This window comes from Hemicordylus capensis, chromosome 1 (assembly GCF_027244095.1).
Source record: "Hemicordylus capensis ecotype Gifberg chromosome 1, rHemCap1.1.pri, whole genome shotgun sequence".
Classification (NCBI taxonomy): Eukaryota; Metazoa; Chordata; class Lepidosauria; order Squamata; family Cordylidae; genus Hemicordylus; species Hemicordylus capensis.
Window position 1 is genome coordinate 171,560,874 of NC_069657.1, and position 576,716 is coordinate 172,137,589.

Genomic DNA, 576,716 nt, shown 5'->3' on the forward strand with positions numbered 1-576,716 from the left:
TTATAATGACTGACAGGTTCTGCCACTAGAATCCTATGCATGTTTTCTCAGAAATAAATCCCACTGTCTAATGGGACTTATTCTCCAGACAGGCTTTTTTTAAGGACTGCAGCCTCAACCTAGGACACCGTGATGCTTTCTATAACCTGCTGTTTCTCTGTACTAGCTCTAACTGCTGCCAAGTGATGCATCTGTCCTAAAGCATGGCTTTTGGTCCCTCTCCTCTCTTCTTGCATTATAGGTGCATTATAAACTCATACATAATAAAATTCTCAAAGCAGCTGATTCCCAATACTTAACCAAGTAGCAAGTCAGGTCAGTAAAACAAGGTGGGCCTCGGTGGGGGGGGGCATTATAGCTCAGAGGGAAGAGCATATGCTTTGCAAATGTCAGGTCCCAAGTTCAATTCCCACATCCCCACTTTAAAAGGATGGGAAAGGTCCAATGATGTAACTTTTTTATGCGTGTCAGACAGCAAATGCAATAGTATTGAACTTTGAAGAAGTGGATTTAGGCTCATGGTAAGATATATGTGCCCAGTTCAGAAAATACGAGACTGTACAAGTGTACAGATGTCTGTACATGTGTTTGTGTGAATAACTGTATCTGTGTTCATGTTATGATCCTGATTATAGACCCCTCAAATGCATGGCACAGATAGGAAATGTTCTGCTGTACCTATGTACGATATAATGTGAAAATGACTGTTCCTGTGTACATATCTGTATCTGTGTCACTGTACACTCATTGTACACATGCTGAACATAATGTATGAATGAGTCTTATAAAGTCACTTGATAACTTTTGGCAAGTCCTCCGCTAATTTGGCAAAGAGGCACATTTTAACGTGGTGATTCTCTTTATTGAGCAGAGGGGGAGTAACTGGCCCTATCCACCCCCAGCTCAGTACTTCCAGTGACTGTTGCTGGTGTCTATCATAAGTTTCTTTTAAGACTGAGCCCTTTGGGGACAGGGATCCATCTTATTTATTTATTATTTCACTGTGTAAACCTCCCTGAGTTATTTTTGGAAGGGTGGTATAGAAATCGGATAAATAAATACATACATACATACATACATAAGTCACTTTTGTTTTATTTATAAAATGGGAACAACAGGGGCCAACCTCACAATATTTTTGCAAGGACAAAGAATATTAAGATGGTAAGGCATATTAAAGGTGCCGGTATAAATGTATAAATAATACCTAATAGGTTAATTAAAATCCCATTTTTTAAACCGTTTGACAATTTGTTACAATAGTGCAGTGCTCATCTGAATGTCAGCAGCTCTTTCTGAATCAAGAGAGCACAGTTTTGGCTGGCTCATTCTCTTTTTACAAAGAAGAAAACCCTGGATTTTTCTATCCATCTATCAATATTTCTTCATTGCACTGCAAGAAAATTGCTGTGCCATGTCAAAATAGTCAGACAAATCTTGAAGAATATAGTACATTGCTGATGTCAAAAAGACATGAACTAACCTGGATCCTCATGTATAATACAGACTCATTTGCAACTGTTTTAACCAGAAATCTTTCCTCTAAATCAGAGTGAAACGTCCCAGTGTGCATTACTTCCTCTACCACTTTGCTGCGATTCTCCCACTGAGCTTCTCCTCTCATTATTTAAATCTTCTCTTTTTCTGACCTCTTTCCCTCTCTCTGGACTAGTTCAGATTCTTGTGCTCCTTTGAAAGTGAATATGGAATGAAATTCAAATACATTTGTTGTTGTTTTTAAACCCTCATCAACAGTCTTAAAAAGCGAAGATAAAAGTTAAAGGCAGCGAAGAACCTAGTATGGGGAAGTTGCTCTAAATCTGAACAATTCAGAATTTGCTACAAAGATTCTTCTGTGGCACACCTGAGCGTAAGGAAACGGATTGAAACTTTACCCCCGCCCCGCCCCACCCACTGCTTTTCAGGCACTGTATTTCACCTATAACAGGGCTAAATACAGCAGCCTCCATTCATCTAAAGAGTATGAAGGTCCAGATGGCAAGTACTGCATTGCACTGAAAACCACTGTAAAGTGGTCCATATCTGTGCCAGCCAGCACAAAGCTGTGCACTGCTGAGCCACTGGGTGGTCAGTGACATGATTTGGCCCTTTGGACTAAGGGCAGGGCTGCGATGGATTGTATACAGATTAGGCGAGTGCTTGCTTTGGAGTAAGCGTGGAAGAGAGACCCATTTAGTAACTCTGCTGGGGAAATGTGTTTGGCAAACTCTCCACATTGCTGTTCCTTCCTAACCTTATTCAACCTCAGCTGGGAACTCATCCAGACTCCCTCCAGGGGAAGGAACTGCCTGAGTGTCCTTTTTCACCTTCGGTTCATAATCCCCAGTCATGTGGAAGGCTCCGCTCTTGTTCCCTTGGATAAGATGCAGCTAGTGAAACAAACTCAGGCTAATGGCACAGTTCTATGTGACATCTTTGTAAGAAGGTTTGAGAACTGTGAACCACAAAAATAAAAAAAAATGTGTCTGAAGATGCATTGGTACATAGGAAACCTCCTTATAACAAGTCAGACAATTGGTCCTTCTGTGGGCTTTTCCAGACAATGGATGGATTCACCCAACTGCTGCCTGGTCTGGAAGTGGGGGAAATGTTGGTAAAATGCCCGGAGATGGAGCAGGTGATCCAAGTGGGCGTGACATCCAAACCCACCCATGTCTAGTTCCCAGCCTGCTTCCCCCAAGATTCTGAGGAAACATGTTGCCACTCCTTGTCAGTTTTAATGCTTCAGTAGGGATGTGTGAACTGTCTCAAAGTTGAGCCAGTTCTCCATTGAACTGGTCCAGCTTGAGGGCTCACCCTGGAGTCGGACCAGACTCGGTTCGGCTCAAGGTTGAGCCAACCCCTCTGGGCCAGCTCAGGGGTTCTAAAGTAAAAAACAAATAATGTTTTTAAATGCTCACTGCCGGGTCCAGTGGCCTTGGGGTGGGGTGGGGGGTTCAGCTGTGTGTGTGTGTCTCTGTGTGTGTGTTGCTGCTGTTTCCTTCTCCCCTCACTGGCCTCCCCCGTCTTCTAAGGACCATTTTGGCCCATATTTGGGCTGTTCCAGCCTGTTTGGGAGCTGTTCTGGTCCTTTCTCTGATGGTGATGGCCACTTTGGAAGCCAAAATGGGTAATGATCATGCAAATGGCCAGGACAGGAGTGTGGCAGCCTCCAAAATGGCCAACAACATTGGAGAAAGGGCTAGAACGGCATGAAAATGAGCCAAAATGACCCTTAGAAGACCCAGGGGAGGCAAGCGGGGGGTAGGGGGTGGGAGGGAAATGTTGGAAACCACCCTACCATGGCCATGGCAGCAGCCCCAAGGCTGCTGGACCTGGCAGTGAGTGGTTTGTTTGTTTTTAAAGTTGGGTTTTTTTAAAAAACTTTAATCCCCCCAAATCAGCTCAAATTCAAGTTGAGCCAGGGGCTTTGTTCAAGGGCACCAAACTGAACATGCCTGCTTTTGTTTGAGTCCAGGTCAGACTCAAACTGGGCAAACCAGTTTTGTGCACACCCCTTTGCTCCAGCCAGATGGGGAGCACCATCCTTTCACTATTTTTGGAGTGTCACCTGCTGGCCAGTGCTTACTCTTTTAGGGCCACTTGAAAGTCATTTGAAAACTGAAGGAGTGAAAGGACTGCCATCCATTTGGAAAGAGATATGTAATGGGTTGCTGTTGGGTTTGGTGCTGTTCATTCGAGATGTCAATGGAATGGTTGGTTCACATCATCAGTTTGCAGATATTATAATACCAGGAGGGACCATCAAAACATTAAATGAGAGATTAAGGCCTGATTGATTTGTTACTCTGGCAAGATGGTGGATGCTGAAGGGCTACTTTCCCATTAGGTGGGGCTCCACAGTGTCGAGGGGATACGTGCAATCACTGATTGTGCGGTTTGTTACATCACACCAGTGCCTGACTTTTATTGTAACTGCTCTTGCTTTTGTGGGAACAACAAACCACAAAGGTTATCCAAATTACATGACTGATTTGTGCATGTGATATGACTCCAGCGTGGCACCTCAGCTATAAACAAGTAGTTTTTCAGAGGCTGCTGTGTTGCCAAAATCTTGTATGAATGGGGCTTAGGGGTGCAATCTTAGGGGTGCAATTCAAATCAACATATTGATTTGAAAGAAAGTCCCTTTTCAATCATTGGGGGGGGCATTTCTGAATAAATCAGGCTTGGATGGAGGCTACAATAATTCAAACATCTCAATACACTGAAGAGCTTGGCAGAGAGAAGTGGTTCTGTGACAGCAGACAGACAGGCAGCAGGATTTCTAAGAAAGATTTAGACACTATCGTGGATTACAAGATAATCACCATGAGTCAACAGTGCGATTCAATGACACAAATGGGTAATGCCATTTTAGGGGGTGGTGACAGGAGAGACATTTCCAAGACCTAGGAAAGAGTAGCATGGCTCTCTAATCAGCACAGGTAAGAACACTTTTGGAGAGCAGTGTTCAGTCTGGGCACTATAATTCAAACAGATGTTGACAAGTTGGAATGAATTCAGGGCAAACCATGATAAGTTTAAAGAATGTCAAAGAAAATCCCCACACAGAAAAATGGAATAATAGATCTGTTGCTTAGACAAGAGAAGTGGTGATCAAAGAGAATATAGCAACAGTTTTCAAACAATTAAAAGGTTATCAGAAACAAGAAAGTAACAGCTGTTCAAAAGCTGATGCTACAATCTATTCATTTAAGGTGCCACAAGGCTCTTTTCTGCAACAGACAGAATATGGTTCCCCTTCTGGAATTCAGCATGTATGAAGACATGGGTACATGTCTTTAAATGGGGAAATGTCGCTTCACATGTACTGCATATATCCCCTAGAAGAAATGTATGCCCTATATTGTAGCAACTAAGTGTCTTGGTCTGCAGTTGCCCCTTCAGTTAACACTATGTGTCTGTCATGTGATCTTTCATCTGATTTTTGGCACATGTTGCTCAGGCAGGTGTTACAAGTCAGATGTGGCAATCAACTGTGTGAACTGGCCCAAAGGGCAGAATTCTCTTTTCAGCAAGCTTCTCAGTCATGGTGGCTCTCTGAACCTCTAGTTCCAGGTGGGGCTGTGGAGTTACCACCTCTTGCCTAGCAATTTTGGATGTGTTTTAATATGATGTCTCCACTGCAATGTAAATAATGTGAAGGAAGTTGCCTTCCAGCATAGCCTGTGGAAGGAATGAGCCCTACATACTGCATCCTCACCCCTTTTGCGCTGTATTTACCTGAACCCAAGACTAGTTTTCCACCTAGTTCTTTGATGTTAGAAATGGGGGGAGGGGTCTTCTCAAATTCAGAAGCCTCTTCCTTTTGGATAAATTCCGGTATGACCTGTATTGTTTCACTTGTATTGTTTAAAGGAGTCATCTTACATTCAGAGTTGTCTTCTTTTGTTGTAAATATGATATGTCTTCTCCCTTCTAGACATCAGGACACAATATTATTCCACCCACTGATGATGCGTCTTTCACAGTGATGAATCGAAAGTTTTCTGTTTCCTCTGAGATATGGCTCCTATTTGTTTTGCTGGAGAGTTTCTCACCCAGGTGGGCTTGCAGCACAGGCTTGATCCTCTCTTATTTCTAGTGCTTGTTCATAGGGACATAGGAAGCTGCCTTATACCGAGTCAGACCCTTGGTCCATCTAGCTCAGTGTTGTCTGCTACACAGACTGGTAGTGGCTTCTTCAAGGCTGCAGGCAGGAGTTTCTCTCAGCCCTGTCTTCTTAGAATTGTGAAGTAGGGAACTGGGAACCTTCTGCATGCAAGCATTCTTCCCAGACTGAGCCTGGCCTTATTTAAAGGAAAGGATCCTTTTCACTCTCGACTCACTATTTAAATTGGTCTTTGGCCCAAGACTTCCTGGCCAGATTCCTAGACAGAGTTCTGGCTGACAGTTGCCAGGAATGAGTGCCCCTAAGTCCATCTCTTTCACCACTAGTTGGTAGCCTACTCACTCCCTCTGGGTTGTTGTTGTTGTTTTTGAAGCTGTTTCACAGCTTCACCTGGGCCCCTTTTAGAACCCTATTACCTGGAGCCTTGGCAAATCCCTAATGCCACTGACCACCATCCTGCATATCAAACAAGAACCCCAAATCTTACAAGTTCCAATACTCCTTTGTAAGGAAGTTCAGAAAATCCTTCTCTATAGAATTTCACCTTGGATTCTGTGAATATGCTTCATTATAAATGCTTAGTGGAGTAAAACTAAAAACACTGGAATCTATCGTTCTTCTGCAGTGTTATTAAAGAATGAGCCCTTTCTCACAAGCAGTGAGAAAGGGCAAGAGGAGGGTTAGCGGGGAGGAAGCCCTAAAGAGATTGAGGGTGTCCTCTTTAGATGATCAAGGGTGCCCTCTTTGGCGGGAGGATCGCCCACCCAGACGACTACTGGCTACTGCCAGTAGCTTGGAGGACTGAGTTGCCGAGATGTGTCACCCCACGTCGCACTGCCCCCTGGAGCTCAAATAATGCACAGCATGAGTGCGCAATGCATTATGGGGATCCCCTCCCCTCCTTGAAGCTGCTGGGGATCTCTTGCTTGCTTCCTTTCTAACCTTGTTTTGGAGGGTGGCTCCCTAAACATGTTTGACGCCAAGGTGCCACCAGGATAGGGCCCAATCCCAGCGGGGCACACGTGCAGACAAAACTGACTGCCTTAGCCCAGTTTTGCCTATGCATGTGAATAGCTTCACTGAGGCAGTTTCTCCCCACAGGCGATCAGGCCTGCAGCCCTGGGCAGCTGGATCAGCCGCCCACACGACTACTGGCTCCACCACGGAGCCAGTGGGGAGTGCAGCGATCGAGGGCCACATGGCTCCTGGAAGTCCCAGGATGCCCCCATGGGAGTGCATGGGGCATTCTGGGGGGACCCCTGAGACTGGGAGGCAGCTTGTAGCCTCCCGGTCAGGGGTCTACTCATGTGCCACTGTGCGCCATGGTGGCACATGAGCAAAAAACCAAGGTTAACAGAGCATTTACTCCCTTAACCTCATTCAAGGGGAGGGAGATTTAGGTGGGCTAGCTGCCTTGGAACCACCGGGCCTGCCCACTAGGCTCCCTTGGCCCACTTTCTAGTGATTGTGGAAACAGGCTCATGGTACATTCCTTAAGCCTCAGTTATTCCTTAAGGCTCGCTGTGTTATTCCTTGTTTGTTGGAAGAAGTTTGGGGGGAGGGATGGGTGTGTGTCTGTGTTTGTTCTAAAAGTGCAGGTGTGCCACTATGAGAGAGAGAGAGAGAGAGAGAGAGAGAGAGAGGACGAGAACCAAATGTGAATACTTTTAAAGGTTTTCTACCTTTGCTCTTTTCTCCACAGAAAGATGTGGTCTTAAACAAAAATCCTTGACAAGCTTCTGGGAGCTTGGAAGCTGCAATTGAAACAAATATTGCATACCAGAATTTGGGGGGATAGCTTAAAAGTTCTGTGTGAACAAATGAGCAGAGCTGAGGAAGCTTTTCTCCAGCCAAATCCTACCTATGTCAACTCAGAAATAAGTCCCACTGAAATGGTACTTACTCCTAGGTAAAACTGCATAGCACGGCAGACTTAATTTCTAGGTTGGCAACATATTCCTGCTCTTCTTGTAATAGAAATATTTGTCCATTAACAGAGCAATCCCTACATTTTTCTTCAGAAGTAAGCACCATTTCATTTAATGGGGTTTACTCCCAGTTCAAATGCTGTGGTTCTGTGGGGCTGGGTTTTTCTACATTGTGTGCCTTCACATATGCACCTCTGCACCCCAAAATACACATAAATGACAATTACATGGGGGGGGGGACCAATTTGAATGTTCCACATTTTGGGGCAGTGAGGAAAGCATGTTTTCAGGGTTGTGGGCTTTAAACCAGCCTCCATATGAGTAGGGTTAAGACCTTCCAGGGCATGTCTACTTGTAAGTGAGTCTAAGTCCAAAGGCACTTACTACTAGGCAAATGTGTATGTCGGGGCCATGGCCTTAATTTCTAGGCAGTGATACACCTTGTCATTCTTCTGTCTAACAATTAAGCACTCCTTGACAGTGGGTGCCAATGGGAGGTTTTTTCCACGGGGAAAATATAAAATGTGAGGAGAGAATCAGGAGGGCCTGCACGCACTATTTATCTAAGAAAAATCAAGCAATAGTAGATGACATATATTAAGGCTGTTCACATGACCTAATGGCATGGGGCTGGGGTGGGGAGGGGGGTGGGCAGGATCACACAGTGGCGCAGCACCTGTATCCAGTCATCCATGACAAGAGCTTTATTAGGTCCAAGCCTGACACTAAACAGCAACACCACTGGCAATTTGGCAGGTTACTGTGATTGGAAGGAGATCCAGAAGAAGGGATATCCTACACATGCCTGATCTCCTGCTTCTCACCAGGCGTGTCCATCCTCTAACTCCGTATCTGATTGTAGATGGTCACCATAAGCTATCGGACTTCTCTGATGCAACTGGTAACTCTGTCCAGCAATGGATTCAGCTCCTCTTTTGCCTGGCCACAAAGATACCTGAGAGGCTGACCCTGTGCTAGGATGTGTGGCTTCTCCAAAAGAACCCAACACAAGTGTTCTTGTCTGCAGAATCAGTGGCAGATTCATCATAATGGGGTTGATGACATGAATCCAGCCACCTTTTAAGAAGCAGCTTTGTGCTACAGTCCAATAAACAGTCAGCTGTTGGTATAAACAGGATAAAACTGTCATGAATATGACTCATGCATGGACGCTCCCTTTGTAGGCAGGGAGAGAATGCAGTGAGTGGTCCAATAACTGAGCTCATTAAAGAGACAGTTCACTTCCCACAGGAGGCCAATCCAAATGGTTTTGACTTGCCTACTGGACACAGTTACCAGAAAGTATTTGGGATCTTTCTTGTGACTCTTTAAAACTGGCAGTGCCTGTACGAAAGGAATTGGTGCCCTCTTGCATAACATTGCTACTGCTGCTGCTCCATTATATGAGCCTGCTTTCACCTAACTGTGCTGAGTGAACTGCATAGACTTTAGACTGATGGAGAGAGGAATGAGAGACATTACAGTAAAGGAGGTAAGCTACCCAAGGAATATTAAAAAAAAAAAAAAAACCACCTGTGGCGCTTGATTTTCTATTGCTGGTTATAGTTTAGTCCCACTTGCGTCATTATGGAGAGTTGTTTTAATCTTGTAGAAGGAGAAGCACATTAATTCATAAGGCTCTAGTAGTGCTTCAGTAGACTGCAGTTAGCTATGGCCCAGATCTCATGTGGGATGCTAAATCTCTGTCTAGGATTTTTCACTTCATATTGAGTTTACATGATGGAACGTTCCTCCATTCAAAAACGTCCCTGCACACAGAAAGCAGGAACATGTCAAGGAAAAGATGTTAGAACGTTTTTGACATGGAGGAGATGTGTGTGGGGAGATGTGTTTGTTTTTATTTTGTTCTTGGTATAGAGAAATGTTCCATCATGTGAAACTGAATATATATATGAACCTATGAAACTGCCTTATAGTGAGTCAGACTTTTCGTCCATCAAGCTCATTATTGTCTACACTGGCTGGTAGTGGTTCTCCAGGATTTCAGACAAGAGTCTTTCCCAGCTCTATCTGGAAAAGTCAGGGATTTAACCTGGAACTTTTCTCAAGCAAACATATGCTTTACCACTGAGTTATGGCCCTTCTATCAAATTCTACACCCACAATGCAGAGAGGGTGCTAGAGCACCATCCTGATGCAGAAAGGCTACAATATTTGGGAATATTTAGTTTAGAAAAAAGCTAAATAAAGGAAGTCATGACAGCTCTCTCTCTCTCTCTCTCTCTCTCTCTCTCTCTCTCTCTCTCTTGCTAGCTCTGCAAACCGCTCTGGTAACTTTTGTTGAAAAGTGGTATATAAATATTTGTTGTTGTTGCTGTAGCTGTTTATAAAATTATGCATGGTGTACATTGAGTGGATAGAGAGAAGTTTCCTTTCCTTCCTCACAGCATTAGAACCATGGGCGATCCCATGAAACTGATTGTTAGGAAATTTAGGGAAGACAGAAAAAGGATTATTTTCACATAGCTCATAAGTAACCTATGGAATGTGTTGGCACAGGGTGTAGTGATAGCCACCAGCTTGGAAGGCTTGCAAAGGGGGTTAGACAAATGCGTGGAGGACAAGTCTATCCATGGCTACTATTTGATGGCTATAGGCTACTTCCAGGTTCAGAGGTCGGATACTTCTGCAGGGCGTAGATACAAATGATCAAGGAGAGACCAATGGCCCTGGGAGGGGCTGGGTAACAGCTTGCCCTTTGTTCTCCCCCTCATACCTTTCTGTAGAAGAAAGCAGTGTAGTGGGGGGCACCCTTACTCTCTGTCCCAGGGCCCACTCCAACCTTGCTACACCCCTGTGCTTCATTGCTTGTAGGGGACCAATGACAGGAAAGGGTTATGCCTTCATATCCTTATTGTGAGGCACTGTTGGAAACAGGATGTTGGACTACATAGGCCTTGGCACTTATCCAGCAAGCCTCTTCTCATGTTCCTATATACCACCTCAGTGAGAACTAGGCCCAGGCCGAGGCAAGTTCTGCTTCCTCCTTCCTTACCATTAATCTTTATGCTTTTGCATAAACATGGCATGAATGAACAAGTACAGTACAAATCTTTACTAATTTTGCTCAGAGGCATTCTTACCCCTGGACTTCGGGGCCAAAATCCAGGGCCTCTGCACCCCCTGGGGCCCCCCAAATCATCTTCAGTCTGTCCTGGGTGATGTGGTTTGTGCCCTCAAGAACCTATGTGTTAAAATGATGTTTAACTCACAGCAGGTGGGGGTGTGGGTGGGCAAAGGCCTTTAAGTCCAGCCTCCAAAATTACATGGGTGCACCTCTGATTTTGCCAGCAGAATATTTAGAACTAGCTGATCTGGCATCTGCACCCCAGTTCTCCCTGTCTCTCCTCTCCATCTTCATTCCCCGCTCTCCAGCACCAGTCTGTTCTCCTTTCTCCCTCTTCCCTTCAGCCCCACTCTGTTCTCCTTCCCCCCTCCCTCCAGCCGCAGTCCATGCTCCCTTCCTCCCCCTCCCAGTCCGCTTTCCATCCCTGCCTGCCAGCCTGGCTGGCCCTTTCCTTCCCCTCCCGCCAGCAGCAGTGGTTTTCTTCACTCGCTGGCATGGCCAATGGTTTCCCTCCCTGACCGCCAGCGGCAGTTTCCCTCGCTGGCCAGGCAAGTGCTTTACTTCCCTGCCAGCCTGGCAGGCACTTTCTTTCCTTCGCTGGCCGGCCTGGCTGGTGCTTTCCCTGCCTACTGCCCCCATCACCATTTTTTCGACCGGTACCCGTGGCTATCTGGCAGCTGCTCACAAACTCTCGTGAGTGCTGTCGCACATGGGATCAGCCACAGGTATGTCTTAGAGAAATAAATATAAAGAAGAGGTCAGCCCATGTCTACTTGTGCTGTGAAGTCCTTAACATCCTTCCATGTATATTATGTTTACTGAGCAGAAAGTCCTTCCTGTAAATAAGTGTATAGATCAGACTGAAACCTGATTCAAGGACAGCTGCTGATTTTATTCAGAGGGTCTTCAGTCATATTTTATGTGACTCCTGAAATTATCCAGCCTAACTTAATCCTTTCAAAGGTTGTCCTCACCCCACAGGGTCACTGGTACACTTGTGCTCAGGAAAATGTAGGAAATACTTTACTCACTTACCCTCAGACATCAGCTCCTCAGTTGCCCCCGGGCAGTTTTCTCCTGGGCGCTTTCCAGACTAGACCCTACAATGGGGTCAGGATCTATCTTGGAAGTGTGCTTCCACACTTACTGCATCATGACATCGCAGTCCCTATGTGGACAGCAAGGTGCCGTTTACATTTCCAATGCCTTGTTGCAAATGTAGTCGCTGCAATATAGAGTAAGGACGTTGTATATCCGGCATGAAAAGTTGCTGTTTTTTCGGGTTGTTAGTTGCTGCGAGACTGCTCCCCCTGCTGTTTACATTCCGAATGCGACTTGCCCAAATGGAGGCATTTTGCTGCTGTTCCAGCAGCTAGTCTGGAAAGCGCCCTACTGAAACATTTTTCCCTAGGTCAACTCTGCAGCAACCAACTCCATAACGGGATGACACCCTGCTTCCTCCCGTTTTTCCTTCCATTCAGAAAATCTGCTAGTTGATACTGCTGCCCTCTTCTGGCTAAGGACTACTCAGTCAGATTTATCTTAAAATGATACTGCAGTACTGAACATGAAATTAACACTGTCTGTTTTTGCAAGACTATGCATTTATTTGTGTATTTCGTTTACTATTTATTATTTTCAAAATTAAATGCTTGGCACTAAATGGAAGGGGGCAAAAAAAGAAGACAATCTATACTGATAGATTCTTTTAACAGAATTATTAGCAATTAGAATATTCTGCTTTTATGTTCCTTCCCTTTCCTCTGGTTTTCTCTGTCTTGCATTCCACTTAATCTGAATTCCTGTTTAACTAGGATAATTTTGCAGTGTTTTATCATTGTGCAGCTATGCATTCATAATGTGTTGAGTTGGAAAGGCATAAAAAACATCAGTGTGCAGAAAGCTATGAAAGGCGATGGTTGTACAATGTTCTGTATAGCATTTGAAAATTTTTAAAAAGAAAGAAAATGGAGAATTCTGATTGCACTAATTCCACTTTAAAAAAACCAAAAAACCACCAAGATCAGATAATTTGGAACTGGGAATTTCTGGGGAGAAATTCAAATGAGAATTTCAGAAACATTACTAGAATTAACATATTTTAGTCCTAGATGTTGGTAAAAGTATGCCAACATCAGTTCTTAACATTGTGTTTTGCACATCATAAGGGAAGGTTAGAGTTTTAAGGAACAGGTTCTGTAATGTCTCAGCAAAGGGGGTCAAAATATGGGGTGGAGTGTGTTGTATTCTATTCAGTATCTTTTGTTTTTTTGTTTAGAAGTTTGTCCCAGTGGGGATCTTGGAGAGAGTGTGGTGGGTGGAGTCAAAAAGGAAAAGGATGTGAAAGGAGAAGGAGAAAATGGAGTTGTTTCTGAATAAGCTCTTAGTTAAATCTATTGAAGATTACTTTATGTTTGTGAGAGAATCAGCTATAAAACAGGGTACATGTTCTATTGAAAGCAATGTAGCAAGTTTGAGTCATAGAATCATATTGCATTTGCATCTGGAGGCATGTCTGGATGCAGATATCATCCATCTACATTGCATTTTCCCCAATAGGATTTACAGATAAATAATATGTAACAACCTGAGAATAGACCTGGATGGGTACATAATCTTGCCATGCCATGCTGGTAGCCGCTAAAAGCAGAGCACATTTAGGAATGGGAGGAAGCATCAATCTCCTAAACCATGGGATGTTTTCCAATTTGTCTCTCCCCTCCATTCAAAGTGAGGAAAATTGTGAAGATTTTGCCTTCAGTGTTATTCCCCTGCTAACTGGGCAAAGAGGCACCTTTTAACGTGGTGATTCTCTTTATTTAGCAGGGGGAGGGTAACTGGCCCTCTCTACCCCCAGCACAGTACCTCCAGTGACTGTTGCTGGCGTCTATTTGATGTTTCTTTTTAGAGTGTGAGCCCTTTTGGGACAGGGATCCATCTTATTTATTTATTATTTCTCTGTGTAAACCACTCTGAGCCATTGATTGATTGATTTGATTTGATTTGATTTGTATACTGCCCTTCCAAAATGGCTCAGGGCAGTTTACAATTTTTCGAAAGGCGGCATAGAAATCGAATTTATAATAAATAATAATTATTATCATTATCATGGACCGTCTCTTCCGGTAGGAATGCTGTGACACATACTTTTCTAAAAGTTAGTTTAAGCCGCCTGTGGCCTTTACGCGGATGCGGGTCTTTATGGCAGAATTAAGAGGTAAGGGAAAGAGGTGTGGCAGCAGCACAGCAGAACCCTCCAACTAACAATAGGCTCCATATGGTTGAGAGGGCCTGGAAGGAATGGAGGCAGTGGAGGAGGAGTGGCGACAGTGCAGCTGGGTCTTCCTGGCCCTGGGTCTGCATGCTGCTCCCCCACTTCTATTTCCCATGAAGCACAATTTGCGCTGTGCATGGGGGCATTTTGGCCCCTTGCCCCCCCCGCCCCCAAGTGATTGCTCAGGCATGGGTGGCCAGGTTGGGCCTGCAGCGAGGCCATGGCCATATTTAACAGCCAGTGCAGATGCCATGGGGGCGAGGGGTGGCGGGAGGCACCTTTAAGTGGACATTAGAAGGTGCTTACCTCCCTGTATCACTGGCCATGAAAGCTCTTCCCAGCAGCAGCGGGGAATTGGCTCTGTCACTCAGCTGCAGCCACTCTTCCAAGCAGAATGCGCCCCAGCTTAGTGACAGAACTGATCCTTTGCCACTGCTGGGAAGAGCTTTCTGGACCAGCAATACAGGGAGGTAAAGTAAGGTAAAATGTGCCTTTGTGTCGGTGTTGACTCTGGCGCCCATAGAGCCCTGTGGTTTTCTTTTGGTAGAATATAGGAGGGGTTTCCCATTGTCATCTCCAGCGCAGTAGGAGATGATGCCTTTCAGCATCTTTCCTATATCGCTGCTGACCAATATAGGTGTTTCCCATAGTCTGGGAAACATATCAGCGGGGATTCAAACCGGCAACCTCATGCTTGCTAGGCAAGTCATTTCCCCGCTGTGCCATTAGGTGGCTTCTAATCTCTCTACTCCATACATAATTTCATACAACTCAATCATTTCTCCCATAGTCGCCTCTATTCCAAACTAAAGAGCCCCAGATGCAAACCTCTGGCTTGCTAAGCACCTTCCAATTTCCATTTAAAGGTGCCTCCCGCTGCCCCTGTGGCACCCACACCAGCTGCTAAATATGACCATGGCCTTGCCGCAAGCCCAACCTGGTCACCCCCGCAAGAGCAAATACCTTCAGGAGGGAGAGAGCGAGGGGCCAAAATGCCCCCACATGGAGTGCAAATGGCTATTCATGGGAAATGGAAGGGGGTGGTATACTTTAGGTGTGGCCTTTATGCCGATGCGGTGATTCTGATGTGATTTTTAAAAATCTCAGCCATTTTTCAATGGTGCAGCTTTTATGCCGATGCAGCCTTTCTACCAGAAAATACAGTAGTACATTTGATTGGCTATATGAGCCAGTGACATATTTATTCGTACTGAGTGGTCCCTAATTGGCTGGGATCATGCAATGATTAAAAAAACACCTTTTCAAATGATAAAAATATGTCAATGAAGCAGCAGATCAGGTTAGCACAAGTTGTGAATAGGGGCAAAATAATGAGGCGGGTCTCATGATCAGTGAGACCCGCTTTGAAAGGGTTTGCAGGGAGAGTGGGCTAAGCCCGCTCTCCCCACAGATGATCAGCAAGCCCTGCCTGGGTGGCCAGATCGGCTGCGCACATGACTGCCGGCTCCACCACAGAGCTGTCAGGGGTTTGGGAGTTTGGGGACCGTGTGGCCCCCAGAAGTTCTAGCATGCCCTGCGCGAGCATGCAGAGCATGCTGGAGAGACCCCAAGTTGAGAGGCTGCTTTTTAGCCTCCCGGAGGTGGTCTCCTCATGAGTTGCTGCAGCGTGGAGCTTTCCCCGGTTAGTGGAGCACTCACTTAGCTAACCTGGGCTAAGGCTTCTCAAGAGGGTTAGCCGCTTGTAAACCACGGGGCTCACCAGTGGTCATGAGAATAGCCTCATTGTGTGAATAATATGTGGGTTTGTATAACCTCCCAACAACAACTTTCAAACTGAAAATCAAAGTCCATAAACTATCAATTAAACATTTTCATTAATTTTCACATGTTGTTCTTGATTATATATTCATATATATACAGTCTGATTCTGTGCATGGGTAGTTAAACCACATGTTCAAAGAGTTTTTCTCTCAGATGAGTGAGGACTGTACCCTTACTTTGCAGACTAGCCACAGCGAGTCAACTGAAGTTATTTTGATGCAGAAATACATTTGGCCAGCAGAGGGAATAATACACCCCTTTTCTTGAGAAATATAAAATACAAAGTATTTTAAATATAAAGAATGCCTGATATGATTATTAATGTCACCATAGGGTGAATTCATACAATGATTTCTTACATTATGAAATGGCTTTTTCTGACTACCTCCCCGGAAATCCTTATAAAACAAGACTTGTAAATAGATTAATTGGCCAATGGTTCTTCATACCCCCATACAACTTCACCTCTGGTTTTCCCCCAGGTGTGTTTTGGATGAAAGTAAAGTGTTGGGCCATTTTTATAGAACAGGGGACCAAAATAATCACTTTCACAAGGTAATAACAAGCAAATCACTCAAAGATTAAACAAAAGAACCACACACAATCCAAACGATTAACAAACCTATAAGTTTGAAGGGGGAAAGTGCTGGAGACCGTCACTGGCTACTTCCAAACCCTGGGCACAGCTTAGAAGCTGTATATTTCTCCTTCAGGAAGGGTTTGCTGTCATGGCAGGCAACAAAGCATAGGTGTATCCAGGTGGCCATATAGATATATTGAAGAGGTTTAAGCATGAGCAATCATTGGTTCCTGCTGCTTTATTTCATTTATGCAATTTTTCTGTCTTTAAAATAGAGTCGAGGTACTGTACAATCAAATAAAAACAAGAAGTTCCGGTAAGAATTACTTCTCTTTCACCATAATTTTAATTATGGATAATTACCATCTTTAAATTCATGCACTTTTTGTTGTTAAGCACAAAATGCAATATGTACGGTAGCATAAAATAGTAGTCACCAGAGCCCTATATGTCATTATAAAACACACTGTTATATATTATACACATTGTTAAACACACTATAACTGTACCAAATTTGGGGCACTACAACTGTACTAAATTTGATCTAAATTGGTCCAGGCATTGCAAAGTTGATAGTGGGGAAGACACATATGGCTGCCATCTTGAAATGCATTCTGGGATTCACTCATGGGATATCAGGGTTTAAGGTCCTCTATAATTTTATACCATGTATACCAAGTTGGGTGTAAATTGGTTTGGTGGTTCAAACGTTAGCCCACTTCCACCTCAAAAGTTCACACATCCATCCTCTTGAATTGTAGTAGATGGCATAATTACAAAATATGCCACAGAGGTGTCCCTATGTGTCACTAAAACTATGAAATCTTGTCCAAAATGGTACAGGCATTGTGACGTTGTTGGCGGAGAGGACACACATGGATGGACACACGGAGAGACACATGTATAGCAGGGCAATCTCATAAGGCTACTTTCCATGAGGAAAGTAGGTTTAAAAGACACGATTGAAATTTCCCTATGGAGCACTACAACTACGCTCCAAGTCACACACAATGGGGCAGTGGCCTGGGCTTGGGATAGCTTGAGGGAGCTCTCCCCCTCTCATTTGAGGCAGCACTTGCTGCCTGACAGCATCTGTCCCTTTCTCTCCCTTGCTGGAGCCATGCTTCTCTTCAAGCCATGCCCTGCTGCAGGCATTGGCGGCCCTTTTTGTTGGTGGTCCGGGTTCTTTGAACCCATTCGCACAATGGTGGCTCTGCCCCTGAGGCGGGTGATAGTGCACTGCTCATGCTGCTGTGTGGGTTGGAAACACAAACCTGATGCAGTTGTGCAAAGAGCACTGTTGCACAAGTGTGTCAACTTTGTGTTTCTAAATGCACACAGCAGTGTGTGTGATGCCCTACTGCTTATTGCATTGTCCACTGCATTGTATGTGAGTCAGGAAAAGGTTTAAATGTGTGTGTTCGTGTGTGCACAAAAATATACACACACACCACCCACTGTTTCAACATGCCATATTCCCAGAACACAAAGCCTTTTTCTCAGTAACGTGTCAGTGTGCTGTCTTATATATATGTTTGTCCATCACTTATAGGTAGCTCCTTAGATAACAAGGATAAATGAACAGGCCTTGTTAGACAGGAAGTAATTCCCAGGACACAGTTGTGAAGGGAAGTGTGTCTTAGCTTAAGAAAAGACCTTGTAAATCAACTGTTTGGAGTAGAAGTTGCTGTAGTGGTTGTTAGAGTGGTTTGTTAGAGTTACATAATAACTGTAGTTTATGTCAAGGGACTGGAGAAGAGCGTTGAATTTAAGCAGGATTTCTATAGCTGAAAGGAGCAATTTATGTGGAAATGTGATAAGTGGTATGCTGCATTAGAAAAAAAATTGGCTACCAGTCAGTTGGATGCAGACTGTGGATTTCCAAGGTGATTTATAGGTTTAAAAAGGACTGCTGCCAAAGGTCAGCTGCATGGTGGAGCAAGGCCAGCTCCAGACTTTTGTGAGGCAACAGATTATCATTGGGCCACTATTGGCACTGCTGCCTTGGCACCTCCATGTCTTCCTCCTCTAACTACACTCCTTTCCTCTTTGGTGCCTCTCATCTGGCACTTTTCCTTCCTCTTCTAACCAAACCTTTCTTTTATAAAAGGCATTTGAATTAAAGCATGGCTTATCCAAAATGGCCTTATACTTTCTGACAATGCAACAAGGTCTCAATGCTTTTAAAATGAAGCCGAGTACTTTCTTTGGACCACCTTAATTACAGAAAAAGACTGAACTGAAAATAAATGGCATAATTTATATGCCCCATGGGTTAAAAAAAAAATAGTAATAATATTGTTGTGGTGTGGGTTTGTTTTTTAAAAAACGTTAAGTGGCATATATAACAGAAAGTTATGTTATACATGTAAACATATGTTGTATATATTAGGGATGTGCACAAATCAATTTTTTTGATTAGATTTGTGCTTGAATTGAATCACTCCTGATTTGTTTTGTGTCCGAATCTGTCCCCCCAAATCACCCCATATTTGATTTGGATTGGATTGGATTTGGATTGATTTGGACCACTTATAAAGGTCCTAGGAGCACCAAATTTGGGTGGTGGGTAGGTCCCCATGGGTGCCACCTACCACCCACATTTCAAGGCGGTGGGGCACTTGGTTGATTTTAAATTTTTGTTTTGTTTTTACTGATTTTGTATAATGGAGATTCGAAGTTGCCCTATTCTTAACATGGATCTCCAGCTTTAATTTTTTTAAAAAAATCTAAGCTCTATCTCTTGTAGAAGCAGAGTTATGGAGCAAAATGTGCGGTCACTATTTTTCAAGTGTTTGGATTCTTTGGTGTATAATAACTTCCTTGGTGTGTAATGAATCCTCATAGGAATTCATTATGAGGAAAGGATATTAGTCACCAAAGAGTCTAAACACTTGAAAACATTCCTAGAACATAAACTGAGTAACGCCCCACTGCCTTGAAGGTGGGAGGGGTGTGTACTTGGCACATGGCAGTTGACAGCAGGAGCTGTACAAAGACAGTCAAAATGAATAGAAGAAATGAAGATGTGTAATGAATCCTTATAGGGATTCATTGAGAAAAAGTTATTATATACCAAAGAATCAAAACACTTGAAAAATAGTGACCACACATTTTGCTTCATAACTCCACTTCTACAAGGGCTAGAGCTTAGCTTTTTTAAAAATTGAAAGCTGGGAATTTGGGGAAATTAATAGGAGGAATCAAAATCCCGAACTGATTCCAATCAAATCTGGCACGATTTGATTTGGACCCAAACCTAGCCAATGGATCACAGGGGTGATTTGTTCTGTCTCCAAATCACCCAAATCAGCTAGATTTGGGTACAAATTGATTTGTACCCAAATAGATTCTCACATACCTAATATATATTTTATGTTTGATACATGTGTTATATGAGGTTATATTATATGGTTATGCATTATATAACATATGTAACAGACATTTTATAATATTTACAATTTGGATGTAAGACATCAGCAGTAGGGGTGTGCAATTCGGATTTTCAGTGTTTTGATCCTGATCCAAATAGAAACAACCCCAATTTGTTTTTGGGTCCGAATCTGACCCATCCAAATCACCCCAGATTAGATTCGGATCCGAATTAATCTGAATCCAAATAGATTCAGATCAAAAATCTGGGCCCCAGGGCCAAAAGAATGGGGTGAGGTGGTAGTGCCTAATGGGTGGAGGCTACCACCCAAATTGCAAAGGAATTAGGCAGAGGGCTGATTTTTGGTGAATTGTTGAAGTTTATGCGTCTTTAATGTTTTCCCCCATAAGGTATAATGGAGGTGTATTGTTTCACATTGGGGGGAAAGGGGTGGCTTAGAGCAGTGTGGGGTTGTTGGTAGTGCCCAAGGGGGACAATGAAGCTACCAGAATTTTTTTCAAAGGATTTGGGCAGAGGACTGATTTTTGGTGATTTGTTGAAGTTTACACATCTTTAAGGTTTTTCCCCATAAGGTGTAATGGAGGTTTCAGCAGCCCCATAAGTGCACTGGGGTGGCCCAGAGCGAGTGGTGGTGTAGTGAACATAGGGTTCCAGACACCCCCATGGGTTTCTAACTCATGGGGTACAGGGTTCTGTTGTTTCTGAGGTGTTCTGAGTGTAGATTCTCTGGTAGCAAATGAGATTTTCAATACAAACCATGAATCCACTCTCATTTGCTACCAGAGATTCTACACTCAGAACACCTCAGAAACAACAGAACCCAGTACCCCATGGATTAGCAACCCATGGGGGTGGTTGGCACCCTCTGTTCACTACACTGCCACTCACTCTGGGTCACCCCAGTGCCCCCCAAGTGCAGTTATGGGGCTGCTGAAACCTCCATTACACCTTATGGGGAAAAACCTTAAAGACCCGTAAACTTCAACAAATCACCAAAAATCAGCCCTCTGCCCATATCCTTTGAAAAAATTCTGGTAGCTTTCTCCCCCATTGCCAGTCTGTGAAGACAATACTGAGCTAGATAGACCAATGGTCTGACTCAGTATATGGCAGCTTCCTATATTCCTATGTTCCTATGTACCATTATACCCAAAATGGAAATTTTGACCCCACATCTTTGCAGGTGGGGGTGGGGAATTAGTGCCATCCCATGTTCCAACTACCCGCCAACCCATAAGCAACCGGGTACTCAGTTTATATTTTAGGAATTTTTAGACTCTTCATTATGAGGAAAGGTTATTAGACACCAAAGAGCCTAAACACTTGAAAACAATCCTAGAACATAAATGGAGTAGTATCCCACTGCCTTGTGGGTGGGAGTGGGGTGTAGTTGGCAAATGGCAGTTGACAGTTGGCACTGTCAAAAAGACAGTCAAAATGAATAGAAGAATGAAAGTGTGTAATGAATCCTCATAGGGATTTATTGAGTGAAAGTATTATATACTTAGCTTTTTTTTTTTAATTGAAAGCTGGGAATCTTGGGGAATTATTGGGAGGGATCTGAATCTCAAATCAATTCAAATTGAATCAGGTGTGATTCGATTTGTACTAGAATCTAGCCAATGGACCACAGGGGTGATTTGTTTTGTCTCTGAATCACCCGAATCAGCTAGATTCGGGTACAAATCGATTTGTACCCAAATCAATTTGCACATCCCTAGTCAGTAGAAACAAACAAATAAATGCAATTCTTTCTCAGACTAGGACAATGGCACACATAGTACATCTTCCTGAAAAGGAACATAAGAAACTCTTTTCCAAAATAAAACCCTTGCATTTCTATCAATCTGAATAGGGAACAGAGAAAGTTTAGCTGGAAGAGTGTTAGATGAACCTACTGCACCTGATGAATGTCTGCTTGGACATTTATTGTAGTAGGTGGCATTCTAGGAAGCTCAGTGACTTGTACAGATGCACCAAGCAGAAATTCATTAGGGGCAGCAAGTGATTGAGGAAGCTGTACCTGTTGATTTTCTGCCTTTATGCATCCCTCTCCATTCCAATATTGAGCTGAAGGGAAAAGGGAAAGTTTGGTTTCCTGGAGCCTAATTTGTAAAGCCAACATAATATATGAAATTGTACAAAGTCTTTACAACTTACATGATACAGAAGTTTAGCTGATTAGTTTGACTTGTGATTTCCATGATTTTTGAAACACAAGTGAAAATTGTAAGCACCTCAACTTTAATCTTTCATAAACATTTACACACACACACACACACACACACACACACACACACACACACACACACACACAGTATTTAGAAGTGCTAGGTGCTGTACAGACTAGAAAAATGACATCGTCTTTGCCTTCTATAAATGCCATCCTTTCCCCCAGACACTTTGTATGCCAAGTTTCTTAAGCATTCTACATTGGGGGCTAGCACTATGACTTCATATGTTATCTGAGGTCTTCCGGATCAGATATCTTCTAGAGCAAACTAATTCTAGCAACTTGTGGGGGGTGCGATAACAGCTGTGAGGAAGGACATTCTCAGATCTTGCAGGTCATAGAAACTCTTCAGTGAGCTAGGAGACTGGCATACAGTGACAGTAACAGATGGAAATGTCAACTTTGAGTCAAATCTGTCTCTAACCTTTAGCCCTGCTATGCCAAAACGCATCCCACTTTGAGATGGAGGAGGGGAATTTAGAAGAGTACCAGTAGAGATTGAAGACCAGCTGTGCCTGCTTACTGTACTTACTTCACACACTGGAGTCCAGCTGGAGTATATAAACCAAACGAAAGCAAGACCAATATCCTAACGGAGGAAAGAAAGTGGAGAAGGCCCATCGGAAACATGGAGCCAATGGCAAAGGTGAAAAGGTAAGAACAATGTGAAGAACCATTATGATGTGTACAATAAGCTAATGACCACAGGAGCAAATATAACTTATGGATATAATGCTTTTAAAAGAAATTTCTGGGTCAAAGCTTGTTGATTTAAATTATGAATATGTGAGCAGTGCCATGTCGTTGATCCTCCTCCCCCCCTCCTCCCCCCCCCCTCCTCCTCATCCAAACAGTGCTACAGCGTTAACCAAACATGTTATATTGATGCACAATGTAGCCCTGCACAGATGCCATTGCTATGGTGATTATTGTTATTGATGTTATTATTGGCAGGACACTGCTCACAAACTTAAAATATCAATCAACAAGCTTCGCACCTATCCTTTCAACATTCCTCTGAGGAGGGCACTCTTTACTTCCATCATCTGACAGTCAGTGAATTGAGCTTTAGAGACGTTATTTTCACAGTGATACCCAATAGCTGGGTTTGTGCTCCATCTGGAGCACTATAGTTGTTGTATCCTGTGTTGGACCTTACAGACCTCTATATTTGAAATAACCCTTTCAAGGCTTTGTTATTGCCAGAATTTTACCCTGGGCACACAATTTGCTTCCATAACTGAACATGAAGACTGATTTTAAAAGAAGATTCTGGTCCTTAGAGCAACTTCGTTAAAAGAAATAGCTTGAAATTTCTGGTTAAACAATGGAAGGTTTCTATTGAGGTTAGGGTTTCTAGTGATCAGGGGTTAGGAGTTCTGAATATCTCTTTGCCCTTCTCCTTAATAGCAGAAGCCAGACTGATTACATAGAGGCCTTCCAGTAATCCAAGTTTAGGGTTTCTGTGTTGTGAATAGCCTCCTTGTCCATCTCCAGACTAGTGGAAGCAGACTAAGGTCCAAATGAAACATGAGAGTTTAGTCGTGCATATCATTCACACATTTAATCCCCACCACAAGCTAGAAGAGGCTGCAGGTTTTGATGGGGGTGAGGTTGGGGCTGCTTAACCCTTTCCCTCCTCACTTAAAACTGCATATTTTGATATGGAGAAAAGTCCTGTTTGGGCAGGAGATGCATTTGAATGTTATGTGTTGCGATTTGATTATGTGTCACAATGTTTCATGAGCCTCTGGGATCTGATGGGTTGAAACAAGCAAATAAAATGATGCTTATATAAAACCACAGCTCTGTGGTACAGCACATTCTTTGCATTCAGGAGCTGTCAGATTCAATCTGTAGGTTCTCCAGCTAGAAGAACCTCTATTATCATGGTTGGGAAATGCACCTGCCTTTGAGAAACATCTGCCTGTCAGAATAGACAGTAGACCAACCAATGGTTTGACTCATGACAATGCTGCTTCAATGCTGCTTCATATTCATAGCGAATAATGCCTTTATAGAAATCTATGGTGTGGCCACATTTGAGTATTGAGTACAGTTCTGGTCAGCGTATTTTAAGAAGGATATTGCTGAACTGGAAAAGGTCCAGAAGAGGGCAACCAAGATGATCAAGGACCTGGAGCACCTTCCTTAGGCAAGACTACAGCATCTGGGGCTCTTTAGTTTGGAAAAGAGGTGACTATGGAGAGAAATGATTGAGTTGTATGAAATTATGCATGGAGTAGAGAGATTAGAAGCCACCTAATGGCACAGCGGGGAAATGACTTGCCTAGCAAGCATGAGGTTGCCGGTTTGAATCCCCGCTGATATGTTTCCCATTCTATGGGAAACACCTATATCGGGCAGCAGCGATATAGGAAAGATGCTGAAAGGCATAATCTCAAACTGAGTAGGAGGAGGCAACAATAAACCCCTCCTGTATTCTACCAAAGAAAACCACATGACTCTGTGGTCACCAGGAGTTGACACTGACTCGACAGAACACTTTACCTTTAATGGCGCAGTGGAGACGAGCAGAAGGCTGTTGGTTCGAATGCCCAATTGGTGTGTTTCCCAGAATATGGGAAACTCCCATGTTGGACAGCAGCAATATCGGAAAGTGCTGAAAGACATCATCTCATACTGTGCAGGAGAAGGCAATGGTAAACCCCTCTTCTATTCTACCAAGAAAACCACGTGGCTCTGTGGTCACCAGGAGTTGACACTGACTCGATGGCACAACCTAGAAAGAGTAGACAGAGAGGACATTTTCTCCCTCTTTCACCACTCTAGAACCAGGGGCCATCCCATGAAACTGAAGGTTGGGAAATTTAGGACCGTGTCAACTGTTTCACACAGTACATAATTAATCTATGGAATTCTCTGCCATGGGATGTGGTGATGGTCACTAGCTTGGATGGCTTTAAAAAGAGCTTAGACAAGTTCATGGAGGACAGGTCTATCAATGGCTTCTAGTCTGGTGGCTATAGGCCATTTCCAGCCTCAGAGGCATAATGCCTCTAAATATCAGATGCAGGTGAACAACAGCAAGAGAGGGCATGCTCTCAGCTCTTGCCAATGGTTGCTCTCACATCTGGTGGGACACTGTGGGAAACTAGATATTGAACTAGATGGGCCATGGGCCTGATCCAATGGGCTTAGCATGGAAGGTGAAAGATAGATATGTGTGGTAAGTTTTGACTTTTGTGAATTCTCTTCTTAAAACTTATCCAGTGAGCTAGACTTCATGCCTGTATCTCTTTTGATTTCTGACATTTGTGCTTTGAGGGCAAGATGGAATAGAATTATCATACATGAATAAAATGTTCAAATATAGGATTGCAAGCAATTAACCAGTCTAAATGTCCTTCTTCAAACTCTGGCAAGGTAATCATGGTAGAACTGGCCATAAAACTTGTTTTATTGTTATCAACACAGGGTCCTCGAAAGAAATCCAGGCAAAATTGCTGATGGCTGTTTAAGGGTTGGAGTATTTTCCAATGGATTTTGTACCTTGAATTGTTCAAAGCTGCCTGCAGTTAGATCCATTGAGGAAGATGATGAATATGATGCCAGGTATGCCAGACAATATCACTACTTATATTGATAGGATGAGAATTGTGGGTTGGTTACACTGACCGTAGAGCTTTTGGCCATTGTGGCTGGGGATTGTGGGTGTTATGGTCCAACAACATCTGGGGAGTGGGGACCCATGGTTGTGAATCCCTGCAATAGAGGGATAAGCAGGTGATGGTTCCCATTGCTGAAGCATTATAACATCTTCTGCAGGACAGCAAAAGATGCAAGCTTTGAGAAAGAGATACTGATGAACCCACCAAACAATTCAGGTACTTTGGAAGCTTTAAAATTTCACTTCTTTTTCATCTTGTTGCTTCTTGGGAAAATGTCTCTATGACGGCAGGACAGAAGATGGTGGGAGTAATACTTGAGCTTCCCCAGCTGCAAAGTGGAATAAAGAACAGTTGTGGAATAAGGAAATGTATTACTTTTGCAGCCATTCCCACAGCATGCCTAGCAAGCTCCACTCCCTTGATACCTACCAGTTGTGATGGTCCCTCCCCATAAGATATTCTTGGAAGGCATCCATCAACATTTGGTGATGCCCACCCTTGCTCTTGCATGGAAGGCACAATGTGCCGAGATGGCAGAAACATCATGAAAAATATTCCATGCACAAGCACACTATTAGGAAGAGTCTCTGGTACTTCATAGGAACATAGGGACATAGAAAGATGTCACATATTGAGTGAAACCATAGGTCCATCTAGCTCAGTATTGTTTACACAGGTTGGCAGTGGCTTCTCCAAGGTTGCAGGCAGGAATCTCTCTGAGCCCTATCTTGGAGATCCCACAGAGGGAACTTGGAACCTCCTGCTCTTCCCAGAGTGGCTCCATCCCCTGAAAGGAATATCTTACAGTGCTCACACTTCTAGTCTCCCATTCACATGCAACCAAGGTGGACTCTGCTTAGCTAAGGGGACAAGTCATGCTTGCTACCACAAGACCAGCTCTCCTCTGCTACCACTTCAACCAGCATAGGCCTCAATATCCCAGTGATTAAAAGGAAAGCAACCAACAGCAACCACAAGTTGATGGAGTTCACTAGACCTGATCTGAATCTCTTCCAGTGCAAAGACCAAGGAAGGGTAAAAATGCCCTCCCCGTTTCCACTGAATTCTCAGACAATGAATGGGGGAATATTCAACCACTAGGGGGTGCAATTTATTCAAAATGGTAGTAGGTTTATCAATTAATGGGTGGCAGCAATGGCAGAGGGGTTCCCCTCCTGCCTCTTTTTACAATGTTACTGTCACTACTAGTAGCAACAGAATTCCTCTCAGTAGTTCCTTCATGGCAGCTGCCACTCTGTATCCCATAATGTCCTAGTTGCAGCATTGTTATAGGGCATTCAGACAAAAATGGCAGAGGAGGAAGCATTGCCATTCCACTAGAACAATCAGCCAACACCATAGCCTCATGGTTGGCAGGCCTGCATAGCAACATAGGAAGCTGCCTTATGCCAAGTCAGACCATTGGTCCATATCACTCTGTATTGTCTACACTGATTGGCTCTCCAAGGTTTCAGGCAGGAGTCTTTCCCAGCCCTACCTAGAGATGTCAGGGATTGAACTTGAGACCGTCTACATGCAAAGTAGATGCTCTATCACTGAGGTTCAATTCCTTGCAACTTTATCATCCCACTTTCAATCCCTTGCATCTCAAGGTAGTGCTGGGAAAGTCTCCTGCCTGAAACCTAGAAGAGCCACTGCCAGTCAGTGAAGACAATACTGAATTAGATGGACCAATGGCCTTGTGTTCCTATTAGGAGATTTCCCTGTCATGATCAATCTGCACCTGAAGTTCTCTATGCCATATGGTGACATCATTTCTCTCCAGTGATTAACAAACTCCAACATGGGTTTACTTCCCAAAGAGCACTGTATGACCCAGCTGATGAGAAGCCTTACCGTAGAGGAATATGCAAAAGCCTTCAAGTCATTTTTAGATCATTCAACTGAACACCAATGCATGGAACAGTTCAATCAGAAGGAGCTGCCAAGTATAGTAGCCGGGTGAGCAAGAGTTTCAAAATACTTTGGAGAAGTGCATGTTGAGATATGTTCAATTGTCTATGGGTTTGTATTTTCATATTCTTAGTTCTCTTCTAAAGGTCTGTTAAATTGACGTGTGCATACTACTAATCATGGAGTGCTTTTATCTTTCTTGTCATTTTATGTAGGGGTATGCACAAAACCGGTTTATCTGGTTTGGTTCAAGTCTGAACCAGACTCGAACTGGACGGCATGTTTGGTTTGGTCAGCCTGAACGAGGGGCCCAGCTCGGCTCAAATTCGAGCCAGTTCAGGGGTTCTAGAGTTTTTAAAAGTAATATTTTAAACTTACCACCAGGTTTGGCGTCAGCCTCGGTGGTTGCTGCAGTGGCCATGGGTGGTGGTGGTTGTTTCCAGCATTTCCGCCTCCCCCTGGTCTCCGAAGGGCCATTTTGGCCCATTTTGGGTCAGTTTTGGCCTTTTCTTAGGTGGCGATGGCCATTTGGGAGGCCGCCATGCACCCTGGCTAATTGCATGGCCCACTTATGACCCGGTTGGTTCCAGCCCGCTTGACAGAGGTCAGTTTTCAGTACATTAATTATTACACCAAAAATAATTAATAATATTAATGAAAACAGTGATTAGTTACTTGTGGATTTCCCCACCACTACCATCAAGGGACCCACAGTTTTAACCAAGGATAGTGGCCAGAAAATAGGCTCTGATCCTGCTCAGCCAGTGGGCACTTGGAGTGCATGGCAGCTCCAAACAAATGCCAAGCCCTCTTCTCTCCATAAATTGCTGTTGCTTTCAGGCTGCAATCCTAGGCAGACTTACTTGGGAGTAAGCCTTTCTAGGTACACTGTGGGATGCATTTTCAAGTAATCATGCATAGGATAGCATTGTATGGCAGTTTCTGGAGAGACAGAAGATGGAGAAGAGGGAATTGTCCATAAGAGTGACCCTCTTCCTTTTTGGGATGTGCTTTGCCCGTGTCTGGCTGCTGCCGCCACCACTGCTGCCGCCACTGCTGTTCCAACCCACTCCATCTATTGCTGCCTCTCTGGCTCACTCACTTGGCAGTCCATTGCTGCCACATCCATCTCATCTGGTCTCAAATGGCCAGCTGCACCACATTGCTGCTGCTCATCAGCGGGACAAGCCAAGAGCTCTTCATGGCTCCTGCTATTGCTACCTGGGGAGCAGCAAAAAAAGTCCCCGCAGGCCAGATCCCATCCCGGGCCTTATGTTGTGCAGGCCTGAATCTGTCGATTCAGAATGTTACAGCTCTGTCAAACATCACCAATATTTCTTAATTCAGCAAATTCATATTCAAAGTATGGATTTATTAACTGTGGAGATTTGATCTGGTGGCTCCAGTCCTGGAGTAGTAGAATATTTGATAACATTAAGAGTGCCAGGATTAATACCTTCCTTTCTTTGTTGTGAGCATTTCATATAATTAATGGGCAGAAATAAATGGAATATTCATCTTCTAGAAATATCCATAGAAGAAAAAGTTCGTATGTGTGGTACTTTTCTGTTAAACTACATTTTGAAATAGGCCATAGGCCTCATTAACATTTGCTATGAGTTGCCTATGTTGTTGCCAGGACTGAGAAATTGGTGCCTTTTCCATATTGGTGGAACACACCTAGTGGTACTCTGCTCAAAGTTCTGCACTCCCTTAGTAATGCAAAGTTAGTTACAACAGCATTCAGTTTAACAAAATAAATGGGGGAAAATCAATGTGTTAATACTGTATCATAAATGTTTATAATTTCAGTCTTGGAAATGGAAAATCCACTATCCATGTGCTAGGTGTGGGAAGTGGCACAGGTAAGGAATATAAATCTTAGAGCTGGCACAAGTGAAATATGGAATAATTTTGCTCTAAGAGTGTACTGCACATAGTTTTGACTTTCAGTACTTTGAAAACAAATACTGAAATACTGCTTTTGCTATAGCCAGATGTCCCTGGGCCTCCAAGGTCTGGAGGCCATCACTGCACCCCCCCGCCCACCTCTCAGGCCCCCCCCCGGCCCCCAGCGACATTCACCAGCTGGGAGTAGGTGAGGGGCTGTGCCACCCCTCTTCCCAGTGGTGGCCATGTCCCCTGCGTCAGCAAATGTGTGATGTTGACACAAGGAACATGGCCAGGGCACTCAGTAGTGGTGGCGGTGGCCACTGGTGGCAGCCTGTCCCAGGGCCGCTGATAAGCCACCTACATCCCTGCCCTTGCTACCCCTTGGAGTTATCCCTGGCTACTGTGCTCTTCAAATACCAGCCAGCAATCTGTCCACGAAGCAGGTTGGCCAGCTAGCATGCATAATCGTAGATTACAAAAAAATCATACATTACCAAAAAGAAAAAGAAAAAAGTATGACTGTAGGATAAGTTGATTGTTCACATCTAGAGAGGATGAGGAAATATGACTTCTCCATGCTAAACAATATAGAGGTTTGGGGTATAAAATACCACATGCCAAGAGAGTCATATCAAAGACAAATGCTCAATTTGCCTGCTCTGCCTTACCCACCAGATGCTGGTAGCATTTTTTGGTAGGGAATTTGCAGAAGCTTTAGACACTAATACTCTGCAGCAGGCAAGTGGCACTTGTTTGTGCCCTCTGAAGTTGCTTTGAGATATGATTGCAGAGTTCAGAGTTTTGAAGAAACTCTTGTCTCCAGCCAGTTCAGGGGAACTATGATTTACAAATGGTCAGGAGGAAGATCTGGGGTAGATATTTTGTTTGTATTTATTGCACAGGTGAACAAGATTTGAAAATGATTAGGATTATCCAGTCCAAGCATCCAGGAGTCCTTGTTAAAAATGATGTCATAGAGCCCAACCCACAACATATTCTGGCATACAAAGGTACAGCAATTCATTACTTCATACCCAAATACTGGAGCATATATTTAACTATTCATTCAATATGAAGGGCTCATATTGTCTATTTTTTAAAAAATGATCAGATGCAGTTAGGAATTCTTCTGATCTGAAGAATGTCTCATTCACATGGCACCAGTTGACATCCATGGAATATGAAAAGCAGTTGAAAGAGCAGAATATGCAAAAGAAATATGACTTCATACACCTGATCCAGGTAAATTAAGCATTGGTCATAGGACATCCTCTGGTTTTTAAACATAGTGTTTTACAATCTCATTGCATGTCATGTCTTTGATACCATTTCAAATCATAGCTTTTTTAGAATTAGTTTTAGAATACCGACTTTAAGGAGGTTTTCTAACAGTTTAGATACTGGATGAGAAAAATGGTTTCATCTTACTTTGCACTCTTTATGGCAAGGAATCTCTTGTGGTCATGTATCCCAACAGCAATCAAATCTAGTTCAGCTGGCTATGACCTACCTAAAGGGCTATTGTCAAGAGAGGCCTGGAGTGGCTATAAGCCTTGTTATAAAATTCTGCTAAATAAAATGCTAAGTTGGGTGGCTGAGTGGAGGGTTGTTTCCAGAAGCTGGTAGGCATGTTCTGGGCTTTCCTCTCCTAAGGCTAAAGAGGCTTAGAAAATAAGGACGTAAGGAGGACAAAAGGTGGAGTGGCCATGTTTCCACTCAATTTCTTGTAGGACAACCCATCCCGCTCTGCTGCCACCTGCTGGACATCTGCCCAACTTCTGTAAATCCTGTAACACCAGTCCAATGAAAATCATATAGCAGTAATTTTCAGGGAAAAAGTAGAAACAGCACCGTGTTTTGGTACCTCCTGCTTTGAAGGAAGACTATTACCCCAGCAATAATGCCTCCTCCCAGTGCTCCACTCTGGAAAATAAGCACTAGGAATTGTACTATTATCTCTGTAGGGGCATAACCGTGATTGGTCACAGAATGTTTTTTATGTGCAAGAGTCCTTCATTATGTTCATTATGAAATCTTACCAATCTGCTTAGTTTGTATGTGGCATTATGTCTTTTAGATGCTGTATCGTGTGGAGGATATTGCAAACACTATCATGTTTTTCCACAGCTGCCTCGATTGTTATGCTAAACTTCTGATTATAATTGTATCAGGTGAGGGGTTCTTTGTTTGTTCCTTCACAGAATTCTACTGCTTAAAAGGAGCTTCTACTATCCTGTTTTGAAGTGGCACTACTATCTCTTCAGTTGACAGATATTGTCAACTGAAGACAGAAGCTCTATTCAGACATTCTGATGTACATCCATACAGCTGTCTGTACACATGTGCATATGCCTGTGTGAGTGACTGTAAATAAATTCATTTCAAAAGTGAACCTGGGTACAGGCATCCAAATGCATGGTACAGATAGGAAATGTATTGCTGTATGTGTGTTCAACATAATGTGTGAATAACAGTCTGTGCATACAGAATACAGATGTGTTATGTGCACACAGTTAACACAGACTGTATGTGCATTGAACATAATGTGTCAATAGGGCCTGTGTATATGATTCATCTTACATGGCCCGGGTTTATACAGAACCTTAGGCAAAAAGCAGAGAATGAGGCTATTCACACAATGGGACAAAATTAGCTAGCCCGATTTCATCCCATCGTGTGAACCACCAGGCTCAGCTGTGAGCCCGGTGGTTCCTAAGCAGGTAACCCACCTAACTACCCCTGCCCTTAAACCAGGTTTGCGGAACAAGCACTCCACCAACCTGGTTTTAAAAATCGTGAGTAGCAGCAGCGCGGCTCCGTGCTGTGGCTGCTCACAAGGAGACCCCCAGAGGAGAGGCAAAAAGCTGCCTCTCAGCTCCAGGGGTCTCACCAGCATGCCCTGTGCGCTTGCGCAGGGCATGCTGGAGCTTCCGGGGAGCCAGCAGTTGTAATGGAGCCAGCAGTTGTGTGGGCGGCCGCTTCGGCCGCCCAGAGCAGACTGTCTGCTTCATGTGCTGGGAGAGCGGGCTAATCCCGCTCTCCCCACTCACCCTCCCCAGGTGGGTCTCATTGATCGTGAGACCCGCCTCAATATATACTTCCATTTGTGAAATAATGTTAGGACTGTATAATCTGGTTGTCTTCCTTCTTCTGATTCTGTTTACCATGGCTCTCTGATGATAGGCCTGTATCCAGTCTGGTGAGATGTCCCTTGACATACTAGGAACGGCTGGTTCAACTTACCTTTTCTCCCAAGTTGTGTTCATGATTAAGGCTCCACTTTTTGATGGGTTCACTGGAGGTACTAGTTCTGAAGTACCTTCTGTCTTGGGCATGGCAAGGAACACTGTCCCCTTCAAGCTTTCCATTTCAAGTGGCAAGCCAATGCACTTAGTCTGGTTACATTTACTTGTGGGTAGGTGTGTCCGTTTGTCATCTAGTGCCAAGCTGGAGTGCCTGTTCACAAGTAAATTGTTTTGACTGGCTGCTCATCACCCTCTTGCGTCTCTTATTGCTTCCCTGCTGCTCTTTTCGTCCTCATTTGCTTGGGTGGGCTGACTAAGGGCCTGACTGGAAGTGACCATTTTCATGTTAACTAGGAAGCACATATGTCTGATGGCTGTTTTCAAACTTCTTTGGTATTACCTCAAATAGCAGATGTAGTTTTGTTCAACTTTTCCATCAGTTTCTGGCTAGAAACCAGAATTTTACAGCTCAAGCCAAAGAGAGGTTGAAGGAAGTAGTCCTCCAATAGAGTAAGAGCCAAACTATATGTTACATTAAACAGGTAGTTTGGTACTGTGTGGCTCTCTCTCTCTCTCTCTCTCTCTCTCTCTCTCTCTCTCTCTCTCTATATATATATATATATGCAGTCATGAAGCTTCCTAATTAGGATCAAAAACCTAGGCTATGCAGAGCGAGGGGTATGTAATCCTTTCCTGCTAAGCTACAGTCCTGATGAAAATTGTGTCCCTGAAGCTGCTGTTAACCCTGGGAGGAGCTTCCACTGGTCTCAATGGAAGCATCTCTCCAGGAGCTTTTACAAACAGGGCTGTTATCCCGAATCTCCTCCAGAAGAGAGTGTGTGCGTTCACACACCAGCCAAACTTACCCTGAAGTCCATTCGAGATCCTTGGAAGTACTCCACACACAAATCAGTCTTTGAGGTCATTCACACAATCGAAAACTGTGTTCTACCCAGGTTTGGGAGCTCTGTGTGTTCCCAATTTTTGATTGTGTGGAAGCAAGGTTAGAGGAAAACCTGGGTAGAAGTGATTGTGTGGAAGCAAGGTAGGAGAAAAAGCTAGCCAGGTTTTCCTCTAACCTTGCTTCCACACAATCACTTCTACCCAGGTTTTCCTCTAACCTTGCTTCCACACAATCAAAAATTGGGAGTACACACAGCTCCCAAACCTGGGTAGAACACAGTTTTCGATTGTGTGAATGACCTCTTTGTGTTCTGAATTCTAGCGTATCTTGATGCATTTTCTGGGTTTTTAAAATGTTGGTTTTAAGAGAGTTTTTCTGAAAATGCCAAAGCAAATAGGGAGAGGCACTGACGTAGAATTATTGTGTTCCTATCCAAGGAGTGCTCTTTTGCTCTCAGTCCCCTCATTGGCTAGAACGAAAACAAGAGGCATGCAATGCGAATATGTTTCCAAAAGAAAACCTGAGCAGAGGATAGGGGCTGTTTCCCTCAGATGCCTTGAGTGTAATTCCAAGTGGCTTCACTCAACATTTACCCCGTAGCATGAAGCTATGTGTGAATAATTCCCAGGAGGCTTTTCAGACAGCAGGCTTTACTGCGGGTTTACTATGAGGCTTTACTGTGAGTTCGGGGCATAACAGATACTCTGATGCAAAAAGAGGATTTGTTTTTTTTACCACACACATAAATTGGGCTAAATTCCAATATGGAGGAAAAAACCCAAATTGTGTGTGAAGTGCTCTCTGAAATATCGTATGCACTTTGGGGTAAATCTGGCTGATATGTGAATGCACACCCACCCTCCCAAAGTAAAGTCGCAGTAAGTTTGCCGTCTGAAAAAACTCCGGGCACTAGCAGAGTTTTTAAGGGCATAATTTTCCAGAGCCTACAACGTAGCCTGGTTAAGTTCCCTTAATTTATCATGATGACATAGTAAAACTAAGAAATCTATATCCTGCATTCTAATAGGTCACAGTGGATGGACTTCTATATGGAAGAATTACAGAGACTGCCTTCCGCCAACTGACAGTGGCCATTACATCACAGCCGATGACGTCAAAGTTGTCTTGGAAGGAATGGGAGTTAAATACCAGGTGTATGATTTTCCTTCTGCTTGGGATATCACTGAATGCTTTGTTGATGGAGATCATATAGGGGGTCATATGCTGGACTTCCTGACTGGAACAAAAGACTTTATGAACACTGCACCTCTGGATCTTAAGCAGCGCCTCCGACATGCCCTGGGCCAGCCAGAGTGCAGCACCAAGAAAGATGGAAGGGTTTTTTTCAGAAATGATCTGAGCATGATTGTAGTCAGCTCCTAATAATAGTAGAGATTGTTTTCAATTGTGTTGACATAGGTGTAGAGCAAGCATATCTGTGGAAAATCAGTTGTGAAGTTGGGAGGAAACTTTTTCAGGACTGCAGAAAGGTGGAGGAGAAAGAAGGACTAAGTATGAAGCCTCATAGTCACTGAGAATGGAAAGCAAATGCATGAGCAGATCCTTTGAGGCTACCATAGGGTGAGTAACACTGGCTTAAACGCAGCCCTTGAGGCAAAGGAAAGAGTCACATCAGATAGCCTGATTTGCATTGATGGCATCTATAAAGTAGGGAAATAAATATACTAAGCTTGCAATCAAGTAAAAGACTAAAAGCTTATTATGTTAATGTAGAGGGAATCAGAAGTACATGCCTCACTTAATGAACTGCATGTAATTAAGCAAGTTGGATAGCTTCAGCATTGTGTGTACAACATCTTCGTGGTATGTGATTTCTGGTACTTTGTTCAACAAATATTTTGTCCTACAGCACATTGCTGTCTTTGGGCTTGCACAAAGCAACAGGGCATGGGTTTTGGATAAGAGGGGTTCCTTTGGACTGCCAGGTCCAGACCCTAAAAGTTCTTATAACTCACCTAATGAGTGCTCCACATGTTCACTCACTGTGCGTGGAGGAACTGAACCGGCTCCACTCTCCAGCCTCTGCATGTTGAGGCAAAGCTGAGGATGTGATTACTACACATGGACCAAGGTAACCCTGTAGAGCTTGCCATGGAATCGGAAACCCTGACAGAACAACTGTGCAGTGAGCTGCCGATCCAAGTCACAGGCGTGCTTGCTGCTTCCAAGGCACCACAAAGCTAGTTCCAACACTGGGACTGCTGTATGCCTACTAAGCAGAAATACAGTACTGGCGGTACTCCCATTCGGGAATGCAGGGAGTGCCATCGCTACTGGATGTACACACTCCTTAGTAGGCATGGAGCAGCCCTGCCAGGAGAATTGGCTGGGCATGCTTTAAAGTGCCTCAGAAGTAGTGAGCGTGCCTGTCACTTGGATTGCAGTATGGGGGCCAGGGTCCTCAAGTTTATGGAAGTTCAACATGCAGATTGCTGCATGAGTACAGAACTCCCATGCTCACTTAGGCCCAATGTGCAAAGGTCAGGGGTGGGTCCAGCTGGCACGATGAAATTGGGTGCCCAGCTGGCACAATTGTACTCCTTTCCCATGCACAGAATGAATGCATGGAGCATTTGTGAGCAAAGAGCAGAAGGCCTACCCAAAAGGGATTTTTTTTAACATTTCATTACACAACACTCCAGCAATGATGCCAGGCAGAATTTGCCTCCCATGCAGCTATTTTCAGGCCTGCACCGAGGAACTCTAAAGAGTTGACAATGCGCTTAATTTTCTCCTGTCACAGGGGTGCTTTGGTTCAAGGGCTTACTGTGTATCACTTCGAGCATACAGTGGATTAAGAACTGCAGATGAATGATGGAAAGTCTGTGCCACTTGGGAGGCAGATGATTACCGAACAGAGGAGTGCTGCCTTCCTATGGGATCTTAAAGACTGTGTGTGCGCATGAGCCCTAATGCAATGTGACAAGCCTGTCACTTTCCTTTTTGTATTTTCATACTGCGTCCTTCCTTTTTAAAAAATAAATCATTTCACACTGAGAGTTAATGTTTCCTCCTGTCATCCCCAACACATGGTACAGTTTTCATAGCAAAGAAGCTAGCTAGAACTGAGAAAACAGAACTTTTGGATAAAATTAAATTAAAAAGGAACATGCCAAGAGCAGCTGGTGCTTCCAAAAAGTTGAACTGTAGTTCCAAAAGAGCTACAAGGCCCACCCATTTCTATGGTATCTTTCCTCAGCTCCCCATGACGCCTCCTATTTTCTCTACCTATGGAATCGCTACTTATTTTCCATGATCCCTACATGGAATCTCCTGCTCAGAGTACGGATGTGCACAAAACCACTCTAGGGGAGGCTGGCGGGGTGGGGGTGGGGCGCCACCGCTGCCACAGTGGCCACCACTAGCACTCATAAGTAGTTATTTACTCCCCTCCCACCTGCCCTACCCTTAAGGAAGCCCCTCTGCCCCTCTCTTTACTGGTGAAGGGGAATCCTCACTGGATTCCCCTTTACCAGTACAGCTCCAAGCCAGCTGAACTGGGTCTGGCTCAACCAGGCACACAATCAAGCTGGCCCAGATTTGAGCTGAATCAGTGTAGATAACATGACTCAGAAGGACTAGGCAATGGAGATGGGATCTGTTCAAAAATATCCATGTGGTTAGCCTTATTTAGGGAGTCAGGGAGCCTTTTTCGGACTTTCAAGGGACTCCTGTGCATCCTTTTTGGCTTCCTAGGTAACTCCAAATGTCAGTGTTAAACACTGTCCTATTCCTGGACTGTTTCCTCTCAGACACAGGTCAGTCCATGCCAAGCACCTTAGTAGGGTGCTGAGAAAAGAAAAAGGTGTGTACCAGTAGTTCCATTTAAGGACCCTGTTCAGCATAGGTCCAACCATGTTCAGCATTAGGGATATGCATCGGACCAGTTCGGGGCCATGTTAGAGGCCTCCGAACTGGTCCGGATTGGGGCCGGTCTGGCGGTCTGGCAGGGGGCAGGGGATGTAGCTTTTAGGGCAGAGGGGTAGTACTTACCCCTCCCGCTGCTTTTCCCTCTCGGGCGCTCGACTTTTTAGCAAAGTTTTTGGGGCGGCAGCGTTCCTCCCTGCCTCCCCTGCCCCATCATTGCCTGGCAAAAGGAGACATTGAGTGACCCTCATGGCCCATCGCCGCCGTGCACACACGACACACATCACACATTGTGCAACATGTGACATGTGTGGCATGTGCATGCGGCGGCAGCAACAGGTGCATGCACGCCACAATGGGCGCATGCGTGCAATCAACTTCCCCTTCTGCCGGGCAATGACGGGGGCAGGGGCGGCAGGGAGGAACACTGCCGCCCTAAAAACTTTGCTAAAAAGTCAAACTCCAGAGGGGGGAAAGCGGCAGGAGGGGTAAGTACTACCCCCCCACCCTAAAAGCTACATACCCCCTCACCCCCAGTGCCGGATTGCGCCTTCGTGGTTCTGTGCACTTCCCTATTCAGCATGTTTTTTCTGTTTTTCATTTTATCTCTGCAAACATAGGAAGTCTGAGAAGGGACAAGATTAACAATTTAGAGCATGACATATCACTACGTTGTACCAAATATTGCATCAGAAGTGGTAATTTTTGCAAGGGGGATTTATTGGGGCAAAGTTGCGGGGGGTTGCTATTTGGTCTGCTGCTCAGACTCCAACTCTGCTTTCAGTTTATAACCTTGGGGAAGTCATTTTCTCCATCTAAACCAATACTGTGTTTCTAGCAGTGGTCAGATCTCAGATTATGACCTCTACTGCCTCTGAACTAGGGATGTGCAAGTTGTCTTGGTTCAAGCCAGACTCAATGTCTGGTTTAACCCCAAACCCCTCAGGTTGATGGGTTTGGGGTTGAACTAGACCGGCCTCGGACAATCCGAGTTTAAACCAAACTGGGTCTGGTTCAAATTGAGCCAGCTCAGAGCTCTACTGTGAAAGGGGAATCTGGGAAGGATTCCCCTTTACCAATAAAGGAGGAGGGAGCAGGGGGGCTCCCCTAGGAGTACAGCTGGCAGGAGGGGAGTAAATAACTACTAATGAGTGCTATTGGGGGCTGCGGCAGCTCCCACCCCACCCCCACCGGCCTCCCCCAAAGTAGGCTGAACTGGCAGTTTCTTTGGCTCAGTTTAGGGCTCTGTGCACACACAGGGACCATTTTCATGACTTCCGCGCATGCTCAGAGGTCATTTGAGTGACCACGTAATTTGCGTGATCATGCAAATGGCCTTTGCATACGCAGAGGCCAAAACCAGGCTGAAGAAGGTCCGAACTAGGCCTTCTGAGACATGTTCTCTACACTACATGCATTCCTGCAAGTAAAGACCAAATTGCCTAGTTTCTCCTGGATCTGTACAAATTTCCAGGAGTTTACAGATCTCTGGGATTCTCCCCAGGAGATTCCCGACATTCCTGCAAATCCCCATCTCTTGTATGGCTCCTATATAACACTCCATTTAATCATTATGTTTCCTTAAGCACTCCTATTGCCTTCCTCTGGGAAGTGTCAATGGGCAAACATTTGCAAGGGAGGCCAAGCCAGTTTCCTTTTTCTACCTATAAGTTTAACTATCAAAAACTTTAAGAGCAGAGCAGCTCTGAGGATTTGTTCTGGAAACTGCTATACCTCTCTTGCACTGCAGCTTCATTCTCAAATCCCAGTTTTACAACTCATCTTGCTTGGACAAGGTGACTATAGAGGGTGACCCATTTGGCCCTCGGGAGTCTATTATATTCTCCACCTCCTTTTCCATACTTATCCTGAGTATGCATGGTTAAGTATATGTGTGGAAATGTGCATAAAGTTCTAACCAGTCAGGCTAGAAGATTGAAGTCTATTTTCATGAGGATACTGGAAAGTGGGTGTTCCCTTTTCCATGGGGAGAAACTCCAACTCCTTCTGAGAATAAAAAGAGAATCCCTGAAGGGACTCTCTACCCAAAAGTCAACCAAAGAGTCACTGCTCATGATTAGTGGTACAGTGTAATAGGTTTTTTAAAATCAAGAATGTATTGTTTTTGATTTCACTCATAGACCACTCTCTCATGAGAGTGTGGACTATTGTCAAAGAGACTTGTTAGACATAGCCAAATGTAAATTGTAAAAATAGCCAGGGAGCAAGCTCCAATGGCTACAGTGAATGAATGACAGGCAATTCCTGGCCAGGGTTATTGCTCTGGTATCCCTTTAAACCCAAGCAACTTGGACTGCCTGAACCCCCTGGCCATGGGTTCCAGTTGTTTAAACTCCAAGAGATCAGACATGGCCATCCATTTCTCCCTAGGTCCCACAGGGATAGTCATATTTCCAGATTATTTCTCCCCAAAAGCAAAACTTCACATCCATCTACTTAACTCTGCCCCAAAGTTCACCCCTCACCTGGGAGGGAATGTCGCAGCCTTCCCTCAGGAGAATGAAGGCCCTTTCCTAGTCGACTTGGAAAAACCCTTTCCTAGTCCATTCACCCAAATCTGTTTGGGCTCCTGTTTCAAATAGGTCCCTTTTCAAGAGGTCCAGAAGAGGTCAATCTACTTCTTCTCCCAATCTTGGTCAAGCTTTACTCACTCCCCTCCCCACTCCCTTCTCCACTTCTTCAGGACCAAGAGCGATCAACTCCCCTCTTCAGTCTGGCCCATTTGTGTCTGTCTCCATCCTCCTCCATTTCCCACTTCGTCAACCAACCACAGTTTGTGTCTTCCCCCCTAAGTTGTTTAGATCTGTCTCTGCCCCTGTCTCTGTGTGAGTCTTTTTACTACCCCCATTCATGCTCGAGGTCTGGGTTTGTCCCTGTTCTGTCTCTCCGCTTTTCAACCCTCATCTGCTTCCCTTATCTCACTCTTTAGTACACATAGGTAACTAGGTGTCATGAGCTGTCTGCTCCCTGTGTTGCTGCTCTCTGTGACAGCCTGATATATCACAGCAGATGCCTAGGCCATTGAAGCCCTGGACAAGTCCTGCCCTAAGGGATCATTCATTGGCAATTCCTGCAACAGGAAATATAACAGGCTTCCTGGCAGAGGGAGGGCTTGCTTCAGTATCAAGGTCTACCGGGTCTGATGGTTATCTCCTGCTTACTTCTCCTGACCACTTGGTATGACCCCTGACCTGCTATGACTCTTGCTTCTTGTCTGATTCCTGATCTGGCACTGACCTCTGGTGTGGCCTCACCCTCCTGCCCACTCCTGGACCTCATCTCCTGCTTTTGCCCCTAGTTCTGCATTATGATGGACTCCCTGGCTTGACCTTCTTGCATGTGCCTGACTCTGGATTACTCTCTTGCCCTCCAGCCCCAGGTCATTGGCCTCTCCAGCACCTTGCTCCTGGCATTCCCAGTCCTGGCTCCTGGAACTACTTTCTCAGGAACTGCTGCCCACAGCCCAACCCTGACACTAGGTAGTAGAGCACACATACTAATTACTAGTTATTTATTTATTTATTTAGTTAGTTAGTTAGTTAGTTTAGTTATAATTTTATTGTGGCCTGCAACCAGTATTAAAAACATCCTTGGATTAAGACAAAATCTCAACACAATTATATATAAAATAGGTATAATAAAACAGCATGAGAAAAATGAGGAACAATTCTTAATATAGCACAAAGCCATGTGACTTTGTATGTTATTTCATTATTACGATCAGATAGCAACCAAGCAATATAGAACTCATCTGAACGTCCAGGAAATTTTCCTATCAGAAGCATTATTGGCTCTCTCTGTGAATCTTGATATAATTGGCAGTATAGAAACATATGCTCAATAGATTCAACCACATCAGCCCCAGAGAGAAATGTTCGTTCTCTATAGGGATTTTTAGCATATCTTTCTTCCAAAACTGAGGGGAGGGCATCAGACTTTGCTTGCACAAATGTTCTCCTATGTGATGGAGTTACAAGCGATATAAAGTAATTAGCCAAGCTACTCCCCTGATTCTGGTGCCAACTCTTGCAGTGTTCAGGAATCTGTGCTATATTGTTCTGTCTATCTATATCTATTAGTCATCGTTACTAGGTTGTATAGTGAACACATCAAAGAATCTACATAACAGAGGTTAAGTGTTAGTACCCAGACACGAGATCCTCTTGCGTGTTCTGTGACATGTGGAAATGCCCTGCATGTTCTATCCTGCCCAAGCCTTGTTTTGTGTTTAGTAATGTATTCAATAAAATTTGGATTTAAGCCCATGGTTGTCAATTTTCTGGAAAAATGACTGCTTTATAACTGTGCCTTGGATAACCAGAACTGAGCGCGACAGCATCCCCTTAACGACGACTTCTTCACAATGTATTCTTATTCTAATTCACAGTGAAGGGGGCGATTCACATGATTGCGATTCACAGGCAGGTGGGGAGGGTGCAGGGGAAGGCTGCTTTCACCTTACCATCCCCGCAGATGACCAAGGAGGTCCTATTCAGTGCACCTCCCCTGCGCCCACATGGGCAGCCCTGCTCCGTACAGCTCCATGAAGCACCCTTAACCTCGACTAAAAGCCGGGTTTGTTAAGGGGGCTAGGAGAGCGGAGAGCAGAGGAATCCAAGAGGCTCCTGCAACTTCTCATGACCAGTCTAACCCTGGGACAGCCCAGGCAAGGTTAGGCTGGTCATGAGAACAGCCTCAAGGTATGGCAATGCCCAGTAGTTTAGATGACTTTGAAAAAATAGACAGATTCATGGAGGATTTGCAACTATGACAGATGACAGCTAAATAGAGCTTCTATGTTCAGAGGCAACAAGACACCTCTGAATATTGAATGCTAGAGGCAGACAAAAGGGAAAGGCTATCACCTGTGTGGCTGGTTTCCCACCCTGTACTGAGCTTCCAGAGGCCTCTGGCAGACTGTCCCTGATCCTCCCCTGCCCCAAATCCATTTCCACCCATATCCGTCAGTAAACACTTGCTCTCTGTTATAACAGGTCAAACAGAACAGAAAGTGAAAGTGAAAAGAAAGGAAAGGCCAAGGGTGAAATCTAGTACTAAGCTAGATTATTTTATTTATTTATTTGATTTGATTTGATTTGATTTGATTTATTTGATTTATATACCACTCTTCTAAAATGGCTCAGGGTGTTTTACAACAGAATAAATACAAGTAAACCAGTTAACAATTAAAATCAAAATTATAAAAACAGAATAAAACCAATTAAAACATTCAAACAGCTAAAAACCCTGGAGAAACAGGGCAAACATTAAAACAGTTAAAACAAATTAAAAACCCTGAAAGGCCAGGCCAAACAGATGGGTTTTACGGGCTCTCTTGAAAGACAGTAAGGAATTAAGATTATGAATTTCTTCCGGGAGTGCATTCCACAGCCCGGGAGCAGCTAAAGAGAAGGCCCGCCTCTGAGTCGCCACCAAACGAACTGGTGGTAACTGGAGATGGACCTCCCCAGATGACCTTAATGTGCGGTGGGGATCATGTAAAAGAAGGCACTCTCTAAGATATCTTGGGCCCAAGCCATTCAGGGCTTTAAAGGTAATAACCAGCACTTTGTATTTTGCCCGGAAACATATCGGCAGCCAGTGTAACTGTTTCAAAACAGGCATCATATGGTCTCTCCGGGTTGCCCCAGAGACCAATCTGGCTGCATTCTGAACTAACTGAGGTTTCCGGACTACATACAAACGCAGCCTCACGTAGAGCGCATTGCAATAGTCAAGCTGGGAGGTTACCAGCTGATGCACCACTGTTTTGAGGTCATCCTCTTCAAGGGATGGGCGCAGCTGTCGAATAGCCGAACCTTATAGAAAGCACTCCTGGCCATGACCTCCACCTGAGATACCAGGGTGAGGCCTAGGTCCAAGAGTACTCCCAAGCTGTGCACCTGCTCCTTCTTAGGGAGTGTAACCCCATCCAGCAGAGGAAGATCTAACTCACCCCTCAGATTATGAGCCCCCACAATGAGCATCTCCATCTTGCTTTGATTCCGCTCCAATTTGTTATCCCTCATCCAGCCCATTACTGCCTGTAGGCAGGCATTTCGAGAATGACTCCCATTTCCTGAAGATGAAAAGGAGAAGTCGATTTGGGTGTCATCAGCATACTGATAACACCCAGCACCAAATCTCCTGATGACCTCACCCAGCAGTTTCATGTAGATATTAAAAAGCATTGGTGACAGAATGGAGCCCTGGAGGACTCCATATAATAGCTCCTGTTTTGAGGAGCAACTGTCACCAAGCTCCACCATCTGGAATCTACCCGAGTGATAGGAACAGAACCACTGCAAAGCACTGCCCCCTATCCCCAACTGCCCCAGGTGATCCAAAGGGATACCATGGTCGATGGTATCGAACGCCGCCAAGAGATCCAGAAGAACCACCAGCAGTCACACTCCCTCTGTTGATTCCCTGGTAAAGGTCATCCATCAGGCCGACGAAGGCTGTCTCAACCCCATAGCCAGCTCTAAAGCCAGTTTGAAATGGATCTAGATAATCGGTTTCCTCCAAGACTGCCTGGAGCTGGTCGGCTACCACCCTCTCAATCACCTTGCCCAACCAAGGGAGATGGGAGATTGGCCTGTAACTGTCCATCACTAAGGGATCCAGAGAAGGCTTCTTTAGGAGTGGTCTAATCAATCCCTCCTTCAAACAAGGGGGCACCCTACCCTCCCTCAGTGATGCGTTTATGATATTAACTAGGCCATCTCCAACAATCTCCCTGCTAGATAGAAGCAGCCAAGTCAGGCAAGGATCCAGAGAACAGGTGGTAGGTCTCACCACCCCAAACAGCTTGTCCACATTCTCAGGAGTCACAGATTGAAACTGATCCAATCTAATACTGCAAGAGGGGTTTCTGGACATCCCCTCCATAGACCACGCAAAAACAGTGGAGTCCAAGTCGGCCCGAATACAGGAGATCTTGTTTCCAAAGAACCCATTAAAGGCATCAAAGCAGAACGACCCCAGGGAATGATTTGAAGTAGAAGGAGCAGAAATCAAAATCCTTACACCCTGGGATAGCTCTGCTGAGTGCGAACCTGCAAGTGCAATGAGCGCAGACCAAAAGCTCATTTTTGCCACCCGCACCGCGACTGCATAACTCTTCAAATGGGTGACATGCTGTATCCTGTCAGATTCGAACCGAGTTCTCCTCCACTTGCACTCTAGTCGCCTACCCAACCGCTCCAGCCCCCGCAACTCCTCAGTATACCAAGGGGCCATTTTTGCAGCAGGTCAGAAGGGACGCTTAGGAGCAATCATGTCTACTGCCTTGATGAGTTCCCTGTTCCAGGTTCCCACCAGGGCATCGACAGAATCACCGGCCGCACCAGCGTCAAAATCCTCCAAGGACTTTTGAAATCCAAGTGGTTCCAGCAGCCTTTTTGGATGGACCATCCTAATAGGACCACCACCCCTGCAGGGGTGGATTGTGGCTGTGAGACCAACCTTAACCAGGTAGTGGTCCGTCCATGACAATGGGGAAACCACTGGATCCCTCACCCACGGAACACCCCCCTGATCCGAACAAAAGACCAAATCGAGTGTGTGGCCGGCAACATGAGTTGGTTCACAAACTAATTGGGATAGGCCCATAGTTGTCATGGCCTCTATGAACTCCTGAGCCGCACCAGACAAGCCAGTCCCAAAGTGGATATTGAAGTCCCCCAGCACTAAAGGTCTAGGAGACTCCAACACCAACTCCGCGACCAGCTCCATCAGCTCAGTTAGGGAGTCAGTTGGGCAGCGGGGTGGACGGTACACCAACAGAATCTCCAATCTATCCCTAGTTCCTAGCCCCCAAAATACTCACTCTATATATGTCAGCTGTCTCACAGGGGCCCTGAACGTAAGTGCTAGTGTCATGCTTGGTGGTTCTTGTGCACAGGATAGGGTTAACCAGTAAAGTAAAGCAAAGTTGTGCCATCAAGTTGTTGTCAACTCCTGGCGACCACAGAGCCATGTGGTTTTCTTGGGTAGAATACAGGAGGAGTTTACCATTGCCATCTCCTACGCAGTATGAGATTATGCCTTTCAGCATCTTCCTATATTGCTGCTGTTAACCTGTACCCAGAGCTTAATTCAGGAGTTCTTAACCTTTTTGCACCTACTGATCTCTCCCTCCATCCACCTCAGACCTTGTATTACCTATGGCTCCCCACCTCATATATTTTCATATTGCACCAGCAAAAAAATGGGAGGGGTGGGGTATGTACTTGGAATAGGTATTTTCAGTCAGGAAGCAAACTACATTCAGTGCAGCAAAGGTTTTACATGGACCACCTGGACCTGCATCATGGACCCAAGGCAAGGGTCCATGGACCCCAGGGTAAGGAGCCCAAGTTAGGAACCCCTGGCTTTAATGGACAGAAACACAGAGAGTATTAGAGATCTTGGCAAACATCTCCAGGTGAGATGGACTTTGTAAAAGCCTGCCCCACAATGAGCTGTTTAAAAGCCTATCCCCAATGAACCTTGAAACCCCAACAGTTCTTCGCAAGCCTGAGTTTGAAAAGGTTTGCTATCATCTCTTTCCCTGCCCCAGTGCACATTCTCCCTCACCCTCTACTTACTGTTTTGGTGGTGCGAATAGTTGTGTATAGGAAGACTCCCAGTCCCAAGATACCTTTCCTCTTGCTGCACTGATGGAGTCAATGAAGGGGGCAGGGAGGGTCCTCCTCACTCCCTATGCACTGCTGCTGTTGCTGCTGTGTTCCTTCCTCCGATGCACTGTGGAAAGTAATGGGGAGAATGAGGGGGTGGGGGAAGTGGGGCTAAACAGAGATTTGCCCTACTTCTGTGGCAGGAGAGCATGGGTGTTGGGTAAGTAGATTTAGTATCGGTCTTTGGCCAGAGGGCCATTTGGGGTGAGGGGGACCAAGGAACAGCCCTTCAGGGATTGGGTGACTGGGAGGGCTGGGAATGGCCCTAACCTGGGAGGGTGGCGTGACTCACTGGCTCAGAGCTTTGGTGGCTTGGGTTTGGGGTGGGTCAGGCTGCTTCCCTCTAAGCGGGGTGAAGCCTCGTGGTGAGAGGTCAGGACATGGCTCCTGACCGAATCAGTACCTGGCCCTTATCCCTGGTGTGGAATGGCCCTCACTAGGAAGTGGCCACCACATGGGAGGAGTACCTGTCCTCATAGGAACATAGGAAGCTGCCATATAGTGAGTCAGACCATTCATCTATCTAGCTCAGTATTGTCTTCACAGACTGGCAGTGACTTCTCCAAGGCTGCAGGCAGGAATCTCTCTCAGCCCTATCTTGGAGAAGCCAGGGAGGGAACTTGGAACCTTCTGCTCTTCCCAGAGCGGCTCTATCACCTGAGAGGAATATCTTACAGTGCTCACACTTCTAGTCTCCCATTCATATGCAACCAGGGTGGACCTTGCTTAGCTAAGGGGACAAGTCATTAGGGATGTGCACAAAACTGGTTCACCTGTTTCGGTTCAGATCCGAACCGGGTCCGAACCAGGAGGGAGTGGTTCGGTTTTGGTTTTGTTCATACCACCCCCTGGTTCGGTTCGGATCCGAACCTATTTGGACTGGTTTGGATGCCCAAAAATTGGTAGTATGGTAGCTGGAACCGATCCGTACCTGTCACCCAACCCCCAAAGCAATCAGACACTCGTACGATTTTTTATGAATTTTTGAAAATTATTTATATTTTTTCTCATAGGATATAATGGGACTCGAACCAGGCCATTATTCCTTATTGTGGAGCACCCATGGGTGCCAACAACCATGCAAACCCTGAAGCAATCAGACACCCCTATGGTTTTTTATGAATATTTGAAATATTTTTAATTATTTTTCTCATTGAGTAGAATGGGACAAGAACCAGTCCATATCCCCTATTGTGGAGCACCTAGGGGCACAAAAGCAGGGTGGGTGGTAGAAAGACAGGGGTTCCTAACACCCAAAAAATCCCAAGGCAATTGGACACTCCTCTGATTATTGGTGAATTATTAAAGTATTTTTGAATTCCTCATAGAGAATAATTAGGATTGCAGCAAATGTATAGCTTCACGTCGAGGGGAAAGGGATGTCGTAGAGTGGAGTGTGGTGGCTGGTAGTTCCTAGGGTGGGCAAGGAAGCTATCAGAATTACTTGAAAGGAATTGGGCAAAGGGGTGATTTTTAAGTGATTTTTGAAGTTTATGCATCTTTAAGGTTTTTCTCCATAAAGAAGCATGGAGGTGTCAGCAAATGTATAGCTTCACATCAGGGGCAAAGGGGTGGCCTAGAGCAGTGTGGGGTTGGTGGTAGTGCCAGGTAGGGGCAAGGAAGCTACCTGAATTTTTTCAAAGGATTTGGGCAGAGGGCTGATTTTTGGTTAATTGTTGAAATTTACGCGTCTTTTAGGTTTTTCCTCATAATAAGTTATAATGGAGCTTTTAGCAGCCCCATAAGTGCACTTTGGGGGGTGCTGGGGTGGTCCAGAGTGAGTGGTGGTGTAGTGCACATAGGGTGCCAACCACCCCCATGGGTTTCTAACCCATGGGGTACAGGGTTCTGTTGTTTCTGAGGTACTGAGTGTGGATTCTATGATAGCAAATGAGATTTTCAATGAGACACCATGAATCCACTCTAATATGCTATCATAGAATCCACCGCAGAAGAAACTTCTAAATGTAACTCTGTAATGGTCATTTTAGTACAAGGAGGAAACTGGCAGAGTGCAATTCAAGAGCTTTTTCAGTAGCTATTCAGTTCAGGGCTTTGCTGCAGCTGTGTGGAAGAGAATAGAATGGATTCAAGGAAGTTATATGTAGTCCTTCTTAGGAGATTTCTCCCTAATTTATGGGGTCCTGAGTTCTTTGTCCTGTAGGGGGAAGAACAGTTCTCCTAGTCCCTGCCCATTTATAATTTTCCCTGGTCCCTATACAACAACATCATTGAGAATGGGAGTGGTCCCAGCTCCATTGAAGGAAGCTATTATTTGATCTCTCCTAAAGAAACCCAGTCTGGACCCAGGGGATGTAAACAACTATATGCCTGTAGCCAATATTCCCTTCCTGGACAAAGTGCTTGAGCATGTAGTGGCTGACCAACTCCAGGCACTCTTGGAGAAAATGGACTATCTATATCCATTTCAGTCAGGCTTCAGGCCCAGCTTTGGAACAGAAACTGCGTTGGTTGCCCTGGGGGATGACCTATTCAGAGAAAGAGAGAGGGGGAGTGCAACTCTATTAATTCTCTTGGATCTCTTAGTGGCTTTCGATACCATTGACTGTGGTATCCTTTCAATACAATTGACCATGGTATCCTTTTGGATAGGCGGGCTGAGATGGGTGTGGGAGGCACTGTTTGGAGGTGGTTCCACTCCTACCTCGAGGCCCATTCCTAAAAGGCAGAGGCGTATCTATGGAAAACAGCGCCTAGGGCAAGCACTGAAATTGCGCCCCCTGTCCAAACATCTGTCACCCATCTTTCAGATAACTTTACCATAATATCAGCTGAAAAATACAAGTCTGAAGGTCACATACAAGTCAAATATCTGAATATGTGTACAGTGACTTATATTATATTAATTTTTTTATTTAAAAAATTACCTGTAGCCCCTTCGGGGGGCTTCCTAAAGGCCGTGGGGGGTCTGCAAAGTTTCCCCCTCCCCCCGCTGGCCTCTAGGGCCTCACAGGGGCCATTTGAGCATGTGCGATGGCTATATATATATATATATATATATATATATATATATATATATATATGGCCACTGAAAATAAAATGGCTGCCATGCATGCTGAAATGGCCTCTGAGGCCTGGCATAGCCTAGGGCAGGCATCCCCAAACTGCAGCCCCCAGATGTTGCTGAACTACAACTTCCAGCATACCCAGCCACAAAAAATTGTGTCTAGGGATGCTGGGAGTTGTAGTTCGGCAACATCTGGAGGGCCGCAGTTTGGGGAATGCCTGGCCTAGGGCCTCACAGAGGTCATTTGAGCATGCACGGTGGCCATTTTGTTTCCGAGAGCCATTTAATTTTTTTTGGTAATTTTAAAAAAATGGGGCCCCCTTCAAGTGGCGCCCGGGGCACGTGCCCTGCCTGCCCCACCCTAGATACGCCCCTGCTAAAAGGTGATGATGGGGGATTACTGCTTGACCCCTTGGCAGTTATGCTATGGGGTTCAGCAAGGTTCCATTCTTTCCCCTATGCTGTTTAACGTGGCTTGAGGAGTCATCAGTATGCAAATGGCACTCAGTAGTATCTCTCCTTTTCATCAGATGCAGGTGAGGTGGTGACTGTCCTGATTCGGTGCTGGGATGCAGTAATAGATTGGATGAGGGTGAAGAGACTCAATCCAGACAAGACAGAAGTACTGTTGGTTGGTGGTTCCTCTGCCCTGGTGATGTTAAGCCTGTTCTAGATGGGGTTGCACTCCCCCTGAAGGACAAGGTTTGGGGGTGCTCATCGATCCAGCACTGTTGCAAGAGGCTCAAGTGGTCTCTGTGGCTCGGAGCGCTTTTTATCAGCTTGGGCTGATACGCCAAAAGTGACTTTACCTGGACAGAGATAGCTTGGCCACAGTTACTCATGCTCTGGTAATCTTTTGCTTAGATTACTGCAATGTGTTGTATGTGGGGATGCCTATGAAAATGGCCCAGAAACTGCAGCTGGTGCAAAATAGGGCTGCAAGATTATTAATTGGGACTTGATATTTCAATCATATTACACCAGTGCTTCATCAGCTGCACTGGCTCCCGGTCGATTTCCGGGCCCAATTCAAAGTGCTGTTTTTCATCTTTAAAGTCCTAAATGGCTTGGGACCAAGTTACCTGAGAGAGTGCCTTGCCCTATATGTACCAAACTGGACCTTAAGATTTTCAGAGGCTGTCTGCTATTTTTTTCCTCCTGAGCATTCCAAACATTTATTTGTTTGATTATAGTCCATTCTTTCTGTCCCCCCACCCCCGCTTTCCTAAAAAACAAAACCAGGTGCACTGGCTAAAGCCAAGCACGTGGGATACATATAAGGCAGAGAGAAGGGGTTAAATTGTGGAAGTAGAAAATAAAATACATTTAGGCAGCTCTCAGAGGAGTCAAAACAATCAAAGTGGAACAGCCATGAAAGTATAAGGGGGAGCACAAAAAAATTAATACCATCAATATTTTACCTTAACTTGCTTTAATTATGAAATTCATTGCATTCTCCCTTTCTCTTGTTACCACATGCTGTGCCTGTGCCTGTAACATACACAGTGCTGAGACTTAATATAGCTTGCTTTCCCCACCAATAAACCAATATCCCTATTAAAACTACAATGCCAGCACCACAGAATTAGTGTGGCTGCTAGAGGGCTTTCCAACGCAACCCTTTTGATCATTTCCATTTCAAAGCTGTGTTTATCGGAAACATTACGCTTGCTGCAAGAGTTCCTGTTGCTGGATCTGAGCACTTCAGGCCTCTGTGGCTCAGGAGCAAAGTCTGGCCTATTCCAGGCTGTTGCCTTCCTCATCTCCAATATCCAGATATCCCTTTTGTTTGACTGCTATAAATTGTGAGTAAAAAATGTTCAAGTCCAATTAAATTTCCATACTGAATTTTCATAAATCTGCACATATGTGCATGTAAATAAAATAGGATGAAAGAAAAGAAACATGCTTTACTTTTAAAAAGAAAGATGATGCATATATGTGTTATAGCAGTTACCATTTGAGAAGAGGCAGATTTTTAGGCATGCGAAAGAAAGAGAAATGTATTGTCTACACTGATTGGAAGAAACTCTCTAAGGTTTCAGGCAGGAGTCTTTCCCAGCCTTACCTGGAGATGCTAGGGATTAACCTAGGACTTCCTGAATTCAAAGAAGATGCTCTACCACTGAGTTATAGCCCCATTCCCTAAGGGGAATATTTTACAGCAGACAGTGTTCACATGTGTCACCTGCCCAAACGAAAAACAAGGCAACCCCTGCGTAGCAAAGGGGACAGTTCAAACCCACTACAGCAAGACCAGCTTGACTGACAAGATTGGATAGTTCTAATGACACAAGTAATCCTGGCTTCTTTCTAACTGCAGTCATGAATATAATTTCTCTGAGACTCTTGTGGGCAGAGGGTTGGTGAGTGCACACTCCCAGGGTGTGGAGATCAGAGGTGCATCTAGGACATTTTGGAGCCTGGACCAAAAGGCCTTTGGAGGCCCCCCTTCTCTACAAATTAAGCATCATCATGCTTGGCTGGGAAACCACACCACCCTGGACAGACTAAAGAGGATTTGGGGGACTCTGGGGGCTGTGGAGGTCCTGGACTTCAACCCGGAAGTCCAAGGGTAAGAGCACCTCTGGTGGAGACATAGCATGGAAACAAGATTTGACGGTGGTCCAACATGATATCTGAACAGGTCTTGATCCTAAGTAGCTGGCTACACTTGACATTCACCATGTGAAAACCAGCCAGGATCTGACAGTTGACAGGTCTGAGGCTGCCTCCCAACAGGAGAGAAAAGCCAGAGGAATTGGCTTTGGAAGTCCTATTGACAGGCAGAGAGATACTGCCAGCTGCTGAACTTTTCCCTTCTGTTATCTCCAATTATCACACTCAGCCAGTCTTCCTTAGCAGTTGGGAGTGGGCAGAGCAGGGGCAATTAGAGAAGCTTCATTCACTTAGGCATAAAGACTGAAGCCTCGCTTGATCCGTGGAATAACTTTTAATCCAGTAATTGAAAACGTTATATCAAGATCTCAAGGTGAAATCTTATCAAAGCACAGTTGGGATGCTGGAGTGCATCAAATGAAGAAAGGATCCACAGCATCAGCAAGAAGCCACTAATAGTGCAACAGAGTAGACTGGGACATAGGAAGCTGCTGCAGTCTACTGAGTTGGAGCATTGGTCCACCTAGCTCAGTATTGTCTACTCTGACAGGCAGCAGCTCTGCAGGGCATCAGGCAGGAATTTTTCTCAGTCCCCCTGGAGATGCCAGGGATTGAACCTGGTCCTTTGGCATGCTGAGCAGATGGTCTATCACTGTGCTATGGCCCCATGGACTTTAGAAGACCAGTGTTCAAATCTCGCAAAGATTCAGGACAGGGGCCCTCACAATCACTTGTCTCGCGTCAACTAGGAACAAACATGAACAAATTCACAATTGTTGTGAAGCTCAATACACTGAAAGTTTTTAAGCATTTTGCAAAGGATACATGCTATATAAATTATAAATGTCAGTTGCAAATAATACCAATCAGACAGAATCCAGGGATTCTGAAATTTGGCCATTGAGACCTTGGGTTCTCAAAAGCCAAAGGCCACTGTGGCTGGGAATGATGGGAGTTGTAGTCAAGCAAAATTTGGGGGCCTAAGTTTGAGAACCCCTGGCCTAATCAAAAGCCCTTGTAGTCAAAATCCTCAGGAGGAATTGTTTGTTTGATACCTTTGGAACAGGGATAGCAGTGGCTGGTTTTGAACCTCACAGTACTGTTTACTTTTGTGACTCCTGCTAACTGAGCAAAGATACAAGTTTTAATGTGGTGATTCTCATATATTTGGTAGGGGGCGAGCAACTGTCCCTATCTAACCCCAGCACAAAGTCCTTCCAGTGGCTGTTGCTGGTGTCTACTTTCTGATTCTTTTTAGATTGGGAGCCCTCTGGGGACATGGGATCACCTTATTTATCTTATTTATGTATTGTTTATTTTTCTTTGTAAACCACTTTGATAAGATGATAGGTTTACCTAGGAAACTGTTTGCCACTAGAGACAAGCTAGATTGCCACAGCAACCTTGAAAAGCAGAATTCTGGAGAACAATCCATATGCCATCGAGAAGGGGTGTTGTAACTGTGATAGCAGTGGATTATTCTCACCTAGAAAGCAGAGGGTTAACCTCACCTTTTGCAAGTAAATAATTCCATAATGGAGGGAAATATTGCCTGGCAACCAGGAATATGTTAATGAGTTCTTGCATTCCAGCAGAGAGACTTCTTTTGATCCCAGGCTGATGTGGGCATTGGATCTTCACATGGGCATCCCAGCTTTTCCTTCCAGTGTGATTCATTTTTACTAAGCTGGCTTTTCTTATTATATGCAAGTTTATAGTGGCTTACATACAGTGCAATGACCCAATGACAACACTATGTTGCCTAAGTTTGCAAGATTTGAATTTAGAAAATGGACTAGACAAATACCATATTCATCTGAATCTAAGACAAAGTTTTCCCCAAGTTCTTTGATGTTAGAAATGAGGGAATGTGTCTTAAATTTGGGGCCCTCTTCTTCTTGGGCAAACACAAGTATAACTTGTATCTAACCTGTATTTTTTAGGGGGTGGTGGTGGTAATCTTAAATACAGAGTTTTCTTCTATTTGGGTAAATACATGGAATATGGAATATAAGCTCTTTGACAGCTGTCAACCATGATATCTTATTTGAATATCCATGTATAGGAGCAATATAGTTGTCAACACTAGATACCAAAGATGGGCATCACCTGACTTCCCTTCCCTGTTTAACTTTCAGAGGCACTCAACTGGCTTCTGTTAGATACTAAATACTGGACTAGATGGATTCTGCTCCAGTAAAGAAGTTCTTGTATTTTTATATTTTGATGGGTTCTGGCTCAGTCCTTTGACCATGTGCCACATGAAACCTGCTGAAAGGTTTTCACTTAGTTGAACAGATACAGAATGAATGATGAATTCTCTCTCCCTGCCAGACCCAGCCTGCAGACTATTCCTGCTGTAACTCCTTCTAGCAGCTAAATACTTTTACTTTGCAACATGCAGGATACACTGTAAAGGGTATAGCAGTCATCATTGACAGATTTGTAGCTGTAGTTAAAATAAGTTGCAGCCAGATATCATTCCAAAGTAGAAACTGTGTACAAGTTGAATGTTTATGATTTTAAGGAGAGGATACAAGAGAGAAAGGAGGCATCATATACTTCACTCTCTCATCTGTTGGGAGAGTTACAGTGCTATTTATGCTTTATATTCTTTCTGTCTTACATTTGGTGAACTGTCAAATCATGCAGTACTTCCACCTTAAGTGTTTCATTTTGCTGGGTGGTGTTTTGTTTTGTTTTGTTTTGTCGCCATTTAGAAATATGTGCCATAACTTGAACCTAAAATCCTGTACAATTCCTCATAAGAGGTCAATATTGTACAATCTGGAGACAGTGGGAAAGATCTGGAGGTACTAAGTGCCAAAGCGAGATGTAACTCTTTAGATCCTCTTATTAGTTAGGGGAATATAATTCTTTATTATATTTTCCCTTTATGTTTGTGGTGGGAAGGGTCGAGATTCTTGGATGGGAGATAACTGGCACCATCTGTGCTATAGAAGGCGTAAGTCCTGGCACATGCAGAACTCTGTATACAGTTTGCACCATGTCTTCCATGTTGAGGAAATGGAACAGGGAAATAAGAGTTAGGGGCAGGTGGGTTAGAAGACAGACCAGGGGAGTGTGCGCGCATGTGAGCAGCCAGGGATAAGAGACTGAATGGGTGATGAGAGAAGAGAGGGTGGGAGTGAGTGGGCAGAAGAGGCCCTTCAGTGAGGGGATATAACATTAGGGGGACCCAGAAAGACTGGGCTCCCCTGTAAAATAGACAATGGAAGCATCCCATCCAAGGCAGAAACTAGATTAGGGGGACATTATTTTTGTTAGGACTGTGGCATAAGGAGAAAGGGTTAAGTCTCCCTCCTATACTGTGGTCTCAGGCCAGATCAGCAAAACTGTGGCTGCTGTATACAAGGACAAAATAAATACTTAGGGTGAACTATGTAGCATATTTCCCCCCAAACCTGTCTACATGTGCTCACTCGGGGCAGGTCTTCTACAGCATAATGCTGAGCGAACACTGTTGTGCAACAGGACACCATTGTTTTCAGTGTTGCATTTGCACAACATTATGCTGGAAAGGAGCTGCCCTGGGCTGAGACCTGGTTGATGCTGTTTACACTGACACAGCAGTGTGGGCAGGGCTCCTACCACTTTTATTGTGTTGCACAGTATGTGAGTGGCAGCCACTGTCTTTTCTAGAATGACAGACTTGCTAATAGGTTAGCAAGGCAGAGTTTATCTTTGCAGGAGCCATACTAATTCTCCTTCAGCAAGGCTTGTTCTTCTATATGCCTAATAATTTTGTCTTTGCTTTCCACCAATTTGTCTGGAACAGCTGTTAGTTAACATCCCATAATTTTCTGGATCCCTTCTGGATCTCTTTTTGTGTATGAAAAAAAAATGGTGTTACTATTACTACTACTACTACTACTGCTGCTACTACTATTTATATACTGCTCTTCAACCAAAGTTCTCAAAGCCATTTACATAGATATAAATAAATACATAAGATGGCACCTTGTCCCCAAAGGGCTCACAATCTAAAAACACATATAGGTAGACACCAGCAACAGCCACTGGAGGGATGCTGAGCTGGGGTTGGATAGGGCCAGTTGCTTTCCCCTTGCTAAATAAAGAGAATCACCACTTTGAAAAAGATGCCTCTTTGCTCAGTTAGCAGGGGTTACATTGGCTAATTTCCAGTCCACTCAAAAGAAACTGGTTTTAGGTGAAAGTTATACATTTTTGTTAGAGGACCAGCTATGTTCTTTAAGAATTCTGTCTCCCTGGAAGGGTTATTATTCCTGATGTAATTTTAAAAGTTGTTATTGTTTGCTTTGATATTTTTCACCATATGCTTCTTTCTTTTCCTCCCTCCCTCCCTCCTCCCTCCCTCCCTTCTTACATTTATTTAGCCAGAGTTTGTGTTCCTCTTTGTTTCCTTTCTTCTGAAGGAATACAGCTTGCATTTTATAGCTTTCTTGACTCTCCTTAGTAGCCAAATAGATTGGGGGCCTACCTCATGCATTGCACCAAAAGGTATTCATGGAATTCTGCAAGGGAATTTGGGGCTAAGGGCACTCCCTTATATAACAGCAATTCCAGGAGGAGGAGACACCAAGTCATCCATGTCACCATTCATTTCTCAAGGTCACTGGCTAATATACAACAGCAGCTGCTACCATTTCCTTGTCCGGGTCCAGTTCCTGCTCTCCCCTCATCTTGGGTAGCAAGCAGCCAAAGCTATTTCAGCAAAAGCAGTTGAAGAACATGACTGAGATGCAGGAAAACTTCACATCTGAAATTGTCTATGAAAATTTGTGATAACTGGATCCCTGTGGAACAACTGTGAGCAATCCTTAAGAAGTGATAGGATACACTGTAATGGGATTTTCATCTCCTCTCTTCAGTTCTTGATATTCTGATAAAAACATCAGTATGACTCATGAGCAACTTCAGGGAAGAAATATATCTTCTGTCATCTTTACAAAGGTACCATCTCCGATTTCATTTCTATTTAAGAGCACTGATCTGAATCCCCCAAAATGTTTATTAACACATAGTTAGCATCCAATTATTAATCACACCTGAGACTAATTGAAACAGAGCTAGTTGCAACTAACTTAAAACGCACTGATATCAATGGGGCGAAGAGGACTAACTTTGTCCAGGTTGAAGCTAGTGCATTTATTTAGAATTTGTGTTATTTAGTTCACTGTTCTGTCCACCTACTCCTTCAAGAAGCTCAAAGCAGCTTCTGTTGGGCTCTCAGGCAACCTTCTATAATATCACAGACTAGCCTGAACCCACCCACCCCACCCAAGCTAACCTTCAGTCCTAAGTAAATATATATGATTTACTTCAGGTCAAATTTTAGCTTGTAGGAGGAAAATAGCTTGTAGGAAAATTTCAAAACAATTTTGAAATATATACCTGTTTCAAAGCAAATTGATCCAGTTATATAGGTAAAAGAAGACAAAGTTGCCAGATTCTAGATCAGAAAGCATCTCCTTTAAGGCTTCCACTATTCAAACAGGGAGGTGGAGCTCAAAGGTATTTAAGAGCTCAAGCTACTTCTGCTTGCTCTCTGCCTGATGAGCTTGACACTGGAGCTGTCCATGGTGCTGCAACCTGTATCATCCTACTGCTTGCTTCCAGACCTTGTGGGCTCTTGTCCATGGTAGAGGACAGGGCAGGATAAATACCACTTGCACCAGGTACAAAGGACAAATTGTTCCACCATTATAAAATACGTTCATTTGCACAACTGCCAACATTCAAACCTGAGCCTTCCATGTAGACAGCAATCTAAACTTGAATAAATAAAATGTTCAGTTGAATTGAAGCATGAGAACAGGATGTTACAAGCACAAGAGGTCCCTGTTTTCATGAGGTATTTGCTCTTCCCCTCCTCTACTAGCCTTGGAAGTACAGACTTTGGAAAAAAGTTGAATGCAGTTCTATAGAACAGTTCATGAGAAATAAAAGAATACTAGAATAAGCAGTTTTTTTTTCCATATAAGTTTTGCATCAATGCTGCTTTGGGATATGTACAAAGCTAGGGAAAAGTCATCAAGAGTTCATTTTGCTGGAAGTTTTAATTCTTTAGGGAAGGCAAAACCAATCTCTTCAGTATGACATTGGAAATGTTTCCCGCGAACATCTGGCAAATCTGTTTGTTTGTGTTATCCGCAGTTGCAGAACTATTATTTATTGTGTTGGTATTCTAATTTACATTTTAATTTTATGAGTGGATTGAGAATTCTTTAGAAGCTGCTGCAATGTCATTCTGCACAGCATAGAATAAGTAGCCCTGTGCCTCAGTGGAAGTTATATGAACAAAAAATACTTGAACTGAAGTCTAGCTCGACTCTCCTGTGAACATTCACAAATGCATTCCCTCACACTCTTGAAGGTGTACTTTTGCCAACTTCTGCTTAGATATGACTTTACGATCTGATCAGCTTTACAGGTCTGATTTTAAAGTCACCCTTGCTCAGGGAAATTACATTGGTGTCTGCTTCCTGAGTGAAGGTGGCTCACAAAACCTGGCATTTTGCATCTCTGTTTCTAGTTGTCAAAATAAATAAATTAGATGGGACAGCTTAATTAGAAACTAGACCTACATGTTTACCTAACCACTCTAAAACTAGGAATAGAAATTACTATACAGGTAGAATATTATTATTATTATTATTATTATTTATTTACAGTCAGACAGGTGTTATTGACTGGTTTGTTTTATCCAGAAATCGAGTCCTTCCCAAGGACCTGGGATGGCTGAATTTTATTGTCAATGTTGTTGCTTATTATAGATATCATTGCAAAATATAGGCTATTCCCAGTAAAGCTGCTTTTTGTAATTGGCTGATGGTGATTTCTGTGGCCCCTATGGTGTTGAGGTGCTCTTCAAGGTCTTTTGGAACTGCACCCAGGGCGCCAATTACCACTGGGATTATTTTGGTCTTTTTCTGCCACAGCCTTTCAATTTCAATTTGTAGATCTTTGCATTTGGTGATTTTTTCTATTTCTTTTTCTTCTATTCTGCTATCCCCTGGTATTGCTATGTTGATTATTTTCACTTGTTTTTCTTTCTTCTCGACTACAGTTATATCTGGTGTATTGTGTGGCAGATGTTTGTCTGTTTGTAGTCGGAAGTCCCATAATATTTTGACATCTTCATTTTCTTCAACTTTTTCAATTGTATGGTCCCACCATTTCTTGGCTACAGGTTATTTATTTATTTATTTATTTACACAGTCAGACAGATGTTATTGACTGGTTTGTTTTATCCAGACATCGAGTCCTTCTCAAGGACCTGGGATGGCTGAATTTTATCATCAATACTGTTGCTTATTATAGATATCATTGCAAAATATAGGCTATTCCCAGTAAAGCTGCTTTTTGTAATTGGCTGATGGTGATTTCTGTGGCCCCTATGGTGTTGAGGTGCTCTTCAAGGTCTTTTGGAACTGCACCCAGGGCGCCAATTACCACTGGGATTATTTTGGTCTTTTTCTGCCACAGCCTTTCAATTTCAATTTGTAGATCTTTGCATTTGGTGATTTTTTCGATTTCTTTTTCTTCTATTCTGCTATCCCCTGGTATTGCTATGTCAATTATTTTAACTTGTTTTTCTTTCTTCTCGACTACAGTTATATCTGGTGTATTGTGTGGCAGATGTTTCTCTGTTTGTAGTCGGAAGTCCCATAATATTTTTGCATCTTCGTTTTCGACAACTTTTTCAATTGTATGGTCCCACCAATTTTTGGCTACAGGTAGCTTGTACTTTTTGCAGATGTTCCAGTGTATCATCTCTGCTACCTTGTCATGCCTTTGTTTGTAGTCAGTCTGTGTGATCTTTTTACAACAGCTGATTAGGTGGTCCACGGTTTCATCTGCTTCTTTACAAAGGCGGCACTTGCTGTTTGTTGTTGACTTTTCGACTTTTGCTCTTATTGCATTTGTTCTTAGTGCCTGTTCTTGTGCAGCCAATATTAGACCCTCTGTTTCTTTCTTCAAGTTGCCATTCTTAAGCTATTGCCAGGTCTTGGTGATGTCTGATTTTCCACTTATATTGTGCAAATATTGACCATGCAGTGGCTTATTTTTCCATTTTTCTGCTCGGTTCTTGACTTATTCTTTCTTGTAGGCCTACTTTGTTTCATTGGTGTTTAATAGTTTCTCATTATTGACCATCTGAAGTGCATCTTCTTCACTGTCCTTAATATATTCTTCAAGGCCTCTTTTCTCCTCCTCTACTGTTTGATGGACTTGCAGCATTCCTCTTCCATTATTATTATTATTATTATTACTACTACTACATTTATATCCTGCTCTTCCTCCAAGGAGTCCAGAGTGGTGTACTACATACTTGAGTTTCTCCTCACAACAACCCTGTGAAGTAGGTTAGGCTGAGAGAGAAGTGACTGGCCCAGAGTCACCCAGCTAGTACTATGGATGAATGGGGATTTGAACTCGGGTCTCCCCGGTCCTAGTCCAGCACTCTAACCACTATACCACGCTCGCTCAGTGAATAGAGAAGCTGATGTATTTGGCTTAGGACTACACCAACTAACTATTCTCCAGTTTTGGTTTTCAGGCTGACAATAATTTCTATGGGGCAGTAAAACAACAGTCAAGGATTTGGCATGACTATTTACCATGTTTCAATCTTGTCTAGTTCCCTTGAAGATTGCTGCATTGGGCCAATTTTTTGCTTGTAAATGCTGTTTCTTTCTCCTTCCTGGATGACACACATGGGTAATCTTTGCCAGTCCAGGATCAGATAGTGAACAGGATGACATCATGGTGCTAAAGGGTTTTGTGTTTTTTTTTAAATTTAACACTCTAAAAATAGAATTAGAAATTACTATACAGGTAGAATAGAATTTATTATTTTTGTTTTGTTTGACACATTTTTGTACTGCCAAAACATGTTTCTCAAGGCAGTGTACTCATAGATTTAAAAAACCATAGAAAGCAAGGGGGCTTGCATACTATACCAGCATGGGAGCAGGGCATACAGGTATGCTTTCAGGAAAAATATGTGGGTATTATGTCCCAGTTTTGATAGTGCCTGACTAGGGCTCCTGTCTGCCCATTATCAGGACCCTGTGTGGCAAGTAAATGCAGATCAAGGGGATGTTTCACACCATTTGGGCCAGTGGGCCCCTGTTAGGGTGCGGCGATAAATGTTCTCACTATGAGACCAGGCTTTGTCCTAGAACACATTCCTGAACTTCTTGGGTCTTCAGCTTTCAAGAAGTGGGGGTTAATTCCCTCTGTCTCCTCTCTTCCCTGTGTTCTCCTTCTAGGCTTTCCTAGGGAAATCCCTCCCCCAGCAGGATTTAAATTTAAAAAACACTCTTGCAAAGTTGCTGCTCCCTCTGACTCACACAGCACAGCTAGGTCATATCCCCCCAATTGTGTCATCCCCATCTCTCTGGCAACAGAGCTGTGATGCCTGAGCCTCTGGCCTGGCTGTGGTTGCTCCATATATTGCACTGTCTGCAGATTTGCCACCCCTTGTGTCTGGTTGGTCATTGGGAGGCAGCTGCCCCACAGCCCCTGCTTCTCTTGAGGCCATGGCATCCACCCCCTGAGTTTAGGTGAGGATCCCAAACATCTCTATCCCCAAATGTACCCAACTCATAAACATTATGAATGGGAGGCACTGGTGACCAATGGTGGGGAGGGAGGTGGCAAAGAGAAGAAGCTATAATTGAATGAATTGACATCCAAAGTAGTTTTCATTCAGCTGTCCTTTCTGCTCAAAAAAAGCTATAGAAGAAGTTTGACCTCCAAGGGTAAGCACCCTTTGATTTGAAAGGTAGAAGAAGGCTTGTCTAGTTATTTTAAATGCTCTTTTCACACAGACACACCCTGCAGTGGAAATTATTGTGCTTGAGCAGTAGTAGGCCTCTTAAATTCCCTGCAGCTTTTTTCTTATATTGCTTTCATCTCTTTAAAATGGGAGAAAGAAGTCTCAGCTATCTTTGAAGAAGTAATCATTGTGTAATTATTCTATGAAATAATGATGAACATCAAGGGGTCATCCTATTGTATATACTAGAAAGTCCTTATTAGTGGCAGCATGCCATTTTCAGCTTTCTAGACTCCATTGTATTTTTAGGCCACGAAAAATTCTTTGCCTGAAATATTCTAAAGCCATTGTTAAATGGGGGAGCTTTGATTTTATTTCATAGAATTTAGAAATCATATTTAGACATCTTGGAGCTAAGAAGTGTGCTATTTTCCACACACACAGACACACATTCATGCTACAATACAGAAGGAGGGTTGTGCAGTATTAGATATAAACTTGATCTCAGCTTAAATAGTCAAATGTCCCATGATCTGCATCCCTTGCTTAAAGTGGGGAAAATTAGCTTCAAGTGGGTGCAGACCAGCCCACAGCTATTTTAAACTTAAAATATCTGGCATGTTGGTCATGGTGTGGACGCACTGGAAAGGACCAAAGAGAGCAGACAACTGAGCAATTTAAACCCAACACTTTTAGCAGCAAATTCTACCTAAAAGCCTGAGCTAATTTTCCCCATTTTAAGCAACGCTTAGTCACAAAGGGTACATTATGACATCTTTGTAATATCTGCTTTATTTGCAAATAACAGATGTGTGGCATTTGTGTAATACAGTATTTGCTTTATTTGCACATATACAAGTATATGCAAGATATACAAATATTCTGCACTTCACTGCAATTACTACAGCCCTGACTGTACTATGCCAGTATGGGTCCTTCAGCCACTACTCTTCTACAGTGGCCTGCTGTCACAGGTTCATGTGCACCCCATATGGGCTGGGATACTTTTGGATTAGGGGCAGATGTCATATTAGAAAGATGTCAGAACTATTTCATTGAAAGGAAACTGCATCTCAGTAACTACTCGTAGAACTTTCATCACATGGGGAAGCGAGGATCACACAACATTTGATTATTATACTTTAAGGTCATACACATGTCCTCTTACCTGGGCAGTGGGGACGGCAATCAGGGAGGTGGGCTCCTACCTGCCTTCCCGCAGTTGTTACTATTCCTTTAGCAAATGCATCTCTGCCTTTGGACCCCCAGACCCCAATGAAGACAGAACATACTTATGCTGGAGTAAATAAGGGCCACTTTATTAATGTACAGCAGTTAACAACCTTGCAACAAGGTCCCTAACTATTCAGAGAGGAGAGCTGGTCTTGTGGTAGCAAGCATGACTTGTCCCCTTAGCTAAGCAGGGTCCACCCTGGTTGCATATGAATGAGAGACTAGAAGTGTGAGCACTATAAAATATTCCACCTAGGGAATGGGGCTGCTCTGGGAAGAACAGAAGATTCCAAGTTCCCTCTGTGGGATCTCCAGGATAGGGCTGAGAGAGATTCCTGCCTGCAACCTTGTAGAAGCTGCTGCCAGTCTGTGAAGACAATACTGAGCTAGATAGACCAATGGTCTGATTCAGTATATGGCAGCTTTCTATGTTCCTATGACATTTTACCACATCCCCAATAACATTGTAGCCAATGATCACATGTTCCATTTCACATGAACTGGTAAGCATAGTGAACGTCAAGTGGTCATCATCAAAGGATAACTGAAACTGGGCCTTGATCCATCCCTCATAGGGTTTTGGAGTTCTATTGGCTGCTTTCAGTTCAAATTCTCTGTCTATTTCTAGCAGTTCTCCAAGCTTCCTTGGGAGTATTCCTCTGCCCACTGGCTAGACACTATGGACACTTGTGCCCCTGTATCCCACAAAGCTGGGGTCTGGTGAGGAAGACTAGAAGTGTGAGCACTGTAAGATATTCCTCTCAGGGGATAGAGCCACTCTGGGAAGAGCAGAAGGTTCCAAGTTCCCTCCCTGGCTTCTCCAAGATAGGGCTGAGAGAGATTCCTGCCTGCAACCTTGGAGAAGCCACTGCCAGTCTGTGAAGACAATACTGAGCTAGATAGACGAATGGTCTAACTCACTATATGGCAGCTTCCTATGTTCCTCTGAGGGCAGGTACTCCTCCCGTGTGGTGGCCACTTCCTAGTGAGGGCCATTCCAGGTACTTCCTAGTGAGGGCCATTCCAGGGTTAGGGGCCAGGTACTGATTCGGTCGGTAGCCATGTACTGACCTCTCACCACGAGGCTTCACCCCGCTTAGGGGAAGCAGCCTGACCCAACCCAAACCCAAGCCACAAAAGCCCAGAGCCGGTGAGTCGCGCCACCCTCCGAGTTAGGGCCATTCCCAGCCCTCCCAGTCACCCAATCCCTGAAGGGCTGTTCCTTGGTCCCCCTCACCCCAAATGGCCCTCTGGCCAAAGACCGATACTAAATCTACTTACCAAACACCCATGCTCTCCATGCACAGAAGTAGGGCAAAGCTCTGTTTAGCCCCACTTTCCCCACACACCCCCATTCTCCCCATTACTTTCCACAGTGCATCAGAGGAAGGAAGCAGCAGCAGCAGCAAGAACAGGAGCAGTGCATAAGGAGTGAGGAGGACCCTCCCTGCCCCCTTCATTGACTCCATCAGTGCAGCAAGAGGAAAGGTATCTTGGGACTGGGAGTCTTCCTATACACAACTATTCGCACCACCAAAACAGTAAGTAGAGGGTGAGGGAGAATGTGCACTGGGGCAGGGAAAGAGATGATAACAAACCTTTTCAAACTCAGGCTTGCGAAGAACTGTTGGGGTTTCAAGGTTCATTGGGGGTAGGCTTTTAAACAGCTCATTGTGGGGCAGGCTTTTACAAAGTCCATCTCACCTGGAGATGTTTGCCAAGATCTCTAATACTCTCTGTGTTTCTGTCCATTAAAGCCAGGGGTTCCTAACTTGGGCTCCTTACCCTGGGGTCCATGGACCCTTGCCTTGGGTCCATGATGCAGGTCCAGGTGGTCCATGTAAAACCTTTGCTGCACTGAATGTAGTTTGCTTCCTGACTGAAAATACCTATTCCAAGTACATACCCCACCCCTCCCATTTTTTTGCTGGTGCAATATGAAAATATATGAGGTGGGGAGCCATAGGTAATACAAGGTCTGAGGTGGATGGAGGGAGAGATCAGTAGGTGCAAAAAGGTTAAGAACTCCTGAATTAAGCTCTGGGTACAGGTTAACCCTATGTTGGGCAGCAGCAATATAGGAAGATGCTGAAAGGCATAATCTCATACTGCGTAGGAGATGGCAATGGTAAACTCCTCCTGTATTCTACCCAAGAAAACCACATGGCTCTGTGGTCGCCAGGAGTTGACACCAACTTGATGGCACAACTTTGCTTTACTTTACTGGTTAACCCTATCCTGTGCACAAGAACCACCAAGCATGACACTAGCACTTAAGTTCAGGGCCCCTGTGAGACAGCTGACATATATAGAGTGAGTATTTTGGGGGCTAGGAACTAGGGATAGATTGGAGATTCTGTTGGTGTACCGTCCACCCCGCTGCCCAACTGACTCCCTAACTGAGCTGACGGAGCTGGTCGCGGAGTTGGTGTTGGAGTCTCCTAGACTTTTAGTGCTGGGGGACTTCAATATCCACTTTGGGACTGGCTTGTCTGGTGTGGCTCAGGAGTTCATAGAGGCCATGACAACTATGGGCCTATCCCAATTAGTTTGTGAACCAACTCATGTTGCCGGCCACACACTCGATTTGGTCTTTTGTTCGGATCAGGGGGGTGTTCCGTGAGTGAGGTATCCAGTGGTTTCCCCATTGTCATGGATGGACCACTACCTGGTTAAGGTTGGTCTCACATCCGCAATCCACCCCTGCAGGGGTGGTGGACCTATTAGGATGGTCCGTCCGAAAAGGCTGCTAGACCCAGTGGGACTTCTAAAGGCCTTGGAGGATACTCACGCTGGTGCGGCCAGTGATTCTGTCGATGCCCTGGTGGGAACCTGGAACAGGTAACTCAACAGGGCAGTAGACATGATTGCTCCTAAGCGTCCCTTCCAACCTGCTGCAAAATGGCCCCTTGGTATACTGAGGAGTTGCGGGGGCTGAAGCGGTTGGGTAGGTGACTAGAGTGCAAGTGGAGGAGAACTCGGTTCGAATCTGACAGGATACAGCATGTCACCCATTTGAAGAGTTATGCGGTCGCAGTGCGTGCGGCAAAAAAAGAGCTTTTGGTCTGCGCGCATTGCAGCTACAGGTTCACGCTCAGCAGAGCTATCCCGGGTTGTGAGGATTTTGTTTTCTGCTCCTTCTACTTCAGATCAGTCCCTGGGGTCGTACTGCTGTGATGCCTTTAATGGGTTCTTTGCAAAAAAGATCTCCTGTATTCGAGCCGACTTGGACTCCACTGTTTTTGCGGGGTCTATGGAGGAGGTGTCCAGCAACCCCTCTTGCAGTATTAGATTGGATCAGTTTCAATCTGTGACTCCTGAGGATGTGGTCAAGCTGCTTGGGGTGGTGAGACCTACCACCTGTTCTCTGGATCCTTGCCTGACTTGGCTGCTTCTATCTAGCAGGGAGATTGTTGGAGATGGCCTAGTTAATATCATAAACGCATCACTGAGGGAGGGTAGGGTGCCCCCTTGTTTGAAGGTGGTATTAATTAGACCACTCCTAAAGAAGCCTTCTCTGGATCCCTTAGTGATGGACAGTTACAGGCCAATCTCCAATCTCCCTTGGTTGGGCAAGGTGATTGAAAGGGTGGTGGCCGACCAGCTCCAGGCAGTCTTGGAGGAAACTGATTATCTAGATCCATTTCAAACTGGCTTTAGAGCTGGCTATGGGGTTGAGGCAGCCTTGGTCAGCCTGATGGATGACCTCTACCGGGGAGTCGACAGAGGGAGTGTGACTCTGCTGGTTCTTCTGGATCTCTCGGCGGCGTTTGATACCATCGACCATGGTATCCTTCTGGATCGCATGGGGGAGTTGGGGATAGGGGGCAGTGCTTTGTAGTGGTTCCGTTCCTATCACTCGGGTAGATTCCAGATGGTGGAGCTTGGTGACAGTTGCTCCTCAAAACAGGAGCTGTTATATGGAGCCCTCCAGCACTCCATTCTGTCACCAATGCTTTTTAATATCTACATGAAACCGCTGGGTGAGGTCATCAGGAGATTTGATGCTGAGTGCTATCAGTATGTTGATGACACCCAAATCTACTTCTCCTTTTCATCTTCAGGAAATGGCACTCATTCTCTAAATGCCTGCCTACAGGCCTTAATGGGCTGGATGAGGGAGAACAAATTGAAGCTGAATCCAAGCAAGACGGAGGTGCTCATTGTGGGGGTTCAAAATCTGAGGGATGAGTTAGATCTTCCTTTGCTGGATGGGGTTACACTCCCCCAGAAGGAGCAGGTTTGCAGCTTGGGAGTACTCTTGGACCTAGGCCTCACCCTGGTATCTCAGGTGGAGGTCATGGCCAGGAGTGCTTTCTATAAGGTTCGGCTATTCGACAGCTGCGCCCATCCCTTGAAGAGGATGACCTCAAAACAATGGTGCATCAGCTGGTAACCTCCCAGCTTGACTACTGCAATGCACTCTACGTGGGGCTGCCTTTGTATGTAGTCTGGAAACTTCAGTTAGTTCAGAATGCGTCAGGCAGATTGGTCTCTGGGGCAACCTGGAGAGACCATTTTATGCCTGTTTTGAAACAGCTACGCTGGTTGCTGATATGTTTCCCGGCAAAATACAAAGTGCTGGTTATTACCTTTAAAGCCCTGAACGGCTTATGTCCGAAAGAGAGTGCCTTCTTTTACATGATCCCCACTGCACGTTAAAGTCATCTGAGGAGGTCCGTCTCCAGTCGCCACCAGTTCGTCTGGTGACGACGCAGAGGTGGGCCTTCTCTGTAGCTGCTCCTGGGCTATGGAATGCACTCCCAGCAGAAATTCGTAATTTGAGATCACTGCTGTCCTTCAAGAGAGCCCTTAAAATGTACTTATTTGGCCTGGCCTTCCAGAGGTTTAAATGAATAATTGTTTTAAACTGTTTTAAACTGTTGCCCTGATTTTCAGGGCTTTTAGCTGTTTTATTTGTTTTATTGTGTTTTAATAGTTTGATTTTAATTGTTAATTTGTTTTAATTATTTTTATCATGTTGTGAATCGCCCTGAGCCATTTTGGAAGGGCGGTATATAAACCTAATAAATAAATAAATAAATAAGTGTGTGCCATTCTTGGGGCAGCTGCTATCTTGATCTCCTACCCTGCCTCCAGGCAGAAGATTCATTGGTGTGCTCAGCCTCTCTGTATGGCTGCTCTGCTCTCATGCATGCCTCCTCTTTAATTTAACATGCTTCTGTATGCTTGATCAAGTGGTTCATGCTTACTCACAGCTTGATTTATAACAGCTCTTGTAACTCAGCCAAATCAAAGCCAGTTTTCTCTGTGGCAGGTATGTAAAAGAAAGCTTGATGGGAAGTGGCTATTATTTTTATAATGATTATAAATGTCCATGCTGTTGAAATTCACTCTTAGGCAGAAAGTAAGTTTGCAAAAAAGTTATCTTAAGGAACTTTACAGTGCTTGAAAACAAGGAGCATGAAATTTAATGGAAAAGTATGAGCCTTGACACTAATAGTTATAGCGCAACAATGTGTTTAATAGCACACCCCATTAAAAATACGGTGGCATGCTTCATGTTAGCTGAAAATCCATGCACCTTGAACATGATTTGATTATCTGCCTAAAATTAATTTATGAGAATTAAAGAATGCAAAAAAGAAGGGGGTTGGAATGTAAAAAAAGAGAACAGAACAATCTGCTTTTCTGTTAAATGAATATATATTTTAAACTAAAAAGGAAAATGATCTGTCATTCCAAATTCCAAACAGATACTTTAGAATTGCCATCCATTATGAACCATATCCAAAGAAAATTGAGTTAATTTTAAAAATAGTGGCTGACATGATGTGCAGCCTTACGGAGCCACTACGCTGAACTCTGAGGCTGCTGTGGACTCTTAAGGTAGCCCTGATTCTGGAGCAAATGGTTGTGCCAGGAAATTGCTACAATTTCTTCCATTAGTGGCAATAGGCGAAACTGTGGTAGCACTACTTGCACAATTCTCTGTTTTCTACAGAATTGGGGCTGCCTTATGAGCTCTGTAATACTGCAGATCATGTCAGCCAACAGCAATAATTTTAAAAGCCAAAAATTTATTGCTGGAAAGAAATTTCATAGCAGTTGGTAAATAAATATGTTTTTAAAAGTAGCAATGGGGTTGTTAAGTTAGGGGCATGTAGAAACAGGATATTGGCTTTGGCAACTCCTGTGTAAGAATTCAATGGAATTAAGTTTAAGAGAAAAGAAACACAATGACTGATGTCTTAACTAAGGAAGCCACCACATAATGGGAAGATGCATCCATATAGTGGAAGGCTTCCAGTGTCTCACAGTGTGGAACATGGAGGAATGGGTGTGTGTGTGTGTGTGATTTTCTCTGATCTCTGCTTCCTCCAAAAAAGCTCTGTGCCACTCAAAAATATGTCCCAAAACATTGCACAGCCACAGATGCATATGCTCAGGTGGCACAAGGCATTTTCAGAGGAAGCAAAGGTAGTAGAAAACCATCCTGCCCCTCCATGTGACATGCTGTGTAGCTATGAAAGTTCTCCACAACAAAGGGACATTTTCCTGGGGTGTGGATACTTTCTTAGTTAGGATCTAGCCAACATTCCTTTCCTCTTCAAAATGAACAGCAGATTGACATCTTCCTATCTTGATGTCTATTTTTAAATCCCTTGTTCTTTTTTGGTTTCTTTTGAAGTGGGAATGGTAACTGAATAAGTCCCTCAATTATCAATGACTCTGATGTAAGTGAAAGAAGCCAAGGCAATTGATTTCTTTATCATGGGAAACATTGCTATAATTCAGTGCTAAGCGTTCATTTATGCCTCACTGCTCTGAAGAGTACACACACACTAATTGCTATAGATGAATTAGCTGGTTGAAGAAATAAACATCCCACAAAAGATCACTTTCATCACTTCTAGGTACAATATTGCTTCTGATTTGGGAGTTCAAAGGATACAAGAAGATCCATCTAATACATTATTAACCCATAGAGAAAAACAAGCAGCATAAACTGCTTATGTTGTAAACCGTCCAGAGACGCAAGTTTTGGGTAGTATAAAAATATGTTAAATAAATAATTAATAAATAAACTTCATGCAGCAGGAACTGGGATTTTATTCTACATTGTGACACTTATTTACTTTACAGATTTGGTCACTTCACTTAACCTATTTGCACTTCACTCTGTGCAACACATGATAGTGGGCATGATTGCTCAGAAGTTCTGTGAGATTTATCTTTTAATAAAGGGCTTATCATTGGTTGGCATGATGTGCAGTTCTAATGTCTTCAGAGGAAACTGCTGCACTGCTGCAGCAGAGCTGAAAGCAGTGGCACTGCTATAGAGAATGGGCGGTAGCACTGCCAGCATTACCACATTTTTCTCCATTGTTGACAATGGGAAAAATATGATAATGCTGCCACCACCAGTTTTCTACAGTGGCACCACAGTTTCTGGCTCTGCTGCAGTGGTACCACATGTTCTTATGAACATGTTAGAATTGTGCATCATATTGGCGATTGTCACCACAATTACCGCCACAGTTTTCCATAGTTTTAAGCTTGTACAACCAGGAGGTCTAAAAACTTCAGGGCAAGATCTAATAAAAGTTTGGATTGTAAAGTGCCCAGAGCTATTAGACTGGGCAGTACTGAAATGTGACACATAAAATAACATAACATAAAAAATGAGGATTGAGCAATAAGTTCATAGAATGACACAGTGAATGAAATGTGATGATAGATTTAAAGTTTGCCAGTGCATACTATAACTCCTTGGAGGGCTCCATAGCAAATTTGGTATCCATAGGTGGTGTTCCTTTTTTCTGAGGACATTTCTCTGAAGCATGTCAGCTGAAAAAACAAAAATGGAGAAAAAAGAGGTGCATGCTGACATCAAGTACCCAATGGCAGATTACTGCATAGGCTCTGCCGCTACATAGCGGCATTTATAAAGGTAAAAGTCAGAAATAAGTTTCCCTCCCTGCCAAGCCCCCTTACTCTTGTCCCTGGGGCGGTAAATCTTTGGCTGCCTATGGGCGGCCAAAAGATTAATCTGCCCCTGCAAGTACCTGTGCTAAAAGGTACATGTCGTCCACACAGGACATTTGTGTGGATTTGCAAGAGACATTGGAAGACTCTGCCCTCACACACTCAACATTTGCCAAGTGGTGTGCTGAATTTAAGCTGTGTATAGCTTCATTGGAAGATAACCGCTGTGGATGGCCATTAAAAGCCCTTACTGAGGAAATCATTGCAAAAGTTCTTGTCATGAATGTGAAATCATTCTTGTCATGAATGATTTGGGATTGGCTATCAGATGTATTTCTGTTGGCATTTCATATAGCAGTACAGAATCAATTTTGAAGGAACATCTGAAGCTGAAAACGTTTCCGCAAGATGGGTGCCACAAATTTTGATGGATGAGCAAAAGGCAGATCAATTCCAAGATTCAACACAACTTCTAGAACAGTTCAGGTGAGATCCTTCAGAATTTGAGTTTTGATATGTTACAATGGGTTCACCATTTTTATCCCGAGACGAAACAGCAAAGCATGCTATGGAGATACACTTATTCACCACCTTTGGTGAAATTTTATGTTTCACAGTCAGCAGGCAAGGTCATTGTGTCCATTTTTTGGAGATGCACAAGGAATTTTGATAGACTATCTTCAACGTGGAGCAATGATCACTCATGACTATTGTGCACAGTTGATTTGGAAATTACTACAGACTATCAATAAACAGCATGGCAAACAGCGTGGTGTGATCTTCCATCATGAAAAAGTGCTTGCACACAGGTCCATTGTTGCAATGGCTGACCTCAATTGGTGGGGATCCAATTATTTCCACACCCTCCCTATCCCCCAGATTTGACCCCCAGTGACCTGTACCTCTTGAAGGAATACTTATGGGGAACCAAATTTTCCAACGATGATGTGATGAGTGCTGTGGTTGAGTGGTTTAGGAAGCAGGAGGAAAACTTTTTCTCTCTTGGAATCCATGCACTGGAGCACTGCTGGGAAAAGTGCATTGACCTTCAGAGGGACTATGTTGAATGTTTTTTAAAATAATCATTACTATTGCTGCTTTATTTCTATGTCATTCTACAAACCTATTGATTGACCTTCGTATTAAGGATGTAAAGTTGCATTTCAGTTCGAACATCAAACACATGAAATCAGGGAGATCAAATATGTTTAATATGGTTAGACTGTGCTCTTTCTTTTAAAAAGAAATACTGGAAAATTGAACCTTAAGAATCCAAGATGAAAGTACAAAACTATGAATAGTTAACAAGGCTGTCTTAAAGAAATGGGGTGGTGGCGGCGGGAGAATTAACTGCTAGGTTGTGATGCTTTGTGGTATCTGTGACTTTTGCTTAAAGAACATGTTATGCCAGCTCTGATCTTCATACAACTGAAAATCCTTTGCTGTGTGTGACATACCACATTTGAATCCCATTTTATATCTGTCTATTTCCCACATCTTTTTTCTTTTGGGGGGCTTGCTCCAGTGCTTGAATCACAGCAGGTGGGGATAGGTAGGTGCCCCTGACATTTGTGACAGATGCTTAGCTATTGTTTTCGGAAAGTGACAAGGGGGACATGATTTGACTAAAACTGGGAGGAGTGAAGTGATGAGTTTTCTTAAAGCCTTCCCCCAACCCTTTCCTCCATAATTTGAGCACTGCTTTGGAATTGCCTTCTATACTTCCCAAAAAGCAGTTCCACTATGAAACACCAGAGGCCAGCATTGTTCTGTTCATTAAAAAAGAAACCTTGGTTTATGGATCTAAAAGATGAAGAAATAGTAAGGATTCATTTTTGATTCATCTCACTACATAAGATGAGTGCGATCTGCTTGAGATCCATCATGTATTTTGCAGCTACAAGCATAGTTACTGTATAGCAAACTAGAAATGGGTAATAAAACAAGTTCACCTTCTTCAAAGGGAACCTAAGGAAAAGTTTGCATATGCCAATAACTTGACAAAAGCAGTGTCTTTGGTGTCTTTGTTTGTTTCTTGTTTGCTGTTTCCCCCCCCTAAGTATTTTGTCCTTCCTGAACCTACAATGCCGTGGTCACAAATGCAGGTGCACAAATGGAAAGAGGCTATTTCCAGACATTTCTGGCAGCACTCATAAAAATGCAGTGCTTATTGAAAAGGAGCTGAAAGACTGCTTTTGATGGCCTGATATCTCTAGGTATCAGGAACGGGTTGCTGAGTCCTTCCTTAAAATATTATTAAGGGGTCTAAAGCCCCCAGAGAGGGTCTTCTAGAGTAGGCCTTCCCAAGCAGCTGAGTCAAATAAGTTGCCTCATGCAGCAAATGGAGTTGCAGATTTGGAATCATACCTGCTGCTGTGATCCATTCTGCCTCCCCTTACTTGCTCACCTCTGCTGTGGCCAGCAGTGTCACAATGGCAGCAGCACCACTCTAGCCAGCTCAACTCTATGGGCGGCACACCTCTACATCAGCTCTATGGGCAGAGATCCCTTCTCCTTCCTCTGCCTTCTCTTCCATCTCCTCTTCTTCCTCCATGGCTGCTACTGCTGAGTACAGCAGCACTCTCGTGCATCACCAACCTAGCAGCAAAGAGCAAAGGCAGGACAGCAACAACGTGCTGCTGAGCTGTTGCATTCCTTTCTCAACTACTGAGTAGTCAGGAAAGGGGCTGGGGCAGGAGGGGTGTGCAAGAGTGGGTGTGTCAGAGGGCAACATTTGGTTCTCCAGGTCCCAGATTTCTTCAGCCACTCCTGACTTCCTACCCCATATTTCTTCTGAACAGCAGTAGGCAGGTGAAGAGGCCTATTCTGTACATGAAAATACTAGCGTCAGGGCTGGTCTGTCCACTAGGCAGACCTAGAAGTCAAGTAGGCGGGGCCCAGTTCTTAGCTGTTCTCTGGCTTGCTTTCCTCCCCCTCCTCAATACTCTTTGTCCCTGCCCCCTCCCTGCCCTCCTCCATTCTGTTATTGCTGTGGCTACTCAGATACTCCACCCTGTTTTCTCAAGTGCAGGTCCGCTAACAGGAGGTAGGTGGTGAGGGCGACGGTTGGCTTGTCTGTAATTGGGCCTGGTTGGTTGCAAAGGGAAGTTCCTCACAGCACCATTAAAAGCGCATCTCAGGGAGAGGGCCTGACGATTGCAGGGCCCGAATAGCTGAGAGGGGGAAGGGGTGGCAATAGAGGAAGGGAGGGCTCTGAGTGGGCTCTGAGTTCCTCAAGCCCCTCCCACTGTATCCCCAAACCAGGGCAAGCTGTCATTAGTTGGTCATCTGCATAAGCTGGTCATTGGACGTAACAAATGAGCAGCCTGACTAGCTCAAGTTAAAGCCAGCGCTCTGCACTTCTTGGCTGGTGTGTGTGTGTGTGTGTGTGCGCGCGCGCGCGCCAAAGTCAAATATTGCCAGGGCACTAAGAATCCTAGGGCTGGCCCTGCCTAGTGGAAGAGGAGGAGGAAGAGAAGCCGGCAGACATACTTAGTTGATTTTAAGGCTCTGCCTCTGGCCAATCCTAACAGGAAAAGATTGCTCCTACTACCTGCAAAGTCTCCGGTGAGGGGACAGCAGCAGCCAGCAATGGAGGATTTGGCTTTGGCAACATGGCTAGCACTGTATCTTTTGGCACACTGGCAAGCCAGAACACCCTCACCTTGGGATCTCTCTCAGCAGACAACAGGCTTTGGTGCCCAGAGCAGTGGGTTCTCCAGTTTTGGTTTGAGTGTAGTAGACGATGGATTTGGCTCATCTAATACACCTCTGGGTTTAGTGGCTGGAGGAGAAACATAGGAAGCTGCCATATACTAAGTCAGACCATTGGTCTATCTAGCTCAATATTGTCTTCATGGACTGGCAGCAGCTACTCCAAGGTTTCAGGCAGGAATCTCTCTCAACCCTATCTTGGAGAAGCCAAGGAGGGAACTTGAAACCTTCTGTTCTTCCCAGAGCAGCTCCATCCCCTGAGGGGAATATCTTACAGTGCTCACACTACTAGTCTCCCATTCATATGCAACCAGGGTGGCCCCTGCTTAGCTAAGGGACAAGTCATGCTTGTTACCAACTCTCCTCATGGAGGAGATGCCACACCATCTTGCCCTATGTTGGACTGACTGGAGCACCCCTGCATGGGGCGGAGAGATCCATTTTTGAGCCTATGTACTGTGACTTATATGTGAGTTATTTGTTCTCTGACTAGTAGGCTATTGTGGATTGTTTGTTCTCTGACTTTTTAGGGGGCATGAGGTGGTATACTGGAGCGGGGGGGGGGGAGAAACATGGATTTTAAGTGAGTGAGCCATAGGGACAAGTGTAGCTTAATTGTCCCTGGGTATCACCTGCCAGCTGCTGAGTCATTTGCTGTAATACTTCATTGGAGATGGTCACACTGCACATGTTGTGCCCAAGCACAGTGGATAAGCCAGCATCTCCTTTTTCTGATGTACTGGCTCCACAAGGCAGAGTAATCCATCCATCCATCCATCCAACAAACCATCAATCAATCTTTATTACGATTACAGACCGCCCAGAGATGAAAGTTTGGGTGGTATAGAAGTTAAATGAATGAATGAATGAATGAATGAATGAATGAATGACCAGCATGTATAGGGCAGAGTAAGGCATTATGGTCTGCTCCCTTCTCCTTCCAGGCCTTCATTTTGCATCATTTTGGTGAGCTTTACACACACCACAGACACACCACATTGTGGGAGCTGCTTCCTTGCGGTGTGATCACAAATCCTGTGTGTGGGAGGTCTCAGTTTAAATTTTTTTAAACAGTCTACCAAACAGAAGCAGAGGTTCTCAACATTTCATGACATCATCTTATTAACAACAAAAGTTGTGTTCTCACCAAAAAAAAAGCACATTCAGGTTTATTGCCATAAAGAAAAACAAGCCACATAGAAGCTAAGGCTGAAAGCTGCAAGATTAACTAATGCGATTAATGGATTAATTCTTTCAATGCAGATTACAAATGTGGATTTTTAATCAATAATGCCCACTAGGGAAGAATGTTTGCTGAAGGCACTGTGTTGTAAACAATTTATCCACATCTCTAGAGCATGGCAACGCATTGAAGAAACTATTTGGACCACTATATAATCTGTTTAGTTTGGTTCTCACTTACCCTAATCAATTATTCTGAGGGGGAAAGTCACCCATATTGATATACAGTAATATTTCCTTTTGACTGTTTAAGTGCTTAGGCTGTAGTCCATAGGCTATTTACTCCTAAACATTTCTATTTAATTAAATTTAAGATTTCAGTGTCGGTTAGTGAAAAGGGAGATAGCCAACTGATGAACACAATTTCTGAAATACATACGTACTTTATATGAACCATAGCCTGTTTCTGTGAGTTGGACTATATTCAGGTTCTTGGGAGCATCCATACCTTGCCATATCTTGTGATCATCTACGTTTGCTAGCTGAGAAAAGAAGCCTCTTTTAAAATGGCGGTTCTCATATATTTGCAAGGGGAGAGCAACTGTCCTGATTCAACCCAGCAGAGAATTTGCCATCTTCCTTGTGTTTCTCTTATTCTCTTTGGGACAAGGAACTACCTTCTCATTCCTAGGATTGGAACCAAAATTTCTCCAAGGTGAAATTCAAAAGAGAATGTTAGATTTCTTCCCAAGAAGAAACATCAAAAGGTTTCCTGAAAACATAACATAAGAACATAAGAACAGCCCTGCTGGATCAGGCCCATGGAGGCCCATCTAGTCCAGCATCCCATTTCGCACAGTGGCCCACCAGATGCTCCTGGAAGCCACAGGCAGGAGTTGAGGGCATGACATCTCTCCTGCTGTTACTCCCCTGCAACTGGTACCCAGAGGCACCCCGCCCCCGAGGCTTTTGCAACATCCCAACTCATTCCTTTTGCTTATGTAAACCACTTTAAGAACTTTTTTTTAAAAGCATAAAAACATTCTTAATAATAGTAATCATTATTCCCTGGTTTCTGCTACATATTGCCTGAGGAAGGACAGACCCATGAATTGGACTAAGCATAGCTAGGAATGTTGTAGAGTGGATTCAGGGGTGAGGAGGTGAAGCAAAATGGCAGGTGACCATTGATGAGTAGGTGTCACAGAACCTTCCACAATCTATATCATTCATCAAAAGGTGACAGAGATAGAAGAGTTGTGACAAAACAGGGGGCAGTCATTGGCTAAAATAGGGCAAAGTGTGATTGGGCGTTAGGGTTAAAAGCAGTGGTCCCTCTAAGAGGAATTCCCAGATATTGACTACAACTCCCAGAATCCCCAGCTGCAATGGCTTTTGTTTGGGGATTATGGGAGTGGTAGTCAACAACATCTGGGAAACCCTGTTAGATGGAACATTGGTTAAAAGTGTGACATACTTTTCAATAGCTGCAATTGCACAATTTTACATATTAGCACAAGAGCGCTCTTCTGCAGCACTGTGGCCATTAGATGCCCACAGCAGCATGGGCAACTAAAAACTGAACATGTTTCTCTACACAGAATGGTCGCCGCTTATTCCATTTAGAAAACATCTATACAGGAGGACAGGGGTTCCATTCTCAGCTGCAACCACGGAAACCACAAATATCTAGTCATTGGGGCTATATGAGGCCAGTCGTTGGGGCAAAGGGCAGCTGTGTCTCGGTTGGTGAGGAGCTGCATGGCCAGTGAGGGTGTTGGGTGGCATCAGTGCTTGGGTGGGGCTAGCAAGGGGAAGCAGGGTGCCTCACTGCTGTTTCCCACATGTGGCAAACAGCAACAAGCCAGCACAGAATATAAATCAGATCATGAGATGGTGACATATCATATGTGCTAAAGGATAGCCCTTTAAGGGAGATTGCAGTCACCCACTTGTAATTCCATCTAAATATTTCTTCTGCATCCCCAACCATTCAACCATGTTATAGATTGATTTGTTACAGACAGCAAAGTTCAGTTGTTATCTAAGAACCTTCAAATGCCTGTTTGACTCACAACACAGGAAGAATATCTAGAAATATAGAGCAAATATATATGCCTTTAGAACCAACAATTAAGTAGACATGAAGACAGCAGTGGAGGCCAGAAGTGGGCCTCCCATGAGGTGAGGTGATGCAATCACCAGAGGAGGCAGATTTCTGGGAAGCCACAGAGACAACAAAAGCCGCTGTCTCATTTGCCTCCCTCTGCTGCCACCCCAAGATGGTCCTCAGCTTATGCCACTGCTGTTTCTGCCTTCTCCTCCTCTTACTGTAGTGTGTACATGGGCTAATAATAAAAAGAAAGAAGCGGAAGTGATGAAAGCATGGTAGAGTACAAGAGGGGCTCTACAGTGTCCAGTACAATTGTCCTTTCCATAGTTCACATTAGATACTCTTTAAGTGCCTCCTGTACTATACTGCTCTTACATGATTTCCGTTTTTGCTTCCTTCCTTTCATCCTAGCCTTTCTACAGTATATGAGGAAGTAGGACGTTGCATGCTGAGTCTCTCAGTACCAAGTGCTGTTGCCTCAGAAGAGGAGGAGGAGGTGGGTGCAGATATTCATTTGTGTTGGCACATGAGCCTAGGGAAGCAGTGGTGGTTGTTGCTGCCACTGCAAACAAAACAAAAGGAGATATGTGAGGGCAGGGAGCAGTGTTTCCCCACCATCTCTGTGCAGAATGAGTTTTTTTCATCTCTGTGCAGAATTAGTTTTGTTCTGGGTGGCAATATCAAGGCAGTGTGTGTGCACATGTATTCAGAGTGGGGCCTTCCTGATTCAACCTGAGTGGGATCTAACATTAGCTGAGAGGACAACAAAAAAATGTGAGCACACATACATGTGCATGCCTTAGAGGGATCCCTGGCAGGGAGGCACCTAGGAAAGCAGCTCACTCTATCTATCTATTGGTAGCTCATGAGGCAAGGATGTGGCATGGGGCACCTAGGGAAGCAATGGCACCACATTAAAAAGAAGGTGGTTCATGGGTGGCATTGTGACATTTGGAACCTTGTTTGATGCTGAGGTCTTAGGCCACGCTTGCAGAAGCAGCATCTTCACTATCATGTTGTCTGCATACAAGTTAGAGAAGGAGAAATCAGCAAAATGATCTAAGCAGAGAAGCTGTTCTCATGTGCAAGTAAAACTGGGCTAGCGAAGCCAAGCCTGGTCTTGCCCATGCATGAGAACTCGTGGAATTGTGCCCAATCCCGGTGGTGCCTTGGCAGCAAACCTGCCAAGCCAGTGAGCACTCTATTTAACCCTATTTTTCTGGTTGTCTGCCAGCCTGTGGGGCTCCCAGCTGGCATTGGAGGGATCCCCCATAATGCACTGCATACCCACATGTTGCATTATGGGAGTTCCAGGGGTTGGGGTGATGCCTCCCAGCACCCCAACCCTCCATGCTGCCAGAGAAGGCAGCTGCACATCTGGGCGTATGATCTCTGCACCCAGACCAACAGAGAGGATCTTCTGTGGGGGAGATATGCTTTTTGAGACTTCCTCCCTTGCCCCTTCAAGCCCTTTGCTATGGATCATAAGAAAGGGCTTGAAGGAGCAATTACATGCAGGGCTACATCAACGGATGTAGTGCTGTAATACTGCAATAAGATTGGAGTTTTCCTGAACCCTAGCCTTGTTTCACATCCCAAAGGCAGCAGAGAGGAGGGTAGGGCACAATATTTGCTTTTCACTCCCCTCTCTACAAAAGCCATTTTTGCTGCATACTTGTGCATACTTACATAGGAGTCAGCCCTGTTGCATACAGTGAGCAACATCCAGACTAAGTTAGTCAGCGACTAAGTGCCATTGAAATCAATAGGATTTGTTAGTCATGACCACCTAGTTCCATTGATTTCAATGGTGCTAAGTCAGAACTAACTGGATGTTGCCCAGTAGGAGTGATTTCTGTCTACACATGCATGGGATTGCGTGACATACTTCCATTCTTAACCAAGCTGGTCAAATTCCCCTAGCCCCTGTCCAACTAAAGTGAGGCATGACTAAGTCCCATTGATATTCCAGTGAAACAAGTCAGTTGTGTGACCACCAGTGTAAATCCCATTGATCTTAATGGCACCTAGCCATGCTACACTTTAGCTAGACGGACTAATATCAATGCAAATGTGCCATTTTAAGTAGTTCGGGTCATGGCATTAGTAGTGCAATAAAAGCCTTTTTCCTAGCGTATGACTGTATTGTGCTGTTGGGCCTGTGAAAGGTTACTGGTCTCTCGGAAGCTGTGTGACATTGCAGTACTCAGTGGCATGCAGGGTAGGGATGTCTCTACTTTTTCTGCTGTACTGAAGAGAAACATCATTTAGAGGAGAGGAATACCATCGTTGAATGGCTAGATTAAATCAGTCTCAGCCCATTACTTTAAATAATCAATACCCATAAGTACCAGGCTGCCATCTCTCACTCCATCATGAAAGCTGGAAAGCTAAAGGAGGAGACGTGTAATTATAGACATTTTCAAGGTTCATTTTAAGGAAAATTAAAGATCTAACATTATGACACTTGACAGGTTGCTTCTTTCTATAGCACTGGCACATCCTACACAAAGGCAGACAGAGCCAGAGACCAGAAGCAGAGAAAGGCAATTTCACTGAATCTTTTAACTGCTACCTTCACTTTTCCAATAAACCTAACAGTGCATCTTATTGAAACTCCCATTAATTTTAATAGATCAGGATTGACACCAGAAAGCCTGGCTACAGATTACACTTCTACCTGAGGAATATTTACCTAAAGCTTTCATTCCCCTGTTAACATCATTGGCATGGCTTGTGCTAGGGAGGTACCAGACCTAACCTATGAAGAGCATTGTTTCGGAGCATGATGCTGTATTCATGCTATTTTCTGAAGAGATGCGAGTTTAAATTTGGGTTAAGATAAGAACTGTTGGGGGTTGAATAAGCTGTGCTCAAAGGGAAACTACTGAAATCCTCAAAGTTCTTTGCTCAGAAAATTATATCACCGTTCTCCTTCCTCTATTAGCAAATAGATCAAAGTAAAAGAAAAAGGACTAAATTAAAGTCATTTTAAGAAAGTTTCCCCCATAAATATCTTAGCCCAAGTCTTAGGCCCCCTATAGCTCATAAACTGCTAACACACACACACACACACACACACACACACACACACACACACACACACAGAAGAATACATAGGTTGTTGAGGTTTTAGAGAGATTTAGTTCAAGGTTTTAGTTTAAAATATTAGTTTAAGGTTTAAAGCACAGGCGTAACTATAGGGGGCAGGGGGGGCACGTGCCCCGGGCGCCACTTGGCAGGGGGCGCCAAAAAGTGCCCCCGCCGATTTGCCGGAAAAAAATGCTTTTTATTTTTATATTTATTTATTTATTTATTTATTTATTTTTGCAGAGCAGTCCCCCTCTCCCGGTCCCGGCGCGCCCCCCCCCATTGGCATTGCTCATCCAGCACTGGGCGCCGTGGCGTCTTCATAGTCCAAGTCTCTGACTCTAACTCCCCGGCGCGCCCCGCCGCCCCACCACCAGTCGCGCATGCGTCGAGAGGAGGACACGCACCAGAGCAAACTTCCTGAACAACTCCCTCTTCTGAACAACTTCCTGAACGCCTGAACCAGTTCCCCTTTTTGCTCATTCAAGTCCTTCCTCCCCTATAATCTAACCATGTTTTAACTGAAAAGGTTCAGGGAGGGGGAGATGGGGGGATGTGGAGCCTTGGGTTCCACATCCCCCCATCTCTCCCGTCCTGGACTTTTTCACTATGTAATGCAAGCTAATTTAATTATATGTCATCATCAAAATGGATTAGCTGTTTCAGCCCATCAGGAAAGTCTAAACCTCCACCGATTTAATTAACCAGACTGAAAATCAGATGAACAGAGAATGTTTTAATGAAAGGTGGTATATAAATTTAACAATAAGTAAAACTATCATTAGGAGCAATTAGCGATTACTTAAACATTGGTGCTGCCAAGCAATTTGTAAATAAAACTTGAAGCCCTTTGAAAATAAGCTGGAATTAATTGTAGGTTGGGCAGGGGGTGGAAGTATATACTTCTAAATATTTATTGTTAAATTTATATACCACCTTTCATTAAAAACAACCCCAAAGTGGTTTGGTTTTAGTCATGGATTTTAATTTTAATTGCTCTTTTTGTCAATGTGATGAAGATTAGTTAAATCTGAGTGGTCTTAGGCAACCAATGTTGCATCTGAAATGCCATTTCATTTTTTATTGTCATAAATACTCTCCAACCAATTTAAATAGCAAAGGTGTATATTATCGCTTTATTCAATTGCAGGGAATCTCAAAAAAGCAGGATTTGCAACTAAGGCAGTGCATATCTTCTCTAAAATGGCCCTTTTATAGTTTTTCTAACTTTGAAATCGTAACATAAAACAAAGCATAAATGCATAAATGCTTCCCCCTCCATTTGAAACCTTTTCTGGTGTAAATAGTGCGCGGTTTTGGAAAAGGGGAGTCTTTCTTTAACAGTGGGATAATAAGGAGTCTTTAGCACTATCACCCTAGTCCCTCGAATTACTTTGGAGTCCTTGGTTTTCATTTTGTTAAAATACAGTCACTCACAAGGGAAAATCAGGAACAGAACCAGGGCGTGAGGGAGGGGCATCATAATCATAATAATCATCATTGCATCATAATTCTGATGTTTGAGATACAAGCCAACTTCACAGGGTTGTTGTGAGGAAAAACCTAAGTATGTAGTGCATTTTGAATTTTTTGGTAATTTTTGTAATTTTTAAAATTTTTAAAATAAAAGTTTTCTGAAACATGTGTGTCAGTCAGATGTATGGGGGGGGGCGGAGGGGGGGGACACGGCGGGGGGGGGGGCACAATTTCAGTGCTTGCCCCGGGCACCGTTTTCCCTAGTTACACCTCTGGTTTAAAGACATTTACTTTGAATCCGTGCTCATGACATGAATTGGAGGGTAGGAGACATCAAATACAGCTATTAATGCACATGAGAACCTGTGGGAAGCCCTCCAACTCAGTCTGCTCAAATTTTGGGCAGCTGTACCTAAGTTTTTACCAAGACAGGATAAAAAGTGGAGTTGTCCTACCTTGGTGTTTGCTTGTTTGTCGGCACTTCCCTTTCTCTGCTGCTCTCAGCAGCCAGCTGCCATGTTTGTCATAGAGTGCTGCATCTAGAGGGGCCAAGCAGAAGAGAGCTGCTGGTACACTAAGGTCTGCCTCCCTTTTGTAAGCACAATGCATTCTAGGATACCTTCCTTGTTCCTGGAGGACCCATTCCCATATTCTAAAATGAAGATTCTGGCTGCATCACTCACGTGTGCGCTAGGTTTGCAGACTCATACAGAGGCTCTGCTCATCTGTGGGGACCAGGTTAGGGACCCTTTACCTCCTCAAACCACTCCCAGATTATTGTGTGGAAGAAGTTGGAGAAATTTAGTTCAATTTGACTTACAAAGGGAGAGTCTGGGATACAGTGAGGCTATTCTGATGATCAGGTGAAATCAGGCTAGGAAAGCCTAGCCCGATTTCGCCTGACCATGTGAGCCACCGGGCTCGCAGGCGAGCCCGGTAGCTTCCAGCCACTTAGCCCACCTAACTACCCCTCCCCTTAAACTGGGTTTGCCGAGCAAGTGCTCCGCAAATCCGGTTTTCCAAATCGTGAGTAGCGCCGTGGCTACTCATGAGTAGACCCCCCCAAGCTGCAAGGCTTAAAAGCTGCCTCCCGGCTCGGGGGTCTTTCCAGTATGCCCTGCGCACTTGCGCAGGGCATACTGGAGCTTCCAGGGGCTGTGCGGCCCTTGATCCTCCCAGCCCCCACCGGCTCCATCACACAGCCGGCAGTCATGTGGGAGGCTGCTGCGGCCATTCAGAGCAGATGTCTGTGAGGAGAGCAGGCTTAGCCCGCTCTCCTCGCAACCCCCCTAGAGGCTATTCTCACCGATTGTGAGAAGAGCCTCCGTGGCTGATATCCTGACTAATGAAGGACATGTGTAAGTAGGGCTTACAGGCACACAGGAGCACCCCTTGCACAATTCTCCCTGCCCTCCTACACTCATGCTGCTATGCAAGAGAGGCAAGAGTCTGGAGCACTCTCTGGGCTCTGAGAGTGCTTAGTAAGATCAGAAACACATTGCAGAGGGTCAGCAATGTGTTCCTGATCTCACCGTGTGCTTCTGGAGCACAGGGTGTGCTGTAGTCTCTTAGTCGTCTTGCCTTTTGTCTTATGTGCTTTCTTCACTTCCACCTGGAGTGCTGCATAGGCCAGCTGCATTCAGTTTCTATTATGTAGCATTTTGGCATCATGAGATATGATGCTAGCACAGCGATGCTACTGTCATGAAAGTTCATGAAGCTTGGAAAACAAATATTTTAATAAAAGAGATAAACAAATATTTTTTAAAAGCAGTGATGGCTGTGGTAATTGAAGCACTGAAAGCAATTTAAATCACACCCTTTGTTTTGAATTTGATTCGATTATATAAAACACAGCAAATTTTCCAAAGACACATACAGGAAAATACGTAGAGGTCCCAAAGAGTTCAATGGGATTTATTGCTTAGCAAGTATGCATAGCATTGTATTCAAAGAGTGTAATCATTTTATTCCATATTTGCAGTGAGTTTCATCTCCCATTTCTTCCCACCAAAGATGCCTAATAACTTTATTGCAATCTCTAGATTGTGTTTTTGCAGAGAGTTATAAACATGCTTTCTGAATAGCCACTAACTGATGAAGAAACCTTTATTGTCACCAGTGGTGTAGTTTGCTTCTAAAATTTGAGCATAACTACAGCTAAGTCTGTTCTGCCTCCTTGCCTTCTGAAACAGCATGCAGATTAGAAATAATGCCAGCCCATAATTTTCTACCATGCAAGGGGAAAAAATAGTACTGAGTCATGATTAATGGAGTGATTCACCACATTAAGATTATTTCTAGGGAACTACTGAAATACTAACTAACAAAGTTATACTTAAGGCCTGTGATCCAGAAAAAATTAGCCACACTGAAGTCCCACTGAAATTAATGGAATTTGATTTAATAGCAACTAACTTGTCCCATTGATTTCACTGGACTTTAATCCATATTAACTGCCTATGGATTATGACATTGTGGTTCTGTACATGCAACTTGTAATAGGAGTCAAAGACCTATCCAGACATTAAGTTGTATGTGCATTCAGCTCAGAGGTGTAGCTAGGGGAGAGGGGACCCGTGTTCATCCCTCTCCGTGGTGGTCCCTTGGTGTGAGGGAGATAATGAATAAAATAGGTAGGGGTGGAGCTGGGGGCCCAGGTTTTTTGTATCCATCCACTCAATTATAGTTACACCGCTGTTCAGCTGTCTGTACATACGTACATGCTTTTGTGTTATATTTCCATTTTTTACTTTTAATCTAAAGGAAATCTAGATATAAACCATCTAAGATACAGGCACAGATAGGAAGTGTATTGCTATACATCTTTGTGCACAAAGCTGTTCTTCCATACACAGTGCGCACGTGCATTGAATGTGCACGGAACATAATGTGTAGGGATGTGTGAGCCAGCTCGCTTCGAGCTGGGCTCAACGTCGAGCTGGCCTGGTTTGGGTGGTCTGAATTCAAACTGGACTGGGGGGTACTGGTCTGAGTTTGGACTGGACTTGCCCCCTATTCTAAGAACCAGCTTGAGGACCGGATTGGGTACACTTGTAAAGGGGAATCCTTGAGGATTCCCCTTTACAAGTAAAGGGGGCATCCTCAGTCCTAATGGTAAAAGTGTCAGGTCGGGGTGGGGGTAGCGCAACAAAGCAGCCTCCATCAGCCCCTGTACCTTTAGAGGAGGCCACAGCGGAGGTGGCAGAGGCAGCGGGGGCTCCTCCAAGCCACCCGCTGGTCTCACAAATGAAAGGCCGTGGCCTGGTTTGGGCCTCTGCGCACATGTAGAGGACATTTGCATCACCACACAAAATTGCGGGGTGACATAAATGGCCTCTGTGCATGTGCTGAAGTCATGAAAATGGCCTCTGTGGGCCGCAGCTGGCCCGGGCTGTCATTTGGGAGGCCAGCGGAGGTATGGAGGTCAATGGAGGCTTGAGACATAATTTCAGTGTCTATGAAAGCAATGTCTATCAAGACAATTTGCATTTGCTAACTTTAGTCACACTAGGCCCTGATAAACAGCTGTTTGGATGAAGCAGACTTCTGATTTTGTCACATATCACATCCATTTTTTTAAAGGTAAATTTGATGGCCGTTTGCTTTCAAAAGATGAAAAAAGCCAAAGGCAAATTTAAGAGGAGCCATCATGTATATTTTTTAATATGAGGCCCTCTTTTTGCTGAGAGCAGTGCATGCTGTTTTGCATTCTATGCATAGATTTCACTTGTGCCATCATAGTCAAAACAATTAGGTCATCTTCACCTGACTTTTGTTTTGAACTGGGAAGAGGGTGGATAATCCTTTAACTAAGGTCTGCAACAGTGCATTGAGCAGAGAAGGAAAACATCTTGAGTGGATACTCAAGCAGGTTTGAAGATATCTGGGACAGCGAAGTCAACTTTGAAAGCGTTTTCTAGCAAGGAGAGAGAGAGAGTGAGAGGGAGAGAGAGAGAGAGAGAGAGAGGCCAGATTCAGACAAAACACGAAACAGGAGGTCTGTTCACTTCTGGTTTTACTAGCTGAAGGTCTGGACCCAGGGAACTGGAGTTAAAAGAAAAGAAATTGGTTTTTTTAAAAAAAGTTCCCCTCCACTAACTCAATTCGTCACCATTGGTTTGTAGTGAGTTATGCTACTGTAAAGTGTATTTCGGCGGTGCCTTCATTATGTCTATGGCTCCTATTGCTTGCTCTTTGGGGTCTTTTGATTGTTGCTATTGCTACAGCTATTGCTCTCTGAAACAAAAACCTCTTCATGAAGCTATGTACCTTGACTTCATGTCAATGCTTCTGTTCTGATTTTTGTTAAATTACAAATAAGGTGACATTAGAGGAGAAACAAATCCCATCTTTTTCTACTTGTCTGAACTATCTTTGGATTAGCCTAGCCTAATACCACAGGCATCCATTTTGCTTGGAGAGGAAAAGCCTAAGGTGAGATAAAGTATATGTTCTCAGCAGGCACATATATCTCCTAATCAAAAGGGTCGTATACGTCTCAGTTTGGCCTCCAAACTTGGATTGATTACATGTTCCTAGTGCTTGTTTTCATCACTTCAGGATGTAGCTGTATGCTTGCTCTTTGGGCAGCAACTTCCATTCCCTGCTTATATATTCGCTCTTCCTCGGAAGAGGTCAGAGCAGGTTTCCAGGCAGTCTCCTGGTTGTGTACTGCCTCTTTAAGGGCAAGCCCAGAAAACGCCAGGATGAGATCATGTGAGAAAACTGTTTTGCACCTGAAGCCTGTGTGAGTGCTGGGACGGATATGATCTCCTCAGAGACCTAACCATCCTAGGCTCTGAGGGACCAGAAACTAAGGGCAGTGAGCAGATAAATTGTGGTATTGCTGTTTTCATCAATCTAAATTTATGTGCTGAGTTTTTCCAGTAAATTATTAACAATAAATAGTTGACTTATTTGATGAGGTCTGCTGTGTGCTGCTGTTCTGACATCTCTAATATTCCCATCTATGCTTAATATCCTATACTGTGCTCATAGCTAGACAACCTGCTTAACTTTAGAAGTGAATCTGTAACATAGGCCTTCAGATCATCCCTGAACCAGGCTACTATTAGAAGTGGATCTTCAGTGTTTTTCAACTTACACTTTCCAAACTCAATTCAAATTTCAGCATATTCTGCCCTTTTTAGCCCTGACTGAGGCACCAGAGATAAACTATGCCTCAGCAACCAATCCCTCTTTCGATAGATACAGTCAGGATTTTTCCTATGAAATAGAATAGATGGTCTAACTTGTAGAAGAGCAGCTTCACTGTTTATAGTGGTGGTCCTGTCCAAGCAAATTGAGCATATTGGTGAAGGATTCTGTATTAAATGACGTGCATTCACTTATGAAACATATACACGTAACATAGGAACATAGGAAGCTGCCTTCTACCGAGTCTGACCATTGGTCCATCCAGCTCAGTATTGTCTACACAGCAGCTTCTCCAAGGTTGCAGGCAGGAATCTCTCTCAGACCTATCTTGAAGATGCCAGAGAGAGAACCTGGAATCTTCTGCATGCAAGCAAGCAGATGCTCTGCCCACTGTGGGCAGATGCTCTGCCCACTGTGTATTCCTCCCCTAAGAGGAATATCTTACAGTGCTCATACAGGAAATCACTCATTCAAATGCAAACAGGGTGGACCCTGCTTAGCAAAGGGAACAATTCATGCTTGCTACCACAAGATCAACTCCACAACTCTATTTACATAACAAAAATATGCATGGCAATCATGAACCTCATGCTTCTATCATCCACTTGATGATAAAGGTGGACAAACTAAGGTCACACAGATAGTGCAGTCTGTTCAAAAATATTGTATATTAAATCAACAGCAGAAAGTCCATTTAACTTAGAAGAAAGCTTTAAAAATAATTTTATTTAGTTTTACATGGATATCCCACTTTTTCTCTGAGGAGCCCAGAACAGTGTGAATGGCTGTTTATTTCCACAACAACCCTGTGAGGCATTAGACTGAGAGAAGTGAGTGGCCCAGAGTCACCCAGTGAGATTCCTGACTGAGTGGGGATTTGAATGTGGATCTCCCCTGTGCTAGTTCAACACTCTAACCACTACACCACCCTGGCTTTCACCTATGGAGGTGAGACCTATCAAAAGCTACTAGCCATGATGAAATCTCCACTTTCAGAGGCAGTATACCTTTGTGTTCCAGATGCTGGGGTTAGAAACTAAGGGATGGCTATCTCCAGCATGCCCTGCTTGGCAGTTTCCAATGGCATGCTGTCTGCTGAAGACAGAATGCTGGAGGAAATGCATCTTGCAAGGCATTTCTTATGTTCATAATTAGCAAAGTCCTTAGATAAATGAAGTATAGGAATCAAGCTCTCACAGATTCTTTTCTTTCCAAATCATTTTAGGATTGCTTCCAGCTTTTTGTGGCTGCAGGTGTTCAGCACAACTTCAATTCAGACCAGAGCCCAACAGACGGAGGCATTTGTCTCCAGCAAAGAATAAAATATCATTGACAACAGGTAATACATCATAGAGTGAATGGGGAGGAGAGCAGCAGAGGATACTTATGAGATATTTGGATCCTCCTGTTTTACATGCATTCCTTGATTTGATCAAATTAAAACTCTGTAAAACAAAGCACTTTTAAAACTATTTTCTAAAACACTGTATCTATCGTTTTACCAGAATAAGGGCCAGACTAGACCTAGCTGGAACTCTTCATATCTTTTTCTGTTTAAAGAAGTAGCTATGGGAGGGGGAGTGGTTGAATCAGGGCAATAGTCCAGGGCAGGGAGTCCAGACCTTTCTTCCTGTTCCATAGCACTATTCCAAAGTGTCCCCTAAAGCTGCTCCAGAGGTGAAAATTGGTAGGCATATAAAATCTGTCTGTAAGTTTGCCCCTTAGGGGCGACTGAAAGTTGAAGAATTGGTGTAGGAGCAAAGAGTTAACCTCCTCCCCACACCATAGCCCAGACTCCAAACCAAGCCTATTCATATGTTATATTAAATGTGCATATACTCTGTGTACAGTGTCCAGGGCTGCTCAGCTTTGGCCCTCCAGCTGTTTTTGGATCACAACTCCTATAATCCCCAGCCACAGTGGCTAATAGACAAGGATTATGGGAGTTGTAGGCCAACTTCTGCAGGAGGGCTGAAGCTGAGCAGCCCTGGTACTGTATAAGATTGTTGATCTCTGTGCATGCACAATTATTCAAACATGAAGTTGTTCTCAAGACCATTGGTTTGGTGGTTAGGGCAAGTGTGTGTGTGTGTGTGTGTGTGTGTGTGTGTGTGTGTGTGTAGAGGCAGGGCTTTACTTACCTCCTCCCCTAAATGATCATCCTGCTGCTCAGAACAGCACAGGATGAAGACCCACACAATCTGTGCAGTGCAGATTGCTGGAGGCTGGAGAAATGAGTCTCAGCCTCCAGGTATCCCACAATGCACCATGCAATGGAATCCCCCATGAGTTGGGCACTCTAGGCTCTAGATTCTGAGTGCAGCCCGAGCACACAAATGACCCCATTAGACTCGGAACTTGTCTGTGACTGCAGTTTCTCTAAGTGCATATGATAATTTTTCTCTGTTGCTGTTAATGTTCTTGACCCATACCCAATAACATGGAGTTGGCCTTCCTGTCATTGACAGAGAGCTGCACCAAGCCCTTTGTTGAAAGTATCTACATGTAAAATAGAGCAATGACATATCTGGGTATGCCATTACTGGAGGTTGCACTAGGTGTTCAATCAGCTCATTCAATACCCGTTGGTGATGTTCTGTCCAAGTGATTGGTTGTTTGGAGGGTATAGGCCCTGAGATCCCTTGTCATCTTGCTATCTTTGTCCCTTTTTTAGTTGCTCTGTGAGAACCATTCATGTCAGATCCTAAAGGAGAATTTAACAAGTCATATAAACTTTTAGCTATTTGAGAAAAATATTGGATATATTCCCAATAGTAAGTAAGAAACCCTAGTAATTTGCTAAGTTCCCCCATGGGCTTTGGAACTTGTTCTGCCAGGGTTTGAACTGCCAGAGTGTCAGCAGGATCCATTCTGTAACCTCTAGCAGACACGATCATCACCACATAGCATACTTCTCTTTTAAAAAGATTGCACTTAGAAGCTTTGAGTTGGAAGCCATATTTCTGTAGCTGCTGTAACAACCTTGTCACGTTCTACAAGTGCTCCTCAAATGTGCCACTGTAAACTAGGACATCATCCCAGAATAGAATGCAAATGGCATCCCTATTTTTTCTAAGCTTTCTTCCATAGACCTCTGGAAGGATGCAGGTGCATTAGTCAATCCAAATGGGATCTGTGCCCTCTCATATAGTTCCCAGGAAGTGTTGAAAGCCATCAGGTGATGACTTTGTTCAGTGATATATCCTTAACTAGGTCCAAAAGAGAGAACCAAGTTTTGTCCCCTAATCTGCTAAGCACATCCTGAATTTGGGGGATAGGCTGCCTATCTGATATTGTTTTCCTGTTCAATTCCCAATAATCCACACAAAGATGGAGGCTCCCATCTTTTTTCCAAACACAGACTACTGGAAATGATTATGAAGTTCTTAATTTTGTAATGTATATTCTTTGTTAAGGAGGTTTGGGGATATTCCTTTACTGTTCTTTATATAATGGGTGTGGGCCTGAGATGTATGTCTTCTGAACTGGATGTTCGTCATGCAGATTGATATGCATTTTCACTGTGGGAATTTGTCCCAGGTCTCCCTCATCTCTGGAAAATGCTCTTGATACCTCTCTCAACATCTTTTGGGCCATTTCCTTCTGTAGGCCACAGAGATAACTTCGGTCCACAGCTGGTTCAAACAACATCTTCTCTTCTTCCCCCTTCATCTGAAGGGATTCAGACTTGGGGCTGTGCGTTTTGTATTTTTTTCTGTTTTGATTTGTACCAAATCCAAATCAACCCCATTTTGTATTTTGTCTGAAATTAAGCCTTCCGAATCACCCCAGTTTTGTTTTGTATCCAAATTAATCAGAATCAGAATCTGAATTAATTCAGATTTAAAAATGGGTCATGTGGTCAAAAGAGTGGGTGGGAGTTATAGTGCCCAATGAATGGAAGCTACCACAAAAAATTCAAAGGAATTGGGCAAACTGCTGATTTTTGGTTAATTTTTGAAGTTTGCATGTCTTTCAGATTTTCTCCATAAGGTATGATGTTGGTTTCAGGGAAAGTATAGATTCATGCGGGGTGGGGGGAAAGGGTGGCCCAGAGTGCAGTGTGGTTGGTGGTAGTGCCCAGTTGGTGCAAGGAAGCTGCCACAATTTTTTCAGAGGAATTGGGCAAAGGGCTGATTTTTAAAGAATTAATGAAGTTACGTGTCTTTCAGATTTTCCTTGTAGGGTATAATGGAGGTTTCTGTAGTCCCATAACTCCACTTGAGGGGCACTGGGGTGGCCGAGAGCAAGTGGCGGTATAGTGCACATAGGGTGCCTACCACCCACATAGGTTGCCAACCCATGAAGTTCAGGGTTTTGTTCTAGAGGTGTTCTGAGAGTAGATTCTCTGGTAGCATATGAAAGTGGATTCATGGTTTTTCATAAAAAATCTCATTTGCTACCAGAGAATCTAAACTCAACACCACAGAAACAACAAAGCCCAGTACCCCAATGGGTTAGCAATCCAGGGGAGTGGTTGGCACCCTCTGTGCACTACACCACCACTCACTTTGGGCCATCCCAGTGCCCCCCAGGTGGAGTTATGGGGCTGCTGAAACCTCCATTATTCCCTATGGGAAAAAATCTTAAAGATACGTAAACCTCAAAAATTCCTAAGAAATCAGCCCTTTGTCCTATTTGTAATCTGGGTGCACCAACCTTGGGGCACTGCCACCCAACCTACTGTTTTGCCCCTGAAGCCCCACATAAACAATTTGAAAGAGTGAAGAGAATGATGAACAACAAGGACACTTAATTTTTTGGCACAGTTATTTGAGAATTTTGCAGCGAGTGTAAGCCTGTCCCTGTGGCACTAGCACAGCAGCACAACCCATTTGTGGATTCAAGCAATCTTTCAATAAAAACTCCCCATGGAACAGTGACCACAGGTCATTTGAGATAGCAAGATAGACCAATGAGCCAGCGTGGTGTAGTGGTTACAGTGCTGGACTAGGACTGGGGAGACTCGAGTTCAAATCCCCATTCAGCCACGATACTAGCTGGGTAACTCTGGGCCAGTCACTTCTCTCAGCCTAACCTACTTCACAGGGTTGTTGTGAGGAGCAACCTAAGTATGTAGTACACCGCTCTGGGCTCCTTGGAGGAAGAGTGGAATAGAAAATGTAAAAAATAAAATAAAAATAAAATAAAACTGCCTTGGTACTATGGAACAGCTTTAAATGTTCATTTAAATGAAGTGGAGTGAGCCGTAGCCCAAACAAATCAGCCTACTGTTCAGAACTGTTGAGATTTATCATCACTGCATTTAAGAAAGTGCAAAACCATGGATCATGGTTACAAGAAATAGAGAAGAAACTAAGATTCCTGGGGAAGTTTGACAGATATTCCCCACCCCCCTCCTTTTGTCTCCCGTAGTCCCATGTGGATGACCTGTCCCTGCAATAGCAAAAGTTGTGAACCACTGGCTTAGACATCATGTCCCACCAAATTACATTGTGGCCTAAATTACATTAGACTGCTCAACTTGGGCAACAAAACTTAAGACACCACTATAACTCATAAAAATCAGAAGAAAAATAAAATAGCTCTTCAGAAGAGCCCTGAACAAGTCAAGAGATTCTTTCTAAACCTTTAGAAAGAAAAACCTGTGTAATTTCAGAACTTTCCTAACCAGCTTCTCAAAAAGCTTCTCCACACAATTTATACAATGGCTTTTAGCAAGAGCTTTGGAATTGCATTGAGCTCCCAAAGATATTTGGGTATTTCTGTCTGAAAATGCTGTCTTCCAAATCCCTTTGCAAGGTCAGTTTGCATTTCAATCACACTAAATACAACACATACTTAACTAAACCATTCAAGCTCAAAAGCTTTTTGCATATCTTATCTTCTGCTAATCACTCAGTGCCTCAGCTGGAGTGGAGAGAATCAGAGAAGTCAATTTGAATTGCGATGCTTTTCCAAAGAACAAAGCATTCTGTCTGAAACACAGTCATTTCGATTTGGAAACAAAAATCTCTGTTTTTTAATTCTTAATTTTGTTTTGGTTACAAAACCTCCGAAATTGCCATTTTCGGGCACAAAACATTTTGTACACTGGGGTTTCAGACTTGATATGGTGGAGACTTCCCAGTGGGGTTCATGCTCTTAAGAGTATATCACGTTTTGTAGGAAAACTAACTGAGATGTTTACTTGGCAGGGTGCTCCTTTCGGTATTTGGTCCAATGTTTCTTCAAAGTACAGGTCCTCAGGCCACAATGCAGTTGGGTCTGGTTCAAATATAGTAGTCAGGCTTTCCTGGTGAGGCTGTACAGGGGTCCAACATTTCACATATATTGTTTTTCCTTTAGGAATCCATACATCCCTTTTCCCTACCTTAAGGCCACATAATTGATCAGAATTGTTGCCTCTGAATTTACTAAGGTTTCTACTTTTCCGTTGTCAGCATATGGGAATACATGCTTCATTCTGCTGAGGAAACTGAATGTAGATGCTTTCCTGGTTGAGCTGAGGAGAGCTGGTCTTGTGGTAGCAAGCATGACTTGTCCCCTTAGCTAAGCAGGGTCCACCCTGTTTGCATATGAATGAGAGACTAGAAGTGTGAGCACTGTAAAATATTCCACCTAGGGAATGGGGCTGCTCTGGGAAGAACAGAAGATTTCAAGTTCCCTCTGTGGGATCTCCAAGATAGGGCTGAGAGAGATTCCTGCCTGCAACCTTGTAGAAGCTGCTGCCAGTCTGTGAAGACAATACTGAGCTAGATAGACCAATGGTCTGATTCAGTATATGGCAGCTTTCTATGTTCCTATGACATTTTACCACATCCCCAATAACATTGTAGCCAATGATCACATGTTCCATTTCACATGAACTGGTAAGCATAGTGAACGTCAAGTGGTCATCATATAAGGATAACTGAAACTGGGCCTTGATCCATCCCTCATAGGGTTTTGGAGTTCTATTGGCTGCTTTCAGTTCAAATTCTCTGTCCATTTCTAGCAGTTCTCCAAGCTTCCTTGGGAGTATTCCTCTGCCCACTGGCTAGACACCATGGACACTTGTGCCCCTGTATCCCACAGAGCTGGGGTCTGGTGAGGAAGCACCAAGATATAATACATCCCCCCCTCCAAGTGGGCCATTCTGGCTTTCTGCTTAGGGGTGAGATGACGTGCATAAGTAGCTTCTGCCACATCCTGCTGTGCAGACAGGGGCCAAGTGCTTGTTTTGATTCTGGGACCATGCTGTCTGGGTGGTCACTCCTGGTCCTGTTGGAGTGACCTTCTACTATTTCATGCCAGAGTTTTTTTCTGAGATAACCTCCTGGCACAACACCCTGACTGGGAGTGTTCTTCACTTCCACATTGGAAACAATGATTGCATGTGTCCCCTTGTCCAGTCTGTTGACAGATTCTGCAACCTCTTCTTTCATACTGGCTATTCGTGTCTCTTATATCCCCACAGTTTGCACATAGGTTTGCATTCTGAACATCTTGCTTTAAAGATTGACTACGGCTTTAACTTCTTTAATTTCTTCAAGGCTAGCTTTCAGTTCCTTCATTTCATTCGGCAAGGAATTGCTCTTTTCCTTGGGTGGTAATACTGTACTCCCCTCAGGCTCAGGTTCTAGATGTAGGTGTTGCACAGTTAGATCTTTTTCAAGTCTTCACATGGGCCCCACTTCCCCATTTTTGGTTCTTTTCTCATTCCTTAATGACAACCATGTTCAGGTTTTCAAATAAAAGGTTATCAGTGATATGACTGTCCTTTAAATTAGGTTGCATCAAGATCCAGATAATATCACTCTTAATTCCTGTTAGGAAGGAGTGGAGTAACATGTTCTGTACAAGGGCAGGATCATACTCTAAGTCAGAGTCTGCTTCCTGTGAGGCAAACAGAATTTCTGGTCTCAAATCCATTAGTCTGACTAGGAAATCCTGGGGTGTCTTGGGGTTTTTGCACTGCTTTTGACAAGAATAAACACAGCCCTGTTGCATCTTTTTTCTGGTGGTGGGATCATATAAAGTGCCTCAGTTTTGCTAGGCTGAAATCTCTTTTTCTTTCCAGATAGATTCTGAGGCTAAGTGCAGGGGAAGTCACCTTAATTACAGCTTCTATGATTTCTGTCTCACTCTATCCTTTTTGGATTTCACCCTCAATCTGATAGGCCAAGCTGGTGAAATTCAATCTGTCCATTTGCAGAGGTTTGCCTATCTGCCTAGTTATCTTAAAATCTTCCCTCTGTTTTGGTTCCACTCCTATAGGTGATTTTCTCTCCTTCAAAATTTCCTATCTCCTCCATTTTTTTTGAACCGGTCTAATAGTTTTACTTTCTCAAGATATTGCTTCTGTGGTCCTTTCTTTTTAGTTACAGTTCTGAACTCCTCAATCTGATCTTTCATTTTCAATAATGTGGATAGGCCCTCATCTTCTAATTCTCTTTGTTCAGCATTATTCAAATGTTGCACTACGTATTTGAGTAAAGCAAAATAGCTCTTAGTTGCAATCTTAGAATTATTTGGCCAAGAAACATCCAAGGAGTCCCACGCTTTTAAAAACTGCTCCTCCTGCAGTTGATACAAAAGACCTTACACCTTCATAAGCAGGCCTTCTAAATCATTATCAGCCATACTGCCTCTTGCCTGTGCAGTTCTTAACAAGGCCCCTCTTACTGTACTATGGTCTTCAGAAATTCTCCCTTGTAACACTCAGACCTCCAGAACTGGATAGGTTCGTATCATGGGGATGAAATCTGTTAAATTCACCCTCCTGACTGTTTCACCAAAATGTTACACCACAATCCAAGGAGGTTATTTAAAAAATCAAAGATTTATTGCTTCACAGATCAGCAGATACTTTTACAACCTATTTCCTCTTTGTCTAGGCCAAAATTATTCTGGTTCCCTCCTTTCCCCCAGAGTTCTACTAGGCTTTCCTTTTTAAAAGTGACAGTACTGTATTAACAATCAATACCAACAAAGCCTTAACCAGTTGCTTTCACATATACATAATGGCCACCTTCACACATAATGGCAAACCACAGGTCCAACAGACCTGCAGTTTTCCCCCATTCCCCCTGCTGCACTTCTAGATGATACTGATCTACAGTCTGGGATACTGCAAGGGGCGGGGAAGAATTGGCCGTGTGGGCTTCGTCCTTTGTATGAAGGAAAGCCACGATAGCCAATTAAGAAGGAGAGAGGGAACCTGAACCTCTGGCATCCTCTCCAAGGAAAGGACATGACATTGTAATGTTGCTTCCTTTCCCAGTGCAATGGTGGTTGCTGGGGAAAAAGGCAGCATTTTTAAAAGCTTCAGTATATGGCAGCTTCCTATGTTCCTATGTAAGGCAAGCATAGGAACATAGGAAGCTGCAATATACTAAGTCAGACCATTGGTCCATCTAGCTCAGTATTGTCTACACAGACTGGCAGTGGCTTCTCCAAAGGTTTCAGGCAGGAATCTCTCTCAGCCCTATCTTGGAGATGCAAGGAAGGGAACCTGGAACCTTCTGCTCTTCCCAGAGTGGCTCCATCCCCTGAGGGGAATATCTTATAGTGCTCACACATCAAGTCTCCTATTCATATGCGATCAGGGTGGACCGCACTTCACCAATGATCCAGTTGAAATGATACAATACAATATTGTATTGTATCAAATGGTTATTTATTGGTTATTTATTTATTGGACAATTTTTTCATTGGATCATATCCAATGAAAAATTATCTGATAAAACCTGTATCACATTGGTTCCAGTTATTGGCCCGATGCAATGCTTAGTTCTGTTTATGCTCCAGTTTCTGGCAATACTTCTTCATTCAGCCACCTTTTTGCTGGGTAGACGTTTGCTCAGCTTTTGCACTTTTGTTCAAGCTTTCATTTATTTCTGACACTACCATGGAAAGAAATATTTGTATGCATTATTTCCTCTAGCTTGGTCCCAAACATGGGGAGGGAGCAGGAGTGAAGCTAAATACAGAGTAAGAGATTTGTCAATAGGTGTGATAAGGTATGATTTTCCACAAGTAATGACTTTTTCTCCATGGAACTCCCTTTCCCACCAGACTGTGAAGCACTTCACAGTTTATTTCAGCATCTGCTGATAATAGATGCTACATGCAATGTTCACATGCTCATAAGAGCTTGTTGTCCTCTTATAAAATTTACCCCAGTCCTAGCCATGAACAGCAATAACATCAGATTTTGTAATGCTGCGGCTGTAAAGGTCCTTTGTTTCTAAAACTGAGCAACTCTTCTGCAGGTTCTCCTCCTCCTCTTTATTTAGCAGGGGGAGAGTAATTGGCCCTATCCACCCCCAACACAGTACCTCCAGTGATGTTGCTGGTATCTATCTTATGCTTCTTGTGAGCCCTTTGGAGGCAGGGATCCATCTTATTTATTTATTATTTCTCTGTGTAAACCACCCCGAGCCATTTTTGGAAGGGTGGTATAGAAATCCAATCCAATCCAATCAATCAATCAATCAATCAATCAATCAGTAGTCATTCTTTCATAAACTTATCAAAACAACTTTTTTTGGTCTAAAAAAAGGACCAGTTACTCAAAGCAGAACAAGTCATATTGCAACTCATCCATGAGTTGCATGAGGTTATTTTTTAAGTTAAGAGATTATTACATAACATGTCCATTTCAGTATGTTTATTTACAGTATTGTGAATAGGAATCAATGCACAATAATCATTAGCTGTAGTTTGGTTTGTGCTATGTGAAATTTCATTACTAATATTTTTCTGTTAATATATATCATGAAAGGGAATGGATTTCACTCTTCATCTGAGGATTCTTTAGCCTTTTTTATATCTGCTCTTTACTTTAATTTACTCTTAGTTCTTACTAGAAAAATGAATGTAATTTCTTTACATTATTGGTGCCAACAGACCAAAACACTTTCAGGCCCTTGATGCTTGAATATTTGGATTTCAAACATAGCATCAAAAGATATGATTTAAATAAAACTCAAAGCTTCTTATTGAAGTTATGACAATATAGAGTTTATTTGTGTGGCTTTCAACGTAGTTATTGGAATGCCCCTTTAAAGTCTGGCAGATTGTAAAAGTGACTGTTGCTCAATCATTTTGAGAAGTAACATGCTGCACTTTGAGAACAAAAGGGCAGAGCAGATGGACAATAGACTGCTACAATGCTCAGGGCATCACAATGTTGGTAGCCCAGGAGGTAACACAATCACACACTTTGCACCCTGAAGTGGCGTGCCATTATGAACATTACTACAAATAAACATGTTTGATTGCAGTGGTTGTATCCCTCTGTTCAGTAAACCTCTGCAAATTAATCAGGAATCATGATTTCATATGCTAAAACCCTAAATCTCCCCCCCCCACTGAATAGTATACTGATGTGGGACAGAAACACATCTCCAGAACAATAACATTCCCCTGCTTGTGGTGGTTTGGTTAATCAATTCATTGATCTAGGCCAAATTCATTGATCTAGGCCATTGATCTTTTGAATGGGGTTTTCATTACAAGAGAACTTCATTAATTGCAGATTTCATATCTGTGGTTTCGTGTATCCATGGTTGGGGAATTGGCACCCGGGGGGAAAGGCAACTGTTAATTTTCACATATCCGTGGGTCGGGGGGTGGCCAGAAATGACCTCAGAGGTCATTTCCAGCTGCTGTTTTTGAGATTGGGAGCCTCAAAATGGATTGTTTTGAAGAAAACCCTCCAGAAAAAAACTGTGTTTTTCAGCTGATTTTTTGCTATTGGGGGGCATTGCTGTGCTGCCTGGGACCCACGGATCATGGTAGGCCACTTCCCACACATTTTTAGGGATCTCCTCCCTTTTTTTAACATTGTCCTAACCTCTGGGAACCTAACCCCTGTGATCCCATTGCCTCAAAGCCTCCATATCCACGGTTTCCATATCCATGGTCATAGCGGAAAACAGAACCTCCACGATATGGAGGTTCTCCTGCACTTTTATTCCAGTCCTGGTATAGAGGCGGGACTAACAAACAGCCAGCAACAAGAGCACTGAAGGCAGACTGCACTTGCCTCTTTATAATCTATTATATTCATTCTCTAGGGTGTGCCTTGGAATGTGCGTCCCAGCGCCTAGCTGATTGGCTGGGCGGCGGATGCGCCTGATTGGCTGAGGCGCACCCAGGAGAATTGGTTGCCACGGCAGCGAGCCTGGCCGCGGAGGCCAGAGGTGGCGGCGGCCCAGCCCAGCCGCGGAGGCAAGGCCCGGGGGGGGGAGTGGGGGGGCAGAAGTGGCGGTAGGGAGGAGAGGTGGTTGGGCCTGGAAGTGGAGACTGGGGCAGAAGGTGGGGGGGAAGAGGTAACCGCAGCCCCAAAGAGCACACAGATGCTCTGTGCGGGGTTGGCTAGTAATACGTATTTCATTAAACCATTAATATTCCTGATTCAATTCCACTGTCTTGTCCTTGCATACCACGACTCTTTTCTCTAGATTGTACAGTGTTGTCAGTGGCAGCCACACAGCTTCTGTGTGACCCAATATCTTTCACCTATGTGCTGTTGTATTACAGAGCCCTTCATATTCACGTTACCCACGTTAAGCTCTGGTTTCATCCCAGTTGCTTCTCGGGCTATGGCATTGTTCATACATGCTTGTTCCTAACTGCAACATCACAGATCTAACAGTAGAGATTAAAAAATACATGTTAATGGTGGCAGTACGCATTCAGCAGTAAACCATTAAATGCTGAAAGATAAAGATATTGCACATATATGAATTGGCCCTAAGAAGAAAGAGAAAGGAGCAAAATACGCTTGGAATCCATGCCTTTTCTATTTTATAGCTTGAGACCCTGGCAACCTGACTCTGCTCACACTAAGACTATTCAACAACATAGATTTACTTGCTTTATTAGCTAAAATTACAATAATATTTAATAACCAGGTGAAAGCCCCTGCTGTGATGACTAAATTAAAGAAATCATTCCTGCTTTCTGTAAAAACATGGTCTCTGCTACTTCCCTCTTCTGCTTGTGTTCTGTGAAAGCACTTTCAAATCTTACAAAGAGATTGTGAAAGAAGCATGTGACTGGTATGTCTCTGCTTCTTGTTCCTAAAAAGGAACAACATCTGAAGTGAAACACAGATTCCAGGACAGAGCCACATGGCAGGAAAGCAAGCACAGCCAGCTTTTCTAGTCCATTCTACAATTTGAACTGTCCCTAGCACAAAACTAGATGCTGCCTTAAATATGTAGCTGCTGCTGGAGAGAAAAGCTCTGTGTTTGTTTAATTCCCTTCCATTACTAGTAGAACCTTCGAGTAGCACTTCCCATCCCTGTGTTCATTCACTACATGAAATAAGTTCTACTGGATTCTAAGTTCTACTAGATGGGGGAGGGGGAGCTGAGCATGCAGTTTCTGTTTCTGACAATAGACATGCATTTTTGTTTGGATACATATATGCTTGTGAATTCATTTATCTATTTATTTAACAGAATCAGACAGATTGAACCCTTTCTCATGATCCGTGAGAAGGGCTCGAAGAGGCAGGGAGGAAGCCTCGAAAAGCTTACCTCTCCCGCAGATTATACTTTCTTTGTTGACAAGAGGGTGGCTCGTTCACCCAGATGATTGCCAGCTTTTGCTGACACAGGGAGGTTTGGGGGCAGAGAGGCCATGGATACTCCCATAATGCACTGTGTGAGTGCACGGTGCATTATGGGGAGGTTTTTTTTAATGCCAGTCAGGAGGCTGTTGGCAGAGTCGTATCTAGGGAAAAAAGCACCTAGGGCAAGCACTGAAATTGTGCCCCTGTCCAAACATCTTATACCCATCTTTCAGATAAGTTTACCATAATATCAGCTCAAAAATACTCTCACTTTCAGGAGAAACAGGTTGTAAGCAACACACACATGCATACACACATACAACCACACATGTGGCACATATGTGCCAGTTGCCTTCCCAAGGAAACACAGCACATCCATGTGGGCATGCCTCCACAGAGCTAAGCAGTGAAAGCTCTCTTTAGCAAATCCTCTGCCACCTCAGCACACCTCATTACAGGTTGCTGCCTCCAAGCACACCTCATTACAGGTTGCTGCCTCCAAGAAATTCAGGGATGGCTTTTTTTCTGTCCAAACAGCTTTTGCCTTAAAGGGAGATGGTTGCAATGGGAAATCCTAGGGGCCCCAAACAATCTGAAATTATCCAGCAGCTTACAATAGGCCTGGATCCCGCAGCCTGATCAGGAAGAAGGTGGAAGTTGCAACTAGCCACAGAACAGCAAAACAGTGTGATATTCTGTTTGTTTGGGTTTTTTAAAAGCACCATACAAGTTAAAGGCAGGCACTTTCCAAGTCTGAAATCCCACAAACCTTATAATCAGATTGGCTGACAATATGCAGATAAAGATAGAGCTCTGTATAGAGAATTAAACAGCATGCGAGTGAATATTTCTATTTTATTCCTTCCCTCTCCCCTCTCCTTCCCTCTCCTTCAGTTTTGCTGGGTTACAAGGTATTAAACCAACACTGTCTTTTTAAGGGATGTTTTGTCCACTTACTTTTGTGCCATTTATATCTGTTTTTTAAATGCTCGGGTCCCTTGCCAACAACTTTGCATTCTTCTGACTCCCTAGATCTGGGAAAAATCTAGATTTGGGTCTTGCAGAGGCCATTTGAGCATGTGCGGTGGCCATTTTTGTTTTCAGCAGCCTTAAAAAAATTTTTTTTAATGGCCACCGCACATGCTTAAATGGTCCCTGTGGGGTCCTATGCCTTGCCAGGCCTCGCAGAGGCCTTCTGAGCAGGTGCGGTGACCTCCAAAATGGCCACCTCACTGATCTATGTAGGCCCAAACAAGCCTGAAAATTAGCCCGACACAGGCTATGACAGTGACCTAAGAGGCTGGTGGGTGGAAGGGGAACCTTTGCAGACACCCCGCCCGCCCCCATGGCCCTTAGGAAGCCCCCTGAAGGGCTACAGGTTAAACAAAAATAATTTTTAAAAATCCATGAATTGGGGAGGGGGGGCAGCATGGCACTGGCACCCCCCCCAGTGGCACCTAGGACACGTGCCCTGGCTGCCCCCCTAGTTTCGCCTATGGCTGCTGTTGCGTGGGTGCTGTGTAGAGCCACGTGGCACTGACACACGCTCAGTTAGCCTGGGCAAATGGCACATTTGCACCCTTAACCCAGGCTAACAGCCACATCTAAATTACCTCACAGGGTTGTTGTGAGGATACAAATAAGCTTGTAAATTGTGCTGGTCGGTAATCATAATAAAGGAATTGAATGAATAAGCTTGTACACAACTCTGAGCTCCTTGGAGGAAGAGCGGGATATAAATGTAAAAAATAAAATAATGAAATAAACACATCTTCCTTCTGAGTTTGTTGCCATGGCAACACTGGGAGCCACATGGCTCCCAGCGGCTCTCACACACAGGGCTCCTCTAACTTGGTTTTGCCTGTGTGTGAGAACAGCCTCATTATCTCAGTTCTCAGGAATGTCCCATTCATCATCCCAGGTGTGTTTTGAATGAACATAGGAACAGAGAGCTGATACTCATGTTACCTGACGGCCAATTCTCATTAAGGTCATAAACTGGAAAAGTTTGCTTTTCTCCATATAGAAAAGTAAATGTGAGGGAGGGGGATTTTAGTCTAGAATTCATCATATTTTCTTATGTGCATGATTTGTCTGTTTAAGGACTCAGGCATGTAAGGCTGTACCTGCAGTCTGTGGCACACAGGTCTACGATCTTAATGAGAAATAGGTCTAAGTGGCTTGGTACCATGTTTACTCACACATGTGTACATGTGTGTGCACCTATATGTGAATTGCCCAGGGACCTTTTTGTATGGGGCAGTATATAAACGTACAAAACAAAACAAAACAAAACAAAATAAAAAATGTATATGCTTTGGGGCCACCCTAGGAGAATTTATTCAAAACCGAATTTGCAACTGTGAATAACAAGGACCTCAGACTGCACAGAGACAATGGCAATATTAGGGTACCCCAAAGGAGCAACAGATTCAAATACAGGGCTTCTGAAAAAAAGAAATAAAGTTTACTTGCGAAAGTGCAGAGGTACAATGTAAAATGTGGTAGTAATATAAACTATATGAGAACTCAACCCTCTGTATACGGCTTAATTCTACAGGTCAACTTTCAAGGAAGATACCCATAAATAGGGGAGTTAGACAGGGTTGCATCTTAGCTCCCTTCCTATTCAACTTTTATGTGAACAGTTTAATCCAGCAGCTGCAAGGTTCGGACATACATGCACTTAAACTGGAAGACAAACATCTCCCTATACTCATGTATGCAGATGATGCTGTAATTCTATCACAAACTAGAATAGGTTTAAAAAGAGCTTTGGGTGTTTTAGTAAGCCATTGCAAGAAGGAACAATTAGTAATAAATTATTCTAAGACAAAAATTCTTCGCTTTAGTTCTAAACATCAGAATTTTAACTGGTCAATTGAAGATCACAATGTAGACCAAGTAAAGCAAATCAAATACCTTGGGATAGTGTTTCAATTCAATGGCTATAAAACGGGCCATATTAGATCGGTAGTTGATACGGCCAAACGCAGTATTATAGCCATTCTGAAATTCTTCTGGTCCCAAGGAGGGAACTACATTCCTGCTGCCATTAAACTTTATAAGGCCAAAGTGATTCCCCAACTCCTTTACGGGACACAATTGGGACCGTACACCAACTTTAAAGATTTGGAAAAAATTCAAACCAGTTTTTTAAGAACTTTATTTGGTGTACCCAACTGTGTTTCCAATTCGGTGATACGCATGGAGGCAGGCATACTGAAATTGGAAACCAGGGCTTGGCTCCTAAGGATATTTTATTGGCTTAAACTTCATCTGCATCCGTCAGGGCTAATTCCAAAGCTTCTTGCGGCTGAGCCTCGGGCATCTTGGTCTAACAAAACGATAGATAAACTTTGCCAATGCGGCCTATCACCCACTCTATTATTAGAGAGCGGTGAGAACACAGCCCGCAGTCTAGTACGACAGAGATTGGTCGATATAGACATCCAGGAAGAGAAGTCTTGTTTACCATCTTTTTATAAACAAGTATATGCTAAGACAGATCTTGTTCCAGCAACGTATTTATTTATGATCACTTTGAGTAAATTTAGATGGGCCTTCACCAGGGCTAGGTTCAATGCTTTCCCATTCGCAATGCTGTATGGGAAGTATTTGAAGCTATTATATGAAGAACGGAAATGCCCCTGTGGAGAGGCGATTGAAACCATGGCCCACATACTTTTGAAGTGCTCAATATATCAAAACTTGAGATCTCAATTAATCAGCCCACTGTTAAATGATATGAGGGAACAACCTGAGGATCTTGTTGTTGAATATTTATTAGCAGATAATGATGCAACTATTTCATACGTTGTGGCTAAATTCTGTTATCTGGTCACCAGATTAAGAACTCCAAAAGAATAGAATGCAACTTTGGGTTCCTTACTGTTAATTTTAAATTATGCCTATACACTTACGCCTTACCAATGCCGTTATTTTATTTTTACGTGTAATTATTATTAATCAAAAGCTGCTAGCCATTTATGTGTAACTGACTTTCTATTAATATTTTTCCTTTTAATTATGTAAAGATTTTTATTTCTTTTTTGGTCAAAGACCGTAAATAAAGTATGATGATTGTGGTAGTAAGTAGTTTGGCTTTCAATAGCCACCTGAAGATTGACAGTGATTCCCGGAGATTCCATGCCTACATTGGAGGGCTGGCAACCCCAAATACAACATAGGAAGCTGCCTTATACCAAGTCAGACCATTTATCCGTCAATCCACCAAGATTTCAAGCAAGAGTCTTTCCCAGCACTACCAGGTGATGCCAAGGATTGAACCTGAGACTTTCTGCATGCAAAGATATGCTCTGCCACTGAGCTATGCTCCCAGCACAGATGGCTTGACAATGGTTGTGAATGTGATTTGTATTTCAGGGCAAATAAATGTGAGATATGGAGCAACGCTTTCATTAAAAGTATATACTAATGCATTTGGGAGAAAATGAAATCAGAATTGTGAGCTTTTCTCAGCCCTGGGAGGCGCTCAGGGGTCAGCAAGTTGCCCATATGCAGACACTAAGCGGGGCCTCATCATGTTACCATTCATTGAGGTTTGGGAAGGATGTCCAAAGCAGTTGGAATGAGGAAGCAGGGAAGATAGAAGAGGTGGCCCCACTCAGTGATGACCACTATTTTCATGAACATACAGTATGTGTCCTATGCAAAACAACTAAACAAAATTTGTGTTTTTGTGGTTACAGGTTCATATGCTAGCATTTTGGAGAAGAATAGAAATGCAACTATTAAATAAACATACAGTATTTGATAATGACTATTTTTGAAACCGCCCCCCCCCCTTAATGGCATAAGTTGAAATAAGAGAGAAGCTTATGCTGTGCAGTCTGTAAAATGCTAGGGAAAGCTGGTAAAGGGTCTCTCTGACTGACATACAGAACAAGGATACACCTGTGCAACGAGTGAGCAGCATAACAGAACTTCTCAACTAATGGTACTAGAGTAGTGGGAAACAACAATATGCCCCCAACAGGGGCGTAGCTATAATTGAGCGAAAGGGTTCAAAGAACATGGGCCCTCAGCTCCTGAGGGCCCTCCAGCTCCACTCCTTCCTATTTTCTTCATTATCTCCCTCACTCTGGGGGGGCCGCAAGAGAAAGGGATGAACACGGGCCCCCTCTCCCCTAGCTATGCCCCCAAGGACTGCACAACCCTCAAGGCCATATTTTCGGATGGCACAGGGGATTTCCTGGGAAAGGGATACATTGCTGCTTCCTCACTGAACCAGTGTGGCTAGTTGGGAACTTCTATTAGGCTGCTCACTTGCTGAACCTTGCTCTGTATGTCAGCCGCTGTATTTGAAAAGAAATATAAATAAGTAGTCTGTCTGCCTATTTAGTTCACCAACAATCCAAACAATTCACAAGGTACTTGACCTGTACAGTTGTCATTTGAAATGATCGGAATTTGTTTAAGAGTGCATTTGCAGCCCTTAGAATTTCATGTAACCTCCAATTTCAACCATATAATTTCAGTATATGCACAGGAGAAGGGCTCTAAAGGTTGTGCTCCACACTGGGAAGACCACTGAACAGGTGAATTTGTATACTATGTTGTCCTTTCAGCATTATGGGGATTTATTTATTTTTAACCATTTTAAAATACAGATCCTCTTTCATAACTTGACAGATGTGTGAGTGTGTGAGTGCGTGGACAAGCATGCAAACCAGAGGCTTATCTAGGGAAAATAGCGCCTAGGGCAAGCACTGAAATTGTGCCCCCTGTCCAAACATCTGACATCCATCTTTCAGATAACTTTATCATAATATCAGCTGAAAAATACAAGTCAAGCTCGTTAATCTTTTAATATTTCAAAAAACTATTTAGCAGTGGACGTAGCCAGACCAAAAAATGCTGGAAAACTACAAATTTAAGTATGCTGGAGCTCATGAAATACCCAAATACTATGTGGATGTATACTTGGAAAACTAAACAGAAGTGCCTGTCCAATTCTCTACTATGCATTGTAGCATCACTATTACATACGTTTTAAAAATAAATGGAGAATTTGACTTTTCCCAGATACTCTAAAAATAATTAAAGGATATGCAGAGTAAACTGTGTCACTGCTTGGAATATATTCTAGTATTTCAGAAAGACAGTTAAAATGAGAGAAAGAGAGCAAGAAACTCCCAGTGGGCCCTAATACTAAGGATTTAACACTGATTCAAAGACAAACTCACCATTAATAGCCATATTAATAAGACATCACATTTAACTCACTTATCACAAGAAGCAAGGTAAAAGCAAATGAATAGAATCCTAGCTCATAAGCTTCAGCTCAGTATTCACAAGCCCTGATTCTCTGTATATAGTGCCAAACTAAATATGTGTACAGTGACTTATATTAAATTAAAAATTTTTTTTTTACCTGTAGCCCCTTCAGGGGGCTTCCTAAAGGGTGTGTGGGGGGAGGGTCTGCAGAGATTTCCCCTACCCCCAATGGCCTCTTAATTCACCGCCACAGCCTGTCCCGGGCTGATTTTTGGGCCTACAAAGATCAGTGTGGTGGCCATTTTGGAGGCCATCACACATGCTCAAATGGCCTCTGCGAGGCCTGGCAAGGCCTAGGGCCTCACAGGGGCCATTTGAGCATGTGTGGTGGTCATTTTTTAAATTAAAGGTTTGTTTTTTTTAAAGGCTGCCAAAAACAAAATGGCCACCATGCATGCTCAAATGGCCTCTGCAAGGGCCTCACAGAGGCCATTTCAGCTTGCACAGTGGCCATTTTGTTTTCAGCAGCAATTTAAATTTTTTTATTTATTTTAAAAATGACGCCCCCCTTCAAGTGGCGCCTGGGGAATGTGCCCTGCCTGCCCCATCATAGATACGCCCCTGATGCAAACACAGGGATGGGGGGAACCTGTTAATTTAAGCAATTTGGACAAAAACAACCTGCCTGTTTTCTAGCAATGGCAGTTCAGTTCCACTGTTACCCAACAAAATCTTGTTGTCAAGCTCAGCTACCATTTTTTTGACCAAGTATCCTATCTTAATTTTTTCATCAAACTGTTTAAGGCAGGTATTTAGGGAATAGGCAAGATTATTTTTACTTTGGGGTACACTGAATTAATATAATGATATAATATAATATCATTGTGATTCTTATGTATTAACTAGTGTTTCATGCATTTATATGGTAATTTTAAATTGATTGACATTTTTGTCAATAGGCCAGTTCAGATGATACAGCCCCTGGCATACACATTAAGGAAGTGGCAAGTCAAAAGTGCACCCATTGGGACATCCTCTGCAAATGTCCCATTCCTTTATCACATGGAGGGACAGTTTACTTGCTTAAATAAATTTGTGGAGCATATGTATAGCGACCATGTGTATAGGTTCCAGAACAGGTCTCCCACATGATAAAAGGACGCATTGGGAGGGCATACAGGTTGTGATATTTAGCTGAGCCCTATTGAACTGGCTAGATGTATCTTTTGATGTGAATGGAGAAAATCCACATCCGGGGCCAACAATTTATTTATTTATTTATTTATTTATTTATTGTACATTTTTATATCCCGCTCTTCCTCCAAGGAGCCAAGAGCAGTGTACTACTTACTTAAGTTTCTCTTCACAACAACCCTATGAAGTAGGTTAGGGTGAGAGAGAAGTGACTGGCCCAGAGTCACCCAGCAAGTATCATGGCTGAATGGGGATTTGAACTTGGGTCTCCCCGGTCCTAGTCCACCATTCTAACCACTACATCACGCTGGCTCTTTTATATATTTTATATATATTTGTCACATTTGCCTGGCTGCCCATAAGCAGAGCTTGATCAGGGCTTATTTTAACTGATTTGTGTTCATAAAAAAGGAAAGGTATACATTTTGGGGGGATTCAATAACATAAAGATCTTCACTTAAGAAAAGAGGCATCTGGCAGACTTGGAAGGTTATGCTGGAAGTGATCCTGAGTGTGCAAGAGTCTTAATGGCTTGATCTTTAAGAGATTTCCAGCGCATTCCTGTAGCTGCTTAAAAATGCTAATGTTCTCAACATATTTCTGCTTAGACAGCAGAACTTTACAAGGTTACATAACATTCTGTTAAGTAAGGAAGAACATTCTGTTTTAAATTAAATGGCTGCAGCTGAATTCTCTTTATATACAATAATACAGGTCATTCTGGTAAGAACTAATCTGTCTAATTTCCTTTCACTATAATCTTAATAGATGATTATGAACTTCTGCCTCAAACATTCATGTGTCCACCATCTTGAATTGAGATGGATGACATCATCACAAACTATGCCATTAAGGTGCCCCTCTGTGTCCCTACAACATTACCAAATTTGGTTTGTAGTTGGTCCTGGCACTGGAAAGTTGATAGAGGGACACACACACAGCTGGATGATCTCATAAGCATACTAAATTTGGTCCAAACCAGTTCTCACTTGTGCCTCAAATGTCTGTGCATCCACCATTTTGAATTGGGGTGGATGACTTCATCAGAAACTACACCACTGAGGTGTCCCTATGTGTCCCTAAAGCTGTAGCAAATATGATTCAAATTGGTTAGGCAGTCCACAAGCTAGCCCACCTGCGCCTCAAACATTCATGCATCCGCCATCTTGAATTGGGGTCAGTCTAAACTGGCCATGTTTACAAATTATTTTGCTAAGCAGTCTCCTGTCTTTTAGGGAATGTTGAAGAGATTCATGCCCCTGGACATCTGAAACATTTTAAATTACATTATGTACCTGTTCTAATTACTAAGTATTGGTCTATGACCGCAATAAAGGACTGACTGACTGACTGTTCTAACACACACGACAGAGTTTTGAGCCTTTCCTGATTTCAAATAGTGAAACAATGAAAGCAATGACATCATTACTAACTATGCCATTGCGGCTTCCCTATGTAGCCCTACAGCTATTGCAAATTTGGTTCAAATCGGCTAGGTGGTGCACAAGTTAATCCACTTGCTCAAACATTCACATGGCCACTATCTTGAATTGGGGTGGATGACATAATACAAACTATGCCATTGAAATGTCCCTGGTGTTCCTACCACATTACTAAATTTGGTTCAAATTGGTCTAGGGATTGCAAAGTTGATAGACACACACACACACACACACAGCTGGGGGATCTCATAAATTGACTTGCTTTAAGGAAAGCAGGTTAATAAAAGGTGCCTGTTTCAGATTACACTAGTGAAAATAAAGGCAGAATTTTGCTCTCTTAAGCTTTCATTCTCATGAATGAGAATGAAATCACCTCTCCGTAGGAATTGCTCTCTCTCCCTTTTGGAGCAGGAAGACTCTGTTTGCCAAGTTTTGTGGGTGGAGATTCGGCTTGTAAAATGTACTGATCTAACAACAGAATCCATTTCCTGCAAACTGTTTCAACATTCCAACAGTTCATTAAGGCAGCTTCTTTTGCTTGTAAGTACTAATGTTTTCCAACTTAAATCCCTTTTTGAAGTCTTAAAAAGAAAAAGATAACATAATCTGTGTTTAACTTTTTTTAGCCAACAGAAACTAACAGGAAATAAGACTGAAACTTTGTTTCTTGCTGCAATCTGTGTAAAGTTACTTCAGTCTGGTTTGTTTTGAAACTGGATTTAACCCACAGTGCTTGCTTATGGACATGTGGTTAATTAAAGATCTAAATCTGTTATGGGGAAGCAAGCATTTTCATTTATTTCTACTGGTGCAAATCCAGCTTGAAAAGTGCTAGGCCTTGAATATATCCCTATGTGTGGAGAAAGTAAGGAAGGAAAGGCACTGTGTCAAATGTATACATTAAATTGCTGCAACTAGTTTTTGTGCAGCGGCCTAGTTGTGTGCATGCTAACTCACATGTTAGCTTCGGTAACTTCTGCAGTACTAACTCCATAGTAAATGTGCATAGGATTGAGCCTTTGTAATGGATAGTGGCATAGCTTTAATTATTTCTTTATTTGAAATCAGGAAAGGTTCAAAACTCTCGTGTTTCCCAACAACTAGATCCTGTGATTTAAAATGTTTCAGATGTCCAGGGGCTTGAATCTCGTCAACGTTCTCTAAAAGACAGGAGACTGCTTAGCAAAACAATTTGTAAACATGGTTAGTACCAGTCTCATTGCAAGGAGGTATGCTTTGTATTTCAAAACCCATTGCTATTCAGATGTTTTACTGTGCTTTTATTCATACCAAGATGGTAAAACATATAATTGGGTTCTCTTCCCATTACCTCTGATTTTGCCTAGGATTTTCTGTGCTGTTGATCTAGTGAACAAACCAGCAAGTTATACAGGTTGGATGCCTGTATCATTTTTGATGTGCTCATGGAAATCATATGGACCACTTCACCATGTCATTTCTGCAGCTAAGTGTTCCCTGTGTATTAATCCATGGTGGAAGGCACAGACAGGCCAAAGGACAATTTGTACAGTGACCACCAAACTAAAAGCTGCCCAAAGGTGATGAATAGCAGGCTTAAACCTCCTGTTTTTGCTGCCTGCATGGGACTGAAGAAAGAAGGGGATAGTCAGTTCATAATACTGGGCTTTAGCTTATGTTTGGCTTGGAGGGCTGTAATCTGTGTGGGCCTTCCCAAAGACAATTGTACTCAGAAGGTAGTGTGTGAATGAGCAGTAATTGTAAACAGAGATATTTTGCAGCAACTTCTGTGATAGCAGCACTACTTTTTCCACTCTGATCTTGGGAATTGCTGAATTGTACCTGCATATTATATGGTTTATTGCATGTAGATCAGCATGTGCTATGTAGTGCAGATCTGATCAACGCATATGAAGTGAAAAATAACTGTGTAAATTAGTTCCATGTGCACATTTATACATTCCACATGTCACTGGTGTGTACAAAATAAATACCAAGTGGCTAGTTGGTAGTAATTTTCATTCTGTTAGCTGAGGCAAGGTGAAGGGCCATGGGGCATCAAGTGAAGCACCCTATCTCTCCCCCCCCCTTGCAAGAGTAATTCACCGGCCTGCTACCACGTCCACCTTGTTGCCCCCACCTTCCTGTGTGTTCCCCCTCCCTGATGAGCCCCACCCAGAGCTGATGCTGATCACACCCCAACATTCTCACAGGCCCTGCCCCTCTTCACCAGCCAAGATGCTGCAGTCTTTCCTCACCTTCTGGCATGCTGTACCTTCCGGGTGACCTACACGATTGTTTTCAGCTTTGAACAGCACCATCTCACTGGCCTCTTGTCACTGCTATTCCAGCACCAGTGATTGCTCTTTTTCTTCTGTAACTTCAGCACTAGGTTTGGTGCTGAAGTGATAGCAGGATAGGGCACAACCGCTGGAGCAGTAAACAGAGGTGTGGGTTGCCTGGAGGGCACCACACACTGTATGGTCAGGGGAAGAGGCGTGGTGTCTGGTCTGGTGAGGCAGAGTGTGGGGCCAGGGAGGAATGTGGGACATCAGCACTGGCTCTGGATGAAGGGGTGGGCCGGTAAGAGAGGCAGGGTGGCACATTGCCTTCACTTCTATAAGTGCAAGGCAACAAGCTGATCCTGTAGCTGAGTCAATTGAAAATTAATTTAGATTGATGACATAGCCACAATTAGTTATGAGGACACAATAAATAGACAAGATTCCTTCTCAGTCTAGTAGCCTCTTTAAAAGAAATGATTTCTATTTATTGACCATTTTAAATTGATCTACAAGGGAGCTGACGTAGTTTGGACCCACTTTTGAACAACTCCCATACAATAAGACTCACTTTAGTCATCTCAAAGCATTACTATACTGAGCACTTGCGGCAGGAGGCCTGGGGCCTGCTTGGGCCAGTAGGGAGGAGGTAGAAATCCCCAGATATTCTGGAAAGGTCATGAAAGCCCTGGCCTGGGCTGGGGGTAGTGGGCGTGGCAGCAAAGTCATCCGCTCCTAGGAGCTTTATACTATGTTTGTGGGCCAGGTTCATTCATAGATATGCAACATGGATTCTAAACAGAATCTGATTACTTTGACTGGGAGACGGTAGCGGTGGCAAGCAGGCTGCTTGTGCCTTCTTTCCTGATCTAATGTTTCCAACCTTGGTTCTCTAGTCATCACTTAGTCATCGTTTAGTTTGGATGCCATTCCAGATATCCAAATCCTTATGTGGAACTACCTACACTTTTTATGGGTTCAGAAATAGGATATAAATGGGTGCTATTAGTTACAATTCTTCTGTGTATGGTTTGACAGGAATCCTGGACATGGACAGGTGGAATGCAGTTTATTTAATAATATGTAAATAAGTAGTTCTTAGGATACCTTGAGGGCTGCCATCTTGAACCAACATGGTGTAGCAGCAAAAAAGAAAATACTCCTGTCAGGATTCCCTAGGACCTCTTTCCATGTGGTGTGAATTTGGCTTGTATTGGACTGTAAGCTCAAATGTTATTAGAGGGGGATACATGGACATATGTGGACATGGTATCTCATAAGCCCTTTTCCATTCAGAAGGTAGGAAAGAAATGGTGGCTATTATCTCATTTGAACCTTAGCCAGCCTTAGTAATTGTCTGGGCTTCAATGATGTTCTAGAATGTTCACTAAAATGCTAACTTCTCGGCCTGAATGTGCTGTTGAGTAGAGCATTAAGTGGAAGGCTCACAACATATTGAAATAGTAACATGTGTGAACTGGAGGTAGGTAAGCTGAGGTCTGAGAAGCTGAGTAGAAAGTGGGCCCAGAAGGAAGGACACAATGAGCCGGGTCTCACGATCCGTGAGACCCGGTTTCTTTAGGTGAGCGGGGAGAGCAGGCTAAGCCCGCTCTCCCTCCTCACGAGCGGAGAGGGAGCCCTGGGTGGCCGGATAGGCCGCCCACACAATTTCCGGCTCCGAGACGGAGCCGGTGGGAGCTGAGGAGCTCGGGCTGCTGTGCGGCCCCCGCAAGCCACAGTATGCCCTGCGTGAGCGCGCAGGGCATACTGGGGAGATCCCCAAGCTGGGAGGTAGCTTTTTGCCTCCCGGCTGAGGGTCTACTTGTGAGTAGGCGCGGCGCGAAGGCGCGGCTACTCACGATTGTTAAAAGCAGGTTGGCGGAGCACTCGCTCCGCCAACCTGCTTTTTACCAGGGGTTCCAGAGCGGGTTACCCGCTCTAGAACCACCAGGCTCGCAGCCGAGCCCGGTGGTTCTGACGATTAACAAAAATCGGGCTAGGCTCTCCTAGCTCAATTTTAGTTAATCATGAGAATAGCCCCACTATCATAGAGGACCTAGGAATATGAAAGGCTGCATTGTGTCTACAGAAAGTCAGGAGAGAAATTCTGGGTAGGTTGAGAAGGGAAGCTGAAAAATGGCCAAATCTCAAGGAAGCAGATTGCAGTGTGCAGTGCATTGAAAAGTATAGCTGTGAGGAAATGGTAGTGGGAGAGGTAGAAAGCTGAAAGAAAGAGGGACGTAGGAAGCATGATAGACTAGTTAAAATGATGATCCCCAATCAGATATGGAACTGGAGAATACCACAGAGTTAAAAGTTGTTGTTTGTTGGCAGAGACTAGAGTAAACAGACAACAAAGCAACTAGTGGGCAAATTGGATTTCACATATTGATTTAAGCAAGCCACTCAAGTGTATGGCTTCATGTCCCTTGTTTGTTAAAAACTTAACAAATACTCAAATTTTATGGGTGCGGAGTATACAATATTTAAAATAAGGAATAAAAGTTTAACTAGGAAAACTTTAACATGTTTGTGCCAGCATATTTAGAACCAAGACCCTACTTTTTAAAATCTAACTGAAGTAATCCCTACACCCCACTGTCCTCTAATTTAAGGAGAGGGAAATCAATTTAAAAATAAAATGGAATTCTAGCTAGGCAAAAAGCCCATGCTTGAAGTCACCTTGGAGATTCAGCAGAAGTAGTCACAGATATTATTTCTGATATAAATCACTGATTGCTCAAATTTATGCTTACAAAGGAAACTAACTCCACAGCTTTGTTCTGACTGAAAAGCAGCCATTTGCTGCAGTCAAGGTCTCAGTACAAAGTCTGATAAAAATGCCGATACGCAGCTTCAGCAAGTGCTTTCTCATTATACTGTCTTACGTAATACAGCAACAGCCTGAGACCTATGCTTTTCTAAGGAGTTGTCGGTGACGTGGGAGAACTACTGACTCTGTGCTTTATTTTTCATTAGCTTTCTCTCCCCTCTCCCACCCCCAAACTAGAGCAAAAAATAATTCTGGTTTTTTCTCCCCCTGCATGTTCCCCCCGCCCCCTAAGTGGGTTGAGAAACAGCCATGACCATGAGAAGTTTGTTCTCTGACCAGAGCCAGTATGTTGAATCTTTTCGTCTCTTCCTCGAGAATTCAACGGAGCATCAGTGCATGCTGGAATTTTTTGAGAGGAAACTGCCAGACATATTAACAAGGTAAAAGCGTCAAGATCTTATCAAAAGGATATACCTTTGGCACACTGGCATACATGATAAGTGTGTGTGTGTGTGTCTGTGTGTGTGTGTGTGTGTGTGTGTGCGCGCTAAAGCCAGTCCTTTGCAAGAGCAGCTGGAAAGTTATGGACTACTATTTCTCTGCATTTTCCTTTCCTCTTTAGATCTTTGATAGTGCTTTGCTTCAGACATTCCAGAAGAAAGCTGTTCTTCCTGATAAGAAACTTCTATCTGCGTTGTTTCGTCAAATATTAATATTGTTGAATTGAAGAAATACTAGCACATACAAACATTCTGAACAGAAATGGCATTGTTTAATATTGTTAAGACTTTATGAATGATTTGATAACATTATAATTACTAATCCATTGACTGTACCCTATATACAAAATGTATTTACTATACCTATACATTTATGGACTTCTTTCCTTTGCATTACATTTTTTAAAAATCACATTAAACCCCCTATTGCCAGTACGTTGGCCTAAACTGTCACAAAAACAGTTTAGTGGTGTGCACGGAACCACGTCTCTGTGGTCTGGTGCCAGGGGGTGGTTCTTTAAGGGTGGGGGGGTGCTCTTACCCCTCCCGCCACTTTCCTCCCACCAGCGCTCCTTTAAAAAAAAAAAGTCTTGGGTGCATACCTCCCTGCCCCCCCTGCCCCCGTTTTTGGCTGGAAGTGGCCGGAAGTACCGCACACACATGCATCTATCACACAGACGTGCCCGCACGATGCATGCACGCATGCACGGTACTTCCGGTAACTTCCAGCTGAAAATGGGGGCAGGGGCTGCAGGGAGGTACACTGCCGCCCCAAGACTTTTTTAAAAAAGGAATGCCGGTGGGGGGAAAGCGGCGGGAGGGGTAAGTGCACCCCCACCCTTAAAGAACCACGCCCCTGGCTCTGAACCTTTGAACTGTGCCACATTCAAACTGGTTCAGAGGCCTCTACAATGGCCTCTGGACCGGTTCGTGCACATCCCTAAAACAGTTTACCCAACTAGGGACATGCATTAATTTAATAATAATAATAATAATAATAATAATAATAATAATAATTTATTTGATTTCTATAATGAGATGAAAGAATGGGGTACACTGAATTAATACATACTTTGGGGTGCATTGAATTAATTTCCCCCCTTTTCCTTTATTGCAATAATGTTTACAGTATATAAACATATCAAGGATGATGTCAATACAGGTACATATAACGAAAAGAAAAAGAATCCCTTAATACAGTTTGAAATGATAGGATATAACCAACGCAGGAGAAAAAGAGGAAAAAATGGATTTAAAAAAAAAAACAAACACCCCAAAACCCACCTTCTTATTGGGCTTATTTTTCATAAGCACAAACAGTTCGTTGAAGTTCGACCAAATAGCTAAGAATTCTTCTTTACCTTGGTGATGAAAAAAAACCCAGTTCAAATGCAGACAAGGAACACATATCAGTAATCCAAAGTTGTAATTCAGGAGTAAATTTGTCTTACTGGTGTATTATAATTCTCTTGGCAATACCCCAAGTGTGAAGAGTTCTTGATGTAGTGCTAAATTCCTTATGCTAGAATTTAGCAAGACATGAACGTCTTTAATAGACAGTGATAGCTGCAATGACATCTTGTGAATTTCAGAACAAAACGGTGCAATAACTGGACAGGAACAAACCATATGTGTAAGTGTACCCGCGTACAAATTACATCTCCAACACATAGCAGTCGGCACCCATCCCTTATTAAACGTTCTCAGAAGTGTCCAATAAAAATGAAATAAATGTTTCTGCTGCATTAGCTGCAGTTTAAGATCTAAAAAGGCATGTTTCATTGCCTTCAATGAGACCCGCCATTGATTTAATAAAACAGGGTATTTAAGATTATTATTCCACAAATCTTAGATATAATCAATATTGATCTTATCAATGTCTTTAAGTTTTTGATAGAGTGAGCCTACAGGCTTAGGTACATTTAATAAATGTCCCAAATCTAATAATGAAGATGAAAATTCAGAAGCTGCAATTGCATGAGGAACAAAGAGCCATGACAATAAATGTTTTAGCGGGATAAACTGTCAGTTAGCATTTGAAGGAATATCAAATTCAGCTCTCAGAGTGTCAAAGGATTTAACAGCAGCTTCAGAAGATATCAGTTGATCTCATGTGATGACATTGCAAAAGATCCAGTTGGCCTAATAAAAAGGCTTATGAGCAATCTTTAAACTGGGATTTAGTCACAATGTAAGTTTTTTTTCATGCTGAAACGGTTCAAAGCCATGTCTAGAACCCAGGATTCTCCACATATGCCTTGCCAGTTTAACTACCGGTAATGACTGCGATCCACGAACCAATGTGAACTGAGCACCTGGCAAGATTTCAATGGGGTGAAATAATGATTCTTTGTGACCAAGGGACTCAGCAGCTGAAGCCTGGGACTCATTATTCCAGCCTAGGATAAAATAAATGCCCAGTGGTAAGCCTGAAAATGTGGGAAATTAAATCCGCCTTCTTCAATAGGTAATTGAAGTTTGTGGAGTATCTGGGTGGGCATCCTTGCATAAGAAGTCAGTTAATGATTTATAAACTTGCTTAAAAAAAGATGAAGGTATAAGAATTGGATAATTTCTTAAGACACACACACACACACATGCCCACCTTGGTGTTAACTTCATCTTAAGTGCATTCATTTTGCCTCAAATACTCAAAGGGATCATAGCCTACCGATTGAAGTCTTTTTTATATGAATCAAAAATTTGGAAAAATTTAAATTTACTAATTGAGAATTTTTCCAGAAGATTACTATATACAAACAAACAAACAAAAAACTTCTGGGCACCACCTAAAACTCCATAGCCTACACTCATCAAGAAAATATATAAAGCTCAAAGGCATCAAATCTGATTTACCCCAATTTATAGAATAACCAGATAAATTGCCACTGCAACAGCTGTTGCAAAAAGCTATCTATGTCTGCATCAATATTAGATGCATTATTATACAGGGTGGAATAAAGCTCAAGAAACTGCTGATTTATTAATTCAGGGTCTGTATAAACATTTGAGTATTGCAAAATAGAAGTTATAATGTTTTGCTGTTTTAACTGCTTCAATCTGGAAGCTAAGTTTACTAGATTCCCCCCGCCCTCCTTCGCCCCATTCCCAGCATATTTGCCTGGTACAATTCAACAGAAATTCAGTTTCTAAGGCATATAACTTATTAAATTCATATTTACCCATAAGTAAAGTTCTATTTAACTCAGATGAAGGATGTAATGCATTCAAGGTTAATAAGTTTTTTACTTTACTTGCTGCTCAAGAGATAATGAGGCTATTCCAATGATCTACAGAAAGCTGGCTAAGCTCCCTTAGCACGCTTTCCGTGGTTCGTGGGAACCACCAGGCTCGCAGGTGAACCTGGTGCTCCCAAAGTGGCTAGCCCACCTACAGCACCCTCCCCTTAAATGAGGTTAATGGAGCGAGCACTCCATTAACCCCATTTCATTTCTCGTGTGTTGCCGCGTTGCGCGGCAACACACGAGTAAGCCCCCAGCCAGGAGGCTGTAAACAGCCTCCCAGGCTCGGGGGTCTCTCCAGGATGCCCTGCGTGCTCGTGCAGGGCATCCTGGAACTTCTGGGGGCTGTGCGGCCCCCGATCCCTACAGCCCCACCGGCTCCATGATGGAGCTGGCAGCTAGGGATGTGCACGGTCCGGAGAAGTCCGGACCGGCACCGAAGGGGGGCCTTGTTTTTAGGGCGGGGAGGGCTTGCTTAGCCCTCCCGCCTCCTTGCCCCCGCCAGCGCCCGTATTTAACATTATAGGGGCGCTGGAAACCAGCCGCCCCCCCCCCGCCGCCGCCGCGAAATCACTCTTAAAAACATCCAGCCCTCCCTCCCTCCCAGCTAGCTGCCCGCCCGCCCCCCCACCCACCCACCCACCCAGTCGCTCACCCGGTCGGTAGATACTAAGCGAGAGGAGCTCCGGCACAGAGCTCCTCTCGCTAGGAAGGCCTCTGGGAGAATGGTGGCTTGCGCGCGCGCGCATGCGCGCGCCGCAAACCACGCCGTTCTCCGGAGGCCCGGTCTACCCGCCGGGAAAGGGCCGGGTAGACCGGGCCTCCGATCGCTGGGTAGACCGGGCCTCCGGCGATCGGAGGCCCGGTCTACACAGCAATCGGAGGCCCGGTCTACCCGGCCCTTTCCCGGCGGGTAGACCGGGCCTCCGGAGAACGGCGTGGTTTGCGGCGCGCGCATGCGCGCGCGCGCAAGCCACCATTCTCCCAGAGGCCTTCCTAGCGAGAGGAGCTCTGTGCCGGAGCTCCTCTCGCTTAGTATCTACCGACCGGGTGAGCGACTTAAATCGCTCACCGACCGGGTGAGCGATTTAACCTATAATGTTAAATACGGGCGCTGGCGGGGGCAAGGAGGCGGGAGGGCTAAGCAAGCCCTCCCCGCCCTTAAAGATATACCCCCCACCCGGACCCGGACCAGCCCAGTCCGAACCGGTCCGGCAGTTCGGCCATTCTTTGGAATGGCCGCCGGACCGGTTCGGGCACACCACTACTGGCAGCCATGTGGGCAGCTGATTCAGCCACCCAGCTACAAGCAGTTGCTTGTCTGCAGGGAAACCAGGCTCTTCTCACGGATCACCGGGCTCTTCACCATCTGAGATCTTTGTTGCCTTTTTGGGTGTGTGTGTGTGAAGAATAAGCAATGTTCTGGCCCTGCAAAAATGCTTAAAAAATATCCCAAACCAAGGATGATGATGTCATGGAGCCCCTGTTAAAATGTAAAAACTCTCCCATCTCCTGTTCCATTTGTCTAGTAAATTGAGGTCCATTCAGCAGGGATATATTCATATATCACCTAAATGAGGTATTAGGGCAACTTTCCAAACAAACAACCATCTTAACTGGGGTATCATCTAAGATTGCTATGACATCAGTATTGAATGTCTGAGCTTGGGAAACCAAAGAACGAGATAATACAGCCTAAATCGTTTTTTTTTATAGATAGGAGAAAGAAAAGTATATTCTTGTTGGTAAGGATCGAGAAGACATCATATTTTTATGAGATTAAATTATGACATATAAGCCTTAAGTGTAGTATGGGTTCGAGAGTGTGATCTAGATAGGGCGGTGTGGGAGAGGATGCTATGGTCAAGAAGGGGATCAAGAGTCTGATTCAGATCTCCAGCAATAATCAGATGATCAAAAGTCAAGGTATGTAAATGTGCAAAACAACTGCTTATTAATTCTTTAGAATCCATAACTGGACCACACAAATTCATTAATGCCAAGTGTTGACCACCCACACAAGCAACGAGTTTAAGAAAATAACCTTCACCATCTATTATTTCCTGTTGCACAATAAGTTTAGAGGATTTATGAAATAAAATAGCCATGCTCCTTGTCCTTGTAGAATTGCTACTTGCATAGCCTTTTCCCACCCATGACCATTGCAGGATGGATTTCTCAACTAACAAAATATGGGTTTCTGGGAAAAAGGCAACCTCAGAAGCCATTTTTCCTAACTTGGCCAACACGTTATGAATCTTTGTGGCCTGGTGTAATTCGTGGACCAACTAACCAGAGAAACCACCATGCTCAGTTGAAGGTTGTTATTTTACAAGAGATTCCATCTTAGTAGAAGGAATATATTACAGTTTCTAGAAATGAACATCATTTCTGAATACGTACTGACCTCTTGACTGTTCTAAAATATACTATTTTCCCCTTAGTTTAGGTAATGGGAAATCTACAATCAGTGTTCTGAGTGTTGGTGGTGGTACAGGTGAGCAAGAATATGCAGATATGCATTAAAATGTTGAATACAAATTATATTTTCTGTATATTACGGTTTATAATTCATATAGTTTATCTCTTTCTCAGTTTTTCAATGAGAAATTAGGAACTAACTACTGTTAAGATTACTGGAAACAGGATATGAAGAAAGGAATGGAGGGAAAACAGATTCTAGAAAGAAATGACATGCAACCCAATCCTGTGCAGAATTGGGTACTCCTGGAACCACTAAAATCAATATATTCTGCATAATTAATTCTACATAAAATTGGGTGGGTAGGAAAAGGCAGATGACTTTGATTGCCTCTGAAAAATACAGACAATTGATTTTCAGAGCAAAATATCAGATTCTGCATTTCATCTCCCTTCACACAAATACCTAGTCCCCTTTAGCTCATGCTTAGTTTAAATATCAAAAGAAACTTTTTCACATGGCCAAATTTTGAAACCCTTTGTATAGGTTTCAAGACAGAGGTGCTTATTGTAAGAAGTTCCAGCTCTGGAGATGTGATCGATCTTTGTACCCTGGATGGAGTTTCACTCCTCCAAAAGGATCAGGTTCGACAATTGGGAAGTACTTCTTGACCCATGCCTCTCTCTTGGATCGAGGCTACAGCCAGGAATGCCTTCTATAGCTCTGGCTGATACACCAACTGCAGCCATTTCTGGGTGAAAATGACCTCAAATCAGCAGTGCAAATGCTGGTAGCCTATAGACTTGACTACTGCAATACACTCCACATAGGGCTGCCTTTGTACATAATCTGGAGACTCTAGTATAAAATTCAGCAGCCAGGTTAGTCCTGGGAACAAATCAAAAAGACCATATTACTCATTTTAAAAATGTTGCACTGGTTGCCAGTAAGTTTCCAGGCAAAATATAAGTGCTGGTAATTACCTATAATGCCTAAAATGGCTTAGGCCTAGGGTACTTAAGAGAGTGTCTCCTTCTGTATAGACCCCAACACTTATTAAGATAATCTGGAAAGGTCCATCTACAGATGCTGCTGGCTTGGTGGCTATCATTTGGACCTTTTCAATACCACGTGAGCTTTGGAATGTGCTTCCCACCGAGATGTGGGGTCTGACTTCCTTAGGAACATAGGAAGCTGCTTTCTACTGAGTCAGACCACTGATCCATCTAGCTCAGTATTGTCTACACAGATGGGCAGCAGCTTCTGCAAGGCAGGAGTCTCTATCTTGGAGATTCCAGGGAGGGAACTTGGAACCTTCTGCATACAAGCATGCAGGTGCTCTTCCCAGAGCAGCCCCATCCCCAAAGGGGAACATCTTACTTACAGTGCTCACACATGTAGTCTCCTATTCAAATCCAAGCCAGGGATGTGTGTTCGACATCAAACCGGTTCTGTTGGATGGCTCGATATTGGACTGAACCCTGCCCCCAGTTTCGTTTGATATTGAACTGAAACCCTCGGCCTGTTGGGGGGGGGGCGTGTTCTAAGTTTTTTAAAATATATATATTTTAAAAGAAAAATAATTTGCTGCTTCTGCTTCAGGGGCTTCTCTGAGGCCGCAGGATGTGTGTTTCTGTGTCCAAAGGTTCCCCCTCCCACTGCTGGCCTCTGTTACTATCCAAATTGCTCGGTTCGGGCAGTCTTAGGCCCATTCCAGTCCTGCCTTTTGTGGCATCGGCCATTTTGGAGACCATCATGCATGCCCAATGGGCCTCTGCGTGGTTGAGTCATGACCTAGGCCATGCAGACGCCCATTGGGCATGTGTGGTGGCCTCCAAAATGGCCACTGCCATAGAAGGCAGGACCGGAATGGGCTGAAGACTGCCCAACCCATGCAATTTGGATAGTAATTGAGGCCGATGCGGGGGGGAGGGGAACCCTGGAAAAAAAACCCACACTCAGAAAAGTCCCCAGAAGCAGCGACAGAGTTATTTTACTAATTTTTTAAAAAATTGTTAACCCCACTGAACCCAAACCGAACGGAGGAGGGTTTTCGGTTGCACAAAACTGAACATGCCCAGTCCATTTCGAGTCTGGTCTGGACTTGAATCAAACCAGACAACCTGGTTTTGTGCAAACCCCTAGGGCAGACCCCGCTTAGCAAAGGAAACATTTCATACTCACTACCACAAGACCAGCTTTCCTCCCATCATCTTGAAGGCACACTTGTTTGGCTGTACTTAATTGTTCATTTAATCTTTAATTCTGTTTTTAAGAAGTTCATTTTAAGAGTTTTAAACTTTTACTTTATTGTAAATTGCTGTTTATTTGTACACCACCTGCAGACTAAGCATATAGGCAATATGCAAATGTATTGACGATTAAAATAAAGAGGAATATCTGGACTTCTAACCCTGAAAGCCTCTCCCACTGCAAAAGAGCACCAGTACTATTACTGCAATTTTTAAATTAGTTAAATCGATAGTTCAGTCTGTTGTGTAGCTAATTCATTAATTACACCCACATCTGTCTGTCTGTCTATCTATCTATCTATCTATTCGCATTTCTAGCCTGCCCTATACCCAAAGGTCTCAGAGCGGGTTACAATAAAACCAATATAAAACATAATTAAAATTCAACATCATAAAATCAAAAATACAGTAAACAAAAATACAGTGCCTGAGAGAGGAAGAACCACTTCATCTCTAGTCAAAGGTTAGGGTAAGGAGGTGCATCTTTACCATTCTCCTGAATGTGCACAATGTTGGAGCTTGGCACACCTCACAGGGGAGGGCATTCCATAACCTAGGGGCCACCGCAGAGAAGTTGATAAGTTGATATTTTAGTTGATAAGGGCAAAAGGTATGTAGGCAAGAGCCAGAAAGCAATGATCCATTTAACCTAGCATTCTGACAGCCAGATACCACAGTCACACAAACCAGCATTATGGCAACATTAATCTACTGTGCTATAACTGGTTGCCTGGAGGCCATCTATGAGTAGCTTAGTCAACTGACAAGACAGGTGAATCAGCAGTTCCACAGAGTCAGAGGAGCCCCATTTGGGCTGATAGCTGCAGTACCGTCCTTTTGCCACCTGTAGTGGTAGTGCTGTACTGCAGCAAAGATCAGGCCAGCAGGTCACCCTGCCGTGGCTGCACAGGTAGCATGGCACCTGGGCCCCCCTAACCAGAACCAATCTTGCTTTGAGAACTTAGTGCTCAAAGACAGTATTGTAAGTTCACCATAATGTAGCAGAAGTAGAGCTGCTGTGAATACAAAGGTTGTGTATAATAATAATAATAATAATAATAATAATTATAATTATTATAATTATTATTATTATTATTAAATAAATAAATAAATACTATAATATCCCCCAGTGAGGCACTACCTTGGCATGGTTGTGGGGCTTGCGTGCTCTGAGGAAGGTGAGAGCTATGCCAGAGGACCAACCATACTGGACAGGTCTCACCAGAGGAGCCATACAAAGAGTGCCTCTCCCATCAACAATATGGTGAGACGTAACTTTAATAAATCTACACCGGATCAGTTGTCACCTGGGTCAACAAGGACCACGCCAGGTGCTGGAGTTCCTGGACATATGGTGGCAAGTGGGCTACAGGACTCAGGATCTTCAGTTGAGCAACCAGGGCTGGAGACTGCAAGGTTACTGGAAGAAATGTCACTTAACCAGAAAAAATATACGAAAAACGCCAACAAGGAAATAATGATCTGCTATTACAAGTCTAGTCCAACTAGAAGAGGTTATTTTAAAAGAATGTACCAAATTTGGAAAGAGAAGCATCCAGATACAGAAATAACAGAACAAAGGCTAGCAGACCAGAGAAGATTCATAATAAGAAATAAAGTATTCACAGGAGTTGAGCTGGAAGAACTGCAAAGAGCAACACAGGCTCCAGATATGGAAGAAGAATTGCCACCAACTGAAGAAGTTGTTCAGGTGCAGGTGGAGGAGGTGTTGGAAATAGAGGATGCCACTGTTGCTGAACTGTTTCAAAATCAAAACCAGGCAACCTCCCCTTTGCCTTCACCTTAAAAACCTGAATTCCATTTAACAGAAAAGCAATAAGAACTAAAGCAAAAATTAACGGAGCACATGAACGAAACAACCACCAGGGTTCGACTTCCAGCTCTAAAAACAGTTGCCAAAAAACAACTTGCTCAGTCATTAAAAGATGTCAGTGCTGCACTTGCAGAAATAACAACCAAGAATTTGCAAGAAACAAACCAACTAATGTACAGTGCAGCAACAATAACAACAACACAAGAGCTCGGATATAAGATCAGTGGACCTGTAAAAAAAAGAAAGTAGTACATCACCTAAATGGAAGATTAGATTAGAAAATAAAATCTCCAGGCTTAGATCAGATGCTAGTAAATTGAAAGATATGAAAGACAAGAAGCTGAAGAATGAAAACACCAAACAGAATCTCATCCAAGAATACCACGTAGATTCAAGAAAAATTAGAGAAGTCCTGGAAATAATAAAGCTACAAATAACAACAGTGTCAAAGAAGATTAGCAGATACGAAGCCAGAATTACACAACACAGGCAAAATCTCCAATTCCAGTTGAATCAGAGACGTTTCTACCAAAGCATAGAAGGAGAAACCGCAAGAAACTTAGAAACACCAAATAAAGAAGAAACAGTGCAATTCTGGGGGAAATTATGGGACAATCCAATAGATTATAATAAAAAAGCAGGCTGGGTGAAAGAGGTCGAAAAATGTAACCAACAAATGCAAGATCTAATAATAACACCAGAATTAATAAGTGAAAGAGCAAAGAATTTTAAAAATTGGACTGCACCAGGTGACGATGAACTGCATGGCTTTTGGCTGAAACACCTAACAAGCCTTCATAAACAACTATCAAAACAGTTCAATCACATTTTGCAAGGAGGTGATATTGAACAATGGCTAACAACTTGGAAAACTCATCTCATCATGAAAGATCCAGCAAAAGGTGCAGTTCCAAGTAATTACAGACCAATAACCTGCCTGCCAACCATGTTCAAATTATTAACTGGAATAATAGCAGATGAAGTGATGCAACACTTATTAACTAGCAAACAGCTTCCAGAACAGAAAGGAAATTGTCCGAACAACAGAGGCACAAAAGACCAGCTGCTGATTGACAAAATGATTTTAGAAAATTGCAAGAGAAGAAAAAGAAATCTAAGTGTTGCATGGACTGACTACAAAAAAGCCTTTGACTCATTGCCTCACTCATGGATACTAAAATGTTTAGAAACAACTGGTGTCAGCAAAAACATTCAGATATTTATAAAAAAAGCAATGAGCATGTGGATTAAACTGTTAACAATCAATGGCAAGACACTTGGACATGTTAGCATTAGAAGAAGCATTTTCCAAGGGGACTCACTATCCCCTCTGTTGTTTGTAATCGTCATGACTCCACTTTCAGAAATACTAAACAGGCCTCGGATACCAAACATCTAAAAACATCAAGTAAAATCAACCATCTGCTGTACATGGACAATCTGAAGTTTTATGGAAAGTCCCAGTCAGAAATTGAATCACTGCTAAACACTTTCCGTATATTCAGTAGCGATATAGCAATGGAGTTTGGACTAGACAAGTGTGTTGCATTAATAATGAACAGAGGAAAAATAAGAAAAACAGAAGGAATAGAACTGCCCAGTGGAAGCAACATCAAGAACCTGGAAGAGAAAGAACCTTACAAATACTTGGGCATTCTCCAGGCTGATAACATCGCACACACTGAAGTTAAAAAAAAAAGGGAAGTGAATACATCCGGAGAGTTAGAAAAATCCTAACATCCAAACTCGATGGCAGGAACACCATACAAGCCATAAACACCTGGGCTATACCTGTTATCAGATACACTGCAGGAATAATAGACTGGACCCAGGCAGAGCTAGAGACTCTAGATCGTAAGACCAGCAAAATCATGACCATCAATCATGCTCTGCACCCCTGCAGTGATGTAGATAGGCTATACCTCCCTCGCAGCTCAGGTGGAAGAGGAATGCTGCAAGTCCATCAAACAGTAGAGGAGGAGAAAAGAGGCCTTGAAGAATATATCAAGGACAGTGAAGAAGATGCACTTCAAATGGTCAATAATGCGAAACTATTCAACACCAATGAAACAAAGCAGGCCTACAAGAAAGAACAAGTCAAGAACCGAGCAGAAAAATTGAAAAATAAGCCACTGCATGGTTAATATTTGCACAATATAAGTGGAAAATCAGACATCATCAAGACCTGGCAATGGCTTAAGAATGGCAACTTGAAGAAAGAAACAGAGAGTTTAATACTGGCTGCACAAGAACAGGCACTAAGAACAAATGCAATAAGAGCAAAAGTCGAAAAGTCAACAATGAACAGCAAGTACCGCCTTTGTAAAGAAGCAGATGAAACCGTGGACCACCTAATCAACTGTTGTAAAAAGATCGCACAGACTGACTACAAACAAAGGCATGACAAGGTAGCAGGGATGATACACTAGAACATCTGCAAAAAATGCAAGCTACCTGTAGCCAAAAATTAGTGGGACCATACAATTGAAAAAGTTGTCGAAAATGAAGACAACTACAAACAGACAAACATCTGCCACACAATCCACCAGATAGAACTGTAGTCAAGAAGAAATAAAAACAAGTCAAAATAATCGACATAGCAATACCAGGGGATAGCAGAATAGAAGAAAAGAAATAGAAAAAATCACAAAATTGAAAGGCTGTGGCAGAAAAAGACCAAAATAATCCCAGTGGTAATTGGCACCCTAGGTGCAATTCCAAAACAACTTGAAGAGCACCTCAGCACCATAGGGGCCACAAAAATCACCATCAGCCAATGACAAAAAGCAGGTTTACTGGGAACAGCCTATATTCTGCGACGATATCTATAACAACAGCAACAACAATGACAATAAAATTCAGCCATCCCAGGTCCTTGGGAAGGACTCGATGTCTGGATAAAACAAACCAGTCAATAACACCTGTCTGACTGTAAATAATAATAATAATAATAATAATAATAATAATAATAATAATTTAAAAAAATCAATTTGTTCTCTGGGCGCCTCACAACAGAGGATTAATACATACAATAAAAACACATAACACATTAAATCATAACAGACAAAAAAGGTGAAAATAAAATGCAATAACCCCTGCTAACTGAGCAAAGAGGCATCTTATTAAAGTGGTGATTCTCTTTATTTAGCAGGGGGAGAACAACTGGCCCTATCCAACCCCTGCACAGCATCCCTCCAGTGGCTGTTGCTGGTGTCAACCTTTTGTTTCTTTTAGATTGTGACCCCTTTGGGACAGGGGACCATCTTACTTATGTATTATTTATTTTTTATATGTAAACCACTTTGAGAACTTTGGTTGAATAAATATCCGTAGTAATAGTAGTAGTAGCAGAATACAAAGCAACATTTTAAAACTCATTTTAAAATTAGTTAAAAATCAGATAAATTTGAAAAGCTGAATTTAAAAACCGGAATTTTAAACCAGCATGGATGAACAAAAAGGTATTTACCTGGAACATAGGCAGCTGCCATATAGTGAGTCAGATCATTGGTCTATCTAGCTCAATATTGTCTTCACAGACTGGCAGAGGCATCTCCAAGGTTGGAGGCAGGAATCTCTCTCGGCCCTATCTTGGAGAAGCCAGGGAGGGAACTTGAAACCTTCTGCTTTTCCCAGAGCGGCTCCAGTCTCTGAGGGGAATATCTTACAGTGCTCATACATCAAGTCTCCCATTCAAATGTAACCAGGATGGACCCTGCTTAGCTAAGGGGACAAGTCATGCTTGCTACCACAAGACCAGCTCTCCTCTCCTGGCATCTAAAAGAACAAAGTCATGAAGTCAGGAGAACCTCACTGGGGAAGCTATTCCATAAATGGGGCTCGAACTCTGAAAAGGCCCTCTCCCTGTTAGCCACCTGCCTCACCTCATTTGGCAGGGGTACTCGGAGGACAGCCTCTGAAGAAGATCTTAAGATGCAGGTGGGGACATATGGGGCAAGCCACTCTCTAAGGTAACCTGGTCCCATACCATTTAGGGCTTTAAAGGTTAAAACCAGCAGTTTGGATTGTGCCTGGAAATGGACTGCGAGCCAGTGCAGCTGATGAAGTGCTGGCATAATATAATCAAAACGTCCAGTCCCAGTTAATAATCCTGCAACCCATTTTTGTACCAGCTGCAGTTTCTGGACCATGAGTAACTGTGACCAAGCTATCTAAGGTCTCTGTTGGCATATCAGCCAAAGCTAACAAAAGGCCCTCCAAGCCACAGAGGCCATTTGAGCCTCTAGTGACAATGCTGGATCAGTGGGTACCCCCAGACTGTGAACCTGGTCCTGGTGTATTTGCCTGTCGTGCCAGTTAGCCACTATTCTCCATTAATTGAATGAATCCTCTAAAAACTTCGCTACTAAACATCAGTCTTCAGCTGTTTGTCACTCTTGGCTCTTGGTAGCAAGCATGATGTGGGAAACCAATGAAAGCAGAATGCTATTATAAGTAAAATTAGGAATGTAGACAGTCTGACTATAAGTAGCAATAACTAATAGTGAGAAAGTGTTATGCCATTCTACCCAGAAAGTGTGCCTTGTTTATACCCTGTATTTTATTCATGTTGCTGTACCCTTCTCCAATCAGAAAAGGCATTTACTGTGCTATAAAATAGCAAATGTGCTATAAACAATCCATTTCCTTGAAAAGTTTAATTGGAAACTTAATGGTGAACATAGCGATAGGCTTTTAAAGGTAATTGTATTGGAGAGCTTAAATAATTCCTATAGTTTAAATTGCGAGTTGTTGATAATGCAGGCTTCCACATATCCAGCTCTCAAATGCCCCAAAGCACTTGTTTGCATATAAACAACTAACTGAACTCAATTAAGGTCGTAGATTAAGCTACAAATCAAAGGGGTTTTGTGGGGAGCAGTATTTTAAAAATAACATTAAGGTGGATTGGTTCCTTATGAAGGCATAAACATTATTAACAGTGCCACATGTGGAAATGTGAATTCCTTTCCTTTCCTTTTTATTCTAAATGCACAGAGAGGGTTTTGTGTGAGCACCTTTTTGTTGTTGTTGGAGGACATCCACACAAAAACATGGTATAAAAACAAGTGTCTAACTATCAATTTCATATTCCCAGATTTGACTATAACTGAGTTTGAACAAGTTGAATCAACTTGTTCCTATATTTTAGATAAAAACTAATTTAATAGAGAAAAACTAAAATTATTTATGTTACATCTAAAATTCAGTTTTGCATTCTTTTTAATTAATAGTCTACTGGATATTCCCACAAACAACAACATGTAAAAAGAAAAGAACATACAGAGTATAGTTCCTTCATCTTTAATATTTTTCTATAACCCTCCCCCACTCCATTTTTTTAAAAAGAAAAGAGTTAAAACCAAACCAAAAATCACCCCACCACACACACCAAAACACCCCACCACTGCTCTGTGTTAAGTATGTAGTGGCTACTGTGCCTTATATGAGGTGGAACTTATAAGCTGGGAAATACGTTCATGTTTATATTAGGTAAACCCCAATTTATTTTAATTGGTTTAGCTTTTCCTGGAAAAACAATTATTCATTTCTACATGCTTCTGCTTCACTCACTCACGGGCATGAAACTTGGGTTGTATGTTTTTTTCCAGATTGTTTTTTTTGTCCGAATCCAAAACACCCCCATTTTGTTCTTTGTTCAAAATTGCAAAATCTGAATCTAAATTGCTTTGGATTTTAAAAAATGGCCCCGGGGCAAAACAAGTGGGTGGGGGGTGGTAGTGCCCAATGGGTGGAAGCTACCACCCAAATTTCAGAGGAATTGGGCAAAGGGCTGATTTTTGGTGAATTGTTGAAGTTTAAGATTTTCCCCATAGGGAATAATGGAGGTTTCAGCAAAAACACAGCTTCACATTGGGGAGGGGAAGGGGGTTGGCCCAGAGCAGAGTAGGGTGGGTGGTAGCGCCCAGTGGGGGCAAGGAAGCTGCCAGAATTATTTCAAATGAATTTGGCAGAGGGCTGATTTTTAAAGATTTAATGGAGTTTACGCATCTTTAAGGTTTTCCCCCCATAGGGAATGATGGAGGTTTCAGCAGCCCCATAACTGCACTTGGGGGGCACTGGGGTAGAGCACATAGGGTGCCAACCACCCCCATGGGTTGCTAATCCATGGGGTACTGGGTTCTGTTGTTTCTGAGATGTTTTGAGTGTAGATTCAGATTCTCTTGTAGCATATGAGAGTGGATTCATGGTTTGTCATTGAAAATCTCATATGCTACCAGAGAATCTACAGGCTGGGCTCAGGCTGGCAACAAGGTAGGCATAGGCAGTGGCATGGCATCTCTCAAGGGGGTGAAACAAATTCTTCTGGAACAAAAAAGCAAGGCAGCAGATAAATTCATTCCCAGGCTGGCATGCAGTAGCCATAGCAGGCTGGGCTCAGGCTGGCAACAAGGCAGGCAGGAATAGGCAATGGCATGGCATCGTCATGGCAACTTGAGACATGCCATGCAATGCAAACTAGTTCTCTCTCTCTATCTTCAATGAGGCAGAAAAGTAGAATGGTGAATGAGTAACTAACTTGTGAATGAATTAAAAACCCCTCCTTGAACTCCTCCCACACTTGCCCCTTCTTCGACCCTTCCCCTGGCCAATGTGGGGTCAATAAAGAGTGGCAAGAGGCAAAAGAGCCAATGGTGAACAAGAAGGGAATCATCAGCAGGTCAGCCCATGCTTTAGGTCACCGATCAGAAGGCTGGAAGGGCAGGAAATTCAATGAGATGTCAAACACAAAATGGAGACTGACTCGGAGATCATCACAAAATGGAGGTCCGAAACAACAAAATGTTTTGTACCCGAAATGTTTCGCACATCCCTACATGAAACTCCCAGGCCAAACCATGAAAGATAGAAACATGCTGTTTTCACAGGTAGCTTCCACTTGTCAAGACTACCAGAAAATTAGAAAACCCTGGGGAAATTGATTAATTTGCCAGAAAATGTGAAAAAAAACCTCCCTTTGGAAAAACTCTTCTGCACATCAACTAGCAATGAGTGAAGGGAGAGTACATGGTCATTTTGTGGCGCAGGAGACAAGCTTACAAACTGCAAGCCCATTTTACACGTGTGTGTGTGTGTGTGTGTGTGTGTGTGTGTGTGTGTGTGTGTGTGTGTTTGATGTGCAAGCTGGCTCAACTTCAAGCTTGTTCAGGTTGAGTTGAACTGGCTCGAGAATCACTGGTAAAGGGCAATTGCGTGGCCACACCAATGGCCTTTGTGCATGCATAAAGGCCATTTTTTTAACTTCTATGCAAGCGTAGAAGCCCGAATCAGGCACAAAATGGGCCCCAAAAGGCCCTGAATGCTCCAGCGAGAATGGGGCGAGCCCCTGCCACCACCCCTGCTCACCCCAGAGGCCACTGCAGCTGCAGCCGGCTGTTTAACTTTTAGAACTGTTTTCAGTTGTAATGTTGGTGACATCTGCCATCGGATGACATTACCATACTATTACCACCATTCTGCTAATAGTATGCATCTCTTCAATAAAACTATAAAACTTCTTTCAGCCTTGTGACAAGCAGAGGGGTTACACTTGTTTCAGTATTATGCCACTGTTTGTTTCATAAGTTGTGCCAATCATTCATATATATATATATGTCTCTCCTCACTTTCTCTTACTGTGTCCTAGGCGAAATTGATCTTCAAATGCTTGCAAAATTACAGGCTAAATATCCTGGAGTTTCCATTCATAATGATGTGATAGAACCATGTGCTGAACAACTCATTCAGTACAAAGGTATTGTTTACATTGCAGCTGTGCTTTGTTGTGCTTTGTGTTATCTTTTTTTTAAAGGTGAAAATGAGACAATTTGCAAGTTTGAGGATTTCTTCTTTTCAGCTATATTTCTAAATGTAAGCAGTGTACCATTTTTATTCCATATTCCATCTGGAATATGACACTTTTCTGCAATACAACAGGTACTTGTATCAAATTCATATGCAATGTTTTCATCTCACGGGCAGTTTCCTCATAAGAATGCAGGTCAGTTTGCCAGAGAGATTTTGCTCTTGTCTCTCCATCATCTGAGGAAGGCTCAGTAGGGGGATATTGCTTTATACGAGGGTCTTTGGGACCCTCGTATAAAGCAATAATTTAATTATTGTGCCTGAAATATTTAATTATTGTGCCTGAAAATTATTGTGCCTGAAATATTTGGGATGCAGTTTTATGCCTTGTCAGATTAGCTACTGGCCTTGATTTATATGTGTGTGCACTTTTTGTTTGCCTCCTTCTGTAGCATGTGGTACACTTCATTTATTTATCAGATTTCAGTGGGAATTAGTCACAACTAACTTCATCTGGATCCTGTCCATGGTGTACATGTATGGGGTGGAGAGCCAGTCTTGCAGTAGTGAGCATGAAATGTCTCCTTTGCCAAGCAGGGTTTACCTTGGTTTGCATTTAGATGGGTGACTTACATGTGAGCACTGCCTGCTGTAAAATATTCCCCTTAGGGGATGGGGCTGTAGCTCAGTGGTAGAGAATCTGCTTGCCTGCAGAAGGATACACATTCAGTCCCTGCCACCTCAAGGCAGGGCTGGGAAAGACTCCTGCTTGAAACCTTGGAGAACCGCTTGCTAGTCAGTGTAGACAATACTGAGCTAGATGGACCAAAGGTCTGACTCAGTAGAAAGCAGCTTCATATATTCCTGTGTCTTTCAGTACGGAAGTGCTGTCCACATAGGAAAATAATCATTTGTGAAAGAGCTCTCAGCCTGAGGGTGCATCTGAATGTAGAAACATAGGAAGCTACCATATATTGAGTCAGACCATTGGTCTATCTAGCTCAATATTGTCTACACAGACAATAAGGGGAATATCTTACAGTGCTCACATGTAGTCTCCCATTCAAATGCAACCAGGGTGGACCCTGCTTAGCTAAGGGGACATGTCATGCTTGCTACCACAAGACTAGATCTCCTCATTTCAAATAGTTGAAGTCTACTTCACTTTTACTGCCAGCAACAAACACCATTTATGAACTCTTTTCACTTCTACTCCAGTAGGGATTAAGCAATTGTTCTCCTTGGATTTCCCTCCATGATGAGAATCATGTGGCATCTATAGTTATCCCAACTTCCCTTGCAATGGAATTGTGGTGAATGTTCCTTAACAAAGATGATGCTACTTACCCAGGATAACAGGAAGGTTATTTTTAGACTGCACCTTCAGCTGTAAAATTCATCAGCACTTCTTATTAGTGCTTAGCCAAAGAGTTTGTGGGTGTCATTTCATGACACATTTCACTCTCCACAGGAAGAGCCTCTTCAGTTTAGGAGCCTCTTCCTCCAAGAGGAGGGGGAGGCATAACAGGTCCTGTTGAGGATCACCACATTTTTCACATGGGGTAGTTTGCCTTTTGATAGCTCCCTCCAAAAAAAGCAATTTTTGTACCCTCCAAAAGCAATCTAAAACTCAATCCCACAAAAATGTGGCCCAGCACTTGTTCCTATGAAGCTCAATAAGACAAGAATTTGCCAGATATAAACTATATTGAACTGGGTTTCTTGACCTTCTGTTGAAACCAAAGGGGGACAATTTTATATCCACCTATAAGCAGGTACAGATTTGTACACAGGTACAGTTATTCCCATGTTATGTTGAACATAGCTACAACAGTACACAAAATGAAGCCCTATTCAGACATTATGTTGTATACAAATGTCTGTATACATGTGTACATGTTTTTGTGTGAATGACTGTACCTGTGTTCATTTGCAATGTGAACCTGGGTACAGGCTCCTCAATGCATAGTACAGATAGAAATGTACTGCTATACCTGTGTTCAACATACCATGTTAATAACTATACTCGTGTACAGATCTGTACATGTGTACGCAGGTACACAGTACACTTGTACGGGCATTACACATAATGTGTGAATAGAACTTTCTTCTTTGTATCATGCCTTTGAGGGGCCTGTGCCTAGGTTCACTTTTGAAATGAATGCAGGTACAGTCATTCACACAAAAACATCTGTGCATGTACAGATAGCTGTACACTGATACAACATAATGTCTGGATGGGGCTCTAGTGAAGCAGGCAGATTTCTATGTAAGAAAATAGCTACATGCCACATGGGCCTGGGAAATAGTGTCTTGTGAGTTTTCAAAACTCCTTTGGTATCTACACCAGCTACCCCAGTTCTGATGTTTGACATAGCAAAACCACATTGACATGCATTAGCTTTCTTTGCCTGCTCTTCCTTTTCCTGATGTCTCCTCACAGACTGTCTAGTGATTAAATAGAAGCAGACTGAGCCAGATTATTTTCAATGGTGATATGGATTACTGCTCAATGATGTCTGAGTTTAAAATAGCAAATTAGATTTGAACTGTGGTCGTAGAGGCTAGAGACTGTGATAAATGGAAAGGAACTGAGGAACAGCTGCAACAGCATTCAGAAGTGGTCGCCCATGTCCAATAGGGAATGCAAAGGAAGGGAGATAAGCATGAGTGGAACATTTCTCATCTATTTCACAGGGATGTATCATAATCAGTGCCTGAGAAAAGTCACTTTGATTTGCTCTGTAAGTCGGAGCATTAACAAAGCATGGTATTCTGAATGCTTAGTGCATGCAAAGGTGTTACGAACTACTGGAGGATTTCATGCTGATGTAAGTGTACTCAAAACAGTGGAGTCACAGCACACAGTAGGATTAAAGAAGTGGCGAGTCCACCCATTCCTGCCCCACCCCCGCAAATGAATACTAGCTTGTTGAAAGTAAGCAGCATATCAATTATGTGACCCATGCTAACTGAGCAAACAGGTCACTTTTAAAGTGGTGATTCTTTTATTAGGGATGTGTGAACAGGTTTGACGTTCAACGCGTTCAACATCGAACCTGTTTGGTTTGAAGGTTCGGGGTCGAACCAAACCATCGCCTCTTAGATCTGACCCCGGACCGAACACCACCGACTGTTTGGGGGTTCACGGACCTCCCCCCACTATTTTTTTTAACTTTACCCCCTTCAGGTACGTTGTTGGAGGTGCCGGGGGTGGGGTCCGCAGAGGTTCCCCCTCCTCCCGCCAGCCTTCCTTACAGCCCAAACCGGCCTGATCAGCTGGCTCCTCGGCCCATTCGGGCCTTCCACCTCTGGTGCGGCAGCCATTTTGGAGGCTGCCATGCCTGTGCAATTGGCCTCTGCATGGCCTGGGTTGAAGAACTGGCTGAACGGGCCAGTTTGGGCTGCAAGGAAGGCTAGCATCGGGAGGGGGAAACTCTGCGGACCCCACCGCCACCTTCAATAACTCCAATAACTAAGGGGGTAAGGTAAAAAAAAAATTGTATTTTTCAAAGAAAAGAAAAGAAAGTTCCCCAACCCCACCCCCCCACCCCGATTGGACCAAACCGGGAGGGGGGTTGAAGGGGTGCCAGACTAAACTGGCTCGGCCTGGTTCGAGTACAGTTCAGACTCAAACTGAACCGGGCCAGTCGGCTACGTGCACACCCCTATCTTTTATATCTTGCAGGGGGAGAGTAACTGTCCATGTCCAGCACAGCATCTCTTCAGTGTCATTGTATTTCTTTTTAGATTATGAGTGTCCTTACATTTTGTTACTTTTTTTTGAAATGTTGTAAGCCTTTTTGGGACAGGGAGCTGTTTTTATCTATCTGTCTAAACTAGTTTGACAACATTTGTTGAAAATAGGGATGTGCTAATTGGTTTGGGTAGACATGGATTTTTACTTGAATCCAGCTGATTTGGGTGATTTGGAGACAAAACCAATCGCCCCTGTGGTCCATTGGCTAGATTCGAGTCCAAATCGAATCATGACAGATTCGTTTTGAATTGATTCAAGATTCTGATTCCTCCTATTAATTCCCCCAGATTCCCAGCTTGCGTGTATGTCTGTGTGTGTGTAAACTCTAGCCCATGTAGAAGTGGAGTTATGGAGCAAAATGTGTGGTCACTATTTTTCAAGTGTATGGATTCTTTGGTGTACAATAACTTTTCCTGTATGAATCCCTATGAGGATTCATTACACACCTTCATTTATCCTATTCATTTTGACTGTCATTGGAGAGTGCCAACTATCAACTGTCATGTGTACTCTACTCAGCAGAACTACTCAGTATGTTCTAGAAATTTTTTCAAGTGTTTAGACTCTTTGGTGTCTAATAACCTTTCCTCATAATGAATCCCTATGATGATTCATTACACACCAAAGAATCTAAACATCTAAAAAAATTCCTAAAATATAAACTAAATACCCAGTGTCTTGTGGGCTGGGGTGTAGTTAGCACATGGGATGCCACTAATTCCCCACCCCCACCCACAAAGCAGTGGGCTCCAAATGAACAGAAGAAATGAAGGTGTGTAATGAAGACACCTAATAATCTAAACACCTCAAAATTCCTAAAAAATAAAAATAAACCTGAGTACACCAGTGTGCATGTGTGTGCTTGACACATGGCAGTTGACAGTTGGCATTGTCCAAAGACAGTCAAAATGAACAGAAGAAATGAAGGCGTATAATGAATCCCCATAGGGATTCATTATGAGGAAAAGTTATTAGACACCAAAGAATCTAAACACTACAATATTCCTAAAAAATAAAATGAGTACCCCACTACCTTGCCGAGGTGTGTGTGTGTGTGTGTGTGTGTGTGTGTGTGTGTGTGTGAGGGTGACTTCAAATCCCAATTATTTCCTATGGTGGAAATATACACAATCAGTAAAAATTAAAGAAAAATCATAAAAAATCAACCAAGTGCCCCTTTGCTTTGAAATTTGGTTGATAGGTGGCACCAATGGGATTCTATACACCACACACATTTGGTGCGCCTGGGACCTTTATAAGTGGTCCAAATCAAATCAAATCCAAATCAAATCTGGGACAGATGTGATTCAGGGACAGATTCGGACACAAAACAAACCAGGGGTGTCAGAGTTCCATCCTGACGCCCCTCTCAATTCTAGGGAGGTGATTTGTTTGCATTGTTCTATGACAGTTTAGTTTCCAGGTTCTGGGAATTCATTCAGCTTTTACTTTTCCTCACTGCCACCATATAAATTCTTCTAACCCTGCATTTGGTACTCAACACATTTGGCTGCATAGCCTCGCAAGAGCAGTATAGGCATATATGTTCAGGATATAAAATGAAACAAAACTTGAGATAAAAATTAAAACAAGAATAAATGTATTATTTACTGATTAGAATAAAGATCTCTGCAAAGCAGGGCACACAAGCTTCTCTACCAAGTTACTAGGTACTTCAGCTGTTCTGGATAAAATCTAACATATAGGAAGGTAAAATAACAGGGACAGAATTAAACTTGGGTTTGTAAACTTAGTGAATTCCTCCAGACCTTCTTGTCTGTTACTAGGAGCTGCTCAGAACACTGCTGGTTCTCCAGCCTCCACACATTCACCCTTCAAGTTCCACACAGCCCCTCTGAACAATCTGTTCAGAACACACACCCCAAACTCTCAACCCCCAGCTCAAAACACCTCCTACTCCCACACAACTAAATCCAACTCTCTCTCTCTCTCTTCTCTGTCTCAGTTGCCTTTTTTAAAATCCCTCCCCCTCTGAACCTTCTGTGCCTGGTTACTAGGGTCACCCACACACACTCATGCACTCACTCACCAGGTCCTATATACGTTCCACCACAAGGGTTGATTCAATTCGGGCACAAATCAAATTGAAAAAATTGATTTGTGCACATCCCTAGTTGAAAAGTGTAGTAGTATGTGTAGTAGTAATAGTGGTAGTAACAGCTTTCAGGTAGATATTCTGCACCTGGAAATCAGGGGAGCATTACCTGTGGCTGCTGTGCTCCCTATCTTTCTATGTTTGTGAATTGTAATGGTTAGTGTGTGAAACTAGAGGCACAGGCTCAAATGGCAATTCATCCATGAAGCAAACTGGGTGACTGTAGGCCGGTCACCTTCTTTCTGCCTCATAGGGATATTGTAAGGATCAAATAGGACTGAGGATAAATTAGTTGGTGCTGAAATTTCTAAAAATTGAAATTCAAAGAGAATTTCAGGGTTCTTTCCAAGGAGAAATATCTCAGAGATTTCTCAGTCAGTTTCTTCACATCCCCCCAGGAACCATGAGATTTGGTTATGAACAGTAGATAAACTTCCTCTGGATTTTCCTCCAGTAGATCAATACCCAATTTAATCACGTACAGAAATACCTTAGGCATAATCCAACCAGTGTTAAATACTTTACAGATCCATTGGTTCCAATAGATTAATCACATTCTTAAATTTCTCCGATTAAACCAAACATTTTTAACTTTCGCTAGATTGGGCTCTTTATGTGTAGATTTTAGTGTATTTTAAACTACTGACTTAAGGCATTTCTTCTGGCTCACTACTGAGATGCTGTCCTTCCTCTATTCATTTTAAATTTAAAATATGCAGTGAAGTTCAAGTTTTAGATCTATAACAAAAAGTATATAGAGGAGCAAAGTTTTCGAAAGAAGGGAAATCTTGCTTGTAGACACCAAGATCTTCAAGAGAAGACAGAACTGGAGACAGATTCTGAAATTGCCATATGGCTGATGCAGCAAAAAGTGCTCCCTTCACATCTTGGTTTGTTCAGTTAAAGTGAGGGAATCCACACAGAATTGATAAAGGGAGCTGACAACTCAGAATTGGTCCCACCAATGACACCGGTGTCATATTTTTTAAATATATAGCTTTCAACTGCTTTAAAATTTGAAATGGAAATGTATTCCATATTTGCAACTGAGATAAACTGTGATGCTCTCCTCATATTTTAGAGCGTGTAGCAAAGACATCAAAGCTCGAGAACATAAAGTTCACTTGGCACAAAGAGACAGCATCGGAATATGAAAGTCGAATGAAGGCAAGCAAAGAAGTCAGGAAATGGGACTTCATCCATATGATTCAGGTAAAGACTAAAGGTAAAAATTCAAAGCATGGAAGTTGTATCTGGGTACAGCATCCTTGGGGCAAGCCCCACTTCTCACGCCAAAGCACTTCTTGCCAATGCCCTCCATACCAACATGTTCCTAATCACAGGGGAAATCTGCCCCCAAGTGCTGTGTGTGTCTGAGAAGACAAATGCTATACTCTGGAAAAGACTCTTCCTTGATAGGGAACTACACGGGGAAAGAAGCAACCCACACCTTTCTGTTCCCTTTGTACTTCTTTTCATGATTTCCACTTTCACTTTTCTCATGCAACATTCTAGTGCCAGGTGAAAAAGAGCCCTTCCATGAGTAGAAGATGCTGTACATGAATGGAAGGGCACTTTTGGATTCAATGCAAGGAGTTCTGCGATGCCATAGCTAATGTGCTTGTGTTCTCTCTCTCTCTCTCTCTCTCTCTCTCTCTCTCTCTCTCTCTCTCTCTCTCTCTCTCTCTCTCTCTCTCTCTCTCTCACACACACACACACACACACACACACACACACACACACACTTTCATTGGAGGAAATCATAGGGCCAAATGGCCATCAAAAGTTAAAAATGCTTGGTTCAATCAGTTGTAGGGGGTTGGAGTAGGTCTATGGCATTCAAGTACTTCCATATGTAAAAGGTAACAGCCTAAGGCTTTCTGAAAGCGTTGATGCTACACCTGGATATAGGATCCATGAAAGCATGCCAGCAAGTTCCACCCCCACATAGATATGCTCCTTTGCCCTGCTCCCACCCTGTCTGTGGGTACAAGGATTTTCTCTTATACAGAGCCTCCTTGAACTGTTTTTAGTGTCATTCTTCTGAAAGTCCTTCTGTATAGTGAGGCAACTGTTGATATCTGCTAGTGACTGACTTGAAAGGATCTGAAAGATGCTGGGGACTGTTCCCCCCATTATTAAATAATGTTTGCAACCCTTGCTTGAAACCCTTGCTTGAAATAATGTATGCAACCCTTGTTTGAACCCTTGCAGTCCAAAGCTGCCATTGATATTAGCTAGTGTTCCTGGAGTGAGGAGTCAGTGATAACATTCTTGTGGCTTTTGAGTGAGAGGGTGAAGATAATTTCTAGATAAATTACACATTTGTTTGGAATATCAAAAAGATAAAGAACTCCAATCTGGAGGATTCTGTATTGACTGCAGTGAACGAGACATGTCTGTGCATGCATCCATATTCACATCAGAGGGTCCCCCTTATTGTAGTACATTAGGAAACAAACCAGGGGCTTAACAAGGTTGGAGTAGGCCCAGAGACAAAATTTTAAAATGGGCCCTGCCTGTCACTGCCTTCCTCTAATTTTTTTTTTTAAATATTCAAAGAAGCTCAGGTGGGCGTTGGGTGGGGAAGACATGTCTCTGCCCCCCCCCACCGAGGCAGGGGCCCCTGAGACAATGGTCTCCCCATGCCCTATTATAGTTATGCCCCTGAAACAAATACTGGAACTCCTGTATACAGAAGAAAGTATTGAACTTGAGTAAAATATACTTAATAACTTGATTGTGGCCAAGGCCGGCTCCAGGGGTCAGTTGAGCATTGGCCTGTTATTCCAGGATTATCAAAGGGCACATAGCTGACTCCTGAAGCCAATATGGAGACTGCTAGGAGATGGGGACAGCAGTAGTGTAAGTCAGCGCTGCTGCCTCCACTGCCACCGCCACCTTTTCCTGGCACCCTCTCCATCACAAATGGGGATAGACATTGCCTTCTGTCCCCAATGGGCTTTCTCACAGAGGTCCTTGGAAGAAGCCTTCTGGCCAATAGGGAGAGGGGGAAAGGAGGCTCTGTTGCTGAGTCACTTAGTGGTGGCTCATCCCCATCAGTGCATAAGCAGATGCAGCATCACAAAAGCTTGAAGGAAAAGCTGTTGCAACCACCGCTTTCATGGAGGAGGAGAAACACACCCACAGAGGAGGAGGGAGTCCACCAGAGGTTGATGCTGATTCCAAATCCTCATGCCTGTCTGCCTGCTCTAAATCTTGCCCTGAAGAGCCCCCTGGCACTCACATGCCTGCAGGGCCCTGCCAATGTGAAGCTGACTCTGATTGTGGCATGTTGATAACCGCAGCCCACTTCATCAGGTGCAAGTGAGAAGAGAGCAAGGAAGGAGCACTAGTCTGGAAAGGCAAAGGCTTAATGGACATGCCTTATTTTCTATTCTTCTCTGCCACATCGTGCTGCCCAGTAGAGGGCTTATAGAGACAACCAACCTACCACATGGTAGGATTGTTTAACACAAGGTGGCATGGTTGTATTACTGTGAACATAAATGCAAATGTTTTCTGTGATGCATTCTTATAAGTGGTTCACACTGAGGTCTTTATCCCGTGTTAAGGCTTCCCTACATCTCCACGTGGTAAGATTGTTGGCTATATTCACCCACAGTTTAAAGAAGTTAGTAGAATGAAAATTATCTAAGCGAGCGCTGCGGCTCAGTGGGATGGGGTCACAGTTTAGTGGTGGAACACATGCATTCCATGCAGAAGGTCTTGGGTGAAATTCCTGGTTAATTTCTCAACTAGAGCTGGGAAACACTCCCCCCACACCACCCCGCCACTTGAAATCCTGGAGGGCTGATGCCAGTCAGTGAAGACAATAATGACTTAGATGGGTCAATGTTTGACTCAGTAAAAGCAAGCTTCATATATTCATACAACAGGAGACTAGGGATGTGCACGAACCGGTTCGAAGGCCATTCTAAAAGCCTCTGAACCGGTTCGAACACGGCACCAGCTTGAAGTTTGAAGCCGGCGGGGGTGCCTCTTTAAAGGTGGGGGAGGGTGCACTTACCCCTCCCGCCCCTTTCCCCCCACCAGCGCTCAGTTTTTTGCAAAGTCCATGGGGTGGTAGCGTACCTCCCTGCTGCCCCTTCCTCTGTTCTTGGATGGAAGTGGCCAGAAGTACCGGGCACATGTGCACCCATCACGTGCACAGTGTCGTGTGCACACAGTACTGCCCGTACTCTCTGGACAAGTAGGAATAGTTCATTGCTTGAAAGTTTGTGGTAAAACCACTGACACACATGCATATTTAGATTGTTCTTGTTTTTACCCCAAATGGGAGAATTAATAGAAATGTTCTGTGAACCATAGACTTCACATTAAAATGATACTTGTTTTTTCCAGATGCTGTACTATACAAATGATGTTCCTGGTACCATTAGATTCTTTCATAGCCTCTTAGAACCTGGGGCTAAACTCCTCATTATTCTTGTATCAGGTAAGTTCTGCTGCATAAATCCTCCACACATTCATTACTGAACTTGTGCATGTGTGAGCTTGTCGGTGAAGGTGTCTGCTTTAATCATGAGGTAACATTCATATTCATTATTTTAAATGTTTGCTTACTGTTACCCAGCCCTCAACACAATAAACCTAATCAGACATTAAGCTATGCACATGGTGGGTGGTTGGGGGAGGAGGGAGACAGGCTTTCACCTTCCTTCCCCCCAGACGATCCTTTGGCAGGTCTTCGGCATGCTGGTGTGCAGACAGATGATCCATGCTGCTCTGTGCATTGGGGGAATCCTGCAGGAGTCAGGTGGTCTAGGCGTTGGGTGCTCTGCTCATACACGACCCTAGTGCCAAGGTTAAAGGAACCTCAGCTAGAGGCCGGGGTACAAAGTAGGGTTAGGCAGGTGGGCAGCGTCAGGATCCGCACAGATTCCGGTGCTGCACACAAGCAGCCTAACCCAGGCTGGGCTGCCCTGGGTTACTTACTTTCAATCCATCCTGTGGAGAACAGCACCAGGATGCCTGCCCTCCCCACCCATCTGGTATGCTATCTTCACAACTGCCATCCAAGGGGAGGCAGAAGATGCAAACCTTGCCTCTGTATGTGAAATCCAATGTATACAGGATAAAATTGCATGGTGGACTTCCTTCACCAAATCTGGAAATCAGATGCAGGATTTTAGCTTCTGCATGTTGGATTTCAGCCTTTACATGTCAATGACTTATGCTTGTGCTGTCCATTCTGGACGTGTAAGGACAGTGAAGTCAGGGATGGTGTGCCAGACTTTCCCACAAGGAACCTACCCTTTGAGAACCACTACATTGTGGATTGGTTGCTGCTTCTTATAAAAAGCTCAGAATGGTGCCACTAGGCAAAGCGGTGTCTTTATATGTGGCAAGAGTCAGGCTATGCTGCAGTCCCTAGTCTTTTATGTCCACAGACCTCACCCTGGAAGAGGCATTTGCTATGAGGGAATGAGTGAAGGTCCTTGGTTTTGTGCATGTAAGAGAATGTGTCTTGAGCGGTATGTGTTCCTCGGCAATATAAAGTGCACTATATAAACATCAGGATAATTTACAAAGTGATGAAATGGCTTCATGAAGTTCATAACACACAACCTTAGATGTTTCATTAGTTTCATAGCATTCTTAACTTTTTTACACATACAAATGTCACGCCCAATGCTACAAACAGAGTATGCACTAAATCTAAACTCTGCTCATGCAGGGAACCCAATTGCCTTTTATGAACCTATTAAGCTGCTGCAGATTTTCAGAATCTCACATACTGTAACACCTGACTGCAGGTGGCATTAAGCAAAGTGCGACAATGGAGCTCTGTTGTGCTATTTGGCTGGCTCATTTTCCCTGTTTACTCCCCATTTTGTTTAATATTGTCATACTGTGTAAAAATCCCATCTTAGTTTGTTATTTTACACCTGAATAAGAAAGTTGTGATCATGTCAATTGCAAAACTGGGAAGCAGAAGAAATGTTTTTTATACACTTGGTTGAATCCAAGACAACACAGGAAATCAAACACCACACACACAGCAGGATTAGTGCTTAATGTAAATCTTATGGGTACAATGCACCAAAGTCCCACTGATTTCAAGGAAGTGCTAAAATCTCTCAGTTAAAATCAATTTACCCTGCAGGTGCTTAACCTTAGCTGTTTTGTGCCCTAAACGTTGTTGTCGTGGTCGTTGTCGTCATCATAGTAGTAGCCACCTAATGGCACAGTGGGGAAATGACTTGATTACCAAGCCAGAGTTTGCCGGTTCGGATCCCCACTGGTATGTTTCCCAGACTATGGGAAATACCTCTATCGGGCAGCATCGATACAGGAAGATGCTGAAAGGCATCATCTCATACTGCGCGGGAGATGGCAATGGCAAACCCCTCTTGTATTCTACCAAAGACAAACACAGGGCTCTGTGGTCGCCAGGAGTTGACACCGACTCAATGACATACTTTACTACTACTACTACCCGTAGTAGTAGTTGTTATTTTCCTCGAAATAATACCCATGATATGGTTTTAGATGGTATGACTGCTTACCTAATTTTAATTTAAAAAAATTAAATTACTATTTGATCTCAATTCGATCAAATCTGAGAAATCTGACCTTTGAGGGTTTTTTTTTTTTTTGAGGTTTTTAATGTTTTGCACCTGTTTCTGTTGCAGACAGATGTATAAGCTGCAATTAGAATGTCTGTTGTTCATGAAGGAAGAGGAACAGTTACAAAGGGCGCCTTCAGAAAACGGACGGCAGCTCAGTTGAAGCTGAACTCCTCACAACCTCTCTCAACTCCAAGAGCACGTGTTGTGCCCTTCCATCCCCGTGGAAGTTCCTACTTCCTTTCTAGGTTAGGGTATGCCAAGATTGTGACATCTAACCTGCCAATCCTGGCTTATCCTAACCTATCCTAACCTAGAAAGGAAACAGGAACTTGCAGGGGGATGGAAGGTGGGAGAGCGTACTCCCAGGGCTGAGGGAGGCCATGCAGAGCTTTGCTTCAAATGAAGTTCCATGCAATGTCTGAACTGCTCAAAGATATGAACAGAAATGTAGCTATTGTGGGTTGGGAAGCTACTTCAGTGAAAATGGAGCACCAGTCACTGCTGTACCTGCAGTGTAACAGACCTGTACAACTCTTGGAAAATACTTAATTCTGCTATGATCAAACAATTCAAGTGCAAATAGTAAAATGATAATTATTCCTAACTTCATCTTACTGGCTGACGTTCTGAGCAGTATTAGACGTATGTAACAGGAGCTGTGTAGTACTCGGGGTCATATTTCTGAAGTCAAAGGGTACATTTGGAGGGAGGAGAGAGCAACTAAAATAGCTACTCTCTCCCCCTCCATGCACATTTGCCTGCTCAGCAACACACTGCACTGAGCTCCATTGTAGAGACTTCTTCAGACTCTTCCAACTCTGCTTGGCGTATCAGCCATTGTTTCTGTTCTACACTCTTCTGGACTATCTCATGGCCAGTGCACACCATAAAAGCTAGTGATGTGCAAGCTTCACTCGGCTTGATTTGAAACTGGCCAGATTAAATTATTAGTTTGTAAACTTTTATCAATTTATTACACAAAATATAATTAAATAACTAATATAAATGAGAGATTATTTAAACACAAATCTAAAATAATTATTGTAATTTGACCCCCATCCCATACTTGCCCCTGTCATGCTCCTGATGATGTCGCCACTTTGGCCCCTCCTTTCCCTAGTTCATTTGCCAAAGCAAGGGGCAGATGGAGAAGGCTCACAGCAACTGTAAACCTCACAGTTGAGGCTTGGGCACTACAGTAAGTGTGCTTAACTGCCATGCCCACTGGTGTCAGGAAGCATAGGAATGTAAAACCTCAATCCTGTCTTCAAATGTTCTCCACACCTCATTTCCCTGGATAATTTTGGGAAAGGTTGGGGTGTTCATGGAACTGGCTGGTTGGTTCAAGTCCAAACTGGACCTGAACCAGACTGAGCCAGTTCGGTCTGGCAACCCCTCAAACCCCTCTGGTTCGGTTCAGTCCGGGGGAATTTATAAATGGTTTTCTTTTTAATTTAAACCTACCCCATCCAGAAGGGTTCTCTGAAGCGGCAGGTGTGTATGTGTGGAAGTTCCCCCTCCCCGGCTAACCTTCCCTCCTTCAAAAATGGCCCTGTTCAGCCATGTTTCATGCCCTGGCCTTACAGAGGCCCATTGAATGGCAGTCTCCAAAACGGCCGCATCACTGGTGGGGGAAGGCCCAAACGGGCTGAAGAATGGCTAAATGGGGCTGTTTTTGACGAAGGGAAGGCTGGGGGGGGGCTGCCTTGGAGAAACCCTCCAGGAGGGGGTAAGTTTGATTTTTTTAAAAAAAATAAATCATTTGAACAGTCCGAGGGGGATTCGGTCCGGGGTCAAGCCAAACCGGAGGTGGTTCAGCTCAACTCCAAGCCTTTGAACCAAACTGCTTCAGCTTTGAACCGGCTTGGTTCCGAACCTGTTTGCACATCCCTAGTGAAGGGGTGGTGGGTGACAGGTTCACCCTGGCTTGCATTTGAATGAGAGACTACCTGTGAGCACTGTAAGATAGTCCCCTTAGGGGATGGGGCTGCTCTGGGAAGAGCACCTGCATGCTTGTATGCAGAAGCTTCCAAGCTCTCTCCCTGGCATCTCCCTGGCAAGACAGGGCTGAGAGAGACTCCTGCCTGCAGCCTTGGAGAAGCTGCTGCCAGTCAGTGTATACAGTCCTGACCTAGATGGACCAATGGCCTGACTCACTATATGGCAACTTCCTATGTTCCTATGACAGTTTATGGCCCAAAGAACAGCAATAATGAAGAAAGGAGATAGGAATTAAGGTAGAACTATGGTGTGAGGAGGAAAGAGAGGCTATCAAGGAAATCACAGAGTTAAATGGAAGAGACAGCTGAGACCATAAAACCACTAGACCAGGCGAAACAGGAATGAAACCGAAGAAGCCATTTTTGAAATAATCCTCCCCCATAACAGTGTCCACAGTCCACCAACACATATGCTATGAAAGTCCTGTTGCTTTTCTGCAGCTCTTATTCGTTTCAGTGAAGCTTTTCTAGGTAGGAGTTCCCAGTGGATTGCCCTCAATGTAATTTCCCCTACATAACAAATAGTGCAGTTTAATGAGAAACTGGGGGTAGAGGCTAAAAAGAACAGAGCGGATAAAGAATATGGTCACTGCATGAAGGTTTCAGATCCTCCCACATTCTGCTTGTCAACAAGACCAGGGCAGCTATGAAGAGTTATGTAGCCTGTTTTTTTAAAAAATAAAGGTAATAACCTCCCCACACATTCAGTTCACAACAAAGTCTTGAAAAACAAAAATAGCACCATATGTTGCATCTACAGGGAGTGATTATAATAATGTGCCAGTCAGGTAGTGTATAATTGCTCCGTTCAGAAATGGCGTCGAGTCACAGAACACTGACACCAGCACATTTCCTGCAATTAGTGCTCTGCATTCATTTTCTGCCAGGTGGAGAGAGGAAAAAATACACAAATTTGTTGTGCGGCATCAATTCTAAGCTGCCAGAATGTTTACGTTTCAGAAAGAAACTGTTTAAAGATATACTGCTTTCCAAAGAGGCAGGCAAATGGCTTTATTAGCAATGGGGATTTGCAGTCATACCTCTCAGCAAGCCCTCATTAGCCTTGAATTTATTGCTTTCCTACCCAATGGGACTGGTGGCTTTGGCCTTTTATAAATGATTCACATCAGAAATGCTGAATCATGCCACCAAGGGTACCAAAGAAATGGATTAGTCTGGTTTCGTGTCCCACTGTGCTTTTGCTAACCATTTTTCTCTGCAGGGCCTTATCTGTGTACCTTATGCTAGTCTTCAGTAGATTTCTACAAGGATAACTTTCTTGTCACTGTGGAATGCAATCTGACTGGCCTAAGGTTACCAAATGTTCCTTAAATTTCGAGACATCCCTTCTTCCAGAACATTAGATGCACAGAACATAATAGATGTTCCTTATCTAGGAACCCTGTCGCTTCATAAAACCCCGCAGTGGCAGAACAGACAACCAAAGCTCTGTGATGCCGTGGGATGCCTCGGCTTGGCCTGCTTTAAATCAGCGTAATTGTTTGTTGGTCTCTGGCAGTTCAGCCTCTAAGATAGGCAATGGGCATTTACAGATTTACAGATATTGGTCTAGCTAGAGTAACTCATCTCTTTCAATTAAATCTAATTGAATAGAATAGGAAGAAACAAGTATAGACCTGCAACAAAATGTTGCACTTTATCCCTAGTGTGTATGTGTTACTTGAGCCTGTGGCTGAGAATGGGGGGGGGGGGACACACAACATTAGCAACAAAGATAATTCCTACTCTAGCTTGGGTCTATGTCATTTGCAAATTTTATTTTGTTTTTATTTCTGGGATTAGTGGTGGGGAGGGGAGGGGCGGGCTGGCGCTCAGTCCCAGCTCCTTTTCAGCCAGCGCGGGTTAATGGTTCGGGAGTCAGGTTAATGTTCTCATCAATATTTGCTGAGGTTGTAGGAGAGAAAGATAATGTGGAATAGGTTATAGCTAATGGTGAGTGTTGTTGGTTTATTGTGTGTCGTGTGCATGCACATCTAATATGATCAGCAAATTAATATATTCAATGGGCAACTTCCCTCTCTGTTTCTCAGGAGAATTCTCTCCCTCTCCCTCCCACTCCCCCCCCCCTCTCTCTCTCTCTCTCACACACACACACACACACACACACACACTTTTATGTGGTTGGGGCAGTGTGTGTTAATCCCACACACCAAGAATGTAAGTGTGTCAGACCGCTTAACCCTCAGAAGTACAAACTAAAAGCTTCACCTTTCCCTTCAGAAGCGGGAGGGGTTATGACTGTCTTGAGGGAGTATTCTTCAAGCTGAGACATTTCCTACTTTTTTTGTTCAAGATCCCTTCCTCCTCTTGGCACTGAGTTCCATTAGCTCAGCCCACCTGCTTGTCTGTTAACTGCACTCTGACTCCATGAAATTTCATCCCATTATTTATTTATTATTTATTTTATTATTTAATTTATATAATGCCTGACTCCAAAGGCTCTAGGTGGTTTACAAAAACTAACACAATAAAAATAGAATAAAACCAACTATTAAACAATTAAACTTTTAAACATTCAACGATTACAGCAATTAAAAATTTAAAACATTCAGAGATTATTAAAAGCCTGGCTAAAAAGTGTGTCTTAAGGGCTCTTTTAAAGGCTGGTAAAGATGTTAAGCCATGAATGTCTATAGGGAACACATTCCACAGCCTAGGAGCGACTACAGAGAAGGGCCGCTCAGGAGTCACCACCAGACGAGCTGGCAGTATACAGAGACCGACCTCTCTTGATGATCTTAATGTGCAGTGGGGACCAGGCAGAAGAAGGCAGTTTCCCAGATAACCCGGTCCTAAGCCATTGACTTAGTCCGAAATTTTTCACATGGGGTTTTAAAAGCCCTTTAACTCGCATCTCCTCCAGAATGGAGGGGGTGCGTTCACATATCAGCCAGATTTATTCATAAGTCCCTGCCAGTTATCAGGAGCAATTCACACACAATTCGGGTTTTTCACTGCACGTTAGAGCATAGCCCGATTTATATCCGGGGTAAATAAACTCCACTATTTGTGTTGGTTTTGGGGGACAACTTCGAGTTCTCAGTAAAGCCTCCGAGTAAACTCGCAGTAAAGCCTGCTGTGTGTAAAAATCCATGGGGATAGTTTTGGATGGTGGCCCTCCTAGGGTTTCCCCCCTTCAGAGTTTTTGGAACACCAGCATATTTGAAGGTTGCCCTGAGTCTGCTGGTACCTGCTACTCACCCTCAGGCACTCTGGTTATGCATCCATAAGGATCATAACAATTGCCACTATTTTGGGAATAGCAAATAGGTTAGTTGTGACTAAAGTTATAATCTTAGTCAGACATAACTTGGGAGGACATCCTATTGAACATCCCGGTGAGTCTAACTTGCTAGTAATGAAGGATCAGGCTGCATGTACTATTCTAGTGATTTAATGGAATTTAGCCATAAATAATTTTTGACTGCGCTCAATAAGTACAGTGGCACATGTAGCTGATCTCTGTTGTTAAAACTCGTAGGTGACTCTACACATGCATCAGCTTCTTTACTCTTGCATTTATTTATTTATTTATTTATTTTATTCAATTTATATACCTCCCTTCCTAAAGTGGCTCAGGGCAATTTACATTAAAATTCAAAAAACCACATAATAATAAAACAATTAAAAATTTAAAAGCATTAAACCAGATCAAAATTAAAAATTAGAAATATATATCATTAAAAGTCAGGCTAAAAAGATGGGTCTTTAAGGCTCTTCTGACGGCCTCCAAGGAAGATAATCTTCTTATATCCATGAGGAGCACATTCCACAACCCAGGGGTGACAACTAAGAAGGCCTGACCCCAGGTCGCTACCAGATGAACTGGTGGCACCTAAAGACGGAACCCTTCTGATGATCTCAATGATCAATGGGTATCTTGTAGAGTAAGGTACTCTCTCAGGTAACCCAGAACTAATCCATTCACAGCTTTAAAGATCATAACCAGCACTTTGTATCTTGCCCAGAAACATATCTTACCCAGAGATGTAGGTTTTGGGTGGTATAGAAATTTGGTAAATAAATAAATATCGGCAGTCAGTGCAACTGTTTAAGAACAGGCATAATGTGGTCTCTTCAGGATACTCTGGAGACCTGGCTGCCACATTTTGACCTAACTGAAGTTTCTAAACTACATACAAAGTAGCCCTACATAGAGTGCCTTGCAGTAGTCCAATCTGGAGGATACCAGCTGGTGTACCACTGCTTTCAGGTCATTCTCCTCAAGGAATGGGCAGAGTTGTCCAATCAATCGAAGCTGGTAAAAAGCGCTCCTGGCAACAGCCTCAGCTTGAGGCACCAGGATAAGACCCGGGTCCAAGAGCACTCCCAAGCTACAAACCTGTTCTTTCTCGGGGAGTATAACCTCATCCAGATCAAGAGGTTCTATCCCCTGTTGCAGATTACGACCCCCCCGAATAAGCATCTCCATCTTTCTTGGATTCAGCTTCATTTTATTATCTCCCATCCAGCCCAATACTGCTTCTAGGCAGGCATTTATGGGGCTAATGCCAGTTCCTGATATTGATTAGGGATGTGCGAACCGGTTCGAACTCAAACCAGTTCGAATTCGAACCAGGGTGGTCCGATGGTTCAAATTTGAACCAAACGAGCCATCAGGTTCGAGCTGCAGGTTCGAATTCGAACCAAACTGAGGGTAGTTCGATTCGAACCAGTTTGAACTGGTTTGAACCAGTTCGGACCTCAAAAATGGGTGGGGTGGTAGCTGGAACCCATGGGTACCTACCTTCCAAACCCCAAAGCAATTGGACACTCGTACGATTTTTTAGGTTAGCAATGAGAGTGGATTCATGGTTTGTCATTGAAAATCTAATATGCTACCAAAGAATCTACACTCAGAACACTTCAGAAACAACAAAACCCAGGACCCCATGGGTTAGAAACCTATGGGGGTGGTTAGCACCCTCTGTGCACTAGACCACCACTCACTCTGGGCCACCCCAGCACCCCACAAGTGGCTTTAAGGTTTTTCTCCATAGGGAAGAATGGAGGTTTCAGCAGCCCCATAACTGCACTTATGGGGGTGCTGGGGTGGCCCAGAGCGAGGTTGCTAACCCATGGGGTACTGGGTTTTGTTGTTTCTGAAATGTTCTGAGTGTAGATTCTTTGGTAGCATATTAGATTTTCAATGACAAACCATGAATCTACTCTCATTGCTAACCTTAAAGACACATAAACTTCAAAAGTCACTTAAAAATCAGCCCTTTGCCCAATTCTTTTCTAATAATTCTGATAGCTTCCTTGCCCCCCCGGGCACTACCACCCACCACACTCTGCTCTAGGCCACCCCTTTGCTGCCGACGTGAAGCTATACATTTGCTGACACTTCAATGCTTCTTTATGGAGAAAAACCTTAAAGTTGCATAAACTTCAAAAATCACTTAAAAACCAGCCTTTTGCCCAATTCCTTTCAAATAATTCTGATAGCTTCCTTGATCACCTTGGGAACTAACACCCACCACACTCTGCTCTAGAACACCCCTTTCCCACCGCTGTGAAGCTATACATTTGCTGCAATCCTCATTATACCCTATGAGGAATTCCAAAACAATTTTAAAATTCACCAATAATCAGAGGAGTGTCCGATTGCCTCAAAGCTTTGTGGGTGGTAGGCACCCCTGGGTGTTTACCACCCACCCCACTAGTTGCCTAGTGGGTCCCTAGGTGCTCCACAATAGGGGTTATGGGCTGGTTCAGGTCCCATTATACCCTGTGTGAAAAATAATTGAAAACTTTTCAAATATTCATAAAAATCATAGGGGTGTCCGATTACTTCAGGGTTTGCGTGGTTGCTGGCACCCATGGGTGTTCCACAATAGGGAATAATGGGCTGGTTTGAGTTCCATTTAACCCTATGAGAAAAAATAAAAATATTTTTCAAAAATTCATAAAAAATCATACGAGTGTCCGATTGCTTTGGGGTTTGGTTGGCAGGTACCCCTGGGTGCCAGCTACCACCCTACCAATTTTTCAAGGTCTGAACCAGTTTGAAACGGTTGAAATTTGAACCAAACCAGGGGGAGGTTCGAGCAAAACCAAAACCAAACCACCCCCTCCTGGTTCGAACCTGGTTCGAATTTGAACCTAACCAGGCAAACCAGTTTTGTGCACATCCCTAATATTGATAACAAGGAGAAATGATTTGGCTGTCATCAGCATATTGATAACACCCAGCATCAAATCCCCTAATGACCACACCTAGCGGATTCGTGTAGATATTAAAAAGCATTGGTGACCGAATGGATCCTTGATGGACTCCATATAGTTGCTACCATTTGGAAAGCAAATGTATCACCATCTGAAATCTACACTAGACACAGGAGTGAAAGCACGGTAAAACCATGCCTCCTGTCCCCAAATTCCTCAGGCAATTGATAGTATTGAAAGATGGTATCAAAAGGTTGATGGTATAGAAAGCCACTGAGAGATCCAAAAGAACCAGTAGTCATGCTCCCTCAGTCAATTTCCTGGTGAAGGTCATCTGTCAGGCCAACCAAGGCCATCTCAACCCTATAGCTTGCCCTAAAGTCAGTTTGAAATGGATCTAGAGCAGTGTTCCCTCTAACAGGGATTTCCAGATGTTCACTACAACTCCCAGCATCCCCAGCTGCAATGGCCTTTGGCTGGGCATTATTGGAGTTCTAGTCAACAACAACTGGGAATTTCTGTTAGAGAGAATACTGGTCTAGATAATCAGTTTCCTTCAAGACCTCTTGGGGCTGGTCAGCCACCATCCTCTCAATCATCTTACCCAACCTTGGGAGGTTGGAGACTGGCCTTTTATTATCCATACTGACCTATTATTGGCCATACCGCTCCAAGCATCTTGTCCACATCTTCAGGAGTCACAAACTGGAACTGATCCAATCTAATATTGCAAGAGGCGTTGCTGGACATCTCCCTAACTGGCTCTGCATAAAAATAGGATTCCAGATCAGTCTGAATGTGAGAGATTTTATCTGCAAATAACACATTGAATGTGTCACAGTGAGACATTGTTTCCAGAAACAGATTTGAAACAGAAGGGGCTTGAGTTAAACCCCTTTCAATCGGAACTGCTTTGCTGGATGATAACTTGCAGATACAATATGCCCAGAATAAAATTGCCTCCTTGCTGCACGTGTCACCACATCATAGGCCCTCAAAAGGGCTGTATGCTGTGTCTTATCGAATTCAAGATGGGTCCTCCTCCATTTGCACTCCAGTCATCTACCTTGCCGCTTTAGCTCCCATAGCTCTTTTGTATACCATGGAGGGGCGGAGACAAGATGGCCACTGGTTAAGAGCTTTATTCACGAGTTCCTGCCCAGACCTGGGCTTCCCCTCCCTCCTGAGCATGCCTTCCAGGGGCTTGCCTCCCCCCAGGGGGAAGAAAAGATCTCGCAACAGCCCTGCCAACAAGAGTCCGGCCAACAACAGTGAAGGATGCATTGGAAAGAAGAAACAAACTAAGCTCGACTCCTTCCTCTCCCCATCAGAGGCAACAGCGGGAGATGCATATGCGGTGAGTACCAAGAATAGATTTCTGGCCCTGGGCACAGAGGCCCGTCCCCCAGACAAAGAGGCCTCTGCATGCAAGCTGGCTATTAAACAAAGTGCACCCACGCTGTCTCGGAGGGCTGCTCTTAGAAGCTCCCCAGATTGGAGAGATAGGGGCCTGATACTTACCAGCTACGCATCCTGCCCCTCATCTGATCCAATCACCAAACCACTCAGCAACCTCTGCATTATCTCAGCAGAAAGTTTGATAGCCATTCTCGGCTGGATAAATATCATTACTGATAAACCGGACAGTCTGAGGCAGGCTTTTGACCAATTTATAGCGCAGGAATATCAAGGGGTTAAAAACTCTTTGGAGCGTGCCGTCACTAACCTCCGACCAGCCCATCCCTTTACCTCTGTCTCCACTTCTTCACGTAAGATGACACAAGGCTTCTTGGGAAATAATAGCCAAACAAACTTCCAGCTTGTGCTTCAAAACAATAAGTGTGTCCTAGAAATTCCTTGCAGTGCTCATCACAGATGGACAAACCACAAGGATATTACTCGCTCTCTGTCCTACTTGTCAAACATGCAACCAGAAAACATTGACTTAATCTCTGACTTTTTTCTGCCTGCTAACCCACACTTCAGAAGGCTATTTCTTAGGGGTGTGCAATTTGGGAATTCGGTGATTTGGTTCGGGACCCAAACTGAATCACCCCTGTTCTGTTTTGTGCCCGAATATGGGCCACCCGAATCACCCTTTATTCGGTTCGGATTTGGATTGAATCCGAATCCGAATCTGAATCGATTCAGGGGGTAAAAAAGGGGCCAAGGGGCAAAATTTTTGGGTGGGGTGGTAGTGCCCAATGGGTGGAGTCTACCACCCCAATTTCAGGGGAATTGGGCAAAGGGCTGATTTTTGGGGAATTTTTGAAATTTTAGTGACTTTGGGGCAGTTTGGGGGCATAGCATGGGATCTGGGCAAAAAGAGTGGGGTGGCGTGGTAGTGCCTAATGGGTGAAGGCTACCACCCCAATTTCAGGGGGATTGGGCAAAGGGCTGATTTTTGGGGAATTTCTGAAGTTTTCATGTCTTTGGGGCAGATTGGGGCAGAAAGTGGGGTCTGGGGCAGAATAGTGGGGTGGGGTGGTAGTGCCTAATGGGTGGAGGCTACCATCCCAATTTCAGGGGGATTGGACAAAGGGCTGATTTTTTGAGAATTTTTGAAGTTTTAGTGACTTTGGGGCAGTTTGGGGGCAGAAAGTGGATCTGCCCCAAAAGAGTGGGATGGGGTGGTAGTGCCTAATGGGTGAAGGATACCACCCCAATTTCAGGGGGATTGGGCAGAGGGCTGATTTTTTGGGAATATTTGAAGTTTTGGTGTCTTTGGGGCAGATTGGGGGCAGAAAGTGGATCTGCCCCAAAGGAGTGGGGTGGGCTGGTAGATAGTGCCTAATGGGTGGAGGCTACCACCCGTCCCCAATTTCAGTGATTGGGCAGAGGGGTGAATTTTGGTGAATTCTGAGGTTTGTCTTCATAAGGTGAAGTGTGCGAAATTGATTACTTCCTCATATTCATAGTAATTGAGAGTGTGAAAAAGTGAAAGTGGGGTCATGAGAGTGGTCTAATTGAAAAAAATCTCATTTGCTATGATAGAATGAGAATTCACACCTCAGAAAAAACTTCTGAGGTGTGAATTCTCATTCTATCATAGCAAATGAGATTTTTTTTCAATTAGACCACTCTCATGACCCCACTTTCACTTTTTCACACTTACTATGAATAAATATCAATAGCCTTCAAGAACCCTCTTTCACACCTGCAATCCTCCCAAGTCATGAAGTGGGCAAGGAACCTCCATCAGGGACCACTTCCTTGCAAGAACTGCGCCCTGGAATGCTATTTGCCAGTGATCCACACTTCGACAAGGTCACTGCGCTGTTGATCTCAGGCAACCCGTATGTGACAGCCACCTTAGGGGAGGGTCTCTAAACCCCTCCCCCATCATCTCCACAACCCGAGCAGCCACAGATGAGGCTCCCTCAGGCCAGTCATCACCCCAGAAGCAAAAACAGGTACATGCATCCCTGGAAGTAGGCCTATTGTCAGATGTAGGGGCCCCTGCATGGCCCCCATTGATCCAGTACCTCTCTGTAACCGAAGAGGACTCCAGTACACAAGGCATGGGTCCAGGAACACTCTCTGATAGCAACCTCCTCTCTGACACCTCTACCATGCTAACTGTGCCACAGGGACCACCAACCCAACCAGTAGAGACTTCTTGCCAGGGAGAACCGACGCTCATAGAGGTGGGTGCCTGGGAACTTGTAAGTGCTCCACCTACTATCTCCCCTCAGGACTTGTGCCTCCCACACCAATCTTGTGTGGATCTGTCAACATTGCAGTATCCCCCCCACACAACCACTACTTTACAGCCCTACACAATGACATCCAGTAGACCAGCATTAAGTCAGCCGTTTATAGTGGAACGTGGCTGGCTGGAATTCCTCTGTCACAGACTCCACCTTCAGAGACTATCTCACTTGCCACAATATTATCCTGATCCAGGAATCATGGACAACCAGGGAAATATTACTCAATGGATTTCATGCATATACAGTTGGAGCCATACCTGGGGCAAGCCGTGGCAGATACAAAGGCGGCCTGGGTGTACTTGTTGCTACCTCTCTTCGCGCATCCTCAAAATTGCTTCCATCACTCAAGCAATAGACTATGGCAGTTTTGATTCAATTCAGCAGCTGCAAACTGCTGATAATTAATATTTATCTCCACCCGCAACGGAGGAAGCTACAGGTCAGATCAATGTGGACTGAACTTGAAAGTTATGTAGCAGATCTCCTCCTTTCCACTCCTAATGCATATGTGGTGATGGGTGGCGATTTAAATGCTAGGCTGGGTCCTGATGACCATACTTTATACACACAACAGAGGGCTTACCGACCCAGCCCCGAGGCAGACGGGCTCCCGCTTATCTGCCTTTCAAAGGACAAAAGGTCAAATTATGCGCGTCTCTGCCTGAGTTTAATGACCACCAGACTTAACCATGAGCCCCTGGTGGCGCAGTGGTAAAACTGCCGCCCAGTAACCAGAAGGTTACAAGTTCGATCCTGACCAGGGGCTCAAGGTTGACTCAGCCTTCTATCCTTCTGAGGTCGGTAAAATGAGTACCCAGAATGTTGGGGGCAATATGCTAAATCATTGTAAACCGCTTAGAGAGCTCCAGCTTAGAGCGGTATATAAATGTAAGTGCTATTGCTATTGCTATTGCTATCGCTAAACTCTTCATTTTGAATGGCTCGCTTGAAAATGACCATCCTGAAGAGTTCACCTATCTGGCCAGCTCCAGAATGAGCCTGATTGATTACTTTATCACCTCAGGGAACCTGCTCACCAGAGCGATTTGAGGTTACCCCCAAATTTGGCAGTGATCATCTCCCCATCTCGCTCCTTCTAAAGACTTTCATTCATCAGTCCCATATAGAGAATCATTACAATCCCACCATATACTTTCTGGATACATATCCGTGCTGGAGGAACATACTGCTGTGCTAAATGGTCTCCACAACTGGACCAGGCGCTGAGCAAGCTACTTGCCTCTGACCACCTGAAGGGTATTCAAGCAACCCTACTAACTAGCGACCCTACTTGTGTACCTTTGGAGTCCTACAATGCCCTAGTCCAGGAATTGCAACAGCTCCTCTCTCATAAGAACTGCAAGCCACATGCACAGCATCAACAAGCCTCCAAGCACTGGTTTGATAAGGACTGCATTAATGCCAAAAAAGCCCTTGCCAATACCTATCCAGCCTATAAAGCCAATTCTGGACTGTTGACCACACAGAATCTCCTTCAGCAGAAAAGACAAACTTCTGCTGGCTCATAAAAAAAGAGACACCATGAAAGATGCCTGCACGAGTCTCATTCAGGCCGTTAGATCCAAAGAATCTGCCATGTTCTGGCATCTTACTAAGCACTCCCCCAGCCATGATCCAAATTACTTGGACTGTCATATTCATCCAGGGATCTGAGAGGAATATTTCCACGACCTATACAAAGACCCTGCTGCTGTCTGCAGAAGCTCCACCTGTGCCATTGAGGATACTACAGCATGGGCTCCAGTGTCAACTTCAGAGATCCACAGCCTAGTCGCCCAATTAAAATTGGGGAAGGCTCCAGGTGAGGACCTTATTCCACCGGAGGCTATTAAGAATAATCTGGACTGGTGGGCCCCTATCTTGGCTTCGCATTTCACTTATATTGACACAAATGGCCAAATTCCCAAGGACGGGGCGGGGTTAGCGGTTATTGTCCCTAGGGCAAGCAGGGCAAGCAGGATGACCCTGCCAATTACAGACCCATCAGTTTGCTCAATACCATTAGCAAACTTTATGCAAGTCACCTATATGGGATTGGCTGGAACAGGAAAATCTTCTAGCTGAGAAACAAGTGGGCTTCAGGGAAGGGTGCTCCACCATCGATCAGTGCCTAGTTCAAGAGCCCCTTATCGGGAAATATTCCTCCTGCAGGGTGAGCTCTCTTTATGCCGCCTTCATTGATCTCAGTGCAGCATTCGACTCCATCTCACGTATCAAATTATGGGAGAAGTTGGAAGCCTTCTCCACTGAGCGGCACCTGTTATATCTTCTTTGAACCCTGTATGTAGACACATCACTCAAGGTGAGATGTATCCCCCAAGGCCACCTCACAGGAGCTGTACCAACTCAGAAGGGTATAAAACAAGGATGTATCTTGGCCCCATTCCTCTTCAATTTCTACATTAACTCTATGGTGGGCCAGCTCAGCAACCCAGACTTCCACCCTCCAAAGCTCACTGGGAGACACATTGCTAACCTGTTATATATGGATGATGATGATGATGATGATTACATTTATATCCTGCTCTTCCTCCAAGGAGCCCAGAGCGGTGTACTACATACTTGAGTTTCTCTTTCACAACAACCCTGTGAAGTAGGTTAGGCTGAGAGAGAAGTGACTGGCCCAGAGTCACCCAGCTAGTTTTTTTTAATGGCTGAATGGGGATTTGAACTCGGGTCTCCCCGGTCCTGGTCCAGCACTCTAACCACTACACCATGCTGGCTGGAAGATGCAGCCATCTTCTCAAGGACTCCCATTGGCCTTAGAAGAGCACTGAGGGCCCTGACATTGCACTGCAGGAGGATTGCCTGGAAATCAACTTTCACAAAACTAAAATTATGGCCTTCGTTAGGAGACCCAAGATCCACTCTTGGTGGATTGAGGTACACATGATTGAGCAAGTTGCACATTTTAAATACTTGGGAGTCGTTTTTCATTCTGGCGGCTCTAGGAAAGCTCATGGAGAACACATGGCTTTAAATGCCCAGAGAAGCTCCTCTGCCATTCTCAAATTCCTGTGGACAAGAGGAGACCATTATGTATCTGCTCTTGAACTGTTCACAGCCAAGTCAATAGCTCAGCTTCTCTATGGTGCTCAATTGGGCCCTTTTCCCAACATTGCGACTCTTGAACTTGTACAATCCAAATTCCAGAGGGCAGCGCTCCAAGTACCGAGATGTGTCTCCAATGCCACTCTGTGCCTGGAGCCAGGCCTGATCAAGTTGGAGACTAGGGCGTGGGTGGCCATTCTCTGTTATTGGCTCAGACTATCCTACTGCCCAATTGGTCTTCCTCCCATAACCCTACATGATGATTATCAATCTAACTGGATCCAGACAATTGAGACCAAAAAAATTGAGACCTACTTTGGGCCTTTCCCCCTTGACCTTGCTCAACATGGGCCATGATCAGGCAAAAGCAACCATCAAGCAGCACATTATAGACATTGAGCGCCAAACTGATCTCAGCAGACTTCCAAAATTTCATATCAGTGACGGGCTTAGATATTCTGCCTCCCCAGCAGCATACCTCACCCATCTGGAGGTTCCAAACCACAGAAGGCCATTCACTTTGGCTCACTGCCATGACCTTCCTCAGCAGTGCTAGAAGGCCATTATAGAAGGACTCCACTTGCAGAGCGATTATGCCCCTGTGGCTTAGGGCAGATCAAAACTACTGAGCATGTTCTCCTATACTGCTCATTCTATAGAGACATACATGCTTCTCTCATTCTTCCAATGCTAAGCAAGTATCCAGGTCATCCGAGCCAATTCTACAGCTCCTTGCTACTCTCTAACTCTAAGCCTGCCATCACATATAGCATTGCCAGGTACTGTGAGGCTGTGATCAGCATTTGTCGGCGGATGATGGGCAGTGAGTCCTTTCAACTTGACTCCCAGTGACTCTGGGTAGGCCTGCAATTGCTCTTGCACTTCCCTTTTAGTGCTCCTCATAACCCTCAATCCAGCTATTTTCTAGTTTTATTACCCAGGAACCTTATTGCAACTTTATCCCCCCACCCCTTTATGCTTTTTATGCATTTTTATGACTTTTACTATTTCTTAGGTGTGATTCTGTTTCTTTTTTAAGTCCTTTTAGTACCATTTTATACGTAATCACTTTTATCTGCTCTCACTTTAACTTGCAATCACCCATACTCTGTATCATTTTATTGCATTCTTGCTACTCTCTTATATGCTTTTTAAATGATGCCTTTATGATGCTTGGTCATAGAAATGTTACTTTTATTCCTGATTTATGCTTGTAGCATGCATTAGGCTTTTAATATCTACTGTCACTTTGGATTTAAAAGGTAATCTGTAATTAATTACCCCTCCTACTTTATGCTGGTCTATGACCATAATAAAGACTGATGATGATGATGATGATGGATACCATGGAGCTAATTTAGAAGCAGGTCAGAGAGGACACGTAGGAGTGATCGTATCTACTGCCCTGGTGAGTTCCCTGTGCTAGGTATCCACCCGGACATTGACAGAATCACCAGCAGAACCAACTCCAAAACCTTCCAAGGCCCTTTGGAATCCTACTGGATCCAACAACTTTCTTGGGTGGACCTTTCTATTAGGTCCACCACTCCTGCAGGGGTCAGACGTGACTGTGAAAGTGGTTAAGTAAATGTCCTTCTCCTTTAGCATTATGGGAATTGTTTTTAGCAGAGCATCACTATTTACATTTTAACACCTTTGGAATCTATTTACCAGTAACCATTACAAAGAATCATGGCGTTAATGTCAGAATAAAATTTTTAAAAACCAATATAAAAAAGTAAACATGTAACTAAAATATTCCTTAGTTGCTATGTGAAAAAGAATGCACTTTGGCAATAATGTGAGAATACCCCAGAATCTCAGGACTCAGGAACCAACCTCTCTCCCCCAGCAACCCAGATGACTTTGTTCATGCTTATATCAGACAGCTGACTGGTATTAGTAAGAGTCTCCTGCTCACAGGTATGACTGGAGATGTCTTGATGAGATATTGGGGAAGAAGCCAACTCTAAGGGCCTGTTTACATAATCACTTATCCTGAAACTGTATCTCCTGCACTTACTTCAACCTCTGATTTGATTGCGCATTCAAAGGATGAATCAAATCCTGAAGAGGGTTAAAATAAAGTCAATAACCTCTGGAAAAATCAAAGTCTCTTGACTAGAGCTGAACTGAGAAAGCGGGTACTTTTTGCAAAAGCTCCCCCACCCTACCCACACACACAATGAAAAGTGTGGTCCCTTCTGTGATTTCTGAGAGGGGTTCAATAACAGGAGTAAGGGTCTGGGTGAGAAGGGAATGCTTCCTCCCATTGCTGAAGCCAAGTGATGCTCCGTGACTTCCCATACAAATGTGATTTCATTGCCTACCCTTACAGCACAGTATGGCAAGTCAAGGAGTGCATTCCCATCTCCCAGGTGCTACTATTCATATACCACTTTTCAACATCAAGTTCATAAAGTGGGAGGCATAGCAAAAGGAATGAGGGAAAGAATTAAAACAGAGTTCCTTGTCTGTAAGAGTCTCATACAAATACACACACAGAGAGAGAGAGACACTCACATGCAAACAGGATTTTGAAATGGCTAGACATTGCCCTGGGAGAAATGAGGAGCCTGGAATTAATTTTTCTCATTATTGAAGAGCCACACACAAGCATATATGCACATATGTACAACTTTACTAAAAATGTTAAAGGTGTTGAGAAACAGTTGCAAAAATGTTCCACGGTTTGAGGCCTTGGATGTCATACCTGACTTCAGTGATGTCATGAGACAATAAGCACACTCAGCAGCTGTACAGATCTATGTACTCTTTCCTCTTCTTTTTTTGGAACAAAAAATTATGTTGCCCCCAATACTGTTTGGTGTGTGCTGAAAAATCTGTGATGCTGGCTTAACCAGAGACTTCAGCAGAACACCAAAGACCTTTTTAACTCTAGCAGTGATAGTGCTATTGTACCTCGTCCACTGCTCTGAAAATGTTTTGCTTGTACACAGCAGTAGTTGCATTTGATACTCCAGCTATGACTCTTTGGGAACAACAAGGACCTTGTTACCACTATCCATGCTCTAGAGGTTTCATGGATTGTATGATTGCCAGGTTGGCAAGCTCAAAGGACTGGTTTTTACCTTTAATTCTCCAGCTGTATCTTAAGTTTATGGTAAAGAAGTATTTGTGTCCTCTAATGGTACATAAGACTCAGAACCTATATGCAATGAAATCTCTCTCCTCAACAGGAAATGGCTAGAACCAATCCTTTGGGTTTGTCCATTTCATTAGCATTTATATGAAAAAGGAACTCCAACATCATAGTAAATGGCTAATAAATAATAATAATAAATGCATAAGCATTGGGGCATTTTTACACACACACACACACACACACACACACACACACACACACACACACTATAAGAGGGAATCAGCTTAGGACTCAGTGCTGTTCTTTTCCCTCCCTGCCTGGCTGGCTATTGGCTGTGCACATGTCAATATTCTATGCAGTACTGCTACAGTAACCCACCTAATGGTGCAGCGGGGAAATGACTTGATTAGCAAGCCAGCGTTTGCTGTTTCGAATCTCCACTGGTATGTTTCCCAGACTATGAAGTGGTTCCCACGATCAGTGGGAGCCACCTAGGGATGGTGAGCGGGCGTAGCCCACTCTCCCCGCAGACAAGCAGACAGTCTGCTCCGGGCAGCCACAGCAGCTGCCCACATGACTGCTGGCTCTGTCATGGAGCCGGCGGGGGCTGGGGAGTTAGGGGGCTGCACGGCCCCTGGAAGCTCCAGCATGCCCCGCGCAAGCGCACAGGGCATGCTAGAGAGACCCGTGAGCCGGGAGGTTGCTTTTCAGCCTCCCAGTTGGGGGTCTCCTAATAAATAGCTGCAGTGAGGAGTCGCGCTGCAGCAACTCACGAGCAGAAAAACCGGGTTTGCGGAGTGCTCGCTCCGCAAACCTGGTTTAACTGCCGCGCTACTTAAGCAGGTGACCTGCTTAAGAACCACCGGGCTCACAGCCGAGCCGATGGTTCTCACGATGGGAGGAAATCGGGCTAGCCTCTGCTAGCCCGATTTCCTCCCATTGTGTGAATAGCCTCTCTGTTTCCCAGACTATGGGAAGCACCTATATCAGGCAGCAGTGATATAGGAAGATGCTGAAAGGCATCATCTCTCTCTTTTTTTTTTTAAGATTTTTTTATGAGAAAGAGATAAAAACATGATTGCAGCAAGAATTTCCAAACAGTAGAAGTTGCATGTAATATGTAATATTACAAATATTCTGATTTGTTTTTAAAGAAAGAAGACCTCTTCAATCCTATTGCAAATCCTCCCAAGTAACACAAATGAAAAGGGCATAGTACAATTCAGTAGTATATGTGCCCTCAAAAACAAGCGGTTTCTAGGGTTAACAAACGGAATTAGGTTTCTAGGGTTAACAAACGGAAGCAAGAAGATAGGTGCTTCCCTTGTGTATAAGCATTACAATTCCATAATTTAAAAGAATGGTTTCTGGATATATATATATAACAGCCCCAAAGGAAATGTTATAAGAATTATAAAAGATTTGCAGATAATTCTAAAATATCTAAGGCCAGATTTCAAATAGCATTTACTAAGCTATCTCTATCCTGATTAAGAATATATTTTACTATTCCTTATTAAAATATATGTGAAAGCTTTGGTATCTGAATATCATGTTCACTAACTATATCAGTGCTGAAAATGGATAAAATCTCAATGAAAAACTAACACTGAGGTCTGGTCTCTGATTATAACGAGATGGCTTGAACTCCAAAATGTAATACAGCATTATTTAACAAAAGAAATACGACAGTCTATCTACACCACAACTCAAAGAAAACATCCTCTAACTATGTTCAATTCTTTCGTCCTATAAGATAACGATCAGACCTTTTTACTCAAGGAAATTTTCATTGTCCAAAAACTATAGACTGTTGATAAGAAAAACTCAGTCATTGTCCAGTTTAGTGCAAACCAATTTACTTCAGAGAAAGTCTATGTCCCCAATCTTCCAGAATGACCTCAAGCCCAAAAAGCTTTGGCTTGAGGTCTATGACCTCAAGCCAAAGCTTATATATATATATATATTTAAATCTATATTTAAAATCTTCCTCTATATTTAACCTCCAAGATAAGAATCTGCTCTTTCCACTGAAAGCAGCTTTGTCCAACTGTGATATTTAAAGGAATGTGAAGGAAGTGTGCAGGGATATTCAAATCTCTGACTCACAGTTGAATTGCCATCTTTACTGCTTGAAAGGCATCATCTCATACTGCATGGGAGGAGGTAAACCCCTCCTCTGTTCTACCAGACAGACTCCTTTTTGCCAAGAGTCAACACCGACTTGACGGCACACTTTATACTGTATATATGGACACACTGCTACAGTATATATAGACATGGCTGAGAGCAGGCCAGGGAGGTGGAGGGCTCTACTGAGTTATATTACAATCAGTCCCTTGTTCTAGGACATCGCATAGCTCCCATAATGGTCGACACTACCCTTGGAGTGGTCATTTGTATCTTGTAAAAAACATGGTTCAGGATTTGGGGCTTGTTTTTAAAGCAATATGTCTGAAACATCGTCAATAGGCACAAACGGTTCTTTAAGAGATTTCCATATCATTTGTTTGACAGGTTCCAGTGGCTGGGCCAGACTCTGGAAGAAATATGGTGCTCGTTTACCTCTTAATGATCTTTGCTTGTACATTACATCTGCCGACATTGAAGAGATACTTGACGGGTCTGGACTGAAGTATCAGTCCTTTGAGCTTCAATCTGATATGGATATAACAGATTGCTTTACTGAAGGAAATAAAAGGGGAGAGTTACTACTTGATTTTTTGACAGAAACCTGTAATTTTAATAAAACAGCCCCTCTTGACCTAAAAAATGAACTTATTGAAGACCTTAAAAAACTTGAATACAGTGAGAAGAAAGGTGGAAGATATTTTTTTAATAACAACCTTAGTGCAATAGTGATTGAATCCTAAATATGTTGTGGATTTTTCATAACATTTTTCAAAGCTAATTATTAAACTGAATGTTTTAAAACTTTAAAAACATTTTCAGTATTTTATTAATTGTGAAGTATGTGAGATTAGGGGCAAAAATGTGTAACACAACTAAGAAACCATTTTCTGCTGCTGCAACAACTGCTTAGAAATATTGTTATATATTAATAGTAATACACATGCTAATATTTGTTAATTGATTAGCAAGGATGAAATTCTGAGTTGCAGGTCATTGTATTGTAGTGGTTCTATAGTTAGAGATTGTGCTGAGATCATTAATAAAATAAATCACAGATCTGGGTTCTTCTGATTGGTGGAAAAGACACAACCTTTGAAAGATTAAACCTTATGAAGAAAATGTTCAGAAACATTTTTAAATTAATAAGTTGTCCTAGTAAGAATTAATCAGCCTACTTTCCTTTCACTGTCTCTACAACTGGACTAAATTTGGTTCAAATCGAGGCTCACAAGTTAGATCTCTTGCACCTCAAATGTTCATGCATCCACCATATTGGATCAGGGTGGATGACATCATCAAAAACTATACCATTGAGGTGTCCCTGTGTGTCACACATTACAACTGTTTCAAATTTGTTTCAAATGAGTTAGACGGTCCTCAAGTTAGTGCAATTGCGCCTCAGAAGTTCACACATCCCCCATCTTGGATCGGGGTGGCTGACATCATCACAAACTACACCACTGGGGCATCCCTATGTGTCCATTCAGCTGTAGCAAATTTGGTTCAAATTGGTTACTGTCCACAAGTTAGTGCACTTGTGCCTCAAAAGTTTGTGTCCACCATCTTGAATTGGGGTGGATGACATTGTCACAATCTTCACCATTGAGGTGTCCCTATGTGTCCCTACAGCTGTAGCAAATTTGGTTCAAATTGGTTAAGCGGTTCACAAGTTAGCCCACTTGTGCCTCCAAAGTGTTTGCATCTGCCATCTTGGATTGGGGTGGATGGCATCATCAAAAACTATGCTGTTGAGGTGTCCCTGTGTGTCACTCAGTACAACTGTACGCAATTTAGTTTAAATCAATTAGACAGCCCACAAATTAGCCAGCTTGTGCTTTGTTTGTTCACGTGACCACCATCTTGAATTGGAGTGGATGACATCATCACACACCAAACCATTTGGGCATCCCTATGTGTCCCTACAGCTGTAGCAAATTTGGCTCAAATCGGTTAAGTGGTTCAAAAGTTAGTCCACTTGCACCTCAAAGGTTTATGTGTCTGGCATCTTGGATTGGGGTAGATGACATCATCACAAACTATGCCATTGAGGTGTCCCTATGTGTCCCTACAGCTGTATCAAATTTGGTTCAAATTCGTTAAGCGGTTCACAACTTAGCTCACTTGTGCATGAAATGTTTATGCGTACGCCATCTTGGATCGGGTAGATGGCATCATCACAAATTATGCTGTTGAGGTGTACCTCTGTGTCACTCACTGCAACTGTACTCAATTTGGTTTAAATTTGTTACACAGTCCACAAATTAGCCCACTTGCACCTCGGATGTTTACGTGGCTGCCATCTTGAATGGAGTGGATGACACTATCACACACCATGCCATTTGGGCACCCCTGTGTGTGTACTGTAGCAAATTTGGTTCAAATCGTTTAAGCAGTTCACAAGTTAGCCTACTTGCGCCTCAAAGGTTTACGTGTCCGCCATCTTGGATCAGGGTGTATGGCATCATCACAAGGTACGCCGTTGAGGTCTTCCTATGTGTCCCTACAACTGCACCCAATTTGGTTCATATTGGTCCAGGCATTACGAAGTTGATGGGGGGTGGGGACACACGGACACACACACAGAATGCTAGTTGATCTCATAAGCCTACTGGAAAGTAGGCTAAAAAGTACCTAGTATCTGCCTTACTTGTCCTTCAATGGACATATTTCCAAGCTCAAGTTAATGCTGTTCATACAGTACTTCTTAAATTCTTTTGCTGACATTCTAATGCTGCGTGTGTGCTTCCTAAAAACAGCATCAACCCAGTGCTACGTCACCTTAAGTGGCGCAGTGGGGAAATGCTTGACTAACAAGCAGAAGGTTGCAGGTTCGAATCCCCACTTACATGTTTCCCAGAAACACCTATATTGGGCAGCAGTGATACAGGAAGATGCTGAAAGGCATAATCTCATACTGCTCAGGAGGAGGCAATGGTAAAGCCCTCGGGTATTCTACCAAAGAAAACCACAGGGCTCTGTGGGCACCAGGAGTCAAAATCGACTTGATGGCACACTTTACCCAGTACTAGCCCCCACACTTCCAAAGTGTGGGCACTCTTGCGCAAGTGCATGACTATTTTTGGCACTCTCCTGTTCATGCCCCTTAGGACAGGTTTCTGCTGTAACAGAACAATTCTGAAGTGTAGAGAGAAGGCCAAACATAATCATTAGGGATGTGCGAATCGGTTCGAATTCAAACTGGTTTGAATTCAAACCGGGGGGGTTCAAAGGTTCGAATTTGAACCAAACCAGCCATCAGGTTCAAGCTGCAGGTTCAAATTTGTACCAAATGGGGTGGTTCAATTCAAACCAGTTTGAACTGTTTCAAACTGGTTTGAAACTCCAAAAGTGGGTGGGGTGGTAGCTGGCACCGATGGGTACCTACCACACAAACCCCAAAGCAATTGGATATTCGTACGATTTTTTAATGAATTTTTTATTTTTATTTTTATTTTTTTCTCATAGGGTATAATGGGACTCGTACCAGCCCATTATTCCTTATTGTGGAGCATCCATGGGTGCCAACAACCACCCAAACCCCAAAGCAATCAGACACTCCTACGATTTTTTTTAATGAATATTTGAAATATTCTTAATTATTTTTCTTATAGGGTATAATGGGTGGATGGTAGGCACTCAGGGGTGCCACCTGTTATCAACTTTTGAAACCTTGAGTACAACCGATTACATCCCTATCATTGCTCCCAACTATCGGAATACAGATAACTACAAGAGCTGTTATTGTGGATGTGAGCGGATTTGGAGCCACATATTGATGCCAACTTCTGGCTGTTAGGGTTTTTTTGCTTCCACCAGACTTGGGGCTCTTAGTGGGAGTTTACTATTTACTATCTGTTTATGTGCATTGTATTCATTCATTCATACATGCTGTTTGTAGATGTTTACCTGGCTGGTTTTGTGTATAGCATATTTCAGTCATACACTTTTTGCATATATACTGGTTTGGGGTATATTCTATATCATGTTTAGTATGTTTATTGATTAAATCTTATTTCCATCTTATTTCTATTTAATTGCCTATTAGATCATTCTGTTCACGGTTTGTTTTTGTTTTTCTCCTTGTGGTACCGTGGATCTCCCCCCTTCTTTTTTTAGAAAGAATCCAGCAAATTATAGACCTATAAGTCTATTAAACATTATTAGTAAATTATATGCGAAACACCTTTGTATGAAATTATGTCAGTGGCTGGATCAGGAGGCAGGATTTAGAAACCATCGTTCAGCTATGGATCATGGTTTTATATTACACTATCTGATAGATAAACATGTACGCCAATTGAAGTCTCCTTTATATGCTGCCTTTGTCGATTTTAAGATGGCATTTGACTCGAACTCCGGAGATTTACTCTGGGCGAAATTATTCTCACTCTCAATAGACAAGAGACTTCTCTTGTCAACTTATAAATTATATCAAAACACTTCTGTTGAGTGAGACTTAACTCAAGTGGCCATCTTTAAAAAGTAATCCAATCATCGAAAGGAGTAAGACAAGGGTGTGTTCTTTTACCCATCTTGTTTAATATTTATATCAATGATTTGATTAAAAGAATGCAGCAACTTGACATCCATGCTCCTAAATTGGTTGACAGGAAATTACCTATATTAATGTATGCTGATGATGCTGTAATTCTTGCACAGTTGAGAGTTGGTCTAAGAGCTTTGGCAGATTTAGTTAGTAATTGCCAAACTGAATATTAGAAATTGGAATTATATTGGAAATTAACCATTCTAAATTATATTAACCATTCCAAATTATATTGGAAATTAACCATTCTGAAACAAAAATAGTGTGATTCAGCTCCAAATGAACTTTAGATGGGTAATGAATGGTCAGCAGACAAGAACAACAGACCCAATATAAATATCTGTGTGTGACTTTCCGTTATAATGGCTCCCTATCTTCACATATTAGGATGACCGCTGATTCTGCCAAGCATTCCTTGTCTGCTATTTTGAGATTTTTTTCACTTGCAGGGTGGTTTTCATATACCAGCTGCCATCAAATTATTTGTAGTGCAACCAATTGCGCAGATGTTGTATAGGGCTCAATTAGACCTGTTTAAAGATTGTATGATCCTTGAAAGGATTTAAACGTCCTTTCTAAGATCTTTATTTGGTGCATCTAGAAGTACACCTAATTCAGTGATTCGCCAAGAAGCAGGTCTAATTAAAATTGAAGCAAGGGTCTGGATGTCAGCTATTAATTACTGGCTAAAAATTCACCTTAATCCAATGGGATTTATACTTATGTTCCTATCGATTGACCCACAACCTAGATGGTCGCTTACCATTCTGGAGAAACTTACCACCATGGGCTTAAATCCTCTTGCTCTACTAGAATTAGGATTTGTTGGTGCAAAGAAGGCAGTATGTCAAAGAATTGAAAATATTGAACTGCAAGCTGAAAGGGCTCTTTTGCCTAATTATTATTCATCGCTAAAAACGAGAGAAGGGTTTGTCCCGGCTGGTTATTTTTATTCTATATCCGTTAATAAATATACGTGGGCCTTTTCGAGAGCGCACTTTAATGCGATTCCTTCAGCTCTTTTAGTAGGGAGATATCAGCACCTCCCTGTTCAAGATAGAAAGTGCCCTTGTGGTGATATAGAAACTAGAGATCATATTTTGCTCCACACTGTGAGTTTTATCATGAGGTTAGACAACGATTGATCTCCCCATTGATACACAGCAGGGGGTGGGGGTCATCTGATGAGGCTCTTGTAAAATTTCTTTTGTTGGATTTGGATGAAGTAGTATCTTATGTTACAGCTAAATTTTGTTATATCTTTATTAGTTGCAGAAGATCTATGCACTTATAAATTATATGTTTTATTGTTCATTAGGTTTTATGCTGTATGTCTTAGTCCATGACTGTAAATTTAATAAAGAAAGAATAAAGAAAGAAATCCAAACTACTTCTGAACTGGACTGGGAGAAATTCTGGTCTCAGCAGACTTGTGGAGCACTACAATGCAAGTTTCTTAGCTAGAAGCTCTTTTAGTTAGAATTGATAGCTTGACTAGTTAGACAACAGATCCTCTGAAAATGTGCAAATACTCCCAGCACTGAATAACCCATAGCTTGCCTCCATTTGCCTAGGATTAGATGCATGGCTCTCAAGTCAGATGGCACAGGTTTCAGATAGGCTCGGGTCCTGTCGTCTTGCATTTACAAATTAAGCTTTGGTCATAACTATGCAGAGGACTAGAGGTCTTTGGGTTAAGGTTGGTCATGTGGTTGCTTTTCATCTCTCTATTTAGCCCTGTACTCAGGTGGGAAGTGTAAAAAAGGGAGAGGCAGAAGTCTCCCATTTCACTGTCTCACAGTATTGTCTTGTACATGATCAAGATTTGAAAGTTTTATTTTGCCTATAATCTAAGATAATTCCAAAGGGAACTTTTTAGACAGGATGATGGCTTCTCTATAGTCACCTGATTCACTAATGGGGTATAGTTAACACTATGGCTCATCTACTCCATTCCTCAAAATGAAACATAAATTGTTCAGATCAGGTGTGTAGCAAAAATGTGATTTAAGATGATCCCTTGGCAGTGACATTCAGTTTTCACACAGGCAAAATGGCATTAGTGCTTCATGTCAGATTCCCAAATGTCGGAAGGAGCAGATTAATGTATGAGCCAATATACATGATTCTGACTGATCTTAAACGTACACTCTGCATTTTGCCTTAAACACCTTAAACATATTGTATTTTGTGTTGTAGTGCTCTTAATGACCACAATAAGCAATTTTAGTGCTAAAATTTAAAAATGCATGTTTTCAGTAGGCTTTACTGTGCTTTCTGTTGGATTCCACAATGATGAATGTGACTGAAACTAACCTTTCAGCTAGGGATGTACAAAAGGTTTCAATGTCAAAGTGTTTTGACACTGTTTCAACAGGCGGTTTTGAGTGTTTTGAGCTCAAAACAAAACACCCTCTAAATAAAGGGCCTGTTTCGAGCTTAGAACAACAACAAACAATAATATACTTTATTTGTTAGCCGCCCCATAACAACTTGTGCGCTCGCGCTCTCTCACTCACTCTCTCTCTCTCTCTCTCACACACACACATTCTAAAAACTGCCTATGACTTCTATGTATCACAATCTCCAAGCACTCTTTTAAGCTCTCACCACTGAAGATTAACTGCTCATACAGGGAAACATCCACAGCCATTAAAAGCTAACAACATTTTTCGTCAAATTCCAGACACTAAATAGGCATCACTTTAAGGCAAAAATCACTCATTCAAAGAAATCAAGATGTGGCAAACCCATAACACCAACATACCTTACAATCCCCAGTCACCTTAACTACCACAATCTCTTATACACTCCATAAGTATACAACATGACAGAAATTGCTGTGTCTGTGATCCATAGACTGTTAGCACACTCTTGTAGTTCAAGCAAACTGGGTGACCCTTACAAATGAGCTAGGGCAGGGGTTCTGGGCCTTGAGTCCCCAGGTCATCTCCAAAATGGCCAAGGCTAGGGATGACAGGAGTTGTGTCTCCATCTCCATCTACTTCTATTTCACAGCCGCCGCCCCACCACAATGCCTCAACAGCTTTCTCTCAATACCAACTCCACTTGTTTGAGAATCCTTAACCCTGTCATATTAAACTGTATGTATTGTGGCTGTCTTGCTGCTATATAATTACAACCAGCAAACTGAACAGATTAATGGATTGACATCTCAGATGCTATCATCACTTAAAAAAAGAAAAAGAAACCTGCAACACCCGCTTTGGACTGGTAGACTGGGGAGGGTTTCCCTCCTTTCCTTCCCTTATTTTCAGGGGGAAAGATATAATTAAGCTGAAGGGCAGAGCCTTCATTTTTAATAAAAGTACAAATGTTCAAATGAAAAGGATCAATATCTAATTTTACATCTTCAGTTGCATGATGTGCCAAAATTACCTTAAATATTTGTTATGGATGGAACAGCATTCCACCAATTTAGGCTTCTTTTCTTTTTTCTTTTCTTTCCCCCCAGTCTGGAGAATGTTAACATAAATTGTGGCATAAATCTTTGCCTTGTAGAGTAGCAGAAGGCGCATATAAAAACCCATATCTTTACTGCACATATTTCCCATTAACCATAATCTATTAGTAATTGAAGTTCATTACCAATTCTTGTAGGCTTTATTGCTATCATGCTGCATGACATACTGAACCTGGCTTGCATAACAAGAAGTCCTTGCTGGGAAATATCCTATTAACAATGACAGTGCATTTGTCATTGTGATAATAAACCCAAGAGCTGCCTGTAGATTATAAATTATTGTGGTGCCATTTGCAACGCTGTAGTTTAAAGTTTTTGTCAGCCCCTCCGCTTTAAAGCCCCTATTTTTCAGTGAGTTATAACTCAACCGTAAAAATCTGCAGCCTGCTAAAGTTTGGCTACAAGGTCTTGGCCCACGAGGCATTTAAAGAAAGAATCAATGAAAGGCTAGGTTCACTCCCACTTAAATTATACAAATAGGAGCCTAGTAATTTGAATTGGAAGCTGTTTCCTTTGTTTTTGTGTAACTCCTAATTCATTCTATTTTACAACACTGCATTTATTGGAGCCACTCACATAACTGGGTGGGCAGGGGAGCGGGCGGGCAGTGGGGAAGGCTGAGCAAATCTGACCTCCCCCGCCCCCAATGATCCATTAAACATTATTGGGAGCACGGACTGAGCTCCTAGATCTGCTGCTGTGCCAGGTAGCATGGCACTCTGGAGGGGACGACACATTTTGGCCTCCAGGGCGCTATCCAGGTTAGTCGTTCAACGGCAGCAAAATGATTCTGTTCAGGCAAATCGCTTTCAAAACGTAAACAGCAGGGGGAGCAGTCTTGCGAAAACTAATAGCCAAAAAAACAGCAACTTTTTTTACATCGGATATACAACGTTATAGCACTATATTGCAGCAATTAAATTCGAAACAAGGCATTGGAAATATGATCAGCACCCTGCTGTCAGCGTAGGGACTGCAGTGTCACAACAGAGAAAGTGTGGAAGTACACTTCTGAGATTGGTCGTGACTCCATTGCAGGGTGTAATCTGGAAAGCCCCCAGGTACCCCACAATGCACCACGAGTGTGTTGCATTGGGGGATTCCCCCAGGAGATGGGCACTGTAGGTGCCTACCTCTGTGTCTCCTTGGGTTGAATGCAGACCAAAGAGTCACACAATCCCAGAACCTGGGTTAGTGGCATGCTGTTACTGTTAACCCAGGCTAACAGCTGGGCTAAAAAGCTCTAGACGCCCATCTCTGTGTGCAGCCCAAAGGGACACACAATCCCAGAGTGTAGGGTAATAGTGCATTGGCGCCATTAACCCAGGCTAAAAAGCCATGCTAGGCAGTGCGGCCCTGCTGGGATCAGGCCAGATCCCAGCGGTTCTCATACACAGCCTAACTCAGGCTGGGCTTCCATGTGAGAACAGCCGCATTGCATAGGTGAGAGCTGCTACTGTATCATAGTGGCCAACACAAATGCAATGTTTTTCATGTTGTAACCATTTTTAAGCAGTTGATAGTGGGCCAAAATACTGTGCACTCCCTCCCTTCTCTCATTTGAATTTCCTCAGATGGCCTTAAATATATTTTTAATTATGTTTGTATTGTCATTAACCATGGTAAATGCTAACCTGATTCACTCTAAATCAGAGTTAACAAACCTATTTCAAATCAAAGCCAGGGTAAGATTAAAACCTGGTTAGCATTGCTAAGATTGGTGATAATGTGATCTATAGCTATAGTCATGACTCTCCAGGGAAGGGCAGAGGGGTGACTGAGAGGAGAAGTTCCTACAGCCCCTTCTTGATCAAAGAACTATGGTTAAGAGATTAGAAGCACTGGGCACCTTTGGACAGTTTTGACCCCAAACCTGAACTTGAAACTTAGGTTTGCATTGAGTTTCACCGCCGAAACTTCAGGTTTGAAGGCGGCATTGTGTCATCCTGATTCTGTCGTCATGTCCTCTGGCTTGTGCAATTTTTGTGCTAGGGAGCTCCTACCTCTCTCCTACTCTATTGGCTGCTGCAGCTTTCCTTAATGCGAAGGAGGATGCCCATGCAACCGGTTCCTCCTTCTTTGCTTTCTCCCAGACTACAGATCATGATCATCTGGGAGCACACCAGGGGAATTAATTTTTTTTATCTATCAAATTTGTACACTGACCCAAACTTTTGTCTCTGGGTAGTTAACAATAGCATAAAACCAGTTTAAAACATATACAAAAAACTTAAAACAATTTAAAAATTTAAAAATAAACCAGAGATTGGAATGGAGGCAAACCTTTGGACTTCTGGTTTATGAATGTGCACGAACCAGTTTGGAGGCTCTTTTATGGACTTCCAAACCAGTTTGAAAGTCTGGCAGTTTGGCTGGTTGGAAGGTGGGAGGGATAGTTTTAAGGCTCTTACCACCACCACCCCGCATTCCCCCGCCAGCACTATGCTTTAAAACAGTCCAGCAGGGTGGCAGTGTACCTCCTTGACACCCTGGTGTGTGGCGGACCTGAAGTATTTGCAAGTGCCTGGTGCGTGTGCGTACATCGCCCTCATGAGCACACGGTGTCTTCATGTACATGCACATCATGTGCACACATGTGCATCAGGTATTTTCAGGTACTTCTGGTCCGCCATGCACCAAGACAGCAAGGAGGTACTCTGCCTCCCCATGGAACTGTTCTGCCAGCGAACAGGAAAGTATGTGTGTGTGTGGGGGGGGGATGAATTCCCTCCCTGGTCCTTAAAGCTATTCCTCCCACGTTCAAACCGGCAGTCGCTAGTTTTGTGCACATCCCTACCATGGTTTCCTGTTATGTCCGAAAGTGGCCAAAATGTCTACAGTAGCCCTAAAAGGCCAAGGTCACGTCCAGCAATACCCAGATTCAGAATTTGCCTCCATTATGAACTAAATGGGTAGGTTTAAGCCAACACCTCTCAGCCTCAGAATCACCACTGCCCCATCGGCAAAATAAAGATAACAATTTGAACTACTTTGCAGGGTTGTTGAAGGGATTGCTCACAAAATGTATGTGAAGTGAACAAAATACTCTCTAAATTGTTATATAGACGCTTAGTTTCTAGGTGCAAGAAAATCTGAACCCATTATAATTATCACGTGACATCTAAAAAAAAGTCAAAGAGTGTTATTTCTGGAAGACTGGAGAGATAGGAAGATTGCAGATATAGGAAGATTGCAGAGAGACTGGAAGAAGAGGAGATAAATGAAATATGTATTACTATTTATTTTCACTTCCTCAGAATGCAAGCCCCTCCTCCTCACCTAGAGCAACTTCTCCTCCAATCATATTACCATCAACAGAAGCCAAAAGAAGGACACTAACAACATGAGCAAAATACAGACAATATTAATTAATATTAATATATTAATATTAACAATATTAAAACAACAACATTTATTTCTCAAGTCATATCTATATTTGAAGGAGGAATTAAAAGGAAGACCAACACAATGTCAAATGGATTTTAAACAGGTCACAGTTTTATGGAAAGGACATCAACACAATTGGTTCAAGGTGGTCAAAGCAGATCATTGTCATCAGGAAGCACCATCATTATATATTTTAAAAGGTGGAATAGCCAACATCATCATAAGACAGCCAGAGGCCAAGCTTAATTTAATTTATTGCTTCCTAGCCAAGTAAGAACATGTGGATTTTTGCCAAAATAATTTCCCCCTGCTAACAACAATAAAATACAGGGAATTTTACTCAGCCCCACCAGAATCTGGGATGGATGGACGTGTGTCTAATTCCTTGAAAGTTTACCTTGAGAGCTCCTTAGACATTCAAGAAATTTATAGATATGCCAGGAATGAGAATCCCCCAAGAGACACTATGACAAAGCTTAAAAATAGAAGGACCAAAGAAGCAAGCCTTCTTGATCAAAGAAATTTCCCTTTGGAACATGGAAGTAAGGAGATGGAAGGTCTACCAGATTCTCCAGTTGAGATTTTGAAGAAACACCAAGAGTTAAGGTTTTTAACTGACATTCTTCAGGAAAGAAGAATTAAATATAGATTGGTGGTGCCTTTTTGGCTGGAAGTCTTTTTGGAAGAGTGCAGATGTACATGTCCCTGGATGCAAAATGCCCGCTAGAATTTTTAATGGTACCAGACAGGATGAAGATTAACCAGAAGATAAGAAATGAGATCAATCTTTCCTTTTTAAAGGAGAAGAACCGAAGAGAGAAAAAAGATGTTATTTGTTGTTAATACAGGGCATTGTTGGAGATTTACAATACTGAGGTTTTAAATTCAGCGGCAAGTTAAAATTAATAGCCTTAATTTATCTCAATATATCTTAATATAAATGATAATAGTTTTTCCAATTGCTGATGAGGTAGTCCAAGATATAGCAAATTTTGAATATAAAAAATTATGAGAGTGTGCTTCGATGGCCAGTGATACAGTTTACTTGTGATATAGCTTAGCTGGATCATCTGCATCTTTTATAGCTTTACACAGTCTGCAGGGTCATTACCTATATCTGAAATTTGGATATTAGTAATAATGATGCTTGATTTGTATTATTCATAATTTTATGCTTGTCTTTAACTCTGTAATGTGGTAAGCTTGGTGATAGGGTGGGAGAGGGTTTTTTTTGGATGGTTATCTGTAATATTCTATATATAATCTTAGTAAGTTGGAAGCTCAAGAGATGTAACCATGCCTTTTCTTTTTCTATTCTCTTCTTATTCTTTAAATAAAAAAGTTTAATTTAAAAAAAAATTCCTTGAGTGTTACTTTTGGCTCATCAGGAATTCCAAACCACCACAAGTCTCAGATGTCGGATGTTGACACCAGACTGCCGAATCACATATTTAGGCCTGACTTCCATTTCAGTCTCACTTTCACCTCTCCCAGTGCTGCATAAGCTCACAGTATATGCAACGTCACAATGGAATAAAGACTCCACTCCTAAACCTCTTCATGGCCAACACAGATCAGATGTATTTGTTAAGAAGTAAAACATCTCCAGCAGGCAAAGTTCAATTACTGATGAATAAAATTCCTTCCCAGTCCTGCAAGGAAAAAACAGACGGTAAAGGCACATCCGGTCAGGTTTAAGGGTGGCAATGAGGTGGGCAGCAAAAATTACATTGGCAAAGAGGGAAGGAAACAGTTCACAGGAGCTTATCTAGGGCTTGGAGATCTAAGCCCTATTCACATATTATGTTCAGGGCACATACCATAGTACGCTATCTACCCTGCATTTGAATAGGCCTCTACCCAGGTCCACTTCCAAAATGAACACATGCATAATCACACACAGAAAACCAGGCACACACAACTTAATGTCTGAATTGGGGCCAGTACAGATAATATCACCCCAGCACATGAAACTAGAGGAGAGATCATGCTGAGAACATGTGATGTCTGCAGAGAATGTCCCAAAACACTCTTGGTGCATTCCTTTATTGTTTGTGTGGGGCTATTATTCTCCATTGCCCCTCTACACATGCTCCAAATACATACTTCTGATTCAGATTAACGGCACCCTCACATGATAAAGGGGTGTCATAAGCACATGTTGGGATGCCCTCTGTTGACGTCATGACAGGAGTTCTCTTGCACGATACCTTGTCTAACCACATTTGCCAGGATGATATCATCAGAACCAGCCATTGGGCTCCACTCTTTGAGAATTCCAAGTAGTTAAGAAAGGAAGCACAGCTTGACCAATCAGAGGAATAAGTGACATTCAAATCTGGCACCAAAATCTCTCTACTCACAACGGTTCCCTTCTCAACAAATCTCTGCCCAACCACTCAACGGCATGAGAAATTAATTATTACTTCCTTTTTGAACATTATTGTTACTGGTAATTTTCATTTTGATGTTTTTGTTCTGATATTATATAAACTATTTTCCTTTTTATGCAGAACAATTTAAAAGCCACCAAAATGAATCTTTCTTCAGTCACCCACTCCCCTGCTTTATACATAGACGTTTGTAAGGAATTTCCTGACCAGCTGTAGCTAAACTATTTCTTCGGTTTATGTCTATAAAGTGCACTCAGTCTTAAAATACAGCAGATGTTTTCACTGGTTACATAATATATTTTGCAGCACATAACAGAAGAATCTTGAATATATGTAGCATTTCTCATCTTCAATTGTCCCCGAACGCCTCACAGTCTTTAAATGTGAAAACTACTTCACCTACCACTGAGGTGCTGCAATCTCGGGGGTGGAATCTAACAGATGTTTAATGGCACCCAGCACCATTACCCAACAATTTATGACAGGAAATGGAATGGAAAACTGTAGCTGAAACTGAGAAAGAGGCTGTAATTAGTTAGAGAGTTTAGCCTGCCACTTGGAGCTAATACGCTAGGAAAAAAACATTCACAGAACTCTTGTAGCTTAAAGTGGTCATGTTATTAAGCACACCATCTCCCAAAATGCCTTCTGCACAGTCATTTGATTGGCTAAGAATTTTGCACGGTGCAAGTGAGCACAGGATAGGGGCTGACATACCATACAATCTTTCCATTCACCTTGTAATATGGCCTAAGTGCCACTGTGCAGGAGTGTAATTTACACCATCACAAAAGCTGCACTACTGGAGTTGTGCAAGAATATGGCCACTGGAAATAGTGGCCATAGTATTGCACAACTCTGGAACACAATTTCTGCTATAGTGCAAATTGTGCTCTTGTGCAACTGCACAAATACAACGTGATGAGGTGAACATAGTTGCACAGTATGTTAGCCAGGGTCAAAAAGATGGATGGAGAATATCAGCGGCTGTAGATTCTTTTGTCACTGAAGCTCTAAGTCAGGTTCAGCCAGCACGGACATACGTAATTCACCTGTATGGTTGTTCTCTCTAATGTTGTAGGAGGACCATAGTCTGTTACCTCATTCACAGAGAAATTTGGAAAGACTAATCTGCTGCAGTCCTTGTGCTGGGTTAAGATCCTGCAGTAGAGGGCTGGGCCAAGAGGATATGTGCACCCATAGCATTTATGAATACATATAGGTAGGAAATCATAGAGATTGAGAGATGCTGCAATTTTCATCTTCGATTGTATCACTCAGGGCTAAACAAGATGAAATGGAGGCAAACTTGTGGCCATTTAAGCAAATGGGACTCTGGAACGCATTTCATAATGAAATTAGAGTTTCCCCTTCTCTGAATTATTTTAAGAAGGACCTAAAAACATACCTGTTTGGTCAGGCTTTTAGTTTATAGTTTTAAAGCTTCGGTTTTAGAGGTTTTATTATATTTTAAATTGTTTTAATTATGTTAATATTTTAATTAGTTTTATATTGTGAACCACCCAGGGACTTTTTTGTATGGGGCAGTATAGAAATGTACTAAATACATGAATGAATGCATAAATAAATAAATGCAATATTGCACCTTTGTCATTAAAACTGCTTTCTGACTTGTATGCCTGAGGACAAAAACTAGATATATATTTTATTTTTATTTATTTATCAAATTTGTATCCCACCCCAAACTTACATCTCTGGGCAGCAAGAGATCCATGACTAGATATGATGCTGATTTTTAAAAGACTAAAAGCAGCCACTGAGGGCCTTGATTCAGGTCAGGGTTATAGCTCTGGGCTGACAGGGGTTTAACCCTTTCTCCATGCTATTTTCCTGAGCTCATACTCCACCTCCCCAGAGCTGATATTTGCCCTGTAAAGCAAAGCTGACAGGCACCCATATTTTAGGGGCTCAGGCACACTTTCAAATCTGATCCACACCCAGCCTATCAAGCTGCCTTGCCCTGAGTAGAATTAATCTAACCCATAGCGTCTGCTCATGTGACTCTACAAAAAGTCTCAAGAAGAAATTTTAAACAGCTTTGCTGAAATGATTTTACCTAGGGAGGCCAGTGAGTGAAACAAAGTAGGGGCTCTGTCAGATACTTTGGGAAGATAGATTTAGGTCAATGGCTGTGGGCAATGGCCCTACCACCATTTCAAATTAAGGAATTGCAGCAATGGTATTTCATGTAGGCTCCACAAAAAATGAGCTGGAAAGGGTACAGAAAGGTGAAATTATTGTATCCCTGTTCTTTATGTGAGAACAGTAGTATATGGCACACTTCCCATAATGCTAACAACTCACTAGGAGGTCTAATGTATAAAATTTAGATTGGTGAAGAAAACGTATGTGTACACTGCCTCTGGTTTCTAGTCCATCTGGGCCTATGACTGTGCAGTAGGGATATGCACGAGCCGGTCCGGAGCCCAAACCGGTACGGAGGCCATGTTAGAGGCCTCTGAACTGGTTCGAACATGGCCCGGTCCGATGGTCTGGTGCTGGTAGGGGGTGGTTGCACACTTGTTACTTCTGGTATTTCTAGCTAACAATGGGGGCAGGGGCTGCAGGAGGAATGCTGCCGCCCCAAAATCATTTCAAAAAAAGGGAGCAGGGGGGGGAAGCAGCGGAAGGGGTAAATACAACCCCCCCTCCCCTTAAAGAGAGACCCCCACCGGCACTGAACTGCACTTCCGCGGTTCCGTGCACATCACTACTGTTCAGGTCCCTAAGGAGATCATCTAGGCCACCACACATTCATACAGGCTTCTGCTGCATAGCTGAAAATGTTCTCTGATCCCCGGGGGCTTCTGAGATTGCTTTTTAAAGAGGCATTACACAACAGAAATAAGAAGAAATCACATGTGTCCATCATGTGCAACCACACAATAATCTCCCATTGCTCCTTGATGAGCAGGAAGCATTTGGAGACACGTTGGCTAATGTGTAGTTTTAAGAGATGCTGCCTTCCAGTGGAGAACATGGGTGAGAGAGGCCCTGTCACCCCATTGCTCAGCATTAGATGGGCCTAATGAGAGAAGAAACATTATTTGCTTAGACTTAAAAATGTTCCCAAACATGCCACAGTAAACTGAGCAGCTTATATTAAAAACGAATGCCTTGGGCATGTCTATGAGTTTTACATTATCAGAGAGCTTCCCTAATATGATTTTAATTGAAAGGGTTTGTGGATAAGCATTATCACTTCACACATCATTCACTCATGTATAGCGTGTGTGTGTGTATGTATATACACACACACACACACACACACACACACAATTTTACGCATTATGTGTCTGATGTAGAAAGCAAGAAATTTATTCACTGCTATTTACGCTATGCATGGAAACAACTGTATGTCTGATGTTTCTGGTGCTTTATGGAAACCATCCAAAGAAATAAATGCATCTCACATTTGGGTATTCTGGACCATTGTCTATGAAATAAGTGCAAATCAAGCAGTTCATGATTACTTTCAATGTAGGGCAATGACCAGGCAGAGGAAGCTGATGAAGTAGTCCATGATGTGAAACCACCAATGGCTACAGCGTGGCGATCACGGAGGATGTGCAATTCCCACCCTTATCTTGACTTGCAGCACTGGGTGGCAGCAGTGAGGGTGCTGGAGCCAGCATTATATAAGTGAACACTTGTCAACTGTATCAGCATCCTGGATGATGAAGGAGAGCTGGTCTTGTGGTAGTAAGCATGAATTGTCTCTTGTGCTAAGCAGGGTCTGCCTTGGTTTGCATTTGGATGGGAGACTACATGTGAACACTGTAAGACATTCCCCTTAGGGGATAGGGCCATAGATAAGTGGAAGAGCATCTGCATGTCTGCATGCAGAAGGTCCCAGGTTCACTTCCTGGCATCCCCAGATGAGGCTGAGAGAGACTCCTGCCTGAAACCTTGAAGAACTGCTTCTAGTCAGTGTAAACAATACTGTGTTCACTGGATCAATGGTCTAACCTGGTATAGGGAAGTTTCCTATTATAGTATGAGACCAAGCCTCTCTGGGACACCTATGGAGTCCACAACCATACTGGTTGCAACATTTCCTGTCTCCACCACCAGAAATTAAGCGGATACCACCCCCACTTCCCTTGATAACCACAGAGTGGCTACTAGCTATTTTAGCTAGCAAATCAGCTCAGCAGCTGCCTCTCTGGCCAGGAGGGTTTTACTAAGTCTACTTGGTTCGAAGACTAGAATCTTTTCGTGATTATAGAAACCTATGGCACTTATTTATGCTGTTAGAACTGAAAGGCTAGCATACTAAATGTGCTTTAGGTAATGAGGGCTCTGAAGGGCACTGGTGCTTCTGGATGGAAAATATAAGAAGCATACCGTGCCAATGTTCCATCATCCCCATTGTCTCACCATTTTATTCTATGCACAATGGAAGGTAAACATTTCACTGATGATATACAAGACTTGTTCTTATGAGTATTTAACATGTGACTACATTGCTGAAGGCTGGGGTTTTGAATCATACTCATTCACACATAGAACAGTTGAGTCCCATTCATTGTGCTGTTAAAGAGTAAAGAACATCAAGAAACTGAACTAACACAAACCTGTTGGAAGTGAAGGACTTTGCGCTGTTTCTTGTCTCAAAGACAGTGTAAGACAGACTAGTGAGTCAGAGGGCTACAGGGTCAAGACACTGGTCATCCCTTCTCTGCTGCTCTGACACTATCCCTTTGGAATGTAGATTGCTACTCTTAGGGACTAACTTCCTTCCTTCCTACTTTGCACTTCCTCTTCCTCTCTCCCTTTTTCTTCCTGTTCCTTCTACCTTGCAACATGCAAGCTCCTCTCCCTACACCATGTGTGCAGAGATGCAGAATCCATCTGCATCCAGCTAGATAGATAGATTAGAGATTCTAACTCCTCGTTTTCCTATCTAGAATGGAGTTCTCTAATAAATACCACTTATATTGATTTGAAACTATGAACTGGCTCCAAGTTACTTTACTCTCAGCATACACACATGCCTGACTAAATTCCGCTGTGTTGTGCTTCTGTGCACTCTGCTATAATGAAAAAGGGTTTATCTTACCAGAGAAAATTCCCAACAAAACCAAGACAACTAGACAAGAACTTAACCACATACTGAGCCAGGTCTCACAATCAGTGAGACCCGATTTGGGAAGGAAAGCGGGGAGAGCGGGATAAGCCAGCTCTCCCCGCACATGAGCAGGGTGGGAGCCCTGGGCGGCTAGATTGGCCGCCCACACGATTGCCGGCTCCGTGATGGAGCCGGCAGGGGCTGAGGAGTTTGGGGGCTGCATGGACCCCGGAAGCTCCAGTATGCCCTGTTCAAGCGCGCAGGGCATACTGGGAGGCGGCTTTTTGCCTCCCCCTGGGAGTCTACTTATAAGTAGCCATGGCGCGGAGCTGCGCTGTGGCTACTCATGATCAGAAAAACCAGGTTTGCGGAGCGCTTGCTCCGCAAACCCGGTTTAAGGGGTGGGGTACTTAGGCAGGTTAACCGCCGGGAGGCACAGTGGCTCCCACAACCATCCGAAATCAGGCTAGGCTCCCCTAGCCCCATTTTGGATAGTTGTGGGAATAGCCTCAATGTCTGGATATACAATAGGCTATAAAAAGTGAGACATCTCTTCCATTGGATGCTGTGGGGCAGATCTAATCTTAAAATACAAATTTCTAATCTTTAAGATTCTAATATAATCTTAAAACACAAATGCCAGCATATTTAATCTAATTTCTATTTAGGATTGTGTATAGCTGAGCCATTACTTCCTTTACTATATTGCTAAAGAGGCATTACGTTCAGGCAATATGTAAGGTTGTCTCAGTGGGGCTGCATGGGTAATATGTTGTTGTTGTGAGCATCCCAGATCAAAACATTAGCTTTTTAAGAAATAAAAATAAAAATAGCTTGACTTTGTGACAGAAGACAGCCTCCTCCTCCTCCTCCTCCTCCTCCTCCTCCTCCTCCTTCCTGGTCGATCTGTTACTGTTCATCCTGTTTGTTCTCTTCACCCGTTTAATGTTCTCTTTGAAAACTGTACTGATTTACAATGTGGTGGTGAGGGTGATATAGTTTTTGTTACTTAAGAGACACAGCGGGGGAAAGCTTGAGTAACAATCAGAAGGTTGCTGGTTTGAATTCCTGCTGGTACTATATCAGGCAGCAGCGATATAGGAAGATGCTGTAAGGTATCATCTCATATTGCACGGGAGGAGGCCATGGTAAACCCTTCTGTATTCTACCAAAGAAAACCACAGGGTTCTGTGGACGCCAGGAGTTGAAATCGACTTGATGGCACACTTTACTTTACTAATGCAAATTATGAAGGAGTCAGGCAGAGTACAGATAAGTCAAACCAAGTCACTTGCATCTTTGCTCATACCACAAACAACAGTGTGTCTTGCAGCTACTACACTACACTACACTACACTACACTATGTTGCAGAGTAATTACTTATCCTCTATAAGTAATTGAACAAGAACCCAACTTTAACTGGGAAACAAGGGTTTGATATTTATTACTAATTAAACACAGGCTAAGAAAACTGTGAGGTGCGTCTCACAATCAGTGAGACCCGCTTTTGCCGGTTTCGTGGGGAGAGCAGGCTAAGCCCGCTCTCCCCGCAGACAAGCAGGCAGGAGCCCTGGGCAGCTGGATCGGCTGCACACACGACTGCCGGCTCCGTGATGGAGCCAGCAGGGGATGGGGAGTTCAGGGGCCATGCGGCCCCCGGAAGCTCCAATATGCCCTGCGCAAGTGCGCAGGGCATATTGGGGAGACCCCAAGCCGGGAGCCTACTCATGTGTAGCTGCAGCGCGGAGCCACATCACGGCTACTCACAATTAAAAAAAACGGGTTTGCAGAGTGCTCACTCCGCAAACCCGGTTTAAGGCGCTGGCTACTTGAGCGGGTTACCCGCTCAAGAACCACCGGGCTCGCAGCCAAGCCTGGTGGTTCATACAATTGTAGGAAATCGGGCTAGCGGAGGCTAGCCCGATTTTCTACAATCGTTTGAATGGCCTCAATATATAGTCTAACAGTCTCCTATGCAGAGAGAGGGAGAACCCCTCAGTTTGAATTCAAGGCAACAAGTGAAGAGCAGACAAACAAACACTGTGACTCCACCCCCAAGCCAGTACATCCAAACAGAGAAGCAGGCCCCATACAAATAACTGAGAAATGTCTATGGAAAAATCCCACCATGCCATGTCATATTGCTATGTCAGTCTAATCTCTACCAGGCTCTACTTCTCTACTGGAAGTGACTCCCACAAATACCACAGCTATAGGTCAAATTTGTCTACATGTTAGAATACTCAGGAGAGAGTGAAATATTGAAGCAACAAAACAAAGAGACTCAGATGCTGTGACTTTCAGAAATAAACCATTTCTGTTCAAATGGCTTATTGATGTGTGAGGTAATTCATCACAGATCATTTTAGATTTCCAGGCCAACTACCATAAAAGCTCACATGAAACCAACTACAGTCTATTGAGATCCCATCTGCACACACCAACCCTTCCAATATTTGCTTAATTACCCCACCATGCATTGTTGAGCCAGTTACAGCATTCCTGAAAAATCTATAAATACATCGATGCACTCTAAAGATAGACTGTGCAAGACCTCAAAATATAAACCTCAGAAGAAACTATAATCTAAGTTAGAAGCTACCTTCATTTTGTAGCAGCATTTCCCAAAAACAAATCAATGTGTTTCAGGGCTTATTGTTTGTTTTTCTTTAAAAGAAAAATCAATACACCTGCACTTATTAGAGAGATTGTGAAGTGATACAATGTGATCATGTCTCCATGATGTCTGGGGCCTTCTTAAAACCCTAAGCAGTTCTGCTTTTACTTACCCAGATATAATGTTTTGAGGCTTAAGAATACATTGACTTCCATGGTGGTTCAAACTAAGGTCCTTCAGATGCCAGTCAGATATAGCTGAAAGCTCAGACGTGAGGCATGAATGTGATGGCTCTCCCTTGCCATTTACCCCCAGGCATCTGATACTCAGGGGGTCTACTGCTTCTAAACATGGACACTAAATTTAGCTGATCATGACTTAGGAATATAACATCTAACATGTGGGTCCTTTCAGCAAAACCCGTGTGGATTTTCACTTCAAGTATAACAAGTAATCTTGTAGAAGCTTCATTTCAAAAGCAGTTTGAGGGAATGTTACCTTACACGAGGCCTCCTGCATCTTGATAGCCCAGCACAATATATAACATATTTGATTTAATTCCTTCTGTACTAGGGAACCGTTCCCTTGTTTAAAGTTTGCAGCAGGCAGTTGCAGAAAAACCACAAAGTATGATGGTGCAGAAATGGAGAATTCCTAAGTGCTTCAGCTGCTCTTTCCTTTGGGTGTATTTACACAAATATCTTTTTTACGTGGTAATTGCTATTGTCACATGATAGCCTTTTGAAATGTCCATCTTGTGTTGGCTCTTGCCATTTCAGATTTTTTTTCCTCATATCAAGAGGGATAAAAATTCACACAAGTTTAGCTTATCATCATGTCAACATTTTCTGAATCTATCCACTGAATCTATTCCTTTTCATATTGCTTGCTTGAAGTAGATGTCACAGGGAAAATGTAATTAGTTTTGATGACAGAGCTTAATTAACACCTTGTTGGGAGTAGGTTTGTAAAGAAAGACATCCAAAAGACTGATTTAGGCAGTTAATTTTTACTACCAAGAGTCAAACTAGACTTTAATTCCAGGTAAACCACAGAACGAGTGACCCATCTACCCAAATATCAGCTAGTTATGGTAGCTTAACAATAATAAATATTAATATATTTAATAATATAGTTAATAAACTCATGATTTTTTTCCCTGTCTCCTCAGCCTGTGGGGTTGGGGGGAGTCATATCGTTAAGCTTCTGGTGGCTAGCCACCAAAATACATAGCTGGTTGGCCTGTGTTCCATCCTGTAGGTCAAATGCGCAGACCTGCAGTAAATACTTTTAAGGCATCAGCATATAGGAAAATGTGAATGGAAAACCCCATTGCAATGGTCTTCACATGTTATAATACTTGATTTGGGCTTATTTTAAAAATAAGAGAGACTGAAGAATAGCTTTTTCCCAGGTGAACCTACCAAGTTACAGTGGTCTGAGGCCCTTCTCTTGGTACAGTCACAGGAAGATATTAGGTGAGTCATGACTGAGGACTTTTCAGCTGTGCCTCCTTATTGTATCTGTGAAATGCCCTCTCCAGGGATACATACCTGTTGCCACATGTAATGGCTTTTAGGTGCCAGCTGAATATTCTTTTATATATTCAAGGCTCTAAACATGTTTGGAGAAGGACTGTAGTTCAGTGGAAGAGTTTCACATGCAAAAGATCCCAGCTACAATCCCTGATGTCTTCAGGTAAAAGTAAAGTAAAGCATGCCATCAAATTGGTGTCAACTCCTGGTGATCACAGAACCCAGTGGTTGTCTTTGGTAGAATACAGGAGGGGTTTACCATTGCCATCTCCCACACAGAATGAGATGAGGCCTTTCAGCATCTTCCTATATCACTGCTGCCCAATATAGGTGTTTCCCATAGTCTGGGAAACAGTTCAGGGCCACAAGGCATAACTGTGTGGGGAGAGGGGAAATGTTTGGAAAGGGAAAATAAAAGTTAGTTTCTGTTTCATTTCAACATGGTGTCCCGGTTCTTTTTCTTTCTACATTTCCCAGCCCTGCCTGACAACTTCAGGTAGGGTTTGGAAATCCTATTTCCCCTCTCCCCACACAGTGCTGCCTAGTGACCCTGAACTATATATAACTACTACTATATCCTGCTTCTAAGAAGATGGGATAACATCTCCATACTACCCCTCTGTCCATTAAATGAAAATACAATATTGTAAAATCCTGTGAAGCCAAAGTAGACTACCTGAAACCTCAGCTTCCTGTCAGGGATTATCCTGCCCTATTGACAGTTAGCCACTAAACCCGAGTAACTATGCTGTGAGCTTCCAGGTGTTTTGAGGTCTCTAAGAAAACCTCGAGGTTGTCTCTTCCTATCTGGATACCTCCTCACAGGGGAAGGGGCAGAAGCATCAGCCAGGGATTTGTCCTGGGTAGTCTTTTCTGCAGGTTGTGCTTCTGTTGTGGCCTCCTGTTTGAAATCATTCTGCAGGAGAGTCTGTTGGTCTTTTGTGTAGGATGTCTGGAGGACCTTAGCTTTGGCTGTCTCCAGGGTGAGATTCTGATCATTCTATAGTGTCTCTGATAAGTGGCTGCCTTTAAACCCTTACACCAATCTGTCCCTGATGTGTTGTTCACTCATTGCTCCATATCCATAATGTTGGATCAGGACATATAGAGCTGTGATAAAATCAGATATAGATTCCCCAGGCTCCTGCTTGCATGCATGAAAGCAGGCCTGTTCACAAATAATATTACAATGGGCTAAGGAGTGGTTGTCCAGTTCCCCTTTTACTATGTTGAATTGTTTCATCTTTGCACCTGTGAGTCCCCTAGAAATGATTGTGTTCTCTGCAGCTGGGCCCATAGTATACAAAAGGGTATTATTCACTTGTTTCTCCTCAGGTTGTATATCCAGGCCAGAGAAGGCAAACCTCTGAAATCTATTTATCCAAAGAGGCCAGGTTTCTGGATTCTTGAAATCAAATTCTGCAAGTGGGTGGGGTTACTTGGAAGCAGAATGGAGTGGCCATGACTGCAGCGCAGAATAGCAGAAGCTGGATTGCACTCACTAGGGATGCACTCGAACCATGTTTTGAGCACTGGTTCAGCACAGGGAGGGGAGCAGGGAGCAGGAGCTTTAAGAAAGAGAAGAGCAGGTCCTTACCTGCTCTCCGCCGCCCCATGCAGCTTCCTGCTGGGGTGGCATTTGGCCCATGAATCCCCATATGGCGCCAGCATGCACATGGCATCCGTGCACACACAGGGACAATTTGCATGGTCAGCATGGTGTTGCTGACCATGCAAATGGCACCCACGCATGTGCAGATAACATGGGCATGCTGGCGTCATGTGGGGATTCTTGTGCTGAGCACCGCCCCAGATGGAAGCTGCATGGGGCGGCGGGGACTGGGTAACTAGCTGACATCCAGACTGACACTGTGCTGATGCATCAGTGTTTTCTGTTGCACTATGGAGGAGGGGAGTTTTTGATTATCTTCCCTTCCTTTCCCTTGCCTCTGCAGTCCCCTGTGCATTCTGAAACAGTGTCCCTGAGGATCATGCAGGCAACTGCAGAGGGAAAGGGAGATCATCAGAAATCTTCCCTCCTCTATTGTGTGATAGAAAAAGCTGGTGCATTGGCACAGCAGAAGTCTGAACATTAGCCATTGTAACAGCGACTTCAATAAAGTCCAGACCTGAATGCTTACTCTATTTCAAGACTGCAAATAGTGAACGTACTAGTCAAATAACTTTTGGTCTGCCATTTTATCCCTTTAATTAAAACTGGAATAGGCCATGCATAGCTTGGTAAACACCTTCTGGGTCCAGTTTTTACTAATGGACTTATGGCTCAGCTGCTATACGCCATATGGCCAGTTTTCAGACCGTTGTGCTGCTGTATATGTAAATCCATAGGAAAGTTCAAAGTGAATGGCATAGGCTGAACAAAGGAAGACAGGATGAGAAAGAGTTAACATGGTTAGTCAGACCATTTGCTGTTGGATGCCATCCTCGTTTTGGCCTGGGTGAACTTGTTTCAGCTGCTTTGTTTGCTCTATGCAGAGCAGCCAAAACAAGTCTATACAAGCTAAACAGCTGAGAACAGATGAAAATAGAGCTAATAATACAGTCATTAGGAAGGGAGCCAAGGCAGAAATTGCAGATGTCCAGTATGAAAACAAAAGTTTGTGGCGGGTGGTGGTGGTGGTTAAGTTAAATTGAAAGATACAGATTGTACACTGGGAAACAAATCTAATGTAGTTATTCTGGGTGGATACTGTTTATCTTCCATTTACACTAGTTTTAGTAATCGGGCAAAAAGTGATCCCATAAAAGAAAAGACAAAGATATTGTTATAGATGATAAGTGATGCAGATTAATAGGCACATTGCTGGCTTATAGTTCATAATGGCCAATGGATATTTTATCCAGGGGAGGTAATTGTTAGTAGATGGTTTCCTAACAGTTGGGCAATCTGTGTGTTTCAATGGTGTACCCATCAAAGTTTGGGGAGGATACCACTGCCCCTCACTAGCAGAGGACAGGGGGAAGAGACGAGCCTGTGTGTGAGAGAGAATCAGCAGCTGGTAGTTAGTTTAGGGGACAGACAAGCAGATGGACAGTGCAAAGCAAAATCACTACTCAACCACCATTTTAACCTGTTGTCATATTGTTTGTCAAAAATTTGGACAATAAAATTGTTGGAGGTGGAGTCCCAGTGCATTGACCTTTTGCACCAACTATCCTAATGACCACTAGGGGCATTGGGAGCAGAGGTAGCTAGTGAGAGTCTCTTTGCCTGTCCCTGCTTTCCTCTGCTCTATGACCCCTGCCTTGACTCTTCAGGTACTTCTTGTAGTGAGTCAGTCCTCTTCCTTTCCTCCTAGAGAAAAGGAGGAAACATCTCTCTTTCTCCCCACCTATTCATTGAAGCTATTCCCACGACCAGTAGAAAGCAGGCTAGCTCACATTCTACTGATCATGGGAACCACCGGGCTCGTGGACGAGCCTGGTGGTTCCAAGGTGGGTAGCCCACCTAATTCCCCTCCCCTTAAATGAGGTTAATGGAGCAAGCTCATTTTTTGGCCCGTGTGCCAAGTAGACCCTCATGTGCATAAGTAGACCCCCAACTGGGAGCCTGCAGCCAGCCTTGCAGCCTCAGGGGTCTCTCCACTTCTGGAGGCTGGGTGGCCTCAATCCCCACAGCCCCCACCGGTGCCGTGATGGAGCCAGCAGTCGTGTGAGTGGCTGATCCAGCCGCCCTTGGCTTGGAGGCTGCACGTGTGCAGGGAGAGCAAGCTAAGCCCACTCTCCCTGCACAAACCCTCCTGGCACTTCACACATGTCATGTGAAGCACCTCATTATGTAGCTGATAGATAGGATATGTCTTTCCTATTCCAAATGTATTTCACTCATAAACCTATTTAGTTTCGACTCTACAGTGTTCCTCATGTGTGTTACTTAAATAGCTGCAACAACTAAACTCGGTACTCTGTAACTGGAGTTGTAGCTTCCTTGGTGCTTTGCTAAATAATCACCAACCCCAACAAAAATGACTTTTCAGGAGCCCATGTAGTGTGAAGTAGCCTTGACCTAAAGCATGTAGATTTTGCTTACATGAAAGTATGCAGAGTTGAGGGTGTGTTGAGGTGTTTGTTGTTTTCAACTCTAAAGTTAAGAACAACTGCTTTGCACAGAAAGAAGTAAGGGTGGCAATAGTTAACAACAAGCTTTGTGTAAAAATACCCAGTAGTTTAGTGTCTTTCATCTTAACTGTGTTTTTCCATAATAAAACACGATATGGAAAATGAGGCTAAGCTATGCTTTAGATATATTGACTAGAAAGCTTTATCGCAGCTTCTGTTTCTTTCAGATTTCTCAGGTGAATTCCATAAAGTCCATGGGGAGCCTAAGGCTTCAATTTTTTTTTTGAGGGGGGGAATCTAATTTCTTAATCACATGTTCTGAATAATTATGATTCCCCTCAATTTCATTTGCCACTAGGGAAATACACTCTAAGCTTGTTTCTAGCATCTGCCTTCCTTAATTCCTTGTGTACACTAAAGCACAGAATTTATCTAACATTTTAGAAATGTCTATTTTTGAAATGATTTTTGCTTGCCTTGCCGTGTGTTAGCTGGGAGAAAGCCTCCGGCATTTTTTATTTGTTAAAGTGACAGTCTCACCTAGATGCCATTTCTGTGATTATTTTAATAATAAAATGTTACTGGAGTTTATATACAGATCTAAATTGAACTAAAAATATATGGGGAACTAGTTTGAACAGTATTTATTGGGAGAAAGAAATGAAATCCTGGTTGCCAACTGATCAGAAAAAATCCAGCCTCCCATGTGCTTGATCTGTGGTTTGATCTACAGAAATCCTCCAGTGCAAATGCAACCTGTGTGGCCATCCTGAGTCCTTTTTGTCCCTGTGTATTTGCTACGTTGTCCTGAGACAGGGTTCATGTCTTGATCTTGGAAGGCCTTTTAGCCAGATTTTGTATGGTTACTGTTTTTAATCATGTCCTCATTTTCAGGGTCATTCTGGTTCATGGCCCTAGGGCTGGAAATTCTCCGCTAATTATTTACAGCTTAGTAGCCCAAGTCTGCTGCTGAATGCTCCACCTCACCAGCTGGTCTCTACATAGTCCCCATGGAGGGGTTGAAATAAAGTGAATGAGAAGCCAAAAGAGTATGTGGTGTGAAGGACAGGACTTAGAGATGAGAAATGAAAATCAGCAGGGAGCTTTTTAAAACATCTGCATCTTGACTATGTGGCCAGTTGAGTTGTGCATTAGGTAAGCATCACAGAACCCATCCTAGATGCAGACTGAAACTATAGTTAGGATTTAAACTCTATTAGTGAATGAATACTGCACTGCATACCAAAGCAACAGTTAGTCCAAAATAAACTAGCTGGGCCGGGTGCAGAACATCTGTGCCTCCGGCTGGCCCACCCACCACTGCTGTTCCCCCCATCACACTGGCACACCCAGCTTTCTGGCCAACCGGCCGCTCCACACACCCCCACTTATGCCCCTCCCCATGCTTTCTGGCGGGCTAGTTGGCCCGCTTCCTCTCTCCCCCACCCTGTGCTTTCTGGCTCGCAGGCTGGCCGGAAAGCTGGCCTGCTACCTCCTCCTGCCTCCTTCTCCCAACGGCTGGCCTGGCCCACCGCCGCCGCCTCCTGTTCCTGGCTGCTGGCCTGGCCCGGCCTGCTGGCACCTCCATCATCTCCCTGTCCTTGGCGGCTGGCCCAGCCCACCGCCACCATTGTCTCCCTGTCCCCGTCGCTATCTCCCAGGTAACTGCTCTTGCGAGAGCTGCCACACATGGGATTAGCAGCAGGTATTATTATCTGTTCCTGGCTGTGTTTTCACATTTGTCCATTTGGATATTTCCACAGCTTTGGTTCTGGTGGTGGTTGCTGCTTCCCTTAGTAGAAAGAGGGAAGATGGAGAAGAAATGAACAAGAAAGCAAAGGCAAGAGGACACAAGGAAGAATGCAGAAAACAGAGAGAACGGTGCTGTCACCCTGCCTGTTGCACCCTCCTTATCAAAATCAAGGTACCAAAGGCCTCTGCTAGTTTTTGCCTCCTGTGTGACAAAGCAAATGGAAGGCAGGCAGAGCAGGAAGTTCATACAGCTAAGCTCTCGATTGACTTCATCCGACATAATGCTTTTTAATCACTCTTTGAACAAAAGATTTAGTTCTAATCCTCCTTTTGCTCAATTTGCTGCTCCTCATTTATATGAGATCTTGTATTTGTTTAATTCCCCCTGCATATTTTTTCTCCAAAATGGTTTGCATAAGAAGCAAATTGCTAATATCTTCAGACAAATGAATTTCAAGGGCTATAGTCTTTTCAGAGCCACCCTCTCTCTCTCCCAAGGTTTCTTTTTGAAGCACGGCAGCCAAAATACATCTAATTCTTTTTTCGGTGTGTAATCTTGCATTCTCTTGCTGTGCTCTTATTGCCTTCATTGCACCAAAGTGCTGTTATTGTGCATTTTGCTAACAAAAAGCATATGATAATTAAAGCTAGTTTGAATGAGAATGGAGTCTGCCAGCCCTTTCAATTATCCTTTAAATATGCACAATAAATGTGCATTTTGCCATAAACTGCACTCTAAGCTTATCCCAAATCCACAGGCTGTACAGATCGAGCTGGCTGGGGGTTGCATTCCTATCTCCAAGATTGCAAAGCAACCTCTATTAAACAGCTCAAAAATAGGTTTTTGGATCATGTACCAGGGGCTAGGATAGGCAGGCCCTAAAAATGGTTGTCCAAATTCTAATTAGACATTACACCTTTGTGTGTGATTTTTTAACTGAAATGATGCATAGTACATCCCTTATTCAGCAGTCAAAAAAATCTGCTGGTCACAAATGGTGCTCACTTCCAACTTGCCCTCCATGCAACCACACTATTCCCTTTGTCTTTGAGACCCAACTCAATATGGGAAGGATCAAGTGCCTGGCACCTGCAAAGATGCCCCATATTGTCCTGCTCCTGTACTGCCTTATGAAGGCAGTGTGGGTTCATGGAGGGCAAGTTGGAAGTGAGCCCAGTTTGTGAAATTGCTCTGTAAGAAACAAGCAGATGATTGCAAAAACAGTGAATACAATTTTTAAAAATATATTAACAACACTGACTACTCAGCAATATCCTGGTGCAAATATGGGACTGGATTTCTTTGGGTTGTTGCAGTTTTTCTTAATGCATGAATGGCGTCAGACACCAGCCAGGTTGAGGATGGGTTGAGGGTCCCTCCTTCCTGATGTGGGGGTGGGTGGGTGGGATACTCAGGACATGGATAACTTAAAATGGTGCTACTTCGGAGAACAACTGTTGCGGTTGCCCACCATCACCTGGTAAGCTAAGGCTCAATGGGTTAGGAATGTGCAAACTGGTTCGACCTGGCCCAGGCTCTTCTTCAGGAGGCCGGAGAGGGTTTGGAGGAGCCCCTGCTGCCTTTGCTGCCACTTCAGCCACCAATGTCTCTTCTGCCACCTGCACCGTCCCCACCACCTGCAAAGAGAAGGTACTAAGTGCCCTTTCTCTTCCCCCACCCCAGTATAGGGAATGCCCCTTTACTTGTAAAGGGGAATCATCACTGGAACTAGCCCATGAACCAGTTCAGCCCAGTTCGCTGGCTGAATTGGGCCTGGTTCAGCCAGACCCAGAACCAGATCAGGTCTGTTCGAATTCAGTCTGAATTCAAATCGAACCAGCTAAACTGGTTCCATGCACATCCCTAGACGAAAGGGGAGCTGGTCTTGTGGTAGCAAGCATGACTTGTCCCCTTAGCTAAGCAGGGTCCACCCTGGTTGCATCTGAATGGGAGACTTGATGTGTGAGCACTGTGAGATATTCCCCTTAGGGGATAGAGCTGCTCTGCGAAGAGCACCAAGGTTCCAAGTTCCCTCCCTGGAATCTCCAAGATAGGGCTGAGAGAGATTCCTGCCTGCAACTTTGGAGAAGCTGCTGCCAGTCTGTGTAAACTGAGCTAGAGGGACCTATGGTCTGACTCAGTATATGGCAACTTCCTATGTTCCTACATTCCCTACAATGGCTAGGTGTATAAGGCAACACTGGGCAGTAGTATTCACCTTTCCTCTGTAATGGAACCTAGTTGCCCAGAAAATATAAAAGGGGAACATTTGTTTTCTTGGCACTTGGAGGGCATACAGACCCAGATCCACCCTGACAGTGTGCAGCCACCCTAGAAAACTGAAAAAGGACTCAGTGGAGTGTATCCATCTGCTCCCTTTTACCTTTCCCCAGAGGGTTGGCACTATGGGGAGCAGTGTGCATATAGGAAACCCAGTGCAGGACTTTGCCCTAGAGCCTCCAGGATCCAGGCACTGCCCCGTCTCTTAATCTAATTGTTAAATTGAGTGTTTTCCATGGCATAGTGTGGCCCCTCTGCCGTACCTCTTATTTCCAGCAATATTAATGGCAGTCAAAGAGCTAAGCTTGTGATTTTATTCATTTTAGATCTTGGGCTATGTGGGGGTTGTATTAAGTTCAACCAGACATTAATGTCACTGCAGGCATAATAGCTAACTATCTCTGAACGTGGCAGGAGGAATTTGTGATCTGGGTGGGAGGGGCTGGGGAAGGCATGGTGCAGTCCTGCAACTTTAATCCTGGCACAACATTCAGGAATATTACCTTTTTTGAGCATGTGAATGTCTTCTTTGTGTGGCTCTGTCCTTGTGGTTCTCTCACAACATCCTTCCTGGTCTCCAGGCAGGCTGCTGCCCATGTCTCTGTCCAGTAGGATTAAGATTTGTTTTTTAAAAAAATGTTTTTGAGGTATATTACAGATCAAAAAGTAGAATTGCTATTTGCAGGCCCCAAACCATGGACAGAAATTCTGCAGTGGTTTGGAATAGAGTGAACACTGCCATTGTGACCATACTGTGATGAACCTTGAAGAAGAGAATTCAAAGAGATGGGCTAAGAACCTTGGGGTAAAATGTGTGCTACATTTCTGCATTTTGCACTTGGCATATCATTCAAAAGAAACCAGAAGTTGTATGGCATTAAATAATGCTAGGATATATTTTATGCTGCATTTTTCTAACATGCCTTACTAAGGTTGCAAACCTCAAACATTAGGGAGCAAGTCTCATTGAACTCAATGAGACTTCTTTCTGAATAAATATGCTTAGAATTGTTCTGAGGATGCCAGAGATGTTATCAGGCTATAACAGTTCATAGGTGCGTAGATGGCTAAGGCTTCTGGGATCATGGATGGTGGCCACAGTGGCGGCAAAGGCTGCTGGTTGGCTGGCTGGCAGTGGCAGAGGTGGCGACAGGCAAGCAGACGAGTGGGGCCCATCCTTAACTCCTGCACCAGGTCCACTTCCAAACTTGCTGTTCTCCTGACCCATGGAGACCTCTGTATTAACCAAATATTTGATTTCGAGTTGCATACTCTTAGCAGCTGACAATGAAGATCTAGGGGCATGGGGGATTTAGGAATAAATATGTTTTCCTCTGATAATCCCAAGCAAAATGGCTGTTTATGGTTCCCATCCATTAAACATTTTACTTCTTTTCTTCAAATCACTGGGTAAGCTAGTCATGACTAAGCACTATTGAAATAAATGAGACATGATTAATTTAAGTCCCATTAATTTCAAAGGGGCTTAGTCATGACTGGCTTAGTCATGACTGTCTTAGTTTGGATCCTGCTCATTATGCCTATATAAGTCTAGCAAAAATGTTCTTTGTTTTTTGAAGAAAGCTTCTTTTCATTATTGACACCTATATATATATATATTATAAATTAAGCTACACTTAATTAAACTTTCAGTACACATGAATTCAGTTAGGGCTCCTGATGATGAAAATTGTGCAAACCATCAAAACACCATGTAGGCACATTTACTCTTTAAAGTGAAAAACTGTTGGTTCACTTAAATGTAAATGAAAATTAGTCTGGGGAATTCTATGAAGCATAATCTCTTAATTAAGCAATTTCAAGAAACGGGATGAAATGAAATTACTATTATAGAGTCCACTGCTGCATGCGGTCTGATAAATGCTGTCAAATCTAGGGTAACCCATTAAATATATGCAGGCACCTCACTTTCCATTTGAACTGGTTAAAGAAATGCCCTTAAACCATGTGAAGGAGGCGACGCCAGACAAGTAGATTCAAATTATATCTAGATTAATTGAGAAAATTGGAACATGGTCTTCTCCAAATAACAGACAGAGAGCCCCAGGCAGTTTAGATGTTCAAAAATTAAACTTACAACTGGCTTACATCTGGCAATGATCCTGTGCACTAAATCCATTTGGCTGGCCAGATGGCCTGAGACTTGAAGCTTTTTAATCTCACACACAAAGCACTTTGGGCTGAGGGGAGAAAAATAAATACAGCATTGTGACAAAAAGCTCTCTTTATTGGTTTTGGAGCTATAGGTGCTAGGAAAAAATGTGGGCAAAAATAATGTTGTTTTCACCACTTATTTTCCAAGCACGGCATATTCTGCCATTGTCCCCTCTCAAGCTTATTTATCACTGTAGAAAGGCAAGATTACTTATCAGAGAAGCAGGATGCAAGAGAACTGCGTTATTTGCAGGCCTGTCCTCAGTTGGAAGTTGCAAATGCTTAAAGTTTTGTATTTCTGTGATTCTCCCTTTACTCCATTACATTAGCCATACATATCCGCTGCTCAAGGATGGTGCTTCTGAGCTGAAGCACCCCTGTCTGATTCAGGATCCACCTTTCTCTCTTTTTCTTTTTCTAGTAATTGCCAAAAAGAAAAAGAAATACAGCTGATGTCGACCCCCTAGGCAGCATTTTTCTGGCACCTCCTTGAATATTTGAAAAAACTTCAATCTATGCCCCCACTTCCTTTCTTTAGGCTTGACATACTGAGTGCCTTCATTCAGACTTGCTTCACTTTATTTTGTGTTCTGGTTGCTCAAGTGGCTTTGTAAATCTCCTCTGAATACTTTCCCAATTGTCAACAACCTTCAACAACCTCCTTGAACTGTGGTTCACAAAACTGAAGACAGCACTCAAAATGAGTGTTGAACAGAGCAGCATTAATTTGTCCCTGTACTTCTATGAGTGCGGCCTAAAATTATACTAGCATTTGGTGCCATTGCACTCTATTTTTCATTCATGTTTCATTTGTTCTCCACTGCAACCTGTAAATCTTTTTTGGAAGTGTTGCTGTGTAGCCATTTATCCTCCATCGCATAAATGGTGCCTTTGGTTCTTATGTGTGCATTTATCCTTGTTGACTTTTATTTTGTTTCTATCTTCCTAGCTCTTCTTGTCCTGAACTTTAGCCAGCCCAGTCCTCAAACGTATTTGTAGTATCTACCAATTTAGTGTATAGTATAAGAAGTATTTATCACTTGTGTTCATCTTGAAAAGCTTTTCAAGTCCACATAAAAAGGCCTGATTGTTATGAGGGGTGCTTTTTACCCCCTTTTGGTGTGGTTATAGGACAGTTCCCCAAGGAATGTCACCACCACAGGTTTAAAAGTCCAAATTAAAATATATTTTCTTGAGTACAATGAAGAGATTTGACTAGCGCTAATGAGGGGTTTTCCATGTGACTTGGACACTCTGATGGGCATGTGTCCAGGCTTAATATTTTACCCCTGCTTATGAATATGAATATATAGTTTATGGCTATGATAGAAAGGGACAGGAAAGGGAGGCAGAGGTCATCTGTCTGTTGAGTGGAGAAAGTCAGCTGAAGAACAGGTAAAAGTTCCAGTGGATGAAGAGAGGGCAGAGAGGAGAAGACTCCAAGAAAACCTAGGAAGAAGCTGGTCATAGGAACATAGGAAGCTGCCATATACTGAGTCAGACCCTAGGTCCATCTAGCTCAGTATTGTCTACACAGACTGGCAGCGGCTTCTCCAAGGTTGCAGGCAGGAGTCTCTCTTGGCCCTATCTTGGAGATGCCAGGGAGGGAATTTGGAATCTAGATGCTCTTCCCAGAGCATCTCCATCCCCTGAGGGGAATCTCTTACAGTGCTCACACTTCTAGTCTCCCATTCATATGCAACCAGGGCAGACCCTGCTTAGCTAAGGGGACAAGTCATGCTTGCTACCACAAGACCATCAGACAAATCTGAGGGTAGGGAGGAGAGCATCCCAAGATACTGCTTTTCAACTGAAGTTCATGAAGTGGTTTATATAGATTGATGCAGGAGAGAACCCTGTAGAAAGAACCAGCAGAAAGATCGGGTCCTACAGAAGGCGGCCCTGGAAGAGTTTGTGGAACAAGAGAGAGAGAAACCAGTTTAAAGGACCAGAGGTGGAGAGGAAGGACAGTCCAGAGGAGAGGAGAGGAGAGGAGAGAAGAGAGAAAGAGAGAGGCTGGTCCCAAGAACTGGAGGCAAAAGAGGACAGATGGGAGGACAAGCAAGCTGCTTGTAGGCAACAGGGGGTGGGGGAGAAATGGCTTTCCTAACTGTGGGGGTGAGTGGCTGCAGCTCTCCAGTGAAAGATGAACTGAGTGGTTGGACTTATACAAGTGTTTGAAGGCTGCTGTGAACCAAGAAGTTTTGCTGGGTCTAGTGGCAAAGAAGGGAAGGAAGAAAGAGAGCTGCGTCTGTGTGTGCTCCTTATAATTAGTGGGGACACCCAAGGGATGTCCCTGGCTGGTGGATTCAGCTAGAAGCTCTCTTCCTTGGGCTTTGCCCTGGGCTCTGGCTCCCCATGGGAGAGCATTTTAGATCTAATAAAACTCCTAGCCTAGCCTGAGAAGTCAGAAGCATACACACATGCACACATCCATAGGGAAGGGAAGGGGGTATTGGGGAAGGAAAGAAGAAAATGCCTGCGAGGAGAGGAAAGACGGGTTCTCCTTGCACAACCTGTCCGACATGAAGGAAGATGAAGCTGGGTTATCTGTGATGGTTGGGGTGTGGTGATGGAAAAAGCAGAGGGGTAATAACTTTCTGGGATAAATCCCAGAGGCTGTGCCATTTGGGGCTTTTTGGCCAGCTGTTTTATAGGGTGAAAGATGCTCCGCATAGTAAATGCTACTGGCTAAATGTAACTAACAAAATGCTAACTCATCTGGGTTAATGGTGACCTATGGAAGCCTCTAGCTGAGAACAATGGGTTTCAAGGTTAGTGATTACTAAATTATGGGATTTCCTGAGGATAGAGGCAGAATGTTGACTTAAAGGATTTTGACTTGTTGATCATCAGGATTTAGTTAACCAGGGAGAGGTGTCTGAGAGTGCAAGTGTCTAGGTCAGAAGGTCAACTGAATAATTAAGTAAAAAGGTGAGCCCTAGCTGCCTTGTCGTTAGGTCTTCAGGATGGCCAAAATTCCCATGGGGAAAACTGGTTTGAAGTACTGGGGTGCCCAGACTGGGCTGCCCTAAGATGGAGAGTTACTGTTAGGTTCCTTGCTTAGCTGGTCTACCTAGGAGGCTTCTGGCTGCAGTGGTAAGCACTGTCTCATTCCTGGACCATCTCAAGCACAGTCAAAGCCAGACTGAGCACCTCTGTAGGGGTGCCAACAGGGTGTGTGTGTGTGTGTGTGTGTGTGTGTGTGTGTGTGTGTGTGTGCGGGTGGGGGGGCAATTTTGGACCTCCTAACAAGATTGTCTGATACAGCCTATTGCTTGGAGGGGTGCAGGTACATGGTGAAGCCTACTCCACATCTGCCACCCAACACGCTTGTGCAGGAGCACATGTTATAAAAAGGTTTTCATGTGCAACATGAAACAACTGAAAAAGGTTTTCATGTGCAACATAACCTATAAAGCCCTAAACAGCTTTGGCCCTGGGTATTTGAGAGAACGTCTTCTTCACCATGAACCCCACCGCCCATTGAGATCATCAGGAGAGGTCCGTCTGCATTTGCCACCGGCTCGTCTGGTGACTACTCAGGGATGGGCCTTCTCCGTTGCTGCCCCTAGTCTTTGGAATGTGCTCCCTAGTGAAATAAGAGCCTCTCCATCTCTGGCAATTTTAAAAAAGTCTTTAAAGACATATCTGTTCACCCAGGCTTTTAACTGATATTGTTTTAATAGTTTTAATGTTGTTTCTAGAATATTGTGGTTTTTTAAAATTAAATTGTTGTGTTTTAAATTTCTTATTTTTGTTTTTAACAAATGTTTTACCTTTTACCTTTGTTTTTATCTTGTTGTAAACTGCCCAGAGACGTAGGTTTTGGGCGGTATAAAAATATGTTAAATAAATAAACAAACAAACAAACAAACATAAATATGATAAATAAATAAATTCCAAAGACCATAGGCCAAAAACTGCACAGTCAATCTCCCAGAAAAAGGCCACACAATTATATCTAAGTATTTTGGATTATACGTACACATAGCCCATAGATATATGGGAAGGCATAAGTAAAGCACGTGTGTGAGCTGAGAGGGAGCAGACTTGCTCCCCATTATGTGATGGACTAGATCAAGGGAAAAGAATCCTCCAATTTAAGCAACACCCTGCTTTGATTCAGGTCCTCTTAATAAATCTTCTTAAAAGAACCTTGTTATCCTATATAAAAACGTAAGAATGGCCCTGTAGGATCAGGCTCAAGACCTATCTAGTCCAGCATCCTGTTTCACACAGTGGCACACCAGATTCCTCTGAGAAGCCCACAGGCAAGACTTGGGCTTTCTCATTTTAGAGAAATTTCTCCTTCTGAAGTCCAACACATTTTTATTGTATTCCCTTGGCAATGTGCCACTTGCATATTGGTGCAGTGTGTTAGCAGTATGCTTATGACACCCAAATCTATTTATCCATGTCAGCTTCATAAGGCAATGACATAACTTCCCTAAATGCCTGCCTCAAGTCAGTAATGGGCTGGATGAGGGATAACACACTGAGACTCAATCCAAACAAGATGGAGGTGCTCATTGTAGGAAGTTGCAGTTTGGGAAGTGCGGTAGATCTGCCTGTTCTTGATCTGCCTGTTCTTGATAGGGTTACACTCCCCCAGAAGGAACAGGTTCACAGTTTGGGAGTACTTCTGGACCCAACACTCTCTCTGAGATTTCAGGTGGAGGTGGTGGTCAGGAGTACTTTCTATTAGCTTTGGCTGATTCACCAACTGCACCCTTTCCTGGAAGCGAGTGAGCTTAAGACAGTGGTGCACATGCTGGCAACCTCCAGGCTTGACTACTGCAATACATTCTATGTGGGTCTTCCTTTGTACGTAGTCTGGAAACTGCAATTTGACACAGAATGCTGCTGCTAGATTGGTCTCTGGGATGTCTTGAAGAGACCATATCACTCCAGTTTTAAAAGAACTACACTGGCTACCAATAGGTTCCCAGGCAAATTACAAAGTGCTGGTTATTACCTGTAAAGCCCTTAATGGTTCAATCAATATCTTTATTACAATTCTTGACCAGATTTCAGCAAAATAATACAAAGTTGACATTCAATGCAGTTGGTACAGTCTGTCAGATATCACAGTTGCCTTTATGTAGAGGAAGTTTACCCAGTCAGGGACATTCTTACCTAACTAATGCCATCGCCATTGCTTTACGAATCTTGTATGCAATGGGACAAAATCTAGCAACACAAGAAGTAACAAACACAGCCTTATCTGCAAGAAGATAGGTTACATAAAAGTCCATTGGTCTTCCCTGAAGGTTCTCTAAAAGAGACAAAATCAATTTGTTAGGTGGAATGCTGTAAAATTTACAGCAAAGTAAAATATGAGCCAAATTATCAACTTCATCTGAACCACAGGAACACTTGCTCAGGTGATAGGGTATCTTTTTATATCTCCCCTCCAAGCTGATGGAAAAGCATTATAACAAGCTAAGGTGAAGACTTTCCGATGGACTGGACATGTCAGATTATAAAGAAAGCTTACTGGAGCTAAAATTGAGGTGACTTAATACAGTTAGGGAGTTTGCTTCTCTCTTCTTGTGATTCAATATCTAGAAGACATTGTTCGAGAATTCTGTTGGCTTGATCTAACCCCATAGCAATTAGAGATTCAGAAGAGAGTCTAACCATCTGGAGTTTTCCCATTACCTTAGATAACCACTTAGACTGGGTCTGATCCTCCAGAACTAGGTGGGGGGCAATCCACTTGGTTGAAATTTTAGCTTTAGCCAATATTTGAAGCATGCCAACCACACTCTGGTCTCCACCTTATTCACCCCAGCCTCCAGCCTCATGGCTGAGTTGGATACACTTTTTGGCATTTGAAGAAGCGTCCTTAGAAATTTAGTTTGGACAACCACTGTGAGGGTAAAGTTTGAATATGGATCCAATTGAGCGCCAGAGAGCAGCTGGATCATTGATTTGGCTTGAAACAGCCAAATAATAGCTGCTGGGAAAAATTGTCTCCTTTTGGAGTGATAGAACCTTGAAATCACAGTAGCACTTCTCTGTGCTGTTTGTGTTATATATTCTAAGTGCGCTTTCCTCCCCCTGGAAGCGTGAAACACCACCCCCCAAGCACTTAAAACATGGTCTTCTAAACAGAACTGAGAAAGTGCCTTTAGTGCTCTCCTAAGGCTGATGGGTATCAAAGATAAAATCACTGCATCATCAGCCTTAAGAAGTATAGAGGTCTGCCTAGAGAGCGAGAAATACATACATACATACATACATACATACATACATACTTGCTGTCTTAGGGATGGTGCATGTCTACCCTATTCAGATATTTAACGAGTGAGTTAATATAGAAGTTGAATAACAGGACAGGGGGCTAAAACACATCCTTGCTTAACACCAGTGCCTGTAGGAATTGAGTTTGATAAATCACCGTTGGGATTGTGTCTTACACACAGAGATGGATTGCTGTATAATTTATGCATCAAAAATAACAAACGTTTGTCAGTTGAGGATGTACTAAGCTTTGACCATAACAGATCACTTGGGATAGAGGCAAAAGCAAATATGAAATCAATAAAGGCAGCATATAATAAAGAACCAGATTTACTGCCACATTTTCCCACAAGGTGTTGGAGTACTAGGTTTTGATCTACTACAGAGTGGCCAGCTCAAAAGCCTTTCTCGGTTGAATCCTGTTCCAGCCAATCTTGAAGCTTCAATTGTAGGTGTTTATCATAAGGTTAGCTGAGAATGCTCAATAGACTTATAGGCCTATAGTTTCCTGGGTCATCCTCCCCCCCGCTTTAAAAATAGGGACAGTTATAGCAAGACCCCAATCTTCAGGTATTTCAACAGTTCTGTCTATGGGTGTGAAAAGGGATGCCAGAACAGGGGCCTACCAATCAACATTGGTCTTTATTAGCTCAGCAGGTATGTTGTCACATCCTGGGGCCTTGCCTGATTTCAGTTGGGTTATAAATCCAATAACCTCCTGAATGGCGACAGCTGGCCAGTTAGGCTAGATCAATTTACTAAAGTATGAAGACTCCGCAATTCTAGTCTGGCTTCCAAACAACTTTAAAAACTGCCCTTCCCATGCCTCTGCCAGGATAAGGTGGCCCGCTCTGTCAGTAGCCCTGTTTGTGTGTTCAGCAGTCAGTTGCCAGAAGGTGACATGGTCCCTGTTCTGAACTGAATCAATTATTTGGTGCCATAAATCTTTTAGCGCATTGTTCTTTTTGACTTTTAATAGAAACGTATTTTCTTCAGCAATAGCCGTGAATGGTCCTAGGTCTAGCCTATAACGTTTAAAGCAGTCTATTAACAACTTTTATGCTTTAATACAGTCCTGATCAAACCATGCTTGAGATCTCCTGTGTTGTTGGTCAGTATGTTTTTGAATCAGCAGTTTAGGCTGCAAGGGTTGTATCAGGGAGTTGTATGAAGCAATTTTAGAATTAGATACGTCAAAGTACTGGTTCTTAGTTCTTCCACCTTATCCAACTTAAGCATTGCTTCCAGTTCAGATTTTAATTGTTCTGAGAGTGGATTCTTTGGTGCAAAATGATAGTGGATTCTATGGTCATTCATCATTTTGCACCAAAGATGATAAATGAACATCATCTTTGGTGCAAAATGATGAACGACTCGAGAATCCACTCTTAGAACAACTCAAAAATTGAAAGGGTAAGGGCCGAAAACCCGCCAAAGAGTGGCCAAACCGGTCGAGGGGGTCATTTTGAAAGCCAGCGGGGGGGGGGAGGGGGAACCTCCACAGAAACCACCACCCCCCGCCGACGCCTTCAGGAACTCCTCCAAGGGGAGTAAAAGTTCAATAATAATTTTTTTTTAACAAAATGAAGCTTGCAAACACTGCCCCCCCCGGACCAAACCAAACCCAGGGGGCGTTCAAGAGGGTGCCGGACCAAACTGGCCCAGTTGGATTCAAGGTGGTCCAGCCTCGAACTGAACTGGGTCAGCTAGTTCTGTGCACATCCCTAATCCTAATCTGGAGGGCAGCATTGAAAATGTGCATATAATTTAAGGTCATTTGCACCTAACCTAGCATTTAAGTCTCTGCCCATAACTACATGGGATGAAGGTAAAGGATTTAACAAGTAACTAACATACTTTTCAAACTCCTGCCAGAGATTCTTGATTTGAGGGTTCAATCATAATGGAGGCAAATATGCATTTATAAGAAGAAAGTGGGTTTGATTCATTATTAAATGAACTGCCGCAGCCTAGCTCTGAAAAGGGGAAAGCTTCTCGATTCTCACATGTAAGTTGGTGGAAATTACAACTGCTACACCTCCCCGGGGTCTACCCTTCCTGATTCTTGGGAGGGCAGGGAGTGAAATAGAATGATATTTGTTGAATATTACATCCTCCAAACACCAGGTATCCTGTAAAAAAATTATATCAAATATTAGCACTTTTGCTTTTAAGGCCTGCAGTGTTCCAGGAGACCAGGGAGATCTTATTGGGGCCTGATGATTGTCAGACAGGGGTGCCAGATGTCAGATCAGCCACTTGAATTACAGGTGCTCCCAACTTAGAAGTTTCATGGAATGAAGTATCCTCAGCGTAATTCTGTGTATGCTGCAGCAAGGCACATCCATTATTTACAGGGGTCAGACTGTACGTCTCCAGGGTTATATGAGCTCATCTGCCCCGCGTGGCGATCACATTCTCATGTCTGGAAAAATCCGTCAAATCATTGTCTGCATCCTCTTGCCAGGCCTTGGCCACTTGGACAATATCTTCTTCAGCTGTCAGGTTGGACACGATTGGCTCTAGGGTCATATCCAGGGACTCATTACTCTCTTCAGGAAGAGGTGAGACAGAATAGACTGATGGCTTCTCCAGAACCCTTAAGAACTCCTCATCTAACTGTATCCTAGTGCACTCCCGGCTGGGGCTTCTTGGGGGAACTAACCTTAGTTAACCCCCGTCCAGTGTAGAACTCAGCAGCTGTTGAATTTATCATATTTTTAAGGGAGAGGAGAGTTTCTTTCAGCTCTTTTATGCCATCATTGAAGCACTGTTCTAATTGTGGTGGATTCAAGGAAGGGTTAACTTCCATAGCTTCCAGAGGCTGAGACTTTCTGCACTTATCAGGAAGATGTGACTTATTTCCCTTATGCTGCTCAGCCAAGGACATTGTCATAGGAACCTTCTCTTGCAAGCCAGTTAAACCGGCCACAGCTTTCCCTCTTATGGGTTTTCTCCATCTGTGTAATACAGGGCAACAGGATTGCTCAGAAAGGACATGGGACACAGATCTCAAAGTTCCCAAGCAGGGGTCTTAACTTATTACCATGGAACGGATTGTAGCTTGTGAAAAACAGAGGAGAACCCTTTTCAGACCAGAGACATTTGGGAGCCAGTCTATGGAAACAAGTTCTATTCATCTTAATTGGCATCGGAGAAGTTGAGATGGGAAACCACAGCATGATATGCATGCCATCTGTAGTGATTCATCCAAGATGGGGTGATCTGTAGCATCACCTGCCTTAGCTGCAAAACCCAGGAGGGAGCACTGAAAGTAACTCCCCCTCCGCCTGAACAGGTTTCCAATTTATGTCCAGCTATGCGGGGTTTACTGCAGCCAAACTCCTCCCTCCTAGCCTTATTTTCACAATTTGTTCTCATCTGCCCATAACTTCCAACAAATTCATCAAAGGCCCCCTTTAGTTCATCAACTTTATAGGAAACTGTTTCAATTTTCCTCAGCAGTAAATCCAAAGTCTTAGTTGTCTGAAAAGAACATTCTGCAAGGGGGTCAAAACATTCCAAATGGGTGGGTATCCTGGCATCATTGGTATCCACAGTTTTAAGCCCCAGGTCATCCTGCTGGAATTCAGCAATTTTCTCAGAAGTGTACTTACTCGAATCTGATAAAACAGAGTCTGCTCATGGTACTTCTGTCTCCAAGGCTGCAAAGCTGTTTTCCACTGGGACATTAATAATTAGCCTCTCAGTTTCACTCGTAGATAATAGTTCATCTATTCTGTGTTGTTTTAATGCTTTCTCAGTGGTGGGATGCCGATTGGATTTGTTTTTCTTTGGAGTCGGTAGGCTCGTAACTCACCTGCACATTTTGTTAGCCATCTCTTCTTCAAACAGTTCTCCCACAGGCAGTGTTACTTAGCACCAGCGAAAAAAAAAGGAGGAATGGAGCAATCAGCCCAAATAGATCTGAAGAAGCATTCCAGGAAACTTAAAATACTGTCGAACTAGACCAGGCTTCCCCAAACTGCGGCCCTCCAGATGTTGCTGAACTACAACTCCCAGCATCCCTAGACACAATTTTATGTGGCTGGGTATGCTGGGAGTTGTAGTTCAGCAACATCTGGAGGGCCGCAGTTTGAGGAAGCCTGAACTAGACAAACTGGATGCACTAATAAACTAAGCAGACCACGAGTTGTAAAAATTTATAAACAAAAACAATGCAGTATCCATAAATTTTAAAAGGGAAGCCTCAGGTATTCTCTAACAAGCTGTTCAGAGAGTGCCTTATTCGTTATGAACCCCACTACCTATTAAGATCTTCAGAGGAGTTTCATCTGAGGGTGCTGCCAGCTTGTCTGGTGATGACCCAAAGGAGAGCCTTCTCTGTAGTTCTCCCAGAGCTGTGGAATGCACTTCCTGCTGAGATTAGAACTTCTCCATCTCTGTTGGCTTTTTGAAAACAACTAAGGACACATCTCTTCTGCCAAGCTTCTTAGCTTTCTGGTGGGTTGTGTTTTTTGGTGTGTGTGTGCTTTCTGGTAGTTTTTATGGCTATTTTAATTTGATATTTTTATATGTTTTAATTGTTACAATTTCTTGGTTTGTTTTATTGCTGTAAATCGCCTAGAGACTACGGTGGGTGGTATACTAATATGTCAAATAAATGAATGAATGAATAAATAAATAAATAAATAAATAAGCAAGCAAGCTTAATTTGATCATGCTATTGTGATCACTGTTCCTCAGTAGTTCTACAACTCTGACATCTTGCACCAGATTCTGGTCACCACTCAGGATTAAGTCCAAGGTTGTGTTCTTTCTCTTTGGATCCATGACCAACTGTTCTAAGGCAGTCATTTAGCATGTCTAGAAATTTGGCCTCTCTGTCAATACCCACATGTGAATTTGCCCAGTCTATGTGAGGGTAATTGAAGGCATCCATTATTACAGCTCTGTCTTCTCCAAACCCAGTTCAGTCTCAGCATTTTGATCTGGAGGTTGATAGTAAAACCCAAGTAATACATTTCCTTTCAGCCTTCATATTGTCATCCATAATAATTCTGTGGAAGACTCCGGTCCTCCTAGGTTTTCTAGCTTGTTGGAGTCTATCCCTTCTTTAATATACAGTTCTACTCCACCCCCAATCCTCCTCTCACTGTCCTTTCTGAAGGAATAACAGGGATAACAGGAATAATAGTGTCCTTCTGGTTCTCACCATTCCACCAGGTTTCGGTTATGCCCACTTTAGCTACCATTAGCAACCAAGCATTCCAGCTTGCCCATCTTGGCTCGGAGGCTTCTAGCATTGGTATATATAAACCCCTATACACCAAGACTCTTACCTGTCATTGGTGTATGCTATCTCCCTTACCATCATTTGACCTTTTTGACCAGTTGTCATGTGTTTCCATCTGTTCTACTCCTGGTTCTACTCTGTTCCCTTCTGTTTTATCTGAAATGTTTGCAGCCCCACACCTTAGGGATTTTGCTTGCCAAACCAAATACTACCCAGTTCCTGTTGGCAATCCCACAGGTCAGTGTTCTCTCTAACAGGGATTCCCAGATGTTGTTGAATATAACTCCCATAATCCCCAACCAAAGGCCATTGCAGCTGGGGATGCTGGGAGCTGTAGTGAACAACATCTGGGAATCCCTGTTAGAGGGAACAGTGCACCAGGTGTTATTTTAAAAGCTGCTCTGCAACCTTTTTGATTCTAAGCACCAGCTGTCTGGTTCCATCTTGGTTCAAGTGGAGCCCATCTATTCTGTACAGGCTTTGCTTGCCCCCAAAATGTATCCCAGTGCTGAACAAACCTAAATTTCTCCTCCTGGCACCACCATCTCAACCACTCATTGAAACCCCTCAGCTCCACCTGTCTCGCTGGCCCTGCAACAGGTAGCACTTCAGAGGACACTGCCCTGGGAGTCCTGGACTTCAATATGCTACCTAACTGCCTAAATTTGGCTCCAGGGCATCCAGACTTCATTTCCCAACATTGTTGGTGCCGATGTGTGCCATGGCCACCAACTCCTCTCCAGCACTGCCTAACAGTCTATCAAGATGCTGCATGACATGTGGTATAATAGGCAAGAACAAATGACCTAGTCATGCAAAAGTCATCCATCAGAAACTGACCTGCCATATTATTTTGGGGTATAGATCACTCCATTTTGATTGTCTTTACAGGGCTATTTATTTATTTATTTATTTATTTAGTATTTACCACATTTTTATACCACCTTTCTGCCTTGACAAAGGCACCCAAAGCAATATTACAATATTAGAAGAAGCAGATTACAGAAGAGTAATAAAATGGGCCAGGCTGATGGTCTTTCCAGAAGCTGAGGACAAGTGCTCCCTGGCCTGGGTGTCTCCTTTCATGCCTTCCTCTCAGGGCATACTGGTCTTTCAGTACTCCTGGGAAGGAGGGGGCTATTCATGTTATGTTATGTTGTACATGTGTACATATGTCTGTACACATGCATACATTTTTGTGTGAATTAGTGTACACCCATTCATTTAAAAAGCAGCATGGGAAATAGACCTCAAAATATATTAATATTATTATTTTTACATTTATATCCCTCTCTTCCTCGAAGGAGCCCAGAGGGGTGTACTACATACTTGAGTTTCTCTTTCACAACAACCCTGTGAAGTAGGTTAGGCTGAGAGAGAAGTGACGGGCCCATAGTCACCCAGCTAGTTTCATGGTTGAATGGGGATTTGAACTCGGGTCTCCCTGGTCCTAGTCCAGCACTCTAACCACTACACCACACTGGCTCTCTATAGAGGGCAGATCATGGATACTGCTGTACACATGATGAATAGAATACAATCTGTAAATAATCTGTACATATATACAATTCGTACATCCATACAGATCAATAGTTGTGCATAAACTGCACAGAGTGCATGTGTGCTGCATGTAATGTGTGAATGTGGCTACTATTTCTTTGAAAAGCTTTTTTAAAAAGTTGACTCAGGGTGTGAGAAGTCAAGATTTGGGCACATCTTGGAGCATACATAAGACAGCTTTGCTACACCAAAATTGCCTAGAAAACTTCAAGCTGTCAAAATTCCTGCCCCTTATTTTAGAAACACACCCCAAATTCAGTTCTCTTTCCTCCTTTTTCTGTTATGATGAGAAATTGGAGTTAATTCCTTTCAGTTTTACCCAATTTTTCAGGAGGAGCTGCAGAAAGGGACAGCACTTCAGATAAAGTTGCAGCAGAGTGGATATATATGTCTAGGCTGCAATCCACAAAGGCAAAGATGGGCCAAATTCAGATGACACAGGAAACTGGAGATACCTTCACCTCCAGTTTCTGAAGCCGCACATCCAAATTCAGCAAACCAGAGTTAAAGGTGAAAAGGGACCTGAGGTTCTCCTCTCCAAACTCCACTCTGAACCTTCGGTCTGAGTGGAGTTTTGCTGCCCTTAACTCTGGTTTTGCAGTGGTAGCATTATATTTGAACTCTGGAACTTCAGTATGGGCCCTATGGGAACAGAGCTGAGGGATTAAGCTCCTCCCTCACTCCGGCTCAATTGGATGTGCAGACTGTGCAGCCTACACAGCCAGCTGCCCCACCTCTCTGCAGTCTCTCTCCCTGTCATCTGAATGTGGATGGGAGAGCAGTGGGAGGGGGCATGGAACCGCGGGTTCCTTGGACCTGTGGTTCCACATTATGTCTGAACTGGGCCAAAAGAAAGAAGGCAGCCAGCAAAGGAGAAAGTGGATTGCAGCAGACTTGCCAGTCCAGTGTGAGGAAATTATCACAGGAAGAAATTCTCTTTGGGCCAAAGTTCTTTGTGCCAAGACTCCTTGGGACTATAAAGATGTTCAGTATGGTCACAATCAATTTGGGGGGGGGGTGCCCTTCTAGGGTTAATCTTCTTTCTCTTTCTCTGAAGTCCACAAATCACATATCCTGGGGTAGTCTCAATAAGGTTCCAGGAGTGTCTGGTAAAAATGACTTGTTCCAAATGGTAGCCTTGGAAGTTCTTTAGGTACTTGCCCACTTTGAAGGTTTGCCTTTTAAAACTTGATTTTGCCCGTGGTTACAATTACTGTGGCACCATTTCAGGATCAGTGGGGGGGGGGGGAGGCAAAAATACTTGGGTGGGGGAAAAGATTCATAGCAAGGTTTAAAGGCCTGCTCTTGACTATATATACAATATTTAAATGCAAAATTTAAAAATCAAATTAAAAAGTCAAGATATTGTAAGGCCCTCTGCTGTAGTCACTTTTAAAAACCTCATAATAACTAAAGAGATAAGTGTTCCAGAGGACTAACTACACTTGCCCCCTCCCTAAGTGGCCCCCTTGAAATTGATTGCTTGCTGAAGCCAATGCTAAAGATAGATTAATGGAGTTGGACTGCATCCTATAGTCCATCAACTTCTGCGGTGGCACAAAAATATGGGCCACGTGCAGGCCCTTGTCCTCAGCACAAATCAAATGAATGAAGGCTATGGTGCATTGTGGACTGTGCCAAATGCACTTAATTATATTAGCATTCTATTTATTCCACTGATGGCATTATGCCAGATCAATTTGGGCACAATTGTCTGAGATCCAGAAAACAAGATTATCCATTAATCTACGCCACAATGTCTGAAATATTGGTATGGACTTCATATGTGCCAGTACTGTATTCTGTTGGATTTACAACTGTGGGGAAGCTTTTATTAGAATGCTAAATGTGATGGAATGCTTGCTTGCTGGTGACATTTTTTGGCATAGATGTTCAGTGATTATCCTCTTTTTATGATGTCACAGTAAAGTAGAATTTAACTATCTGTCCAGGCTAGTGTCATAGAAGCAAGCAGATAGTTTGACAGGAATTAAGTGGCTCAGTCTGCACCAAGTGACGATGCGTTTTAACTGACTGGGCCAGCAGCATTGTAGGATCTAGTAGCTCCCTCTGTATCCTTTCCTGCTAGGGTAGAGCCCATGGTCTCACCTTTCGTCCATTTGTGGTGGTGGTGGTGCTGTAGAGTTCAGGCAAGCAATTGCCTTTACTTATAATTTACCATGGCAGTACAGGGAGTAAGGCACTTAGTCCCACCTCTAGAGCTCCTGATACAAAATGTTCAGTGCTTCATGGTGCTCAATACAAATTCTTTCTCCATAGCTATGTAATGTGAAAATATAATGGCTGACATACAGGCAAGGAAGCAGTAAGAGGAGCAGGCTAACAGCATTTGCCAACCAACTGCAATATTGTACTGGGAAAGTGGCAATCTTTGACAATCTCCCCTTCCCAGGAAGCCCTCAGGGACATAGTTTCCCTGCACAGCTCTCAGGGACATATGTGCAGCCTCCAGCCTATTATGAGGGGGCACAGAGGGCTCCTTAGGGAAGGGAGGTTGTCAAAAATTTCCCCTTCCCTGATGCACTAATGCAGTTAGTTGGGAAGTGTTGTTAGCCTGCTGCTCTCTCAACACATTGGTGCTTCCTTGCTCTGTATGTCAGCCATTGCTCATGAATATTGATGTGGGGAGTAGTGTTGCTAGAATAATTAATGATTTCTATAGGTACAAAGTTTTATACATTTAATCACCTTCATCCTCTCAACAAACCTGCCAGTAAAATAATTATTGCCCTCATTTTGCTGATGAAGAACTGCAGGAGACGGGGAGAGGGAGGGGAGGAGAGATGCTCTATACAGACCATGGGGTTGCACATGTTTTGTGTGAATGACTGCATAGGTGTTCATTAAAAAAATGAAACTGTATACAGGCCCTCTCAAATGCAGTGGACAGATACAAAAGGGCTGGTTCGCATGATCAAAAGAACGTTGGAGGGATGTCAAGGTAAGATTGATGAGCCTTGCATGCTCCTGAAAACCAACAAGGTGGGAACAGAAAAGGCTGGGAGGAAGAAGGGAAAGTGATTGTGTGTGAGGCAGAATCATTGTTTGGTGGTGTGGGAAGCAGACATCAGTAATTTAACTTTTGATGTTAGCTGGAGGAAGTGTGCTTCCCGTGCCATTAAACTATGATTCCTGCTTGCATACTATAACTTTCTGGTCCTCCTCCCAGTCTTTTCTCCTCCCACATGATTGGTTTTTAACAGGGTGCAGGACTCAGCAATCTTAGATTGACACCCTTCCAACATTCTTTTGCTCACGAGAACTAGCCTATTGTGTACTGATGTACATGTACGTTGAATATTTAAATAACTGTAAGTGCATACCAATCTGTAAGTGCATAGACTGCACAGATTGTACATATATTGGACATAACGTGTGAATAGGGCTAAAAACAAAGAGAAAATGACAACCGCCATAAAAAGATGGTTGCACCCATATTTTTAAGCAGTTGCTATTTTCCCCCACATTGTCCCAGACTGACAGTGGCCACCAGAAGGCAGTTGCACAAAAGATCTCTTCTGCCCACCCTGGCAACAAAAAGTCTAAAGAAGAAAAAACAAAAATATTAAAATAAAAACACCAATGAAAATAAATATAACAAAGGGAAAAGCTTTGTAAATGAGTACCAAACTGAAACCAATTAACAAATCAGTACCAAAACAAAGTAAACCTTCACTAATGTAAATGACTGGTGTACTGAAAATGTGTGTGTGGGGGGCATCTTCAACAGCTACTCAGAGGTGTTCTTACCCCCAGACCTGAGGGCCCTGGTCCATGGCCTCCAAGGTCCAGGGGCCCCTCCAAAGACTGGGGTGCCTCCTGCCGCCACTCCGCACCCACTCCACCACTGCCCTGCTGCTGCCCCCCGCCGCACCAAACTCTTGTGTAATTTTCTGTAATTTTAGCTGCCATGTGTGTGGGGTGGTGGTGGTGAGCTGAGCATGTCTCCGCCCACCATGGCAGCAGCGGGTAGAGCAGCCACTGGGCATGTCCATCTGGCCCAGCTGTCCTCGAAAATTTGCGAGGTATGTTTGCACAGTTCAAGTATATCGTTGCAAGCCCGTGATGTCAGGGGCTTGTGACAATATATTTGAACTGCACAGGTGGGACTCGCAGTTTTCCAGGACCACTGGGCCAGACAGACAAGTCCAGAAGCCGCTCTGCCCACCACCACCATGGTGGGGGGAGGCATGCTCAGCTCACCCCCCCCACACACACACGGCAGCTAAAATTACAGAAAAGTCATGGTTTGGTGTGGCTGGGCCTCGCGGCAAGGGGAGGCCTCATGGTTGTGGAGGGAGGGGCTCTTAGTGGTGGCGGCAGTGGTGGTCCGGGCACCAAAACCAGCTAGGTGTTCCACTGTACCCACTCCTAACTACAGTTAGAACAATCCACAGTTTTCTGAATTAGGACATAATGGAAAATTGTGATTAGTTCAAAAATAAAAACAGAAGCTTTCCATCTTCTCTCATATATGAAGAAAGAAGTAGAGAGAGAGCCTGTAAGCTGAATGCTCCCTGTGGCTCATTCCTGTTGCACAAACTATGGTTTGGTATTATATCTGAAATGAGCCCATGAGTGCATGTGTGAGAATTGACTGTAGCCCAGTTCAGCACTAGATCAAATTGGTTCCCATTCACTATTTCATTCGTATAAAAAGTTAACAATCAGTGGAAAGACATCTAGAAGTGCAATCACAATACGAATGTTCCATGCAAGGTTAGGCCCTTTATTCCACTGATTTAAAATTTCACCTTCCTCAAGCTCCATTGATTGACTGAGTCCCTAGAGACTTAAATTCCATGTACTCTAGTGAGTGAGATTTAAGAATGTGCTTGATTTCCTCATTGAAATCAATGGAACTTAAAACAAATGTATTCAAAATTAGGATTATGCCCAACATTTTTCAAGAGTAGCAAATACGTTAGGTATCACATCACATACTGTACATACGGGGTGTTATAATCTATATGTAGTGAGGCTCTTCTCATGAGAAGCCTAACCCAGGATAGGGAGCCCAACCTGGGTTCCTCTGCTTGTGTGGAGTACCAGGATTGCTCTTGATCCTGGTGCTCCTGCCCTGTCCAACTCAACTTTCAGCCCTGGCCTTTAGCCAGGGTTGTGTGTATGCTCTGACTACATGCAGCCCGAGCATACATAGAGATGGGCAGCAAGAGTGCCCAGCTGAGGGAGGATCCCTCAATGCATTGAACTTCTGTCACAGTGCATTGAGGTAAGCCAGGGGACTTCTTCCTCCATCTCCCTGCTCTGCCACTAGCCATGGCACAGATCATGTGTTGGGTGAGTGGCAGGGATGAACTAGGCAGGGAGACTGTGAACGGGCAGACAGGCATAAGCCTGTTTCCCCACCAGCCCTCCGCCTCGCCGGCATTTTAGGTTGTGTGCCCAACCATATCTTTTAGACTAATCAGAAACACTTTTTCTTCTAGTTCCTAAAACAAAACAATGTAATATGTATTTTATATAGCTGGGCTGTATACCAGCAAATTTCAGCTCAGCTAGTCATACACATTCTGCAAATGGCACCCAAATTAGAGCATGACAACAAACAAAAAACACAGATGCTAAAAATCATTTCTGACTTTAAATTTTATTTCTCACAATTATGCTGTTTAAAGTACCAACATGCTCATCTGAGAGTCTTGAATAGCTCAAAACAAACTTCAGCCAAATGAGGTTCTGGTTGATCAGAGAACCAGTCAGTTGTATTAAAAAGCTGTGGATTTTGTCGTCCTCAACCTTTTGAGCAATCAATGGAACACCATCTGGACAGGCAGAGTCTTTAGAATACAAATCCTTTAAAGGTTTCTGGAACTGCTCTCCCTTTGAGCAGAAACTATATGAATGTGCACTTTGACCCTAACATTTTCCAACCTTCTATATCTCTCATTCTGTATTCACTGGGTTCTATCCAAAGAACGTTAGTCACAGCTAAGTCCCATTGGAATTAATGGGACATAAGTTAACTGAAAATAACTTGTGTCAATGATTCCAATGGTGCTTAATCATGACTCACATTGTTTGGATACAACCCACTGTTTTTATTCAGTGATGAGTGCATTGGGAAGCGAGGACAGGGGTTGCCAAAATAAATAATCTCAAATATGAGGATCCAGCACCAGCTTCTTAGGCTCAATTTAGAGCACAACCTAATTAATTCCCTGTAACATATTGGATGGGAACATATAAATTGCATCATTCATGGGAAGGAAAAGGTGCTCCCTAACTGGTTAGCTCAAGTGCCTTTTCTCCTGGTGGGGCTCACATTTATACCTCCCAGGGAGGAAGACAACCAGACAGAAGTGGTTTTAGGGCCAAAATGCAGACAAAGGCAGGATTTACCACCTATTCTTGCACACATTTTGTCTGTGGAACCCATTGCAGTTGGACATTAATGGCTGAAAACATTACTGACTTCAGGAAAGACAATGGAAGTAAGTGTATAGTGAACAGCAGCCTGTCTTGTCTTGGTCTCTTGCAGGGGCCCCAAGGTGAGGCAAGAAAAGGCTGATTTGCAAGACCTCAGAGAGTGCCAGGGAGCAAGTTGAGCCATCAGGAGTCCCAGCTCCAGCTGAGCCCTTTTATGTCTCCTGGCCTTGATTGCTTCTCTCAGGCTCCGTGCCTTGGTTGCTGAGTGTGAATCTATGAAAGGACAGTTCCCAGGTCTGGAACTGAGCACTCCACAGTAGTATTTCAGCCACTCCTTACTTGATGCGTTCCCTGTGCCAGAGAGAGGGAACTGAAGGGCGAGATGTGCCTGATATGTTCAGTTCCAACTGCTTGGATGAGTTCAGATCGGTGGGGGGACAATTTCTGGGGATCCAGGTTTGGGTGCTTGGGGTTTCCTCTTGCCTAATCCATCTTCTCTGCTGGGGCCTAGGTCTGCACCTCGAAAGCAGCTCAAAAAGCTGGCAGTGACACTGGGGCCTGGATCCTCTTCATTGAGATCTAAGACCTGGCTGTCACATGTGGTCAGAGCCATGGCACAGCCATATTCAGAAGGATCAGTCTAAAAAACAGTTTGCAGTGTCATTTTCCCTCTTCAGGAGAGCAATCTCAAGCCTTCCTCAGAACTGAACTCCTGAGGAGAAATGCTTTACACACTGCTCCAGGAACTGTAGTGGCTGAAAAAGTGTTGCTGTCACAGCAACATTAGCTGCCAGCCATACTAACTTTTCTTTTTTTAAAAAATTAAATTTTTATTTATTTTAACAATAATCATTCACAACACGTTAAACAAATATGGACTTCCCCGCTCACACCTCCTCATGAATCACCAACTATATAATTAACCCTTGCTATAATAATAATTCAAAACATAGATTTAAACCTTACAAACACAATTTTGATCTACTCAACCTGCTAATATTACTAAATTTCAAACCCTGTTGTAAAATCAATATTAGGAAAATAGTTCTTTAAATACAATAAGAATGGTTTCTTTAAAACATTCTAAATTTTGATCTCTTATCAGTACTGTAAGTTTTGCCACCTCCTCATATTCCAAAATTTTTATCAGCCAATCTTCTTTTGAAGGCAGTTCATTGCTCTTCCATTTCTGTGCATATATTATTCTGGCTGCCGTGGTAGCGTACATAAAGAATGTTAAATTAGTTGTAGAAAACACTCCTCAGCCATACTAACTTTTCTGTCCAGTTATGAATGTACATTTGTCTGAGGATGGGTGGTATAGGAGAAAGTGATGGTGTGCATTGGGCCTAAAGATGCCCCTGAATGTTAGAAAAATAGACATTTGTAGTGAAGAGAATGCAGAGGTGCCATTTCAGATTTCTGTAAAATGGGGGACAGCCTATAGATTTGCATGTGGAGGCAAGATTTACAGCAAGATTCAAATATATTTGGATATATTTGAGATGAAATTGCAAAAAACTTTTATTGTGGTTATTTTTATACCTCCTAGGAACCACAAATATAAGTATGAAACAAAAAGAAGTGACTATTGCTCTCTTTGCCCTCCCTAATTTTTTAAAATTTTTATTTAATCATTTAAAAAATAAATATCCAGCCCTTCAGTTCAGCAACTCCTGGGATAGGATAAGAAAAGCATTTTCTATCTATCTATCTATCTATCTATCTATCTATCTATCTATCTATCTATCTATCTATCTATCTACCTACCTACCTACCTACCTACCTATCTATCTAATATTAGTAAGAAAGGCAGTAAGGAACAGTAAAACACAGCGACACTGAGATAGATCTAACAACAGGACAAGTCAGGTTTTTAGCTGGCACTGGGAAGATATGTATTTGAGCACCAAGTGAGCCTCCCTGGAGAGCACAGGCAAGACTCTCCAATGGAGAAGGTCCCTTTCTGGTTGTAGACTGCCTAACCTCCAAGGGCAAGACTCTCAGAGGTTTTCAGAAAATGAAGGTCCATGTGGATCACATGGGTGGAGCCATGCTTTCAGATACCTGGCTCCAACCAAAGCTGTATGGGTCTTCAAGGGCAACACCATGATTTGAATTGTCCTTGACTGGCAAAATTCAGACTGGCAGCCACTTAAGTTGTTTAAGAACTGGTGAGATATGTTTCATTTGGCTAGTCCTGGTCAACAGTCTAGCACCCATGTTGCAACTGGTTGCAGTTTCCAAGAAGCTTTCAAAGGCAGCTCCACCTAATGCCTTGTAGTAATCTAATCTGGATCAAAAGCATATGAACAATGACAAGGAGGAGTTGTGGCTCATGCTTACCTAGTGGAAGGTGCACAAGGGCAGTGTCAGGGGTCAGTCAAGTCAGGCACTGGCTTGAGAGTCCACAGACAACCCCAGTGTTCAGAAGATGTCTCACTCCAAATTTCCAGATGATCTCATCCAGTGATTTCATATAGATGTTAAAGAGCATAGGTGTCAAAACAGAGCTCTGTGGGACACTATAACACAAGTGCCATGGGGCAGACCACTAGTTTCCCAGAACAACCTCTGGGTCATCTAGGTAGCAATGAAATCATGAAGCACAGTTGCTTTATCATCCCAGAAAGCCTGTGCAGAAGCGCATACCATAGCTGAGGATATCAAAAGCTGCAGATGAATTAGCAGAGTTGCAGTCCCTCTGTCATTTATCAGGGCAATGCAGGCTGCTTTACTTCTGAACTCGCCAGACATCAAATTGAAATGGATCTATGGTAAGTAATCAATGTCATCCAAGAATGTCTGTGTCCAAGACTCTCTCTCAGTGTCACCTAAGAATGTTCATCCACCTGCTTGTCCAAAAAGCTATCTGTGGATAGCAATAGCAATAGCACTTACATTTATATACCGCTCTATAGCCGGAGCTCTCTAAGCGGTTTACAATGATTTAGCATATTGCCCCCAACATTCTGGATACTCATTTTACTGACCTCGGGAGGATGGAAGGCTGAGTTAACCTTGAGCCCCTGGTCAGGATCGAACTTGTAACCTTCTGGTTACAGGGCGGCAGTTTTACCACTGCGCCACCAGGGGCTCCAGTTCTGAACAGGATGCTCCAGTTCTGAATTTCCTGCACTGAGCAGGGGTTTGGACTCACTGGCCTACAAGATTCCTTCTGCGATTCTATGAAAGAGACTATTTGCAATTGTCCAATAGTTGGAACAATCTTCAGGATTCCAGAAGGGTTCCTTTCTCTTGAAATAAAGTAATGCTCCATTTCCAGCATCATCTTCTGCACCTCAATACTTTTTCTATAGCATCCTGTATTCACTTCTGGTGGGCTCAAGAGATATAACATGGGCTAGCTTATGTTTTAATAAGAATATAGAGCCTATAATAGAATGCCTACCATGCCAGCCAGCTTTTTCTTAAGGGATTATGTTTTTCTGAAGTGTTTCTAATATTTAGAAATAGGAAGTTCTTTTTCACACAGAGAAATTTAGGATTGACAATAAGAAGTCCTTTTTCACACAGTGCATAATTAAACTATGGAATTTTTTGCCATGGGATGTGTGATGGCCATCAGCTTGGATGGATTTAAAAGGTGCTTAGGCAAATTCGGGGAGGACAGGTCTATGGCAACTAGTCTGGTGGTTGCGGGCCACCTCCAGCCTCAGAGGCACGATGCCTCTCAATACCAGTTGTAGGGGAGCAACTGTGAGGGCATGCCCTCACTAGGGATGTGCATGAACTGGTTAGGAGGACTGGCATTTGGACCGGTTCAGCAGTGGGGGGGGGGTTTACCTTTAAGAAGTGGAGGTGGTGCCCTTACCCCCTCCCCATCCACTGCATTCCCCCCACCTGCGCTGCCACCGAAACCACTGGTGTGGGGCTGCTGAGTACCTCTTTGCAGCCCTGGTCAACATAAATCCAGAAGTGCCCATGTGCTGGTGATGCCACCAAAACCGCTGGCACGGGGCTGCTGCATACCTCCTTGCAGCCCTGGTCAGCATAAAACTGGAAGTGCCCAATGTGCATGCGTGTGCATGTGTGTTGGGCACTTCGGGTTTTACACTGATTGGGGCTGCAAAGAGGTACGCAGCAGCCCCACACCAACAGTTCTGGTGGCAGCACTGGTGGGGAAAATGGAGGGGGGGTAAGTGCACCCTCCCCCCTTAAAGGTAACTCCCCCCACCGCTGAACCATACAATCGATGGTTCGTGCATATCTCTAGCCCTCACCTCTTGCCTGTGAGCTTCCCAGAGGCATCCAGTGTACCACTGTATGAAACAGGGTGCTGGACTAGATAGGCCTTGGACCTGATCCAGCAGGGTTGTTCTTATGTTCTTATGATATTACAGCCAGAACTGAGCAACTTATCTTTGTGTGTGTGTGTGTGTGTATAAATATATTTACAAAACTGTGTTGGAAATTTGTTGCACAAATCCTCTCTCCTCATCCCATCCAAGTTGGTTCTCTTGGGATTTTTGTTATTGTTGTTGTTCTTTTCCCAGATGGTAATTCTATGAGTAGTGGACAATCTCAGATTTCTCCTGAAGAAATTGTTTCCTAATATGCTTTCCTCTGGCACTGCCTTTTCTATTACAGTTTCCCACGTTGATGGAATAAGCTGCTTTTGTTGATTAAGCTTTCTGAATCCCATAGGCAGTTTAAATCCTATCAGAAGGATCATCTTTTGAGATGTGCTTTTAATGTTCCTTAACCCTGTTTTCACAGCATTTTTCATTGTTCATCTTAATAGGTCTGGCAAAGTTCTTCATATTTTTTCTTCCTTATCCAAATTGTTCTTCATATTTGCAATCCTTGACACACTTACTTGGGAGTAAATCCCACTGAACACAGTGAGCCATAATTTGGAGGAAAAGACATAGGATCAGCCTGCATGACTCATAACTAACAACAAATGCAATTCAGGTTTACAGTAAACTCTTATCTCCTTGTTATCCATCCATTCTGCATGTGATTCCTGGAAATTATACCTGTAGATACAGTATAATTGTGATTCAAAAAGACAACTTAAACAAGATAGATATTTCGTCTGGGCTCTATTTATTATTCCTGTTTTCATTTCTTCCCCCTTTGCGAAACCTCTAGACCCCAAATCTAATTTGTTTCTCTCCCTGTAGCTTAAAATGTTGCATTTCTCTTAACTCTCAATGTTCTTTACTCTTGTTGCATGAACATTCACTCTCAGAGACAAAAGTGGCAAAGAATTTGCTGAACCTTTCCCCAAAACATATCTTGTATTCATCCCTGGTAGCCAAAGTGGATATGTGGTGGTAGATAAAGAGGCTGTTCTTACGACCAGCCTAACCCAGTCTGGGGCAGCCCACCCTGGCTTAGACTAGTTGTGAGAAGTGGCAGGATCTTCATGGATCCCTCTGCTTCCTACCCACCTAACCCTCCTAAATAACCGGGTGTGGCTATTAGCTGATGTTAAGGGTGTGTTCGACCCTTAACCCAGCTGCCAGGTCTCAGGTATCAGAGACGAGCAGATAGAGCAGCTGTCTGATGGGAAATTCCCCAATGCAATGCGTGTGCCACGCAGCACATTGTGGGATGCCCAGAGACTGGAACAACAAGTTCTGGCCCCAGATCCCTCTGCCCTGCTCCATGCTTCATGGAGCTTCATGGAACTTCATGGAGCAGGGCTGTCCATGCTCCATGTGGGAGCATGGAGCACCTTCACCTTGCTCATCTGTGAGGAAGGGAAGGTTTACCTTAACTTCCCTAACCCTACCCACCCATGTACTCTGATGATCATGAAAATCACATTATGTTTCTTGTCATGTGCCCACATCATTCATATGCAGCAGAGGATGGAAGTCTTATTGTAACATGAAAGGAACTCATAGAGATTGACAATGAGCCCCCCCTCCTCTGTCTTAACTCCCCTCCCTTTTGGGCTCATTTCATGTATTGGGCAATGATGGTTCCATCACAACAGGTCTAAGATGCAAACATACCAGCCAGATTGGCTATTTATTTCCTAGGATATGTCAGCCAAACAATACTGGTTGGTTCCAGAGATGTGCAGATGGAGCCCTGCCTGTGCAATGAGGATTTCCTCAAGGATTAGGAATAATGGGAGAGGTGCCACTTCAGAGTGGATGCAATTCATAGTCACCATGGAGCATCTCTAAACTCAGTAACAGTATGGACATGGATTAGAATTGGACTGAATCAGTGCAGGTATTCCACTCTTGGATCAGTGGGGCACTGCGTGATATGTAGCACTGATGTCTAGCAATCCTTAGAGCCACTGGCCCAGTTTAAGTAAACAGTTTCATCACTTCAGCTTTTATAACAACTCCATTTGATAAAACATAGTATATGCATATAAGTCTGAGTTTAAACAAAACAAAACAAAAATTCCTAGGTAAGATGAAAAAAAGGTGGTTCAGCAAAACGGGGGTTGGGGTGGGGTGGGTAATAATATTTTCAACACATCTGAAGTGGAATTTCTGTATAGTTGAAGTGCTAAGCAGCCAGAGCCTTATTTGTTGGTTCATGGGTTAGTTAGACCTGTACAATATCGGTTCTGGAATTCCAGAAATGGTCCAATATCAGCCATTTCAGAGTATATTGGAGATCATTCTGGTCCAAAATAGAAAGCCTATTTGGACTGGAATTATCCATTATCATTTCGGGGATTTCTGGAGCATTTTTCGGAAATTATCAGCATTCCAGATCTCTAAATGGCAGTGGAAATACAAATAGAGTCCAACCCCCACCTCGCAAACCATTTGCAGCTGAGGCAAAAAAGTCATTTCCTGCCATCTATCTGCCAGCCCACCTGCCTGGCCATGCATTTATTACTTTATTTAGCTGATTATTGACTTACAAATTAAAAAAACAAAATGGTCAGACCATTTACACTGTGATTCCTAGATGTGACATGACTTTTCTTCCACAATTCTCAGATACAAGTACAATTTCCCGTCTATTTTATTATAAATAAATTAATAATAATAATAATAATAATAATATTTTTTAAATAACAAAGATGGCTGGATTCACTTGTAATTAAATACACATGGTCCTGCCATCCTTACCTACTTGTGTGCCAAATTTCAGAACTCCTTAGTTTTTGTTGTTGTTGTTTGGCTTTTTCTTTTTAACTTCCTTTATAGATTTCTATGGGGATTTTTGCTGAAAATTATTAAATTCTTCCAAAAGAATTATGAGAATTCCTAGACGGGAATTATGAAAAGTCCAAAAGACCTGAAGCCAATATCTATGGTTCCTGATCGAATTGGATCTGGATCTGATTTGGAATTTGCTACCATGCACAGACCTAGAAAATAGCACTACTTTACAGCTTATCAACAAGGATGTGCATGGAACAGATTTTGCATTTTGTTTTGAGCTTAAAATGAAACACAAAGTGGCCAAAATGTTTTTGACAAAACAGCGGTCCAACTGGCTGTTTCAACAAAACAATTCGAAACGTTTTGAGTGTTTCAGCCATGGGGAATAATGAGGAAACTCAAAACACCCCATTGTTCCCCATGGATAGCTCCTAGAGACACTGAAGTGGGCTGTGTGGTAGGGCATGATGGGTATTACCTATCAACCAACCAACCCACAAAAGAAATGGGCAAGCAGGCAATTTTTAAAACAATTTTTTAACCTTTCCCACAACCCCCCCCATAGGTATGGGGTTTGGGGAAAGGTTTTAAAAAATCATCTGCTTGCCCATTTCTTTTGTGATTGGATGGTAGGTAGCACACATCAGGCCCTACCACACAACTCACTTTGGTGTCCATAGGAGTTACCCATGGGTAACAATGGGGTGTTTTTCAAGTTCCCCCATTGTTCCCTATGGCTAGAGCAAACTGCACTCACAGAGTGCAATGCATTTTGGAACCCTCCCTTGAAAAACACAGCAGAAGTAAACATTAAAAGGGAATCTGTCCGTCGCAACATAAAACACACATTTCAAACACAGTCCAATAATGGCCAAAAAAGAATCACTGGCCCAGAATCCTCTGCTAGCCACAGTGCCTGCACTGCAGTAACATCATTGGCATAAGTTGGTCTCTCACACACAATTATGACTCCTTATGTTCCTAGCATTGCAACAGCTACCACAGTCATTTTGACTGAGTACACCTTGCAATGCAGATTGCAGAGCAGACCAGAGCAGTGATTTAAGCACAAGTTTGTCTCAAGGCCAGACATGGAGCTCATCACAGTAATCACCAAGAAATATAAGAGAGAGAGAGAGAGAGCACTCTGCCACTGTCCAGTTCTTCCCACAACACTATCTCGCTAACAAAACAAACCAGAACTCAAGGAAGGCAGACACCCAAGTTCTGCCTTTGTCATTCCAGCAAAACCAGATAGTTATAGTAGCAATAGCAACACATATTATACTCAGTGCTGAGAAAAGAAAACCACAGCATCAAACCTACCTACCACCTCCTCTGATATACCTGTTTCAAGAGAGGCATAAGGCCCTTTAATTTTTTTTTTAATTGATTGTTGTTGGTATTTCTGTTGTTCACCACCTAGAGTCTTTGGAGGAGGCGGTATATAAGAAGTTTAAAGAAAGAAAGAAAGAAAGAAAGAAAGGAAGGAAGGAAGGAAGGAAGAAAGGAAGGAAGGAAGGTGGGCTCTCTCTGCCTCCTAGTCCCTTTGAATACATTTTGAAATTCCCTCCTTTTGTATTCCCCTCTCCCTCCAACCAATGGAGGCACAGTTCCTCATGACAACACTTGATTTATATGATAACAAGCCAGCCCAGAAGCAAGGAGATTGCCAGTCAACTGGAAACCAGTGTCAGAAAAACAATCATCAAGGGAAAAGCAAGCCTCCAAAATGGCACTTGAAATGTCAAAATGTTTCAGTTGAAACAGGCACCCTTTCTTAAAGGGCAGTTTGTTTCAAGCTTGAAACATTTGAAGCAGCTCATTTCAGGTCGAAACGTTTCACTGTCAAAATGTTCTGCACATCCCTACAACTAGAATAAAATATATTCAGCATTTTAAAATGTTCTATAAAATGACAAATATTATATTTTGCATTTTTATGACATTCAAAATACTAAAACCAAGACATAGTTGTAGAAACACAGGACACAGACAGACAACATGTAATAGCTAATAGCACAATGCAGATCATCAAGCTATCAGGAAGAGGATAGAGGCAATGACATGTGTGTATGCTTATACAATAAGTTCTTCATCATATGAACTCCAGTAATCTACAAAGGACTTCCACATATGCTAAATAGATGGTCCAATCTAGCCAAAGCTGAGCACTTTTAAGGCCTATTGATTTCAATGGAAGGTATTTATGAACATGTTTATCCATGCTATTGAAATTTATGGTCTATAAAAACACTAATCTTGGGCTAGATTGAGATCAATACCTTTGAAAGCCTTGCCACAGGCAAAGATAATGTTAGTTTAACAATACTATCATGCTCCGAAGTGTGATTTAAAAACATGTCATTCCTCAACTTAGTAAAATAAGTTATTCAACAACTAAACAGCAATAACTTTGAATGAATAACCAAATAATTTTGAAAGTAAGTTCATCCGTTTGGAAGAGGAAAAACTAAATTAAAATCAGCAATCCCCCCCCCAAGAATTTTTTTTAAAAAATATAGGATCTCTCCTAAGCTAAGTGAACGTTTGGCAACAAACTGAGCCCTTCATTTTCTCTCTCTCTCTCTTAAACAGAAGTAAGAAGATGACAACTGAGGAGCTGGAAGCACAGCTTGCTCATCCAAAAATCTGGGAAAAGGTGACTATCTTTCCAATACCAAATATGGCCATACTACAAGCCACCTAATGGCGCAGCAGAAGGTTGCTGATTTGAATCCCCGCTGGTACTATATCAGGCAGCAGCAATATAGGAAGATGCTGAAAGGCATCATCTCATACTGTATGGGAGGAGGCCATAGTAAACCCCTCCTACCAAAAGAAAACCACAGGGCTCTGTGGGCATCAAAAGCTGAAATCAACTTGACGGCGCACTTTACTTCACATGGTTACAAAATCCACATTATATGATGAAATACATGCCAAACCAACTTAAACATGATCTTTCACATAATGAAATCTATTTGCCTAGTTCAGGTCATATCCATCTTCAGGGAGGACTGAGAAAGACCCCTGAGTCACTAGCAATCAGCATAGACTACTGACCTAAATGGACCAATGGTAGGACACAATGGCCCCATTTGCAGGTAACACAAAACTGCAGTTAAATGGGACAGAGGTTGTAATTCCTCTACATCTGAATGCAAGAAACCACAGTTTTGCGGCAAAGTGACTTGTGGTTTCCCTCACCAAACTCCAATTTGAACCTTCAGTTTGTAGTGAGTTTTGCCACCCCAGCCTGAGTTTTGGGGGCGGCAATGTCATGTCCAAATGCAGATGCTGCCATAACAGCAGTTTCATGTTGTTTCTGGACCCAAAATCATAGAGAGGGCTGCCCAGATCCACCCAGGAACATGCCCGCTCCATACCTGCCCAGCTTCTTGATGGCTGCCTCTCTGAGCACTCTCTCTGCCCCCTGTTTCTGAGCTACTCAAGCCATTGCCCAGCAACAGGGACACCACCATGTCTTATCCCAAGCTTCTAAGCTTGTCAAATGGAAAAGTTGCATGAGGGGATCCCCTCTTCCCACTGTGTCCCTTGTTCCCCCCTCCTGACAATCAAGAGAGAAGGGGGACAGGATGGCAAGATGGGCACTATGTGCTTTGCTCTCCAAAAATGGATCAATAAAGAAGTATTTCACCAGCACATGCAGTCACAGTGGCACCATAAACTGAGCAACCCAATTACATCACTGGGAAGATAACATATTGCAGGCCAGCGATACCTGGGATTGGGTCTAAAAGGCAGTGCTGCCCGGGAATAAAGTTGGGGAAGGGGGCCCAGGCCCACATGCGATCCCTAGGCTTATTCATGAGAATAACCATCCAGCAGGAGCAGCATTTGCTTCCACTGTGATGATGATGGATGCTGCTCCATACTGGACCACTCTTTCATGAGAGTGAAAGGTCATGGGGATACCCATTCACAACTCATGAGAAGAACTGTCCAGGGGGACAGGGGGATCGGGCAGAATCTCTAATATTGTGTGATAGCTCTTCTCCCACGGACCACTCTCTCGCAAGAGTGTTGGACCATGGAGATACGCATGCAGGCTGGACAGAAGATGCTGCCCAGCCTGGTTGCTCGACACAAGCAAGCCACGGTGATGGGTAGCCCAGCAACACCTCTCCCTGTCTTGGCGACTGCAGTAAAAAAGCAGTCCAAGCAGGCCCTCTACCAGTCCTGCCACCCATTGGAACATACACATCTTTATTTTTGCCCGGAACGGTGACCCTGCTCTCCTGGAGTAGCTGATAATTGGAGCTCCCCTCTCTTGTGATTCCCAGGCAATCTGCACATGCCACAACACAGGTCCAATTCCAGGAAATTTGAACAAGAGTAAAGATCTATTCCCTGTCCTAGTGTTTCCATCATCTGCCCACCCAGGACCACCCAGACACATGGTGCTGCAAATTCCCCTTTGGATACATGAAAGGATTGCCTGTAGAGGAGTGGGTTGCTGTGTAAAAGTTCAATTATTAACCAGAGAAAAGGGGGGGGGCACAAGTGAGGGCCCCCTTTATTTAGCTGGCTACCTCATAAGAATACAGTCCGATGGAGAACCAAAGGTCTTGGAGCCTCAGGACTTCCCCAGTGGACAGGTCCTCTCATGAGAGGGCTAATCCCTGGGTGGCAAGCTGACACAGAGGCAGGAATGTGTTTTGGTGTCCCTGGACTGTTTTGCCAGAGTTGGCCATCAGAAGAGCATCCTTGGTCACAGTGCACCAGAACCCAGGATCCTTCGCCTGCCCTCATATACATATCCCCACCTAGGAAGTGGGCATGATACCTTCCCGGAGTAACAGAAAAATATTGCACCTCAGCATCTCCCCATTGCCAGCAATTGTGCTTGTGAAAGACAGTTTTGATGTGGGGCTCTTACAAGCACAGTGGTGCAATTGCTGTCAGAAGAAGGGTTTGCATGCCACTTAAAAGGATTTAAATGCCCTTTCCCTGCTGAGGGTGGGTGGTCTATTCAATCAAAAAAGGCACAGTTAAGCTCGGCACCCTACTTTGAAAGATTGTGGATAATGGCTGCTGCCCTGCTGACATTCTGATGCCTTGTCCACAGGTTGGTGATGGTGGCACTACAGAGCTTGCTGGGTTGTGGCCTCAATGGATATGGAAGAGGGAGTGACCTAGAAACCAGAGGATGCCTGGCTGCGGTTGGACCAACATTGGTGATGCAATTTTCGGTTACAAAAATTAACTGTGGGTTCAACAAACTCCGGTTTCATGTTACGTGCAAATGAGGCAGTTTCATATATTCATTTATGTCCATATTATTATGTAAAGAGAATTCACAGTTATGGAAACGAGGCTTAAGTGCTGCATGAGTGTTGCATACTAGGTCTTTTTGTCTTTCAAATTCTGTCATTATACTATATTATATTATCTGTATGTATACATCCCAATGGATTTTGGCATGGACTTTGACTTTGATTCGATGCATGCAAGACTGAAATACTTAATGCAAGCTGACATCTGCACATGGGGCAATGGCTGGTTGATTCCAAGATCAAGGGCAGGACTAACAGATGGACCTTGAGCAAAGATAGTTAATGAATTCCCTTAGTAAGATATTTAGTGAACATTTTGAAGTTTAGGTATTGAACTGTTCTAGTTTTAGTTACATATTCATCTCCCATTCAGAACCAACAGATAGGGATGTGCAAACTGGCTCAGGTTTGAGCTGGTTTGCTATTGAACCTGGCCAGTTTGAGGGCTTGCCCTCAGCAACCCCTTGAGCCGAACCAGACCCGGTTCAGTTTGAACTCGAGCTGAACCCCGCTGGTGGGTCTGGAGTTCTAATGAGAATTTTTTAAAGAAACTCACCACCTCTGGGGGGCGCTGCCAGTTCCCTCGACCTCCACCCCGATCTCAATTCAGCCCGGTTTGGGCCATTTTCGGCTGTCTTCAGCTCATTCTGGACCTTTTTGTGCTGGCAGCGCCCATTTTGGAGGCCACCGTGGATGCGCACTGGCCATCTGCATGGCTGGGACCAGGCCACACAGATGGCCAGTGCACATGCACGGCAGCCTCCAAAACGGGTGCTGCCAGCACAAAAAGAAAGGGCTGCCAGAAAGGGCTGAAGACAGCCAAAAATGGCTAGGATTGAACTAAAATGAGACCTGGGGGGGAGGCCAGTGGGGGAGGGGAGCTGCTGGAGACCCCCCTTCCTGCGGTTGTGGCTGTGGTCCTCAGAGGCAGTGATTTTTTTTTTAAAGAACCCTAAAAAAAAGAATCCCCCCCCCATTAGAATGCCCAGTCTGGCTCGAATTTGAACTGAACTGGTGGGTCTGTTTGTGGTGGGGGAGGCCAAACCCAAACATGCCTGGTTCTGTTTGAGTCCAATTTGGACTTCAACTGAACCTGGCATACCGGTTCCATGCACGGGGTACCCCTACCAACTGAACCATATTGGAAGTGTACTGCCTTATATGCATTGTACATAATGTGTGGTAACTACACATGAATACAGATCTGTACATCCATACCCTGTACACAGATTTTATGTGTGCTGAACATGTCATGTGACTTGGGCTAAAGGCCCTATGTGATTTTGTTTGTTTTTAACTATGGTCAGACATGAAATTTATTTCATTACAGACAATATTAACATTTCAGGTAGGGGTGCTCACAGAAGGAAAGCTTTAGGAACAACTTACTTAAAGTTTATAGTGGGTGAGGAAAGATATTTTTGGTGGGATGGAAATTAAAGAATTTGATTATTTGATTTGGAAGGGAGGAGTTCAGTAAAATGAGGGGGAACTCCTCAAATGCTTAGATGGCATCTGCACTCCTAATTCTAACTGATATTTTGCATTACATTTTCAGCAAATAAAGCTAATTGCTGAAGTTGAAAGGTAATTGTTGAAGTTAAGGTAATTGTTGAATTGTTGGAAGGTAATTATTGAAGGTAGTCAGTATCAGCTGATCCAGAAATTATTGTGATCCAAATTAGCCTTTCCCTTTGGAACACTGGAAAGCAACATCCTATCCTGTATGGCGGCAATGCCACTGAAATAAATGGGACGTGTTCTCTGAGGGTAGTCACCTATACACACTTCTAACCACGTTTTTAATCAGTAAAAACCATGATTTTCATCACTTTATTTTGGCCTGTGCCATGGCATCCTTGTATGGTATCCAAGCTGACTTGCACAGTAAAAAACAAAGCTTTAGATATGTTAATAAAGATGAAATAATCTTTCAGTGACTGTGACAAATTTAAATGATCAATCTTTGAGTTTTGAGTTTTTAATTTCCTGCCTCAGCCTGACAAATGTTGTAGTGGCTCAGTTAGGGCAGCACGGTTAAAAACAGTGAACCAAAGTCTTTGCCATTCTTCCTTTGTTCCACTCTCCTCTCCAAAGGAATGCTATTCACTTTGGATGTGTGCTACAGTGAGTGGTGCTTTTAAAGGGGAAATAAAGTGCCACTCCATCATGACATGGTGCCAAGGTCTGCAGTGCAGCCTGCATCTTCTCTTGTGACCAAATGCACCCACAAATGTATAAATGGTGTAATAAAAAAAGAGAATGCTTTCTTTTTAGGAAAAAGATATATAAATGGAACATTTAGATAAGAATTCTCTTACTTGATCAATGAGAAGTACGGCATTTGAGAAATGCCTTGAGCTAAAAGCACCTAGAACTGGCAGCCGTTATCAACAGGACAATGGTGTAGGTGAATTAGTCTCATCTAGTAGGCAGTGCTGGCCTAAACATGTTTGCACCCAAGCGAAAGGTCAAAATGGCATCCCCATCCATGCTCTGGATGGAACAACTCTTATTTAACACCACAAAGAAGTGAATGTTAGAGGGAGGGAAATCACACACACATGCACTCACACACGCACGCACATGCATGCATACGAAGCCCCCCACTCCCCTATTATCTGCTGCCCAACCACTTTACATGGCTTCATGGGGCACGACCTTCCCATACTGCAGGCTATTCGGTTGTTTTCTCATTAACTGGGACTTGAGCAAGCATTTGTTATTTAAGAGTTGAGTTCCTTCTGTAACTCTTTTTGGGGAAGGAAATAATAGTTTCAAAAATTAAACAAGGCAACATACAGGACTTCTTTCTTTAGCACATTCCCTGTTTGTTCAGCTTTGTCTTTGTGATCCAGTGATCTAGCCTGGTGTATGCAAGCCTTTCTCCTTGTTGGTGAAGGTGGTAGGCTTTTAGAGCTTCATCTGCCATTGCTGGCAACAGAACCTTTTTGTGCATGCCCCAGGCTCTGGAGCATTGCCTTTGGCACAAAGGCTGACTATGAGGCACTCCACACAAGCAGTGCGGAGAGCCGTAAGGGGTTTCTCAGGGACCCACTCTCCCCACAGACGATCAGGCAGCTAGCCTGATCCAGCCGCCCACATGATTACTGGCTCTGTCATGGAGCTGGTTGGGGTGGTGGGGATCGGGGGCCTCCTGGCCCCTGGAACTCCCAGAATGCCCCCTGTGAGTGCACGGGGCATTCTGGGGAGCCCCCTGATGTGAGGAGGCTTGTTGTTGCTTCCCCATCAGGGGTCTCCTCATGAGTTGCCACAGCGCAGAGCCGTGGCATGGTGAAATACAATCCGGTAAACGGGGTTAGCGGATCACAAGCTCCTCTAACTTCATTTAAGGGAAAGCCATTCCGTGGGCTTGCTGCTGGGACTGCACGGCTCCCGTTGCAGCACACGACCCGTAGAAACCAGGCTGGGCTCCCTTAGCCTGGTTTCTGCAGGTCATGCGAATATCCTCTATGTCTATAAATGGAAGCCCTAAAAAAAAAAAATTAAAAAAAAATGAGTGACTGGACCCACAGGAATGAGGATAAGTATCCATACCTTCAGGTTGCTATTATGCACCCCAGCTGGTGGCACACAAGGTGTTAATATTCAGCACTTGGCATTCTCCGAGAAGATTTAGAACATCCCTCTGGAAAGTATATTTCCATTGATGTTCAGATAAGCCTGTGTATTTGAGACATGTTATCAAGGTTAATTAGAAAAATTATCTCATTGAAACAAAAAAAAAAATCAGGTATGTCAAATCTTTCTTCTTGAAACATGCTAATCTTCTCTGGCTCTGTTTCAAGTGTGACTGTGATCCATCAAAGTCACTTCCTTAGCCTTCCCCAGAGAGCATCAGAAGTTTAGCCAAGCTTGGCAATCTTCGTTGTGCCTGCTGTACTAAAGGAAAACAGGGATTTAAGGAAGTCCCAACAGCAGTGTGAAATAGAGAATAAGGCTTGTTCACAAAAAATGGGAGTGGGAGGAATAATAATGAGTATTTCATGCTAATTTGTAAATCTATTGTAGCAGGTTTGTGCTGGTTAACTCTCTGCTGACTATGTTGGAATAAGCAAACTTTGCAGTACTCAAAAAGGCACAATACAGCCACAGCTAAGCATCGTAGGTCCCATTTGTTGGCACTCGTGTTTAATTTCTTTTTATATGTATATAAATCTTCAGTATGGTGTGTTTTTTAATTGTCCATTGCCTCTAAACCAGGCTGACAGTCATCAAAAAAGAGCAGGAGGTGGGAGATGGGGATGAGGAAGAACACCTGAAACAGATTTGGTTGGATGAGAACCAAAGTATTTGGCTAGTCAGACAGCATTTTATTTCCACAATTTTCTTGAGGAAAAAGCTTTGTATGGTCACTATCTGGATGGATACTGCAAAGCAGCTTAGGAACTTGGTGGGGGAATCCAAAAGTCAGTCTCTCTCTCTCTCTCTCTCTCTCTCTCTCTCTCATTATTTAAAATGGACTTTGTGTTGTTATACCTCAGTTTTCTATTTCCTGATTTCTGGACCTAAGAGTACCGAACACCCCATAGAAACAGAGATTGGTGCTGAGCTAATAGCTCTTCTCAATACCACTGATATCAATGAAAGAGTTAAGTACATAGGAACATAGGAAGCTGCCATATACTGACTCAGACCCTTGGTCCATCTAGCTCAGTATTGTCTACACTGACTGGCAGCGGCTTCTCCAAGGTTGCAGGCAGGAATCTCTCTCAGCTCTATCTTGGAGCAATCAGAGAGGGAACTTGAAACCTAGATGCTCTTCCCAGAGCTGCTCCATCCCTTAAGGGGAATATCTTACAGTACTCACACATCAGGTCTCCCATTCAGATGCAACCAGGGCAGACCCTGCTTAGCTAAGGGGACAAGCCATGCTTGCTACCACAAGACCAGCTCTCCTCTCCATACAATTTTACAATTTTACATTTACATTTTTTTGAAATCTCACTCTTCTTCCCTGGAGCCCAGGGTTATGTTTATCCTATAAGTATCCTATAGTTATGTTTATTCTCACAACAACCCTGTGAGGTAGGCTAGGCTGAGAGATATGTGACTGACTCAGAGTCATCCAGTGAGTTTCATGGCTAAATGGGCATTTGAACTTGGGTCTCCCTGGTCCTAGTCCAACACTCTAACCACTACACCACACTGGCTTACGTATGTGCTTAACCCTCCCTGAAATCTATGGAACTTAAAGGTTATCTGTGGGTGAATTGTGCCTCATGCTACTTTGAATTTGGCACCCATGAGTGCCTCAGTCTCTAGTCAGCAACTAGTTTTGCTGGAGGGCCACTGGCAAGTGAACACAGGGAACTTGCCAAAGAGGTTCCATTACCACAAAGGTTATTTATCCATTTCCCACTTTTTGCTCTTAGTTATGTAACTGAGAGGGCCAAATGGCCTCAGTCTGAGGGTTGTCAGGTGCTGAACTGTAGCTTAAGTTCTGAACTGTAGCTTAAGTGTGCTTTAGAGTTCTTCACATCATGTTGCAGCCATGTTTGAAAATAACATCTGCACACTTCAGAACAGTCAGAAGAGCTACCTCCCCTGCTAACTTGGCAAAGAGACACTTTTTAACGTGGTGATTCTCTTTTATTTAGCGGGGGAAGAGTAACTGGCCCTATCCATCCCCAGCACAGTACCCCTCCAGTGACTGTTGCTGGTGTCTATCTTATGTTTCTTTTTAGATTGTGAGCCCTTTGGGGACAGGGAGCCATCTTATTTATTTATTATTTCTCTGTGTAACCGCCCTGAGCCATTTATGAAGGGCGGTATAGAAATTGAATTCTTGATGATGATGATGATGATGATGATGATGGAAAAGAGGTATTATGTGTGTCATTGTTGCTATTTCCCTGCATTGCAGCAGGTAGGTGATTATCCTACAATTCAGACATTATCTGTGGTGTAACCCAGGTTACACCTCTTTAGAAATCTTGCATAGATTTCTTATATCCATTGGGTACATCTACTTGCTTGCTTACTCATTTTAAGTGCAGCCATCTCCTCCAGCATGAAAGGAGCTTCATCTGACCCCTGGTACCACAAGCTGAAGTGTCAGTGTGATGACATATGGTATAGGCCGGGTTTACGTGTAGCACTGAACTCCCAGAGCTGCCAGAGCCCCAGGAATGTGTGTGAGCCCTCCTTCCAGTCTCGGAAAGGATATGCCAAGTAGGGCTGTGCAGAACCAGTCCAAATTGAACCAGCCCGGTTCAACTGGTTCAAGCTTGAATTGAACTGGGCCCAGTTTGGATCGAATTGGTTTGGCCCAGTTTGGGATGCTTGTAAAGGGGAATCCAGTAAGGATTCCCCCTTACAAGCAAAAGGGATCCTGCCTTAGTGCTAAAAACGGTTTGAAGGGGTGGACAGGGGGCAAGCAAGAGTCACCTTACCCGCAGTGGAGCAGCATAGCAACACTCCTCTAGGCCCCACTGGCACTCATTCCCAGCAGCAGGGTCCGAAGGGGCCCAGTTTCGGCCATGAATGCAGAGCCCAATCCCTGCCAGCCTACACTGCTGGGAGGGAGTGCTGGCGGGGCCTAGAGGAGCCACCGGGGAGCTGGCAGGCAGCCACTACATCATGCTGCTGCACCACACTGCCACGGATAAGGTGACCTCTCACCCATCCCCCCCACCCCTTCAGCCCTTTTTTAGCATTATGGAGGGATCCCCTTTGCTTAGAAAGGGGAATTCTTGCCGGATTCCCCTTTACAAGCATCTCAAACTGGCCCGAACCTGTTCGACCTGGTTCAAATGCACTACCTGAACTGTCAGCCGGTTCTAACGAACTGGTTTGTGAACGGTTCCATGCACACCCCTAATGCCAAGATTGAGGAAGTCCTATCTTGACCTAGTCTACTCTACTTGTGGTACGGAACCCGAGATCTGTAACTAAGATTTGCATTGAGGGACAGATGTTAATTCCATGCCACAAGTAGGGTAGAATATGCCAAAATTGGTGGGTACATACAACACACCCAATCTCAGCATATCCTTCCTGAGACCAGAAGCAGAGCTCGCATGCATTCCCGAGGTTCCAGCAGTGAAGCTGATCCTGAGGTTCAGTGCTATTGGTGAGCTGGCCCATAGACTGGAGTTCTGCAAACTATCACAATCATGGGGTTTTTTTGTGTACAGCATTCAGCATTCCAAATATATGATTGGTGGTCATGTCATAATGACAGTCACATCACAACTGCAGCTCCTGTTACTTATGGGCAATGCACAGCCATAAGCACCCTGGCAACGGCTGTGTCACTCATTTCTGAGTTTGGCTAAGCAAATGTTTCTAAGGAGAGTAAGAAGAAGCTTGAATTATTTGGTCTCTTTCCTCCTCTCAGCATTCTTAAACCTGATATTAACATTAGCTTTGACATCTAAAGGTGTTTATTTGATATACAGAAATTACTGTTTAATGCCCCTTAACTCCCCTGGAAACATGAATGGGAAAGGATGAGTTTTTTTCACTTTCCAATACATGGTTATAGGTGAAGTATGTGGGGGTGTTAATTCACATTAGTGATTGCAAGTACAGGTTTGGAGCATGTTGGGTTTCTTGCATTAATTAATGAGAAATCCAAGGATACAATAACACTTCAGTTTTTACTTTTCCCCACATAAAAATGCATACAAACTTCATATGCACATGACCTTACCTTGTAGGCTTCGCTTGCTGAGACAAATACCTTCTGAGCTGGCTGCTTTGAGGATACATTTCCTAGTCCCTAGCTATCCCTCCCATCACTCACAAGTGTTGACCTTTTGACTTCCACGTAGAAAGAGAGGATTTGCACTCTCTGTTTCCTTCAAGAGAAATAAAGTGAGGATTATGTCTGTAGCTCTTGTTTTCTATAGATTTGGTCTGTTCGATGGATCCTGTCCTCTGTGTGATCTCTGACTACTGAAGCAGAGCACCTCATGGATGCTAGTGAACTGAACTCTGAAGTGCCATCTTGAGATCAAAAAGCAACAAAACTGTCATCTGCTCAAATCTATTTTTATATTTTGCTAGAGGGAGCCATCATAAATAAAGAGGAGGGGGGGAAATTACTTATGTGGCCTCTTTTTTTATTTTTCCCCACCTCGATCATTCCTTCTCAGATGTCACCTGTCCTCTTGCAGTGATCCTAGAGAAGCAGGAGTGAAAACAAATCACATAACTCTACGATGCATGGAATGAAAATGCCATTTTAGCCCACAGTTTCTACTAAAATTGCCAGTTTGCAACAAGGAAAGGAGAGAAAGAATCAGCAATGTCACTGCTGCTAAGGGTAACATAAAGAAAATAAATTGTAGGCATCTTTCATACCGTTATGCTGCATTTGGAAGCAAAATGTGTCCTTTGTATTCACGCTGATTTCCACGTTAAGGAGGATATGCATCTATCATAGCTGAAATATCTAAGCTCACCAGAACCTTTCCTGTTTTCATCCTTGCAAGCAATAGTTCGGGGACATGGGGAATACTATTATCTCCATCACACCAGTGAAGATGTAAGACTTAGCAAGAGATCAGCTAATTTCCCCGAGGCTATACAGCAGATTTTCTCGCCCTTTTTATGCCTTGGACGTAGAGATACCACAACAGCTTGAGTGCAGCACACCTACAGTTTATTTAACTCTCTCTCTCTCTCTCTCTCTGCATGTGTGTGTGTAAATTGTACATAGAAACGGAATATTATGGTTGCTCATTTTTGTCTCTATTCTTTTCTTTACAGCTCAACAAAATACTTGTGTGGGAGAGTTTCAACAGTTGTTTGCAACAAAATGCAACAAAAATGACAGAAGCTCTAATGTGCCAACATATGACCTTGTATGTGTGTCAAGGAATTGAACAGACTTATGAAAAGGTATATTGTCCCTTGGTTACATTCCAGTGTGACAAAGAGACAGCAGGACAGTGCACAAAATTTAGAAAAACCCTGGTTCTCCTTGCCTGTTCACTTTCATCATAATGGAATGAGGAAGTTTGGGGTTTGTTATAGGAAAATTGCTGAGGGAAGAGGGAAAGACAACTCCTTCAGGCATTTTCTGCCTGTGGCCATTGTTTTCTAAATCTGCTGATGCTTTGGTTCCATTTTATTTTATGTATTCAGTAGAGCTTCTTCATTGCACAGATCAAGGCAACCAGGAACAGCATAGTGAACATGATGGCATTACGGCATCATGTAGCCAATCAGATTTGGTGTTGTGATGTTATGTATGTATTTATTTAATCTCTTTATATCCTGCCTTCGTGCCTGGCAAAAGGCATCAAACGTGGCTGCATTAAGACACAATCAAAATACAATAAGTTTCAGTTTTTTTAAAAAATGGAATGGTGACTGATATGAGGTCAATAATATAAAATGTCCACTTTTCCAGACCTCAGATCTTACCTGGGCTGCTGCTGTTCAGCTGCTGATCTTCTGATGTTCCCTGTCACGCAAATGGCCGCACAGATCCGTGGTGGCCCAAAAAATGATCGCTGCACACACAAACAGGGTTGAAACAGCCCCCAAATGGGCTGAACCAGGGAGACTCAGGGAGAGGCTAGTGGAGGGAGGGGAGCCGCTGTAGACCCCCACTACAGCCACAGCAGGACCCCGCAAGGCCTCTGGGGCCCTCGGCAGTGGTAAGTCAATGGAGGGAAGTAAGAAATTGGGTCCCCCAGGGATCTGTACTGGGACCAGTGCTTTTTAATTTATTCATAAATGATCCAGAAGTAGGGGTAAGCAGCAAGGTGGCCAAATTTGCAGATGATACCAAACCCTTTGGGTAGTGAAATCCAAAATGGATTGTGAGGAGCTCCAAAAGGATCTCTCCAAACTGGGAGAGTGGGCGACAGAATGGCAAGTGCACTTCAATGTTGGCAAGTGTAAAGTGATGCACATTGGGACGAAAAAACCCAACTTCAGGTATACATTGATGGGATCTGAGCTGTCGGTGACTGGTCAAGAGAGGGATCTTGGGGTCGTGGTGGACAGCTCGTTGAAAGTGTCAACTCAACGTGTGGCAGCTGTGAAAAAGGCCAATTCCATGCTAGGGATCATTAGGAAGGGGATTGAAAATAAAACTGCTAATATTATAATGCCCTTATACAAAACTATGGTGCGGCCACACTTGGAGTACTGCATACAGTTCTGGCCACCATGCCTAAAGAAGGACATTGTAGAACTGAAAAAGGTGCAGAAGAGGGCAACCAAGATGATCAGGGGCCTAAAGCACCTTTCTTATGAGGCAAGACTACAACACCTGGGACTTTTTAGTTTAGAAAAAAGACGACTGCGGGGAGACATGATAGAGGTCTATAAAATCATGCATGGTGTGGAGAAAGTGGATAGGGAGAAATTCTTCTCACTCACATAACACTAGAACCAGGGGTCATCCCATGAAATTGATTGCCAGGAAACCTAGGACCAACAAATTATTATTGTTGTTGTTGTTGTTGTTGTTACATTTTATATCCCGCTCTTCCTCCAAGGAGCCCAGAGTGGTGTATTACATACTTAGGTTTCTCTTCACAACAACCCTGTGAAGTAGGTTAGGCTGAGAGCTAGTATCATGGCTGAATGGGGAGTTGAACTCGGGTCTCCCCGGTCCTAATCCAGCACTCTAACCACTACACCACGCTGGCTGGTGTAGGGAGTACTTTTTCACACAATGCATAATCAGCTTGTGGAATTCTCTGCCACAAGATGTGGTAACAGCCAACAACCTGGGTGCCTTTAAGAGGGTTTTGGATAAGTTCATGGAGCAGATGTCTATTAATGGCTACTATACGTAGGGCTATAGGCCACATCCAGCCTCAAAGGCAGGATACCTCTGAGTACTAGTTGCAGGGGAGTAAAAGCAGGAGAGATGGCATGCCCTCAACACCTGCCTGTAGGCTTCCAGCGGCATCTGGTGGGCCACTGTGTGAAACAGGTTGCTGGACTAGATGGGCCTTGGGCCTGATCCAGCAAAGCTGTTCTTATGTAAGTCAAACTTTTTTTTAAAAATACACTCCACAATCTAGTGATACCTGGCACTCCCCCAACCGGGCCTGAACTGGTTGGAATTCAAACCGAACTGGGGGCACAATTGGGGGTGGGGGGTGGGAACCGAACACATACCTAGTCTGATATTAATCCAGTTCAGATTAAAACTGAACAGGGCAAACTGGTTTTGTGCAAATTCCTAGTCAATGGCTCTTCCTGGTGGTGTCTTGGAGGGGATAATGATGGAAAATGGAAAAGGAGAGAATTACATTATTATTATTATTATTATTATTATTATTTATTGTTGTTGTTTGCACAGTCAGACAGGTGTTATTGACTGGTTTGTTTTATACAGACATCAAGTCCTTCCCAAGGACCTGGGATGGCTGAATTTTATCATCAATGTTGTTGCTGTTATTATAGATATTGTTGCAGAATATAGGCTGTTCCCAGCAAAGTTGCTTTTTGTAATTGGCTGATGGTGATTTCTGAGGCCCCTATGGTGTTGAAGTGCTCTTCAAGTTGTTTTGGAATTGCAGCTAGGGCACCAATTACCACTGGGAATATTTTGGTCTTCTTCTGCCACAGCCTTTCAATTTCAATTTGTAGATCTTTGTATTTGGTGATTTTTTCTATTTTCTGCTATCCCCTGGTATTGCTATGTCGATTATTTTAATTTGTTTTTCTTTCTTCTTGGCTACAGTAATGCCTGGTGTATTGTGTGGCAGATGTTTGTCTGTTTGTAGTCGGAAGTCCCATAATATTTTTGCATCTTCATTTTCTTCAACTTTTTCAATTTTATGGTCCCACCAATTTTTGGCTACAGGTAGCTTGTATTTTTTGCAGATGTTCCAGTGTATCATCCCTGCTACCTTGTCATGCCTTTGTTTGTAGTCAGTCTGTGCAATCTTTTTACAACAGCTGATTAGGTGGTCCACGGTTTCATCTGTTTCTTTACAAAGGCGGCACTTGCTGTTTGTTGTGGGTTTTTCGACTTTTGCTCTTAATTGCATTTGTTCTTAGTGCCTGTTCTTGCGCAGCCAGTATGAAACCCTCTGTTTCTTTCTTCAAGTTGCCATTCTTAAGCCATTGCTAGGTCTTGGTGATGTCTGATTTTCTAGTTATATTGTGCAAATATTGACCATGCAGTGGCTTATTTTTCAATTTTTCTGCTCGGTTCTTGACTTGTTCTTTCTTGTAGGCCTGCTTTGTTTCATTGGGGTTGAATAGTTTCACATTATTGACCATTTGAAGTGCATCTTCTTCACTGTCCTTGATATATTCTTCAAGGCCTCTTTTCTCCTCCTCTACTGTTTGATGGACTTGCAGCATTCCTCTTCCACCTGAGGTGCGAGGGAGGTAGAGCCTATCGACATCACTGCGGGGGTGCAGAGCATGATTGATGGTCATGATTTTCCTGGTCTTATGATCTAGTGTCTCTAGCTCTGCCTGGGTCCAGTCTATTATTCCTGCAGTGTATCTGATAACAGGTATATCCCAGGTGTTTATGGCTTGTATGGTCATTGAGTATGGATTTGAGGATTTTTCTAACTCTCCTGATGTATTCACTTCCCATTTTTCTTTTAACTCCAGCGTGTGCGATGTTATCAGCCTGGAGAATGCCCAAGTATTTGTAATGTTCTTTCTCTTCCAGGTTCTTGATGTTGCTTCCACTGGGCAGTTCTATTCCTTCTGTTTTTGTTGTTTTTCCTCTGTTCATTATTAATGCAGCACACTTGTCTAGTCCAAACTCCATTGCTATATTGCTACTGAATATACGGACAGTGTTTAGCAGTGATTCGATTTCTGATTGAGACTTTTCATACAACTTCAAATCGTCCATGTAGAGCAGATGGTTTATTTTACTTGATATTTTAGATGTTTTGTATCCAAGGCCTGTTTCCACTAACTTGGCAAAGAGGCACCTTTTAACATGGTGACTCTCTTTATTTAGCAGGGGGAGAGTAACTGGCCCTATTTAGCCCCAGCATAGTACTTCCAGTGACTGTTGCTGGTGTCTGTCATGTTTCTTTCTAGATTTTGAGCCCTTTGGGGACAGGGATCCATCTTTCTTATTTATTTATTTATTCATTCATTCATTCATTCATTCATTCATTCATTCATTCATTTATTATTTCTCTGTTTAAACTGCCCTAAGCCATTTTTGGAAGGGTGGTATAGAAACCAAATAAATATAATATAAATATATATATATAATATAATATATGGTGATTACAAACAACTGAGGGGATAGTGAGTCCCTTTGGAAAATACTTCTTCTAATTCTAACCTGTCCAAGTGTCTTGCCATTGATGGTTAACTGTGTACTTCACATACTCATTGCTTTTTAAAAATAAATATATGGAATGTTTTTGCTGACACCAGTTGTTTCTAAACATTTTAATATCCATGTATGAGGCAATTAGTCGAAGGCTTTCTTGTAGTCAATCCATGCAACACTTTTGTTTGTTTTTCTTCTCTTGCAATTTTCTAAAATCATTTTGTCAATCTGCAGCTGGTCTTTTGTGCCTCTGGTGTTCGGACAATATCCTTTCTGTTCAACTGGAAGCTGCTTATTAGTTAATAAGTGTTGCATTACTTCAACTGCTATTATTCCAGTTAATAATTTGAGCATGGTTGGCAGGCAGGTTATCGGTCTATAATTACTTGGAAGTGCACCTTTTGCTGGGTCTTTCATGATGAGATGAGTTTTCCCAGTTGTTAGCCATTGTTCAATATCACCTCCTTGTAAAACATGATTGAACTTTTTTGATAGTTGTTATGGAGGCTTGTTAGGTGTTTAAGCCAAAAGCCATGCAGTTGATCATCGCCTGGTGCAGTCCATTTTTTAGTTTTCTTTGCTCTTTCACTTATTACTTCTGGTGTTATTATTAGATCTTGCATTTGTTGGTTACATTTTTCGACCTCTTTCACCCAGCCTGCTTTTTTATTATAGTCTATTGGATTGTCCCATAGTTTTCCCCAGAATTGCACTGTTTCTTCTTTATTTGGTTTTTCTACATTTCTTGCAGTTTCTCCTTCTATGCTTTGGTAGAAACGTCTCTGATTCAACTGGAATTGGAGATTCTGCCTGTGTTGTGTAATTCTAGCTTCATATCTGCTAATCTTCTTTGACACTGCTGTAATTTGCTGCTTTATTATTTCCAGGACTTCTCTAATTTTCCTTCAATCAAACAGTATTTTGGATCAGATCGTTTGGTGTTTTCATTCTTCAGCTTCTTGACTTTCATATCTTTCCATTTACTAGCATCCAATCTAAGCCTGGCGATTTTATTTTCTAATCTAATCTTCCATTTAGGTGATGTACTACATTCTTTTTTTTACAGGTCCACTGGTCTTATATCTGAGCTCTTGTGTTGTTATTGTTGCTGCACTGTACATTAGTTGGTTTGTTTCTCACAAATTATTGGTTGTTATTTCTGCAAGTGCAGCATTTGCATCTTTTAATGCCTGAGCAAGTTGTTTTTTGGCAACTGTTGTTATTATTATTATTATTGGCAACTGTTGTTGTTGTTATTTACATTTCTAAACCACCCCATCCTGCGGCTCTGAAAAGTACAACAACTTTTTAAAAAGACATATAACCCACAATTCAAACACAATGCTAAAAACAATATTAAAACAATTCAAAAATGATTAAAACTATTTAAAACCAATCAAAATACTTTTAACAACAACACTTGACAAGCCTTGGAAGGCCAGGCCAAATAAATAAGTTTTTAGGGCTCCCTTAAAGGCCAACAGTGAGCCTAAACTGTGGATATCTGCTGAAAGTGCATTCCATAGACCAGGAGCAGCTACAGAAAAGGCCTGGTTTCGAGTTGCCGCCAGACGTACCGGTGGTAACTGGAGACGGACCTCTCCAGATGACCTCAACGAGCGATGGCGATCATACCAAAGAAGGCACTCTCTATGGTAACCTGGACCCAAGCCATTCAGAGCTTTAAAGGTAATAACCAGCACTTTGTATTTCACCCGGAAACATATCGGCAGCCAGTGCAGCTGTTTTAAGACAGGCATAATATGGTATCTCCGGGTTACCCCAGAGACCAATCTAGCTGCTGCATTTTGAACTAATGGAAATTCCCAAACTATGTACAAAGGAAGCCCCATGTAGAGCTCACTGCAGTAGTTGAGCCAGGAGGTTATCAGCTGATGCACCACTGTTTTGAGACACAGCTGTCGAATCAGCCAAAGCTGATAGAAAGCGCTCCTGGCCATAGCCTCCACCAGAGATACCATGGTGAGGTCTGGATCCAAGAGCACTCCCAAGCTGCATACCTGTTCCTTCGGGGGGAGTGTAATCCCATCCAGCACAGGAAAATCTAACTCATCCCTTAAATTCCAATCCTCCACAATGAGCACCTCTGTCTTGCTTGGATTCATCTTCAATTTGTTATCCCTCATCCAGCCCATTACTGCCTGTAGGCAGGCATTTAGGGAGTGAATGCCATTTCCTGATGATGAAGATGATGATGATAAGGAGAAATAGATTTGGGTGTCAGCATACTGATAACACCCTGCACCAAATCTCCTTATGACCTCACCCAGTGGTTTCATGGATAGGGTTTCAACTCTATCTACCCTCATGTCATGGCTCAGACTTTGGAATCAGAAGACTCAGAGCAGGAAGACTCGCCTGCTAGTGAGCCACAGCAGCAAGATTTGGCAGAGAGACCAGACTCGGGACCTGGGGATTCTCAACAGCTGCCAGACTTGAATTCTGATGTGGAAGAGCCTGGGATTCCACCTATAGTGAGACGAAGTATCAAGAGGCAGGCTCAGAGGGACTCATGCAGGTGCAGGAGATAACAGGGAAGAAAGCCAAACTGCTGACTCAGGGAAGCCTGATTGGTTCCTGGTTCTGTTGAGCCTTATATATTCAACAGTCTCTCATGGCTGAGTTGCTGTTTGCAACTTCGCTGGCAGCAGATACTGTGCTCTTGGAATTATATCTTTTCCGTGTTCCAGTTTGTCTTGTCTGTACTTCCCTGTATTGTTCCCTTAATTCCTTGTTCTGTGTCCTTCGCTTGTTTCATTCTTTGTTTTGTCTTTTCTTCCACTTATTACTCAGTTATTGTTAGAGTGGGGTACCTAGTTTCAGTTCAGGGGACTTAATTCATTTACTGTTTTCTTTGTGCGCCTTTTATTTTCCTTCATCCAGTTCCGTTGCTGCTTTCTGTTTACACTCTCTCCGGGGGTTGTAAATCCTGTACGGATGGCTGGGCTATCAGTTCACGACACCCCAGCACAGTACCTCCAGTGACCGTTGCTGGTGTCTATCTTATGATTCTTTTAGATTATTAGCCCCTTGGGGACAGGGATCCATCTTATTTATTTATTATTTCTCTGGGTAAACCATCCTGAGCCATTTTTGGAAGGGCGGTATAGAAATCAAATAAATAAATTAAAAAAAAATAATGTAAATATTAAAAAGCATTGGTGACAGAATGGAGCCCTGAAGGAATGGAGCCCTGAAATGGGTCTAGATAATCGGTTTCCTCCAAAACCGCCTGGAGCTGGTTAGCCACCACTCTCTCAATCACCTTACCCAACCATGGGAGATTGGAGACCGGCATATAACTATCCATCACTGAGGGATCTAGGGAAGGCTTCTTAAGAAGTGGTCTAATAATTGCCTCCTTCAAACAAGGAGACATCCTACCCTCCCTCAGTGATGAGTTAATGATATTAACTAAGCCATCCCCAACAATCTCCCTGCTTGTCACCAACAATGATCCTTGTTTGGTCATTGGCAGCAAGAATATCACTTCTGATTCAGGTCTAGTTATGCAACAATAAGGGTAGAATGTGGATGAACTTCTCAATTTGCAGTGGGCCCCTGTGTGGCCTGGGTCATGACCCAGACATGCAGGGCCCATTGTGTGTGCACAGTATATTCCAAAATGGCCACTGCGACAGGGGAAAGGCCCGGAAAGGGCAAAAGACCGTCCAAACTGGCTGCTTTTTGGCAAAACAGAGGCTGGTGGGGGGAGGGGGAACCTCCGTGGAAACACCCCTGCCACATGGTCTTGGAGAAACCCTCCAGAGGGGGTAAGTACAAAAATTAAAAAGAAAAGATTAATTTTTAAAAAATATTTGTGGCTCCATCCCTACTTCATTCATTATCTTCCTCACTCCAAGGGGCCACCGGGGGGGGGAGGTGAACACGGGCCACCCTAGCTATGCCCCTGCTCAACAGCTTGTTTAAAGGAGGAACTCTGTCTTCCTCTTCAGTAATGGGCTGTTCTTGTGTGCCTGCCTTCCTTGTCTCTGTGGCACCAACTACCTCCCTCCCATGGACCCCAGAGGAGGCAAGGGAATAAATGTTCCTCATGTGCATAGACACTGCTTCCTGAAGTGTGTGTTCAAAAACTAATTTGCAATAAGAGCCTCTCTCTTCAGTCAGAATGTGTTTGTTTTGTAATGCGATGATTTTCATTGTCCCTGAAGAACAGTTAACAAGATGTCAATTAATCATGCAAATGAGAAGGAACAGATATTGAGTTGATTATGCTACCTGGAGCTAAACTATGTGACTGCCAGCTGTTAGTTCTTTCTGTAAGGCATGCCTCTTTGAAGCCTTTGCAACCTCTGACCGCATAATGTGCCCCATAGCAAATTGTACACATGCTGGCATCTCTTTAGGGAGGGCGACAGAGGGAGAAGAAACATTTTAGTCCTTCTCCCATCTTTATTCCTTGCTATTTTCATAAAGATAAGAGGGCACTCTATGGTTCCAACCCTGAAGGCTGACATGGCGCCAGAGATTGTCAGTGCTGTGGCAGAAGTCAGAACTGGAGTGCTTCTTCAACCCCGACCTCTTTCTACAGCCACTTCTCTAGGGCAAGTAGAAAGGGGGCATAGTAAATCACCATCTTTTCCATGCAGAAAGTGTCAGGTTGTATCTATATACAGGCTCTCAGGTAATAGATTCAATCTCTTGTTAAAAGGTTTCAGGCAGCAGCGTTGGGTCTCCATCTGAGACCTTGGGAAATGGCTGTCAGTCAGAGTAGACCACACTGTGCTAGATGACCCAACACTCTGGCTTCATATCAGGCAGTTCCATGTGTTCTACGATGGGAAAGCCTGCAAGGCTGACAGTTTTGCCCTGCAAAAGTGGCATTTTTTAACAGTCCACGGTCCAAATGAACTTGGACTGCCTCAGAGATCCTTCTGATAGACTCTAGTGCCCCAAATTTGGCCTTTGTCCCCAGACCCCAGCCCAAGAAGACACGGAGACATAATTATGGGTGAAAGGGCCACTATTTTATTAAACACTACAGACAAAGTGAACTGGAAAATCAGGTGATTAATCACCCCACTAAAACAGTGCGGGCCCCTAGGTATGTGCAAGGATCCAAAGCCCTGCCCATAGCCTGAATGGGCGACACACACTGACTCAGGAAAAAAGGCAGGTGCACCCAGCCTAATTCCTTCAAAGCCAACCACCCCCTTTGCAGGAGGTGATCTGGATACTTCAAGGTCTTCATCCACCCCGGACCGCACAGCCCAAAGGTTGGTGAAGTCCTGAAGCTGGTTTCCTGGCAATCATTCTCCCCGTGCCGCACAGGCCACAAAGGAGCGATTAACCAATCAACCTTTAAATACCCAAGGGTGCTCACCGAATTCTAACCTCATTTTACCCCTCAGCCCGCACTGTCACTGCCACACAGGGAGGTTAGCCCACGCTTGACCTCCCTGCCCCATAACCCTCCAGAAATTCAGCAAGCCCCCTCTGAATATTGCGCAGGTACAAATCACAACCAGACTCAGACAGGTGCACACCGTCAGGTCGGAACAACTCAGGGAAACGTGCAGCTATGCCTGGCTGCTGCAGCACCTCCCCACCGATGGCCCTCACCAGCTTACCTATAGCCGCCGAAGCCTTACGCCGGGCCCTCTCTATGCCCAGTCCCCTAGAAACCCCCCGCCATACTCTGCGCTGGAGCCAATTAACCCAAAGAATGCGGACCCCGGGAATCCACTCCCGCAACACTGCTAAATCAGAGGAGGCCTGCCGAATAATGGAGAGGCCAGTTCGCCGGCCCAAATCGTTCTCGCCCAAATGCAGTATAATAACGTGGGGAGCAGGAAAGCTAACTAGGTGGTTCCTAACTGCGGGAAGCAGCTGAACCCACAGCATGCCCCGCATGCCCAACCAATATACAGAGGCCCTCCTGCCGAAGCCCAACTGAGTGCCCCACTGGGAGGTGCTGGTCTGCTTGAAGGCCCAGAAGACCAGCGAATGGCCACATACCAGGACCCGGACCGGAGCCGCCGCTCTACCAGCACCTGCCGGGAAAAAACACAGAATAGCAAAACCAGGGAACGTTGGCCGCTGTCAGCGCACATAACACCTGACTGCCACGGACCTCCAACGCCCAATCTGCCGGACAACATCCTCACTCATGCCCATCTGGGTAGCGGTAGTGGCTGCCCAATCCGAAAAGAGTGTAGGGTGAGCCCACCCATTGGAATCCCGGCTACCCACAGGGCCTTCCGGACTACCGCTAGAAATTGATACTGTGTTAGCGGGGTCCCATTCTCATGAAAAAACAAACACCCTTCTGGGCATAGCCTCAACCCTGTATAGAGCCGCAAGGCAGCCACCGGGCAGAGCACTGAACTGGCAGCCTCCGCTAACTGAACCAACTGACCCCTGCCCTTCTGATCCACCTTGGAGCGGCAAAGGAACAGCCAAGCCTCCCCAGCCGCAAAGGATAGGTCAGAAAACTGCAGGCAGCAGTCCCGGGGGGACCCACCGCTGCGTGGTAACAGCTCACAGGGGCAAAAAGCGCCAAAGAAGGCGACCAGAAGGGCCACTCGAAAGAGGGAAGTCTCCCAAGGGCTAGAACAGCAGCCGGCCAAGTGACCTAGCATGGAAGCCATCATGTCCAGAGTAATAGGACGCCTACTATCACCCGCTGCCGGACGTCCCCTAGCCCATCCTTCAAGCATGCGCCGGACCCAAGGATCCGCGTAGGAATCCCCGACCCCCCTCACCTGAGCCTCGAAGGCCAAGGCAGACAGATAACCCCCTAAAGTGGACACAAGGTGACCCGCCCTGTGGAGTGATACTAAAAACTGCTGCAAGTGACCCACAGGGACCGGCCAAACCTCTGCCAAACCTTCAGACTTCCGGAATTGGGAAAAGGCCTCTATCTTAGCCGCATAGCTGGCCCTGGTACTGGGCGCCAGAGACGCTGCTATGACCTGCTGGGCCTCCAGCTGCCAAGCTGCCACAGAAAGGCTGGCATGGGATCCGGGAGCACCGCTGCCTCGGGAGCTAGCGCCCTGAATCTGTCTACCTGGAAACGAGACAGAGCGTCAGCGATCTCATTCCTGACCCCCGGGACATGGCGGGCCTGGAACAGGATATTGGCCCGTAGGCATTGGAGCACCAGAGACCGCACCAGACCCATGACCCTACAGGAATGTGAAGTTTGGGCATTGATAACATGGACAACCGCCAGGTTATCACACCAGAACCGAACGGAAGAATTTGAGAACGCGCCCGCCCAGATGTGAACCGCCACAACAATGGGGAACAACTCGAGGAAAGTCAAGTCCCTAACTACCCCCCATTCGACCCACTCCAAAGGCCAATGGGCGGCACACCAACGCCCCCGAAAGTAGACCCCAAACCCGGCCCCTCCGGCTGCTTCCGAGTGTACCTGTAAGTCGGCCTCCAAGAGCTGCTCGGTCCTCCAGAAGGCGGTTCCATTGAAGTCCAGCAGAAAGGACTCCCACAGGGCTAAATCAGCCCTAACCCCCTCTGTGATTCACACCCTGTGATGGGGGGCCCGGAGGCCCACCATAAGATCACAGAGGCGTCGCAGAAAAGCCCTCCCGGGAGCAACCACCCTACAGGCAAAATTAAGGTGCCCAGCTACCACCTGCAATTCCCTCAAAGAAGCCTTGCGGGCACGCCCCAAGGTTCTGACCAGGTCCAACAGGACCTCCAGCTTGCCAAGCAGCAACCTAGAACAACCAGCCACCGTATCTAGTTCGATACCTAGGAAAGATAGCCGCGTGGCTGGGCCCTCCGTCTTGTCATGTGCCAAGGGCACGCCGAGTTCAGCCGCCAACTCCATAAAGGAGCTCAGTAAGTGGCGGCATTACCCAGAGTTGCCCCTCCCCACAAAAAGAAAGTCATCTAACTAATTAACCATGGATACTAGACCCGCCCTCCGCCGCACTGCCCACTCCAAAAAGGTGCTAAAAGCCTCGAAGGCCGCGCAAGAGATGGAGCAACCCATCGGCAATGCCCGATCAAAATAAAATTGACCAGCAAAGGCAAAGCCCAGGAGCTCAAAATCAGCTGGATGGATGGGCAGCAGGCAGAAGGCGGACTCAATATCACACTTAGCCAAAAGAGCTCCCACCCCTTTACTCCTAACCACCCGAACCGCCTCATCAAAGGATGTGTAGCGCACAGAGCACAAAGTGTCTGGGATGCCGTCATTGACAGACGACCCCCTGGGGTGGGAGAGGTGGTGAATCAGCCGGAATTCACCAGGTGCCTTCTTGGGCACCACCCCCAACGGCAACACGCACAAACCGGGAAAAGGAGGGCTCCTGAATGGGCCCATAACCCTACCCGCTGTAACCTCCTTGGTAATTTTCTTAAGAACCACTTTCTCCTGTCCTATGACTGACAGAAGGTTGCGGGTTCTAAGCAAACCCCACCGGGAGGAGGACGGGATCCTAAACCCATCCTTAAAACCATAAAACAAATAAGAAGCAGCAGACCTATCGGGGTAGTCCCGCAACAGGCAGCACAATGCTTCAAGCCTGATGGGGCTGAGCCCCTTTACCCACAGGGGGTGGGGGAGGACCACCCTTCTTGTTGCCTCCGGGCCGGAACTTACCTCCAGAACCAGCGAAACGGGCCCGCGGGCACCCCGAACTGGGATGTTTTGCCCCACAGAGGCCACACGCATACCTATAACGGCAGGGGGACCTGGAGCACCTACCATTCGAGTTATATTCCCAGCAGACCAAGTAGGGTTGAACCCAATGCTGGCCTGCTCCTGGCAAGGGCACTGCCCTGACCGGCTTGGACAACAAGTGCCCACTATCGGACCTATCCCCTTCCACTGGGCGTGCTGGGGACATTATCACAAGCCACAACTCCTGAAGAGGGGCATCCCATGGCAAAGAGGGATCAAGGGTGGCCCGCATACGAAAACTTTCGTCGTAACAGATCCAAGAGGATCCCGCAAAATCAGAGACAGCCCTATGTATAATATCCATATATTTTAGGAGGGCGGGGCCCCGGGCCGGCTGCGCCTGTACTATAACTCCCATATAAATGGTGAAACCGGACAACCAGTTACTCCATGTCTTTTCCACCGGCTTATGCTTAGTTGCCTGATGTTCCTTACAGGACTCCCCCTCCTTATGTTTTACTTCGGGTTCCCGGAACAGTAGGATGAAAATGTCCACATACTCTCCTTTGAGGATCTTCTCCTTGGTAGCCGGGAGCAAGTGATCCCCCAGTGGAAGCCCCATCCCACCATAGGGGGCGTGCTGCATAGTTGGCAGGATGCCCCTAGGATAAAACCCGGCACCACTTTGATCAGGGGCCGGAGCAGGACTCCCACCCGCAGGAGGAGAAAAAGGAACTCCAACAGGCTTGTTACCTACCCAAACTTGCTCAGCCAAGCCCTGAAGACCCATAGCAGTCCCCAGAATGGGGAGAGGAAAACCCAACCCCCACGATTGTGTGTAAGGGGACCAGTACGAGTCTGGTCCCCAGCCCCCCATGGCAGGCATCGGCCAGGGAACTGAAGGCCACTGGCCGGTGCCGCCGGGGGGAGTAGGTGCTGCTGGGTCACCTGGGGCCACAGGGAGAGACGGATCCAGAGGAGGCTGATCAGCTGGTACAACAGGCTGTGGGAAAGCCGGAGAAGGCAGCGTCGGAACCGCGTCGGGAGGCAACATAGGTACAGGCTGTCCAGGACCTGGTGCATCCGGCGAAGGCGTAGATGGACCACTTGGTTCCACGGGGGGGGGGGGGGGGTCAGGGCTGGCAGGGATCCCACCTTTCTCCAAGGCCTCCAACCTGCTAGAGAGAGACTTTAATAATTGGCTTCTAGCAGACCCGCGTGTCCAGCGAGGAACCTTAGGAGGCTGTACACCCCCACCGCCCGATGGGCCAGCACCCTTATCCGATGGTGCGGATCTAGCTTTCTCCAAGGCCTCCATTCTCCCTATCAAAGTCCTAATGAGACCCATTTCATCCTCATCCTCATCCGAGGAGCATGGCAGGGGAGGAGCAGGCCTCTTGGGCTGCCTAACAGGCTGGCCGCCCTTCTTTTCTTTGGCCTTTTTAGGCATGACTCCCCAAGCAAGAATAATCAAGCAGAAAATAAACCACCCAGAAGCAGGGGAAAAACGAACGCTCAGCCAAACACAAGGCAGAGGCAAACCACCAACCCAGGCCTACCAGAAACCCCTTTGAGACAGTACACCACAAAACCCACCAGAACCAGAGCCCTGATTCCCTTTGCCCACTAGCACCCCAGAAAGCGCAAACCAAATCCCACAACCAGCTAAGGCCAACAACCCACAAACAACCAGTCCAACAGAAAGACTAAGGGCCAGGAAAAACAGGGGGGGGGAGGGAGCGTGGAGAAGAGGGCGGGATAGGCCGCGCCGGCCAGAGGGCGACCACCTCAAAAGGCGGGGCCCACCCGCAACCTGCGGGACTGGGGAGAGACAAACCAGGAGGGCTAAAGCCCCGAGAGAAGCCCCATGCCACCGAAAACCAAGAGGGCGAAAAAACTGGGACCGCTGGGCGCCGCCGCCGCCAACTCAGGAGACGCTGTCCCCCGTGAATGCCTCCCAATTGTGCCACACGCCCGACCCATGCGAAACCGTCCACCACCCCAGTAAGAAGGAGCTCGCTGAAAGAGCTCCTTCCTTCAAGAGAGCCGAAACCGGACTGAGTGTTTGGGGCGTGGATCGGCCGATTGCGGCCGAAACCACGCCCCGAATTCAAGAACAGCCAATCGGGCTGCTTCTTGGGCCTCATGAGGAGAGGGCTGGGACAAATTCCCTCCCCTCCGCATGAGGCAAAGGGGAGGGGGATTCTGCAATGCACATTTCTATATTAAAGTGCTTTTCCAGCTTTTATTTTGTTGAACATACTCATTGTTTTCCCCCAGCACACTAGCCCGAGCTAGTGATTATTAAGACGGCTATGCCAGTGTTTGGGGAGTTTTCACAGTTTTGTTGTTATGAAATGGCTTTAATTGCTGTTGTCTGGACCTCTCGTGTTCAGTTCCCAGGTGACTGTCTTAATTTATTCCCTTTCATTCCCAGTGACAACTCAGTGTTTTGTGTGCATGTTTGAAAGCTCCCTCGTCCACATTGCCTCACAGCTGGCGTTACCTCCAGTCAAGCAAAGAGAACCATACAAAATGTCACAAGTGGAGCAGGGCATGGTTTTGCTGAAAGCTGCAGGGCAAGCAGGGAAGTCAAAGGACCACAGTGGACTTGTAAATGCTGATCCAAAGATTCTTGTTTGTCCAGTGGGTGGCACATTACTTGAGTAGATTGTGGAATCTGTTCCAAATTCCATAATTCCTCTCTGGATTTGGGGTGATATGGAATGGATCCATTTTTGGCTCAGTCAAAAGTTGTCAGAGATGAACTATTTGTTCCAGTAATCTACACTATAAACTGATTTGTATCCCTTTGTTTTTATGATTGAATATGGCACATTAAGATGATTACAGAATGTGACATTTCATCACTATGGAAACTCACAAAAGCCTTACAGTGATGCTAGAGTGAAACTACATGTTTTGCACAGCACTGTGATGCTGCTCATAAAGGGCATGCATGTGCCAGCATTTCCCACTTTCCCCTATGACAGAAAGCATTATTTACCCCACATCATGTTGCCTGACCACTTGTGACATCATTGGCTGCAACATGTAGTGAGAAGAAAAATACATGGTGTGATCCACAGCATAACATAAGTGATCCTGCACATAAGAGAGGGAGGGGAGAACTTGAGATAGAAATGAAATTTCCAGCAACATCCCCCATGGCATGATCTCTGTCATTACATATCCAATGTAAGTCTCCACTGTCTCCCCACTTTTGACATGGTTTCTTGCTTAGACAAATTATTCCCCAAAGACAGAACTCAGAGGAAGAGATGTCATTCTGTCCTATGACATAGCAATAGCAAAGTACCATAGATATTATGCTAAACATATTTGCCCCAAATGCTACTTAAAACCCCTACTCAATAACCTTTAGAGATTAAACAAATAAAATCTAAGTAAAGACCGACGTCAGAGGTGGGCAGATCTGAGGCTTCCAAAACCACCTCCTCTTTTGCCAGAGTCTTGGGAGCTACAAGCACAAAACAGCAACTTGGAGAGTTGCACAAAATGGCAGCTTGTACACACATTTGCAGAATGTGAAATTCTAACATCAAAGCCCTTCAAGTCCAGGAGAATTTTGCTGCAGCACTGCAAGATAGCATGCTTTGTGGGGGAAGAAAATGGAGAGAAATGAATGGGAGAAAAAGTAAAAGCAACCCTGAGCATCCAAAGAGCAAAGCGCTTAGAAATGCTGCCATCCCCAATTCAGCCACCCAATCAGATCTGCAGTGCTAGCTGGAAGGGAAGAGAAAAAGAATCAAGCCCCAGTGCCTGGAGAGCTACTTCAGATATGCCCAGGAGCTCTCAAGCTACCAAATGATTGCCCCTGACCAAAGTAATGTGGACCAACACATTACACGCAAACGCATGTAAGAGAGCACTACAGCTGTGTCTTTTAGGGCAAAGTATTTCTGAGAGTGGAAAACCTGGAGAAGAGCTAGGAAAAGGGAGTGCTTAATCCTTCTAATGGCACAGTGACTTCTAATGGCTCTAATGAAATACAATAAAATAATAAATAAAATAATGTGAGCACTGTAAGATATTCCCCTCAGGGGCTGGAGCTGCTCTGGGAAGAGCAGAAGGTTTCAAGTTCCCTCCCTGGCTTTTCCAAGATAGGGCTGAGAGAGATTCCTGCCTGCAACCTTGGAGTAGCTGCTGCCAGTCCATGAAGACAATACTGAGCTAGATAGACCAATGGTCTGACTCAGTATATGGCAGCTTCCTATGTTCCAATGTTCCACAGTGGGAAATGACTTGACTAGCAAGCCAGAAATTGCTGGTTCAAATCCCCGCTGGTTTGGTATGTTTCCCAGACTATGGGAAACACCTATATCAGGCAGCAGCGATATAGGAAGATGCTGAAAGGCATCATCTCATACTGTGTGGGAGATGACAATGGTAAACCCCTCCTGTATTCTACCAAAGACAGCCACAGGGCTCAGTGGTCTCCAGGAGTCGACACCGACTCGATGGCACACTTTACCGTTACTTTAATCCTTCTCCTATCTGGCATTTTTCTGATGCACTTTCATGTCAAAACCACTTTTTCTGTCACAGGGTTGTAGATTCACCACCCTTTTGAAATTTGCATCTGGAATTTGGCAGGTGGAGAAGAAAGCAGTTTGGGGAAGGAATTACAGAAGACAGGGGAGGGATTAAGCATCCTCTGTTTTGGAGTTAAATATAACTCCATCACAGTTCTTAGAAAGCATGTTAAATCATGGCTTTTTAACCAGGTTTTTATATGATTGTCTCTACTGCTGCTTTTTTGTATTTTGTACAGTTCGTATGCTTGTATTTTAAATATTTTTAAGTCAGATTTGTTTTTATATTTTAGCATAATATTTTAATTGTGTCATTTTTATAGTCTTTTAAAAAAAAATTGTGTGAACTGCCTTGGGATTGTTTTAATGAAAGGCGGTATACAAAATTAACAATAAATAAACAAATACAATATATTGCTTCATGCATACAGGCTTCTTGCATGAATGGAAATAGATTCTGTGTGCAGAACAAATTTGAATCCAAGCCTCCATTTCCTCTAACTTCTCTGCTCCATATTTGTCCTTCCCAAAGCTTCTTTGCCCTACGCAGAATTGCTGTCTCATTTGTCACACACATTTGCAAGGGAAGTGAAGTTCTGACTTCAGTGCTTCTTTCGATCAAGATAGATCTCACAGCAATGCTATCTCTCCATCACTAGCGTAAGAAAGAACATGAAGTATGTTGAATAGATCCAGACATTTCTCCCTTTTCAACACTTTTTGGCATTATGTGAACTTGCAGCCATGATCTCTCCTCTCCCTAGTTCTTCAATTACTAGGTAGGGGAGAGGTTCCTGCCCCCTTACTTTGTAGTATCTCACCAACTTTTATTTTTAAAAGGCTGTAAGCAAGACAATAATTTGGCTAAAGTTGAGAGAGTGTGTGTGTGGCTTATGGATTTAATTATCACAACTCCCTTTCACCCTATAATTCAAGCACTGCTCTACCTAAATTATCAATATATTTTTAAATGGAATGGGGGGAGGGATCCCGGAGTTTTATTGCAATAATGGGAGCTTTGCTCACAGAATGAAAATGTATTCCATTCATGGAGTGAAAACTCTGGATTCAATTTTTTACTGTCTCCTTTCCCCATGTGACAAAGCCTTGAAAGAAACCATGAGCCTCATGAAAGACCATACTTATGAGACACTAACCCTCTTGTCTTCTTTGCCAATCATCAACCCTAAAAGCCTACATTTCTAATTCCACACCCATGGCTGCTCACCTCCATTGTAAGCTCTTGGGTGGAGGAAAACCACAGCAATGACAACTAGCCATCTTTCACATTCTTGAGGCTCAGCTTCAGCAATGAAAATGGCTCCCTTTCCTTCCAAACCATTTGTGAACATTTCAAAACACAAACCCTAAAGTATCATCCCAGAAGTTCTTGTTTCTCTTGGCATTGCTCTGTCCTATAGTCTGCCTTGAGTTCTGAACATTACATGTTGAACTCTGCTTACAACTAACTGGAAAGCCCTAACACAGAAAGATTTAGGGCCGGTTCTCATGATCAAAGCTGCCAGTGAATGTCAGGTGTCAGAGAGAGGAGGATGCACATGTGTTCCCAATTCCTGGTTGTCTGTGTGGAGAAAATGTCCAGTAAATGATTATGTGTGAGGGGTCAATTGTGCTTGGTCAGTGTGGGCAACTGAATTGGCAATCTTAGATCTGAAGTTGGGTGGCTAATGATGATTGCCTTGCCAAACAAGCACAACTGATCCCTCACACACGATAACTTCCTGGCCACTTTCACCATGCAGATTACATCGAAGAGCACAGGCCTCCCTCCACAGCCTGACATTCAGTGGCAGCTTTGATCATGAGAACTGGCCCTCTGATTGGAGAAACAAGTACAGCTTATCCAAGAACTGTCTCTCAATCAATCAATCAATCAATCAATCATCTTTATTACGGTCCAAGACCAGCATAAGATGAAAGAGTAGAGCATGAATCAAAGGCAAATTATGGAACATTAGAGTCATATTACTTTAAAACTGCTACTCTGATATTATGAAGGATACTGTAAAACTACTACACCTTAAAATAGAGAAAAGAAAGGAGGCAAAACTGTAAAATCAATAAAATTATAGTCATAATTGTAAGCATCTATGTTTAAAAGGATAAGAACAGAAAATATATAAAATATGTATAAAGTGAAGTGGCTAAAATAATATATGTAAAATAGGATAGCAAATTGGGAGGTCTAAGTGGGAGAACTGTCTCTAGTTTCTGGCCCTAGAACTGTTCAGGCCCCTAAGGACCCTGCAGAAGATCAACCATTTACCAGATACATGAAGTGAAACTGATTTCTCCAGTTCTCTCACATGACATGTCTTCACCTGAGGCCTGCTGGGTTGCACTTTGGAGAAGCAGTGCACAACAGGCCTATTATAATTTATTGTATTATTATTTTTTAACATAAATCAGCTTGAGCACCATTTGATAGTGGGAAAGAATATCCACTAAAGTAATATTAAGATGACAATATCTCAAATTTGAAATTAATTCAGTGTTTAAAGAGTGTAATCTTGTGCTTAATTAACCATGTGTAAATTTAAAAAAAAAATCAGTGGGATTTACACCTGACTAACTGTGTGCAGAACTGCAACCTAAATTTGGAAAATGTGTTGAAAAGTAAGTTCTATGAGATTAAAATTTCAGCTGTATAGCAAATAAAGTGCCATATATTGTATTTTCTAAGGATACTAGACAGTTACCTCGCACCTTTAATGCTCTGTAATAAGAGAAAATGAAGTCCTTACTTGAAATCCTGTAGCATACATTTCTATTATGCACTCCTTATTTAGAAAATAAATGAGTCCTCATTGAATATCTGCTAGTACCTTTATACTGGTAATTAAAATAAGACCTAATTTCACGCACAATTGACAGTGCATAAGGAACTTTCCTAATATCCAAAACAGCACAGAGTTTTATGAAGCTCCATATGTATTTATGATTGTTTAAGATTTTGGTTATAATGAAACTCCTTTAAGGATCAGAACAGCACATTTTCATTTGCATAAAGACAATAAAAACTCTTGCAGAAGCTATTTCCTCTTCTATAAAAAGTGAGAACATAGCACCTTTGTGGCACAGACATCTGTTACTTTAGCAGATGCCACCATGTAAACTCAATCAAGCAATACTATTCACCAATCAGAGACTACCCAAATGGCATCTGAAGCGAAAGTCCAGTAGGTGGCTGAGAGTCCAGAGAAGAACTTCAGAATTGGGGACCTTTCTTCAAAGTTTCATTATGCTCTTTTTGACAGTTGCTTTTTCCTACTTAAACTCTTCGATTCTATTTTTTGAACTGGCATTGTGCCTTACTTCCTTTTTCAAGAGTAATGCTTTATGGCAAAAGGTCTCAATGGAATATTTTATAGTGTTTCAGCACTATAGAAAATTCCTTTAACTTATGTGTATATCTACACTAGCTATAAGTGCCCTAGTGTTGCTTGGGCAACCCAGTGTTGCTTTTTGTTTTGTGGCTATACCCGCTGTATATCTGCCTATCTGTCTGTGCAGCGTGGTTGTTGGGGGTTCCAGGGTACCAAATTTACTCTTAGGGACCTAGGAAATCACTTTGCAAAGTGTGGTCCCAATAGCTCAGTTGCTTGGGCAATTCGGCACTGCTCTTTGTTTTGTGGCTATACCCGCTGTATATCCACCTTTCTGTCTGTCTGGGGTGGTTGTCAGGTACCCTATGTCACTGGTAGGGTCCCAGGAAGTCACTGTGCAAAGTTTGGTCCCAATAGCTCATAGGGTGTGGGAATGCATAGAGAACAGACAGACAAACATCTATCTGTCTATCTATCTGTCTATCTATCTATCTATCTATCTATTTATTTATGGATATCCACCTGTCTGTCTGAGCTGTTTTGGAAGGGCAGTATATAAATCAAATAGATAGATATAGATATGCTACTTGGATAAGAACATATATAGATATACACATATGTTCACATGTGTGGCAAAATGAGGCCTAGACCTCTTGGGTTTCTGTAAATAAGCCCCTGAATTGTAAAGTGTTGAACGGTTCTACACATGAAGTTAGCCTAACCTACACCATTTTGCTTCTGTAACCATGCTTACATGAAACTGTTAGAATAGTTTATTGCACCCAAAAGCAGGCTGTGGGGCTAGGTCTGAGCTATGTAGGTCACTAGAAGGGGATTTCTGTGTAAACCACAGATGAACAGTCTGCTGACAGGTGCAATTGCTTCAGCCTGAAAACCGCAAGGAAAGGAAAAAGAGGTTGGGGCCCTTGCAAATCTATGAAATGTATATGATAATGTATAGGAAAACAGAACAAGCTTGAAACAGCCAATAAAGTTACTTTGCTGGGGGGAAGGAATAGCCTTATATGGGGAGGGGGGAAATGGGTGAGCTTGTTTACTCAGGGGTATAAGAATGTGTGTGACCCTTTTTGCCATGCGCCACTCCCTGCCTGCATGCATAGAGTGAGTCGGCCAGTTGCTTTGCTCAGCTGAATAAAGAAACTGAAAAGGATCTCCCTCTCGTCTCCTGTTAATTGGCAAGTATCTCACGGGGGGCGGGAGCCTGCCTTACCCGGATTAGCTGGGAAAGGGACCCCGAAAAGGGACCCCAACAGTGTATTAATATTCCCAAACCTCTTATTTTTGTAAATATACCTTGTATTAAGAATGAATTATATATTGCATTAATATTCCTAAAACCTCTGCATTATTGTAAATAGGATTTCAGTGCTTGCAACTGAAAGGATTTCTATGCATGGCGAAGGTGCAGGGTCAAAAGTAGGGGTGTGTAATTTGGATTTTCTGTGTTTTGATTTGTAACCGAATCGAAACAGCCCTGATTCGATTTGGTTCTGAATCTGACCCATCCAAATCACCCCAAATTCGATTCGGATCCAAATCGCGGCTGATCCGAATCGAATCGATTCGGGTTTTGCATCTGTCCTATTAATTTCCCCAGATTCCCAGCTTTCATTTAAAAAAAGAATCTAAGCTCTAGCCCTTATAGAAGTGGAGTTATGGAGCAAAATGTGTGGTCACTATTTTTTAAGTGTTCGGATTCTTTGGTGTATAATAACTTTCACTCAATGAATCCTTATGAGGATTCATTACACACCTTCATTTCTTCTATTCATTTTGACTGTCTTTTAGACAGTGCCAATTGTCAACTGCCATGTTCCAACTACACCCCACTCCCACCCACAAGGCAGTGACGTACTACTCAGTTTAAGTTAAGTGCCTAATGGGTGGAGGCTACCACCCAAATTGCAGGGGGATTGGGCAAAGGGCTAGTTTTTGGTGAATAGTTGAAGGTTTAGTGTCTTTGAGGCAGATTTGGGGCATAAAGTGGGATGTGGGGTGGAAGAGTGTGGTGAGGTGGTAGTGCCTAATGGGTGGAGGCTACCACCCAAATTGCAGAGGGATTGGGCAAAGGGCTGGTTTTTGGTGAAGTTTACTCATCTTTAAGGTTTTTCCCTATAAGGTATAATGGAGGTTTCAGCAGCCCCATAAGTACACTTGGAGGGTGCTGGGGTGGCCCAGAGTGAGTGGTGGTGTAGTGCACATAGGGTGCCAGCCACTCCCATGGGGTTGCTAACCCATGGGGTACAGGGTTCTGTTGTTTCTGAGGTGTTCTGAGTGTAGATTCTATGGTAGCAAATGAGAGTGGATTCATGGTTTGTATTAAAAATCTCATTTGCTACCAGAGAATCTACACTCAGAACACCTCAGAAACAACAGAACCCTGAACCCCATGAGCTAGAAACCCATGGGGGTGGCTGGCACCCTCTGTTCACTACACTACCACTCACTCTGGGACACCCCAGCAACCCCCCAACGTAATTATGGGGCTGCTGAAACCTACATGATTTCCTATGGAAAACTTCAACAATTCACCAAAAACCAGCCCTTTGCCCAATTCCTCTGCAATTTGGGTGGTAGCCTCTACCCATTAGGCACTTAACTTAAACTGAATAGTACCTCACTGCCTTGTGGGTGGGAGTGTAGTGTAGTTGGCACATGGCAGTTGACAACTGGCACTGTCTAAAAGACAGTCAAAATGAATAGAAGAAATGAAGATGTGTAATGAATCCTCATAAGGATTCATTGAGTGAAAGTTATTATACACCAAAGAATCCGAACACTTGAAAAATAGTGGCCACACATTTTGCTCCATAACTCCACCTCTATAAGGGCTAGAGCTTAGCTTTTTTTAAAAAAAATGAAAGCTGGGAATCTGGGGAAATTAATAGGACAGATCCAAAACCCGAATCGATTCGAATCGAATGAGCCGTAATTCGATTTGTACCTGAATCTAGCCAATGGACACAGGGGTGATTTGTTTTGTCTCCGAATCACCCGAATTGTATCCGAATCGATTCGCACATCCCTAGTCAAAAGTTCATGCTTATTTTTCTGTAGTTGGACAACTGATTTTTGGAGGGAAAAAATATTTTTTTTAAATTGAGGGAATTTTTGTTTCTTCTGATTGGCTGGGCTGAGAAACTGTTGGGGCAAAAATGAGAGAGAGAGAGAGAGAGAGAGAGAGAGAGAGAGAGAGAGAGAGTCTGATGGAGAGAGGCATAGCTGGAGGTTGCAGAAGAATGTCAGAGGGAGTCCAGAGGAGTCCAAGAGAGCAGTCCAGAGGAGTCAAGAGTGAGCAGTCAGCAAGGGGAAAAATCTGTCTGCAGTGGAGTTGGTACATCTGCAGACGAGAAGTTGTGAGAGAAGCCTAGCTGAAATCACTGGAAGAAAAGGAAGAACCAGGCTGGACTGAGCCCCAGACCTGTGAAGTAACCAGAACAAAAGACTGCCCAGCAAGCCAGAATCTGAAGGAAGAAAATACACGGTACTCTGGGTAGGGACCAGTATAGAGCCAGGTACTTATTGTGTTTTTCCAGCTTTCTATTTTCCCCTGACCTGCTCTGTTTTGTGTTTGTATTTTTTGCTGTAAAAGAAATGTTTTAATTGAACTGATCCCCCCACCAAACGTAAAATTTCTTGTTATATAAAAATTAGAGGCTTGTTGATTTTTCCCCCCACCCCACGCCTATAAAGACTTTCCACACTCCTAGTGTTTTGGGTTTGGGTAATTTTTGAAGGGCTGCTGCAGTGGACTCAGCCACACAAAAAGTCTTCTTGGTGGAAGTGCCAAAAGGTTAGGAGGAACAGAGAGCTGATCCCCCACATGTGGTGACAAGCGGTGAAATGGATAGCCATTCCTCCACACGTGGTGGTTGAAGTGGGACAGAAAACTATTCCTCCACACACAGGTGAGATAGAAGGTTGTTCCTCCACAGCATGGAAGCAACATATGTTGTTTTTTTTAAAACCACATATGTAGACATACACATGTTGCTTCCATGAGAGTTAGTTGTGCCTAACTCAAGACATAGGCAGGGGCAGATCTAGCAGGAAATTAAAAGGGGTGTCACAGGAAAAAAAACATTATTTTTTTCATATTAAATGTATATGAATAGTTTTTTCATTTATATCTATACACACACACACAAATATTTAATTCTCCTAGATGTTTTTCATTGCTAATCCCATGCGTGGCAGCTCTTGAGAGAGTTTGTAAGTGAGCTGATGATTAGTAATAATTTGCAGCGGGGGATGCTGGGAGTTGTAGTTCAGCAACATCTGGAGGAACCCAGCTTGGGAACCACTGATTAGCCTGTCAGAATCACATGCAGGCACTGTTTTTATGAAAAGAGAGCTCTGGGTGGGCACTGCATCCACTGCCATCATAGCAACTGAAATAACAGAGCTTCAGTACCCATGAAGAGGTACCTAGCCATACATACATACCCCCACATACTCCTAGCCTGCCCAGAAGCCCAGTAGCAGCACTGCACATTTCCAGAGGTGATCGCATGGGGGCTGTCAGAAGGGCATAACTTGCATTAAGCCCCTTAGCATGTGAGAATTGTTTGTTATAGATAGTCTTTTGTCTCCCTCCTGTCCTTTGATTTTCCTAGAGATATGAAACAGATTAAATGGTACAGCCAGGGATACCAAACCAAGGTGCTATGTCTCACCCCTGAGCAGAGTCTACAAAGTCCACAGCTGATAAGCCCTTTTCTGAAGTTAGCTTACACTTCTAAATCAGCATGAAAGGCATTAAGAAAAACTATTATAGGAATATAATGGATGGCAACGGAGTTTTATATGCTACACCTTGAAGTAAGCAGTAGGATTTTCAATCACTTGATAACCTTGAAACTGCTAAAGTATCAAATTGCTATCATGAATATTGTGCAGGAAGAGAAATAACTCAGAAAGCTGCCTCTGGGAATAACAATCCAGAAGAGCACTACATTTTTTATGGAGAAAATACTAGACTGGAGACATAGTCACACAGAAAGGTAAATCTACATGAATGAGCTTAAACAAACATTGCTACATTTTAAAGGTGAAAATCAGGTATTAGCTCTGTTTTCAAGCTTTTCCACTGGGAAAATGTCATGTTGCCAGTAATGTGTCATCTTAGAGAAACAATTCACCTTTTTATACATAAAAATAAAAGGGCTATAAGGGAGTCCCTGACCATTTTGTAATATATTTTGCAGTATGAATAATGAATATAAATAAGAAAACATAGACTCAAATAGGGGCATTTTGGAGGATATCCAAAATATGCAGATATCTAGAAAACTGGGAGACTTAATCTGTTGTGAGGCTATATGTGGAATGTATTATTAATTCAGAAAACTACAGATATTTGTAGAATGCATATGACTTCAAAGCAAAAGAATGGTGTTCCAGTTTGTTAAACTGGTGGTAATATTGTAGTGGAGGATTTCTGTTTTACTACAAAACTCCAAATGAAAAAAGTTAATAAAAGTGTACAGGTGTACATAAAATTAGTGGCTGCTCTCTGGCCAAAGTTGAGGTTGGAATGTTCACAAGCAATCTGAAGTTCCTAAACAGAGAGAAGGAATGGTTTTGTTGAGGCTGGAAAATTTAGGTGCTCAGAAGCGATTTCTAGGACTGAACATTTTTCTGTATTGCTGCCACTACGCACAAGCTGACAATAGTGTTTCAAGATCTTCTGAAACATTTGTATGGAGTGCTGAAGTGCTTTGCTTGGGTATGACCCTGCCCAGCTTGCTACTACTTGAGCTTCTACCTCTGAATTGGTGCATTAGTTAGGTATAAATGTCCCTAGTCTCAGTTAAATTAATATTATAATGGAGAAATCAGTTCCATTGGAGAGTACAACACATAGCTCATAGGCCTTACAGTGTCTACTCTGCCCTAAAGTCTGGTAGTACATTACATTCCTTTACATTCCAGTTCAATGACTGGCAACCTAGAAAATGAGGGATAAAGGAATAAAAGATGAAAGCCTCTTGTTTTACTAGGGATCCAAGCCACTGGGGCCTGTTAGGGCTGGTGGTTTGTGTTGGGAATTCTCTCTGGTAAGAGAAACCCTTTTTCATTATAGCAGAGTGCACAGAGGCACAACACAGCGGAATTTATTTATTTATTTACATTTATATCCCGCTCTTCCTCCAAGGAGCCCAGAGCGGTGTACTACATACTTGAGTTTCTCCTCACAACAACCCTGTGAAGTAGGTTAGGCTGAGAGAGAAGTGACTGGCCCAGAGTCACCCAGCTAGTATCATGGCTGAATGGGGATTTGAACTCAGGTCTCCCCGGTCCTGTTCCAGCACTGTAACCACTACACCACGCTGGCTGCGTGTATGCATGCGTGTATGCTGAGAGTAAAGTAACTTGGAGCCAGTTCATAGTTTCAAATCAATATAAGTGGCATTTATTAGAGAACTCCATTCTAGATTGGAAAGTGAGGAGACAGAATCTCTAATCTATCTATCTATCTATCTATCTATCTATCTATCTATCTGGATGCAGATGGATTCTGCATCTCTGCACACATGGTGCAGGGGAGAGGAGCTTGCATGTTGCAAGGTAGAAGGCGGGGAGAAGAAGGGAAGAGGAAGTGGCAGGAAGGAAGTCCCTGAGATTAGCAATCTACATATCAAAGGGATAGTGTCAGAGCAGTAGAGAAGGGATGACCAGTGTCTTGGCCCTGTAGCCCTCTGACTCACTAGTCTGTCCTCCTATGTCACTGAGACAAGAGACAGCGCATAGTCCTTCACTTCCAACAGTTTGTAGGCAGAAACAGCACACAAGGAGTTAAGGAATGGCCAGTCTGAAAGCAACTTGGCTTTCTCTCATGCAGTGAATTGTTCAGACTGAGGAACCCAAGTCTGGGGCTTTCTAGAGTCAGGTGGAATACCCCTGGATTCCTTGAGTCACCTGACAAATGCTGAACTGGAAGAGTCAGTACTTCCCAGTGGCCCATTTTGAAATCCCCAGCACCTTACAAAGAAACGGATTTCTAACAGAGGCCTAGAACTATTACATAACCAAGGTTTAGATTATGGGGTTTTCATCGCAAACATTTGCCATTTATTAACCTTAGATGCCAGTGCCTGATTTTATTCCAGCTGATATAATTTCACGAAATGTAAAATAGATCAGCATCAGCCTCTAAAGAGTTCTTATGACTGTATTTCTGTTATGTGATAAAAGGTCCACCGACTTAATAGGAAACGTGGGCTGTGTTCTACACAACACAGTGCTGCAGTCCTGTGACTTTTTCAGGTTCCACAGCCTACTGAGATCGCTTGACAGCCATGTGAAAACTCAATGTCTGAAGTGATTCATCATTGTGTCAGGTTGTCCTGCTCTTTGTCGCAATGACTGACAATAGGGGGAACTTGGAAATAATACAAAGATTCTATGTTCACTGATAGTGCCTGCATTGTGATTATAGAAGAAAGCAAAGAGAATGTGAAGTGAATCTTAATGGGTTTGCCCCCGCTTCTTGTGGAATGATACCGTAGTGGTGACTAAGTTTTTCGGTTTTTTCCTTGAAAAAGTGAAATGAAAATATAGTTTCTCTGTTATGCTAAAGAGATGGAAATATTAAACTATAAAGCTAAAGATGCTCAAATTGGCTAATTTCTCTTGGTATGGCCAATCCTTGCTAAATGCTATAATGTTTAATGGCATTTTATTAGCACTAGAAACATTTTACAGAAATGTCTGTTCTGGTGCTAAAGTGCAGACCCTATCTGCATGCCCTATCTGGAGGTGCCCAACAACTCCTCTTATGTGATTCAACAATGGGTTTCAGTTTGTGATTCCTGAGAATGTGGACAAGCTGCTTGGAGTGGTGAGGCCTACCACTTGTTCTCTTGACCCTTGTCCAACATAGCTTGTTCGATCTAGCAGGCAGGTTGTTGTAAACAGCCTGGTGGAAATCATAAATGCTTCTCTGAGGGAGGGCAGGATGCCTCCTTGTCTTAAGGAGGCAATCATTAGACCTCTTCTAAAGAAGCCTGCATTAGATCCCTTAGAGTTGAGCAATTATAGGTCTGTTTCCAACCTCCCATGGCTGGGCAAGGTAATTGAGAGGGTGGTGGCCTCTCAGCTCCAAGTGGTCTTGGAGGAAACTGATTATCTCGACCCATTTCAAACTGGTTTTGGGGTGGGCTATGGGGTGGAGACTGCTTTGGTCAGCCTGATGGATGATCTCCAATTGGCAATTGAAAAAGGAAGCATGACTCTGTTGGTCCTTTTGGATCTCTCAGCGGCTTTTGATACTATCGACCATAGTATCCTTCTGGAACGTCTGAGGGGGTTGGGGATGGGAGGCACTGTTTTACGGTGGTTCTGCTCCTACCTCTTGGATAGATTCCAGATGGTGTCAAATGGAGAGTGTTGCTCTTCAAAATCTGAGCTTAAGTTTGGTGTTCCTCAGGGCTCCGTACTTTCTCCAATGCTTTGTAACATCTACATGAAACCACTGGCAAAGATCACCAGGGGATTTGGAGCTGGGTGTTACCAGTACGCTGATGACACCCAGATCTACTTCTCCATGTCAGCGTCTTCAGGAGCTGGCATATCCTCCCTAAATGCCTGCCTGGAAGCAGTAATGGGCTGGATGAGGGAGAATAAACTGAAGCTGAATCCAAATAAGATGGAGGTACTTATTGTGCGGGGTCAGCACTCTATAGACGATTTTGATCTGCCTGTTCTAGTTGGGGTCACACTTCCCCAAAAGGAACAGGTTCACAGTCTGGGAGTACTTCTGGATTCACATCTTTACCTGGTTTCTCAGCATGAGGCGGTGGCCAGGGGAGCTTTCTATCAGCTCTGGCTGATACGCCAGCTGCGCCCATTTCTCGAGATCAGTGACCTCAAAACTGTGGTACATTTGTTGGTAATCTCCAGAATGGACTTTTGTAATGCGCTCTATGTGGGGCTGCCTTTGTACGTAGTCAGGAAACTTCAGTTCGTTCAGAACTAAGCAGCCAGGTTGATCTCTGGGTCATCTCGCAGAGACCATGTTACTCCTTTACTGATGGAGTTACACTGGCTGCCAATAGGTTCCCAGACAAAATACAAAGTGCTAGATATAACTTACAAAGCCCTAAACGGCTTAGGCCCTGGGTATCTAACAGAGCGTCTTCTTCATTATGAGCCCCACCACCCATTGGGGTCATCTGAAGAAGTCCGTCTCCAGTTACCGCCAATTTGTTTGGTGGCTACACGGAGAAGGGCCTTCTCGGTCGCTGCCCCGAGATTTTGGAATGTGCTCCCTGCTGAGATACGATACTCCCCAACACTGGCAATTTTTTAAAAAACACCTGAAAACCCATCTTTTCACTCAAGCTCGGTTACCAAACATCTAAAACATCAAGTCAAATCAACCATCTGCTGTACATGGACGACCTGAAGTTGTATGCAAAGTCCCAGTCAGAAATCGAATCACTACTAAACACTGTCCGTATATTCAGTAGCGATATAGCAATGGAGTTTGGACTAGACAAGTGTGCTGCATTAATAATGAACAATGAATAATGAATCTATTGTATTGTCCCATAATTTCCCCCAGAATTGCACTGTTTCTTCTTTATTTGGTGTTTCTACGCTTCTTGCAGTTTCTCCTTATATGCTTTGGTAGAAACGTCTCTGATTCGACTGGAATTGGAGATTCTGCCTGTGTTGTGTAATTCTAGCTTCGTATCTGCTAATCTTCTTTGACAGTGCTGTAATTTGCTGCTTTATTATTTCCAGGACTTCTCTAATTCTCCTTGAATCTAGGTGGTATTTTTGGATCAGATACTGTTTGGTGTTTTCGTTCTTCAGCTTCTTGTCTTTCATATCTTTCAATTTACTAGCATCTGATCTAAGCCTGGAGATTTTATTTTCTAATCTAATCTTCCATTTAGGTGATGTACTGCTTTCTTTTTTTACAGGTCCACTGATCTTATATCTGAGCTCTTGTGTTGTTATTGTTGCTGCACTGTACATTAGTTGGTTTGTTTCTTGCAAATTCTTGGTTGTTATTTCTGCAATTGCAGCATTGACATCTTTTAATGCCTGAGCAAGTTGTTTTTTGGCAACTGTTTTTAGAGCTGGAAATCAAACCCTGGTGATTGTTTGGTTCATGTGCTCAGTTATTTTTTGCTTTAGTCACCAGGACCTGGCAATGGCTTAAGAATGGTTACTTGAAGAAAGAATACTGGCTGCGCAAGAACAGGCACTAAGAACAAATGCAATAAGAGCCAAAGTCGAAAAACCCACAACAAACAGCAAGTGCCGCCTTTGTAAAGAAGCAGATGAAACCGTGGACCACCTAAGCAGCTGTTGTAAAAAGATCGCACAGACTGACTACAAACAAAGGCATGACAAGGTAGCAGGGATGATACATTGGAACATCTGCAAAAAATACAAGCTACCTGTAGCCAAAAATTGGTGGGACCATAAAATTGAAAAAGTGGTAGAAAATGAAGATGTAAAAATATTATGGGACTTCCGACTACAAACAGACAAACATCTGCCACACAAGCCAGCCGATCGCAGCCTCTCTAGGCTGCGCGGCTTATTTGCCCTCAGCCCCACCTCCGGGAGCACGTGGCACCGGGAGCTTGCTCCCATTGGCCCGGCTCCGCCTCGGAGGCGGGGCTAGCAGCAGCGAGCTGACAGTAGGCTTTTAAGCCTCGGTGAGCAGCGTGGTGGCCGTGCCGGGCCCAGGCCGCCTGTAGTAGAGGGCTTGGGGGGGGGGCGGCCAGAGAGGCTGTTAAGCCCTCTGGGGAGCAGCCAGCAAAGGGCGACCCAGTAGGCTTTTAAGGCACTGTCGGCGGGTCCCGGAACGGGCTAGGCCTTAGGCTTCCGGCCTTTGGGGCCTCTCCACACCGGGGCTGTTAGGCTGCGGGATGCCTGGGCGGACCAATATCGAGTAGGGGCCTTTAGCCTTCGCCAGGCCCACGGCCCACCATTGTGAGGGGGTGGTGGATTGCCGGGCCCTGAAAGTGGGTGGGCCATCATTAACCCGAGTATCTGGCGGGTTTTTTTGGTGGGATCTTGCGGATCCGTTTGGCCCAGGCCCCGTTGGGCCTTTCTATTAAGAGTGGCCTTCTTCCCTGCCGGGCGTAAGCCCCATCTGGGGCCTTGCAGTGGCCTAGGCCTTCCTGCTGCGAGCTGGGGCCCATTCCTTCCTCGCCTCTTTCTATTAAGAGTGGCCTTCTTCCTTGTTGAGTGGCCTTTTTTTTTCTTTGTTGTTGGGCCCGCAGGCCTTCCCCGCCAGGCCTAAGCCCCAGTTGGGGCCTTGCAGTGGCCTAGGCCTTCCTGCTGTGAGTTGGGGCAGGCTTCGGGGGCCCACAGGCCTTCCCTGCTAGCGCAGGCCCCATTCAGGCCTTACGCCGCCTGGGGTCATTCAATTCTGCACTTGAGGGCAGGTTACAGGCACATAGGCTTCCGCCTTGTGACATGGGCCCTAAAAAAGCCCCGGTTAAAAAGGGCGGGAAGGTCCCAGCCAAGAAGGGTGGCAAGCCAATGCTGCCAGCTAAGAGGCCTAATGTACCTATTGAATCCTCCGACGATGAGGGCGATTTGGAACTGGGTGCCATCAAGGCGCTTATAGCGCAGCTGCAGGCCCTTGAGAGGCAGCGTGCCACTCCAGGGGGTGATGATTCGGGTGGGGGACCTTCGGGGGTGCCCCCACAGTCAAAAAAGTCAACCAGAGCAGAAAAGAAGGCAAAACTAATGCAGGGCTTTGCTGAACGTTTAGCAGCTTTGGAGGCAGCTGCAGGACCTGCTCATGAGGAACCAGCTGGGATCAGGCCACAACCGGTGGACTCAGGACCGGGCGACAGCGAGGACCGTGAGGACGGCAGGGACAACAATGGTGAGTCCCCGCAGGTGGCCTGGCCTTGGGGTTTGCTCTTTAGCACCCCCTACGGACCATATGGTTGGTTCCCAGGGCCAGTTAACTGGGCGTCCCCGCACACCACCTCTAATCAGGTCTGGCATGGTGGGAGCACCGCCTTGCCTGCCCAGTGGCCAACGGTGCAGTTCAGCTCCGCCTGGCACACTGGAGATGGGCCCATACCCTTGGGAGACCACCTCCTGCCAGCGGTTAAGGAACGGATCTGGAAAGGAGAGTGCATTGATGTGTTTCAATTGCTCTTCAAGGAACCAGAGCCGCTGGAGAAGGATGGGTCCCAAGGGAAGGACCAGGAGAGGACAAAGCGGAAGCCCATTGAGCATAATTGGGCCGATTGGGTTTCAGGGTACACAATCTACATGGGCGTGCTGATGCAGAAATATCCCAAGAGGGGCCCCATGCTCGTCAAGTATTTTGATATTATCCACAGAGCCTTCATGGACTTTGCGGGTAATGCCTGGGAGCGCTACGACCAGGCGTTCTGCGAGTGCACCTCCAACAATGCGTGTATATCCTGGGAAAGGCAACACCCAGGGTTATGGCTTCAGATCATGACACCTGCAAGGCCCTTGGTTGGCGAGCGCGCCGACAGCGGGCACCTCATTTCCAAGACCCCAGCAGCGTCAGCAGCTTCGGCCGCAGGCGCACAGGGGCTTCAAGGTCCCCTGGTGTGCTGGGAGTTTAACAAGAACGGGAAGTGTGCCCGCTCCCCGTGCAAGTACCGGCATGACTGTGGCTTCTGTGGCGGGCGGCACGCCGGTCTCTACTGCCAGCGGGGAAAAGGGGGATACCAAAGCCCGGGAGGGGGAAAGGGTCCAGCAGCTGTTGCTGGAAAAGGGCCCCAGTCCAATTAAAATCCCGGTGCTCAGGAGGCTGCTGCGTGACTACCTGAACAGGGAGCGTGCACGCTATATTGAGGACGGTTTTGTGGAGGGATTTAGAATTCCATGCCAATCCAGGCAGGTCCATAGCTTTGCACGCAACTTAAAATCGGTTAGGGGAATGGAACACATAGTAGCAAAAAAGATTGCCAAGGAGGTGTCACTGGGTAGGGTGCTGGGGCCCTTTAACAGGCTGCCACTGCCAACCTTGCGGGTATCCCCTTTGGGCGTGGTCCCTAAAAAGGCGCCAGGTGAGTATAGGCTTATCCACCACCTGTCCTACCCAAGGGGCGACTCGGTCAACGATGGGATACCGGCGGACCTCTGCTCCATCCGGTATACATCATTTGACAAGGCTGTGGCCATGAGCAGGGGCTGTGGGCTGCAGGCCCTGATGGCAAAGTGCGACATTGAATCCGCCTTCCGCCTGCTGCCCCTGCACCCTGATGACTTTGACCTATTGGGCTTCGCATTTAAAGGGGGATTTTACATCGACAGAGCCCTCCCCATGGGGTGCTCGGTCTCCTGCGTGGCCTTCGAGGCTTTCAGCTCTATGCTGGAATGGGCACTATGCCAGAGGGCGGGGCTCAGCTCCTCCGCTCACTATTTAGATGACTTTATTTTTGGAGGAAGCGAGGGCTCTGGCCAATGCCTACACTTACTGCACTCATTCAGGGCATTCTGCGGCGATCTGGGGGTGCCTCTGGTGAAGGACAAGACGGAGGGCCCGACCACAAAGCTTACATTTCTGGGGATAGAGCTGGACACGGTGGGGCAGCTTTCACGCCTTCCCGAGGACAAGCTCTGTACCATGAGGGAATTGCTCAGGGAATGTAGAGGGGCTAGGAAGGTAATGCTACACAAATTGCAATCACTGGTGGGCCACCTGAACTTCGCCTGCAGAGTGGTGGCCCCTGGTCGCCCCTTTCTAAGGCGCATGTGTGATGCCATGGTGGGGTGTAATCGGCCCCACTTCCTCATCAGGGTGTCTGCCGCCATGAGAGAAGATATGGGGCTCTGGCTCAGGTTCTTGGAGTCTTTTAATGGGGTGTCATTCTGGCGTTCTTCCCAGCTACTCGAGGCTGACTTCCAGGTGCAGTCCGACGCCCCCGGTGGCCTTGGCTTCGGCCTGTACCTGAGAGGGTGCTGGTGCGCAGAGCGGTGGCCGGGCGGTTGGGCGGAACGGGGAATCACAAGGGATCTCACCTTCCTTGAACTCTTCCCCATGGTGGTGGTGGCGCACGTTTGGGCCGAGTCCTTCAGGGACTCGGTCGTGCATTTCTGGTGCAATAATTTGGCCATGGTGCAGATTATTAATAGCCAGACTTCCAAGTCCCAGAGGGTGATGGGGCTGGTGTGGGCCCTGGTTTTGACATGCCTTCGCCATAACACGCTCTTCACTGCCCAGCATGTTCCTGGGGTACAGAACGATGTGGCAGATGCCCTGTCTCGCTTCCAGATGCAGCGCTTCCGGAGGCTCGCGCCCGGAGCCGCCATGGAGCCCGAGCAGGTGCCCGAATGGTTATGGAACCTTGGGATGTAGAGGCATTTAGGGCCATCCAAGCCTCCATAGCGCCCAGGACACGGGTCGCCTACGACAAAAGGGTCAGGGCCTTTCTGCAGTTTAGAGCTCAGGTAGGATTGGTCCATGTGTGGCCAGTGCCGCCGGAACAGCTAATGCAATACCTGGTGCACCTCCGGGCCCAGGGGCTGGCGGTGAGCACCATGGCCGGCCATTTAGCAGCGCTGGCTTTCTTTGTGAAATCGATGGGCCTCCCCGACCATTCCAGGGACTTCAGGGTCCAGCGCATGCTGGAAGGCTGGGTGAGGGAGACGTAGGCCGGTCTGGACCGACGTAGGCCGATCACCCCAGAGGCACTGCAGCTGGCACTGCAGCAACTAACCGGGGTTTGTGCGTCCCCTTATGAGGAGATCCTGTTCCGGGCGGCAGCCTTGGTCGCTTTCTTTGGGGCCTTTAGGGTCAGAGAGATGTTCATCAGAAGCAGGCGCGGCCCTACAGGTAGGGTACTTCAATTTAGTGACCTCACCGTGGGTGCTTCCTGGGTAGTGTTACACCTTTGGTTCTCAAAAACAGATCAGAGGGGCAGGGGGCAGAGGGTTGTGCTGCATGCCGCAGGCGACCCGGGCTTGTGCCCAGTCTGTGCGCTGGAGGCCTACGTGGAGGCCAGGGGCTCAGCTATGGGGTGCCTCTTTGTCCATGCTAATGGGTGACATGTGACCCAATTCCAGTTTTGGGCGGTGATGAGGAGGGCTTTTGTGGCGGCAGGGGTGCCCACCCAGGACCTGGCCCCCCACTCCTTTCGGATCGGGGAGGCCTCCATAGCTGCGCGCATGGGTTACTCGGGCCCTGAAATCCGGCAGCTGGGCAGGTGTCGGTCTGCGGCTTACCACCGATACATGCGGTAGGTGGGCGAATAAGGACCGCTCCTCCCCCCCAACCCCCCCGAACTGTTTATGTGTGCCACTCATCACGCTTTCTCCCCTTGCGCAGGGCCTCAGTCGACTGGACCGAGGGCGGCCGGGCAGCGCGCCAGAGTCCTCATATTGGGCCATTCCTTCGTTTTCTGGGTGCGGAAGTGGGCGCAGAGCGCCGACCCTGGAACCCAGCTTGGTTTGGGGTGTTGGGCCACTGTGGAGTGGCTTGGCCGGCAGGGCATGCGGAGGGCCCAGTTCCTACCGATGCTGCGCGAGTTCCTGGAGGGGATCCTGTCCCGGATGTCCTGCTGCTGCATTTTGGAGGCAACGACCTGGCGGACCAGTCTGGCATTTCGCTCTCAGGACAATTTGTCCTGGACCTGGCGGTCGTCCTCTCCTGGTGCCTGGGGCTGGTAATCATCTGGTCTGACATCACCCAGCGGAGAGTCTGGAGGGGGGCAGTGAAGTAGAACAAGGTAGATAGGGCTAGGCGTGGGGTGAACATGGCCGTGGCATGCTTCATAGCCACAAAAGGGGGGGTGCATTCCGCACGATGACATTGTGTTCTCGCTCCCCCAGTTGTTCAGGGGTGATGGCGTGCACTTGTCCCCCCTGGGTTTGAGGTATTTTTAGACGATCTGCGGCTGGGGTTGGCAACGGTGCTGTTGGGCCTGTGGGGTGGCAGAGCATTAAGCTAGGCTGATGCCCGCTGTGGCGGGCACAGTGCGGAGGTGAACGGCTAATGTGGTGCGGCACCTTAGGTAAGCTTTGGCTGTAAGGTGGAGGGGCGGATCCCTTGAGGCTTTACAGATCAGGGATGCTGCCTTGCTCCTGCCTCTCTGCAACCGACACCCTTCCATATGGCTAGACAGCGTCGGACAGGTGGCGTTAATTGCAGAGACCTGACCTTAGGTTGGCAACGAAGGGCGCCCCCTTCTGGAAGGTGGGCCGCCTGGAGCCAAGGTGTCTGCACCATTGAGATTCTAGGGCGGGGGCGGCCGTGTGGTGGGCCGCCCCAGTCGGGTCCGCACTGTTTGCTGCTGTGAATGCCAACCCCAGCTGCCGTGCCTCTGCAGGCACTGTTTAAAACTTGTACCCCTAATAAAGTGGCCAATTCCTCCATAATGCTTTCTGTGTCCGTGTCTCCTTGCGTCTGGGTGCAATACACCAGATATAACTGTAGTCGAGAAGAAAGAAAAACAAGTCAAAAAAATCGACATAGCAATACCAGGGGATAGCAGAATAGAAGAAAAAGAAATGGAAAAAATCACCAAATATAAAGATCTTCAAATTGAAATGGTAAGGCTGTGGCAGAAAAAGACCCAAATAATCCCAGTGGTAATTGGCGCCCTGGCTGCAGTTCCAAAAGACCTTGAAGAGCACCTCAACACCATAGGGCCACAGAAATCACCACCAGCCAATTACAAAAAGCAGCTTTACTGGGAACAGCCTATATTCTACGACAATATCTATAACAATTGGCAATAAAATTCAGCCATCCCAGGTCCTTGGGAATGACTCGATGTCTGGATAAAACAAACCAGTCAATAACACCTGTCTGACTGTGTACACAAGAAATAATAATAATATGAGTATATGGGTGGTGACTGGTGAGGGAGAATTCATATTGAGATGTTATGAAGATGGGGTAAAACATTTATTTATAATCAAATCAGATTTCTTTATTTCGGTCAGCGACCAGCATGAGATTAAAACAAATATAGAAGAGAAAACAATCAAACTTCTACTACAAACAATAAAACTAAATAAATTTTTAAAAGTCCTCCTGAACTTAGCTCAAGGTACTGAAAGTGGACCCACCAGAACTACTAAAAATACATAACTAAGAATAAAAGGCGACAGCAGAATTTCATACTTATGAGATTATTACATACAGATAAAAATTTAAACAGTTGCCTTCCCGACTCCTGAATCTGAGAGGGGTTAAACAATTCAGGAGCTCGGGAAAGTTTTGTTGTTAGATTTACTGATGATATACAAGTGATCTCAATACCTGTGTGCCCACCTGCACACTGTAGCTGCAAAAGTTGCTCTGGCCTTAATTCCATCACCTTTCCCCCCATTATTAAGCTCTTACACAAACAGAGGGCTGCGCTATAAAATTTAGCTACCTGTCTGGTGGTGCTGGAATTACTTCCTTCCAACAGCCTGCCAATCATCTGAGGAGAATCAAGACCTGAGCATTTATCCATCAAAGGGTAAATGAGATCCCGACGCAGGTCTCTATAGAACAAACATTCCAACAGCACATGGGTAACCGTTTCCACTTGACTCTCCCCACATGGGCAGAGCCTCTCCCCATAGTGAGTCTCTATATATCTGCCCTCTAAGAGGGATGAAGGCAGGGCATTGCATCTTGTCAGAGCAAAAACTCATCTAAGTGGGGGCACTTCCAAGATAGTGAGATAGGATGCTGGGGCCAAACTATACCTGACTGATTCCTGGCTCTGAAAGTCAGGTGCCCTCGCTATATCCGTTTGTCCCTCAGTATCCTCTATTCTCTGTTTAATGAGCTTCCTAGCTTTCTCCAAACTTTGCGTAAGCAAGGCAGACTGATCAAGGCCCAAGGCGGTCATCTTTTGGTTCAGAGCACACTTCCAGGTCGATTGATAGGAATCCTCTAATACTAAGTGGCTCAGCCCTGTGTCCGAGAAAAAACCCTCAGCCAATAAAACAGCACCATTTGCCAGCATCTGGCCTGGTTAGAGTGTTGGACTAGGACTGGGAAGACCTGAGTTTGAATCCCCATTCAACCATGAAACTCGCTGGGTGACTCTAGGCCAGTCATGTAGCTCTCAGCCTAACCTAACCCACAGGGTTGTTGTGAGGCTCAAAATAACCATATACATTGTTCTGAGCTCCTCAAAGGAAGAGCGGGATATAAATGTAAACAACAACAACAACTCTAATGAGACCCGCCTCCAATCTGAGCCTCACATTAGAGGTGCACTTGGGAATCTGAAATATTGCTCTCTAGAATTTAGACTGCACCACTTCTAGGGGGCACAAATCTGTGTAAGTACCCAATTGGGCACCATACAGTAACTGTGCCAATGATTTCTCTTGAAAAAGTTTTAAGACCACAGGGATAAAATGCCCTTCCATGGTTCTATAGAACCGCAAAATAGCTCAGGCACTATTTTGGGCAGTCTGGGCCACATAAGAGGCATGGGCCTGTCTTGAACCCGATGAATGAACAGCTACCCCCAAGTATACAGAATTTTGGACCTGCTCTATTCTTTGTCCATCGATCTTCCATACCCGTCTCTTAGGTCTCCTAGCAAAAGAGAGCACCATCATTTTCTGATAATTAATACTCAACCGTTCTCTCTTACAATAAACAGCCAATGCCCCCAAGGCCCTTCTTAGACCAACCGAGGTTCTAGCCAGAATGGCCACGTCATCTGTGTCATCCGTTATGAACCCCACCGCCCATTGAGATCATCAGGAGAGCTCTGTCTGCATTTGCCACCAGCTCGTCTGGTGGCCACTCAGGGACGGGCCTTCTCCGTTGCTGCCCCAAGGCTTTGGAATGCACTCCCTAGTGAAATAAAAGCCTCCCCATCTCTGACAGCTTTAAAAAGGTCTTTAAAGATGCATCTGTTCACCCAGGCTTTTATCTGATACTGTTTTGATTGTTTTTAATGTTGTTTTAGAGCATTGTTTTTTAAAAAAATTTAAATTGTTGTGTTTTAAATTTCTTGTTTTTGTTTTTAACTAATGTTTTAATGTTGTTTTTATCTATTGTAAAGAGACATACGTTTTGGGCGGTATAAAAATATGTAAAATACATACATACATACAGCAACACAGGATACTTCTACCATCTAGCTTGGGAGGATGGAAATCACTGCTGTCAAGATAGGTTACCATATCATCGACAAAAAAGTTAAAAAGCAAGGGTGCCAGCACACATCCTTGTCAGACCCCCTTTCCAATTGGAATAGCTCTGGTTAATCCTCCCTGTGGATTGCACCTAACCTTCATGGTTGGAGATATGTGTAAGGCTCTAATTGTTAGAGCTAACAAAGAGCTAAGAGTCGCTGATCAATGGAGGAGGCTCTCAATTTATCCCAAAGCCGATCCTGTGGGATTGAGTCAAAGGCAAACCTAAGATCTACAAAGACAACATGCAAGGATTGAGCATATTTCTGTGCTAGATGATGAACAAAACAATGGTCAACAGTTGACCTCCCTTCTCTGAACCCTGCTTGCTCTTCTGCAAGAATGTTGTCCTGTTCCATCCAGTCCCTCAACTTCCAATAAAGGTGTTTAGCGTAAAGTTTGCTAACTGTACTCAGAAGACTGATCAGCCTATAACTGCCTGGCTCACTTCTGCACCCCTTCTTATAGATAGGCACAATGATGGACAAGCCCCAGTCTTTCAGTAGATTTATTTATATGTTTGCATCACAGTTGGGTAACACGGGTAATTAAACCCTGCATATGTTAACAGGAAACAAAACCCCTAAAAGAGCACCCTGCATACCTGGAGGCATCAATACTTATGCTACCTTTGCACAAAATGGGGAATAGACCCACTGTTTGCCCCCATTCCCCCTTCTGTGCTCCCAGATGATCTCGATCTGGAGTCTGGGAGCCTCAAAGTGGGGAAGAACTGGCTGTGCAGGCTTCCGTATTCTCATGAAGGATAGCTGTGGCGTCCAAGCAGTATGTGGTGATGGCCACTAGCTTGGATGGCTTTAAAAGGGGCTTAGACAAAATCATGGAGGGCTGGTCTATCAATGGCTACTAGTCTGGTGGCTATAGGCCACCTCCAGGCTCAAAGGCAAGCTGCCTCTCAATACCAGTTGCAGGAGAACAACAGCAAGAAAGATGGCATGCCCTCATATCTTGCCTGTGGGCTTCTCAGAGGAATCTGGTGGGCCACTGTGTGAAACAGGATGCTGGACTAGATAGGCCTTGAGCCTGACCTAGCAGGGCTGTTCTTATGTTCTTATGAGAAGCTTCCTATCCTCAACTCTGGTTAGAAACAGTGGCAGCCTGCAGACGACATGACACTGCTTTCTAACCAGAGTTATCACCTGTGAAACTGAAGAGCACAAAGGGGGCAAATTCAGGTTTGTGACTGGAAACCTCAGATCACTTTTCAAATGGAACTGTGGGTTCCCAAATTCGGATGACCAGAAACCCAAACCTCTGGCATGGTTGCCTGAGGTTTTGGTTGATGTCCGAAGGCGGTCTGTCACTGCTTTTGGAAAATACTCAGGGTTGGTCTTTTAATTTAATTTTGCTTCAGAAAAAATCAGGAAGAGCTAAGGCCAGGGTGTGTGTGTGGGGGGGGGGTAGGCTTGAGGTTTTAGGGTGCTTAAGATGAGGTGCAAATGTCATCTTCACCCTCTGCAGTGGACTGCATCTCACCCCCACACAACTAGAAATGCTTACTGCTCAACCCCCCCTCCCCTGCCTGACCAGGGAGTACACATCCTCCCTCCACCCCCCCGCTTTAGCGAGCACTTCTTCCCTCAATCTCTCCACCTCACTTCTCCTCCTACAAAGGGGTACCCTGCACAAGTTCCACCCACCCACCATTGTCATTGCTGATGCTGCTACTATTGCTGTCACCAGCTCCTCCTCTTCCACTCTTTCCAGAAGAGGAAGTGGAGAATGGTAGAGAAACACTCAAGCTTACCACTTTGGTTTCCTCCACTAACTTCTCCAGAAAGGAAAGAAAGTGGAGGCAAGGGATGAGCTGCTGCCGTAGCAGCACTGGTGATTGGTGCTCATGTGAAGTCCATCACAGCAGGACTGGGGGCAGGTAGAAAGGGTGGTAGCATCATGGCAGCACTGCTCACTGCCCTCCTGTGCCTGCCTGAGACAACTGTTTCACCTGGCCTTGTGGAAGGGCCAGCCCTGCTCAAAGCTTGCACAGCATAGACACCACTGTGAAGACATTCACATTTGGAATGTGCCCCTTGAATTCTGCTATAGGAAACCAATGAAGAGCTGGTATGAGGCACCTGGAGCCAGAGCCATTTTCTGTGCAAGTCCAGCATGGAGTGGACTAAAGTCCCTTTTAAACTGACCTCAGTGAGAGTGCTAGAGAGCACCTGGTTTAGAACAGGGCTGCACAACTTCAACCTTCCAGCAGATGTTGAACTACAACTGCCTTAATCTCTGACTATTGGCCACTGTGGCTGCGGATGGTGGGAGTTGTAGTCCAAAAAGAGCTGGAGGGCAAAGTTGTGCAGCCCTTCAGGATATTGTTCTATAAAACACTCCATATCTTCAATGGTTTTGTTTTTTTTTTGCTTTTAAATTTTTTTATTGGTATTTACAATACCTTAACAATCCCATTACATCTAATTAAGTAAATGTAGACTTACCGCTCATCAATCTGCGCGATTCATTAACTATACAAGTCAACCATTGCTATAGTAATTCAAAACATATATCCTACACATTGCAAACTCGATTTTACTCTACCCAACCTGCTATTATTACTAAATTTCAAACCCTGCTGAAAGGTCCATATTAGAAAAATAGTTCTTTAAGTAGAGTAAGAATGGTTTCCAGTCTTCTTTAAAAGATTCCAAGTTTTCATCCCTTATCAGTACTGTAAGTTTTGCCATCTCAGCATATTCCAAAATTTTTATCAACCAATCTTCTTTTGAGGGCATTTCATTATCCTTCTACGCATATACTATTCTGGCCACCGTGGTTGCGTACATAAAAAATGTTCAGTTTCTCCTTGAAAACTCTCCTTGCGTTATTCCCAGCAGGAAGGATTCTGGCCTCTTAGGAAATGTCATTTAAAAAAATTTCTTCAACTCATTATATATCATATCCTAAAAGGCCTTTGCCTTCCCGCAAGACCACCACATATGAAAAAAAAGTTCCTTCAAAACCCTCCATATCTTCAATGTTACAGTAAGATACCTGATAAACACACAGCCTTTCAAAAGGAAAATGTTGCACAAAAGAGATATAGATAGATAGATAGATAGATAGATAGATAGGCTATATTCTTAATTTCAGAATTCCTAATTCTTAAACTATATTTTGTGTGTGTGTGTGTGTGTGTGTGCATGCGCACGCATGCACGTGCCTGCACATGTGTGTGCAAGCATACTGGGAGAAGGGGGAGCCAAAATGGATGAATTAGAGTCCCTTGTATAAAGAAAAAAAATATAGTGGGTATATCAGAATCCTGTAGAACAGTAAAAATCCACAGAATATTGTTATCCCTAGATATAAATCCTATAGAACAGACAGGGAGACTCATACTGGAGATGCTGTTGCACTGTGTGTCATAGCTTCCACTATTTATCTCACCAGCAATGGATTTAATTCCCAAACCCCTGTGTACAGAAATTCCAGGCAAAAAAGATAACAGAGCAATAATAGGAGCATATTATTGATCACCTAACCAAATCTGGACAATGACCTTGCAATTGAAAAATAAAGCAGGGATTCAGCAAATGTAAAAATGAAGTCACAATAGCCAACTTCAACAACATCCAACATTACCTGGGTCTAGAGATGTGCACAGAACCAGTTTGCCCAGTTCAGTTTGAATCTGAACCGGATTCAAACTGGACCAGGTATGTTTGGTTCTGGCACCCCTGAACCAGGGCCTGGCTCAGTTTGAATTAGAACCAGTTTGGGGTCGGTTTGGAGGTGTTAGTGGGCATAATGTTTCTAAGTCATACTCACCGCCGCCTGGTTTGGCAGCCCGAGGGGGTGCTGCTGTGACCTCAGGAGGATCTGCAGTGGCTTCCCCTCCCCCGCTGCCCTCCCCCAGTATCCAAAGGGCCATTTGTATCTATTTGGGGGCTGTTTCAGCCCTTTGAGAGTTTGCAGTGACCATTTTTTATGCCACCATGAATCCACACTGGCCATTTGCATGCCCAGGTCATGACATGGCCATGCAAATGTTCAGTTCACACGTGTGGCAGCCTAAAACAAGGCTGCCGTGTACTCTCAAAGGGCCGAAATGCCCCCCAAATGGCCTGAACTGGTGCTTTGGAGACTAGGGCAGGCTGGGGGGGGTAGGGGAAGCCACTGTAGGCCCTCCTGAGGCCGCAGGAGACCCCCTGAGGTCACTGAACCCAGTGAATATGGCTTAAAAAAATATGCCCACTAACACCCCCAAACCAGCCCAGGAAGTTTGGCTCGACCTTGAGCCAAACTGGGCCAGTTCAAGCCTGAGCTGCTTGAGCTCCAACTGGCTTGCACATCCCTACTTGGGTCATTAAAAAGAGAGAAAATCATTTATTTTGCTTTAGTGGCTAGTTATCGCAAGAGGAGAGATTATACTTGATTTTTCTAAGCAAGCAAGGGACAACATTTAGTTCAATAATAAATGTTACAAACAACTAGGTCATGTATATGACCACTGTGTTCAGAGCTGGGGAGGTACGGTAGGAAGGCAGGGTAATTCCTGCCTTCCCCCACATGAGCAACGCTACCGCCCTGCTTCCACCAGTGCTTCCAGATGAGCACAGCTGCAGAGTTAAGGAGGCCATACAAGATAACATGTGATCATCTAGTGGTTAGTGCTGTAGCTGGTAGGTGGAACTTCTGCAGATCCTGAATTGTAACAATAAACAGCAGCTGTGTTTTGAGGCCTGTGTGATTCCTCCATTTTTCATGCTACCAACACAGTCTTTTCATTAATATTTTAAATAATTAATTTTAATGCAATAATTAATTTGCTAAAAGTTAACCTTTGCCCCCTCACACCAAGTCATGGTTGGTGCTCACTGGGGCATTTGAGTTGTGCACCTTTGATCTAAATCAACTGATTGTTAATAGGTTTATGATAAATAAAATGAAATACACCACACCACGCATAATTAACTTACGGAATTCATTGCCAGAGTACAGTGTGAAGGTCACTAGCACAGGTCAGTAGCTTTAAACAGGTTTAGATAAATGCATGAAGCATACATTTATTAATAGTTAGTAGCTGAAAAGTGGAAGCTCTGTTTCAAAGGCAAGACTTACTAGGGATGGGGGACAAACAGCAAGGGTGGCTCTTTATGAACATCCCAGGATTGTTTGGCAGGTTGCTGGAGAAAGAATTAGATGGCTTCTGGTCTTATCCAGGAAGGAAATTCCTCTAGTCAGCCTGGAATCTCCAGCTTCATTTTATGTGGTCGCCCTTTAAGGTCGTCCACACAACCTTGTTATCTGGGGCAGGAAGGAATGGTGGGGAAGACTGAATCACACCTACCTTCGCCCTAGACAATCCAGCCGTTCTCTTCAGAGGCACTGCTTGCTTGCCCACATGAGCCACGCTGCTGTGAGTGCTGCAGCCATCTGGAGGCAGAAACACAGCCCGACCTCCAGAAATCCCACAATGCACTGCATGAGGAGCATGGTGCATTGGGTGGTTTCCCCGCTGCCAGGTGTTCTAGGAACCCAGCTTTGTGGCTGCTCGGACTAAAATACACACTTGCACCATTCTTCTAGCTCAATAAATGCCTGAGCACAAAACTTGGGCTGCCTGGCAGGGCAGCGCCAGAATTGGGTCCAATCCTGGCACTGTACCACATTCTCTCTCAAATCAAGTTCTTCTTGAATCTCAACATAATAGAATTGTAGTGAGTTGCTATTTTTTAATAGCCAGGCTGAGAGGGAAAAACATCCATCAGACAATCTATCCTCACTCCAGAAGTGGAGTATGGCAGGAAAAAAGAACCCCTAATATTTATATTACAGCTGAAGTTTATATGTATATATGATTCTTTGTGGTTTTTTTAAAAAAGGCAATGGAGGGAGAAATGAGAAAATCAAACAAAATGAAGTAAGAGATGAGACCGTAAAGAGCCCTAACACCATCTCTTATCGCAAGATGCTAGGGACTGGGAGACATAGAGTTAGACATCCTAGGTCCAATGTAGGCAATGATGTCCTGCACAAGCAATAGTAATGAAGAAAAAGCAGTCAGCTTAGAGACTAATAGTCACCATAGGTTTTGCTGAGGATGCTCAGCTGAAACATTCCAAACTACAGGACTGATATCTGGGCTATATCTTCTGACATACTCTGGTTGGCATCAAGATTAGTGAAAAGAGAAGCATCAAGGCTGCTGAAAGTTTACGCTAATGCAGCACCAGCAATCATGCAGGAGAGGTGAATTTCGACAACCTCCCTGTCCCCTGGAAGTGCTCTGTGCCACATGAAAATATTCTCTGAAGGTCATGCAGCCCTCAGGGACATATTTTCAGATGGTACTGAGCACTTCCATGGGAAGGCCACTGGTGCTGCTCAGTCAGGAACTTAGCCATACCACCTACAATTTGTTCATCTGGATGTCAGCCTCTGAATCATTCAAAAGGCCATGGTTTGTTTGGTAAGCATCTGTATCAGTGGTTCCCAAACTGGGAGCCTCCAGATGTTGCTGAACTACAGCTCCCATCATCTCCAGATACAATAAATTGTAGCTGGGGCTGATGGGAGTTATAGTTCAGCAACATCTGAAGGTTCTCAGTTTGGGAACCACTGGTCTATATCATCAGTTTCAGTTTAATTTTGTGTTCTACTTTGCGTACTATACATAATGGTGAACTGAAACTTTCACATGGTCTGCTATGATGTTTTGTCTGTTTTATCAAATTTATTCATTCATTTTCAAACTCAACTTTAGATATGAGTTTAATCATGTCAGGAGTTCTTCGCACAAGAAATGCAAGCGTCTTCAATTTGAAGAGGTCAGTATTAAAGTCTTTCATAAAAGGGGCCATGAATTATTTATTCCCAGTTTTTACCTGAAGCTAAACTCACAGATTTTCATATCAGTTACTCAGAGATCTACTCAGGTTAGGTAACCTAGCAGCAGATCAATGCATCTTGTACATAAAACACAAGACATTTTGTGGGGTCTCCCTGAAAAGTAATCTCTTCCATCCTAATTGATCACTCAGGATGAGCATCAAATTATTGAGCTCCGTCTTTCCTATTCTTATTTCTTACATTACATAAGATTCAACAAACAATGCTGTGACATCCCAGTATCAAATGTGAGCTTTTCTTAACAAGGAGAGATGCTTATGGAGAAAGATGTGGCAAAGATATTTATATGTGTATCATTCAAGTGGAAGCCATGTGTAAAAGAGCCATCACTACAGATGGATCTAACATATGACTTCACATCATCTCATAAGCTATATTTAGTTGAGGGTCCCGGTGGTCTGCCATCTAAGTTGCTGATCAGGTTCATTCATGCACAGCTGCAGCAGTTTTAGATATTGCCAGACGATTCACTGAGCCCACAGATAATACTTTTCAGCATGGAAGTAGTACAAATGTGTGGCTTATCAACTGAGTTATAAGTCATGAAATGGTCATGTCTCCATGGGAGCAGCCCCCACCACAAGGGCCCCATTACCTTGGAGCAGGGAGAGCAGTGGCGACCACTCTGATGCCATGCATGAGCTCAATGACAGCAAAGACCCAGCTGGGCAATGTAAGCAGGGGCTGCCAGCAGGTACAAGGTGAGGCGGGGCAGTGGTGCATCACCAGTCACCTTGTGAGGACACAGACCAGGAGGTGCCTCACAGTGAAGTGCGGAAACTCCACTCAGACCTGGGGCAGCATGGAGAGGGAGGAAGGGATCTGGAGAAGGGGGTGGACTGGGGGAAAAGGGCCATCTGGATTAATAAATTAATAAACCCCTGCTAACTTGGCTAAGAGGCACCTTTTAACATGGTGATTCTCTTTATTAAGAGTGGGAGAGTAACTGGCCCTATCCACCTCCAGCACATTACCTCCAGTGACTGTTGCTGGTGTCTATCTGATGTTTCTTTTTAGATTGTGAGCCATTTTTATTTATCATTTCTCTGTGTAAACTGCCCTGAGCCATTTTTGGAAGGGTGGCATAGAAATCAATCAATCAATCAATCAATCAATCAATCAATCAATCAATCAAATAAATAAATAAATGCAGAGGTAATGGGAAGGGCAGAGCCTAGTTGGGCACATGGGTTGCTCCATAACCCATTAAGAACATATGAACAGCCCTGGTGGATCAGGCCAAAGGCCTATTTAGTTCAGTATCCTGTTTTACACAGTGGCCCATCAGATGCCCCTGGGAAACCCACAGGCAAGAGGTGAGGGCGTGATCTCTCTCTTGCTGTTGCTCCCCTACACTAGTATTGAGAGGCATTGTGACTCTGAGGCTGGAGGTGGCCTATAGCCACCAACCTAATAGCTATTGATAGACCTGTCCTCCATGAATTTTTCTGAGTCTTTTTGAAAGCCATCTGAATAGGTGGCCAACACCATATCCCATGGCATAGAATTCCATAGATCAATTCTGTGCTGTAAGAAAAAAGTACGTCCTCTTGTTAGTCCTAATTTTCCCAACCGACCTTCAATTCCATGGGATGACCTCTGGTTCTAGTGTTGTGTGAGATGGAGAAAAATGTATCTTTGTCCACTCTCTCTACCCCATGCATAATTTTATACATTTCTATCATGTCTCCCCATAGTCGCCTCTTTTCCAAACTAAAGAGCCCCAGATGCTGTAGTCTTGCCTCATAAGGAAGGTGCTCCAGGCTCCTGATCATCTTGGTTGCCTCTTCTGCAATATCCTTCTTAAGGTATGGTTGACCAGAACTGTATGCAGTACTCCAAATTTCTTCTCAAAAATGGGGGATTAACTCCAGATATAGCCACACCATTGATTTGAATAATGGCATTATAATATTAGCATTTTTATTTTCAATCCCCTTCCTAATGATCCCTCGCATGGAATTTGCCTTTTTTAAAAAAAAATCACTGCCATGGACTAACACTTTCAGCCATCACAACCCCAAGATCTCTTTCCTGGTCAGTCACTGACAGCTCAGATCCCATCAGTGTATATGTGAAGTTGGGTTTTTTGTTTTTGTTTTTGCCTCAATATGCATCACTTTACCCTTGCTTACATTGAACTGCATTTGCCATTTTGTTGCCCTCCCCCAGTTTGGCGAGATCTTTTTGGAGCACCTCACAATCTGTTGTGGATTTTACTACCCTAAATAGTTTAATGTCATCTGCAAATTTGGCCACTTTGCTGCTTTCTGCAATTTCTAGATCATTTATGAACAAGTTATATAGCACTGATCCCAGTACAGATCCCTGGGGGACCCCAATTCTTACTTCCCTCCATTGTGAAAACTGTCCATTTATTCCTGCCCTCTGTTTCCTGTCCTTCAACCAGTTACCAATCCACACCTGAACCTTTCCATTATCTCATGACTGCTAAATTTACTCAAGAGCCTTTGGTGGGGAACTTTGTCAAAAGCTTTTTTGAAGTCCAAGTATATTATGTCAACCAGATTATCTTTATGTCTGTTGACACTCTCAAAGAACTCCAAAAGGCTAGTGAGGCAAGGCATGCCCTTGCAGAAGCCATTCTGGTTCTCCTTCAGCAAGGCCTGTTCTTATATATGATTAACAATTTTGTCCTTAAGTATGTGTTCCATCAATTTACCTGGCACAGAAGTTAAGCTAACTGGCCTGTAGTTTCCCGGATCCCTGTGGACCCCTTTTTGAAAGCTGGAATTGCATTAGCTACTTTCCAATCCTCTGGTACTACAGAGTCTGATTGTAGGGACAAGTTACATTTTTTTCCCAGGAGATCAGGAATTTCACATTTGAGTTCCTTCAGAACTCTTGGGTGGGTGACATCTGGCCCTGGATATTTGTTAATTTTTAGTTTTTCAAGACACTTTAGGACATCCTCCCTCATCACCTCAAATTGGCCCAGTTCTTCAGCCTCTTAACCTGAGAAGTTCAGTTCCAGAGAGCGTCTCTGTAGCTTCTCCTGGGCACTCCCAGCAAATATCCATAATTTTGGCTCATTGTTGGCCTTTAAGAGAGCCCTAAATAAATTATTGTTTGGCCTGGCCTTCCAAGGTTTTAAATTGTTTTTAAGTATTTTAAAAGCACACAGGCAAAGCTTGTTTAAATTGTTTTAAAGTATTTTTTAAAAACACAGGCAAAGCTGTGTTTTATCAGTCTCTAGATTGGGTTGGGGAGAGTATCAATTATAAGAATGTGATTTAAACAGAGGAATATTGAACACTGAGGCTGATGTGTTTATGTCAAAATGTCTGTTTTAACGTTTTTTCTAATGTTTTTATTCTATTTTATGCAATAAAGAAGGTCTGAAGAGGAACATAGAGGTAGAATCATCATGTGTGTTGCATCACCTGTATACCAGTTAATTCAAAGTATTTTAATTGGTTTTAGATGGTTCTGAATTGTTTTAAAATTGTTTTATATTGTTTTAAGCATTGTGTTTTTAATGGTGTTTGGTTTTATGTTTTTTAAACGTGTGCACAACCCAGAGCCTTCGGATAGGGCAGTCTAGAAATGTAATAAAGAAACAAACAAATAAAATGTAGAAGCCAAATATTATAAAGGCACAGAAGTTTGATGTTTACTCCAGAGTAAGTCTGGATCTGAAACGCCCCCTGTGAAAATGGAAAGATCCATTTTTAAATGCAGGTGCCAGGGGAGGGGGAGATTCTCCATTCAGGCTGCAGTCCAAAAAGCCCTTGCATTGCCATCACTCTAAACTGAGGAAGCACAAGGGTTGACAAGCTACTGCATCTATGGAACTTCTGCCTGGACATTTCCATAGTAGGTGACAATTTGGGAAAACAATTTTGGGATGACAATTTGAGGTAAGCGACCATTTGGGGAAGCACTATGCTTTGCAGAGATGCATCAGACAGATATTTATCAGGTGCACTCTATCAAGTGGTCATGGAAGCTTCACTGGATGAATTTTCTGCCTGGATCCTTCCCCAGCACAATGCTGAGATGACGGACCAAAGGCAAAGTCTGTACTTATGGAGCATAATTTGTAAAAACAGCATAGTGTACAATGCCTTCTTGCTTACCTGGTGTGGAAGATAAGGTGACTGACCTTAACCCTCTTTTTTAACCAAAGGGTTTTTAAAAATACTTTTATTTACAAGTATGGAAATCATTACTCCTAGCCAAATGTCCCTTGAAAACATAATATGTGGATATAGTTTAGCTCATTCTAACAGTCAACTTAGCTGAGTGTGCTGTCAATTAAAATAAATTCGTTTAATTCCACCTTGGGTTTGTCATCTTCTAATGAGGTGAAATATGCTTCACATTGAATAGATCATGCACATCTTCTTGGAGTATAGAATTTACAGTGACCTTTGGATTCAGTGCAAATACCAACCTCTGTTCTTCATTATGAGGTAATTGGTGCATTCTGTGTTGTCCAGCAGAACCAGAACAAAGTATCAGGATTACCAAATAATGCTTCCTATGTCCTTCCATTAAAAAATAAATCAGGTCATTTGTTGAAAAGAATGTTCAGCCTTTGATTAATTTATGCTTTACAAATGCCCTTTGGTATATGCCAGGGATAGAGCCTGACATGCTGTTTTGTTTCATTTAACTCTCCACAGCTGAAAACTGTGGGGATCAGGATACAAGGGTGGTATTGAAATCTTTGCAATAGAAATAAAACACTATCCAGGCCCCATCTCTTGATCTGTAAGCTGTCCTTTCTGTTGTTATTTTGAACATATGGACCTGCCCACCATTGCCAGAGGGCACCTAATGGAAAGATCTAGTGAGGCTGTTCTCATGACCCAACCTGGGGCAGCCCAGCCCTGGGTTAGGCTGGTTGTGAGAAGTGGTGGGATCTAGGGATGTGCACGGAACCGGCAGGGATGGGGTGGCTCAAAGGCGGGGGGAATACCCTTAAAGGTGGGGGTGGGTGCTCTTACTCCTCCTGCTCCATTTCCCCTCCCGGCGCTGCACTTTAAAAGAATGCATACTTGCCTGCCATCCTGTTGCCTCATTGGACTGGAAGTGATCGGAAATAGCAGGCGTGCGTACGCACATCTAGTGTGCACTCACGTTGCACTCATCTGCGTGCATGTCGGGTCTGTGCACATGTTGAGTTCATCCGCGTGCACGTCATGTTCACCCACGCACACTGGGTACTTCCAGTCCAACAAGGTAACGGGGCGGCAGAGAGGTACGCTGCCGCCCTGCTGGACCCTTTTAAAGTGCAGTTCCGGTGGGGGAAATGTGGCAGGAGGGGTAAGAGCTGCCTCCCCCACCCTTAAATGTACCCCCCACCCTTAAATGTATCCCCCCACCTTTGAACTGGCCAAACCACCAGTCTTTTGAAAGTGTTTGGAGGCCCGTAAAAGGGCCTCTGAACAGGTTTATGCACATTCCTCATGAGGATGGCCTCAATGGCTTGTCTGCCGGTTGGACTTGACTCCGATCAATTTGCATATAAGAAGAAGAGATCCACGGAGGATGCTGTGGCTATGGCCCTACACACCGTCCTGACCCACCTGGAGAAACAAGGGAGCTATGCAAGATTGCTTTTTGTTGACTTTAGCTCTGCATTTAATACTATTCTTCCATATAGATTGGTGCCCAAATTATTAGATCTGGGGCTTCCACAGTGTTTATGTAGGTGGATATTAGACTTTTTATCAGATCGTTCTCAATGGGTTAGGATGGGTTCCCATGTCTCGGCGGATCTCAGTATAAATACGGGGACGCCGCAGGGGTGCGTGTTGAGCCCACTTTTGTACACGCTTTACACATATGACTGTGTTCCCAACTACCCCAGCAATAAGATCATTAAGTTTGCAGATGACACAACTGTGATTGGTCTGATTACTGCTGGAGAAGGGGAGTCGGCCCACAGGAAGGAAGTGGAGCGGCTAACAGAGTGGTGTGGGGAGAATAACTTATTCCTCAATTTAAAAAAAAACAAAGGAGATCATTGTGGATTTTAGGAAATGCAATTCGAACATTCAGCCACTCATTATTGAAGGGATTTGTGTGGAACGGGTTTCGGTGTTTAGATTTCTGGGAATGGAGTTGAGAGATGATCTGACATGGGGAGCAAACACCAAAGATTTTGTGAAGAGAGCACAGCGGAGATTATACTTCTTGAGGGCTCTCAGGAAGAATAGTCTTTCAAATAAGATACTGCTGATGTTCTACCGCTGTACCATAGAGAGTGTGTTAACCTATGGAATCTGTGTGTGGTTTGGGAGTTGCACAGTCAGGGAAAAAGCATTGCTGTCCAAGTTTGTTAAGACTGCGGAGAGAATAATTGGGTGTACTCTTCCCACTTTAGACCAAATTTATGCCACCAGGAGTTTTAACAAAGCGGTAGAGATAGTGCAGGATCCCACGCACCCTGGAAACGATCTCTTTCAGCTTCTGCCTTCGAGAAGGAGGTACAGGGTCATAAAAGCCATAGTTTCTATCCGAAAGTGGTGTTAGCTCTGAACGCAGCAAAATGCAGTTTCTGATGGGGTTTTTGTTTTTAGTTTTTTAGAGTTTTTTAGAGCAAAGGGTATATGGGGGGGGGTGTATATTGGGATATATTTAGTTATTTCTTGTTAGGTCCTGTAGAGGTTGCTGTAGATTCTTTCAATCTCGTTGTTCTGTACAGGACAATGACAATAAAGATTTATCGTATCGTAATGTGATACTCAGCAGAAAATTAAGCATAATTCAAAGACATCAATAAACACACAATGAAACCAGAATGAAAGATAAACAGCAATCAGCACAGCCCCATATCCACAGGAGCACCAAATAAAAACCACTGAAATATAATCAGCAGTCATTCACCACCAAAAGCCTTCCAGAACAATCACATCTTGTGATTTGGTGACAACAATCACCAAATGGTAAAACATCAACAGTGATGAGACCATATAAATCTCGTTTGGGAAGGCATTCCAAGCCAATGACACCATGACTGGTCTACTCCTTACAGCCACTCACCATGCCTCAGTAAAACAGAATAGGAGGACCTCTGATACTATGTGAGTGTACATCCTCTTAAGAGGATGTCAGATGACATCAAAGGTAGAAGGCAGGATAAAATGTATTGCTGTGCAGTCATTTCATGTAGATGTGAATAGGAGATCAACCTTCCAACTAACATTTCAGTTCAGACTAGTGTTCCAATAGCAGGGGCTTGTCTACACTATGCTCTACATTGCTAGATAGCCTTCCACATGAAGTACCTGATGCTTAGATATTACTGTTATCATGAATAGTAAATGTGGATGAGTAGTGGTGACAAAAACCGCCCTGAGCCTTTTGGAAGTGCGGTATAAAAGTTTAAATAAATAAATAAATAAATAGTAGCAGTATTAATGAAAACTATTGGCAACCAGTATGAATGGAAGCATCAGTACAATATAGAAATTGTGCTAATGAGTGGTAGTAATGCCTCCCTAGGTGATCCTGGGCTAGCCACAGCCTAACTACTTCATGGGGTTGTTGTGAGGATGAAATGAAAGTGGGAAGGCCCATAGACAGTGCCCTCTATCCATAGAGGAAAGGAAGGGTGATAATGGTCATTATAACAATAATATAATGTCATTAATCTAATACAGTGGTTTGCAAACTGAACTAACGTACTAGTTTAAATGTGATACATTGAGCATATGGAACTCACCGGGTGCCTCTGGGCCAGTCATGTATCTCTCAGCCTTACCTACCTCACAGGGTTGTTGTGAGGATAAAAATAAGCATGTACACTGCTCTTGAGTTCCTCAGAGGAAGAGCAGGATATAAATCTAAATGAAATGAAACGAACCCCACAGGGTTCTGCTCTGCATGCCCAATGATATATTTAAATCCAGGCTTAAGAGAGGAAAAAGAGAAAGAAGAGTATAAGAAAAAGGAGATGGAAATTGCAAAGCATAGATGCAATCATCTCATACTTCATATATATAAGTAGCAAGTCTGTTCATCGCTTTGCTCCATCTCAAGGCTCCGACAATAATTCAGCCAATCTACTCCAACGAGGTAAGGTATCATTCAAAAGCCCATGGCTTACAAGCAGTTGTTGTGAAGTTTAATTTAAGAAAACCTGCTCCCGGCCTTGGAATTCATATGCTAAGGCCTCCCTAGTCCCTTGCTTTATATTTGTGAAAGACTAGTCCAAATCGTACGCACACACACATGCGAGTGCGTGCACACACACACACACGCACACACACACACACACACACACACCACATACTATGTACAGATATTTTCTTTGGAAATTTTAGTTATACTAGTGCACAGCTTAAGAAAATTAAAAGCCTCAGGCTAGAGAAGGATGGAGTATAACAGGAATGCTTAGGAACTGTTTCTATGCTTGATTTGTTTTACAGTGCTTTTGGTCTTTAGTTTTGATTGGATTGTTTTACTGAAACATGAAGGGCATTTAGTTAGAAGGCAGGAAAGTGAACAGAATACATTCCCAACAATATGCCCAACAGCTAAACCTGAATGTCAGAAGTAAATTATAACAACTTACATTCATGATGACAATACATTATAATTCATAGGCTGGCAAAACGTATCAAGGTTTCCTTGGGATTCTGCGAAAGCACTTCTTTTAAAATTTATTTCTTAGGCGAATGCTCTATTTATGAGAGAGAGAGAGAGAGAGAGAGAGAGAGAGGGAGAGAGAGAGAGAATCAATTAATAGCAGTTAGTATTTCACCAGACAAATGCAGGCATAGATATTAAATATGGATGAAATGAAACTGAATAGATATTATGTAAATATCTATTAGATAAATTACCCCTTAAGAATGGCAACTGTCTCTATGAAACCTGTACTTTATTCTAAACCTGTACTTTATTAACCCCATGTTTATGTACAGAAGGAAACTGGAACCATGCCCACTGGGGGAGTAGCAAGGTTGGAGTGGATCCAGAGACAAGTCTATGTGTATATATATGTGCCACCATAGAACATCATCCTAAATTATTTTTTTAAAGGTTTTGTAAATTGTGGACGATGCAAGTCATTTCATGGTACTAGAGAAAGACATGCTGTTCTGGTAGCTCCAGGTCTTAACACTCACATCAATTTCGGAGAATGAATACAGCTGAAGGAAGACCAGGCGGGTGTGCAGCTTGGGGAGTCAGTCATGTGACTTGCCTCTGGGAGCCCCCCAAGGCAGTAGGCCACCAGACAACTGTCTCCCCTTGCCCTATTATAATTACACCCCTGATGCCCACTGCTTACACCGCTGGTGTTCACACATTCAGTATTTTTGAGAAAACGGTGGTACCCATGCACATCACAAGTACAGGAATCCTGGATGATCAGCTTTCCATTACCATAGTGTACATAGGTAGTAGTCCACTTTCTCAAGAATGCTCCAAGGTTGTGCATGATGGGTACATTAGCAATAGGGACCTGCTTCTCCCTCCCCTTGGTTGACAAACATAAGAAGCTTTACATGAGCACAGGGCTGTAGATGTTGCAGATAAATTACTTATCCTCTATAAGTAATTGTAGAGGAAGCAACTCTAACTGAAAAACAAGAGTTTGTATTACTAACAAAAAAAGGGCTAAGAAAACAATAAACAGACTAGCAGTCTCTTATTCAGAGAGAGGAAGAACCTCTCAATTTCTTATTCAGGACAGCTAGCAAGAAGCAGTCAAACAAACTGTGACTCTACCCCCAAGCCAGTACATAGACACATTCAAACAGAAAAGTGTGCCCCACACAAAGAACTGAGCCAATGTCCATGGCAAAATCCCAACAATAGACACTGAGGTTATTCTCATGAGTAAGCAAAATCAGACTGGGCTTCCTTAGCCAGGGATGTGTGAAATGATTTGGGTACAAAATGACTTGTATCTGAATCTGGCTAATTCAGATGATTTGTAGACAAAACAAAACACCCCTGTACTCAATTGTCCAGATTTGGGTACCAAACAAATTACCCCTGATCGGGATTTGAAAAATTTGGAGATTTGGACCTCCATTTTGTGGACAAAGTGGATTGGGTGGTAGTGCCCAATGGATGGAAGCTACCACCCAAATTTCAAAGAAATTGGGCAAAGGGGTGATTTTTAAAAGAATTTTTGAAGTTGGTGCTTCCTTAAGCTTTTTCTCATAGGGAATAATGAGGAGTTCCTCAACCATATAGCTCCAAATGGGGGGCACCAGGGTGACCTAGAGTGGGTTTCAGTGCGTGGTAGTGCCCAATGGGTGCAAGGAAGCTACAACCCAGATTTCAAAGAAATTGGGCAAAGGGGTTATTTTTAAAGAATTTTGAGATTGGCATGTCTTTGGGGCAGATTTGGGGCAGAAAGGGGGTTTCAGGGGCAGAAGAGTGGGTCAGGTGGTAGTGCCCCAATGGGTGCCTGCTACCATCCAGATTTCAAATAAATTGGTGAAAGGGGTGATTTTTAAAGAATTTCTGAATTTCACATGTCTTTAAGCTTCCCCCATAGGGAACAATGGGGATTTCAGCAGTCCCATAACTCCACTTGCGGGGGGCAGCAGGGTGGCCCAGAGCAAGTGGTGGTGTAGTTCACATAGGGTGCCAGCCACCCCCAAACCCACAAGCCCACGGGGCACTGGGTTTTGTTGTTTCTGAGGTGTTGTGGGAGTAGGTTCTCTGGTAGCAAATGAGAGTGGTTTCAATGACCGAGCCCACTCTTTTGGTCCCAGGACCCTTTTTAAAAATCTGAATCAATACAGATTTAGATTTTGAAAATTCTGATACAAATAGAATCTGGGGTGATTTGGGGTGTGTGTGTGTGTGTGTGTGTGTGTGAGAGAGAGAGAGAGAGAGAGAGAGAGAGAGAGAGAGAGAGAGAGAGAGAGAGAGAGAGAGAGAGATTCAGACCCAAAACAAATTGGGGGTGTTTCAATTAGGGTACAAATAAGTTCATGCACACCCCTAGCCTTAGCCCAGCTTTGCTCGCTCGTGGGAACCACCAGAGTTGCAGGCAAGCCTGGGAGCTCCATGGCAGCAAGCCCACCTAAATACTCTCCCCCTTAAATGAGGTTAACGGAGTGAGTGCTCCATTAACCGCATCTCTGCAATTGTGTGTCTGTCACAGCTGTTCACAGCTGTGGTAGGCACACTCGGAGAGGGGAGAGGGGATCACAGGGATGCACTGTGCACTCACACGGTTCATTACTGGGGCTCCAGTGGGGGGGGGCATGCGGTGGTGCTTTCCTTCGCCCAACCCCCGGAGCTGCCAGGCGAGCTGCAGCCAGGCTCGGGAGTGCCAGAGCCAAGCTGCCACTTGTCTGGGCAGGCAATCTGCCCGCCCGAGGACGGGTAAGTGTCTGTGGGAAGAGTGGGTCAAACCCACTCTCCCTGCTGAGCCCCTTTGGGCTCTTCACACTGATTGTGTGAAGAACCCTACTATCTACTATACCTTAAGGCTCTTCTCATGAGCAGCCTAACCCAGGCTAGGGCAGCCCATCCTAGGCTGCTTGTGTGCAGCACTGGGATCTGCACAGATCCTATGCTGCCTGCCCACCTGACTGTACGTTCTACCATGGCCTGTAGCCAAGGTTAAAGGCGTAAACGCACCCTTAACCCCAGTCGCGCAGAGAGAATTGCAGCTTCAGAATCTAATCCTAATTTACTCTGAAGTAAGCTACCAATTTCAATGGGTATTACTTCCATTACATATATTATAGTAACTGCAGTAGGGAAATGCTTGACTAACAAGCAGAAGATTGCTGGTTCGAATCCCCGCTGGTACTATATCAGGCAGCAGTGATATAGAAAGTTGCTGAAAGGCATCATCTCCTACTGCACGGGAGGAGGCAATGTATTCTACCAAATGTATTCTACCCTCCTGTATTCTACCAAAGAAAACCACAGGACTCTATGGGCAATAGGAGTCAAAATCGAATCGATGGTGCAGCACTTTATGATAACTGCAACCTTAGACATATAGGCTGCATTTGGACATAACACAAAACTGGAGTTAAGCGAGGCAGAGGTTGGAACTCTGTTATGTCCAAATTCGTGCAACTGCAGTTTTGAGCTCAAAGCGACCTGTGGTTTGTCTCGTTAAACTCTAATTTGAACCTTTGGTTTGCTCTAAGGTTCACTGCCGAAACCGGAGGCTTTGCCACCGCAGTGTTATGTCCTAATGGGGACAGCACAATTACAGCAGTTCTATGCAGTTTCTGAACTGCAATCATGGAGATGGCAGTGCAGAACCACCCAGGATCGCACTTGCTCTATGCCCGTGGCACTTCTCGCTGGCCGCCTCTCTGAGCACTCGCCCCACCCCACCTGTCTCCAATCCAACAAAGCAGTTGCCAGGCAACAGGGACTCTGCCACATCTCAGCCCAATCTTGGCAGCCTGTCAAAAGGCAAAGTCACACATAGGCATTCCTTCTTCCCAATGTGTCCCTTGTTCATAACTCCTAGAAAGAAGGCAAGGCAGGCAAGTCTGAGGTTCATTCAAGGTCATCCTCACAATGAATAATTTTTGGCAGCTACACGAGATTTTTCTTCGCGTGACATGACAGAGAAAGGGGGTGGGAAGACAGGACGTGCAGTAAGTGCGTTGCTCCCCCCAAATGAAGTGGCAATAATGTATGTTCACAAGCACAAGCACTCCAAGTGGCTACATAAACAGGGTTCCCCATTAGAGCACCAGGACTGAAACATATAACAGGGCAGGGATACCCGGGGTCAGGTTTAAAAGGCAGCCCCAACCAAGGATTCTCAAATGTCCAAGGTCTATTTTTGTACAGTGATGTTGGGGAAGGGGGGAAAGCCCAGCCCCTTCTCCTGGGAGTACCTGTGTGGTCCCTAGGCTTACTCATGAGAAGGGCCGGGCACCAGGATCAACATTGTCCCAGTGAAAGGGGTGATTTGTCATATGCAGTGATGATAGATGCTTATCCTGTGTGGACTGCTCAGGAGAGTATAAGGCCATGAGGATACCCCCTCACAATTCATGAGAAGAATCATCTGTCGGGACATAGGTGTTGGGCAGAATTACTAATAATGTGTAACAACAATCCAACTTCTTCAACGTGGTCTCTGTCTTTTACACCAATGGGCTATGTCCCTGCGCAGAGACCTTGTTGGAATCTAAGAAGCTCAATTCTCCTGCTTTGAGCAGGAATCCTGCCCCCAGCTGCTATATGAGGCTGTGCCACTCCTCATCCCCTCAGTCTTTCATCATCTGTGCTTCAGTCAACATTGTGGAATCTGCAGCTCAGCAACGAGTAAGATTTGTATCTATCCCTTGTTGTTTTCTTCCTGCTTTCTTATTTTTCACGTAGTTGCATTTTTTATTCTTGGTGGTGGTGGGGGTTTAACGGAGTTTTCCCTTTCTTTGAGCTCCGATCTCGGCTGGTACGGTGGCTGGTGGCTGGCCTACGGCATTTGTGCCGGGCACGACGAACTTCAAGAAATGTGTTTGTTGTGGATCCCCCGATACTCATACCGAGTGTCTCTTGTGCCTGGGGGAATCCCACATTGTCGAGACCTGTCTTCATTGACAGAGGTTTGCAAAGCAGGCTCGCAAGAATAGGGCTTCTCACTTGCATGCAGCCTTGTGGGTCTTGGCTCTCCGTTCTTTGGAAGTCTTATAGTTGAAGAGGTCCCGACCCCCGCACCTCCATGCTACCAGGGGAAGCGTTTGGGCATATGGGATCATATGCCCTGACCCTTCCAGAATCGGCAGCTGGATCATCTGTGGGGAAGGCGAGCTTCTGCTACCTTCCCCGCTGCCCACCTTGAAGCCCTCTCACATGATCATGAGAAAGGTCTCTGTATTTGCTAGATAAAAGTAGTGTTTTTCATTTGCCATGGGGAAGTGCTTGGATTACTCTGTGGATTACAGTTATTTTCAACTTGGAAAACTCACATTCAACCTGCAAAGAAGTCAATACAATGATCAAATAAATGTTTAACCATCACAAATATTTTTAGCAATTGTTTTGAATAGGCCAGCTAGCCAAGAAAGGGCTCTCTCTCTCTCTCTCTCTCTCTCTCTCTCTCAATGTAATCAAGGACCTATCTTCCATTAGTGATGTTTGTCTGTGATGTTTACACATTCCTCCTTTTTATGCAGTGGTGCAACAAGTCAAGTTATGTTACTTCTCTTACTTTTGTTATGAATTATTTACTTTCTTAAATGCACCAGAGACTCCTCTTTAGCTTTTTCCAGTCAATCCCTGTAATGAAGTTTGTCTTATTGCTATCCATTTCACTGTAGTTTCTATATAAGGTATCATCTATTTTGAAGAAGGGTCTCTTTCCCTCTATAATCAAGTTTTGACAAAGATTACATAGCCAGAGAATGAAAGAAAATGATAGAATTTAGCATTTGGAGATGATAGAATACCTGCTAGACTGCTTAGCTCCTACCTCCTACAGAATATATTGTACAAAATCATGTTCTAGAAATGAAAGGAATTCTTATCTCTTGTTAGAGATAATTGTTTTGTGTTTTTTAACGGAGCATATACTTTTGTCATGCGTATCCCATATATTCTTGAAATCTTTCCACCTCCATACTTTCACTGGTATAGCCATATGAGTAGCTGTACTGTTCAAAGTTTGACCATTCTTGTCTTCTAGTGCCCCAGATATGTGACAAATCTATGAATGGGATATCTTGAGAGCTCACCTAATCTGCTGCAGTTCTGAAATCTTGATGGAGAAATGGGTTGAGTGATCACTTTGTTTTGTTTTTAATCATATATTTTACTACATATTTTCCCTCGATGTTACTTTTCTTCTGCTATTCCTCACTTTGTCCTCCCTATCTTTCTCCCCACTAGAAGAAAATCAAGTTGCTCCCAAAAGACCCTGCTTATGACCCTTCACATCCACTGACCCTGACTGCTGAGCTTGACCCAGCACTGAGAAAACAATGAACTCATCACAATAGGAAAAACCAAAAGTGTGATCATAATCACAGCATCCAGGGAGATAGGGGGAAGCAATGTGCCCTTAAGGGGTGTGTGAGCTGGCTCATTTGAGCTGGGCTGGATGTCTAGCTGGCCTGGTTCCACCAGTTCGGGGTCAAAACTAACCAGGCCTGGTTCGAACCAAGTTGGCTTAAAGCTCTACTGGTAGAGAGGAATCCTTTGGAAGGTGTTCACAATGAAGCAGTTCACACAAGCAGCCCTACGCTGGTTTGGGCAGCCCTACCTGGCTTGCTTGTGTGAAGTGCTGGGATTGTGGTCGATCCTGGTGCTACTTCACTGGGTAGCCTAGGAATTTCCCCTAGGCTTTTACCTGGGTAAAAGGGCACCGGCATGCCCTTTTACCCAGGTCCCCAGCACCCCACGGAGACACAGAGCCAGGGTGTGATTGGTATTGGAGGTAAGGCTACCTGTTTGACATACAGTGCACTCCACAGACCTGTTCTCCAGTCAGAACATAAGACACTCTGGTACCTTCAACAACAAACCTCTTTTGTATCTCCTGACATGAGGAAAACACTAAATCCTGAAGAAGAAGTTCAATACGCATTGACAGAGAAAGACCCCACCCACACAGGCTTCAACAGGAAAAGGAAACTTATCCATGAAAGCTTTCTTTAATACCTATGTATCTTAAATACCTATCATATCATCTTAAATATCTATCTTATTAAATACCTAGATAGGTATCTTAAATACCTCTCTATCATCCCAGAAATGACTTCATAAGAATCAAAGCCATTTTCTGTGTGCAAAGGCCCTGAATTTTGGAAAGTCTGCCTTAGTAGTTTCCATTCTTTTCAGTTAACTGCCTGGGATCTCTGCCCAAATTGGAAATTGGGAGGTTTAATGGATGTCAAAATTTATACATAGTGGTTTGAAGTAGAAATTAATTGGTAGGGCTCATCCTCATTCAGAGAGAATCTCTCTCTAGAAAACAAGGATGCCACTTAATTCAGCATACAAGAGGCCGAAAATGGATCCGCTCAGATGAAGTGCTCTTATAGAACAGTGATGGGCGCTTAATGGTGCCGCCAGTGCTTTTGGCTCAGAATATTAATGGTTCATATTTTGCTTTGATGAGTATAATATCCACATGAAATTTGGGAGTAGGGGAGCCAGACAAGGTCAGCCAAACCTCGAAGTGTATTTAGAGCATGACAAACTTTCCTATGTGTACTGGCCAGAAATCAATCCCTGTATGAAGCAGAGACTTGCAAACTGTAGCTTTTATTATTTTGTTCCATTGGTGAGCTGCCAGGTTATTGAAGTGAAATGAAAGCCCTCTGAAGCCCAGTTTGTGCATAGCAGATGATGTATATAGTTGGCACGAAGCCACTTTATCATGAATACCCAGTTTTGTTTTTGTTTTGAAAAAGAGAGATGGGTTTAGAATACCTTTATTTACTTACTCTTGATTAGAAAAAAGATCTGTTAATTGTTACAACTAAACTTTCCAGTCAGCTAGAAAAGTGAGAAGCACTTCTTAAAATAACTCCTCTTCATTATGCCTCCAGACCATACAAAGTGGTTTCTGTGGATTTCTGTTATACCTTCCTCTTTATAGTGTAACTTGAATCATCTGGTCAAAGCTATTTGTCCTACCAGCCAGGTGCGGATTAAGCTTTTTGCTGCCTATAGGCAGCCCAGGATCTGCCACCCTTCTCTGAAGGGAGGGGCGACCACAGCAGCTGTGGGGAGAGGGGGCGAGGGGGAATGTTCCCCCTTTTACCATTTTAAAAAATGCTGCTGCACGGCAGGATGGGGGCAGTGAGCTCAGCAAGAGCTTCTTCCAGGTCTCCTCCTGCCTCCCAAATGACTGGACGGGCCAGTCTACAGGCCGTTTGGGGCCTCTCTGTGCACGCATGCATGCGGAGAAAGGCCCCAAATGGGTTGCAGACTGGCCCATGCAGTCTTATGGGAGGCAGGAAGGAGCTCTCGCTGCCCCCATCGCATCACGCAGTGGCATTTTCTAAATGTAAATGGGGAACTTCCCCTTTTTGCATAGCTGCTGCACTGCCACTGCCACCCCCAGAGAAGGGTGGCAAAATTTGCTGCCCCTCAAATTTTGCTGCTGCAGGCAAGTGCCTACTTTGCCTATCCATCAATCTGCCCCTGCTACCAGCATCTTCCATGGTATACCTGCTCTTTGCCTGTGGTACTGCAATCTATACTACAAAACTTATGGCTCAGGACTGCAAAATAAACAAGAGATTTGGCCCTTACACTTTCCAAGACAGTACAAGTGTTTTGTTTGTTTGTTTGTTTGTTTGTTTGTTTTTAGAGTAATGAGACCAATTCAGAAATGCCTTCACTGTGCTTACTCCAATTTATCTTTCTTTTCCAGGGTTCAACTGTGAAAAATAATTCCACAAATTAGAAAAAGCCAGCTGCGGATGGTGCTTATTGGCTAGTGCCTGCAATATTGCCAAAGATCTTCTCCTCAATCCCAAGAGCAGTTTTGTACTTTTAGAAAAGTATTCCTAGTTTTTAATTATACTGGCACAGTCATACCAGTATAGTTAAGATAAGGAGCATTTTCAACATTCCGGCATTATAATTCCTAAGCATTCTAATTTTTAGAAAGTCAAAGGTATCCACCCAATCTCACATCAACCAGGGCAGAGGAGACACTGGGGCGATTCTCACGATCAACAAAAATTGGGCTAGCAGAGGCTAGCCTGATTTTTGTTGCCCGTAAGAACCACCGGGCTTGCAGACGAGCCCGGTGGTTCTTGAGCGGGTAACCCGCTCGAGAACCCCTGCTAAAAAGCAGGTTTGCAGAGCGAGCACTCCAGCAAACCTGCCTTTTAGGATTGTGAGTAGCCACTGTGTGCCTTCGTGCTGCGCCTACTCATGAGTAGACCCCTGACCAGGAGGCAAAAAGCCGCCTCCCAGCTCCGGGGGTCTCCCCAGTATGCCCTGCGCACTTCCACAGGGCATACTGGGGCTTGCAGGGGCCGCATGGCCCCCCGCTCCCCCCACCCCCTGCCGACTCCGTCACAGAGCTGGCCATCGTGTGGGCGGCCAATCCGGCTGTCCAGGGCTCCCTACCTGCTCGTGAGCAGGGAGAGTGGGCTTAGCCCACTCTTCCCGCTCACTGCCCCAAACTGATCGTGAGACCCGGTCCACTACCTTTCTGAATTTGGTGAAAATCCATTGAAAAATGGCTGAGATACAGCAGTTTAAGTTTTTAACTACTCTTTTTAAAAGAGTGTGGTGGGGAGTGCACAGATCGAATGGTTTGAGGTGTGGTCTGAATTTGGACTGGTCCACAGTCCGGTTTGGCCAAATGCTGAACCTGTCTGGTGGTTTGAGGTGGCACCGGGGGAGGCGGGCCGCAAGCAGCAGTCTCCATCACTCACCTCCATGCATCACAGAGGCCATGTGATTGAGAGAGCCATGGAGCCACACTGCCACACACAGGTTGCTGAGGAGAGTGCTGCCACAGCAGGAAGCCACCTGGAGCAGCGATCATGCTGGTAAGGACCTGTAGCTTTACTTTTAAAAGCAAAAGTGCTGCTCACCACCCACTCTGCGCTGCCTCGAATGGTTGGACTGGTTCAAGGTTTGGCCGAGCTGGGCCCGACTGGTTCGCCGTACCATGGACTGGTCTGAATTCTGACCGCACCTTGAACTGCAGTCCATGCACACCCCTAAAAGAGAGGCTTCAAAGGGTTGGCAATGTTTATTCACCACAATATATATATTTAATTATTTGATGTCCTTTTAGCATTCCCTGCAAAATTCAGGTCCATATGGGACTAGTGCCTTTTGCTGGTTCGAAAAAAATACCATCTAGTGATTTTTGCACAAGTACTGTTTGAAAACCCCACAATAACAGGGAAAATAACTCAGGGAAAGTTAGCTAACAGCATAATTGAGTTTAAAGGTAAAGTGTGCCATCAAGTTGATTTCAACTCTTGGCCTGCACAGAGCCCTGTGGTTGTCTTTGGTAGAATACAGGAGGGTTTTACCACTTTCTCTTCCCGTGCAGTATGAGATGATGCCTTTCAGCATCTTCCTATATCGCTGCTGCCCAATATAGGTGTTTCCCATAGTCTGGGAAACAGTTCAAGGCCACTAGGCGTCATTGTGTGGGAAGAGGGGAAATGTTTGGAAAGGGAAAATAAAAGTTAGTTTCTGTTTCATTTCAACATGGTGTCCCAGCTCTTTTTATTTCTACATTTTCCCAGCCCTACCTGACATCTCCCAGCAGGGCCTGTTCTTCTATTTTCTTCACAATTTTATCCTTGAGAATACTTTCCATCAATTTGCCTGGAACAGACATTAAGCTAACAGGCCTGTAATTTCCCGGATCCTACCCCCACCCCTGGATCCCTTTTTGAAAATTGGTGTACATCGGCCCCTTTCATCCTCCAATACAGAGCCTGATTGTAGGGATAAGTTATATATTTTTGCAAAGAGGTTGGAAATCTCACATTTGAGTTCTTTAAGGATGCTTGGGTTTCTAGCAAGTGATTTCCTGGTTCTGAACATAGGTGCCTGATAAGGACAGTCTATGAACACACTGGCACTTGTATAGATAAACAACCATCCTTCCCCCTCCTTTTCCTTCCATAGGCATTGTTTTCTTCCTCTGCCCATTAAAGGGAGGAAGCAGAGGCCCTCAGCAAAACTTGGAATAAACTACTAGAAAGTAATTCCATTTATTCCACTGGAGCTTACTTCTGAGGTAACACATATAGGAATTAGGACCAGCAGAGATCCTAGGCAAGAATGTGGGTTCTCTTTTTTTCCTTCCTCCCAGCCCCTCAGCAAAGCATAGAAAGGGGGAACCTCATTTATTTCTCTGGGGCTTACTTCTGAGTAAAAAATGTATAGCATTGGGATAAAGGACCCCATGGTATTAAGTTCCAAAGGATGAACTTCCTTATGAAGCAAGGCTACAACACCTGGGGATTTTTAGTTTAGAAAAAATATGATTGATAGAGGTCTATAAAATCATGCACGGTGTGGATAGAGAGAAATTATTTTCCCTCTAACAGATCACTAGAACCAGGAGTCATCCCATGAAATTGATTGCCAAGAAATTTAGGAGCTTTCTAATATATAACTTTCTATATAGGAGCCACAGCTATAAAAATAAATATTTCCAAAATAAAGCCCACCTTCACATGGAAACAGGATTAGGAAAGCTGTGGTATACATATATTTCCCCTTGGTTTAAATAAGAAGACATAATCTCATTCTTTCTCTTCCATGTTTCCATCCCCTCCCCCCCCTCCACTACATGGTATAAAAAGTAATTCAGATGTTGATCACATGTAAAGTTAGTAGAAGCATAAAAGGCTCACACTTCTTCACTTTTCTCTCAGAAAGGGAGGTATCAGGCCTGCCAATGGGTAATCCTACCCTGACCACATCCGATGGAAGAATGCTGAATGTATTTGCCATGAAAGAATTTGCCATGGAAGAATGCTGAATGAATTTGCCTGGCCCAGCACCCTCAAAGAAAGACAGCTCTGCATCACTGAAGCTACCAATCTCAAGGGATTTCTTCAGCAAAAAAATTCAACATTTTGGGCTACACTGAGGCCACCCCCTTACTTCATTTCACAGTGAAATGTGAGAGAGATTCAAAAACACAGACTCTATACCCCCCAGAGCAGGCATCTCCGAACTGCAGCCCTCCAGATGTTGCTGAACTACAACTTCCACCATACCCAGCCATAAAAAATTGTGTCTAGGGATGCTGGGAGTTGTAGTTCAGCAACATCTGGAGGGCCACAATTTGGGGATGCTTGCCCCAGAGCTTCACGGCCCTAACTCTCAGTTGTGAACAATTACGAAGGTGGATTGAACTGCCAGTCATGCCATTTAATTATAGTTTTCTGCGGTGCATCCCAGAAATCCACTCAGTGATTGGCCACTGAGTGGGAAGCATTACAAAGAGGCTAACCCCCCTCACCAAAAAAATACAAACAAAAGCCTTGATGTCATGGGTCTCCTAATAATATGAGGGGAATATTATGGAAGATGTATGTGAAAGGCAGTTGTGAGGTTAGGCACCTGCTCTGCTCCGCAATCAGTACAGCATCATCAGTAGATAATGGTTATTTGATCAGAGGTGCTGCTATGTGCTGGCCTTAGCATTAAAGCATGGTATAGCTTATAATTTGGCCTGAAATGCAAATAGATGCTCCCAGGGGCACTTCTGGAAAACAGTTGAGGAACACTGAATAAATATGCCAGTGCAAGTTGGCACAAGGGCAGAGCTTTGTTTCAAGGTAAATACTTTTACACAAAGAAAGAGAAGTCTTTGTAAAACCTTTGCTGAAGCCCCTCTTAACCAGTGCCTAGAAGGTGTTAAAACACAGATAGAACACTGCTATTTGTCTTCTTGGTTATTACCAGCTGTCCTACTATTTGACTCTTCATCTATCTAATGAAGGTCACGATGTCCTGAATTTATATCTTCAGTCGTTGAAGCCGAACAACCTCACTTTTTAAAAGTTCCCCCAAGGGAACTTTTCAGCAACTGAATGTTGCTGCGAGGTTTGGCAAATACACACTTCCCTGTGCTGTTATTTACACTGGAACAGGATCGCAGAGCCAGTATAGCAGCTGTATCTATTATTACTGATTGTCCTTTTCCATCTTTAGGGCTATCAACTAAGCATGGAAGTTGAATAATTCTGTGGCTGATCAACAAGATGTTTTCCCATGTTATTCATTATTAATAATATACAATACTCTAGCATGTGTAATAGTACTCACTAAAGCCATATTAAACTTCATCCTGGTAAATCCTAAATCATTTTCATCGCCTACAAATGAAAGCAATCTCTGCAGGTAATTTTGAATTTTTACTGCATTTAAGTGGCATCCTCTAATCTATGGTGATGAATATACTGGGGGAAGAATTTTACGATATTACTTTTTCTTTGGTTATCCCATTACATTCTCTCATTAACACTTGAAAACATTCATTCATCCCCCCCGCCCCCGTAGTATGGTTTCCACTTGTGGTAACCACTTTCAGAGCAATAACTGTGGTTGTTGTTTTTGCTGCTGCAGACTTAAGGTTGTTTTTGCTGTTACAGACTTAGTGATTGTTCACACAATCATTTGAATCTAGGTTGAAAGTCAGTAACTGGCATTAGTGTGATTGTGTGAACCCACTCCAAGCTGGGACACTCAGAGACACACTAACGGGGCTATGCAGCACTGCTCAGGAGCTAAACCAGCCCCCCCAGATCTGACGTCAGACACAGGGGGGCATGTTGGGGCTGCAAGTCTTGGCCCCTGAGGGGCAGCGGCCTGGGTTCTTTGAACCCGGTCGCCCAATGGTGGCTATGCCCCTGATCATGCTAATGTCTGTTACTGATTCTGATACTAAATTCAAATAATCGTGTGAATTAAGCCTAAGAATCTTGTGGCACTTTAAAATATTAAATATATATATTACTTCTTTTGTGAATTGTCACTATGCTTCTCTTCTTTAACTAGAATTGCCACATAGCATTGCATAGCCATCTGCCCTTACTGTTTACAATGTTTTGCTTTCTCTTTATTTGTACCCATGAATACATATGTGCAACTGAGGAAAACACACAGTGAATCTGATGAAACAGACTTGTCCACATGTATGGACAAAATGTAAGCCGAAATAAATGTGTACGTTTTTAAGATGTCACATGGCCCTTGTTTTCACACATGGTATGTATGTCTGAATCCTTCCACTATTCAGAATGTTTATAGAAAAAATGGTTAAACCCACTGAAATATGTGGTCCCAAAGTACCATATTTATTTATTTTAAAATTATCTCCCACTGTTTGCCAGAAAAAAGTCAAGTTGGTTACGTACAATTTTAAAGTAAAAGTTTAACATGTTATTTAAAACTGTCTAGAACAAAAAAAAATCAACATAAAATGACATTATAATTGGTAGCATAGCAATTCCCTAAATAGCGGCTCATGCCACAGTCCTGGTGAAAGACAAATGTCTTCAAAATGTCCCCAAGAACTGGGAGTGCCAGGCTTTCATAGGCAGTGAATTCTACCAATGAGATGTCACCACAGAAAATGTCTGTGATGCCTATTGTTATTAGCCCACTTTCACCCTATCCTTACCATGCCTGTGAACCTCTCTCTCTCTCTCTCTCTCTCTCTCTCTGCAGGTAGCACTAGGGTGGGTGCTTGCAGAGGCGTAACTAGGGAAAACGGCACCCGGGGCAAGCACTGAAATGGTGCCCCCCCCACCGCGCCCACCGCCCCCCCAACATACTACATTATACTTAGGTTTTTCCTCACAAGGGCCCGCTGCCGCCACCAAGCCAGACCACTGACTGGCCGCCAGGCGCCAGCAAAGCAATGGGGGGAGGCGCAGGCACCGCGGAAGGGACCACTCGTGGGGAAGGGGGCACCGACGCGCTCCCTTGACTGCTGCAGCGCTGCTGCACTGAGCAGGAAACATTTGTATTAACAAAAAATTTTTAAAAAAATTTAAAAATTTGGTCATGGCGGCGCCCCCCCACGTGACCAGAAAAGATGGCGCCCGGGGCACGTGCCCCCCCCGCCCCCCCTATAGTTACGCCTCTGGGTGCTTGTCTCCCATATCCCCAACCAACCCTCAGTGACTCCATGTACCATGTATATTAGTCATGCTCTGAAGAAGCACAAGTAATTTGCATATGTAAAGAGGTGGGCTGGATAGGGATATGAGAGGTGTGCAAAGACATAAGATAATGCATTCAGGATCCAGACTAAGTTATTCATTACAGCACACCACTGAAATAAATGAGTAATTTCCTGTTAATTTTAAAGGAATTTAGTCATAATTAACTTTGTCGGGGTCTGTCCAGTGATGCCTTGTGCTGCCTGTGTGTGTGTTAGTGCATGTACAGGTGGAGGATGGAGGAAATATGATTCTATGGAGCCCTTTGGGAATCCTCTGTGCATGGGTTTTGTACCTGCAGTGGACTGGGCCCTATATTTATAGCTACGTTCAGAACATCCAAAACTTCCTCAATCCTTTATGAACCCTGTAAAAACAAAATATAGGCCATTTGGCAATGGAATAGCTAATGTACTCTGAAAAACTGACATGCCAGGGGCAGACAGAATACCAGGTAATATTGCAGAAAGGTCTAATTGCTTGCCAATGTTTCTCTCACATCAAGGAGGAAAAACAACACTGGTGTATTCCTGAATATGGCATAAAACACAAGTTAAAACGGTACACTTAGAATAGTCAATCAATTCCTCCTGTGAAAGTGTAAAAGGGTTGTTGAGACAAAAAGAGAGAATCAAAATACACAGATGCTATTGTAACAGATGCTAGTAAAGCATGACTCTTTCTCTTCCAAGATCTCCATTTGTATCCTGTTCTCTGCCAAGGTTTTCTTCAAATGCATTTTTCTTTCAAAAAATGGTAGTGGGTGCATGACATATCTCAGCTGATTTAACCAGGGAGTCTAGAAACCTGGGCAGAATTCTTCATCAAGCATGAAAGCCAAACCAAAGAAATTATAGCCAAAATCAGGTTAACCGATCCACTTCCTCTGCTAAAATTAATCTAAAGCCCTAGTCACTCCCAAAAACTTGTAGATTGATTTGGAGAAAGGCTCGAACCAGCACTTCTTACCTGCTGCCCTGCCCATTTTCCAGTCTACAATACCTTTTCCTCTTCTACTCTTGGTCTCCTGCTGTTTTCTGGGTTTGTGAAGCAAGCCATACCAGTCAGTTACAAAAGTCCTCCACAGTGAGCCCTCAAATAGGGACTGCCCACTTCTTCCTTTTCTTTCAGCCCTGAGTCCTCTTCCTGCTAACTGCTAACTAGGGATGTGCATTTCGTTTTGGATACAAAAGGTTTTGTGCACAAAACAGGCCATTTTGGCTGTTTTGTAGCCAAAACAAAACACCCAATGCTCAAAACAGAACATTTTGTAGCCAAATCAAACATCCCTGTTTCGGATACAAAACATTTTGTTGTTTCGAAACTCCATTTTGAAATCATGAAAAGTCTTTCTCCTTCAGTCTCCATTTTGAGTTTTGACATCTGTTTGAATTTCCAGTCCTTCCAGCCTGCAGATTGGCCAGCGAAAGAATGGGCTGATCTGCTGGCAATAGGCTCCTTATTCCTTTTAAGGAAATTTAAGGGTAAAATTTACCCTCATTGGCCAGTGGGGCAGTGTGCATTTACCCTCATTGGCCAGTGGGGCAGTGTGCATTTCACTGTTGTTGTTTCACACTGTTGTGTGTAGACAGGGGCATAGCTAGGGGAGAGGAGGCCTGTGTTCATCTCTCTCTTTAGCAGCCCCCCGAGTGTGGGAGATAATGAGGAAAATAGGGAGAGGTGGAGCTCGGGGGCCTTCAGGAGCTGGGGCCCATGTTCTTTGAACCCTTTTGCTCAATTATAGCTACGCCCCTGTGTGTAGATCAATTGCATTTCTGGTGGGGGTGTGTGTGTGTAGATGTGCATGACCTTTGGAAATCTGCCTGGTTCTTTGCAAAGCTCTGCTGTTGTTGATGTGTGATGTTGATGTTATTTGGGGTGGATTCAGGGCAGAAAGGGGGCTTTGGGGGCAGAAGAGTGGGTCAGGTGGTAGCGCCCCAATGGGTGCCTGCTGCCACCCAGATTCCAAAGGAATAGGAAAAAGGGCTGATTTTTAAAAGAATTTCTGAAGTTTACATGTCTTTGGGGCAGATTTGGGGCAGAAAGGGGGTCTGAGAGGCAAAACAGTGGGTTGGATTGCCCCAAGGGGTGCCTGCCACAACCCAGATTCCAAAGCAATAGGGCAAAGGGCTGATTTCTTAGGAATTGTTGGAGTTTATGCATCTTTAAGGTTTTTCCCCATAGGGAATAATGGAGGTTTCAGCAGACCCATAACTCCACCTGAGGGGGCACTGGGGTGGCCAGGAGTGAGTGGTGGTGTAGTGCTCATAGGGTGCCAACCACCCCGATGGGTTGCTAACCCATGGGGTGCTGGGTTCTGTTGTTTCTGAGGTGTTCTGAGTGTAGATTCTCTGGTAGCATATGAGATTTTCAACAACAAATATGAGATTTTTCAACAACATTCTCATATGCTACCACAGAATCTACATTCAAAACATCTCAGAAACAACATAACCCAGTAAGTACCCCATGGGTTAGCAAACCATGGGGGTGGTTGGCTCCCTCTATGCTCTACACTACCACTCTCTCTGGGCCACCCTGGTGCCCCCCAAGTGCAGTTATGGGGCTGCTGAAACCTCCATCATTCCCTATGGGGAAGAACTTTAAAGATTTGTAAACATTAAATCTTTACAAATCAGCCCTCTGCCCAGTTCCCTTGAAATAATTCTGGCAGCTTCCTTACCCCCACTGGGCACTACCACCCACCCAACTCTGCTCTGGGTCACCCCTTTCCCCCCAACATGAAGCTATCCTTTTGCTGAAACCTCCATTATTCCCTATGAGAAAACTCTTAAAATTCTAAAATTCACCAAAAATCCGACCTTTGCCCAGTTCCTCTGAAATGTGGGTGGTAGCTTCTGCCCATTGGGCACTACCACATCAACCGACTAGTTTTGCCCTGGGGCCATTTTTTAAAATCCAAAACATTTCGGATTCGGATTTTGCAATTTCAAACAAAGAACAAAATTGGGGTGTTTCGGATGGGCTGATTTCGAACAAAGAACAAAGTGGGGGTGTTTCAGATTCTGGCCAAAAACAAAACAGGAAAACAAAACAAAATGCACAACCCTACTACTAATCCTGCTCACTGAGCAAAAAGGCACCTTTTAAAAGTGGTGATTCTCTTTATTGAGCAGGGGGAAGAGACTTTCCCTATCCATCCCAAGCACAGATTCCCTCCAGTGGCTGTTGCTGGTGTCTATCTTATGTTTCCTTTTTAGATTGTGAGCGCTTTGGGGTTCTTTCTTTCTTTCTTTCTTTCTTTCTTTCTTTCTTTGTAAACCAATTTGCGAACTTTGGTTGGAAAGGCGTATATAGATATTCATTGTATTTGTATTTGTATTCTTCAGATACTTCATAACTATTGTTCTATCACACAAGAGAAATTTCAATATTATTTTTGAAAATGTGAACATGTGTTAGAGCAGGTAAATTGTGCCGAAAATGGCATCTGCATGCTTTAAAATAGGGATGTGCGAAACGTTTCTCCTTGAGAAGACCATGGGTGATCTCCAGGCCACTCTGACCACTGGGGATGCAATCGCCCTGGCAGGTTGGCTGAGGACTGGGGTAATGGAACAGCTCACGACACCCTTGGGTGCATCTGCATGGCATGTCCTGGCATGCATCTGTGACCCAAGGATGAAGGGCAGAGCTGTCACCCCTGACCAGCTACCCAGGTGAAGGGACCACCTGGTCGAGCATGTCAGGCTTACATAGAAGAGGCTAGGTGCAGATGAACAACCAGGAGGAGGGGGCTGGTGCACAGCCTAGCAGTGCACAATCCACCCCCAGCAGCACTGCCACCACTACCACTTCTTCCCAGTGCAGCAGTGTGGTTTCTCTGGCAGTGGCACCAACAGAGCGGCCAGTGCCACCTCCATGTTCCGCCACCAGGTGGTTCACAGAGGGCTTCTTTGGTGCCTTGCCAGGGGGACAGAAGGAACCTGCTTCTCCCTGCAGATGTGCTGAGCAGTCTGTTCTGTTCTACCTGCAGGAGCCGACAGAAGGCCAGGAGACGGAGCTGTGCCAGTTTGGGGCAACACGTCGCCATGTCTGGCTGGACTTGGCAGTCGTTGCTGGCTGGTTCCTCTCATGCCCTCCAACCAGTGTCTTGAGCGAGAGGTTGTTCTCCATGGCCAGGGACGTGGTGATGCCTCTGTGCTCATGTCCAGATGCTGAGTTGGTCGAAGGCCAACCTTCTTGAATGCCAACCTCCTGCTGCTGTGCTACCCCGAGCTGGCCGTAGAAGGTGAGTGACTCATGGTCACCCCTCTATGCATCAAAACAAAAAAATCAATTTGTGCACATCCCTGCTGTAAAGATCTGTATGCAAAAGGAATTTGAAATTATCTCTACCTCTGTTTGTTACATAATTCATTGGCCTTCAAAGAGATCGGAGAAATATCAAAGACGGATATGAGTAGAAGAAACTCTGTTCTAAGCGAAGCGCTATGAAGCACTATTATCTTTTTTTTTTTTAAAGAAAAAACTACTCTAATGAAATTTAACATCCCACTTATGTTTCTGTATATTTTTATTACATCAGCTCTAAAGAACAACGTATTTAGCTTTTTTAAAAAAAGTTTCAAATCTGATTTATCTATGAGACACACTTCACAACACAAACCAATTTTGCTGTGGTAATACCATGTCAATATTTTCTGACAGAAGACAAATGTAGTTATTATTTTGCCATTTCTTACCTTTGTAAAAGTTTAGAATTTTACAAAATGACTCTTCTTTACATGTCAAAATGGTAAGTTGGTGGAGAGGGGGGGAAAACTAAAGCCATTTTTATAGTGTGGGACAATGATAGATTCTGTGGTAAGGTTAAAAATTATTTGGCATGATATTGACATTTTTTAAAAATGAAAAATAAACAGTATTTGCACTAGATAAATGTATTTTTCATATAAAAATGGAGAAGGGTAACATACAAACAGGCATATTAAATGGAATTCTTATTTTTAATGGTTCTGATATGTGATATATGGGAGAGGTACTGATATTATGCCGTCTAGAAGTGTTTTATATAGCAGGTGTGTGGAACTGAATACCACTTTCCATATTGGTGGTATTCTACATTCAAAAGTATAGCTCATCTGAAGTATTGCTTTTCATGCTCTTGTATTAAATAACCTTTGTTTATTTATTAGACAAATAAATTCTTTCTGATGATAATTAGACAGAATTTAGAAGGGATCAGGAATTGATAACTGAAAGGATCAGTGTTTCAATAATTAAGGGCTTAGCTCAATGATAGAGAATCTGCTTTGCATGCAGAAGGTCCCAGGTTCAATCCCTGGCATCTCCAGGTAGAGCAGGCATCCCCAAACTGCGGTCCTCCAGATGTTGCTGAACTACAACTCCCAGCATCCCTAGACACAATTTTTTGTGGCTGGGTATGCTGGAAGTTGTAGTTCAGCAACATCTGGAGGGCCGCAGTTTGGGGATGCCTGAGGTAGAGTCTCCAGGACTCCTGCCTGAAACCTTCGAGCGGAGGTGATCTTTCCCACAGATCTTGGTGATCTGGCCCATGGCCTCCTGCCTCTGGGGGCCCTCCAAATGCTCTGGAGGGTCTCCACAGAGGCCTGCTGCCACCCCACCCCCGCCCCTCCACTGCCCTGCGCCCATGGGAAAGATCACCTCTGTGTAAGCGCAGGGGGCAGTCAGCAGCTCCCTCCATGGACAGCCACCCCCCAGGCCCTCCTAGGGAAAGGGAAAGGGAAAGGGAAAGGGAATCAATTCAATAAAAGTGAACTTTGCTGTGACGCTAATTCACACAAGCATGCATGTGCACTGGATACCACTCTCTGCATGAGTTTCCTCTTCAGAACAGTCTGCTGTTTTGAAGGGAAAGTCCTGTCTGTGGTGCTTGATCTGCGTCTGCCTGTAGTTTCAGGCTTAAATTTACTCAGCAGCAGCAGTCGCATGTGGGGCTGCAGTTAGGATCAGGATTGCAACACGGAGGTTTGGGGTATTTCAGTCCTTTACCTCCTTGCTGTTGTCCTGTAGAAAAGCATGCCTCCCCCGGTTGCTATTTAATCCCCAAAGGGAACTAGCAACTTCAAGAGAGGCTGTTTTCGGTGGAAGAAGAATTCGGAGGTAAAGGGTTAAATACCTCCCACCTCTGCATTGTGGTCCCATTCCCAAAAGTCTTGTGCAGCTGCTACTCATGAGTAAACTTAAGCCACTACATGCTGAAGCGTTGGATGTCATGTTTAGCTGGCCTTTAAGAAACAAGGAATCCGAAGCTCTCCAGGATAAATCATGATTTTTTAAAAGGAGCTTTAAAAAGAGCAAAACAGCATCTTGTGGTGCCTAAAGATTATTGTGACATACATTTCGGAGAACTTCTGGAGCCCTCTTCTTTACACAGACCTAGTCCACCATGACAGTTTATACCACAAGCAATCTGTTCAGGATTTGAGGTGTCACACAAGACTCTGCTTTGATTTTTGCTGTAACAACAAATTTGCTAGAATTTAGCAAGCACATAGATCTGGAACAGAAAATAACCAGCAAGGAAAGGAGTGGCCTACAGTATGGAAAAAGGAAGGTTATCACTGAAAAGCAGAGGGCGGGAGAGGGGGCTTGTGACGGTGGCAGCAGGAGGGAGGCGCTGAAGCCCTTCAGGTCCAGGCTCCAAAATGACCTAGGTGTGCCACTGCCTTGGAGAACTGCTGCCAGTCAGTGTAGACAATACTAAGCAGCATGGATGAATGGCCTGACTTGGTGGCTTCCTATGTTCCCATAACTGTTTTAAAGTTCTTCCAGAATGTCTAGCTATTTACATATCTGGAAGTTCTATTTTTTTCAAACCTATTTTAGATTACTGTTCCAGAATGACAGAAACCAATCCAGTTAGCCCCAGCTGCTGATGTGATGTGATATGTTAGCCCTGCATGGATAGCTCTAACATTGATCAAAGCAGCTTTGACTAAACAGTACATTGAGACTTTCTCATGGCCCAATTCCATGCCAACAAGATGACTACAAGCCTCACTTTGCAGTGGGAGAAATACTAGCATGTATATCCCCTGCTCCAAAAATACTTCAGGGACAATAAGTGGCAGATTATTTTAAAAATGTACTCCGCTGAAGAACAAAGAGCCTCATTGACTTTCTGTTGTGACAGGGCTTGCATTTAATAACACTACACTGAATAATTCATTTAGGTATATAGCACTCCTCTCTATTTTGAATGATATTATTGCAATTACCATTTTCCTAAAAACATGTTTTGTGGTAAGAATGCCCGCTTAAATGAATAGAACCAGGCAACTTTAGGAATGCGTAGTAATTTCAGGAGTAAAGAACATATCACAGACATTAAGTCCCACTGAAATCAACAACAGGATTTACATCCATGCAACAGTCACTAACCTCAGCTCTATGTATTTCTTAGTTCTTGCTGCAATCATTCATAGCACCAAACATCAAAACTGTTAAATGGCTTGGTGTAAGTGTGTGTGCCAAAAGCAGGCTGCTGTACTTTGGCACAAGCTACTCAGTGGCAAAAAAGAAGGCAAAAACCTGGAGTGCATTCACCGTTCTCTTGCAGTTACACAAGGTGCTCCCCTGGCTCCCACTGCCTGACATTTGTAACACACACACACACACACACACTTTAACATATGCATGCTTCTAATGGATCACATTTTGTGTTCAGATCACAATCAAACACACTCAAGCACTGCTACAGGGTTTTATATGGAATCATTACTTTCTGTAAAATAATCTGCATTTGCAGCAAGTTAACTCCATTGCGAACATTGCTGGAGTTCATTTTCTTCATTCCCCCTCTCCCCACCTTTTCCCATTGTTACCCAGAAGCCTATTCTCTGTGAAACATGAAGCAATTAATTCCCCCTGCCAAACACAAGAGCAAAGTAACGCTTTTTCAAATATCAGATCAGTCCAATTTCATTTAGACTTAAATGATTTTTCTGGTCCCTCTTCATGTAGATACCTTTGCAGTCAATTAGCATTGTCACTTTTAATCTGTACTATTCCAGTGTTGGTCATTTCCAATTAGGAGCTTATTAACTAGATTCTTGTGGTCAGACATAACCTTGTGCAATGTGATATCAGAGAAGAGAAAGCCAGCAGTCATTATGCAGCTGACATTTACTGAAAGGTTAGATATTACAGATAACCTTAATCACAAATTACATTGCACATCAGCAAATGAGCTCATAACTTTACATTTCCACCCAAACAGTAAAGCCATGGTTCTAACAGTTTTAGGCTATTGCACAATTAAAATTAACTACCTATGCTTTTGTTTCTTAATTAAAATGTTTCCTGAATTTATTGCATTCCTGTCAAGATCTATGGACTCCAGAGAGTGGTAAGGACAGGGAAGCACATGAACACACCACACACACACAACGTGCAGACTTGAAAATGTCATTGCGGAGGAGTCAAAGAAAAGCTTTGGATCCTTTTCCTACCCATTTGTATTGCTTTTAAATTCCTTGTTGCATCTGCAAGAGGCTAAAGCACTCAATGAAAACGCTGTTTAATCTGCAAACAAAGACATCCGTTTAACACGAAACCACAGTAGCACACATTCAGACATAACGGAGTTACAACCTCTGCCCCCTTTAACTGCGGTTTTGTGTTACGTGTGAATACAACTGTTGAGGTGGTGTTGGCAGTTATTGAAACAATGTCTTTGTTTGCCCCCCTACAGTTGCCCAGCAAAAGGGACGCTGCCACATCCTAGCCCAAGCTTGTCAGCCTATCAAATGGCAAAACCACACAGGGGCATTTCCTCTTCCCACTCTGCCCCTTGCTCCCCACTCCTGGCAAGCAGGCGAGAAAGGGGATGGGATGACAAGAAAGGCACTAAGTGCTGGATCTCTGAGGTTTGGCATCGGCATGAACACGGATGTTGCCAGAACTGCAGTTATGTTCAATTTCTGGAGCTGTAATCATAGAGATGGCAGCGTAGACTGGCCAGGATTGCATCCTCTCCATTAACCTCCGGTTTCACGTTACATGTGAATGCGGCCTCTAAATCAGACTATTGAAGCAAAGAAAGCCAGGAAGAAACAACGGGGGCGGGGGTGTTCTATGAAAGGATTATGAGTTCATCTTTGTTACTGAAAACAACTTCCTGCCTAGCATGTGCTCAGAAGTGACTTATTCTTTTATTCTAGGAATGTTTTCCCCATTGAGCAACTCTTGCACTTGGCTGTGATTGGTGGATGTCAGTGGTCAAGTACATTATCAAAGTAGATCCCACAAGCCTGGAGGCTGCCTACCCCATTGATATCATCTATGTACCTTGGAGATCTTCTATTTCAAGCAATAGAAAGGGGTGGGCAGGTGAGAAAAATGACACAGCACCAACAAATTGAAGGCAAAAAGAGGGGGAGAACTTCCAGGATGCTGATGAATTTTCTCAATATGTTTGAGAACATGTTGAGAAAATTCCCCCTTTTTTGGCTTTGTACCTTCTATTTCAAACATTTGGTCCATCTTTTGTCTCTTGCTGTCTCAGGAACTCACCAGGCTGATTCCAACATCAGGTGGAACCTTGGTTAAAGCCTGGCTCTGTGCAACATCCCTGAGCTCAGGAGCACACAACTCCCCACTTCCCATGTCTTTGTGAGTGTCTGTTTCCAATAGAAGTTAAAATAAATGGGGTTCATGACCCAAGCACTGATCTTGGCTTATTCCGACCTACTTGCGTGAAACAAACGGTGATCTGTAACTCATTTAAAACCTTGTTTCAGGTTGTGGTTAATTTCAAGTAAATGGGTTAGAATAAACCAAGATTGGTCAGTTTGGAAATCACAATGGATCTTGGTTTATTTTAAATTAAAGAAGTAGATGCCCACCAGGGCATGGGAGGAAGAAATTTTGTGCAGAGATGTTGGGCACAGCCAGGTTGTAACTGAGGTTCTGCATTATTCCAAAGCAACCCAGTGCAACCCAACATCCCATCCCTTCTTTCAACTGTTGAAACTTCATTTGAAAGCCTGCTTCTTCATCTAAGCTTTTGACCTCTGATCTCTGACTCTCCTTCTCCTTTCCTGACATCTTTTGTCTTTTTAGACTGTAAACATGCAGGTGAGATTTGTTCCTTTTAAGGAAATCATTCATTGTATAGAGCATACTTCCTGAAGCAGATTATTATTAGAATTATTCAGTTGCCCCCAAAAATGTTGGAAATGTGGACACTGTGAAGGAACTTTTTTTCATATGGGGTGGTCTTGCAGGAAGGCAAAGGCCTTTTGGGATAAGATATATTATGAGTTGAAGAAAATTTTTTAAATTACATTTCTTAAGATGCCAGAATCCTTCCTGCTGGGAATAACGCAAGGAGAGTTTTCCAGAAGAAACTTAACATTTTTTATGTACACAACCACGGCGGCCAGAATAGTATATGTGCAGAAATGGAAGGACAAGGAAATGATCTCAAAAGAAGATTGGTTGATAAAAATTTTGGAATATGCTGAGATGGCAAAACTTACAGTACTGATAAGGGATGAAAACTTGGAATCTTTTAAAGAAGACTGGAAACCATTCTTATACTTAAAGAACTATTTTTCTAATATGGACCTTTTAGCAGGGTTTGAAATTTAGTAATAATAGCAGGTTGGGTAGAGCAAAATCAAGTTTGCAATGTGTAGGATATATGTTTTGAATTACTATAGCAATGGTTGGTTGACTTGTATAGTTAATGAATCGCGCAGACTGATGAGCGGGAAGTCTACATTTACTTAATTAGATGTAATGGGATTGTTAAGATATTGTAAAAACCAATAAAAATTTTAAAAACAGAATTATTCAGTTGCCTTAGCTGGCATAACAGCATGCAATGTGCCTGTGGTGTGACAAGACACTTCACTGTCAAGAGATAGTTCTTTGCCTCTCGATAAAGGGAGAAATTAGACTTGCTTGTGTGTCTGCCAGGAAATGTTGGCCAGTTTAAATCTTGTAGTGTTAACTGCAGTGGTGTGTGCAGCTGATCTGCTAGACTTTCATTAAAGACAACATCGAGGTCAATGTGAATTAGCGATAATAAATGCTTTCCAAAGCTCATTGAAAAGAGAGAGAAAGATTTTTTAAATGGAGCAGTAAAAAACAGAACTACCGGAGACAATCAGGCCAAAGTTAAGCACTATGAAGACCCCTTGATTTCAGGGTGCAACTAAGTGTGACAGTGGGATTGGATCTCCCATCCCTTTAAAAAAGTGTAATGGGTGATGGGGATGGATCTGGCCAGGACCACAGTGCTGGGGAAAGAGGTTCATTCCCCTATGAACTTTGCCTCCTGAAACTGCTATTTGTCATACGGGACAAAACACACAGGTACCAGGGCTCTATCCTCCCTCTGCCCACAGCTTTACTCTTTACAGTCTTTCAGACACCTTTTTCTACAGCCAACATCTAATACCAGAAGCGATCTTAGCTTTGAAAAAGAACTTTGGGAGAACACATTGTGGTGAGGTACTTGGGGGATGGGGAAAAGACTTGGGGGCTTTTCACATACATGTTGCTTTTCCTATTAAAATCTCTCTCTCTCTCTCTCTCTCTCTCTCTCTCTCTCTCTCTCTCTCTCTCTCTCTCTCTCTCTCCATGATTGGGGTAGATATCCAGGTTTAAACCCAGGGATCTGCCACAATCACATCTACGTTGAGCCTCATCAACACTTTAAATCAAATTAGGAGCTACAGCTCCTATTGGGAGCTTGCTAAGCACCGTAACCATCAAAGCAATTAAAAAGCTTGCACAGAAGGTAATTAAAAGGCTTACTGGTTCTTGCTATTAGACTGACATTTTAAATGCTACTTGATGTTTTATCTAGCCAATAACCTATTTCCCTAGTCTTCCCAAGAAATACAACCAGCATCAGTAATCTATCAAAGTCTATAGGTACCTCAATCAGTATTCTGATCAGCGCTGGTTATTCCAGCCCTTCCAAAAGCAAGTCTTATTCATTAATGGCAGTTATCTTAATAGTGTCTACAACACAATAAACAAACTTTTGAAATAAAGATTTACTGTGGTATGTATTGTTCTATGGACTCAAAGAAAAATCCTGTTTTCTGTTGGATGACAGCATAGCTGGGTAAAGGAACATTTATTCTACCCAATTTGCTTGTACAGGATTCAGAAATCAGAGCTCCTAGAGAAGCTTTAACAGGCTTCCAAGAAACACATACTAACCCTTCCTTGAAGCTATTCACATGATTGCGCAAAACTGAGCTGGGCTCCCTTATCCCAGTTTAGAGCAATCATGAGAACCACCGGGCTCGCGGGTGAGCCTGGTGGTTCTCTGGTGGCTAGCCCGCCTAACTACCCCTTACTGTAAATGAAGTTAACGGAGCAAACACTCCATTAACCTTGTTTATTTGATTGTGTGTCAGACGCGCCTGCTTGCAGCTGCAGCTGACACACTGGGTGGGGGAGGAGGGGGGACCCAAGAAAGGCACCACACACTCGCATGGTGACTTCCTGGGGTTTGGGGGGCTGGGGTGCTGCACGGTGGCGCTCCCCTTCCCCCGACCCCTGGAGCTGCTGACAGAGCTGTGGTCTGGCACGGGAGTTCCAAACTGGAATAGCCGCTCATCTGGGCGGCCGATCTGGCCGCTCAGCAACGAGTGACTGTTCATGTGCCACTCTCCCCGCATAAACGCCGTCTGACGCTTCACACCAATCGTGTGAAGTCAGATAAGTCTGAGGGTCATGCAAGAGATGATGCATCAGTGAATCCTATGCTTGAGATTATCCATGGCTTTTTTCAATACAATGTAGTCTGGATATATTTTCCTGATGAAAACCACCTCCTAGGCTACTATGTAACACAAATGTCAACTGGTCATGATTTTCATTGGGAAAATGTCATAGGGGGGAAAATGTTAGCAACACCCCTGCCATGCTGTGTACTAATTGGTGCTGCCTCACTCAGCCTTGCCCTCAATTGGAGAGAGAGTTGGTCCTGTGGTAGCAAGCGTGACTTGTCCCCTTAGCTAAGCAGGGTCTGCCCTAATTGCATATGAATGGGAGACTAGAAGATATTCCCCTCAGGGGATGGAGCCACTCTGGGAAGAGCTTTTGGTTCCAAGTTCCTTCCCTGGCAGCATCTACAAGATAGGGCTGAAAGAGGCTCCTGCCTGCAACCTTGGAGAAGCTGCTGCCAGTTGGTGTAGACAATATTGAGCAAGATGGACCAATGGTCTGACTCAATATATGGCAGCTTCTTATGTCCCTATGTTCCTAATTGCTGGATTTGATTTAAACCCAGATATGGAGAATCCCGGGCATGTTAAACATCCTGTTTGACCCTGAGAATGTCTCCTTTGGTGACAGTTTGCAAAGCTTTGGAGATATGGTGCTCACCAGAGATATCTCCTGCATATTCAACTGAACTGAAATGAGCAAGCTTGTGCAAGTGCAACTCCTGATGGATGCTCTGGCATTTTGTGAATGAGCACAGACCCTTGCTCCCTTTCTTCAGTGTGCCTGTGGTGGCCTAATGCTATTGGTAGGAACATGAGAATGACAGTCATGGTTTGGGTAGGTCTGGATCACTAATGAAAATGGTGAATGTGAGTATTGCTCCATTTCCCCACTCCATTTGGGAATGGAAAGCTTGGCTGTGTAGTCAAGTATGCAGACTGCTGCTGCTCTGCTCATGAAGCATCCCCATGCATAACACTTCTGCACTCAGCACTGGTCTCCCAAAACAGGTGATCAGCACTGTCAGCATATAACAGTGACTTCCATTTCAGTGAGGGATGGGAGCCTCCATAAACACTGGTGCATTTGCAAGTCTCTGTATCTGGACATCTTTGGAGAGCCAGATGCACTGAGGATATGATTCCACTGGTTCTGTCAGGGAGTAATAACTATCAGCTATCTTCTCCATGTGGGCAAGACTGTGCCTGAGACAGTGCTTGAAGGGTTTTTTCTTTTCTTCTTCTCTTCTTCAGAGTGAGAGTGCTGGCCAGTGTTCCCTCTATCAGGGATTCCCAGAAGTTGTTGACTACAGCTCCCAGAACCCCAGCTGCAATGGCTTTTGCTTGATTATGGCAGTTGTAGTCAATGACACTTGGGAATCCCTGTTAGAGGGAACACTGGTGCTAGCCAGTCAAGATGACTTGGCCAAGCATGCCAAGGCATCTGGAAAAGGAGAAAAACATGACATCACCATTCATGGGGAAATCACACCAGGAATTCTAGGGTGGAATTCAGATTGAATAGTTTTGGTAAACCACCACATTGGACTGTTTCTATGGCACCAGCAAGGATCAAGTATGGTCCTTGTACATGCTTCATCTTTAGTCCCAGACTGATTAAAGGTTCTTCTCCTTCAACTACTTTTAATAAGGCAGCTAGTGTTTATGTGCTGTTTTCAGTGTCCTTCCATGGCTCTTCAGTGTCATTGGCTTCAATCATTGTGAATGAACAAGACAGCTAAGGCAATTTCAATTTGCCAGTAAAAGCCGGGGGCGGGGAATCCTCCTAGCTCTAAAATGAAACTGCTGACAACAGAGAGCAATGAGCCCCATTCTTTCAAAATGCCAAAGCTGAACAGTACGTTTTTGAAATGGCAGCAAAACCTGACAGGTCAGTAACAAGGCACTCCTATGTTTCTGGTGTGACCATACGATCTCCACTTGTCTGGAGCTTCAGCCCATCACCCTCCCCTGGACTATTTTTATCCAGCTAACTGGGATATCCATCTTATCTCATTAAACCAAGTACCTATTTCATAATGTGTCTTAATCTTGTTAAATGGCTTTCTAATGCTTCAAAAATGTGCCACAAAAGATCATGGTTGCATAAACTTAGTGGAAATAAATAGTTATTGTTACCAATAACATTCATGCTGGGTAGGCATACACTAATTAAAGTTAACCACTTTTAATTTCTGCTTATTTCAGTGGAAGAATAAAGTTAATTCTTCCACTGAAATTGATGGAACTTTAAAAGTGCATAACTTTGGCTGGGTTGTAGGGATGTGCACAAAATGGGTTTTGTGTTTTGTTTTGAGCACTCTTAACAACAGCACACTTAGCAGCAAGCATAGCCAGAAGATCAACTAGAGCAACTTTCTCCTTTGGGCTCCCACCTCCCTCCCCCCAGCCAAAGGGGGCACAGTTGCCCATGACAACACTTGATTTGTATAACAAGCCAACCAAGAAGCAAGCAGATCACAAGCCAATCATGAGACAGTGCCAGAAAACCAATCAGTAAGGGGAAAACAGGCCTCCAAAATGGTGCTTGAAACATTGAATGTTTCAGCTCTAAATGGGATTGTTTTGTTCCATGCTCAAAACAGGCCCTTTATTTAAAGGGCATGTTGTTTTGAGCTTGAGGCACTTGAAACAGCCCATTTGGGGTTGAAACGTTTCAATGTCAAAACGTTTTGCACATGCCTACTGGAGTGTGCTTACCATGAATTTGTGCTTTGTTGTTTAGCTGCTTATGATAACCCATGTGTAACCAGTAGTAGTGAGCTGATGTATTTTAACCATGTGCAAATGTAGAATGGTAATGTCCCAGGGTACATCAGTCACTAATCCATTATCATTTGTTTCTCTAATGTTAAGGGCACTCTACCAAGAAAAGCTTAGGAGCAATGTTCTCATCCATGGGATGGTGAATTATAACAATGGGAGCATCCACTGGTTGGACAGGAGCAAGTGCCTTCATTTAGAGCACCAACAATACCAGTTTGGCTCTTAAATGAGATATTAAGCTGTTCAGCTTTATCAGTGTACAATCTCCAGATTAGAGATATAAATTATACCGATATATACCTATGGATGGAGGTTTGGAACTAGCTGGAGATTAGATGAGCTGGAGATGCCAAAGCAGATGTTTGATTTTAATGTAGGTGGTATATTTTAATGGAGCAACTAATCTTAAAAATCAAGCAGTATAGGTTGTCCAAGGAAACATACCAAGTTACCTAACTTATGAATTAGAGACAGAAGCTAAGGACAAGAATCCATGACTTTATGGGCACAGATTGACATGGGCTGAATCTCCCTTGCTTCCTCCTAATTTCTTCTCAAAACTGTAAATACTTTTTTAAAGGGCACTATAAATCTCTGTCAAGGCTAAGATACAGAATCTGTTTTCAGTACCAAGGCTGAGCCTTGGGATATGTGAAGTAATAATAAAGAAATTGCCTTTGAGCATGTGCAAAGTGCATTTCCCTCACTACTGAGCTCCTGCCACCTACTGAGCTCCTGCCACCTGTCCCATACATTCTTAATATTAAGAATGTATGGACAATGCAGGTTTCTAGGACAATGCAGGTTTGATTTCCAGCACCTTTCTCTTTAGAAACTGAGCATTGGCCAATTAAAGTAACAATCCCTGGTAAATCATCCCTGAATCATTTGGAAAAGTGGAGTGAAACTCTGTTAAGAGTGGTGCTTAAACACACCTTGGGATAACAAGGTTTGATGGTGGTCAAGACAAGATCGCCTTCCCCTTAATTGTCTTTTGCGAGGCCGCACTGGTTTCTTTTTAAGAAACCATTTTGTTGACTCTGCCAAGATTGGTGCAAGCTTGACAGATGCAATTTACCTTCACCCAAGCTGTACTGGTTTATCCTTGTCAGCTGGTATCTAGCAAATTGATTCTCTTTAACTCTTTCACTCCTGACCCTTGGAGGAAGGTCATATGTCTGCTCAGTTGGCTCTGTTGTGCACTAGCTCCTTGCAAATATAGTCTACTCACATGAGCAGTGTAATGTTGGAGAAGGCAATTCTGATATGAGCGGAAAGTAGCTTCCTACTTCCTCCACTAACATTCTGCAGCTCATTTGCAAGAGCAGCCAAATGCACACAAGACTGGGCCCGCTGAGAGAACATACAAGCTGTTCTATGGGTCAAGAGTGAAAAAATTAAACAGAAAATTATTAAAGGTGCATGAGCTCTCGATTTGCCCAAAGAAACATGCCTGCCCTCACTGGGCTGAAACAACAGTGTAATTCCCTTATCCTGCCTTCCCCTGTTTAAAACATATTCCTTGTGTCTTATTGTACAGAACATATTTCAAAATAATAAAAATGCTATTAAAAACCCAATTCAAATACAAAAGATAAAAACAGCAGTCTAAAAACAGATACAAGCTTCACTGGATCTAACAAGGCAGCAAACCAAAAGCCAGATAAAAATAACTGTGTGTGTTTGTGAGAGAGAGAGAGGGAGAGAGGGAGAGAGAGGGAGAGAGAGAAATATATTATATTATATTATATTATATTATATTATATTATATTATATTATATTAATTACATTATAGCAATTATATTAATATGTATATGTATATACACAAATGCATATTCTATTGTGCGTGTGTGTGTGTATGAGTAATATAAAGAGCACAGCTATAGTTTAAAATAATGAGGTTTTAAAAGAAAATTTGAGTGGTTTCTTACTACCTTATTTATTAAAATGTTTAAGGTGAATAGGAATTTTTTTTTCTGGGTCCTCTTGAAAATGGAATAAATATCACCAAATTAATTTCATATATTAATGTCAAGTGGATAGCAATGAGTGATTTCCCATATCTCTGCGGGCTGGAGCTATTTATTAAAAATCTCGAAGGTGAAGGGTATAGTTTCTCTAGCTGAGAAACTAGAAGAATTAGACATTCTTCACGAGAGATAGCATTCAATCAACTAAAAGAATATCTACCAATGGAAATATTTTTTAAATCAATTTTTTGATGATAGCTTGATATTTAGGAAATAATAAACCCAGTCAGCAAGGGTGATCTGAAAGGGGAGACAGGGTTTCCACATATAGGTAACACCAACATATGTTCAAAACGCTGCTGCAAGCAGCCGAGAGGGAAGTCACATGGACCAGTGATTTCCCTCTTCATTGCCTGCAGCAGCTTTTTGGTTCACATGTGGTTCTGACCCTGTCCTGAGAAAGGGCTATAGGTCAGTGGCAGATCACCTTCTCTGCACCAGAACGTTCTGAGTATGCTGCCTGAATCTCAGTTAGAAGGCTCTTAGAGAGCAGGTGCAAGGAAAGACCTCTGCCTATGACCGTGGAGCAGCACCAGCTTGCTGCAGTTTGCCACTTGAGGCAAAATGGCAGCAAGTCACCTACGCCCCCTTCATTGGCCTTGCCCCCCCAGGTGGGAGCTGGTACTGACACCACACCACACCCCTCCTCATTCACCAGCCCTCCCCACCTCACCAACCCAGACTCTAGCTCTCTTCACCCTTGTCCAAGCTGGAGGTGACAGTAGAAAGAGAGGGAGCGAGACCTGCTGTAGCAACCAATGCTGCTGGAAGCGCAATCCATGCTGCTTTGCACTGATGTGCAACAGCAAATGGCAGCATGTCCCCAAAGCTGAGGCCAGGTGCAAGGGCAAAGGGGGCAGTGCCTGGGCCACTGAGGTGGGGAGTTGACTGTAGAGGAAGGTGGGGCCAGAGAGGAAATCTGAGCAAGGAGCTGAAGCTAGGGCAGGCTATCCACACTTGCAGCCCAGTGGCACACTCACCACCTGAGGCTATCACCTCATGATAAAGGCCTTGCCCTGGAGAATGGCTTCTCCAGGGCAAGCACAGAATTCTGAGACAGATGGACTCAATAGCCTGACTCTGTACTGTATACGCGGATTCAGATGTTTATAGGAGTAAAACAGCACAATGCATGATTATTGTCATGGGGAGTTCATACACAACACATTCTTCAATGGTGTGATACCAACAGATGAGGCATTTTTGTGTCTGAAGACAAGAGGGGTTTTTATGGGGAAATAGTATATAAATATTCTTAATAATTATTATAACTGGGGTGGAGGAAGAAGAGTGATGATAGTGGCTATAACCTCTTGTATGATGAGACCCAGAATAACTTACTGGCCAGCATAACTGCACATGGTTCTAGTATATTTGGATTTTGTTTTGTCCAACCTCCAGCCAGGAAAGATCTTCAAAATCCAGACTTAAGCATTATCCCTACTGTTGCAGAGTAATTACTTATCTTCTATAAGTAATTGAATAAGATGACAACTTTAACTGAGAAACAAGAGTTTGATATTTATTACTAACTAAACATAGGCTAAAAACAATAATCAGACTAACCGTCTCTGATGCAGAGAGAGGGAGAACCTCTCTGTTTGAATTCAAGGCAACAAGTAAGGATCAGACAGACAAACCGTGACTTCACGCTCAAGCCAGTACATAGAGACTTTCCCATAGAGAAGCATGCCCCATACAAATAACAGACTATGGCAAAATCCCAACACCTACCCCATCAAAATGTAGGTTTTGATGACAAAATGGATGAATATTAAGAGGCGAGGGGGAAGTGAAGAGGGGCTACCAGTCACAGATTTCTCCTTTTGTTGGTTTGGATCCTTTTAAACTCTTTTGTTTGTAAAACTACAATGAGAGTGGCAGTACTATAAGAGAGGTTTCATAGCACAGGACCCCCAAACCCAAAGCTAGCAGTAGACCTCTTTATGACCAGGGAGAACTTCCTGTGCTTGGTAGCTGAAAACATTTCTCTAGTGAACTATGAACTAGTTCCGGTGATAGGTCCACCGTGTGCACGTCTTCCTTCTCCACCAGGTGTACCATTCTATGAATACATAAACACACATGGTGTGGTTCATTTGTCTACCCCTAATGTGCAAACCCCAGTGCAGTTATATGGGAGTACAATGGGATGATGCATTGGTTGGAAGAAGCCATGCATTCACAAGCGTCACCCCACATGATTCCTGCTCAAACTCTATGGCTGTGATCTACAAGCCTTTTGACATCAGCACATTTGCATTTTATTTCACTCACTAACTGAACTAGCTTATGTAAAAGTGATCTGCATAAGTGGTTTGTAGATTATATAGTGTGGAGTACATTTTAATAAAGAAGACCATAAGCTCTTTCGGTTGGGGATCTGCCTATTTTGCCTGTGTAAGGTACTATCTATCCTGATGGTGCATGACATACATATACAAAAATTATTATTTTCTTTATTTTAAAACTGTTTTAGTGATATGCACTTCCTACTTCTCCCTTTTTGTTTGACCTGTCCACTCCTGAAGTTCAGCTAGGAACAGTCTCTCCCTCTCTCTCTCTTTCTTTTATTGTCATTGCTCAACAAACTGTACAGAGAATCAGTACTGTATTTATCTCTACAAACATGTACTCTTCCATAGTCATTTTGCAGTTCTCAATCTAGTCAGTGTCAAGGTATTTAATATGATCCATTCTTCATAGAGAATAGTAGTCCCATTTGCCTCTTGGAGATTGATGGCACTGCGTGACATCAATCCGAAAAGCTCTGATGCGGGCCATGGACCTCAACCAAAAGTACTATCAATCTCTCTGTGCTGCACTCTCTCCAGGTCTTAAATCAGGCTGGTTGATATCTCTCCAGTTTCTATATTCCTGCATCAGCAGTCTGCCTAAACACGGCCATCAGTCACTACCACTCTTCCAGCAGTGGTTACTGTTTCAGGTTTACTGTCTGCATTACTATGCTATTATTATTACCATTATCGTTCCTTTGATTTGGGCTGTACTAGAACCAAAAATGTGCAAGACAATATTTAAATGCAAAGGGAGACAGTGATCCTGCTACAAAGGAGGAACAAGGTAGTAGAGATGGACAAGCAGCCTTGCATTTGTTCCAAAAACTATTTGCACCCATTTCGTGTTTAAATGCTCCTTAAATGTTAAAGTTGAACACTAGAAAAATGTTAAAGGGACTCTATGACTGTTCTGGTTAAGACTCAAAGGAAATAAACAGTGCTGGTATCTGTGGTGGGCATCATTGGGCCCCCAGAAACTGAGGGCCCATGGACCACTGCTGATACTGAGACCACCTCTGTGCTCATAGCCTTCATATGGTAATGGTAGTAGAACACTTCTTTGAGAGCTCACCCAGGTAGGAGGGGATCCATGGAGGGCAGTTTGCTAAGAGCCCCCTGTTGTGAACCAAGCCTGATTTGTATACTAGATAGGCTCCGGAGCCAGCATATGAAATTAGGCTGGTTTCACCAGTGTTACAAAGTGACCAGTACTTTATATGGTGACCATGTATAGTCTGGGCATGAAGGTAGAAAGAAGACCCAAAATACTTCCAAATAATTCAGTGGGCTTTATTATAGAAAGTTGCTTATCAGGATCAAATTCAAACAGGTCATCCAAATCAAACATGCTTCTGATTCAAGGTGTAGTGCAATGTGCCTAGCTATCATATGTGTGTGCAATCAATAATTACAGCTGTCTAATAAATCCTACTAAAACATTTAGAGAGAAACAGAGAGAGAAGAGGAAAGGGGGGCTTAGGAAAGGGGGTGGCAGTGATTAGTAGTAGGGAGGAGGGAAGTGGGGGAGCAGGCTGGGCTGTGCGTTGAATAGGCACCTCACCAGGTTCACGAAGAAGTCTTCAAAGGATTTGTTCATTGCTGGGGCTTGAGAGTGATGCAGGCTTCAGCTGGAAAAAGGCTGGTGCTGGATTTCACAGACAGAGTCAGCCCTTGACTCTTCGCCCCGCGGCAAGAATCACAGAGTAGCCTCTCGTCTGCAGGTTCCAAGTCTCTGCTAGCTGCACAGCTAGACAGCGGCACTTGGGATACACACATGAGCACAGATCTGCTGTTTAGGCAAAGCTTGCTAGCTCTCTGTTTGGGGAGCTCAATTCTTATAGTTGTTTCTTCCTTTTGATCTCCATAGAGTCTATTCAAAATATCATCCTCCTTCCTGGATCACAAAAGGTGTTAATTGCTGTTACCCTCTGGATATTGTCCTTTAATTATTAATATTAGTTCAGGGTATTAGCTCAGTCCAGGGTGATCTGGATTCCATCTTCTGTTAACTGTCGTTGGGCAGAGCATTGGTATTGTTCTATTGACATTCCCAAAGCAAATCTTCATCTTTGAGCTTGCAAATGGGCCTCTTCTTTTGTCCCCAGATTTTTCTGCCGCCTGGTCTCTTCCCCCCCCCACCCCGCCTGAGTGTTAAAAGGTTTTAGCAAAGAAGAATCAAAGCTATAGGTGTGAGACAGCAATTACATCATTTTCTTTTGTGTACATCTACCCAGGGTGGAATTCTAAAGACAGCAATCAGGTGTAACAATGCTTCTAATTCTACTTAGCAAATACCTCTCAGAGAGAGACAGGATTATCCCCTTTGGGCAAAGCAGAGCAATTGTCAATGATTAACATAGACTTTTTGTAAGAGGGAATGCGATCTCAGCTCTTAGTTTCCCCCAAAGATATTACCTGAAAGCAAGCTCAGGCAACTTTTAGGAGTAATCATTTTACTCAATTTGAATTCCTATTGCAAGGAGTTCAGTAGTACTGGCAAAGATCAGAGCTCAACCTGGCCCGCTGGGCTATGTTTTACTGTTTATTTGTTTATTTCGGCCCAAAGCCAGCATATTAAAAAAACAAAACACAACAGCAAGAATAAATACATAAAATAGATTAAATACATTTAACATAAAATGGATAAAACATTAATGGCTCCCGATACCACACATATAGTCAATTCCATTCAAATAAGCCCATCAATCTAAAGTGCACAGCCCAGCATCTTGTGCCTCCATCATTCTAAATCGAATCTTACTTGCTATAAATAAGAATTTTGCTACCCTCCTGTAAACATACTCTGACTTGGCAGCAACCAAAGAAAGAACCTTGTCCCTACCAGAGGAACAATTAGAATTGAGATGAATTAACAGTGGGGAAAGAGAAGCTTTCCCCTTAATTCAATATAAAATCTACACCTCGCTGGGCTATGAGTTCTGATTCAACATGAATGAGCTGGGCATCAACATATCCAGATTGTGAGTGTGTGTAAATCTTCCTGCCATACCGCTGTAAAGGCATTCCATAGTGACAGCATTTGGATATGTGTGAGACAGGAAACCAAGCCTGGCCATTGTCTCTCGATAACCCATTTCACAAACATTGAGAAACAATGCTGGACTGCCTCTTTCATCACAGAGCAATTACCATCTGTCCAGAGGCAATTCATGAGACCTGGGTCAGTTAATCTGAATCAGGCATTTAGTTGATTCCTTAATAAAATGGAATCAGACACAGGCCTGGATTCTACATAATTCTGGTTTGGTAACCCTGGGTTCAATGTTGGAGTCAGGGTGTCCACAACACCCCTGAAACCTGGGGACAAATGTTGGTTCCTCTCCATGGCTGCTTCCCTGTCTGCTGCCACTACTGCCTCTTCCTCCTGTTCCTTCTCCAAAGGGGGGAAAAATCACCTTGGAAAAGGGGTGGTGTTCTGGCCAAAAGAGAGCCTCAACAAGGGAGGGTGGAGGGAGGGGAAGAGAAAGAGAAAGAGAGAGAGAGAGAGAGAATGGGGAAGATAGACCCAGAACTTACTAAGGCAGTTCACACAATTGTTAATTCAGTAGGACAAGCATCCTACCCAGCTTACGGAGCTAAGCACACTCCTGATTTTCAGTCGTGTGCGAGCAAACAGCTAGGTAGGAGGAGGAGTGATAATCTGTGAGACAGGAACTGGGTAGGATGGCTTTTCCTCCTACCTTGTTAAAGTGCTGGGGACAAATGCTGGGTAGGATGATGCTAACCTACCTAGATCCCATCTCACAGAGGTTCACTCCCCACTCCTCCTACCTAGTTGTTTGCTAGCAGACCATAGAAAATTGAGAGCACCCACAGCTCCCAAAGTTGGATAGGACATTTATCCTACCCAATTAACAGTTGTGTGAACCACCTTACTTTAGGTTAGATAATGAATGATTGCATTACCTGTTCAATTACTGGCATCACACTTACAAACACTGACAGAGAAGAAAGCACATTGCAGAAATTGCTCAGACAGCAAGCAGAAAGCTCCTATGCTGTCTACCTCTAATTCTGTTTGCAGCTATACAGGGCAATAGCTATTGTGGGTTCCTATGACAAAAATTCACTCATGCAAAGTTTTTGGCTGCCAAATTTTGCAACCCAAATGCAATTTCAAAATTCCAAAAATTTACTGGATTCTTGAAATTTACTGTAGCTTTATTGCCAAGACACATGGATAAATCATTGTGTTAGAACTTCAGCCCATTTATTCTAGGGAGTGGAAACTATTAAAAGACAAATAGGAATGAACAATAACTAATGTTTATTAATGTTTATTCAGTTATTCAGACATTTTGTTCAATACACATAATATGCTTCCTGTCTTACACTGCAATTGAAGGCACCTGTACCCAGGTTCACTTTAAATACATGCATGCACAGTCATTCACATAACACGTGTACATGTGTACAGATGCCCTGTATGTGTGTACGGCATAATGTCTGAATAGGACTTGTACCATCATGGAACAATGCTTATTCAAAGGTCTTTGCTATTTCTTCTGTTTTGTGGAACCCATATTCCTTGATGGCATTCCTTACCTCATTTTGGCATTCCTTACTTCATGGCATTCCTTAACTCATTTTTGACCATTTCTTTCCATTTTGGTCTTCAACCAATTACAACATGGACAAAACATAGATATACTTCTTTGGGTTCCCCCACCCTATCTGTTAAAGAAACCTAGGTATATTCTTGGGAAAATGCTGAGAAAAAACACCAAGGATGGTATCTGTATTCCCTAGCAAAATACCAGACAGTCACGACAATGATGTAAGATTGTGTGAACCAGTTTCAGCTGGTCCATTGGTCACCTATACAATTTTATCACTGGGTTAAATCATTTGTTGTCAATGTAATCTCTGAACTTGTGTTAGCTGATACTTCAGAATAACATTAATTCCCTTAGAAATGATTTGCTTTTGCTAGTATGTAATGCAAGAGATGTCTAGTGGGGTGTTTTTTAATCTGCCCTGCTTATAGAAGTGTTTGCCTTAATTTAATATCTTATATTGGTTATTGTGATGTCCTGCTGCTTTTGAAAACAGCTCTCTAGTAACAAAATATGTGAAAAAGATGTTGAGCCACTCAGGAAAGTTAGAGGAGATGTTGGTGGCAGGTCAATGATCCGTATCAAGAAGAATAGAACCACTCCCTTGTGTATAAGATACCTAATGTAAGCTGATGATTAAACTCTCCATCATTCTTGCCAAATGTGAATGTAAAGTCCTTAACAGTCTGGGAAATGTCAAGTCACCTTTCCTACTGATAACTTGGTGATGGTAATTTATGAGCTATATCTTTCATTAATACGCCCACTATGTAAGGTCTTTAATTTTAATCTCATGCTAATTTCAGTATTCCATGGAGCTTCTCCTGTGTCCAAAGAGAAGTAGAAAAATGTTGTGCAGTATCTTGATGTAGAATTTAAGCAAGACTTTGATCAGAAGAAAAGCCTAGTTGAATTCACACAGCTTATTTGGCGACATTATTCCTATGGCCTCCCTAACACCAGAAGCAAAGAAACTGAAACTGAAAGGTAGAATGAGATGGTAGCATAAAATAAGAACACACACACACACACACACACACACACACACACGTAGGTGCTCAGGGGGAAACATTTATTCCAATAAACTGAAAAGCATAAGGAACCCAAAGCACTTTTATTTTGAATTCACAAGGCAGGTCAAGACTGTATTCCATTTGGTTTGAAGTGCAGCAAGAGTGTTGATTTTGCCATGAAGATGCCAAACGGGCAGCTGATCGTGGCTGCCCAATCAGTTTTGTGGCAAAAATAACACTTTAGGCAATACAGCTATTACTTATGTGAAAGAAAATAATGATGAGTAAGGCAGCCCTTGAAGAAGTCTCAGTTATTTTATGTATTTATTTAGAAACTCAGATCTCACGTTATCACCCCAAGAGGCTTTCTCTTAGGGGAAGAAATTGCATTGAACATTGGAGGGAGGCTGTTTTTCTCTGAAGTAACTTTTGCTTAAAATTTTCTCTGTCACCTTTTGCAAGGGCAAGTTCACAACAACAAAAAAGGATCAAACTTTCTTCCAATCACATAAGCGTTTCTTACTTGCGTCAGTCTGTAAATACATTTTATTTTGTGACCTAATTTATTCCTCCTTCATTTTTTTATGCAGACAGAAGCTATTTTTCATGCAAAAAAGACCTGATTTAACTTTCACTGGTCATCTTGCATGACTATAAAAGAAACCTGTATGAATCTTATGGTAAGCCCAAAATAAGGATATAAAAATCTGAAATACAATTCACTTAGATTGCCGTTTAGTAGAAGCACATGACACTTTATCAGTTGTGTAAGTCCTTCTAAGTAAATTATGTTGCAATGATGATGCCATTAATCATACCTCTGGCACTTTGCTACAGCAAGAGGTATCTTACATCTACTCAGTCCTCAGAAGAAAGAAAGTAAATGTGATCATTTATCCTCTGCTTTTTAAAAAAGGAAGTAAGTTAATTATTTGTAATTCAAAAGCACTTGGAAAAATAGCATAGTAACTTACATCACATAATTCATAATTACATCACATTCTGTGTATCGGCAGTAGGATATTCATACTATCATTTACAAAGATAAATGTGTGTGTATATCAAGACCTAAAGAAGAAATATCATCTGGAATTGATGGAAAATATAAGAAACAATGCCAAATTAAGTGTATAAGGCATCTCATAATATTTGACCATGAGTAGTGGCCAAGCTGAGATAGGAAACATAGAACACAAAATAAATTGAATTTATATAAATATGATGTGGCTATTTAGACAACAGTCTTGAAAAAAATTTAAGGTTCAGCATAGCTTAATTCAGGCCTGCTCAACTTCCCCCATCCCAGCTGTTTTTGGACTACAACTCCCATAATCCCCAGCCACAGTGGCCAATAGCCATGGATTGTTGGAGTTCTAGGCCAACATCTGCAGGAGGGCCAAAGTTGAACAGCCCTGGCTTAAAGATTAGTCCAGCAAAGGAGATCTCAATGTTTTGCTTTCAATGTCTGACTCAATGTTACAATCAACACTAAATATCAAGATATGCATCATGGCAAGTAGCTAATATGTCTTCCAACTATACTATGTGTCAGCCTGGCTCATAAATGGTTTAGATGTACCATATAAAAAGATTACAAGGCTGACTCTGAAAGAAGAATATTTATAGTTGCTTGTTGGCTTTCTTGACTTTCTTTTGGAGAGGCTCTGATACATTCATACAAAGGAGCATTGTATGAATGTATGTATGAACTATGTAGGTCTGAATCAATTCTCTTTCAGGTCAGGAAAAGAATAATCAAGGAAACTGAGATTTACAGCAAACTTTCAAATTCAACAAACAATTGATTATTACAGTCTACAGCTGGACTCAAGGGGAGATTCATTTATGCAAGAAGCAACATGTGTGGTGTACATAATGTACCTTTAAGGGGTTAGTGGTGTACAAGTCCAGTTTCCCTCTGATATTCTGTGGGAGCAGTTCAATTAGTTAATGAGGACATTCACACATTCAAAAACTGTGTCCTACCTGGGTTTGGGAGCTGCGTCTGCTCTCAATTTTCTGTTGTGTGAAAGCAAGGTAGGAGGAAAAACTGGGTAGCTTTTCCTCCTACCTTGCTTCCACACAATCACTTCTACCCAGCTTTTCCTCCTAACTTGTTTCCAAATAATCTGAAAATTGGGAGCACACTCAGCTCCCAAACCCGGTTAAAAGAGTTTTTAATTGGGTGAATGACCTCAGTGTGTTATGTGTAGTAAACTGTGGTGAAGAATTATTTGTATCTATCTGTATGTTGGTTAGACCTTTATCAAACTTGTTTTAATAAAAGAAAGCTGGTTCATCCATTGTCTTGTATGATCTGTTGTAGAGGGGAGTTCCTTTTGGAGCTGGAGACCTGAAGAAGTATTCTACTGCTGGCATCCCCATGGAAAGTGTGAATATTATGCAGTGTCAAAAGTCACATCTTGGTCATCAGTAGGGAATCAGCGATGTGCACAAATCATGATTCTCCCCCCCCAGCTGCCCCCATGCGATGCTGAGATGCACGTGGCCACCATGTGGTGGCCACGTGCATGCTGGCATTGTGTGTGGGGCAGCTGGGGAAGAGTGCCACCAGAGCGCATAGATAGCTGGGATGAATGCAGCCAATTCAGGAAGTGGTAGCGAGCAGCTGGGGAGCAGGTATGCACCTGCTCTCCTTCATTTTAAAAGTGCAGGGAAGTGTTACAGATCACCCTTCGAATTGCAATTTGTGCACATACCAAGTATTCAGCAGCCTGTAAAGGGAGTGCAGCTCTCACTCTTAGCTCTACAATGTAGCATTTTAAGCCTCTCACAGGATTGTCTTTTTTACTTATCTTTTCTTGGGGAGGGGAATGGAGACATATGTTCTTCTCATCATTCATACCATTAAAGAGATGAATAAAAACGATAGGCTCACCTATTCACATAGCATTAAATTGGTGGACGGAGAACACATAGTGGACATGATTAACTAGAAGTGCTGAATACAGATGGATTAATAGACATTAGCCCATGTTAGGCAGTCACCACCTGCAAGTTGCTTTAACTCAGTCCACATGGTAGCTGTCATTCAATAATAACCCAGTCATGTGAAGTGGTTCACTGTAAAGCTCAAGAGGTTTGCTCTACCTTACAGCAAATGTCAAAAAGAAAAGAGAGGTTTGTGCGGGTATGGAGAAAATCACCCTAGCCACATATAAGGAGACTTAACACGTGATAACAATTGCCACATTGAATATTTTAAAGGGACCACATAAGATCTCTGTAAAGTCCTGAACCTAAAAAAGAATCCACAAATCTCTCCTTTTCTTACACTGGTCTTGTGGTAGCAAGCATGACTTGTCACCATAGCGAAGCAGGGTCTGCCCTGGTTGCATCTGAATGAGAGACTTGATGTGTGAACACTGCAAGATATTCCCCTCAGGGGATGAAGCCGCTCTGGGAAGAGCAGAAGGTTTCAAATTCCCTCCCTGGCTTCTCCAAGATAGGGCTGAGAGAGATTCCTGTCTTCAACCTTGGAGAAGCCGCTGCCAGTCTGTGAAAACAATACTGAGCTAGATAGACCAATGGTCTGACTCAGTGTATGGCAGTTTCCTATGTTCCTAATGACAAATTTGTGCAGAAAGTAGTGTGCTTTGTGTTGGAAGTTAAGGACTATGTGCTGTGTCTTGTTTCAAAGACAGTGGAGGACACACTAGTGAGTCAGAGGGCTAGAGGGTCAAGACATTGGTCATCCCTTCTCTACTGCTCTGACACTATCCCTTTGAAATGCAGATTGGTACTCTTAGGGATTAACTTCCTCCCTCTCTTCTCTTCCTGTTCCTACTACCTTGCAACATGGCAAGCTCCTCTCCCTGTAGCATGTGTGCAGAGAAGATGCAGAATCCATCTGCATCCAGCTAGATAGATAGATTAGAGATCCTAACTCCTCACATTCCTATCTAGAATGGCTAATAAATGCCTTATATATTGATTTGAAACTATGAATTGGCTCCAAGTTACTTTACTCTCAGCATACACGCATGCCTAAGTAAATTCCGCAGTGTTGTGCCTCTGTGCACTCTGCTATAATGAAAAAGCGATTCTTTCACCACAGAGAATTCCCAACAGGTTATGAGAGCCCAGTATTTTGAGCTGTGTGTACTGAAACTAGAGAGTTCGGTTTGTTCCAGGAGATGCAGTGAGATCTCTTCACTTTGAATTGCTAATCTACAGCAACTGCCTTTTCTTGGAGCTCAGTGAGGATGGCTACTTAACTAGAGGGAAAGCTCAGGCTGACTATCCTGAACGCAGACAATTATTTGGAATGGAAAACCCAACTGAGGCTTGTACTGAGAGCAGAAGGACTCCAGAAAGTAACCGAGGAAGACCCCCACCACCACCTGCAGTTGGAACTACAGCTGCTGAGAAGACTGCTAAAGAAACATGGGTGCTCAAAGATGCTCAAGTTCAAGCCCTGATCGCTGCTTCTGTGAGTAAAACTATCTTACTGCTATGTGTGATCTTGAGACCTCAAAGAAAATGCTAAGCAAGCTAGATTCCTTGCATATGAAAAAGGGGTGGGCATACACCTATAACTTGAGAAATAAAATGCAGGATCTCCTGTATAAAGACAGGGACTGTTTTGCCATGCATGTAGCACTGCTGGAAGATTTCTTTTTTCAATTATTTATTTATTTATTTAGCACATTTTTATACCGCCCTAATCCAAGGTCTCAATTTAAAGCTGCAGGGGAGGAATTTACAGAGAGCCAGAAGCTGGAAGCTCTGTTCCTATAATCGGCCAATTGGAAGTCTACACCACTCTAAGCTTTGAGAAAGCAGTGGAAATGATATCTTCTGAGGCAAACAGAAAAAAGGTTTTGAATTCTTGCTATGACAAGTAACTTTGCTCTTAAAGCAACAATTGGTCACTCCAGAGGAAACCCAAGGTGGGAAGGGAATGATGCAAGAGGAAACCGCATGGGTTCCCCACATTTGCATACAAAGAGGTCTGGCTTCATTGCCAAGGAAACTCAGTTCAGAGAGGGAGGTCCTGAAATGAGGCCAACTGGGACTAATGCCTTTAGATGTTTTCTGTGTAACCAATTTGGCCACAAGGTGGCGAACTGTCCCAAGAATCAGAAAAAGATAGCTGACTTTACAGAAAGATATTCAAATAAGAATTTCAATGTGTGCCTGATGCAAAGCGATGAAAAGTTTATGTTAAACAGTGGTTCTTCGGTCCATATCTCAAATATACTGAATTGTTTGATATTCTTGAAGAGACTGTTCATTTGGGCAATAATACTATAATTAAAGCAAAGAAGAAAGGCAAAGGAATTTTGTATTGCAAGTTATTGAATGGATCAGTTAAACCATTTTTTCTGAGAGATGTTTTGTATATCCCTGACTTCTCAAGCTCCTTGCTTTCAATATCCAAGCTAGAGAAACAAGGCTGTGAACTGTATATTAAAAATGGACAATGTGTTGTTACCCAGAATGGAGAAGTTTGCCTTGTAGGCTCTAAATTCAAAGGCCTATACAGTGTGCAGGAGCAACCTGTATCAAAGACAGACAGAGAAAGACCAGCCCGGTCCAAACCTGAGGCATACCAGCCTAATGAAGTGAACTTTGCTAAGTCATGCCCGCATGAAAACTGCTTGCAACAGTGGCATAGACTCCTGGGACACAGGAGCTATGAGTCAATCCAGAACATGAAGAAAAAGGGAATAGCTAATGGCATTGATTTTGTACCATGTAACATTGTGACTAACTGTGTTTGTTGTCTTGAGTCCAAAGCAGAGTGAAAGGAAGACCAGAAGACCCCTGGAGCTAATACACAGCGATATATCTGGACCACTACCAGCGACCATAGGTAATCATAAATATTTCTTAACAATCACAGATGATTTCTCATGATACACACATATGTTTCTACTAAAGGAGAAATCACAGATGCTCAAGAAACTCCAGGACTACGTGGCCATGGCAAGCAACAAATTTGGGTGGAAACCAAAGATCCTGCGCACAGACAATGGAGGAGAATATATGTCCAGCGCCACATGGCAGTTCCTGAGAGAACATGGAATCGTGCATCAAACCAAGGTAGCTTCCAACCCATCGCAGAATGAAGTGTCAGAAAACAGAAACCTTCTGCACATGGTAAGATGCATGCTTGCTGACGCACACCTCCCACAGAACCTCTGGGGAGAAGGCATCATGACTGCTACATACATACAAAACAGAATGCGCACAAAGCCTATAGGAACAACACCATATGAACTTTGGCATGGTCATAAGCCGTCCATGACGCATCTGCGTCTAGGTGGCCAGATTTGGCTTTTTAAAAGCCAAATTCTGGCTTACGGCCCATTTGACCCACGAGTATACCCCTTAGGTTCTGGCAACTCTGATCTGCGTGTCTTTGGAAGCACAACTTACTCATACATCCCAAAGGAAAAAAGGACTAAGTTAGGGGCTAGGGCCACAAAAGGGATTTTTGTAGGCTACTCTGCACAATCCAAAGGCTACAGAATTCTGGATCCTGACACCAACAAGATAACCATAAGCAGATCAGTGTATTTTGATGAGAATGAAAGAGCTACATCTTCAGAGGGGGCATACACCGAAACAAGCAACCATACCAAAAACCCTGATGACTGGATTATGCTTCCTGATCTCAGAGGAATTGAGGAGGAGGAGACAGTAGATCCAGATCCAACCATAATCAACACAGAGACCCCCAGCGATCCACCAGATGCACCTGAGGTAATGGGAGAGACCACAGAGGGTGAGGTGAGGCGATCAACGCGCTCAAACAGAGGTGTTCCAGCCCCAAGACTGTCCTATCTCACAAGAACGGCGGAACAACCAGAACCTTCATCATGGGAGGAAATATCCCAGCTACCACAACCAGAAACCCAGAAGTGGAAACAAGCTGCAATTGAAGAGCTTGATGCTCTACAGAAAAACAAAATCTGGACTCTTACTAAGTTACCTCAAGGAACTTCCAACCCATCGCAGAATGAAGTGTCAGAGAACAGAAACCTTCTACACATGGTAAGATGCATGCTTGCTGACGCACACCTACCACAGAACCTCTGGGGAGAAGGCATCATGACTGCTACATACATACAAAACAGAATGCGCACAAAGCCTATAGGAACAACACCATATGAACTTTGGCATGGTCATAAGCCGTCCATGACGCATCTGCGTCTAGGTGGCCAGATTTGGCTTTTTAAAAGCCAAATTCTGGCTTACGGCCCATTTGACCCACGAGTATACCCCTTAGGTTCTGGCAACTCTGATCTGCATGTCTTTGGAAGCACAGCTTACTCATACATTCCAAAGGAATAAAGGACTAAGTTAGGGGCTAGGGCCACAAAAGGGATTTTTGTAGGCTACTCAGCGCAATCCAAAGGCTACAGAATTCTGGATCCTGACACCAACAAGATAACCATAAGCAGATCAATGTATTTTGATGAGAATGAAAGAGCTACATCTTCAGAGGGGGCCTACACCGAAGCAAGCAACCATACCAAACACCCTGATGACTGGATTATGCTTCCTGATCTCAGTGGAATTGAGGAGGAGGAGACAGCAGATCCAGATCCAACCACAATCGACACAGAGACCCCCAGCGATCCACCAGATGCACCTGAGGTAATGGGAGAGACCACAGAGGGTGAGGCGAGGCAATCAATGTTGGAAGTTAAAGGACTTTGAGCTGTCTCTTTGTCTCAGACAGTGGAGGACAGACTAGTAAATCAGAGGGCTAGAAGGTCAAGACATTGGTCATCATTTCTCCACTGCTCTGATGCTATCCCTTTGATATGTAGATTGCTACTCTTAGGGATCAACTTCCTCTTCCTCTCTCTCTCTTCCTGCCTGCCCATCTACCTTGCAACATGGCAAGCCTCTCTCCCTGCACCATGTGTGCAGAGAAGATGCAGAATCCATCTGCATCCAGCTAGATAGATAGATTAGAGATCGTAACTCCTCACTTTCCTATCTAGAATGGAGTTCCTTAATAAATGCCTTTTATATTGATCTGAAACTATGAATTGGCTCCAAGTTACTTTACTCTCAGCATACATGCATGCCTAACTAAATCCACTGTGTTGTGCCTCTGTGCACTCTGCTATAATGAGAAAGGGATTCTCTCACCACAGAGAATTTCCAACAATCAACGTGCTCAAACAGAGGTGTTCCAGCCCCAAGACTGTCCTACCTCACAAGAACAGCGGAACAACCAGAACCTTCATCATGGGAGGAAATATCCCAGCTACCACAACCAGAAGCCCAGAAGTGGAAACAAGCTTCAATTGAAGAGCTTGACGCTCTACAGAAAAACAAAACCTGGACTCTTACTAAGTTACCTCAAGGAAGGAAAGTTATAGGCTGAAAAAGGGTTTTCAAACTCAAACATAATGCTGATGGTGAGATTCAGTGCTACAAAGCCAGATTAGTAGCAAAAGGATATTCACAGACATATGGAGAAGATTATGATGAAACCTTTGCACCAGTGGTTAAACATACCACAGTAAGGACTTTGTTAAGTATTGCTGCTAGCAAAGGAATGCATGTTGAACACCTAGACGTGAAAACTGCATTCTTGCATGGTGAACTAGAAGATGACATTTACATGCAATAACCACCAGGTTTCTTAGAGAAAGGCAAAGAGGACTATGTATGCAAACTGCAAAAGAGCATTTACGGTTTAAAACAGGCTGCCAGAGCATGGAACATAAAACTAAATGATATGCTGCTTCAAGCAAACTTCTAAAGAAGTGAAGCGGATCCCTGCCTGTACACGAGATGCAGAGATGGCAAATGGACTTACGTTTTGGCGTATGTTGATGATTTGATTCTTGTCTATGAAAATCCAGATGACAGCAAGGAAATAATGCATCATCTGAACAGAGATGTGGAAGTCAAGTGACTTGGCAACATTGCACACTACTTGGGCATTCAAGTACAAAGAGAGAAAGATGGAAGTTTCCTCATCAACCAAGAACAGAAAATTAAAGACTTGTTAAGCCTGCTCAGCCTGGAAAATGCGAATCCTACACCAACTCCAATGGAAATGAACTACATAAAGCAAGAAGATCAAACTGAGCCACTATCTGACAACCATAGGTATCGTGAAGCATTGAGTAAGCTTCTATACATTAGTACACTCACTAGGTCAGATATTAGTACAGCAGTTGGCTTACTTTGCAGAAAGACTGCATCACCAACAGTCAAAGACTGGAATGCAATTAAGAGACTTGTTAGGTACCTAAAGGGTACTGCACACTTTAAGCTCAAGCTACCAGCTAACAGTCAACCAAAATTAGAAGCATACGTAGATGCAGACTGGGGTGGAGACCTAACAGAAAGGAAATCCACCAGCGGTCACATAATTTTCTATGGAGATGGAGCTATAAGCTGATCAAGCACCAAGCAAGACATAACAGCATCATCAACCACTGAAGCAGAATATGTATCAGCTGCACAGGGCTGTCACAAGATACAATGGCTGTGTCAGCTACTGAAAGATCTAGATATAGATGTGCCACAGCCCATACCAGTGTATGAAGACAACCAAAGCTGCATTCAACTCTCCAAACAAGATGTAAAGAGGCGTACCAAGCATATTGACGTGAAGTTCCATGTAGTGAGAAGTCTGCAAAAGGATGGACTAATCAAGCTGATCTACTGCCCAACAAATGAAATACTTGCAGATATACTCAATAAGCCACTACCAAGACCCCGCTTTGAAAAGCTGAGAGAGAAAATTAATCTTGTGAACTGAGTCACGAGACATCGAGAGGGGGTGTTGGAAGTTAAGGACTATGCACTGTGTCTTGTCACAAAGACAGTGGAGGACAGACTAGTGAGTCAGAGGGCTAGAGGGTCAAGACATTGGCCATCCCTTCTCTACTGCTCTGACACTATCCCTTTGAAATGCAGATTGGTACTCTTAGGGATTAATTTCCTCACTCTCTTCTCTTCTTGTTCCTGCTACCTTGCAACATGGCAAGCTCCTCTCCCTGCAGCATGTGTGCAGAGAAGATGCAGAATCCATCTGCATCCAGCTAGATAGATAGATTAGAGATCCTAACTCCTCACTTTCCTATCTAGAACGGAGTTCTCTAATAAATGCCTTATATATTGATTTGAAACTATGAATTGGCTCCAAGTTACTATACTCTCAGCACACACGCATGCCTAACTAAATTCCGTTGTGTTGTGCCTCTGCACTCTGCTATAATGAAAAACAGATTCTCTCACCACAGAGAATTCCCAACACTTTGAAGAGGTGTCATCACAATCTAGCATTCTGCAGCCTTAGTTTGGTGCTTTAGTGCAAAACTGAAATTGAAAGAAGTCGACAAGGCAGGTGCCTGCTGACAAAACCAAAACCTAGAAGGCTGTGCACACAAGCAGCCCTACCCATGTTAGGGCTGCTTGTGTGCAATGCTGTGTTCGAGGTCCGATATTGTTCTATTCTTCAATCCTTGTCTTCTTGGTTCCATGTAATATTCTAATTTTCTGAGATTGTGGATTTGGGGTTTTCATGAGCTGTACGCCATGATCATCACAATTATAACAAATTAAGGCTTGACTTATCTTGCTTTGCATGTAATGCGTCTGTCTCATATATCAGTTTCACCTTTTAATTTGCATTACTGAAATTAATGGACTTTTGCACGATATTCTAATTTTCCGAGTTTCACCTGTATATTGTGAAGCTGGGGTGCTGTTTCCTCACCTAATGCAATGCATAAAAGCAGAGACAGGACTTTGCCCAATTACCAGTATTTCTAAGAGAAACATACATTAAAATGTTACAAATATTCATAATGATAAGAACTGCTCTCAAGTATACCGAAAGTCTCTCCAGGTGACAGATGATAGTACACTGAAAATGTAGTGAGGAATGGTCACTTGTCTGAATTCTGTATATTGAAAAGTGATATTCAGGGTGCAGCATCACTTTACACCTTAAAAGAAAATTGAAAACAGTCAGCTCTGCCTTTGAATCTATGCCATGCCTTGCTAGAGGGAAGTATAATTGCTGGTTAGAGAGAAGTAAACCATGAAACAGTGAACTCAGCTTTACACTGAGCTATCAGAGCAAAAGAAGCAACATTTCTGCTGTGGCTTTGCTTGACCACCTCCACTACTGGCAACGATGTTTTAACAAGAATCGCAATCACTACTAACACAATAAAAATGTCATCCATCTAAGAACCTTGAAAGAAATTACCAAGTACAGCAGGGTAATGCTTTAATAAAACTACTATTTATGCAGTAATTGGAGTCAAGCAATTTAGGAACATTGGCTGATTGAAAAGTATTCAAAATAGTTGCTTTTAACTGAAATTATAAGGACCCTAACCTTTCCTTTTAATTTCAGTGGGATTACTTTGAGCAGTTTTCCTCATCATGTCAGCCAGCATAGAAGTATAGCTAATACTAGTGCATGTGGGTTTCTATGAGCGATGGGTGAGCTGCTACCTCCTTGCTTTATTATAGGTTCAGTTTTTTTGTGAGCTGTCATGGAGAATTCTCAGAAAGCTTTGGCATCTTCCAGATGTTCAGAAAAATCTCAGAAGGACCAATCCTGGTCAAGGTCAGACCTAGCTCTCTCCAATGGTCCTCCATATTTTCCAAAACCTACCATGGCAGGAGCGTAGCAGCAGTGAGGTTTGGTGTGGAGGGTTTTGCAATAAGAACTCATCTTTAAGGCCTGGATACTGCTGGTTTTTTTCATGGTGACATGGGCGGTGGCATGCAGTTGGAATTTTTTACTGGCTCCCATCACTGTTGCTAGCTTTCTCCCACCTACTTCTCTCCCTCTGAAGCTGCCTGTCCACCTTCCTCAGAAGTGAGAATTCTCTAACATTGTTCTTAGCACCGCAGTAACTTCTTCTGGCCACTAGAGGCATAATGAGATGTTAATAGTAGGGGTGTGTGAGCCGGCTCAGAATTGCAGTCAAACTGGCTTGGCTCCAATAAATAAATAAATTGATTGATTGATTGATTGATTGATTGATTGATTGATTGAACCAGAGGGGAGCTGGTCCAAGAGTGAGTTGAACCAAGCCCCGGCTTGAAAACTCGCCTTGCAAGCCAGCTTGAGGGTTCAACGGGTATACTTGTAAAGGGAAATCTGACAAGGATTCCCCTTTACAAGTAAAGGTCTAAAGGGAGGGGGGCATGAGGAAAAGGGTAGTTTTAGTCTGTCTTTTACCTTTAAAAACAAGCTGCTGGCAGTGGTGGGGACTACGGATGCGGCAGGGACAGTGGTGGCAGTGAGGATGGTGGAAGTGGTGGCAAGGGCTCCATGTGATTTGACACGTGGTGATGCAAATGGCCTCTGCACATGCAGAGATAATTTCATGTCAGCCAGCATAGAAGTATATCTAGCAGTGACAGCATAGAGGTCACTGTAATGGCAGCCGCAAACGCGCAGAGGCCTGAAATGGGCTGCAACTCAGGATTTGAGCTGAAGTGGGTGAAAGTCTGACTCGCACATCCCTAGGTAATAGGTCTGTCTTGGTCATTTACAAGTCAGTTAGAACTGTTCAGTTGTTGGAGGAGTATAGTACCTGTTTGGGTATGTTGTTCAATGTCTCTTTCTCTCTTAGTATGTGATGTTTTTGTTTCTTAATAAAAATCTTTATTTGTTTTTTGAACTAAACCTACTGTCTCCAGAAAATCTTTTGGGCTGAACCACTTTACCACCAGAGCATACTCTGCTGTTTGAGGGCTTTAATATTTCTCCTCAAAGCCCTCCCTCAACACCTCTTTCTGCCCTTGTCGCTGCTGGCAAAGAGTGATGCATGGGCTGATGTCATTACTTAGCACATGTCACTGGGCAGTGATGTTATTCGCTCTTATTACCATCAGCAAAGAACTGGTACATTGGTTAATGATGACATCACCAACGGTGCATTACCAGGTGGTGACATCAGCCCTTGTGCTGGCTCTTTGCCAGTGGCATGAGGTCAGAGGGAGGGAGGTGAGTGGATGACTGTAGAGGTAGGCAAAGACTGTAGAGGTAGGCAAAATTGTGTTTGCTGCACACAGTTACCCAATGGTAGATCTGCCCCATCAGAACACATTCAGAATTCTGCTGCCACCCATGCCAGGGTTTGTTTGTTTGTTTGTTTGTTTGTTTGTTGAAATTATATTCCACCCAATTCCAAAATCTCCCGGCAGTGTACAGAATCAAAACACAATATAAAATATAAAACATTTCAAATTCATAAAAAGATAAAGATCATAATAGATAAAAACACATTAAAATTTAAACATTTTAATGTGTATGTCCTGGTAGTTGATACTACACCAACAAGAAATTATGAGCTGGACCTAGAATTTGTGGAGTTTTGAGTCCAATTTATAATTCATCACTATTTTCTGTCTTGGACAGGGCATGTTCAATCTACCCAGCCCTTGTTCTGAATTTTTTCTCCGTTTCTTGTTCTGACCTGTTCAGAACACGGTCATTTGGTACATTCCTTTGTCACTTTTATTTTAACCTTTAGCATGTCAATTGCAGATCTCAGGCCGGCAATACTGATTTGCTTGTATAGTGCCATCCGGAAATTGAGATGTGCATTGTATCCTGCTGGAAAATGAGGCATTTGGATTTTCTTTGACCTGGGATAGCTTCTGTGTCAAGTTGTTCTGTCTAGCAATGCCGCTTTCAAAATCTTTCATTTTTTCAGAGACCTGAATACATTTCAAATGCTAACATTGTGCCATGTACTAACCACAAACCAAGAACCAAGCTAGACAAAATGCAAGACTTGTGCGGCATAGTCTCCTGGCATATTTGCAAAGCTGGGAAAATGTCATATTTTTTCCTGTATCTTATCTATGCTGACCCTGAATTTGGGCTCACAGAGTTGTTAAATGGTTGAAAGTGAAACCCAGAGATGCTTCAGATTATAGTGCATCACATGAACTAATCAAGGTATTCAACATTTCTTTTCCCATGTGTATGGATGTGCAGAATATTTTGAGCTTAAAACCTTCCAATCTCAGAAACAACAAAACCCAGTGCCCCATGGGCTTGTCGTTTTGTGGGTGACTGTCACCCTGTGTGCACTACACCACACCACACTCTGGGCCACCCATGCCCTCAACTCCTGCCTGTGGGCTTCCAGTGGCATCTGGTGGGCCACTGTGTGAAACAGGATGCTGGACTAGATGGGCCTTGGGCCTGATCCAGCAGGGTTGTTCTTATGTTCATATGTTCTTTATGAACTGCAGAGAGAGAGTGAGAGAGTCATTCACGGATTTCAAGTTTTTAAAAAGTGGTTGAGGGTTAAAGTGGCTCCTGGAACTGAAAAAGATGAGGACCATTGATTTATGGAAGAGAAGTCCTTACTCTGGTACAAACAGGGTGCTCACTTCACAAGAGCATGTGACCCTTTAAAGAGGAAAAAATACTGTTCTCTGTCAGTTCTCTGCAGCTTAAACGCTGATGGTTTCCCCAATATTGGCTGTATTATATATAGAAAATTACTTTTGTGTGGGGTAGAGGTTCTGCCAGCACTCTTGCCTTTGCAGAGCCAATTATACTGCTAGGCTGTCATTAAATGAAAGTCAAAAAGAATTCCAGTAGTGTAGATGTAACTATGTGAGCAATGAAAACCTTTTTTAAGAGTTCTCTGGCCACTGCTGCAATAGCATCTGTGAAATTTTATATTTGCAGTACATACTCTATTACTGGATTTCTGTCTTGTTTGTCAAATTTAAATGGCCTTGTTGCTGTCTACCATTCCAAACCCTTAACAGTCATGCACTTACAGTACTTACATTTTGTCTCTATAAAGGCCAAATTCCAGATTTTGTTTCTTGATAGTTTAGGGGGGAAATCAAGATTCTCCCAAGAATGTAATTCTTCTTCTTTACTTATTGCTCTTGATAAAATACAAACATACTTGCAAACCTTTAAAGCCCTGAATAACAAAGAAACCAGAATCAATAATCTAGAAACTCTGTCTTACCATGACTTATTTAGGATGGTCAGGGAATTTTACATATGAATATATCAACCCCACAGGTTGTTTGGTATCAAACTATTTTTGTGTGCATAGACTGTGCATGAATCAGCATAAATATGCCAAATTATAAGGCATCTCCAAAAATTCACTTTAAAGTAGGAAAAACTGTTGAAGAAAGTAACTGCTGTAATTGGAAAGCAACTGTTGAAGAGACTGTTCAAGGATTTATTACTTCTTTGATTGCCTGTGAACATGAAAAGAATGAAACAGGCAATGAAAGAAGTAATGCTCAATCTTTGAACAGTCTCCATTCACAAAAGCTATTTGTATAGGTCTCATTACTTTATCATTTTTCACATGCTCACTTCAACACAGGTATAGGAGGAACTGGGTTTGTCCCCACATGATTGCCTCAATTATGTATATTTAGCAGATGTTAAGGAGCCTCTGTGTGTACTAATTGTAAGTACACATGGAACTTTTGCATAGCAAAATGGCATCCAACCACGTGGGTGGTGCATATATGCATAAGCTGTATTCACAAAAGCTCTTTCGCACCTTCCTCCAAACACATATATGGAATGGAAGTTGGGTCCATAGGATATATGGGTATATTCCGATTCCCCCTGTGTGCATGTACAGATAAACATGTACTTTTGCAATGTATTGAAGTAAGCACAAGTAAGCACTAGTTCAGACAACTAGTGTACAGTGTATTAGCACTCCCTGCCCCATAAATGTTCAGCCCAGTTTAACTGACCCAATGTGCAAAGCATATCAGTTCTGTACATATCACTGTAAAAAAGTAAAGTGTGCCTCAAGTTGGTGTCAACTCCTGGCGACCACAGAGCCCTGTGGTTGTCTTTGGTAGAATACAGGAGGGATTGCCCATTGCCATCTCCTGCACAGTATGAGATGATGTTTTTTAGCATCTTCCTATATCACTGCGGAGAGGAGAGCTGGTCTTGTGGTTGCAAGCATGACGTGTCCCCATAGTTAAGCAGGGTCCACCCTGGTTGCATTGACCTCACACTTGATGTGTGAGCACCGCAAGGTATTCCCCTCAGGGGATGGAGCCACTCTGGGAAGAGCAGAAGGTTCCAAGTTCCCTCCCTGGCTTCTCCACGATAGGGCTGAGAGAGATTCCTGCCTGCAACCTTGGAGAAGCCACTGCCAGTCTATGAAGACAATAGGGAGCTTGATAGACCAATGGTCTGACTTAGTACAGGGCAGCTTCCAATGTTCCTATGTTCCTGCTGCTGCCCAATATAGGTGTTTACTATAGTCTTGGAAATATACCAGTGGGGATTCTAACCAGCAACCTGGCTTGCTAGTCAGGTCCTTTCCCCACTGCACACTGAGAACCCTGCAAAAAGCAGCATCTCCTGTTCTGGAGCCCAGTTAGGGTTGAAACAAAAATTTCAAAAGTGTGCAGAGAATTTCATGGTTTCTCAAAGGTGGTTGGAGAATATATTCTCCAATATTTGTGCCAAGGACCATACTGTTATTGGCTACTGTGCAGGCTTTGCTTTGCTCACATATCACTGTCTGGTTGTGATCCATATATTTTAACTTGGATTGACACTTCTAGTCATAATTTCATCTGTCACTCTGGCCATGGACTCCTTCTACTGGTGTGGGCCATGTTTGCCCCATGCTCTCCATACCTCCCCAGTTCTATATGTCATGGCCTCATTATACACACACTCGTATGGAGAGTTCATTTCCATTTTCTTGATATATTTGCAGCAGGAGTGTGTGAGTGAGATGGTTGTATGTTATTGTCATATTTACATATATCATTCATGTTCATGGTAACTTCCTGAATAACTTAGGCAGTGTGGGAATTGCTTTGGTGTGATGGAGATATTGAACTGATAAGTTCAAAAGGGGAGGATTGTGGGAAATGGCTTTGCTCGCTTGACCAAACTGAAGCCATTTTGTTCGCTTGCTGCTAGAACTGTATGAGCAGAAATGCTTTGCAAGAAAAAAGACAATCAGCTTAGCTGGCAAGCAGAAAATAGCTAAGCTTGGGGTTTCAGCTAGAAACAGATTACGGGAAATGGTCTATGGAGATTTGAATGATGCTTTTGCAGACAATGACGGCAGATTGATGTGAAGACCACGTTTTCTTCCACAGCAGCATAGACAGGCCACTGGTCCCAAGCACCAGTGGCCTGTCTAAAGCAGAAAATGGGAAAAATAATAGAGGCAGGGGAGGAACAGACAAGAGGAGAGAAGGAAGAAAGTGGGCAACGAGTATAACACATGCTTAAATTTGGGTAACAGTTTGGACAAGGCTTAAGGGGAAAGACTAAGGAAAAATAATTTGGGAAGGGATTTCTAGGAAGCAAGACAGATGGCACTGTTACATACTGAGAAAGGCAGCTCCACATGTGCAACAGCAAGGGAGAATGTGCAGAGATGGACTCTTTGCTCAATGGGGCTGTGTATTCATATAGTATTCTATCTAGTGGGGAATACTCAAATATTTAGAGTGCTGCATGACCACAGTGAAAAGAAAGATTCTCATTATGGAATTGGGAATAAATGGCTAGCAATGATGTCTGCAATCACCTTTCTGACCATGAAAGGCCTCCTGCCATGCAGTGTGAACTATGTGGCTGTACCAAAGCATGGTGAGGACTAATGGTGCCACATTTGTGCAAGGACAGTTGTGTGCAATCCATTGTTAGGGCAAGGTAGGATTGGGCCTTAAGTCTTTAATCACCTCTCAGCATAATCAGACATATCTGTTGGATAGATTTCCTATTTCTCCACAAAGCTCAGGACAATGCATGTGGTTCTCATTTCCCCATTTCATTTTTGCCCTTGGTTGTGGCCTGTTCATGAGTTACTGCTGTACATTCTTTTTACCAAGAAAATGTGTTCCTTTTGGCTATAATGAAAATAAATTTTACCAACACGTTAAATATATGTGGCAGGATGATTTTTGCCCCTCCCTTAGATTTTGAGTTCAGATTAGGAAGAGCACCAAATAACATAGCATTTTTCCTGAATGGAATTTAAGTTTTTTATTGCTTGGCTCAACATTATTGACACAATACTGAAAACATTAAGCATACCTAATTCCCTTTGGAATCAATGGGATTTAAACATTTATATCATGTGGTATTTGATTAGCATTATATACACTGTATATATTGTCTGGAATGGGGCCGATAAATTACTTTTAAATTATTTAATCAATAATTTTATTTAAAATCAGCAGAAAATTTGAAATACACCGCAGTTAGTTCATATTAAAGTACAGCCAAATAAAATTGTGGAGTAACTAGGAGGCATCTTGGCAAAGCTGATAATATCTGTCCGTTAGAAGAACTTCTTAAACTTCTCCTCTCCATTCATCTTGCATTGTTATTCAACCCATAGTTATCATATTTCGAGGGTAAAAGTGCTTTGACTCAGCATTCTAAAAGAACAGGTCTGAGTTGTCCCTTGCACTAGTAAATCTTTATTCCCCTCCCCAAGTTTATTAGCCTGGCCATCCACAAGCTTTCATTGTGGATGGCCTCTCATAGGCCATTTTTTATTTGCTGAAGTTTTAGATTGCTGTCAAGTACTTTTTAATAGGCTCCAGTGTTTGTATTTTACCCTCTGATATTATAGATACAACAAATTCCACCTGACAACCAATAAAACTTCCCACAGACTTACAGCCTCACCTCAGTGCTATCTACAGTGGATGTCATTCAGTACTGCTGGCAGGCGGCATTAAGAGTGATTGATAACATGAAGGTCTCACTCTGCTGTACATAGAAGTCTTTAAATTCTAGAATTGTACCATCAGGAAAAAGTGTTCCTAGTGCAAAGTTCGAAGTAGCAATCACAACCTGTTTGCCAATGAGGGGCATTCCCAACCATATAGATATGACGAGGCTGTAGCTCAGTAGTACAGCACATGTGCTGCATGCAGAAGGAGCCAGGTTCAATCCTTGGTAGGGCTGGAAACCCTGCCTGAAACCCTGGAAACTTGCTGCTGGAGAGTGTACAGAGCTAGATGGCCCAATGGTCTGATTTGGCAGCTTCAGATGGTCAAGTCAGATTTACAGAGCAATTGCATGATAAAAATAACTGACTTGACAATCTCAGGGGCAGCTCAGGTGCGGGGCATGGGCTATCAGCTGCTGCCCATGCATGCCCACCTCTCCTCATTGGCCTACCTTTCCCACAGTGGTTGCAGGGCATGAAGAGCTACTCCTTTCCCCCTTCTAGAGAGAGTGCATCTTCCCCCCTTCTTAGACAGTTTCAGGGGAATTGAGCAGGAAATGGAACAGTGGAATAGAGGAAGATGGAACATTAGGGAATCTCACCACCTGAGAATCCACTGATGAGGTGACTGCCTCAGGTTGCCTTGTGGACAAGCTGGCTCTGTGAAATCTGCACAGGCATTGTTCACGACAACACATCGCTTGACTTGTCCAGAAATGTTCTTAGCAGTAGTAGGCCAGTTACGACAAGATGCCTGCCAGCACATGCAACAAGGATGGGGTTGCACTGATAGCATGCCTGCTGTGACTTTGGCAGACAACCAGATGCACTCTCAGAGTGTCTGTATATCATGTGAGGGCTGCTCATCTGACTTTTCCCTCTACACACGCTACCAATACCACCCAATCCAGGTATCGGGAATGCACGTAGAGAACTGATCCAGATGTACAGCCCCCTCATAATAAAGGGACACCCTCTGAAAGTGTGTCAGGCTGCCCTCTGCTTTCGTCAAAGCAGGTCAGCTCTTGGCACAACCCTGTCCTTATCATGAGTGCCAGTGGGCATCTCATCTAAGCCGGCCCAGTGTGGATTCCTCTGCACATGCTTGATTGTTGCTGTGAGTCATCTGAAGTTATTTATCTGTAAACATCACTGGCAGCACACCTGCTTACTGCTTGCGCTACCCGGTGATCTGGAATGGTGCTAGTTTATCTTTTGTGCTTACTGAGCAGATGTTACTGTATTTAGACAAACCAGATGGACTTTTGACGCTTTCCAACTCCATAGTTCTCTGCATTGTTCTTTGGGGCAGCTCTGTTTGGTCATTTTTATTAATAATAATAATAATAATAATAATAATAATAATAATAATAATAATAAAATAACAGAACAAAGGCTAGCAGACCAGAGAAGATTCATAATAAGAAATAAAGTATTCACAGGAGTTGAGCTGGAAGAACTGCAAATAGAAACACAGGCTCAAGATATGGAAGACGAATTACCACCAACTGAAGCAGTTGCTCAGGCGCAGATGGAGGAAGTGTTGGAAATAGAGGATAGCACCGTTGCTGAACTGTTTCAAAATCAAAACCAGGCAACCTCCCCTTTGACTTCAACTCAAAAACCCAAATGCCGTTTAACAGAAAAGCAACAAGAACTAAAGCAAAAAATAACTGAGCACATGAACCAAACAACCACCAGGGTTCGACTTCCCGCTCTAAAAACAGTTGCCAAAAAACAACTTGCTCAGGTATTAAAAGATGTCAATGCTGCACTTGCAGAAATAACAACCAATAATTTGCAAGAAACAAACCAACTAATGTACAGTGCAGCAACAATAACAACACAAGAGGTCGGATATAAGATCAGTGGACCTGTCAAAAAAGAAAGCAGTACATCACCTAAATGGAAGATTAGATTAGAAAATAAAATCTCCAGGCTTAGATCAGATGCTAGTAAATTGAAAAATATGAAAGACAAGAAGCTGAAGAATGAAAACACCAAACAGTATCTGATCCAAAAATACCACCTAGATTCAACGAAAATTAGAGAAGTCCTGGAAATAATAAAGCAGCAAATAACAGCAGTGTCAAAGAAGATTAGCAGATATGAAGCCAGAATTACACAACACAGGCAGAATCTCCAATTCCAGTCGAATCAGAGACGTTTCAACCAAAGCATAGAAGGAGAAACTGCAAGAAACATAGAAAGACCAAATAAAGAAGAAACAGTGCAATTCTGGGGGAAATTATGGGACAATCCAATAGATTATAATTAAAAAGCAGGCTGGATGAAAGAGGTCAAAAAATGTAACCAAAAAATGCAAGATCTAATAATAACACCAGAAGTAATAAGTGAAAGAGCAAAGAAAACTAAAAACTGGACTGCACCAGGCGACGATGAACTGCATGGCTTCTGGCTTAAACACCTAACAAGCCTGCATAAACAACTATCAAAACAGTTCAATCACATTAGGAAAGGCGGTGATATTGAACAATGGCTAACAACTGGGAAAACTCATCTCATTATGAAAGACCCAGCAAAAGGTGCAGTTCCAAGTAATTATAGACCAATAACCTGCCTGCCAACCATGTTCAACTTATTAACTGGAATAATAGCAGATGAAGTGATGCAACACTTATTAACTAATAAGCAGCTTCCAGTTGAACAGAAGGGAAATTGCCTGAACACCAGAGGCACAAAAGACCAGCTGCTGATTGACAAAATGATTTTAGAAAACTGCAGGAGAAGAAAAACAAATCTAAGTGTTGCATGGATTGACTGCAAGAAAGCCTTCGATTCATTGCCTCACACATGGATACTAAAATGTTTAGAAACAACTGGTGTCAGCAAAAACATTCAGATATTTATTTAAAAAGCAGTGAGCATGTGGAGTACACAGTTAACAATCAATGGCGAAGCACTTGGACAGGTTAGCATTAGAAGAGGCATTTTCCAAGGGGACTCTGTTGTTTGTAATCGCCATGACTCCACTTTCACAAATACTAAACAAAACAGGCCTGGGATACCAAACATCTAAAACATCAAGTCAGATCAACCATCTGCTGTACATGGACGATTTGAAGTTGTATGGAAAGTCCCAATCAGAAATTAAATCACTGCTAAACACTGTCTGTATGCGTCAGCAGCAATATAGCAATGGAGTTTGGACTAGACAAGTGTGCTGCATTAATAATGAACAGAGGGAAAATAACAAAAACAGAAGGAATAGAACTGCCCAATTGAAGCAAGATCAAGAACCTGGAAGAGAAAGAACATTACAAATACTTGGGCATTCTCCAGGCTGATAACATTGCACACACTGAAGTTAAAAGAAAAATAGAAAGTGAATAAGGAGAGTTAGAAAAATCCTAAAGTCCAAGCTCAATGGTAGGAACACCATACAAGCCATAAACACCTGGGCTATACCTATTATCAGATATATATACAAATTATTTATTATTAAAAGTTTTATACCGCCCTTCCAAAAGGCTCAGGGCGGTTTACATTAAAACACCATTAAAATCAATTAATCATTAAAACAAAAATTAAAAAACATAAAACAATAATTAACAATTAAAAACATCATAAAACAACAATTAAATATTCAGAACTATTTAAAAGCAAGTTTTAAAAAGCTGAAAAAGCCTGGTTGAAGAGGTGTGTTTTCAGGTGTTTTCTGAAAATTGCGAGAGATGGGGAGGATCGTATCTCAGCAGGGAGCGCATTCCACAATCTTGGGGCACCAGCCGAGAAGGCCCGTCTCTGTGCAGCCACCAAACGAGTTGGTGGCAACTGGAGACGGACCTCCTCAAGTGACCTCAACGGCCGGTGGGTCACATATAGTGCAAGAATAATTGACTGGGCCCAGGCAGAGCTAGAGACGATAGATCGTAAGACCAGGAAAATCATGACCATCAATCATGCTCTGCAACCCCACAGTGATGTCGATAGGCTATACCTCCCTCGCAGCTCAGGTGGAAGAGGAATGCTGCAAGTCCATCAAACAGTAGAGGAGGAGAAAAGAGGCCTTGAAGAAAATATCAAGGACAATGAAGAAGATGCACTTCACATGGTCAATAATGAGAAACTATTCAACACCAATGAAACAAAGCAGGCCTACAAGAAAGAACAAGTCAAGAACCGAGCAGAAAAATGGAGAAATAAGCCCCTGCATGGTCAATATTTGCACAATATAAGTGGAAAATCAGACATCACCAAGACCTGGCAATGGCTTAAGAATGGCAACTTGAAGAAAGAAACAGAAAGTTTAATCATGGCTGCACAAGAACAGGCACTAAGAACAAATGCAATAAGAGCAAAAGTAGAAAATCAACAGCAAACAGCAAGTGCTGCCTTTGTAAAGAAGCAGATGAAACAGTGGACCACCTAATCAGCTGTTGTAAAAAGATCACACAGACTGACTACAAACAAAGGCATGACAAGGTAGCAGGGATGATACACTGGAACATCTGCAAAAAATACAAGCTACCTGTAGCCAAAAATTGGTGGGACCATAAAACTGAAAAAGTTGTAGGATATGAATATGCAAAAATAATATTTTGACTTTTGACTACAAACAGACAAACATCTGCCACACAATACACCAGCTATCAGTGTATTCGAGAAGAAAGATGAAGTCAAAATAATCGACATAGCAATACCAGGGGATAGCAGAATAGAAGAAAAAGAAATAGAAAAAATCACAAAATACAAAGATCTACAAATTGAAATTGAAAGGCTGTGGCAGAAGAAGACCAAAATAATCCCAGTGGTAATTGGTGCCCTAGGTGCAATTCCAAAAGACCTTGAAGAGCACCTCAACACCATAGGGGCCTCAGAAATCACCATCGGCTGATTACAAAAAGCAACTTTACTGGGAACAGCCTATATTCTGCGACAATATCTGTAATAATAACAGCAACAATACTGATAATAAAATTCAGCCATCCCAGGTCCTTGGGAAGGACTCAATGTCTGGATAAAACAAACCAGTCAATAACACCTGTCTTACTGTGTAAACAACAACAACATAAAAATAAATCTGTAGAAAAGTACACCTTTTTCATTTCTGCATGACAAAATTATTTTTTCTATTAAAAGTAGTAGGTTTATGGTCCCTGTGCGCCTTTGCATCTGTTCACATTAGAGACATAAAGGCAAAGCTTCATCTGGAGAGTAAGAAAGAAAGATACATGGACTATGTGAGATGGAGAGAAAGTTTCAGGTTTTGACCCTAGCCAAACATCTTGCAAGCCTGATCTTATGCTTATCTTTGGGCATAGTTTTTCATTACAATTGCTAAAGAGTCATTTTGTCGGAATTTTCCGGATTTTGAATATTTGCATAATGATTTTCTCTCTCTAAGTCTCTCTTCTCCACCCTGCTTCCTTGCTCCTACCTGCCTCCATAACGGCCCTTTTACTTGCAAGTCAAGACCCAACAGAGTGCTTCAATAGGAGTGCTGCACTCTGGGCCACCTGTGACACCACCACAGAGCCTGTGTTCGCCAGCGCCCTTTTTTCCCTGGCTGTTCGGTGGCGTCTGGGAGCAGCAAAGGCTGCAGGCCTATGGTGGAGAAGGCGGGGAAGCGCATCTCCATTTCCACTTTCCCCAGCTACCTCTCGCCGGCCACCAACAACAGAGAGACCGGCATACCCGCAACCCCCGCTCACCTAAGCAAGTTTTGACTGCATGTTTAAAAGCAAAATTGGGAATCTGCGAGTGAGTCAGCTGAGGCATTTTGTTTTTTGTTTTTGTTATGGCGTAGTGTATGGATTTTGGAGCATTCTGGATTTCGGATGTCCGGATAAGGGATACGCAACCTGTACCGCTTTTCAGCAAAAGGTACCAAAGATGTTTACATAGAGAAATAATAAATAAATAAGATGGATCCCTGTACCCAAAGGGCTTGCAATCTAGAAAGAAACTTGATAGACACCAGCAACAGTCATTGGGGGTACTGTGCTGGGGGTGGATAGGGACAGTTACTCTCTCCCTGCTAAATAAAGAGAATCACTATGTTAAAAAGATGCCTCTTTGCCTAGTTAGCAGGGGTAAATTACAACAATTTAAAACTTAAAAACAACTTTAAAACTATTTAAAATCATCAATATTAAAAATTATGAAATTATGTAAGCTTTTATATCTTTATCATGCTACAACAATACACCATAACAACATTTTAAATCTACCATTGCTCACCCACACTCCCAACCCCCAAACAGATCTTTTCCTTTTTTCATTCCATCCTTCTCCTTTTTAAATTTTTTTAAAATTTGCTCGTTTTCACATACACACACATACACACACAATGGCCACTAGCTCCGATGGCTTTAAAGGGGGGCAAGTTCACTGAGGACAAGTCTGTCATTGGCCACTAGTCTTGATGACTCTTGCCACCTCCATGTTCAGAGGCAATGCGCCTTTGAGTTTCAGTTGCAAGGGACCAATAGCAGGAGAGCGGGTATGCCTCTACCTTCTGTTTGTGGGCTTCCCAGAAGCATTTGGTTGGCCACTGTAGGAAATAGGACACTGGACTAACATAGGCCCTTAGCCTGGTCCAGAAGGGTTTTTCATATGTTTTTATACAGATGAAAATCTAAAGGGAAAGAGGTTGGGATAAGGACACTTTTCTTTTGAAACAAAGAGCAGAGTTTGTATTTCCTTGCCCACATTTTGCTTTATTCTCTTTTATTCAGAGAAGCTTTTCTTATGAGCAGTGGAAACCAGGCTAAGGAACCCTAGCCCAGTTTTCGCTGCACATGTGAACCACCAGGAGTCGCGTGGCTCCCGGCGGCAGCAGCACGGCAGCGGGCCCTCTTAAGTAGCCCGTCACTTAACCAAGGTTTTGGATACAAGTGTGCCCCAAAACCGGGCCTTGTGTGTCTGCCACAGCTGCTTGCAGCCAGAGTGGACACGCTGGGGGGGGCGCTCCCAGTAATGCACTGCGCACTCACACAGTGCATTATTGGGGCTCCAGGGGGTGGGGCGCCATGCAGTAGCACTTTCCTGCACCCAACCCCCTGAGTGTGGCATGGTGAGATGCGGGCAGCCTGTGGGAGAGCTGCCACTTGTCTGGGCGGGTGATCTGCCTACCTGAGGAAGAGTGAGCAATTGCCTGTGGGGAGAGAGGGTCAAATCCACACTCCCCACTGACCTCCTTTTGGCACTTCACACTGCTCGTGTGAAGTGCCTCAGAGAGCATCTGCAGACAATTGCATCAGCCCCTCTAGCTTTCTCACTCTGATACAAGTAACCGAAAAGGTTTTCTGTGACACATTGGGCAGACCCCCTTCAAGTGGAAGGTTCTGTCTTCCATAACAAAAAATTTATGTATGTATGTATGTATGTATGTATGTATGTATGTATGTATTTAGCAAATGTGTATACCACCCGCCACCAAAGTCTCTAGGCAGTTTACAGCATAAAACAATCCAAGAATTTAAAAGTTAAACCATATAAAAGATCAAATTAAAATGCCCATAGAAACACACCAACTAACCAAAAAGCTTGACTGAAGAGATGTGTCTTTACTTGTTTCCTAAAAGCCAACAGGGATGGAGCAGCTCTAACCTCAGCAGGAAGTGTGTTCCACAGCTCTGGGAAGCTGTGGAACCTTCTACAGAGAAGGGCCTCCTTTTAGTCACCACCAGATAATCCAACGGCACCCTCAGACAAACCTTGCCTGCTTGTTATTTATGAATGATTGATTGATTAAGTGCCGTCAAGATGGTGTTGACTCTTAGCGACCACATAAATAGATTCTCTCCAGGACAATCTGTCTTCAACTTGGCCTTTAAGGTCTCTCAGTGGTGCATCCATTGCTGTCGTAATCGAGTCCATTCACCTTGCTGCTGGTCGTCCTCTTTTTCTCTTTCCTTTAACTTTACCCAGCATTATAGACTTCTAAAGGGAGCTCGGTTTTCACATAATGTGTCCAAAGTATGATAATTTGAGCCTAGTTATTTGTGCTTCTAGTGAAAATTCTGGATTGATTTGTTCTATGATCCATTTGTTTGTTTTCCTGGCTGTCCATGGTATCCTCAAAAGTCTTCTCCTGTACCAAATTTCAAAAGCGTCAATGCTTTTTCTATCTTGCTTCTTCAAGGTCCAGCTTTTGCATCCATAGAGTGTCATGGGGAAAACCATTGTCCGAATGATTCTAATCTTTGTAGGTGTAGATGCGTCACAGTATCTAAATATCCTTTCCAAGTACTTCATTGCAACCCTACTAAGTGCTAGCCTGCTAAGGCATATTTCTTGACTGCTGGATCCTTTACTGTTGACAGTCGATCCTAAAAGGCAGAAGCTACCCACCACTTCAATGTCTTCATTGTCAATTCATAGGCTGATTGCTGTACTCATTGTCATTAGTTTAGTCTTTTTTTCATTTAATTGTAGTCCCATTTTTTCAATGTGCTCCTTGACTTTCATTATGAGAGCTTGCAGATTGTCCGCATTCTCAACTATCAGAGTGGTGTCATCAGCGTAGCGCAGGTTATTGATGTTTCTTCCTCCAACTTTAAAACCACACTCATCTTCTTCCAATCCAGCTTCTCTCAGTATATGTTCAGCATATAAATTGAATAAAGAAGGAGAAAGTATACAGTTTTGTCTTACTCTTTTGCCGATCTGGAACCATTCTGTTTCACCATGTTCCATCTGGACTGTGGCTTCCTGCCCTGTGTATAGGTTTCTCATGAGAACAATGAGATATTCTGGGATGCCCATTTTCCTAAGGATATTCCACAACTTGATATGGTCAATGCAATCGAAGGCTTTTCTGTAGTCAACAAAGCACATATTGACTTCTTTCTGGTATTCTTTGGCTTTCTCAATTATCCAGCATGTTCTCAGCAATGATGTCTCTTGTTCCTTGGCCTTTTCTGAAACCAGTTTGAACACGCAGCATTTCCCTTTCCATGTAGGGCTCTAATCTGTGTTGGATGATCCTGATCATTTTGCTAGCATGTGAAATTAAGGATATTGTGTGGTGGTTTGCACAATCATTTAAGTCTCCTTTCTTTTGTATGGATATGTAGACTGAACTCTTCCAATGTGTTGGCCACTGTGTTGTTCTCCAGATTTGCTGGCTTAATTTGGTTAGAGCCTTGACTAATTCTTCTTATGTTGCCTGTCATATTTCTGTAGCTATTCCATCAATTCTTGTAGCCTTCTGACTTGGTAATGATCAGAGTGCTGATCTAACTTCATCTTCCTGTACTAGAGGTTCTTGCAATTAGGGAATAACTTCTAGAGTATCTTGGGTGTTGATGTCCCTGCTGTACAGATTTTCAGTATACTCCCTCCATCTCTGTTTGATCTTATCTGAATCAGTTACTATTTGTCCTTTAGCATCCCTTAAAATACCAATTTGAGGTTGGAACCTCCCTCTGAGTTCAGAGATCTTTTGGACAACTTGCCTTGTTTTTCCATGTCTATTTCCATCCTCAAGATCTTTACAGATGTCATTGTAGTATTGCTCCTTGTCTCTTCTAACAGCTTTCTGAAATTCCCTATTAAGTTCCTTCCTGAGGTCTTTATCTTTCTTGACTTTGGCTTCTCTCCTCTTCTTGGCAATTTCCACTGACATCCATTTTGCTTTCTTCTGTTTCTTGGTCTTTGGCAGTCTCTTTTCACATTCATGCGTAACCACTTCTTTGATTTCATTCCACAGTTCCTCTGGTTCCCTATCAATGAGGTTCAGAACTTCAAAGCGGTTCCTGATGTTCTCCTTGAAAGTGGTGGGTACATTCTCAAAATCATATTGTGGAAGCTAGATAGCTTTGTTTTTCCGCTTTAGCTTGACTTGGAACTTGCACATGAGCAGTTTGTGATTGGTCCCACAGCTGGACCCCGGCCATGCCTTTGCTGTTATAACTGGGCTCTTCCATCTCCTTGCACCAATAATGTAATCAATTTGATTTCTGTGTACTCCATCCAACCACCTGGTGAAGTCCATGTGTATAGGCACTGCTATGGTTGTTTGAAGAATGTGCTAGCAATGAAGAAATCATTGGCTTGGCAGAAACTAATCAGTCGTTCTCCTGATTCGTTTCTGTTTCCTAGGCCATATAGGCCAACTGTGTTTTCCTCCTTATCTTTTCCAACTTTGGCATTCCAGTCTCCAACCACCAGCATCACATCTTGCTTGCATGTTCTGACAATTTCAGACTGAACTTGAGCATAAAAACCATCAACTTCCTCTTCTCCTGCATCAGTTTTTGGGGCATAGACTTGAAGAACTGTCATGTTTAAGGGTTGTCCACAAAATCTAATTGATATTAGTTGGTCACTGACTGCATTGTACTCAAGTACTGTCATTACTATATCCTTTCTGACTATGAAAGCAACACTGTTCCTCCTTTGGTTTTCGTGTCCTGAGTAGTAAATGGTATGATTTTCTGACTGGAAGTGTCCCATTCCAGTCCATTTTAATTCACTAATGCCCAAGATGTCAAACTGTATTTGATTCATTTCATCTTTCACTGTGTCGTGCTTTCCCATATTCATTCTTCTTATGTCCCATGTTCCCATTGTAATTCTGTCTTTGCAGCTTCAGATTTTCTTTTCCCACATGGCAACATCAGCTGCTAGACATCCAAAAGGCTTTAGTCTAACTGTGTCATAAACACCATCGGTACTCTGAGAGATCCTCAGCTCTCTCAGCATGTTGAGTACCATCCAACCTGAGGGGCCCATCATCCAGCACTACATCAACAAGCATTCCATTCTGTCTATCCATGTGGTTTTCTTCGTAAAATACAGGAGTGGTTTACCATTGCCTTCTCCCGCGCAGTATGAAATGATGCCTTTGTCATTACTGAAGTGATCGTCTGCCTCCAGCACCTTCCTATATCGCTGCTGCCCAATATAGGTGCCTGCTTGCTTTAGCTGGGCAGCTGGGATGACCTTCATGCTTTGGGTGACCCTACTGGGAGTATACTTCCCAGTGTACTTTGCTCATCCCTCCCAAGAACACACACACCCCGCCACGATGAGGCAGCATAGCAGGACTTGGGGGGGGGGTTCTCTATAGTGGCTCTTTATAGTGACAAAATTCAGTGACTGACCTATTCATTGGATGTGTGTATATTTGCAGTGGATAGGAAGAGGAGACATTATAAGAAAAACATATTTTCTGCACCTTCTTATGTCCAGCTTGAAAACATGTAAAATATGTGCCTGCTAGATGACGATCATGATGATGGTGATATTTTGGTGGAAGCACTCTTCTTCCCAGCCCAAACAGCCATTCCACCCTTATATGAGAACAACAATGTGACACCAGCAGTCCTCACCAGTAGAAATCAAAATAATTGTTTTCTAATCTATATGTTTTCTTCCATAAAAGGAAATTAGAGGGAAGGGGAAGAATCTCAAATGCCTGACAATAAAAAATGGATTTCATTTGGAGAATTATTGAGGAAACGAAAAATAAGATAAAGAATGTGTGTCATAAAACCCCAAGAAAAATTCAAGGCATATAGCATAGTTTTTGCTGCTGCTGCTGACAAGAGCAAATTTATAACTGCAGAGGTGGAGTGGGAAGATGTGAGGACAGCAACAAGAACAGCAGTGATTTAACAGAATAGCAAGGTCCACAGCTGACTAGACTTTCCCCAGATTTGTTTTGAGTTACAATAATGTTCTCCGGGCTTTCCCTGATCAGTCTAGCAGAGCATCAGGCCTTTGTGTGCTATAACTTGGGTTGCCACATTCATCGGAGAGAATTAGTGGAACAATCATCACAAACAGGGAGGCGCAAATGTTAAAGCACTACTTTTTTAAAAAACAGGATTAGAGAGAGTGCTTGATAGTGCCCTTAGAGAAACTCTGTCCATATACGTCACAGCTAAACCCAGGGACCCACTACCATCTGTGCAAACTCTAGCAATGATCCAGTAAGGAGGGGAAGGGGTTTACTGAACCATATATATATATATATATATATAGAGAGAGAGAGAGAGAGAGAGAGAGAGAGAGAGAGAGAGAGAGAGAACCAACCTAGTCAGCTGGCAGCACTGGTGAAAGGGTAAGAATGTGGCATTTTAAAACATTGACCCCCCTTTAGCTACAATGCCATATAAACGGGTAAAAATTCATTAAAGCAATCTCAAATTCCTGGACATTTTGTGGTCAGGATGAAATGTTTCCTACATGCTGGATAGCATGTCTGATTCCTAGACTGTCCAAGCAAATCCTAGATATGTGGAGACCCTAGATCTACTGCTTAGCTGGTAAGCATGGTGGAGTGGTGTGTGAGTGAGTGGAAAGTGTCTTAGCACATAACACCAAACCAGAGGTAAATGAGCCAGAGGTTCAGTTTTGTAATTGCCCAAATGCGTGAAACCGTGGTTTCATCACCAAGCCGACTCAAGGTTTCCATCCCCAAATGCTAATCTGAACCTTCAGTTTCTAGTGAGTTTCACTGCTTGAACCTCAGGTTTGAAGGCGGCATCATGTTGTCCGAATCCTGCCATCATGGTAACCTGGGTTCTGTGCTGTGGCTGCTCCCGAAACTATAGAGAGGGCAGCTGAGACCAGCCCAGAAACATGTCAGCTCTATGCCTGCTGGCTGGCTGCCTCTCCAATAAGTTGCCATGCCCCCCACAGCCTCAGCACTCCTGCAATTGCCCGGTAACAGGGATGCCACGTCACTGCATCCCAAGCTTCAATGCATGTCAGGGCAGAGAACCACATTGGGGGAAGCCTGCTTTCCACTGCACCTTATGGTCCCCCCTCTGTCAACCTGCACAAAAAGGATGGGATGACAAGATGGGCAAAGCGGGAGCAGCAATCAAAGGCTGCAGAAGTATTTTCAGAAGCACATGGAGTCACAGCAAAGTTTGGGTTAAAAGACAGCCTCTGGAATTTTTGAGTGGTTCTGTTCTAAATTTTGTACAAGTTTGTAGGGGAAGGTGGGACCCAGCCCCTTTCCATGGGAAGCAAGCATGTAAAATTGGCCATACCTCATGAGAAGAACCATCCAGGGTTACACCTAGGTACTGGCTATATTAACTGTGGGCAATATGGCCAAGTGTCATGATAAAACCTTAGATATCCTCCAAAGGACTGCTCTATCTGGAGAGTGACAGGCCATAGAGGCATTGTATGCAGGCAAGAGGGCTGTTGCTGCCCAGCCCAGTTTCTGGATCCCTGCAAACCCCAGGGAAGGGTACCCCAGCAACACCTTTCCAGGTCCTGGTGACTTGCAGAAAGCAGGAGTCAAAGTGCTCCCTCTAGCAGTCTGGTCATCCCTTAACACATATGCATGGGTATTTTTGCCCAGCATGGCCATCCGGCTTGTCCGGGATCGCTGAAAACAGTGGACCCCGTGTCCTGGGATTCCCTGCAGCAGCCAATAGGGATGTGCATGAACTGCCTTGGTGGTTTCTGGACCACCAAACCAGTTTGAAGGTCTGGAAGTTGGGCCAGTTTGACGGTGGCGGGGGTTACCTTTAAGGAGCAGGGAGGGTGCTCATCCCCACTGTGTTTCCCCCACCAGTGTGTCTCAAAGACCGCTTTTGCAGGGCAGCAGCATACTTCCTTGCCGTTCCAGTAAGCATCAGACCAGAAGTGGCTGGTGCATGTGCGTGATGTGTGCACATGCACCAGTCACTTCCGGTCCGATGCTCACCGGGGTGGCAAGGAGTTATGCTGCCGCCCCACACCAGTGATTTTGAGATTGCACTGGTGGGGGAAAATGTGGCAGAGGGGATGAGCGACCTTCCTGCTCCTTAAAAGTAACCCCCCCCCACTGCCAAACCGGCCCAGTGCCAGTTCATTCACATCCCTGGCAGCCAATTTACATATGCTGCAATGCCAGTCCCTGCCTGGGAATTTTGAATGTGTACTAGGAACCATCCCCGATGTTACCCAACTCTGCCCACCCAGAACCACCTGGACACATGGAGCAACCTGTACTCCGTGGGAGTTTGCAAGGGTTGAGTGGAGAAGCGGTAAACTTGGACTACTATTATTAACCAGAGATACCGGGGGGGGGGCACATTAGTGAGGGGACTTATAGTTGAATGGCCTACCTCATGAGAGTGCAGTCTAACAACGGAGACCCAAAGCTCATAGAGCCTCTGGTCCTCCCCAGTGGACTGGCCCTGACGTGAGAGGGCTAATCCCCAGCCGGAAATCTGACATGTGGGCAGGAGTCTGTTGGGTCTTCATGGACTCCTTGGCTCAGGTCTACCTTTCCAAGAGCATCCTTTGTCACAGTGGACCAAACCCCCGAACTCCTTTGCCCACTCTCATATACATGTTCCCTCCTAGGAAGCCATCATGACCCCTTCCAGGAATAAAAGGAAAGTGGTGCCCCTTTGCATCCCCCGCTACCAGTAATTCAGTAGTTCTGCTTGTGCCTGTGAGGTACAAGTTTAAATGCCCTTGGTAGCCGATTGAAGCTAAAAAGGCACAATCATGCTGGACAGACCCCTTGAAGATCATGACCAATGGTTGCAGCTCTACTGATGTCCTGGCACCTTGCCTGCAGTCTAGTGATGTCCTGTACCAGAAAGAGGGAAGGGCCCCTCTGCCCACAAGCCCGGGGCTGAGAGACCATGACTCAGCAATCATTTGCGGGATGAATCCTGGGCTAACAAATTAACAGATTAACCACAGGTTCATATACCCATGGTTTCATGTTACATCCAAAGATGGAGAGAGAGAGAGAGAGAGAGAGAGAGAGCTAATCAAATTCTGCACAAGTCAACATGTTTATTTAATTCAATATGTTATGTTTGAAAAAAGCTTCAAAATAATGTATTAATCTTTACTTCAATTATGCTATGAAATTCTTGATTTCCCCAAGAAGCATTTTAAATACAAAATACATACATATTCTTATAATGTTTTCTCTCTCACAGAAAATGCATTCATTCCATAATGGGTCTTTGTTGTGCTAGAAAGACTGGTATGAATCTAATTTAAATTGCATTTGAGTTTATTTATAGAGTTACACAAATTTAAAAGTGACGGGGGGAGCAGTGTGTGTGTGTGTGTGTGTGTGTGTGTGTGTGTGTGTGTGTGTGTATGTGTATGTGTATATACACACACACACACACACATGTCAACTGTGAGGAAAGTAATGAAGCCTGCATGAACTTTGAGACAGTTTAAATCAGGCTGGAGAGAGATGATAATTTGTTTCATGGAGTTGAAGGTGGTTTAAAAAAGAGATTACTGCTTGTGGTGGTGTACACTTATCCCACTTGTGTTTCTGATAAACTGGTTGGGGGTATATATATATATTTTAAAAACCAACCTGCAAAATTTCTGTTTGATGAGAGGTGAGAGTGGGACGACACAAATGTAAATACCCTGGCTGAATACTAACTCACAATAGATCTCTCATGATTGGTGAGAGGAGCTCCAGGGTGGTCCTACGGGGAAAGTGGGTTTCACTTACCCTCCCCGCAGACTATTCCCTCCCCCCACCAAGACCAGCTGTGCTCCCAGCAGCTCCGGGGTTCAGGGTGCTGGGATGCGCTGCTGCATGTCCCCCTGTCTCCCAGAGCTCCAGTAATGTGCCGTGCAAGTGCACGGTGCATGATTGGGACCCCCCTCCTCCCCGAGTGTGCCAGCTGAAACACAATCAAATCAATGAGGTTAAGGAAGCACTCGCACCCTTATCCTCATTTTAGAGGGAGGCTACTTTGGCAGGTTTGCTGCCATGTAGCTGCTAGTATTGTGCCCGATCCTGCTGGTTCACCCATGCATGCAAAACCAGGGCAGGGCTCCCTTAGCCCAGTTTTGCACACGCTTGTGAATAGCTTCACAGTGTGTGTTCATCAGGAGGTTCTGTGGGAACACAGCAGGGGCTCACGCACAACTCCCCTGGTCCTCCTCAGGAATGTGCTTCCTCTCCTACAAAGTGCTTCAGAGCATGGGCAGAGCTGGGAAGCTTCACCATCTGATGGAGAACTGGGGGAGTTGCATGTGGGGCCCCGTTGCATCCCAGCAGAGACTCCTAACATGCACTCTTGGTTAGGGTGTCTAGCCATGGTTCTCCTCCTCTGGCCTTAACTAGTTTTTAAATAGTACTAAAATCTTACTTCTTCGATCAATCACAGTGACACACACACACACACACACAAGCCATTTCCCCTAGCCCCATCACACACAGGCACAGTTGAGCATTAAGTATATCTTATATTGACTGAACAACTTCCTGACCTAGTATTGAGCTTTGAGATTTTAGCAAAAAAAGTGTCAATTTCCTCCTCAGGGCTGCTTCACACATTACCTTTTTTAGATACATGGCTATGGTTTTTTAAGAGTATGCTTTAAAAAAATGAAAGGCTGAATGAGACAAATATATTGGTACATTCAGTAGAAAGCATGACTGGATGTTATTTGGATTTTATATTTTCTGGCTTATTTGGGTTTAATGCCATATATTGTGTGGAGTGGCCCTACTCTCCTAAGGTCCTTCTCTCATTTTTTTTCCTTCCACCCTACCATTTCTTTCTTGGGAACCCTTCTTTGTTTTTTAATCTAGCAGTATTCTTCCCCTTTCCCTGTCTTCGTTTCCTATACTCTCCCTCTCTCCCTACCTCCAAGCATACCATTAACCATATAACTCAAACTTCTGAAAGCACTCCCCTTCTTGAATTTGGAAGCCCTGAGGACTGTCCATGCTGGGACTCTCGCTGCAGCTGGGAGTTGTATGTCCACACATGTGTGGTTTGGGCATCCATGTACCAGTCATGTACCATAACAATATACCATATCCATGTATCATAACAATGATATCCATATCCATGTATCATAACAATGTATCATAACAATGAAACACAGGTAAAGTGTGCCGTTGAATCGGTGTTGACTCCTGGCGACCACAGAGCCCCGTGGTTGTCTTTTGGTGGAATACAGGAGGGGTTTACTATTGCCAACTCCCACACAGTATGAAATGATGCTGTTCAGCATCTTCCTATACCACTGCTGCCCGATATAGGTGCTTCCCATAGTCTGGGAAACATACCAGCGGGAATTCAAACCGGCAACCTCTGGCTTGCTAGCCAAGTCATTTCCCCACTGCACCATTAGGTGTATGATGTACACAACAATAATTTTATGCTGAGTTATCAAGGGAACTATTAAGTTCCTCTCACACTTGCGGAAACACTTGCCTGCCAATAGTTGAAGGAAGTCCTGCAGGTTGACAGCAGCAATCTGTGCCTTGGCTCCATCATCACTCCTGGGTCCATCTGTGCAAGCCCATCACCACAGCCTGAAATCTCCCATACCAGCCATTGAGCACCTCCCTCCTCCCTAATAATATTAGGCTTAACTGACTTGCATTTGCCATTTGCTATCCAATCTCGGCTATCCAAAGATATTTCAATTTTTTAATTACATTTCTATTTTTGAAAATGATGAAATGAATAGAAAACTAGCCCTATGAAAAATGGGGTTGATATGCTATACTCTTCAAGATGTATGTTTCCTCTCCAAGCAAACATAATTACTAACACTAATGTTGTACAATTGGAGTGAGCATTTAATTGAAGAAGAGATGTCACAGTGCCGACCAACTCCAAATTAGCTCAATTTCCTTCACTAGTCTCCAGCTCCCATACTGAATTGACAAGCTTTAAAAAAACAAAACCTATTATAATAAATAAATATACACAGCTGTTCATTATTTGTTATGCTTAGATTAAACTTCAGAATTCCCAAAATGAATAGATGGTACAATATTGCATGACATTTCCAGTAACATGGAAACCAACTTAATTAAGTCATATGAGAGTCAAATTGATGTATATCTAATGCCCTTAATGTTGGTTTATGTAATTTGGTTTAGTTTATGAAAACACAGGCTGAAATAATAATACTGCTTGCTAGTTTCCTATGCAGCCTGCTGAGAAAACTGGTTAAGGTTTACTGAAGAAAACATATATAAAAATGACTTTTTAAAAACACTCCATATGTGTTTTGGCCTTCATTTGCACCAGGAAATACCAGCACAAAAACAATGTTTGGACAACTATAAATCACCAATGAGTACTGGAAAAATATCAAATATAAACAATACTCAGTTTTCAGAGTTTTCTAGGTATAGGGTGTCTGGACCTATGCCTGTATCAGATTTTAGCATCCTAGCTAATGTAGAGGTATAACAATGGTCATGTACAAATAACTCATTTTAATCTTTGTCCTAGACTCAGGACATTAAATGTGGAGCTTGAAATGGGAGGGGGAAAGGAAGTGAAATAGTTTCATTTCAAATTAAGCTAAACTCAACTATGTTAGCTGAAAAGAAGCAGAACAGTTTTAGGCCCACCTGAAAGCGAATCCCACCCCACTTTGATGGTCTGTGAACTATATTTCAGGTTTCTTGGCATTGCCAACATACCCCTATAATGTTGATACCTCTGTATGGCAGTTAGTCCAAAGTATTCTTTGAAATACAGGTGGCCCTCATTATCTGTGGTCCCAGCACCCATGGTTTAGCTTATCCGTGGTCGGGCAATGGAAACCTGACTTCATTATACACAGTTTTAAAAATAGTAAAAATTTGTCTAGCCACTATTCCTGGGTGGCTGGAAATGACTTCTGATGTCATGGCCACCGTTTTGTGGAACGGAGCCATTTTATGGCTCTTTTGTTTTTTAAAAAATTCCTGGTATTTTTCACAGAAAATCGGTGGAATTGGGGATTTGGGGGTGGGCATTGCTGGACAGCTGGAAACTTGGAGAGCAGGGTATGGTGCTTTATTTTCTGCCTCCTCCCCACTTCTTTAGGCTTAAAAAAAAAAAAAAAACCTCCAGGAACCTAACTCCCCAATCCTCATAGGGTTAAGGTCTCATTATCTGCAGTTGTAGGCAAGAATGGAAACACACAAACACCCGGATAGCGAGGATCACCTATACATAGACTAGAAAATAAAGTACAGACTCTGTAAGCAATGATACATTTCAGTTTACTGCTGAAGGTCACCCCTAAGGTTTGATTTCATGAGTGAAGAAACAGCAGAACTCCCACATCACTGGATATGTCAGGAGTTGTGATCCTTTCCCCATAGAGCTCTATGAGGAAAGTACCTGAAAAAACTACATCTCCCAGTGCTCCTTGCACACACCTCCCCACACTTCCTGCACATCTTCCCAGCTGTCACAGGGTGCTGCTTCCTGGAAAGGAGGTCCCTTTGCACCAGAAGTATGCAGTACTATGTGGAGTTGGGCACAATGCAAGCGCCATCTCTGCACATTTCCAAAAGGGTAGTGCACATTATTCAGGCTTTAGATGTTCTGAAGCACAGTCCTAACTGGGGTGTCTTGGATTAAAAGTACACTAAAGTATCCGTTTCTTGACTTAACTATTGGGATACATTTAATTCCTCCTATTTTGAAGTGATGTTGCATTTTTAGAAATTTTTAATAATTAGGAGGTCTCAAATTATGCATGTACCAAATTTCACATTTAAAGTTAGTGTGGATGTACCCTCACAATTCTGATAATCTGGTAAGTAACACAGTCAGTCCTAAGCACCTTTATATATAAACTTAGTAAAAGTGATATATTCCATGTTCGCTACCATGCCTTGTTACTGAATGTTGTCACAGTAACTGTCCAATAGGGAGCTATAATACTCACACACTGACATTTCATGCTGCAAAATCAATAGCAATTGAAGGACTGAGAGAATAACATTTGCTCAGTTACACTGTACTCTGGTTTGAGTGTTAAGAAACTGATATTCCCACAATGAATGTCATATGTTGAGGGAGAACAACTGCATCTTACAGAAAATTAACAGCTGTGCATTTATTATGTGAGAAAACATGTAGAAAGATCCTTGGAAGACAGAGCCCTTACCATCAGAAAGCCCACTGTCTCTGCAGTGCTCATACAGTTGGTGTGATTTTGCAGAGAAAATTACCCTGAGATGAACCAAATGAAACTTTTCAGAAAATGCCTTTTCTCACTGTATTAATGTGATTAATATCTATGTCTATACAGAATGTGAGAAACCTTTACACCAAATTATCACAGTCTCCTTATTTAGCAGCAGGCCTGATGCATTTTATTTATTCCTTTTTAAATTATGAATTTATATTTTTATTATATGGGTAATATCTTGATTAAAGCTAAGGGTGTGCACCCAAAAAAGTATGTCTATAGCAATAACATGCCTGCTTTTGAAGCACAGGGATTCTCATGAACAGAGAGTTCAATTTTCTCTTCCCCTGGAAGCACTCTGTGTACTACAAAAATATGTCCCTGTGGGCTCCATGGCCTCAGGAACATATTTTCATGCTGCACAAGCTACTTCTAGCAGAAGGAGAGATCGCTGAAAATCATCCTCTCACACATGCAAGCCCTCATACTTCAGAAACAAGGACACTGTCACTGCTGCACACATACCTTTCGGGGCTGCACTCATGCAGCTTTAGTCAGGATTTTGACATATGAGTTAATTTTCAGTGCATCTTTTTGGCCACTGAGACCTCCTGTGCAATTCATTGCACCAAAATCCAAAACTATAAGAACCAATGGGTTGTTCTACTAATGGATATTATGTTCATGTAAGGAGGAAGCAGTTGATCTCCTCTTTCCTCTGCAGCCACCTGCATCCCTCCCCCCAAATAAAGTATAGAGGGCCATCCTGAAGAGAACGGCATGCTGTGTAGAGGGCTTCGGAAGGAAGCAGGGATCTGCAAAAAACCTGTCCTTTGTACAAATGAAGCTTTTTATTTGTGGTATATGGGAGTCACTTTGCATGCTTGACCATTCTGAAGCCATTTTGTTTATGCTCCTATACCAAAGCTGTCCAAGCAGAAACGCTTTGCAGGAAGGGGACAAAAAATGGCAGGCTCGGTGCAGATAGGAAACCACTAGCTTGCAGTTTTAGCTTGAAAACAGATTTGAAAGAAAAAGCCGCTGGAATTAAACAAGGCAAACAGACAAGAAGCTGCACTTTGCAAATCATGTTTGGAGCATTCTATCATGCAGTGGTTACTGTAACTCCCTTATTTGATGTACACATGTTAATGTCCACTTAATGGTTTGGAATGCTCAAACTAAGTCAAACATGTGACTACCTCTTTTTACTGGATAAGAGAGTGTGATTTGCTTTGTTGTTTGACATTGGGGTCTGACCCATTTTCAGCTGAAATTTTCTTTGTATCAATAAAGTAATTACTTAGATTATAATAAACATTGCATGAAAGGTGGCATTTATTCCACAGGTAAAACTTAGGATACCACCACTATTATAAAATTAATAATAAAATATAAATATAGCACCTTAAGAAACTCATTAAAATTAATTTAAAAATACAGGCATATGAAACAGGTATATGCAAATAAATACAGGTATATAGGAACATAGGAAGCTGCCATATACTGAGTCAGACCATTGGTCTATCTAGCTCAGTATTGTCTTCACAGACTGGTAGCGGCTTCTCCAAGGTTGCAGGCAGGAATCTCTTTCAGCTCTGTCTTGGAGATGCTGCCAGGGAGGGAACTTGGAACCTTCTGCTCTTCCCAGAGTGGTGGCTCCATCCCCTGAGGAGAATATCTTACAGTGCTCACACATCAAGTCTCCCATTCATATGCAACCAGGGCAGACCCTGCATAGCTAAGGGGACAAGTCATGCTTGCTACTGTAAGACCAGCATTCCTCTCCTCACCTCATTTATATGAAAATAAAGACACTACATCAGCTCCCAGAAGCCTGGCAGAACAAAGTGTTTTCAAGCTTCCTAGAGAACCCTTCAGATATGGTCTGGTGAGGCTACACACCCTACAAGTTTAGGGGGACCAAAAAAGTAGGGGGGGTCTTATCTGTTCCTCATCAGTCCTAAGTACAAGCAACATTCAATTATTTAAATATCATTTGTTAGTTTAAAAAAAAATTAGAGGGGCAGGCTACAGATCTGTGAAGCTCTCTGGGAGTGGAATTGGCCATGGGCCTGATCCAGCAGGGCTGTTCATAAGTTCTTATGTTCTTAATGCCATAGGAAAGGTGCTACTATGAAAAAGGCTCTCCAACATTATGCGTCCAAGACATTCCCAGGATGATTAACTTTCTTCCCCCTATAAACTATCTAGCATTAACACTTGATATATAGGTGTAATCTGGGATTAGAAATCACACCACAAAGATCTTGCCAACATACTTAACAGTTTAGAAAAGTTTCCATGTATGTCTTAGCACAGAAATGTGTCTGGTTTACCAATGTTCAGCAAACACAGCTGTAGAGTCATTCACCAGAGGCATCAATGATCCTTCCAGACTTAAAATTCCCCCGCCCCCTGCAAGGCATTTCCCCCCCCCACAAGCTGCCAAGAACAGATGCCCATTTCTCAGGAAATGTGCCTGTTTTATAGAAATGCAATCATAGGCTCAGTCAGCAACAACCCTAAATAGCTCCTTAACATTACACAGGACTTGTCATCACTATTCTTCTACTCAGTCTATGACAGATATTTGAAGGATTAGCTATACTTCTTAGGCTAAAGAAGCATATCTCCAATTTTTCTAATGTAGGAGAAAATATATTATGGTGTCTTATATAATACTTTAAAAATTCATTTCTTTAAAATCCGATATAATGTCTATAGAGGCAATGGAAATTAATAAAACCTAGTTATAAAAAGAACAAAAACCCTTCCTGATTAATTTTGTAGATTTCTGCAAGTGGAAAGGTTTGTCTTTAATAATTGCATGGCAGAAATGCAACAGGATAATCTTTCCCAAGCACTGAGATTCATTGAAGGAAAACCTACCCTGTTGATATTCTTTTATATAGTTATTAAAGATACAAGAGTCCTAACAAAAAGGACTTTTCAGTCATGGAGCCCACATTGTTTCCACACGTGCTCACACGTTTGCACTACACAAGTGTGTGTCTATGCTTTTAGGAGAAACTGGGACGATTAGGCTCAGAATTGAATTTGCAAGTGTGCATAACAGAGTGCAGACTGAACACAGGCAAAAACCAATTTTAAGGTACTCCAGGGAGCAGCAGACTCGGGAATAAGGCTTTTGAAAAGAAGGAATGTTTAGTGATAAAACAGAAGCAAAATGTTAATTGTGGTATTGGGCAACCTTGATACTATTGCAGTTGCACACAGAATGAAGATTGCTTCTAGGGACTAGATAAAGAGTGAGGGGGAGTGAGGGAGTGAAGATTCTAATGGGCTAGTGGCTGGCAGGCATTGGCATATGGGGAGGAGGGAGATCAGGAGGAGACAGAGTGTGTAGAGAGGGGAAAAAACAGTTTGTTACCAATCTGCTCTTTTGTGGGTGATGCCAAAAGGAAAAGACTTCCCACCAGGAAAAGATGTGGGGTCCTTTGCAATGTTTTTGCCAAAGTAAGGGTAAAAAGAGGCCCTAGGGTGCCAGTGTGGCACTAAGGTCTCTGAAACTATGAATGCTTACAGCTAGCAAGGGGAGCTCTGGTGTTCCCAGGCAGTTCCCAAATGCAGATATTAGCTCACAGCATGCCTGCATAGAGAATGACTCAGCATCAAAGGTATCTCTGGGGTTCTGCTCGAGGCTCTCAGGTAGCCAGCTACAATGAGGGTCCCATGACAAGCCCAAGCAGAGAGTAACAAAATATTAATTATGAAGCGATTTTCCTCTTTGCTGCTATACCTCTTAGTTCCTTCCACTTGAATCCAGGGGAGACTCATGACTGTTTGGAAATGGGTGGCATTTAGTTATAAAGAAAGGCAGTTAGTGGGTGGCATTTAGTTATATGGGTGGCATTTAGTTATAAAGAAAGGGGGTTTATACTTTCACATAAACCATTTAGTACATTCTGTCTGAATTCTGAACAGCAATCAAGAACATTTCATGGGTGAAAAAATGTATGGAGGACAAAAAGATGGACAAGGAGGTTTTTTGGCATGTCCCAACCTTTCCCCCCACCACCACCCTGTGGTTTGCCTATAACTATTGTTATCCACTTAATCCCCAAGCTAGGGATGTGCAAAATGATTTGACCATCAATCGATTTGGATTGAATGAGAGTGATTTGATTATTTTTCCCAAATCAAATCATCCAGGGCGGGGGGAGGACCAGATTCAGGGTAGAATAGAATCCCCCCCCCATTTGAACAGAGTTGATTTAGGCAATCCAAGCAGGGGCGTAACTACCATTAGGCAAGGGGAGGCGGCTGCCTGGGGGCCCCCACGCCTTGAGGGGCCAGAGGCAAGTCACATGACTATATATTGTGAAGTGTGTGTGTGTGTGTGTGTGTGTATCAGTGAGGGGCCCATTTTAAAATTTTGTCTCTGGGCCCTCTCCAGCCTTGTTACGCCCCTGAATCCGAGTGCCATTTTTTTGCTTGAAAAAATGGGCCTCAGAATAGTGGGAAGAGATAGTATATTAATTGGGATCAGTGGGTAGATCTGCTCTCCAAGGTGGATTGCCGCACTACCTGCTAATACCAACTACTAGACCAGCTCTCCCTAGAAAACCAGGGGAGCTGGTCTACCAATTGGGATCAGTGGGTAGACCAACCCTTCACTCCAGACTTCACACATCAGCCCACCTAAGTGGACAGATCTACCCAGGTAAATGAATTACTGTACATGTCATGTAATTAATGACATTACATGTACGCCGCTTGTTCTTCATTGCCCACATTTTCATTCTTTAAATGCCAGAAAACTTTCCTGTGCACTTGAAAAAAAGGTAGAGGGATGTCCTAACATCTAGATTTGAAATACAGGATTATGTGAAGAATGTGCATACCAAGTGTTATAATTCCAGCTTAATGACCAAAGGAGATATTACATTAAAAACAAACAAAAATGCTATATGTTTGAGTTAAACCAAAAGGATTCATTTTATTTGCAAGATAACTTTTGGATGGTAGTCTTGCCGTCTGGACTGTATCTGATTTTTAAAAAGTTGTATATTGCTAATGAGAAAAAGAAAGTAAGGATGTTTTGAAGTGAAGAAAATAAGAAAACATGGACATCTGCAGAGACATGGTTTAATGAACAAAGACAATTGAAGGCATATCTCTCCCAAATTTCCATTCAGTTGACAGATGATGCCTCGAAACAGCATTTGTGACCAAGCATCCTGAAGAATTCATGAAACTAGACCATTTTTTGCCTAATAAGAATAGAGCTGGAATTCTTTTTAATGGGGTCTGTGATTTTATAAAACAAAAAATAAACTTTCCTCAAAAATCATACTACTATTAGTAACTCCTCTATTTATAAATAAAACAAAATGAGAATGTTGTACGATAACTCTATATGAGGTTAATTAATTTCTACACTTGTCAGTTATGGCTGCTGCATCTACTGTTACTACTTCTAATATCACTACTACTCTAGCTAATGCTACTAGTAAGGTTATTCCTGCTTGTAGTAGTGCAGAACAAGGGTCATGAACTATGAGCTACAAATTCCTAGTTCAAAGCATTGTGTGGCTTTAGCCGCACACAATGGCTGCATTCACATGTAACATGGAACCATGGCCACGATTCTGCGTCCCCCTCCCCCTGCTCTCCCATCTGCATTCAGATGTTCAGGAGAGTGAGACTGCAGTCAGCAATACTACAAAGAGGCAGGGAAGCTGGCTGTGCAGGCTTCTTTCTTTACAGAAGGAAGCCTGAGCAGCCAATCAGAAAGGGGGGGAGAGAGGAGCTTCCTCCCTCAACTCCAGTTTGGCTGAATGCAGCCTCCATTACTGCATTTGGATGAAAAGTAGGTTGCCTCAACCATCATACCTCACTCCAAACCGAGGCTTCAAATTGGAGGCCCATCATTGTGACCTCAAGTTGCATTGCTGAAAGGAAACCATGGGTTCCTCCAACTCTGGTCTCCAGTTTCATGTGAATGCAGACATTCTTTCTCTTATCTTAGCTCCATGAATATTATGAACATAAGAACATAAGAAAAGCCTTGCTGGATCAGGCCCAAGGCCTATCTAGTCCAGCATCCTGCTTCACATAATGGCCCACCAGATGCTTCTGGGAAGCCCACAGGCAAGAGCTGAGGGCACATCCTCTCTCCCACTGTTACTCCCATGCAACTGTTATTTAGAGGCATCTTACCTCTAAAGCTGGAGGTAGCCTATAGCCCTCAGACTAGTAGCCATTGATAGACTTGTCCTCCATGAATTTATCTGAGGGAAGGTTGCCAGAAGCCCCACACCTTGCACAGTGCCCAAGTGTTACAGCCTCCCTCCCTCACAGTGTCTGTCTATCTGTCCTCCCTCCCATCATTTCTGGCATGCAGCAAATTGCGGCTCCCAGTCCTGGTCCTAACTCTAGCGGCAGTCAGTTGTCACTGCAGTCAGCAGAGTCATGGTGTGCTTGAAAGCCTTGCCTGGGCAACAAGAAGTGACTGCCAGCAAGCAACGGGCCTCACTGCAATAGTATCCCCAACTGCTGCTTTCATTTCCTTCATAGGAGAATGCCAAGGGGTGCACCACTGGGGAGGGAACAAAACCTCTTTTCTGACTCTGCTGACACCAGCCCTTAAGAATCAAGCCTGTTTACATCCTCTCTAGTGTCTGGGACCTGGATCAGTATATATGTGTCCCCCACCCCCTCCTATCCAGTGCATTGTGAAGACAGCAAGTGCATGCCTGCCTGTGCTATCCCCACTGCTGCCATCCCCACACATGCACACAATGATAGAATGTTTGAGTGCCATGTGTGTGTGTATACTCTAACATGCAAGGGCTGAAACTGCATGGTTGATTACCTGAAAAAAATCAGGTAACCAACCACACAATTTAAGTGCAGTAAATAAGCAGGCATATAGAATTGCTTTCTTAGGATGCTTCTTTATCATCATTGATACTGTGTAATGTGAGTGTTGTAATCTAATGTTTCTGCAGTTGTGCAAGAGTGCCGCACTAAATGCAAGAATTGCACAAATGCAGTTGCACAAGTGACAGTCAATGGCCTTATACGCACATAACATAGAACCAAGCGTCCAATGGACCCATGATTCCACTCCCCCCACACCAATGCTTACCTGTCCCCATTTGGGCAAAACTGACAGGAGGTTGACTGCCGTCAGAGAGACTGCAGAGAGGAGGAGAAACTGGCTGTGTGGGCTTCCTTCTTGCATGAAGGACAGCCCTGACAGCCAATCACACCTGGAGAGAATAATAATGATAATGATGATGATGATGATGATGATGATGATAATAATAATAATAAATACCAGAGGCACAAAAGACCAGCTGCTGATTGACAGATTGATTTTAGAAAATTGCAAGAGAAGAAAAATAAATCTAAGTGTTGCATGGATTGACTACAAGAAAGCCTTCGATTCATTGCCTCACTCATGGATACTAAAATGTTTAGAAACAACTGGTGTCAGCAAAAACATTCAGATATTTATTAAAAAAGCAATGAGCATGTGGAGTACACAGTTAACAATCAATGGCGAGACACTTGGACAGGTTAGCATTAGAAGAGGCGTTTTCCAAGGGGACTCACTATCCCCTCTGTTGCTTGTAATTGCCATGTCTCCACTTTCACAAATACTAAGCAAAACAGGCCTCGGATACCAAACATCTAAAACATCAAGTCAAATCAACCATCTGCTGTACATGGACGATCTGAAGTTGTATGGAAAGTCCCAGTCAGAAATCGAATCACTGCTAAACACTGTCCGTATATTCAGTAGCGATATAGCAATGGAGTTTGGACTAGACAAGTGTGCTGCATTAATAATGAACAGAGGGAAAATAAGAAAAACAGAAGGAATAGAACTGCCCAATGGAAGCAAGATCAAGAACCTGGAAGAGAAAGAACATTACAAATACTTGGGCATTCTCCAGGCTGATAACATGGCACACGCTGAAGTTAAAAGAAAAATGGGAAGTGAATACATCAGGAGAGTTAGAAAAATCCTCAAGTCCAAACTCAATGGCGGCAACACCATACAAGCCATAAACACCTGGGCTATACCTGTTATCAGATACACTACAGGAATAATAGACTGGACCCAGGCAGAGCTAGAGACGCTAGATCGTAAGACCAGGAAAATCATGACCATCAATCATGCTCTTCACCCCCGCAGTGATGTCGATAGGCTATACCTCCCTCGCAGCTCAGGTGGAAGAGGAATGCTGCAAGTCCATCAAACAGTAGAGGAGGAGAAAAGAGGCCTTGAAGAATATATCAAGGACAGTGAAGAAGATGCACTTCAAATGGTCAATAACGTGAAACTATTCAACACCAATGAAACAAAGCAGGCCTACAAGAAAGAACAAGTCAAGAACCGAGCAGAAAAATTGAAAAATAAGCCGCTTCATGGTCAATATTTGCACAATATAAGTGGAAAATCAGACATCACCAAGACCTGGCAATGGCTTAAGAATGGTTACTTGAAGAAAGAAACAGAGGGTTTAATACTGGCCGCGCAAGAACAGGCACTAAGAACAAATGCAATAAGAGCAAAAGTCGAAAAATCAACCACAAACAGCAAGTGCCGCCTTTGTAAAGAAGCAGATGAAACAGTGGACCACCTAAACAGCTGTTGTAAAAAGATTGCACAGACTGACTACAAACAAAGGCATGACAAGGTAGCAGGGATGATACACTGGAACATCTGCAAAAAATACAAGCTACCTGTAGCCAAAAACTGGTGGGACCATCAAATTGAAAAAGTTGAAGAAAATGAAGATGTAAAAATATTATGGGACTTCCGACTACAAACAGACAAACATCTGCCACACAATACACCAGATATAACTGTAGCTGAGAAGAAAGAAAAACAAGTGAAAATAATTGACATAGCAATACCAGGGGATAGCAGAATAGAAGAAAAAGAAATAGAAAAAATCACAAAATACAAAGATCTACAAATTGAAATTGAAAGGCTGTGGCAGAAAAAGACCAAAATAATCCCAGTGGTAATTGGCGCCCTGGGTGCAGTTCCAAAAGACCTTGAAGAGCACCTCAACACCATAGGGGCCACAGAAACCACCATCAGCCAATTACAAAAAGCAGCTTTACTGGGAACAGCCTAAATTCTGTGACGATATCTATAACCATTGACAATAAAATTCTGGCATCCCAGGTCCTTGGGAAGGACTCGATGTCTGGATAAAACAAACCAGTCAATAACACCTGTCTGACTGTGTAAATAAGAAATAATAATAATAATTCAATTTCTATACCACCCTTCCAAAAATGGCTCATGGCGGTTTACACGGAGAAATTACACGGAGAAATAACAAACAAATAAGATGGAACCCTGTCCCCAAAGGGCTCACATTCTAAAAAGAAATGTAAGATAAATACCAGCAACAGTCACTGGAAGTACTGTGCTGGAGGTGGAGGAAGGAGGAGCTTCCTCACTCAACTCTGGTTTCATCCCTCCTTTAGTTCCACATTCAGATGTACAGCAAGCATCTGGAAACCTCACGTATGAGCGGCAAAATTCATTACAACCCGAGGTTTCAAATTGGAGTTTGGCAAGGAAAACCTTGGGTTGCTTTTCACATGGGACCAGAGTTTCACGTTTGGCAACTTCTGGCTCCTTCAGCTCCAGTTTCCCATTATGTGTGAATGCAGCCATTATTTCCAAACACCTTCAATTGCACAACTGTGCCTGTGCAATTCTTGCATGTAGTGCAAAAGCACAAACATTACATGGCAACATGCATGTAATGATGCACAGTATGTCAGCAATTTCCGCTGCACTTGTTTCAATCATGCACTTGTTTACATAAGTGAGTAGATCTAAGACTGAAATGAGCTAAAGGTAAATAGAAAGATGCCTTAAAAATCAAGAGTTCTTACCTTGCCTCTATTTTTATTTCATAGTTGATGACTATGAAAGTGGGGAGGGGAATCCCTGAGAGTATCTCAAGGGAAAAGAGTTCACAAAGAACACCTAGTAATGGCCCGCTCACAAACAACGTAATAACCAGAAAGCTGTGGCTAACACACAGTTCCATTCCCTGCTCGATTGAACAAACCAACATGCAGTCACTGAATTGGTAACAGAAGCCTACATTAACTACTTTGGAAACAACCTTTGCGTGCCCTTATCCCGTAAAATACAAGGTTGTCTTCTCCTTCACTTGCTGCGTTTGAATGTTCAATGATTTGTTTATGTTTCAGCAGTGAAATTATCACATTCATCAGACCATTCAAAGCCAAAATCATTACAATAGCTCGAGTGACTAAAGTTACTATCATGAAATATGTATTGCCATTTCTCACCCTGCACATAGGTTTGCAGCAATCATAAAAGATAGACCCATCTAGCATCCAACAGAGCAACACAATAATCTGTATTCCCTGGGATAAACTGGAAGGGGAGAAATCCAATTATTGAAATCCTACAGTGTGGGAGCAGCACACGAGGCATTAAAAATAAAATAGGAAAATAAGCTAACGCATTCAGCATGAATGATGGCAAGATAATTAATGACATATAGAAATAGTATGGAATAATCCTATTTATACAAAAGTAGGCACAAAAACAACTAAGTAATTTTGATCCATTAAGAATGACGTGCTCTTGGAGCTGTGGTGGTGTTGTTTTTAAATGAACAGCAAATTACTAGCTTCTAATTAAAATAGCTTTTTTAATCTTTCTAGGTGCTGCTTGGCAATAAATGAACTCTTGGCCGATGTTACCCACAAGATCAGCAAAATGGAATGTATAATCTCATTCTTTTTATTACCTCCAAGAAGGACAAATCAAATAAGAGAACAAATAGGGTTAAGAAGCTGGAGCTCAATTGGGTATTCTCATAAAATAAAGCCTCTATGGATTTAAACAGATTATTTTGTTCTGTTTTAGGATTCACTATTTCTGACTGATTGTGTGATTTAAATTTTCCAAACAAGATAATCAAACCAGAGTGAAACCAAAAGTTATGTTTTAGAACTTTTTGAGGAAAGGTGGGGTTCCAGGAAGGCAAATTCTTTCATGGAACTCTCAAATATTTTTTTTAGCTGCTAGTATTTGTTTCTTGATCTAGGTGATGAATCTGATTGTGCTCTGCCCTCAGTTGCTGGTTTGTGCCATTTTCCCCATAAGGCTCTATGCTGAGGACAGACAGTATTGCCTTATTTGGCTTCATGACATCAGATCATGAGGCAATTAGGGATATGTGAAATGATTTGGGTACAAAATGATTTGTATCTGAATCTGGCCAATTTGGGTGATTTGTAGACAAAACAAATCACCCATGACCTCAATTGCCCAGATTCAGGTACAAAACAAATCACCCCAGATTTGGACCCCCAAAATCCAGAGATTTGGACCTCCATTTTGTGGTCAAAGTGGGTTGGGTGGTAGTGCCCAATGGGTGGAAGCTACCACCAAAATTTCAAAGAAAAGGGTTGATTTTTAAAGAATTTTTGAAGTTGCCACATCTCTAAGCTTTTTCCCATAGGGAATAATGGGGATTTCAGCAGCCTTAGTTATAACTCCCCAGGGGGCCACCAGGGTGGCACTGAGTGGGTTGTGGTGGATGGTAGTGCCCAATGGATGCAAGGAGGCTACCACCCAGATTTCAAAGGAACTGGGCAAAGGGGTGATTTTAAAATAATTTTTAAAGTTGGCATGTCTTTGGGGCAGATTCAGGGCAGAAAAAGGGTTTCGGGGTCAGAAGAGTGGGTCAGATGGTAGTGCCCTAATGGGTGCCTTCTACCATCCAGATTTCAAATAAATTGTTGAAAGGGGTGATTTTTAAAAAATTTCTGAAGTTTGCACGTCTTTAAGCTTCCCCCCCATAGGGAATAATGGGGATTTCAGCAGCCCCATAACTCCACTTGGGGGGAACCAGGGTGGCCCAGAGAGAGTGGTGGTGTAGTAAACCTAGGGTGCCAACCACTCCCAAATCCACAAACACATGGGGCACTGGGTTTTGTTGTTTCTGAGGTGTTCTGAGAGTAGATTATCTGGTAGGAAATGAGAGTGGAGTCAATGTTTGTCATTGAATCCACTATCATTTCCAACCAGAGAATCTACTCTCAGAAGAAAAGAAATACTTTTGTGCATGATTTCATTTACTGTTATTTCCTCCCCAGTATATGGCAGGTCATTAGATAAAGGAATAAGGAAACAAATGTTTTCTGGAGTGTGATTCCATCACCGTTTCATGCACTGTCTTATCCCAATTATTTGCACTCTAATTATTTTGTTTCTCTGTTACACTCATATTCTTTCCATCTTCCATGGAGCTCAGACTGGTATGCATGGGGTTCCAGGACTCTTTTTCAACAAATTATTAATGAGTAGATTGACCAATTCAAGTAAGTGCTTTCAAACTATTCAAGTGCCTTCAAACCATTGGGGCCTTTAAAATAAAGTAAGCATTCTGAAGGAATCCTTGTTATGACGAACATGACCCTTGCATTATTAAGATGACAACAACCCTTGTGGCTTTCAGAGCACAAGACACTTGTTCTAAGGGTGAAATGCATTCAAAAGACTAATATGTGCTTTATCCCTTTCTGAGAGCTGTGTTAGATATCTTTAGTATTCTGAGGGATCTCAGGCAAGGCACGTTCAGCAGGTCATTCACATGACTTGGAGGGCGGAGGAGTTGGGAGGATGCGGGGAAGGTTTCACTACACTCACCTTCCCCCCAGATGAATGTGAGAATGTTGCTGGGACCACCGTCTACACTCCCACACAACTGATCCCCAGGACAGCCGGGACAACGTGTCCTGGCCTCCAGGTATCCCACAGTGTACCATATGCCGAGTGCAGTGCATTGGGGGATTCCCCCAGGTGCTCTAGAAATCCATCTCTGTATCAGTGCAAGCTGCAAGCAGCTCACGTTGACACACAGAATCCCAGCAGCCGGGTTAAGGGTGTGTTTGTAAGCTTAACCTTGGCTAAGAGCCAGGCTTCAGTGCTGGGTTTGGTGCCATAGATCCACTTGGCTGCCTAAGCCATGTAAGTCACAGAAAACAAGAATTCACTCATGCTGCCTCTGACCTTTCTTAGTGCTCCCTGGAAAGTGAGGAAGGTGTTGTTGTTGGGGTTGTGGATCCTTTATCTTGTGGCCCAGGCATATGTCCAGCATCACCACCATCTGGCCCTGACCTGGCCACCTTCACTGGAACCTCTCATAGGCTTAAGATGAAGGGAGAAAGGTGCAGAAGTTCTAGAATTATTTTCTCTCAGACTGCTACCATGGAGCTCTAATACAAATACACCATGATACACCATGAAATCTGTAGTACCACACACACACTCTTAGCCAAAGGTCAAGAAGTGATATGAAATCATCAGTAGTCTCTTAGCTTTCATCAGTGGAAGATCCCCTCAACATTGGAGCCCTACTTCTCACAAGCAGCTGATGAGGTGATAATTTTGTGCTTGAACTTTGTGGTTTCGGGCTGCAGTTGCAGGCACATTCAATTAAATGCTCCTTCATAGGAAAAGAAGCCAACATAGTAACCTGAGTGTCAGGGAGAAGGACTCCAGCCTATCCTTCTGAATGATATACTAGATTTTAATAAGTAGAAATAAATCTTTCCTTTCATGGGGGATCATGCTATCATGTGAGCTCCCACATGTGTCTGAAGTGATATACACAATACAGAGGTTTGCTACTCCATCTAGTATTAGTTCTCTCTTTGTATTAAATGTAGGCCTAAGTCATTGTTATGGAATAATGGTTCACGCTTGCACATAATGATAAATATGAGAAAGTTCCCTTTTTTGCATGTTCATTAATGGATAACTCACATGTGCCCCTGTGCATCGGTGAAACCCTATCCAAGAAGACTCTTGATTCAAGCAGAAACATAGCCCTGTTCAGGCATTCTACCCTCTACCTATCCAGGACAGGTACAGGAGGGGAGCTTGTTGACCATCCACAGCTCTAGAATCTACACACTCTGCAGCCACATCTTCTTTTCTATCCAGATTCAGCACTTGTCTGCAGAGGAAAGCACTGAATGCTTGGTGGCCAGCATTCCAAGTTGCAGAAAGGGAAGAAAGTATGGCCGCATTTGCACATAACACAAAACTGGAGGTGAAGGGGCCTTCGGTTTCCATTTCTGTTCATCCAAATGATGGCAACAACAGTTTCACCCACAAATGGACCTTTGGCTTCCCTCCCCGGACTCCGATTTGCATCTTTAGTTTGTAGAGTTTTGCCACCTGTACCTCTGGTTCTGTGGTGCCAGCATTATGTCCAAACGCGACACTGCAGTCTTGCTGCCCAGCAACTGGAGTTGAGGGAAGAAACTCCTCCTTCGTTCCAGCTGCTATTGGCTGCTGAGGCTGTCCTTCAATCAAGAAGGGAGCCTAGGCAGCCAGTTCCCCTTTCTGCCTATAGTCTCGCTGACTGCAGAGAGGGAGCTCTCTGTAATGTCTGTATTTGGACGGAAGAGCGGGGGGGGGGGAGCAGAACCTGTGTATCCAGTGGACCTGTGGTTCTGCATTAAGTGTGAATGTAGCCATTCTTTCACCATTGCCACTCACCTGCATGTGACGTTGAGGTTACCAATGGCAACCGAGCAAGTGTTTAAGGATAAGACTGTGCAGTACTAGAGCAATGAACTGTGGCAACAGTGCGGGAAAGGCTTAAAAGATTTTTTTAAGGGTAGCATATTTTATGAAAAGTCCTTTCCCCTCATTTCTTGATTTTAAAGTATTGAAAGCCCTCACTGTAGTTCAATTACAGGGAAAAGATAATTTTAATCCTGATTTCTCCCCCTACAGATATGCATTAAAATGTCTAATTATTAATATTTGGACCAATCATGTTGAGGCCATAGTTTGTTTAGAAGGGGATAATTTAAACCAGTGTGCTGCATAGTAAACTACCAAAATACACCACCAGTATGCATTTTAAAAGGAATAACATTTTGTGCCACAATTCTTGACACTTTGTGTGCATTTATGGGGATTAACTAACATTTGTTCTGTTACCAGATGTACCACTAGATTCATCATTAATACTGATAAGATCCTATGAATCCCATTAAATTCAATGGCTTCAAAGTTTCAGTGTCCCCTTCAGCCCCACCCTACAAGCCCCCCCCCCCGATCTGTAGAAATGGCAACTCTGTCTTATCCAGTAAAACCCTTTTATATTAAAAAGAGACCATTCAGGCATAAAATGCACTAGAAATGTTAGCTATTTTTAGTGGCATGAGATTTCCACAACCTTTGACTCAGAACCTCCCACTAAAAGCCTCCTTTCAAAAGGATGAAGAGCTCTAAGGTCTTTCTATATTATTTAAACCAGCAATTAGAACCAGATGTTACCGCACTTTATATTTAGACATCACATTTCAACATCTAAAATGGAAAGAACAGTCTTGAAGGACATAAGGAATAATTTCAAAAATGCAATTACCACATATTGTTTTTATCCTCTCTCATTAATTTACCTGATTGCAAAGAAAATTAAGCTAATTTATATTTAAAATTGAAATTGGACCAATGAGCAATTTCATGTCTTCTTCCGTGCATCATGTGTGAAAGAAAATGTAGCTTTGGCATGCATTTAACCTTACATTAAATCAGCATTTGCCATCAAGCTTAGAAATGTAACAACATATATACATGCATATGTTCATTTCACTGTTTGTGGCATCAAATAAAATATTGTTACTTGGTACTAAAAATAACTACTTTGATATTTAGATGCCTATAAGGCACTCATTATACAAACCAGATTAAAATAAGCTTCTTTAAAAGTAATCCCCAAATATTCATGAAATGAGCTTTAAATGAAATTGGACCTGTTAAGTGGGAAGTCATCATTCATCATCAAGCTAAGATACAGGATGCAAAGCCTTCACCAGTCAGTAATACAGCAACAGTTTCCCAAGATCCCATGCTATTTATTTATTTATTTATTTATTTATAAATAAGCCACAGTCCAGACAGAACATGGTGAAACAGATTGGTTCCAGATTGGCAAAGGAGTAAGACAAGGCTGAATACTTTCTCCTTCTTTATTCATTCATTCATTTAATTTCTATACCGCCCTTCCAAAAATGGCTTATTTAATTTATATACTGAACATATATTGAGAGAAGATGGATTGGAAGAAGATGAGTGTGGTTTTAAAGTTGGAGGAAGAAACACCAATAACCTGCTATGCTGATGACACTACTCTGATAGCCGAGAATGCAGATGATCTAGTAATGATCTAGCAAGCTCTAGTAATGCAAGTCAAGGAGCACAGTGAAAAAATGGGACTACAATTAAATGTAAAGAAGACTGAACTAATGACAACGAGTGCAGCAACCAACCTCAGAATTGACAATGAAGACACTGAAGTGGTGGATAGCTTCTGCCTTTTAGGATCGACCATCAACAGTAAAGGATCCAGCAGTCAAGAAATATGCCGCATACTAGCACTTAGTGCTAGTAATGCACCCCATTCAGCTATACTTGCTGGGTGACTCTGGGCCAGACACTTCTCTCTCAGCCTAACCTACTTCACAGAGTTGTTGTGAGGAGATACTTAAGTATGTAGTATACTGCTCTGAGCTCCTTGGATGAAGAGCGGGATATAAAATGTAAGATAAATAAAAAATAATAAAATAAAATAAATTAGTAAGGTTGCAATGAAAGCCTTGGAAAGGATATTTAGATGCCATGACATGTCTACACCTACAAAGATTAGAATCATTCAGACAATGGTTTTCCCCATGACACTCTATGGATGCAAAAGCTGGACTTTGAAGAAGCAAGATAGAAAAAGCATTGACGCTTTTGAACTTTGGTGCTGGAGAAGACTTTTGAGGATACCATGGACAGCCAGGAAAATAAACAAAGGGACCATAGAACAAATCAATCCAGAATTTTCACTCAAGGCACAAATGACCAGGCTCAAGCTATCATATTTTGGACACATTATGCGAAGACCCAGCTTCCTTGAGAAGTCCATAATGCTGGGGAAAGTTGAAGAAAAGAGAAGAAGAGGACGACCAACCAGCAGCAAGGTGGATGGACTCGATTATGACAGCAATGAATGAATGAATGCACCACTGAGAAACCTTAAAGGCCAAGTTGAAGACAGATCATCCTGGAGAGAATCTATCTATGTGGTCGCTAAGAGTCGACACCAACTTGACGGCACTCACTCTATCTATCTATCTATTCAATTTCTATACTGCCCGTCAAAAAATGGCTCAGGGCAGTTTACACAGAGAAATAATAAATAAATAAGATGGATCCCTGTCCCCAAAGGGCTCACAGTCTAAAAAGAAACATTAGATAGACACCAGCAACAGTCACTGGAGGTACTGTGCTGGGGTGGATAGGGCCAGTTACTCTCCCCCTGCTCAATAAAGAGAATCACCATTTTTAAAAGGTGCTTCTTTGCCACGTTCACAGGGTAGTCATCATTCATCATAGTCTCATTCTTTACTGACAGATGAATTGCATTTCCCCCTATTTTCTCCCAATAGTTTTTATCTTGTGATAAACATTACTGTGTAGTATAGAAACAAGACATTTAATAACTCCCTATCCATCCGATTTTGAGCTCTTGGGTAATGATTAAAGATCACTAGTTGCTTCTTCAGACCAATCACATAGGCAGTTATCAATCCATTTGGTGTGTTTTTGTCAGTGCTTAAGAGGGTTAGTTTTTATTCCAAATGCCCCATAGGTGCAGTTTGAGAATCATAGTTTTGCAAGAGGTTTGCAAGGGAGGGCAACTAAGCATTAATGACATGTAGCTGCTAGCTGAGTCTAGTTCTGCTCCTCTTTTTAATGTCTTGTGATATCATCATGCTGTGAATCTTCCCATACACCTCATCATGCTGTGAGTTTCCCTTAAATTCCATATGCATCACCCCATTGGCTGCCCGTGATGGGGGGAGGGTGGAATCTCATGGAGTGATGACATCTTATCACATGCTAATTAGTACTAAATGTTATGTGAAACAGAGGAAGAACAAGTCAGGGGGCTTCATTTTTTGTGACAGCACATGTCTGCCAAAACTTCTGACCTGAGGCATATACACCATCACAGTGGAGACTGGGTGAGCTACGTGACTAGATAAGTATAAGCAAACCTATTTCAGTGGTATTAGCCAAGTATATACACATATTTCTATGTACTGCATGTAGCTATGTAAGTTAATACCCTGTCTTTCTTTCATAAGAAATTCAAAGCGAGTTACTACAACAAATAAAAACCAATAAAAAGTGCTGGGCATATACAAATGGGAAAGCTGTGGGTCTTGGCCAGCCATTGATATACCACAATGAAGGTATTCCCTAGGGCAGGGAGTGAGAACAGAGGGTGGGGGATCCTCTCTCGTATAGCCACCCAGATCACTTCTGGGGGCAGCAGGCCCTCAAGTTAGAGGAGGGTCTTTCAAGTTATTCTTACAGGGTGAGCAGATTCCTGTGGGAGAAGGCGATCCTTCAGGTACATTGGTCCCAAGCCATTTCGGGCTTTAAAGGTTCAGACCAGCACCTTAAATCATGCCTCAAAAGTTGACCATTGGTTGACTGTTGTGGTCTATATCAAGTTCTATGTCAAGTATGGAGATATATATATATATATATATATATATATATATATATATATATATATATATATGTGTGTGTGTGTGTGTGTGTGTGTGTGTGTGTGTGTGTGTGTGTGTATAATCATAGTATACACTGCTCATTTGTTATAAGCTCTTGGCCTTGATGAGATGCTGCCACAACATGGGCTTCTCACACATGTCCAGTGACATCTCATGTTACTTTAGTAGTGTGGGAAACTGCAGTAGCTATTGCTCTGCCAGTGTAAGAAAAGAACTTAAGAAAAAGACTGAGGCCACTTTTACAAGCAGCCAAGACCAGGCTAGGACAGCTAAGCCCAGGCTTAGCCATCCATGAGAACGGCTGGGAGCTGCATAGCTCCCAGCAGTGCCTTGGCAGCAAACCAGCTTAGGCAGCCCACTAGCTAGCTGTGGTTAGGGGCGTGAGAGCGCCTTTAACCCGGGCTAACTCCTCATGTGTTAGCGGTGGAGCTGGCTGTTCCCAGCTGGTGCAGGAATAGGCTCCTGGCCATCATCAGGGGATCCTACAATGTACCACACGTTTGCATGGTGCATTGTGGGATTTCCAATGCATCCTGGCCCCTGAACCTCCACACTGCCTGGAGCACCAGCACCTTGTCTGGGTATGCAATCCGTGCACACCCAGCAACTCTTCTAGGTCATCTACAGGGAAGGTAAGCCGCTGCTGCCTTCCCTGCTACCTGCCCTCAAGCCCGCTCCCAGGATCGTGAGAAAGGGCTCATCTTGTATTAAAAACTTCTGATATACTGGTGGAACACTTGACACCTTTCACAGATAACGTCAAGACATGACCGAAGCCCCTCATTTTCTTGTTCTCATTTTGTGCTAGATTGCGGAAGAAAGTTGTTTCTACACCCTGATGTTAAAAGTATGAATTCTGCATTTTGAAGAAGGAATGGCTGTTTTTCTGCTGTATGAAACACAACTTTAGTCCTATTTCAAACATTTAAGGGCTGCTAAGAACCTAATGCCACAGCAGGGAAATGACTTGATTAGCAAGCCAGAGGTTGCTGGTTCAAATCCCTGCTAGTATGTTTCCCAAACAATGGGAAACACCTATATCGGGCAGTAGAGATATAGGAAGATGCTGAAAGGCATCATCTCATACTGCCTGGGAGATGGCAATGGTAAAGCCTTCCTGTATTCTACCAAAGAGAACCACAGGGCTCTGTGGTTACCAGGAGTCGACATCGACTCAAGAGCACACTTTATTTTACCTTTAAGAACACATAGGCTGTGTTCACACAATCATGGTGATACTACTTAAAGGGGCTATTCCCATGATCAGGCGAAATCAGGCTAGGGGAGCCTAGCCCGATTTCGCCTGACCGTGAGAAACACCGGGCTTGTAGGTGAGCATGGTGGCCTCCAAGTGGTTAACCTGCTTAAGTAACCCTCCTCTAAGCCCAGGTTAGTGGAGCTAGCACTCCGCTAACCCGGGCTCTACAATCATGAGTTGCTGCAGCGCGGCTCCGTACTGCAGCAACTCATGAGTAGAGCCCAACCAGGAGACTTTAAAGCAGGCTCCTGGCTTGGTGGTCTCTCCAGCATGCCCTGTGCACTCGCGCTCACATGGGGCATGCTGGAACTTCCGGGGGGGGGGCGGTCCCCAATCCCCCCAGTCCCCACTGGCTCCGTAACAGAGCCGGCAGTCATGTGGGCGGCCAGTTCAGCCTCCCGGAGCAGACTAACTGCTTGTCTGTGGGGAGAGTGGGCTTAGCCCGCTCTCCCCGCAAACCCCATCCAGGCTCTTCTCACTGATTATAAGAAGAGCCTCAAAGAGTTAAGCAGGATTGCTGAGTCCTGCAGAGCTGATTATGAGATCACGGAATTTCTGGGAAATCCTGGTCAAATCACTGTGGTTAAGCCATACTGAACTATGATAAGTAACCAAGATCTCAACCTGATTATCTGTCCTTGTTAAATGTGGTTTAACTGCGGCAATTTGACCAGGATTCTCCTTTAACCAGGATCACAGTGATGGTGTGGATGCAGCCATAGAAAGGGGAGCAGCATAACAGAAGCATGTTTCTCTCATGATCTTCATGTGTTTATTAGAACATGGTTTATGAAGAGATATAGCAACTATACGTTGTGATATGATGCTGCCTCCTTAACCCCACCACACCATTCTCTGCAGCCCTATAATACCTAAAAAGGGCTGCTGCTGATTTTGCAGGCATTGTGTGGGGAGGGGCAGGGTTAAGGTACAGCATATAAAATCTGAACACAATTTCTAAAGGGTCAGAACTTCTACTTTACTATAGCAGGCATTTATCATCAAGCTCTTCTGTTTTGTTTTCAGCTAGCTTTCGGGCAGGTTTAGGGTTATTTCTATAGCTGCATTTTTTTTCTCATAGGAAGAAAACCACACTGGATTAGTCAGATGTTTGACTGCTTCTTAGCACAAATCCAGGATGCCTTGTTTAAACTTAGTTCATAACAATAGCAATTACCCACTGGGATACTGTCATTTACATTTATTTTGGATTTTCAGCTCCTTAATGAAGAAGACTTCTTTCATATCAATGTCTGTCTCAAATGTGTCAAAGATTACCCTTCTTTGATAATAAAATGCTAGATATTTTATTTCAGATGCTGTCATAGCACGCTTAGTTCCTCGAGACAGGTAGCTAAAACTAGACTCAGGCCTTTGAATGAATCTGAAAGCACTTTTCCCCTACGTACATTTGTTTGCTTTCCCATAATTATTTAATTTAGTTGGATATCTGAAATTCTTTCCAGAGATCCTCTTCCCCACAAATTCTGTGATGCAATCCAAATAGATGACTGTTCCTGTGCTTATCTTTCTGGTAATTGTCTGCATTGCTTCGTATCATGCTGTAATGGAATTTTATGAATGGTTTATCAACCCAAAGGCCAGTGTATTTGTCTCATAAATATTACATATGTAGCCATTTCGGTGCAGATTTTTAAAAAAGTCACTATGATGTGTGCCTAAATCATTAATCTCCTTCACCTGTCAAAACATCTCGTAGATGCAGATCAATGAACCACTGCCCACTTCTTCTTTAAAAAAACAAACTGAGAAAGGGCAGGTTTTCAAAGTCAAGCTATTTAACCATAGCTGCTTACACAAATCAATACACACACACACACACACACAAATATGACCATTTTAAAAAACAAACAAATCCATGCATGAGAGCATCCCTGTAGCTTCTTACTGTATGGTATATGCTTTCTGCTGCAGATAATTTTTTTTTAAAAAAAAAAACATATTTTCCCTTGGTTGTGAGAGTTAAGAGTAGAAAATGCATAGCTCTTCCCATATTTCCATAATTAGCTGGAAAGAATGCTGCTCAGTAGTGCCCCATACAGGTGGGGCGGAGGTGTGGAGGACATGTGGGAAACAAGCTGCAGGTGCTAATCTCCACTCTCCTCATCCCACCATGGCTGCCTCACTCTCTGGCCTTCCCCTTTGAGACATGAGTCCCAGCTGTGCAGCCTGGTCATTCACCCACATTGGAAACGAGGTAAATGACCAGTCCACATGCCTGGACTGTTAACATCCCAGCAGGGGAGGCAAGAGGGAGTGAGGCAGACAGAGTGGGGCAAGGAGAATGGGAACAAGCCACGCCTATGACTCATTTTCCTCCCTCCCACCCTGCCCCTACCTGTAGAGGTTGCTACTGATGCTGCTTAGGCTGTAAAAGGTCACTGATTCATGTGGCAACTTTCAAGAGGAGGTACCATTTACTTTACTCCAAGATTTAAATCATGGTGTTATTTAAGGTCCAGCTTCAAGCATGTTGAATGTTTACTTCATGTGAAAGAGATGTCTAAGAGTCATGTGGCTTTAACGGACACTGACCCACCAGCCCTTTTCCAGCATCTACCACAAATCATTTTGTTGACAACTCTTGAGCCCACTATAATCCAAAGTTGTGACAGACATTGCAAACAGTCCAAGGTGAATATTATAACCAACCTTCAGCTAATCATCACAGAAGAAAAGGAAAGCACTACAGGGAGGTGGTGCAAAATTCTTCCTTACCCAGGATGCAAGGGGGAAATGCTCCCAGTTCTACAAGGTAAAGATGGATGGGGCCACAGTACAGAAGGAGAGCATCTGCATGCTTTGCATGCAGAAGTTCCAAATTCAATCCCTGGGATCTCCAGGTATGGTTTGGAAAGACTTCTGACAAACCTTGGAGGGCCATTGCCAGGTAGTGTAGAAAATACATGAGCTAGATCAGGGATTCTCAGCCTTGGGTCCCCAGATGTTACTGGACTTCAATTCCCATAATCCCCAGCCCCAATGGCCTTTGGGTGGGGATTATGGGAGTTGAAGTCCAACAACATCTGGGGACCCAAGGTTGAGAACCCATGAGCTAGATGGAACTCTGAGTCACAAAATATTTCCTTGAGAGTTACATGAATGTCAGGGATGTATTTTAATGACACACAGTGGGCTTCAAGGGCAAAGAGAAATCAGTGAAAATTGCTCTTCACCTGCTCACATGACAGTGTAGTGGTAGTCTGGATATTGGCCTTTTTCTTCTAATTTCTTGCATGTCGGTATGTTTTTATGTACTATTTTTAAATGGTTGTTTGCCATATTGGAACAATAATGACAAAAGGCATATACATCCAATTTCTTTTTTTTTAACTGTCTGTTTGGGGCCAGTGGGTATTGCAACCTAGCAATAATATTTTTTTTTCCAAAAAGGGGGGGGGGTTAATTTGTGAAATGTGACATGACAGCTTCCATTTGAAGAATATGATCTCTTTAGTAGAGAAAAATGTCTGGTTCTTAAAAATCAAATTGCTAGTGCCCGGTGCCTCCCGAAGATGGTAATGCTCTATCCACTTGAACAACATGTCAAGATTCCCCTTGGCTCAGGGTTTATTCAAGATCATTATCACACTGATATGATCCTCGAGGTGGGGAGCCCCTTTAGATGCTATGACTCCAGGGCTATTCCTCAGAGAATCTTCACCAGTGAATATAATTGGTAATGAATTATATAATATCTTCTTCTAAGTTCTCTCTCTCTCTCTCTCACTCCTAACTGTCATGGAATGTGACTCTAGGCAACAACATATCTGTGCACAGAAAAGGAAAATGCACAGGTTTGTACTGAAATGACTCATGCTACGTGCAAGAATTATAGGGGTGTGCATGACCCGGTTTGCTTAGAGCCGGGGCCGGTTCGTCAGTTTGATTGTGGACCAAACGGGGGTGGTTTGGTCCATGATGAAATCGAACCAGGCCCAGTTGGGGTGAACCACTATGGCATGATAAGGGGGCTGAGTGGGGGAAGCAAGCGAGCAAACAAGTAAGCTGTTTAATTGCCTGGCACAGCTGCTGGTGCCACCACAAGTGGCTGCTTGACCTCTTGGGTGGGCAAGCAGCAGTGGCAAGCATTGGTGCTGTCATCTACACCAGCCAGGCAAGCAGCTTACTTACTCACTCACTGTCCCCACCTGGCCACCCCTTACCCCTGAAAGGGCCCTCTGCCCCCTGTACTTGTAAAGGGGAATTCTCACCAGATTCCCCTTCACAAGTATATCCCCTGAAACAGTTTGACCTGGTTCAGTGGTCAAACTGGACTGGACCTGGTTTGGGTGCACATGGAACTGGACTGGACCAGGTCAGTTTGAATCCAGTTTGGATTTAAACGAAACTAGCCAAACCAGCCCCATGCACACCCCTAGAGAATTATACTCCCACTAGCTGACCCCACACAGAGCATCTGTGCAGTTGTGTACTGAGCCTGTGGCATCCCCCGCAGCTTGCTCTCCCCCCGCAGCTCGCTCGCTTCCCCCCTCGCTCTCCCCCCGCTCTCCCCCTGCAGCTCGCTCGCTCGCTCTCCCCCCGCAGCTCACTCGCTCGCCCTCCCCCCGCAGCTCGCTCGCTCGCCCTCCCCCCCGCAGCTCGCCCGCCCGCCCCCCGCAGCTCGCCCGCCCGCCCCCCGCAGCTCGCACACTTGTCACCCCGCAGCTCTCCCCATTGGGCCGGCCAGGGCCAGGCCATCCCACCACCACCTCTCATCTTCTCCTCCCGGTGGATAGGGCTTTGCCCGCTGTATGCCCACCTCTTTTGGCCGGAGGGGCTTCGCCTGCCAGCCCTCCACCTCTGCATCCTGACTGCAGCCATTATTTCTCTCCGCTTCAATGCTGGAACTCTTGCACGCTCTAGAGCATCTGCGCATTAGTACTTGATTGCTCCCCTCACCTCAGAGATCTTCCCACCCTCACCTGGTCTGCACTCCTGCTCCTCCTCCATCCCGTTGCTTCCATCCTCTTCACCCTTCTTGGTCATGGCTGCAGCATTGCTGCTGCCTATTGGCCAAGCTGCAGCCCCCTATCCCCAGAGACCTCCCCACCCGAGCCCGAGCCCCGAGCCCCGCTCCTGCTCCTCCCTTCAGGAGCAGCAGCAGTGGCTGACCAGGTAGTTCCTCGCTGCTGCTACCACCATGGCTGCTCGTTCCCCTCAGGCTGCTGACAGGCCCAGGCCCATCCCTTGCCTGCCTGCCTCCCTCTTACACTGGCCTCAGTAGCCCCAAACAGCAGCAGTGGTTGCCTGGACCCTTCCTTGCTGCCAGTGCCGCCATGGCCACTCATTCCCCTGTCAGGCTGCTGACAGGCTCAGGCCCGTCCCTTGCCCTTCCTTCTGTCTCACTTCCCCCTCCCTTCTTTTCTCTCTCTCTCTCCCCTCCACTCACTCTTCTCCACTCTTTCTTCTACCTCCCTGAGTTAATAGATTTTGTTCATTTACACAACAGCATCCTCCTTCTCCTGAAGGGGCTCTTTCTTTCTTTCTTTCTTTCTTTCTTTCTTTCTTTCTTTCTTTCTTTCTTTCTTCCCTCCCTCCCTCCCTCCTCTTTTTGCAGACCCCTGCCTGCTATCCTTTTATATCAAGAAGATCTTCGGACCAGTAACAGCTGCATTCCAACTGACCTTAACCATCACAGGCCCCTCCTCATCTGCATAGGGAATCCCCACTGCCCAATCACCATGGTGCTTCTGCTCTCACAGGCTCCTTCTCCCTATCTGCATATGGAATCCCCACTGCCCAATCAGGTGTTTCTGCTTGCAAACTCAGCCAATCACCTCCTTCCAACCACGTCGCCGCGCATGGCCCGTCTACAAGAAAGAAGTATATAGATTCCATTGTGCAGTCTTGAATTTTCCTTTTAAAAAGCTCTGCTGGGCACTTATATATGAGCAAAGGTGGTCCTTAAAGTAATTTGGTCTCAGCTGTAAAGGTCTCTAAATGTAACAACCAGTACCTTAAAGCTGGCCTTAAAAAGACCCTGGTAACAAATGTAATTGGCATATAACAGGTGAAATGTAGAAGAGGGGAGAGCTGGTCTTGTGGTCGCAAGCATGCCTTGTCCCCTTAGCTAAGCAGGGTCCACCCTGGTTGCATATGAAGGGGACACTAGAAGTGTGAGCACTGTAAGATATTCCCCTTAGGGGATGGAGCTGCTCTTGGAAGAGTAGAAGGTTTCAAGTTCCCTCCCTGGCTTCTCCAAGATAGGGCTGAGAGAGATTCCTGCCTGCAACCTTGGAGAAGCTGCTGCCAGTCTGTGAAGACAATACTGAGCTAGATGGACCAATAGTCTGACTCAGTATATTTATCAGCTTCCTATGTTCCTAAATGTGATCTCTATAGCTGATTTTGTCAGCAATTCCAATCTGAAATCTATGCAAAGCTTTCCATATATCAATCTAGAATTCCATGGGTCATGGAATTAGGGATACTTATATCCCAAAATGTGCCTTGAGGGCACTTATCTTTTGTCCTGCTCTGCTGAACATGAGAGCCCAGACAACCTTTTTGGAATGCATTGTGTCTGATCTTCCCACCTGAGTAGGAGGTGTGTGAATCACCTATTGTATTCAAGGCTGATTGTGAGGACAAGTAAAGTGCGCAGGTGCATCCAGAGCATCCTGTGCTGGGAAGGGCTTCCCAGTAGTTATATCAAGAGTTTCAATGGGCATCTCTTCAAAGCTACATCACTGACTCATCCCTATTGTAATGGAGTCTGCTGTCTTTTCTGCCTTCGCTTCCTGGCCTGAGTGCTTTGTTAACAACAGGTGTTATCTCTCTTAAAAGAGGAAGAGGGTTTTTTAGATTTCATTCCAAGTCTGAAATGATCTTGAATGCCAGATACTTGCAGTAGCTAGTTCTGGAGTCTGCTTAACCAGGGCCCCCTCACAGAAAGAGGGAGTGTGGATCTAATCCCCTTTCCAATGTATGGGGCTTGCAGCCAAATCTAGGTGCGACCAGTCCACTGTCAACTAGGTGACTTGTCCCCATGTATAACATAGACTGGGAGCTCACATTACAGTGCAGCTCCTGAGCATAGCAAAAGTGCAATCTCCAAGCCTGGAGATTCAGTTGCAATCAGGGAGGCTTCTAGGATTGGGCAGAATAAGCTCAGCTGGTAACTGTGTGTGTGTGTGTGTTTAAAGTTCTGGATGCAGGTGTTGCAGCCCTCTGTATCCCTGATTCTTCAGCTCTTTTTATTCAGTTCTAACTCATGCTATACCTGTGACAAGATGTTATTAAAATTTCCAGAAGCATACAGATATTTGAACTGATACAAAACTGAAATGTAATCTTTTGAAGTGTAATCAAGTGAAGATTCATATATATTTTTATTAGGCATTGAAATGAACTCTGGCATAATCAGATGCTTAGGTAGTCTGTCAGCTCCTGATGCTGCGGAGTTTCTATTCCCTAATAAATAGTTCTAATCTGCTCACAAATGGGAAACCCAATTTATAAGTATGTGCAACACACAGGCCTATTTTTCATAGCTAAAACAAGACCAAATAGAAGGAACCTTCAAGTGGGAAAATCATACTTCTCAGAAAGAAAACTTATTGAAAACATATCTAAGTTACATTCAGAGGTCTTATAGTTAAGGAATACACAGTAGTTTCTAGTAAGTTTTGTTATTCCCCTTCCAATTTTCCTTTTCATTCTACCATAATAGTGATAAAGTAGAAGCAGCTTTATCCATGAGATGACTTGTTGTTTTCCCACTTTAAGAAATCAGAAAATATAACCTGAACATTGAACTCAAAACCCTATTTTAATTTTTTAAAATGATGTGTTTATTGGGCATATTCCACCCATCCCAATAGCTTAGGGTGGGTAACAATATACACATAATTATTTATTCTCTATTTCTCCCTATTCATAACTACTACCCCTAGCTGGTATGAATTAAATGTCTTAAATGCTCAGGCTTTGATATGTCATCAGGGAAGAGAATTCAAAACCTGAGGGCCAGTCACCAAGAATGCCTTTATAAACACCCTTAAGTACCCTATTTGGTACATAGATGTTATGTATGAGAGAATCTTGTCAGTTATCTTAAACTACATAGTGAAACATAGCAGTGGAGAAAATCCAAGGAGCATCCCTGAACTTAAACCTGAACAAAAAGCTAGTTGGTATGCAAATCAATTTGCACTGAGTTGGGTCAAATCAGGATTCACAGATTCAAAATAGAGGACCGAACTTGGGATTGAGGAGAACCACCCCCAATTCAACCCAAATCAATTTGGTTGATTCGCAAGCCATTTTGAGGCCTGTTTTGCTGGAAAACTGGGCCTAAAAATTGTGCTTTTTTTCTGGGAAGAGCTGGTCTACCAATTGGGATTGGCGGGTAGATCAGCCCTCCGGACTTAGCATATCAGCCCACCTTGGAGGACTGGTCTCGTCCTCTGAGGCAGGCCAACGCGCCAAGTCAGTGAACTCAGCACCAAGATAGGCCACTAGGAATGGCTTTTAAAGTTACCAATCCATTTACAAAACACATGTGGGATGGTTGGCAGCAGCTTTAGTCCTGTCAATCACCTTTTAAAGCCCATGGAACTGCCCTCCGGGTGGGATTCCTAAGAGAGGGGCTTTAGAATGGAGCAGAGTGGCAGTTAAACCGACTTTCTTTTTTCTCTTTAAAGCTCAGAATGTTAGATAGGGATGGTCAGAGCTAGACAGAGGGGATCTCTAGAGAGATAGGGTCTGTTCTGGGATGGGTGGGGTGGGGTTCCAGGGAGGGACTGTGTAGGATAGGAACTGTGTCCATAGATGATAAGCAACCCAACTGTGGCTACCTCAGTCAGATTATTATCTATCTGTCCACCATGGTGATGTGAATACCGGTTCGTCCCTGGGTCCGCCTTTTAGCCAATCAAACAGACTCAGTGGGGATCAATTAGAGGCAATTTTATTTGCTGCTGCAGCCAGCAAGGTAAATCAATGGGCTATTGCTCTGCATTGAAATACCAATTGGTTATAGGTGCATCTTACATTTATACAGACAATCTGAATGATGTTGACACCCTAGACATAGTATACTTGGCAGCAAAATGGTGGACTAAGTATCTAGTACGCATGCGAAAGATTCATTGTTCATCTGGTGATCACCCCTTATTTGGTTACATCCTGTTTTCCAAACTGTCAGCAAAGAACAGTGAGAATTCATCTGGTGAGAACCAAGTTTCTTTAGATACAATTTAGTGGAGAGAGATAATGATGTTGATCATGTGAGGCCGTGTCCTTGAGCTGGCCTGAGCTGGGCTGGGGTTACTTTAAGTTAGAGTGAGGTATTCTAAGTAAAATGGAGTTACTTTGGTTTTCTAAAACACATCAATTCCCCCCGAAATACTGTATCATCCTGAATCTTCAGGATATATGGGTTTGTAAGGGTACAGCTATATATATATGGGTCTTATATTATGGCAAGGTTTAAAGGTTCTCATAAACACTTGGATTAAAGCTGGAATACGTTATGAGCAGCAACATGTGATTAACAATAAAAGGAAATACATGCTATAACTAGAATTACCTTCCTTGCCCATAAACCAATAGGCTCTCCATATTAATTAGATGAAAATTCTAACTGTTTGGAAATATTAATAATAACTCTTTCTTAACACATAAACTCTTAGATGGAACTCTGTGTTTCGTGTGGCTAAGGGGTTTGGGACACATGTGGTTTTGGGATGCCTTAAACATTTGTGATGCATTAAGCATAGTTTTTACAGAAATGGTATGTGCTAAATGGGCTGTACATATGACAATAAAACTAGGCACATTGCATACAACATTCTAGAGCTACAAACATAATTATATAATTCTATACATCACACACACATATCCCTAACCACCCATATCTGGCATGATTTGATATATATATAAAAGTTTTACACATAACAGCAAAGTGTACATATAAAGATCATACAACTTATAGCAAGCAACATTGTTTTAACCCATCTTTATCCCAAATAAAGTATCAATAACAGTCTTGCATTGTGGAACCAGGTGCTTCTGGTGATTAATGGATTATCAGTTTGTGGAAAGCGATAGCAATGACAAGTCATGTATAATCACACTGATTAATACAAGTGTCTATAAAATTGCAGGTAAAGCTTGGGCCAGCTTAATGTCTTAGAGCACAAAGGGATCAGTAACTTGGGGATAGGTGCAGACTTGCAGGTAAATGCTCTGGTTGAAACAATGAGATGATTGGCACAATATATAAGTGAAACAAATAAGGAAATGACTGGAGAGCAAGCATGTGAGGTCCATGACCTTACAGCACAGGAGATAGCAAGGTTTTCAACATAATGATAGCACATAGTCACTACAAGAAAGTAATATAAGAAAGTGGTGCAAATCATCAACTCCCACCCCCCTTAGTGTCCTCTAAAGTCTGTCATGGCCAAAAAGGAAGCCATGGAGAACTTTAGAATTCAAAATCTAAAAGTCCTTGGTAAGGAAAATATATTTTAGTCCTTCAGTTGAGAACCAAATGTTCTTGTACAATGTTGCAGGATTTTGGCTATCCTGGCCGTGTCGTTTTGGCTTGTTTGGCTAGTGTCCACAGACAAGCTCGAATGTTCATGTGTTTGGGAGCCTTGACTCCCCCCCCCCCCTGTGGGCAATCTGAAATAATGTCCTTGGCAGAATTTTGATATAGTGTCTTTGGCAAGGTATCTTACCCAGGTAGGATGGTTCCAGGGCTTCACAGCTTGGGAAAATGCTGTTGCATGTATGACTCCAGAGAAAGGTAGCAGTCTTCAGGCATTTGTTGTCTATCCTTCTCCTATAGCACTTAGGAGCTCTTCCTCAAACACAGGACAGGGTAGCAGATGAACGTCCTGTCACCATTGGGTTGGACTGAAAATGCAGATAGGGACTGCCCTCTGGTAGCTGCTGCTGCTGATGGTTAGTTTCCCTGGGTCACTGTTGATGGAGACTCCCTTGGGATCACATTCTGGTGATGGATCCAGGTATTCCTTCGATCTGGGAAGGACCAATCCTTCTTGGAAAGACAATTCAAGGCACTGTTGGTTGCAAACCTGTTTACTTGAGAGAAAGACAGGCAAGTGAGTTGCCAATTCCCTCCCCTCCCCCCATGTAGGGACAGCATCCTGAGACTAAGTCTCTGGGTGCTAACCATCAGCACAAAAGGAAAAGTCAAGTTTTCAAGGCAAATAATACAAAGGATGGACAAAACCTGAGGCTAATTTCAATTTGGTCTTTTGGCATCCCTCCCCCCTCTAATTTATATTTTTGTTTCCCTGCTTGCCCTGGGCCCCTCTTCTCCTAAGACCAGAACAGGGGATGATGTCTTCATTTGAGTCTTGGTGGCCAGGTGGGAGGCCAAGAGAACAAAACAGCAATCCTGGGCAAAAAAGCAGCAATAAAGTCAAAAAGAAAAAGGCATTCACATTTTTCACCCCCCTTGTGAGTTTGGGGTTTTGAGGAGGCATTAAAGCCTTTCAGGTCAAGCATAGTCACTGCTAACAAAGTCCAGTTTCCATGTGGCATCTCACATTCTCTTCTGTATCCTGTTCTTCCTCATTACAACAACCCTGTGAGGCAGGCCGTATTGGTTGAGTGGCAGGCTCTGTGTCACCTAGCAAGTATCATGGCTGAATGAGGATTTGGACTCGGGTTTTCCCGGTCCTAGTCCAGCACTCTAACCACTGCACTACGTTGGCTGACAATCATACTTACAATCCTTTGTCAGGGCAATCAATCTCCATCCAGTATAACTGACTTCATTCTCCACCGTCAGTAACATCTGGCTTTGGGATCTTCATCTAGGTCACGTGTAGATAGTTGTGGTGTCCCAGTTCTCCATCTTTAGCCTCATAATTAACAAGTCACTGATGGATTCAAGTTTGGGTTTGACATTTCTGTAAAGCGAAAACAACCTCTTGAGACAAGGAAAAGGATAGCCCACACAGGAAAAGTCAATCCCTGCCCTCTGTCTACCCACAGCTTGGGCATTACCTGACTTGGTATGTCCAGTGAGATACTATACCTTGGTAAAGTAGGATTGTTTACTACACAAATTACACAGGCTGTTGCCACATGTTCTGCAAAAGGGTACATCCAAGAGGCACAAAAGTGTCTTTGCATTGACTAGGAAAAACCAAAGGATTGGTTCTGCAAGAATTCCACATCCATCTGCTGTTCTTTACCAGCCATCCTCTTCTAAGTGCGCCCCCCTGCTGTGGTGCAAAGTCGATGTCCTTTTTCTGAATATGTGTGTGTGGGGGGGTGGTTTGTACCAAGATAGTTAGCACAGGAATCAAAGATGCTTGGAAACAGAAATAGAAGGAGCAGCAGTTTTAGCTGCAGCATCTGCCATCCAATTACCCTTTGTCCCTGGGTCATTTCCCTCTGGTGATCTCTGGTATGGATGACTGCAACCTCTTCTAGTAGTGTAACAGCAGTCTAGAGTTCTGATATCTGTGTCCCATGTTTTACTTCCTTGTTTCCCACTGTTAAAAATCTTCTTTCTTTCCAAGTGGCCCCATGAGTTGTGTAAAAATTACCTTGAAGGTGATGAGTTTTGCAAGCTGTGCTGAGATACCTGGAGAAAGAGATTTCACCACCAGAACTTCATGGTCAGTCACTTCTCCATAGCCAGCTTACATTGTCCATCTTACATGAAGCTGCCTCCATCTGTGTACAAATCAATGTCTGCATTTTGGAGAGGTTGATCTTTAAGATCAGGACGGCTTGGCATAGATGCAGTCCACATCTTACAAGCAAGCATGTTCTTGGTCTTCTGTAGGCTCAAAAGGAAGTAAAGTAGCTGGATTAAGAATAAAGTAGTAGCCATGGAAACCCCAGAATTCCCCACCAAAGTCACATGATATTTGGTCATGTGTGAGGGAGTCAGCCATCTATTGCCCCAGACTAATCCCTTTTAGCTGGGAAATTTCCAAGGTGAATTGCAAACTGGTGCTTTGGAACTCCTTGCCACTTGCAGGATTGGCAAAACAAAATTCCTTTCATCAAATCTCATGTCTGGGATTTTAAGATTCAGCTGCTGTGAAGGCAAAGCAGGGCTGGTGGATGAGTCAAATTAAAAAAATTTTTTGAACCCTAGACCATTTGATTAGTAGCTTTCAGTTTACATCAAATCAGTTAGCAGAAATATTGCATAGATTTTGCAAAAACATGACAGTAATACAATTAGACTAATTTATCTTAAAATCCATTTTTCCTTCTCACCCACAATTACAAACTGCTGTTCAGAGAACCTCTTTCCCCCTCCCATCCGGAAATGGGCGGAGTTGACATTGTTCATCAGGGATCAGCTTTCATTTGTGAGGAAGAATTTGGAAGGGAAACTTCCGGTTTAGAGAAAAGATTTTTTGTTTTTTGTTTTTTTGTTTTTCCCCCTTCAGAAAATAGGTAAGATAGACCAGTGTTTCTCAACCTTTTTGGACTCAAGGACCGCTAAATCATTTGTGCAGTGTGTCAAGGACCGCTACATTCTTTGTGTGCAGTTTCCCGGACCAGCAGTTAATAAAGGGGTTTCAAGTTCAATTTTATTTTATATATCTAACAGACTTCTATACCTGTCCAAAACTTGCATCTCTGGGCAGCTTGCAATTAAAATAATATCATAAAATAAAATTTGATAAACAATAAACTGTATTTTATTTACATACTATTTACATACTCATCAAAATGCACACAAGAAATTAAGTTAATGTGAACATTGGTCTTGTCTAGTTTTCACCAGCCGCTCTATCCGTGGTGCAATCTTCGTTAGGGCCAAGCGTAAAGAATTAGTAATTTCAAGTCTGTTGCGTGTTTTGGTTTTGATAAGACTCATACTTGAAAATCCAACCTCACATAAATATGTTGATGAAAATGGAAGAAGAATTTTCATTGCCTTTTTGTGGAGAATCTCATACTCATCCTTGAGTTTTATCCAAAACTGTGCTATGGGCATTGATTGAAAGGCAGATTGGAGACCAGCATCTGATGACACCTCCAGCAACATTTCTTCTTCTTGAATGGTCAAATTATTTTGGCTGTGTGTCACAAATGGATCTTGCACCCATAGATTTCCCTTTCGCTGATCTTCGCCTGCTGGATAGTAGTCCTCAAACTGTTGCTGTAATGATTTGAGGTGATCATGTATCAAAATCTTGATGCTGCTATGGTCAAAGTCGAGACCTTCATCAGAACAAATTAGAGAGGAAAATGTCTCAAACATGTCATAGTTTCCTCCTTCAGACCGATGTATCCACAATTCCAACTTTTTTTTAAATGCACTAATTTTATTGCCCATAGTAAAAATTGTTGCCAGTGGGCCTTGTAAGCTTAAATTAAGAGAATTTATCGCATTGAAAATATCAGACAAGTATGCAACTTTTGCAATCCAGTCAGCATTTTGCAGGCATGTGATGTAACTGCTATCGCATTTTTTTTGCATCAAGAACATTTTGATTTCTTTCCTTAATTCAAACAACCTTGTCAGAACTTTTCCTCGAGATAGCCAGCGTACTTCTGCATGCAGTAATAAATGCTTATGCTCAGACCCCATCTCATCACACAAAATTGTGAACAACCTTGAATTCAAAGCGTTACACTTGATGAAATTGATGATTTTAACCGCCTGCGCCAATACTTCATGCAAATCTGGTGACATTTTCTTTGCCGCTAAGTGCTGGCGATGAATCAAACAGTGACTGTGAACCATGTTTTCAGAAGCGACTGCCCTAATCTTTGCCAAAACACCAGAATGTTTGCCCAGCATACTTGCAGCACCATCCGTGCATACAGCAACACAGTTTTTCCAGTCAAGTTGAGATTTTTCCATGTATTCATTCAATGCTTTGAATATTTCAGCTCCCGTTGTGTGTGATGGTAATTCACAGCAACATAACAATTCTTCCGACATATCTTTGGCTTCATAGTCAATGTAACGCACATAACATAGTAATATGGCATGGTTAGAAATGTCAGTTGATTCATCCAGCTGCAATGAAAATAACTTTGACAATTTGACTTTTCCAATGACTTGCTCTTCAATATCAGATGAAAGTTCATTAATTCTCCTGCTTATTGTGTCATTCGATAAAGACAAATCTTTCATTTTCTTAGACGCAGAAGATCCTAGAAGCTCATTGCAAACGTCGATCAGACACGGCTTTATCAAAGTCTCACCGATGCTGTGAGGTTTTTTGGACTTTGCGATACGCATTGCAACCAGATAAGCAGCTTTCATCAATGAATGATCAACAGCAGCTGATCGAACTAATACCTGCTTTTGAAGTGACAGTTCTTTACTTTTTCTTACAAAAAAATCCTTTGGTTTGTTCACAAATTGTTTGTGCCTTGTTTGTAAATGACGAAGAAGTTTTGCCGGCTTCATAGCTTCATTGGCTAATACAGTGGAACATAGCACACACTGAGGTCTTGGTGCCTTTTCAGAACCAGGGCTGCAAATAAAGCCATACTGGAGATAGTCTTCATTGTATTTACGAATAAACGCGCCTCTTGCTTTTTTGCTGGGAGGGACACTTTCATTCATTGACTCCGATTCTGAATCAGAACTGTCTCTGTGTGTGCTCGTCTCTGCAGAAATGTGGTCATCACTTGAGATGGTAGCCGAATAGCTTGTGCTTGGAGAAGCATTATCTTCATTTTCCACAGACAAATCTTGTTTTGATGGACTTCTTGATCTTTTATTCAAAAACTTGAACAGACTTGTCTGCTTGTTCTGTTTGGAACTCATTGCAATAATGAGAGGTACTAGGGCAGTGCTTCTGTCTTGAGCAGTCCAACGATAGGACTCAAGGAAAGTGGAAAAACTTGCAGTTCTTCCCGCTCTTTCGCCTCTTGCCGGTTTTACCCCTGCAAGAAAATAAGAAGTTTTTTTCTTAGAGGGCTGCAGGTCCTCAACTCCTGCCTGTAGCTTCCAGCAGCATCTGTTGGGCCACTGTGCGAAACAGGATGTTGGAATAGATTGGCCTTGAGCCTGATCCAGCTGGGCAGTTCTTATGTTTCTATGACATGCATTAAGGTGGGAGGGCAAAAAAGGGGAGTTGCAGGGTGGGGAGTTTACTGAAAGAGAAGTGGTTCACGAGATGATGAAAGAGAAGACCCCCTCACAATTAACACTCCCTCTGAACAATTTTTTTTTTAATAGTCTGTTATTCAGCTGATATAGGACCAGTTGAGACAGTTCAACAATCCATGGTCTGCTTGGTTGTGAGAAAGCAACATGAATGAGTTTGGAAGCCTGAACACTCATTTCTCCTACCTCATGCACCTCGGAATTCTTGTTCATTTAACCATGACTTGGGGAACAATAATTATGGACTAGAAACCAAAATATGAAACTAGGATTTATTTTCAGTTCCATATGCTTGTTTGTAATCCATAGATAAACAGCTCCCAGCTATGGAAAACACACACAGCTGTGGTTTCATGAAAGAGTATTGTTGTGATGCAGCTGGAGCTTGGGAGTAAAGGGGAGAATAGAAGTGTGCTTGAATGGGGCCGTCAGGCAGCCTTGAGCAAACTCCACTTCTCGGCCAGCCACTGCAAGGGCAGACCCGCTCCCCACCCCTCCCTTAAGGCTCGGCTCGGGCACCACCATGCAAAGAGTAGCCAAGTCAATAATAGTACCTTCAAGCGATCATAGACTGCGCCAGCAACCGCCGCCAGCTATCCTCCACGAATCTGTATTATTTTGTGTTCTACCGATGCTGCAAAAAATCCAAAAACCAAGAAAATTAAGTCTTTATTTCAATTAACATTTCTTGGCATAGGCAGATATTAAAACAACACTGGAACGAACAAGACTATTAACAGCGATTGACAGCAGCAAGGTAGGAGGGCCATAGCAAGTGTGAGCCATCATCTCACTCAAAGGCCATTTTAAAACGCTGCAGCCACTGTCATAGCCACTTCTATGACTCAGGGACCTACATCCAGGTAGCAAAAAGTGCTTCTGGAGCCAGGGGAAATTGGCAAAAATCACACCCCTGTGGACATGCACTCTGCATTAGTGCAGCAGCAGTGCCCACACAGGTACTTCCTTCATCTGCATATGAGCCACTATTGTCAAGCACTTCAGAGAGGCAGTTTGTGATATGATTTCATGACTCCATAGATTTGGAAACAGAGGCCAAGTAACATTTGCTCTACTTTAACTGTCAGTAGATAGTAAAGTACTGTGGGTCTTGCCAAGCACATGCAGTCCCAGGCACCAAAGGTGAACCTTTTACTCATCCCAACCACCAGGATATAATGAAGATAGGATTTTTTTAAAAAATCAGATTGCTGTATGAACATAAAGGCATATCTGAGATTGCTCTTTTAATGTGCAGAGAATGGAGTGGTCCTTTTAAAAAAAGATGTATATTTTACACTAGTAGGATTTGTATAGATTTTTATTGTAGAATAATTTTTCATATGTACAAAGCTCTATATAGGGGAAAATGTATTTATATAGTTGCAGGGTGTGATTTCCCTGCAACTATATAAATACATTTTCCCCTATATAGAGCTTTGTACATATGAAAAATTATTCTAATAATTTTAAATAGTTAAATAATTTGTTGATATGCTGTGCAGTTTCACTTATTATATTTTTTGCATATAGTGCAGCCCAGTCCTATGCATGTTTTGTTTTTGTTGGGGGTTTTTCAGAAACAAGCTCCCCCCCCCCCATTCAATGTGCGTGCGCTTATGGTCTTAGCTTTTTAAGGTACTTCCTGATAACTAACTGTTGGAAAATAAAATTTCAAAATGTTTATAGGCTTAACATTCCAACTTTTGTGTTGCTGGAAAATGGATAATCTCAGCTTCTTGCTCCCATCTTCAGTGTTTAAATTTTCTTGCGTGTTTCTATTGCATATATCAGAATGAAGACTGTCACAGAAATGCCATATAATTTTAAACTTCAATTCTATCTATACATTCTAATTGAAACAATGAATTTATTTGTTGTAGTGTTTTTTAAAAAAAAAATCTGAATTTTCTTCAAGGCAGTTGCTCATGAATGAAGTTAAATAATGATTACAAGACACAATCTGAAGTAGGAAATTTGATGAATGACTGATGATTCACCATCACTAGAGAGTTCAGTAGGGATCTTGTAAGTACTTTAGGAATAGGATGAAGGATTTACTTTCTGCACACATGATGCTGAATTAGCCTCGTGATCCTTTCTAACATTATATATCTCCCAGGGCCAAAATAGATGAGATGCTGGGAGATCTGTGATCAAGCAGGCGGGTGAAAGTGGGGCTCGTGCCTTTCGCAGCGCTTTTGCTGCAGCAGCAGCAGCAGCAGGAGACCCTCGGAAGGGCTCTGGGGAGCGCAGAGATCACAGCGGCTTCCCCAGCTCCCAGCCACCGGCTAGCCAGGCGAGGGAAGGCAATCTGCACGGGAGCCTGGGCTGGAAGACCCGCTTCCTCCCCAGGCAGTTCCCCCGCAGAGGAGGCAAGCTGTGCGGCGGCAGCAACACACACAACGACACACACGGCAACAGCCGAGAGCCCTGCTAATTAGCGCCCTCAATTTAATTTGCAAAGTTGGAACATGCAATTAAAAATTAGCTCAGTAGCAGGTCTTAAAGGGAAACGGGGGAGGAGAGAGCGAGGCCAGGGAGGAGGACGAACGGCAGGGATGGAAAGCAAGCGGGTGAAAGTGGGGCTCGTGCCTTTTGCAGCGCTTTTGCTGCTGCTGCAGCAACAGCAGCAGGAAACCCTCGGAAGGGCTCTGGGGAGCACAGAGATCACAGCGGCTTCCCCAACTCCCAGCCACCGGCTAGCCAGGAGAGGGAAGGCAATCTGCGTGGGAGCCTGGGCTGGAAGACCCGCTTCCTCCCCAGGCAGTTCCCCCGCAGAGGAGGCGAGCTGTGCGGCGGCATCAACACACATGGCAACACACACAACGACACACACGGCAGCAGCCGAGAGCCCTGCTAATTAGCGCCCTCAATTTAATTTGCAAAGTTGGAACATGCAATTAAAAATTAGCTCAGTAGCAGGTCTTAAAGGGAAACGGGGGAGGAGAGAGCGAGGCCAGGGAGGAGGACGAACGGCAGGGATGGAAAGCAAGCGGGTGAAAGTGGGGCTCGTGCCTTTTGCAGCGCTTTTGCTGCTGCTGCAGCAACAGCAGCAGGAAACCCTCGGAAGGGCTCTGGGTGCAACTTGCCGCTGCCGTGCTGGTCTGTGGAAGCCGCCATTCACTTTCGCCAGGGGCTGCCGCTGGGCAACAGTTCGCCTCCGCAGAGAGCTCCACTCATCTTCCCGCCTCAGTACAAGCCAAGCCCGCCCGCTCGCCCACCCACACGCGCATCATGCAGCTGCCATTTTCCCGCCTCAGCACATGCCCGCCCGCCCGTCCACACGCCCATCAGGCAGCTGCCATCTTCCTGCCTCGGCACATGCCCACCCGCCCACATGCCCGCTTCTCTGCCAGCAAACCCCACTTCTTAGCCACTACAAGTGCAGACCCACTCCCCACCCCTCCCTTAATTTAAGGCTCGGCTACGGCCATGCAAAGAGCAGCTCAGTAGTACCTTCAAGCGATCAGCCTGCTCCAGCAACCGCAGCTATCTTCCCGCCTCAGCACAAGCCCGCACTCACAGGGCTATCTTCCCGCCTCAGCACAAGCCCACACTCACAGGGCTATCTTCCCGCCTCGGCAAAAGCCCCACCCCTGCTCTACCCCTATTGGCCAGTGACGTCCCAGGTTGAGTAACTGTGTTGGGGGTGTTGAGTAAGGGTGGTGAGGGCGACCGGGATCCTGCAGGCGGCATGTTTAGTCCGTGCTTATACAGGGGAGAGAAAAACAAGTGGAAACTATTTGGCTCCGATTGCTGAGCCCTGCCTTCCTAGCAGCTAGGTCGGGGACCGGCACTCAACCCTCCGCGGACCGGCAGCGGTCCGCGGACCGGCGGTTGAGAAACACTGAGATAGACCACGCCAAGGAAATCAGTAAACATAACATATAAAGGCTTATGACACTCAGCAGTGGCAGAAATATCACAATCAATTTAATATAAGAATGAATGAAATAGAGCTTGCTCTCATGCCTAATGCATTTAGCCATAAGCAGCACTTTTGCAGAGGTGGGAAGATTCAGCCCTCAGTTGGCCAGCTGACCGCTGAAAGCTCCCCCTGCTGCATAACTGCTAATTTTGGAATTCAATGTCAGAGCAGAACAAGTTTGGTCTGGAGCAGTTTGCAGAAAAAAACACATGTCACTAGAATAAATACATTCACAAATACAACAGAATAAACAGAATAAATACAACAGAAACCTCATCTTCACAGAGATGAGCTATAAGATTGATGTGGGTTGAATTCCTATACAGAACCAGAGCTTTGGGCTCCCTCTCAGAAACATGCACACACACACCACACACACACACACACACACACACACACACACACAGGCTTGTCTTGTGTATTTCACAGAACAAAGGACTAAACAAAAGAAAACTCCATATGAGTCACTAAGAATTTTATAACATTTTCAATATGTTAGCCATAAACTCAGTTAAGAAAGTAGCTTAAATAGAACAAACTTATCACAGCCATCCATAAAAACAACCTGTAATTCTATATTACCTTTCCACATCACAATTTTACAACTTACTGGTGCTTTTCAAGCATTTTTCTTTTTGTTGTTGTTAACAAGCTCCAACCAAAATCCTTTTACGTGTCTCCTTCTAGTTTTTTTTCCTTTTGTCTGCAATTCCCATATGCATTCCTTCAAAACTCCATTTTCTTTCCTCTTTCCCAACTGCCAGCAGTTGAAGAGAGGGCGGGGGAGAGAACAAAGGCAGCCTTTTGTTCAGAGAAACTTTTTGCAGCTAGAACAGTGTTATCTTTTGGCTTGGTTACAACAGGACAGTGGCATCAAGAAATTTAGACTGTTAGCAGTTTTGAACTTGGAAACAGAACATAGAGACAACATGATTTTAGCAAAAGACAATCATTATTTCTTCTTTTCTTCAGACCCCTTGTCTTGGAGCACAGAGGCGTTTTTAAACTTTCATTCTGAGGGCACCTCCCCCTCTCGTGAGAATCACCCAATTTTTCAACACGCATTCTAAAAGTACTTGCTATTTCTACTCCCCATAGTCCCCCCCACAGTGTGCTCGTGCTTGGGCCGTTTATTTTTGACTCAAAGCTGCCCCTTCCTTGGGCTTTTTGGCTTAAATTGCCCCCCCTTGGGATTTTGGCTTAAATTGCCCCTCTCTTGGGTAATTTGCTTTCTCCCCTCTTCTCGGGATGAAAGATTGCCCCTCCCTGGGCTTCCCCCCCCCTTTTTCCCCTTCTTGGGCTGGGGTTCTCACCAAGACGTCTTTGGATTTCTCACCTCTCCCTCAGGCTTTTGCCTCGATTCCCAGATGTGGCGCATTGTAACGACTGGCGCATCTCGGGGCCCATGAGAATCCTCCACAGACAAAACGCTGTGGGGCGCACTGGATCTCACTGTCCCGTGACGGGTCAGACTGTCCACCCAGAGTCACATCCGACTGTCATGGCACCAAATTGATGTGAATACCGGTTCGTCCCTGGGTCCACCTTTTAGCCAATCAAACAGACTCAGTGGGGATCAATTAGAGGCAATTTTATTTGCTTCTGCAGCCAGCAAGGTAAATCAATGGGCTATTGCTCTGCATTGAAATACCAATTGGTTATAGGTGCATCTTACATTTATACAGACAATCTGAATGATGTTGACACCCTAGACATAGTATACTTGGCAACAAAATGGTGGACTAAGTATCTAGTACGCATGAGAAAGATTCATTGTTCATCTGGTGATCACCCCTTATTTGATTACATCCTGTTTTCCAAACTGTCAGCAAAGAACAGTGAGAATTCATCTGGTGAGAACCAAGTTTCTTTAGATACAATTTAGTGGAGAGAGATAATGATGTTGATCATGTGAGGCCGTGTCCTTGAGCTGGCCTGAGCTGGGCTGGGGTTACTTTAAGTTAGAGTGAGGTATTCTAAGTAAAATGGAGTTACTTTGGTTTTCTAAAACACATCAATGGCACTGTGTAGAACGTCTGCCAGTGGGTGGAATCTGTGTGCCACAAATCTTACGTCATACACTGTAGCCTAGCCTTCTTGTTGTTGTTGTTATAGAAAGCATTATGAGTGTGGAGACCTGCTTTGGCAGAGAGAAAACTTTAAGCTGCTTGTATATTAAAAAAAATGCCTAGTTTTTATTTTATTTAAAAGTTCATCCTGTGTCCAGTGTGTTATACTTTCTTCTCATGCAGCCCTCAGCTATTCTACTAGGGGCTGTCAGGAGAAAGATCTTGGTGGCGGCAGCAAAGAATAGATAGAGAGAAGTTGAAATTAATAGATATCTTGGTAACAGTGGTCCACATAAGTATAAGTTTGTTAACCTCTCTAGTTTGAGGTATGGACCCCCCTCACTAGCAGTGTCCCAAGCTGATGAGTAGGTGCCACTCGTCACAACATGCAACAGTAAGGTTATAAAATGAAAACGCATATTGATTTAGCTTACCTTTCTCTTTCCCAAAGATTAATTTTAACTTACAATGGGCAGGATCCAGACTAAGAGAAGGTTCAGATAACTTCCAGTTCCTGTAAGTGTGTGCTCTCAATATGAGCTGCAGCTTCCATTCCATTTATGGCATTGGAACCCACCAATGTCCAATTCCTGAGCCACACACACAGCCCGCCCCCCGACATCTGTAATCTACATTTGAAGTTGGATGGCAATGGCATATGTCAGTTGTGGAAAGAAGTGCAGTTCAGAAATGGAACACTGGAGATTTTGCATGATATGATTTGAGTGGAAACTGTGGCTTGCAGCAAGAGCACGTCGTGAAGGATGAAGAATGTTCCTTCAGTTTTGTATTATGTTTATTTATGGTTAAAAATGGCTGCCTGTTCCCCATTTTGTGTTCTAGGTGTTTATGTTCTAAAGTCAAAGTTTCTATTAAGCTGCTCTGACTAGAAATTGAAAAATGTCTAGTTTTTGTTAGTTCTGATTTGATAACTTCAAAATAAATGGGTGGGATTTACAAGTATAAATAGAGCAGCTCTTGGGCAGAGGGAGAGAGGAGCTGGGTTAAGAAGTGTTGTTGAGAGAGCGGCTGAAAATCACTGAAGAGCTGCTGAGAGCAGAGCTGAGAAATCACTAGTAAGGCTGAGCTAAGAACTCTCTAAAGAATCTGAACACTCTCCAAAGCAGAACAGGAGGCAGTACAGAGCAAGGCCTGTTGCTGAGCAAAGAAAAGAGCAATGCTTGCTGCAGAGCCAACCTGAATTCAAGAAAGCTTCTGGTGAGAACTTTGGGTTTAGGCACAGTATTAGGCAGGTTAGATTGGATGTGTATTCCTTCCTTTTTATTTGTTCCTTTGTGCTCATATGGTTGGATGTTTTTTCAGTACTATATTTTCTAAAAGCCTAACTGCTTTGAACTGAACTATATTTTCTAAATTAGTTGATATAATGGTGATGCAATACGCATGATGGATCTGCTACAATACTTCTCTCCAGACCCTTTTTATTGTATAAATTAAAACATAGAAGGAGAGAATTGCAATAAAGAACAGTCGTTTCGATGTATATACATCAGCTTCAGTGTTCTGAACACTGAAGCTGACGTATATATGTCGAAACGTCTGTTGCAATTCCCTCTTTCTAAGTTTTAATTTATACAATAAATAAAGTCTGGAGAGAAGTATATTTTCTAAGTAAAACTTCACTTTTGAATTCAAATCTGGGAGGTATCTGACAGTCGTCCCCACCCCAGGCTTAGAGGCCTTACCACCCTGTTTGGTTTTTGAGCTGGAGACAGAGATCAGGAGGGCTGTGAAGTAGACACAGACAAGGCAAATAAAGAATTCTGCTTGGTGGAAGCAGTGAAGCCTGATAGGTCACAGGGCTGGTCAAGACAGGACCATGATATGTGCTTATTGAAACTGGACGTTCAAGCCAGCTGAACTTGCCACAGGTCATTTGAATCTGCCCTAAGTTAGTCATAACTAATTTCCATTGAAACAAATGGGGTTTAGGTTAGTCATGACTGACTTGTCCCATTATTTCAATAGTACTTCGTCTTGACTAACTTAGTCTAGATCCTGTCCGGTATTTTAAAGCCAAACTCTTAATCAGGATTTTCTTTTAAAAACAAAACATTAATATATCACAAGAAAAACATCACCCAGTCCCAAGAAACACCACTCTCCTAACATCCAGGGCAAGTTTAATCAGCAGAAAGAGAGTATGCCTATTCAGATTATCTGAGCTATACAGGTTATAAAGCAAGTTTTAAAAATAGTACACTGCTTTGTAACAACAACAAAAAAGTACACTGCTTTGTGAAAGTAAAATACAGTTGTTTGTTTGTTTGTTTTTTAAATCAATAATAAATAATCTACCTGTGGTGATACAAGAAGGAAACAGCTCATTTTTCATGGAACACAGAAAGAGATAGGGTGACTTTGCAGGTAATGACAGCAAGTAAGTACAGGAGAATCACCAGTTACTGTTGGGTAAACTCTCCTGCTATTACACCATTTTCATGACATATGAAGCAGGAAATGTCAGGCAAATGTTGGGCAGAGAATGTCAGTTACCTATTACGGGGGGGCACTGTTGGCCCCTTTAGGGCCTTGTAGGCACAGTTATAAAACAGGCAGTTTCCCAAGCAAGTCACAACTATGGGTTTGAAAGTCCATATGAAACATATTTTACTGAATACAATGAATAGGCTTGACTATAATGCTACTGATGGGATTCCCACATGTCTTGGACGCTTAGATGGATATATGTCCATGTTCAATCCTTTACCTCTACTATGACTATGAATATATGGTTATAGCTATGGTAGACTGGGATAGGGGAGGGAAGTGGTGGTGAATGAACTCCTTAGTGGAGAAGATTCAATAAAAGAATCAGACAAAGGCCATGTAAAGTGAGTAAAAAAGGGTTGGGTATAGAACCGGTTAGGAAAAGGGAGACAGACAGAAGGAATCCCAAAGAGATTGGGAAGAGATGGAGGGAGAAGCTAGTGAAAGCTTCTGTGGAGAAGGTGAGGGTGGAGAGGAGAGGGCCCTGAGAAAGCTCCATGAAAGGAGAGAGAGATGTGGGGGGTGGGGGGAGGAACTGGCAGCAAGGAGAGCGCTTGGGGAAGGAAAGAGAAAGAAGCCATAAAAGAACCAAAGGGAAGACCTTCCCCAGAAGTGTTTGGGGAAAGAGAGAAAGCTGTTGAAATGTTCCAGAGAGGGAGATGGAAGACAGCCCAAAAGAGTCAAAAGAGAGAGAAAGAGGCAGAACAGCTTTCCTGACTGTAAAGGAGAACAGCTAAAGGAGAACCTGCTCCCCAGTAAAAGGCAAATCTCATGGCTAAACTTTTGCCAATGTTGGAAGGCTGCTGAGAATAACGAAGTGTAAGGGGAGGAAGTGGTCCCTTTCCAAGGATTAGGGGTGATTGGGAATTGAAGTTTGCTAGAATCCAGTGGCAAAGGACAGAAGAAACACAAGGGCTGCAGGTTTAGTAGGGACACCCATTGGATGTCCCTGGCTGGTGGATTTATCTAAAGCAGGAGTGGGGAACCTTGGCCCTCCCATGATGGGAGTTGTAGTTCAAAAACACCTGGAGGGCCAAGGTTCCCCACCCCTGCTCTAGAGGCTGATTTTCCTGGGACTTCTACCCCAGAAGAGAGCCTTTTCTAATAAATCCTTCTAGCCTAGCCAAACAAGCCACAACACCCCCACCTGCCAAACACACACACAGAGAAGAGAATTTGGGGAGGAGAGGGAAAGAAGGGAAAGGGAGGAGGAGGAGGAGGAGGAGGAGGAGGAGGAGGAGGAGGAGGCTGTCCAACATGAAGAAAGAGGAAGCCGGGTTATCTGTGATGAAGCTGGGGTGCAATGATGGAAGCAGGGGATCAACAGTCTTGGGATGAATCCCAAAGACTGCACAATTTGGGGCTTTTGACAGGCTGTTTTATAAATATGCTTCTGAAAGTGAGGACTGCATGAAAGAGTGAGCCTTCTAGGTTACTGGTTAACTGTGGAAGCTCCTAGCTGAGAACAATGTGTTTCCAGGTTAGCTATAACTGAATGATGTGATTTCCTGAGGACGGACACTGGAAGTTGACTTTAATATTATGGCCTGCTAGTTTTTGGGATTAGGAGTGTTCTGGAGTTGTGATTGAGGGCTAAAGTGTCCAGGTTAGAAGTCCAACTGGAAAAAGCTGCCTTGCTCTTAGGTCTTCAGGGTGCCCGGACCAGCAGCCCCCCTAAGATGAAATGGGACTGTCTGCACACACACCCTGGCACATGACAGAAATGCCTAGCCTGGCTTGACCTGTGTTTGAGAAGGTCCAGGAATAAGACAGTGTTTGCCACTGTAGCTGAGAGCCTCCTAGGTAGACCAACTAAGGAATGGGCCTAACAACTGCTCCCCACCTTGCAGCTGGCATATCAGTCAAAACAGATATAAAGCACCTCTGGACACCGCCTCAACCTGGGACTCCAGGGAGAGGTTTGGATCCAGAAGGACCCCCAGACCGTGTACCTGTTCCTCCTGGGGAAGTATGACCCCCATCCAGAACTGGCAGATCAAAATACAGTAGTCTCCCAAGTTCCAACCCCACACACTAAGTTCCTCAGTCTTATCTGGATTCAGTCTCAGTTTGTTATCTCTCAGTCAGCCTAATTATAGGAAACTATAAGCAAAATGATTTTATGGGCTAATCTGCAAGAGGTGTTTCAGTATGGTGAAACATGCATGTTGGTAGAAGGTTGGATGAAATATTTTTCAAAATCCTCTCAGCCTGCCGTATTATAGTTTTACAATTTGACTTATTTTATTACTTCATTTAGTGCCACTAGCAATGCCCAGAGATATATTAGTAGAGTTCTTCCTTCAGACTTTAGCATATGGGAATGTAAAATGCATAAATGCGGGAATGAGAAGATAGGAATGAACAAGTTTACAGCAAAGTAGTCATGTTCAGAGCAAGTTTACTCAGCCCCATCTAGTGCCCAATCATTGCCATTGATTCAAGTCATTGCCACTTGAATCATTAGATCATAAAGTGTTCGGCTTAAACATTACTTCACTTTTTTAAGTGTCTCCACATAATTTCTTTATCATACCCGTTCCTTAAAAAACCACCTCTAATTGTGGCAATTTTTCTCCTGGCATTCAATTAAATCCCTTGATAGAGTAGCCTACTTTAAATGGAGTTTTTGCAGTTCATTAAAGTTGGAGAGTTAAAAGATGTCGCTGAGGAAATGCTCTTATGGAATTCTCTGCCATGGACCACTAGCTTGGATGGCTTTAAAAGGGGCTTAAACAAATTCATGGAGGACAAGTCTATCAATGGCTACTAGTCTGGTGGTTATAGGCCACCTCCAAGTTCAGAGGCAAGCTGTCTCTCAATACTAGTTGCGGGGGAGCAACAGCAAGACAGCGGGCATGCCCTCATCTCTTGCCTGTGGGCTTCTCAGAGGCATCTAGTGGTCCACTGTGTGAAACAGGATGCTGGACTGGATGGGCCTGATCCAGCAGGGCTGTTCTTATGTTCTGTTTATGAACAAACATTTTATACTGCTGCATAACTTATACGATATGGGTTTTTTTTAAAAAAAAAATCATATTTGTCTCATTCATAAAAATTACTTAGTTAATCCTGTGGAAATAAGGAGATATATTTTAATGGCTCAACTACAGCTGGACCTCACTATACACAGATAAAGCATCCGTGTTTTACATATCTGCGGTCGGGTAATTGACACCTGATCTCAGCATATGCGGGAGAAAAACCAGCCCCAAAGGGGTTAATTTTGCATATCCATGGTCTGGAGATGGTCGGAAATAACCATGGAGGTCATTTCTGGCCACCATTTTGTGAAGAAGAGCTATTTTGTGGTTCATTTGGGGGGAAATCCTTTCCCTCCCTTGAAAAATTGCTAGAAAATGCAGCAATTCGGACTTCTGGGGGGGATTGCTAGACAGTTTGAGGCCTATGGAGCACAGTAAGGCACTTTATTTCACCCATTTTCACATTTTTTTCAGCCATTTTTCCCATGATGTTTGAGCCTCTGGAAACCTAAACCCTGTTATCCCATTGACCTAATGTCTCAGTTTTCATGGTTTTCTTAACTGCAATAATTGTAGCGAATGGAACCCCCACGGATACCAAGGTTCACCTGTAATGTTTACAATGCCAAATGTGAGCTTTTGAGTTACATGGAACTCTGCTCTGTTAAAAGAGGGAGGGAGGAAAGTAAAAGAATACAAGGAACGAGAAAATAAGTGTAGGGGAATCCCTGAGGTGGAGCTGATGGTGGCAGGTAAACATGGTGAGCTTCATGCCAGGGCTTCAGTAAGCCCGCCTGGAAGCTTTCACACTGGCCCTGGCAAGGCGATGTTGCCTTGCTGCTAACAGACAGTGTGGCTTTGCAGGATCGGGAGCAGCTCTCGCAAGATCTCATGAGACTTGCCCCAACTGTCAGGAGCTATATAAGAGAGGATTGGTAAGTGATGAGGAGTCAGTCCAAGAGAAGGGCTTGGCATGGAATGAGGCCTGGGGCTCAGACTAAGCAGAGGGGGTAGCAAGACAGGACTGGGGCTGCCTGTAAGCCATAAATCTCTCCTGGCTGAAGCCACCTCAACCTCATTTGGAAGAGGAAGGCAGATGGCTGTACTGAGAGCCTGACAATAAGATAGGATGCAACATGACCAAACAGATAAGCCAAATCTTCTTTTTTTTAAGAAGCAAAACCACCACTGGGGGGGAACCATTTTGAAGGGATGGTTCTTGGGGCAGAGCCACCATTGAGTGGACAGGTTCAAAGAACCCAGGCTGCTACCAATCAAGGGCTATGCCTGGCACCCCAGCAACACCGGCTGCATCTGATATCAAATGCAGGGGCGTAACTTTGCTCCCAAATGGGGCTGCACAGCCCCGTTTGGGAGCAAATACTGGCCAGCGCTGCATTTGCAGCATGGCCAGGAGCTGCTCTCCCTGCCTTTAAAGGCAGGGAGAGTGTTCCTGGCCACAATGCAAATACAGCACTGGCTGGAATATGCTCCCAAACAGGGCCGTGCAGCCGCATTTGGGAGTGAAGCCATGCCCCCTGCATATGATGTCAGATCCAGGGGGTGTGGCTGGGGCACCGGGCATGGCCCCTGATTGGTGGCGGCCCAGGTTCTTTGAACCTGTCTACTAAATGGTGGTTCTGCCCCTGAGAACAACCCCTTCGAAATAAAGCATTGAAGAAATTCAAAGTGTAAAGGAGTAACTCAAATCGCAAAATATAAAGCAAGTAGATAGCAAGGAAGTAGACACATTTCCATGTCCTGAAGAATGGGGTACCAAGGCCATACAATCATTTATTCAGTATTTGTATTTTAAGACTTATATACCTGCACCTGGAGGACACTTTAGTTTTTCTCTCTCTTAGTGCTTGCCACTATTTGGTGAGTTATTCATGTGCAATTAACTACCACAGATTGGAAGATTTTCTTCATACTATTACACACCTCTTTTTCTTTTTCTTTTTTATTTATTTTTTTACATTTAAATTTTTATTGATTTTAACAATATCTTAACATTCACATCACATTAACAAATATTGACTTCCCGCTCACACCTCCTCGTGAATCACCAATTATAGAATTAACCCTTGCTATAATAATAATTCAAAATATATATCTTAAACCTTACAAACTCGATTTTGATCTACCCAACCTGCTAATATTACTAAATTTCAAACCCTGTTGTAAAATCAATATTAGGAAAATAGTTCTTTAAGTATAATAAGAATGGTTTCCAATCTTCTTTAAAGCATTCCAAATTTTGGTCTCTTATCAGTACTGTAAGTTTTGCCATCTCCGCATATTCCAAAATTTTTATCAGCCAATCTTCTTTGAGGGCAGCTCGTTACTCTTCCATTTCTGCGCATATATTATTCTGGCCGCCGTGGTAGCATACATAAAAAATGTTAAATTGGTTGTAGAAAACACTCCTTGCGTTATTCCCAGCAGGAAGGATTCTGGCTTCTTAGGAAATGTCATTTTGAAGATTTTCTTTAACTCATTATATATCATGTCCCAAAAGGCCTTAGCCTTCCTACAAGACCACCACATATGAAAAAAAGTTCCTTAAGAGTGTCCATATTTCCAACATTTGTTTGAAACATTTTTATACATTAATGCCAGTTTTTTAGGTGTCAAATACCACCTATACATCATTTTATAATAATTTTCTTTTAAAACATAACATGCAGTGAACTTTAAATCAGTTTTCCATAATTTTTCCCAGGCTGCCATTTCTATATTATACCCCACATCTTGAGCCCATTTTACCATAGTCATTTTAACCACTTCATCTCTTGTCTCCTCCAAAAGCAAGAGCTTATACATTTTAGAAACTAATTTTTCATCATTTTCACAGAGCTCCTTCTCAAATCTCTACATCTGATCCTCAAATCCAACTTTAAGATCTTTCTTATAAGCTTCATTTAACTGATGATACTGGAACCAATTACTAACCAAATTTTGTACTTCAATTAAACTTTTTAACTTACAGTCCTTTTCTTGAAAACATAACAGATCCCTATAGGTACCCCATTGGGATTGCATATTTACCTCTTTACGTACAAGAGCTTCTATCGGGGATAACCACAACGGAGTTTTAGGTTCCAACCATTTTTTATATTTTGCCCAAACTCTCATTAAACTCCTTCTTATATAGTGGTTGAGAAAATCTTTATGTACTTTTCTTTTGTCATACAACAAATAGGAGTGCCATCCGAACCTTCTGTCAAATCCCTCCAGATCAAGTATTCTAGAATTTCTTAATGTTATCCATTCCTTTAACCACATCAGACAAACAGCATCAAAATACACCTTAAGTCTGGTAGGGTAAGACTGCCTCTTTCTTTAGCATCTGTTAAATTTTTAAAATTACTTCTTGGTCTTTTCCATTACACACCTCTTTTTCAGGTATTTTTGGCAGTATGGTAAAGGCTGCATGATTCACATATTGTTGTACACACAGGTGTCTGAAGGCATGTACACTTTCATGTGAACTGCTGTGTATGTGTTCATTGACTAGTACAGACAATGCAGCCCATCCAATGTGTGATTAGGTGTGATGGCATACCACACCTGTCATGTTTGCTTCCCCAAACAGCATAGGAACATAGGAAACTGCCATATACTGAGTCAGACGATTGGTCTATCTAGCTCAGTATTGTCTTCACAGACTGGCAGCGGCTTCTCCAAGGTTGCAGGCAGGAATCTCCCTCAGCCCTATCTTGGAGAAGCCAGGGAGGGAACTTGAAACCTTCTGCTCTTCCCAGAGCGGCTTCATCCCCTGAGGGGAATATCTTACAGTACTCACACATGCTTGCTACCACAAGACCAGCTCTCCTCTCTGTGGAGAGCAGGCACTAGGGATGTGCGAAACGTTTCGGATACAAAACGTTTTGTACCCAAAACAGCCTGTTTCGGGTGTTTTGTAGACAAAACAAAACACCCATTTTCCAGATCCAAAAGTTTTGTATACAAAACAAAACGTCCCTGTTTTGGCTACAAAACATTTTGTTGTTTCAGACCTCCATTTTGTGGTGATCTCTTAGTCAGTCTCCATTTTGTGTTTGACATCTCTTTGAATTTCCCACCCTTCCAGCCTTCTGATCAGTGACCTAAATCATGCGCTGACCTGCTGACAATTCCCTCCTTGTTCCCCATTGGCTCTTTTGCTTCTTCCCACTCTTTACTTACCCCACATTGGCCAGGAGAAGGGTTGCTAACCTATGGGGTGCTGGGTTTAACTGTTTCTGTGGTGTTCTGAGTGTAGATTCTCTGGTAGCATAAGAGAGTGGATTCTTGTTTTTCACTGAAAATCTCATATGCTACCAGAGAATCTACAGTGAACACCTCAGAAACAACAAAACCCAGTACCCCACAGGCTTGTGGGTGTGGGGGTGGTTGGCACCCTATGTGCACTACACAACCCCTCGCTCCAGACAACCCCAGTGCCCACCAAGTGGAATTATGGGGCTGCTGAAACCTCCATTATTCCCCATGGGAGAAATCTTAAAGACATGTAAACTTCAACAAATCACAAAAGATCAGCCCTTTGCCCAATTCCTTTGAAATAATTCTGGAAGTTTCCTTGCCCCCATTGGGCACTACCACCCACCACACTCTGCTCTGGGTCATCCCTTTCCCATTGATTTGAAGCGATACATTTGCTGGAATCCCCATTATTCCCTATGGGAAAATTCTTAAAGATGTGTAAACTTAAAAAAAAATTCACAAAAATATCAGCCTTTTGCCTAATTCCTTTGAAATTTGGGTGGTAGCTTCCACCCATTGGACACTACCCCCCCCCCTCTTTTTGCCCTGGGACCCTTTTAAAAAATCCAAATAGATTCGGATTCGGAAAATTTGGCTACAAAACAAAACAGGGCTGATTCGGATTCAGAAAATTTGGGTACAAAACAAAACAGGGATGTTTCGATAGGGATACAAATCGAAACAAGAAAATTCCAAAATGCACACCCCTAGCAGGCACACCCTTGGAGAAATGGAGCTCCAAACTCCTGAGAAGTAGTTAAATCCTCAAGGAGGCAAATTTATCTCATGAGGGTAGGTCACAGTCTGGAAGGGGCAGGGCAAGACTACTACACTGACAGCAGCATAGGTCTCTGAGCCAGGCAAGAGTTTGGAATGCAGCGTGAGAGCCTGGACTAAGGCCCTCAGTAGATGAACTGTTGAACCAGCACCTTCCCCTGGGAGTCTGAGGCTTAAATAGAAGCTTTGGGCCATCCTGGGTCCTCCCAGAGCTAATCTCCCATCGCTGGCTTGTGTTATCAGTCCTCCACTTGAGTAGTCCTTCTGCCATTAAACTGGTGAGCTGCTTGATGTCATCATCTCTCAGGTTCTCCTGGAGATGAAGGGGGGGGGGGGAATCCCTCAGGGGGAGGTCCGCAGAAGAGGGTCCCTCACACTCTGATGGGCAAGTTTCCTTGGGGAATAATTCCTTACTGAGGTTATATTCTGGAGAGTCTATTGATGAAGGGGTCTCCAAGTCCTGATAGGTTTCTTCCCTCCTGGGTGTTCTCAGGGAACTCTTAGGAGTGCTGCTCATTTGCAGCTTCTCCTGTGTCATGGCTAGAACAGAGGTCTCAAGGGTCCTTCTCCTGATCTCAGAGTCCAGATCCTCCAGATCTGAGGAGGTATCAGAGATAGTTCCAGAACCACCACACCTTGTGTGCTGTTTCTCTCTGCATACTTGTTGGTGGGTATATAACATCCAAACTGCCTCTAATTTCATGGTCTCAGAACTATAAAAATATTAGAACTATGCATTCAGGGGCAATTCAGAAGTTCTGCCTCCATGTGCCTTTGTGGGGAGAACAGCATGTTGGATGCAGGTGTGTCATGCTCATCTACTCCTGAATCACTTCTAACAATACAGTGGGTCGGCCATTGTGTTATATTTCTATTGTATTCTATTTGTATTGTATTGTCCAAACCAGCCCATTTTAAAAATCAACATTGGGACTGGAACCCTAGAAAATGTAGAATACAAATATACTGATATTGATGCATACTGATGCACATGTGGAGCAGTACACACAGCTTGTATGCATGTTAAACATTAATGGCCATATAGGGCTAATATGTGCACTGGATCTTCGCTGATCTTTATTGCTGCAATATATTTTAACATGTACAAAAACTTCAGGGGGAGAAATAGTCTCTTTTTAAGCTGCACAAAATAGTACAGTGTTTAATTTCTTTCTAAACAGATTCAGCCAGAGGGTAGTTAAGGGTGTTTTTAAGCTGTACAGCATCACTTTAAACTGAAATGCTGCTGATTGGTGTTGGCTTCTCTGATTTCTGACACCTTTTCTCATCAATTGCAGGTATTTACATCAAAAGTGAAAGCATAATGATGCTACAGTATTTCAGCTCTGTGCTCAGCCCGGAGGCGTCAGGGTCCAGATGTAGTACGAGAGCAGAAGAGCTTGAATATTAATGCTTCAGGTCCTAAGTGCACAAAAATGAATTATATTAGCACAAATAATCAGAGGGGTAGCCATGTTCATCTGTAGCAGCAAAAACAGCCACATGCCTTGTGGCAACTCAGAGACAAACCATTGTAGCATAAACTCTCATGGACTACGGTGTGATGCTGTGAACTGCAGTTCACAAAAGCTTATGCTACACTAGTCATCAAACCCGTAACGTTAACGGGCGCTAGAAGAGTTGTGTAGGAATGTCCGCTACGCGGACCTACGACCTATGACGCAGATACGGTAACTACGCGCTCACGCAGTTGTTTGCGTAGTTACCGTTGTTGCGTACGTGCGCGCCACGCATGTGCAGAACACCTGGCCGTTGCTGCTGCTCCCCTGCAGCAGCCCCCCTCCCCAGCCGCCGCCGCCGCCGCTGCCACTCACCCACTCACGGGCTCCTTGTTGGGCGCGCAGTGCTCCTCCTGGCTGGGAGAAAACATGGGGCTGCCGTAGCCGCTGTTTCTGTCGCCACTATAATCCCATGCGGGGCAACAGCAAAACAATGCTGATGAAGCAGCGGGAGCCCACTCCGCGGCCCCTCTTCCCCGGGCGGTCGGGCGTGTTTTGCTGGAGCGCCTTTTGCTTCCTCCACCCACCAGCGCAGACTCTACTGCCGCTGCATCTCTCCTCAACGGCCGCTGCACGTGCTCCCAACAACCGCCACGGCCAGAGGGGGGTTGGGAGAGACCAAGTCGTGCCGCGGGAAGGGGAGGGGTGCCAGGGAGGCATGGAGGCCACGCCCCCCTTGCGCATGCTCAGAACACCCACCAGAGACACGGACGCAGGTACCTTAGGGTTTTATTATATAGGATTATAGTAAGGTCATTCGATTTGAAGTGTTCAGCGGCGGTGTGTGGGGATAACTTTAAGGGCAGGGGAGGGTGCACTTTCCCCCCGCCACCACATTTTCCCCACTGACGCTCACTAAAAACCCGATCCGGTGGGGCAGCAGTGTACCTCCCTTCCACCCCGTCTGCTCCTTGGACCAGAAGTGACAGGAAGTAATATGTGCACGTTGGCATGTGCGCATGTCACACTCGCTCGCATGCATATCAGGTGCATGTGTGATGTGCATGCATATGTGCCCGACATGCACACGCTACTTCATGTCACTTCCAGTCTGTGGAGCAGGCAGGGAGATATGCTGCCGCCACACCGGACTGGTTTTTCAGCAAGTGCTGATGGGGAACACACAGAGTGCAGGGATGTGCACGCTCCCCTGCCTTTAAAGTTATCCCCCCACCATCGAACTGGCCCCCGCCATTTCCATGAACATCCCTACGCATGACCAGAATGGGTGGTAGGAAGGGTGGAACCCACTACCCCCCACCCAAGACAAGCAAGGAGCTCCTCTTCAGTGCACTGGTGCATACCCACATGATCCATAGTGCTCCCGGCAGCACATATTGCTGGAGGCCAGGAAAATGAGTCCCAGACTCCAGATATCCCATAATGCACCACACAATGTGTGCAGTGCATTGGCAGATTCCCCCGGGGTTTGGGTGCCTAGAGCTGCGTGTAGCCTGAGCACACACACGATCCGGAACCTGGGGTTAAGGATCAGGGTTAAATGTCAGGCTAATGGGGACAGAAGCTCTGGGATCAGGAGTGATCCCAGCACTCCACATGAGCAGCCCAACCCAGGCTGGGCTGCCCTAACCAGGGTTGGGTTGCACGTGTGAATGACTTTATTGGTTATCCTTTGCCACAGGACTCTAGGCTAGTTCAAAGGATTATAAATATGTTGAGATGGAACTTCAGGAGCATTGACTCTTGGCACCTTTTATCCTAGTGACCACTAGGGGCATTAGGAGTAGTTACAATGAGAAAGGTCTTCCTCTTTATTTCACTCTTGCTGTCTCTCTGATTGGTAACTAACTGCACCAAGTACTACAGTGGATTCAGCTACTTGGTGCCCCAGGAGGCTTTACACACAGGGCTTTTTACTTTGCTTTTGGATCTTAAACAACTGTCCCAAGCTACTTATTAATTGGCTCAGTTTTTACTGCTCATGCTGGCTCTGTTATAATTGGGGATAGTCAAACCCCTCCCCTCAAAAAAAAATAGGGTAGGATAAGCATCCTACTTTAGTTCAGGACTTGTGCAAACTAGGGATGTGCAAACAGGTTCGATGTTGAACGTGTGCTCAACTGTTCAGGATCGAACCGAACCACCCCCTGTTCAGTCCAACTCCACACCGAACCCCACTGGCCATTTGGGGGGGGGGGGGTTTGCAATTTTTAAAAATCAAATTATTTTTTTAAAGAAAACATACCCACTTCGGGGGAGTTACTCAAGGCAGAAGGCAGGGGGGTCTGCAGAGGTGGGGGGGTCTGTGTGGGGGGGTCCCCTGCTAGCCATGCAGGGGCCAACTGCACAAGCATAGTGGTCTCCAAAATGGCCACCACACCAAAGGGGTAAGGCCCAAATGGGCCAAAGAGTGGTCAAACAGGCTGGTTTGGGCAGTAAGGGAGGCTGTCGGGGGAGGGGAACCTCTGAGAGCCCCCCACACACACACACACAACCTCAAGCAATTCCCCCGGAGGTATGTTTTAAAAATTATTTTAATTATTTTTAAAAACACGAACCCCCTCGGATGGAACTGGACCGGTGTCATGCCCCCGTCCTCAGATAGTGAAGAGGAAGAAGAAGCTGGCAGTCTGACAGCAGCTGCAGGGAAACCTAAAGGGCAAAGCCCAGCTGTCAGTCCACAGAAGATATCTGAGGCAGGTCCAGTCAAAGCTTCAGGACAGCTGGGACCATCAGAAGTAGCAGAGACATGGAATGGAGAGCAGAACACTGTAGTTAACAATGAAGCACCTTTGTATCCATGCGAGAGAAGACTGATAAGATGCAGACAACAGGTGGAAGAACTCAGGAGAAGCAGACGCCTGCTTTTCAAACCAGATAAATCCTGAATCTGTGACAGCTGGCCGAAGGTGGAGACCAGTTAAGGCCAGCTATAAATCAAGTCCGAAGGCTGCAGCTAAACGCTGGAAGCAACAAGTCTCTTTGAGCTTGCTACAGCCAAGCCTCCGACTCGGAGGAAACCCCTGCTTTGTGTTGGCTTCTAGAGACCAAAGCTTTTCCTGCTGCTACTCTGCTAACCTGACCGAGTCCTGAAAGCTGCCCTAGCTGGAATGCCTTGCACTCCATGAGCCACATACAATGGGAGCTTGCACTAGGGGTGTGTACAGAACTGGCTGGTCTGCTTTGGTTGAAGTCCGAACTGGACCTGAACTAGACCAGGCCAGTTTGGTCTGGCACTGGAAACCCGCCCCCCCCCCCAGTTGTCAGGAACCTGTCCATCTGGTGTCCAAGTCAAGGTCGCTGTCAAGGTCAAAGGCAGCACCTTAAAGTCCTCCCCAGTCTGCAAAGAAAACAAAAGAGAACACTTTACTGGAAGTATCAGGTTCAAACAGTCTCCCCCACAAACTCAGTCTGCTCACCAGATAGCACAGTTCCAGGAAAAGCCCATCTACCCAATTGCTGACTATCACTGTCAGCGCTTCTGACCTTGTGTTTTTTTACTCACACATGAGCAAAGAACGGGAGTATGCACAGCTTCTCCAAATCTGGAGAAGTTTGGACACTTCTCCTACTCCTATTTCTGATTGTGTGAACTGCATCTTTGTGGTTTTTAGTGATAATCCAGTAAATTTATAAAAATTGGCTGACATGATGTGCAGCGCTAATACTGCACACTGGGGCTGCTGTGGACTTTTCAGCAGCCCTGACACTGCTCTGAATGAGGAGTTGTGCAGCCAGCATTACTGCTGTTTTCCCCATAGTTGTGAATGGGGGAAACAGTGGTATAAGGGATGTGCACAAAACCAGCTAGGCTTGAATTGGAGCCAGATTTGAGCTGGCGGTTCTGATTCTGGTTGAGCTGACTGCTGAACCACTTTGGCTCTCTACTGGTAAAGGGGGATCTGCATCTGGTGAGGATTCCGTTTTACCAGTAAAGGTGGTGGTAGGGCTTCCCTAATGGTAGAGTGGATGGGAGGGGAGTCATATACTACTCACAATTTCCATCTGCGGTGGTGGTGTCTGCAGGGGAGGCGTTTGGTGGCAGTGGCTCCCCACCCCCACTGGCCTCCCCCAGAGAAGCCGGGGCCAGCAGTGGCCTAGTTTGGGCCTCTGTGCACACATGGTGGCCATTTTAGTGACCTCCACATGTGCATAGGCCTAAATCAGGTCAAAGAAGGCCCGAGCCAGGCCGCCAGTGGCTTGGGCTGCTTTGGGGGAGACTGATGGGATTCCCTTTTACCAGTAGAGATCTGAAATGGCTCTGTTCAAACCAGGCATGGTTCGGTTCAAACTTGGACTGGCTGAAGCTGGTCTGCTTCAACTCCGAACCTGTCAAGCTGAGCTGGTTTGAACACCCTTACTGCGTTATATATATTATATATATACACACACACACTGTGGTAGCATTGCTTGTTCTATCACTCAGAACAGCAGTGGGGCTGCTTAGGAGTCTGCAGCAGTAACCCCAGGGCTCAGTGTTTTAGAAATGTAATGCTGCACATGCCCAACAGTTCCTTTGCCTTTCCATAGTACAGCCATAGTACATAGCACAGTATTAAACTTACCACTAATATATTTGTATCTATTAAAATGTCTATCCCATTATACCCCAAGGGTTACAATACTTGATATTTGGAAATATGTAAGATGAAATATCACTGCCAGCAATTCATCACTAGCTATCAAATGTGTTCACAATGCTCCAGATATGCGGTTCAAAAGCAAGTTCCATATTTGGGGTCAGCCGCAGGAGAATGTCTGCGAGCCTGACATTTTGGATGTTGTAATGGCAGTGTTAACAGCCTTGGAAGCACTAGTAGTCTGTGGAAGGAGCAAAAGAGATAAAACTGAAAAATATATTCCCCCCCCCCCATGGCAGATGGCCAGACTTTAAATGGGTAGGATACATGGTGGGATCAATGGTGGGATCTTAGCAGCAGCCTGCTAGGGATGTGCACAAGTCAGGTTTTGCTTTTTGATTAGAGATTGAATTGAATCATAAAAGCTTGAAGCAAATAGTCAGTTGATGCAGCTGGTACTGGAAAAAGAGGAGAGCTGGTCTACCAATTGGTTTTCTCGGAAGAATGGTCTACCCATTACACCCAATCAGTAGACATGCCCTCAGAAAAACAGTCCTCAAAACTGCACTTTTTTCTGGGGAGAGCTGGTCTATCCATTGGGTTTAATGTATAGACCAGTCCTCCAAGAAAACCAATTGGTAGACCAGCTCTCCCCACACTGAATTTTATCTAGGTCAGTAGGGTAATGACCTTGATAAAATTCGAAAAATCATTTAAAATAACCTGATTGGCTGGTTGTTCTGTAGGTTGACTGGTGAGTAGGGACCATCATGCCACACCACTCAACCAACTGTGGTATCTCTAGCAGCAACCCATGAGGGGCAATGGGGTGTTTTGAGTCTCCCCATTGTTCCTTATGGGAGAAAAACAGCACACTCACAAGCTGTCCCTCCCAACACACAATGAAAATACTCATTTCAAAGACAGTCCAAAGATGGCCAAAAAAGAATCACACTGACCCAGAATCCACTGCCAGCCTATTTATTTTATTTTATTTTATTTTATTTTGTTTTATTTTATTTTTATACCGCCTAGTATAAAAATATCTAGGTGGTTTACAATATAACACGTTTAAAATTCATAAAAAGATAAAAATTATAGATAAAAACCCATTAAAAACACGTTAAAATTTGAAAATATAATCTCAGTTGAAGGCCTGGGAAAACAAATGCGGCTTCCAGGGTCCTCCTAAAAGCAAACAGAGAAGGAGATGCTCTTATTTCAGCAGGGAGCACGTTCCAAAGCCATGGGGCAGCCACAGAAAAGGTCTGGTCCCAAGTTGCCACCAAACTAGTTTGCGGCACCCATAGTCGGATCTCTTCAGATGATCTTAATAGGCGACAGGGTTCACGACAGAGAAGGCAAACTCTTAAATATCCTGGACCTAAGCCGTTAAGAGCCTTATAGGTAATAACTAGCACTTTGTATTTCGTTCGGAAACCTACCAGCAGCCAGTGCAGTTCTTTTAGAATTGGTGTTATATGGTCCCTTCGGGTAAACCCAGAGACCAGTTTGGCTGCCACATTCTGTACCAACTGTAGTTTCCGAACTATGTACAAAGGCAGCCCCACATAGAGTGCATTACAGTAGTCAAGCCTAGAGGTTACCAGCACATGTACCACCGTTTTAAGGTCACTAATCTCCAAGAATGGATGTATCTGGCGTATCAGCCAAGGCTGATAAAAAACATGCCCGGCCACAGCCTCAACTGAGAGAGCAGAGAGAGTTTGGGATCCAGGAGCACTCCCAATGAACCTGGTCTTTTAGGGGGAGTGTAACCCCATCCAGAAGAGGCAGATCTAAGCCACCTCTTGGATCCTGACCCCCTACATACAATACCTCCATCTTGCTTGGATTTAACTTCAGTCTGTTATCCCTCATCCAGCCCAATATCGCCTCCAGGCAGGCACTTACGGGGGTCATGCCATTACCTGATGAAGTTGGTATGGAAAAATAGATCTGGGTGTCATCAGCATTTAGATAGCATCCCAGACCAAACTTCCTAACAACCTCTCCCAGTGGTTTCATGTAGATGTTAAAATGCATTTGGAGACAGTATGGAGCCTTGTGGAACCACACACTTCAGCTCTCACTTTTCAGAGCAAAAGTCTCCAAGTAACACCATCTGGAACCTGCCAGAGAGGTAGGTAGGTAGGAACCACTGTAAAACAGTACCACCCAATCCCACCTCCTTCAAGTGACCCAGAAGGATACTATGGTCAATGGTATCGAAAGCCACCAAGAGATCCAAAAGGGTCAGCAGAATCGCACTCCCTTTGTCAATCGCCAACTGGAGATCATCCATCAGGCCGACCAAGTAAGTCTCAACCCCATAGCCCACCCAAAAGCCAGTCTGGAAAGGATCTAAATAATCTGTGTCATCCAAAACTGCCTGGAGCTGAGAAGCAACCACTCGCTCAATCACCTTACCCAACCAAGGAAGATTAGAGAGGGGTCTGTAATTAGCTAACTCCGAGGGATCCAATGCAGGCTTCTTCAAATAAGGTCTAATAATAGCCTCCTTGAGACAAGGAGAGATCCTGCCCTCCCTCAGAGAAGCATTTATTATATTTACCAGGCCCTCTCTGATAATATGACTATCAGGTGAAATAAGCCAGGTTGGGCAAGGGTCAAGAGAGCAGGTGGTAGGGTGAACAGACCGAAGTAACAAACTGAAAATCATCAGACGTAACAAACTGAAAATGGTCCAGTTCAATCCTACAAGAGGAGTTGTTGGGCTCCTCTACGATAGACTCTGCAGTAACCGTGGAATCTAGTTCAGCGCGAATACAAGATATGTTATCTGCAAAAAAGTTGTTAAACTTTTAAACTCACAGTGAGTTAAACTCACAGTGAATGAGAGATGGTCTAGATTCAAATTCGAGGCAGAGGGGGCATGAACTAGCCCCCTCACAACCCTAGACAACTCAGCTGGACGTGAATTTGCAGAAGCAAAGCGGGCAGAGAAGAACCGTTTCTTTGCTTTCTGCACTGCCAGAGCAAAGATCTTCAAATGAGCTCTGTGTTGCAATCTATCAGATTCATGCCGAGAATTCCTCCACTTGTGCTCTAGTCATCTGCCTCGCCACTTCAGCTCCTGCAGTTCCTCTGAAAACTATGGAGAAGATTTTAAAGCAGGTCAGAGAGGACGCTTAGGTTCGATTGTGTCTACCACTCTAGTAAGTTCATTATTCCATGTTTGCACCAGAGCATCGACAGAATCACTCGCAGAGCCAGCTGGAAACCCTTCCAAGGCTTCTTGGAATCCTATTGGATCCAATAACCTTCTCGGGCAGACCAACCTAATGGGTCCTTCACTCCTACAGAGGTGGGTTGTGGCTGCAAGTCTCACTTTAACCAGATGGTGATCCATCCATGACAATGGGGAGATAACAGGGTCCCCCACCCATGGAACACCACCCTGATCAGAGCAAAAGACCAAGTCGAGCATGTGACCTGCATTATGCGTCGGTCCAGAAACCACTTGGAATAGGCCCATAGTCGTCATGGCCGCTATGAACTCCTGAGCCTCCCCTGACAACCTGGTCCCAAAATGGACATTGAAGTCCCCCACCAACAACAACCTGGTCCACTCCAATGCCAGCACTCTATGTCAGCAACTCCAGCAACATCATAGGCTCAAGTTGCTCTCTCACACATAACTTCTTACCCATGCCTTAGTCACATGACAGCTGGATTACTGCAATGTGCCCTATGTGGGGCTGCCCTTGAAGAATATTCAGAAGCTTCAGTTGGTGCAGAATGCACCTGCCAGGGTTCTCTCTGGGACTGCTTGCTCAGAGCATATTACACCTATTCTGAAAGAACTGCACTAGTTGTCAGTTTGTTTCCAGATCCAGTTCAAGGTGCTGGTGATTACCTTTAATGGCTTGGGCCCTGGATACCTGAAGGACTGCCTGCTTCCAAGGGTTTCTGCCTGCCCAACAAGATCATCAGGTGGGCCTTTGCTCCATGTGCCGATGTTGAGAGAGGCTAGATTGTCATGCACACGGGACAGGGCCTTCTCTGTTGTTGCCCCCCAGATTCTGGAATGCTTTCCCAGTAAATATTTGCTCTGTGACCACTGTGGTTGCTTTTAAAAAACAACTAAAGACTTTTATTTAGTCAGGGTTTTACTTCCTAAAGGTTCCAGGTTTCTCAGCTTTCTTGTGTTTGTTTCTAATTGTTTCATGGCATTCTATGGTTTTAATGTTTAATTGATTTAAGGTTTTAAATGTATCTTTTATGGAATTTTATTGTATTTTAACTTTTGTAAACCACCTGGAGATGCATTATGAAAGGCAGTATAAAAACTGAATAAATAAAATAAATGATGACTGTCTACTTTCAACAGCTGCCACAGCGCAGCCCTCTTAGCAGCCACAAAGCATAGCCATAAACTCAAATATAGCAACATCTTCCATCACATTTTGACTGATTGAGTACACCTTGCAAAGCAGAACACAGATTGCAGAGCAGACCAGAGCAGTGAGTGAAGCACAAGATATTCTCAAGGCCAGGCATGGAGCTCATCACAGGAATCACCAAGAAACATTACACACAGACACATAGAGCTGAGCTGCCACTGTCCATTTCTCACCACAATGCCATCTCACAAACAGACCACCAAACCACAGCTGTACTGTAGGTAGGAAGTCAGGCACTCAAGTTCTGCATTTTTCAATCTGAAATCCAGAAACAATATCTGACAATTATAGCCAGTGGAGCTCTTACCCCTGGACTTCGGGGCCAAATTCCAGGTCCTCCACGCCCCTGGGGCCTCCCAATTCCTCCTTAGTCTGTACTGGGTAGTGTGGTCACTGCTGGCTCATACTGCACTGGGCAACTGAGTGTGATTATGACCTGTGCCAGGTGCTTTAGAGACAGAGCGGGGAGTCGAGAAAGAAATATGTGGGATGGGAATATGTTAAGTTGTGCATTGAAATGTTTCTGCTAATGCATATTTGCATAAATATACCTCTTTTATGTTCTTACATTCTTGTGAGTTCAGTTGCTTCTTTGTGCCCTCAGGAACCCATGTGTTAAAAATACTGTATTTGTCATGGAGTGTGTGTGTGTAGGGGGATGATGCATAACTTGCAGCGTGGGGGGCCTCTAAGCGGGGGCCCTCCAAAGGCCTTTAGGTCCAGGCTCTAAAATTACCTAAGTGCATCTCTGGTTATAGCAGCAATCAATTGCATAGTCCGCTCTGTGCAGAGAAAAGAGAACTGCAAAATCAAACCTCCTTTTCTCTCCTGATGTAAGGAGAGGCACCAAGCAAGGAGAAGAAAACCAGAAAACCAAACTTTCCTGGGAGAAAACTGCAGTGGCTTGTATCCATGTGTGTGGGTAAAAGTGTACCTACCATGGCCTCAGGTTGGCTGGACCTGCATGTCATGGCACCAGTCCACCACATCATTCGTCATGGCTGAGAGTGTCTGTGCTTCTATCATGGCCAGCTTGGGATAACCCGGCAGGGGGAGGTTGGGCTTCAGGAAGACCAGCTGCTTAACCAACTCAGCATCCAACTGTGAATGATGTGGTGTCATCACACCCCAGCCATGGAGAACAACCTCTCACTTTGGACACTGGTCAGTGGGCACGAGAGGAACCAGCCAGCAACCATTGCCAAGTCCAGCCAGACTTGATGATGCCGTGCCCAAGACTGGCTCAGCTGCGTCTCCCAGCCTGCCACCAGCTCCTGCAAGTACCGCAGAACAGACTGCTCAGCACCACTGCAGGGCTGCTTGGGCTCCTCCCATCCGCCGGGCAAAGTGCTGGAATGCAGAGGCAGAATTGCTAGCTTGGTTGACACTGCCAGGGACACCACGTTGATGGACCCAGAAATGGTGGTGATGGTACTGCTGCTGGGGGTGGACTGCACACTCCTAGGTGCTCCTGCCCCCTCTTCCTGGTTGTGCCCCAACCTCATTTCCTCAGCTGGCCTTACATGTCCAACCAGGAGTCCTTCCACCTGGGCAGGGGTGGCAGCTTTGCCCTTCATCCTTGGGTCACATAGGCAGGGCAGAACAACCCATGGCAGTGCACCTAAGGGGCTGCTGAGCAGATCACCACTCCAGTCCTCAGCCAACCTGCCAGGGCAATTGCTTCCCCAGTGGTCGGCATGGACTGGAGCTCGCCAATCATCTTCTCGAGGAGATGAGTGGCGGGCAAAGCCTGGCTCAGTGTCACTGTCTCAGCACACAAGCTGTATGTGGCAACAAAGAGCAGCTCGAGTGTCGAGACAACCTCAGAAATGAGCTTCCAGTCCACGTTGAGCAGGTCGCACACATCCAAGCCACACCACCTTGTCAGCTGTGGATGGCCAACTCTTGCTCTTGCAGGTGCTGAAGCAAGAGAAAGGTGGAGTTCTCCTGAGTTGGAACATCATGAGGGATCAGGTGTTCAGGCTGGCCCAGCTCAAGCCTCCTCTACTTGAGCATACTCCTAGCCTTGTTGCTCTGGTGGAAATGGCAGGCTTTCTTGTGGCACTTCTGCACAAGCGCAGCCATGGGAGCAGCAGGGCTTGTGTGGGTGAGCCCCTTTATTGTGCCTTACCTTCACCTCCTGGAGGCCAAGTGCATCTTGCACAACCAGGTTCAAAGTGTGCACCACACAACCGATGTGCACAAATTTGACTCTGCTTGGCTGCACTGGCTAGGTTAGCAGCCTTATCAGTGACCGTGAAGCCTCGCTGAACGGTTGGCTCCTTGGGAAGCCAAACATCCACCTGCCGGTCTGTGGCTGCTGGCAGCTCATCTGATGTGTGATCTGTGCCCATAGCCTCCACATGCAGCACAGCCCACTGGGGCTTTGTGGTATGAGAGGTGCTGTCCATGATGCCCCCCCTCTCTCTCTTTCCCCCACCAGTGTGCAGGGAGGGACAAGAAGGCAGTGTACAGCCCACTGCGGCTGGTCCACAGATCTGCAGTGAAGTACACACTGTGTTGGGCCCTGCTGCATGCAGCAGCCCCAACACAGTGTCCTGGTACAGGGCACCACCTGCCTGCTGAAGGTGGTGTATGAGGGGACCTTGTAGTTGGGGCCCAGCAGCTGGAGCAGCCAGCATAAGCCAGCATTCTCTACCATCTGGAATGGCTTATAATTCAAAGCCATCATCTCCCCAATGGCCTGGGTAAGGAGATGTGGTTTGGGGCAATCAGACTGCTTGCCCAGCGACTGCACCCACCGCACAGTCAACTTCTCCTGCTTGGGAGCAGGAGCAGCTTCCTTGCTGCTGCTAGCTGAGGGTACGCCAGGCCTATTGTTGCCAGCAGGAGAAAGGACCCTTGGGTGATGCTGTCACAGGTGCATCAGCATCACCATCATCCCACAAGGTAGTGGTGTGTGTGTAGTTAGTGGGGTTCACCAGTCAAAGTCTTTTCCTTTCACCAATCTTCAGCTGGAGTCTCTGATCAGCAGCTGCAGGCAATCGGGCCAAGCAGCACACACTGGCACTCAACAGCCAGAGGGGTGGGTAGCTGGGCATCATGGGGCGGGCACCCAGCCACCCTAAACAATCAGAAAATAAAAAGCTGGGGGGAGGGGGTGGGAAGCCAAGCCAGCAGATAAGGAAAATAATTTTTTGAAAAACCACAGCACCCAGCCACTATGTGCTGGCTTTATTTTTAAATGGTACAGCAGTTACTACTGCTAAAAGAAAACAAAAGTGTGTGTGGGGGGGGGATACAGATAGGCACAGTGTATAGGCTCTGCCTCTCCAGCAGTCCACACAGACCTAGCACAGCAGGCCAGGCACCCAGGCAGTGTGCTGCAGGGATCTCAGCTCCGTGATTCAGCAGCAGTGATTTCTCAGCAAGAATCCTCTGAGCAGGCAGCAGTCTGAATCCCACACAGGCATCGATCCTTCTTCTGCCTCCCCCACAGCAATGGGGGCACTGTTGCTCATGCCAACAATGGATCTGAATCATAACTAGCCAACTAAGAAGCAAGGAGATCGCCAGCTAATTGGAAGCCAGTGCCAGAAAAACAAATAGAATGCATAAATGCAGGCAAAGTGGCGACTGAATCATCAAATTGATTCTATTCAAATCAGCCTCAATTCGACTTGACCCCAAAAGCACCATGGAGATGAATGGCGATGTTTCAAATCACACACTAGCTCATAAGGCTTGTTGGCTCCGTCCAGCTTACTCTTCACCCAATCCTGGCAGCTCGTCATTGCTAAGCTAGTTTATTTGAACATAGTTCCTTCTGATGGGGAGGGGGGAAGTTGTTCTAGAATAAAAATGTCAGGGGGGGGAGGCATGGGTTATGGGCCTCATGTGATTTCCCCAGATCTAGATGTCTTTAACAAATGAACCAAACCATATTCAGTGGCTGACGTCACTGGGGGGTCCTTGCACAACTCCCCACATTCTGCACATTAGCTATTGCACCCCAGGGCCAACACATCCTTGTGCTCCAGAAGCACTCTTTTAGAGCAGCATGTTTACAATCTTTCAGTGTGCTTCTGGAGTGCAAGCAGCACCTGGACATGTTAGCCCTGGAGTGCAACTGTGTGCACACAGAATTACGGAAGTTGCACAAGGGCTCCTGGTGAATCTCCACAGAGCCTCCTTATATGCACACTTTGTTAGGACATCAGCCAGTGCTGCTCATAAGTCTGCTCTAGAAAGGTAGGAATTCCTTCCTATCTCTGCGTAAGCAGATAAATTAGATTTACATCCACGTTTCTCTGAAAAGGGCAAAGGCATAGCTAGATTTTTTTTAAAAAAATGATTCAATGTTAGGAGAGAATAAAATGACATTTGTAAAGAAAAGCAATAAAACAGAATGATACTCAATTTTGCTTTGCCATCCAGCAGCTTGGAACGAGAACAAGAGAGATCCTATTATATGAACAGAGGTATGGGTAAGGTGTACATTTTTTAAAAAAAACAACAACCCCAAAGCAGATAACTGAAAAATATGAATAAGACCAAAGCATCTCACCATAAAACTTGATTAAGCATTATTTATTGAGATAACAAGTGGACGCACTTTAGGCCAGCTCTGGACACAACTAGTCCACTTCCTTCTGCTGCCTTTGCTAGTTTAGCAGAGCAGGCATAGTGGTGGAGGAGGAGGCCTGACTTGAGCAGCTCTTTGCTGAATAGTGCAGCATCACTCAGTAAAAAGCTGCTTTGGTGGCAGTGGGCAAAGACAGGTGAGCCTGCGGGATGGTGGGAGGCATTTTGCCACCACACTGGTACTCCAAAATCTGCAACACTAGGCAGCCACCTACCTTGCCTCAGAGAAGGGCCACCCCTACTGACAATGCAAATCTGTAAATGCCATGTGCACAATGGTGCAAAATGCTGGGGGGGAAATAATGCTCTCTTATTCTGCATAGCAGTAGGTTGAAGGGAGAAGGACTGCATGTTCACAAAGAGCCATCGACATCCCAGTAGTAAAGGCTTTTTGCACAGCAGAGCAGGTGCAGCTTCCAGAAATGTGTCAGTGAGGGCCCAATGTATGTCCCTGAGGGTTTGCCCAACCCCAGAGACATATTTTCATGGGGCATCAGAAGTAGTGGGGGAGGGGGATAGGCAGAAATGAGTGTGAATCTAATGCAAGGGCAACATCAGTTTGAATGGTACCCAATATTAGCATCCACCATAGCAGCATAGGAAGCTGCTTAATATCATCAGCCCATGGTTCTTCTAGATCAATATTGTCTACCCTGACTGGCAGTAGGTCTCCAAGGTTTCAGGCAGGAGTCACTCCCAGTCCTACCTGGAAATGCCAGGCATTTCTTCTTTCCTTCTTGCCACTTCATCTCTCAATGGAAGTAAAGCCCTATATCCTACAGCAGTCAGAAACGTGCGACTCGTAGGAACATAGGAAGCTGCCATATACTGAGTCAGACCATAGGTCCGTCTAGCTCAGTATTGTCTACACAGACTGGCAGCGGCTTCTTCAAGGTTGCAGGCAGGAGTCTCTCAGATCCCTCTCTTGGATATGGCAGGGAGGGAACTTGGAACCTTCAGTCTGCAAGCATGAAGATGTTCTTCCCAGCGAGGCCTCATCCCCTGAGGGGAGTATCTGAACAGTGCTCACAGGTAGTCTCCCACTCAAATGCAAATTAGAATGGACCCGGTATAGAAAAGGGGCAATTCATGCTTGTTACCACAAGACCAGCTCTCCCTTTCTAGCCATTGCACTAATGTCATGACCTCCACTTTAAGAAAACCTGAATCTTAATTGTTTATCTGCTTGTTACCAATATGGCATGTAACATTTGCATCCACTCTGCTGGCATCCACACCTCTCTAAACCCCTTCAATCTGAGAGAAAACTGCGTTAAGTGCACCTATGTGAAAGTTAAAGTAATTTCACACACTATTGGTTCTTTACAGAAAACACTAATCCTGTATGTGTTAAAGTCAATACCATCACAATTGCAGAGATACTGCCTGAAAATGCGTCTGCAAAAAGTTAACCTTCCATTTCCGTTACCTTTCCCACTTCTCCCCCTTCAACCCACATCAACACATTCATCTCAGGAACTTCTTTATTCCTCATTGCCTTTATACATTCTACTTCAGAGGCCCTGTTTTTCAAAGTAATGTTTTGCTATGCAGGCTTTGGGTGGTGATTCTGATCCTTTGTGTGCATACTGTGTGCGAGGACCAATGCTGCACAATCCTGTTCAGGTTTACTTGGAAGCAAGTCCCGCTGTGTTCAGTGGGGCTTACTCCCAGATGGGTGTATTTAGAACTTTAGTCCTCATTTGCTCATAAGAGCAACTTTGGACTCTATGGCCTGATCTTTGCTGCTACACTACTGCCAGTTGCAAGGTTGTAACTATTCACTTACACTGAAGTTTTTAGATCCCATAAAGCTGCCATAGTGGCTACCCTCAAGGTAGCAAACTTCATGACAAAAACACTCTAATGCCAAAAGCCAGGATGTAATGTAATGTAATGTAATTTTATTTACAGTCATTGACCAAACAGAGAGTAAAAACCGGTAAACATTAAAATATGTATATACATATATACAGTTTAAGATTGGGGTGATATCCCATTATACCTTTTAAAAGCAATATAACTAAACTTAGCTACAGGAATAGAAATTAAAGCATCTTTATCTGAAAGCAGATGTTTTACAAGGTTAGCATCGGATTGATCTGCCAGTTTACATATTAGAGGAGCAATAAGGCGTTCCCTGGGATACAAATGGAGATTACAGTGGAGAAGAATATGTGCGACAGCTTCTATATCTCCTGACCCACAACGGCAGTGTCGTTCTTCTAAAGGCACACCTTGAAACCTCCCAGCTAGAAGTGCGGATGGAAAGGAATTAACCCTTACTCTCGTGAATATCCATCGAAACTTAGAGAAAGTAATTGTCGACAGATATTTTGCGGGGAAAAGATCCATATTATAGCTCTATCAAACTCTGGAAGCGCAGCCCAGTTTTCTTGGATCTCAATATCAACAAAGCGTTGTCTCACTACTCTTTTCGCCTTCACTAGACCCAATTCCAGCAGTTGGGCTGGGTCTAAGCCTAGAGAGGTGAGCTTCGTACTTACTGTAGTACACCATAATGGCCGGGGACTAACTGAAAGAAACTCAGGAATTAAACCAACTGGTCGCAGATGTATTTTCAACAAGAAATAAATAATCAAAAGCCAGGCCCGAGATTCAATTTTTATGAAGCCAGCCTCTGTCATTAAAGTCACATTTGCTGTACATTTTGGTGTACAAATAAATTCCTTATTTGTACATTTGGTGTACATTTATTTGTACATTTGGTGTACAAATAAATTCCATTTTGGTGTACAAATAAATTTATTTGGTGTACCAAATAAATTCCTCAAGAACCCTGATTGGGTTCTTTCCAAAGTGTCAAACCTTGAGTATGGACCTAGCTGTATGCCATACAATAATTGCAGAATGACCTTTGCAGTATAAAGCTTTAAGGCAGCTGGTATGAAGCCTGCACCCTGAGTTCTGAAAAATCTTAAGATTGCTGCTGTGCTGCGTTTTGCCGAGTCTGTGACCATACTAAGATGTGCTGATTTCCCAGCATTATGTTGAAAAATTACCCCCAGGTATTTTATTTGATTTACCTGTTCTAGTCGGTGTCCATCTAGCATCCATACAAATGTTTTAACTTTATTGGTGAAACACATGATTTTAGATTTGTCGTAATTATTCTGTAGATGCTCATCTCTGCAGTAAAGTGCTAAGGCATCTAACGCTCTTTTGAGCCCAACCCTAAGCCAGGATGTACATGTTCAGAGAATCAGCCATGCAAGTGAGCTGGGAGGGGGGCAGAAAATGAACCACAGCTGCATTACTTTTTATCATTCTTACCCCTCCGAGGCTGCCTATCTCTCCCTCTGTGCTCACCCGGACCTGAATTGCATGGGCTGTCATTTGCCCATTTGGGGATAGAAATCCCCAACTATGTGATCGAAATCCCTAGTCGTATGGCTGGGGATAACATAAGAACAGCCCAGCTGGATCAGGCCCAAGGACTATCTAGTCCAGCATCCTGTTTCACACAGTGGCCCACCAGATGCCTTTGAGAAGCTCACAGGCAAGAGGTAAGGGCATGCCCTCTCTCCTGTTGCATCCTTACAAGTGGTATTTAGAGGCATCTTGCCTCAGAGGCTGGAGGTGGCCTAAAGCCACCAGACTAGTAGCAATAGATAGACCTGTCCTCCATGAATTTGTCCAAGCCCCTTTTAAAGCCAGCCAATCTAGTGGTCATCACCACGCTCCGTGGCACAGAATTTCATAGCTTAATTGTGTGCTGTGTGGAAAAGTACTTCCTTTTGTTGGTCCTAAATATCCTAGCCTTTAGTTTCATGGGATGAAACTACTGTTGTGAGGGGAAGAAAAAGTTCTGTCCACCTCTCCACTCCATGCATGATTTTATACACCTCAATCATGTCTCCCCTTAGTCACCTCCTTTCCAAGGCAAAGATCCCCAGATGCTGTAGCCTAGCCCCATAAGGAAGGTGCTCCAGGCCCCTGATCATCTTGGTTGCCCTCTTCTGTACTTTTCCCAGTTCTACAATGTCTTTCTTAAGATACGGTAACCAGGACTGTACGCAGTACGCCAGATGGTGATAGCACATCCATAGCAATTAAATGACTGTGCCATAGATTTGTATAAGGCAGGGCTGCTCAACTTCAGCCCTCCTGCAGATGTTGGCCTACAGCTCCCATAATTCCCAGCTATTGGCAACTGTGACTGGGGATAATGAGAGTTGTAGTCCAAAAAAAGCTGGGGAGGGGGCAAAGTTGAGCAGGCCTGGTATAAGGGCATTATAATATTAGCATTTTTATTTTGAATCCCCTTCCTAATTATTTCTAGCATGGAATTTGCCTTTTTCCACAGCATCTGCCCATTGTCAACACTTTCAATGAACTGTCTGCCAGAACCCCAAAATCTCTCTCCTGGCCAGTCACCTATCAGGAGCTTAGACCCCATGAGTGTACAGTATATGTGAAGCTGGGTTTTGTTTTTGTTTTTTTGCCCCAATATGCATCACTTAACACTTGCTCACATTGAATTTCATTTGCCATTTTGCCACCCTCCCCCAGTTTCAAGAGATCCTGTTGGATCTCCTCACAATATGTTGTGGATTTCACTACCCTAAATAGTTTAGTGTCATCTGCAAATTTGGCCACTTTGCTGCTTACCCCAACTTCTAGATCATTTATGAACAAGTTAAAGATCATTGGTCCCAGTACTGATCCCTGGGGCCCTCACTTCTTACTTCCCTTCATTGTTAAAACTGTCCATTTATTCCTAACTTCTGTTTCCTGTCCAACTAGTTAACAATCCCCACATGAACCTGTCCCCTTATCCATGACTGTTAAGTCTCCTCAAGAGCCTTTGGTGGGAAACTTTGTCAAAAGCTTTTTTGAAATCCAAGTATAGTATTTCAACTGGATCACCTTTATCCACATGTCCATTGACACTCTCAAAGAACTCCAAAAGGTTAGTGAGGCAAGACTTTCCCTTGCAGAAGCCATGCTGGTTCTCCTTCAACAAGGCCTGTTCTTCTATATTTTTAACAATTTTGTCCTTAAGTATTCTTTCCATCAATTTACCTGGCACGGAAGTTAAGTTAACCAGCCTGTAATTTCCCAAATCCCCCCTGGATCCCTTTTTGAAAATTGGAGTTACATTGACTACTTTCCAGTCCTCTGGTACAGAGCCTGATTATAGGGACAAGTTACATATTTTTTGCTGGGAGATCAGAAATTTCACATTTGATTTCCTTTAGAAGTCCTTGGTGGATGCCATCTCTCCTTGACAATGTGTTAGTTTTTTCTCAAGACAGTTTAGAACATCCTCTCTCATTACCTCAAACTGGCCCAGTTCTTCCACTTCCAAGCCTGAGAAGCTCAGTTCTAGGGCAGGTATATGGTCAGCAATGTTCCCTGTAACAGGGATTCCCAGATGTCATTTACTGCGACTCCCATGTCATTGTAGCTGGGGATGCTTGGAGTTGTAGTCAACAACATCTGGGGATCCTTGTTACAGGGAACACTGATGTTTGGTATCCTCCACCAAGAAGACAGATGCAAATAACTCATTCAACTTCTTTGCAATCTCCTTATCCTCCTTAAGAATCACGTTCACACCTTCTTTGTCATACCTGGGCAGATTGGGTATAGCAGGAAAAACACTGTGGGAGCAAGCAAGGTAAAGTCAAATAAGCAGGAGATCGGGAGCCAAAGATCAGTCCATTGGGGGGTGGGTTGGGGTGGGCAGGGTTGAAGTCCAAAAAACAAGCCAGGGGCAGGAAAGCACATCTTCATAACAAAGTTACTTCAGTAAAATGATGGAGGCAAACTGTGGCCTTAAATACAGAGCCAGCACTTCAGCCCTACCCAAGCCTGGAAATTCTTAAAGGGGCTGCATCCTATTTCTTAAGCATTGGCCATGGTGTAGCTGGGTGGCTGCTGGTGTGGATCGGGATGCTTTGGGTTCATCCTCTTACTCAGAGGACACAGGAAGGGGTGTATTGAGGGGGGTCAGTAGATGCTGGCATTTACATTGGTGGGGGTGAGGGCCCATCGAAGCTTGCCTCATCCTGTGAGTCTTCTCAGTCAGTCAGGCTCAGGGGTCACATAACCAAGGCACCACTCAGGGCACCACTCAAGCGCCCCTGGTGTCCAGCTCAGGGGCCAGAATGCCTTCATCCTGGGAGTCCTCCATGTCAGACTCAGGATTCATAACATTCATCATCTAAGGTAGGGGTGTGCATGGAACCAGCTGGCCCAGTTTGGTCTGAGTCTGAAACGGACCCAAACCAGACCAGGCCAGTTTGGTCAGGCCCCCTCGAACCCCCGACCCCGGTTTGGCTAGGTCCATGGGAGGGTTCGCAATTCTCCCCCCCCCTTTTTAAAAATCACTTACCTCCTCCAGGGCATTTCCTGTAAGTTGTGGGGGTCACGGGGGTTCCCCCTTCCCCGACGGTCTCCTTGCCACCCTAACCAACCCATTCGGGCTTTCCCCTTCCAGCACAGTGGCCATTTTGGAGGCCACCATGCCTGAGCAATAGGCCACTGCATGGCCGGTGGGGGAGGGGGAACCCCTGTGGACCCCCTCCCTCCACCTCCTAGAGGAAGTCCCTCAGCGAGGGTAAGTAATTGAAAAATGGGGGGGGGGATCACGAATCCCCAGTCGGGTTTGGTCCAAAGTCAGACTGAACGGGGGTGGTTCGGTTTGACCCTGAATGGTCAACGTTGAACCTGTTCGCACACCACTAATCTAAGGTTCTGACTGCCTCCCAGGCAGGTTTTCTGCTTCTGATATATTTAAAGAAGTTTTTGTTATTCCCGCTGACATTTCTAGTTATATGCTCCTCAAAATCTCTTTTTGCATCCCTTATTGTCTCCTTGCATTTCTTTTGCCAGAGTTTATGATCCTTTCTGTTCTCTTCACTTAAGCAGGACTTCCATTTTCTGAAGGAAGTCTTCTTCCTTTTTATAGCTTCCCTGGCTCTATTTGTTAACCATGCTGGTGTTCTCCTGAACTTGGTGGTACCTTTCCTCCTTTTTGGTATACATCCCAACTGAACTTCTATTATTGTGGTATTAAATAAGTTCCATGCTCTCTGGTGTGATTCGACCCTCCTGACATTCCCTTTCAGCTTCCTTTTTACCAGTTCCCTCATCTTCGAGAAGTTTCCTCTTCTGATGTCCAGCGCATCTGTGTTGGACTTCCTTGGCAATGCTCTACTCGCATATAAGCTGAATTGGATCACACTATGGTCACTGTTCCCCCGTGGTTCTAAAATGGTCACTGTTCCCCAATGGTTCTACAACTCTGACATCTCACACCAGGTGCTGGGCACCACTCAAGATTCAGTCCAAGGTCACCTGGTTGGTTCAGTGACCAACTGTTCTAAGGAACAATCATTTAATTACTAGGGACGTGCTATCGCCATTTAGTCACGTAGCATGTCTAGAAATCTGGCCTCTCTGTCAATACCTACATGTGAATTTTCCCAGTCTATATTACAGTAATGGAAGTCACCCATTATTACAGTGCTGTCTCTCTTTGACACCTCTCTGATTTGCTTCTCCAACTCCAGGTTACTCAATATTTGATCCAGAGGGTGACAGCACATCCCACCCCCAACTGGGCAAATGACAGTCCATACAGCATGGAGTGGGGTGAGCACAGAAGAAGAGATAGGCTGCCTAGGCAAGGCAGGAAAGGTAAACAAGCAACACACCTGTGGCTTGTTTTCCGCCTCATCAGCTCATCTGCAGTGGTTGCCCCTGCATGTTCATCAGCTGACAACTATAACATTTGCTGATGATTGGCATATGCAAAACACCATCATTGGTCAAAGATTAGAGACAGAATGTTTATGTCACCTAACAGCACTTTGAGTTCAAATCCCCATTCAGCCATGAAAACTAGCTGGGTGACTCTGGGCCAGTCACTTCTCTCTCAGCCTAACCTACTTCACAGGGTTGTTGTGAGGAGAAACTTAAGTATGTAGTACACCACTCTAGGCTCCTTGGAGGAAGAGTGGGAGAGATAGGTAGGTAGGTATTCACAGTTCAGCTGCAAGGAAACTGAACATCTGAAAAAGAAAACAAGGAGCAAACATTAATAGTTACAAACCAATCCATGCTGACCCAAGAGATTTTGCTGTCTGGAATAGAATACAAAATGGTGCCTTCCTTTGTTGTTCAGAGTGGCGTGTGAATCCTCCTCCAAGCCTGTTATGTAAGTATGCCTGTGGGTAAGGTGAGTATTGCAGTTCTTTTGATTGGTAAAATGAGAAATGTAGGCCTGGTTTGCCTCTCACTTTACATTGTGGTTCCTAAAATGCTGCTAAACCACCAATGTGCCTCTACCTCCTGTTTTCCTTTCAGACCAACATGAGAATCTGGACAGGCACTTTCTGCAGGAGGCTCTGCTGGGCAGGAAAGGCATAGTGGAGCCCACAGCCATGCATGCTCTTGCTGCTTGCAACTGTGAGCCATGGGGAGGATGGCTGTTCTGCCCCTAACATGGAGAAGGACCATCACTCAGTGGAAGAGGATCTGCTTTGCATGCAGAAGGTCCCAGGTACAATCCCTGGTACCTCCAGGTAGGGCTGGGGAAAACCCCTGCCTGAAACCTTCAAGAGTTGCTGCCATTTAGTGCAGACAATACTGACATAGATGGACCAATGGAATAAGGTGGTTTCCTAGATTTCTTGATGCGGCCCAAAATCCACACCTGGATTGCTAGGGGTCAAAGTTGGAACCTTCTCCATGCAAAGGAGATGTTTTTCCAGGGTCATATAGGAAATAAAGCTTTTCCAAAGGAAGCTTGAAGGATGTTACTACACTCAAGAGCAAGACTCTTCAACAAAGATCTTCTTCCACAAAATCCAACAAATGGGATTGAATTAAATAAGTACTTTGTATGCGCTTTCTTTTTGAATCTAGGACCTAGAATGTTGGACAGAGACATTTCAAATGTTAGTGAAAAGAGCAGTAAAACCAGTTATGACTGAATTTCCTGTCCAATTAATGTCACTCATGACTTTTAATTTTTTTCCTCTCTGTTGGTAATTTCAGAGGTAATGCTGTGTGCTACATTTACATTAAAATTCAGCTGTATTTCTTGTTAAAATATGTAAATTCACTAGGCTCAGTCACAGATTTATGTGAGAACTTTTTTTACTATATATTTGAAACTCCAAATAAGGGAGTATGCAAAATTGTTATGAACCATTTCTGGGGAGGGGGGAGTAGACTGAAATTAGCATTTATCCATCCAAGTGAAGTTTTTCTTGGTATGCAAAAATGTCACACTATTTTGCCTCCGACATGCCAACTTAGCTACAGTGGAGGCAATTCAAAATGTTGGTGCTGGCTTCTGAGAGTGCCATAATTTTTAAAATAAGAAATAAATCTGTGCAATGTTTCAGCTAAGAATGGGTGAAGCTGAATAATCTGCATATCGCCCCTGGCCCCATGTACAAATGGCCATTCCCACTGCTCACTTCGATTCAGAGCAGTGCTGTGTACAGTGCCAGGGAGGGCCCTTAACAGGAGTCTGAGCTCCATGAGAAACAGGCTGGGAAGGCCTATACTTCCTCCCCATGTAGCTGCCCAGATATCATGGGATTTCCCACAACTCTGGTCCCCTCTAAGGACCTTCCCCAACATTGTGCACAGCACTGCTTTGCATGGAGGTGAGCAGTGGGAATGGCCACCTTTATGTGGGTCTGGGGTGATGTGCACATCATTTGACGTTGAATATTTAGATCAGTGCACAGGACTAACAAACAGACGGATTGGATGAAGAGATGCCTTATTTTCTAAGACAGAAAGATAAGTCTGGTATGTTTGATGCATCTTCCTATCCTGATTGCTACTACACTGGCTTACTAATACTCTCTGCATCAATGTATTCATACTTTAAGAGCCTTTCATTCATCCTTCTGTCTTGTCCACTCAGTTCTGCTGGAAAATGATAAATCTGTTTTTGAAAGCCTCTCTGTTCCTGGCTCACTGTTCCTTTGCCTCTCCATTCCGGGCTTTTTCCTCCTTTTTCCTTTCTTTTGAAACCCCTTCTTATTCCTTTATTCCCCACAGGCTCATTGGGTAATTACAGCCGTCATGATTCCTATTTTCCTCTCTGCACCTTTTTCTGGGATTGGTCCCTAATCTACCTGGGACAGCTCCCCACTGTGGGGAGCTTTCTGTTCATTTTCTTCATCTCCAGGAACCAGCTTATCTGTTCATCCCTCTGAACCACTCTCGCCTTGCCTTCAGCTCTGCTGCCAGTTCAGCACTTATGAGAAGTTTCCGCTTCTGAAGTCCAACACATCTGTATTTGACTTCCTTGGCAGTGCTCCACTCGCATATAAGCTGAATTGGATCACACTATGGTCACTGTTGTGTGATCCGATTCAGCTTAAATGCGACTATGGTCACTGTTCACCTTAAGTGGCTCAGTGGGGAAATACTTGACTAACAAGCAGAAGGCTACCAGTTCAAATCCCTGCTGCTACTATGGTCACTGTTGATCTTAAGTGGCAGAGCAGGGAAATGCTTGATTAACAAGCAGAAGGTTGCTGGTTTGAATCCCCACTGCTACTATATTGGGCAGCAGCGATATAGGAAGATGCTGAAAGGCATCATTCCATACTGCATGGGAGGAAGCAATGGTAAACCCCTCCTGTATTCTGCCAAAGAAAACCACAGGGCTCTGTGGGCGTCAGGAGTCAAAATCGATTTGAAGGCACACTTTACCTTTATGGTCACTGTTCTCCAATGGTTCTAAAACTCTGACATCTCACACCAAGTCCTGGGTACCACTAAGGATTAAGTCCAAGATCGCCTTCGCTCTGGTTAGGTTGGCAACCAACTGTTTTAAGACACAGGCTGTATTGGCATGTAACTCAGAACTGTGGGTCCAATGAACCCAAGGTTCTGCTCCCCACCCCACGCTCCGCCTGTTCACGTTTGGATAAAACAGACAGGAGGCTCTCCTCAGTCAGGCACACTGCAGAGAGGAGGGGAAACTGGCTGTTTGGACTTCCTTCTTACATGAAGGACAGCCCACACAGCCATTCGTGGCCTAAGAGAGGGAGGAGCTTCCTCCCTCAACTCCGGTTTCAGCCAGCCCAGCCTGCAGTTCCACATTTGTACTGCAGGCAGCTGGAAATCTTGGGTATAAGCAGAAAAACCCACTACAGCCCAAGGTTTCAAACTGGTTTGGTGAGCAAAACCTCAGGTCGCTTTCTGTATGGGACTGGAGCTGTTTGCATTTGGACATTCATGTTTTGCAACCTCTGGTCTCTTCAACTCCAGGTTCCTATTACATGCAAATGGGGCCACAGTCATTTCTAAAGATCTGGCCACTCTGTCAATACCCACACGCGAATTTGCCCAGTCTATGTGAAGGTAATTGAAGCCACCCATTATTACAGCTCTGTCTCAATTTGACACCTCTCTGATTTATTTTCCAGCTCCAAGTCACTCTCTGTGTTTTGATCCGGAGGGTGATAGAATGCTTCTAGTAACATATTTCCTTTCAGTCCTCATATTGTCACCCATAATGTGTCTGTGGAGGACTCCAGTCCTCCTATGTTTTCTAGCTTGTTGGATTCTTCCCCTTCTTTAATATACAGTGCTACTCCACCCCCAAATCTCCCCTCCTTGTCCTTTCTGTAAAGTTTTTATCCAGAATAGCATTGCCCCTCTGGTTCTCACCGTTCATCAGGATTCCATTATGTCCACTTCATCTATGTTTTCATGAGCAACCAAGCACTCCAGCTTGCCCATCTTGCCTCAGAGGCTTCTGGCATTTGTGTATAAACACTTATATGCTGACGCTCTTACCTGGCATTGACTTGTGCTATCTCCCTTACTGTCATTTGACCTCTTTGACCAGCTGTCATGTGTTTCCATCTGCTCTACTCCTGCATCTACTCTGTGCCCTTCTGGTTCATCTGAAAAGTTTGCACCCTTGCACCTCAGGGGATTTTGCTTGCCAAAACCAGATACTACTCAGTTCCTTTTGGCAATCCCACGGGCGTCATTTTAAAAACTGCTCTGCAACCTTTTTGATGTGCCAGCAGTCTAGTTACATCTTGGTCCAAGTGGAGCCCATCTTCTCTCTTACTCCCTTTTCTCTTCTTGGACTACTTTGATGTCCTTGATCAACAACTAGAGTGTAGTAGAAGTAAACACCTCAAGCAAGAAGAAACAGCAGCAGAAGGCAGCATATAGCTCAGCTGCAACAGAAGGCTGCAGAGAAGCCAACCGAGTCTCAGCAGAGCCAGTGAGACAGGCCAGATAGCTCGCTCCAGTTAATTGGTGCTCTATTTTAAATCTGAGATCAAGCATTAGTTCATTAATCACACAGATTAATTGATCAGTGCTTTCAGCCTTAATTTTTTCAGCTCCATTTAAATTGAAACATTTATTTGCTCTATCCCACTTGGTGACTAGTTTGCTCTCCTCCTATCGGTTTTTCTACCAAGCACTCATCATTTCATAGCCAGGTGCTTAGAGATATGTAGTAACACCTCTTCTTGTAGCAACGGAAATCAAGTTGCTGGCATTAGGTGTTTACACAGTTCATTACCTCCTAGTGGAGCCAAGAATGCTGAACAGATTAATTAATGACTGACACTCCATCTCAAAGCCCGATGGTTAGAAGATGGCCAATATTTTGGCAACAACAAACTCAGATTTGCTCCAAACCAAATTTGCAGTGCTCCTAATGATTCTAATCTTTGTAGGTGTAGACACATCACGGCATCTAAATATCCTTTCCAAAGCCTTCATTGCAACCCTAATAAGTGCTAGTCTGCGGCGTATTTCTTAATTGCTGGATCCTTGACTGTTGATGGTCAATCCTAAAAGGCAGAAGCTATCCACCACTTCAATGTCTTCATTATCATTTCTGAGGCTGGTTGCTGTACCCGTTGTCATTAGTTTAGCCTTCTTTACATTCAGTCTTTACATTCAGTGTTGAGGATTAGTTATAAGATTGCAATGACTGAGTGCACAAAATGACAAAGATCCTGGGGAAAATGTTAATCAGAATTAGTGAGCCCTGTGGAACTGACTGCAAGAACCCAGAATTTCAGGACAATCCTGGTCAAACCGCTCTGGTTAACCAGCAATTATCTATCCTGATAAATCAGCATTTATCTAACCTGCTAAACCAGCATTAGGAACACAGGAACAGAGGAAGCTGCCATATACTGCATCAGACCATAGGTCCATCTAGCTCAGTCTTGTCTTCACAGACTGGCAGTGGCATCTCCAAGGTTACAGGCAGGAATCTCTCTCAGCCTTATCTTGGAGAAGCCAGGGAGGGAACTTGAAACCTTCTGCTCTTACTAGAGCAGCTCCATGAGGGGAATATCTTACAGTGCTCACACTTCTAGTCTGTGATTCATATGCAACCAGGGCAGATCCTGCTTAGCTAAGGGGACAAGTCATGCTTGCTACCACAAGAGAGCTGTGGGAAGCTCTACCATCGAGCTCTACCATGGGAAGAGAGCTGATCTTGTGGTAGCAAGCATGACTTGTCCCCTTAGCTAAGCAGGGTCTGCCCTGGTTGCATATGAATGGGAGACTTGATGTGTGAGCACTATAAGATATTCCCCTTCGGGGATGGAGCTGCTCTGGGAAGAGCATCTAGGTTCCAAGTTCCCTCCCTGGCATCTCCAAGATAGTGCTGAGAGAGATTCCTGCCTGCAGCCTTGGAGAAGCTGCCGCCAGTCTGTGAAGACAATACTGAGCTAGATGGACCAATGGTCTGACTCAGTATATGGCAGCTTCCTATGTCCATATGTAAGATCAGCTCACCACAAGACCAGCTCTCCTCCTTTTAACCTGTATCTATCCTGGTTAAATGCTGGTTAACCAGAACGGTTTGATCAGGATTGTCCTGGAATTCTGGGTTCTCGCAATTCTGAGTTTTCATTGGCTTCACAGGACTCACTAATCCTCATTCACTATTTAACCAGGATCCTTGTGATTATGTAGTAGTAGTAGTAGTAGTAGTAGTAGTAGTAAAGAGTTACATACTAAGGCGTTTCATATGTGTGTGCAAAACCAGGCTAAGAGTGCCCAGCCTGGTTTTGCACGCATGTAAGAACTACCAGGATTGCGCCCGGTCCTGGCGACACTAGGCAGCCAACTGGCTTGTGGAGCCACCCTTCTAAACAGGGTTAGGAGCGCAAGTGCTCTCCTAGCCCCATTTATCTGATTATGTGTCAGCTGTAGCTTCTTGCAGGAGGGGAGTGGGGATCCCCTTAATGCACCACACACCCATGTGGTGCATTATTGGAGCTCCAGGGGGTGGGGTGGCATGAGGCAACCTGCCTTGGCACTCCGACACTCAGAGCTACCAGCAGGAGCCAGTGCTTGTCTGGGCGGGCAATCTGCCCACCCAAGAAGGAAGAACTGCTTGTCTGCAGGGAAGGTCCATTAAACCAGCCCTCCCCACAGCCCACTGTAGCCCTTCTCACTGCTCGTGAGAAGAGTCGCAAGGAGATGCTTAGTCTGGATTCAAGATTATTTCAGTGGCATAAATGACCGGTAATATTGCTGACCCATCTGAGCAGAGACAGCAGAAGATCCCTTTTTGTGACATTGCATTGGCATAACTGTTAACATGCCACAACAAAATAACCACTTGTAGGTTAGTGCAATACTTATTAAGGTTTGAGGCTGCAAGTCCTGGAGGCCTAACTTCTTTAATGTTCTTGCAAATCACTGGAAGGCCAGCATATGACGTTTTATCTAAAATCAACATAACAGTTATTCAAACAGAGCAGCTCATTCTCAACACAGTCATGGAGCAGTAACATGGAAAATACAGGATAATGAAGAAATGGCCTAGGAACAAAGTGATTTCTAGCACTTTTATGACTGTTTTGCCAGTGTAATGGTCTGAAAGAAAGAAAGAAAACAAGGATCATTAACAGTTTCATAAGCTAACTGTGATCAAAAGATAACAAGTGCTACTTAGGAGATAAGGGGTAAACATTCAACTCCAAAATTAAATTAATCAAAAATTAGTGGCATTATCATTTACTAGGGTTGTGTGTTTTGGGTTTTTTTCTGTTTTATTTTTAGCCTGAATCCAAAACACCCCCATTTTGTTCTTTGTTTGAAATCAGCCAATCTGAAACACCCCAATATTGTTCTTTGTTCAAAATTGCAAAATCCAAATCCGAAACATTTTGGATTTTAAAAAATGGCCCTGGGGAAAAACTAGTGGGTGTGGGTGGTAGTGCCCAATGGGTGGAAACTACCACCCAAATATCAGAGGAATTGGGCAAAGGGCTGATCTTTGGTGAATTTTTGAAGTATAGGATTTTTCCCATAGGGAAGAATGGAGGTTTCAGCAAAAGTATAGCTTCATGTTGGGGGGGAAAGGGGTGGCCCAGAGCAGAGTAGGGTGGGTGGTAGTGCACAGTGGGGGCAAGGAAGCTGCCAGAATTATTTCAAAGGAATTGGGCAGAAGGCTGATTTTTAAAGATGTAATGGAGTTTGCGTGTCTGTAAAGTTCTTCCCCATAGGGAATGATGGACCTCCATAATTCCTGCCCCATAACTGCACTTGGGGGGCACCAGGGTGACCCAGAGCGAGTGGTGGTGTAGAGCACATAGGGTGCCAACCACCCCCATGGGTTGCTAACCCATGGGGTACTGGGTTCTGTTGTTTCTGAGATGTTTTAAGTGTAGATTCAGATTCTCTGGTAGCATATGAGAGTGGATTCATGGTTTGTCGTTGAAAATCTCATATGCTACCAGAGAATCTACACTCAGAACACTTCAGAAACAACAGAACCCAGCACCCCATAGGTTAGCAACCCATGGGGGTGGTTGGCACCCTATGTGCACTACACCACCACTTGCTCCTGGCCACCCCAGTGCTCCCCAGGTGGAGTTATGGGTCTGCTGAAACCTCCATTATTCCCTGGGGGGGGAACCTTAAAGAAGCATAAACTTCAACAATTCCTAAGAAATTAGCCCTTTGCCCTATTCCTTTGGAATCTGGGTTGTGGCAGGCACCCCTTGGGGCACTGCCATCCAACCCACTGTTTTGCCCCTCAGGTCCCATTTCTGTCCCATATCTGCCCCAAAGAATGTCAACTTCAGAAATCCTTTAAAAATCAGCCCTTTTTCCAATTCCTTTGGAATCTGGGTGGCAGCAGGCACCCATTGGGGCACTACCTCCTGAACCACTCTTCTGCCCCCAAAGCCCCCTTTCTGCCCCAAATCCACCCCAAATAACATCAACATCACACATCAACAACAGCAGAGCTCTGGCCAGTGAGGGTAAATGCACACTGCCCCACTAGCCAATGAGGTTAAAAATTACCCTTAAATTTGCTTAAAAGGAATAAGGAAGCAATTGCCAGCAGATCAGCCCATGCTTTCGCTGGCCAGTCTGTGGGCTGGAAGGGCTGGAAGTTCAAACAGTTGTCAAAACTCAAAATGGAGACTGAAGGAGAAAGACTTTTTGCGATTGCAAAATGGAGTTCCAAAACAGCCGAAACAACAAAACATTTTGTATCCGAAACAGGGACATTTTGTTTTGGCTACAAAATTTTCTGTTTTGAGCATTGGGTGTTTTGGCCTGTTTTGTGCACAAAACGTTTTGTATCTGAAACGAAACGCACGTCCCTATCATTTACCACTTTAAGAACAAGATAATAAGTAATGGTTGCATTTCTTATAGCATAAGAAATACAAAATACAAGGTGCTGGTTATAACCTATCAAGCCCTAAATGGCTTGGGCCCTGGATATTTAAGGGAATTTCTTCTTCATCATGAACCCCATCGCCCATTAAGATCATCAGGAGAGGTCCGTTTGCATTAACCACCGGCTCATCTGGTGACTACTCGGGGACGGGCCTTCTCCGTTGCTGCCCCGAAGCTTTGGAATGTGCTCCCTGTTGAAATTAGAGCCTCCCCATCTTTGACAAGACACATCTGTTTACCCAGGCTTTTAATTAATACTGTTTTAATAGTTTTAACATAGTTTTAAAACATTGTTTTAAATTTTTAAATTGTTGTAAGGTTTTAACTTTTTTGCAGTTATTTATCTTAACAAATGTTTTAATTTTTCTGTTGTCATTTATTTTGTTTTGTTGTAAACCACCCAAAGACATACATTTTGGGAGGTATAAAAATATGTTGAATTAATGAATGTTCTCTCTTTTAGTGTAGCATATCTCCCATAAGTTTATTCCCCAATTCCTTATCTACAGAAAATATTCTGCTCTGCATACCATATTTTATATGAATGGGATTGGTAAGTATTATCCATAAAGACACCCACATTGTGGAAAGCTCTTTCTAATGAGATTCCCTGATTACTTATCTAATAATGTGTCATCAACAGATGAAAACATTTTAAATGTCTGAAGGCATTTTCTGCTGAGTGACTTGGCTTGAGATGTCCCTCTGAAATTTTCTGATATTGGTACACTGTTTCATTGATTCATATCTTTTGTTATTTTAGAATATTATGCGTTATATATATAAAACATGCATAATATATCTAGTCGCTTTTATGGATGTTCTATTGTGAGTTCCGTTTGTAATTTAGAGATTTGAGTATGGCAGAGAATGCAACTTACAGTAACTTAACATGCAATAATACAATTGCTTAAGAAAATGTAACAATTCAAGAAAAAACTTACAACTTTCTCATAATACACCAGAAGTGAATGCCCAGCAAGTTCCAAGTTCTGACCTTGTTTAAAAGGGTGATAAATTATATTCCGGACCTTTGTACTTTTATGCAAAGGGGAGCAGAAATATGAGTACAGAAGCATGTTTTTAAACTCTCTCTCTCTCTCTCTCTCTCACACACACACACACACACACACACACACACACACACACACACACAGAAACATGAACCCAAATAAATCAGTTTTACTTTGAAAGGCTTAACAGAATGCCAACATTAAAGCAGCTTACTTTCCTTGGAGCTGATTTCATATAGCAAGATATCTGACATCAGAGTACGACAGAAGAAATGAGCTTCCTAATGAAATGACTAAAATGGTGCAAAAATTACAGTAAACTATATATTATTGAATAGTAATTCAAGCAATATGGTGAATGATGACACATTGTCCTAGAAGCAAGGTTGTTTCCCCATCCTGGTGGTGGCTTATCCATGAGGCGATAGCCTCAGGTGGCAGTGCCCCCCCCCCCCCACTGGCCCTGGGCATTACCTCACCTGCCTGCTCCTGCTGCTTTTCCCTGGCTCTTTGTTGTCCTCCCTTCCTGTTGTTAGTGGATGTTATTATTAACATAATGTTGTTATTGGGTGCTGTAATGTTGAACATTTTCAGTTGTTCACCCATGGCTTTCATACAACCACTGATAAATCTACTGTGTCCATAAATTTGCCTGCCCGTCCCTATCTTGAGTTTGTTTGCATGGTTTTGATTTGCATACTCTTTTAATAAAAGAGGGGTGGGGTTTGTTTTTTTAAGTCATTTATCTTAGTAATGACCCCAACATTCTTGACCAATGAATTCCAAATGCTAATTGTGCATTCAGTGAAGGATCAGGGGCTTATCTTAAACCTGGTTCTACATTCTTCTGAACAAAAGGGGGAAACCAGCAAGGAACAGCAATAACATTGCAGGGCCAGTGAGAACAGTGTAGAGTATTTAGAGCAGAAGTGAATGTGGGAGTAGCTTAAAGCCGTTTGAAAAGGCAGATGTGAAGGCAAAGTGTCACTGCCAGGATTTATTCAGAACACTCTTTAACACAGCTGGGAACATCATCACTAATGAAGAGTTACCTTGATGGAAACCAATTTAGCACATTGCTACAGAAGGCAAAGTGGATTTCACAGCAGTGATTTTAATACAGACAATAATAGTTGCTTGCCTAGATCTATTCCTTACTTTAGAAAACAATCATGGACTTGTCCCTACAATTCTCTGAAGTATGACAGGTCAGAAGGAGCCATGCTATGGCCAGACATTAGAGCAGCTGTATGGATATGGATGACTCCCAAATGTTCTGTTGTGTTTACTTCATTGGGCACCATTGACCAAATGCGGGCTCTGGTCATAAGGAAGAACATGTGATAATGAGCTTGTTGCAGTTACTCTGGACCTATGGAACTCAATGCACACCCAGATGACTAAGGAATTGTATATGAAAATTCCCTTTGGTAGGGGAAGGGGATATTCTCCTCTAGCCTCTTCTGTTCTCCCCCCTCCCTCCTTTTGCCCTTTTGAAAGATTGCTACAGTACAGGGGGAATTAATGCCTTCAGGTTGCTGTGCACTAAATTGAGGCACACAGTATCGATTTACAGCTGTTGTATCCTAACTGTTGGGTTGTATCCTAACTATTGCTGCAGAGCTGCTCAATTGCCACAAGTCCTCACATAAAGAGAAGAGTTTTTTAAAATTTATTTTTACATGTATAGCCTGCTATTTCTCTGAGGAGTGCAGAACAGTGTACGTGGTTATGTTTATCCTCACAACAACCCTGTGAGGTAGGTTAGGCTGAGAGAGATAAGTGACTGACCCAGTGCTACCCAGTGAGTTGTGTGACATTGTCCTAGTCCAACACTCTAACCACTGCACCACACGGGGTAAGGGGTCCTTGCATGAGCATAGCTCTCCTTCCATTCACAGAAGGAGCTTGAGGCTATGAAGTTCTTCCACAGCAATGGTTAGCGTACAACCCACTGTTGACGGTGGACACTATTTTCCTATTTCAGGCTAGCTTTGCACTGCATAATTCCATGGTTTACGTCTAGAAATACAAATTAAACTATGCAGGCCATGGTTGAAAAGAAAATGAGCAACAGATATGGGCCTGGTTCATATGAAACATGAAACTGAACATTGGTGAACCTGCATTTTCCATTTTATACTGTAAATCATGCCACAGACATTCATCAAACTACAGCCTGACAACCTCCAGTTCCAGAAAGGAGCCCCTCCCTGCTCTGTGGCCTCCGATGCTGATCCCAGCAAACTCCATGGACAGACTGAGGGCAAAGCATCAGCACATCAGCAGAGTGGCCACGATTTACCATGATCTGAAAGGGGGCGTGCTGAGTGTGATCATGCATTTTTGGAATGCATCACGCACCCTTGGCAGAAAAAAGGCATTTAAATCCCTTTAAATGCCATGCCATGCCATGCCATGCCATGCCAGCGCTTCTTCTGGCAGTGATGGCACTGGCAGCCCCCAAAGAGGCCTGCATCCTGATAGTCCTGCACAAGCACAAATTCGAGGGGTGGGGGAGTGGGGACTGAGAGGGTATTTCCCTGTTACTCTGGGTGGGGAGGGAAACACTGAGACTTCCTAGGAGGAGATATGTGGATGAGGGAGGGCAAAGTTTGCGGAGGAGTCTGTCCCACTGTAACCTAGGATGGTGTTGTGAGCGGTTACCCTGCCTAAACAGTCCATCCAGACCCCCAAAACATCCTTCTCAACTGGCAGCTTGCTACCAGCAGGCTTGCCCTCTCATGAGAGGGTCAGTCTTCTGGGGAGAACATGTAGCTGTGAGGGCACTGGTCAACCTATGGACTGCATGCTCATGAGTTGAGCCAACCCACCTAAGGGCCCCCCGCTTGTGTGGGGACCCCAACTCTCCATGGTAAAAGATAGAACAGAATCTACACACACACACCAATTCCCTATGAAGCCCGGCATGCACCCAAAGGAGATTTTAATGCTTCATAGCCTGGCCACATGCGTGGATGAGGGAGACACTGGGATGGACCTTTAAACCCATTCAGAATTCCAGAGTCTGGTCTGGCATGGCACCATATGCAGATCTGCCCATGGGAATCATGGGACAGGGGAGACCACTTTTTCAAGTGACCCTGGGACAGTGGGATTGGCATTTTGGGGTGCTGGTAAGGGTGCACATGTCCACATGGGGGAGGGGCTGGCAGGGAACACGCTTTGACAGCAACTTGGCAGCAGTCACCAAGACAAGAAAAGCAGTATTGGGAACCCCTCTCCATGGGCGGAACTGGGGTGGGCCAGCCAGGGCATGTGCCCTAGGTGCCACTGAGGGGAGGGTGCCACACCAGTTCCTGCCACCCCCACCCCATTGCCCACTTGCCCAGCCCCAGGGCCCCTCAGCCACTTGCCATCCTGCTTGCCTTCTGCTAGGCCTAGGATCGGGCCCTGCGGGGCCTGCAAACTGCGGAGCAGCTCTTCTCTCCCTGCCTCTCAGCTGATCGGTGGGTGGCGGGGCTTACAGAGAGGTCTCGGAGTAAGCCTCCCTGAAGCCTGAACTCGGCAGGCCCCAAGGAAGCCCAGAAGAAGAAAGCAGGCAGAGTTCTCTGCAGCAGCAGACCCTCTGCCCAGACCATCCAGCACAGCTTTTGCCAGGTAGACTGTGAATTCCTTTTTGTGATTTACCACACACACACACACCCCCATATAGGGATCTGCTTGCCATAGGGCTTTGATATGGGGGGTGGGGAGACTGAGAAGTCTGAATATTTAATTTAAAACAGAGTGGAAACTTTGCTGGCTTTAAAAACAAAAGCTGTCTTGAAAGGCCTATAAGTGGTTTGTTTCATGGAAAAAAATTACAAAAACTTCTGGAACAATATTATATTATATTAACTAATTTATTTATTCATTCATTCATAAATGCACTTATGTTCAAGTTGTTTTGCAACCCAGAAGGTCTGAGTGAGAACTGTGAAGCATGTGTTGTGCTTTTGTTTTATTTTAGTTTATTTTTCTTATGTGTGAACTGCTCCCCAATAACTCGCAGGGACTTCAGGGTAAATCTGGCCAACATGTGAATGCAGCTCCTCCATTCCAGAGGAGATGTGTGTTATAGGGCTTTAAAAGCTTCGTGTGAAAAACCTCCTGGAATCAAACTTTATTAAATTTGTTCAGAATTCTGAGAAAACAAATATAGGCTCACCCTGCATGGTTGAAAGTCTCCTTTGCTAATCTGCCATTTTAATAATTAGTGTTTCTAGTGTGTTCTAGGCATTAAAAGTAGCACACATATATAGTACTCAATGTATATCACTATATATTGTGAAGTGTGTGTGTGTGTATTCAGTGAAATGTATTTCCAGGCAGCATACTTATTTTGAAATATCAGACTTAAATCCTTGAGAGCCTGGGGTGTGTGGACGCCCTGGACTTTGAGGGGCTGGGGGCCCATTTTAAAATCTCATCTCTGGGCCCATTCCAACCTTGCTATGCCCCTAGCGGAATAGATACATATGTATTGATCACTACACATGGGTTTCTGCACAACACCTGCACAGAAGAAACTCCCATGTAGAAAATGTGTCTCTTGTAAATTGACCCTGAATTTTCCATCCATGACTGGGATAACTGAGAGTTAGAGTCAATAATAAAAGAACAGCACACTGCTTGTGACAGGAAGGGGAAAATTACAATGATTTCTTAGTCTGGCAGCGGCTGGTTTTGGCCCTTGCAGAACTTGGCTGTCTGCTCCTGTTGCAAATGCCTCTGTCTAGTGTGGCAAACTAATGTATCCTCCTCCCTCCTGGTGTCAAAGTAAGCACTAGTGTGGTGAATGCACATACACCCCATCATGAGCCAACAGTCATCACAAGACAAAGGCTGGCAGGAATCATTCACTGGTTTATAGATTCTCCCCCTCTCCCCCTGCCACCTTCTTCTTTCCCTATTTCGCTAGTGGCTATTTGGGCAGGTGATCCTCTAGGACAAAGTCATGTTTTTTAAAAAGCATGAGATGAGACAGAGAAAATGACACTTGGAATCCTCACATAACTCCTGACTGTTGTTCTAAGTCTTTTACAGAGATGTCTCATGTTTTCAGGTTTTGATCAACAACCATGTCTAGATGGTACAGTGTTCCTTTTAACAGGGATTTCCAGATATTGTTTACCACAAGTCCCAGCATTCCTGTTTGGACAGGGGCACAATTTCACTGCTTGCCCTAGGCGATATTTTCCCCAGATACGCCTCTGCCCCTCTCCATGGCTTTCCTCCACACAGCAACCTGGCTCAATATAGAGCTCCAGTGGCTTGTCAGTCTCCTGAGAGCGTGGTCTGTGGCAGAAGGGGATGTTTTGCGTCAGGCATCATTAGAAATTTTGCTCAGCAATTCTCTCCCCTCCACTCTGATGGTCCTTCTCATGAGTTGTAAGGGGGTGTCCCCATGGCCTGGAACTCTCGTGAGTGAGTGGTCCATCCTGGGTCGACTGACTCTGTCTTCACAGCAGTTGTGCACTCTCCTAAGACTAGAGCACTACTGATCCTAGGGAGTGCAAATGCCTCAAAGAGGAAAGGGCTGGGGCCCCCTTCCCCAACCTTTCAGGGGGAAAGATAGAATTGGGCTGCTCCAGAATCCCTCCTTGGGACTGCCTTTAAAACCTGGCCAGGAGCATTTGCTCCACTCCCAGCCCCAGGACAGCGGGGCAGCTGTTTGGGGGCACCGGCAGAGGCGCACATGTCCACATGGACGGACATGCTGACAGGGTGCGCAGTTTAACAGCTACTTGGTGGCAGTAACCAAGACTGTGACAGCACTCACCGAAGTCCCCGTCCCCATGGCTTTCCTCCATAGAGCATCCTTGCTCGATACCGAGCCCCGATGGGCTGGCACTCTCATGAGAGAGCGGTCCATGGGATAATGTGTGGCACACACTAGAGTATCATCTAGTACATTTGAAATGTTTGCTCACAGATGGCCCTTCTCATGAGCAAGCCTAGGAACTGTTAACCCCCAAGGGGTGTGTGGAAAAAATAGAACCCAGCTGCTCCATAATCCCTGTTTGGAGCTTCCTTTTGGACCTGACCCCCAGCACTACCACCCCAGCCATTTGTTCCCCTCCTGGTGCTGTGATGGGGTGCCCTGCGTATGTTGCTTGTGCTTGTGTTTGTGCTTGTGCTTGTGAACAGACATCACTGACACATCCTTCTCTGAGAGCAAAGCACTTAGTGCCCATCCTGTCATCCTGTCCCCTTTCCCTCCTGCTTGCCCAGCAGGGGGAAGCCTGGGACAGAGTGGGAAGAGGGAACGCCCCTGTGTGTCTGTGCTGCTTGTGTAGATGACAAGCCCACAATGGGATGTGGTGCCATCCCTGTTGCCAGGCAACTCCATAGCTGCATAGATGACAGGATGGGTGGGGCTGTTTCTCTGAGAGGCGACCAGTGAAAACCACGGTGTGCATAGAACAGCCACATCCCGGGGCAGGTTTGTGCTGCCGCTTCTATGACTGCAGTTTGAAAACTGGTATGAAACTTCAGCTATTGTGGCATCTGGAGTTGGATGTAACACTTCAGTGGCCAAGCTAGAAGTCTTGGCAGCGAACCGTTGTACTAACTGAAGGTTCAAATTGGAGTTTGGCAAGCCAAACTGCTGGTCACTTCCAGCTCAAAACCATGGTTTCATGCATTCGGATGTAATGGAGTTCCAACCTGTGCCCCATTTAACTCTGGTTTGGCATTACATATGAACCAGGCCATAGACTGGCATAGGTCAGTCATCATAGTCTTCAGGTTGAAGTAAAATTGGAGATGTGCATGAGTTAAAGAAAAGACAAACACTACTAGTTTTGCCAGGGTAGTTGCAGTTATATCATGGTTAAAAGCTCTAAAGATTCTTAAAGATCCCTTGCAGTTTCTGCAAAAAGCACTGACAATTTAGCTATACAATGCAGTCCACTGCTAGCATCAATTGAGGTGCTTTGTTGTTTACTAACAATCAGTCTCCTCATATGCGGAAGTTCCCATCACAGAAGTATCATCATCATCAATCATCATCATCATCACAATCTTCTAGTCCCTTTGATGTAGCCAGCTGATTTGAAAGAAGTTAGTATATTTTCCAAAAGGCAGAAAAAAAATGTAAATTCCATTTTATATTAATTTTACCCATTTACCCTGTTCTTCTTTAGTTTTAAGATCAAACTACGTATTGAGGCTGTTCTCACGTGCAGCCTAACCAGGCTATGGAAGCTCATCCTGAGTTAGGCTGCACAGGAGAACAGTCAGGATTGGGCCTGATCCCAGCAGGGCAGGGCAGCCTAGCCCGGCTTTTTAACCCAGCTTTTAGCCAAGGTTAAGAGAATGAGTGCTCCTTTAACCCAGTCTTCTGCTCATGTGAGAGCTCAGGCTACATACAGCGATGGGTGCCTAGAGTGCCTGTCTACTGAAGGACTCTCAAAATGCACTGCACTCACTCAGCAGTGCAATGGAGGATTCCTGGAGGCCAGGATGCATTGTCCCAGCTCTCCAACAATGGATCATGTGGGAGCACAGTTGGTTCTCCCACCAACATTTTGCCCATTGTCTGGGGGCGGTGGAGGTGAGTGAAGCCAAGCCTTCCCCTTCCACCTGCCTGGTCATGTGAACAACCTTATTATGTGATTTAGTTGTTTAATGACAGCTCCATGCCACCTTTCCTTCACAAAGTTCCAGGCAGTGTACACGGTTCTTTTAAACATTTCTTTTTAAGAAAAGCAGCTATTGAGGACTGGAGTTTGATGGGGAAGTCTGGTTGGGGAGCTGCTTAATCCTTTGATTGCCCAACCACTTCCCCATGTGTGGTTCCTGTATTTTCACTCCTGCAATATCAGTTCAGTTTATGCAATGGTGTATACAATGTGCTCAGATACTGATGACTACTTTAAAGTAATCATTTATTACATTTCCATCCTATTCTTTTCCCAAGGAGCTCAGGGCAGCATACCAGGTTCATCTTCTCTCCACTTTCATTCTCACAACAATCCTGAGAAGTAGGCTTAGCTGAGAGAGCAAGCTCAGGCTTAGCTGGCCCAAGGTTACCCAAAGAGGGCCAGGGCTCAGTGGAGAACTGAAGCGGAGTCTCCCCGCTCCTTGTCTGACACTCAAACCACTACACCACACTGGCTCTCATATATGGCTCCCAAATGATGCACCAATGTCTTAGGATCCACAAAGAGATAATATTGAAGCAATACATGTATCCATCTTGGACAGAAGACTGTGAAGAGGCACATGTCTTCCAAACGCTCCAGAGACCATGCATCCTTCCTCTGCATTATAGTTTCCACAGACCTTTAGACAGGAAAGCAACTCCCAGAAGTGTATCTGTATATTCTCAGAAGTACAAGAACATAGGAAACTGCCATATACTGAGTCAGACCATTGGTCTATCTAGTTCAGTATTGTCTTCACAGACTGGCAGCAGCTTCTCCAAGGTTGCAGGCAGGAATCTCTCTCAGCCCTATCTGGGAGATGCTGCCAGGGAGGGAACTTGGAACCTTCTGCTCTTCCCAGAGCGGCTTCATCCTCTGAGGGGAATATCTTGCAGTGCTCACACATCAAGTCTCCCATTCAGATGCAACCAGGACAGACCCTGCTTAGCTATGTGGACAAGTCATGTTTGCTAACACAAGACCAGCTCTCCATGCAATCCCTGAGCATGTTTGCTGAGAAGCAAGATCCACCAAGGTTAGCAAGACTTACACGCAAGTCATTGTGCAGCATGGGAAGGCCTGACAAGTTTCAATTCGGCAGACACAGACTGACTTTCTAGAGTTCTACCAAGGGTAATATCTGCTGCCTAGTTAAGGACAATGTATGAAGCTTTCTGTTGTTAATGTTTTATTGAACCAAACAGCAGATTTACAAAGACTTCAATGGTACTAACAGAGTCAACAAAAGGTAGAGGTTTTGACATCCGCTGCTTGATGATGCTCTCCTCTCCGATATCCCTGCCTAATCAATATTCCTCAGTGAATCACAGTCAATTTGGGAAAGGATAAAAAGTGTTTTAACAGAATGAGGAAATATAAGAGGGCACAAAGAAGAAAAGGGAATGTAATGGGGTCGGGGGGTGGGCTTTTCCCACATGGGCAAGATTCCAGTGAAAGAGTAATGTTCAATTAGATTAATGTTCAGTTGCAGAAAAGGCAGCCAATTGCACAGAATTTCTCTGATTTATCTCTCCTGTATTACATGAGTTGTTCTTTAATGGACAAGTCTAAGAGGTCTTCAACCCCATTTGCAATTATGGGCAGGGAATTTCCAGAACTGTAAAATCATACGCTTTGCTACAAGTGATACTTGGGCAATCCTGACTATAGCAGTTGAGCTTCCAGATTGCAAGGAGGTGGTTTCTACCCCTGGACCAAGGAAGGATGTATCTTAGAAGAAATTAAATGAGAGTCTTAGCTTTAATAATAGGTATTCATTGTTGGTGCGAATAGCACTTTGGAAGGGAGGGAATTTTCATCAAGATCGTGATATGAGGGAAGTACCCCTCACCTCACACCACAGGCCTGATCCTGATCAGTTGCTATTTAACCTTAGGCTGGGGGTGGGGGGAGGAAGCTCAAATAACATGTTTAGCATAGCATCAGATATGATCCTGAATTAAGCCTTTCAGTGACATATCTGGGAATTTTCATATCATATCATATAGCATCCTTACATCCATGAGAACCACTACATCTCCAGCATTAATTTTGTTTCTTAAAACTGCTGTATCAAAAAATTGTTTTGGGGGGTGGTGGGGGATGAATGAGAACAAAACCAATTTTTGTTTAATAAGCATTCATTTAAAGTCAACAGATGATGAAGTCAATGATTTAAGAGCAGCCTTCCCTTGAGATTGTGCAGTGTTGTATCCTGAGTCCTTCTGAACCCATTCAGTTCTTAAATAGTCAATATTGTTTGAGGCCATCTAAAATGAATGTACATATATAACTATAGCTGATCTTAAGAAAAAGGAAAGACCTTTCAGAGGCTTAGCATTTATGGATATTCAGAGACACCTAGCACATCAGGGTCAAATTTCAGGATACATTTATTTATGCCTTCTGTCTGTCTATCTATCTATCTATCTATCTATCTATCTATCTATCTATCTATCTATCTATCTATCTATCCATCTCACTCCCCATCCCCACTGCCCATGAACCTCCCAAAGTGGCCTACATTAGTGGTTCCCTTTTCTTTTATGTGGTCCACTTCGTAAGCAAGTTGTTTTAAACGTTTTTAACATAGCCTGTGCCTGACAGGAGTAAAACATATATCAAGGGGTATTAAAAACACATCTATTTCTAATAATTTATTATGCTCACTCACAAACATACCACACTCATCACAGTACATGTACCTGCAGTAGGCTTATCAATGGGGAAAAGATAACACTTATCTAATAAGAAGGCTGATGATTATTATTACATTTCCCCCACCCATGGATCACCTGCAGTACCCTTGCAGATCATCAGTAGTCCATGGACAACAGGTTGGGAACTACCAGTTTACATTTTAAAAAGGAATATGCATAATTGCATTTGATTCTACTGACACAGTTAGCCAAGATCCATTAGAAATCTGTGGTAAAAATTTACTTCAGGCACCCAGATCATCTCACCTCTAATACCACTATCATATAATCTACTATGTGGCATTTTGTTTTGTTTTTTAATGTCTCATTAAAATAGACTTCTTGAAGATGATAAAAGTTTGTCCTCATTTTGGGCTGCCGTTAGTAATTCAAGAGCTAGTTTAGAGCCTTCTAGTGATGGTATAGTTCCCTTGTAAGTGTTTGTGTTGAATATCTGCTAGAAAGATGGCAATTTTAAAAACCTATCCTCATTTTTAATTGCAATAGCTACCCCATTCCCTTACTGCTATTCCTGAGTGACTGGAGGCTGTGAAGATTCTTCATATCAATTACAGTTCCCTTATTAGCTAAAATCTGTTAGAAGCATCCTGCAGCATAAGCCATTAAGAACTAAAGAGCACAATGGAAGTAAATTATTCAGAAGCTTGGGCAAGGATGAATAATGATTGTTTATTCACAATAGATGCCAATTCTTTCTGGCCCATTTGTATTCACCTTTCACTTTATATCATCCCCAACATCTCTTGATAACTGCAGAGCACAGATTGCACAGAGTATCTGGTTGCCAGGTCTTCACCTGGATAGAGAGGCCTGGGCACTTTAAATTCTCAGCCAAGAGAGTATGCCACTGTCAGCCTGCCTCCTAGCAGAGTTTCTCCAACTGTTTTCCTCCCTTGCTTGCTGTAGCATGCAAGACTCTCCTCCTTTACGTACACTTTAAAGTTATACCCATTTTATACACATTGAGGTCATTCACACAATCAAAAACTGTGTTCTACTCAGGTCTGGGAGCTGTGTGTGCTCCCAATTTTCAGCTGGGTGGAAGCAAATTGGAAGGAAAACCTGGGTAGAAGTGACTGTGTGCAGAGGGGCACTAACCCCTGGACCTTGGGGACCGGGTCCAGTCCTCCAAGGTCTGTGCAGGGGGGCCCTCAAAATGACCCGGGCCAGGGGCCTCCGGCAGCTGCCCCATGCTCTGCACCCACCAAAGCTCCATTTTTAAAAAAATTCTTACCACAGCCGAGGGGTGGCTGCAGGGTGTGAGAGTGGAGCAGTCCTTCTCCCTCCCCACTTCCCCTGGTGGCGACAACCAAGAGAGACACCAGACCCATCCATTCAGGCCAGTGTCTTTAAGAAACTGTGAGGCGTGCCTGTGCAGAGGAGATCATTGCAAGCCCGTGAAGTTACCTTGCTTCCACACAACAAAAAATTGGGAGCACACACAGCTCCCAACCCCAGGTAGAACACCGATTTTGATTGTGTGAATGACCTCTTTAACTGCCATGACTCTCCTCAAAGAATCTTAAGGACAGGAGCTGACATCCTGACTATATTTACTTAAGGAAGGCCCACTGAAGTTAAAATGACCAGTTAATGCACACAAATCTCACCAACCCACCGTGCCATTCCATCCCCACACAGTCCAGTGAGGGAATCCGTTGTCCAAAATGTCCCAGGGTTACCCAAGAAGAATAACTGATAAACTAATGCAAGTCTGTAGTTTAGAGAAGCCCTCCATTTTGTTCCAGGGAGAAATGGACAAACCAGTGGAGAAGCAGAGCAAGAAGAGCAGAGGCTGTAAATTCTTTTGGTAGATAGAGCTTGTAAAGGGGTGCGGAAGCAGGAAGCAAATTCCTTGTATGAGAGGGAGCATGCAAGGGGGCAGTTCATTCACCGGTCCCTACTCCACACTGCTTCGCAGCTTCAAACTGCTTCTGTCTCAAGCAAGTGGTGGCGGGGGGTGGGCTTTGTACCCCAAGGGGAGGAGGTGGCAGAAACAGAGCTGCCAGCTGTGTGGCCATAACATACCAACTTTCTGGTTCATTCACATGTGTGTTAAAAATGGAGCTCAAAGCACACCAATGATGACACTTTCAGATAGTTTTTGATGTGTGTCTCACTTGTCCCTTAACCGGATTTCCAGTAATCTTCATCACAAGCCAAAGTCCCTCTAAAAGATCAGCAATGCATCTTACACAAGTCATATGCGAGTGCCTTGTATTCTATCCAGTATCCTTTATGTGGGGATCCCAGTGGGGATCCTCTGTGTTTGGGGTGGGGGGTTGAGTCAGGAAGAAAAAGGAGAAAATTGAGTTGTTTCTGAATAAACTCTTAGTTAAATCTGTGTAAGATTACTTTGTGTTTGTGAGAGAAGCAGCTATAAAACATCCCTCTTGTGAGTCAACATGTATATAAACATTCTCTGGCTTCTTGGTGCTTAAAGAAATGAACTATGCCTCGCCAGACAGACAGTTTCATGGGCTATCCTTTTTGCACTTGAGCACTAAATGGCCCGCAAGAAAAAGCAGTCACCTTTATTTGTGGGGCACCTGTGTGCAGACATCATGAAGCCCATCATGCAGGGGGCCTCTATTACACAAGTCCTATAAGCTGTAAGACAGCATAGCCTCTGTTTACTGTTTGCTCAGAAGTCTAATAAACAGGCCTTACTCGACGGCACAACTTTAATTTACTTACTGCCATCTAAGAGTGCTGTGGATTGCAGCCAGGGTGACCAGATAAAAGGAGGACATCTGCGCAGAAGAGGGAATTTTGGCAGGTGTAGTTTTTCTTGTCCCTGCAGAACATCAAAGTACCATTAAAGGTACTGGGTCTGTAGTGTTGAACTCATGGCACGAAACTACCTGCAATTCCCTTCTCTGACCAGTGTGGCATGCAGTACTCATGTTTGATCTGCAGGGCTCCATGTTCAAGCCTCATAGTACCTAACACCCAGTCATCAAGGTCATGCTTGAACTGATTCTAACTCTGAATGTGTGATTAACAGAGAGGACAGGAACATTTTAACCAATGTATTTAAGGCTGCAAAATCTCAAATGACTGAATTATTTTATTTATTTATTTATTTATTTGATTTCTATACCGCTCTTCCAAAAATGGCTCAGGACGGTTTACACAGAGAAATGACAAATAAATAAGATAAATAAAATAGATCCCTGTCCCCAAAGGGCTCACAATCTAAAAAGAAACATAAGATAGACACCAGCAACTGTCACTGGAAGTACTGTGCTGGGGGTGGATAGGGTGTTACTCTCCCCCTGCTAAATAAAGAGAATCACCATGTTAAAAGGTGCCTCTTTGCCAAGTTAGCAGGGGTTAACCCTGCCAAGTTAACCCTTAACCCCAGACATAGGTTTTATAGCTGAGGATGAAGGGAGTTGTAGTCCAACAACATCTAAACTCAAGTATGTAGTACACTGCTCTGGGCTCCTTGGAGGAAGAGCGGGATATAAATGTAAATCATCATCATCATCATCATCATCTGGGGGCCCAAGGTTAAGAAACCCTGGAATAATGGCTTTAAAAGAGCAGCACACTGCAAGGTGAAATTGCAGGGGTCAGTAGCATGTTTTGCTACAGGCTTACTTGTTTGCAGTTTCTGAATCATTAAATGCATTATTGACTGATTTAGTGGATCTGTAGGAGGATCCTCTCTGTACTATCCCTGTTCAATATGGCAGAGCAGGGTTTCTTTGTTTTGTTTTTTGCTTTTGTGTTAGTAATTTCTCTGAAAGTATTACCATCCCATGATGAGTACATATATGTATTTATATTACTTAATACTGCCATTGATTGCAATCTACAAACTGAGCTTTTTTTAAAAAAAGTAGTGGGGAATGATGAGGAAGTGCTCTGCTTGATTCCAGGATATGATGAGGTAACTAAGTGCATATGGAAACAGAATTTCTAGCCTACCCAGTGATGTAGTTGCAAATTCGGAAGTGTAGGCACTCTCCATGACAGCCCCCATGGCCATGCCCACCCCAATAGCCAGAGAAGCTGAGGAGTACCGGCACTCCAACCCTGTGTGTCCCCCCTCCACTACACCCCTGGGCCTATCAAGCTTCAGAATCAGCATATTTATGTGCTGGTTTGTTTTTTTAAAGATGGACTAATGAGATATGGTAAAGAACATGGTCTACTGAAAGAAGACTTTTTTTCTCTAGGAAGAGGACTCTGAGCATCATTGAGAACTGCGAGTGCTAGATACATTATCGAGCTTAACGTATGCAGGCCTAGAGCTAAAAGCGGAAGCCATGGTTGGTAGAGTTACCAGCATTTTCCTGGCCCAGGCCGGTGCTGTTAAAGACGGATTACTGCAGAGGCAATTGCCTACGGCGGTGAATCCTGGAGGAGCGGCAAGTTAAGCCTTAAAAAAAAAACCTTTTTAAAAACTTTTAAAACTGCCACTGTGTGGTAGTGAGAGCTCCTAGTGGGCCCACCCACCTCCCAAATCCTGTTGGGTGGACCAGGCACAGGGTGCTGCCTGCCTAGATGGCAGCGAGAGACCTCTTCACATGGAGGAGAATAGTAGAGAGGCAGCAAGAGACCTCCTCACACGGGCCTGCCTTCCTCCCAAATGACAGGGGTTGGGCCGATTTTGGCCCTCTGTGCACGCATGCCTGTGTGCAGAGGGCTGAAATCAGCCCAACCTTATCATTTGGGAGGAAGGCAGGCCCGTGTGAGCAGGTCTCTTGCCGCCGTCTCCACCACCCACACCCAGCAGCAACTGCGCCTGGCCCAACAGGATTCAGGAGGTGGGTGCAACTAGGGGCTCTTGCTACTGTCCCTGCTGAGCCACAGCAGTGTACTGGCAGTTTGCCCAGTGGCAAGTCTTGGCTGCCCATGGGCGGCAAAAAGCTGAATCCACCCCTGGCTGCTAAAGCAGGTTTAATGTAGCAGGCAAGATTTCTGTAACCATGAGGATAAAGTGATAGGAAAAGCTTCACTTGCTTAATTCCTGTGCGTCCAGCTCTTGTTAAAGGCAGTACAAGATGACAACAACTCTGATGACAGTGATTTGAACACAACAATGCAGCAATGATAGGCTATATGCTGTAGTCTGGTGTTTTCATTAGCTGCAAATACAACATAGTCATTATGTCATTTGGACACAGGCCAAATCTGTAAACTCCTTAATCTCATAAGAGATCAGGAGTGAACAAAATGCTCATGCTAAAGATGCCTGGGGAATATCCTTAAAGATTTATCATACAGTTATAAAACCTTACCTTAATTTGTCACAGAAGTACAGAGACTACTAATACTATCCTGCCAAAAAAACAAAAAAAAAAGGTATGTCCAAAAAGTATCTCATATCAGGGCAGCTTCATAACAAACATGCGATATTACTCAAATTTATTTATTTATTTTATTTTATTAAGCCCTACACTAACATTTCTCCCCTTACATACCCTGGAGGTATGGAGGAAGAATGGGGTGATGCCTGCTGGCCATGCCACCACATCCACGCAGTCAATGTGTACGTGAAAGGGGCCCTATGTAACATCTGCATGTTCAGCATGCACACATTGGCATAGCCAGTGGGTGCAATCCTATTCCTCCCATATGCTTGGGAGGGGAATATGAATATAGGTCTATGAATGTAAGCCAAATGGGATATCATATGAAAAGAAGGCCAAGGGAAAGCAAGAAATTTTCAGGTTACGACCCCCGGAACATTCCTTTTTAAAAATCTCCCACTGGGATGGGAAATAATGCATAAAATCTCCCACTCCCAGTGGGAGATAATGCAGCCACATCTTCTCCTCAGTACTGTCACCCGCTTCCTTCCTCTGTCTGGGAGTTATTCACACATGGCTTCATGCTGCTGGGTAAATGTTGAGCGAAGCCACTTTGAATCACATTTGCAGCATTGAGGGAAGCAGCTCCTCCCCTCTGCTCTCAGGTGTGCTTTTGGTGCAATTTCACATGGCATGGCTCCGTGTTTTCCTTCTAGCCAATGTGGGGGGATGGGGGAGAGAGCTTTCTAAAGAGCTGTATCTGCATTTCTAAAGAGAGTATCCCTCTTATGATGCTAATGATTCTACATCAGTGCCTCTCCCTATTTGCTCCCACATTTTCAGAAAAAGTAGTTTTAAACTAGCATTTTAAAAACCCATAAATACACCAAGAATTCGCAAGACAAAGCCCGATTTGTGTGTGGAGTGGGTCCAAGGATCTCGAAGGGTCTTTGGGGTAAGTTTGGCTGGTGTGTGAACACACATACTCTCTTCCAAAGGAGATTTGGGGTAACAGCTCTGTCTGTAAAGCCTCTTTCTGTGATGCACAAGTTATCCACAACAGGTGGGAGGGGAGGGGTAATAGGTCTGGGAAGGAATGGAGAGGAGAAGCCTCAGCTCTTGTGTATCCTCTTGCATTGGGGGATTAGAAGTATAGGGAAATCCCCCAGGTTGCAACCTGGTAACCCTTAAGGGAGCTTTTCAGATAGAAAGGAAAGCATTCAGTTCAACTGACTAAAAATGGGAGAAAATGCTTTGCAAGAGAAGTAGCATATATTGAAAAGTGAATTGCTACTACCATTATTACTGTAGAGGGTTTGTCAAATGGTCACTATGTAAATAACTGGTCACTCCAAACCATCCCAAATGTTGGCCTACTTACAATTCAGCCAGTCAAAATAAAACAGGAATGCTTTACTAGGTATGAGGATTGTTCTGGTAGGCGTGATGGCAGGCTAAGTTTCTGCATCTTCCAGGTAGATTACGCAGACTGAATTGAGTATGTTCAGAAAATGAGTTGGGCATTATTTCTGCATTAGTATGATAACTGTACAAACAGATCCAGATGCCCACTTTTCATCTCATGCTGGAGGCATGCCTCATTGGTTGATCATTGCATGGAAAACAAAGATAAGCATTAACTATAATTGCAGAGAGGTGTTTACTCTGCTACAATTAGGGGACTGTCACTGTTTCTATTAACCTTTATGTTGCTGGTATTTTCCATTTGTTCTGTCTGTATGAACAACAGTGGAGGGGGGGGGAATCAGTTGCCTTAGTGTATACAAAAGGGGCTCTTGAATCAAACAGAAATATAGGGTGGGTGATTAAAGTGTAGGGACCTCTGCTGTCAGGGTCATTGCAATCCTGGGCTGAAGAAATGTTTGCAGAATTTTGACATAAACTAGTATGGAAACGTGTGTGCATGTATGCATAATATGATTTATATAAATTATATTAAATTATAGAATTTAAAAGGTTTACCTTCTTCCAACTCTCTTAATCGCATGTGACATTTGAGGTGTAAACAGCTTTCGAAACATAAATGATCAGATTGGTACTTCCAAAATTTCAACCAATTGGTATATTTTATTTTAGGTTGTCACAATATAAAGACAAAAAAGCCCTTAAAAATCAAAATAAAACAATAAAAACATTCCAGGGGACACTAGCAATTCAGTTGTATTGCTTATAAATAATCAGTAGTGGTTGTTAATTATCCCCTTGGCAATGAATACTATCCTAGTCCTTTAAGAATTTTTCTTTTCAAATAGAAATATAAAGTGTGTATAGCTACTTACAATTTGAACTATTATATGAATTTAGTCCATTTCTTGGAAATGACCAATAAACCTTTCATCTCAAAAGAGGGATCAAATATCTTTTTCTTAGTAGAAATGCACGAGAGAACATGCAATGGCTCACATCCTCAGCTTCCCCATGTCCACAGAGACACTTACCACTGGAATAGGGTACTACCTTCCCCTTAAAATGCTATTTGGTAATTACTGGAGTGTTACCACATTTGCCCAGGCACACGTATGCTATCATGCCCTGTGCCTATGCTTCTGCTGAGTGATGAGAATTTTCTCTAATTGGATACAAATGTGCATACAGCAACACAGTTTTTGTTTTTTTTTAATTGGTAGTCATGAATAAAGGCAATCTCTGTGTTAAGGTGTCCCACAGAAGAGTAATGGGCTCAAGACAAGGTTCTTCAAAAACAGAAACATGTTTATTAGAAGTACACAAAAGCAGAGTGGGCAACCTCTCAGAGGGCCAGGACTGGAGCTGGCAAATGGAAAAGAGGGCAGGTCTTCTATACTTCTAAGGAATGCACAGAAGGGGGAATTTCAGCTTGTTATGCAGGGGAGAGAAAGTCTGTGCACCTGCTGAAATTCCTGCTTCTGTGCATCTATTAAAGGTACAGGAAACCTGTCCTCTTTTACATATGAATGAAGATAGATAGATGAAAATATGGTAGCTCTAGTCACGACAGAAGCACCAAATTGCAAGATGCTGGTCCTTAAGCAGAGCACCAAATTCCAATGGTTGCAAGCTTGAGAGGAGCCCAGCATAGAGGGAGATGACAGACAAAGCAAAAAGAGAGTCTATATACCTGTCTGTGCTGTATTGGTTAATCTATTCCTTGATCCAGGCTAGCTTTTGAATGAGGCTTTAGTTACTTGTATTCCCTTCCTAGTAGGGGCATACTAGGGTAGGGGCAGGGCTAACAAACAGCCAGCAGAAAGAGCACTGAAGGCAGACTGCACTTGTATCTCTGTATATAATATCTATTTAATAAAACTATTAATATTCCCCTCCACTGCCTTGTCCTTGATATCACAACTCTTTCCCTTGATTTCTACACTGTCCTAGATTCCTTGTGTCTGGCGAGCATTGATTTCAAGACTGGTGCTTGTCTCTCTCTGAGTAGAAGGAAGATAGCCCTTGCTGTGAGGAAGATAACAACTGTAGGTTTAGATCCTGGGCAGTTCAGATCCAAGTTTCTGGACTCACGCTGACCCACTTCAGGAGGATCTCTTTCTCAATGGAAGCTGTGGGGAAAGAAAAGGAGATCAAATCAGCAAGAACTCTGGTACAGTGGAAGGTAGCTTAGGGCCACCAGTCCCCAAGCGAGGGAATGGGGGGGGGGACAATTCAAGGGAGGGAACCCAGGAATCATCTGACCAGAGTTTTTAGCTGGACTTGGTGTCCACACAGAACCAAGGAAAAGCATGTATTTTGTGCAGGCTGGTACACATGAACTGCTGGTTAGCATTAAAGGGAAAGAGGAAGCCCTTTATACGAATTCTTTGCCCTAGGAATAGTTAGGCAGATGCCCATTGCTTTATTTGGACAGCTAATGTTCAGACATTCTCAAACAATTGCCCTGGGAGGTGCCAACTTCTGGGTAGGGAGGTGGTACGCTGACCTTGACAGCTTGCAGAAAACCTCAGTCACTCTCATTGTTGCTGGATCAGGACACTCCTTCAGGCAGAGAGGTGGCGCTGATAAGGTGTCAATACCATTATTAGTTCAGGGTGGCTCTGAGTTTTTGTTATGACTGTACACTGTACCCTTTACGGTTCTTGCTTCTTTGGGGGGTGGGGTGGGGTGCTAGGCATGCCAAACGATCATGATTACTCTCCCCTGCCCAGAGCCAATCATGGGCACAGTGGAAATCCTGGAGAGAGAGAGAGAGAGAGAGAGAGAGAGAGAGAGAGAGAGAGAGAGAATTTGTAGGCGTGTGGGCTCAGGCTGACTGCCCTAAACAGGAGTCTAGCCAATGTGGACACTTTTCTTAGGGGAAATTTGTCTCATGGTTTGTAGACGCTTGTCTGGTGTGAAGGAGTCCTAACTCAACTGAAGTCAGAAGAATACTTAATTGGTTTATGGGGGCAAATTTAGTCCTTTTGAAAAAGCTGTCCATTATCTCAAAAAAAAAAGTTGATTGCCCTTTGTATTCAAAATACAAAACTTTCAAGAGGCAATGAAAGCCACACCTGTGTATGTTTGCTTCCTTTCTGTTCTTCCACAGTCTTTTGACTACATAGTTATTTTTAGAAGTGGCAGTTTCTGTGTTCTTCACCTTCAGAGGCAAAAGGCCATCTTCATTTTTATTTACCTGTTTTTAATACAAAAACAGGTAAATAAATATTCCAAATCTGTCAATTTTCTATTATATTACTACCCATCTCTCTCTTTTTGCTATTGCCAACTAGAAGGGAAACTTTTCTTATATATACTGAATCAATTGCTTCTAAATAACAAAAATGGTGTGTGCACATATAGTCTTGAATACTGTCTGTTGTCTGTTTATGAATGTTTCCAAATGGAAATGTATTTTCAGATGTAGTTAGTGAAAATATTTCCCATGGATGTGGAACATGAGATTATTTTTTTATTGATTGATTAAGTGTCGTCAAGTCAGTGTCAACTCTTAGCAACCACGTAGACAGATTCTCTCCACCACGAGCTGTCTTCAACTTGGCCTTTAAGGTCTCTCAGTCGTGCATTCATTGTTGTCATAATAGAGTCCATCCACCTTGCTGCTGGTCATCGTCTTCTTTCCTTTCCTTCAACTTTTCCCAACATTATGGACTTCTCAAAGGAGCTGGATCTTCACATAATATGTCTGAAGTATGATAGCTTGAGCCTGGTCATTTGTCTCTCGAGTAAAAATTCTGGATTGATTTGTTCCAGGATCCATTTCTTTGTTTTCCTGGCTGTCCATGGTATCCTCAAAAGTCTTCTCCAGCACCAAAGTTCAAAAGTGTCCATGCTTTTTCTATCTTGCTTCTTCAAAGTCCAGCTTTCTCATCCATAGAGTGTCGTGGGGAAAAACATGGTCTGAACAGTTCTAATCTTTGTAGTGTAGTCATGTCATGACATCTAAATATCCTTTCCAAGGCCTTCATTGCAACCCTACCAAGTGCTAGTATGTGGTGTATTTCTTGACTGCTGGATCCTTTACTGTTGACAGTCAATCCTAAAAGGCAGATGCTATCCACCATGTCAATGTCTTCATTGTCAATTCTGAGGCTGGTTGCTGTACCCATTATCATTAGTTTAGCCTTTTTTACATTTAGTTGTAGTCCCATTTTTCACTGTGCTCCTTGACTTTCATTACTAGATCTTGCAGATAATCTGCATTCTCAGCTACCAGAGCGTTGTCTTTAGCGTAGCACAGGTTAATGATGTTTCTTCCTCCAACTTTTAAACCACGCTCATCTTCTTCCAATCCAACTTCTCTCAGTATATGTTCAGCATGTAAATTGAATAAAGAAGGAGAAAGTATACAGCCTTGTCTTACTCCTTTGCTGATCTGGAACCAGTCTGTTTCACCATGTTCCTTCTGGACTATGGCTTCCTACCCTGTGTATAGGTTTCTCATGAGAACAATGAGATGTTCTGGGATGCCCATTTTCCTAAAGATATTCCAAAACTTGACATGGTTGATGCAATCGAAGGCTTTTATGTCATCAATAAAGCACATATTGACTTCTTTCTGGTATTCTTTGACTTTCTCAGTTTTCCAGCATGCAACAGCATCAGATTATTTTTAAACCCATGATATTATTTTAATAAAGGATGGTATATAAATTGAACAATAAACAAACAAACAAACAAACAAACAAACAAAGAAGTCCAATACAGAATCTCTCCTGTTCTTGCTCTCTCTGTCCAAAAGTTGAGGGGCCTAGGTTTCTTCCTCTAATGTAGGTCTTCCTATTTAGGTGCAAAACCAAGAAATCCTGCAGTGATGTAATAAAAATTCTATTTACTGTGGTGAATTGAAAGATCGATGCTACTATATCCAACAACACAATACATCCCATCACCTCAAACTACTTGAAAGAAAAGAAATAAGGGATGTTTTATTAAAGAAAAGGTCCCCCCCCTCCTTTCTAATAGAGTGCTGGCAAAATACCAACAATCTTCTATGTTCCTTCATCATCATCATCATTCAATATTATTATTCAGTCTTAAACGTTAAGGGTTGATTTTTTTTCTTTTAGAAAACAAACATCACAGTTTGGGGATCAAGTGGCCTGATAAGCAGAATGATGATTCCCAAACTAGTCAGGTCCATAGTGAGAGACACTAATAAAGGCAGGATGGACAGCATATAAGGGAACATACATGGACTGTGCTGTTTCAAGGACCGTAGGAACAATGGGAAAGCATGGTTAGACTAGATGAGGTTCTCAATGTCCTCCACAGCCAGTAGGACTGAAGAGTACAGGAGATGGGCCAGCCTGCCCACATTCAGAAGTGCCATTTTAATCTTTAGACTCGAGACAGGGGAGGGTTTTCCAGGAGGCTTTGCAGACAGGGCTTCTACCCCGAATCGCCTTCAGAAGAGAGTGTGTGCATTCACACACCAGCCAAATGTACCCCGAAATCCCTTCGAGATCCATGGACCCACTCCACACACAAATCGGGCTTTGTCTTGTGAAGTGTAACTTATCTCGATGTATTTCCGAGTTTTTAAAATGCTGGATTTAAGCTGCTTTTTCTGAAAATGCCAGAGCAAATAGGGAGAGGCACTGATGAAGAATCATTAGCATGATAAGAGATAAACTCTCTTTAGAAATGCAGATACAGCTCTTTAGTAATTTTTTTCCGGCCCCACCATCAGCTAGAAGGAAAACATGGAGGCATGAGATGCGAACTTGCAAAAACAAAAACTGAGAGCAGAGGGGAGGGGCTGCTTCCTCAGTGCCTGCTTCCCTCAGTGTAATTTGAAGTGGCTTCGTTCAACATTTACCCCGTAGCATGAAGCCATGTGCAAAAAACTTCCAGGTGAGGGAGATTTTCTCACGGTCGAAACATCTAGAATCAACATTAAATGGTAAAAAAGCAACATATTTTAAGAGAATTTGTACTGGCTACCCTTTAATAAATTTGTTCTGGTTACCTTTTTGCAGGGGAGCAAAAGTTTAGCTGGAGGTTGTTTGTCAAACTTAACTGATGAAAGTGGACCAATTCCGCTCATCTATTAGAAAACAGAGCCACTTAATGGATCAGCAGGGAAGTGACTTGCCTAGGGAGCAAGAGGTTGTTAGTTCGAATCCCTCCTAGTATGTTTCCTAGACTTTGAGAAACTCCTATATTGGGCAGCAATGATATAGGAAGGTGCTGAATGGCATCATCTCATTCTGCGCGGTAGGAGGCAATCCCTCCTGTATTCTAGCAAGAAAACCACATGACTCTGTGGTTGCCAGGAGTCAGCACCAAATCAATGGCATGATCTTTCCATTTCCTATTAGAAAAGACCAACTTGCACTTGGACCCTAGTGACCTTTTTTGCATGCAGAGCCTCTGTATCTGCCCTCTACTTGTCCATTACTGAGAAAGAGATAATACTTCCAGAACATGTATTCGGGACCTTGGTGCCGCTGGGATTGTGCCCGATCCCAGCACCTTACATGCACATGCAAAACCAGGCTAGGCTCCCCTAGCCCAGTTTTACATGCATATGTGAATAGCCTCAATCACTTCTACCTAAGTTTTCCTCTTACCTTGCTTCCACACAGAGGTGTATCTAGGGAAAATAGCGCCTAGTGCAAGCACTGAAATTGCGCCCCCTGTCCAAACATCTGACACCCATCTTTCAGATAACTTTACTATACTATCAGCTGAAAAATATAAGTCAAGCTCGTTAATCTTTTAAAATTTCAAAACCTATTTAGCAGTGGATGTACCCAGACTAAAAAATGCTAGAAAACTACAAATTTCAGTATGCTGGGGCTCATGAAATACCCAAATACTATGTGGAGGTGTACTTGGAAAACTAAACAGAAGTGCCTATCTAATTCTTTACTATGCATTGTAGCATCACTATTACATAAGTTTTAAAAATAAATGGAGAATTTGGCTTTTCCCAGATACTCTGAAAATAATTAAAGGATATGCAGAGTAAACTGTGTCACTGCTTGGAATATATTCTAGTATTTCAGAAAGATAGTTAAAATGAGAGACAGAGCAAGAAACTCCCAGTGGGCCTTAATACTAAGGATTTAACACTGATTCAAAGACAAACTCACCATTAATAGCCATATTATTAACACACCACATTTAACTCACTTATCATAAGAAGCAAAGTAAGAGCAAATGAATACAATCTTAGCTCATAAGCTTCAGCTCAGTATTCACAAGCCCTGATTCTCTGTACATAGTGCTAAACTGAATATGTGTACAGTGACTTATATTATATTAAATTATTATTTTTTTACCTGTAGCCCCTTTGGGGTGCTTCCTATAGGCCATGGGAGGGGGCGTCTGCAAAGGTTACCCCTCCCACCACTGGCCTCTAGGGCCTCGCAGAGACCATTTGAGCATGTGCAGTGGCCATTTTTAAAAATATTTTTTTTAAATGACCGCTGAAAACAAAATGCCCACCGTGCATGCTCAAATGGCCTCTGTGAGGCCTGGCATGGCCTAGGGCCTCACAGAGGCCATTTGAGCATGTGCAGTGGCCATTTTGTTTTTGGTGGCTTTTAAAAAATAATAATAATAATTTTAGGAATTTGCGCCCCCTTCAAGTGGCGCCCAGGACACGTGCCCTGCCTGCCCTACCCTAGATACGCCCCTGCTTCCACACAACCAAAAATTGGGAGCGCACACAGCTCCCAAACCCAGATAGAACACAGTTTTTAATTGTGTGAATGACCTCATAGTCTCCCCCTAGACTCCTTTCACCATCCTGCCCCCCACCCTCCTACAAACCATATGATCTATACTACTTGCATACCAACTGGGTGTTTTTGTGCTGCCAGACTGAAGGAATACACATCACACATCCTGAAATTAATTGAAAATGAAAGGCTTCCAGTTAAAGGCAAATTGTTTAATGAAACAAATGGTTTTCTAAAGCACAGCTTCTGGGCTGAAACCTTGGATAACAAGTTGCAGCCCAGAGTGAAATTTTATGCTCGAGTTGTAAACCTCTGATAGTGGAGGGTTTAATGAAAATTCAAACAGACTATTAATTGTAACGGTGCCACTATATTAAGAAGAACAAGAAGATTAAGAAAGTGTTTAGACTAAGCAACTTCAGTTCTTCTTAGCTATTTTACAGGAGCTGAAACCTCCCTGGTACTTTAGTGTATGCATGAGTGAAATAGAATACACCCTAATAGCAGGATAATTATTTATCTGTTCCTACACAAAACAATCTGTTTTTGTGTGTGTGTGTTTTAAAAAAAACTATACATCTTTTATTTCAAGCTGATTTCAGCTATGCAGATAAGGGGATATCTAAGGGCAGGGTTTCACAACCAGCCCTCCTGCAGAACTTGGACTACAACTCCTATAATTCCTGACCATTGGCCACTGTGGCTGAGGATGATGGGAGCGGTAGTCTAATAGACCAAATGTAGCTGGAGGGCCAAAGTTGTGCAGCCCTGTCTAAGGGCATGTGGTCCATTTTTGGGGAATTGGATGCATATGATGACTATAAGTTTTGTGGTGCAATTTTTTTAATGCTGGTTATTTGTGTCTGTATTGCAATTGGTGATGATGACAGAGTCAGTATGAACATTCCTGTCCACAACACTTTAGCAATAAGGTTGGCAAATTGCATTGGCCCTGTTTCTGTTGGGGACTACAGGCTGTGATCAAAAATCCTAGAAACTCCTGAAGAAGTAGTCTTCAAGAACTCACAAGACCATGATTACACAGTGAGCCATGGAATACAGCCAAGTCTTAATTTGTGTCAGAGCTGAACACCAGAATGAATGAAAAGTACAGATGCATTTTCCTCACCATATTATCTATAAAGACTCTCCCTAAATTTGTCCCCCTTTGTTGTTGTAAACCGCCCAGAGATGGAAGTTTGGGGCAGTATACAAATTTGATAGATAGACAGATATCACCAATCAGGGGAGAAGAGCTACCAGCTCAAAGAGTTATGTTTCTAGACAGATCTTGTGCTCTAGCTTCTCTTATTTTAGAAATTAAACTCTGAATGAGGCCAATAATCTTTCTCTTGCCATTACTCCCCTGCAACTGGTACTCAGAGGCATCCTGCCTTTGAGGCTGGAGGTGGCCCACAGCCCTCCAACTGGTAGCCATTGATAGACCTCTCCTCCATGAAGTTATCCAAACCCCTATTAAAGCCATCCAGGTTGTTGGCTGTCACCACATCCTGTGGCAGAGAGTCCCACAAGTGGATCACGCATTGTGTGAAAAAGTACTTCCGTTTGTTGGTCCTAGACCTCCTGGCAATCAATTTCATGGAGTGACCCCTGGTTCTAGTGTTGTGTGAGAGGGAAAAGAATTTCTCTCTCTCCACTTTCTCCACATCATGCATGATTTTATAGACCTCTATCATGTCTCCCCACAGTCGTTTTTTTTCTAAACTAAAAAGCCCCAGGTGTTGTAGTCTTGCCTCATAAGAAAGGTGCTCTAGGCCCCTGATCATCTTGGTTGCCCTCTTTTGTACCTTCTCCAGTTCAACAATGTCCTTTTTAAGATGTGGTGACCAGAATTGTACGCAGTACTCCAAGTGTGGTCGCACCATAGTTTTGTATAAGGGGATTGTAATGTTAGCTGTTTTATTTTCAATCCCCTTCCTAATGATCCCTAGAATGGAATTGGCCTTTTTAACATCTGCCGCACATTGAGTCGACACTTTCAACGAGCTGTCCACCACGACCCCAAGATCCCTCTCCTGGTCCGTCACCGACAGCTCAGATCCCATCAGTATATACTTGAAGTTGGGGTTTTTTGTCCCAATGTGCATCACTTTGCTAACAATGAACCGCATTTGCCATTTTGTTGCCCACTCCCCCAGTTTGGAGAGATCCTTTTGGAGCTCCTCACAATCCGTTTTGGATTTCACTACCCAGAAGAGTTTGGTATTATCTGCAAATCTGGCCACCTTGCTGCTTACCACTGCTTCTAGATCATTTATGAATAAATTAATTACCGGTCCCAGTACAGATCCCTGGGGGACCCCACTTCTTACTTCCCTCCATTGTGAAAACTCTCCATTTATACCTACCCTCTGTTTCCTGTTGTTCAACCAGTTAGCAATCCACACATATACTTGTCCCCTTATCCCATGACTGCTAAGTTTCCTCAGGAGTCTTTGATGAGGAACTTTGTTAAAAGCTTTTTGGAAGTCCAGGTATACTATGTCAACTGGATCACCTTGATCCACACACTTGTTGACACTCAAAAAACTCCAAAAGTGAGTTTGAGGCAAGATTTACCTTTGCGGAAGCCATGCTGGCTCACTCCCAGCAGGGCCTGTTCTTCTAGGTGCTTTACAAATTTATCCTTGAGGATGCTTTCCATCAATTTGCCTGGAACGGACGTTAGGCTAACCGGCCTGTAATTTCCCGGATCGCCTCTGGATCCCTTTTTGAAAATCAGTGTTACATTTGCTACTCTCCAGTCCTCTGGTACAGAGCCCGATTTCAGGGATAAGTTATATATTTTAGCAAGGAGGTCGGCAATTTCACATTGGAGTTCTTTGAGGACTCTTGGATGGATGCCATCCGGCCCTGGTGATTTGTTAGTTTTCAGTTTTTCCAGACAGTTAAGAACATCATCACTTGTCACTTCTATCTGACTCAGCTCTCTAGCCTCCATCCCTAAAAAGCCTGATTCAGGAACAGGTATATACTCAGTATCCTCTGCCGTGAAGACAGACTCAAAGAACTCATCCAGCTTCTCTGCAACCTCCATATCCTCCTTAATAATCCCTTTCACTCCCTCATTGTCTAATGGTCCAACCACCTCCCTGGCAGATTTCCTGCTTCTGATGTATTTAAAGAAGTTTTTGTTATTCCCCTTGATGCTTTTAGCTAAATGTTCCTCAAACTCTCTTTTTGCCTCCCTTATTGTCACCTTGCATTTCTTTTACAGAGTTTGTGTTCCTTTCTGTTCTCTTCATTGGGACAGGCCTTCCAATTTTGGAAACAAGTCTTCTTCCTTGATGGTACCCGTTAGCCATGCTGGCATCCTCCTGGACTTAGTGGTACCTTTCCTCCTTTTGGGTATACAATCTATACTCTACAGAATCTATAGAATGGCTCTGAAAAAGAGCAAACTGGAAGAATGAACACCTTAAGACATGCAAGCATGTACCGCTAAATATTCAGAATCCCAGAGTGCAATATTGGATTAGCTTCCCATGTTGAAAGGGTGGAAACTCTAAGGTTCTCTGCATGGCCTCTGATGTTCTAACTTAATCCCACCTCCTTCCTCTCTCACAAACCCAAGCAAATCCTTATCAAGTATTTGCAAGAAAATATTCAAGACCCTGTGTTCATGTCTCTAAGGCAGGCATATGTGCTTCAGCTGGAGAATTAGTTTCCTTTAAATTAGACAAGAAGCTATCCAATTCCAGCCAAAACAATGTAATACTAAGCATTAAATCTGTAATGCTTTAATAATCAATTAGCAATGCCTGCTTCCCATTCAGCCAACAGAATCCTTTTGTGGGACCAGGAGGCTTTTCATACATGGCTTTATGTCTCGGTGTATCTGAAGAGCGAATCTGCTTTGCAGCAGATTCACAAGATGTTTACTTCGGGGATTAAATTGACAGTTTACATTGCTGTGGGGTCCTCCTGCACACCCTGTGATCTTTCTCCTATGTGCGTCCCCACCGTTTGTTTCAATTTTTCTTCTTCCAACCAATCACATCCAAGATGGAGATACAAGATGCCTCCCTTCAGTATTACTTTTTTTTAGTTTGACAGCCAGACAGATGTTCACAAAAGTGACAGTCAAAGCAACAGAACTTAACCCCAACCTGCAGTCTCCATTGTTAAGCTTCCAAACATCTGCATATCCAAATACCTGCATATTTAAACTGTGTTGCTATGGTGACCAAACTTTGAAGAAACACATTTTGCTCATGCTTGCTTTTAACTCAGGCATTCCCCCTGCCCCATTCCCTTCTGTACTCCATTGAATTGCATCAATCTGTCACAACCCCTCCCCCTGCCCCCAGAGCTTGCAATTGCAAATCACTCAAAGAAAACACCAGACCGAACTGTCAAACTTCCTTTGCTGACACCTGGGTGGATTTACGGAAATCCACCCAGCAGACATTTTTTTAAAAAAACACGAAAGTGTGAGTAAGCTGAATTGTCAGCAATGGCTCCTCGGCACATCTAGGAAAGGAAAACATCAGGTTTTCTTCAAAAGCCGCTGGAAATACAGGATTTTTAAAAGCTGGACATACTTTGGGCTAAGCCAGAATGCCCAGCCTCATTGGGAGGGGGGGGGAGGGGGACAGAGTCATGTCTGTACTGGTCCATGATACGTTGGGGTAAATATAATTAATATGTGGACTAGCACACTCCAATCCAGAGTGGATTTGAATTAAAAGCCATGTGTGTAAATCCTCCAGGACTAATGGCTCTGAATTGTCCTCTCCTGGAAGTTTTTCACACAGGGCTTTTAAAGCCCTTTAACTCGCATCTCCTCCAGAATGGAGGGGGGTGCATTCACATATCGACCAGATTTACCCCCAGGTCCCTGTGAGTTATCAGGGAGCAGTTTCTCACTGTGCATTAGAGTGTAGCCTGATTTCTATCCGAGGTTAAAAAATCCACTATTTGTGTTGGTTTGGGGGGTCAGCTTCGAGTTTGCAGTAAAGCCTCCCAGTAAACTCGTGGTAAAGCCCGCTGTGTGTAAAAAGTCCCTGCTGAGGATATTCCCCAATGGTTGGAGAAGTAGCTTTGTAGTGTGCTTGTGGGCAGCCCTCCTGTGGTGGTGGCAGGCTCTCAATCCTGGTGGCAGACTCCTCCAGTGGCAATGATGGCAGAGACATGGCGGAGCGGCCTCCTTGTCCCCAGCAATGGAGGCATACTCCTACCACATGCACTCCAGTTGGCTCTGACCCCGAGGCAGCTGGGAATGAAAAGCACATGAACACATGCCCTTGTTCCCACCCTCCTCGGGACAATCAGAACCCCGAGCAGCTGGGAAGCAGCAGCAGGCTACAAGAGTACTGCATGCCACTGGGGATGGGCAGCGTGGTGTGCCACTGTGTGCTTGGCTGGTGAGCTGGCCAAAGGGAGGAGAAGAGAGGTGGGAGGAGTGAGCAAGGTGGCCCCAGAGGCAGGGAAAGGTGGCCCCAGAGGCAGAGGGTGCGTGCTCTTCAGACCCTTCCACCCTATTGTAGTTCTGCCCCTGAGTTTGAGTGAAGTATACATTAACCTTTCCCCAGGGCCAGTTTTTGTCACTCTAGAAAGTATGGGGGAGTTGTGGAGTGTGCTGCCCGCCTATTTTTCCTGCTAGACGACAGGAAGTTTTCCTACCCTGCCTTCTCCTTAGCCCCTTAATTAATCCACACATTAATATCCCACTTTGAAAATGTAGGAAGTGATGCTCTACTTTGGCTACTGCAGGTATGGTCTGAGTGCTTAGAAAGTTAGTTTGACAGCATGTGCTGCTCAGCATCTCAAACAACACTCTTCTCTATGAAATACTGAGCATCTTCTGTACCATTTGTCTTACCAACTTGACCCTGAAGAATGCCAGTGTATGCATTTCAAACACAGAAAATGCTGTTTCTTTGGCTTTTCATTTTCTCCTCAGCTATGAAAATAATTTCCTGGGTACAGTTTGAATGTTTGTGAAGCTCCAATTACGATTGTATTTTCTGCCACAAAGCTGCAGTATACTAATGCCTGCACACCTTTAATGCTTTTTAGAAATCAAATATATACATGATCACAATGCTATACTACACACCTCTTCTTCAGCACACAGTGAAACGAAGGGTAGGCTTCTGAAACACATTTCTCTCATAATAATTGTAATTTTCATGTGATTACATGACCAGATACATCTGCCATCTGGCTAGGCATGTAAAATAGCTTGCCAAAGCTTCCGGTATCCAAATTTCCATATTACATCAGCTCAGTTGCTAACCAAGAATGAGAGACAAGTTGGGTGTGATAAACCATTTTTATGTTAAATGAATGCACCAAATGCACTCTGTGCATTAGCTATTGTCCAGCTGTGTGGTACCACATAAACAAGCATTTTCACAGTTAATTGGCTAGAAGTCCTCATCAGCCCTGACATCACAAAGGGCCTGAGCAGGGAAAGATGTCACTGTTTTTCTAGCTGCTACTGTCACAGAAAGGTTGGACAGCCTTGGATAGGCAGCTGAGCACTAGAGGGGAGTAGGGAGTCTTCTATGGTCCTGAAGAAATTAAACCCTATAACTGCTGCTCAGAGGTGCTCCTAGGTAAATTTGGAGCCAGGACCTAAAGCCCTTTTTGCCACCCCCACCACCGCAAGATAAGCATCATCCCCCTACACACACACACACACACACACACACACACACACACACACACACACCCCATATTTTTAACATGTGGGTTCTTGAGGTCCCAAACAGCAACTGAGCTCACAAGAACATAAGGATGCTAATGCACATTTATGCAAATGCAGAAACATTTCAACATGTAACTTAACATATTCCCAGCCCACATATTTCTTTCCCCACTCCCCCTCTGTCTCTAAAGGATCAAATATTTAAGTGACAGAATTTGCAATACTGTAAAGATGTAAAACAAGACTCTGTATGCAGACATGCCTTAGCAGAAATTGTAAGCAAACTGTCAGTTAACATGACTCAAGACACCAACCCACAGTATAATGAGAACTCAGTTGACTCAGTGGTTCTCGCTCACATGGTGGTGTGGGCTGGGTGGGTGGGTGTAGTTGGCAACGGCAACTGGCAACCCCTACCCAGCAAGGGAGGCATGTGCTGGCCTGGCTGGCTGGCTCATTGCTGCAGTGGTGGGGCTGCTGGTTCAGCCGCTGCATTGATACCTCTCCCTTCACTCGGTTAGTCACCGCCACAGAGCCTCCAAGTGAGATGGGCGAAGTAGGGAGTCAGTGATTCTGTGGCTGCCTACCTCTCACCTCCTGCCAGGCTGCAGGGAACACTCGTCCCAGCCAGACACCGTAACTGGAGCCCAGCAGAGCCTGCTCCTCCTGGCACTCATGTGACATGTGTGCATGTAAGTCACATGGTGCTCGCTCGGCTCACACTGTGCAGGTGCATTGCTGGCCTGGCAGGGAAGCTACCTGGGCTGCTCCCACCTAGTCAGGCCTGGGCTCACACTGTGTCACAGCTGCCACCATGGAGGGAGGGGGCTGTGGGCTGGCTGCACTTGGCCAGATCGTGCAGGCTATGAGGGGGCTGCGAGCTGGCTGCAGCTCACCCTCAGCACAGTCACACACTTGGCTGTCTGGCACACCACAGACCAGCAGCGGGCTGGCGGCACAGCGACCCTTGGCTCCCAGGACATTCTGAAGAGAATTTGGAGGGCCCCAGGGGGGGTGTCGGTCCGGACTTCCACCTGGGAGTCCGAGGGAAGGGTGCCCCCCTTGCAGCTTATAAGTCATAAGCTTGCAAATGACACTTTGTGGATAGATACCGGTTGAGTGGTTTTAGAAATGTTAGTGAAAACAGCAGGCAATACCAGCGGCTTATAAAATAAAATACCTCAATAGTAGAGGGACATTTTTTTAATGTCCTCAGGGTCCCTTTAAAAGTAAGAGTTGTTTTTTTCTTCCTATAAATGCATTCTGGCCACCAGTCCATAGGTCCTTTAGAGCAATTAAAATGTAACCATACTGAAGGAATCAGAAAAGGGGGTGGGGGGAGCTGGAGATAGAAACGTATTAATCTCAGTAATGGTCGAAAAACTCTTTTCAGCTCCTACAGGGACATTGATAAAAGCTTTAAAACTAATTACTTTAATTTGCTTTCCCATATAGAGGTATTTGTTCTTTGGATCATTACTGGATGAAAAGTAAGTGCGAACTCAGTTGTTGTTGCTTTCAGTCAGGCGCAGTTTTGATTCAGTGAAGCAAAATTGTATTTCATATCAACTGTGCTTAGTTTAATTCCTATAAGTGTCATGGAAAGCTAGGTTTCTCAGAATATATTGCAGCTGGAGTATTATCAAATGATCACTACGAAGGCAGTTTTAAGGATCCTTGGCTGCATGAAACTACCTTAGGCATATGAAACTTCCATTAAAGCTATCGCTGTCCATTTTAGCCCAGTCCTGAGATTTGACTGCAATTGTTTAAAAACCTTTATCACAGGGGTGATACTATTGGCACAATGCTAGTACCTCTTCAGAAAGCATATAATCACAATGGGGTTGCCAAGGTTTGAGACTAGTTTAAATTAGAATCGAGTGTGCTAAGTCTATATTTCAGTCTGCAAATACCTCTTTTTCCATGATCAGCATATTGAGCCCTCTGTATACAACTGTATGTGCATTGCTCTTTTCAGACCTAACAATGACAAACATGAGGGTGGAGCTTGCCACTGCAATGCTACACTTCCCCCTTCCACCATGTGAATTTATTGAGCACAAGTGAATTTTAGCCCGTTGAAAAACGGGCGCTAGTAATGGCTTCGGCCCCCGCCGCCTCGGACGCCGCCACCGAACTGCCCTCCCAGCTGCCCGATCCCACCATTCCTGTCCCCCCCATATTACTAAGGGCCAAATTAGCCCTAAAAAATGCCGCCGCGGAACTGCCCTCCCAGCTGCCCGATCCCACCATTTCTACATGAGAGAGGAGCTCGCTAGCAGAGCTCCTCTCTCTGCAAAGGCTCTTCTCAAACTGGCGCTTTGAGCGGAAAGGGCGTCCTTTCCGCTCAAAGCGCCAGTCTGAGAAGAGCCTTTGCAGCGAGAGGAGCTCTGCTAGCGAGCTCCTCTCTCCTGTAGAAATGGTGGGATCGGGCAGCTGGGAGGGCAGTTCCGCGGCGGCATTTTTTAGGGCCAATTTGGCCCTTAGTAATATGAGGGGGACGGGAATGGTGGGATCGGGCTAGGGCCCCAAGGATTCCCCCCCGCCCGGCTTTACCGGCTCCGCCACCACCTTGGCCGGCTTCCCCGCCGCCTCTTCCCCCGCCGCCTCTCTCCTTTGTTTGCGGCGGCCACTTCTGGGCTGCTGTTTCCCACGCCGCTTCTTTTTTCCCCACGGCGGCCGCTTCTGGCCCCGCCGTTTCCCTCGCCGCCTCTTCCTGGATTCTTCTGGGTGGCCGCTTCTGGCCGCCCAAGATGTCCGCCGGGTGCCGGCGGTCGTGTCTCCCTTGCTCCGTTCTGGGCATGTGCTTCGCACATGCCCAGAACAGGCCAGGGAGGCACGGACACACGCTTGGTGTCCGTCCACGGACGGACACCAAGGGTTTTATTATAGAGGATGCTAAGATTGTCTGAGAAGGACTTCAAACTGCAAGTCTAGTCATCCAGTCTTGAGTCATCACATGATGAGAAACCAAGTGAAGTACATGGATGGGCAAAATATCTCTCTCTCATATAAAATACATGCATCATCCCAACTTTGTAATTCCACCTGCTTTTTTGATAACTTCGTAGTGAGCCATGACCCTAAATTTGTAGGGATGTGCGAATCGGTTTGAATTCGAACCAAGGTGGTTCAAAGGTTCAAATTCGAACCAGACCAGCCATCAGGTTCGAATTCGGACCAAACAGGGGGTGGTACGATTCGATCCGGTTTGAACTGGTTTGAACTAGTTCGAACCTCCAAAAGTGGGTGGGGTGGTAGCTGGCACGTATGGGTACCAACCACCCAAACCCCAAAGCAATCAGACACTCGTACGATTTTTTAATGAATTTTTGAATTTTATTTTTATTTTTTCTCATAGGGTATAATGGGACTCGAACCAGCCCATTATTCCCTATTGTGGAGCACCTATGGGTGCCAACAACCACCCAAACCCTGAAGCAATAGGACACTCCTATGAATTTTTATGAATATTTGAAATATTTTCAATTATTTTTCTCATAGAGTATAATGGGACCTGAACCAGCCCATATCCCCTATTGTGGAGCACCTAGGGGCACAAAAGTGGGGATGGTGGTAGACAGACAGGGGTGACTATCACTCAAAAAACCCCAAGGCAATCGGACACTCCTCTGATTATTGGCAAATTTTAAAAGTATTTTTGAATTCCTCATAGGGAATAATGAGGATTGCAGCAAATGTATAGCTTCACGTCGGGAGGAAAGGGGTGTCATAGAGCAGAGTGTGGTGGGTGGTAATGCCCAAGGGGGGACAGGAAGCTATCCAAATTATTTGAAAGGAATTGGGCAAAAGGCTGATTTTTAAGTGATTTTTGAAGTTTATGCATCTTTAAGGTTTTTCTCCATAAAGAAGCATGTAGATGTCAGCAAAAGTCTAGCTTCATGTCGGGGGCAAAGGGGTGGCCTAGAGCAGAGTGTGGAGGGTGGTAGTGCCAAAGGGGGGCCAAGAAGCTATCAGAATTATTTGAAAAGAATTGGGCAAAGGGATGATTTTTGAAGTTTATGTGTCTTTAAGTTTCGCGTTGAGAGCAGATTCATGGTTTGTCATTGGAAATCTTATATGCTACCAAAGAATCTACACTCAGAACACTTCAGAAACAACAAAACCCAGTACCCCATGGGTTAGCAACCCATGGGGGTGGTTGGAACCCTCTCTCTGGGCCACCCCAGCACCCCCCAAGTGCAGTTATGGGGCTGCTAAAACCTCCATTCTTCCCTATGGAGAAAAACCTTAAAGCCACTTGTGGAGTGCTGGGGTGGCCCAGAGTGAGTGGTGGTCTAGTGCACAGAGGGTGCCAACCACCCCCATAGGTTTCTAACCCATGGGGTACTGGGTTTTGTTGTTTCTTAGGTGTTCTGAGTGTAGATTCTTTGGTAGCATATGAGATTTTCAATAACAAACCATGAATCCACTCTCATCTGCTAACCTTAAAGACACATAAACTTTAAAAATTACTTAAAAATCAGCCCTTTGCCCAATTCCTTTCAAATAATTCTGATTGCTTCCTGGCCCCCCTTGGGAACTACCACCCTCCACACTCTGCTCTAGGCCACCCCTTTGCCCCCGACGTGAAGTTAGACATTTGCTGACACCTACATGCTTCTTTATGGAGAAAAACCTTAAAGACACGTAAACTTCAAAAATCACTTAAAAATCAGCCTTTTGCCCAATTCCTTTCAAATAATTCGGATAGCTTCCTTGAACACCTTGGGAACTACCACCCACCACACTCTGCTCTATGACACCCCTCCCCCCGCCCCCGACGTGAAGCTATACATTTGCTGCAATCCTCATTATTCCCTATGAGGAATTCAAAAATACTTTAAAAATTTGCCAATAATCAGAGGAGTGTCCGATTGCCTTGGGGTTTTTTGAGTGGTAGTCACCCCTGTCTGTCTACCACCCACCCCCCACTTTTGTGCCCCTAGGTGCTCCACAATAGGGGATATGGGCTGGTTCAGGTCCCATTATACTCTATGAGAAAAATAATTGAAAATATTTCAAATATTCATAAAAAATCGTAGGAGTGTCCTATTTCTTTGGGGTTTGGGTGGTTGTTGGCACCCATAGGTGCTCCACAATAGGGAATAATGGGCTGGTTTGAGTCCCATTATACCCTATGAGAAAAAATAAAAATAAAATTCAAAAATTCATTAAAAATCGTATGAGTGTCTGATTGCTTTGGGGTTTGGGTGGTAGGTACCCCTGGGTACCTACCCATTTTTGGATGTCCTAACTGGACCAAACCAGTTTGAACTGGTTCAAAATGGTTCAAATTCAAACTGAACCAGGGGGAGGTTCGAGCAAAACCAAAATTGAACCACCCCTCCTGGTTTGCACCTGGTTCGAATTTGAACCAAACTGGGCAAACCGGTTTTGTGCACATCCCTATTCATTTGGAGGTTTGTTTATTATTTAGTTAGTTAGTTTACGTACCACCTCACTCTGGAGGCTCCAGGCAGTTCACAAAAACAAAACAAAACAAGTACAGCTCTTAAAACAAGCATTACAAATCTAACACATTCAAAAATTACAGCAATTGAAAATCTAAACAATTAAAATTTTAAAACTCAGAAATTACTAAAAGCCTGGATTAAAAAATGTGCTTTGAGGGCTCTTTTGAAGGCTAGTAAATAAGTTAATCCACGAATGTCTATGGGAGCGCATTCCACAGCCTAGGAGCGACTACAGAGAAGGTCCGCTCCCAAATCATCGCCAGACAAGCTGGCGGTATATGGAGACGGATCTCCCTCGATGATCTTAATTTGGAGTGGGGATCATGCAAAAGAAGGCATTCTCTCAGGTAACCTAGTCCTAAGTCTGGGCTTTAAAAGTAATTACTGGTGCTTTGTAATTTGCCTGGAAACCTATTGGCAGCCAATGCAACTGCTTTGAAACAGGTGTAATATGGTCTCTCCGAGACACCCTGGAGACCAGTCTAGCCGCTGCATTTTGAACCAACTGAAGTTTCCTAATCACATACAAAGGCAGCTCCATGTAGAGTGCATTGCTGTAGCCAAGCCTAGAGGTTATCATCAATCATCATCATCATCATCATCATCATCATCATCATCATATACATTTTCTATCCCACCCTTCCTCCAAGGAGCCAGGAGCAGTGTACTACATACCTAAGTTTATCCTCACAGCAACCCTGTGAAGTAGGTTAGGCTGAGAGAGAAGTGACTGGCCCAGAGTCACCCAGCAAGTATCATGGCTGAATGGGGATTTGATCTCAGGTCTCCCCGGTCCTAGTCCAGCACTCTAAACACTATACCACGCTGGAGAATGCACCACAGTTCTGAGATAATTATCCTCAAGGAATGGACACAGCTGTCATATCAACTGAAGTTGATAGAAAGAATTCCTGGCCATAGCCTCAACCTGAGAAACAGTGTGAGGCCTGCGTCCAGAAGGACTCCCAAGCTATGTACCTGTCTCTTCAGGTAGAGTGCAAGCCCATCCAGAACAGAGAAGATCTATCACGTCTCTCGAAGTATGACCCCTCATCATGAGTACCTCCATCTTGCTTGGATTCGGTTTCAATTTATTATCCCTCATTCATTCCTTTACTGCCTGTAGGCATGCATTTGGGGGGCTATGCCATTTCCTGATTATGATGTCATGGAGAAATAGATTTGGGTGTCATCAGCATATCAATAACACCCCGCTCCAAATCTCCTGATGATCTCACCCAGTAGTTTCAAGTAGATGTTAAAAAGCATCGGAGACAGGATGGAGCACTGAGGGACACCTTATAATAGCTCTCATTTCAGAGAGCAACTATCTCCAAGCAACACCATCTGAAATCCACCAGAGAGATTGGAATGGAACTACTGCAATGTCACCTCTGCCTCTGAGTACCAGTTGCAGGGGAGTAATGGCAGGAGAGAGGGCACACCCTCAACTCCTGTCTGTGGCTTCCAGCGGCATCTGGTGGGCCACTGTGCGAAACAGGATTCTGGATGGGCCTTGGGTCTGCTCCATCAGGGCTGTTCTTATGTTCACCTATTCCCAAATCCTCCCAGCGATTCAAAAGGATACCATGGTCGATAGTATCGAAAGCCGCAGAATGGTCCAAAAGAACCAATAGAGTCACACTCCCTTTGTCCATTCCTTGGTAGAGATCATCCATCAGACTGACCAAAGCTGTCTCCGCCCCATAGCCAGTTTGAAATGGATTTAGATCAGGGCTGCTCAACGTCGGCCCTCCTGCAGATGTTGGCCTAGAACTCCCATAATCCCTGGCTATTGGCTACTGTGCCTGGGGATTATAGGAGTTGTAGTCCAAAAACAGCTGAGGGGCCAAAGTTGAGCAGGCCTGATCTAGTTAATCAGTATCATCCAAAACTGCCTGGAGATGATCAGCCAGCCTCTTCTCAATTACCTTGCCCACCCAAGGGAGGTTGGGGACTGGCCAATAATTATCCATCACTGGAGGTTCTAAGGTAGGCTTCCTAAGCAAAGGTCTCACAATTGCCTCCTTCAAACATGGAGGCATCCTGCCCTCCCTCAGTGAGGCATTTATGATGGCAACTAGGATATCTCTAACAACCTCCCTGCTAGATGTTATAAGCCACATTGGTCATGGATTCAAAGGACAAGTGGTTGGACAAACACCTCCAAGGAGCTTGTCCACATTCTCAGGAATCACGAATTGAAACTGATCCATTCTAAGTGAACCATATGAGATACTGGACACCTCTGCAGTTGCCATAACCATGGAGTCTAAGTCAGCTCAAATGCAAGAAATTGTATCTGCAAAAAGGTTGTTAAAAGCATCACAGTGGGATAATGAAGGTTGTTGATGTATAGTTGTTGATGTAACTGTCCTAACAGTGAAAAGATGAGCACAAAGAGGAATAGACTTGGCAGACTATGAGCCGGCAGTGCATGCTAATTTGCCTTCCTACTCTATAATACCATATAATACTGCCTTCCTGGGTGTTGGCAGATGAAGAGGATAATATAAATATAATTCTAATAATACAATCAGAGTGAAATTCCTAGCCCAGGCAATGTAATCAGAGAAGAGACAATAAGTGATATTTCCCCTAGAGACAGCAGAATGCAGTGCCACCTACAGAATTAAAATCCTGATTGGCATTTTATATATTAAAGGCTAGTTTCAGGTTCTTAAAACTGATCCTAAATGTTTATACTTTGGAGAAGATAGTTTTTGCCATGGAGCAAAAATCAGAGTTCACTAGCTATAAAATCTGTGGCAACATATAGTATACTCTGGAATGCCACCAAAATAATATACATTTATCAATACCTGTACCTTTCTGTGTGTGTATGTGTGTGTGTGTGAGCGTGCGCGTATGCTTTGGCACACATGTGTGCTCACAGACACATACTCAAGATGGGGAGAATCCCCCTCCCCTTGCCTCGTGCAAGTGGGAGGGTGTTTGTCCCAGCCCGGGACTCACGAGCCCAAGAAGAAGCCTGATTGGTTGGCTGGCTCGTGGTGGGCGGGGCTTGCTGAGAGGCCGAGCGTTTCCCCGCTCTGGCCTCTCAGTCGGCTGTTTGTTTCCGATTAGGAAGGAGCTCAGTCTGGGAGCTCCTTCCTCGAAGGCCTTAGTTGGGGGGGTGCGCCCGACAAGCGGGCGAGGCGGCATTCGGCGGCGTTCCGTCGAGGGGGCCATAGTGTCAGCGGTGGCCCCGCTGGTAGGGGGGTACTCCCGGGACTGCTCCCGGCTGGGTTGCAGCTGCAGCAGCAGCGTCTTTGGGCCTCTTCAGCGCGGCGTCGGCACTCGGCTTCCTGGGCGTGGTTCTTCTGGGCGTTTGCCCTTTTGGTTTGTGGGGTATTTGGGGGGTTTCCATCAGCCTGGGTGGCTGGGCAGCGGCCCCTTTTCCGTTCCCTGGAGCACTACTTTTGATGCCAACATTCTTTTATTTGTTTGGTGGGTAGCAGGTGGGTGTTTGTGCTCATCGGTGCCCTGGTGGGCCTGGCCTGGTTGAGAGTCAAAAGGCCTTTTCAAGCCTTCTCCTTGGGTGGGGGGCTCTGGTGCTTTCCTGGATAGGATTGAGTATTGTTTTTGATTCAGGACAAGGGCTTGGCTTTTGTTCTATATCCTTGCTACCTTCATTCTGTGTGTGGTTGGCGCTTTTTTTTTTTTTTTCTCCAACCCCTTTTGGAATCCCACTATTTGGAGGCAGTATGCCGGGGAAGGCCAAGGGCAAGAAAGGGGGGCGCCCTGTTAAGCAGCCCAAGAGGCCTGCTCCCCCGCAGTCCTCCTCGGAGGAGGAGGATGAGGAGATGACTCTGATACGGGGGTTAATTAATAGGATGGAAGCTTTAGAGAAAGCAAAAGCAGCCCCCTCCGACAAAGGTGCGGGTCCTTCAGGTGTGGGGGGGGTGCCTCCTCCTAAGGTCCCTCGGAGGACCAGGGGTTCTGTGAAAAGCCAGCTGCTAACTTCTCTCTCTAGTAGGCTGGCTGCGCTGGAAGAAGGGCTGAACCCTGCTGGACCGGGCCCTTCTGCTCCTGCGTTACCGCTTCCTGAACCTGAGTCTCCAGTTCCGGAGTCGCCTTCACCATTGCTACCTCCGCCTGCGGCACCAGTTGTTCAGCCTCCAGTGGATACGGCTACTCCTTTGGCCCAGGGTGAGCCTGCAGCACCTACACTGCCCGGCGTCACCGGCCAGTGGCTTTGTCCCTGGCCGATGCCTGCCATGGGTGGATGGGGCCCAGCTTCTTACTGGCCCCCATATACACAACCTTGGGTGGCGGGTTCCCCGCCGGTTTTTCCTGGAGTTATTGCAGGCTTACAAGGCGCTGCGGAGCAGGTCTGGTTGGGCAACCGGCCCTCCAGCGGGTCGCTCCCACTCCCGGGGGTGGCCTCCTCTGCTGGATCTGCCACGGGGGTGCAGGCGGGTTATTATCCGATGGGGATTCTGCCGTCACCTCAGCATGCGCCCTATGGTAGCATGGGCCTCCCGTTAGGGGATCACTTACTCCCTTCTACAAAAGAAAAAATCCTTAAGGGTGAATATGTGGACATTTTTAGCTTGTTGTTCAGGGAACCTGAGGTTAAGCATAAAGAGGGGGAATCTTGTAAGGACCACGAAGCCACCAAGAGAAAGCCGGTCGAAAAGACTTGGAATAATTGGCTTTCTGGCTTCACGATTTATATGGGGGTTATTGTCCAAGCCCAGCCCGCAAGGGGCCCTGCCCTGTTAAAATACATGGATATAATTCACAGGGCGGTCTCCGACTTTGCTGGATCTTCCTGGGTACGGTACGATGAGAGTTTTAGAATGAGGGCTGCCCTTGACCCCACATTGCCCTGGGATGCTCCGTTGCAGGAGTTGTGGCTGGTTACTATGTCTCCAGCCCGGCCCATAGAGGGAGATAGGTCTGACAGTGGGCATTTGCTTTCTAAACCATCGGGGGTTTTGCCCTCAGGGAGTCCTGGGCAACAGTGGGTTCAACCCCACCTTGTTTGCTGGGAGTTTAACTCCAATGGCAAGTGCTCCCGTTCCCCTTGTCGGTTTAAGCATGCCTGCGGGGTCTGTGGGGCGAGGCACCCCAGTTCCTCCTGCCCCAGGGCCAAGTTTGGGGGTTCCGGGGCTAAGTATAGGCAGGGGAGCAGTAAAAAGGGTGGCCCTCCTCCACCCGCTCCGAATAAAGGGTCCTAGCCCTATCAAGGTGAAGGTGCTTGAGCAGCTGTTGCTGGACTATCCTGACCAGTCAGCAGCTTCTTATTTGTTATGTGGCTTCCGGGATGGTTTCAGAATTCCCTCTTCGGCCCGGAGGGGATTAGGCAGTTCTCGCAATCTGAGATCAGTGGTTGGTAAGGAGGAAGTCGTTGTTAGGAAAATTGGTAAGGAGGTGGCTGCGGGCAGGGTGATGGGGCCTTTTGCCAGTCTCCCCTTCCCCAGCCTTAGGGTCTCCCCATTAGGGGTGGTCCCTAAAAAGGTTCCTGGTGAATTTAGGTTGATTCACCACCTTTCTCATCCCAGGGGGTCCTCAGTAAATGATGGCATCCCTGATAGCTTATGCTCTGTACGTTATACCTCATTTGATGAGGCCGTGGAAGTGGTCAGGGGTAGGGGCCCCGGGGCCCTTTTGGCGAAGTGTGATATTGAATCCGCCTTTCGCCTGTTGCCGGTACATCCAAATGACTTCGAGCTGCTGGGCTTTGCATTTGCTGGCCAATTTTATTTTGATAGGGCTTTGCCTATGGGCTGCTCGATTTCCTGCGCAGCATTCGAAACATTCAGCTCCTTTTTGGAGTGGGCAGTTAGGCGCCAGGCGGGTCTTCCCTACACGGCTCATTTTTTAGATGATTTTCTTTTTACAGGCAGGGGGAATTCGAGGGAGTACCACCATTTACTTCGCTTCTTCATGGAGCCAACAGACCGGCTAGGTGTCCCTTTGGCACGGGATAAGACGGAGGGGCCGGTCACGTGCCTCGCCTTTTTGGGGATTGAGTTGGACACTGTTGCCGGTTGCTCCAGGCTGCCTCAGGCCAAGCTGCGGGTTTTATTGGACATGGTTAGGTCCCTTGGTCGCGCCCGTAAGGTCTCCCTTAGGGATCTCCAGGTTGTTTTGGGTCACCTCAATTTTGCCTGCAAAGTGGTGGCTCCGGGCCGGGCCTTTTTGCGCCGGTTATGTGACCTGACTGTGGGCGTTAGGGCTCCCCATCACAGAGTACGAATTACGGAGGGTGCCCGGGCCGACCTGGCTCTTTGGGAAGCATTTCTCACTGATTTTAATGGGGTGTCTTTCTGGCGGGATGTTAGACTTCTGGAAACCGACCTGCAGGTCCACTCTGACGCTGCAGGTGGAATAGGTTTCGGGGTTTATTTCAGGGGACGTTGGTGTTCCGCCAGGTGGCCCGAGGACTGGTTCAGGCAGGGGGTTTCCCAGGACCTGACTTTCCTAGAGCTCTTTCCAATTGTGGTGGCCGTGCATATTTGGTCCGCTGAGTTTGCCAACTCCTCAGTTGTGTTTTGGTGTGACAATCTGGCAGTTGTTCAGATTGTCAATAGTCAGACTTCCCAGTCCCCGAGGGTCATGGTTTTGGTTAGGGCATTGGTATTGCAGTGTCTGCGGGCTAACATCCTTTTCCGGTCCCGCCATGTTCCGGGTATCCGGAATGACATAGCTGACGCTTTGTCTCGTTTTCAGTTAAACAGGTTCAGAGCGTTAGCGCCCGAGGCCGCCCTTCACCCGGAACCCATGCCAGCTTTTCTGTGGGAACTTGGCAGGCGGAGGCACAGCGGGCCATAGCGGCATCTCTGGCGCCTAGCACCAGAGTGAGCTACACAGCCAAGCTTGAGGCTTTCTCTCTTTTTCGAAAGACTGAAGGTTTGGCGGAGGTGTGGCCGGTCCCTGTAGAGCAACTTCAGCAGTTTTTGGTCTTCCTCCGCAGGGCGGGGCGTGCGGTATCCACTTTGGGGGGCTATCTTGCTGCGTTAGCTTTTGAAGCCCAGGTTCGTGGGGTTGGTGATTCCTCCTCCGACCCGCGGGTGCGGCGCATGTTGGAGGGTTGGGCTAGGGGGGAGCCTAGGACTAGGGACCCCAGACGCCCTTTTACTCTGGAGTTGGTGGCTTCAACGCTGGGCCACCTAGTGGGGTGCTGCTCTGGCCCATGGGAGGTGTCGCTGTTTAGGGCTGCACTGTTGGTTGCCTTTTTTGGGGCCTTCCGTCCAGGGGAGTTGCTTCCCCGCAGCGGGTCTTCCCCCAGGGACCGCTGCTTGCAATATTCTGATTTATCGTTCGGTGACGGGGAGGTGCGTTTGCTCCTTCGTCGCTCCAAGACGGATCAGAGGGGCAGAGGCCAGACGGTTCGCCTCGCGGCGGCCGGGAATATCAATGTATGCCCCGTGGTGGCCCTGAGGCAGTACGCTGGGCTGGGCCCCTTTTCGGGGGGATGTCTTTTTACCCACAGCAATCAGACTCCTCTGACGCAGTATCAATTCTTGGCGGTGGTGAGGAAGGCTCTGTTGGCCGCGGGGGTTGCGCTCCAGGGGCTTACTCTACATTCATTTCATATTGGTGCGGCCACCACCGCTACACGTATGGGGCTTCAGGAGGTCGAAGTTCAGAGGATTGGACGTTGGAGGTCCGTGGCGGTCAGGCGTTATGTGCGCTGACAGCGGACAGGTGTGGGCTCTACTGACCTGTTGCTTTCTTTTGGCAGGTGCTGGCGGGGCGGCGGTCCCGGTCCGAGTCCTGATGTGTGGCCATTCGTTGGTCTTCTGGGCTTTCAAGCGGGCCAGCACCACCCGCTGGGGATCCCAGTTGGGTTTAGGAAGCAAGGCTTCAGTTTATTGGTTGGGCATGAGGGGCATGCTCTGGAATCAGTTGCTTCCAGCATTGAGGGAGCATTTAGATAGGTTTCCCATTCCCGACATCCTGGTTCTTCATTTAGGGGAGAATGATTTGGGCCGGCGGCCTGGCCTCGCCATCCTTCAGCAAGCCTCCTCGGATTTGTCTATTTTGCGCAGCTGGATGCCTGGCGTGCGCATAATATGGGTTAATTGGCTCCAGCGCAGGGTGTGGCGGGGTGCTCATTCTTGCCTTAGCTTGGAAAAGGCACGCAGGAAGATTTCAGCCGCAATAGGTAAAGTGGTTTTGGCGGCCGGGGGGTCTGTGGTGCGGCAGCCAGATATAGCTGCTCGCTTTCCCGAGTTATTCCGCCCTGACGGGGTCCACCTGTCTGAGAAAGGTTGTGATTTGTATCTGCATAATATCCGGGAAGTGCTTGCTGAAGGTTTGGAGGGGGTGGGGCAGGAAGGTCAAGCGAGGGCTAACCTTCCTGGGTGGCGGTAACAGTGCGGGCTGTGGGTAAGGAGGTCTAGATTTCGGTGAGCACCCTTGGACATTTTAAGGTGGATTGGTCAATTGCTTCCTTGTGGCCTGTGCGGCACGGGAAGAATTACATTGCCAAGAAACCTGCTTCAGGACTTCACCTACCTTTGGGCTGTGCGGTCCGGGGAGGTAAAGATCTGAAGCTGTCCAGATCCCCTCTTCTAAAAGGGGTGGTTGGCTTTGAAGGAATTGGGCGGGAGCTACCTGCCTCTTTCCTGAGCCAGGGTGTGTCGCCCTTGCAGGCGATGGGTAGGACGTTTTGAATCCTAGCCCACGCCTAGGTGCCCGCACTGTTTTTATGTTGGTGATTAATCACCTTGTTTCCAGTCCGCCACAAATGTTGTTATATTAATAAAGCGTGGCCCGTTTCTCCCATTAAAAAATGTCTCTGTGTCTTCTTGGGCTGGGGTCTGGGTACAAAAGGTTTCTGTATAAACGAGTTTGAGAACTTCTGTTAAAAAGCAGTATACAATGATGAGAAAGGTCTGTGAACTCCCTAGGATGGGCTTTATGTTAGCACAATTCTTATTCAAAGCATGATTTGACTCTAAGCTAAACCCTGATAAGAGAAAAAGGCAACCCTACTGAATAAGTAACTCAGACAAAAGGATAGATTTTGAATATCCACCCAGCAGAAAGATTCAACAACAAACATCCTTGTGTGAAAACGTATGTAAACACTTTATTCAGTAATTGGGGGCACCTCCTTGAGCAACAACAATTGCAACTGTTATGTTTCCTGTAACTGGTGATTGGTCTGTCATCAGTTTGGAGGAATCTTGGCCCATTCTTCTATACAAAACTGTTTAAGCTCTGGGACATTTGAGGGCTTCCTTGAGTGAACAGCTTGCTTCAGGTCTTGCCACAACATTTCAATAGGTCACGACTTTGACTTGGCCACTCCAGAACACGAAATCTCTTCTTCAGGCATTCTGTGGTAGACTTACTTGAATGTTTAGAGTCATTGTCTTGCTGCATGACCCATTTTTGGCTCAGCTCCAGGTCATGGACAGATGGTGGCCTGACACTATCCGCTAGAATTTTCTGCTTTCAATTGTTTCATCAGTGATGGCAAGCCGTCCAGGTCCTGATGCAGCAAAGCAGCCACAAACCATGATGCCTCCATCACCATGTTTATCAGTCGGGCTGAGGTTCTTACTTTGGAAGGCCGTGGACTGGGTCTCACGATCCATGAGACCCAGTTTGGGGCGGTGAGTGGGAAGGGAGCCCTGGGTGGCAGGATCGGCCGCCCACACGATTGCCGGCTCCGAGACGGAGCCGGCGCGGGCTGGGGAGCTCGGGGGCCATGCGGCCCCCGGAAGCCACAGTATGCCCTGCGCGAGCACACAGGGCATACTGGGGAGAACCTTGGAGCTGGGAGGCGGTTTTTTGCCTCTCCTTTGGGGGTCTACTCATGAGAAGGCACGGCGTGAAGCCGTGCCATGGCTACTCATGTCATGATTACAAAAACCAGCTTTGCAGAGCGCTCGCTCTGCAAACCTGGTTTTGGGGCAGGGGTTCTTGAGCGGGTTACCCGCTCCAGAACCACTGGGCTCGCAGGCGAGCCCAGTGGTTCTGACGATCGGGAAAAATCGGGCTAGGCTTTCCTAGCCTGATTTTTCCCGATCATGGGAATAGCCCCAGTGTTTGGTTTTCACTAAACAAAATGTTTGTCTGAAAAATTGTGTCTGAAAAATTCAATTTTTGATTCATCTGCTCAGGGAACATTATTCAAGAAGCCAAGATGCTCCTTGGTGAACCTGAGCTTCTGTAGACTATAGAAAAGGAATACACTAATTTTATCTAAAAATGATGATAGTAGGCAATTCATCATATTTCACACATTTCTCATGAATCAACTTTTAAACTAGTTATCTTCTTTTTAACTTTTAACTTTTGTTTAACTGATTTAAATTATGCAACTTCTAACTTAACTCAAGTTAAGATTTAAGGCTAATAACTATTATCTTTAACTAGGTACGGGCAACCTTACGCACGAGTAGACCTAAACTGACTTTTCCAATGACAGTTCAGACAACCGCTGATTCACCACTGGTGAATTTTAACTAGGTAATATAGTAGTTTGGAAGTCTATTTTTAATTTCATTTTTGCCCTTTCAAATCATGGCTATGTGTGAATTTGCGCAGATCCACAGTATTTTAATGCTGATGTACAGTCTGCACTGTTCTTGCGTCTCATCAGATTTGAGTCAATGTTTGTAAGGTTTTAGTGTTGAAGACTCCACTGCCGTGATCTGTATTTTCAGATATGAATTATCTTTCCTCCTGTGCACCTCCTGGTGCAATCGCAGCCTCACAGTTGAAGGCACTAAATTAATCAAGCATAAAGCTGGTGTTCTGGGGAGAGTGGGAGTCAAGCCCTGAATGGGAAATTTTGGCAAAACATCAAATAAACCAGTCATTCAAAATGTAATAGCTTATTCCTCAAGGGAATGTGGATAAACTTATTTTCCCTAGGATTTAAATTAGGAAACTAATAAAAATGCAGGATGAAGTTATGAGTTTGCATTCAAGAAGAATGCGGTACAATACAGTTCTTCCCCTCCTCTACATGAACAGTGTTCATGGGTCCTTTATACTATTTTCCTTGCTAATTAGCATAAGGCATGTTCACATTTGGTATTGCTGCTGAAAGAAAAATAACTACAGTCTCAAAAATGAAATATTCATATAGTTGTGCTCTTAGGCTGAGATCCTAAACAATTTTGTAAATTGTGGATGATGCAAGTCATTGAATGGTACTAGAGAAAGACATGCTGTTCTGGTAGCTCCAGGTCTTAACAATCACATCCATTTGGGAGGATGAATACAACTGAAGGAAGCCTGGGCAGATGCGTGGCTGGGGGAGTCAGTCATGTGACTTGCCTCTGGGGGGCCCGCCAAGGCAGTGGGCCCTCAGACAGCTGTCTCCCCTTACACCATGCCCTTACAAGATATGGAGCATTCTTCCTTGACTAGACCTTCCATTCTTATTCACTAGTAGACCCTCAACCTTACTCATGAGTAGACCTAAACTTACTTGTGGGACACATCTCAGCCTTACTCATGAGTAGACATTACACTCTTACATGTGAGTAGATCTGTTTTTGAGAGTTTTAATTGTGAGTGAGGTGGTGTGTCTACTTGCAAGTCTATGTTGGGATTTGAGATTATTTAGCAAAGCACCAAGTAAGCTACCACTCCAGTTACAGAGTGCAGAGTTTTGTTGCTGCAGCTATTTAAGTAACACGCATGGAGATCACTGCAGAGTCTAAACTAAATTGAGTTATTGGTGAAGTATATTTGAGATGAGCCACCTAATGGCACAGCGGGGAAATGACCTAATTAGGAAGCCAGAGATTGCTGGTTCGAATCCCCTCTGGTATGTTTCCCAGACTACGGGAAACACCTATATCGGGCAGCAGCGATATAGGAAAGATGCTGAAAGGCATAATCTCATACTGTGCAGGAGATGGCAATGGTAAACCCCTCCTATATTCTATCAAAGGCAACCACAGGGTTCTTTGGACGCTAGGAATCGACACGGACTTGACGGCACACTTCACCTTTACATTTGAGATAGGAAAGACCTATCCTATCTATCAGCTACATTATGGATAGGTAGGGAAAGAGAGAGAGGTTTCCATCTTCTCTCTAAGAGAAAAGGAAGAGGACTGACTCACTGTAGGAAGTACCTGAGGAGTCAAAGCAGGGGTCATAGACTAGAGGCAAGCAGGGACATGTAAGGAGACCCTCACTAGCTACCTCTGCTCCCAGTGCCCCTAGTGGTCATTAGGATAGTTGGTGTAAAAGGTTGATGCACTGGAACTCCATATCCAACAGTCTACCCATGAATGAAGGTTGGGTTTACTAAGTAAGTAAGTAAAGGTGCATTCTTACTCATGAGTATGCCCTCCATGTTACCCATGAGAAAGGGTCTTCTTGTAAGTTATGTAGAGTAAGTTCTTTACTGGTGAATAAGAATGAAAGATCTACTCAGAAACAAGGATTTCCTTGGGAGTAAAGCTGAGGTCTACTCATGAGTAAAAGTGTAAGTACATGGAGCCTCATTAATAAAGAAGCATAATATATGACTCTGTACAAAGTTCTTACAGCTTATATGGTGTGGAAATTCAGGTGGGCATCCTAACTTAAAATTTCCACACTTCTTAAAGCATGAGTGAAAATTGAAAACATCTCCTTAACTCTCTCAGTTTAAACCCAAGGTTTTTAGATGACTGGATAGCCATACCTCTGCTGCCAAAATTCAGATGTGGGTGCACACCAGACTCTGTCTTTCTGCATCCTCCCATTATGAGGGTGAATGACTGGGGTGGTCAGAGGGGCACTCCACAGTTTTGAACAAATAGTCCATGCCCATCTTTCCAGAGTGCAACAATGCTCTTGCACTGTGTTGCTACAATGGCTCACGGAGCAAAAATGAGGTTGTCCTGTCTCTATGGGTTGGCTGTAGCTCATCCATCCCTGAATGAATCTGCTGCTGTGCAGCCTCCCCCTCCTCTGCCTCCTCACTCTCCTTCTCTTGTTGCCACTTCTCTTTTTGGTTCCATGGATGCAGGATGCTCAGATAGGAAAGACACACATGTGTTATTGGATGCAAGGGTCATCATGATGGCGGTGTCCCTTTTCAGCTAGTAGGCGAGAGGGCTTGTGAAGTAAATGCCTTCAATCTGTAGTGTGGGGGGAATAGTAAGAGTATCACTATTATCCCATCTGCTTCCTGACAGGCTACTCCATTCCATATAGAACTTTGGGGCCTGTTGTGCAGAGCATGAACGAACTGTTTTCCTTTTTAAAAAAATTAATCCAACAAAGATTCATCCCCTTTGGTGAAGTGGGCTTTTGTGGGTGAGAAACACACTGTCAGGGTGACAGTTAAGACCATGGTGGAGTTCCTCTTTCCACCTTCCCCGGTGATTGGGCTGAGGAGACCTGATGATTAGGTGGCAGCTCCTTCTTTTCCCAATTGGTAAAAGGGGTTCCTCCTAGAGCAAGGCTGCAAAACCTTGGCCCTCCAGCTTTTATTTATTTTTATTTATTTTTATTTATTTATTTATTTATTTATATACCACCTGATTCCAATGCTCTAGGCGGTTGGGAGTTGTTCAACTACAACTCCCATAATCCCCAGCCACAATGGCAAACAGGATCACAGGAAGCTGCCATATACCGAGTCAGACCTATGGTCTATCTAGCTCAGTATTGTCTACACAGACTGGCAGTGGCTTCTCCAAGGCTGCAGGCAGGAATCTCTCTCAACCCTATCTTGGAGATGCCAGGGAGGGAATTTGGAACCTTCTGCTCTTCCAAGAGTGGCTCCATCCCCTAAGGGGAATATCTTCTAGCGCTCACATGTGGTGTCCCAGTCAAATGCAACCAGGGCAGACCCTGCTTAGCTAAGGGGACAGGTCATGCTTGCTACCACAAGACCAAGTCTCCTCTCAGGGAAGGGATGATAGTCAGGGATGATGGGAGCTGTAGCCCAACAACAGCTGGAGGACCACATTGTGCAGCCTTGTCCTAGAGGAACCTGCACAAATCTAGAATGCTCTGGGAGGAAGTCCATTGATGAAGGAAAATTACACTATCCCTGTTTACCTAGTTGTGTTACCTACATGTCCTAAAGGTCACAAGTTTCTGCACCCTGCTGTCACAGGGCCTCTTCTCTTGGAAACAATACTCTGCCCTACCAGGGCAGAGATAAACACCTGTTGACCATAGCTTGCCCTGCCTGACTAGGCATAAGCACTGCCAAAGCTGATTGGTACGTTATTGCTGGTTTATGCCTTGTAATTGGTTCACCATATCTACCAATGGCTAAGCGTTATTCTGCTTGTACTAGTATGATTGGTGTAAACCATGAAACTCTTTACTCAGTCATATAGCCTGTATGTAAACAGTATAAAAGACTTTTTCCAAAAGTCTGAGTGTGTGCTCTTGGAAGAGAAACACCTGGCATTTCGTGATTAATAAAAGCTTGAACCTGATGGATAGCTTGGCCTCTGCTCATTAAATGAACCCAGAATTCCCAGATTTTCTCTGTCACCATTCGCCAATTGGGAGGGCAGCAAACTTCAGCAGCGTGTGCTTCTTGGCTGCAATGCATGCTGGCTATCACTACCACAGCATGAATGTGTGTACTAAGGAGATTTAGGGGTTGGCCAGATGAGCATGGGCCCTTGGGGGTATGCTCAACCTGACCCCAAAGTAATACCTGTTGATACATATTATGCTTTTACACAATAGGGTGAGGAATTCCTTGTTGAAAAAATAATTTAGATATTAAAAACCATTTCTGGCCCAAGAATGAAATTCTATCTATGTATATAATTCTCTAAGACATACTCGTGGCTAATCTCATGTGTGGCAGCTCTCGTGAGAATTCGTAAGCGAGCTGCCAGGAGGAGGAGGAGAGGAAAGCAAGTGGGGAGAAAGTGGGGGGGGGAGCGGTGGGGGGGGGGAGAAAGCGGTGGCAGGGAGAGAAAGCGTTGGGCGGCCGCAAAAAAGGTGAACGGGTTGGTTAGGCAGGTGAATGGGCAAACAGCGAGTGGGTGGGGAAAACAAATGGGCAAGTGGCAAGCAGATGGGGGGAACAAACGGACAAGTGGTGAGTGGGGGGATGAACAGGTGCAGCTGCCAGGCAAGTGGGGGGGAGGGTGGCCGAACGGCCAAGCACCGAGCAGGTGGGGGTGAGGAGGAACAGGCGAACGGTGAGTGAGGTTGGGGGGAGGAGGAATGGACGAGCAGGTAGGGAGGAACAGATGAGGGGGGAGGAACGGGTGAGCAAAGTCTCCAGAGGGGAGGCCAAAGGTTGAGTGCACTAGCGCACAGATGCTCTGTGCAGGTTCAGCTAGTATATTCATAAATGTATCCAGTTCTCTTTTTTTGGCCCTCTTACTGTTCCATGGAGACTATTCTAAAATTCTCCACTTCTAGATTTAACAGATGGTTGGTTAAAATGGATTTATAAAATCTTCAATATTTTTGCAGGGAAGATATGCTCCAATAATTCTAGATTTGAAGCCATAATCAGAGAACTCCTCTAGAGCTCAGTAAAGGCTTTAAGAAATTCTTTGGTTAGCATTCTTTATGTCACAGGTATTTCACAGAAGCTTTCCTTTTTCATTTCCAGTTCTTAGCATATTTATTGTAAAGCATGGAAATTAAACTATTCAGCTGTATATTGAATATAATATTTTAAATTACTCTTCTCTCACCCACCCCTGAGCTTTGAATATTTTCAGTTCAAATTATCATTATTTCAGAAACCTTCTCACATGATATAGTACTGAGTGCAACAAGGAGCTGAAGGAGCTGGACTGAAAAAAGGAAGGTATACATTCTTTTAAAAGTTATGCACGTAGGATATAGTTTACACAAAGTGTGTTGAATTTGATGTGGATCCTATTTATATAATGCAAACTAGATGTCATCAGTTACAAATTATCATTTATGCAGGCACGTAGCCTGAAAAACTTATTTTATTCTATTGGGTTTACATATTACTTTGAAGAGTTTGAATGCACTCCATGCTATCCATCATTTATGTATTTGAGCCAAGTTTCTTTTCCAGCATTCAGATATGCCAATTCCTTGCATCTATTTCTTGCCAAATAGAAATTGTGCAGTCCACACTAATTTGTATGGCTGCTTCCGGAAATCATAGGTTCAGTACAGATGCCACCATTTATATGAAGGAATTATGAATGTACAAATGCCTCCACTTTTGCAGGTGCTGCTTCGTGAAATTCCAGTATAGGGCTGAAACTATAAAACGGGAGTGCAGGAATCACCAATGTGAATGTGCCCTGGGAGGTATTTTTTGTATAGTTGCAGTCCATAGCAGTATACTATGGGTTTGCTGTTGAGTACTCACAAAAACAATGCTTTATGTGTAGTTTTGAGACAACAGTTTCAATGCTGGAGTCAGAACTTTCCATTTCACATAGTATTCTGAACTCTTCACATGTGTTTTATAATTCTCTTGTAAAAAATTATCCTTAATTTCACAGAAATGTAGATGAAAATATTACCAAGTCACAGAAGGATATAAAATTCTTCATACTCAAATGACAAGATAGTAATGCCCCCTGTATAAGACTTGGAAGCTCATGTCCGATTTCCTATCATTGTGAATGTCTACAAAGAAAAGAAACACATTGAGGATTTCTCTGCACCTTCTTTCCTTAGAGATATGAGACACTGCCTTCAATTAGAAAAGTGGCAAACTCATCAACAGCTCTGGAAGGATATCTCCCCAAAACATATTATTCAGATTTTTTTTAGTGCAACAAAATATTTCAGATGTTTTTGTAAAGTGCTTTCCCCTAGAGATGAAAAGAGAAAGCAAGTGACAAACTCTACTCTTGCATTTTTCACTGCCTTTGGTACCATACATCCCCCCAATATAACTTGCATTATTAAGACACATGACAAATAAATGGAAGAATAATTATTGCTTTAGGAATAAAGATTATTTTACACTTTAAGGGCTACTGGAGGTGGTAGTTCCGTTTCAGTTGTGAACTGAACCAATGGCAACATTGCAGATAAAGGTTACAATCCAACAGAATCTTCAATTTCATACACTTGGAGATTTTGTTTCTTTATTCACTGCCTATCTACCTTTTCCATTTTCTAACTAGAAATTTAGGAGCAAAATGAGACCATATACAAAGATTCATGTAACGTTTTGCAAAGGGGTTTTAAAATGAAAAACAGTCTATGGAACTTGCAAGTTTGAGTGAGGAGCAGTGCAAGGAAGGAGTGGTTAACATCCCCATCAACATTTTCCCCACTCAAAATATTCCCACCCCCTCCAGCTTCTGTTCCATATGGACAACAACATGCACAATCTTTTATCCTGAAGTGACAGGGGATAGGGGAGGCAGATAAGGGAAAATTTTGAGCAGAAAAACAATTGCCAGTGGGTAAGCATGTTATAAACTCTTTCCCCCTGCTATGAGTTTATTAAGCATTTTCTCCTACTACAGATGTAGCCACCAGCACACCACGCACCCATTGGCCACAAAGTTTTGGTAACACAAAGAGAACAAGGAGAGGGAATGGAAATAAGAGAATCTTTTTTGCTGTGTTTATTTTGTACTGCTATTTAACAGCTGTATACCTACATACACTGTTTAACTCTTCATTTAAATCAGGGTGAATCATACGTGATTAGAGGAAGAAGAAAATAGTAAAACTTTGTGTTCATTTTTCTGCAACTCTGTGTTCCAGGTCAGGATCATCCTTAATAAGGATAAATGCCCTGTGGCGTTTCATCCACCCTCAAATCCCCTCCCCCGCATAATATTGTTTAAAATTTCAGTTTTTACTCATACAGATATTGAGGTATCAACTATCCCTATTACATTGCATTTTGACTGGTTTGGGGGTTGTAATTTTTACCCCCAGTTAATTAGTAGAGCACTAAAGAAGCTACCCACTCCAGTTACAGAGTAGAATGCAGAGTTTAGTTGTTGCAGCTATTTAGAGAAGATACATGGAGATTCTTGTAGAACTAAATAAGGTAAAGTGTGCCGTCAAGTTGATTTCGACTCCTGACGCCCACAGAGCCCTGTGGTTGTCTTTGGTAGAATACGGGAGGGGTTTACCACTGCCATCTCCCTCGCAGTATGAGATGATGCCTTTGAGCATCTTCCTATATCTCTGTATAAAAGAAGCGGGGATTCGAACCAGCAACCTTCTGCTTGTTAGTCAAGCATTTCTCTGCTGCGCCACTTAAGGTGGCTGTAGAACTACAGGTGAAACTCGGAAAATTAGAATATCGTGCAAAAGTCCATTAATTTCAGTAATGCAAATTAAAAGGTGAAACTGATATATGAGACAGACATATTACATGCAAAGCGAGATAAGTCAAGCCTTAATTTGTTATAATTGTGATGATCATGGCGTACAGCTCATGAAAACCCCAAATCCACAGTCCCAGAAAATTAGAATATTACATGGAACCAAGAAGACAAGGATTGTGGAATAGAACAATATCGGACCTCTGAAAAGTATACAGTGTACTGTGCTTGATTGGCCAGCAAACTCGCCTGACCTGACCCTATAGAGAACCTATGGGGCACTGCCAAGAGAAGAATGAGAGACATGAGACCAAACAATGCAGAAGAGCTGAAGGCCGCTAATGAAGCATCCTGGTCTTCCATAATGCCTCATCAGTGCCACAGGCTGATAGCATCCATGCCACGCCGCACTGAGGCAGTAATTGCTGCAAAAGGGGCCCAAACCAAGTACTGAATACATATGCATGCTTATACTTTTCAGAGGTCCGAGGGAGTCGAACCAACAGCCTCCTGCTCTCTAGGCAGGTTGCTTCAACTTAGGTGAACTCTACTGAATTAATTGGACTTTCATTTGAGTAGACATGCATAGCCAAATGCTCCTAATTTACTTCTGTGGCCCAGCATGCCTCAATGTAATAATAATTTGAGATTTTTTAGTGCATGCTTATTTACTAAGTGTTAAAATAGTAAAACAGTACAATTTATACTGTTGTTTTACATAAGCAGTTTTGGATAGTTGCTTTGACTAAAAGCTGTATAAAAATGTTTTGAATAACTTTATTTATTTATGTATATCCTGCCCCTCCAGTATTTAGTGCAATACTAAATAAACCAGGCACAGTTCTTAAGTAGTCTGCTGTCTGCAAGAATTTATGACTGAAATTTATGACTGAAATACATACTAGGTTAAATATATTATTCTCTCACCTACTTTCCCCATTTTAACTGCCTGCGGAAAGAGTTTTGTGTAACCTAAAAGCTCATACATACCATATTGTCAACCTTCATCCTGATGAAGTTACTGTTTTACTGTCCTTGCATGTTTTAGCTGTTCTTCCAACTTGTAATCTTACATATTCCATTTTTGTACTAGTAGATATAGGTATAGCTAGTATTCCTTGTAAATGTATAGTTGAACTAACTAAAAATGGTAAAAGTGAATTATTCTACTCATTTAGAATAGCGGTATAGGGATCCTAATCTTGTGTTTTGCTAGATGTGATACTTAAAGTGTGGGTGGCTCAGTTTTTTAATAGTGAGGAAAATGCACTCTGCATATGTTCACAACTAATTTCCTGTATGCAAAGTCCCAGCTAATAATAATGCAGCTAGTGATTTCATAGACATGATCTCCAAAGTGCAGCAAGGATGGCTATCATTAGTTGCCTGTTGGTGTGTTCAAAAGCATGCACAGGAAAAATTCCTAGATATGTTGAAGTGGTGCATGCAATGCATGCTAATTATAAAAAACACATAGCCCACATATGCAGCCCCAGCTATTGTGCTGTTACTGTAACACAGTACAGTATTTACTTGCACTAAAGGTGCATTACAGGCTCCAGCTCCAAAGGACATCAGCTGCCATAGGCTTGGACCTGCCATCCAAGAGGAAAAGAAGAGAGAGGGGATTTGACGTGAACTAGAAGGATGAAAAACACACCTGGGTTTCTTGTGCTAGTTTAACTGAGAGCAAGTCCCACTGAACTCAGTCCACGTTTATTACCAAGTAAACATGGCTAGGATAAAGGCTGTTGGTTCAGGCATGCACATTCTTTGATAACTATTTATTATTTATTTATTACATTTATATACCACCTCATACAAATGTCTCATGGTGGTTTACAAATAAAGAATAAAACTCTGACTGAAGTTTTTCCTGGAGCCTCCCACCCCCCACCCCCGCCCCCATTTTCCCCAATATCAAGCTCCTGACATCTCCAGGATTGCTTTCATCAGTCACCTGGAGATTAATGCCAACCCCGGAAGGTTGCCAACCTTATCTCGTGATGACTTGTACGTGTGAACCAGTCACAGATAGAATTTTTGCTGTGTACGTAATGTTTTTTTCAAGCGTGGAGTGACAGCTCCAGCTGGCTGTGAAGAAGTACGGGGAAATCAGGGGCTGTGCATGCTCGTGTGTCGGAACAGAAGCGAGGAAGATCGACGAAACAGCCCGGAGTGAGCCATTGACAGCTCCTCCGCTTGCGCTCAGTTACCAGCGGAGCCACTGCAGAGCGCCGTTCAGACATGCGTCACCCCTTCCTTCTCCCCCGCTGCTGAACCTGGGAGCTGCTATGACTCAGGCGAGCCCCCCGCCCCGTCTCGCCCCGCTCCGCTACAAAGAAACAAGACACCTTTGCCAAGTGCCCGGATGTTTCTGTGTGTTTGAAGCAGACCCTCCCACAGAAGAGACCGACTGTAATTATGATTTTTCCGCTCCCGCTGCTGCGTCATGAGGTCACAGATGCACGCTGCGTCGCTCCCGGAAGTGAGGAAGTGGTAGTAGCAGCAGCGGTAATAGCAACAAGCAGCTGCTACTGCCGCCGCCTCTTCAACTTCCACTGCATCCTCTGTGTGGGACTTAACGCCAACACCTCCTCCCCCCCCCCCATTTCTCTCTCTCTCTCTCTCTCTTCCCCGCTCCCTGGCCTTCCAGGGTACGGTAGCCGGGAGTGGCCCCACGCAGCGTGAAAAGGTGGGCCGAGTGGAATTCTCGCCTTCGCTTCCCCACCTGAGGGGCGGCTGCGTGGGGTGGGGGGGTGGGCGGCGCTGGCGGCGGAGAGCGCGCGCGAGATGCGGCTCCGCCGCCAACAGCTCTGCCCGGCCGCGACGCTTCCGCCACAGCCCCCTCCCCCTCCTCCGTCTCTTCCCCTCGCGCCATCATCACTGGGGGCCACGGACTAGCTGCGGCGCCCCCCGCCCTCACCTTTTCCGGTACCGCCACTATGAGACCGGCCGAGACGCCCCGCCAGCGCCGAGCTCCGGTAAGTGATGCCGGAAAGGAAGAACGTGACCTTCCGCTGCACCCTCTCCCTCCGCTTGGTCCTCTCTGTCTGTCTCGTACACACACACTCGGCGAGGTAGGGAGGGGCTCCTCTGCCTCCCCACCGGGCTCTGCTCGCCTTCCTCCTGGCCACGACGGCTTCTGCTCTCTTCCTCCTCCTCCTCCCCCCCCCCCACAATAAATCCGCAGGAGGGCAGTGAGGCCGAGTCTGGTCCAAAGGAGGGGAGGGGTTGGCAGCCGGGAGTCCCCCTTGGAGCAGGCCGCTTGGCACTCTCCTGCTAATCCTCGTTAGGGTCCCAGGGAGGTTGTCGGGCCGAGTCAGCCTGGGCCTTGTCTGTCCGTGCGTTCTGTGCCCACTTTCCCCAAACGTTTTGCAGAGAAATATTCGGGGGGTCCAACTTCTTCTGTTTCACCTGTTTTCTGTTTTTCGGTTTAATTTAATTTCTCTATAGTGGAATGAAGCTCTCTGGTGCTGTGGTTCAATTTCAGGTTTGCTTTTTTAAAAACCTTCTGAACTCTCAAGTAGAAAACATTCGACAAGTCTTTTCTCTGCTTCCAGGCCACTTGCTCTCTTCCTCGTCTTCTTGCTTCTCTCCCACCTTTTCCTTGTGGTCTTTTCCAGCCCCATTCTATGCATGTCACTCAAAATTAAAGTCCCACTAAAATTAAATGGGAACTTATGTTTAGGTAAGTGCATATAATGGCAATCTTAAAGAAATAGTCTGTTTGTGAATGTTTTTGTGAACAACTTCTACAGAGGCTTACTGTATTGTAGGAATTCTGACTTATGTTGCATAAAAATAGCTGTATAAAAATATTAGTCGTACACTGCTAATATCAAAGTTATCCAATGTGTTGTGACTTCAAGTTTTAAGGCCTAAAAGGTGCTGCCAGTGATTCTGTTGATGCCCTAGTGGGAAGTTAGAACAGGGATCTCACCAGGGCAGTAGACATGATTGCTCCTGAACATCCCTTCCGACCTGCTTTAAAAGTGGTGCCTTGGTATACAGAGGAGTTGCAGGGTCTGGAGCAGCAAGGTAGGCGACTGGAGTGCAAGTGGAGGAGAACTCGGCTTGAAATTTACAGGACACAGTATAGAGCCCATTTGAAGGTTTATGCAGAAGCGGTAGGTGTGGCCAAAAAACAAAAACAAAACAGTTTTGGTCTGCCTGCATTGCTTCTGCAGGTTCGCATTCAGCAGAGTTGTCCCAAGTTGTGAGGAACTTGGATTCCATTGTTTTTGCAGTCTTATTAAAGTAGTGTCCAGCAAATCCCACTTGCACTATTCGATTGAATCAGTTTCAATCTGTGATGCCCGAGGATGTGGACAAGCTGCTTGGGGGCGGGGCGGCCTACCACTTGTTCTCTGGATCCTTGCCTGACTTGGCTGCTTCTGTCTACCATGGAAATTGTTGGAGATGGCATAGTCAATATCATTAACTCATTGCTGAGGGAGGGTAGGATGCCTTGTTTGAAGGAGCCAATGATTAGACCACTTCTTAGGAAATTTGCCCTAGATCCCTCAGTTATAGGCCGGTCTCCAGTCTCCCATGGTTGGGCAAGGTGATTGAAAGAGTGGTGGCTAACTAGCTCCAGGCAGTTTTGGAGGAAACCTATCTAGACCCATTTCAAACTGGTTTTAGAGCAGACTATGGGTTTGAGATGGCCTTGGTCAGCCTGATGGATGATCTTTACCAAGGAATTGACAGGTGGAGTGTGACGCTGTTGGTTCTTTTGGATCTCTCAGTGGCGTTCGATTCCATCGTCAATGGTATATATTTCTGGATTGCCTGGGGGAGTTGGGGATAGGAGACACTGCTTTGCACTGGTTCCGCTCCTATTTCTCCCTCGAGGTAGGAGGTCACGGCTCACAAAGGGTTATCTTCCACTCCTTGCTCCCAATAGACAGGAAATCTCAGGTGTTTTTCAAGTAGCTGAAGTCCGTCCCCCTTCTCCCAGCATGCTCAGGTGTGATTCCCCAGTTCCTTCCTGTCTTAGCTCCTGAATAGATGCACCTGGGCAGGCTCCTGCCCGGGACCATCCTTTCTACTCTTTTGGTGAGCTTTCCTTTTATTTACATGGATCTTTCTCAGGTGGGGGATACCCTACAGGGATCCCTGTCAGAGAGCACCGGGGAAGACCCAAGGGAAAGAAAGAAAAACCTCTTAAGAGGTGCCACCATGTTTCTTCCCCTGAACCACATGGTCAGGGAAAGAGGAAAAAGAACTTTCCCAAAGGGAAGAAAAAGGAAAGCGAGGCTGGGGGGAGGAATCTGGCTACTCTGCCTGCTCTGCGGCAGAGTGAGAGGATTTTGGTTCAGACCGCCTGCAGCGCTTCACTGCAGCTGCTGGGAGACCGGGGAACACACGTGGTTGGCGGGCCGGCTGGGGGGAGCGGGTCCCCTCTCCCCTTCGCCCCCCCCATGCCCATCCACACCAGGCTATTCCTGGGGAGAGGCTTCAGGCCCCCTCCCAGTCCACCCCTCCCCCAATTGCCCTCCCCTGCCAGGCAGGACGATCGGCAGAGAAGAGGCCATTGCCCCCCCCCGCAGAACCCTTCACGGTAGGTCCAATGTTTCTTTCTCAGGCAGATTCCAGATGGTGGAGCTTGGTGACGGTTGCTCTTCAGAATGGGAGATATTATATGGCGTCCCTAGGGCTCCATTCTGTCGTCAATACTTTTTATCATCTCCATGAAACTGTAAGGTGAGGTCATCAGGAAATTTGGTGCAGGGTGTTATCAGTATGCTGATGACACCCAAATCCATTTCTCATCATCATCATCATCATCATCAGGAAATGGCATTCCTAAATGCCTGTCTATGGGCAGTAGTGGACTGGATGAGGGATAACAAATTGAAGCTGAATCCAAGCAAGATGGAGGTGCTCATTGTGTGGGACTGGAATTTGAGGGATGATTTATATCTTTCTCTGCTGGATGGGGTTACACTCCCCCAGGAGCAACAGATACGCAGCTTGGGTGTGCTCTTGGATCCAGGCCTCACCGTGGTATCTCAGGTGGAGACTATGGCTAGGAATGCTTTCCATCACCTTCAGCTGGTTCGACAGCTGCGTCCATTCCTTGTAGAGAACGATCTCAAAACAGTGGTATATCAGCTGGTAACCTCCAGGTTCGACTATTGCAATGCACTCTACATGGGGCTGCGTCCTTGTTCCCTGTAAGAGGGATTCCCAGATGGCGTTTACTACAACTGCCATCATCTCCAGTCAAGGGCCATTGCAGCTGAGGATTCTGGGAGTTGTCGTCAACAACATCTGGGAATCCCTCTTACAGGGAACACTGGACTGCCTTTGAACATAGTTCAGAAACTTAAGTTAGTTCAAAATGCGGCAGCCAGACTGGTCTCTTGGGTAACCCTCAGAGACCATATTATGCCTGTTTTAAATCAGTTACACTGGCTGTCGATATGCTTCTGGGCAAAATAAAAAGTGCTGGTTATTGCCTTTAAAGCCCTGAACAGCTTGGGTCCATGCTACCTTAGAGAGTGCCTTCTTCTGTATGTTCCCCATCACATGTTGCGGTTACCTAGAGAGATCCGTCTCTAGTTACCACCAGTATGTCTGGTGGTGACTTGGAGCCGGGCCTTCTCTGTAACTGCTCCTGGCCTATGGAATACACTCCCGGCAGATATCTGTAATTTAGGCTGCTGCTGGCCTTTAAGAAAGCCCTAAAAACTTGTTTGGCCTGGCCTTCAAAGGTTTTAACATCATTTTAAAGTATTTTAATTGGTTTTAAATGGCTCTGATTTGTGTTAAAATTGTTTTTATTGTTTTAAGCAGTGTGTTTTTTACATTTTAAATTTGTTGTGCACCTCCCAGAGCCGTTGGATGGGGCAGTCTAGAAATGCAATAAATAAATAAAGGCACACTTAAGGTGCATCTGACAAAGTGAGCTCTACCTGCTATAAGAGCCTTATTGGCTGGAGAGCACGGTGTAAATCTTCTAAATAACCCTCAGAGGCTTATGATGCCTCTACTTGTTGGTTTTCAAGGTGCCAAGGGGCTCTATGTTCCTGTAAACTTGCTTACTGCCCACCCACCCACTGATATTGGTAGTACATTATTCTCTGGTGTTAACTGTTCAAACCTTGTTTTCACTTGTTCATCTTTGTAGACAGTTTGCACTGCATGCTTCAGGAAGCCCCCAGTTCTGAGGCAGATCACATGAGGGCCAAGTTCATCTTGCACACAATGCATTCTTGATACTCCAATGGTTTGATGACATTATATGAAAAAGATAAAACACTTCTTCTTGATGTCTCTCTTTCTGTCCTGTTCAAGAATATCATCTTCCTGGGTAAATGTAATTATCTTCCTTTTCTGGTGGTGTTATACCTGATGAGTAATTGGTTTGTTGGACAGATTCTCTGTTTTTTACATGTAGAAGGATTTAACTTTAGCACATTTCTTCGGAATGACTGTAGAAGGATCTTTCATTTCTTCCTTTAATCTGTATGTGTTGCAGTAAGCTTGCAGTTAGCCAGTCAGCTGTCTCTGTGAATTTCAAGGACCAGTTGGCTTAAATATTTAGTATATAAAGTTTGCTTAGATGGTTCAGCTCATAATTTCATCTTCACGTGTTCCTCCTGGATTTACATTGTAAATATATAATGTACATATAATGAAAACAATTTTGCAATAATTTGAACAAAGAAAAGTGCTATTAACTTGTGTTTACCAGGCTTAACAGCTTTTAATACATTTTTACATATTCTAGTTACTAGGGCTATGCTTTGGAGTGTCTGAAGCTGAATAATATTCACCAGCCTTTTGAAACTGCACTGAGGAAGCTGCTTCCAGCATCCAGACAATCTCTGTGCAGTACTGCATGCTTCTGGTGAGGGTGGGGAGGGGCTTCTTTTTGGAAAACTGCTCTATTATTTTGCTTTTCAACAGAAAAGTTCTCAAAGCAAATAATATCAAGGAGATGGTTCCCTGTCCCCAAAGGGCTCACAAGCTTAAAAAGAAACACAAGGTAGACACCAGCAACAGCCACCAGCGAGCCACTGTGCTAGGATTCAGTAGGGAGAGTTGCTCTCCCCATGCTAAACATGAAGTGAATCACCACCCTGAAAGATGCCTCTTTGCTCGGTTAGCAGGATGAAAGGTCTGCACCTCCGAGCACTCCTTGTGTGCCGTGATGGGAGCAGTATGGGCTCTGCTTCCCATGAACGAGGCCCTAGTAGTACGCAGTACTGAACGGAGACAGCCACACTGGGAGTGGCTGCCTTTGCATGGTTCCAAAGGACTGGTGCATGTTGTTAAACTTTAGGCTTTCTGAAGTACCATACTGCTAGTTACAGTAAAGTTGGCTTCAAGTACAATTGCTACAGAAACACATTTTTAATCGTTTTAAGTGTTGAGACTTGAATTGCATGTTATTGTAGTTGAAAGATTCTGTTATGGCAACAATTCCATTTTTATCTTTTGTTGGGGACAGGGAACCATCTTAATTTTTTTTAATCTAAACAGCTTTGAAAACGTCTGTTGAAAAGTGGTATATAAGTAGTAGTAGTAATAGATCACTTTCTCGAAGCATTTATTGGGATGTTTCAAGTAGTCAAATAGGAGTTCGCTTGCAATGTTTGCTTGCTGTCCCATTGGGTTTTGGAAGTCCCATATTGAGCATATTATGCAAATGGCACCAAATTCTTCAGTGACTGTTAGGAGGTATCTTCCAACAAAAAGAGCTTTAAATCTCTTTGAGGCTAAAACCCTGGCCCAAATGATACAAGGGGCACAAGTGGGAATCTATATTAATCAAGATACCATAGAGACTGATCAAATTAAATTCTTAAGGACCATCCTCTCTGCCCCTAGATCAGGCCTGAACAACATATGACCTGCTGACTGCATCTGGTCCACAAGGCCTTTTCTCTTGGCCCGCGGGACGATTGCACTTGCCTCCCCCTGCCGCGAACCTCCGTGGGTTTTTAAAAATTGCAATTCCCCTCTGTGTTTTGTAAAAAATCCCAATTCCAGGGGTGGGGGAGTGAGCCAGTAGTCTTACCCCCCCCCCCCGCTGCGGCAGATCCCAGAGCGATGCCAGGGCCTGCCGTTTGGAGCCGTGTGCAGGCGCACCTCACAGTTGGGAAGAGACACTGGGCCAAACAGCAGGCTGTGGCATCACTCTGGTATCCACCGCCCCTCCGGTGTGGGTGGGGGGCCTGTTAGAAGAACTACTAGCTCACACACAAACCTGGCAGCCATCCCCTCGGCTGCACTGCGGTTGGAATTGCAATAATTAAAAACAAAGACAGAGATTTGCGGCCGGGGAAAGCAAGTGGCAAGCAGCATGAAGCACGGTGCAGTGGCTCTTTCTGTCAATTTCTTTTTAAGCTCTCTCTCTTTCTCTCCCTCTCCCCCTAACCAAACCTACCCATCCTCTTTCGTGCTCTCTCTCTCTTTCGTGCTCTCTCTCTCTTTCGTGCTCTCTCTCTCTTTCGTGCTCTCCCTCTCTTCCCTCAAGCCTGCCCCATCCCCTTCCCCCCTCAAGCCAAACCTACCCATCCTCTTTCCATCTTTCTTTCTTTTTTAACTTTCCCTCTCTCCCTTCAAGCCTGCCCCATCTCCTTCCCCCCCTCTCAAGCGAAACCTACACATCCCCCCTCTCTCTCCAAGCCTGTGTGGTGAGGGATCAAAGTGTAATCTTCTTATCAAAAATTACGAGAAAAGCTTCTCTAATTTTTTTCCTTACAATTGCTCCATGTTAAGTGTGATGATTTGGCAGAGGTGGAAAGGAAGAATGATGCATTTTCCTGTTATATATTTTGTACAGATTGTATTGTATTTATTTTATTAGAATGAATTTTAATTCAATTTATTTAATGTTAATTTTAATTAATTGTGGTCTGCCAGAACTTCAGAAGTTAAATTTTGATTAAATTCATTTCAATTAATTTCACTTTAATTTTCTTTAATTAATTGGTTGATATTATGTGTTACTTTAATTATCAGCACCCTTTAAATTGACCTTGGCCCCCATGAGCTGGTCGGTTTTGGCCCACCAGGTAATTTGAGTTGTGCGCCCCTGCCCTAGATGCATGTCTAATGCTGTACTGAGATTAGAGTATGGGATGCCCAAAACTGAGGTGAGGGCTTGGAGGTATATAATTGACTATTGGTTCAAGGTCCAGTTTTTTCCAACAGGATTAGTTTCAGATCCGCACTTGTCCAATTGGAAGTCTGAAATTGCAAATAAGTTACTTTCATATGGCCTTTCAGTAGAGATCTTTACTTCTCTAGGATACCATCAGGCCAAACAACTGTTTCTTCAGAGGATGAATGATATGGGATATCAAAGTGAAGTTAATAGAATATCGCAGAATACGAAAGTCTGGGCTGTACATTTTTCCGGGAACCTGCAAATTATTTGACATTCACTTTTCCCAGGTTGTGAAAGGAGTTCTTTAGGGCTAGATGCAAAGCTCTCCCTTCTGCGTTTTTGCAGGGTAGATATTCTAGTGCCATTAGCAGAGTAAACTTGTCCATGTGGGCTGGAGGAGGCAAAACAATACAGCATGCTTTGTTGTACAGCCCCTTTTATAAGGACTTTCACATGAAGTATTTCATCTCCCTATTGTTGAATTATCTGGGTAGATTGGATGGGTTTTATAACATGTTACTTGTTTCTGATACATACCAATTTATAACTTGTATGGTAGCTTTGTTTTGTGTGGCAGTGGTGAAACACGGCAAATAATTCAGTCATCCAATTGGTTCTGAATATTTTTGTTCTTTAATCATAAATAAAGATTGTTTGCTTGCTGTCAACTCAGTGGGAAGTATAAGTTGCTTTGTTTGAATGAAACTTCAATACAGTTTGCATAGAACAAGGATGCAAGTCTAAATTAATCTACTTTATGATCTTTTTCCTACACAGGAAATGAACTGCTGACATTGTGCTGTTGCTGCTTGTATTGCTTCAGTCACTCTGGTCAGTGAGTCATTTTGTTTACTACAAATTATGTATCTCCACCTCTTAGGCAGGAAGGCCTGGATCACTCAGTGGGATTGAATTCTATTCTAATACAGATCAAATCAGTTGAATTGCCTTGTACTTCCAACATGAAGAGAAAAGTACAGTACTTGGTATTTTTGGTAGGAAAAGTTCACTACAACTAGTGGATTTTCATTCTGCAGACTTGAATTTTTTGGTGCTCAGCTTTTCAGTACTAGTGCATTTGCAAGTGGCTCTAGGGTTATGAAGGAGTTCTCTTCCTTTGGGTTGCTTATCAGGCCAGTGTTAATGATTTTCATTGATAGGACTTATATACCTGCTCTCTCCCAACTAACCCTTCACTCAGAAATTTTTGTGTGTGTGGTGGGGGCGGGGAGATAAACTTCAGAAGCATTTTGCTACTTGGGCAGCTGTCAGCCATTATGCCAGGCCTTGAGGAGTTTTCTTTGGATCTAGGAGGCAGACAGTGGATATTGGACAAAATTACCAGACTTAGTGATGAACATTGTGGAAGAGGAAATGGGCTTTTCTTTATCCCCTTTACAAGTAACATACTTAGAAGAGAAACAGGGTGCCTCGGACAAATAAAGATTGCATTAAATAACTCCATCTCTGACTATCCTAGACTAAACACTAGTTAGATTTCTAGGTGCTACTGCACTCTTGCACCTGAGATTTGTCAAGCTCTGTACTATGCAGAAGCAAACCTGACTTTGCCACAGTATATGAGGATCTGTAGCCACCTGCTTCAGCTTGATGAGTACACCTGTTTGATGTGCATGCTTGTAAATATGTTCACACTTTAGAACGTTCAGTGTACATCTAAAAATGAAATATATAGTTATTTTGAAAGGCTGAAATTAGAATTGTAAGGAGTATAAAGCTTTTCACTGAAATGCAGCTATAAAAGCTGATGGCACCTCTTCAGAAGAGATGCCTTGGTTTGTTCATTAGAGCACTCTTAATGCTGCATGAATTTGTTATTGCTGGGAACTTGTGGCCCCTCTTTAAAGGGTTAATTTTAGATAGTGAATGAAAATAAGCAGGAAAGTAATGCATTGAATTGGCCATTTCAAAATGTCATATTTTTGGCCTGTAAAGAAAAATGCTGTTTAATAGGGCAAAGGGTAAGCTATATGTATGTTGCTGGTCTTCACATCTTAGGTTTTGAAGTGTGTTGTGTTGGCTTAATGGTCCTATAGGTTCTATGGATGGCAACATTTAATTTATCTCTTTATATAAAATCAGTTTGAAAAGTCAGGCTACTACTGAACTCTAAAAGTATCTGATATTTTAGTATTCATACACAGGTGGCCCTAGTTTATTTTCTGGGGTTCCTTTCACATCTATAAGCGTGAATATGGAAACCGTGAATAATGAAACCTTACCCCTATGGGAATCTAGGGGTTAGGTTCCTACACAAACACTGACTAAAAATGGCATGCTCAGTGCAGTATTTCTGTGTTGTTCCTAATATTCCAATGATGTTAATTTGGGGCTTTCTGCTTCTATAGATTTGCAGCATAACCCCTTAACTACTGGGTGAAGGGGCTAGTATTGTGCATGTGAGAAAAGTGTTATTCTGTCACTTTATCTCAGAGACCAAAGGAAGGCATTCTCTTCACAAAATAATGCATTGTTTTTTGCTTACAAGATCCTCCTTTTGGGATTGAAAAAGGCTTCTGCTTAATGTGCACTTCATATGTATGCTAAGTAAGTCTCCCCCAAAAATTCCCTGTGAAAGCTGAAAAAGAGAATAGCCAAAGGCACCATGTGAAAAATACTGACTTTAGAGTGGTGATGGTGGAGAGATCTTTTATAAGTCAATGAACACTCATTTTTTTATGATTTAGGATGCTGATAATTGTGTTACTGTCCTGTGAAGAGCAGTAAGAGCTTCCTGTTGCTGACCATGTCCTCTTCTGCTGGCCTGCCTCTGTTAGTCACTCCTTTTTTGTCTTGGGGAGAGGGTACCAGACAGCCAGTCTGTGCTTTACTGCTGCTTCAAGGTGGTGAAGGCAGACAGTAAATTCTTGCCATAACCACAGCAGCATTATTGACTTCCTGGAACTTTAATTCTTGGTAACACCACAGGATTACTTCCCACCTTGATACGTTGTAATTGAATAAAAGCTGTTTCTCTCCAGCACTACCTTGATTCACATAGAAGGGCAAACTATGGTTTGGATATTCATGCCTCTGGATGCAACCCACTGAGGGGTGAAGTATGGTGGAGAGGCTTCAAGGAGAAGGGAAATTGCTCAAGCTCTTGCTTGCGGAAGGTGTGTCTACCCAGTTCTGGGCATTTCTCTATCCCCTCTCAGTGTCATACCCTATTACAAGAATCTGTTGACCCTTGAGAGTTTGTTCGGGTTGCAGGGGCTGCTGTGGAGGAAGGAGTGGGAAAGTTCCCTTGTGGCAACTTCTTGCACATGGTTTTTCTTGTAAGAACTTCTTGCATGTGTCAGTACAAACTTGTTGGCTTTTGCAAAAAGGGTCATATCTAATTGATTCAGCCAAAGGAGGTTTGTCTCTTGTATTACGTGCTCATCTCAGAAGGGACAGAGCCCTTTCGATAGCAGCACCGAGACCTTGAAACTTCCTCTCCCAGGAAGTTTGAGCTGCCTCATCTTTTGGCCTTTCGATAGCCAGTAGCCTTTTTTCTTTCAAAAAGGCTTTTCTGGTGGGCATTTTATCATGTAGGCTAACGCCTCTTTGTGTCCCCCTGTGTTGTGAATATTGTGCTTGAGTTTTTGTGAACATTATACTGCTATTTTTAAATTGTGAGCCAGTTTGGGGATGATATACTAAGACTTCATACAAACGTAAGTAATATGTTTGCTTTATGGTGAATATGTCTCTTATGCTACCTCCTGACCAAACTTGGACACACCTATATATTATACAAGAAACAAATCCTTATAATGAATTTTAAAGCATGAATACAAAACATATGTATCCAAGTCTTCAGCAGTTATACAGTTGCAAAATGTAGGGTTTGTGTGATTAATATTAGGGATATCAGAGCACAATTCTAGTTTTTTTGCTTGTATTTGAACCTAGCTGAATCACTTTTATTACTATTGGTTTAAAATTAGGGATGATTGAACTTTCCCAGATAGACTTGGAAATGAACTGTTTCCCCTCAGAAGAACTTGAAATAATGTGGTTCCTTATCCAAGCAAATAATAGGCAGGCTCCTAGCGAAGCAAGGAAGAAATGACTCTTGCTTAGCTAAGGAGCTTCTTTAAAGAGGTGCATGCTGGGAAACAGGAAGGGAAGACAACCCACCACACAGAACCCTCAGGGTCAGAAGGTTGCTAGTGAACATTTTACCTTTGTTCCCGTGTCCCAGTTTTCCAGGAGGCAGCACTTCGCAAACACACACATGCACACATATTCAGCTCCAGTTTAATGTAATACAGCTCCATTACATTAAATAACAAGTGAGGGAACTGAAAGTTCTTTACTTGCGTGTTAATTGGAGAAGAATTTGGTGTTTTTGAAAGCTTGCCTCTCTTTGATGGGCTTTAATGAGCCTCTGAAATCAAAGCCTAGCACGGGAGAGTCACACCAGCATCCTACTTAAGGTGGCCCAAGCTAGTGTACATGCTAGCACCACATGATACCTTATTATGGTGATCTCCATATTCAGAGTGGAAATTTATGTTTGGGAGAAACTTATGTAAACAAAATCACACTCTTGCAGCCAGAGATGGAGGCATGTTTAGACAATGCTAAGCATGTGTAGAGTTAACTTTCTGCATAATAGAACTTCTCAGTTCATTTTGGTAGTTCTGAAATTAAATCCAGTTCTGAAATTAAATCCACTACTTGTTGAAGATATTTATGTGAACCAGCCTTCAAATCCTGTAACAGAAGAAATGCATTATCCTTTTAAAAAACTTCAGTGCAGTCAGTCTTGGAACTCGCCCTTTTCCTCAGACATGAGACTGAGACATTTGCCTCAGTTACATTGCCAGTTGCGTTGCTGTACAATTCCCTTCAGATGTCTCTTGACTACTGTGGTTTTGACAGCAATGTTACAGCTAACTAGCCAGAAATGTCAGAAAACCTATTTAAGCTCCATTACCCTAATTTTAGAACAGAAGTGAAAGTGCAGAGTACAGTCAGTTTTTACGACACTTCAGTCATAGTTTCAGTTGTATCAAAATAAAAATCCGCTAGCAAAACAAAGCACTTCTGCATGAGACAGAAAACAGCATGAAAGTCAAATGCAGTTGAGAGAGCAAGTTCTTGTCCAGACTATATTGTGGACTAGACTTCCCTAACTAAAAGGAAGGTGATGCAAGATTGTTCAGCATGGAAGAATATTTTAATATATTCATCTTTATGTCACACATTCTTTTAAAAAGCCATGTGCTAAGTATTTTGGCTAGAAGTGTATCTCTGTTCTAAAATGTGCAATCCTATGAACTGTTCTCATAGTTGTATGTGCCTTTTAGAATGCAGCTTAGTTGCTTGTTTTAGTCCTACAGAATGTGTAACAAGTTGTTCTAGTAGGAACTAATCAGCCTACTTTCCTTTCACTGTCTCTACAACTGGACTATATTTGGTTCAAATCAAGGTCCACAGATTAGATAGCTTGCACCTCAAATGCTCATGCATCTACCATCTTGGATTAGGGTGGATGACATTGTCACAAACTACACCATTGGGGCATCCCTATGTGTCCATACAGCTGCGGCAAATTTGTTTCAAATAGATTAGACTGTCCACAAGTTAGTGCACTTCTTCCTCAAAAGTTCATGTGTCTGCCATCTTGAATTGGGGTGGATGACATTGTAACAATCTACACTGTTGAGTTGTCCCTTCAGCTGTAGCAAGCTTGGTTCAAATCGGTTAAGCGGTTCACAAGTTAGCTCACTTGCACTTCAAAGGTTTATTGTTACGCCATCTTGAATCAGGGTGGAGGACATCATCACAAACTATACACTGAGGTGTCCCTGTGTGTCACTCAATACTACTTTACCTAATTTGGTTCAGATCAGTTACACAGTCCACAAGTTAGCCCACTTGTGCCTCAAATGTTCACATGTCCGCTATCCTGGATTGGGGTAGATGACATCACCACAAATTACGCCATTGAGGTGTCCCTATGTGTCCCTACAGCTGTAGCAAATTTGGTTCAAATCAGTTAGGTGGTTCACAAGTTAGTTCACTTGTGCCTCAAAAGTTTGTGTCCACCATCTTGGATCAGAGTGGATGACATAGTCACAAACTATGTCGTTGAGGTGTCGCTGCAACTGTATCTGATTTGGTTCATATTGGTCCAGACATTGCGAAGTTGATGGTGGGGTGGGGACATACACACACACACATATATAATGCTGGGTGATCTCATAAGCCTACTTGGAAAGTAGGCTAAAAATTCAGAAAATTGTTTCTTGGCAAACTTTACTTTTGCTTCTCATGCAAATGCCGGAAGATGTATTCAAGGTCTACAGTTACTTTATCTTAGATATCAAGGTGCTGGTGACTAGTTCATTTGTCTCAGAGTGGATGGGAGAAAACACAGGTGTGCCTTTCATAGACAAAATGTTTTGTCTAAAATAAACCAGTACTTTTTGATAGTAAACCGGTTGATATTTTGCCACTGCCTTCCATTCCTCCTTGGAATCCTCATGAAATTGTCCCTCATGCCTTGTCTGGACCTGAAGTTTTACAGATAATCTTGTGCTGAGAATATTAATAGGATTTGTTTGTTAGTACAGAGTACCGGTTCAACAGGAGAAGCACTAGTGTAGCACCAGTACTTCCGAAGAATTCGTAACCAACACTGCATTGGTGCTAAAGTATGTATGTGGAGGGGCATGGGCAATTTCAATGACTTCCCCATTCCCTGGAGCATTTCCTAGAGAAGGGGAGGTTGTCAAAATTTGCCCGCACTGCTCAGCCAGCAGTATAGCTGAGTGAGTTTAGCTTTTTAGAAGCCCCAATGCTTCATTAGTCAGGATGTCAGCAAGTAAATGTCATATGAATGGAAATATATATATGAAATTTTACAGTGTTAATTTCCCCCATCTTCCAGCTGCAAATACATTAGTGATATTGATTAGACTATTTTCTCCCCAACAGGAATGTTAATACACACGCGGGCGCGCGCACACACTGGTTTTTTGCCATTAAATGTGTTACCATTAGGACTATTACACTTTATAAGATAGTAAAAAAACCTGCTGGTTTCAGATCATAGTTGAGGCTATATCATTTTGGCTTATGCTCCACAAAGCTGGGAAATTGGAACCCAAGGCTGATACCTTAACAGATGTGCCACATGATCAGTAATGATGTTGTGCAATGTCACAAATTGTGCTCACTTGCAACTTGCCCTCCACACACAAACACTTTGCCTTGGTCTTTGAGGCCCAAATCAAGATACCAGCAAAGATGTCCAATGTTGTTGGATCCTGAACTGCTTTAGGAAGCATATGAGCCTTATTGCAGAGGTTTTCAAACTTGGTTGCTAGACGTTGTTGAACTACAGCTCCCCGCCCCCCCAAATTCTAGTGTTCCTCTTCAGGGCTTGTATGGTAGTTCTGCCTGCAGAATCTAGCAAGCTGTCTGAAGTGTCCTATTTGCAAAAGGCCTTGTCAGGCCTCATCCTGTGCAAGGCCTCTCAGCCTGTAGTGAAATAAGTTGATTACCTCAGTGTTTTTAATGGAATAGGTGTAATTAAAGTGTTCTACTACATTTAAGTCAGTGGGACCTTCTTTCTGCAGAACTCAAGTGCAGTTTTTCTTCCAACATTTTGACAGTGGGGGATGAGCAGCAAGGACAGTAATAATTGAGATGATTCTGAGGGAGTCACTCCTTGCCTGACAGATAAGAAAGGATGGGGGAGGGGGCAGAAAAGAATGTAGAAATCATGGACAGGCTTACTCAGAATTAAGCCCCATACTGCTTCTTCCCCACACTGTTGTAACTGCCCACCTGGCTTTCCCAATATGCCTATGATTGGTGCTGGCCCTCAGGACACCGGTCCACCATCATCCTGTGCCTAGTGGTGGGTGTGCATGAGTGCCTGTGTGTGCCAGCATTACTAATGGGCAGACTTCTGGGTTGGTGGTTGGCCAGGGTGAGGTGAGCAGGCAATAGTTTTGCAGCAGGTGGGGGTGACCATGAGACACTCACCCTCCACATCCAGCTCAGGATAGCCCAGCAGGGGGAAGTTGACCTTGAGGACGACCAGCTGCTTCACTAAGCCAGCATCCAGGCATAAACTATGGGTTGACACCATGTCCCCAGCCATGGAAAATATTGTCCCGTTCTGGACGCTGGCTGGTGTGTAGGAGAGGAGGCAGTCCAGCAACCATTGCCAAGTCTGGCCAGACTTGGTGACATGTTGCCCCAAACTGGACCAGATCAAGCTTTGGGTCTGCCATCACTGGCTCCTGGAGGTACTGCAGAACACTCAGTGTGGCACTGCTGCAGGGCACGGTCGGCACCCCCCCCCAAGTGAACCACAGGGTGGAACACATGCATGGAAGTGCTGGCTGCATTGGAGATCTGATGTCTTCTGCTCTGGCAATCGGTCCAAGCAACACTGGCACTCAAAAGCAAGGTAATCCACCACTGAGCAGCAATCAACGTACTCCACCGGAAGGAGCAGCTAATTCTTCCTCCAGAGATCACAGACAGAGTGACGCCAGGCAGGCACTTCCTGGCTCTAAATATACTTTGAAACTCCCTCCTGTTTTGCTCCCCCTTCTTCTTCCCTCCACCACACCTAGCCAATGGGAGCAGAGTTGCCCTGACAACACTAAGATTTGAATGATAAGCTAACCAGGAAAAAGATCGCTAGCCATTCAGAAGGCACTGGCAGAAAACCAATCAGCAAGGGAGAAAACTTATAAACAGACCAAACAAAATGGTGGCTGCCACGATGTTGGAACCATCAAACTGATTCAATTCAAACCAAGTTTGAACTTGTGCCAGCACAGTTCTGCACACCTCTACTTAGATCTCAGTTATGATAACTGAAGACATTGAAACACTTCTTATATATTTCCCATTGAAATACATAGACATAAGTTTTGAACATGGGTTGATTTGTACCCATTGCCAATGTTATGGCAAGCTTGATTGCTGAAGTTTTAAATATCAACTTGGGATGTAGTTAACATTAGTTGAACATTACTCAATGATAAGAATTTTTCCCCCTATTCATAAATGACAGCAGACTAGAAATTATTTTAAAACTAAAAAAAAGAGAGATGAAGGCTGGGGCAATAAACATCAAGTATTAAAATCTATCTTCCACTGAACATATAGCCACGTGATTTGCAGAACCCTTGCTTGTCAACCTATTAATCCATCTGGAGCCAATGAGTTGAAATTTCTGAAAACTGGATACTGAGTTATGGGAGGAGAGCTAGTCTTGTAGCATGAATTGTCCCCTTTGCTAAGCAGGGTCCACCTTGATTCCCATTTGAATGGGAGACTATATGTGTGAGAACAGTAAGATATGATGAGGCCACTCTGGGAAGAGCATTTGCATGCAGAAGGTTCCAAAGTCCTTTCCTGGCATCTCCAGGATAGGACTGAGAGAGACTCCTGCCTGCAGTTTTGGAGATACCATTGCCAGTCTCTGTAGGCAATGCTGAGCTAGATGGACCAAGGTCTGTCTCAGTAGAAGGCAGCTTCCTATGTTCCTATATCTGGCTTTGTGCCCCACAGAAGCGGGAAAGTATAAATAGGGAATTGCACTTTTAAAAAATAGTTATGGAGTGGAATCCAGAGAAGTGCAAGGAAAAGGAGAAACTCATGCAAGGTATCTTTGCTTGATTTTAGTTGAAACTCCCCCTGCTGGCAGAGCTTCTGTTCTTGAGGGTCCCCTGCAGTGGAGAGACTGCAGTGAGGGCATGAAAACATCCCCTTCCACAAACCTGCTTCTGTTTGCATTTCTATGGAGCCAATCCATAATGTCTGGTATGCTATATTCATTATTTTGACTTCCTTCCTTACATTTAAAAAATAAATGTCTTCCATGGAAGGTATACTCTCAAATTTGGAGAGCAGCAAATTGTTTTGTAGTTTTATTCAGTGGTTTGAGAACCCCAAAGGCAAAATTTGAAAACTTGTTTGAACAATTATCTTGGAATTTGGGGAGCTGTACTCCCTCCCGTTCTGGAAAAATCCAAAGTGTGTTCCCAAATGTTGAACTCCTGTTGATATCAATGTCCAGTATTCCAAATATCATATTTAAGGAAACTGAATACCAGTAATGCTAAGGATAAGCTCTGTGGAGCTTATTCTTGATTGCTCACATAAAATATAAGGATTTCTAATGAATTTGTCCTCATTGTACTCTGTAAATGAGTTACAGCTGTGCCAAGTTCTTTTCCTACTTGTCTGCAAGATGATCAGACAAGTAAAACCATGTAATTGCCTACATAAGTACTGTGTCATCCATCCCTTGTTATCAATACTCCATGCCTATTTATTTATTTTACATTTATCTCCCACTCTTTCTCTGAGGAGCCCAGAGTGGTGTACATGTTTGCTTATCCTCGCAACAACCCTGTAAGGGAAGTTAGGCTGAGAGAGAAGTGACGTATCCAGAGCCATCCAGTGAGTTTCATGGCAGAATGGGGACTTGAGGTTGGCTCTCCCTGGTCCTAGTTCATTGTTTTAGCCACTACACAATGCTGGCTCTCAGCTGTTCTACAGTAACAAAGTATTGTTTTAAAGCATATTATATCTAGAAATATGGTATAGAGATATGTTAAATAAATAAATAAAAATTTAGGCATTGACATTTAATGTAACAGATATGGCATACAGATACTAGAGTGATTATAGGATTGAGATCTTAGAAGTTGCTTTACCATGGTCAAATGCTTGTTAACTAATATATGAAGTCAAGAATGCCCTTGTATAAATGACATTCCACTTCTTTTAATATGTTAAAGTTAACATTAAAAGCATATTCTGTTAAAATGGTAGCATTGGAGTCCTGTTGCTCATCACCATGATCGCTCACACACATCTTGTATAATTAGATTCTGACCATCGACACATGATGACAATAACCCAGGTTACTGGCAGACTAACCTAAATTAGCTGATTGTGTAGATAGTGGGTAAGCTCCCATATCCAGTAGTGAGGCTTCATTATACTGACACAGTAGTGCCAGTATAATTAAGATGTCATTTCAAGTTTCTGCCATTATAAGCCCTTAACAGTCTATTGGTCATAACATTAAAACTTTTAAATCTGCCTAAGCATTTGCAGATATCAACTAGGTAACAAGAAAAACCACTCCTCCAATTCTGGTGCAGATCTGAAGTAAAATGGCTGAGATACAATATAAAATGTTTGCTGTGCATTCTTGCCATCAGATAATATAACACTTTTTAATATCCCTTTAAGTGCTGGGACCTGTATTTTAAGTCCTGTATTTGGAAAATAATCTATCCAGTATTTCCTGAGTTGCTAGCTTCTAAAGGGTAGGGTCAGTTAAGGGTGCGTATCTATTCTGCACACTGAGGGATCTGGAGTCAGAGTGGGGAAGGGCAAGTCACTCTAGAGAGTGACTTCCCAATTCTGAACATAGCTGTTTCATAAGGAGACCCTCAACGATGTGGTTCCTCTCTTCCAGAGCAGGGATGCCCTGCTCTTGTGCACCGGAGCATGCATAGAAGGACTGGAGGTATTGTGCATGACCCCCATTGCATCCCTCCAATCCCTTTTTACATGAGTGCTTTATTAGGATGCCAGCTGTTAGCTTAACTTTTCACTTCCTAAATGTCATAGTGGTTAATCCTGCTTGTGTAGCAATTAAATAAAATGCAAGTAAAATACCAGATCAGTGCTTTGTATGTACTTCAGTTCTGTAAATCAAAAATAAAATTCAAGCAGATACAATTGCAATTAGCAGAACTATTGACCAAAGGGATGAAAGTTGATGGTGGGGTAGGAAAGAACATTTGACCAATAAATAAAGTTTAGTTTTTACAAAGATCACATAAGCTCTATTCATTTATTCACTCAAATCAGAGGTCACTGGAAAAACAAAAGCTCTACATAGAAAAATAACACATCTCATCTGCCTAGCTCAGGCTGTTGGATTTACACTCACTCATTAAGCATTGTAGCAAATTATATTATAAAAAGATTTACATTTGCAAGAGCAACATTGTCATACTCCTAGGTCAGGTTTCCATGGAATGGTACTGCAGTAGATTGTACATATCTATATCTCATTCTTTTCAACAGCATCTGAAAATGGGTCTTATGGGTTGGGGTTGGTTTGCTTTTTGAGAAAATGTGTATATCTGATTCAACCTGTTAATGTAGTAGTACCTTCTTAAATTATCTCTGAGGACACTATTTGGGCCTTCTATAATAGACAATGCATTTGAATTGGCTCCTAAACTGATTATTCTCAACTGATTATTCTCATTCATATGCCAAAGGCTTTGGTAGCATCCTCCAAAGCACAAGCCATTTTCTCCATGACCTTCTCCTGTCTGCAGCCCCTGAAAAGCTATTTATAGGGATTGAGGCAGGGACCCTTGACAATGAGCAACACGGAGGGCGGGGGGCGGGGGGGCGCGTCCCTGGAATTGGGCAAAGGCACTTACAGCTGGTTTCCAGAGATCCCCCCGCCCCTTCATGAAGCTAGCTGCACTTCAACCTTCAGAAACAGCTTTTCAGGAAGCTGCGGGAAAAATGGCTTGCATCAACTTCTTGCAAGAGCTTCTCAGAATGCTACCCACTATCTGAAATCTCAACTGCAGAAAAGCTCTGTTCAGCTGAGAAGAGTTAAGTCACTGAAAACATTTTGAATAATCATTGCTGTTCACAAAATGATACAGTTGTGGGGGGGAAACCAAGTATCTTCGATGGCTTCCATATGATCTTAGGTTTAAAATGGTCTGTACTGATTTACAGAAGATTAAAGGTTGATTTATACTCTTTCCAGTTCAGATAATTATTGCAGTGGACCGTCAAGAATTTAAAACAGTTGACATGTTCAGTTTCAAATAACTCTATGGTCCAGTTGTGTTGGGGCTGGGGCAAATATCACTATCTTGGTTTTAATGTATTTCACAGTTGGATGTTGGTAAAAGTCATCAAAGCTTTTGAAGAGCCATCTTAGCTCTACCTTTGTGAGCAAAATAAGGGCCAAGTCATCTTCGTTTTACATCAAAATTAAAAGAATTGCCAATAGACATCTTTGATTAACAGGGATTATGTTTAACATTTAGCCCTTCAGGTTTGTTTGGACCTCCAGATCTGTAGTATTGTAAATTGTTTGTATACACAATACCTTTGAAGGATAATTATGCAGCCTAAAAGAGAGAATTCGTGTTGCTTTCCAAAACTCAATCATGGTCATAGGAAACCACTAATTTGTAGAAACACAGGGATCTGCAAATCTAGGCTTAGTTCACTTGCCAGCCATTATTTGTGACTGCTTCCAGTCACCTCAGGTCAATTTCTGGCACACTGGCAGAGGTCTTAGGAAAGAAGTGGGTCTGCTGTCACTTGCATTGGGATATGGAGGCGGTAAGCAAGAGTGGGAACTCTTTCCTGCTGTTTCTTACCTTCTCAAAAAGGACAGTGGCAATGAGACCGTTGGTGAGGATATCTGTGTGGTGTTGGGTGTCCTGATCACCAAATGCCTGGGAACACTCGCCACTGCCAAGTGGATTTGTAGATGCCTGATTAAACACAAAAAAGAGATATTTTCAGGACTAGAACTGCATTGGAAAACCAAAGTGCTCAACCTCTCTTAAATCAAATGAGAAGTCTGACCAAGACAGGGCGAGAGGATGTAAAAGACCATAGTTAGTCATTTAACACTCACACAGAAAGTAGATGGATGACTTTTTAAAAGTTTGATAGGGATTTTAGTTTATTTACAGCATTCCAGATGCATGCAAGAAACTTGGATGCACAGTAATGTTTTTATACAAGGCTATAATACTTCTGTGGAGCCTGCAAGTAAACAAACAAAACAAAACAAAAAGCCATGAATGGAACAATATGGCCATGCTGGTGTCAATAGAAACTGGTGCTTCTGTAACAGTTTTGGATCTCTCCCCATCTCTGTGTATGTGTATAGATAGATAGATTCCTTGGAATGGATACATGGGAGACATTTATGTTGTAGAACAAATGTATCAAGAACTAAAGATCTTGCACCCAGGATTTGAGATTTGGGTAGCATTCTGTATATGATCTATGTAATCAAGACCCACATGTTCTGAAGGGGCATTTGAGTGCTGTGCAAGGACAGATAATTGACATGAGGAAAGCTCTAGGTGCATTAGATGATCTACCTCTGAATACTTGTATACTGTGTTTCAACCAAAGTTCTCCAAACTATTTACAATTTGATGGAATAAATAAGATCTAGGGATTTACACATCAATCAGTGTGATTAGCAGTTACTTAAATTATAAAATTTCAGGTTAAACGCAAACGTCTAAGTATGTAAAAGCTACTGTAAGTGGCTTTTTGAGTCTGGTCAATTGCCAGCTTATTATTACAGTCAGTTCTTTTCTTCAAATAATGTTCCCTGTGTAGGTGGTGATCTTACCTCTTAAACTGGGTCATAGTGTAATATAAAAGACCAGAGAGAGGCTTCCTTACTTCCCAACCTTGCAGGAAGTATGAGGGAGCAGGTGCTTTATCCTGGCCTTTTAGTTGTGTTTGTCTTTTGTGTTTACTTCATGTATATGATTGTAAGATGTCTTTAGGCTAAAACGAAGAACTGAGCTTCATCCAGACTACTGTTATGCTAGCTCAGAGAAGTTGCATGCCCTTCGGTGTGCAGAACTGCACCGTGAAGTTGTGGTGCACCGTGAGTTGCGTAACGGCTAGTGAGAGACCTTCTCTGGACCACATACAAGGTCGTGCTACAATATTGTTCAGCGTGTTGTGCAGCTTGTCAGTATCTTCTATTATTCCAAGACTTCCTTTCTTTGTGCAATGTTGTTGTTTTGCTTATGTAACTTGATTACGTTAGTACAATGCTAGTCTGGATATAATCTCTGATAGATATGCATCTTTAAATTCAGTGGGTTGGATCTAAGAAGTTTGAACAGAAAGGAGCTTGTGCAAGGGAATAGCCTCACCCCCTCCCCTCAGCACAGCAAAGCTGCAGCCCCTGAAAAGCTTGCCCTGAGAGTCGGATGATCTTCCAGAGGGCTGCAGGATGCAGCAAAGAGATCAGCAAAAATCACTCCCTTTGTGCAAATGGACATACCTTCCATTTGTGCAAGAGCGATTTCAAATCCAGGCCACTGTGTTAGAAGGAAAACGTATGTATACTAAATGCTCTTCCTGTGAAGCTTGGTTTCAAGTTGGTCCTTCCTTTGCCACCTTACCACTGCATAGCACACTTGGTTCACATTTCCAGGATCCATACTGACCCCTTGTCTTAGTTTTCCAAAGAGTAGCTTCTGTGTACATAAACTTTTAGCCCAGTTTATGGATACTATAGGAGAAAGAAGTAGCTGTGATCTTAATGCTTTGGTGTTTGCTTTGGAAGGTAGTGGTGGAAGCTTATATTAAAAGATAGACACATGCATTCTCAACTATATTTAAAACGGGGCTGGGACTGTGCACCTTGAAAAACAAGCAGGGATGTGAAAGGGGAGCTATCCAAGCAAACTGACTGAAAGGCTAAAAGCTGCCATAACGCTACAAAATTTCCAACACTGAAGACTTGGTATGCATGGTTCCTATCTTGATGAACACCTGAAGGTAGAAGTGTGTTTGGCGTTTTAGATCTTTTCAAAAGATTTGAGTCTCTTTCAGTTAGGAATATTTCCTTAATTGTGAAGATACTGAATTGAGAAAGATGAGGCAGAGGAAAACATGTCTTTAACATGGAAATGCTGGCATTGCTAACTTCTTTCTAATAGAGCATTCAGTGTCAACAAGGGTGGGTGTCAACATGGCAAATAATATGTATTTTATTTATATACCGCCTGACTACAAAGGCTCCAGACAGTATGGAGTATGATATTCAGCTTTCAGATACAGGGGTCAAACACCATTTTCTATAGCAGCTCTACATTTATAAATGGGTCGATATTTTTGTCCTGCAATTGCCCTTAATATTTTTCAGTAATTTAAAACTTAAAATTAACTCACATTTAAGTTCAATATGAGAATTAAAGAATATGTTAATGGTAGGTGTTGTATTGTTCTGTGAAAAAATACTAATACTTTCCTTGATTTCATTTTGATCTTTGTAGGAAGAATATTGACGGTTGAATTACTGCCTTTATACTGTCAATTCTGCAATAAAGTGGGGATGTCAAGGGTTCCCACACCGCCGCCACCTGGAGAGATGTCCAGTGGACCTATAGCTGAAAGCTGGTGTTACACACAGGTATTTTACATCTCTTACATGTATGTCTGGGCTCTGTCATAAATGGCATATTTAATGCCTTCCCATTATCCTGTAGAGTAGAAATTTTCTTGATGTACCTCTTTGACATTTATGGTAGTGCCCAGCCAAGAATTCTGATACAAAGCCAAGACTTTCTCTTACAGGAATTAGATGGCAAAAAGTGGTTAGTCTTATTGGCTCAATTGGAGGGGGTGGATGGAAGCACTAAAGAGAAAATAAGGATTAAAATACAGCCTCAAATCTACATCTGTCTATCTATATCTCAGTTGGGAGGTATATAAATATAAATTTAATAAGATCAAAAGTATTCATAATAATAAGCCAAAAGTCTGATAGAAAGGTTGCTGAGGTGTACAGGAGATGCCATTTTCTGTGGTTTCATGTATCTGTGGATGGGTCTTAGAGAACCAGTTTCTTTATCCGTGGTATGAAATATAGGCATTTTTCGCCTATTCACAGTTCCTGAGTGGTCAGAAATGACCTACGCTGTAATTTCTGGCTGCCATTTTGAAGCACAGAACCATTTTGTGGCTCTTTTTTGTTAAAATAAAAGAACAAGGTACTACATTTTTCTACCCTTATTTCTGCTCCCTTCAGCTTTTTTGACTTAGAGTAAGGGACCTAACCCCTGGATTCCCATAGGGTTAAGGCTTCTTTATTTGTGGTTTCCATATTAGCGCTAATTGGCAGGAACAGAATCCTGTAGGGCCACCTGTAGTACAGCAGCAAAGTACCAACAGTCAACTTCAATATGTCACCCTGAAAAAGCTTTCAATGACTGAAGGGAAGCTGGCCCTGTAAAAGCTTCAAAATATCTTCACCCTGAACCAAACTGCAGCAGCATCTGTAATATAAGAAATTATGTAAAGCTAATCTTTAAAATCTAGAAAAAGAAAGGTTAGTAATATGAATAACCTTTTAAAATGTTAGAGTTTTAAGAGCCGCAGTACTCGGCTTCTTCAGGGAATGGTATTCATGCGTTGTGAACTAACACCTTAGGTCTTTTCAATGTAAATCCACCACTATGCATAGTTTAATCGTGTGTGTGTGTGTGTGTGTGTGTGTGTGTGTGTAATAATCCTGGTTTTTTAAATGAAGAAGACCAATAGGAGTTGTCTAAAAGAGAATGTGTTGTTGCTAATCCCAATCACCAGCAAAATGGTACATCCTGAACTATTCTTATTGTAAAAAAGGAATTGAGCAACTTGCTCAAATGCCACAGAAAAAGTATTTAGCTAAAATAATGTATCTCCAGCCACAGTTCCTTTAGCGTTAAACTCCTTAAATCTACAAGAGAACAAATTTTCCTTTTAGCAATTAAAAGTGTGCAGTTGAATCTACTTCATCAGCAGCTACTCTTCTTTTAAAATCAAGTTGGGATAAGGTTAACCTAGCAAACTAACACAATTGTCTTGATGTCTTATTCAGGTTAAAGTTGTGAAATTTTCATATATGTGGACCATTAATAACTTCAGTTTTTGCCGAGAAGAAATGGGTGAAGTTTTAAAGAGTTCTACGTTCTCATCAGGGCCAAATGACAAAATGAAATGGTAAGATGGTATTTGTCAGTAACCTTTTTCTTTAAACATGTGGCTTGAGATTCTGACTATATCATGCATCATTAAGTTTATAGTGGACAGTCTCTTTTTTCCAGTGTTAAAATAGCTTTCATTTTTAAAGATATGATAAAGTGCTAGGAATTTGCATAATTCAGAGATCTGCACAAGTAGCTTTTAAAAATGTTGTTTGTGATGTGACTGAGCTATTGTGGTGTGGTAAATAGAGGCACATAGGCCTGGTTTCAGATCACCATCTGGCCATGAAACTCACTAAAGGCCTTTGGCAAGCTGGTGTCTCTTTAACCCACCTCATTTGGTACTTAACATAAAATCCCTTGTTTTTGTGAAATAAAATTTCACCAATTCCACTTTCAGAAAGCATGAAATGAAATTTAAAAAAACAGCAGCTACATCGTATTAAATTTGATCTGTTTTGGTGAGGAAGCTTATTGAATCTTGAATGATAGGATATAATACAGTCAGTAATATAGGGTGACCCCCTTTATGTCATCCTTTACGCCTTTAAAGAAGGATGCAGGTATTAATCTGATAAATCGTTTAAAGGGGAAAAATCCTGCTGAATATGCTAACTTGGATATATTCAAGGTGCATTCTGAACTGTGACAAATAATTATATTATTTCTTGCATATGTTCTAGAGTGGAGTGCAATGATAAATAAATAAAATAATTCACTTCTAAAGGCAACCCCTGATCACATCACAGGCTTTCAGAGTTTTGAAAACTAAATACCTTGGTGTTTCTGTGGAAAACCTTCATATTTGACTTTAATCAGATATTAAAAGGGAGATTAAAAGTTGGAGAGCAGTCTCTGAGAATCTTTCTTCATGTATTTTTACTGGACTTACCTGATGAAAACTACAAAGCTGCTATGGATGAACTGTTGAAACAAGTTGCATAGCAAAGGAGACAGTCATGTGGAGGCATGTTCAGGACTTCTTTTCATTTGGGGTATATTGAGAAATTAACTGAACGAATCGCTTTATGCCACTTTATATTTCTTCAAAAAGTTAAGAAAACTTATATATTCCATTGTGTTAGTGTTGAAATAGAAAGTTGCACTTGGCTTTGAAGACCTCTAAAGTGAAGATTTTATGTAGTACATTAAAAAAAATAAATTAAGGGAGCTATTTTGCTTTGCAATAGTAGAGTGCAGGGAGTGCTTTGCTGCCATCTTTCATTTGGATTTCTGGAAAACTTTTTTTAATACCAAGAAGTGCAAGCAGGACAGAGTTATAGGTAAGTGGGTTATAGGGCAAAATTATAGGTACTCTAGTTCCTAGGTAGTAGGAATATATGGTTCTGTGTAAGTCTCTGGACATAGAAGCCTGAATGGCTTTTGCAGAAACTCTCATGCAAACACACAAGTTAGAAACTTGTGTATGGTTAAAAAAAAAACCCTGAATGATGAGATTCTCAGGATTGTGTGCCAAAGATCCGCCTACTTATGTGTAGTATCACATCAGACCATTAGCCCTCTAATTTACTAGAGATATTTGTTAGATTGGTATGATGAGTGCCTGCATGATGAGTGTTTGTAATGCTTGCTGCTTATATTCATTTTTCAGGTGCCTGAGAGTAAACCCAAAAGGATTAGATGATGAAAGTAAAGATTATCTTTCATTGTATTTACTATTAGTTAGTTGTCCAAAAAGTGAAGTGAGAGCAAAATTTAAATTTTCTCTCTTAAATGCAAAAAGAGAAGAAACAAAAGCAATGGGTAAGTAGATCTACAAATACTCGAACTATTGATAACTAGATTTCAGCTTCAGTAATATACTTTGGCCTTGCCCACATCAGTTTACCAAGGGGTGGGTCATGAGTTCCATTAAATGTCATATTTTAATTCCTTTAGAAGCATCTCACAATATATGGAAAGTTCAGACCTTTCAAAAAGGTGGTCAACTCTGACTGATAATGCATTCAGCTTTTATACTGGAATTGACTTCATTATACACCCTAGCACAATTTTAACTGTGTTCCATTTGCTGGCCTTGGGCTAATAATAGTAGTGAACAGGGGTCATTCAGTAAATATAAATGAGAACTGGGTACTTGACCTTTATATTTTTATTTTGTTAGAATTGGTTGTCTAGCATGTTTTTCATAATATGCAAGGTATCAAGATGTGATTTGTTGCCAGGTAATTTTTTAAAAAAACTATTTTACCACGCCCTGCAAGTCAAAACTCCAACTAAGATCCTTGCTGTTGTATGAGAGTTCTGATGGGCCTGTCAGGCCCTCACCTTCCCCTGCTGTCTCCTATACCCCCTGGGACCAGGTGGGGAGCCAGGGGACAGTATATTCAATGTCCCCTGCTCTGGTTAAATTAGGACTTGCAACCACAGCCCACCTCTGCATATGTGAAGGAACCATTTAGCTGTTCCACCTGATAAGGTTATTGGATCCAATAGGATTCGAAGATACCTTGGAAGTGTTTCAAGTTGGCTCTGCTAGTGATTCTGTCGATGCTCTGCTGCAAATATTTATTTATTTTATTTAACATATTTTTATACCACCCAATACTTGCGTCTCGTAATATGGAATAATGAACTCCCTAGAGTGGTAGACACAATAGCTCCTAAGCATCTTCTCCGACCTGCTTCAAAGCCAGCCCCGTGGTACTTGGAAGAACTTCAGGAGCTGAAGTGGCAAGGTAGAAGACTAGAGTGCATGTGGAGGAAGACGCAGCATGAATCAGACAGATTGCAAAACAGAGCACATTTGAAGATCTATGCTCTGGCAGTGCAGGTGGCAAAGAAGCAGTTCTTTTCTGCCCTCATTGCTACTGCAAATTTACGTCCATCTGAGTTGTCTAGGGTTGTGAGGGGGTGGTTTATCTCCCCCCTCCCCATTTGAATTTGGAACCATCTGTTACTCGCTGTGATGTGTTAACTGACTATTTTCTAGATAAAATCTCTTGTATTCATGCCAAAATGGATTCCACAGTTATTGCAGAGTCTATTATAGAGATGTCCAGCAACTCCTCTTATAGGATTGGATCACTTTCAGTTTGTGATTCTTGAAGATGAGGACAAACTGCTCTGGACTAAGTGCCCTACAACCTGTACTCTTGACCCTTGCCCAACTTGGCTTATTTCATCTGGTAAACATATTATCAGAGACGGTCTGGTAAATGTTATAAATGCTTCTCTGAGGGAGGACAGGATGCCTTCTTTTCTTAAGGAGGCTGTTATTAAACCTTATTTGAAGAAACCTGCATTGGACCCCTCAGAGTTGGCTAATATCAGACCCATTTCTAATCTTCCATGGTTGGGCAAGGTGATTGAGCAGGTGGTGGCTTCTCGGCTCTAGGCAGTTTTGGATGACACAGAATATCTGGACTTATTTCAAACCAGCTTTCAAGTGGCCTGTGGGATTGACACTGCCTTGGTCGGCCTGATGGATGATATCCAATTGGCTGTCAACAGAGGGAATGTGACTCTGCTGATCCTTTTTGATCTCTTGGCGGTCTTCGATATCATCAACCATGGTATCCTTCTGGGTCGCTTGAGAGAGGTGAGATTGGGAGGCACTGTTTTACAGTGGTTCTGTTCCTACCTCTCTGGCAGATTCCAGATGATATCACTTAGAGACTGCTGCTCTGCAAGGTGAGCGCTAAAGTGTGGAGTTCCACAAGATTCCGTACTGTCTCCAGTTCTTTCTAACATCCACATGAAACCTCTGGAAAGAGATCAACAGGAGGTTTGGTGTAGGGTGTTATCAATATGCTGATGACACCCAGATCTATTTCTCCATACCAGCTTCATCAGAAAATGGCATAACCTCCCTAAATGCCTGCCTGGAGGTGATAACCGGCTGAAAGAGAGATAACAAACTGAAGTTGAATCCAAATAAAACAGCGGTACTGACTGTGGGGGGTCGGGAACTGAGAAATGGTTAAGATCTGCCTGTTCTGGATGGGGTTACAATCCCCCTGAAAGATCAGGTACGTAGCCTTGGAGTGCTCCTGATACCAAACTCGCTCTGGTTTCTCAGGTTGAGGCGGTGGCCAGGAGCCCTTTTTATCAGCTTTGGTTGATACACCAGCTACGTCCATTTTTGGAGGTCAACGACCTTAAAACAGTGGTGCATATGCTGGTAACCTCTAGGCTTGACTGCTGTAATGCAAGTGTACATGGGGCTGCCTTTGTATGTAGTCTGGAAATTGCAGTTGGTACAGAATTCGGCAGCCAAACTGGTCTCGGGACAACTTGACAAGACCATTGGTTGTCGTGCATGCGGGATAGGGCCTTCTCTGTTGCTGCCCCCAGACTTTGGAATGCTCTCCCAATGGTCATTCGCTCCTCGGACTCCTTCACAGTTTTTAGAAAGCTTGTTAAATCTTGGCTTTTTATCCAGGCCTTTACATGATTGCTTTATTGCTGCTTCTGTGTATTTTATCCATGTACAGTTTTTTGTTTGTATTTTATATTTTTTAAATTAGATTTGTTGTTATATTTTCAACTTAATACTTTTAACTGTCATTTTAATTATTTTTTTTTAATTTTTGTAAACCTCCTAGGGGTTGTTTTTAATGAAAGGTGGTATATAAATTTAACAATAAATAAATGAAACACCGATTTTGAAATAATTGCACTGGCAGCCTATAGGTTTTCAGGTGAAATACAAAGTGCTGGTTATTATTTATAAAGCCCTCAATGGCTTGGGTCCAGGGTACTTAAGAGAGTGCCTTCTTTGTCATGAACCCTATTAAAATTTACTGGAGAGGTCCATTTGGCTCGTTTGGTGGCAACCCAGGACCGGGCCTTCTTTGTGGCTGCCCTGGAGCTCTGGAATATGCTCTCTTGTTGAAAAAAGAGCATCTCCTTCTCGGTTTGCTTTTAGGAAGACCCTCTTCCCAGGCTTTCAACTGAAATTTAAAATTCTTAATATATATTTTTATCTCCTGAGATTTTGTTTTTGTGTTGTGGATTTTAACTGTTTTTATATTGTTTTACATTCATTGTGTGTTAAACTTTGTACACTGTCCAGAAAGGTCTATATCAGGCGGTACAGAAATAAGATAAATAAATATGGAGCACCAAGCCTTGTTCTCACCCTCCAGTGTGTTATCTGCATAAAAGGCATGAGATTTTTTTCTTTAGGATCCGTTTAGGTTCCTAAGCTATGCTGGGGTTGTCGGAATTGATTCTTTTTAGAAGAATGCAGCCACGGCTTCAAATCCAAGTTAGTATAGATTTGCTGAGTAGGGTCAAGATATACATTGTATCTGTCCATTATGAAGGAACTGCCTCCAATAATGGGATAAGAATTGTGAGCATTTGACTGCAATCCAAATATTGCAGGAAGTGAGTCCCGCAGAAACTATAGGTTCTAATGGGACTAAACATATATAGGACATTACTGTTGGTACATTTAAAAAATGATCTAACGTAGCCAGTTAATGTTAGCAAAAGAAAAAACCTACTTCGGGGGAATACTTGATTGCACATGCTTTAAGGGTTCAAGCTATTAAGTAACACTTGGAAGCTATTCCCACAATCACTGGAAAGCAGGCTAAGGGAGCTTGCTCTAATTAATTAATTAATTAATTTCTATACCGTCCTTCCACAAATGGCTCAGGGCGGTTTACACAGAGAAATAACAAATAAATAAGATGTCCTCCTGTCCCCAAAGGGCTCACAATCTAAAAAGAAACATAAGATAGACACCAGCAACAGTCACTGGAGGTACTGTGCTGGGGTGGATAGGGCCAGTTACTCTCCCCTTGCTAAATAAAGAGAATCAGCATGTTAAAAGGTGCATCTTTGCCAGGTTAGCAGGGCTTAGCCTGCTTTCCAGTGGTTGTGGGAACTAGCTCCCAAGGCAGCTAGCCTGCCCAAACCACCCTCCCCTTAAATGAGGTTAACGGAGCGAGTGCTCTTTTAACCTCATTTCATTGCTCCTGTGTTGCTCCTGTGCGTGGTGACACACAAGTAGACCACCAGCGGGCTCGGGGGTCTCTCCAGGATGCCCCGCGCACTCACGTGGGGCATCCTGGAACTTCCAGGGACTGCGTGGCCACTGATCTCCACAGCCCCTGCTGGCTTCATGATGGAGCCAGCAGTCACTCCATGATGGAGCCAGAGAGGAGGCTAAGCCCGCTCTCCCTGCAGAAGCACCTCATAGTATATTAGTTTAAAAAACAACTAATCTGCCCAATTTACTCTTAAGAATTTTTTGTTACGTTAGAGACAATACTGCTGAGCTCACACAACTAATGTAGTAGCCAAGACTCGCAGAATTCCATGAGTAAACTCTCTGAGGGCTTTCGTAAACATGTCGGAGCTTTCCCAGTTACCTTTTCTGATTTGCAGCTAACCATGCTGTGTTAGTCTCCTAAAGGTTCTCTGAATGTGTAGAGCAGCTCTTTTGAATGGCAAAGGTGAAGGCCTTCCAAAACCCTGCTGGACATTCTGCATAAGGTGATTTGGATCCTGACCAGGGTAGTGTTGTTGCACTTAATGTGCCAACTTTTTAAAGCTTGCCTTGGTCCTACTGCTGTGGATCTCTTTTGTGCGATTGCAGATGTTGCAAATTCTGAATACCTCTTCTGTTCACTTGATAGCACAACAATCTTTGTAGATAAATATTAATGATTTGAACTAGCTTTGATTTGAGTCTTGGGTTTAATTGATTTCATGTAAAAATTTGAGTCTGTTTAATTGAACCTACTTTTCTTTATTTGCCACTAGAAAGCCAAAGAGCATATCGATTTGTTCAAGGCAAGGATTGGGGTTTTAAAAAATTTATTCGAAGAGATTTTTTACTTGATGAAGCTAATGGTCTTTTACCAGATGATAAGCTTACTTTATTTTGTGAGGTAGGTAATCAACCAATTCTTTTCAAAACAGAATGTTTGTTTCCATGGCTATGAATGAGATATTAGGTATTTATGATAGTAAGAATGCTTATATACTACTTTTAAACAAAGTTGTCAAAGCAGCTTACAAAATGAATGAGAAAATGGTTTCCTTTCCCCAAAGCTCTCACAACATGAAAAATACATGAAAAAGCACTCTCTCTGCTAAATAGGAGAGCTGCCTCTTTGCACGGGTAGCAAATTATGTTTATCTCTGGGTTACAGAAATATCTCATCAATGATTTGAGCTTAATTGTGGTTAGTGTTTGTTACTGATAAATCTTATGAAATCAAAGACTTTTTCATGTGATACATATCAGCATTATTTCCAGTCTTGTACATTGCATGTCATCAGTAGGAACACTTTGCTACTTAGGAAGAAAGCGGAAGAATTGTCCTAGGAGAAATTTCAGTAGCCTCATAGCAGTAGGGGAGAGTATTGAAAGGAAGCAACACTTTGGCCAAGTTCAGATGTAACAGAAAAGAATAGTTTCCCACCATGAGAATGAGTTTTGAAGAGCTACAGGCTTTCTCTGCATACAAGAGGATGGAGAGGGCATCTGCTTCCATTCTAAAATGAAACTCTAGTTCTGCATTATTATGAACTTGGCTAACAAACTGCAGCTTTCCAATTTTTTAGAACAATTCAAGATATTAATCTGTGATTTAATCTTTGTTACACCAAGCCAGGATATCAAAAGCCAAATTCAGACATAATGCCAAACCACGGGTAAGTGCACCCACGGTCAGTGTTCTTGTCGTCCAAAAGTGGGACAGAGACTAGGGAGAGAAATAGAGTTTGAAGAAAAAGAGTCCTATATACTTTTCCTGAATGTCTTGTTCTCTTGTGCAGTGCCAAGGAATGCTGCCCAACTGTGTGGGACAAGAGTGCCCCCCCCCCCAGGAATGGAGGACATAGTCTTTAGGTATTTCCTGTGGAGCCAGAATAGGTAGTGGGGTGCAGATGCAGCACCCAAGATGACATCTATTTGTGAGCTTACAGCAATTGGGCATGAATGTTTTAGCCAGGGCTTGGCACATCCTAGAGGCCAGGGAGCCACAGTACATAGAAATTTAACTGTGGTGCCGAGACTAGGATATTCAGAGGCATAGTTAATAAAAGTTATTTGTTCCAGGCAGCCTTGTTTCTGTTCTAAGTATGTTACTTGTGAAGTAGACAAGGAGAAGCCCATTTACCCTCCCTCTCCACAGCATCCATGGTTACATCCAGTAATTTTTTCAAGTATCCATTTGGCTCCTAGATCCAAAGAAAAGGTGTCAAAGTCTGGTTTAAGAAGTGACAAGCCTGTTTGGGGAGGACTCAGCCTCAAAAGGATCCTTTGGGGTTTCCTCTCAGGGAGTCCTGATGAATCAAAAGACAAAATAAATCTCATTGAAGCTGGTACTGAGAGAGTTCCCAGACCATTGCTGAGAATGGCCAAGGCATTGCACAAGTACTCAAGACATGTTCAGAACTAGTGTTCCTTGTAATTCTGGATTCCACAATTCAGAGTTCCAACAAGGGCTCAACAACCTAGTGATTTCAGCTCCAAAGAAAAGAGTTAAAAGCAAAATCAGCTCTTGTTGGGGCAAGGCTCTGGGGTAGTAGTTAGCAGTGTGTGCCACTAAACCTCAATAGATCAGCCTCCTTAGAGATTGGTTCCCAAATGCAGCGTGACAGGAACTATGTCCTGACCAAAAAGGTGGGGGCTGAATCCTCTAAGGTTTTGGATTTGTGGAAATCCAAACAGTGGAAGAGCCTGGAGGTTCAATCATTTGTTCAGATGATGGGCTGGAAGAGGTGGGAACCCTGGTGCTCATTCAGTTGGTTACCTGAACAGGGTGCAGTTTTTCCAAATCATCATATTTAAAGAGTTTGATTATGTTTTGAAGAGTCTCTGAATAGGTGGGGGCCTTGAATGTACTCGCAGCAGTAACAGTTCCTTTGTCCACCAGAACCTTGGCTTCCTCCAGGACATGACTGACTCAGTAATAGAGGAACCTCCCATTCTTCGGTGAACTTACCCACTTGGCCAAGCTCCTGCTGGTCATGCTCCTTTATCAAGCCTCTGATTCCCAGTAGGGTAAAGCAAAAGAGGGGTGGGAAATCAGACTTTCTGCTAACACAGGGTTCCTTCAACCAATGTTACTCCAAATGTTGCTGAACTACAGTTCCTAATCCTGGGAGTTGTAGTCCAGCAACTTCTGAAGTACCACTGGTTGAGAAACCCTGTGCTATAAAAGATTTAGTGCGTTCTTTGGGGACAATTTCAAAGGGTTGGTTGCTTTGCATAAAGATGAGGTTGATCATCACATTGGAGGTCTTACAATAGGGTTAGTGGTCCATTTGCCTGGATTAATGCTTTATTTTTTATTTATTACATTTATAGCCCACTCTTCCTTCAGGGAGCCCAGTCAGTACATGGTTAAGTTTGTTTGGGGTGGTAGTGATGGCACTGGGCATCTGACCATTCCTAGCAAGCTTGCCTCCTGAGAACCAGGCAGAAAAGGATAGACAGATTGGCCTTTGAAAGGAAGAGAAAGCTGCTGCTTCTTTTCATTTGCTGACAAGCTTGTTTGCTAGGTACCAGTGGCAACTGAGGAATTGAATGTTATGCCCCCTTCAGATCAAGTACTGAATCTGATGTGCTGACATTGGTAAAATAAGTAATATGGATTTAAGTACTTAAACATTTTGACTTGCCATAAATAGGTAATGTTTCTACAGCAACTGTCGATGGCATTCTATTTAGAAGAATATGATTGTGGCACCTTTCAAACTGTGTGGGCTATCTGCACAACATTATAAAAATGATGGCTCAAATTGTCATTTGCAGCAAAGTTTGTAAGTGCAGATTATTTAAACTAATTGAAAAATCTGATGAATGTGGATTCTCTGGTGGAAGAGGTCTTTAGCCTAAGGGAGGAATATATGTAATTAGCTATAAATTATGCCAGTAACCTAAACTGTCTTAGCAAAATCCAGTAAGACTGCTTATAATACTTAAAAATAAAATCTAGTGAAGAAAGTTATGATCCCAGTACAGTGAGTGTTAAATATACATTGGCAGGTTATCACTGCTGCTATGGACTGATTAGTGGCTTAGGAGGATGATAGATGCTCTAACTGCTAATAAGTTTGCTTTGATCTTTGTATTTACAAGAAATGTGTACAATTTTTTTTGGCAAGATTACAACTTAATTATGTGTCATTATGCTGTGTAGGAAGAATAATTGAAATGTGGCCCCTGAGACTAAATGGTGCAAATATGCTGCATCTTATTTTAGTTAGACAGACAGGCTAAATTAGCTGTGTGATGAATTTGTTATGAATACAATTATTCCACTGGTAAGTAGATGAAACACATGTCTAGTTCTGTAGGAATCTTTAAAGATTCAGGGTCCCTCATGTTCCTGATTCAAATAGTTGTGCTAAACTAGTTTTTAAAGATTTATATAATAAAGATTATACATACATGTGTGTATTATAAATTAATTCATTACACACATATATAAATGAGGATGTGTTGCATTTTCTCTTACGGATATTAAACTTTACGTTTTTCCACAAAATTGTTTCCTTCAGAATTGTTCAGTTAGTATTTGAAAATATTTTCAATTAAAGGCATAGCAGTTCTGAACCACTCACTCTGAACACAGCTTATTCATGAATTTGGAAAGGTTATCTTGTTGGGTGGAGATGACTAGTGAGAGAGAGGGCATGCCAGGTAAAATACCTTTGAAATGCCCACTCCTGCCTTTTGTCATTGCCAAAGCCTCTTCTTTCTGAATGGTTGGGCTACTTGCATTCTGTTTTGTCATGCAGTGACTTTTTAAAGGAAACTGGCTTCATTTCCATAAATGCTATGCAGTGTTGGTTAGTGGAGCCTTTGTGTAAACTGAAAAAGCTTTATTTGGTGGTAAGTGTGGTGAGCAGCTTTCTAATCTCTAATGAATTTAACTTACTGCTAACTCTTAAGTATGTATGTTTTGAAATGGCCACTTAGGTTAAGAACCTCTTAGAATGCAGGACGAAACTGGTCTGTGAACACTTTTTGTGATTTTCAGGATAATGTGGATCCTTTGATTTTGAGTTTTTAAAATTCTCTTGCTTTATTTGTACTGAAAAGTGACATAGGATAGGCAAATGTGAGTTGCTTTTTTCCACATTATGTCAGAGTGAGGATACTGTGGTGGTCTTAAGGTCATTGCTTGAAGATTGAAGGGTATGAACTTAATTTGTGCATTCTTCATTTAGGTGATATTGTAACGATAGGAGCTATAACATGATGATTAGCACATTGAAAGTTGCCTTTATGTTTTCCATTAGGTAAGCGTGGTCCAAGATTCAGTGAATATTTCAGGACAGTCAAATACGAACACATTAAAGGTACCAGAATGCCAACTAGCAGAAGACTTAGGGAATCTCTGGGAAACAACAAGATTTACAGATTGCAGTTTTTATGTGGGAGGTCAAGAGTTCAAAGCTCATAAATCTATTCTTGCAGGTACCTCCTACCTTTGTATTCTGTGTTTAACAGAACTGTTACAGTCTTGATAAGGTATTAATGCTTCTGTCCCTTGCTACAGCTCGTTCACCTGTTTTTAATGCCATGTTTGAACATGAAATGGAGGAAAGCAAAAAGGTGAGTGCATGTTGTCGTCTGACTCTTATAATCAAATGAATTGTTTAGAGGGCTTCATGGCTTCTTACAGATTAGGACTGCAACATTTAGCCAATGTAATCTCTTAGATTAATCTGTTAGATGAATTAAAAACCTCTTGACTGACAAGTGTCTTGACTTAATTGGGCAGCAAATACTTCTCAGCCTTTAATGATTCATCATAGAAGTATTTATAAATACTACTACTACAAATATTTCTATACCGCTTTTCAATGTTCCCAAAGCAGTTTACCAAAAAAAAGAAGAAGAAGAAGAAGACATTAGCAACAACCATTGGAGGGGTGCTGTGCGGTGGTTTGATAGAGACAGCTGCTCTCCCCTGCTAAGTATGAGAATCACCCCTTTAAAGTGGTGCCTCTTTGCTCAGTTAGCAAGGGTCCGTCGGTACCATATTAGAAAAGGCATTTCCTCTTCTCTCACATTTAGAAGGAACTGCCTGTTCTAAGATGGAACCTTCCGTGCAGCGGCTGCCAGTATCTAGATAGATACTAGTTAGACTAGTATCGTGCTTGCACAGTGAGCAAAGCTGCATAGGCTTAAGACGTCTGCGGAGCTGTGTGAAGTTGCAGTGCTCCTCGATGTTGTACAGCCACTAGTGGAATACTTTCTACAAGACACACACACAAAACTGCAATCTTTGGTTTAGTGGTTATACTGTTGGACTAGGACTTGAGAGACTGGAGTTCATTTCCCCACTCAGCCCTGAAACTCACTGGGTGACTGGGCCAGCCACTTATCTCTCAGCCTAACCTACCTCACAGGTTTGTTGTGAGGATAAATATAACCATGTAGGATCCTTGTAGAAAGAGCGGGACACAAGTAAAATAAACTTCCTATAATCCAAGAACCTGTCTGGAACAGATGTTCCTTTGTTCAGTGTCATTGTGCAGTGCAACAGCATCACACAAGCACAACACTAATCTGGATGTAGACCAGCAAGTGCATCTAAAAACAGAAGTATACTTTCTTCTTCAAAACTATTTGTATTCATAAGAAAAGGTGTACAAACTGAAACAATTGCGTGAAGCCTATATGATTGATGAAGATGCCTTTACTTGCGTGACAGCTGTAGTGCTGGTGTTAATGTTGCCCATAATAGAATACACACTGGCTCAAATTCAGATGATACCAAAAACTGTTGGAGGAGGATCTGAAATGAGCTCTGGATTTACTTGCTCCCTTTTTTTCTTGTGTGCTGTTCCTTGCCCCTCTTAAGTGCCAACCCTAGTTTGCCATGAGACTGAGATTAGGAAAACTGTGGCTAGTGCTTGTTCTGCAAACCAGAAACCCTCTCCCGATTTCTGTTGCCTATTTAGACATCATGGGAAGCTATGACTCGTGCTTAACCGGACAATGGAGAGAGCTGTGTGTGTGAGAGAGAGAGAAGAAAGCATGTCAGCCCATAGCTTATTTCCTAACCTTTCCAGAAGTAGGCGATGTGCAGCTCTCCAGGTATTGCTGAACTGCAATTTCCATCAACCCAGCCATGACTTCTTCCAGCTGGGGATAATGGGAATTGCAGTTCAGCAACATCTGGAAAGCTGCACCTTGCCTACCCTAAAGATTGATTGTCTGAATGAAGCCAGTGCATAGTCGCTCTATATGAAGCAGCAGCTGCAAAAGCTCTGACACTGCTTCAAGCTCCTTTTGGTGGCCATGATGAGTTTTTGCCAGAGTTGGCAACCCTAGTCACAGGTGATAGACCACAGCAAGAATCTGCAGCCTTCACGTTAAAAATAGCATTGTTTACCATGCCATCCAGGTTGAGGGGATGCCATTCAAGAAAGGATAATTTCTCTTGTTAAAGTTTGATCTTGAAAAGCACTCTAGAAGTGTATTAATAATTCTGGCACTTGAACTCCTTAGGAGTGGAAATGTTAGGAAGAGGGAATGCTCTCACTGGGATGTGTGGAACAAAGAATGACATGCCTAACTATAGTAGAGGAGATTTGGTCTTGTGCTAGCAAGCATGACTTGTCCCCTTAGCTAAGCAGGGTCTGCCCTGGTTGCATATGAATGAAAGACTAAAAGTATGAGCACTGTAAGATATTCCCCTCAGGGGATGGAGCCGCTCTGGGAAGAGCAGAAAGTTTCAAGTTCCCTCCCTGGCTTCTCCAAGATAGGGCTGCGAGAGTTTCCTGCCTGCAGCCTTGGAGAAGCTGCTGCCAGTCTATGAAAACAATACTGAGCTAGATAGACCAATCGTCTGACTCAGTATATGGCAGCTTCCTATGTTCCATTCTAAATGTCAGTATGGCCTTTTATGGTTCACCATACTCCAAAAGTCCTCCTCAAATATATGTGGAGGATTACAGAACCAAGCAGTTGAGTATTAAGATGTCACAGTTGAAATCTTGCATTGCTTAACATTTTAAATAGGTTCTGAATATATCAACCTTGTTTTGAAAGGATCCTAAGTAACTGATGGGAGCCACATATCCCATTCTGTCAGAACTCTGACATTAGAGTTAAATAGTATAAGAAATTATGCAGTATAGGCTAATATTAATATTTTAATTCAGAAACATGACAAGATTTTTCTGTTTTTATGTAACAGAATCGCGTAGAAATAAATGATGTAGATCCTGAGGTTTTTAAAGAAATGATGAGATTCATTTATACAGGGAAAGCTCCAAACCTTGACAAAATGGCTGACAACTTGTTGGCAGCAGCAGACAAAGTAAGTAATTGGCTCATGCAAGGGCCTTACAGATTACTTAAACAAAACTGTAGGAGTACTTAGGAGTTTCATAGAATTATGAAAAACACAAGTAGAATTTATCAACTAACAATCTGGATAATTAGTCCTAGAAAAGTTAAGATCTGGAAATTATATAGACATTGTTTCCCCTGTTAGTTAAAAGGCTGCTCTTGAAAATGTTCTTGCTGTCTTTATGGAGAGCTTGATGAACAGCCGCAGTTTCTGTTCTGAACTATGGACTTACAAAAAGTATACATGTAGAAAGAACAATGGTAATCTTGTGCCTCTTCCTGGTCCTGTTTAGCACAGTGGCAAAGGTGTGGAGATAAAGTTTGGATGTTTAAGTGATCCTTTGATGTCTATGACTTTTTAGAATGTGAGCCCTTGGGGACAGGGAGCCATCTTATTTATTTATTATTTCTCTGTGTAAACCGCCCTGAGCCATTTTTGGAAGGGCAGTATAGAAATCGAATTAATAATAATAATATGACTTAAGGCTTGAGGCAAATACTACAGCCTCGTCAAGTGTAACTAATGTGCAAAATGCACTGATCTTTGATACACTTAACACGTAAACTGAGATTTTCAAATAGCTTTATTTAATATATTGAAATTAGCTTCATCTCAAATGTTTCCATTGACAGATCTAGTGTTTCTACCCATCCACAGAGAACCTGTGTTTTGGTTGCTGTTTCCTGTTTTAAGATTAAATTTGTGCCTGGTTGTAATACATTGCACCACTTTGAGTGGTTTACTTGTTGATTATTCTTTGCATAATATCAAGTATTTCATAGTTCCTGACATATGTATGTTTCTGCTTTTCGGACAGCAGGAAATAATAAATCTGATCAATTAGCAATTTTTTTATCTTGTTAGTATGCACTGGAACGGCTGAAGATCATGTGTGAAGAAGCTCTGTGTAGTAACCTCTCGGTAGAAAATGTTGCAGATATACTTATCCTTGCAGATTTGCACAGTGCAGAACAGTTGAAAGCACAAGCAATAGATTTTATTAACAGGTATGTAATTGGCTTCTTTAAAAAAAAAAGAATAACTCAAGTGAAGTCTGAAAAAATTAATCTCTGGATTTATGCCACAGGTGCAGTGTTCTTAGGCAACTTGGTTGTAAAGATGGGAAAAACTGGAACAACAAGTATGTATACTGGTCCCTCTTCAAAGTTGTCCCTAACTGCTCTTCTTTGCCTTGACCATGAATTATAACAAAGCAGAATAAAGCAACTACAGTGTATAGGGCCCTGAAATAAGTAGTGTCAATGTGCCTGCATCACAATTGCAGTGTCTTAAATTAAATCATATATAATATTCCTGTCATATTTACCTAGAGCAGTGAAGGAGGTTTGCTAAAACCTTTAAACAAGCACCCGTTGTTGGTAGCACTCCAAAAACTAGAAGCTGGCTTTTGTAGCCATGATCACACTTAATTTCATGATACCAAACAGATCTTAGGCTTGCTAAGTATATGTCTTTCATTCTGTTCTTACATTCTGTTTTGATGGCACTGGTTTAAAAGCAAAACACTATTCAAAGAACTATGCCAACTGGATTGTCCTTTGTAGCAAAGCATTCTGTTTGTGAAACTATTGGAAAGATTATCAAAACTAAAGATTGTTTTGGCAACTTTGCAACATCAATAAGTCGGCTAATGCCTTAAGCCAGTAATTAAAAGCATGCAAATAAGCACACATTTTAATTGATAGCACTGCAGTTTGAAGTTGTAACACCACTATAGGTGTGCCCTTAAAAGCATCCAGTTAAATAAAGCAATATTGCATGATCTTCAAGGTACACATTTCAGTGCTATAAAAATTTTGATCATACAGGACTAAGCCAAACTCTGTTTCAAGTTATGTAGGAGCTTCTTTGACTTGTGGAGGGGGCAGATGGGATAAGAAAAGTGACAGAATCCATCACTAGCTTGAAAAAGAAATGCTGTTGTCTTCCAAAAATGCATATTGTGAAAGAAAAGATAGTGAATTGATCCTAAGGTTTCCTTCAGAGGAAGGAGTCCACAGGCTTCAGTGGGGCTTATATTCTATTGTGCATGCCATGGCAGCCTTTGTCTCTTAAACATGAACCTGATTCTTGAAAATCTGTTTTATTTGCAGCCAAGCAACAGACATAATGGAAACAGCAGGCTGGAAGTCTATGATCCATTCTCATCCCCACTTAGTAGCTGAGGCCTTTCGAGCACTCGCATCTGCTCAGTGTCCGCAGTTTGGCATTCCACGCAAACGGCTAAAACAGTCATGAAATCTTCCACGAACTTTAGAAAATTAATGACTCCTCCATATCCAGAGGGGTTTTTGCAGACCATCAGCCAGAATTCGTTACCCCTGTCCACAGAACAGAACCTGAAAGCTTTTGAATGGATAATATATGGTTTAATAATCGGCTTTAAATTAGACTGATAACTCTCCAGTTCACTGAAAGGCCTTAAATTCAACTACTCTAGTTCATGGGTTTTTTAAATTGTGCCTCGTCTCTTTGACTAGGCAATGTAGGCTTGCACTAGATCCATAATGCAGTAATGTTGATAAATGAAGACCATTCTTGAAAGGGATGTTCCTCTTTTTCTCTTGTTTCCTTTTCTTTTATTCCCAAATGAAAGGTATTGTTTGGTCTTGTGGTAACTGGCAGGTTTCAGCTAGCCTCTCATTGAAAAGCACTTGAATTGGGGCCAACAAACACTCCAGTCCAAGTACTGTATTTAGGGTGCATCTGCCTACCTTCAGAGGGTGCTGTCAGGCATGCTGTGGCAATATACTACTCTGAATATAACTTATTTTTCATTGGTTCAGGTGAGTGAGGGAAATATGCAATGTCTTGGCCCAGAAATGTATTTTACTAGAATTCGTTAATGCTTACTGTGTGTGAAAGTGTCCATCAGATGTTAAAAGAAGCACACAGTAATACTTTTGGTCTGTGTTCCTATATGATCAATTGTTGTTTTACTTTGTACTGAACAAGAGTGAAAGCTATTATGAAGAGGGAATAAGAGACGTGCCGGGGAGAAATACTAATTCTCAAATGGGATACATGGTCGATCAAGGATGCATAAGAATGACCAAATGTAAATTTCAGAAATGGGCCAAATTATGGATTCTTAGTATGCACTTTTAATGTGTAACTTTTGTATGTTGTGTGGTACATATATATTTTGGTTTTGATAAATATGGTACAGTAATTGTGGCCTAACTTTTGAGATACATTAAGATGCCCATAGCCACATGGGATTTAGTTTTGTTACTGCAAACAAGGAAAGCATGACTTTAGAGATGTTGCTTCAAAGTTTATATCTCAAATGCTCATGTTAGAATCCATTCTATTTTCACATTTTGGACAGGCTTAACTTTGTTCCCTTGGTGTGTGTGCGCGCACAAGCCTGTTCACTCTAGTGGAGGTTGCACAGACACATACTTAGCAGGAAGAATAGAAGTCTAAAAATGTCAGTATTTGTAAGCACTGACTTGCTCTTTCTCGCATTTGTTGTACTAGCATTGTGGATGGTATTGAAATTCTGCATAATGTGAAAAGGATGCAACAGCCTATAAACTGCTTGTCATGGGCCAGTTGGGTTGGGGGGGTGGCTATATGAACCTTAGCTTTAATGCCACCACTTCCAGTGTTCTTGCTAGCTTTGTTTACAATTGGGAGGAATTTGTCTGCAGCAGTTCACATTTCTAAACGTTTCTTTACTCCTTGTTTTGTTTTTGCATTTTATTTTTAAAGATGGTGATGTGCTATATCTGTTGCTCGATGAAAGTTGCATTAACTGTTAGGAAAGGGAATTCTTCAGAACTTTTCAACTGAAGATTTTAGTTGTCGCATTTGATTCACGTTCTGATAACCTGGCCCATTTGATTCACTTTCTGAACACCTATTATTGGGGTGTGCCTTCCTTCTATTTTCAGCAAGGGAGCACCCACAGAATGAAAGATGTGAAACATATTGATTCTGAACCCTGATTTCAAGTAAATACTTATTTAAAAACAATGGGCTGCAAGCAGGGTATTCCGGACCCACAGAGCGCTGGATCTTGAAATATAACCCACATCCTGGCTGCACTTATTTGGAGTTAGCTGAATGCAGAATTTGAATTGACATCCTTGAGGCTCAGTTAAAGGGCAATTTTATAATTGCGCTGTTGGTAATTTCTGTGAGCCTAACCCTAATTCAGTGAACTGAATTGGTACACAGGTGTACTATTCCGAGCATTGTATCTTTTAACATTTATTGAAAGTTTCTATTTAAATTTAGGTCCTGTAAGTGTTCTTATCAGCAAAGCATAAGAATGCTTGATGCTCCATTATAGAGGTATTCCTGCTGCAGTGTAACAAAATAATCATAAAGAGCAACCCCTCACATCTTGAAAGTTGCAGCTGTAATATACAGTGACTTGAATATTTAATACTGTTAACTGTCCATTTCAGCTTGTTTTTATTAGATCCAGCAATCAGATTCAGCATTTTGTTTAAAGCTTTTGAGGAGCTTAATAGCACACTTTGTACCAAAAAAGGCAACACTGTTCTGTCAGAATATCTACATCCCTATTGTCCACTTGTCAGAACTAACAAAATACATACCATCCATCCCACTAACAGCCAATCATGACAGTTGATCTATCACTTTGTTGTGTGTGTTGGCTGTAATTTTAAAAAGTAAAACAAATGTTGTATTAAGTGGATGCACTAATCTACATTTTTCTTCAGTGAACCACATACAGTGTTTTCACTCTTCCAAAAGAGCTGGCAAGAACAACTTTCTCTTAGTCACTTCAGTCTGCTTGTATTTCCTGTTTTCCTAAAAATACATTGGAAAAGTCAATTTTAATATGTATTTTTAGGCTGAAAACAAGAAATCTTGTGAGGATAGGCAAAAACCTCCTTAACAAGATTTTCAGCACAATTATCGAAGTGCCATGTTTGGCCTGCCAACTCTTTCCCCTCAGTAGCCATCAGCCATCACCATCAAACTTTTTTTTCTCCTAGGCCCTAGGGGAAAATCGTGCATGTGTTGTGATGTGAGTTTTTAACATTATTTTCAGAAAAATAGGACTCTGTTTTCTGTTTAAAGTGGCAGAGATTCTACTTCTATGACTTCTGTGACAATATGTTTAATGAAGGAAACTTCAGTAACCCATACAGATTCTGACAGTCCATTTCCTGCATGCTTAAGTATCAGTGTATAGTGCCTTTTCTAAATGCAAGATCAGATTGGCACACTTTGAAAATTCCTGGGACAGCTGGAGAGTTGTACTTGATGATAAGGTAGTCATAAAATGCATAAGTGGGTAAACGTACATCAACTTGTCCATCTTTAGCAGATGCAACCCGCCACCCAAATTTAGGTAAAAGTTCTCAGCAAAAACTCACAAGGCATTTCTATGTGCTTAATGGCTCCATATCTGACAATGAATCTCCCTTTAACCCAGGGGGGCATAAAGGGTTTTTCTTTGCAGATTCTGTAATTTAAAGGTGGAATGGCAGAGAGCTTGACTTCAGAGAGTAATGCAAGGCACAGTTCACATGTTCCTTACATTTCTCCTTAAGGTCCTTTATAAAGAGGATGTTCCCTCAAGCTCAAGACTAAGTGCTTGTAGTGGTAAAGTCCCTAGAAAAAATGTTATTTGCAGATGGTTTGGGTCATAAGATGCCACTTCTTAAAGTTTTTGTTTACCCCAAGTTTAATTTCTGAATGAGTTGATTGGATTTTCGTCATGCTTCCTATGAAATGTTTGTTCATTCTACAACCAAGTGGTATTTATTTACTTGCTTTTTTCTGCTTGCAGCAAATGGACTTGCCCTGAAATGGAAACCCATTATTTTTGTCAGTGTTTGCTGTGGTTTGAGTTAATTATACTCTATAATCTAGTTAATCCTGGATTTTGATATGTCAGAATGAAGGTTTATTGATGAGTCCTATTTTAGAATCTAAACATTGGAAGAATTTTAACTGGTCTTGGAAGTTATTCACATTTACCGATCATGTTAAAAACACTTGCATCGAACCATCCAGCCTTTTATATCTGCCTGATGTTAACAGTGAAATACTTTTTGTACCTTGTTGCTGAAAATATTTTTGCATTTCAGGACATCAAGTTACAATAAAGTTGTTAATTATACAGAAACCTTTGTGTACCTTATTGTGTTTTGGGCATTGACCTTGCCACAGACTACATTTCCCTTGAGAGATGGCTACCCAGTGAACATGATCATATCCTATTTCAATATGAGATTTTCTGTTTTATTTGTCCTGGCACTAATGGAAACTTGCTCTTATAATTTGATATGATCCCATTGTATAGATCTGCTTCCCTGGTTTATATTTTTTTCAGCATGTTACATCCATGTTGAGTTTAGAGATACACACTTGGGACATCACATAATAAAATCAGCTCCATCCCTTTGTAAGTGACACAAATAATTATTTAAGAAGCAGGTGATATTGCTTCAGTATTTATTCCTGTACAATGCAAGCCAAGTTAGCCTCCATGAATCAGTTGCTCGAGTGAATGAGCTACAGTTGTTGCTGCTCAGGATTCAGATGAGTTACTGGGAGAAATCTGTTCTACAGTATCCTTTATCAACCTTTGCCCTTCTTGGCTCTCTGATACTTTTATTGGCACCCCAGCTAACATATTTTGAGAATAGGGCGTGTTCCCACCTCTAAAAGAGGCAGTGGTTTAGTCTTTGACGGTTTTCTATCTGGCTGACTTTGATTTTTATTGGCTGGTATGCATTAGAGGATGATAGCTGGGCAGCTCTAGATACTTCTGGAGAAGCTCATTATTTGACTCCGTTTCAGTATTTGGGGACAGATTGCCTTGGTTAACCATTTGGAAAAAGCTGAGGAGTGTGGCCCAGCCAATTATGGATCTCTCAGCAGATCTTGATATAAACTATGGCAGTATTCTGGACACCTCTCTGGTATGGGCAGTTCGGCTCACCAGTTTACAGTAGTTCTCCTTCGAGGGTGGGCAGAAGATGCTGGGGGAGTTTTCCTCATGAAAGTTGCCTTGGGAAGAATAGTAGTCCCTCATTCAACCTCATGAGAGTTGAATGCTAAGAAACTTATAGGGTTCTTTTTAGCATTCAGTATTGTACCTCTTGCTTCTTATCTACCACAAAACCTCTGGGATAGAATATTTGGTGTCATGAAATGTCATAAATAAACTGCTGTTTCACCTTTACATCAGATCCAGGTGAGGCAGTTTCTTCTCTGAATCAATGCCTTTAGGCAGTGTTGGACTAGATAAGGGTGAATAAATTTGGGCTCAATCCAAACAAGATAGAACTGTTCAGATTCACAGCTTGATAGTATTTCTGGCTCTAATACTATCCCTTGATTTGTGACTTGGAATGTTCTTCAATGGATCTGCCAATTCACTCTACTGGAAGGTAGGGACCTGAATGATATCATTCATTATTTATTACTTATTTATTTTTTATTACATTTATAAACTGCCCCATCCAGAGGCTCTGGGTGGTGTACAACAACTTTTTAAAAGACATAAAATCCACAATTCAAACACAATGCTAAAAACAATATAAAAATAATTCAAAAATGATTAAAATCTTTTAAAATCAATTAAAATACTTTAAAAAACAACACTTTACAAGCCTTGGAAGGCCAGGCCAAACAAATAGGTTTTTAGGGCTCTCTTAAAGGCTGACAGTGAGCCTTCATGTCTTGGCGATTTCCAGATTAGACAGCTGTCATGTGCTCTATCAGTACTGCTCTTGTAGAAGTTTCAGAAACTGATGAAGGATGCTACCACCAGTCTATTGGCAGATGTGAGCAAGCAAGGAAATATTAACCTGTTCTGAAACGCCTGTCTTGGTGCTTGGTTTGTTTCTGGACCCAATGTTCAAGGCACTGTGTTTGATCTGTAAAATGCTACAATCTGAGCCCTAAATATTTCAAGGGGTGCCTTGTCTCGTATGATCTACAGGGTTTTAGGATTTACCAGTGAAGTTCTGCTTAGGATTCATCTTATGGGGTAAAACAGTCTTCCACCAGGAGCAGGAGCAGGATCATTTCTGCTGTAGTGCCAGAGCAGTGGAATGCTCTCTTGAGAAGCAAGGTTTTCTTCCCTGACCTTTTTGGACATTAGGTAAAACATATTTATTCTGTCAGGCATTTGGGATTGTTCTATTGTTGCTTTTAACTTAATTTCCCATTTTTGTTACATTTGATGTTTTATTGGCATTGTATATTTTTTATGTCCAACATGTGAACTTGTGATAACATTGGTCAATAAAACCTTTTATCATGTTACAGTGCATCCCCAGCCTCTATCTAGTAGTAGTATATCCTTTATTTTTAGTATCTCCATTTTGCTTTCAAACAGGCATTTACCACCAAGTTTCCTTTTAAAGGGAATGATGATTTCTGTTCTGCAAGATTTTCAGCAAATATTTTCTCACATAAAGAATAGCTGAATGTTTAGAAAGAGGGAGAAAAAACAAAACATGCCCATTAATGGTGATACTGATTTAACTGAAAATCACTCTAGAACATCCTGTTCTGAAGACTGGTGAAAGTAATCAGTTTTTATTCTTAATTCTCGATCCCTTCCTCCCAGTATGCATTGGCTTTACCATTATAGTATTCATCTAAACAGGGTCATCCTTTAACAGGCTCTGCATCCTTTAATATGTACACTAAGGACTCTCAGTTTTTTTATATATATAATGGTGGACACCAGCAAGACACATCCAACTGGAGGGACTCTGTGCTGGGATTAATTGGGCTAACTGCTCTCCCCCTGCTAAATATAAGAGAATTGTCACTTTTAAAAGTGTCTTTGAACTACAGAGCAATATTATTATTATTATCATCATCATTATTATCATCATCATCATTATCATCCTCCTTCCCCTAGCATATTTGTATACCACCCACTACCAAAGTCTCTAAGTGGTTTACAGAAACAAGACATTTTAACAGTTAAAACATATTTGAAAATCAAATTAAAATACCCATTAAAAAACTACCAGATAGCTAAAAAAGACTGAAGAGATGTGTCTTTAGTTTGTTGCTTAAAAGCCAAAAGGGATGGAGCAGCCCTAATCTCAGCAGGAAGAGCGTTCCACAGCCCTGGGGCAACTCCATAGATGGCTCACCTTTGAGTCATCACCGGACAAGCCAACCGCTCCCTCAGACAAATCTCCCCTGAAGATATTAGTAGGCAGCAGGGTTCATAATGAATAAGGCATTATCTTAAATAACCTGGGCCCAAGCCATTAAGGGCTTTATAGGTAATAACTAATAGGGGTGTGCATTTCAGATTTTTTTCTTTTGGCCGAATCCATAGCCCTCCCAATTCAGATAGGGTCCAAAATGAAGGCTCTCCAAACCCCAAGTTTTCAGTTTTGGAGCTGACTTGCTCCGAAGCCAAGTTACAGGCTGCCAATCTCCCCACCGCTTCCCCACTCCCTTCCGCCCCAGTCCATTACCCACTGCTCTGTTCTCCTTCCCCAGTCCATTCTCCTGTCTGTTCGCTCCCTGGCGCTGAACTCCCTCCTTCACTCCCCACCATTTTCACCCACCCGCCTCCTCTGCCAGGGCCCGCCACTGCCGTCTTCTCACCCCACTGTCCGCCGAACACCCATGATGGCTGTGTGTCACCCTTGGGACAATTGTGCCCACTGCTGACACCACCTGCACTAAGGAGCTCTCTGGCCAGCAGGCCAAGCTCCTTGTCGTTGCCGCTCCAGAAACTCCCTGCTACATCTGGCCCTGCTTTCGCCTGCCAATCTGCAGGCCTGAAGGGTGGGAAATTCAAACCGACGTCAGAACTACTAAAGGAAGACTCATGAGACTGCTAGTGATAACAAAACAGGTCTGGATTTTTTTCCAAAAAACAAAGCTTCGTTTCCAAAATGGGGTCATTCAATTTGGCTACAAAAAACTTTGTTGTGGCATTTTTCATTTTCAGTAGGTGTACAAAACATCCAGAAGTGCCATTTTCAGACACAAAATGTTTTGTAGCCAAAATGAAATGTATATCTCTAATAACCAGCACTTTGTATTTTGCCTGGAATCCTGTTGGTGGCCAGTGTAGTTCCTTTAAAACCGGAGTAACATGGTCTCTTCATGACATCCTGGAGACCAAACTTACAGCAGCATTCTCCATCAGTTGCAGTTTCTGGACTATGTATAAAGGCAGCTCCACTTAAAGTACATTGCAGTAGTCAATGCTGGAGGTTACCAGCATGTACACCACTGTCTTAAGGTCACTCACTTTCAGGAAAGGCAGTTGGCAAATCAGCCTATGTTGATAGAAAGCACTCCTGGCCACTGCCTCCACCTGAGGTATTAGAGAGAGAATTACTCCCAAACTGTGAACCTGTTCCTTCTGGGGGAGTGTAACCCCATCCAGAACTGGCAGATCTATCCCATTTTCTGAACTGCAACTTCCCTACAGTAAGCACCTCTGTCTTGTTTCAGTCTGTTTGTTGTCCCTCAACCAGTCCATTACTGTCTCAAGGCAGGCATTTAGGGAAGTTATGCCATTGCCTAATGAAGCTGACATGGAGAAATAGATTTGGGTGTCATCAGTGTACTGATAAGAATCCCCTGATTATCTCTCCCAATGGTTTCATGTAGATGTTTAAAAGCATTGGAGACAAGATGGAGCCCGGAGGGACACTATACAAAAGACACACTATACACTATACTATAGCAGTCTCCAAGTAACACCTTCTGAAATCTGCCCAAGAGATATGAGCAGAACCACTACAAAGCAGTGCCCAGTCGCCTCAAGTGATCCAGGATACCATGGTCAATGGTATCAAAAGCTCCTGAGAGATCCAAAATGACTAACAGTCACACTCCTTCTGTCAATTCCCCTTTGGAGATCATCATGCTGACCAAGGCAGTCTCCACCCTATAACCTGCCCGAAATCCAGTTTGAAATAACACTAAATAATCTGTTTCATCCAAGGTGCCTGGAGTTGAGAGGCCCTTGGCTAACCACAGGAGATTGGAGACAGGCCTATAATTGCCTAACTCTGACGGATCAAGTGTAGGCTTCTTTAAAAGAGGCATAATAATTGCCTAGTTTAAACAAGGAGGCATCCTACCTTGCCTCAGAGAAGCATTTATAATCTCAGCCAGGCCCTCTCCAGCAGTCTCCCTGCTTGATGATATAAACCATGTCAAACAAGGGTCAAGAGAGTAGGACACACAGTTCCAAGCAGCTCGTTCACATCCTCAGGAGTCACAAACAAACGGATCTGATATAACTGCACAAGAGGAGTTACTGGACAGACCTGCTAAAGACTCTGCACCAACAATGGAATCCAAGTCACCTTGAATCTGAGAGATTTTGTCCACGCAAAACTCGTTAAAAGCTTCACAGAAGCTAACAGCTCCAAAGCCATAACAGATAGGTCCTGTATAAGATCCCTCAGCACCCTCAATTCCGCTGGATGTGAACCTGTGGAATAAGCAAAAAGAGAGAGGTCTATTGCCCAAAGGAGTTTAGAATCCAGATTCAACAGTGGGAAAACATCAAAGGGAAGCAAAGGGTAGGAAAAGGCAAGAATGAGGGAGAAATGCGAGTTGAATCAAGTTGCTTGTTCCTAGGTTTCTGTTTAACTTAATTAGTGGGAATAACGTACAGTGGGTATAGGAAAGAATCACCCCCTTTGATAGACCTTAAATTCCGGTTCCCTTACATCCTGAAATGAAAACACAAAGAAAATTCCCTTCACCAGCTGTACTTATCCAATGCAACCTATAACATCCAACTGAAAAACATCACAATTACAGTCCAGAAAAAGTGTCAGAAATAAAAAACAAGAATTACTGAGATTGAAAAAGGATCACCCCCCCCCATGTCAATATTTTGTTGAACCACCTTTTGCTTTAATAACAGCCTTGAGGCTGTTGGGATACTTCTCTATCAACTTTGCACATCTAGACGGAGCAATATTTGCCCACTCCTCCATACAGAACTGTTCAAGTTCGGTCACATTGGATGGTAGGTGTAAAGGAACCAGAATTTAAGGTCTATCAAAGGGGGTGATTCTTTCCTATACCCACTGTATATACTCTAGTATAAGCTGATCCGAATATAAGCTGAGGTACCTAATTTTACCTAAGAAACCAAAAAACTGATTGACTCGAGTATAAGCCTAGGGTGGGAAATGCAGCAGCTACTGGTGAGTTTCAATAATAAAAACAAATGCTAATAAAATTACATTAATTGAGACATCAGTGGGGTATATTGTGACCAGTATGTACTTTATTACAGGGGGACATTTTAGCACGGGCAGATAGATGACTTGAGTATAAGCCGAGGCTGATTTTTTCAGCACATTTTGGGTGCTGAAAAATTCAGCTTATACTAGAGTATATACGGTAAGTGATTAAACCATAGGCTTCATAGAAAGTGTGGGTTGTGAAGAAAGGAAGCACTATATTGATGTTCTAGGAAGGGAATTCCAGACAATAGGGGTCCACAATAGAAAATAGGGTGAGTGTAGGTGACATGGCGGCTAGGGTGGTACAGGGGGGTGAATATAACAGACAGAGAGTACTGGAATATATCCCTTCTGTTTTCAGAAACAGTACAGAATTACAAAACCACCTTGAATGAGCAGTACTAGTTCCACACTCCAGTGGATTCTGGCCAGTAGGCTTTTTGTTAAGGTGGAAGACAATATTTTACATCAGTTTTGGATAACTGCAACAGTGGACGATATTACACAATTATTTGATAGTCTGGATCCTGCCCAGTGTAAATTTGCAAGAGTAACTAAGGCCTATTGAAATAAATGGAATGTGAGAGAGTTATGGTTAACTACTTGTGTAAAGGGTGCTTAGTAATGACTAACTTGGCCTGGATTGGATGAAATATGTCAAATCTAAAGTTTGTGCAGTTCAAAAGCAGAATTCTAGAATTTTGGTATCCAGTCACTGCAAAGCACTACAGAACAGTGGAAAAGTGAAACTTAGAAAACTTGGAACAACTTAATCAAGTTCAGAGCATATGACAGAACTGCAGCAGGATGGAAAAAGCTACATGATTGTTACCTTGAACACTACTTGTATGCTCCAAGATTTTTCTGTGCACTTGCAATTCATAAATATTCTGTTAATTAAATTCATTAATATTTAGCAAGATGGTATCTTCCCATTCAAACTGATTAATATGAATGGATGTCTGTTTAAGATGCTAAACTTCTGGAAATGGTGAAGTGTTTTCAGTTATTGGGTGAGAGAGAATCTTTTCAGTTCTTGAATTTGTTTTTTTATTTATTAAGAACTATGATACATTTGAATGTATTTGCACAATTTTCCAACCCAGTTCTGTTAAAACAAAAACAAAGAACACCCTATCTTGCCATTCCAACACACAGTTACAGGAGTGCCTGCAATAGGGAAATGGTGTGCTTCGCCTGACCAAGAGTGTGGTGTTCATATAGAAAACCAGCATGTAGCCAAAACGCTAGACTAGAACCAGCCCTGCTTCTCTCTTGCTGAAATTCTAATTTTCCACTGGTGAACTGTGTGTGTGGGTTAGTGGTGGGGAGACATTTAAACATGAGATCCCTCTCCTGTAGCTGGATATGATTAACGTCTATAGTTGGCCCAGGAACTGACGTTCCACGTAAATGTAATTTAGCAGCTCTTCAAATTAGTTGCTGATGACCATAAGGTCATTTAAAGTCAGCATAATCATCTCATGGGTAACAGCCCACATAATTTCTAATGCTGCAGTTTTCACTCCTAGAAATATTTCCTCAAGGCTCTCTACTTTGACTCACAACATGTAATACAAAAGAATATATGCCTATAGTGATGAGTATGCTTAACAACTTGGCATGGGAATAAATCCCAATGGGAATAAATCCCAATGTTCCAAATCATCTGGATAGCAACTTGTGAGACCATGCCCATGGATTGGAACTATACTCATGGTGGGGTTATAAATTGATCATTTCAGCATTAGATTCAATATAGAGACATATTTTTTCGGTATTCCAGCAAGCTCTTCCAGACTTGAATTAGGAACACAAGTACCTGGTGGTAAGGAGGAATCTGTTGACCAGGGCACATCTGTCTTTTCAGGCTTAGCACATTGTGAACCTTGAACTTGCAATCAAGAGTTGGAAAATTAAAGGATGCGAGGAGCGATCACATGCTCAGAATGATAAATAACTTTGGACAGAGGGAAGGAACTGAAAGTAAAGAACAACACCAGAGTGGTGGTTGCAGTAGTCAAGACAGGGAATACCAGAGCACAGAACCAGGATGTCACTGGCTGACTTTCAGAGCAGCCTACTGGTAGCACGCCAGAAATATGGAAAGCTTCCTACAACAACCACCTATTCAGGACTTTTTTAATTTATAGCCTCTGAAGCCTCTGAAGGTTTTGAAGGTAGAGTTGGGAGTGGCAAGTCCTGGCAAGAGTGGCAACCAGTAGTGGGCTAGGAAGATACAGACCTATGATCAAGTGCTTTTCTAGATGTGCTGGGGCTGCACCTGCAGGAGTGGGAATCAAATTTTGATTTGCCAGAAGTACCACCCAAACATATGTCCCTAAGGGTCACACAGCCCTCATGGAGAACTTTTCAGGGCACATCTGGAGTAACAGCAAATAGTAAATGTTTGCTGCCTCCTACTCCACACCCTAGGCTGTGTGGGCACAATTTGTTGCCAGATTTGGCTTATTTTAAGCCAAATTTTGGGTTATAGCCCATTTGACCCACAAGTATACCCCTTAGGTTCTAGGGAGGGATACAATGGCACTACTGGAACTGGAGCCTGATTTTTTTGTGTACAGTTGAATTGGACTGAAAAAATAAGTGCTGGGGAGGGGAGAGTATTCTACTTCTCTTACACAAAACTTGAGCAAGCTTCAGCAGATATTTTGAGGCTGTTCTCACAAGCAGTAGGAACCAGGCTAAGGAAGCCCAGCCCGGTTCCTGCTGCTCATGTGCTGCAATGGGAGCTGTGCAGCTCCAGGCAGCAAAACTCTGTAAATGCCCACACCCTTAAATGAGGTTAGCAGAGCGAGTGCTCCGCTAACTCTGTTAACCTGATCGTGAGTTGCCACGGCACGGCAATGCATTGCGGTGATTCATGAGGAGACTCCCGACCAGGAGGCTAAAACAAGCTTCCTGGCACAGGGGTCTCCACAGAATGCACCGCGCATTTGTGCGGGGCATGCTGGGACTTCCGTTGGCCAAGCAGCCCCTGATCCCCACCACCCCTAACAGCTCCGTGACAGAGCTGGTTATTGTGTGGGCGGCTGATCCCGCCACCCAGGGTGGGCTAGCCACTTGTGTGCAGGAAGAGCAGGCTTGAGCAGGCCAAACCCATTACGGCTCTCCACACTGCTCGGGTGGAGAGCCTCATAGACTTTTGGATGGATAGAATGTTCTGGGCTTCTAATGGTGGCATACTGTGTTTACCACTTAACTACATTAAGTTGTCCCCTGCTAACTTGGCAAAGAGGCACCTTTTGTGGTGATTCTCTTTATTTAGCAGGGGGAGAGTAACTGGCCCTATCCACCCCCAGCACAGTACCTCCAGTGACTGTTGCTGGTGTCTATCTGATGTTTCTTTTTAGATTGTGAGCCCTTTGGGGACAGGGATCCATCTTATTTATTTATTATTTATTTCTCTGGGTAAACTGCCCTGAGCCATTTTTGGAAGGGGGGTATAGAAATCAATCTATATTATATTATATTATATTATATTATATTATATTATATTATATTATATTATATTATATTATATTATATTATATTATATTATATTATATAGCCAACATTCTTAAGAACCCTTCACTGGAGTTGTTACCTGTAATTGCTTTTTTCTAGCCTTCAAAGTCATAGTCTTTAAATCCCTGTGGCCACTGATTTACTGCACAAAGTGGTTGTTGCAGTTGAACAATTGAACTGACCAGGGCTACCCAGAGGACCTATGGGCCCTGGGGCAGGCAGGATGTTCAAGGCCCCTCTAAAAAGATTCATGAATGCATGTACAAAGTTGGAAAAAGAGAAGAAAGCAGGTGTGGTGTACTGATGGTTTGTTAAAAAGGATGGATAGAATGTTCTGGGCAGGTCCCGATGTGTTGTTTCAAGTAGGGAAATGCAAAACATTTTGACATCAAAATATTTTGATTCAAAATGAGCCATTTTGGGTGTATGGAGCTCAAGACAAAATACTCCCTAAATCAGGGGTGGGGAAGCTTGGCCCTCCAGCTGTTTTTGAACTACCACCATCCCCAGCGGAGTTGTAGTTCAACAACAGCTGAAGGGCCAAGGTTCCCCACCCCTGCCATAAATAAAGGGCTTGTTTCAAGCTCTGAATAAAACAACATTTTGATGTTTCGAGCATGACTTTGGAGGCCTGTCCCCTGCACCCTTGCTGACTGGTTTTCTGGCACTGGCTTCTGACTGGCTTTCCATCTTGTTTCTTGGTTGGCTTGTTATATAAATCAAGTGTTGTCATGGGCAACTGTGTGTGCCCCCATTGGCAGGGGGTGGGAAGAGGTAGGGGGAACACAAAAGGAGAATTTCAAAATGTATTTAAAGGGACTGGGAGGAAGAGAGAACCCTTATAATTAGGGATGTGCTCCAGGGGCATAACTGTAATATGGCAAGGGGAGACAGTTGTCTGGGGGCCCACTGCCTTGGGGTCTCCCCAGAGGTAAGTCACATGACTGACTCCCCCAGCCGTGCACCCGCCCTGGTCTTCCTTCAGTTGTATTCATCCTCTGAAATTGATGTGAGTGTTAAGACCTGGAGCTACCAGAACAGCATGTCTTTCTCTAGTACCATTAAATGACTTGCATCGTCCACAATTTACAAAACGTAATTTAGGATGATGTTCTATTGTGGCACATAGGATGGATGGATGGATGGATGGATATAAAACTATGTTTCTTGTTACCACTATTCAGCCTCATATCATCATCATCATCATCATCATCATCATCATCATCATCATCCCCCAGTGAGGCACTACCTTGGCGTGGTTGTGGGGCTTGTGTGCTCTGATGAAGGTGAGAGCTATGACAGAGGTCCAACCATACTGGACAGGTCTCACCAGAGGAGCCAGACAAAGAGTGCCTCTCCCATCAACAATATGGTGAGATGGAACTTTAATAAATCTATACCGGATCGGTCGTCGCCCGGGTTAACAAGGACCGTGCCAGATGCTATAGTCCCTGGACATCTGGTGGCAATTGGGCAACAGGACTCAGGATCTTCAGTTGAGCAACCAGGGCTGGAGACAGCAAAGTTACTGGAAGAAACGTCGCTTAACCGAAAAAAATATACAAAAAATGCCAACAAGGAAATAATGATCTGCTATTACAAGTCTAGTCCAACTAGAAGAGGTTATTTAAAAAGAATGTACCAAATTTGGAAAGAGAAGCATCCAGACACAGAAATAACAGAACAAAGGCTAGCAGACCAGAGAAGATTCATAATAAGAAATAAAGTATTCACAGGAGTTGAGCTGGAAGAACTGCAAAGAGCAACACAGGCTCAAGATATGGAAGAAGAATTATCACCAATTGAAGAAGTTGCTCAGGCACAGGTGGAGGAGGTGTTGGAAATAGAGGATGCCATTGTTGCTGAACTGTTTCAAAATCAAAACCAGGCAACTTCCCTTTGCCTTCACCTCAAAAACCCAAATGCCGTTTAACAGAAAAGCAACAAGAACTAAAGCAAAACATAACTGAGCACATGAACCAAACAACCACCAGGGTTCGACTTCCAGCTCTAAAAACAGTTGCCAAAAAACAACTTGCTCAGGCATTAAAAGATGTCAATGCTGCACTTGCAGAAATAACAACCAAGAATTTGCAAGAAACAAACCAACTAATGTACAGTGCAGCAACAATAACAACACAAGAGCTCGGATATAAGATCAGTGGACCTGTAAAAAAAGAAAACAGTACATCACCTAAATGGAAGATTAGATTAGAAAATAAAATCTCCAGACTTAGATCAGATGCTAGTAAATTGAAAGATATGAAAGACAAGAAGCTGAAGAATGAAAACACCAAACAGTATCTGATCCAAAAATACCACCTAGATTATTCAAGGACAATTAGAGAAGTCCTGGAAATAATAAAGCAGCAAATAACAGCAGTGTCAAAGAAGATTAGCAGGTATGAAGCCAGAATTACACAACACAGGCAGAATCTCCAATTCCAGTCGAATCAGAGATGTTTCTAGCACAGCATAGAAGGAGAAATAGCAAGAAACCTAGAAACACCAAATAAAGAAGAAACAGTGCAATTCTGGGGGAAATTATGGGACAATCCAATAGATTATAATAAAAAAGCAGGCTGGATGAAAGAGGTCAAAAAATGTAACCAACAAATGCAAGATCTAATAATAACACCAGAATTAATAAGTGAAAGAGCAAAGAAAATTAAAAATTGGACTGCCCCAGGGGATGATGAACTGCATGGCTTTTGGCTTAAACACCTAACAAGCCTTCATAAACAACTATCAAAACAGTTCAATCACATTTTGCAAGGAGGGGATATTGAACAATGGCTAACAACTGGGAAAACTCATCTCATCATGAAAGACCCAGCAAAAGATGCAGTTCCAAATAATTATAGACCGATAACCTGCCTGCCAACCATGTTCAAATTATTAACTGGAATAATAGCAGATGAAGTGATGCAACACTTATTAACTAACAAACAGCTTCCAGTTGAACAGAAAGGAAATTGCCCAAACACCAGAGGCACAAAAGACCAGCTGCTGATTGACAAAATGATTTTAGAAAACTGCAAGAGAAGAAAAACAAATCTAAGTGTTGCATGGATTGACTACAAGAAAGCCTTCAATTCATTGCCTCACACATGGATACTAAAATGTTTAGAAACAACTGGTGTCAGCAAAAACATTCAGATATTTATTTATTTTTAAAGCAATGAGCATGTGGAGTACACAATTAACAATCAATGGCGAGACACTTGGACAGGTTAGCATTAGAAGAGGCATTTTCCAAGGGGACTCACTATCCCCTCTATTGTTTGTAATCTCCATGACCCCACTTTCATAAATACTCAACAAAACAGACCTCGGATACCAAACATCTAAAACATCCAGTAAAATCAACCATCTGCTGTACATGGACGATCTGAAGTTGTATGGAAAGTCCCAGTCAGAAATCGAATCACTGCTAAACACTGTCCGTATATTCAGTAGTGATATAGCAATGGAGTTTGGACTAGACAAGTGTGCTGCATTAATAATGAAAAGAGGAAAAATAACAAAAACAGAAGGAATAGAACTGCCCAATGGAAGCAACATCAAGAACCTGGAAGAGAAAGAACATTACAAATACTTGGGCATTCTCCAGGCTGATAACATTGCATACACTGAAGTTAAAAGAAAAATGGGAAGTGAATACATCAGGAGAGTTAGAAAAATCCTCTCAAGTCCGAACTCAATGGCGGGAACACCATACAAGCCATAAACACCTGGGCTATACCTGTTATCAGATACACTGCAGGAATAATAGATTGGACCCAGGCAGAGCTAGAGACGCTAGATCGTAAGACCAGGAAAATCATGACCATCAATCATGCTCTGCACCCCCGCAGTGATGTCGATAGGCTATACCTCCCTCGCAGCTCAGGTGGAAGAGTAATGCAGCAAGTCCATCAAACAGTAGAGGCGGAGAAAAGAGGCCTTGAAGAATATATCAAGGAGAGTGAAGAAGATGCACTTCAAATGGTCAATAA

The 576,716-nt window shown here is 43.6% G+C and overlaps 5 protein-coding genes and 3 long non-coding RNA genes across 38 annotated transcripts; 4 read left to right on the top strand and 4 right to left on the bottom strand.

Moving 5' to 3' along the window:
• Nucleotides 1-1,113: 1,113 nt before the first annotated feature.
• Nucleotides 1,114-102,053, bottom strand: LOC128327058 (uncharacterized). 7 transcript variants are annotated; one of them, XR_008308437.1, is made up of 8 exons: nt 101,936-102,053; nt 99,965-100,047; nt 82,743-82,826; nt 46,003-46,159; nt 21,705-21,751; nt 16,330-16,572; nt 11,687-11,819; nt 1,114-1,689 (listed from the first exon to the last, which is right to left on the bottom strand). It is a non-coding gene; the product is annotated as an uncharacterized LOC128327058 (long non-coding RNA). The 7 variants fall into 7 exon arrangements; XR_008308451.1 differs by lacking the exon at nt 1,114-1,689 and adding an exon at nt 7,327-7,389; XR_008308444.1 differs by lacking the exon at nt 99,965-100,047 and having other exon boundaries at nt 101,936-102,010.
• Nucleotides 9,006-36,522, top strand: LOC128326985 (carnosine N-methyltransferase 2-like). 3 transcript variants are annotated; one of them, XR_008308382.1, is made up of 12 exons: nt 9,006-9,055; nt 16,563-16,603; nt 22,345-22,568; nt 25,353-25,490; nt 25,704-25,762; nt 27,370-27,508; nt 29,273-29,325; nt 30,256-30,363; nt 30,465-30,595; nt 31,431-31,524; nt 34,530-35,083; nt 36,267-36,522. XR_008308382.1 is itself a non-coding variant. In XM_053254999.1 (11 exons), the coding sequence occupies exons 3-11, from the start codon at nt 22,543-22,545 to the stop codon at nt 34,883-34,885; spliced, it is 1,104 nt and encodes a 367-aa protein (XP_053110974.1). In that variant the 5' UTR covers nt 9,006-9,055; nt 16,563-16,603; nt 22,345-22,542; the 3' UTR covers nt 34,886-36,522. The 3 variants fall into 3 exon arrangements, 2 of the variants coding, with proteins under 2 accessions (XP_053110974.1, XP_053110989.1); XM_053254999.1 differs by having other exon boundaries at nt 34,530-36,522; XM_053255014.1 differs by lacking the exons at nt 9,006-9,055; nt 16,563-16,603; nt 22,345-22,568 and having other exon boundaries at nt 25,455-25,490; nt 27,333-27,508; nt 34,530-36,522.
• LOC128326989 (histamine N-methyltransferase-like) lies at nt 61,223-255,318 on the top strand. Of its 20 annotated transcripts, none has more exons than XM_053255043.1 (13): nt 61,402-61,512; nt 64,139-64,303; nt 71,068-71,198; nt 78,133-78,217; nt 88,673-88,786; nt 105,103-105,249; nt 106,480-106,539; nt 115,181-115,328; nt 121,075-121,127; nt 132,787-132,894; nt 139,902-140,032; nt 143,186-143,279; nt 166,014-169,658. In XM_053255043.1, the coding sequence occupies exons 8-13, from the start codon at nt 115,198-115,200 to the stop codon at nt 166,367-166,369; spliced, it is 873 nt and encodes a 290-aa protein (XP_053111018.1). In that variant the 5' UTR covers nt 61,402-61,512; nt 64,139-64,303; nt 71,068-71,198; nt 78,133-78,217; nt 88,673-88,786; nt 105,103-105,249; nt 106,480-106,539; nt 115,181-115,197; the 3' UTR covers nt 166,370-169,658. The 20 variants fall into 20 exon arrangements, 17 of the variants coding, with proteins under 17 accessions (XP_053111021.1, XP_053111018.1, XP_053111047.1 ...); XR_008308416.1 differs by lacking the exons at nt 61,402-61,512; nt 64,139-64,303; nt 71,068-71,198; ... (3 more) ...; nt 106,480-106,539; nt 166,014-169,658 and adding exons at nt 109,653-110,394; nt 194,528-194,688; nt 226,991-227,086; ... (3 more) ...; nt 239,604-239,735; nt 255,198-255,318; XM_053255072.1 differs by lacking the exon at nt 105,103-105,249.
• LOC128327066 (uncharacterized) lies at nt 69,954-75,045 on the bottom strand. The gene is made up of 3 exons (XR_008308459.1): nt 73,080-75,045; nt 71,615-71,736; nt 69,954-70,574 (listed from the first exon to the last, which is right to left on the bottom strand). It is a non-coding gene; the product is annotated as an uncharacterized LOC128327066 (long non-coding RNA).
• A 37,739-nt stretch (nt 255,319-293,057) lies between the features above and the next one.
• LOC128322397 (uncharacterized) lies at nt 293,058-301,477 on the bottom strand. Its single transcript, XR_008305695.1, has 3 exons — nt 301,346-301,477; nt 295,234-295,341; nt 293,058-293,353 (listed from the first exon to the last, which is right to left on the bottom strand). It is a non-coding gene; the product is annotated as an uncharacterized LOC128322397 (long non-coding RNA).
• Nucleotides 301,478-407,889: 106,412 nt separating this feature from the next.
• LOC128329954 (zinc finger MYM-type protein 6-like) lies at nt 407,890-409,929 on the bottom strand. Its single transcript, XM_053261989.1, has one exon. The coding sequence runs from the start codon at nt 409,927-409,929 to the stop codon at nt 407,890-407,892; it is 2,040 nt and encodes a 679-aa protein (XP_053117964.1).
• An 89,953-nt stretch (nt 409,930-499,882) lies between these two features.
• On the top strand, nt 499,883-505,327 carry LOC128329800 (uncharacterized). The gene is made up of 2 exons (XM_053261524.1): nt 499,883-500,703; nt 504,248-505,327. Exons 1-2 carry the CDS (start codon nt 500,259-500,261, stop codon nt 504,877-504,879), a joined length of 1,077 nt encoding a protein of 358 aa, XP_053117499.1. The 5' UTR covers nt 499,883-500,258; the 3' UTR covers nt 504,880-505,327.
• An 11,893-nt stretch (nt 505,328-517,220) lies between these two features.
• Nucleotides 517,221-563,105, top strand: SPOPL (speckle type BTB/POZ protein like). 4 transcript variants are annotated; one of them, XM_053261500.1, is made up of 11 exons: nt 517,221-517,732; nt 540,972-541,108; nt 542,558-542,679; nt 544,276-544,427; nt 549,405-549,532; nt 553,902-554,079; nt 554,162-554,217; nt 556,814-556,936; nt 557,834-557,976; nt 558,057-558,110; nt 559,084-563,105. In XM_053261500.1, exons 2-11 carry the CDS (start codon nt 541,031-541,033, stop codon nt 559,226-559,228), a joined length of 1,179 nt encoding a protein of 392 aa, XP_053117475.1. In that variant the 5' UTR covers nt 517,221-517,732; nt 540,972-541,030; the 3' UTR covers nt 559,229-563,105. The 4 variants fall into 4 exon arrangements, with proteins under 4 accessions (XP_053117475.1, XP_053117485.1, XP_053117462.1 ...); XM_053261479.1 differs by lacking the exon at nt 517,221-517,732 and adding an exon at nt 517,967-518,439; XM_053261510.1 differs by lacking the exons at nt 517,221-517,732; nt 556,814-556,936 and adding an exon at nt 517,959-518,439.
• Nucleotides 563,106-576,716: the final 13,611 nt, after the last annotated feature.

Bases quoted from the DNA above. Each gene is read 5' to 3' on its own strand.
- LOC128326985 (XM_053254999.1), top strand. From the start codon at position 22,543: ATGGAGCCAATGGCAAAGGTGAAAAG. The intron at 29,326-30,255 runs GTAAGGAATATA...TTTATTGCACAG, and splicing joins AGGTGTGGGAAGTGGCACAG to GTGAACAAGATTTGAAAATG. The intron at 31,525-34,529 runs GTGAGGGGTTCT...GCATTCTAATAG, and splicing joins TCTGATTATAATTGTATCAG to GTCACAGTGGATGGACTTCT.
- LOC128326989 (XM_053255046.1), top strand. From the start codon at position 115,198: ATGACCATGAGAAGTTTGTTCTCTGACCAGAGCCAGTATGTTGAATCT. The intron at 115,329-121,074 runs GTAAAAGCGTCA...TTTTCCCCTTAG, and splicing joins CTGCCAGACATATTAACAAG to TTTAGGTAATGGGAAATCTA. The intron at 143,280-166,013 runs GTAAGTTCTGCT...TTTGTTTGACAG, and splicing joins CCTCATTATTCTTGTATCAG to GTTCCAGTGGCTGGGCCAGA.
- LOC128329954 (XM_053261989.1), bottom strand. From the start codon at position 409,929: ATGAGTTCCAAACAGAACAAGCAGACAAGTCTGTTCAAGTTTTTGAAT.
- LOC128329800 (XM_053261524.1), top strand. From the start codon at position 500,259: ATGCCGGGGAAGGCCAAGGGCAAGAAAGGGGGGCGCCCTGTTAAGCAG. The intron at 500,704-504,247 runs GTGAGCCTGCAG...TTCTTTTGGCAG, and splicing joins GGCTACTCCTTTGGCCCAGG to GTGCTGGCGGGGCGGCGGTC.
- SPOPL (XM_053261479.1), top strand. From the start codon at position 518,388: ATGTCACTCAAAATTAAAGTCCCACTAAAATTAAATGGGAACTTATGT. The intron at 554,080-554,161 runs GTACCTCCTACC...CCCTTGCTACAG, and splicing joins TCATAAATCTATTCTTGCAG to CTCGTTCACCTGTTTTTAAT. The intron at 556,937-557,833 runs GTAAGTAATTGG...TTATCTTGTTAG, and splicing joins TGTTGGCAGCAGCAGACAAA to TATGCACTGGAACGGCTGAA.